The sequence below is a fragment of the Astatotilapia calliptera genome, chromosome 11, assembly GCF_964374335.1.
Source record: "Astatotilapia calliptera chromosome 11, fAstCal68.1, whole genome shotgun sequence".
Taxonomy (NCBI): Eukaryota; Metazoa; Chordata; class Actinopteri; order Cichliformes; family Cichlidae; genus Astatotilapia; species Astatotilapia calliptera.
Window position 1 is genome coordinate 27,220,688 of NC_137432.1, and position 476,132 is coordinate 27,696,819.

General features: G+C 40.1%; 20 protein-coding genes, 7 long non-coding RNA genes and 1 other non-coding gene across 41 annotated transcripts; 10 read left to right on the forward strand and 18 right to left on the reverse strand.

The window, feature by feature from the left end:
- Positions 1-21,227: 21,227 nt before the first annotated feature.
- On the forward strand, positions 21,228-24,075 carry cited4b (Cbp/p300-interacting transactivator, with Glu/Asp-rich carboxy-terminal domain, 4b). Its single transcript, XM_026183666.2, has 2 exons — positions 21,228-21,471; positions 22,417-24,075. Exons 1-2 carry the CDS (start codon positions 21,466-21,468, stop codon positions 23,182-23,184), a joined length of 774 nt encoding a protein of 257 aa, XP_026039451.2. The 5' UTR covers positions 21,228-21,465; the 3' UTR covers positions 23,185-24,075.
- An 8,565-nt stretch (positions 24,076-32,640) lies between these two features.
- Positions 32,641-57,248, reverse strand: LOC113031524 (polycomb protein SCMH1). 4 transcript variants are annotated; one of them, XM_080308458.1, is made up of 17 exons: positions 57,116-57,248; positions 56,400-56,532; positions 54,830-54,898; positions 54,512-54,589; positions 51,424-51,494; positions 51,092-51,326; positions 49,344-49,432; positions 48,944-49,190; positions 41,464-41,708; positions 40,932-41,123; positions 39,527-39,653; positions 39,218-39,418; positions 38,741-38,911; positions 38,014-38,136; positions 35,722-35,853; positions 33,638-33,771; positions 32,641-33,492 (listed from the first exon to the last, which is right to left on the reverse strand). In XM_080308458.1, exons 3-17 carry the CDS (start codon positions 54,852-54,854, stop codon positions 33,373-33,375), a joined length of 2,190 nt encoding a protein of 729 aa, XP_080164584.1. In that variant the 5' UTR covers positions 54,855-54,898; positions 56,400-56,532; positions 57,116-57,248; the 3' UTR covers positions 32,641-33,372. The 4 variants fall into 4 exon arrangements, with proteins under 4 accessions (XP_080164584.1, XP_026039448.1, XP_026039446.1 ...); XM_026183663.2 differs by having other exon boundaries at positions 48,944-49,187; positions 57,024-57,179; XM_026183661.2 differs by having other exon boundaries at positions 57,024-57,179.
- A 31,827-nt stretch (positions 57,249-89,075) lies between these two features.
- Positions 89,076-92,368, reverse strand: LOC145432023 (uncharacterized). The gene is made up of 2 exons (XR_013912367.1): positions 89,336-92,368; positions 89,076-89,252 (listed from the first exon to the last, which is right to left on the reverse strand). It is a non-coding gene; the product is annotated as an uncharacterized LOC145432023 (long non-coding RNA).
- Positions 92,369-119,284: 26,916 nt separating this feature from the next.
- LOC113032252 (forkhead box protein O6-like) lies at positions 119,285-148,337 on the reverse strand. The gene is made up of 2 exons (XM_026185049.2): positions 146,650-148,337; positions 119,285-123,447 (listed from the first exon to the last, which is right to left on the reverse strand). The coding sequence occupies exons 1-2, from the start codon at positions 147,136-147,138 to the stop codon at positions 121,732-121,734; spliced, it is 2,205 nt and encodes a 734-aa protein (XP_026040834.1). The 5' UTR covers positions 147,139-148,337; the 3' UTR covers positions 119,285-121,731.
- Positions 148,338-152,916: 4,579 nt separating this feature from the next.
- Positions 152,917-156,056, reverse strand: med18 (mediator of RNA polymerase II transcription, subunit 18 homolog (yeast)). Of its 2 annotated transcripts, none has more exons than XM_026183384.2 (3): positions 155,896-156,056; positions 155,376-155,478; positions 152,917-154,189 (listed from the first exon to the last, which is right to left on the reverse strand). In XM_026183384.2, exons 2-3 carry the CDS (start codon positions 155,446-155,448, stop codon positions 153,633-153,635), a joined length of 630 nt encoding a protein of 209 aa, XP_026039169.1. In that variant the 5' UTR covers positions 155,449-155,478; positions 155,896-156,056; the 3' UTR covers positions 152,917-153,632. The 2 variants fall into 2 exon arrangements, with proteins under 2 accessions (XP_026039169.1, XP_026039171.1); XM_026183386.2 differs by having other exon boundaries at positions 155,565-156,000.
- A 2,358-nt stretch (positions 156,057-158,414) lies between these two features.
- Positions 158,415-161,360, reverse strand: LOC113031376 (uncharacterized). Its single transcript, XR_003273727.2, has 6 exons — positions 160,988-161,360; positions 159,283-159,564; positions 159,005-159,205; positions 158,812-158,922; positions 158,644-158,684; positions 158,415-158,535 (listed from the first exon to the last, which is right to left on the reverse strand). It is a non-coding gene; the product is annotated as an uncharacterized LOC113031376 (long non-coding RNA).
- Positions 161,361-161,761: 401 nt separating this feature from the next.
- On the reverse strand, positions 161,762-163,087 carry LOC145431951 (uncharacterized). The gene is made up of 2 exons (XR_013912283.1): positions 162,947-163,087; positions 161,762-162,576 (listed from the first exon to the last, which is right to left on the reverse strand). It is a non-coding gene; the product is annotated as an uncharacterized LOC145431951 (long non-coding RNA).
- On the forward strand, positions 162,301-170,737 carry LOC113031372 (cytochrome P450 4B1-like). Of its 2 annotated transcripts, XM_026183381.2 has the most exons (12): positions 162,301-162,492; positions 162,674-162,818; positions 162,924-162,968; positions 163,061-163,188; positions 164,727-164,851; positions 164,960-165,114; positions 165,201-165,307; positions 166,289-166,479; positions 166,620-166,753; positions 168,393-168,457; positions 168,825-168,907; positions 169,666-170,737. In XM_026183381.2, exons 1-12 carry the CDS (start codon positions 162,301-162,303, stop codon positions 169,835-169,837), a joined length of 1,542 nt encoding a protein of 513 aa, XP_026039166.1. In that variant the 3' UTR covers positions 169,838-170,737. The 2 variants fall into 2 exon arrangements, with proteins under 2 accessions (XP_026039166.1, XP_026039167.1); XM_026183382.2 differs by lacking the exons at positions 168,393-168,457; positions 168,825-168,907; positions 169,666-170,737 and adding an exon at positions 167,975-168,120.
- An 8,410-nt stretch (positions 170,738-179,147) lies between these two features.
- Positions 179,148-188,116, forward strand: LOC113031370 (cytochrome P450 4B1-like). 2 transcript variants are annotated; one of them, XR_003273724.2, is made up of 12 exons: positions 179,148-179,534; positions 179,699-179,843; positions 179,949-179,993; positions 180,086-180,213; positions 180,347-180,471; positions 180,580-180,734; positions 180,838-180,944; positions 181,728-181,918; positions 182,057-182,190; positions 183,133-183,213; positions 186,338-186,402; positions 186,773-186,822. XR_003273724.2 is itself a non-coding variant. In XM_026183379.2 (12 exons), exons 1-12 carry the CDS (start codon positions 179,175-179,177, stop codon positions 187,383-187,385), a joined length of 1,716 nt encoding a protein of 571 aa, XP_026039164.2. In that variant the 5' UTR covers positions 179,160-179,174; the 3' UTR covers positions 187,386-188,116. The 2 variants fall into 2 exon arrangements, 1 of the variants encoding a protein (XP_026039164.2); XM_026183379.2 differs by lacking the exon at positions 183,133-183,213 and adding an exon at positions 187,208-188,116 and having other exon boundaries at positions 179,160-179,534; positions 186,773-186,855.
- Positions 188,117-197,109: 8,993 nt separating this feature from the next.
- Positions 197,110-198,964, reverse strand: LOC113031374 (uncharacterized). Its single transcript, XR_013912284.1, has 7 exons — positions 198,826-198,964; positions 198,367-198,705; positions 197,971-198,252; positions 197,706-197,897; positions 197,513-197,623; positions 197,348-197,388; positions 197,110-197,239 (listed from the first exon to the last, which is right to left on the reverse strand). It is a non-coding gene; the product is annotated as an uncharacterized LOC113031374 (long non-coding RNA).
- An 899-nt stretch (positions 198,965-199,863) lies between these two features.
- On the forward strand, positions 199,864-206,703 carry LOC113031371 (cytochrome P450 4B1-like). Its single transcript, XM_026183380.2, has 12 exons — positions 199,864-200,230; positions 200,410-200,554; positions 200,660-200,704; positions 200,797-200,924; positions 201,058-201,182; positions 201,291-201,445; positions 201,549-201,655; positions 203,578-203,768; positions 203,909-204,042; positions 204,786-204,850; positions 205,219-205,301; positions 205,654-206,703. The coding sequence occupies exons 1-12, from the start codon at positions 199,871-199,873 to the stop codon at positions 205,823-205,825; spliced, it is 1,710 nt and encodes a 569-aa protein (XP_026039165.2). The 5' UTR covers positions 199,864-199,870; the 3' UTR covers positions 205,826-206,703.
- A 4,003-nt stretch (positions 206,704-210,706) lies between these two features.
- Positions 210,707-216,248, reverse strand: ppp1r8b (protein phosphatase 1, regulatory subunit 8b). Of its 3 annotated transcripts, none has more exons than XM_026185362.2 (7): positions 216,133-216,248; positions 215,587-215,647; positions 215,138-215,291; positions 213,667-213,884; positions 212,097-212,241; positions 211,750-211,814; positions 210,707-211,511 (listed from the first exon to the last, which is right to left on the reverse strand). In XM_026185362.2, the coding sequence occupies exons 1-7, from the start codon at positions 216,183-216,185 to the stop codon at positions 211,158-211,160; spliced, it is 1,050 nt and encodes a 349-aa protein (XP_026041147.1). In that variant the 5' UTR covers positions 216,186-216,248; the 3' UTR covers positions 210,707-211,157. The 3 variants fall into 3 exon arrangements, with proteins under 3 accessions (XP_026041147.1, XP_026041148.1, XP_026041149.1); XM_026185363.2 differs by lacking the exon at positions 216,133-216,248 and adding an exon at positions 215,970-216,027; XM_026185364.2 differs by lacking the exon at positions 216,133-216,248 and adding an exon at positions 215,792-216,004.
- Positions 215,360-215,490, reverse strand: LOC113032885 (small Cajal body-specific RNA 1). The gene has a single exon (XR_003273957.1).
- A 1,136-nt stretch (positions 216,249-217,384) lies between the features above and the next one.
- themis2 (thymocyte selection associated family member 2) lies at positions 217,385-223,267 on the forward strand. The gene is made up of 6 exons (XM_026185360.2): positions 217,385-217,543; positions 217,885-218,025; positions 218,102-218,527; positions 219,025-220,232; positions 220,493-220,607; positions 222,180-223,267. The coding sequence occupies exons 1-6, from the start codon at positions 217,441-217,443 to the stop codon at positions 222,287-222,289; spliced, it is 2,103 nt and encodes a 700-aa protein (XP_026041145.2). The 5' UTR covers positions 217,385-217,440; the 3' UTR covers positions 222,290-223,267.
- A 320-nt stretch (positions 223,268-223,587) lies between these two features.
- Positions 223,588-229,642, reverse strand: rpa2 (replication protein A2). Its single transcript, XM_026184601.2, has 9 exons — positions 229,474-229,642; positions 229,179-229,273; positions 228,738-228,839; positions 228,277-228,390; positions 227,966-228,040; positions 226,756-226,872; positions 225,722-225,859; positions 225,312-225,406; positions 223,588-224,102 (listed from the first exon to the last, which is right to left on the reverse strand). The coding sequence occupies exons 1-9, from the start codon at positions 229,484-229,486 to the stop codon at positions 224,015-224,017; spliced, it is 837 nt and encodes a 278-aa protein (XP_026040386.1). The 5' UTR covers positions 229,487-229,642; the 3' UTR covers positions 223,588-224,014.
- An 811-nt stretch (positions 229,643-230,453) lies between these two features.
- smpdl3b (sphingomyelin phosphodiesterase acid like 3B) lies at positions 230,454-233,756 on the forward strand. Its single transcript, XM_026184598.2, has 8 exons — positions 230,454-230,822; positions 230,902-231,118; positions 231,291-231,388; positions 231,497-231,640; positions 231,767-231,936; positions 232,103-232,283; positions 232,436-232,569; positions 232,932-233,756. The coding sequence occupies exons 1-8, from the start codon at positions 230,735-230,737 to the stop codon at positions 233,292-233,294; spliced, it is 1,395 nt and encodes a 464-aa protein (XP_026040383.1). The 5' UTR covers positions 230,454-230,734; the 3' UTR covers positions 233,295-233,756.
- Positions 233,757-234,186: 430 nt separating this feature from the next.
- Positions 234,187-237,906, reverse strand: mecr (mitochondrial trans-2-enoyl-CoA reductase). Its single transcript, XM_026184599.2, has 10 exons — positions 237,561-237,906; positions 236,374-236,471; positions 236,151-236,282; positions 235,765-235,908; positions 235,423-235,525; positions 235,184-235,286; positions 235,035-235,108; positions 234,865-234,925; positions 234,574-234,646; positions 234,187-234,493 (listed from the first exon to the last, which is right to left on the reverse strand). Exons 1-10 carry the CDS (start codon positions 237,752-237,754, stop codon positions 234,330-234,332), a joined length of 1,146 nt encoding a protein of 381 aa, XP_026040384.2. The 5' UTR covers positions 237,755-237,906; the 3' UTR covers positions 234,187-234,329.
- Positions 237,907-238,977: 1,071 nt separating this feature from the next.
- Positions 238,978-250,583, reverse strand: lin28aa (lin-28 homolog Aa). 2 transcript variants are annotated; one of them, XM_026184602.2, is made up of 4 exons: positions 250,394-250,583; positions 249,317-249,489; positions 245,335-245,519; positions 238,978-243,015 (listed from the first exon to the last, which is right to left on the reverse strand). In XM_026184602.2, the coding sequence occupies exons 1-4, from the start codon at positions 250,401-250,403 to the stop codon at positions 242,796-242,798; spliced, it is 588 nt and encodes a 195-aa protein (XP_026040387.1). In that variant the 5' UTR covers positions 250,404-250,583; the 3' UTR covers positions 238,978-242,795. The 2 variants fall into 2 exon arrangements, with proteins under 2 accessions (XP_026040387.1, XP_080164589.1); XM_080308463.1 differs by lacking the exon at positions 250,394-250,583 and adding an exon at positions 250,002-250,368.
- Positions 250,584-253,421: 2,838 nt separating this feature from the next.
- On the forward strand, positions 253,422-266,022 carry LOC113032477 (glycoprotein endo-alpha-1,2-mannosidase-like protein). Its single transcript, XM_026185417.2, has 4 exons — positions 253,422-254,413; positions 255,681-255,790; positions 262,561-262,637; positions 263,003-266,022. The coding sequence occupies exons 1-4, from the start codon at positions 253,903-253,905 to the stop codon at positions 263,637-263,639; spliced, it is 1,335 nt and encodes a 444-aa protein (XP_026041202.2). The 5' UTR covers positions 253,422-253,902; the 3' UTR covers positions 263,640-266,022.
- yrdc (yrdC N(6)-threonylcarbamoyltransferase domain containing) lies at positions 265,540-272,365 on the reverse strand. The gene is made up of 6 exons (XM_026185418.2): positions 272,093-272,365; positions 268,490-268,685; positions 267,711-267,825; positions 267,499-267,618; positions 266,648-266,778; positions 265,540-266,021 (listed from the first exon to the last, which is right to left on the reverse strand). Exons 1-6 carry the CDS (start codon positions 272,262-272,264, stop codon positions 265,952-265,954), a joined length of 804 nt encoding a protein of 267 aa, XP_026041203.2. The 5' UTR covers positions 272,265-272,365; the 3' UTR covers positions 265,540-265,951.
- A 571-nt stretch (positions 272,366-272,936) lies between these two features.
- On the forward strand, positions 272,937-274,071 carry LOC113031499 (uncharacterized). The gene is made up of 4 exons (XR_003273745.2): positions 272,937-273,035; positions 273,109-273,167; positions 273,233-273,334; positions 273,422-274,071. It is a non-coding gene; the product is annotated as an uncharacterized LOC113031499 (long non-coding RNA).
- mtf1 (metal-regulatory transcription factor 1) lies at positions 273,558-288,199 on the reverse strand. Its single transcript, XM_026183624.2, has 11 exons — positions 288,099-288,199; positions 286,354-286,881; positions 283,023-283,261; positions 281,530-281,661; positions 281,200-281,273; positions 279,556-279,689; positions 278,992-279,069; positions 278,715-278,817; positions 277,993-278,630; positions 277,678-277,747; positions 273,558-277,012 (listed from the first exon to the last, which is right to left on the reverse strand). Exons 2-11 carry the CDS (start codon positions 286,816-286,818, stop codon positions 276,528-276,530), a joined length of 2,418 nt encoding a protein of 805 aa, XP_026039409.2. The 5' UTR covers positions 286,819-286,881; positions 288,099-288,199; the 3' UTR covers positions 273,558-276,527.
- A 161-nt stretch (positions 288,200-288,360) lies between these two features.
- inpp5b (inositol polyphosphate-5-phosphatase B) lies at positions 288,361-309,003 on the reverse strand. Of its 2 annotated transcripts, XM_080308037.1 has the most exons (23): positions 308,113-309,003; positions 306,319-306,397; positions 305,937-306,034; positions 305,773-305,802; positions 305,550-305,660; positions 304,422-304,565; positions 300,849-300,939; positions 300,151-300,321; positions 296,994-297,095; positions 296,588-296,702; positions 295,606-295,722; positions 293,504-293,691; positions 293,285-293,396; positions 293,089-293,198; positions 291,600-291,735; positions 291,376-291,486; positions 291,003-291,168; positions 290,507-290,742; positions 290,263-290,370; positions 289,904-289,988; positions 289,340-289,467; positions 289,139-289,250; positions 288,361-288,791 (listed from the first exon to the last, which is right to left on the reverse strand). In XM_080308037.1, exons 1-23 carry the CDS (start codon positions 308,168-308,170, stop codon positions 288,682-288,684), a joined length of 2,718 nt encoding a protein of 905 aa, XP_080164163.1. In that variant the 5' UTR covers positions 308,171-309,003; the 3' UTR covers positions 288,361-288,681. The 2 variants fall into 2 exon arrangements, with proteins under 2 accessions (XP_080164163.1, XP_026039412.2); XM_026183627.2 differs by lacking the exons at positions 304,422-304,565; positions 305,550-305,660; positions 305,773-305,802; ... (1 more) ...; positions 306,319-306,397; positions 308,113-309,003 and adding an exon at positions 303,453-303,600.
- A 2,313-nt stretch (positions 309,004-311,316) lies between these two features.
- Positions 311,317-320,096, reverse strand: LOC113032129 (uncharacterized). Of its 2 annotated transcripts, none has more exons than XM_080308039.1 (10): positions 319,967-320,096; positions 318,479-318,548; positions 315,247-316,368; positions 314,579-314,659; positions 314,221-314,249; positions 314,026-314,121; positions 313,649-313,808; positions 313,218-313,291; positions 312,774-312,869; positions 311,317-312,331 (listed from the first exon to the last, which is right to left on the reverse strand). In XM_080308039.1, the coding sequence occupies exons 1-10, from the start codon at positions 319,982-319,984 to the stop codon at positions 312,083-312,085; spliced, it is 1,995 nt and encodes a 664-aa protein (XP_080164165.1). In that variant the 5' UTR covers positions 319,985-320,096; the 3' UTR covers positions 311,317-312,082. The 2 variants fall into 2 exon arrangements, with proteins under 2 accessions (XP_080164165.1, XP_080164164.1); XM_080308038.1 differs by having other exon boundaries at positions 315,139-316,368.
- A 4,016-nt stretch (positions 320,097-324,112) lies between these two features.
- LOC113032195 (uncharacterized) lies at positions 324,113-327,794 on the forward strand. 3 transcript variants are annotated; one of them, XM_080308040.1, is made up of 8 exons: positions 324,113-324,270; positions 324,522-324,622; positions 324,738-324,822; positions 325,018-325,202; positions 325,275-325,365; positions 325,447-325,603; positions 325,932-326,171; positions 327,246-327,794. In XM_080308040.1, exons 2-8 carry the CDS (start codon positions 324,554-324,556, stop codon positions 327,301-327,303), a joined length of 885 nt encoding a protein of 294 aa, XP_080164166.1. In that variant the 5' UTR covers positions 324,113-324,270; positions 324,522-324,553; the 3' UTR covers positions 327,304-327,794. The 3 variants fall into 3 exon arrangements, with proteins under 3 accessions (XP_080164166.1, XP_026040702.1, XP_080164167.1); XM_026184917.2 differs by having other exon boundaries at positions 325,468-325,603; XM_080308041.1 differs by lacking the exon at positions 324,738-324,822.
- A 2,321-nt stretch (positions 327,795-330,115) lies between these two features.
- zc3h12aa (zinc finger CCCH-type containing 12Aa) lies at positions 330,116-340,530 on the reverse strand. Its single transcript, XM_026185319.2, has 5 exons — positions 340,157-340,530; positions 339,556-339,695; positions 336,231-336,465; positions 334,694-334,800; positions 330,116-333,098 (listed from the first exon to the last, which is right to left on the reverse strand). The coding sequence occupies exons 1-5, from the start codon at positions 340,528-340,530 to the stop codon at positions 332,056-332,058; spliced, it is 1,899 nt and encodes a 632-aa protein (XP_026041104.1). The 3' UTR covers positions 330,116-332,055.
- On the forward strand, positions 340,187-346,785 carry LOC145431827 (uncharacterized). Its single transcript, XR_013912128.1, has 2 exons — positions 340,187-340,328; positions 340,410-346,785. It is a non-coding gene; the product is annotated as an uncharacterized LOC145431827 (long non-coding RNA).
- Positions 346,786-383,772: 36,987 nt separating this feature from the next.
- LOC145431828 (uncharacterized) lies at positions 383,773-387,620 on the reverse strand. The gene is made up of 2 exons (XR_013912129.1): positions 384,260-387,620; positions 383,773-384,101 (listed from the first exon to the last, which is right to left on the reverse strand). It is a non-coding gene; the product is annotated as an uncharacterized LOC145431828 (long non-coding RNA).
- Positions 387,621-476,132: the final 88,512 nt, after the last annotated feature.

Here is a 476,132-nt window from a genome sequence, read left to right on the forward strand (position 1 = left end):
GCTCAAGTGATCGCCACCATTCCATCGTAGTTACAGTGTATATTCAGGCTCACACCTATACATGTCTGCTAAGGAAAGCAAGTGAGACATCAATAAATAGATTAGTCTCTGTGGAATCAATTAAAAGCTGGGGGGGGGGGGGGGGGGCTGTGTGACTTAAGAAATGGAAACAATACCTGGTTGTTTTGAGGGAGGTGAGGTGAAATTACAGAGATGGAGATTTTACATGATCAATGGTTAACAAACAATTTAGCACTTGAAGTTTATTGATTTCAACAACTTCCTGTGCATGCTGCAGAGATTGTGAAAAGCCTTGAAGGGTCTAGGTATGCCTGTATTATGAACAGAACAAAGAAATGAGTCAGAAGTAGACACTAACAAAGACTCATCAGCTATGCTGTGAGGAGTTTTTTCCCCCTGTGCTTAACTCAGTTGAACCAAGAAAGCTGCTTCCCCATTGCTGCAAAAACCCCTATAGAAAGTGAATCATGTGCCTATTTTGGAGATGAAATTGTTTGACAGTGAAACAGCTTAATGTCAAAAACATTTGGGTTTGTCATAGTAAAGTTGCTGTCTAGATAAAAGAAAAGTATTTTGTGGCTACAGACTTCATTTTGATTTCTGTCAAATGCTGCTTTCCTGTCATCTCAGTAGTCTATAGAAACTGTCACTCTATCAGTCACATAAAGCCTGATGTCTGAACAAGGGAATAACTCAGACACTCTCTCAAAGCTTCAGCCACATAACAAATAACAGGTAGCCTGTAAATCCAGACAACTATGACTGATTCTGCACTACCTTTCTCGTGTTCATGACTCATATATATCACAAGTCAAACAGTCTTGTGGTCACGCCTTGATAACTGGTGGCAGGGGAGTTATGTTTGTCAGCCTGGTGAAAGCAGAATCCATCAAGCACCACCAAATAGGCAGTCGTATTTGTACATGTGTTGTGTGTGAGGAAATGTGTGTTCTGATCGCCACATTGCCAGGAAATCCCAACAGGAGGCAGCCTGTGGCATCTCATCCTATTTCCGAGATACTATCACTGGCTTTTTGGTCAGGTATGAAAATGAGCTACGCTCCTATGGTAGTCAAATGAGGACATCTCTGTCAAATCTGGATCATTAAACCTATTGTTATATTTTCTCATGTAGGCTAAATATGCAGTGCTGTTGGCATAGTTCCGTGTTTATCAAAATTTAGAAGACAACAGCACTATTGTAGTGGAGCTTTTTTTTTTTTACCGCTTATCAACAGTGTTGTTTAGTTAGTGTAGGTGTTTCAGTACCTCGTGGCAAAATGGCACATCGCAGCAGCAGAATGATCACAGGTTTGTATTCATTTATTTATTTATTTCATATATATAAGAGGCGTTACTAAGGCTGTCTTGGGAATGGCTTCTACTTAGTCTTCCCCTTGGCAGAAATGGCAAACTGACCTCATGTCACTATTTTTGAATAAACCTCACACCTCCCAAAATGCACAGGGAGGTGTGAAGTCATTTCATCTTCTGCTCAGTATTTTTCTTATTTCTCTGAAAGCTGGAACAAACAGTAAAAATGGGAAACTATGAAGTAGAAAGCATTTGTTCTTGCATAACCACTTACTGACTGCTGCCCATTCTGGTTTAGTAAAGATTTTGCTTTCACTTAGGGGTGCTGAGATTTGTAGAATGAGATCTGTTGTCCAGCAATCATTCACCTCCAGCAACTAGACTTCAAAGTCTGTTTACAGTTTTTGAAATAGGTTTCAGAAAGTCTTTAAAGTCAGAGTTAGTTGGGGCTCAAGTGTACAAGTGCAAAGGTCTTTTTAAAGAAAAGTGCACTTACCAGACCTTTATCCTCATCTCTGTTTGATGCTAGATGCTCAAGGCTATTGGTCATTACTACAATAAAACAGCCATACCTCTGGCAAAACTGCTGGAATTCTGTTACAGTGGGTATTTTTTAATCTGTCCACTGGGATCAAATAGTCTAGTAGTGCTGTGTACTGCTTAAAGTTGTCACTATGATTCAATTGATTTGATTTCAGCAACCACAACCAAAACAAGCTTTCACACTTCTCACAGCTACTGGCTGGCTGTGCAGTTTTAAATACTGTAACTATATTTTAATTTCCCTCCTTTGTTAGCTTACTTTTCTTAAAGGGCAACATAACAAATGCCCTTAAGGACTCTCAGAAATTTGGCTTCCCAAGGTGTGCCTTTTTCTGTCCCGGTCCCTTTTCCCAGAAGAAAAAGAGCTTTCATACTGAAGTGTTTGAAGCATCACATTGGATGTTCACTGGAAGTTACCGTATTCTTTCAGTTGATGCACTTGCAGATTGCATGGGAGTCTTCTAGCCTTCCTTCTCTCACCCGCAACCGGTCGCAGCAGTTGGCCGCTCCTCCCTGAGCCTGGTTCTGCCAGAAGTTTTTTCCGGTTAAACAGGGGTTTTTCCTTCCCACTGTCGCCAAAGTGCTTGCTCATAGGGGGTCATATGATTGTTGGTTTTTTTTTCTCTGTATGTAATATTGTAGGGCCTATCTTACAATATAAAGCACCTTGAGGCGACTGTTGTGATTTGGCGCTATAGAAATGAAATTGAATTGAACTGAACTGAATTGAGAACACTGGGAGTACAAGTCAGAATGTTACATTTCAAAATACAGACAAACCTCACTTGCAAACAAAGCACCGAATGCTCATGACTGAGACATCAATTTTAATAACAAATACAGTACACAAAAGGCTTTAGAATTAACAGCACTTTTTTCATGTTAAACAGTTGTTCATTGTCTGCCTCCCAGGGGAGTGTCATCTGTAAAACCTAATTCATTGGATACCCTTTTGTAATTTAAAAGCAGTAACTATTATGTGATTCTTTTCTCTTTTTTTCCCTTTTGTTTGCACATGGTTTTCTGAACATGCCTGACTGACAGGATGCGATCTTTTTAAAATTGCACAATCCAAAAGTTTTAACTGGAAAGCTCCTGCTTGTGTAATGTGCTCTTTTTTTTGGAAAAATGCAAAACGAAAGCTTTGTGAACTGTGTTTTACTTTGAGAGGAGTGCACTGGAGAATGTTTTTTAACAGTGTTCACTTGTGCTTGCTCGAGTCCCATGCTGTTTTCTTCCCTGACTAACAACATGCAGCAGGGTGGAGGTCAAGACAGAGGCTGTAGATAAGAAGGACAGCAGAGAGGAGGGAGAACGGAGGAGGGAGAGAAGGGCGTACTCCCTGACCGCACAGCACAATGTCTTATCTTGTCCTCTGTCCTCCCTGTCGTTATCTCCTGCACACGGATGTGGAGACTGTACACAGCTGACAACAGAACTGGAAATAAGAATAACAATTTATACAAATAAAAGTGTTGAATCAGTTATACCTAAAAACCTGTGTTTCATTTGTAAACGAAATAAATCATATGAAGGTAAACATAAAATATGCAACAAATAACTGAGTATGCTGCTGCTAAGTTATAAGAAAAATGCATGACATGATTTAGCCAACAGCAAAAATATAGAATGAGTTTTTTCAGAAAGTATTAAAAGTATAAAATATTGTGTAATATCTATAATAGTAAGCAATCCCAATTACTCAGAGCATGACATTCAGCTTCCTCAAATTTAGACACTAGTTTAAGAACTATTACATGTAAACACACTTGAAACACTTAATTGCAAATTCAGTTCAGACTCTTGTCTTGCTCATGGAGCCATTTCCTGCCCCTTTTTGTGCCACTGATTTTAGTCACGTGACATTCTTGCTGTTAGAACAGGAAATAAACACACTGGCGCTCCGATGTTACTCAATGTCCCAGATTACCCAAATTCACCCTCAACGTTGTTGTGTTGACCTGTGTTGATCCTTGCTGGTGATATTTGCTATATACTAAGGATAAAGTCATTTTACCTTATATAAGAATGCAGTTAGCTTATTATATGGCACTAGCTTCTTTGAAAGCTTTGAAAAAGCCAACTCGGTACGGTTACTGCTGCAATAGTGAGTTTGTGCTGTTTATTTTGTTTTTGGTTGTTTTTAAAATTGCATCAACCTCCAATGTTTCACATGGAGATTACAGGGAGTATGGGCCTCATTAGAACCCAGGTCACGCTGGTTCAGCATCTGGAGAAATCCATAGCTCAGTAGATTCTGCTGGGTCTATTAGTGGTTGGTAAGTTATAACTTGACATTTAATAAATAGCCGGTTCCAAGAATGACAGGCCAGCACAAATTCAAATCTACTAAAACTGACCTCAAAAGCCAATTTACAATCCACTGAGAGATTCACTTGGAATTAAATTATGCATTTTTCTGTTCTGCTTTGACTGTGACTGTATAACTTATACCTAATTTAAAAATGTACAATGCACACTTTACCAATCATAAAAGAAAATGTGTGTCTTACATTGGATGGATGTTATGAATGTTTGAAGGTGGCATTTTGGTTTTTATTGCACATCTTCTGTTTTTGATTCATGGTTTCAAACAGTAATATCCAGGGATGAGCCCAGAGTGGATCTTGGATAAGCCTCTCGCCCTTGGCTTAGGTCCCCACCCCCATCTCACTAGTGCTCTCTCTCTCACTCTCTATCTATCATTCTCTCTCTCTCTCTCTCTCTCTCTCTCTCTGAAACACACACATGCAAGAACTCCAAAAGCACTACAGACACTCTTTGCCAATTTAATAAAGAGAGACTTTGTCATGCGTATCTCCCCCACAGCTTCCTGGCCAGAGTGACAACAGTGTGGGTGAGTGGAAAAACAGGAAGAGGACAGGCGGACTATAGGCAGCACTAGTGGGCAGAGGACTGGTGTGTGTGTGTGTGTGTGTGTGTGTGTGTGTGTGTGTGTGTGTGTGTGTGTGTGTGTGTATCTCTGCTAAAGCTTTGCGCATATGTGTTAACCCACTAAGACATGTGCTCACCAGGACATTGCTCAACATTTCGAGGTAATCATGGTGCACACAGATAGGCTTCTCAATCAGGAAGGACAACTTGTTGTTTCCTGATGGGGACATCTTGCTGTCAGCACCCGTGCAGGATAGTGATATGGTTCTACCATTAACAGACCTCATGATGGGAAGACCAATGGACAAAGGCCACGGGGGTGGGGGGACTTCAGCCAGGCAGAGAGCTTTTTAGAGAACTCAAAAATGCATGATTTGTGTTTTCTTGGTAGTACAGCGTGACACTTGTCCAGGTCACCCTCGTAAATGAGATTTCAAATCTCAATAGGTCTTTCCTAGTTAAATAAAGTAATCATTTAAACTTGAATGTTACCTCTGGAGGATGCATGTCTCTGAGAATGTACAGATCCCTCAACTATTATCAAATAGACTTTAAGTGCAACACTGTGCCTTTTAGAAATTGGTTGCACTTTTGCCACCACCCCTGAGACTGGAGGTAGCTCATTCTACCTTGTTTTTAGCAGCTAAACAGTGCACCACTGTAATTCTGCAATATGTTTCCTATTCACTTTCCCTCCTAATTATTTTCTGCTGTCAGTGATGTTGTAACCAACTGCTTGAATACTAACTGGGTGTCCAAACAGATTTCTGCTGTGAGTGAGTCATTTGGTAAATATAGGGAATGACAGCACTGACTTTCAATTTGGGCTCAGCTGTTTAGCAGTCTAGTTGGAACACACAAACACATGGACATGATGACAGGCGCACACGCACGCACACAGCTGTCAGTGGTTTGGGTGTTCAGACAAGATATTTGAATTCTGCAGTGCATACATGTAGGAGATGAAATTGCAGCAGGCTAACATGGCGTGACATGGAGCCTTGCTTTGAAAATAGGTCATTTCATAGGTCGTACAGTGTTTGCACTGCCTCAAGTGTTATTGCAGCAATGTATCAGCGGACGAAACCTGCTTTCGCTCGACAGTTATGGAGGCTCCACAGATGGTAAAGAGAAAAATGAAATTATGCCCCAAACAATCCATATTTTTACTGTCCACAAAGGTTAGTGACTAGTGTTTTTGTTTGAGTTGCAGTCAAAACCGTCACATAGCTTGCTGTCATATTTATACCTTGAGATTTATTTTGGAGAAGTGAATAAAGCCCACCTCCAATCCCCCTGTCTGACGTAAATACATGTCTGTTTACTGTGGTGTGTGAGAAAGATACAGACAGAAAGGCCACAAGTATCTGTGCACGCAAGTGTGCACAGTCTTCCCCTGTGTGCGCCTTGTTTGTTTGTGGAGGGGAAAAGTGTCAATGGGTGCTTTAGCCCCACCGCAAACCTGACTCCTCATGACATCTGTGAGTCAATTAGCTGACTGAAGAGAAAACATCCCTGCCCCCTCTATCCCACACCCTCCCTTCCTTCTGTGTATCCCTTCCTCCACCAAAGAACTCTAACCAACCAGCCTTCCAGTGTAGGTAGCATAGCAGCTCCTGTCTGCCCTGGCTGGTGGGAGGCACTGGGGGAGGGGTGCTACTCAGGGCTTGGGTTATGAGGGTGGTGGGGGGTGATGAGGTTGGATGTCAAGAATGTGGCTCATGGTCTGCTCTTTTGTGTGCTTTGTGCAAGATGAATAGGCCTATGGCAGGCTGGGGTACAAGCTAGCCAGAGTTCCCTGTTGGCTTGTGTTTTAGAAAAGCCTGAAGGCCCTGGCCTGGCCTCTTGAAACAAGACAGACAGATAATAAGAGCTGCTGGGTGAACAACTTAAATCCCCACTATTTAGATGTAACTATTTCAAAGTATTTCCTACATGGCTCATTCTTGTCTCAATATTGCATATAGCTTCATTATATCCCTCTCTTCTCCTCTGTGCATGTCTATCTCTCTGGCCATGCCTCCCAGAGCCCCCTATCAGGATAGTTATTGTTTGCTAAGCTGGTGTGGGGCTCTTCTTTTTTGTGCCTGGTGCATCCCATATTCCCGTCCCCACTCGTCCCCAACGCCCTCCACGTCCTCAGGCTACTGCTATGGAAATATGCTTCAGTCACATTGCTAATTATTTAAGAGTCGTCACCTCATTAACAGTGCTGGGAGATAATGAATGATTAATAGGTCATTCTTCACATCATCACTGTGTTCTCCCAGTGTCTCCCACTCCTTTTTTCCCTTCCATAATAGCTATGTGTTTTACAGATTGTGCTGGCTCTTGTTGTTCATTTATCCTCTATCCCTCTACTGTACATGCGCATGTGTTCCTAGAGGTAACTGGAAACGTCAGCAGTGGCTGTGAGGCAGGAAGCGTGGTGAAGAGGACATAATTAGTGTTTGGTACAACAATGATCCCTAAGGCTAGTAAGTACCGAAGAATGATGTAGGCTGGAAATGCAGACAGAGCCGGTGTTGTGGTGATGGCTGTAAATGACTGACATTGCCATTTCCTGGTACCATGAAACTGACTTCCCTCATATTTGCATAGGTTGTGTGAAGCAATCATTGGAGAGTTTGCTAACATGATTATTAAGCTGGGTATTCTCAACTATAGACATTAAGGTTTTGCAGTGGTACCTTAGATCAATGTTTGTCTCAGTGCATTCCAAAGTAGTCGGCCTAGCTTTAATCAAATTAGATTTTTCTGTGACGCAGTAATTGCTGTTTTATTATGTTGCTCATGTTACATAATTTCAATTATCTGTACAATGGATAGAAGAATAAAAAAGTAATCAAGCGTGTCCTTTCCCCGTGTATATGCTCTACAGTTAGCTGACTTAATTTCCTGTGGTGGGGGCAGGGAAATACTGAAACTTTTTTTTTTTTTATTTGTGGAGATATCAACATAAATGTTTTATTTAATTTTTATTGCAAAAAGCGAGACAATAACATGATATCAGAAACACCTATCTCCTGGTGCTAACAAGAGCACCTGAATAGACAACATACAGCTAACACACAGCTAGTGGCCTGTACAGGAACCCCAGACCTAGAATCAGCTGAGTTTATGCCAAGCAGCCAAAACCTAATTTTCAAAGGGTAATATGTGCAGTGACGCTTGCAACACAGGAGCCTCCATTTCTACTTGTACTCATTTCTACAGTAGAATCTATCCAGCCATGACATTTTTTTCTCTGGTAAGTGTGCTCTGGGGTGGTTTTCACCAACTTTTCTGCCACCTTTTCAATAAATAATAAAAGAAGGATGTTTTGTGCCCTGTTGCAAAATACTGAAAAAGTAATGTGCGATGAAAGGTGTTGTGAATTACTTTCTATGGGGAATAAATAAATAATGCAATATATTTTTTAAAAATACATTACTTATATCTAATATCTTTTTTGGTTTTTACTTTCTCAGTTAGCAGTTTTGCCTGGCCACATCCTGTGTCTTAAGGCCACTCTAGGCGTTGTCATATGAATTGTAATTCGACTACATGTAAAAGTGAAAGGAGTCATACATTTTCCTAATGTTGAAACTTTCAGTGAGCTGTGAAAAGCTTGTTGGCACAGAGAGGAGTGGCATTAGAGATTGGAGGATAATGGCAAATAGGGATAAACATGCACATCTTTGGATGTTCTCTCCTCTAAAGCAAACAAAGTGGTGGATTTGAATTTCATAAAGCTTCGCCTTTTTGTGTGACTGAAATCATGATCAATCATTCTTGCTGGAGGTGCTGGCATGCATGATTTAATCAGGAAAAAGGCACGACTTAGTGATGTCCAGGAATAGAATCTAGACAAACAATGGAAAAAGAAATGTATGCATGATACAGGATGTTTCATTTCCATTTCTTCACCTAGTTATACTGGCATCATTCCTCTTTTTTTCCATGTTTAATATGTTAACACCCTCATTGGCTAACCAGGCACTCTGTGGTTGGTCATACTGGTCAGAACACTATAAAAATTTCAACATGTTAATCTCTCTGTTGGGATGTTGAGAGCTACCCTAGATACACTGCAAGACAAGATGTGACATAAAAACCACTGTCATGACACCCATTTTTGCCATAATCAGGGTAAACTTCAATTTGAACCCAGTATAGTAGCTGTGTGAGAAATAACAAGGGCTTTCACACATGTTCACACCCCACTTTACTGTCACTCCACTAAAATAAATTCTAAAATAAATGTGGCACGATTTTCTGTTCTAGAAATGAGCAATTTCTGGAATCCCCCTTCCTCCTCCACCTTTCTGACTTTAGAAGAGCTGCTTACAACAATTTCTGGAGCTTTCCAAAAACAACACCAACAAGCATGGTTACTTGAAGCAATGATTTTGAAACACTATGAATGCATTCCTGTGGAGACTGTGTGCACCATTAATGTTGAAAGAGGCTCTGAATAGCCTAAAGCATTTTCGCCTTCCAATTTGGCTGGACAGCAGTTGCGTATAGTTTGGAAACCGACTTTGATTATGTGGCCACGTAGACGAAATTTGTATTTTCTTAAAGCAATCAGTATGACACAAACAGAGCAGAAAGGAAACCCTGGCTGCTCTGAAATATAATCATTTAACTTCACAGGGAGCAGTTACAAAAGTTGTTGGAAAGCCCCCCCCCTTGCCAAATCCTTACTTTCACTCATGCCTCTCACCCCCACTTGTGACTGCAGGCCCATGAATGCAGTTACCAGTCGCCCCCCCACCCCCCCACCGCAAGGTCTCGTATCCACTTCTTCACTATTTGTTTGAGTCCGACCCTCCCCCACTCCTTATCCGTTAGCCTTGACTCAGGCTTATTACCCTCTCTCAGCTGCTTGGCTGAACAGTGACTGTTGATTAGTGGTTGAGATGGAGAAGGAAGCCTTCAGAGTATTTATAGAGACTCACTCATTTACCAGAACAATAACAACCCTCCCCCACAGCAAGTGAAAGAGAGCAAGAGAGAAACTGACAAACTGATTTTTTGGTTTCACATCTCATGGGAAATAAACATAACAGGACACACTTTGTCCCATTGAATGAAGTGGCAGTGCATTAATGTTATAGAGTTGCGGCCAAGGTATCTATGCCTTGAAACTGTAAGCTAACTGTAGACTGAAATGGGATAATAGAGTGTACACTTCATAGATTATTGATGGCTTTACTCTGAATCTAGAGCAAAAGCTTCTGGGGTGTTTTAAAAGTATAATATCCATTTACATTTTATGTCTTTGGCAATTACGTTAGTCCTGATGCTCTTCAGTGTGCACAACTGTAAATGCTGAAGTCCATATATACAATGTCCTTAAACACCTATGGTAATTGTTTCAATTTAATTTTTTAGAACACATAAAGTGAATACCTGTTTTATGTCAGGGTTGGACAGTTACAAGACTGTACTGTATGACAAGAAGGGTTCCTAAGAAATGTAATGGTGCACATGAAACACGTTTATTTAAAGGATATGAGAGCATTTCCTGATTGCTCAGTGACATATGGTAGTGTTATGTAAACTACAGATACAAGCCTCTATACAACGCTTAGACAGCCAGTCAATCCTGGCAGAGACACTGCAGGGAGGATTAGTCAGGTAGGCAGGATTGACTCAGCTGGTTTCAGATCTGAAGCTATTACTTGATGGTGACAGAGATTAAAGATGACTTAGGTGAGTGGTTCAGCATCCACTGGCAGATGACTACTGCAGCTTGACGAGAAGGCTCTTCTAGTTCTTCATAAGCCATTACAAGTTACTTATTTAAGCCAGCAAAACCTAAGAAATGTAGCTTCTTTAGAGTCTGTTTCTCTAGTTACCTGTCTGCATTTAAAATGAGTAATATTATGGTTTACTCAGAGGGTGTGGTGTAAAGCATTGCAAGTATACACTTCTACATTTATTGGGTTTACTATTCGAAATTGAGATACTGCACGCAAACTGTGCAGTCTGCATGCAGTGCTCACGTTCAGCTGACAAAGATGAAGAACATGTACCATATATTCGTATCCATCTGGATTTCCAGACAACCAGAAAATAACCTCCCTAACCTTAATCAAATGAGTCGGAAATTGTTTGGGGTTAAAGCAATGACAAGGCTTGTGGCAATGGCAAAACCTATTTAGGGACTATCTTGCCTAACAAAAGGATATGCTGAATCACTGTCAGAGGAATATCTTGTCCCATCATTTCCTTGTTCACATGTTGTTGGTGTGGTTTCTTTTTCCATAGAAAGCCTTTAGAACCAAAGACAAAGTTGGTACCCAGTGCAGCACTTAGCAGGAAATTCCTCTGTGTAGTGCCACTGCTTCAAAGACGGTTGGAGCAAAGGCACCCGTGGAGGTTCAGGAGGAATGAACACTGGCTTCTGCAGTCAGTCTGTAGGCTCCCTTGAAGACGCACGGATGGCACGGATATGGCAGCTTTTCTCTCATCTTGCTGGCCAGCTTCATAACAGCTACAAAGTTTGCTTGAATTGGCGCAGTCACGTGAGCCAGTGGAAATTACATGCAGAGTGCCTAGGCAGATGATGCCTAGAAATAGAGCAGAGTCTCTTGGAAGACAGCTTTCCCAAGTCAATAAAGTACCAGCTTTGTGCCACTCAAAAATATGTGACTTTTACATGTTCCTTACGACTTAATTGAGACTAGACAGCACATTTCGAGAAACAGCTGTTTTTTGTTCTCTCTCAAGCTGCATCATGGATTGTTTCACAATTTCATGCTTAGAATTCTTCAACAATGAAACATGTTGCCTATTTTTATAACTGATTATGCACAAGCACTGAACGACTGGACGGTTCTCATTTAATTACTATGCTCACAAGCAATGCAATACAATGGATGCCGATATTGTCATCAGTGCATGTAGAAAGACCGTTTGAAATGCACAGGAAGAATATTAAAGTCATATGATTACATCGATATGTTTGTGTGTGTGGGTTTGCTTTCTTTCTTTCTTTCTTTCTGTCATACTTTTATCTAAACAAAAAGAAAAAGTTAAAAAGATAAATGTCATCAACGGTGGTAAGGATGAGGAATATAACAAATGGAGTTTGGGTTAAGTGAAGCAGTGAAGTGAAGTTAAGTGAACAGTGACATTTTCATGATTTTTCTTCTGTACACCACTTCCGTTAAAGGGGTTTAACACAAAATATGACAATAACAATTTAGAAATTACAGACTTTTTTGTTGCTTGGTAGCTGTATGGATGATGTCAAGTAAAAAAGATTTATTAGAGAGATGCAGAAACTTGGACAAAGCACCTTTGAAGCATCTAGCTGATTCAAGTAAACTCTTGAGGAGGTGGACATGTCGTTGAAGGAATTCCTTCATAAATGTAATCACGAAGATGCAAACCACCAGTAACAATGAGTGAGATTTCACTAGAAAACTATACCAGCATTGGACAAATTAAGCTGAATAACTGGTACCAGATTGGAAGACAGTAGAGAGAAACAGAAAGAGCTCATATGTACCACATCACCTGGCATGGGTAGCTACCTGCCAATAGAAGTGAGTCACTGTTTACTGATGAAGCGATAGCTGAAAGAAGCAGCATGGTAAATTATGAAGCACATGGGGCTATATTTCTGCTCAGATTCAGTCAATGACCTACAACATATAGAAAAGCATCCCAAAAGCTTCCTAAGGCAAATAAAATGAATGTTACAGTTCGTCAGCACAACTGGACTTCCTTTTCAATTGCTAAAGCCAAAGTAATGGCAGAAAACACCACAAACAAGCAGAAGCTAGATAAGAATATCAATTGATGAAAGTAGCGTTTATTAATGTCCATGAGTTCCGAATTTCAGCCATCAGGTACTGCATTTGAGAGCATTTGAATCCATGTACTATGCTATTTTTATATCTTGACATATTGCTTTTTGGGTCAGGAAAAACAGAGTAACTATGTAAAAATGCCTGTGATTCCAAAATTGGTTAGTGCAATATTTCTGAAAGTCTACATTTCACTTACATTTTGAATGCCTCATTTCAGACCCACTACGGTGGTGCACAGAGGTAACATTATGAAAATTGTCTTATTGTCCAAATGGATTCCACCTTACCTCATGAAATGTGGTGTACAAACATTCAGTTTATTTCACTGCTTCAGACACAGCCAGCCTGTAGACAGTCTATGCAATGTGACTCAACAATGGTAAGGGTCTTAGGTCAACTGCTACAACAAAGCTTGTGTAGGTCAGGCAGAGCTGTGGACAGTCTTCTGACATGTTGAGTCAATGAGGAATGTTGAGGCCATTTGTGGGGGAGCTTATCAAAGCTTGAAGAAGCACATTTTGATTGGTTGAGAATAGGTGAATACACAACTTTCTGTTGAAATATGACTAATTCTCTAAGCTGTTTGAGGGTGGAACCTGTGTGTGATCATTTTATCCTGTAACTGCAGCATTTCTAATACATATTTTAGTGTGGGACAGGGGTGTGTCTAACTTACAGCCTATTGCTCATACAAACACAGTCACGTTAACCCTCTCTCTTCCTGTTTTTCACTGAAAGGCAGTCACAGGCAGTTACGCTCGCACGTAAGCATAAAAATTAGAAAGTGGCCTAAGGTAAGGTGTGTCACGGTTCCCTCCCCAAAATCATGAACCAATCAGGAAGATGTACATAAATAAACACACTCAGTATGCAGGAAAAACAGTGTGGAAGGGGCACAATACAAGTAGATCCTCAACATTCTTACAATAACGCAAGCAGCAATCACATAATTACAATGTGTATATCTTCCATTGCAATCCTGGTTGATTGGGATTTCATGCAAATATCTTGAATTTTAAACAGAGGCAGTGATGTGATTGGTGAACTGCAGAGAGTCTGGACACATTATCTGTGCTCTCTAATGCAATTACACCATACTTTCTCTGGGAAAATCACAATAGAAACTTGATTCTTGTGTTAATTCTATACTTTACTCAGATTGGCTGACTGGGCGAGTGAGTTTAACAGAAAGCGCTCACACCTGGGAGTGGTTCATTTACATTAGCTTAAAGTTGCTGGACAATGTCAAACAATGACAAATGCCTTGCCAGTGGTTGGCCATTTATAGATGAATTCCCTGGACAATGGGTTGGCTCTCCCTCCCAAAGTGGCTGCATTCAAATGTAATTGCAGGAAAGAGTTTGTCATCCTGGAGTGGCCAATCAAGAGATGTGTGCATCTAAAGAGTGAATGCACATGCACCCAAACACAAACAGGCAGAAATTCCCACACGTGCAGCGCATCGAGCAGTAGTTACGTTGCCGCTACAGCCTGAGAATAGCACACAGTCTACATTCCTCCGCCCTCCCTCACTGAAGCCAACACACAGCAAACTATGGCTCACATGGACCAACAGAGATCTCGGTGATCTTGGAGATGAAGTGTACGTGCAGAAAAGCTGAGTGCATAGTTTTTCCACACCAATGTGATGTTTGACGTACTGCCTTGGTGTGTCCATGCTCATGCATTTATGCATAAATACAGACAAAATCTATCTATCTATCTATCTATCTATCTATCTATCTATCTATCTATCTATCTATCTATCTATCCCTTGTCACTCTAGTATTTTATTCGCCTTTTGCAAGCACAGCAGGAAATTTAAACCTGCTTTGATGACAAATAAGATGTCTAAACTAGAAAGCGAAAATTTCTGAAGAAATTTTAAGTGTGCCTATGCCGCCGCTAATCAGTATAGTTTGCCATTCAAACGGCTACAGAGAGCAAAACTCAGCAGAGCAGCCATTCTCCACCATTAACTATGGTAAAACCAAACACCGCTCGCGCCTCACAGATGACAGCTTACAGTTTTGTGTAAAGATGAGGTGACTTCGTACAGCCCCAATTTGTAGACGCTGTGCGCAGAGGTTCATAAGCAGACCCGACAATGTTTGCATGAACACACTTTGAAGCATTACGTTATGGACCACTTTTCACACATAGTTGCTGTACCCACACAGCCGGCTTGTAGCTTTTCATCTCACAGCCCGACACATACAAAAAAAAAAAAAAAAAAAAAAAAAAGCAGAGAGAGCACAGACTTTACACCTGAGAGGCGTGATTGCAGATGCCGCTGAGGTGGGTCCACCTCCCCTGCAGCGGCACTGCAGACCACGCCCTGCCACACACATCAAACACGTAAAATAAATATTTATGCACTTTTCATTCACTTTTTGTTTTTTGTTATTTTTACACAGTGTTCTGAATGATTAACAATGGTCTACAGCCAATCTTGTGTATTATTATACAAACTTTGGTTGTAAGATTCAGATAACTATTTAATAAAAGCTAAATATTTTATATGAGAGTAAGAAAGAAAAGTATATCTTTGTCTCATACTCTCATCAGACAATACATGAACCTCTCAATAAACAAAATATATGCTCGGCTTAAATGACAAACCGCTATTTTACACAGTGGAACACTTATTTTTAAACAAAACCAATGCAGTTCGCCACTGACAGTGCTTACCTTTGCACATCACAGTAAACACTGAACCAAGATGGCGCCCACGCGAACGAGAAATCTGAACTACGGTGTCCTGCAGAGGACAAATGGTCAAAATTGCTAAAATTTACAACATATATGCAGCTCAACAGCGACACCTTGTGACTTATTCCAGTCACTACCTTAAATATACATAACGTCTTACCTGACATTCAGTTCACCGGACACTCATACCGAATCACCAGCCCATATAAATGAAAAATAAGTCCAGCAGCCAACCAAGAGTCATCACGAAAGACTAGGGGTGACAGGAGAGCGTGAGCGGGCCTGGGTGTCAGCCAGCCCAGCCTGGGTGTCAGCCAGCCCGACCTGGGTGGCAGCCAAGCCGCGCTAGCCAGCTAGCCGCCATGCGGCGGTGAAACGAGAGCGTGAGCCGGCCTGGGTATCAGTCAGCCCGGCCTGGGTGTCAGCCAAGCCGCCCTAGCCAGCTAGCCGACTAGCTGCCATGCGGCGCTAGCAGTAACATCGTGAGAGATATGGGACTTCTTGATAAAATATGGGACTTCTTGATAAAACGAGCAGATATTTGAAGTTTACACCCCTACATTCTCGCCTGAAAATAGGGGAGGCTGTCATAAAGTTCAACATCAGTAACTTAGCGCGCACAGCTGTATAGAAACTCCGTGGTGCTAGCTAGCACGCAGTACAGTTATTGTAACTGTCAGCACAACGAAAATAAACTACACCTAAACTCGGTTTATATCTGACCCAAATAGAGTGCAGTTAATAACGTCTTACCTGAAATTCAGTTCACTAGCCGCCTGCTTCTCCTGCATTGGGTTTCCCTTATCCACGATTGAGCTCCGCGTTAGCCACCACCGGTCGATCGGTGTTTCTTTCCCCGCATACGAGGGGAAGAGACATATACCGGTGGCTAACGCGGAGCTAGCTAGCCACCGGTATATGAACAACTCAGTTATTTTTTCCACATCGACCAGCATCATCGGCCCATATAAACGAAAAATAAGTCCAGCTAAGACAAAGACTGTTTGCGGAGCGATCGGGGGTGAAAGGAGTTAGAGACGCCTCACTGAAAGCCAAGCCTGGGTGCTTTTGAGCGAAGCGGCGCTAGCTAGCCGAGCTAGCTAGCCGGCCGAACTAGCTAGCCGGCTAGCAGCAACATCGTGAGAAATCTGTTGCTAATATGGGATGTTTTGACAAAACGAGCAGATATTTGACGTTTACACACCTACATTCTCACCTGAAAATATCTTAAAAGTTTACTTTGTGACCTAGAAACACAAATAAGAGGAATATATTAAACCAAGTGGCAGCCGCCATTGTTTGACTGGTAGAGGCGTGCTTTGAATTGTGGGATATGCAGTTTTCCACCAAGCGTACACCATTGCCGTTACCGTAACTATTCAATGCTTCGTGCAACCTTAAGAATTCCAATGGTTCCTGAAAGCACCAACGCTGTGCGCGCCGTTCGTATTGTTGTCATTATGGTAATCCAAATACGGGGACATACCACTAGAGTGAGCCAACACACCACAAATTAAGTGAGTGAGCAAACACACCACAAAGTAAGTAAAGTTTCACTTTCGTTCGTTCCCATTCATTTGAATGGGCAAAAACTTGCATTAAAATATTCATATTTAAAAAACTATAGAAGTAATAAACACCAAAAGTCATAGCAACTCATTCCAGCTCCAGCCGCACACAATGATATATCATATGTGAACCTTGTCTCAAAACTGTGGGGCGAGTTAAGGTCCAAAATTTCAGGCGGAAAAAGAATAATAATAATAATAATAACTAGAAAAATTTGCATTTCCTGCGAAAATGCTGTGTGGATGCCTTAACGCTGAAGATGTCTGCTGAAAAAAGCTGAAAAAGTTGAAAAAACAAAAAACTCTTTCTCACAAAGAAGAGGTGGAGAGACTGACAATTGTGCTGAAATGAGCAGAAGAGGCTCAGAATTGTGCTGATAAGAGGTGGAAAGGCTGAAGACTTTGCAGAAAAGAGGTGAATCAGAAGAATTTCTGCTGAAAAGAGGTAAAGAAGCAAAAAGATGAGCTGAAAAGAGGTGTAGAAGCAGAAGTGCTTGCTGCAGATGGCTGTATGTGTAATGACACACTGGAGAGTGTCAAGAAAGCAGAGCGCATGCAAGCAGGGAACATGTGTAGCAACTGTCACAGGTAGGATTCGAACTTCTGCCACCGGGTCTCACGGCAGCTGCCCTACCCTCTGAGCCAAACGAGTTCTGGTCACAAGCAAAGATATGATGAGACGGAAAATGTGCACTGTGGAGCAGAAGCTCAAATTAGCAGAAAAGAGGTGAAGAGGAAGAACTTTGTTGTGAAATGAGGTAAAGAAACTGAAATCTGTGCTTAAAACAAGTGAAAAAGCTGAACTCTGAAATCCTGCTAAAACAGCACAAGAGGCTGATATTTTTCAGCTACTCATTGAGCCAAACTGGTTCTCACGTAACTGAAAAAAGGTGGAAAAGCTTCAAATTCTAATGAAAACAGCAGAAGAGGCAGAGATTTGTGCTGATAAGAGGTGAAAATGCTGAACCAATCAGAGGTACTGCTTCTGTCTGCTTCATCAGGCTGTGTACTTGTATGTATTTCTGCCATAGACTGTTAACAAGAATCTGAGGTCCATATTAGAAAAGCTGCTAAAATTATTAAACTTTGCAGAATTGTAATAAATTATCAATATGAATTACCGGTCTGTGATAGTGTATAAATTTGTAGTTAAAAAAAAACATGTGGGCCAAAGTGGAATCGAACCCATAACCTTTGGTCTGAAGAGCCGTGTCATTACCAATCGCGGCGCCTCTAAGGGGGCAGGGCGCCTCGAAAAAAAGGGTGATGAGGAGTCAGAATTAGATCGCGGTGAGATGCGAAAAACGCCGTTTTTTGGAGTTACAAAACGTTGTGTAACTCAAAAACTAGGTGGGATAGAAGCATAATTCTTGCACTGGGTGAATCAGCGGACTTTGGTGTACTTTGACTGCGATTTACATAGCTCTTTGTATATCCGTCGCGGAGATATGACGAGAGAAGAAACGGCTTCATTTTTGGAGTTTGAAAAATGAGAGGAGGACATATTTCCACCCCTCAAACATGTTTTTGTGTTGTTATAGCACAAATACTATAACAACGCAGAAATACTATGACTTAGTAGTAATACTATAACATAACAGTTCAATGTTCTTGCACAAATACCACAATATGGCAGAAACACTATGTTTTAGCACAAATACTGTGATTTGGTATAAATACTACGATTTGGCACACATACTATATTCCGCAGATACACTATAACATAACAGATATTCTACGACTTAGTAGTAATACTATAACATAACAGAATTATTAATTGGGCACAAATACCACGATTTGGCAAAAATACTATGATTGGGTACAAATACTATGATTTGGCAATAATACTGCATTTTAACACAACTACTGATATTTGATTGAAATACTATGATTTAGAAGAAATACTATTACTCCATACAAATACGATGCTTTGGGACAAATACTATGTTTTGGTTCCAATACTATGATGTGCAACAAATACTATGATTTGGCACAAGTACTATGATTTAGTACAAATACTATGATTTGGCAGAAATACTATGCCTTAGTAGTAATACTATAACATAAGAGATATACTATGGTTTTGCAGACATACTATGTTTTTGCACAAATACCATGATTTGGCACAAATGCTATGATTTAGCAGAAATACTATGATTGGGTACAAATACTATGATTTGGCAATAATACTGCGTTTTAACAACAACTACTGAGATTTGATTGAAATACTATGATTTAGAAAAAATACTATGACTCCATACAAATACGATGCTTTGGCACAAATACTATGATTTGGCACAAGTACTATCATTTAGTACAAATACTATGATTGGGCAGAAGTACTATGTTTCAGTACAAATACTATGATTTAGCAGAAATACTATGTTTTAACATAAATACTATCTTTTGGCAGAAATTCCTGCTAAAAAGGACTATTTCTGCTTTTTAGCAGAAATACTGTAATTTGGCATAAATACTATAATTTGGGATAAATACTATGATTTGGCACATATAATATATTCAGCACATATATTATAAAATAACAGAAATATTATGATTTGGCCTCAAAACCATAATTTTGCACAAATACCATGATTTTTGCAAAAATACTATGAATTAGCAGAAATACTATGATTTAGCAGAAGTACTAAGATGTAGTAGAAGTACTTTGCTTTAGCAGAAATACTATGATTGAGGAGTAATACTTAAACATAGGAGAAATACTGATACACAGACACACATACATAGACAGTAAAGGGAACAGGAGCTGTGGAGAGTCTGGGCTTGGTATATGTAGGTCAGTTAAATTAGCTGCACCTGCTGTAGTCAGCCCTTACACACACAGACACAGAGAGAGGTGTGAGTTTTCTTCAGTGTATTTCTGACATTCAGGATTCCCCTCGAACAAATGGCCATAATTTCCTAACCGTAGAGGCTAGAACGGTCATTCAGACATCGTTTTGTTCAGAAGAGATGGGGGAATCTTCAGGTCTTCATAATTCAGAGATAAAATATAAATTATTAAAGATATATGACTTGTAATACATTGTAACTGAGTAGAGGCGAAGCAAAAACTGCCTTGACTTGCTCTCAAACAACCTTTGGTTACTCTAAATCTATATGGAGCATCAAAATCATTCTTTCACCGTAAGAAACAGCAGGCTTTGGTGAACAGTCATGGAAATTTTCAGGGCTCTGTGGAAATCCATCAAAAAGATATGATGAGAGAAAAAAGTGCCTCATTTCCAGAGTTTGAAATCTGATGAAATCTGAGCGAGGGACAAATTTCCTTCCCTCAAACAAGTCTAACTCATCTCAGAACGGTAATAGGTGAGAAAATAATTCTTGAATTGTGAGCATCAGGAGTGTCTGAAGATATATCGGGACAAGCCTTATGTCTTAACTTTGCTTCGTTAAGGAGATATGACGATTCGAATATGCCTCTCATTACAGAAATCAAGCGGTGATTTTGAACAAGCTCTCCATTGACTTTCTATGGAGAGTTTTGCGACTTTGTGTTGGTCTGAGGAGATTTGCCAAAATTCTATAAACCCCACAACAATGATAGTGACATTTTCGGAAACCCAGCAAAAATACCTACGTTTTGATGTATAATTTGTGGAAGTTGAGTGAAGATTGAGCAAGTAGCAAGAAGTTGTTCGGACATGAAGAGAAGACTGCAAAACCTTCAGTGGCAGACTGGAAGCCAAGTGCATAGCAACCATAACAACGCATGTATTTTGTGAAAAATCACAATTTTGCAACTGAAAACTTTAAGAGGCATAAAGGTAAAACGGTAAAAGATTTGAAAAAGCTGAATCATACCTGAATAGCCCAATAATTTGAGAACATTTTAAAGTTTGAATGGTTGTTCTACGTGAAAATATGAGGAAGTAGTTAAGTTTCAGAAACAAGCAAATTTTAGCAGAATTGCAGAAGTTTCCCATTCATTTCAATGGGACAAATTAAGCTTAATGTTTTAAAAAGTATAATAGTGAAAAATACCAAAAGACATAGCAGGAATTAGCAGAAATAGCAGAATATTTTAAAATTTGAACGGTGAAAATCGGCTGAAAATTGTGGAAGTAGTTAAGTGCCAAAAAGTGTACGGAAGTCCCAAGAGGAACTCAATAGTGTGGATGCTTAAAGCATCCACACAATAATAAATCCGAGCAATAGTAATAAGTGTGCCTTCGCATAGGCACACTTAATAATCTTTCAAAAAGAAACTGTGGGGAGGAGGGTATTTAAATTGGCTACTGTGTCACAACTCTCCAACTGCCCCCTTTTTTTCTACGCCCATGCACAATTATATTAAGTAGGGCCAATAGGAACAAAGAAGAGGCAGGACCGAGGCTCCACCTCTCCCCGACTGCCTTCCTCTGAGCTTTTTAGATGTACATAATCCCTGAGTTGACCCAGAAAATAGGCAGTCGTTTCAAGATCTGATGCGGCAGTCTTTGTGCACACCGTCCCCGCTTGAGCATGAAGCGTAACCCTGTGGAATACACGCTGTAATTCAGAGGAGCTACGATTACAAGAGGAAAACTGTTCAAAAAGCCGGAGCTGAAGAAAAGTCGCGCAACTTTGTGGAAACGTAGTGAATGCGGGTAAGTGATTTTTTTTATCGGATTTATTTGTTGGGGAAATTGGTGTTTTAGTCTGTGGTGGTCTTGGGGGCTGCTGCTGCTGCTGCTGCTCCATTGTTTGCATTCCCTTGTTTCAAAGTCGAGATTACGAAAATGAATAACACTAGGCTAGAGTGTGGAGGATATTATCAGAGACTAACATTTAAACAAACGAATCGCCGTAATTGGTGGAAATCGGGAGCCTCTGTTTAATTTTATACCTTGTTAGAATTATGGTGATTCAGCTGTTGGGGAGATGTTGCATGATGTCAGTGTTCTTTGTTGCAACCTTACGTGCGTAAAATGTAACAGATTTTTCTGCCTCAGCTGTCATGCAACATATATAGGATTTTAAACTGTGCATTACGCGATGCACGCATTTTGCCTCTGTTTTGCCGATCCCGTCATGGATGAATTATCTGGCTTTAAAATGTACCCAAACAGTGTACGTTAACCTGTAATTTCAACCTGGGCGTTCATTCCTTGGCACAAAGAGAGAGCAGGTTTTAGGAAGACTAAACACACCAGTATTTCTCTCAGTATTAGCCAGTGGGCAAAACAACCTTGCAGATTTTTTATTTATTTATTCCACCGGAATCGATTTCGGTGGTTTAACTCGAGGTGGAATCGTGACATTGTAAGGAAGCGTGTATCTTTGTTTCTTTTCAATGAAGGTGAAGAGCGTGGTGACTGTAAAAGAAGTCAGTATTTATATAGAGACTCCGGTTTGGACTACACAGCCAAGTAAAACCTAAAACATGGTGACATTATTTCTGTTGTTGTTTTAACCAGTTTGATACTGGTTTAAATGGGTGGCTAGCTTTGCACATTCCATATTGCTTGGTGTTCTCCTAAATTTTCTTAGTGCTTTGAAACACCTTGCCTGCCCCTTACTTTGTTCTAACAGTGTCTCCTCTCTGTCCATAGACAGGAGGCATGGCAGATCATCTGATGATGCCCATGAATCACAACTCAGCGGGTGCCAGTCTCCACGGTTACAGGATGGGTATGAATAGCGGCCTACAGGCAGGACCCCAGCAGCATGCCAACCAGCAGGGCATGAGGGTGCTGCCCAGTGGCCAGATGATGCACTATGGTGGCACTCAGGCCAACATGGAGACCGCCATGAGGCAGCGACAGGGCATGGTGGCTGGACCCATGAATGGACAGCTGAATGGGGCCCAGATGGGTCACCATCAAATGACCTCTGGTCACATGATGTATAATGGCCAGCCCCAGCAGCAACAACAACAACATCATCCGCAACAGCAGCACCACATGCATCCGCAACAGCACCAACAGCAGGCCCAGCATATGCAGCAGCAACAGCAACAACAGTTCATGAATGGAGGATTAACTTCTCAGCAGCTAATGGCCAGCATGCAACTGCAGAAACTCAACACCCAGTACCATGGACATCCGCTGGGTCCTATGGGTGGGAACCACATGGGGCCCACAGCCCAGTACCGCATGAGCCCAGCTCAGCTGGCTAACATGCAGCACATGGCTAGCCCGGCACTAGCCTTGAATGGCATGGATGCGGATATGATTGACGAAGATGTCCTGACTTCACTGGTCATGGAGCTGGGCTTGGACCGAGTCCAGGAGCTGCCAGAACTCTTCCTGGGCCAGAATGAATTTGATTTCATCTCGGACTTTGTCAGCAAACAGCAGCCAAGCACTGTTAGTTGCTGAGAGGACCTTATTTGCAGTTGCGCAAAAATGGAGACAGAAGAGTGAGAATTGTTCAGAACAGACGAAGAGCGTTCATTTCCTCACTTTTTATTTTGTGAGCACCTCTCCGTACGACTATACCACAATGCTGTGCAGGGTGCACAAAGGAGAACTCTGGGTATTTGCGTTGAATGCACAGGGCATGCGTCTTGTGCACTTGTGGCCAGAGGGTGGATGGCTTTAGGGCCCACTTCTCCTATTTCCTGGACATGAATGTAATAAAGAAATGCTGAAGTTCTTAAAAGCCACTCTGAACAATGCTATGACACTATGTAGCCTCCCAAGCCTGGACTCCAAGACAGTTTACCAGTTTAAAAAGTGTATTTATTTATTCCTATCTGAGAAACCTGATATAAAGAACAACCAGCTTCTCCATTTTGGGATTGAAGTGGTTTAATGGTCTTTTTCTGAACGTAGGTTGGGGGCGGAAAATAAAATTAGTTTTCTGCAATTTTTATTTTTTTCCCAACTCTATGTGGCATAGTCTTGAAATAAGCTCTGATGCCAGTGTCATCTAAAAGAGCATGGGTTTTTATTTTTTAAATTACAGAAGTAAAGTGTTGTTTCATTACAATGGGAGTTTCATCCAAACTTAAAAATGGTTCACTTTTCATGAAGTGCTGCCTTTTTTAGATGTGATGTTCTGAAAAATCTACTGCTTGTACTGTATGAAGCTGTATAACTCCAACATGTCCACACTGTTGTGTTCTATTGGAGATGTAGAACCGCCTTAATCACGCAGATTCTTATTTATTGGTTGTTTATATTGTCCCCTTTTTGTGGTCGAGATGGGGGGGTGGGATGGTCTTTGTGAAAGGGGTTTCAAGGATCAATAAAAATGGCCTGGATAGATGTGTGGCCTGCTTTTCCATTCATTGCATAGCTCTTCCCTCAGGCAGTGCTTAGGTTAACCTCTGGGTGAATCCTCGGTTTTCTTTCAAATCTGAGAAGGAATGTTTTAAAAAATACATTATTTGTGCAGTTTGAGGTGGATATCTGGTCCAGATCTCCTGAGTTTACAGTTTAATTTACCTTTTCATAGCTAAAACTAAGTATCACTGATAAGACCATGATTGACATGGTGATAACTGCAGTGACTTTCAATGACCAATGACATTGAGCATTTTTCTCCCCTTGGTGATTAAGTAAAATAAGTGTTTAGATGACATTAAAGGTGTTTGACAACATATCCAGTCATAGGGTGGTGTGCATTCAGCTTACAATGCTGAATCCAATTCTTTCTATTCTTTGTGTAGAGTACTTAAGTTATTTTTGATCATGTTTTAACTGACTTTATGCACATAAACTGTAATTCAGAAATGGTGCCGTCCATAGAGGGTGGTCAAAGAAACTGACAATTGACTGTAAACAGTAACCAAACAAATTCAAAACAGCCCCTCTCTAGTCAGGGCCACTGCCTGTTGGAGGAGTAAAACAATTTTCCTAATATAATTGCATTCATTATAAAAATGAGGGTAAAGAGATTCTCTGCGGTGTCTGAGTTTGTTGAATTGTTTTGTGCCTCCGGGCTATGAAAATGCTTGATTGAGGTCATGTTGGGAATGTCACCACCACAGTTAGCTCTTCACATTGTCAACAAAGGCATCTTTAGTGGCATCATCAGTAACAAGGATGGGAAATGAGAGCATGGTTGCAAAAATAGTGTTAGCTGATTGCTCAATTTTGAAGTCGGTGCAGCTCTTCAAACAGCCACCTCTGTTCAGTTGTCCAATTGTGTTAAAGGCCAACAAGCTCAATTTGAAGCATGGTATAATGGATGGGCCAAGCTGAAATATCTTGGCCTAAATGCAGGGCATGTTTTAAATAACAAAGACTTGCTTAAGGGTGCATGTGTGTATGTGTAGATTTTCTTGGCTTGACACTAACATGAGAACAGCTCATAAGTAGGCCAACAGCCTTGGCACAGTGCTTAGTAACGGTTGCAGGTCCTTTTGCCCAGTGCCAATCTGGTGAGATGGTCTTCTGGTGTGTGTGTGGCACATGGGGCATGTTGGCACACTGTCAGAACTCAGAACTGTCTCCTCTTATATCTCATAATTGTACGTTGCACTGCGAGCTTCTTGTTCAGCCCCAATTAAATGCAGAGGGTTTTTTTTTTTTCTTGATTGCAACTCCATAGACGAGTGGCTAACTACGCAAAACAGCCCTGTTTGCTCTCTGAATCCCTTGTTATGACTGCCGCCTGCCTCACGGAGGCCAGTCTAGACGCAGGCTAAGCAGGGTGGGACACACGGAGACGTTTACTGTTAACTTCTGTTTTTCTTGCTCTCTCGTTTTCAGCCCACCCACAGCAACTGCTTCAGCACAACAGTCTTCCTGTGGCAGCTTGCTGTTTTCTCAATATAAGTCACAGACCAAAAGCCACATTCTAAGACGTGCAGACAGGCAAATTGAAAGAGACAAAAGATAAGAAGAGAGAGAGAAATTGTAAGGATCTCTTGAGTTTACAATTAGAAATTAGGTGGAGGGATTTTTTTCGTGTTTTTTGCTTTTGCTCTCGGGGATTTCTTAGCTGGATTTTCCCACATAACTTTTATGATTCCAGTTAAAAGGAATAAACTAAAAAAAAAAACCACACATCATGCAAAATACTTTACGTTCCTCTCTTCAGATCTCCATGTCTGCATTAAGTACTGTCTAGTTTTCTCTTTCCAGGCTGTGGTCCAGCTGGTGCCAAGCCTAAGCTCATGTTAATCTTTGGCCCTAGTGCCAGTGACGGATAGGTGGTCATTTGCTGTTGTCACGCATGGCCAGGTCTTCACATGCACGCACGTGCGCATCATCCGCACACAACCTGATCAAACAGGCTAACAGGGCTACCTACGTATCAGTGTGGAGCAATGGGAAGATAAAGGTTTTATGTCTCATCTCTGGTCATTGTGATCCTTAAAACGTCATCTGTGTTGTCGGATTATGTTGGAGTACTTGTGCAAATGCGGGTAGTGAGAAACATTCATAAAATGTAAAAGCAATGGCAAAGCATTTTTCCTCTTCAGTTTTAATTTTGAAATAAAAATTTTCCCACCAGTGCGAGAGATGTGAAGAAATGGCTGAAATGCACATTGAGAGAAACAAAACAGGATATTAACCTGAGATTCCCAGATGAATGGACGAGTTATTTATAATCACTAAGAAGACTGGTTCTGTCTCTGTGAATACTGTGTGATGGTGGGCACATGCTTGAACTTGCCTGCTTTAACGAGAGTTTGGTGTTGTTTGGCATGCTTTGTGTTAACATTGTGTCTGCGTGCTGGCAGAGGGTAAATAAACAACGGCTCCCTTAGGGCAGGCTTCATACAGTGGCCATGTTGCTCAAGCCAAAGTTCCTGATTTTCTAGTTGAACGGTCACCTTGTGTCGCCACTTGACACGAAGTTTCATTGTGCACTGTCCTTCCCTGTACTTCCCTTGGCACAGCCAAAATACCATAGATACTGCAACGCAAAAGGCCATCTTAGGGTAGCTGCTAGCTGTTGCGCAATAAAAAAGCAACAAAACCGTTTTCCACACGAGGAGGAAAATCACATTGTCACACTGTTTTCTGGACACAACAGTCTAGCCAGTCAGCTTTCTACATGACTCATACTGACAAAGCTTTTAAAAGAACAGATGGGTAATACATTTAAGCAAAAAAGCAACATAAATTGTCCTAGTAAGGCGTTGATTCAGTATGTGACACTGATCGTACATGTCTCTGAAATTTCACTGGTGTAATGCTGTCCCATTTGTGATTTTGATGATGTTGAAGAGCTGCTTCTAACATGTCAGTCCAGCATCTCTCGCAGGCGTTTAATTGAGTTGAGATGCGCTAGCTGCAAAGGCCACAGTGTACAATTTGCAGTGACCTGTCTTTCTAAGTGAAAAAGTAAATTCAAACCATGTTTCAAAAAAAGAGCCATCGCAGTGTAGGAGTTGATAAATTCGCTTTTAATTTGTCATCTATATGTACCTTTTGTACCCTGTGCATACATCCTTCAGAGATAAATATCTAATTCTGGCATGTTGGGGCAGGTGAGACAGATGTTGCCTAGTGACTAGCAACTCCTCCTCCGACCCCCACCTCCCCAAATCTGGGGTTGAATGGCTTGCCAGCCCTTTGAAGTCAAAGGAGGGGGTGTAAATAATTTATTTTCCTGCGCGCAGCTGACACTTCTCAGCCAAACCCGACTCAAACACATCAAGGTGTCCCAACAATGTCTAAAGGTGGTAAATATTTAGGGGTTGTGTGATTTACACAGTTGACCCAAACTGAGCAGTTGCTATTTCACAATTTTGTTAGAAAGTTAACTCATGTGTCAGTGTGCATAACGCAAAGCAGAACTTGAAATTTTTGTGCACTCCATTGTTCATTTTTTGTTGTTGTTTGTCTGGTAACTGCACAGATTAGACGTTAGTCAGCTATAGGTTTCAAACTCTAAGGTACTAACATTTAGAAGGCGCTGAAATGAAAGATCACAGGGACACTTATGTACCCTCATCTGAAACAAACCCTTTATGAGACTGTTAGATATATTGTACAGTGAGCTCTAATAATAGGGACGTAGCGTCGACGTTTTAAGCTGCTATTTGTTTATCATCAGTGGGTTATATAGTAACTTCTGTATTTGCAGGTTTATTTGACCTGTTTAGTGTCAACTGGGAAATTATTTGGGCCAGTCCAGGGGGGTTGCAGATTCATATGATAGAATGGGTGAATGAGAGGGAAGCAGTCTAGTTCTGTACACAGTGTCTTTGTGAACAGGGCTTTAAGCCTGTGTGCTAATCTGTTGACAGTGGCAAGCACATGCTACCAAAGGCCGAGTAACAAGCCATAGGCTGTGGGTGGAATTACTGCAACAGAACAGTTGTTGTCCATCCCCTCATGTGTTATCCTGCTGGGGGAAATCCTCTGATAAAGTGTTAATTTTCACCTAGGCGACTGCTGTATCGATGCTGTTGTGCATTTGTGCTTTCTTTGCGCTCATCAGTAAGGTGATAAACAGATTTTGCCTTTGGATCTTCACCATCACAGGGTTCAGAGTGTATTACCACAGAAGAAAGTCAGCGACCTTGAAGCCACAACCCACCCCCACCCCCGGCCGTACATAGACATGGATGGCAGTAAACAAAAAAAGGATATATTTTGGAAATATTTCCTGTGAGTCTGAGGTGTGAACCCATTTTCTTCTCTATCCATTATAAACTTGTTATATAATCCACAAGAAATGCTATTGTAAGACCGACCAGTCAAACATGGAAGTGTCTAATATTGCAGAATTTGTGCATTGTTGTGTGAAACCGAGGTGTTATATCCAGGAGTTAAAAGAATCAAAGAAATACAAGTACATTCTTCTAGAACTGAGGTCTTAGGGCTTTGAAGGCACAGCAGGACCCTCACCCTCACTGAAAGCACCTCAACTGACTGCCCAAATGCATGCTGGGAATTCTTCTATCAGATGGAGAGAAGGTGGTGGACCGAGCACCTTATTTTTGTTTTGTTTCTCTCCAGCTGTGCCCACACTTTGTTGCAAAGAGCAGCATGCCATGCTTGTTCGACAGAAAAGTTGGCATATCTGTGCCATAACGTGACACTCAAAGCAAAAATCTGAGAAAGCGTTTTTTTTTGTTCTCGCAGTTATGACTGATCTGCAAGCCCACAAAACTTCCTTTCATGCATACCGAAACTCTCTCACTGCTCAGTGGCGTATGACTGTTAGCAATGACAGAAGAGTACTGAGGAGCTCAGCACGGCATTATTGGTAAACATCAACTGCAGGGTTTCCCCAAATACCACTTTAAGTCATACCAAAGAGGCAGCCACAGATGTTGGTTATTCACTATGATATTTAAAGTCTTCTGCCTGCTGCCCTAACAGGAAAAACAACAATGGCACCTGAAAAAAAAAATCCCACAGCAGTGTTAAGAAGTAAAGTGAAAACTGACTTCACAGCCTTCATAAACACAACATGCAGCACACGGAGCTGTTATTTCTATAAATAGCGCTGGCTTCACGCACAACATATTGGCTAGTATAGCACACCGACAAGCACAAGCATCAGCCACAAGCTCTGAGCCTGTCACATGTGCCTGAGCATAACACACAAACAGCACAGACTCTGTGTCATATGCTTGCATGCACATGGAAATGTATTTTATCCTTCTTGATGTCACTTACCAGGGTGGGTTTGGTCACTGTTTTCAGTCTTATGTGATTTGCTTTCTTGTCTTTACTGGCAGGATGTGGTTAGACTTTTCTGTGTTCTGCTGTGTTGCTTTGGTAGAAGTAATTTTGTGCCCACGTGCCCATTAATCCAGTCAGTCTGACAGGAACAGTGACAGCAAAATTACCAGAAACAGAATGAACAATAGGTTGAAAAAAAATGGATAGATGAATGGATTGATGGATGGTCTTTAAGGTCACCTTTCACTAAAACATAATGTGTTTTGGTTAATGTTACTGATGTTTGACTTAAATTGTGCAGAATGATTTGCAGTCACAGGACAAAATAAAATATGTGTGCCACGCTTTTCAGCATATTTAAACAACTAAACAGTCGTGTCTGCAAAAAAGTCATCAAAGAAAAAACTCACAAGCAAAAAATAAGCACACATATTTTTTACACTTTCAAATTGTAAATTGGGAGCTCCAGATTGACTCCCAATGAATATATCCTCCTTTGGGGTCGACAGGTGGAAGCTATCTTATTTAAACCCTTTGACATGGAGGGTCTGATGTTTTCTCAGCTATTGAAGGGTGCACTGTCATGCCAAGATCTAAAGAGCTCTCTGGGGCCTTCAGACAAATGGTTGTGGATGTGTGTAACTCTGGTAAGGGATTTGAAAAGATTTCCACATTTTTGTGAAATAAGTAATTTCTCCGGAACGAACATCTTCTCCAAATAGATCTCAAACAACCGGCAGAGATTTTGACGTTAAAAGACGTTTCCAAGAACCCGGCCACAAGATCTTCATTTGCAACTGTAGAAGTCCATGCATGTACTATCAATAATACATGCACATATTTGAGCAGCATGTAAGGCAAACTAAGAAGGAAAAAAAACCCTTTGCTTTCCAAAAAGAACCGTATAACAAAGCCATGGTTTGCCAGTGAACATACTGGCAAAAACCAGGCCTACTGGAATAATGTGCTCTGGACAGTCTAATCAAAAGATTTAGCTGTTTGGCCACAGTAAAGGACATGTTTGGCAATGACCAAAGACAGCTTCTTTGGAAGAAGCTCCTCATGCCAACTGTGAAACGTGGCGATTGAAAAGTTATGATTTTGGTTTACTCCACAGTCTCTAATACTCGGCAGCTTGCAGTCATTGATTCAACTATGAAATTTGCATCATATCAAAGAGTGAAGCCATCTGTCCCAAAGTTTAAGTTGGAAGTGGACCTTACAACAAGATAACGATCCTTAATACACTGACAAATCTACAAGAGTGGTTCAAAAAAGAAGAAACGGAGGCTTACGGAATGACTTAATTAAAGCCCAGATTTGAATCCAACTGAAATGTTGTTGGGAAATCCAAAACACACAATGCATGTAAGAAAGAATGAAAAAACAAAAACAAACGTCTTGCAAGAGAAGGGAGTTTTGCATGGAAGAGTAAAAAATTGGAATTTGGTGGAATATTATGCAAGGAATCTTGCTACAGCGGACAAGGCAGCAGGATGGTGCAGTGGTTAATGCTGTTGACTCACAGCAAGGAGATTCCTGGCTTGAACCCAGCTGGGGTCTTTCTTTGAAGTTTTCATGTTCTTATGCATTTGGGGGTTTCCTCCAGGTACCAGGACTTCCCACAGCCAAAACACATATGTTTACATGTAATTGGTGGATTCAAATTGGTTGTGGCTGTGAGGCAGATGAAGTGTATGCGTGTACCTTGTAGTGTGCAGTGTGCTATAAATGCTGGTACATTTACAAGGGTGTAAATTTTTCCACAGACTGACATCTGCTAACATTTTTGTTTAGTAAAAGTTTGCAAAGCTATTATTGTGGCGTTAGAGCAGAACATGTTAAATCAAAGGTGATATATCGACCAGGATCAGATGTTTTCTTGTCTAAAAATATCAAAACAGCCATTTGTTTCCACATAAATGAATGCATGTTCAGAGTTTGACACAATTTAAAATTATTCTTCTGAATATTACTAATTGCTCTATGTCGACCCAAACAGGCTAAGTTTAAGGTGTGGACCTACAAGCATTAAAAGGCAACCCATGCAATCGTTATGTAGAAACCTGAAGCCTGCCTTGCACAAGCACTGATAATGACATTTCAGTGAACCAGGAGACACCACGTCCTTGTCAGTAAACCTTTTAAAATCAAAGGAGAAGGTACAGATGTCATAGTGATATTTGGCAACACACAAACTGCCATTCAACCTTTTTATTTCTTCATGACCAGATTGCTGCAATGTTCCTTTTATCAGATAATCAATCAGACCCCCCCCCCCCCCCCCCCCAAAAAAAACCCCCCCAAAACAAACAAAACACAGCGTAGACTTTATATTGCTTAAAATGCAGCAGCAAATGATAACTCTGTTAGTTGAAGCCTGGACTAACTGCCCATTTGTTTTAGAATTACTGTCTCTTTACTGCTAGTGAGCAGCCTGACATCCTCAGGCAGGAAACAGTTCCCACTTCACCATAAAGGCAACAAAGCAACTGCAGAGCTCCTAAGTTTTGGGAACAACCTTTCTGAGGAAATTTGCTAAGTATCTTTTAATCTCTTTTAAACAATTATGGCTTCCTTTAAAATGTAACATTTTTATCCGAAACTGTTGAGTTTCTGTGTTATTTCTGAAGTTGCACTGTATTAAGGATTGTTATCATTTTCCTAGGAGTTAACACTTATGGTTTTTAATCTTCTTTTGATCTCCTTTTTTCCTGGAGAAATGACTATATTTGTGCATTTATTATTTGCTTTAGAAATAAAAACGAGTTTGTCTTTAAATACCCATAAGACATTTTTAAATACTGGAGGATTAATGAAATAACATGTACAAAAGGAAATGGTACTAACAAAGAAGAAACATATGAACATATAACAGAGGCAGCCATGTAAAATAGGCCTTACATGGTCTAAAAATATCACTGATATTATCATGCTGTCTAACAGATGGAGACATGCCCACCCATGGTAGTGCATGGCAGTGTCTCTAGGAGAGACGTAAGGACATGACCAAAAAAAGGTTGACAGCTATATGCTGCCCTCTGCTGGTGGGCAAAACTCTCAACAAACTAAATGTGATCATCAAAATACAGTTTATCTATTCTTGTGAACGATTTTCAAGTTTCAGCTTTTTGAATGTTGCGCGTCATGTGTGTAACAGCAGACAGTTAATGCAGGATGTATATAGGAATTTGTGACAAAACAAAACAAAACAAAACAAAACAAGAAAAAGGAGACTTGAATTATTATATATTTATTGAACAATGTTAAGCATGATAGGGCTCTCCATGTAGGAACTCTAATAATATAGTATAAAAAATTAAAAAAGTACAAATAACAAAGACAAGACAAGGCATTGTAAACAACATCCAGAATAAGAGAAAAACCCCATCTTGATGGCAGTTTTTCTCAGAATAAAGTTTTATAAAACACGTTTTTCTAATCATAATTATTACTGTTGTAGTTGCAAAATTATGCCTCAAACAGAGACTGATCGGAAGAAATCCCAACTATTGGGATGTAGCATTTCTTTTCTTCCTTTAGGGTTTTCTTTTTTTTAGCGTATTCCAACACAAAACACTGAAAAAGTCCATATACTTGTATTCATGAAGTACAAAATATGAAATGTACAGATAAAATGTAACATAATAAAAGCAGGCCAAAAGGCCTTTTACAGTTAAAATGGCCACATATGATTCTTCAAGTTAGACTGAAATGCAAAAGTGATGACAGACGAGTGGCCGATCCGACCCCTAACCCATGCTGCCTTAGGCCTGGATTGTGCTACACAAAATAAACATCCCTGACTGAATGAGGTCAGAACAAGGGCGTGTATACTGGATGGAGTACGGTGGAAGTTGCTACATGTAAATTGTCAGCATATGTCCATTATGAAGTGCATGATATACTGAACCTAGAACATGGAGGTGGCGATACAGTTAAGTCCTTCAGAAGGCTTGACTGATGTCGTCAAGCCCGTTTAAGCTTGTCAATGTGGAAGGTGAGTTTGAGGGCAGGGCCGAGCTTCAAACCCATGTATTTCATCATCATGTCGCTACGCAGCAACAGAAGGGCTTTCCCATCAATTTCCTGTAGCAGAGGAATCAGAGGAAAAGTAAACCTTTTTGTTTTTTCCTCTTTTAAACAGAGCTGCTCAAAAGTGATGAATAAAACTGACACGTTTGAAGCATTCACTATTCATTATACATTTATTCATGAATGAATGGATACGTACATGTTTTCTAAAAAGGTCAGCATGTGGGGCCAGAACTGGGTCGATATCCCTGATATACTGCATGACTTCATCTACTGTCCACAGGTTGGGATCCTGACCGCTGGGCCTGGGGCTCTCACGGAAACTACCCGGACCTGGGAGCAAATGTGCAAATACAGATTTATAAGACAGTTATTCACTGAGTAGTAAAAAGCCCAAAAAAACAAACATGTTTATCACTGTCCCAGTGCAGCGGTCTTTCGCACAGGCTCAACATCTGTTTTGACAATTGAGCTGAAATGATGGATCCTGAAAATGTAATGTACTCTTTTTTTGACAAAACTCTATTAAACTTTTTGCATTTGTGTGATTATAAATTTCAGTGTGTTTTTGGGCTACCACTACAAGGGTATTATTTTAACTCAAACACACAGGCTGCACAGGCAAACAGCAGTGAATGGAGTGTCACTGTCTACTACACATATTTCACCTACTATAAGATAACACTCAAATGCCACCATCTCTTCTTTCAACTGCTCCCTTTAGAGATCGCCACAGTGGATCCTCTGTATCACCTTATCCTTATTATCCTCCTCTGTCACACCAACCCTCTGCATGTCCTCCTTCACTATATCCACAAATCTCCTCTGTGGTCTTCCTGTTTTCCTCCTGCATGGCAGCTTCATATTCAGCATCCTTTCTCCTTTACATCAACTATCCCTCCTCTGCTCATCTCCAAAATATCTCAGTCTTGAGTCCCTTATCTCCTTACTGCTCAACCTGAGCTTCCCCTCTGATGTACTCCATTCTAACTCCCAATGAAAAACCTTCGCATCTTCAATTCTGCCACCTCCAGCTCTGTCCTCTCTTTTTGTTAGAGACTTCAAACTGCTATTAGCATTTGAATTGGGTCTTTCCAGTGAAATAAAAGTGGCATGAGTGGCACAGAGGGTAAGAAAATGCACTACTGATATCTGGCAAAGTAGCAATTTAGCCACTGAAGAGGCAGTTTCTGACCAAACTCTTCTCATGACCTCTTGAATGGACCTATACCATAGTGTAAGAGCAGCTTAAGTGCTTATTAAGGGCAAAATGCTGCTATATAAATACCACTGCAGTCACTCGTGTGTTTGGTTTCACTGATTGTCATTTTAAGGCAAATGTGAAGAGCCACTAATTACATGGCAGTGATGTAATTGCACCCGATCCTCCATCAATGATATACTCGCTCATCCAGCTCAGAGTCCCTTAGAACTCTCAGGTTAAGGTAACAAGTGAAGTGTTACGTTTTCTTGTCACTGTTTGGCTGTATTGCACAAACTAGTGAAAATTACAAAGATGACCTCGACTTGAGCACAGTTTTGATGAAGACTATTGGCGATCACTGTGTTTGACTGATGCTTCAGGACGAATACTGGTTCTTGTGAATTGTGAACTGACAGACAGACAATGAATGCCTCGGCATAATATGAGCTCATCTGTCATTAGGCAATATATGCTTTAAAAAACAAACAAACAACAAACTACAACATCAGAGGTCAAAGAACTACAACTGACTTCACTTCCTGTAATGCAGACACAAAAAGGGGGTAGTTCTAAACAAGTTTTACAAGATCTGCAGCACATTTCTACTGCGCTGAAGACATTTATGTATGTGTAAGTAAAGATAAAGCAGAGAAAAATTTACATATGCACTATATGGATAACCTTGACCATGAGAACCCATGCAATGAAGCTCTCGGTGCACTTTTTGTGCTGACATTAATGACAGAGGAGGTTTGGAACTCTGCATATAATTGACTGTTACACACATTGCTCCTAAGTCCTCAGTGATCCCGCTTGATAGCTTTACTTGTCCTGCCACTCTGAGGCTGTTCTTAAACATTTCACATTTTTTTTGCAATAACACCACTTACAACTGACAGAGGCATATCTAGCAGGGAGGCATCCTCTGACAGCACCACGCTTGAATTTAGTGAATAACCTTAGTTAAAACCAAACTTACTGGATTGCATGTCACTATATTAGCATTTGCAGAAGTAATACATTCACACTTACAGATTTGTCGAAGCTTTTCATAGATACAATGTTGTTTCTTTTCCTACCTGTAGAGTTGTTATGATGCAGCAGTTTGGAGGAGGACCTCAGGCCAGAAGTCAGTCCTGTAGAGTTTTGGGAAAGGGGGCTCTTCTTTAAGTGCTCTGATGTGGCAACACTGTTCTCCATGAAGGACTCACCTGGGAACAAAGAACACAATTATACTAGTACCTAAAAAAAAAAAAAAAAGCAAAATAACAAAGAGGTCCCACAGCTAAACATCCAATGTAGTAAAAAAAAAGATAACAAGTAACAAAAAAGAGGCCCAACTGACAGCGTATTTGTCAGACACACTGCTTCGCAGCGATTTTGCAGAACCCCTCAGAGAATACCACGGTGATTTAACAGGGCTATGGCATTCTGTAAAAGTATAAGGGCACTTTGAAGGGGATATTACCCCTTTTACACATATATCTTCCAATATTACATTAACTTAATTAAAATTTAAGGAAATGGAAAGATGATTAAATGATTAACCTCCTGCCCCAGAATTTAATAGCATTCGCTCTTGAGCTCTGTTTAACTACCTCCTTTTAAATGATTACAGAAAGCTTTACTAGACAAGTCAGAGCACCCAGTTATTACAATTAAAATGTTTGACAGAAATATGATGCCGGATTCCACTTTGAATAGCCTCTGATACTAAATGAGCGGAATCCTTTGATGTCAGCTTATTTCCAGTTATTTTTGCACACAAATAAAGAACAAAGAAAAATATGATTAAAGGCATTTTACAAAAGAGAAATTTACCAGAGGCAGAACATACACACAGTGATGCGAGAAAGAAAGTTTTTGTTAACACACACCTGAATGCTACAGACAAGCAAACTGCTAAAACTTCTGCCTTCTTGCTGAATGCTGATGATCAATAAATCAAAGGCATTTGATTAGCAACACTTGGCTGCTACTTAGCCTCTTAATTCCTATGGATGCAGTCAGGCTCTCCTCTGAAAAGGCTCCCTCTTTTAATACACAACTGTATTTGGTACCACCGTTTAGTAAGTTAAAATGTTCAACAAAGTGTGTGCCCACAATAAAAACAAATAGGTTCACAAATAATTTTTTACTGATCAATCCTCCAAAGAAACAACCTAATTCTTTATTAGAGTGCAAACAACTACAGTGAGAACCTTCACAGACAACTCCAAAAAATGTGGTGCGAACATTTTAAAGCACGACTTTAAAGCCTAATATGGCTTTTCCCCCCTTTTTTCCTGAATAGTTGATACTACCTGTGTATCTATTATTTTCCTTAATTTCTGTTTGTCACCATGATGAATGCTAACATTAAACATGGTCAAACGTGGCCATGGCTTCACTTTGAACACACTGTTTCACACAGTTTTTTGCACTCTTTGATACTTGTGATGTCAAAGAGAGGAGATCTTAATAGCACACGGCTCTGGCTTACTGTACACCAGCCCCATCGACCTGCTATTCAAACCTTTTATTTGTAAAAGGCAGCCGACTTACAGAAGAAATTTGGCTTAAAGGGACACAAGCTACAAGGGCTTGTCTGAGATAGTACAGCTCTGTAGTTGATCCACTAAGGGCCGGTATAGTCCAAATTCAATAATAAAAGTATGGAGCAAATTAGCATGAGCCTCCTAAAGAGCAAGTAGATGAAAGTTAAATTATGCTTTTTGAGAAGCGATAAAAACATAATAATCTAATCTAAAATCATAATGATAAATCATTAATCATATATATACACAAACACACGCTGCTGTGAGGAAGCATGCACACTTGGTACCTATGCAGTGTGGTGGTCATTATTTAATGATCAACTTTATGTCAGTTAAAATGCAGTGCACACTGCAAACACCTCTATGCCTTATAAAGATCTCTCTATCTTTTTAAGAGATATATAATATATACAATAATATATACAGTTTTGTAAACTACGTACAAATTTACGTCACATTGTTCATTTCAGGTAGCTTTACATTCAGCACTGGCACATTTCACCATTTAAGCATTGAGTTATAATGGGAAGAAAAACTGACACAAGGGGGAGCACCAATATTACTTTACAGCAGCCACACAGAAAAGAGATTTTTTTAACCAGCCTCATGATCTGGTGATCAGCCAATGCCAGCCCAGTACTGAGCTGATCAGTTATTTTAAAATGCCATTTAATGATCTACCAATACATATGTCACCTGACTAATAATATCACAGACTTTCATGGATAGACTAATATATATATTTTCCCTAGCTCTAAATAAAAGCAAAACAAATTCTATATGAATGGTAGTATGAGTAATAAGAACAGATTATGAATGGATGAAACAGATTACCATCAGTGGAGTGCCGTGGGATTTTTGGCAGTTTCGGAGACAGAGGATTGGTGAAGTCCTGAAGGAACCGCTTTGTGCTTCGTACTGGGACCGCTTTCAGACTGTCTCCAAAACTTCTCCTCTCTAAAACAAGCACACATGGGTTGAAGAACAGCTGGAGGCTATTGTTCCATGTTAACTAAAAATCAAGAAGCTGGATGTGACAAAGATGCAACTCAGTGTACCAGAGCAGTGATATTTTAGATCTCTAACAATTACGCTGAATGTGTGTTACATAATTATCCTTCGTTTTAAGAAAAAAAAGAGAGCATATTTTAGGCCACATTGCCCAACCCTAGTTCTCTTCACTACCCCTGTCTTTGCAATTTCAACACATTACTTGCTTTCCACAATACAGCAAATAAGGATTCATTTTCTAGAAGCATATTGCCAACATCTCTGCATAAATAAGGCAGACACATAATAGTCTGCTGTTTCCTCTCACCTAAACCACTTAGAAAACGGTCTAAACCAGTCGTTTCCTACTAAGCTTAGCATATTTTTCCACCTGACACAAGAGCCCAATGACTATTATAAAACTTTAGCTGCCTTTTCATTAAATGTAGCAAAAGTGAGCAGAGTCTTTGACACTGGTACTTTTCAATGTAAGAGCATGGTTCTAACAGCTATGTTAAAATAAATTAACACTGTACACGTGAACACAGAGTGGGCAAACAGCGACCCTGACCTGTAGTGTACGTGTGACTGTCGTAGTGAAGACCGCCTCTGGCTACAGGCTGGCTGCCAAACAAAGGATCGCAGTGCAGGTTGTGGCAAAGTTTTTCCAGGAAGCGGAGGACATAGGTGACACTGCTGACAGTTGGCAGGGTCAAGGTGTGCTGCTGCTGGTCAAAAAAGGCTGGAAAAGACATGGTGGATATTAATTCAACTGCTTCATTCAAGTGTAATTCAATAAACAGGCTGTGTTACAGATGTGAGTGAGCTTTCATGAATAAACAAAATCCGACCCACACAATCTGTGTAACATAACTCAAACAACAACAATAGAATCAGCCAAGTGGTTTGTTTTATTTTTTCGTACTTTGTTGGTTCTTGATGTTCTCGTGGATAAGTGAGCATTGCCACAGTAAATTCATAAGCACTAAATCAAAGAGAAGAAAGGGTGAAGAAAGTGAATTTGCTTTCAAATTAGACCAATGCACACCTGAAATGACTTCTCCTCCTTGTCCAGATTTCAGGCAGGAGAAGACTGTGCCCTGGTTGTGAGCAGAGTCCACACAAGCTTGGACACACTGCTGAAGCACCGACGAGGCTCGGCCTGGCCCAAAGTGGTCTGGCAGCTGTTGGATACGCCGCTGGTCTAAATGGGGTCCCATCTTGCCGTACTTGTTTAGGTACACACAAACTAAAAGGCGAAAGGTATATGACCTTAAATGACACTGAATGAAAAAGTTGATGCAAAAAACCCCAAAAAGCAATGTGCATTATGTGTAGGCCTGTGGACGCTGTGTACCTGTGGGAGCCTGTAGTGCAGAATTAGGGATGGTAGCATTGTCCAGGGGCACAGTGCTGGTGTCAGGCTCTGGGGTACTGCTGGTGGGAGACGTGGGGACTGGATTAGGTACCACTCGTGGTTTTCTCTGTATGCAAATACACAAATTCAGAGCCATCAGTACATATATTTAGAAAAGCAAATAAAAGAACTGAGCTAAGTACATTTCTGTAAATGGTAATGGAAAACTAAACAAACATACAAACTGGATGCTGCAAACACTACCAATGACTGAGCACTGTGGTTTTGCAACTGTTTGCGCTTAATAAATGGATACCAGCTCAGTCCATCTTACCCAAAAACAACTATATCGTTTATAAAGACATAAATATGATGAAACCAAGGCTTTAAAAATTTTTTTATAGCATGTATGTTACAAATGAGCAGGCATGTTTAACTAGCTAGGAAACTTATGATAACAGAAACAGGAACGGGCTTTGTCAGATCAGAGGGTTAACTAAGGCTACGTTCACACTGCAGGTGTTAATGCTCAATTCCGATTTTTTGATCAAATCCGATTTTTTTGTCTGCTCGTTCACACTACAAATAAAATGCGACAGCAAACGCTCTCTAGTGTGCACGCTCAAAGCGGCCCGCATGCGCAAAAGAAGACGTCACACACAACGCGCTCTGTTTAGACCCAGAGCAAACAATATGGTTTGACTGATGGCCTTAATATAAAGACTTCGGACTTTAAGTTTCCCAATTTTTGCTTTAAGTTATTTTGTTGTTTACATAATAATGTAAATAACCTAATAATTATCCTTATTGCTGTTTTAGAGGAGCGGTGCTTCAAAGGATAGCTGCAGATTTCTGTCAGAATCTGCAGATTATACAGTACAAATAAAATGTTCACGTTTCTCCAACGTTGTCTTCCCAGCAGTTTCACTGGATGGCCAGGAAGCGTTCGCGATGTCTTCTCGGGCGCTTCTCCGGCGCTGATAATTGGCGTCTGTCTTGTGTCAGTGACGTAAAAGACGGATTTAATGCGACATGACCGTTCAAACAGCAGTCGCTTTCTAAAACATCGGATATGTATCGGATTCAGTACCACATCGGATTTGTGCCGTTCACACTGTCATACCATGATCGGATATGGGTCGCATAGGGTCAAAAAAAATCGGATTTGATGCGCTTTCGCCTGCAGTGTGAACGTAGCCTAACAGGTTAGTTTCTGGCTAAATAACTTAATAATCCAAATATAGTCAAAAAACACTGGACAAGCCTCCAATGATTTGCGCTCCAAGAATTATACTGCAGAAGTTTCCCTTTTCACATTTTCATCAGCATTTCTCAAGCAGGCAGCTGTTTATGTGACATGAAGTTGTCTAATGACAGCTGGGGTTCTTTTGTACTGGACAGTTACCTTGCTGCCAGGTTTCGGCCCTCTTTTCTTTGGGATCTTGATAGGTTCTGCCTGAGTCTGACCCTGCTGCAAAGTTATCCTCTGCGCCCAGTTGGCGGGCAGTCTGCCCCTGGTTCGCCCTGGGCCTGTCACGGGCCGCCCTGGCCCAGCCATGGAATCCTCTAGCCAGCTAGCTCTCTTTGCCCACCCCAGCTGCAAACAAAGAGCAAAGGACACACAGTCAAATAGGGATGCCTCTTTTTTTAATAATGCCCCTCAAACACAAAACAACTAATCTGGGATGCCATTGTGAGCAGTCTCATAGTTTAATGTAAAGGTTGGTTAAAAATTCACTTACCCGTTACTTCTTTTATTAACAGGCTATAGAAATTCTTTCTACCACTTGGAATTCAATTGAAAGATTCAACAGCAACACGTTGTCTCAGAAACACTGTCCCTGCTACACCGGACAGAAACTATTTGTATACTATATGTAAGTGTCATAACTGCTTCACTATCACACAAAAGTAAAAAACTGTTTTTTCATGCCCACCTTACTGCCTGGTTTTGGTCCTCTCTTCTTGGGAATTTTGACAGGTTCCTGGACTTTTTCTGGCTGGATGCTCTGTGGTCCCAGTGTAGAGCCCTTCTGATTCCAGTGCCCTGTCACTTTGGTTTTCCTGCGGCCTGGCTTGCGTCCTCTCTGGCCTGGAGGCCTGCCCACCGTGGGGCTGGGATGCATGACTGGGCTCTCCACACTTCCGTCTGTCAATGCTCCAAGGCTTTTGGGCAGCACCACTGTAAGCGTAAAGAGAGAAAAGAAAATGGGAGAAGTTGAAAAGCTGCTTGGTATCGGCAGCAAAATTAATTAAGAGTTATTGCTCTGTGCCTCTCAGTTAGGTATTCACATCTTCCATATTCAGCCTACAATTTAGAAGTCTAAATCTAGAACGCCTTTTGTGGTTATGTTATGTGAACAACAAGGGCAACGTGTTCAGTCACAATCCTAAATCAACTTCACCAAACACCTGCTGTGCAATATGCACACAACATTGCCACATTGCAGAATGAGTCATGTGCTTGATGCATTCAAGTAGCCTTTGTGCTGTTGGCTGCAATGTCCTCACATGCTTCAAATTGAAGCCAAATAAGAAGCTGGCTGAGTCACGCACAGACATTAAGTACTCTCTGTGCATGGGGAAGGTACTTGGTTTTCTGATCTCTACTCTAAGACTTTCTGAAAAGCTAAAGGTAAAGCGTGTTATCTTCAATGGATGACAAAATCCAGATTGTTTACAACATCTGAACTTCTCTCAGTGGCACTAAAGCCAAGAAGGTCAAACTTTCTTAGCAACAAAATAGTTCTTTCTCAAACTATGTCCTTCAGTTATAAGCCCAAGGACACCACAGTGCAGTTCTCACACTCAAGCACTTTTTACAGTCTTAGGGAACAGGTAGCGAGCAAAAAAAAAGAAGAAAAAGAGAAGAGTGGTCGCATCAAAAAGTTCCCTTTTTAAGACTGAATTTAAACTTTCAGTCATTTTTTTCCACACACAAACAAAATCAAAACTGCTGAGAAACTGACAGCAATTTGACTTTGCACTCTTTTCCAGTACGGCATCACCACTGAGTGGTAACCATTTTTATACAAACGGGCTTTTAACTAATTTAATTAATTTTAACTTGTATGTCTGATCTTACTGTAAAGCACTTTGTGATTTTTATCTGTGAAATGTGCTATATAAATAAATTTTACTTACTTACTTACTTAACCAAGCCTCTAATAACATTAAGCCACAGAAGAAGGAATACACACTCTTTTTGTTTGGTGCTCAAGGGCTGAGAAATTATTTTTGAACTGACTAATAAACAATCTACCAAAGATCTGGCTCATTCTTTGATCATGCCATAACTCTAAACCAAGTTCAATAAAATTCAGTGTGGCAGATTGCATAACTGTGTTGAAAGTCAAACAGAGACTTATTTTTAAATTTACATTTATTTTATATAAAGTATTTCCTGGGAAAATAACCAAGTCTGCGGATATGTTTAATAAAAGTGCTAATTCTGTTTATTAAACAAAATTAATTTTCATTTCATTGGTGTAGTGGAGTAGTATTTGATATGCCTCAAAATCTGATCAGATACAAATGATCTCTTTAGGCAGATCCCACTAAAAGTACAGGCAAGTAAAGTATATGCATCAATTTGGTGTTACATCATATATAACATAATGAAATCACACAATCAGGCGTTATCTTTGTAAACTGTTATCCACTGTACGCCGCAAAATGAAGATCAAGAAAAAGCAAAAGAAAGACTAAAAGCTATCAGGTAGCAACTGAAAGAAGAAAAATAAGCAGTTGTTAAAGACAGAGGTTACGAAAGTTGGTTACCTCTTCTTCTACCTTTAAGACTCTGCTGGCCAGAAAAAAACAAGAAGCAACATAGAAAAAGCACAAGAATTAAAACGCAAATGAAGAAGCAAGCTGCTGCAAAAATGTATCTCCAGAATATGAACACACGGCCCTTCAGTCCTGAATGTGAAGCACTTCTGAAATCACGTAATCCCCAGAGAACAGGCGCATGTTAAAAACATTAACAGAGGGTCTCTACTAAACACAAGAAAACAACCAAGCAGTCCGTGTACTTTACATAAGCCATTACAGCTGGCAAAACTTCAAGAATGTGTGCATGCAAAAACAACCGCACAGAAAAACAGAGCCACAGTATAGTCGGAATATCTGGCTTCATATGCACCTGCGATTTAAAACACGCTTTCACACACACTGCACAACCTAAAGTGCGCTGGTATTCATCCTGGATCAGCTGGGGACAGATTTACGAGAGGAGCGGCCACATTCATTAACACAGGTCTTGGCCAGCGGGGCTGTATTTATTAAACACGTTCACACAAACAGACCAATCAATGCAACACACAGTCTGCAGGCTACTGCTACGTTTCACAGAGAAGTCACAGAGAAGCTAAAGAGAAAAAAAGAGGGAAGGAAAACAAACAAAAAAAAACAAGACAGCTGATTGATCCTAAACAGATTGAACAAATCCTAGATAATATGTTTAACGGTGTAAAGAGATTGAGGTTACAATCAATTGCACTGCTTGTAAATACAGCCAAGCAAGCGCTTAACAAGCAAACCCTTGTTTTTTTTCTTTATCCCATGAGTGCACTGAGTTCACCGAGTTCATAAAGCCACCACTACCAGCTTCATATTACAGCAACATAACTTCTCAAGCGCTTTTGATCTAACGCTCGCTCTATGGCTGCATTTCAGTAATTTCATTCATTTACTCACCGTCTGTCTCAAACGAAAGTCAAAAGTGTCTGATTGTCAGCACAGCTGTCCTCAAATTCACCCTCTCCTCCTGCCCTGTCCTCCTCTCCCACTCTTCCTCTGACTCCTCCTTTTCTCCCTTTTTCCTCCCTTCTCTTCTTTTCTCCTCCCACATGTACTGACAATGTAAACAATCCACTTTTCACAGCATATGTCTGTCCTTTCTCTTGATTTCTGCCTCTTTAATCTTTCCAAGGTGTCTAATCAGACTTCGACAGCCAGTGTGCCAATGAGAGGCCTGTGGAGGGGCACACAGACTCATTTCACTCGCGTCATGCCCTGATTCTGCTAACTGGGCAAGTGCCAGGCCTACATAAAACACTAGCAGGCTACAAAGACATATCCTCCATTTCCCTCCCTCAATCGGCTCCTTCACATATTGTGGATTCTACACACGAGGACAGCTGACCCTGTGGCTGATAACCCTTGTAAGCAACTTCTACCTTCTGTGGTTCTTCTGTAACACATTTCCAGCTTTGAGTCTGGCTTTTATTCCTGATGTTAAACAAGTTAAGACAGCTACAATGTCTGAAATATAACTGCTTTACAAGAGCAATGATTTTTTACCACAAGTCACAAAGGAAGCAATATATCACAAAGAACTGCTGCATTGTAAACAGTCTTCTAAAAGAGAAGTAAAAACCGCAGGCATGCCTACTTCAACATTTACAAACCAAACTGAATACAAATAGACACTGAGAGCCAACTTTGCACTTAAAAAACCCCATGCAAATAGGAAGGAAATTTTTAACAACACTTTAACCATATGCAGTGTAAATGTGGACATACAGCAGATGGACAAAATAAAAGCAGAAATCTCATAGTGTAGTGAAATCTAATCCATGAGTCAGGAATAAATAATGCCTTTATCAGGAGTTATAATTTTTTTCCAGACTTAGCCACAGATGTGTTGATGAACTAAGTTGATATCCATATAATTTCTGCACATAAAAAAACCTTTTAAAGTAAAATAATGCAATTTGAACACCCAGCCGTGATTATTTTCATTTTATTTTGGAATTACAATTTTGGTGTTACAATGCAAAGATAATCAGAACCTCTAAGGAAGTAAAAGCCGTTTTTGGAGTAGAGCCGGCAAAAGCTTTGTCTGCCGTCATTCTCCAAAGCTTCTGTGCAATCCCTAGAGGCCCCATCTGTACCCGTCAACCTCACATGCACCAGGTAGGGACTAGCAGTTGCTCTTGCATGACAAGCTTTGCAGTCAAAAACACCCTTTAGTCCAGGACCAGGGCTGCCCATTCGATAACTAATTTTAATCTTGATTGTGATGTTAGCTTCCCACATGTAAATGGACATTAACCAAGAAAGAAAGCAGCAAATGCTGTACAACACAACTATATTATTCAACCACCTGAAAACAAGACAAACTGCAGTATAATTAATGCATGAAGGACTAGAGAAACAATGCAATGATTATTAAAATCAATCATCCAACATCAGACAGCACATGCGTACTAGGTGTCACTAAGATGCACTAGAATCACTGACACTGTCTCCAAAGATATGTGTCCAAAATATGTGGCGAGTAGAGAAAGGTTTCAGGAAAATAGTCAAATTACTGGACAAAAGATATATTATCAAAGTGAAAATACCTGCATTATGTGCAAAACATTACAGGGGAAATTTAGAGGAACACAAGGCTACTAAGTACTATGAGTTTAATTCACATCCATTTTGTAGATACAATGAAAGGTGTGATAGACTTTATATTTAGTTTCTAGGAAGTGCACTTTGATCAGGTAAAAAAAAAACCCCAGAACCTATTTCAAAACCTTATTTAATTAAAATTAAATAATTTAATCTGCAACCCTACAGGAAATGATACTAGAAAATAGGGCTGGGCGATATGGCCTAAAATCCATATCGCAATATAATTTGGAGCACATGCGGTAACGATATATATCGCGATATATTCTTTTCTTCTGTATAATGTATTTTCCACACTATAAGGCACACTTAAAATCCTTTAATTTTCTCAAAAATCGAGAGTGTGCCTTATGTATGAATTCTGGTTGTGCTTACTGACCCTTGAACTGATTTGGGCGTGCAGAAATCTGTTAAAAATGTTTTAGTACAACTTTGGTAAGCCGCACTGCTTGATGGATTGTCAGAGCATTACGGCTGCCGTAGTGAGGAGCTTCACGGAGTAATCTGGGTCCAAAACTCTGTCCATTTCAGGTCCCAAAGTCAAACGAACACTGAGAGTTAAAAACGGTCTAAATTCTTTCACCTTTAATAAAATCAGCACCGTTGCTGCTTTACCAAGTGTAACAATTAAGTTTAACATCCAAGCATCCATGAAAACAGAATTTATTAAATTTAACGGAGTTACAAGTTAACAGGAAGTTAGCTCGCTAGTTTCCACCTAAACATGACATACCATGTTCTGACTGAGAGATTTCTGAAACTAATTAAAACGTACAGCTCTGCTACCACTTCCAACATAAATGAAGAGAGAAAACTAAACAGCAGTGGCGTTTGCAGGGTTACTGAAGTTAGACTATCTGGTATATAATGTTTTGCTACGTGATTGCTAGCGACACAGCTATGTTAGCATAACATTAGCACAGTGAAGCTGGAGGATGAACGTCAACTAGGGCTGGGCGATATGACCCAAAATTCATATCTCGATATTTTTTAGCTGGATGGCGATATAAGATATATATCTCGATATTTTTTTTTTAAAGCCATAAGTTAAGAACAAAAAGAGAGTTCTTAGTCACACTGTGTCCCAGATGTTACACGGGCACTTTTATTTACATACAGCGTAGATGTACATGAAGAAATTACTCAAAAATAAATTATCAGCATTTATTAAATAATCATGGTCCATAAATAAAAGAAAACAATGTTGTTTTTGTGCATAACAAAAAGCTCACAATTGTGCAGTCAAAATGTAAACTAATAGACGCTGAGCATAATAACAAAGAGACAGATTTCACAGCTGCACCACGTCTCTGAACAGGTGCCATTTGTGGTCCTTATACACACAAAGTACGGTAATATTACGTTGAAGCACAGTACGTATCACTCCGCGAGGCTCCTCCTCGGTAGACGTAATCCTCCGACAATCCATCAAGCGGTGCAGCTCCGTAGCTTAGCAAAGTCATATTAAAACATTTTTTGACAGATTGATGAGCGCTGTGTACCACATAAAATCGGTTCGCGGTCAGTAAGCACAACCAGAATTAATACATAAGGCGCACTGTCGAGTTTTGAGAAAATGAAAGGATTTTAGGCCGTGCAGCCCCTCCGGGCTGCATGTCGTTAGCGCGGTTAGCTCGCTAACACGTTGACGCCGTCCAGCCCCACGCACGGGGCGATCCGCAGTAACTCGATAACTGAGATTTTCCGCTTTCATCTTGTCATTGCCTGCAGGTGAAGCTATGGGGGAGGAGGAGTTGTGTTCAGTGAAGGAGAGGCGAGGCCGAGTAACGTTGCGTAGAGACAAAAGTGGACGAAAGAGAGGCAAACCTGCGGCTCCACAAGTATAATTATAACGTAACATAGACTATATCGATATAAACGATATTGTCACATCTTATATCTCGTATGAAAATATATCGATATTTTTAAAAAAACTCGACATATCGCCCAGCCCTAACGTCACACCACAGCCGCCCTATCACATGACGCATACTGCTCCAACGTGCTAAGGTCACGAGCTGGGTTTTGTGAGGCGCTTTTGTGATATTTAATGGATCGGATTACATTTTTTATTTCTCTCTGATATCCGATCCAGTAATTTAGGTCAGTATCAGACCGATACCGATTCGTAATATCGGATCGGTCTATCCCTAATAGATACCATTAGTTATTTTCAATGATGGAACACTTGCTCAGGATAGAGATAACTCAAGCTCTGATCACCGTTTTAGAAGATCACCAATATTATAGTACATGCCAAACTTTAAAGCCACTATACTGCAGCAGAAATAGAAAGAAGACTTAGACGCAAAATACAGAGAAAGTCAAACTCAAGTTATATACACTCTTAGCTATCACCGTATTTATGAGGTTCATACTGTGATATTATTCTGTTATTATATGTTACCTTATATATGTAATCAAAGTAGTTGAATTAGAATACTGCTGTAGATCATATTATACCCTTTAATATAGAGTGTGTGAGCTGTATGTAGTTTAGTTCTCATTATACTTTTGAGTTAACAGAACATATTCACATATTAGTTCATTAGATAAATGTGCATCACTCTGTATCCTTGATCTGCTGGGAATGTGTTACACTGTTTTCTTGACATGCTTAATTGTTGAATCATGAAGAGAAGGTTGTAAGCAGGAGACTCTGTGTCTAAAGACAGGGGAGATAGACAGACCACATTCCACACCCCCACCTTACAGAAAGCAGAGAAACAACTGCCGAGGTCATAACTTAGGCGCTGTAACAGAGAAAAAAATGTGATGTTTTGGCTTTTACGACTAGCTGGGGGCCACTAGAGACTATAAAAAGCTGAGCAACCCGTCACCATTTTGAGACATGTGCCTGACCCTCTGGTAGCATCTCTCCCGTCCGGACGTTGTAATGCTCTTATTGTTGAATTGTATGGAAATAAATGATTGTTGATTGAGCATTGATACACCGAGTATTGTCCTTCCTTCAGCCCAAAGATTCAAAGAACTGCATGTTTTCAACAATACCTTTCGTGCCAGGTGGCTGAAGATTGTCTCCAGTGAGGGCGCACCAGCCAACAGGGAAGATGTCCCTTGAGTCATAGCGGCAGTAGTAATCAAAGGCTCCTCGCCAGCCATCAAAGGTGACCAGCACCTCAACACCACGCAATGCACCTACTGTCGCTGGGCAGATAAAGTGGGGATTTTTCCGGTCTACAGCCTCCAGCTTCATCCCCACTTGGAAGGAGTTCTGCTCTGGGGCGGGAGGCTCCTGCTGGGGAATATGGAGTGAAAGAAAAGGGTCAAATATGGTAGTTATCAAACAGTCAAACCATGTGATAGATGTTCTTATTGTGTCATACATCAGAAGAGTTGGCCATCTTTGTGAATGCTGAGCTTTTTGAGCTTGTGAGCCTTGTACAGGTACCTTGTGAAAGATGCGAGAGGGAGCCATCTCTGCTCCATTTAGTGTTTTCAGAAGGAACATGGGCCAGGAGGACGCATTGAGTCGAAAACCTGAATAAGGACACAAATATTCTCATTACGACACCAGCTTCAAAATGAAAAGGTTGAATCACCATGAATCAAACAATGAATCATGAAATTATTAATTAAATTAAGCAAGTGTGAAAAGAATCATTCATTATGATCAAGGATAATCACTACGAAAGTAGTAGGCAGTGTTAATTTTGACAGCAAATTTTGATTCAGTTTTAGTCATGGTCTTTTAACTAAAACGTCATTTAGTTTTAGTCCTATTTATGCATCTAAAGTCATTTAGTTTAAGTCAACCACGTATTAAAAGAGTACCATAGACTAAATCTGAAGTTGGTTCAGTTGACTAAAATATAAAGTGTAAAAGTTTGCCATGTTCTTAACCGCTCAAAGTTGCTCCACACGCTGATTTTTAAAGGAGAATTTTAAAAAGTGAACTGTTTTACTCCTCTCTTCCTTCCTCACTTTGACATTTTGTTTCTTTCATGAGAATCATGGAGCACGGGATTCTCCCCAACCACCCACCCACCCACACGTCTGGGTTTGCTATCCTCGGGACATCCCATATGCACAATGCTTTCCCTAGCTGCTTACCATAACCCTAACCAACAAAAATGAATGCCTAACCCTTACCCTAAACTTAACCATAACCCAAATGTAACCCTGACACTAAAACCACATTTTGAGTGTGAAAAATGCCTTTAATCCCGTAGGGACCTGGATTTTGGTCCACATGAGGGCTGTTGGTCCCCACCAGTATAGTAAATTTCAGATTTCAGTCCGCACCAAGACAGTAAGAACCCGCACACCAGACCTCTGCCCACTAATACTGCCTACGGTATTAGTCCCTGTCCTCTTCCTATGTTTCCACTGACACACACTGTTGGCACACTGTGGTGAGATACACATGACAAAGTCTCTCTTTATTAAATTGGCAAAGAGTGTCGTAGTGCTTTTGGAGTTCTTGAATGTGTGTGGGTTAGGGTTCAGGATTAAGAAAGAGAGAGACAGACAGACAGACACACACACACAAGCCCGTTCAGCTTTCTTAGTGAGGACCTTCATTGACATAATGGTTTCCCTAGCCCCTTACACTAACCCTAACCATTAAAAATGAATGCCTAACCCTAACCATTACTCTAAACCCAACCATAATCTAATTGTAACCCTGACACTAAAACCACATTTTGAGCCTCAAAAAGGCCTTCAAACTTGTGAGGACTGGTGAATGTGTCCTCACAAGTGACTGTTGGTTCTCACAAGTACAGTAGAACGCAGATTTCGGTCCTCACAAAGGTAGCTAGACAGGAAAATCTAGAATCTAGATCGAATCAGAAGAAAATCACTTCTGATTGGATCACTTCCAAACTAGTCCCGCCTATCTACACATTTTAATTAGCCCTGATTGGATCTTGTCTCTTGTCTCTCCAAAGTGTCAATACATGTCATCATAGTTTTGGTCCTCATGCATTAATTTTTATTTAGTTATCTTCTTGTTTTGGGGGGAAAAACAGTCATTGATGAAAACTGTCTCTAAGCTCTTTTTAATTCATCATAATTCGACTCCATTTCTGCTCTGTCACTTTCTCAGAGCAGAGATAACAGTAGAGTTTGTGAAGTTAATTCATGACTGTGTGAAAATGCAAAGATGCTCATGTGTGGTTGTGCTTGTGTCCTCACCAAGTGGTGGCTGCAGCATGCCTCCGTTTTTTTCACAGCTGCCGATAGGCTGGATCTCTGAGGAATCCACCAGACGCCAGAAGTCGTTTTTGTTGTCAGACCCATCCAGGCGCAGCCGCAGCCGCGAACCCGTCAAGCCCACCACTGTGGCGATGCAGGTAGACGTGGTGTTTCGCGGGTCCTGAGCCTCCAGTTTCATGCCTGCCTTGAACTCGTTTACGGGAGGTGTTAGGCTCTGGACAGTGATGATAGTAAAAATATGGAGAAAAAAAAGAAAAAGGAATGAAGACCTATAAAAATGACACTTTGCAATCAGCCATGAATCTACATACCTGTCTGAAACATGAGGCAGGGGCAGCAATAGTGTCTGTCTCTTTCAGGTATTTCTCCCAACTGAAGTGCCCTGCAGAATAACAGGAAACTTTAATACATCTTTTTCCAGTCACGCACACTGCCACATTTGTTACATTGTATGTACAAGATTTACATTTTTACCTTGACAAAACAAACAATACACAAAAAAAATATCTCTCTCTCATGTATATATATATTAGGGGTGCAACGATATTCGTAACGATATTGAACCGTTCGATACAGTGCTTTCGGTTCGGTACGCATATGTATCGAACAATACAACATTTGTAATTTATTTTATCAATTTTCCTTCTGACGATGCTGTCTGTGTTGAGCGCTCAGTGAATCTGCGTTCGACTACTCCGCCTAGGCTGCACTGTCCAGCGCAGATCCACTGAGCGCTCAACACAGACAGCATAGTCAGAAGGAAGAGCGCAGGGCACCTCCCCCACCCTCATTCAGATCTGGCGTTTGGAATTATTTTGGTTTTCATGTGACGTATGACCCTGAAGGTAAGCGAGTCATGGACTAAAGTAAAACAGTATGTTGGATGTGCCACGCAATGCTCAATTACATGGGTGGGAGCTAGTGTGTTAGCGCAGTTAGCTCGTTAACGTGTTGGCCGTCTAGCCCCATGCACGGAGCTATCGGCGGTAGCTCGTTAACGAAGATTTGCCGTGTTGTGGCGTTAAGGTCATTTCAACGAGATTAACCTGAAAGCACTAGTGGGAACACAACGAATATGACTGCACATTTACGCCGACATCATCCTAGTGCAAAGACAAGTGGAAGCAGACAAAAAAAAGCAAGCATGCTACTAACTTTAGCCGAGTCATTTAGACAGCTGTTAGCACATGATTCTCCTTATGCTGCTGAGAATATAGCCCAGAAGAAGCGGATAGTATAGCTTTTATTTTGGAAAGAGCCATTTCTCTGTAATAAACTCTCTTTTCCAAAGATGAGTTATTCCTCAATCAGATACAGGGCTTGCAATATCGCTAGCCCGACGTCCCGGAGCTAGCGATTTTTTCAGTCGGGCTACCAAAATCTATCTCTGCCCTGCCCGTCGGGCTATTGTAGGAAAAATATATGTCAATGCTTTTGCATTCTTTCAGAAATGTAGCTGGGTAATTATGTCATTGGCATCGGTGAGCCACTGTCAATATGTGACATATTGAAATCGCGTTTGAATTTGCGCTTGTTTTTTTGCTTTCACTTTGCAACCGTGCGAACTGTGTATAGAGAGCGACAGCACTGATCTGTGAGTGATGATAATTTGTGCACCAATTCCTCTGACATCGTCTTATTAATCGTTAGCTTACTATGCAAACATGACGCAGCAAGCTTAAACATGTGAGAGGTTGATCGCGCAGAGAATCGCTGAGCTTATGTGAGTGCATGTGTAAAAGCATTTCAGTTCTGCTGAGCCAAATAAGACAGGTCAGGGTGAAGAAGTGACAGCCAAAGAAAAGCTTACCACAAAACGGAGAAGTTATGACAAATCAGACTATAAGGCAAAAAGAAAGTGCAGCTTTATGGTTTCATGGACAAAAGAATTTCTGTGGCTGCAATATGATGAGCTAAATAACCAGGGCTGCACATAAGTGGTCCGCAGGTGCGCATTCGCTGTCAAAATAAAAAACACGCACAAGGGTTAGGGTTAAATTTAAAAACTGTACTTTTGAGTTAAAATATATATTTATAATTTTAATAAATGACAAATTAAAAATGCATGAACATTTTTTGTATCGAAAAAATATCGAACCGTGACACCAAAGTATCGAACCGAACCGTGAATTTTGTGTATCGTTGCACCCCTAATTATATATATATATATATATATATATATATATATATATATATATATATATTAGGGCTGCCACGATTTGTCGACTAGTCACGATTACGTCGACTATTAAATCAGTCGTCGACGATTTTGATAGTCGACGCGTCGTTTGAAGCTTTGTAAGATCCCAAAAGACGCAGGAATAAGTAGCAGGATTTAAGAGTGTAATAACGGACTGAAACAGAAGATGGCAGCACTGCATGTACAAGGATGCCAGCTGCCGTTAAACCCCGAAGAAGAAGAAGAAGAAGCAGCTGTGTCCCAGAATTCATAGCGCGGCCCAGCTTAGTTTCCAACAATGGCAGCAGCTAGTTAGTTTTAATATTACTCTTATTATTCTTTCTGGGTCACAAAATAAACGTTTAACATATTTTCAGGCAAGAATGTAGCTGTGTAAACCTCAAATATCTGCTCAGTTTATCAGGACACCACATATTTTCAAAAGCGCTCCGACGTTTTCGGAGACGTCTGTTACCCACCAGCTCGATAGCTAGCCGGGGGCTAGGTCACTAGCGCGGTGAGAACACCGGACTCCCGGCAAATTGTTTTCAAACCCACCGCCGTCTTTCGCTACTCAGGTTAAATATATGAGTCACTTAGATAAATTAAAAATGTTGTTGTTTGGCTTTTTTTTTTTTTTTTGTATTTTATTTGTTCCTGAGTAAATCGGTTTGTCTGAGATTAAAGTTATAGTTTTTACACAGCTGAATAAACATCAAGCAGACAGCTGATTATCAGAAGTGTGAGATGCTGGAGAATATACTCCGTTGTCCTGTTATATTTTAGATAGCAAGGAGTTCATTAAACTTCACCGAAACAATCTGCAAATTTCATTAAAATTTAATAAACTATCATCTTGTCTTTATTTTTAGTTAGCACCTTAAAAGCTTAAAGCTGTAAGCTAATGATAGTTATATAAGAGCAGATGCTGCTGGTGCAATAAGCTGTAGTTTTACGTCCAGTGGATGATGATCTGATTAGTCGACTAATCGCATAAATAATCGGTGACTAGTCGACTATCAAAATAATCGTTTGTGGCAGCCCTAATATATATATATATATATATATATATATATATATATATATATATATATATATATATTTGTATTTATGTAACAAATTGTCTGAATAGTTAATAAAAATACTGAGAAAAAACAGTATCACATTGTTTTTGCTTACATTTGGTGAACAATTACTTCATCTACCATTGCGTTATATACCTTGGTACTGTGAGGGCACGCGGGAAGGCCGTCCACTCCTAGCATGCTTAATCCTTCGGGCATCTTTCCACTCTATCGCTAGAAGAGCCAAGAAAGGCAAGAAAATCCTTTAACTATGGGTAATCTTCTCATCAGTCAACACGTTGCAATACCTGGCAAAAATCACTGCTCCAGGCAATGTCAGGAATTAGAGGACTATTACAACATAACATACATTTTCAGGGCATAAAAGATGACACGCTACATATTTCTAGCTTCACCTACAATCTAGAAATAATACAACATGTTAAAAATATATTAATCATAAAACAAACTCACCTTTTTGTGGTACAGGTTTCCTCATGCTCCAACAATACTGACCAACTAACAAAACAAAAGTGGCCTCCACTGTAAAGGCAATAAAACACACAAAAACTGAGTTAAAGCTTAGTCACGCATGTTTGTGGCAATTTTTTCCTTTATCGATTTAAAAATAGAGTCACATTCGAAACATTAACACACACACACACACACACAAAATGTCACCTTGAAGTCTGGAGACAGTTGGGCATAAAGCAGCTAACATGATGCTTTTGATACAACACTGCAGCATCAAACTTCAATAAATCCATTTACACACGTTGGATTTGAAATTTTCAGCCAGTTTAAATGGAACTGTGTTATTCTAGTGTCTTTACCTCACAAAAGAAACACCTTGAGGCAAGTGAACTAGTTTACAAGCACTGTGAAAAAATATATTGTTTTTAACCTGTTAACTTGTGTTTCATTTTCTCAAGTGCAACATTTTGTTTCTGAAATGACCAGAAATAAACAGGAAATTCCAGGATTTCTCTTCAGTAAGGAAAAACAGACTTGTAACCTTTACTGCGCACCACTCTATTAAGCATAGACATTCCCCAAAAAACTAAATTATACTAACAGATGGCGGAATATTTCTAAAATCATAGATAATTAAGGCCATCAAAATGCACAACTCTTAATTTACATCACTGACAAAGAACCAATCACACTAATATATTCTATAATATATTCTTGAGGCCAAAGGCTCAGCTACTACATATAAAATGTACTATTGTTATTCAAAGGCAACAGAGAACTGGAGACTTTACTAAAGCTTACTTGTCTTCTCAGGGGTTCATCACAAAGATCAAAAGTGCACTGCATGTGGACTTGTGGAGTTTTTCACATGTTACACATACATTGTGAGATCATAATGAATAACTTTCTTGAGATATTGACTGCTTATGTAAGAGATTTGTCCCAAAAAATGACACCGGTCTCTCAGTTAAAGCAGCAGAAATAGCACCCAGGGATGACTTTCTATTCAACTTTGATCAAATAATTTAATAATTAATTTTAAAAAAACAACTAGTATTGATTACAGAAAATTGGTTTATTGCCCATAACATAAAGCATACTGTCTTGAATGCTCATGAATGTCTCGCCGTCTGTCAGCAGGCCAAGGTTACGGCAAGAGCAACATGTTTTAAGGCTCAGTGACCCCTGTTACCTAACCCCGGCTCACAAACACTACAAACCAGACACAACACACAGGTCAGCAGGTCAACGGATATAAACAAGTGCTTCAAGTGGCTGCTTCTGCAGTTTCCCCACACCCCACTGCGACATTTATTACCACAAAGTAATCAAACAAGGCCGATATTTAAGTAGTTTTAGCCAGAAATGTGAGGACGTTAGTAACAGTCGCAACGCAGATGTTAACCATCTGCCAAACATTTGAATTTGCTGAGGAAAAATATTCCCGCTTTATTATGAGGGCTGTTATAAATTAACCGAGCTTGCGTGGAAAATGTAAAAGAGCAAAGGCAGAGCATCCACAGTGTCGCTTAAACCAGATATGGGCTGTTCATATTATAAACGCGCCTACCTTATAACTTCATAACCGTTTTGCTGCGTTTCTCCTTATCGGATGAGCTCCTTTTCAATAGAAGTGCGCCTTTTTCCGCCGCCAAAGGGGGGACGGCTCCCAAATTAAAGCGACCGGCTCCCTGTTTTTCGGGCTGAAAAAAAGTGACAGGAGGACTGGCATCAGTGATCGGCAGCAGCACATCCCTCCTGTTGCAAACTCCAGGGAGTAACAGTTGTTTCACACATAAATGGAGCTCCTAACTTTATATTCAGAAACAAAACATCACCGGCTACGTTGGAGAAATTTACTGAGCTTCATTCAAAACACAAAGCCAGCACATGGGACCCTCTTCCCCGCCCTCTCCTACGCTTTATTTCCATGAATACTCATTTACATGACAGCAGCGTTAACTGTATTAATCAGGAGTTTAACAGCAACCCCTGCTGCACAAGCCTCTCCAAACACCACTGAATGAAAGTCAAACATGCATGAAGCCAGTGCAGACATCTCATCCAGCAGGCTATGCTACGCACGGCTTCACAGACATGCCCACGGATTTAGCGTGCTAGCTTAGCATGCTAGGTGGCACGCTAGTTCGCCGACCTGATTATAAATATTAGCATTAGCAAAACGGGAGCGTACCAGCACTGTGAGGTTAGTTAGCGGTCATTTCGGCTCAGCGCTGAAGTCGAGCCTTAACGGAGATGCCGCTCGGTGTATCCGAGGATGTTTACCTTGCTTTGTAACGTGTGTATTTGTTTCTAGCGCTTTTGTGGGTCCGCCATTTTTTCCCTACACGATGAGGAGGGGTGTTTTGCCAACATTTCTTGTCTGGCAGACAGTCCGGCAGACGGGCAAGTCGAGCTAATGATGGGGAAACGGCACAACAGTGACCCCTAGCGGCAAAAGCTGGTATTTTTTTTAATGCAGTGGAAAGGTTTTATAATAATAATAATAATAATAATAATTATTATTATTATTATTATTATTATTATTTTACATACTTATATGTTACAGATCATCAAACCGATTTCACTCAAATAGAACCTGTCGCATAAAGTGAACTAGGCTTAAAGGTTGCACAAAGTAACACATCATGCTAAAATCTTAATAAAACAGTTGCAAAACAAAGTCACTGCTCATCTATCAGTCTGGAAAGGGTTTTAAATATATTTCCAAGGCTTTGGGATTCCAGCAAACCATGTTTAGAGCCAATTTCGCAGGCCTGCCAAAATTACTCCATGAGTGTATTTGTATTCAGTAAGTAATTACACTACAATGACACTTATCATGCGGATTTTTTTTTAAATTGTGAATTTTCCTGTTTGTGTATGAATTTTAGTACTAAATAAAATGACAAATGTTCATCAACCATAGGCACCTGGAAACACTCACATCTCTATAACACCCTTTATTTATTGTTTTTGAATGTAATTAATTGTTCAAATTTTAGAAATACATTAACGCCAAACATAACTCTTTCTAAAATATAGTTTTGGATGTGCATAGTCCTACCTAGTATGGCTACTGTAGGACAAACATGTTTTAGTCAACAAAGAGAGATCAAAAAAGTTACATTTAGACTGTAGCCCACAATGACTCCTACTGGCTGGTGTGTTTCTGCTAGTATTTGGACTGGATCCGGTTGCACCCAGAAGCTTTTCCCATCCTGTGGGAGGCAGTCAGTCCACTGTTTACCTCAGCTGTCAATGTCAACTAAGGACCGCCTTTATTTACTCTGGAAGAAGCTGTAAAAGTTTCTGAAAGGAGCCCGATATGGTTATACTGAGGTGAGTTGTCTAGGATATGCTAAACTGTTGGTTAGCTGTTGTTTTTGTCACTGTTAGGTATTGCTAACCTCTGATAGCTGCTGTTAACTGACTTTAGTGAAACTGTATTTGAAATGGATGAGAAATGGATTTCCGGTTAATACTTGTACAGCTGCTGTTATTGTGTATATATTTATTTATATTTAGATTTCTTCATACATTCTTATATAGTTCTATATTGTGTATTGTGTATTTTGTTGTACAGTTATTTTATTTTCAACTTTAATTTATATATTTATCTTTATCTTATTCTTCCCAGTTAAATTTACCCTTCATTCTAATTTGTGTTGTACAGTTATTTCATTTTTAACCTTAATTTATATTTTATTCCTTCCTAGTTAAATTTACCCTTTTTAATTTTTCATATTTATTTCCTATCTTATTCATAGCCTTTTCCTTTTTTGTTTTCTTTAGGTCACGAGCAGTTGTCCAAGCATTTCACTACATATCGTACTGTGTATGACTGTGTACGTGACAAATAAAATTTGAATTTGAATTTGAATTTGAAATGTGAGAATGTAATCAAACTGTTTATTATTAATGTGTTTTTTTTAGGACTCTCAAGCCTAACATTAGCTAGCATAATGTTAGCTTAGAAGTAGCTGTTGCTGCTGTTTAGCTTGCTCTTTTCATCCAGAAAGGTGATTGCATGTCTAATCACCTGACACCTGACAATAAGTAATTGCAACAATATCTGGAATAAATAAGCATATTTCTGTACATTTGCTTAGAGCCCTGAGTTAAATTCATTAGAGGAGGCGTAAGTTCAGACAGAAGAGACATTTTATTAAGATGCTGGTGGTTGTCTCTTTCCTTCACATTTTTGTTCCTTTGGTGAAGGTATGTTGGTGAAGGGGTATAAACATAATACATAATATTCTTAATACATACATAATGCATTTTATACATAATACATAAAAAATAGATATGAACCTTCATATTTTGAGTCTGAAGGCGCAGGGACAAATTTAAATGTCCCTTTATGGCACGCTTGTGACTGCTCCTCTTCTCTGTTTTGATGTACTATGGGGCAAAGGCCATTAGTACATCGTGGGGGAACATGGCTGCTTCCACAAACTACAAATCTGCTTCTGTGTATTTTTAACAGGATTAATTATACGTTTATGAGAATACATCAGTTTGTTGAAAATGTAAATGTATATTTAGAAGTACAGTTGTTCTTTTAAATAACCTCAAACTAATACTGTCTGTACTTTTAATGATTTATTGGTCAGAAATTTGCACAGAGTTAGAAACTATGATTAATACAAGTGTGGTATGCATTGTCAAAATATAGAAAGTTATATATAATGATTCAACATATATCACATTTGACTTCTGAAAAAAACAAAAAAACAAAATACAATACTATTCAATACTATTCCCTTAAATGTAAACACTGCCTAGAGCGAGAGAGCTGCCTTGGTGGAGGTTTGCGCTCTTGAAGTACTTCTTGTTAATTATTGTGATAATTAATTGATCACAAGAATATTAAAAGAAGACAAATAGGAGTAGAAAATCTTTTTGCTTCAGTACAGAGAAATGATCTAGTTTTGGGTGTTTGACTAAAGATGTGCGGTATTTGTCTTGAGCATAAAATGAATAAAATTTAATTATCAAAGCACGCAAAGCTTGCTTAATAACCACTATTTGTTCCAGTTGAGATTATTATGACACTATGAAGATAACTGTGGCAGCATATAAAACTAAATAGAGGATTTTTTTTGTCTAAGCAGTAAAATCCACATTCTTCCACAACGAAATCGGAGCAAAACATAACAGAAGTGCAGTACTGTACCAAACATTCTAACACAATATGTATAAAGAAATTCTAGGCAAATTGTGTAGATGTCAGAATTAGAAATAGAAGCTATTTGGTAATGCCATACCAATTAGGTCTGGGTAGCAACTGTAACCATGCGATTAAGAGAAACACCCAGCAGTTCAATTGTGTGTAATGGTCACCTGGCAGTACTGCTAATGCCCATTTCAGCCTACGCTGGGCAGGCCATGCCCCAGTGGCCCCCTGCACCCCAGGCAATTATGTTTGGTTTCACACGGTGAAAAGGGTTAATTGGCAGCGCCCACGTGCCTGATTGGACCTGTTTCACGCTTGTCAGCCTTCATCGCATCAAAGACAGCCCCAGTCTACTAGGCACCATTATTAGAACACGCAGAAACACACATGCATGTACTGGCGCATGGACATGCACTGTACGCAATCTGCACACACAGAGACAGAAACGCACTCAGACAGAAATTCTGGACTGCTGTTCTCCATGTCCATGCATGTTGTCTGCATTTAGACAATATGCAAATCACTTGCAGGATGATCCTCACCACTATCACTAGGGGTCAGTGTTGTTTTATACAAGGCAGGGGCAAATAATTCTATCAGAGGGAAGCTCTCATCGCATCATAATGTAACTTGGCTTTCCTCTGGCCACTGGATTTTACAGCTTATCTTTGCCACTCACTATCATTTAAAATCTCATTAAAATTTATTCTGATTGTGCATTTTTATTTTCCTTTAAAAAAATTAGTAGTAGTTAAAATATTTTGGTTTGGTTTTCTTTTCCAATAGCTATTTATTACATATACTTCAAATCTCACATTCTAACTTCTCTGGCTGTCTTGTAGTATTGTCAGGCCATGTCTACTGTAAACTGAGTTCTTTTCTCTGCCATGTGGTTTTACGGTTTTTATTTTTTTTAATAAGGCTTCACCCACTGAGCCACTGGGAAGTCTATGAAAACCCATCAGCCATTATACAAGCTAGTTTGACTGGCAAATAACAACAGTGACAATGTGTCCCACTCAACAGTCGGCTTTCTATAAATACCCCCCCCCCCCCCCCCCCCAATCAAAGTACAGTTTTCAAAAAAGTCAGTAAAAATCTACTGAAATACAAAGTGATATTTACAACCAATTGCTTGCTGATTCCGTAAAACCTCTTCAAACACACAAGACAGAATTTATAAGGGAAAAAATGACATTATAAGAAAGACAGTATGTGACTGTAACCACATAATGAACACAGACATTTGATAAAGGTAATACAAACCAGATAAACAACATAATCTGAGGCCATTTTTTCTATAATAATGTGTGAGTTGAAAACACTGAAATATTTGATTGTACATACTCAAAGCACATGCAAACGTTTATTAAAAAAATTGCACCACTTTATTTGCAGATACAAATGCCTTTGATAGCTGTAATCAGAAGAAATTTCAGAGGTAATCTTCCCTTATTTTGTTCCACAATAAATACAACAAATCTGTACATGAACAATTTCAAAACAACCCATTGTGTCTATTAGAATCTAAATTCTCATATTAGTCTTTGCTCTTTTCTTTTTGAAGCCGTGTCAGTTTTTGGTCTGTTCAGAATGTCTTACTTTTGCTCTTTTCATTTTATCGCACTAATTGAATTTGGCTCTCAAATTTGGCAACGAGTCTTTAGATTTCCAAACATGTTGCCTGTAGGTGTACACTAGCCAATGGCATGGCTCCACCACCGTGGTCTGTTTCTGCACATACAGACAGTACAGCAAGGATCTTTTCCCACTGTGCCTCCTTGTCACTTTCGGCACTCTGGCACGCTCCAACAAAGTCGCCCCTCTCACACACAGACACACACAAACATACGCGCGCGCACACCGAGACACGTACGCATAGCGAGAGTCACATTGCGTGTGTTCCTTCCCATCCGTGCCTCAGAGGACTCTGCACTTTTTCCACAGACGAGGACATGCATGCGCACACACTCGCAGAGTCCTGATACACATTTCCCAACTCTGCTGGCATCCTGGGAGGGAAATGCAAGAGAGAGAGAGAGCGAGCAAGAGCATATGTTGGATAGACGTTTGTTGAGGGGGGATATTTCTCTTTGGATGTTGTCTTACAAGCTCTGACGGCATGGCGCAGAAAGAAGGCATTTTTTCGTCCAATTTATTAATCCTTTTAGGCAATGTTCTCTGTTCAGAAATGCAAATTGAATCAATCTGAGGCTGACTTTAAGACTTTTCAAGTGGGATTTAATTAGAAGCCAGGGCCTGCAGTTTTTAATGAGAGAGGGGGTGGAGAGATGGAGAAAGAGAGAGAGAGACAGAAAGAGAAAGAGAGAGGCATGGGGAGGGAGAGTGGGTTGCGGTTTTGATCTGGGGGTCCTGCTGGAGAAAGGATGCACAAACACTCATAACATACAGGCACAAACACTAATAAACACACATGCAGAAATACGCACACACGCACCCTGTAGAGCTAAGTATGAGGCGGATGCCTGCTGTTTGGTTTTTCTCACTTCCCTCGCTGAGAGTTCAACCAGAGATGTTGTTACTTTAGTATACATCTAAAACACTCACACAAACCTAGCCTATATGAGCTCTAACGGAGATAAGCCTCATTTTCAGGGCTCACCGTAAAACACCTAAGCTAATACCAGACAGTTTCCAGGTGTTAGAGCATGTGAAGTTGGTTAGTGTAGAGGAAAAGCACGCCTACCTCCTGGAATGAGCAAAGCTGGAAAAACAAGTAGGAAAAGAAGATGTAACATCTTACCAAATAAAACGGAGACTGATCCTTATTTTGGGATCTACTACGATAACATATTTTGTTCCTTCTTGCCCATTTAGCTGTAGGTGGATGTACGTGTTTGCATTAATATGTACGCATTTGCATGAGCACAAAGCTGTGCCCACAAGTCCAAGTTAATTTTACTTGTGATAATTTGCAGATCTTGCAGTCACTCCCTCGTAAATGATTATAGCAGACAGAACTTCCCTCTAGAGTAAAACTTCCCTTGATTTATCAGAGATTTCACTGCCATTTGGCTTTCACATGCTGTCCCGTGCTGATACATTTTGGGGAAATATAGTGCTGTTAAAAAGGGTGAAGTCGGCCTGTGGTGTCGGGATGTGGTTTGAAAGCTCACGCTCTCCGTCGTCGTTCCCTCTCCCCTCACCGTTTCCTGTCACCCATTTAAATGGGTTTTTTTCAGGGACAGTGACTAGTCTTCCACTAGGTCTGATTTTTCTCTTTCCGTATTTTCACTTTTGTGTTAGCGTTCGTCGAGAGGGGGAGGGTATGTTTTGTTAGCCGAACTTGACCATTTTCACTTTCAGAGTTTTCTCTGTGCTGCTGTCTGTCATAAAAGCAGTGTTTTGTCTGTGGACTGGAGAGGCAGCAAACAATAAATGTCAAGAAGATTATGTCTAGCTGGTGAATCTTAATATAGGTAGAAATAAACATGAAATGATATGCACAAAAACAACAATTTCAGATGCCAGTGGAGTTGATGTACAGTATTGAAAAGGCTTTGGAAGGAGGGAAAAAATGTGAAGAGATGACTTTTAGGCTGCCACAGTGAGACATGAATTTACCCATTAAGGCCACAGCTCTTGTGTGTGTCTCGCAAAATGCTTGACAACTAGTTGATACTGTCAATGTTTAAATAATACTAATTAATCTCCATTATTGAAACATGTAATTAATCTCTTTCTCACCCTCTCTGGCTGTCTCTCTGTCTCCTACTTGCTCACATTTAATGGAACATGAAAGGGAAACCCAAAGAGCGAGTGCTGTGTTGTGGTCCTTGCGGGAAGCTCATTGAGGGACTCACATCAGAAGAGATAACAGGCAAAGAGACAGACGGGTGGACATGTTTTGACAAACAGACAGTTGGTCCAAAACTCCTCCCTGTCTTTCTGCTCTGCGCCCGCTCTCACTCTCTCTTGTGCGCTCTCTCACTGTGTGTGTCTTTGAACTTGGGCCTTCATTAACAATCTGCTGATTAACAGGCTTGGGAACACGGGGGGTAGATGGATCAGAAGTAGAGAGAGAGAGCAGCGAAATGAGAGAGCGGGAAAGAAAAAGGGAAGATCCGAGTTAGAATATGGCCACAGTAAGACTATGTTCAAACCGAAATAGAAATGTGTAAAAAATTGGCAGCTCCTCATTTCATTGAGATAAATGTGCTATCACAGTGGGTGCAGAGGGCAAAAGCTGTAATCCACGGCTCCGTGCATTTCAAAGCAGTCCCTAATACTGCAAGGATGGTTATTACAACTGGAAATACAATGCAAAGGCCATAATTTTACAATAATCAATAAATACTAGAGGAGTTGATCATGATTCCACCTCACAAATAAAAACACTAACTAATACAGGCTATTGTGCGTTGTTTAAGTGGTTGTGGGTCTGTTTTGTGAGAAATACAAATGTAGCATGGACATTCTCCAAAGCGCTTAAAATCTAAAATCTCCAGACTCAAGTTATTGCTTTTTGGAAACAAATCCAGTCTGCATGCTAATGCCGTATAGGTACAACTTCACAGAAAAGGCTAAACAAAATTTTTAGCTTTAGTTTCTAGAAACTGATAATTTTTGATATTCCATGATACTGCTTTGAATATTTTTTTCATTTCAACACAACATATACACACATCCTCTTAAAAGTAATGTGGGTTTTGTAAAAATCAAAATGAGAAAATCTTGGTTTGTAACAGTAAACTTTAGGAAAAAAACTTCCTCTTCCCCTCTAGTAGTGATTCCACTTTATTTTCAGCAGAGCCACACACAAATAATAATAACGATGAGGAAATATTCTAATTTATGATGCATATAAAAATAAGAAAACAACTGAATACTGAGTTCAGTTATATTATGTAACGCAAAAAGTAGGAATAGACACAGGACTGTGTCTGACACACATTTTATCAGGTGGCGAGGGATGTGTGGTCATGTGAGATCTTTCTGAAGATGACCTGAAAACAATGGTGTGGAGCTGCAAACGCATTGATTTCATAATTAGTCTGCTCAGTGTGGCTAGAGTGTGCAAAATAAGGAGAAAGCATTTCTGGGAAACTGAAAAAAAAGAAAGAGAGAGGGAGAGAGGCACGGGCCAAGAATGGGTGAGTCTGGAAAATATAGAGAGGGAAAGACAGACTGACACAGAGGGAGAGACGGTGGCAGAAAGTCGGACTGATGGGCTGAGACAGGGAGCGAGAGCCCGTCTGATGGACAGAGAGAAAGAGACAGTCTGACAGAGGAATAGAAGGAGGGATGGGCCTGTTCTGAATTAATGACTGCTCTCATCACAAGATGAATGTTCTCCCGCTCTCCCTTCGGAACAGAGCTTGCAAATAAAAAAGAAAGTCAGTCCAACGAATAATGAATACGCAGATAAATAAATAAGCCAATAAATAAATGAATAAACGTGAAAGACAGACTGTGATCGATGCACACAAGGTAGTGTGCAATTTGTGGATGTGCATGAATTTTTCTAAATAAATTTTTACATTTGGGGATCCATGCTGCGTGGTACTTTGTGTGTGACAGTTTGGGGAGTTAAGCGTGCCTTTTTTTTTTAATACTAGCAAGCACGTCTACCCCTATGCTGGCGTTCGTGTCTCTGTGCATGTTGTGTGTGAGTTTGTGGCGGCGAGTTTTTGTTTGTGTGCATGTGCTGGTATTTACTTGCATGTGGGTTTGTCGATGTGGCTTTGTGATGGTGTGTGCATGTATCTACTTTTATTAGTGTGAGTTTGTGTGTGAGTGTAAATGTGTGTGTGTGTTAGTTGTTTGGGGGGGGGGGGGGGGGTCTCTCTGGTGAGTCTCCTTAACATCAAACAGCTGGAAGTAATAAAATATTTAGGAAGCGCTGGGAGTCTGTGAATATTAATACTGCCTTTTCCTTCTGTCTCTCAAATCTCCCTCTCTTTTCCCCTTCTTTCTGTGTCTCTTTTTTTCCCTTCCAGTTTCTCCCCCCGCCCCTCTCCCTATACTCACATGATCCCTGTATCTCTACCTGTATGTGGTTATCCTCTCACCTTTAGCTTCTTTGGTCCATACTCATGCATGATCTCCTCCCCCCCTCCCTGTTTCCAGTTCATTTGACCGTGTTTATGAAGGAGTCACAGTCACTTAACTGGGGGTCCACTCTGCCTGCTGGAACTCAGTGTGATGGAGGGGGATGAGAGAAGTTGACCTATACTATCCTGTCATGTTATGCACCGCGTGGGGACGAGCAGTGTCACAAGTCCTTTGAGCCAGCAGGCAACAGAGTTTACCACTGCCTCCTGCCATGTCAAACATACAAGTGGACCAACAGACCGACAGGCTTCTGAACAAGTAGGACCTTTCAGCCTGACCAGGTCCTACTTGGATAATCGGATAATTTTTTTTTCCAGGATGAAAAAAGGAGAGAGAGAGAGAATTAAAAGGCTTTCCTACAGTAACACTATGACATGGTGGAAACCAAGCAAACCAGCTGTGCATATAGTAAATTAACAATATTTCTATAAACACTTTTCCAGTGTTACCGTTCAGTGTCAACTGAGCAACCAACGCTGAAGGTCAAAACTGAACCATTGAAAAATGAAACCAAGTAGATAATTGTTCGCCACAGTTTCACTTTAAATATATCCCTTTTTAGCTCAGACAGCTCTTACTGCTGAATATCTAATCCTGTACCAAGCAGTTATCAATGAGTTAATTAAATCTGCATTAATTCATGCATTATACAAAGCTAGAGTACAATAATATTAATAATAAAAACAATTTTTCTGATTAATATTTCAGTTCTCTTAATTCTGCTGTTAAATGTTGAATTGCTGTGTATTTTTCAAATGCAGTGGGAAAGTTTAAAGGTACTTGATTTATTGTCAGCATCCAGCTTAACTATATGTCTGACTCATCGACCTCAAAATGTTTCTTATGCTTTACAGTAAACACTGAACTTACAAAATTGTATGAACTAACAATGTTGTGGTTTGTTTTTCTTTTGTTCCAGCAGTTTTAACTAAAACAAATATCCAAATTTTCACCCAGTATGACATCATGTTTTGTGGATTTGGTTGATTACTTATTGACTCCCAGTGCTATTTTGAATCTGTAATTTAAAAACTCTAGTTTTGTAAAAGGTAGAAAGAGATTGTGATCAGCCAGCCACTGAGTTATGACCACCACATGTAACTGCTGCCACTGCAAATTTTGTAATGCAATGCTAACGCGTGTTGCAGTACAGCAATATACAAGGCATGATGCACTATTTTTTATCTTTGTTTTAACCATTTAGTCTTGTATTGTTTAATTTATATTGATTTTTTCATCAATCTTCCATCAATAAATAGACAGAAATCATGCACATCATCTGTATGCATTTTCCATATAGATTTCCCTATCAATATTTTGCTCTGACTGATTAGCCCCAAAGGGAGCCTTGAAGGTAGACGCTGTACAAAAGGAACGTTTACGGTCCATAAGGCCACTGATTTACTGAGCAGCCACTACATTCATACAAAGTATAACTGGGGAAGCAAACACTAAGACCAGACAGGACGCCTGAATTCACGAGAAGGTTCTGAGTCACACCAAGATTATTTTGTTCTCAGCTGCCATTTCAAGGTTTTTTCCCTCTTCACCGAAAGATATTCCCACACTCAAAGAAATGAAAGCGACATAAACAATTAAGAACATTTTTTTATTTCGTTGCATTTAAAATAAAAATAGGTGTGAGAAAATGCTGTAAGTCTGGCTGACAGTCAAGCAGACAAAAGACAGGTAGAGGCAGCAGAAGAACCCTGAAAAGCAGAGTGAGATGCAGTCCAACTGAAAAGGAGACAGGCTTCAGGCAAGAGACAAAAAAGATATAGTCATAGTGAAGGACAGGAAGATAGGAGGGCTGGCTGTTGTCAGCATCAGTGACAACAACAGCAATGTAATTATAGGCTCTCTGATTAAAATCAATCTTATGTCTGCTATTCACAACTCATTTTGCTTGCTGAAAAGATCCGAGCCACTCTGACACCTCAGCTGGTGAGAGAAAAGGGAGGAAGTCAAGGTGTACAAATGGGCTGGAGCAGAAAAGTGTAGCAGTCCTGTAGCAGTTGTTTTTCTGTATTGTTTTGCAGGGCACTTATTTAATATAATTTCTTCAGAGTTTCCACAGTTGTTTCTTGCACCCCTTTATGGCTTCAGTTAGGTGCTGCTTAAGAATAAGAATAAGAATACCTTTATTGATCCCAGAGAGCTTAGTTCTCTATATTGATTGTATTTAGATCTAATGACTCCAGTTCTGAAAGATTCACATTTTGGATATTTCATTTAGACATTGCTTCATTACTGTTTATGGCTTGGAGCTTGTGCATCCAGGCTTATGTCTCCTGCACTCTCTCCAGTATATCCAGTTGTTAAAGCATGGAGAAACAATACATATAAAGACTGATTATGATACATGTAGCATGTTAGACACCTGTGCACAAACAAAAGTATTAATAAAACTGTAAAAAGGGTTCAAATCGGTCGAAATGTTAAATATTTTAAGCACACTGCTCTGTTGTTGCTGTTGTGTAGGGTTTCCAACTGAGATACCAATGGAGTATAATGGGCCCATTTTTTTCTTGTTCCTTCCTGAATTAATCCATGAACTCGTGCTCAGAAACCTAGAGGGTTGCAAGTTGTTCATATGATAGACTTGTGGTTTTTGAATATTTCACAAGTGAAAACTCCCTTTTCCCAGCTATGGAGACAAAGCCAGACAAAGTAGGGGATTGAGACAAAACAGCAAGGCACAGTGGAGAAAAGAGAAAAGACAGTGATAGAGAGAGTGAGAGAGACTGAGAGACAGAGGGGAAAGGCGTCAGTGTGGAGAGGATTTATGAGTGGGGCCTGTCTCTTGGCTACGAGTCTGGTCCCTCTGTGGTCCACTTCTCTGTAATATTCACCGCTCCTCAGGCTCCCATGTGTCTGCCTGTGGGAGCAATGTACACACATGCACAGCCTTGCATGCATACGTATGCTGTACAAACATGCATACTGCACAAAACACAGTTTGCATGCATATGTGCCATATATGTGCTCCAGAAGAATCCAGTCACTACAATTACACATCTGGTATGTCAATGGGCAGTTATTATCTGCGTCTTCCTTTGTTTTTACCTTATTTCTAACCTTGGACTGTCTGTCTGACCTGACATTTGGACATGTCACCTGACATTCAGATTTCAGTGGAAAGATACCACAAACCACAAAGCCTGTGGTGCACAGTCTCTTAAAATAAGGTAAAATAGGTTATTGTGAGGTAGTGGTCAGTAAGCGTGCCAAACAAAATGTAAGAGAGCCATTTTAAGGGATAGAAAGCCCTTACCCCTTAATGCCCAAAAAAGAAACGAGACGACAACTCTAGGCAGCATGCAAAACAGACCTGTAGGGCCAAAAGGAGAATTAGGATTGTGCTATTTTTTGATGAAGTAGGAAAAGCTTTAAATCTGCAAATATTATGCCAGTAGAACACAAACGGTTAACATGCATACACAGAACTTTACTAAATATGCAGTTACCAAAAGCTAAAGAATTGAGGGAAACACTGAGGAGAGAGCTGCAAAAAACTTAAGTGTCATATGAATTCAACCAGGTGGTACCAAAACAACTCACAACTGGATCACTGGTTGTGTTTCTTTTTCCCAGTCACAAACATCAATATATTTCTAAAGAGTGAATTATTACTTCACCAAAGACATGTCTATAGGTTCACCTTTAATGGTATTAAATTTGACTGTAGGTTACATGGCATTCAAATGGCAAAAAAGTGCGGCGTGGGCCCGTGTGTCAAGTAAGCTGACTGGTTGATCTCTTTATTGATTAGAGCTAGAAAGCCAAGTTGGGAGAATGCTTGAGCGTTAAAGCTGGGATACAGTGCGATTCCGCTCCTGCTCAAACTGTACGATTGACTCGCAGAGGTTAGAAGTTCGTAGGTCACGATGCAGGGTCTCACACTATACGGCCCGATGCTCTGATGCGACCTGAGTGCTCACACTGTGCGTCCATGAAAATGAAGGTTATAACAGAAAATCTGTCGCTCACTCTCACTCTCTTTCACTCACACAGACACACCACCACCATCAACTTTGCTAAATTGCTAATGAAAAACACTGATCAGGCAGCTGTGATTGAGCAGCAATGTCCATCCAACTATTTTCCCGGTTGTTGTGGTCGTGATAATTTTGTGAGGCCACATCGAAGGCTCGGATGAGCTTTCCAAAGTTCTACAAGTGCCTACATCGCTTGTGTCCAGATCACACGCTGCACTGCCGTGCTACTCGGTCTTTTTCGCCGACATTTATGTGTTTGCTCGTGCGCAGTGTGACAAGCTGCGGTGACACCCTCTGTTTGAGGATTTCAAACAGGTTTGAAATCCTCCCGACCAAGCGATTGATGATCGGGAGCTGGTCGTGAGGTGTTAATCGCTTCTCGTTACCCCACGTATACTACACGATGCACGACGCACGATGAAGGCCAAACTCGGGCCAATCACCAAAACGGTCGCACGACTGAAAAATCTGATCAAAATGGGCCAAAAATCACACAGTGTATGCCCAGCTTAAGTGGATGAAGATACAAAGCAGAGCTAAACATTTAAGTAGCATCTGTATGTTTGAAGTTCATTTGCACTATTAAATTCTAACACTGGATAAATGCCCGTACTGAAAACATCTTTGAATGAAATTCAAATTTAATTCAGGTCCACAGACAATGAGAATATTTTATTTGTATAAATGCAAGATATCACACCATCCCCAAAAAGATTGGTTTGAATCTGTAATTCCATGCATGTACATGCACGCCCAATCAAAAGAAAACAAATGCACCCTGTTAAAAAGAAATTTACACACAGGCACATACTTCACCTTGAACATCTTTCCTTTTTCTCGTAATTATGGATGGCAAATCAAGTGATGTTTTCATTGTCAGTAATTGAGCCAGTGTGCTAGACTTGCCTATGTTGCACTGAGAGGGAGAGGGTTGAATGGGAATTCCTCTGTTGTGACCCTGGTCAATAAGCCAACAGCAGGGATGAGTTAGCTTAGCAGGAGGGAAAGACATGAGGGACAAATGGGCAGAGGACGATGTAAGGAAGGGAATCAGGAAGAATGAAAGTAAGTTGAACCATATAGAGAGAAACAGGTGCATCCAAGTGTTTTTTATACATATGTTTGAGGGTAGATAGAAAGAAGTTGAGCTTACAGAGGACAAAGAATGAGGAAAAAAGCAGATCTAACAAATGGAAAGAAGCACTGATAAGCAGGTCACAAAGTGAAGAAAATATCTAATAAAAAGAGGAGGATGAATAATACTTTGACCACAGCCCATTACATATGTGTTTGTGCACATGTAGTATGTTTACCACAGAGCTGCCAGTGCTGAAACCATTTATGCCCTGCAGAGTTTTTTAGGACCCAAAAGAATGTATTTGTATGGACTTTTGTACTAGAATTCTGGGACAGCTGACAAATCTCATGATTTTCATTATTTTGATAAATAAAGTTTTACATTTCACAGAGGGAAACGTTAACACCAAGGGTAAAAAAAAAGGAAATAAGTAATAATAAATGTTATACTTCATGACTCTAAGTAATGTTTAGGCTGACAAGTATGAGATTTATGTATACCTCAGATAATAAATCTATGGGAAGTGAGATGCAGTTCTGAAAAGTCAGATCCATAGGACTGATAAGCTCAAGTTTCATTTGACCAATTCTAATGCGTTTTTATCACAGGTTCACATTGCAAATCCGTAATAATAAATTCATAGCAGAGGATTTTGTACACGAGTTACATTTTTGTATACTTTGTTTAGACTCAGAGATTAAAAAAAAGAAGAAAAAAAACACTTGTATTGTTGCTGCATAACAGCACTGAAAATTGATCAAAAATTGATAAAGGAAGTGATCAATTCTGTAAATAGAATCTATAAAGGTAATGGGTCTTGGTATCTTAACACAGCACCATTACATTTCTGTCATGTCCTGGTTGATGGATTGATATCTTGCTATCCTGCAGGCCAGTGTGAAATTATTACATCAGATACATTTTAACCCTGCACAGTAAATCAGTAAATACTTGAAAATTAATTTGCAGGAGAATGGTTACATTCTTTGACTAAATATTGGCATGAGTAACGTAGCAGTGCACATATTTATATAACAGATACACCTGAACAGAGATGCTATAAATGTGTGTGCCATTCACAATCAGTTTAGTCTATGAATGGAGTTTTGTACAGGTGAGTCAACAAGCATGTGTCACATGCAGTTCACAGTTCCCTTAAGGTAAGTATTTTGCAATGAAATCTCCGTTTAAGGTTGTAGAGTTACATTTAGGTTTATGTAAGTATTAGCTGCCTCAAGAACATGAACACGAGCCAATAATGTCCTCTGAAGTAATGAAAACTCTACTGTGTGAGTGTACATATGCGTGTGATGCAGGGTTCACTTATGTAACAACCACAAGACATAGTCAGTGGGAGGTTGAATTCGAATTACAAATTGAGGAAGAGAGCAAGAATAAAGCAGAGAAAATGAGACAGAAAGGAACCACAGATGGAGCATTTTATACAGCATAAGTAAGACAGGGCTTTAAAACTGCTCAAGTTTTTAAACGAAAAAAAACAAACATATGCATGTTTATTTTAAGTAAAAAAGAAAACATCTTATACATAACTGAATTACCAGAGGTATCACTCCACACACAGAGAAAGCCAGTGAGACAGACAGAAAAACCCTTGCAGAGTCAGTGCTCAGAAGTGGCCTTCTGTGATCCCTGCCACTTCCAAACAGCATCAGGAAAGAGTGTTGCTCTGGCCGCCAGCCGGGCTGTCGCCATAGGGACCCAATTCAAAGAACCCCCAGCCAAACCATTTGAAAGATGTGGAAGGGGGTGGGGGGCTTGAAGATGCTAAGACCCAGCAGTGTGGAATCAGTGCTTAAAGAGTGCATATACTGCTAGCATCCAGCCCACTAATCAAAGCTCCTAGTTCCTCTTTACATGGTCTGTGCTTTCGTCACTGTCTCTATTTCTATTATCTCCCTTTCTTTCCGTCTGTTACTGACTTTGAAGTTGTTTAAAGTGAGATGAGAATCCCAAATTTCCTCAGTGGGTTGACGTCTGTCTTTGGCTCTCTCTCTGCCTGTGTCTTGTTTCCCCCCTTAGCTCAGAGAGAAGAATTCAAAGTGTACTCTTAATGGCTTACATGTGTTTCGATTAAGAAGCTGGCATGCACTTCCCATTTTAATGGGCTTTCTGTGCTCTTATTTCACTGCTGGCTTCGACTATGTGGTGGGGATTTGGAGGTAACAGCTTTTAATTGCCAGGCTATGGCAGGAATGTGGTTAGTCAGATGGCAGGAATGTGCCATGACACACATATATTTTTTTGGACTCTCTGATTCATATGTGGGCACAGATGTTCCAACAATATGGACGGCGCGTACACATGCTTACAGAAAATGCATGTGGTACGAGGTCAAGTTAGGTAAGAGAGGAGGCATGCAAACTGTGCCGTAGCGAGACTTGTGTGACGAGGTTTGATGTGATTAAACACACCATCTTTAAAAAAATTTGTCCTTCGTCTATTCAAGAGAAGGATTTTGAATTAGCAGGATGAGCAACCCTGTTCTTGTTATGCTGGCAGGGTTTTGGAAACAGCCTTGAGAATGAGTAGAGGCATCTTGAGAGAGGAAATCAGTCCTTGTAAGCATCAATGACACCTGTACGGCCACTGTGGAGTGTTCAGCGTACAAATCACACACTATATTTACGAGACTCTTAAGTTTACTTTGGAGGAAATATAAAAATCTTCCTGTTTAAATAAAGCCACTAAAACATACTCGGGTTTGACGTCTGAAATGAATAATGTGAAGTAAGCTTAACACACGCTGTCTCAGTTTGTATGAAATAAATGATAAGACCTAAATTACACCCTTAAAATGAGAGGATATTTTAAACTCCCAGTCAATTTACCATTTACACGCACTCTCTGTAGCAACATGAAACAAACAAAAATATGGATGTAATTTTTGGGTGATTCATGTATGTTTAAAAATTAATTGCCATCCGTGCGAACACATATAATCCCACGAAAAGAGTATAAAAACTGACAGTCAAAAGGATTTTTAATTTTACAGTATATACACAAGGCCCTCCTGCTTACTGTCACTCTGTTTTTCACTCGCTTCTCTCCCTCAGTAAAATACTTTGCAGGCCCAAACCACCCTGCGGTTAACAAAAAAAGAAAAAACGCACTGGGTGTAAAATGATCCCAGCCCTGTAAAATTAGAAAAAGGGGAAGAAGAAAAATGAGCGCGCCCAATGTGGCATGTGAACTAATGATGGGTTGGTGAGGTGCTGGTTTCGGTGGAAGAGCAAGGAGACCAGCGATGCATGTGACGCGATGTTCACCTTTCGTCCGGCGTACTGTTAAAGAGGGATGTGCCCGGGTCGTTAGCAGCATGCCAACGGGGTCACTCCAGGACATGTGTGTAGGGTGCTTGGTGCTTGAAACAGCACTGGGAAGAAACAGGGTGGAGAAAACTTAGAGGGCTGATAGAGTAGAGAAGAAGGACGAAGACGGAAGGATTTAATAAGATAAGTATAAGATCAGGTGAGAACAGGACTGCAGAGCAGACAACGATGGACAAATGTATTTGTCAGGGCAAAAGAAAGAAGGACAGAATGTGCACATAAACATGTACGCCCAGTCACACACACATGCACGCACGCACGCATGCTCACATACTCGCAACCACTCCAAGTCACCCTATTATTATCATTATGCAAGTGTGACTGCAAATGGTCCCCCTGAGCAACAACAGGACTGAGCAATGAGCCTATAAACAGATATGCGTAGCAGCGTTGGCATTTTTGATGAGGCAGCAGCCATGAACACACACAAACACACAACCACACTCACACACACTTGTTCACATACACTCCTATTTCCCTTCGACCTCTGCTCTCTAAGGGAGGGCACTGCGAGCACACAGCCTGCCGTAGGGACTGAGCGACAGTGTGCCCAGCTGCATGCCAACTGCGCCTGCGGGCTGCCCTAACCCATGCACCCAAGGGACCAAGCAGCCTCTGCTACTCTCTATATCACCCTCCCTTCCGTTCCTTCTCTTGCTCCCCCCACTTCCCCCCACCCCCCGAGCTCCTCACTGCCCTTCTCTTTCTCCCAATTGTTAGTCTCTCTCTTTTCTTCCTTTTCCTTGCTTTCTTTTTCTCTCTCCAATCCATCTTTCTTTCCCTCTTACGCTTAGTTCCAAGCCCAGAGAGTGAGTGACAGGCTGTGAATTGCTCTGAGGCTATACCCAGATAAAAGGAGATGCACAAGCATACGCAGGCAGATACACACACACACAGACATTTCATTGGGAATCATATCCACTGTCACATAGACAGACACAAGTCCTGCCATTCCGGTGCCGGTAAGAGCAATACACACTCCACACACTTGAATGTGGAGTGACAATCTCTTTGTCCAGTCTTCCCCCATGTCTGTGTGCTTGGTCAGTCCCTGTAATGGTACCCAGCATCCATCTGTGTTTGTGTGTGAGTGCAAGAGCAAGACAGTGAGGAGAAAGAGGGAGAGAAAGCGTGGGTGTGAGACTGAGACAGACAGAGACGGGGAGAAGGAGAGACAGATTGAAAAAGAGAGCATGTGTGCATGAAGGCTACATATGTGTGTGTCTGTGAGAGCGAAAGAGCACTATTGCATCTCGCAGTGTGCGGTGTCAGGTCTGGCTGTGTGAGCTGACACTGATTATAGTTTTCACAGCTCACTCTCATCACAGGCAACTATAGCCACGGCCAAAGCCCTATATTTCAAAAAGTTGCAACACTGTGCAGGATCCAGAATTGCTTTGAAACCTACAGCTTGGCCTAAAAATAGAGCATTCAGCCCCAATGGGACCTGTATGAACTAATATATTGATACTACCGTGCATGGCATATTGTGATTTCAAGATTGAGGATTACCCTGTTCTAAAGCAAATTTAAATGTTGAAGTGTAGTCTAATTTTTGAGGAGATGATTGTGAAAGCCTTACAGATCTATCACCTAAGGCTGGATACTGCAGTTTAGTGCACGCTACAAAAGATGCTTAACAGGACTAGGACTAGTCTATTTTTAACTTTGATTGATTAGAGTCTTTAAATTTGTTAAGCTTCCTACTGTAAATAAATATGTACAACTGGGTGGTATTTCTGATTGTTTTTAAATTTTCAAAAAAGTATTATAATAAATATTTATGTGATTTAGTGTAGTCTAGTGTATTATATTTTATACAGGAGTTTTTGTGAGTTTTTGAGATTTCATTCATCATTGCATCATTGCAATTTCAAAAAAAATTCAAGATGCAGAAAATATGATAGACATTAAAACTGTAATATTTAATTTTTGTTTTTTTAATGTGAGGAGGTTCAATAAAAACTCTTATTTTGTAAAACGTCTTTTTTACGTTATGCTATTCATTTTATCTTTAACTTGTGGGTGATATTAGTTGTTATTTATAACTTTGTGGAGAAAACTCTATGTAAACATGATTTATTATTGGTATAATAATCGTATATAGTTGGAGCACCACCAACCAAAAGCATCCACACAAACACTTTTCTATGTAAAACAGTTCTGGCCTGGTCCTGTTGAGACACATGCTCCTGTCTTTTGTGCCCGATGATAGGCCGAACAGCAGAGTGTATAATTATTGTAACAAGCCTTTTGTCTTACCCTGTATACACCAATGACGAGGAGGCATTCAGAAAAAACAGACAGTGACACTGATGACTGATGCCTGCTCTTAGTTGCTCACATTTAAAGGCTACCAAACCATGAGACTCCTTTCTCTGTGTGGACTTTTATTTTCCTTTTCATGTGCTCTCTCTTTTCAGTGTCATTGACTGCTTTATGCCAGATATAAAAAGCGATGCATGACCAACGAAGCGCATAATGGGCAGATTTGACTAACGTGTTGGTGCAGAGGAGTGAAAAAGAGGAGGGAGCGAGGGAGGGGGAGAGGAAGCAGAAGGGAGAAGAGGGAGGAAGGTGAAAGGAAGTGGGAGATAGGAAGACTGAGGGAAAGGTAAAATATTTATTTTTTTGTTAAAGGGGGTGGTGGGGGGAGACAGAGCCAGAGGGTGGTGACCTGTGCCCTACCCTACAACAGAGGTGGCAGCCCTGGCATCTGCAGGCACAGCAGGCATCAGATGACATGCAACACGATTCACGGCCTGTGACTGAAGTAGATTGGACCGGCACATTCATGCTGAGTTGTGGTGGAGAGACGCTGCTGTCATATAAAGTGACTCTCTGTCAAATAAAAACAGATGATAAAGTGAGTGGACGTCCAGTCTGAATCAGTGTGAATCATGGCAGAAGCAACTATAAGCCAAATCCAGACAGGCGTGGTGGTAAATTGGGACCAGCTCGACTCAAAACTCGTGCTGGCTCAATGAGAGATCGAACAGAACAAGCATTGACAGTCCAGCCATGCATCACCCTCTCAACCTGACTCACCCAGATTCGATTGAAGCTGACGTGACCGAAGCTTCAGACCACATAGAGAATCTTTGCTCTGAGCTTAACTCTCCGCTCTGTCATGTGAATCACGTACACCATGAGCATAGTTGACTCCAGCTGATGTGTGCTGACATGTAAGTGCCCATAGTGTGAATGTTAAATCCAGCACTGTGCTTCTGTCATCCATGTGTAAGCTGTATGCTGTGTATCTGTACTTTGCATTAATCCCTGCTGGAGATGATGTAACGGGAAACTAACACAGGTCAAATATTGTCCAGAGCCAACTACAATCCTCTGCATACCGCAGTAGGGGTGGTGTTGGTACATCACAGAGTCAGAGTCTCCAGAAATGTCTTCGAAGCGTCAACATGATGTTTACACTGCAAGATATACAGAGGCTCCCATAATAAAACTCGCAACCTTCACGAAACCTTGATAAAATCTTTTGAAAGGTCCTAGTTCCAAAAGTGAAACCACTGAATCAAAACACGCATTATACCAAAAATAGAATCAAAAAGTAGTATCGAGGGAATAGAAAACAAGCCAGAATTAGTCAGGGAATAAATAAAAGATCAATGTACAACGTGCAGAATATAAAATATTGAATTTACAGGTAACACAGAGGTATCTCTATCTCCTATTATGTCTTTAATTTCAAATTGAAGAGTGCATTTAAAAGCAAAACAAGGAAAGTGTTGGATTATATCAGTCACAGCTGTTGCTCAGAACTTTTCATTTCATTTCTTTGAAAGTGCAACGCCTTCATTGCTGCCAACCGAAAAATAAGCTTGGAGCTCAGTCTGTTTTCACACCCTTCCACACCTGGCCAATTACTCTCAAAAGGTGACTGTCAATTTTTCTGTTTTTGAAAGTCAAACTAGAATTACATCCCCACAGTTATATCCTTCTGCCAACCAGCCCAGTTGCAGTTTATATCCATGTAATAAATGCAGTTAAGCCTTTGAAGGATTTTTAAAAAGTATTAAGTGTAAGCTTGGCAAATTAAGTTAATTTATGATGGCAGACAAGGCTTGAAATCTAGATGTTCCTGCCACAAATTTTAAAAGGTGGATGTTTCACACACACATCTCCTGCCTGGTAACATAGAAGATCTATACAGTCAGAAGAGGCTCAAGATGACAACTCAAAAGCAGCAGCACCAAATTAGTATCAGACTCTTCTCTCCCCCTGTCACACCACCCCTCTGCATGTCCTCCTTCGCTACTGCCATGAACCTTTTCTGTGGTCTTCCTCTTTTCCTCCTGCCTGGCAGCTCCTTATTCAGTATTGTTTGTCCAGTGTATCCATTTTGTTCAGAGTCGCCAAATTTAAAGCTCTTGCTCACCTCAAAATTCCTGCATTTAATTCTCTCGTTCTCTCTCTTAACATGCCTTCCAACTTTCCTCTTCCTTTGTCTTTGGCTAACATTAGCACAATTTCCACCCTGTTGAAGAACAGCACTGACCCAGTATGGAAATCTCTTTCTCGATTACCCACATTTTTGATTTAGCAAAGATTGTACAGTGGCTGCCTTTCCTTCCACAGTCAGCACTAGGTCCAGTGTGAAATATGCTTTTCTCTGTTCCTGTGGTATGGCATTGATAGGCCATCATAATCTCCCAGTGAAGCTGACCTTTGGCAGTTTGGATTTATTACATTTTATTCTATTAGACATATTGGACAACGGATGTTGAATATGAAACTGCCAGACAGGGCGAAAAGAAGAAGGCAACATAGGAGATTCAGATTGGATATAGTGAAGGATATGCAGAGGGTTCCTGTGACAGAGGAGTATGATAGGGATGGGGGGAGATGGAGGCAGCTGATCCTCTGTGACGAGCCCTAAAGGGAGCAGCTGAAAGAAGAAGACATTTGTTGAAGTTTTTAGATAACTAGCATTTTAATTTTAAAATTCTGGCCAAAATCTGTTGTGTGGGGTATAACAGCCTTGACTTGGCCACCAATTTCTAATCACGTTATGCTTCAGTCTCTGTGGAGGTTTGTGCCAAATTTGAAGAAATGCCTTCAGGGTGTCCCAGCGATATCAATGCACATACAGAGAGACGGACAAACAGCTTGAAGGCATAGTGCCTCATGTCATGACTGTCATTGATACAGTTGCATAAAATCTGGGCAAATGAAAACCCATTATCAAATCTTCGAAATTACGACTTTTTTCTTCAGTATTTGAGGTCAGAGGCATGTTAGTCTCAGAAAAGGAATAAAGTGGAGATTTAATTATAATATCTTTTTTAAAAAATGGTGACATCATTATAAAGTCATAGAAGACTAGCATGCTACTGTGGAGACATCTTGGCAACTTGGCATCATCTGCTTAGCTGTGATTCATACTCCACTACATGTGCTGCAGATAGTTCTGACAGTGTGATAAACAACAGTGTCACTCTACTGGACAAACTCTGCTATAACAAGATTTCTAACTTAGCTGAGCAACTTTTGCTGCACAATATTGGCCAGTATGACTGGCCGACCAAAGTATTAGTCAGGGTCTAATCAATACTGATGAAAATTGACATTTCTCTTTTAATTTCTACTATTAAATGGCTTGTTATGCCATCATCACTGATTGGCCTTTGCCATCAAAATAATGCACCCTAATTTCTAAACTGGAATTCCCCTCTCGCTCCTGATGAACTGTTGTGGTTTTGATTGGCTCCAGATGTCTGCCTTGTTGTTGTTTCCATGGGTGGCCAGTGAACACCACGCACACATAGTGGAAGGAATACTGGTTTGTGGGCAGACAAGCATGCAAGGAGCAGGTGTATGGTATAGTGGTGCCGTTCTAGTCCCCACCCCCGGGTCCTCCACTTTTTAATGACTATGGTACTACCCTCAACTGTGGCTTTGCCCCACCCCTCCTGCCTCTCTGAGCGCTTGAAATGTGCCAGCCAGATGTTCGGGGCTTACACCTGTAGGAGACAGTCTTTGACATGATCTCTGTGGATGCGCGATGAGCACCCAGACATGTATATGAGCGCATATGCACGGCTATGGACCTGAATCCAGATGTAAATACATCCATGTGACCAGCAGAAGTGCATTCTCACAGACATGCCAACAGATGGATCTGCAGACATGAGCCAACATGTAGACACACAGCAGACAGACTCAGTCACACACAAACTGCTCCATCTTTAACCCCTCATTTATCACAGCTCACTCACCTACAACTTGACTCCGTGAATTTCATGGCGCTGTCGAGCTGGCGAGGCATTCAGCACATGCCACCCTGGTGCTATACACCTCTCTCCCACAACTCGCTCTCCCTCTGTCTCCTTTTCTCTTTCGATATTGTGTGCCATTAAGCTTCAGCATTTTGTAACTGGAGACTGACTGTCTGGCTAGTATAAGCTAATGGAGAAGAGCGAGTGTATAGAGAGACTATAGAAGAGACAGTCTTGCCTCCTTGCATGCTGCTGTCAGAAAGCATACGGCCCTGATTAACGACAACAGCCACAATAGCTCTTTATGCATTCTCTCCCCACTGCTGGCCTGCTGCCAACTCACCCTCAGGGAAGGAAAGGTATACACACTGTGAGAAGTGCATGCGCACATGTGTGTGTATGTGTGCACGCAACAGAGACAGAGCGGGGAAGGTGAGGTATGTTTAATGTTCTGATTTTGTGTGAGTATGAGAGATATAGGTGCAAAAGGGGCCATTCAAAAAGTCCTAAAGAGAATTAGACCCTGCAAATCTGCTTCACAACTCTTTTGTCTCCCGTCCTTGCTGCGAAATAACATAAAAAATAAAGAGCTACTTGCTGCAGCATATTATATCTAATGTCTATCAACAACTCTCAAAACAACCTTAATGTAACCCTTGTTCTAAGCAGTAAAACGAGAAGGGACTGTTGTACCAAATATAATTGGGAGTCGGATGAAAATAGCCCTAAAACTTTACATCTCTTTTAGGTTGTGGTTTGGGTCTCAAGTCTACACAAATGCTGAATACTTGTGGGTGCGTGTGTTCACTTGTGCATGTGTAAATGTATGTGTGGCTAGCTAGCAGCTATCTCCCCTCGCTCCTAACACAGAAAGGTTGAGAAGAGCCATCTTTCATCTCCTCTGCATCATCACAGCGTCTGCATTATTAATGGCCCTGATTACTGTAATCAAAAATTCTTATTTATTTGGAGGAGTCGGAGGAGGGGGAGGAGGCAGCGAGGCCTGGGCTTCTCTCTCCAGACAAAAAACCTTTGGTCTCTAGCTTTAATTTTTCAGAAATAGGAGATGCTGCAGTGCCCTATCTTCCCCAAGTTCAGAGCTAAGCTAGTTAGGCGCACATAAACATGCAAATACGGAGGCACAGACATTCAAACTTTTCTCTCTCAGTCTTTGAGCATCATGTACATTTAGACACACAAACATGCAGCCACGCTGAGACGCATATATGCGCACACACAGGGAAGTAACTGTCAATAATAGCGTCTTAACGAAGACAATCATCTAGACCTCTAGACAGCCACCACGATAAAAAGAAGAATGCACTCATCCCTGCCTTTCATGTGGTTTCTCTCCTTCAGTAGAGTCTGCCTGTCTCCTTGCTTTCTTCATTCTCCTCCTCCTCCTCCCTTGCTTCCTCCACCATTCACTCCACCCTGTCTAATCTTTCCAGGCACTGCCATTTGCATGCAAATAGTCCATTACCCAGTGGCAGGGAGACACAGCCAGGAGCTCACTACGAGGTAATCAAGGACAAAAGAAGTGCAGGGGAGATGCAGGAAAAAAGGGGGAAAGAGAGAAAGACAGCGCGGAGAGAGCAGTGAAAGATCACAGGTGAATTAACATTAAGAAAGAAAGGCATTGAGAATGAGGGAAAGAAAGAAAGGAAAGAGTGGTGAGGCAAGGAGAGAAAAAAATACAGTGAAACCAGCAGAGAGGTGATATGTTTGAAGAGGCGATTGGAGGCGAGGATCTTTGTAATGTAAAAGTTACAAGTTGATGACTAAAATGAGTGCAGCAGCAGAAGGATCAAAGAACACTTTATTGCAGCTTGTCAGCCTGTCAATCTTTTGCAGGTTTATGAAAAAACAGTCTGTTACCCTGAAGTAAGCATCCAGAGGAAAGGTTTCTCCGTACATGTTTTGTCTGCTTTTTAAAAGCAACTTCCAACAAACAGTTTGTCACTTTGGCAGTGCCCATAAAAGGGCAAATTTGTAACGTTTGAAAAAGGTACATTGGAAAGCAATTAAAGTCATACCTTGACATTTTGAATATGTTTAGTTATTTTTGTCAACAGATATTTTTCACATTGAGGAACCACACTGCAGTTTCTGAAGATGGTGTTCACACTGTTAACATTCATACAATCTTTTTAACAGTTTTTTTTTTTTTTTTTAGCAGGCTCAATTCGTGATGATGCTCAAGGACAAATGCAGAGACATTTATTCATGTTGGGCCAACTGTTGCTGAAAACGTCTGTTAAAATGTCAATGTCAAATAATGTCAACCCATCCCTTTAAAGTACAAATTTGTCCCTTTAGGTTAAGTATCTCTAATGACATTCCCGTATTATGGATACAATATGTACTCCAGGTTGATGAATGGTTTAAACCCAAAGATACTTAGATTATTATCATTTAATCTCAGGAAAAGCACAAATACTCTCAGAAGCAAATGTTTGCATTTTTGCTAAAACCAATTATAATTATAAGTGATAAAAGCATAACATGAAACTAAAAATCTGTTTTATTCATAAGGCTAAGGACTAGATTTACCAAGGGTTAAAATTGGAGTAATATTGCAATTCCAAAAATCCAGGGTTTTTGGGATGATCCACTGACAATAGGTTAATTCATAAACACAGAAGCCAGTTCATTTTTTTTATCATGACCAATGCAATCATGCATGATCAGTGTAAATTAGCAGTTCAAAAGCAAGCAGACCAGATTAGATGACTAATAAGCTAACAAAAATACAGTGTAAGTTTTATGCATGTGTTTCTCTCTGAAATCAGCGTGGCATTTCAACTCAACGGGAGGCAAATCATGGAGTATTAATATTTTCTGATACAAGGGCAAACCCCTCTAAAAAATTTCTGGGGATTGTCGGGGGTCTTGAATAGGTGCCCTATGGATAAACCTAACATTGAAGACAGATCGCAAGATTTATCCAGAGGAAGGCTGCCTTATTACAGACCTAAAATCTATGTACAACAGCTATCCTATGGGATGTGCAATAGACATTTACCATCAGATACCAACCCAAATGCATGTTAAAAAAATGTACTTTTACTGTGCAATGTGTTTAAATGTGCTCATAGCTCTTGTTCTTTTTTCTGCAAGTTGTATAAAGTCAATTTTTAATATTGCAACATTCAGAAATTGATATTCCACACTTCAGATGTCTGTTCATTTGATAGCTGTAATAATATGTAATATTTTTTAATATTGCAGACAAAAAATATCTATAAGTCTCTTTGTGATGTGTCAATTTGTGCAGAGATCTGTGTGAATGTGTGTTGATGAGGAAAAGTTGCACAGATGCTTTTGCGCTCTCATTCCTTTTCTTTCTGCACTAGTATCTGTGTGCAAACCTTAGTAAATCACATATGTATAATTTATTCAAATACTCTCCTCCCCAAAATTTGCTCTGTGAAAGGGCAACTCCAGGTTTCTAGGGAAACTAGAAATATTTATACAATGACGCCAACCACAAAAGGACTGTGCATTTGACTAGTGCCTCTTACCGACAGCAGTTTTGTTTTTGTTTTTGTAACAGAAGACCTGGCACACGACCTTTAGTAAGCCTGACCCTAAAACTGTATCACTAAACTAGCATCTTTGGGTCAGCACTTTGCTAACCTTAACAGGTGAATATAATCACAATGACAACTGTAGCCTTTTGATTTATAAAAGGTGTAATACTTAACTTGTTATTTTTGCCTGTTAGACTTAATTTTAAGATATTTCAGGATGAATCAGAATAACACGGCCAATCCTAGAGCTATGCAGTGCGTACAGGTTCCAGGATTTGCTATATTTCTCTATTTTATGCTATCTCCCTGACTGTTTAATCTCTGCTATGTCTGACAAACTTCTGCACAGTGTGCACTCACACGTACATGCACAAAACTGGAAGATATTTAGGGTTCAGTGTTTTACCCAAGGACTGTTCAGCACATAGATGGAACTGCCAAACCTGGACAAACAGCTCTAGCTTTCCCACTGTGCCACAGGTATTGGAGTTCTGCTGTTTTTCCTTCTTGCTTTTCACACATTTTAAATGGTAAAATAATAAAACTTATTAGGAGATCCAGATATGCGACCATGTTTTCACGTTTTTCCTAAGTGTATAAATTTTTTCTTCTTGTCACTGAATTTGAAACTATTCCAAAATAGCACAAGAAGCTTTCCCACCAGAACAGCTCCACTTGCAGGGTCGCTGCAACAAAAGCTGCTTGAATCCAAAACCAAAATCACTCTAGCTTGTCACTTGCACGGAAAATAAGATTGCCTTCTAATTATGAAAATGCTGCAAAAAGATGATGACATCTCAGGGAAATATCTTAAAAAGTTGAGGATTTCAGTCTGCTGCCCCGCATGGTTTGTACTTCCGTCCTTCTAATTTACCGGCAATCACAACCTATGTAGCCCCTCCAGGCTTTTGTTTCGTTTGCATATATCTTTATAACCCAATACCTTGTCTGGCATTCAGTGCTTCTTTTTCTCTCAATAGATGCTTAAAGTACCTAAACTTCTTCTCATGAGTGAAGAAGAAGTGCATGAACGTCAAAGGAAATGAGCCCCCACTGCCGGCACCACCTCGGAGCCCCTCCTGCCTCCCCATTCCTCCTCCTCACTGCGAAGCGGTTGATTGCGGCCCGTTTGATGTCCTAAACGCAGCGTGCTAAGATTTGCTCTCTGTTCCTCGCCGAGCCCGTTTGAAGCTCTGCATGAGCGACACACATTTTCAACGTTACACTCTGCTAAAACGGGCAATTATTTTTTTCCCCCTTTTTTTATGTTCGGCTTTGGAATCTCAGCGCATAAGGAGGTGGTAGAGAGAGACAGGGAGCGATGACTTGCACCCACACATTCCTCTAACTAAGACGTAAATATGCATGGTGCAAAGACCTTTCTTCTAAGACAGGCACTTCACCGTTTTCTAAACTTTTTTGCTTTTTTCTGTTACAAGTATTACTGAAATTACACCTCCTGCAGATTTCACCAGCATGCACCTATTAAGACCCATATATTACTGTCAGTAGTGCTTGGTTGAACCTGCCTCAACCACTTCTCAGCATCTCTGCGCTCTTTCATAAGCTTCCTGTGTCAGTCGTGGGAATATAAAAGATTTCTCCGTGATACAAGTTGTTGTAAAGGGGTTTATTCAATGTACGAAGCGCTGCTGAAGCCGCCCCAGGCTCGGTTCTTTCTACACCCACTACAGCAGCTCCAAGACAGTGGCTTGGAAAAAAAAAGCTCTAGCCTTGGACCTGCTCCTCACCCACCCACTCATCTCTATGTGAAGCAAGGTTAACGTTTATGTATCTTTATCAATTTACAGACTTGCGTTTAACACATAGCTGATCCACAGCGCTTTCAGACTGTGATATCACCTTGGTTGGAAATTCAGCTTGACATATTGTGGCACACTGGTAACATATGCCAACACACACGCACCCAAGAATGCGTACACTGAGACACACAATTCTCTCAGCGCTTGGCCATTGCCCAGCATTGCACTCCCCTTTTATGACCTTGCTTTATGGTTTAGTTAAAAAGTAACAGTCCCTTTATAGGTCATTAAAGACAAAATAAAAGACAGCAGACGACTTGCAGTGGATAGAGGAATGAGCAGACGCCAGTCGGATTGGCTTGAAACACACTCACACGCATAAACACACAAAAACAAGTGTATACAAGGGTGCATCCAAGGCCGAGGGTTGTGACCCTCTTGGTGAGAGTGAAAGGCTGAACATTACTACTTTGCACATCATTACCCTGGTCTAATATTGTGTCATGAAGTGCAGGGATGAACAGTACAAACACACATGCAGAATTACATATATCACCAACACTCTTTTTTAAATGGATAAGTGCAGCAAATAATATACAAGAGGCTGCTAACAGCAGACATCGTGGCTGGCACTCACAATTCACATGCAGTTTCATCCTTTTAGGTTGAATCTCTCTTATTCTCCCTCTCTTGCCCCCTTCTCATTCACACACACTTTGACCTGTACGTGATGGCAAAATGGGCATGATTAACTGTACAGAAATGTCAGCTGAGAATAATGGCTGAAATGTAATTACTGAGTGAATACGGTCCGTGGAGAGATGAGTAAGACGCAGAGGAAAGCAGAGACATTGAGCGAGAGAAATACAGAGGGAAAAAAATAATGCAATTGCATTCATTGAGTATATTAGGTCTGTGAGTGAGTCTCTTTGTTAGAACAAAGTTATTAATACATGGTTAAACCCAATTTTGTGATCATTTTTGCTTCATTCAAGGTTTATGTGCTAGGAAATACATATATTTATGTATTCATACATAAAATCTGTAACATTTATTTATACTCACGCATTCTGTTGCTTTGTGTATTTCCAAACAAGCATATGCACTTGTTTGAATGAGTTACAGAGATCTGTTTGAACTGCTCCCTATATCCAATCAGCTACATCATTGAGGGTGACTCAGCAGTGTCATTAGAACAACTTAAGTTTCTTTCTGCCATTGTTAATTATAATGCATATGCTCAGTGATGTACACATATACCAAAGTGATTCGCCACTTATAAAGGATTATAAAGCACAGAGCACTTTTGACAGTAAGTAGGGAAAATAATTGTGCTGGTTTGTATGGAAAACGTTAGTTCTGCCTCAGATATCTTTGTGACTATATATAAATCTGTCTCATTAAGTGTAATGTAGTGAGATTGATGTGTGAAGAATGGTGGTGTGTATACATGCATATCTGCCTGAGACAAACACGTGCAAACCTTTTTGTATGCTTTCACATTGTAAGTTTGTACAATAGTGCACCGTTTAATGTGCAGTATTGTATGTGTGACAGTGATAAGAAAGAAAGAAAGAAAGAAAGAAAGAAAGAAAGAAAGAAAGAAAGAAAGAAAGAAAGAAAGAAAGAAAGAAAGAAAGAAAGGCTTAATTACAGAGGTGATTATAAAAAAATCATCTATACATGAGAAACTGCATAATTCAATCAATCTCCTTTTAAGACATTTTTAGAGTGACAGTGTGAAGTGAAGCTTTGCTATTGGTGTTTAACGGTTGACATTAGTGTGTGTTGTATCAACATGTATCAACATGCACATGTGGACCTTTTTTTTTTTTTTCTTAATCGTTTGCATTCAGGTGCAGAGCTCTCTCCGGCTCTCTCCCTCTTCCGCTCTCTCCTTCTAGCGCACTCTCACTCTCTCTGATCACCTCTCTCTCATTTAACCGACCATTGAGAGATGGGGGCGGGGGTGGGGGTTGGTGGTGGGTGGAAGCAGGGAGCAAGGCCATAGTCTTATTAGTGATAATGAGAGAGAGCCACTCTGCCAATTTACATCCGTAATCTGATATTAGCTGCTGCCACCCGCACTAAGGGAGCACATACACACATAAGCACACAGATGTACACAGGCGTGCACACATTTGTAGGCAGACACAGAGGCGCACATTCTCACACATTTAGAATTAGTTATTCATATTTATGAAAAAGAAAAGAGTGGAATAGCTTTTAAGTGAACACTACAGTGCAGAGGACAAAGGAAATATGCTCCAACTTCTGAAATACACCAAAACTACACACACACACACACACACACACACACACACACACACATATATGTATATATATATATATATATATATATATATATATATATATGATATGGTTTTCCTTTTCAGTTATGATGCCAGCAAGGTTAAATTCATTGCTTTCCACAACAGGTTCTCTATTGCCATTTCAATAGAGATTTCATCATCCAGTCATGCCTAGCTGTCTGCTTTAAGTGCCATATGGATCTACAAATGGCAATGCACAGCGTTATCCTGTAACAGCACATCTTGCTCTGATATAATCTACTTAGTTCCTCGGCACATCTTTCTTAATGCAAATGAAGAGGAATGATGACTGTCATGTAACTGTGCAGGTTTCAGTTTATTTTATTGAACAGACTGTCACCTGTTTGCAGTTCTTCAAAAAAGTGCAAATGAAGTGACAAATATACAATTCTAACATGATTTTGTTTATATTTGATCATTCCTACTGAATAAAGAAACTGTGACAACACTTAAACGATGATAGCAAGCAATTAACAGCAAGGATGTCTAATGTGCACAAAAGCGGCCTGCCTTTTGTACTTGGTACGCATATCTTATTGATGTTGTGCATCTGTTCATTGAAATCTAAATTTAGTGTAGTTATTTTGGCATGGAAAGCATAAATGCCTGGTCTGGTTATTAAAATGTTGATATTGATCTTGTCACGGTCTCGCTGGCAGACCGTGGGGATGTGGGGAAAGGAGGACCCAAAACGCAGACTCTGCGATGCAAACAGTGCTCTTTATTTACAGTGGAAAGCTGTAAACACAATAACTCCCCATTGCTCCCTCGAACCCCGTGTGCGTGCTTCCCTCCGACGTCTGTGCTCGTGCTCGTGCTCCCCGCTGTTGTGTTATTGCACACCCTGTGCGTGCTGCCCTTCTGGTCCTTCGTTTCACCTGCAGGACAATACAGAAGCAGCCGTTAACACTGAACCCGCGCGCACACACACGATCCGCACTTCCTAATGCTACACACTGACTTGGAGTCTTAGCTTAATGATCCCGCCCCGGTGGGAGCTCCAACTCTCTCCTAAGTAGCTCCCCCGACGAGCCCTGATCACCAACAGGTGTGGCATGAACTTCAGGTGTGGCCAGTCCTTCCGCAGGGCCACACCCCTCAGGCCTGCAGGTGGCTGAGCTCCATCCTCCAGCCACACCTGCAGACATACACACCCATACCCTGCCTATACATATGAGTGGGACACAGACTAACACAGCACAGTGCAGAAAAACACACACATCACCAAAATAATAATAACAACAATATCAACAGTCAAAACTGCTCACGGACCCCGAGTCCTCCAGAGCTGGGTCCGTGACAGATCTGGAGTCTGTATTGAAAGGAGGAGATCTTACTTTTTGAAATGTGTAAATTAAACGTGGTTTTATTTATACATGTGTAAACTATGCCTAGTATAACCAATAAATATGTGTTCCTCTGAGATACAGACTAATTCCCCTTTTAGTTATACCTGCCTTTTATGTGTGATGAAGAGTTGATTGAACAGAATTTTTTCTGATTTCTGCTGTAATAATCAAGAAGTGTTAAAAATGCTTTGGCTTAAAAATACAGTAGGAGAAATCTCGTAGGAATCATGTAGGAATCCACATAATTTATTTAACTTCTGTCAGAGTGTTACAGTAATATGCAAAGGTCTTAGAAAATTATACAAAAACTGCACTGACAGTCAGTGGCAACAGGCTAGAATTGAACTTTTTTTGATTGTCAATATGTGTGGAGGAGATTAGGAGAGATACAACAAAGAGTGCTACAGCCGTCTTCAAAAAGACATGTCATTTAAAGACATGACAAGAGCTCAGGACAAGCGTTCAGGCTGTGTTGAAGAATAAAGGTGTTTTACACACACACACACACACACACACACACACACACACACACACACACACACACACACACACACACACACACACACACACACACACACATATGAGGTGTACTGTATTTTTTAAATTAATTAATTAACTATTAAGTACAGATCATAACCCTAGTTTTCTTTATATGTGTAACTAGTAGGTTGCGGTTAGAGAAAATAAGCAATATGAGGAAATCTGAGCTATAACAGGCTCTTAATTGTGCCATAGTTTTGTAAAATTTTATAGATCAACATGCTTGGTATGTCTTTAAAACAAAACAAAACAAAACAAAAAAGAAAACAACAAAACAATTTCCTTAATATCTTTTTTTTGTGCTAATGTATTGGTAAGTTTAACCAGATCAATTTTCCCCTCGGTAATCTCATAAAGCAAAACCATTATTTTTTATTTCAGTGATGATGTTATATATAATGGAAAAACCTTTTGATCCAAAAGAGCACACTTCTTGGAGCCTTTCCAGTCTCCTGTCAGCTTTCATCTCACTGCATTTATTTTGGACCATATGTAAATGTGGATAAAGATGTCTAGTCTTCTGTCAGGGTGCTGAGTCAGAATCTGGCTCCAAATTGGGAAATCTATCATGTAAGAGAGAAAAACACATTAATTGGATTTAAAACAAATATGGTACAATGTGAAGGATTGTAAATAACTTAAAGGCTCTTTCCTGAGCAAAAGACAACAACCAGCTAAACTTTAATTGCATTCCAGCTATTCAGGCAGTATTTTTTCCCCTCTAATATAGGGACCACATTTTGGAATAATCCCTGGGACATTTAAGCCATTTAGTTTTCCCTCTATCGCCTCAGAATTTGTCTTAATCTAACAGTATCTTTTTTACATTTTCCTTTTAGCACCGACTCTGGCTGCATTAACATTACTTAGTGGCTAAACCCTCTTACCTTTGAGTGTGGCGAAAAATACAGCCACTCTGAGCATTGTGGCTGTTTGTGCGCTGCATTTTCTATTTGACTAAGAGTGACTTCTACTTCTCCTTTTCAATATTGTGTGTATCGTCTCCCCTGCACACTGTCAATGTACTGTACTCTTTCTCACCAATTACCTGTCTGTATCTCACAGTCTGCGGCGTGTGATTGAGAGAGGGTGTGAGGTGAGGAGTAAGTGAGAATGTGTGTGTGCGTACCTGCATAAGAGAGTGAATTCACGTGCATGTGTGTGCGTTAATGTGTAAGAATGTGTGTCCACGTCTCATTCTTCTGCCTCTGTTTCCCCTCCGGATCTCATGTATAATTTATGGAACCTCTCATGAATATGCTAATTAGCCGACGTGCAGAGAGAGGTGAGAGGGCTTCCCCTGTTCTATTCTTACATTCCTCTGATGAGAGAGGGGGAAAAAAGAGGGATGGAAAAGATGGAGCGGGAGATAGAAATGGGGGAGAAGCTAAGAAAGAGCGTGTTGCATCTATAGAGAAAGGGAAATAAGTGAAAGAGGGGAAAAGACAAAGGGCAAAGGAGGAAAATGCTGGGAGGAGAGAGTGTGGAAATACATTTATGAAATCCTCAGCATTCAACAAATAAGTATTGTGACAATATGGACTGCGGCGAGCCCATGTTGTGCTATATTGTGTTGGAGACAAATGAATCACCCATGCTGAGGGGACGTGGAGAGGCGAGATTGGAAGAAGTAGTGAGAGAAACGGGGAGATGAGAAGGGGGGAGAAAAAAGGGAGAAATAGTTGTCATTGTTCCATCAGCATTTCAGTCGTGTTTTTGAAAGGCTAGACAGGCGGGCAAATAGCAGCGTTATTCCAGTTTCAATTGCTTCTCCCATAAATAGATGATAGGTGCCAAGTTTCTGAAGAGACACTGAAAAACACCCTTCCGAGTATCATTCTAGACAAAGGCAAAAAGAGGGTGACGCAAGCTCCGAACGCTAATCAGATAAATTGCAGGGAAAGAGAGGTAGATGGTAGAGAGATTAATCCAATAGCTAACAAACTAGCAAACTAAACATCAAACGCTTCATCTTCAAAGTTGCATAACATGAAAAGCCCTTTAAACCACATCTAAACCTTCACAGACAGCTGAGGGAAGATCTCACTCTTCTTTCTTCTCTCTCCTTTTCTCTTGAACTCTCTGTCAGTCTATCTGTAAGCCTGTCTTTCTTTTTGTGTCACTCTCAACCTCTCTCACACTTCATCACTCTCTCTCTCTCTCGTCCCTCTATTTCACTTCGTTTCACTCTCTCTCTCTTTTACATCTTCCCTCTGGACTGACTCCCATGTGAAATAGTGCATGACACACAGTATGTGTGTGTGTGTGTTTGTACATGCATGCCATTATGTGCACAGTTTTTGCATGAATGCGCACAGATAGCCAAGTGTATGTATGTGCATTTTTCAGTAGCGTGTGTGTGTGTGTCTGCGTGCGTGCATGAGTGCATGTGTGCGTGTGCGTTGACTTTCCTCCTGGCACCCTCTGGGTAGAGAAAGCATTCCAGCGGGCAGCTGATGATTCAGCATCTGTCGCCCTGCTTATGTAAGAGAGCAGACACGGCCAGGATGGCTGACTAGCCAAGTTAGCTGACTGACTGGATGAATGGCTAAGTTATTGACTGATTGACCAACTGACTCAGTAATAAGCTGTCTGATTTACTGACTTATAAAAACTCCCTGACTCAAGTGACTGACTACCTGTCTGATTTCAGATGGTTATAAATGTCAAGATTTAACTTTGAGATATCAATTTCCATGAACAAGCACATAGTTTTAAATCTTTACAGTTAGTAGGCAAAACATATTAAGAATACAAAAGTACAGATAATAACACAAGATAGATTTATTATGTGTTTAGACAGAACTTCAGGCTTATTTTACCAGCTTGGCAGCACCATTACATTAGACACTAATGCACTCAGAACAGTGTTAAAGTGAAGTAAAAATGTTTTATCTTGACTGCAAAATTGGTTATTTTTCCAATGCTAAAAGGAGGCTTTAGACAGAAATAACAGAAATACATCAGTAATGATAAAGAGCTAGTGTACACTGGTCGAATGGAGTATCTAAACATGAGCAATTCTTTACTTTCTGTGCCATCCTGCAAAAAAACTTTAATGCACCTTTAATGCTTCATAGGAACTGAGAATAAGCCCGGTGCTCCTAATCATATGTATTTGATTAATTGATCATCAGCAAGTGTGGGCACCTCTATAATAGCCAGAGTGTCAGAAGCCAAAATCATTCCAAGAGGCAATGTACCAGCAAATTCAAGCCAAGATCAGAGAAACTGCAAAAAACCAAAGAGCTGCTCAGCCTCTACAGGCCTCAGCTAGCATGTTAAATGTTAAACCTCGTACCAGGAAAATAAGAAAAAGACCAAACAAGTATAGTTTGTTGGCCAGGCAGAAGCCTCTTTTTCCTGAAAGAACATGGCAGCACAGTTTAGATTTGCAAAGTTGCATCTGAGCAAATTCCACTACAAATGTGGAGACATTTGGTCATAACACAAAGAACAAACACAGCTTATCAGTACAGACACCTCATACCAACTGTTAATCACAATGGTGCAGAGGTGATGATTTGAGGTCACAGGACCTGGGCACCTTGTAGTCACTAAGTCAAACATGAACTTCTTTGTGTTAGAAAGTATTCTAGAGTCATCTGTCTGACAGCTAAAGCTCAGCTGGGTGGTGCAACTTGACAATGATCCCATGCACAGAAGTAAATCTACAATAAAATGACTGAGTCAAAGTCCAGAATCATGAGGTCCATTTAGTTTTTCATAAGACTGCTTAGAATCCTGGTAAAACCTTTTTTTTCACATGACTGTATAGCTTGTCTGTCTTTGTACTGCATTAGCTTAGGTACACAGAAGATTCATAACCTGTTCACTGTTTTATCTGTAAAATGTCAGAAAACAGTGAAAATGCATGTTTTTCTGATAATGCTCAGTATTCAGTTCAGTCCCATTAGAAACACAAAGAAAAAGAAAAATTAGTAAAGAACATTTACCAAACTGCTCCTGCTGATTAATGTGATCACTTAATAATCATTCTTATTAGTCAACTAATTGTTGGTGCTTAAGACGTAAACTCAATGTTTGTTTTCATTCCAGTGCAGACCAATCCTGTATTTTATTCCTCTATTTTTTCTGCTGCTTGTTTATTGTAAAATCATCAATTCTAAACTAAAAATGAAGAGAATGTAAGGAAAAAAGTTACAGGCAAAATTCTGTAACTTGTGATTCAGTAAAAAAAAGTAAATAAATAAAAAATGGACATTTCTGAAAAAAAAAGTTTTTGCCCAACTTTATGCTAATGTTTGCAAGAGGTGGTAAGAAAATTAAGGTAAACTCTGCAGAGAGACTCACCGGGGAGAGGACTTTATAAAACAGCACAGATGAAGTGATGGCTCTGCAGTGAAATCCTTACCTGATTATAGAATAATACATTTTCCCCTGTGAAAAGTAACATTTTTTTACTGTTTCCAATTGGGATTTCCCCCCCCACTGCTATTCCAATTCCAGTACTTACATTTGAATGTGTAAAATGTATTCACTAAGTAGTATTAAAGATGCTTCTTTTCAAACACCATACACTGCAGTATTTATTTTCCCCACAGTCAACACCAAGTCCAAGGCTTAATCTATAACTGAATGAACAATTACAGCCATCTACTGAATTAATCAGCTTGGTATTTCTGACCAAATATCTACCCTTACTCCTGGCATGATAGTTGGCCAACTGACACTGCACAGTGGTTGCATGGGTGTCTGATTAAATGACTGATTGGCTGGTTGCCTGGTGCTTGGAGTCAGGCGATGAGTAAGAGAGAGGCGGAAGAGAAGAAGGGGGAGCACAGAGGCAAACCTGAGTTCATTACAGTAAACTTGGAGAGGCAGCGGTGACAGGCTGAGAGAGAGTGCAGAGACGGGAAGAAATTGAGAGTGACATGAATACTCTGAGCCCCCATGCAAATAGATGCAGTTACCTAGATGGCCTGCTCCTTATACAGCAGAAGAATCACAAACATGCACACACAATGGAAAGCAGCCGGCAAACAAACACATGGAGGAAAACATCTACGGTGCAGGGGCATGTGTGAGGCTTGATTCTTAGGTTGGAGGTTTCTTCTTTTTTTGGTGGCCAGAGGTGGAGGGCATGGCACTGTGTGTGTTTAAGGATGATAAAAAAGAAAGATCAACAAGAAGCAGAGAAAAGGGAAAGAACATGAACAGAGGAGATGCTGTTCAGCAATGTGACCTTCAGTGTTGGGCTGTGGGGAGGATCAACCTCTGGGAGACATGGGCTGCTTGGCAAAGTCACTCCCACACAGGGCTAACTGGCAGACGGGGTCAGGACAAACAAACATGCAGTACACATAATCTCACAGAACAACCTGACACCCAGATACAGCTTGTAGCAGACACCTGGCCAATAGATATGAGGTGCAATAACACCCAATGTGAGTGGGCTCCTCTCATTGCCTTAAAAATAAAAAGAAAGAAAGAAAGAAAGAAAGAAAGAAAGAAAGAAAGAAAGAAAGAAAGAAAGAAAGAAAGAAAGAAAGAAAGAAAGAAAGAAAGAAAGAAAGAAAGAAAGAAAGAAAGAAAGAAAGAAAGGGGAAAAAAACCACACACACCTCCAACAACACATCCACACATGTACGCTTTGCAGTTTTCAACTCACACATCTCACTTTAGTGGCCACAGACAGAGGGAGAAGGGGGACTAAAAGTAGAGGATGAGGAGGAGGGGTGACAGCGGGAGTGAGAGAGGAAGAGAGAAAGAGGGAGAAAGCAGGAGAGGTGTCGCCTCTCCTCACTGATCCCTTATGCTAAGAGGGATTTGCATACATTTTTAATCAAAGCAAATTAGATCATAACCAAATTAAATCACGCTTTCCAGCCGCCCCCTTCTCTGTCTGCCTCCTGTTCCATCCACCCACCTATTCCTCATCACTTAATTATAGTCACTAATAGGTATGGTTAGACAAAAAGGAGAAAAAAATACCCACACATATAGAGCTAATCAACTATATATATATATATATATATATATACATATATATGTGTGTGAAATGTGTCTCTGTGGCCTTTAAGTGAATAACATCAGAACTTTCCACACTCAGTGGGCAAAACTCATTTCACATTGACTGCAGGTTTACGTTTGTCTTGGCAACAGGCTTTGCTACTGTAACTGTCAAATGTGTAACAACAAATTCATAGCAATAAATCAAATGAAAACACACAAAGCGACCACGCACGTTGGCTAACAAAACTGTCACCCACAATAGAAACTAGACACCTCCTCCTACATTCCACTCCACACCCTATGTTGCTGAACAGATTGATATCAGCCCCCAGTGCTAGCCCATTACACAATGGCTGCTGTTAAATACACATTTTTTTCATGATTTTTATGATCTAAATCAGTCTAGTTAGATATTTAGGGTCAACATCGGGTGAGATTTTAGCATTTTTGCTTGTGCCAAGATATTTAATTCAGCATTTAGTTTGATATCCATTTATCTCTTTGGCAAGTGTTTGGTAATCTCAGTGAAGGTGGGTATCTATTGTCTGTTTAGTTGTATAGTTGCCATCATTCTGGCATTTTAAATGGAAAAATTTAAAAAATGCCAGAATGCAACCTGTTGAAATTTCAGTCAATCTGCGCTCTGTTTATTCTGATTAAGGCATTTATTGGGGGCAGTGTTATTCTCTTCGGACTTTAAAACCAATTATAATTGGAAAAACAGGCTTCATGTAAACGTAGCCAGAGACTTTCCCACAGGAAATCATGTGGTCCAACTCTTCATTCCACCAAACATATCATGTCACAAATCTATCATGATGTCATAATCATTTTATGATATGTGATGAAATTAGTTCTTCCACCTACACTAAATGAACAGTAACTGGTTATCTACACATATGCCTACAGGAGCTGCTGCTGGAAACCATGCCACGAGGCTCCCGGTGAACGGTTTTTGTGCTGATGTTAATGTCAGAGGGGGTTATTGAGTTACCACAGCATTTGTGTCCTTTAAGTGCTCAACACACAGCAACCCTGCCCTGTAACTTAATGTGGTCTCACACAGACACGCACAAAGGTACCTATTTCTGCACCAAAAATTCAATAAGCTCTTTAAAACAACTGATTCTTTCACAAATGTTTGTAAAGACAGCTGTATGGGTAGGTGCTTGAGTTACATCTGTCACAGTGGGATCAAAAACACCCGATTTCAAAGATTAAGAAGTGTGGCCCAATCCTTTTTTCCATTTTGTGTATGTGTAAATGCACATGTAGCACGCAGACCTTCTCTCATGAACACATAAAAGTTGTGTCTGTGTGTTTAAGTGCATTCGGCAGACTGAGGCAACACGATGAAGCAGTCATCACAGCAAGAAGGTTCCTGGTTTGAATCTCACTGCGTCTTCACCTGTCTGTGTGTAGTTTGCATGTTCTCCTTGTGGGTTTTCTCGGGGTTCTCTAGCCCTACATTCCAAAGACATGGATGTTATTTTAACTGCTGATTTTAAATTATCAGCGAATGTGAGAGCAAACATTTATCTGTCCCGCTGTGATAGCCCTGCTATAGATTGGTGACCTGTCCATGGTGTACCCCACTGTTCACCCTATGACAGATGGGATAGGCTACAGCGACCCTTAATTGGATAAGTGGTTAAAAAATGGATGGATGGGTGTTTTCAACATTGTGATCTATGGTTCTTGCCTAGCTTTAGTACTGCCAGTGGCAGAATTTTAATGCCGATAACCAGACATGATCAAAATGCACCACAGGAATCTTTGTTCGACTTTTAATTGTGTTGTTTAGAAATTTAAAGATAAAAGTCCAAGATGTCTAAAAGGTTTTTGCTTAGTCCAAACTTCAGTGATATTCAGTTCAGTTTGCTGTCGCGTGTGATAAAAGCAGCACATTGTCACACGTTAGAAGCAGAAAACAATAATAGTTCAAAAATTTACTCTGACAGATGATTAAAATGTTTATTGATCAGACAACAAAGTGATTACATGCATTTCAGCCATGGTTTAAACTCACCTCAACTATATGGTTGTAACATCACTCACTGGATTAGCTGGATAAAAAAAAACACTGTGTCAAGGACACGCTAAGTAACTTTGGCCTTACAGTATACATAACCATCTTATTTTTACAATGAAGATGGAGCATGACACATTACGATTCCCCAGCATGATATATCACAAAGGCAAAGCTGCAAAAAAAAAGAAAAAAAAAGAACAGAAATTCTAGCAGAAATATATTTACGGTCTTTGAAATGGCAGATTTAACATTAAAAAGCAAAATTGCCCGATAATGTACGGCAAAATAGTTACATTCAAGAGAGTAAAGTAAAAACTAGTAACAGTATAATATCAAAGAGAAACATTTATGAGTCAAGCCTCAGAACAAAGCAAGAACTCACTTTGTGTACTTTACCATTAGGATCGTCATTAGCAGGTGAAACTCACCTGGAGTCGTCACCTGCTGCCTTAAGCCATCTGGATTCCATTAAGATGAAGCTCAGTTCTGGACTCATTTCAGTTCTGACCCGAGGGATCAATATGAGACAGAAATCCGTAGGGCATAAACTGTGATTTTCACATCATATTTAAAGCAGTACAAGCACTCAGAAGACCTGGTAGATATTTTTTAATGCTCACATCAAGGCACTTTAAATGTATGTAACTCCTAGATCCAATGGTGATAATCATAAATTATTTTTTCCTCTTAGTATCTAGCAGGTGTGGTAACTGACAAAGATGACTAGAAGCTTTATCTATGGATGTACACTCACCTGTCACTTTATTAGGTACATCATTCCAGTAATGGGTTGGACCAATTTTTTTTACGTTCATAGTTACCTTAATTCTTTATGGCATTGATTAAATAAAGTGCAGCAAACAATTCTCAGAAGTGTTGGCACATATTAACATGATAGCATCACACAGTTGCTGCAGATTTGTCAGCTGCTCATCCATAAGGGGCTACCACATGCCAAAAGTGCTCTATTGGATTCAGATTTGGTGACTGTAGAGGCCGTTTGGGTACAGTGAACTCACTGTCATGTTCAAGAAACCAGTCTGAGATTATCTTAGCTTTGTGAGATGGTGCATTACCTTGCTGGAGCAGCCATCAGAAGCTGGGTTCACTGTGGTCATGGTCAGCATGTCCATCCCTAAGGTAGACTTGATGTGTTGTGCATTGAGCTCTTATGCATACCTTGGTTGTAATAAGTTATTTGAATTACTGTTCCCTTCGTCTTTCTATCAGTCTGGCCTTTCTGCTCTGATCTCTCACATCAGCAAGGCATTTCTGCCCAGAGAACTGTGGCTTTCTGGATATTTTCTCTTTTTCAGACCATTCTCTGTAAACCCTGGAGATTATTGTGTGGGAAAATCCCAGCAGATCAGCAATTTATGAAATACTCAACAACTATGCTATGCTCAAAGTCACTAAAAACACACTTCTTCCCCATTCGGATGTTGCTCAGTTGGAACTTCAGCAGGTTGTCTTGACCATGCTTGCATGCCTAAATTCACTGGGTTGCTGCCATGTGTTTGGCTGATATTTGAGCAGTTGAGCAGGAATATATGCAGTCAGCAGTTTGGAGTAAAGTGCAAAAATATAACCAATAGTTGTTGTTTTTTTTTGTTGTTGTTTTTTTAAAACCCTGCAGCTTCTCAGCCTTTTTTGTTTTAAATGATCTTGAGCTGAAGTCTTGACAAGGAATTTCAAGATGTCATAGAATAATAAAGTAACCAACAGACAAAATGATCAACAAATTCATTAATTGGAAAATGTATTTTTTTTCCCACCCATTCCTCAAACAGTGTTTCCTGGCAATCAGCAGCAGCACAAACTCCCTATCAATCCGTTGCATCATGACTACTTTCCTCACAGAGGCAGTAATTATTACTTTGTACAACTTTAACCCTGTGACTGGAAGAACTATGTAACCTGAGAAGGTTTGTATGTAATATACACCTCCCAGATATACACCCTACTTCAGGAAAACAATCATTTAAATATAATAATGTGCTGGCAACCAAGTTATTTTTAGCTGTAAAAGATGTGCTCCTAAATTTAGCTCTGGTTTCATCTTTAATTTCTGCGTGTACTGAGTATTAGAAGAAAAGAGAAAAGTCTCCTTCAAATATAATTACCAACCAAATGCTTCATGATTTTGCTGAAGCGGTCACTAGTTGTCTTCTGTGGTAACAATAGTTAATCAGCTTTTGGTTATAGGTGAATATCTTTTAAAGAACAGCAAAGGTGTGCAGCTAGATTTCAACAATGATCTAATCTGAAAAAAGCCTAAACGACTCACGAATCTATCAAATGCTTTAATGTATATATATGAGTATATAGATTTATAAATGGGTTGCTTTTAAATTTCAGTTATTTACATCCTGTCTTTTTGTCAAATGTAAATTTACTCAGACTGTGGTAAATCTTTTATATCCAGCTCTTTGTGATTTCTGCAGTTTGTTGAAATCGCAAAACTGATTTCACAAAACTGCAGAGGTCTTTTTCAGAGGTCGTGAAGCTGTCAAGAGGAAATATATTGTTTAGCTATAATAATATAGTGTCCACTGCAGGCAAGTTATGAAAATAATATTTAAAAGACATTTCCTGGTTTGCTGTTGCTGGAGGAACTGACTCTTGAGGTAATATATCAAGCACCCAGTGAAACACTGTCTGATTTTGCATGTTTCATTATCCTGTAATAAGGTTTGTATTATATGAGTTCTGCTCTGAAATCCTTTCGGTTGCTTTTATGAAATGACTTCTTTGCTCTTTCACATGTGTGGTGTTTACTGAACCATCATTTGTTTATTCCAGCTATAAATCAGGACAATATAAGGATATAGGGCAAGTATTTGGCAAAGTGCAACATGTCCGAGATCAGCTTTTATATGTAACAGTTACAGGATCTTGCAGCAAATATCTGAGAGTTTTCACAATGAGTTTGTGAGAAGAAGTGAAGGGGTTCCATTGGGAGATATGTGTACTCTTTGCTGAGGTGAGTGTGTGTGTATGTGTAGAGGAGAGAAGTGTGTTGAGTGTCGGAGAGAGAGCAGAGAGTTGGCTGATGGGCAAAGGCACGCTGCCTGCAGGTTCAATCTGCCCGCGAGTCAGGCATCAAACTTTCACATCCACACATCAATTATTCAGCGCCCTGCATTGTCAGAGTGTTAGCATGCCACAGTGGCAGACGACAAACCTGGATGAGGGGAGAGAGAGAAAAGGAAATTGGAGAACTGGGATCGGAGAGAAAAAGAAAGGGGGATCGGTGAAGGAAGAAACTGACAATCTCAGTGATGCAGGGTTAAACTGTGAACCATCTGAATGAAGGCATTACAGAAAAGTATAGAAGAATGGCTGTTTATTGTATACATTTACATTTTGGATGAGAACATATATTCTACAACATAAGACAGAGTTTAATTCATTTAGAATTGAAAGACTGAGTTAAAGAAAATATTCGTAGCATGATTTAACACAAAAATACACTAAAGTTTGCTGTGAAGTTAGCCAAAATATAAACTGTCCAATCTACTAGCTCAGCACCAGGACTTGGATGTGCAAAATATCCAATATTTCTAGTGAAAATAGCAGCAAAGGGTGTGAATCTGTCAGAAGGGCAGAATGAGCAGGTGAAAAGTTATAATAAAGCTTATTATGCTTTGACAAGTCAGAGTGACCATTTAGCAGGAAAACATGGGGACAACTCCAAAGAGCCTGCAAAACACTTTAATAGTGCATTGTAAAAAATAATAATAATAACAACAAAAAACATATATATCAAGAAAACTAAAAAACACATTTCTCCTGTTTACTCAAGAAAACAAGAGAAATATCGTTAGGTTTAAGGGTTATTAGGAATATGGCAAGTGCAAAGTATGTGCTAAATTCATGTATGGTAACTTAACAGATCATTTACAGGGTAATTAGCTAATTTAATATATATGGTCTAATCATAGTCCCTTCAACTATTTGTGACTTAATTAGATCTTGGATTGTGTTGTTGTTATTTGAAAACTGGTCTTCATTTGCCTCTGCTTCTTTCTTCTTTTTACACATATACACAGTGTTGGGAAGGTTACTTTTAAAGAGTATTCCACCACAGATTACAGAATACATGCCCTACTCTCATTGAGTAACGTAACGTATTCTCAATACTTTGGATTATATAATATATTATCATGCTTTTTTACAACTACATGAATGTACTATTTCTGTGTGATTTATTACTATTACTGAAGGTTACTCGCCATACCATTACTAACTAGAGATTTAAATCTTAATATAAAATGAGTAACAGTAGGGTGCATATAAAACAGGTCCGCGGCTCCGAACCGTAAAGGCGTATAACCGTAGTGGTTATTATTATATTTACATGCTTCCATCTCCCGTTTCTGCTCGCCCATGAGGCTACATTCTTTAGGGTGATGCCTGTGACACTGTCTTATTGCCTTCATATTAAATAATTTTAAAAAATATTTCTTCACGTCATTATGAGACGTGAGATTGAGACAGGCATTTGAGCCCCTTAATGCATGTTTTGTTTGGGTTTCCACCGGCGTGGAATTACCAAAAATAGAGAGGGGATAGCCTAACATGTCAAACAGGAAAAGACCGCCGTGTAATCCACTTATTTCAACAAAGTAACTGTATTCTGAATACCCCGTTTTTAAACGGTAACTGTAACGGAATACTGTTACTCATATTTTGTATTTTAAATACGTAATGGCGGTACATTTATTCCATTACTCCCCAACACTGCATATACACTGTTATCATCCCCAATGGTTCATAGTTTTATTTCACATGAAGTATTTCCCAGCACAGATCCACCCAGCTTTGACCTAACTAGAGGTCTAATCAGCAGGGTAATTGAAAACACTTGTGTGGTAGTGCATGGCCTTTAAAGCAGATGTAGTTTAATTTCTACACTCTGTTCTCTGGGGATTTTCCACCCTAAGCATGTTGAGATCCTAAATAAATGAGGAAAAGAGGATAATGATATAGTGGCTTGCATAAGATTTATTATATTTGTTTTCATTATTGCAGTAGAGCGTTACAGCATATGGAAACATATGCAGCAAAGAGACGATAAAATATATATTTTTTAAAAAGCAAAAGAGGATCAAAGTACAAAGGATGGGAATATTTCATTTTAATGTACAGTAGTCCATATGAAGCTTCCACACAGTATACAGAAAAGCTGATAATACAAAAAAAAAATAGATGAAGGAAGAAGTTATTGGACAGTGACACCAAGCACTCACTACTGTCCATCTGTTTCCTTTCGGCCATAGCCCGACTTTCTCCAGGAGCTCACTACATTAATTTTCTCACACTTACCTGTAAAGAAAAGTATGACTGATCTGGATTCTTACAAATTATAATGTGACATTTGGTGGAAAATGCACTGCAGATTCCGATGAGGGAGATAATGAGATTTAAAGGGGCTTAACACTGCTGGAGTGGGCCAGAATGGCTTTCCACAGCTCCACAATTGACTGCATGGCTGGCCTCAGTGTCAGCTTATGTCACTTATCATCTGTAAAAGGGCAAAATTGAGCATGGGTATTCCATCTAAAGTAAGATCTCTTATTCCCAGACAGAGTGAGCTCTTTCACCGAGCTACACACAGAATTGTTCCATTGTACCGGTTCCACAATGATGCTCAGCTTTTTCAGCTGATCATGCACAAACACACATGTGCTCCAACAGTCAAGTACATCTGCACATGAGAGCTGCGAAACACACACTTGTGCACACAATAGCACACAGGCATGATTTCCCACTTGCGTGTGAGCCCGCCATCGGAGCGAGCAGGGAGACGACTGACAGCCAAGGCAAAGTGCTGATGGTAAGCAACATTTGCCAGGAATGCTCGAAAGCTGGGACAGTAGGTTATGTGTATGCACTGGAGATACCCACTTTAGGACAGCTTTACAAGTCTGATGCGTAATCGTACTTTTTGAAAAGATATTTTTTTACACATGGAATCTATCAGAATCACTTGATTTAAAATGAAGTAAAGGAAATTATTTGAAAATTTGATTATTTGAGAAAGACAGATGGATTAAAAGAGCAGAGGAAAGGACAGAAGAGTTAAGATTATATTGCAATTTCCCAGTAAATGTGATGTAGGCATGTTTTGTGTGGAGTTCAAGGTGGAAGCTGTCCTCTATCTGTATCCTAACACTGGCCTTAAAGCAGCTCTTTTGTAGGTTAGTGAACTCTTCATCCTTCTGTGTCCTCAGACAAGCACATACATAAAAACACCTTTACAGACTAACTTCCACTCATAACACAGCAAACTCATCTGTAGGGAGTTGAACTACAAAACTCACCCCACATAAGCATTCTGAATCCACACATAGGCATTGAATCCAGTGAATCCACAGAGTCAGGACTTGTTACCAATGTTTGTGTACGGGCTCTCTTGTGCTTCTGACAATGTCCGTTTGATGTGATTTCCACTCAATCTGGACCATGCTTTGCAAATATGATTTAAATTTTGCACTAAATGTCACAAGAGAAATTTGTCTGACAAAAATATTAATAATAATAATAATCAAAATTCACTGGACACCTGTCCTAAAGCTGACTGTAGAGCACAGTTACAGCTAAAAGCAGATTAGCTTGACAAAGGACAAAGGCTGAAAGCAGGGAAAATATCTCGGCCGGCTCTGAACAAAATAAAGGTAACATCTGCCTTCCAGCACTTTGAAACTCACTTATTAACACCTTATATTAAATTTGTTTCATAAGTGAAGTGTAAAATTGGCCCGGTGGAGTCATACGCACTCCTTAGCAGCGCAATATGCCAGTTTTGAGCTGTTTGTGCTAATATAACTGGCTGCTGCTCTCATAAAGATTTCAAGAAACCAAATAAGCAAGTAATATCTTCAAAATGTTACACTATTAGTTAAAGTCTGAAAGAGAAGTTGGAAATGCTACATGCCCATCCACTAAACTCAACTTTTTATCTGCTTGGCTAAATAACTCTGTGCCAGCAGTAAAATTAACAATTGCATATTCATTCAACATCAAAATCATGCTTAGTATACGGCGGCACTCTGTACATCCAAAATCCATTCACTACCAAAACGACGTGGTGTATTTGACCTCGACTGAGACTGCCAGCTTCTCAACATTTTCCCACAGCCTTCTTTGCCACCCACTAGTACAGTGGGTGGCAAGTGCAGTGTCACCCAAATTTGTCAACAATACTATGAGAATTTGGGTGCGCATCCTTTTGGGTCATATGTTTCCAGTTTACTACATTTCATCCCATCACATTCTTGCCCACGATAACATCTTGGTGGTAAAGATGCTCCTTCTGATGTGGACAGTCAGAATAAATAAATACATTAAAAAAAAAAAAACCCACACACACACACAACCTTAACTTAGATCTAAAATTGTATGCAAAGAAATTTTGACCAAGTAGGAACACACAAGCAGATATCCTTAGATACTTAAAAAAATATTCTCTCCTTTCCTCAAGTCCCATATTACTGTCTACTGCAGTCATGCAAGACTACTTTCTTCCTTTCTGTCCATTTCTTTGTCTCACACACTGACCATCCAGCCTGGCTGATCATGCCCATTGGACCATCCCTGATATACCTAGTGTGAAGCGAGGCATGCACATGCCAACACGGCGTCTGCATGCAATCTTGATCTCGAGTCACTCAAGCGGGCAGACGGAGGACATGAGGAACATTGGAACAGAGATAGAGAGGGAGACCGATGGGTTGCCACTGTAGAGATGATCTATATTTCATGGACCTCTCAATTAGTGTCAGTGTTCATGGGTGAGAGGTTAGGGAGAAGTCCCTGTCTACTCGGCCCGCTTGTCTGCTCACCCTTAGCCTGTACTGTGGAACCCCTTACCTTTTCCCTCCCCCAGCCCCCCTGTACACAATAGGATTTCTGATTTTAGTTCACCTCGGGGCTTTTCAAATCTTAATGAATGAGATGCCACTGTAGACCGCTGACAGCACTTTGAAATTTCTTATACAGTAGGTTATAATGGTGTTATTATAAATGTGAGAACAAGAAGAATAAGTAAAGATGTAGTGGGATGCCTCATTCCGCACAGATGGCACTGAAGACTTAGATACATGGACAATAACAGTACCAGATTAGCCCTTTTGTGTGAATTCAGCTACTGTTTCAAACTGAATCATCTTAACACATAAGTGGTGTGCAAATGTATATCTCAAGGTATAAAAAGCAGCGTATTTTTGGTTATCTGTATCAACATACCTCTTCTTAACCTTTAACGTATACCCATAGACATCATGTCATCACATGTACAAGATACATAGTTTCTCCAACTTAGCCAGCAGAGTGATCGACTCATTCATTGGTTCAGTCCTGCACAATTTGTTCATACCGTATGACTATTATTTCTTCCAATTATTAGATTTTTACTGAAGAACTGTTATATAGTGCAAATGACAGCTTTAGGCTACACTGAAATGCAGGGATGTGCTATCATGCTGAAGTTAATAGCTTTTTGTGATTTCAAATATAACCATGCCCACATGTGTTTCAAATTAAAGTAGTAATTGGAAGCTAATAAGATGACATATGACTTTAAGAAATCGTATCTGGGAATTTGTCTTCAGCTTAATTTCCATCAGGTTAGGAGACACAACAAGAACTATGAGAAAGTCTGTTCACATGTATTAGGTATGCCTTTGGTGTGGTTCAGGGACCTGTCTCATGCAACTGCTTTGTAAGCAGTGCAATCAAAGGGAGTATTTTTGACACATGTGCACAATTTGTGCAAAATAATAGACAGAGTAAATCCCTGGATATGGTCCTTGCTTGTCATGTGGTCACACCCTGATGGGAATAGAAGTGATTTTTTAAGTTTCCAGGGAACCGGTGAACAAGCAGAACAAAGTACATATAACAGAAAACGCCGCAATAAGTATTTAGGTTCCAGGAAGACGAATTAATAAGTCTATTATTTGTTTCTCTGTATACCTTACTATTTTATAATCCCTGTTAATGCGTGCGGTCAGTGAAGAAGTATTTTCTACACAAGACAAACAGACTGTAGCTTTAAGGTTTATTAGTACTGATGCATCTAATCCCACTGATGGGTTTAGTTTCTTTTTTCCCAGTAAAGGATGCAACAAGTGAGACCTTGCTTATCCTTTGTATTTCCAGTGTAAGGCTCTACTTTTGCCTCAGCATGTAGATTACTATTACAAGATTCTGTCTAATTCTGTCTGGATTCTGACTAATCTGTTTTTTCAGACAGGTACCAGACACCTAGATAATGTGTTTCCTCTCCACAACATTGTGGTTCATATCAGAGTACTACAGCTCATATATTAGGGTGTTCTAAAACTGTGAAGACTGGTATAGAAAACTGGAAAACATGGTCTATGGCATACTACGAAATGTGTACAAACTCAACAAACATATTTGACTTTAAAGATAAGGATCTTTTCTTGTGAGCCCTTCTTTGCACAATCTATACAATTACAAGGTATGGTTTCTCTCTTTCTCCTTCTAACCCAGCTGGAAGCTCCATCTGCTAGGTTAAGGCTTGTCTGATGCTCCCCTGTGGCTCATTTAACCAGGGAAGGAAGCAGAGGATAGAGCAGAGGAGAGGAGAAGTGGATATAGAGGCTGAAGTAATAGACAAATAATTAAAGGGAGGTTGTATAAGGTTCTGTTAAAAAATAAAAAAAACAACCACCAATCAAAACACAATTGTCTAAAGCAAGCTGGATAGGACAAGATCTGGTCAAATGGAGAGAATGAGCACACTTATATGCACAAAGGAAACCCAATTATAGAGCAAAATCTGGTTATTGTGTGCATGGATGTGAATTTTACAAACAGTTTACTGTTAAGCAGTGGAAAGAGACGTATATAAACTTTTCACTTTTACTCAGTCTTTGAATTGAAGCACATATTACCTTGATTAATGATCCTTCCTTTCCTACAAACAGAGCTACTACAGTGTATTCTTTGTGTCTGAGGTTTTTGTCTAAATCCAGTCCAATATAGACAAAACCACAGTCTAGAAATTTGTGTTAAAAACACGCTAACTATCTTTGTCTTCACCGCTCATTCCACCTTAGCAGTGCAGGTTTCTCGTAACGTGGCATTTAAGATAATCAGGTTACTGCTCAAAGCCGAGAATATCCATGCAAATCAAATGCACTCACTGGGATAGATAGGCCAGGTGGTCTCTAAGGGGAGCGATAAACATTGTGAGTGTGGATACCTTATAGGATTTACTACGTGGCCCACTTGGTGGTCACAGGGGTTAAAGGTGAAACCTAAAGGCCAATAGTGATTAGTTCCCCAAGGAAGGATGTAATACACGGATGGCCTTGAGCTCATCCAAGCATTTTTCCTCCTCTGTCTCCCTTTTACACACATTGTGGAGCGACCTTGAGAATGCCTGCTGAATTTCTTGCTTTTTTTTTTTTTTGCTTTCTTTAGCCCTACCAAGCTTCCTCAAACTCACTGAACAATTACTGCTATAGGAAGCACAGAAATGAAGGAATCTCTTTATCTCTATTTCTGCTGTGGGAAGAGACCTGGTGCTCAGGGGTACAAGATAGACTGTGTGTGAGAGAGAGTGTGGGTGGATGATGGTAAACCTTGGGTCAGGGCCCGTTCTCTCTTCTTAATGCTTAAGGAAGCTAGCAGGAATAGCTTCAGTGAGCACTTAAGGGTATGCCCTGGGCTAGGATTACCATGGGCTGGGAATTAGGGAGAAAGGCAAAGGTCGGAGGGCTAAGTGTGTATGGGTGTGTGTGTGTGTGTGTGTGTGTGTGTGTGTGTGTGTGTGTGTGTGTGTGTGTGTGTGTGTGTGTGTGTGTGTGTGTGTGCTCGTGTTTGTGTTTAGATGCTGATGTAAGGAAAGATTAAGTGTATTTTGTCATTAGAGTGCAATGGGTTCAAGGAGTAATTCATTTTATTACAACCTGGTTGTTACTGCAGTAGTTTTATATTATTCCATTTCATATTGACTGTGAAACCATGATAAAGTCTGCTGCTAAAACTGGGAAAACAGCGACACTGGAAAAAGACACAAACATATGATTGGACAGGCTGCGCACAAACCAGCAGTTTACTTAGATTATCTATACCACGTCATTTAGAGGGAAAAAAACAGTAAATGAGCACATCCAAACAACATCCACATCCAAATTACACATAAAAACTGAATGTGTGCATAATTAGTACACCATACACAGTCAATGTTGATTATTGGAGTCAGTCTGTAAGATGTGGTAGAAGTACACTAGCGAATTCTAATCATGGGGTTTATGCACTTAAAGATAAAAGGGATGATAAAGCAAAATGCACGTGGATTACACTTCTCAACCTTAGCAGGAGAAAGCGCCGTATAATTTGTCTTTCATTCATACACAGCTGTAGCTCAGGTGCTGCCTGGATGTCATTGTCTCATTTAAAAACAAAATTCTTTGTTATGAAATACCTGACACTTTCATCTCTTCATATAAAATCTAGAAACTTGGATGAGAGAGCTGCAAGGGATCATTAATGTATACGATGAATGGTGTGGGCTTTATTTTAAAGTATGTCCATCTGAGTGCTCATTTCAGTGTTGTTCAGTAAAATCTTGATTTTAACCTAAAAGAAGGATTTCCCAGTTATAATTAAGCAGAATAATCCTTTAATATCCACCAACATTCAGTTGCTTTCGTTTCTAAGTGAGGTAGTTTAAGAGGCATTTTGTAAAAGTTTGTTTCTTGTGGAATTAGTTTGGATTTCTTTGCATCAGGTCAGGCACACAGATGAGGTGGATGGCACTGGTTCAGACCTGGAAAACAATCTGATTTGAGTTCAGGTCATTTGAATGTGCCACACTAAACAGAACGTCAGCTGACCTCCGTAAAGCCACAGCGCCAGATCTAACAGTAATTTATGCAACTGAAACTGATCTAAGTGTAGATCTATACCTCGTGGCAATGTCACAGAGTGGGTCTACCTTCAGCAATAATTTGAGGCCCAACAAAGTATAAGCAGAGATGAGCTGCTGTAGCTCCAAGGCAATGGAAGTGCTGATCTGAGAGCAGTCTCGGAGGCCGGCTGAGGAGAGCTACAGCTTTGGGCTCTGGTGAGTAGTGAGAAATTAATTAAGAGTGAAACAGCAGCAGGAGGGAAGATAGGAGGGAGGGTAGCAGAGGGATTGAAGAAGAGAAAGAGCATGAGACAGAAAGAGAAGGAGAGAGAGAGAGAGAAAAGGAGCCTCTGGGAGTGGGCTTCCTGGAGGATCAAGACTATTATTGCTATTATCATTGTCTAATTTCCCCTCCTTTGCTCCCTCCTCCCATCTTCCTCATTTCATCTGCCTCTCCCTCCTTTCTTTCCATTACAATTTTTCTCCTTGTCTCCTCTTCTCTCCAACCTTTCCTCTCCTCCACTTGTTATACAAGCCTTCACCTCTCCTTCTTTCTCTCTCCTTTCCTCTCTTTTCTGGCCTTCAGTGTGAGGACAGGCTGCTAGCCAACGGGTGCTTCAGAGGAGAGAGAGAGCAAGCGAGAGCCTAATGAGATGTCTATCGCCTCCGTCTAGACTGGACCAATCCTCTCAGCAAAGCATCACCACCACCACACCGCACTCCTCTGTACGAGACACCGTATCCTGTCTGCCTGCCTGGTGCTGCTGCTGCTGCTCCAGCTCAGGGAATAGCAAAAGGCAAGGTTTGTGTGTGCGGACAGCGTGTGACTGGGGGGTGCATATGTGGCAGTGTGTCTAGGAGGTGTGTGGAAGCAGTGTGGAAAGGCACTGGTATACCCACTGGTATATGTGTGTTTCTGAGGGGTACTTGTGGGGAATGACTGTGTGTTTCTCCTGTTTGTGAGTGACAGTGTGTGCCGCTGTCAGTGTGCTATCCCTGTAATTCAAGTGTGTGAGAAACTGGCCCTTAGGTAGACAATATTATGATGGATGCCCTCATACACACACCCTCCTCTGCTGTGATTGCCTGTTAGGGCTCTACTCTCACAAACTGAAAAAAAAACTGCCCTCCAAATCCACAAGAATACCCACTTTGCTTGCAGAGGCCCCATTTCATGTCCTGATAGGCAGGCCTATGGCAGATCTCCAACACAGGAACCTCTAACACCAGGGGGCCCGCTGTTGTTTTGAAGAGACCTCTCCACTGGCAAAGTCACTAGAAATACCCAGTTTGTGTGTTTGCTAATATGCATTTCCACTACGTTTAGTTATTCTATAGGATGTTTCAACATTTCCCGAATTAAAAGTAAACATCCACCAACTACGCATGTTCGATATCCTTATGTGACTCGCCAAGTTTCCACACTGAAAATTAGTTCAATCATTTCAATGAAATGAATGGATGAATGAGAGATTTATTTATATAGAGCTTATTATAGATCAGCTTGAAGACCGTCACTGTTTAAATCTGTACAAGTATACTCTAAAAACATTTTTTTTAATTTATTTGTATTTTTTTTTGTTTGTTGTTGCCAGTGTCAGTTACAGTCTTCTAGTGAACTACAGCTCAGGGCATAGTTTGTGTTTCTTTTTTTTTTCTTCCTTTTTTTTGGTAAAGAAAATAATAATTCTGTGATGAATAGCGCCCTTAAACCCATATTCACAATGAATATATATAAAAAAGATGCATTGTCAACTAGACAGCTTGATAGAATTCAGCAGACAGACTCAGTAGCTTCCATTCACAATAACAACATAAGTTAAAACATGTAACCATGTCGTGAATTAGCATATTTTTGCGAATGCTCAGTTGCATCTCTACATAGCATGAAGTAGATTTATTTTTTCCCAGTGTCACTGTTAAAAATAAATAAATAAATAAATCGTGTCATATTTTAATCGTATCATATTTGCTAGTAAGGTGAGGCCTTTTTTTGCAGTTTATAGCTTAAAAATACTTTCTGCAATTTATTTGAGTTTTTTAGGGGAAAACAAATCTCACTGACGACGTAGAAGTCTCAAAAACGTATAAAAACTCATGTATCGACTATGATACACTTGGCATTAACAGGTTAAGGAGCCACTGAAGGGGCAGCTGTTAGCATCTAGCATGCTCCTATAAAGGTAGCGGGCTTCATATCGCCTGTCAGCTCGGTTCCCTGTGGGGTTGAGCTGTGAAAAGCAGTAGCTTATCTCACCAGAGGCCTTCCTCTTACTCTTTCTTTGTCTCTTTACATAGGTTTTATAATAAGGAGCTCTTGTCAGGCATCTCTTATGGTAACCTGGTCACTGAATGCACACTCTCTGTTCATTAAAGTGCCACTTTGGAAAGGTCAAAGAAACTAAGGGGTAACGAGACAGAGAGAAATGAAAGGGAACTGTGGGTGAGAAAGGGAGAGAGTGGAAGAGAGACAGAGAGCTTGTTAGCAGCCATGCTGAAAGTCTGCTCCAGTTATTCAGCTGACTGAGAGGCGCCGCCTTTTTTTTTTTTTCCCAAAAACTCTTCCTCACTGTCTCTGTTTTATCCCCACACCCTCCCTCCCGCCCTCTCTTCTCCAAGGCCCGTTGGTTCCAGGTGACAGGATGACTGAGGGTCAAGCAAGACTGCACATTGGGTAACTCACCTCGCTCACATGAGAGCACACACATTTACTGTCTCTATCTCTCTGCGAGACACACATGCACACACAACATGCTCGCTCACTGGGCTTTCGACTGCAGGGCTCATTAACTACACTACAGCTGCCCCTGTTTTAGAGACGCTCCTCAGCACGCTGTCTCTCTCTCTCTCTCTCTCTCCCTCCCTCTCTCTCTCTCTCTCTCTCCCTCCCTCTCTCTCTCTCTCTCTCCCTCCCTCTCTCTCTCGATCCTTGTCTCCCACAACCACACACATATTTAAGCTTCCTCTGTCTTTGTCTCCTGCAGCTAAATACACACTCACACTGCCAAAAGCACAGATATTGTCCCTCACAGCATCGCTCAACTTTCTCTCACAAAGCTACAAGTAGAATAACGAATAACAGTAATAACAAAATTCATGATTTTAGTTTTGCTGCAGATTTTCAGATTATCGGAAGAAAAACAAAATACGTGCTCTAAACAAAATGCTTCCAAGTTTTAATAATGGTGGGAAATTTTTAACCACAAATAAAATCTTCGAATCAATTTGATGGAAATAAATAAATAAGTAAGTACAAAGCAATTTTTCAACAGACATAACATCACAGACTCCACAGCTACCATAGCAAACCATGCTAAATATATGTGATGATTATTAGACCAGTCTTAGTATTCTTATGGGTTAGTTTCTTGTCTTCTAAGTTATTTAATAGACTTGTTTGTCTTGAGGGGGTTTTCTAGCTTAAATTCAAGAATATGTTTTGTACACAAACTGCATTGGCGGCTGCATTGAACTACTGGGTGTCCTCTATGTAAGAATGGTCCATTTGATGTTGAAGTCCAGGTTTTACGTATCTGGATAAACACTTTTTTATTCACCACATTCAGTCTGAAATAAATGTAAAGAGTCTTATATTCAGTTTTTATCTAGGCAGGTTTATGCCCCTATAGCCTTAAAGTAAAAGACAGAAAAACATTCAAAAGCAGCCCAAAACCTCATAAACTGGAGTGGATTCTTCTTCCATCCATGTTTTTATTGTACTTTTTTTGCCCAAAGTACTGCATGTGATGTTCACTTGCAAATAGTGCCAAAATAAGCTTAAAATGGCAATGATATGGTATAAAAATGGTAGGCTACAACTTGTGACCTTCAGGTGGTGAGGTTCTTCGCACACTGGAAATGCTTTCCAACATCTGGTTTGAACTAAAGGCTATCAACTATCCACCACTCTAAAGCAGGGCTGTACCATACATTAATTTTTCACTCCTCCTTGGCGATTGGTTCAGAAAAGGACATCAAAAGATATGTTATTTATCCAGAAATCACCTCAGCATCATGCTCCATGAATACATTAGCAGTTTGCATCTGTGCGTGACTGTGTGCCTGTATCTATGCTTGTCCCCCGGGATCTTGCGTGGCCTCAGCAGAAACAGCGCTTATCTCCTGCGATCGAGTCTGATGCTCTAAAGCTGCTGCCATCAGCCACAAACTCATTAATTACTCTTTAGTATCAAGCCATAATTAGAGACACCAATCAGGCCCCCGCTCTACCAGACCTCCCCCCACCCTTCCACCTCCCCCCCCACCCCCAACGCCTCCCATTCCCTATTAGCACTCCACACCTTACTGTGTGCAAGTGAGTTAAGCTAGTTGCTGCGCAGTAGCACAATGCTGCAATGAGCTCCCCCATGTGTAAGATTAGGCCGCATGCGGTTAGATAGGAGAAGAAGAGGGAGGATGGATGAATCAGGCTCGATGTGTGTTGGCAGGAAATAACGAAGTAAGAGAGGAAGGAAAGCCAGAGATAGTGAGGTGAAGGTGAGAAGAAATACAAGAGGGAGATGAGGTGATGTTGGCGCTCAGGTGGAGCATTAATTTGCCATTAATTATGTCATCATCGCTTTGGGTCACCCCCCTGCTGCACACGCACAGCTCTCCTTGTCTCCCACTCCTGATGAGTGGATCACAGCAGAGGGGAAGAGAAAACATCTGATTAAATCTGTCTTGTCTGTCTCTGCACTTGGAAGAGGGTAAAATGGGGACAAGAGCTAAGAGTTAGGAGGGTGATGGTTGGGAGTTTTAAGGACGGTGATAGGTTTAATAATGTGTGAAGGAGAGCGACAGGAGGATTTCCTGGTAGGTCATTTTCCTTTCATCACAAAAAAAAAATCTGTAGTCTAAGACACCCAAGGGATGTTTGACGTGTTACATAATCAGTTTTATTTTTAAAGGCACTTTGAAATTAATTTATGGAGGCTATTTTTGAGATATAACTAATGGCAATGTGGCCTTTGAGAGAGACTGGAGTCAAAGTGGAGAACTGCTGTTATTATTTGAGTGATTTGCACTTTTTAGCAAGATTGTAGGTCTTCTGCTTACACGATGGGTACAGCTGAATGGCCATGCAACAAACTAAACACATTTTCAATGATGAAAGCGACTGGAAGAGAATTTCAACAAACTAGACTGACGTTGTCTTTTTAATCACAATAGCGAAAGTAGAGAAGTATATAGTATAATGGCTGCACTCGACTTAGTGGCGGTCCTGGTTTTGTGCATCACTATCATGGCTTACAGGGAACCTTAATGAAACTGAGCCATAATTAATTACGCCTGTAATTTATTTCTTTTCGTACTGTGACAAGACAAAATAAAGTATCTGCTGTGTTAAAAGGTCTATTAGCACAGAAACAAGGAAACACAGATCATCCAGTTTGATGACGATATGGGACAACTTGTGTAAGTGTTCCTGAAATTAATGTACAAGTGTGTTTGTTTGGTCTTTAAGAGTATACTTGGAAAGTTGCTGTTAAACTTTTTTTTTTTTTTTTTTACTGAACCCATGCCCTACAGCAATCGTAGAGAGGTGAGCAAGTCTTGATAGGGATCCTGTAGCTTTTAGGAAGTCAGGATCTTAGTGATGGACACTCTCGCGAGGGGAATCTTAGACTTTAAAGTTTAATGCAGATTGCCGGCTCTCTAAGCCACACATTAAACCTTTACTTAAAGACTTCTGGAACCCCTTATGCACACAATGTTTCATATTCATCCTTTTGGATTTATTCCAAACTGCAGCAGACTTCTTATACAAGCCTTCAAGCAACGGTTGAAGTAGTTTGCACACTGCCAAAATGAATTTAGAAAAGACAATATCCTGTTTTAGAATGAGATGTCATTTGTTTCTCATTAAAGATAAACACTGTTATCAAGCTGTTTCAAGATAATTGGTCTTGAGATATCTTAGAACACTATTCAATTTATTTTTTTTAGCTTGAGGCCGTTTATTTGGTGGTCAACACTGTGATATCCTAAAATATCTGATCTTGAGACTTACTTCAAGAAAAAGTTCATTACCTGTACAGATTTAGTCTTTGTGGTTATTGCTGAAACATAAAAGAAGAAGTAGATCCATAGCCAAAAGCACAAACACTGAAAAGTCCCATTACAACTCCCAAATTGATCGACAGGTCTTTTAATACAGGGACCAACATTAGTCAACAACTGAATCCAAGTTATTAATGTTTGCTGGTGCTGAAAGGTGTGTTTACATCGGTATGAGGAAAATTGAAGCCATCCCAAGTAATGCAAAGACCCCTCTGCAATGTAGTTTATACAGCCTAAAAACTAAATGGTGAATCATTGTATGATCTCTGTGAGACACACTGGACTAAAATGACTCTATATTTATTGCATTAAAAGACGTCCACCTTATCACCTTTAACATGTTGTCTTGCTTTTGTCCAGGTCTCGTCAGGACCAGAGCTGTTAACTGTTCTTTCAGCAGTAAATCCAAGGACTTACTTAGAACTTCTGACAACACTAACCTTTCGCCTTTGCTCAGCACCAGAGAGGTCTCTTTTTGGTGAACACCTGTTCTTTGACTGTGCACTTTTCTTGCATCTTGTAACAGCTAATACACATTTCCAGTGCATATTATAACCTTTCAGGCATCACCCCCTTGTGAAAACATTGAGTACTGAGGCATCTCATAGCCTAATCATTAGCGTTCAGCAGACTTTGTTGGATCTGCTCTCGGTTCCTGTCTCTCTGTAACCAATACAGACAAAAATGCGACTTTTTTCCCTTTTTAAAAAAAAGAAAGGACCATGTCTCAAACCTTTGATCCTTTGAATGGTGGTTGTCTCTAAAATGTCTTACAGTAGTGCTTAAACTTAAGGGCAAATCATAGCTTTCAGAAGGATCTTAGAAATACAGAGCACAAAGACTGCTTTTGGCTATAACTTACCAACAGTTTCAAACAAAATGCTTCCTTTTAATTCCTTTAAATATCACTGTACCTTTCAACTGTCCTTGCGCTTCACTTTGTCTGGGGTGAAACATGATGCTAACAAAACTTAATGGTTTGCGCTTTCAAATTTTCATCAGTTTTACTCCTCGGTTTAACAGCTCTGCAAGCAGCACCATTGGTTTGGTGACCTTTTGGAGGTGTTTTTTTTTTTGCTGAACACTCTGTGGTCACCTTCAGGACAACACTACTACTGACCAGTAAAATGTCACCAGTGTTTTAATCCTGTCTTTGTGATCATTCATCGACACGTTATGCAATCTGTATACTTTCAGACAGTTTAACCTTTTAATTATGCATCTTTTTATGTATTTTTGGAGCCTAGCTACATCCTAAAATGTTATAAGTATAAATCAATTAACTGACCCTTTTTTTTTTTTCAAACAAATTTGAACTCCTGTTTGGAAAAGTGAAGTCCTAGTAATGGGTAACGATAAAATTGATGTGGCTGGGGTGGCTAATAATAGGTCTTATTTTGGAGGCATCGCATACAACTTCACACTAGTGGAAAATTAATCATTTCAGTGACCAACTGAATTTTGGAGATATAGCAGTTTTCTTTTTCTTTTTTTTTCACTTTGCAGTCAGCCAGAAAGTGAGAAGTGCTGAATCCTCATAAGCACTCAAGGACATCTCTACCCTGGAGCTTTGCCTGGGTGGGTCTGTCTGTTAACAGTTAGTAGTGTCCCCAGCCAGCCTTTAGCTCCAAGGGCGGTCTCTACAACAATATCACTACACCAAGTAAGGAAGGACCTGCTCCCAGATGCCTGAGTGGATGAATAATGACACTAACACAGTTTCGCTCTCCCCCTCTCTGATAATGAGGAACAGAAGAGCAGAACCTCCCCGAGGCGCCGCACCTGGACTGGACTGCCTTCCTGTCTGCCCTAGCTGCCATCCCTCTCAGGAGATATGCAGAGAACAGTGAGACACTGGCCTTCTGCCAGGTTCTCAGTCTTAGTTACACTCAATCACACTCAGTTTAGGCTAATTGTGAAATTATGAAACATCTTATAAGGTTACCAGACTGTGTTGGACTGCTGTTTAAAAACTAAATGTTTTTTTCCTTTTTCTTGCACATTTAGCTTTTATATAAGCTGTCTGACTTCCTCACCTCCACACCTATATTTTTCTCATTCTCTCTACTTCTCACATTTTTCCCTCCAGAGAAGCTCTGCCAAGTGGAGTCAATTAAAACTGTACATCTAAGTGAGAATTGCCTAAGTGTGTATGTGTCTGTGTGTATGGTTTCATAACTGTGCTGTGTGCTTCTTTGTATAAAAGTGTGAATCTGTGGTATTTTCAAATTTGTGTGTGTGAATGTGCATGTCTTTGTGTGTCTGAGTGTGTGTGTGTAAAAGAGTATGTGTAGAGGTAGAGGCTCCCTTGGGGCCTGGCAGTATGGCGCTGTAGCGCTGCACACTCCTGTGAAAACGCCTCCAATGGGACCAGGACAGCTGTGGCCAACCTATACTGCTTTGTGGGCCATAACAAGCATTATGACACACAGACACACACATACACGCACACACACCTATTACTCCAATCCTGGCAACTCTGTCTGGCTGCCTGGGTGCCTCCTTGTTTTGTCTGTCAGGAACTATCTTTCTCTCTCTCTCTTTCGTTCTGTCTCTCGCTCACACACACACACACACACACACACACACACACACACACACACACACACACACACACACACACACACACACACACACACACACAAACCTTCACCCTATCTCTCGCCTTCTCATCCATTCTCTATCACAAGTGATGCTTCCCTGCAATTGTGATTTTAAATTTTTTTCCCCCCATTTTAATCATGGTGTCCACTTCCCACACGCAGTGACTTGGTGTCCTGGTCAAATGCTGCAAACAGGGGTTGTCGCCCCATTGTGAGAAGAGTTGTATGTTAATAACAAAATAAGGAAACACAAGGAAAAAATGAATTTGCAAGCAGCTCACACATATTCGACGTGTCAGTTACTGCACAAAAGCAACTGACAAACAGAAGTAGCTCAGGAAAATTCCCCTTCAGACTCACTAAATTGCAAGGAAAAGCTCACTTGGTTGTGTTTTTTGTGGGGAAAAAAATCATTCTACATGGTCATATTTAAACAAATGTGACAACAGAGACATCGTTTTCTTCGCATTTCATTTATTTAACAGTCACCAGATGATGAGATACATTCTTTTAAAAAAAGAAATAGACAACAAAACTGATATTATTTTGAGATTTTAAAAACTATTATACAATTTTTTTAATATATAGATTTTGTACAAAATAAAAGTCAGTAAAAGGGTCGGAGGGAGTGACATCTTAAAAAACAGACAAGAAGAGGAAGGGACAGGCGTTGACTCAAACGATTACCACATTTAGGAGTGACAAAGACCAATCTCTTTCATAAATAAATAGAGAAAAATTAGACATCATATATAGCTATCTTTCCAATAGCAGGGCATTGATAAACGTCTGTAGCATAGGATATAACATAACCGCTTTGCGAGGCCCAGTTGCTTATAAAATTTCACGCATTTTCCGCTCAGAGATTAAATGGAACCAGTGCGCTAAAAGCCCTGAAATAAAGGTATTTACCTCAATAATGGGTCTGATAGTCTGTGCCATGCTTGACCTTTGGCTCTAACAATAACCCCCCCACCCCCACACTCCTTCTTTTCCTTTGTGTGCCGTACTTTGTACAGACCCAGTGCGGAGAGTCTCCTTGAGGGAATTAGAGAATAGGGGTGTCCTCTTTTCTTCTCTCTCTCAAGGCCAGTGAGAAATTAACTGCAGACTCCCTCACTCACAAACGCAGAAACAACTGAGCAGAGCACAGCACATATCGGAGGGGTGCACGCTGTTGAAGCTTTGGAAGGTCATACTGCGCTACCAAAATAATTTCACCAGTGGATTCCACCCTTACACTATGGATATTTCAGCACTGTCTTCATCAGTCCTTACAATTTCAACAGTACAACAACAACTACAAGACAACAGAATAAACACACAAAAAGTGGATGCGGATGGCTGTGAAGCATTACAACCCTATCAGACACAGACTCATGCCACTGAGATTGGCTGATTGTTTTCTCCTTAAACATCTCCCTTTTCACCTGTTTGAGTATTTGAAGTGCCGGGTATAAGCACTGAAAACATGGGAACTAAATGGAGACAATGGAAACGATTTACAATAGGAGTACATGACCTGTTTTGAGACGCACACATCCAAGAGGAATGGAAACTAAGGCTGATGATTGATCCCACTGCAACAACAGGCTTTTGTTCTATCCTTGTCTCCGTCTTTTCTTTTTGTTTACCCATTTTGAGCAGGCATGTGGCCAGTGACATTGGCCCTTCTCAGAGCAGGACAGCAGGCAGAGTGACTTGGCGTTAATCACCATTTTGTCTCACTTTCTTGGCGCATTAAGCTGGAGAAGCAAGAGGTGGCCCGGACAGCCGAGGTGAGAGATGGGAGGACAACACGTTAGCCTCTCAATAATGACACATCGCTGCCGCATCACTTTGGAGATTAAAAGCAAGATGCTGAATTTCAATCAACCTACATTAATGGCTTGGTGTGAGGAATGGTCACTTTGTCTCCACTCGCAGACGGAGACAGAGAAGGAGAGAGAGGGAGACTAGCACAAGAGGCCCAGGTGAGACAAGGTGATATGACATTTTAATTCACCAAATTGCGCGCTGGCCACTAATGATAGAATCCATTTAACGACACGATGACAATATTCTCGAACCAATAGCAAAGAAGCCGAACAACAAAATGTTGCATCCGAGAGAAAAGTCAAAGTGCAAGACTATAGCTATAAACAACAGGGCTGCTGATGTAAGATAATTACGTGGAGCTTATGAACGAGTGAATGTCTTTCAAATGATGAACTGGCTTCTGATCGGACCTCTGTTTAAGTCTAGTGTACAATTGAATTTCAGCCAATCTTGAGGGATATTGCATTAAATAATATATTAAATTGAGGTATAAATAAGTCTTAAGAAATGCCTATGATCTTACGGTACCACTACATTTGAAAACTCAGGGCTCCAATCACATGTAACTGTCAAAAACAGTTCTCCCGACCTTTAAAAATGACAGTATATAAGCAAACGACTCCAATTTTATCAGTTCATAAATCTGACACTTTATTAGCAGGGCTTGTTATTCCTCATTTGTTCTTGTCAAATACTGAAGCCACCTTACAAAACATGCCAAGCTCTGCCTGAGCTGCTCTGTGAAGGCATTACACCGTGAGATGTGACCCACTTGCAATAAAGTGCATTCAGAGTTCAGTTCTCATGGCAGATGAGAAGCGATGTTGGGCAAGCACAGCTGAGAGATTGTCATCACAGTATAGTTGATTTGAGGAAAAACTTAATGTGACATGAACTAGAGGGGGATCTTTTTAAAAAATGGGGGCGGGGGGGGGGGGGGGGTGACAGTGGAATTGTCAAGACAACAAAGAGACATGGGAGTGTGGATCCTATAGTCTTTGTGTCAAATCAGGAATGTCACAGTTGAGCACAGTGCTTCATGAGGAGGGTCGTTCTTTCTGAGGGTTAGACGTGTTGTTCTTGACTTTACCCAGGCACCCAGCTCTGGTTGCTATGGGCTTGCTGTGGACCAGCCAGTCCACTCATTCCCATCCCCATACCCATAGTCACACCCATTCCCATACCCATGCCGATGCCCACACCTTGAGCTAACGAGCAGTCAAAGTTAAAGTCCATCTCCTCCCCAGAGTCCATGATATCATGGAGGAGGATGGACTCCACATCGCAGTCTAAGCTGCCATGGAACATGTCAATGTCCAGGTCAGCTGGTAGTCTCTCATGGGGGTGAGGTTGGTGATAGCCATGGTAGTTGCTACCAGCGGTACCACTGCCCATCCCGAGGCCATGGTGATACGGTCCATTACTCATGCCTTGGTGTTGTGGGTCTGGGTAATGGTTGTGACGTGGGTGGGGAGCTGTGGCAACATGGCACGAGTCCTGGGGCATGCCGAGCATACCTGCTGGATTTGGGGGGAGGGTGGTAGAAGCAGGAAGGTGGGCATGTGACGGGGGGCTGTACAGGTAAGGAGCTTTGTGGTTGTAGGTCTGCAACTGATTGCTGCTGCCACGTGGGGTCAGGGCAGCAGCCCGGGGTGGTGTGTGGTTATGGCTCTGGCTGAGGCTGTGACCATTGTGAGTGAGGCTGTGAGGTGAGTTGTGGTTGGTTACATTGTTGTGATTATGACTGGGAGTATGGCTGTGAGTTCTGTTATGGCTATGAGTTGAGCTGTGACTATGCAGTCCATTGTGGCTGTGGCCATTGTGGAGGCCGGGGTGGTGGCTGTGATGGTTGGCTCCAACTCCATTTGTAGCTTGATTCATCAGAGAATGGCTTTCCCTCTCCTGTCCCAGCATCATGTCCTTGGGACAGTATTGCTGTCCAGCTGGACCCCCTGTTAGCAGACTCTGAAGGGCATTAGTGCTTGAGTATGCTCGCATGGTTCCAGAGAAACTGGCTGGTTTGTTCTCCTGAATGGTCTGCATGGGTGAGTGGTGACGCAGCATCCCCATGCCTGTTGCCCCATAGACACTTGAACCATAGGAGCCCTGTCCTTTCACTCCCGAGTTGTAGTGATAGACAGCAGTTTGGTGCTTATGTCTGCCAATAGCTTGATGCTGCTGGTGTTGCTGCTGCTGTGAACGATGATGATGATAACCATCCTCCATCATCTGCTCATCCAGACTGATGGCACCTGTCAGGTTAGCCAGCTGAGGCAGCTGCTCAAGAGGAGGACAGTGATTTCCAGCACCCATGGATGGAGAGCGTGCACTAGTTGGCGACGGGTAGAGGTGAGGGGAGGTGGAACAGGACAGGCCGCCCTCCTCTGGTTCCTCTGGTTCTCCCTCTGCGAGGATGGGTGACAACCGCCCACTAAGGGTAGACGCTGATGAACTAGCCCTGGAATGGAGGTCTGTCCAAGCATCAAACTCACCATCTGTTCCAGATGCACCTCCGGCTCCTTGGAGGCCTTTCCGTGAAGGGCTGCCATGATCAGGGGAGCTCTGGAGCCCCACACTAGCAGACACAGCTCCAATCCCAGGGCGGCCAACTCTCTTGCCTCTGATCCGGCCTTTGCTTTTTAGGTATTTTGTGCTGTTGTCCATAGAGACTGCTCGTCTCCGCGGGGCTTTGCCCATTTTTCCTCCATCTGGATTGAGCATCCACCAGGAACTCTTCCCTGTACCCTCATTCTGCACCCGGATGAAGCGTGTGTGAAGGGACAGGTTGTGTCGGATTGAATTCTGCAGAAAGATAAAAGAGAAAGAAAAATATAAAACTAAACTGTAATATAATGAATGTCATTTCAATTACTATTTATGTAAAAATGTAAACAATTCAAATAAGGGAAATGTGCATAAGATTTAGATTAAAAAGTTCTACACGAAAATAAGATTGTTTTTAATACATCAAGTATTAAAGTCAATGCTCAAGAAAACCTTAACCACAAGCACAGCTGTCAGTATTGCATATAAACCATCCGGTCCATACATGATGAGTCACAGAAAATTGTCCTAAATTATCAGGTCGCTTCCGTTCCCAATATTAGATACACAAAACCAGAGTCGACTAAAATCAGGAAATTTAGAGCTCACTGAAAAGCACAAACATGCTCAAATAACAGCTACAGCTGGCATAAAGCAACACCCTGTCAGTCTTATCCCACCTGAAATGACCGAAGACTCCGACTTTAGACATTCTCCCTATGTACGTCAATCCTCCCACTTTCATTTCCATCAATCCATCTGTCCTCCTCTACTTCTGCTTTTAGCTGGCCTGATGTAAACCACTGAGGTTAGCTGTACTGTATGTTTGAAGTTGGTGCCAGCCTGGCTTAGTGCCAGCTCTGTCTCTTTCCTTCACGTAGGTTGAATGGGGGGATGTATCACAAGATTGAGCCGGGAGGAAGGAGGGCTAATGGATGTATCTCACCCTCTGACAGACCTTCACTGCCTATCTCCCTTCCCCTCCCTTGTTCTCTCTTTATCACAGTCCTGTATTTCTTTTTTGTCACTAAATGCTTCATATTTCAACTTGTCTCAATTTTCCTTTTTCCTATTTTACACACTTCTTTGAACGCAAGTCATTTCCAACTTCTGGCTTCAATCTCTATGCCTTCAATTATACAGTGTGCCACCAATTACTTTCCCATTATCCTCTACACTGGCATGGGTTGGGGTTAGCCAGTGACTCGGTCATTCAAAGGATATAGTTTCTATTTTTTAATCATTTATATCTCAAGGGTTGGTGAATAATAGCGATTTTCGAGTGTCAGGGAATCTGTTGTTATAATTCTGTTGTTTGTGCTGCATAAGTAATTTAGATGCTCAGGCAGGACAATATCAAATCAAAAAGCATCTCCTGCAGTTTGGGAATATACACATACAATGGATTGTTTCGGACTGAGGGGTACTCACACCACTATCTTCATTATGTTGCACATTATTTGTATTTAGAGCGAATTGCACGGCAGGGAAACAAATCAAATTGCGACGGTGAACATATAAACGGGAGGTGAGCTGAATTCAGGTGATCTGTGAATGCCTCCTTGGGTTATTTCGCCGTGACACCTCCAGAACTGGGTAACCATGGCAACCGGGTAAACGCGCAATGGCAGAACTATATCATATTGTGGTAAGAGTCAAGAGAGTCAGAGCGAGAAATGGAGGGAGAGTGGGGGATGGGGGAAAGGATGCAAGAGGAGGCGGCTGTTTGATGCTGCTGCTCCAACACTAAACAGCCTTTCATCTTGGCAGTGCAAGTCCGCAGGGGATGCCCACTCCCTGCTTCTGACGGCTTCTCTACGTGCCGCGCCAACTCCCTGTCTCACCCTGGCTGGCTCATCCACCTATCATACCACTCCAAATCATCCCCCATCAAGTCCGGTGCATGCCCGAATTAAAACATATGTAAGCATTCATGCCTTTCCATCGCGGCCGGTGGTAAATGAGGCATCTTTCAGAGAGCTGAACCACTTCATGCCACAACTCTGTGTGACCTGTCTGATTCAAATCTCGATTTATCCCCGTATGAGGGAAGAGCAGCCCCATTGAACTTGGAGGGATTTGTCATCATCCCAAACCCTCTTTATCTGATGAATCCACCTGCTAGAGAGATTTGAGAGATTTCGGATGGTGGCCAGCAACGGCATCATCATCATTACTGGCTGCTGGCTTTCGATAGTTTTCTACCACATGTTTTTTGCTGTCATCCTGTTTGCACGTATTTGTGTGTGTGCTAGAATTTAAGATTACAAAGGTTGCAGGTGGTTTCATAGTGGGTGTGGTTCTGTCTGCCTCCTGTTCTCTGAGTCAGGGGCAATTTGACCAGCCTCTGGCCCTCACGCCCCTGAAACAGGCAGTCACTGCTAATCCCTCTCCATCCCCGAGTAATCCCAGACAATCCTGGGCTAATCCCAAGTTGATTCAGGGGCACTCCCAGCTGGGTGTCTCACACAGAGCTATGCCAGGTTACCACATACACAGCAGGCAGCTTGGATATGCTATGATCCTATAGTAGCAAAAAGTAAGGGGAGTTTGATGTGGGAAACAGGGACACTATAAAAACCTTATAGGATATGGTTAAAAACTACGCCAAATGTTCCTGTGTGTATTTTTACTGTATGATTTCTGAGGCAGGTGTTAACTATATTTTTAATTTCTCCAACAAATCAACTACCTCCAATTTGTGCTCTGTCCTTGAGGGTTGGCTTTGTGACATTCTTTAGCCCTATGGGTTAAAGAATAGAATAAAATTGAAAACTTTATTATGCATTAAATATTCATAAAATGGAAATTCTCTTTTAGCCCCCTGGCTTGCTGAGACAGTCCGATGAAGCCCACAGAAACATACAATGACAGAGGAACACACATCACATGCCTGGGTTCAGCACGCTACTTCCTATTCAAATCATACGCCTTTAATACAATGAGGCTAGTGGAGAAGGCTCTAAATAATGAATGAACCAGTGGGTCATGTGGCGACATCCAGTGCTGGTACCATAATGCTGGAACGAACAAGATGGAGTCATAAGAACTGATGTGACTTCTTTGTTTCATAATCAAGAACTTTTTTTTTTTTTTTCAGTTATTAGAACTGAACAGGCCCTTGGATGAGAGGTAAAACGTCACAAACCACACAAAAAAAAGAGTTGCTTTTCATTAAGAATTGCATGACCTGGTTGACTGAGAACCTGCACAGATATATAAAGAGCATCCACCCTCATCAAATACTGCTAAATCAGGCTGTAAGGAGTTAATTTGGCCACTAAGTAAAAGAGGCTAAGGGTGATAGTTTATGGACCAATCAAAGCCAATTAAGGTGAACAAGGCTTTTGTGACTGCAAGGAAACAATCAGCTTGGGTTCAACTCTCATTAAGGCCCAAAACACCTGATAGCTGATTTATACATTTAGACAAAGGCAACGGGATAGGACTCTTTGTCCTCAGATTAAAAGATTATGTTCTTTACGAGCAAATCTCCCATGTTGACACTTTTTCCACCCTGCACAGGTGGACTAAGCAGTTGGGGGTGGGAGTTCAACTGGTTTTTATAACAGATACAGAAATCTATAAATCAAATCTAGCAGGAACATCCTTATGTGTTCCTCTTTCCTAACCTCTTCAAGAACCATTCATTTGGCTTTTGGAAATCTCACAACACCAATCGATGGCTCTACAGTTCTCCCTCCTTTCTTCCACATGCAAACTCAGTTTGATTCAGAGACTAGAGAGGCCTACTTAATGCTCAAAATCAATGACGTTTAATGCCTGTCAGTGCGCACATCAACATCTGACTAACTACACAATCCACCTGCAATATGAGGCCAATATGGGTGTTCAATATTCCATGTCCCCACTGGTCATATAACAATGTTAAATCGCCACAGGCTTGTGAGTTAGCTGTCTTTTCCCACTTGCACAAATTGGCTTAATGCCCAACATATCCCTCTGTTGCCACTCCCGAGATGTCAGTCAGGCATTAACATTGGGAGTAGCTGTAATATGGGGGTAGGAGGTATTGTGTTGGATGCAGTGATTCATCTGGGATAACCTGATTGACTGGCATGGGTTCAGCTGTGCTGGGGGATACAGCAGGAGGTGAAGGGTCCTGGGTATAAGGGGCGGGAATATAGCGGTAGCACAAGGGGCCCCTCTAAGCCACACAAATGGGTGCCCTCAAAATGCCCCCTACTTTCCCCATCCCCCTCCATTAGGGCAACATCAGAATCCACTCAGGGTTTTTTCCCGCTCACTCACAGAGGAGTGAGGAAACAGGTCAAATGGTTTATAAGACCCATCTTGTGGTGAATGTGCACTCATTCAAACAGAACTTAGTGAGAAACTAAGGACTGTGAATGAGGTCTGGGAACCAGCAAAAAGAAACCACTCACCCGATTCAAACAACCTCAAGAGTAAAGCAGTGTGGTGCGCTTGCCCAGCTAAGAACACAGCAGCTGTTCTTGTAGTGGCACCGGGTAAAACCGTTTGCCACACTCGACTGGTATTACCAAACCATTTCATGCAGAATGGAGCCATTATGTATTGTCAAAGGGTATCCCTCTATGGTGCACATTCATTTGATAAGCCTAAATCAAGGGGGAGTAACAGAAGCGCTAACTGTGTTTATTGTAATGCTGTTTTTGCCTGTGCAGAAGGCAGGAGGGATCAGGGGGAGGGGAGGTTTCAACACAAGCAGTTTTGTTCAGCGCAGGAATGAGTTTTGTCAGCTAAGCCTGTCTCCAGGCTATTGGTGGAAATTAGCGCCAGCTAAATATTCGCTTTCCGTGATTGATGTCACGGCTCGCGTTGTCCCTTTGAAGGGAAATAAAGAATTTAGAGCCATGTGGATTAATAGGGACAGGGTTGGGGGAATTTTATGTGTCTGAGGGGGACTTGAAGAGCGACTGAAGGGCCTAATGGCGGCACAGATATGGCACAATGAAGCTGTGACGATATGGTGTGTCAGAGAGAAGGAAAAGACAAGTGAGACTATGACAGTGAGTACAAGAAAGAAAATTGGAAATGGTTTGCGCGGGTGTGTGTGTGAGAGAGAAAAAGAGAGATGTAGCTATTTGCCTGAGAAGCCCAGAGTCAGATGATTAAAATCCCTTTAGGAGGCTTCTTTAAGAGAGACAGATGGGCAGACAGGCCTGTTTTGGAATGCAATCAAATTGAAAAGATTAAAAAGGAGTCTCTTTTATTAGGAGGTGAGAAACAGTTACTTCTCTGCCACATGCCATCATCGCCTCCACAGCAGTGGTCACGACTGCATTGGCATGCAAGGCACATTGCAGCCCTTGTTGAAGAAGAAATAAACCTGGGATTAAGAACTGCTTCTATCTCCGTGTATCACTGCGGGATCTCTGAAGATTGGCAGCTTTTGTAATTTCTTGTCGAACAGCTATGCACTGTAAGAAGAGTCAGAAACTTCAGGTTTCAATTTTTCCATCATCATTACAGGAAAGGCTAAATGCTAACTCATCAACTCGCCGATGGCCATCGTTTTACAAATAGAACTTTATCTTAATCCAAGCGGCAAATGTGAACAGGTACAATTCAAATGTGCATTCCCTTGGCTGCCATTGTACTTGAATAGACCGAGTTTGCACAGTAGAGTGATTCAAGCACTGTGAAAGGTGCTCTGTACCCGACCCCATTATTCCACAACACTGCAGGAGTGCCATTTATAAAAAGGCTTAAAATGGAAAGCAAGTGTGTTGTAGTGTGTCTGGTAGCCTCAGATCAGGAAGTGGCTGTGAAGAGGGATGTAATGGAGTTGGTAGGGGATTCCTGCCTGACTGTGCACTAATTGCAGCCAATGGCTGGCGACCCATCAGCCGTGCCCACCCTGGAGGGAAAGGTTGGCATTGGGGTGGCAGGGTTTGGGATAGAGAAGGGCTGCTGCAGTTTTGATGGGTAAAAATAGATACTAACAGATTAGAAGAGCATCTGAGACACGGATAGGAGATCGGAAAATCCGCTCGGCTGATGCCAAGGGCAGCTGAGTGTTTCCGGTGGGCACAAAGGGGACACAATCTGGGCATCACGTCTAACTCCCACGCACGAAACGGGGGAGCCGTGTGGGCACACAAATGGGCACGTGCCACAGTATAGCATGGGTGTGGTTTTTTCCACTGGGACCTGCAAGGTAGGCAAAGCTCGCACCCTCCCACAGAGGATTCACACAACAGGTGTTAGGGCTGGGCCACCTGTGGGGCCGGCCGCCTGCTCGCACTTCACACCTCGTCTAGGGAGCAAACTAACATTTTCCACTGGGCTTGCCATGCTTTTGTTAAAGAGCAACACGTTTCTGGAGAGGCTTTTACAGCTCTTTTTTTTACAAGATCTGCAAGATATGCGTGCGTTCAAGTGTGTGCAAGTCAATCTGCATTTATGTGAGTGCCTGTGTGTCCATATTTGTGTATCAGTCCATTTAATAGCCAACAGGCACAGTGTGGATTTGATTATATTGAAACCTCCCTCTGCTATATACAAAGAAACTGTCAGCCAACAATGGAATCAATGCGGGCCCAGGCTTTTTTTCCCCACACTCAGCTTCCACATAATCTCATTCATAACAATGAGAATCTCATTTCCTACATTCTAAAGGTCAGTGCACACCTCTGATCGCACTTTAATAAAAATCATTCTCAGCATTTAATTTAATTTCAGCAGAGCAGGAAACTCATAGGCAGCCATGCACATGGCATGAAAAATTAATCGGATCGTCCCTTTAATTGCTTCAATTTCACAGTATAGAGAAGAATGACCACAATCTCGAAGAAGAAAAATAATGCACAAATCCAGACCACAGCCACACATCTGTACAGGCGCATACTCAGACAGAAAAAAAGACGACAAGTGGAGTCATGTCAGCTGAAGTGCCAGGTTTGGTCACATTTCAATATAAAAAAAACATTTTTTTTTGGATCCTCAGCAAGGACTGCCTCCATATCTTTTTCTCATCACACATTATAAGTCTCACCTAAATTGGCAAAGTGTACTCAACAGCCACACGTTCATCTTCAAACACACACGCACACACACACCTGTACACACACTCACTCCTTCTTTCACACACGTACATTGCACACACATGCCAACATGACACAAAGCCTGGCACACCGGGCACACTCATTACCGCAATGCCAAGCTACCAGTTGCTAAGGAGACCTGTGGGAGAGGGAGGGTTCCTTGTTGTTGCCATAGCAGCCGGCTTGCTCCCTGCCAACTCTCTCCCTCGGGGAGAAACAAGGCAAGAGGTGGGGGGTGAAGTGGGTAGAGGTAGGGGGCAGCAGTTTAATAGGGCTATGAGGTGCAGAGGAACTTCATTAGCCATCACTGTGCAGCGCACCAACCACTGTTTCCCATGAATGCCTACCCACATGCTGCACTTCAGCCTGCAGACTTCCACTTACTCACGCACAGCCCATAGACCCCCACTTATTCATACACCTATATGGAGAAGAAGATGAGAATTGCATGCTTAGAATGAAAAGCACAGTTTATCTGCACAGGGGAGGGGTTGAGAGGCCAGAGGTGGGTGAGACACAAAAGAAGTGTCTTGAATATGGGGGGCTATTTGGAAGAGAAGAGTGGTAGGGATCTAAATCACAGAGGCTTAGATAGTTAAAGGCTGTATGGAGACAATTTTCTCTGCGACTGTGTCTCCCCTGAACCAACTTTGACCTTCACTGACACCCTTTGTCCTTCACAGTACAGAATAGCACTGTACAGCCAAACAAAGAGTATCTAAGTATGTATACTCTTTGTATATACAACAGTATATATAGTATAATATCGCATAGGGTAGTATATGCAGACTTCACACTTGAATTCAATCATTTTAACAAAAATATTACAATGCTTAGGAATTAGGGGATTTTTTGTTCTTTTTTTTGTTTTTTTGTTCAGATGCTCAAAAGTCATTTTAAATAGGTTCAAGTAGCATAATTATAAATATAAGGATCATTTTTTAATACTTATATGAGAGCCCTTTACAGTTAATAAATATCTGAAGTTTAGGTCCCAGGAACATAAGGATAGAGGAGGCTACTTTGGAAAAAAAAATCAATGATGCAACCCACAGATTAAGCCCACTTTGATTTCCTTCTTGTGGACATCACCCAGACTTTCACTAAGTAACAGTATACTGAGTCCGCAAACGTGTTGAACAATGGGCTTTTTCTCAGGAAGGAAAAAGTAAAAGTGATTGCACCGACATCGTGTTCATGGGGGGGAAAGACGTACTAATCCTTGAACTGTCAAGTGTTTGCAGTTTAAGAGTCAGAGTATTGGATGAAAAACAAAATGTTTTATCAGTTTATCAAAGGTACACTTCTGTTATTTGAAAGCACCGCTTTATAATAGATCTCAAATCAAGTACAAAATGAATCCAGGCTCATGTGAACATGGCTTTAAAGCAGGATACTTGTGGAATCAAGGAGAGGAGAGCTGTGTTGTAGGGTCAGGGTGATTTCAGTATTCAGGAGCAGTGCTTCGAATATTGACATCCCAGTAACCCATGATGCACCTGGCTGTCTCAAATTCTCATATTTTAAGTGCATGTGTACAGTATGAATGAGGGAGGCTATTGATTTGTTCTGAATGAACTCGCGAACACAGAAGCTTGGCCAATTTCACCGTAAACCCATAAGGACGTGAAACGAAGGATGATGAGAAAAAGACACTCCTGTCCAACTGAGAGGAACGAGGAGATGGGGGATAAGAGAAGAAGGGATTTACCCCTCCTCCATTCAAGTCTCCCCCTCCTCCCTCTTTTTTGTGAAACAAAAAGAGACCAATTAAGTCAGTTTGAGTTAGGGCTTTATGTGTGTGTATGTAATGAGCACATATGCAATAAAGGGAAAAAGAGGAGCCAAAATACTGTAAGTTGTACACAGCCTGTGTGAGAGTGGGGCAGTGAGGGGGTGGGGGGGGGGTAAAGGTTTGCTCCTTTTTTTCTTTTTTTTTTAGTGTGGGGTGAGGGTTATATGATGGAAGCTCACTCTCTCTCTTTTTCTAGCCTAAGAGGACCAAACTTGCTTTCAGCTCCTCGACGGGAGACGCTGAAATATTAATCGCCACGCTCCAGCCGCAGACTAGTGAACACAATCGCTTCAAACTCCCACCCTAATGAGTGTGTTCATGAATGGCTAATGTGCACAGATGGGGGGCTGATGACTGGATAGATCGCAATGGGGAGGAGACGGAGGGAAATGAGGATGGGAGGGAAAGTGAAATTTTGGCGGTGTGGGCTAGTGAGGGGGTGCAGATGCATGCCATGACCTTTTAAGAGCCTCCTGAAAATATAATTAACACTGGCCCTATGCTAGTGTTTCTTTCCTTTATTGCCTCTCCCACACACACACACATTCTTGTTCACACAGACTATGATTCCTTATTCTCATGTCTCACCTCCGAGTGCTATCCTATTGTTTACCCCTTGCCCTTAGCACATACGCTCCGTTGAGCTGATGCACAATCGTTTTCTGGGGATTAAACTTCAAAATGATTCACATACTTTCAGGGAACACCTCAGCGTTCCCTGCCATGTTTTCGCAGACATCCGGAAATAAGTAAAAACATGATTCAACATTAAAACTGCAGAAGCGGTATGTTTTTCCTGGCCCCCTACATGGATACATCACAGAAAGGGGATGGAATGAATTCACAGGGTGTGGAGGAGCAAGGTGAAGACTTCTTTCACTCTTAATATCTTTTATATCCACGGAGAATTTAGGGTCACATCACATATGGTTGGTTTGACTCTTAAATGAATCTTAACCTGCTTGCAACAAGGGGCGCATAGACTAAAACACTCTCTCAGCTGGAGGTTGTTGCATCTGAATGTTAATGCATTGTATGCGGATTTTATGGCTTTATCTGACCCACTGGTTTTGAACTGGGGACACATTTATCTAAGCATATTCCCATCCTCATCAGAGACTACTCTCCTAATGATGTTGGAGACATCTCGATAAGATGTGAAGAATAGCAGAAATGTAAAATAATGCATGTTCCCAGGACTCTCCATTAGGCCCCCAGATTAAGAGCACCCATGTCAACGCATATACAGACGCACACCAATGCATTAACATGCATAGACTCTCAGCATATAATTAGAGGGATGAGATGCTGTGACCTAATTCCAAAAGCGCTCCATGGTAGTTAGGGATCTCTGCTTGGATTATAACGGGAAAATGTAAGGTGCCTCTCACTGAGAAGTATGGGGATATAAAGGACTAGGAAGTGATGGATAGTGCGTTCAATAATAAAATAAAGTAATGATTCAACACATGCTTTCTCCTTTTAAAAATGAACAACACTGAGGTAGCAGACAGTGAGACAACCTCCACCATGTGTAATATGCAGACGTTTTATAGATCCTGTACAATTATGTACCTCACTAGGACACTTCCATAAATTTGGACCACAGACAAATACTCCAATTTGAAAACTGGCAGCATCACAAACCTGCTCATGCTCACTGTACTTTAAGTGGCTGATTTAAAAAGATACTGATGTTTTAACTTTGCCTTAAAAAAAAAAAATCAATTTCTGTCTCACTAATTCCATCAGTTCTGTCAAATTTGCAAAAATAATGTGGATTACCCATGCAGTGTGACACTTGATACTGTACCTGCAGAAAAAAAAGGAAAATCCTGTTTAGCCAGGGGAATGCTTGATTAAAAACTATGTTATACAACATATGTCTTGATTGGCATCTCAAGTTTATTTGCTATCAAGCTGAAAAACTCAAAGACATGCTGGTTGCATCGTTAACTAGCCAGCTACCCTATGATTACCTTGATGGCCCGGGTCTATCCATCATATAAAAATTCCTGAGGACAGATGCAGCTCGATGAGGGCATATTTATAACAAGTGCATGTCCGTGAGCAACACTTGGAGGAGGCTTGGGCTTGCGTGCAGAGACAGCGTTGGTCACATACTCATTCAAATAGGCACAAATACACATCTGCCAGCATTTTTCAATGGGCTGCTACATGAATGTGAAGCAGTGCTACACCTCTATATGTTTTGTGTGTCTATGTCACGACACTCCTGGAAGGGGGCTGCAGCGTTTCCGCCTGAGCGCGACTGTCAGTGGGCATCACTCAACCCTGCAGTGTGGCAGGACGCGAGGATCATTAGTGGAGACGGAGGGAGCAAGAGAGGGAGCAGAATGGAGGAGAGCAAAGGAGAAAAGGGGAGAGAGGGGCAGTGACTGTGCGAGTCGAGCAGTGCGTCTCTATATCCGTCTTGAGAGCATTACACACAGCAGTGCACTTTCCCTCTCTGTCACGCAATCACCCCACCACAAAGACCCCAGAACTGCCCCCTTCTCTGTCATACCCCCCTTCCCCCGTCACTTTCCTTCCCTCCACCCATCTTACCCTCTTTCACCCTACATCTCTGATTGACCCTCTCCATTCCTGCCCATCTCTCTCGGGCCATGCCCTCACTTAAGCATGGTGCGCTGCAGCTTTTCATTTCCCAAGCTCCAGATTTATCCACCTACTTCCCTTCTTCAGTAACATCTTTCCATCTCAGCCCATTGCTCCCATTTTCACCCACTCTGCATGACACAGATGATCTTTTCCTAGCACTAAGCATCATTGCTACTTGACCTACTCTTAACCACAGCAAGGAGAAACAACTGTTCCACATGAGCCCATTTTTACTTCTTTTTCCCTTTTGCTTTACTGCATCTCAGCGCTTCATCGCTTGCAGGTATTTGCACCAGGCCTTTGCCATTTCATTCAGAAGATTATTCATCGTGTAGCCAGCAATCCTTCGATTCCTCTGACACTTTGTGTCAGTACGCTTCTTGTCCACGGTCATTTGCGTAACCCGCCAATAGCCTCCCTCTCTATCATTTCCTTCGCTTACCTTCTTTAGACAGAATGATCCTTATGATCTTCTTCTATCTCTCCAGGTGTGCGACCTGTGCTGCAAGGCCCCGTACTGAATACCAGAATCAACATGCCTGACATTTAAACAAGCAGAACAACTTTTATATAGATTGCTATGTTGGCACAAGCGCTAATTCTCGCCTTAGTTTGCTTATTCAGGAGGTTTCCAGGTTCAGGCATCCATCTGTGTGCTTTACTGTCGTAGCATTTATCACACACAGATTAGGCCTATTCTGTGATACATTTGTCCCCAATGAAACATTAGCAAGCCTGGCACAGAATGCAGTTTAGCACTACAGCCAGGCTAATGACAAGAGTACAACAGTGTCTGTATCATAAAGATTTTGTCTCGCCATTCATTTTCAAATAAGGATTATTAATTCTATGCTTCAAAATTGAGTTTTTTTTCCCAAGCCACCATTTGTACATAAAAGAGGAACAGTTATACAGCTTGTACTGTGTAAAAATTTGCCATAATCTCTTAAGCAAAAGAAGAACAAATTTAACACAGATAAAGTAAGACATTTAAATGCCACCCTTTAGTCTTTGGGTGCAATTAATGTGATCCCCCCCCCCCCCCCCCACCACCACCACCCCCTCGATGTTTTCATTTAATATGCTAAACAGTTCGAAACAACACAAACCTTCATCGATAAAACATTAATTAAATTAACCACTAACACACATAGATATTTTTAAGTAGGAACTTAACAACTTCTAGACCTTTAAGCGCTTTCTCCAGCAAACAAAAGAAAGGGGAATGGCTTCCACCTATTTTATTTTAGACATTCGGAATTTTGGAGAGGTGTTTAGAGATATAGGAAAGACGAGAGCTCAAAGGTGCATTTGCACACATGAAACCCTGACCACAATGCCATCCCCTCAGCTGCCCCTTTTGCACCTCCTTGCCACTCATCTAGATCTCTCCCCAGCCAGTCTTTGGGCAAGGATCACTTGTAAGGATTTGAGAAAAGACTTCACTAAGCTGATTGCTAAAGGGAAGGGGCAAATTACCATTGCACAACGGCGTAAAAACCTTCTTGGGTCATGGTTTGCCTTATGTAATAGATTGTGTGTACGTGTAACAGTGTGTATGTGTGTCTGTCTGTGTGTGTTCCCGCAACACCACCCCTCCCACCCACCACTCCTACCCCGCGCCATTTACCCATTTTGCACTAATTGAGGGATCTTTTTTCGGAAGCTGTTATTGCACGCATTTAATTATTTATTTTGACGGGAAGCAATCTGGTGGCTAGTGAAGGGATCGCGAACATGGTGTGTGTGTGTGTGTGTGTGTGTGTGTGTGTGTGTGTGTGTGTGAGTGAGTGAGAGAGAGAGAGAGAGAGAGAGAGAGAGAGAGAGAAAGAAAGAAAGGGAGAAAGGGAGTGGGAGGGCAAAGATGATCAAGACCAGGTCAGTATAGCTTTTTTGGCAGGAGGGGCTTGAATGTGTGTGTGAGGCCAAAGCTACTGTAAGCTAACTATGATGCATGTCTGTAGAGCTTTGCATGTAAGAACAGTATATAAGAAATGTACTGTTTGTGAATGGCTGTGTGCATATGTGTGTGTTGCATCTCAGAGTGCACGGCTTTCTGAGTGCAATGGGACTGCACTAATGGACGCACACTTGAGCTGAAGTGTGCAGAGTGTAGCTGAAGTGCAGCCAAGTCTAGCTTCCAGTCCTGCTTGGAAGCCCTGTAATCTACTCTCTACTATTCTAGCTCTTTTCTCTCCCTCCCCATTTTCCTCTCTTCTCACTCCCCGTCCTTCTATCGCTATCTAACAATTTAATATTTTCATCCCTTCTTCACTGACTGAGCCAGCTTCCCCAGTCTCCCCACTGTCTCCCTATTAAATCTCTTTATCCAGGTTCTGAAACTGGAGAGACGCAGATCAGCAGCATCACCGACTGGCTTGGACTTTACTTTTCTTCTCCTTCCCCTCCTCCCTGCCGTGCAGTGAGGAGAATGAAATAAGGGAAGACGACATGTAACCACCAGTAGTCTTGACCTTTATCAAGCTCCAGTGCCTGAGGCAGGGTGAATGAGACATTAAGAAAATGACTGAGCATTATTAACCCCTACTTACTTACACACACACACACACACACACACACACACACACACACACACGGCACACTGTCTGGTCTGAAAAATGGCTCTGATGTTTCTATCCTTGACTGATACTTTTCTGACAGTTAAGGATAAGCTAATGCCAATTGATCAAACTGTGAATAACACCTACATATTCTCTGTCACGTCACTTTAAAAAGGAAAAAAAAAAATGGCAAGACCGGCCCGGCCTGCCAGCTCAGATTGTTTAACTGTGATTGATCCCAGCACTTCTGAATGCCAAGTCCTGTGGAGAATTGATGTTTCATTATAAACCAACTGCACAAGTTCTTCAAATAATGCATCAGCCTCGAAGACTAAGCTAGACCTGTGAGGGCTAGACGCTAACCTTGACAGATGCAGTCTCAGCCAATCTCTATTTCTAATGAGAGATCATTTTATCCTGTCTTCTTTCTCTCTCTCTCTTTTTTTTTCTCCGCCTGTGTGCACGAGCATGCGACTGGCACACGTGCATGTGTGGCCATCCTTCTACTCCAGTCAATCAATGAGCAGAGACAATTCCCCGAGTGACATTTACGGAGAAGAAAGAGACCCATTTATCACTTTAGTTTTGGGATAATAAAAGAATGACTGAATGAGGCAGTGTGTGTGTATATGTGTGTGCGAGGTAGAGAACAGGCAAGAGAGAGAGAGAGAGAGAGCGCTAAAGATGAAAAGGGGATTTCAAAAGCACATGAAAGGAGCAGGAGAAATGAGCGAGGGAAGAGGGAAATGAGTGATAAAAAGGCTACTTTGTGAGGAGGACTGAGAGTGTGAAATAGAACAAGGGAGGAGAGAAGAGAAGGCCGTGAGTGACTGACAGTGAAAAAGAGAGCATGAAAAAGCAGAGTGGTGGCGGGGGGAAGCCTGGAGTAAGGAAAGGGAAAAAAATGCAGAGACACAGGAAAGAAGATAGAAAAGAGCTCTTGGCACAGAATGGGAAAAAAAATAAAGTGAAAGATGGGGGGGTGGCAGAAGTGGAAAAAAAGGTCCAAGAGAGAGACAGAAAGGTAGAGGAGAGAATAAGGAGACAACGAGGCCGACGTGCTGGGTTCATGCAGGGATATAAGCAGACTCGGAGTTCAGACCTCACACGGTCAGCATACTAAACACCGGACCTAGTGTCCTGACCCAGATTCATGCCACTGACATACAAATCCAAATAAGGACGGAAGACACCCCCCACCCCCGATTTTCCGTAGCTTCCATCAACACAAACTCCCTCCCCCTCATTCCCAGCTGGTCTCACAGTCACCTCATAACCCAACAACCTCACTCCAATCCTGTAACCTCCCCACACATATGCTGGCTCCCACACACATTTGCTCACACATGGGTTGCTTTACACATACAAAATGTACAAGCCCACAGATTCACGTATCTTTTCCTTTCCTTCCCTCAAGGTTAGTTTCAACTTTTCAGCTCAGGTGAGCCGACGTCACAGCTCAGCAGGGTGCTGACCAGTGGTTCCCCGGGATGACCTCCACAGCTCCGTCCATCAGCTCCATGGTCCAGCCACAGCATACACACCAGCCATTAGCATTAAAAAAAAGCATCTTTCCTGCACATAACTGTTGCAACTCCTCCTCACAGCTGCCATCATTTTTTTCTTTTTTTTTTTCTATCCACCTGCTCATATCAGTCAGCGTTAACTACATTTCCCTTTGTGAGGCGGCTCCCTCCATCACTCGCCGGTTCCGCCGACCTCAGGTAAACTGATCGACGGCCCTTACGCGCACCACTTTCCCCTCCCACAGTCCTTTGGCTCGTGACAGGGGCTTGATGGACAGGCACACAGAAGCGAGAGACCTGGCACACGGCTGCCAGGAAGGGTCTGGAGATTGGAGCGTTGTGAAATACTCCGTTTAACTCGACGTACATCATCTCTTTCTCGGGGACAGACACGGCAATCTTCATGCACCTAAGCACACACATTTACACACATGCACATGCGCACGGCCATCAATCCCCTGCATACAGGAAGAGATATCAGACGAAGGGAAAAAATTGAATTAGGAAATATGGGCACAGTGATTTGTGAGAAGCCAGTTTTGAGGCTAGGAGAGAAATACAGCTTGGAGCGCACTTCATCTTATAGCACCAGCAAAGGGGAAGAAGCATCTGTGTTGTTTATCTAAAGCCCCCATCTACTTACAATGGCTTGATTTGAAATATTCATATACATGTATGACAAGATCAGGCTCATTATGTTGCACTCTCTGCGGGGCTTCACTGAATGGACTGAATGGAAACCCATCAGTCAGTGTAAATTATGAAAACAAGATACATTACATAAGCCTATAGATGGGCATGAAGAGGAGTATTATTGTAGCGTCATATCAATCATGGCAACACACGTTCGACTGTGTCATCAGTATGATAATAGGCTATAGGCTATTTCAAGGATAAACCCACCATTATAATAATTCACAAAGCCAATAACGAAAGGAAAACATATTAGGCTTTGTGTAGTGTGCAACATAAGGCATCACACTGCTCGTGTTTTTGATGGATCTGTAACTATACCCCCAGTCATAATGAATCACACATCATATATCCTACATGGGCTCCAACCAATGATTGTTATTTGCTCATAAATTGATGTTATCAGTATGGTAAATCAGAGAATTGTTTAGTATGGAAAGAGTCAGAAAGCTGCACCCCGAGGCAACATCTGTAAGTAACCTCTTTTGTCTGACCAACAGCACAAGTTTTATCTAATTTAGGATTACGATACAATGCCGACAAGATAACTAAACTTCTCATTTAAGAAGCTGGAAACAAAACAACATTTTTTTTTTGACTGTAAATGACAAGACTGAGAAGTATTTTTCTGCTAAACCATGACTTTAACAACTTACTGTTTCAGCTCCACAGTCTGCCACATCATCTGTAGAGGAATTCTCAAATAGCGCATGTTCTGTATCTAATCATCCACATATATAAAGGCACATTTTTAAGTACATATCAAAATAGCATGTTCATAGGATGTTATGCTATTAAGGCGTTCAATAATGTGAAGCAGGCTAGCCGAGGGCCATCTTGCTGTGACATGGGTAAGTACTGGAGACGGAGCAGAACAGAATGGAGCAGAGCAGGCCATGTAGTGGTGGAGAAAAAGACAGAGAGAGTCAACCCAGCGTGACTACCGTCTGCCTGAGTGGAGCAGCCTGCCTGCAATTAAGGTGGAATCAGGGAGAAATCTGCGCTGCCTTGATAATGAGCCTCGTCTGAATTATTAACGAGAGCTGTTCCCCCGGGACCCGGGCTCCCACTGAGCCCATCAACCCCCCCCCCCCCCCCCCCCCCATCCCCTCCCAACACACCCACATGCACACAGAGACACACAAACACGCACTCACACAAGGAGAAGAGAGAGAAACACACTCTGAAACATCCATATCCGCACACCACAACAATGACACATTGTGCACGCTGACACACATATGAGCAACAAGCATGCCGCTACACACAGAGAGCAAAAATTTTTAGCACCACGAGGGCTCGAACATTTTTATTCACAAGCTGAAGTGATATCCAAAGCCATTTAATACATTTGCAATACAAACATTTCTCTAGGACATAATAACTCCATCCTCTAGCCATCAGATCAGACGTGACACACTTTTCTCTGTATTAGAATGATTTACTTTGACATAGCGGTTGAAAAATCCCAGAAATCTCAGATATTAGAAAAACTGTTGTGTGAATCCTATCCATTGAGCTTACACTACTGAATCATGTACAACAACTATTTTCTAAACCGCATCGGGAGCACCATACTGAGGCATTTCATTTCAATCCCTGTTATTATACGATGAGTCACTCATTGTGTATTAGTCATTTTGGAAAGTGTTTATGGCCTTAAATGAAAAATGCTTTATTCTAAGAAGTTTATTTTAGGAGTAATAATACTATTAATTCCACCGACCTCTTGTTCAACAATCCCTCTAAACTAACAGACTGTAATAGGGAATATATTTTATTAACAAGACCACAAGTCACACTGTTCCCTGTGTCAGTATAATGTGGTGGGAAGGTTAACGGAGTAGGAACATAGTGGCTTTTGCTCACTTTTATTGAAATGTGGGCACTGTGTATGCTCGGGGACTCACTGTGTGCCCAGCAGCACTACCCTGACATAGCTTCACTCTGTTCCCTTCCCCAATTTCAGTGCGGGTTCCATGGAAATAAAAAGCGATATGTCCTAATCACAAAGCACTGATGTAACACTCAAAGCCCCCCGCACCCCATCAAATCTCCATGGCATCAACCTTACATGGCCTCAGAGTGAAACACACACCACATTCTGTCCATGCAGCTGTGAACAGTTTGGCCAAAATATCCGCGGAGAGCTTACCAAACAGAGCCACGCCTTCCTTATGAGCCAATCACCACGAGTCAGACAGCTTTCAAAACAAATCAGACAGCAAAATGGAAGTGCAGAAAGTAGCTTCCTCACTCGGGTCAGCCCCCTCCTCCCCCCCCCCCCCAAAAAAAAAAAAAAATGGTTCACCCCACCCAAGAACAGAGTGTTCCTCCATGGGTGGTTTGAGGAGGCACAAGTGTGTTGTGTGTTTCGTGCAAATGTGTACGCCTGAGGGAATGGTGGAAACCATCACCCTAAATAGTGCAACGGGAAAAGAATGACAATTTCTTTATGCTTCACTATGCATATGGGGAAGAAAAGGGAACAGAGTATTTAATATTTTGAGAAATGTCACCAAAGAAGAAATGTACAAAAAAAAAAAAAAAAAGGCAAACGCGTGGGTAATAGCCTTGGTATTAAAAAATGCTTCAACTGTTGAAGTTCAACTGAGAACGGCATCCAAATTAATTCAACCCTGTCGAATTGGGAACTTGACGGCCTCATCCTCCAAAAGACTCAGAAGCTGAGACGAGCTGTGCTGGGTAAAATCCAGCATTGTTATCCTATTATCTCTGAGATAATGTGAGATATGAGATTTCCCTTAGATAAGAGGAAGCATGCTGCTTAAGGCAGTCTAGATCACTGGTAGGAGACTGCTAAAGCTCAAAATCCTGACGCCATAGCTCCCTTGAGAAAGACTCCACACCTCAACTGGCATTCGTACCTAAAACCACTAATAAAGAAAGAATGCATAGAATGTATAATGAATAGATGGATAGACAGACTAGAAGAGAAAGGCAGGTAGATAAAAGAGGTGATAACATGGGTGTCTGGTAGAAAGAGTGATAAGAGAAAGCAAAGTAATATCAAAGGCAAAATTATATTGTTTTTCATATTACTGTCTCCTGATTGCTGTCTCCCATATTTGAATGCGTGCCCATGCTTTGGTAATTTGCATGTACATTAATCATTTTCACTGAGAAATGAACTGCCACGGCTGCCTGAAGGCTGCAGGGGAAAATGCAGTGAGAATGGGCTTCTTGGCATCAGATACCAGGTTCAAGCTGAATATACTGCCTGAATGCAACCTGGCTCTGGGTGAAGGAGGCACGGGGAGATGTAAAGTGTTCATAATCCTACACCATAAATCTGTCCAGCATGCATCATATGCTCTCATTTTGTGAGTGTGTGTGTGTGTGTGTGTGTGTGCCTGAGTGTCTGTCGCACTCTCAAATTACTCTGCTCCCCTGAGCCAAGACAGAGGATAAAATATGAATCAGCTGAATTCTAGGATAGTTTCCAGTCTTCCCAGACTCTCCTCGGCCATCATCAGGCAATACAAGCGTATGCACGTATAACAGACGTATGCACACAACTCTACACACACACATTGGAAGTTTCAAGTCTCTCCATATTGTGCTGAAGAGTCTGTCACACATTCTCGGCTATACATTTGACATTCATATCCCTCATATTTGCCAAGTGTCGCTCAGCAGCTGCTAGAGCGTTTGTATTGTGACAGGATTACGAGAGTCTGTCTCTCTTTACCTATAAATCAATTAGATAAAGTTATATAGTCATACTCTGTTATAAATACTACTGTCTGTTGAGACAGGGGTTATGCGCCTTTACAGGAGATAAGATTATACGTATACCTAGAGACATTTTTCCTTTCTTCCCTCTTCATTTCTCCAAATTCCATTTGTCTTTCCTTTGTAATGCTGCAGTCACTTTTCTGTCATACCTCCTGCTTTTTTTCTTGAGAGCAATCTTTCAGGCAAACCATCGATGGTTTGACTGATATTTCTTTTTTTTCCTTTTTCTTTTGCGTGTGTGTGTGTGTGCATGAACTTTTGCCCTTGTGGCCCTGCACAGACCTCTACCTAAATACACTTTATAAATAACAGTCTAATTGCTTTGGATTAAAGTGTCTAAGTGACTGCCTTGCACCCTTGCCAACTTGCTGCACAATCCCCTGGTGTCTGGCCACTCCAAGTATGAGAAAATTTCCTGGCAGAGCACGCACAATGAGGAAAAACTATATGTTTCAAGTAGACGGAAAAAGAAAATTATTCCACATCAGTGCTTATTAGTTGCAATTACAGAGAAATAAAGCATACTTAACATACTTTAACATACTTAATACACCAAAAGCATTGCTGTATTATGGATTTGTGAATTCCATAACCACCCATACTGGCTTATACAATAAAACAACACCCCAGAATCCCAATGGCATCTTCTAACACCCTTGATGTTAATGAACTTGTGGGAGCCTAGAGGGCAATCCCGACACCAAGTGGTACCCCGCCATTAGAGGCATTATGAAGTCAAGAGTAAGACTATATACCATTCACCGCAGTGACATGCTGTCAGACCAATCAGCAGCCCCAAGCACACACTCCAATAGAAGTAGACAGCCCCTCCCCCTGCACTAGCCCCCACAACACTACCAACCCTGACGCTTTGTTGCAATTGACATGTGCTTCTCCCACGCACAAATGCAGAATGCGTCCACATGCACTCATGGATGCTTTTACTCAGATGTAAGTAGCCTTGAATACATAAAGGACACACATATATGGAGGAGATTTAGTATCAGTCACTAACATCAGTTCAAAATCCCATTAATTTCTGGGTTGGATCAGTTTATGTACAGAAAACTAGAAAATAAAAGACAGTGAAGTTGCCACTAATCTAATAGGGGTTCACAAGAACACAGTTCTATCCTCCCTCCACTAAGGAGCTGATTAGGAAGCCGTGACCTCAGAATATTGCAGCCTTCCTAGAAGTCAGAAGCCATTAGGTATTTATAGGAGCTTAATGGCACTGTCTAGGTGTACTGGCTGTCTACTACCCAGCATCAAGCCAGCATCACATCCTTTCCAATTGCAGTCACGGCAACACAATCTGCTCTATAAGATTTTTCTAGAACCGCTATGTTCAATAACAACAGCCTCGAGAGATTTCAATGTCTTTAAGTTGGTTATCCCCCCAAAGCACGACCACTCCTTTCAAGAAAACCAACCTCCACCTTTGAACTTCGCATTGAAACTGCAAACTTATACCACTTAATTTCATTTGATTGCATCACCGTATTATTTTTGTTTTGTTTTCCCTGTTTCTCTGCCACTATAGAAAAAAAAAGAGTTTTACATGAAAGGCTCTGCTCATGCAATATTGTGGATTGGGATCAAAATGTCATGAATACTCCCAACTCACAAATACTAGTGTCAAATTTAATTGCTTGATGTGGTTGTAAAATTATATGTATCAGAGTGCACCTGTTTTATGCACATGTACAGTAAGAGAGAAGGCAGATGGATTTGGGGTCCATGTGGCTTCATACTGATACATTTATTATGGATTGGACATCCTGTGATTTCATATGCAACTCTTATATATTGAGCCACAGGTACTACAAACTTGGAGATGAATGTTGTGTTGCATGTACAGGTATGCTGCTGGGCGGCAGCTGTTTGCTTGGTTCCTTTAGATGAGCTGCACATGTGACTTCTAAGTGTATGTTTATATTACCTCTCTGTCTCTGACCAAACCAGGTCAGGCCTGTTACTGACATTACGGCTGCCTGCTGTAAACGACTTACCTAATCCCCCATCATTACCTGGAATGGGCCCCGCGTCGCGCCTGTGGCCTGAAATAGCACAGGACCTCAGACTGCCACTGTCAACACCCTTAATTTGCAGTTTCATAAATAGCATAGTAGGGCTTTGGCGCGAAAGATAAAGAAGCCCCGTGGTTGCTGGTGTAAATGGAGAGCTAATGAAGAAGTCTACCTGAGGCCACACCTTAACAGTCATTTCAGTTTAACAGGACAGGCTTAAAATGACAGTCAGGTGCTACAGCTGAGGCCCCCACCCGGAAAAAAAATGAGACTCAGCTCTGGTGACAGACTATGTTTTGAAAAAAGGTTAATTCCTCAGAAAGATAAGACAAATGCAAGTTGAAGTCATGCCATTACTTTGATATTTGTTGATATGTTATGGTGTAAATGGCACACCCTGTGGATGAATAGAAATAATGTGAAAGTATTTAACAAGATAAATTTAGCACCAAGCATTAGGTTGGAAGAGAAGTGTGGTTGCTTAACATGAAGTTAATGTGAAAGATCTCTTATCTTGTCTAATCATCTTGCTTACATACACATAACCTACTGGCACTGCATCTACAAAGAGCCATCACACTCAGCACGTCTTTTCTGTATTGACATGAAAATCAACTAACATCTAGTCTCAAAGCTCAGCTCTGCAAAGTTACACCATCAGGACAAGCACTGCTGCCCTGCTGATCCCTCTGCCCCCTCTCGCTGTCCTCAGCTGCCTATAATGAATAGAAACAAGATGAGGCTGGGAGCAGGGGCTGATAACATGGGCAGATGTCCAGGAGGTTACTCTAGGCTCTCAGCCAGACAGGCGGTGGTAGTGGACTGTGGTCAATTGTAGACGCCCCACTAAATATTTACATGGTGGTCAGTTGACCTGTGATCTCCTACAAGTGTCACTCAATTGATTCTTAGATATATTTTAATCATAACTAAAAGATCTGGACTTTCTCTCTGCATGAAAATGCATGGGATGATTTTCTCTGTTTGCCTATTATTAGCAGCATGTAGTAAGATTCATCGTGAACCGCTGTGGTCCTATTCCCACTGAGGGGATTTTATGCGCTATTATGAACACTGCTGCCCATGATGACCAGGCTCTCTGCAGCTGGGATGAGAAAAGCCCCTTTTTTCTTTCCTCTCTCTGTCTCATTTTTTTCTTTTCTATATAAAGACGTAACAAGTGATTCCACTCCACTCTATTACAATTTGCCTCAGTGATATATTAAAATGACTGACGGCAGTAATGAACTAAGACAAGATAACGCATGGCACCATTCATGCGTAACAGACGCGGAATCCCACGGTAACGTGTAAGTCACGCGGGGTGAAAGAATCATAATAGCTTAGTGAACAGGAATAATAATCGATATTATCACTGTGATTATCACAACCTTGTCACGCTGGCCCGGCTGCTTTATTTCTTACCTTCCAGCCAGCTGAGCTGTTACTGTCGCCCTTATCCTTGAAATAGGGCACATAACGGACCATCCAGTCGTATATCTGTGACAGTGTGAGTCTCTTTTCTGGGGTGCTCTCAATAGCGCGGGTAATGAGATCCGCGTAGGACTGGTTCCCCCACGCGTTTCGCCGGGAGGATTTGGCTTTGCGCAGGGGTCCGGTGACATCCAGAGCTGCGCCAGCCAAGCATGGGTGCGTCGCGCCTGTGGGTGCAGGGGCGCCGGCTGGATGCTTCAGCTCTCCCGGCGTTCCGCCCACGAGCCCCGCTCTGCAAGCGGGGATGTCTTCCGGTTCTACCTTGATGCTGGCCAGTGGAAGACCTACGTTCACCTCGTGTCCACCGGGGAAATCCTGTGGACAAGGCAGCGGCCAGGTGCATGAGCGAGGGCGGCTTTGAGGCTCGAAATCCGAATCAACCTGATGAGCGTCTAATTCGTCGTCCTCCATCATCAACATTTACCCTTCAGTTGAAAAAAGAATAAATCAAACGTAGAGCAAGGGTGGGGAAATACCTCCACGATTCACGTATCCCGCTGTCTTCAAGTAGGAATTTGCCTTGTAATATGGCTATTAAACTCAGTCTGAATCAATAATGGGCAATTCAGCGGAGTAGAAGAATCATGATGAATGAAAGAAAAATCATAGCCTCGCGTGTAGAGATAGCAGAAGTAATAAAAGTAATAATAATTTCTTGTCCATTTTACCTGAAGTAAATTATCTAATGGTGACTGAACTATTTATTTGGCAGTCCGCATCACCTTAAAACATTCAAACCCGTGTCAGTCTTGGGGGCTTCTCAATCCAGTTGCAGCAACAGATGATCTTTCAGATAAGGACAAAAGCAGCCGTCGATAAATCCTCCAGAAGACAACAGAAAGAAACGGGAAAGAAGGGGAAAATCACCAGGGCTGTGTAGAGAGCATCCACTGAGGCGATAATGCGTGATTACCGTGAATTATTAAATCTTCCAGTCTGCACGGATTAAGCTGGCAGCGGCACATTCAAGTCCATTCAGCCTGAACAGCACCCAACTGTCTGCAATTATAATGAAGAGGCGTGCGCTTGTGACGAATCGATAAATTCCCTGTCTGAAAAATATAAAGGAGGGAAAAATAGTCCGGCAATCAAATCTCGTATCCACTCGTCGGGCTGATAAAATTGGCTTTTATCACACCTCCTCTTGCTCCCCTCTATCACCCCTTGCCTTTTCTCACTCACTCAGATCCCACACATGTTCTCATTTGCTTACAACTCGTTCCGTCGATGTGAACCGAGGATGACGCGCCGGCGCTGTATAGTAGAGATGCTGCCAATTGGAGTGCGCTCACGAAATCAATACTCTCCAAACATGATTACAGCGAAATCCCGAACTCTCTCTCTCTCTCGCTCTCCCTCTTTTCTCTGCTGCTCTCCCTCCTCTCTCCTGCGCCTCAGTTAGGCTACTAACGAAGGGGGCAAAAACCCAAAATTCTTAATAAAAACTCCGCATAATGATCTTTGTGGCGGAGCGTCACATGGCGCTTTGTGTGCCAGCCTCCGTGTCCAGCCCTAATAAAACAAGACAATGTGTAACACAGAGAAAGGGAAAATTCCTGCACAATTGCGACACGGGTTTTTCTCTTTAAAAAAAAAAGTCTGAGCGTAACAAATTGTCGCGTGCACGGTGTGCAACGTCCAAATGCCCTTCAGGGAGAATTTACGGCGCCCGGCTCCGCTGATTATTTGCGGGCAATACCTCAGTGAGTGTAATTTTCTATGCCGATTAGACAGATTTAGTTCAGATTAACCGAGATTAGTTAACCCTAGATTTTAATCCGGGGGGGGGGGGGGGGGGTGCTTCAGATGCCAGAATGAAAGAAATATATATATCTCCTCCATACTTCACATAAATGAGGGTAAACAAAAGACTTACATATTGTCATTCCTAAACGCATTTGCCTCAAAGACACTCTGCCCGGCGCATTGAGCTCCGGTCAGAACCGTGTGCGCAATTCTTTAGCTTCACTGACCGAGGGGTCGAGGCGTTGGGGTCTCCGATCCTTTATCCTACCACCTTCTTCTAAGAGCTGACGGCTGGGCGGGGACAGAGTCACAGGTGCTTGAATCCGATTGGCCATCTCCCCTTATAAAGACTAGGCTACCTGACCCTTTTACCTGTATCAATCTAAGAAAGATTTGCGGAACTTACATGTTTACAGAAACACTGCCTGACAGCTTTAGGCGGACTCACGCATGCAGTGGTGATGGTTGCTGTAGGGAGAGTATTACTTATTCACTTATTCATACCTTAAAACAGTCCTGCTTCTGTAGATTCTCACTTCCAGTAAAGAATTAAAGAATGAATAAATAAAAACTAATATTATTTAGAAGTGAGGCAGCCACTCCAAGCAAGCATTTTAACAGCTATAACCTGTGGGGGCTTTTTGCTGTCAATCCATTGCCATCAAAATATTTAAAAGAGGAAAAATGCATTTCACTACAATTATACATCATCTACAGACCCTTAGACGTGTGTATTCTAGTCACTACACTTTAGTTAAAATAAACATTTTCAATGACACATCCATCATCAAAACAGCCCCTGTGCAGAAAGGTGTCTCAAACTGTCTGAGGACTCCACCTTTTTCCTGCGTTCAACTGTGGACAGAAGCAGTACTTAAAAGTTGCACAACAAGGCCACACTGTGCACTCAGACATGAGTGATGTTGAGAAATATGCGTCAAAAATAGCACGCTTTTAAATGTGGGAGGATGTGTCATATGGTGTGTCACGGAATGACTTAACGTTCAGCATCAGTACAATCACATGGTTAAAATGCCATGTTGCTAATAGTTTGTGTGTAATAAGCCTAGAAACCCTATTCGGACTACAAATATAATTAATGGGTGATGGTTTATTGTATTTTGATTATTGCATGTCAAGAATTTCAATCAAACCAGAGGTGGAGCGAGTCAAGCCTCTCGTAGCCTCTAGTCTCCGAGACAAGGTTCTACTTGAGATGCTTCCCCTGGAACACTTATGAATGCCACAATTTTGGTGACACTCGAGAATACACAATGTGTCTTGATTACAAATGAAGCGAAAGAAAAGTAATTGTGACTATCAAAAAAAAGGCAAACGATCAGATCCAGAGACCCACAGCAGGAGTGAGTCTCAAGAGAAAAAGGGAAAAGCAAAGAACTAAGAGTCAAAGACAAAGGCTCTGGCAGCACAAGTTTAAAAACTACAACTTCAGTCCCTGCAGGCTGATGGCTAAGTTGTCCCCATACCAGACATACCAGAGGCAGCAAGGCTGGCTTAAAGCACTGAATGGCTGATCCTAGAACAGCGTGTTCTGCACAGCAATAATCACCTCAGTCAGCCACAAGCAAGGCAGAGCACCACATGAACAACAAGTCAGAGCTTTGTGCCTGTTATTTTGCATGGTTAGAAACTGTTCTGGAATTTCTTTCAAATAAGGAAAGGGACACTTCCCCCCCAACTATTTCTATAATACCTTTACGGATTTCTTTGGCCCTGGCATTTTAGCCATCACTCACAACCTTGTGGTGTTGTGCAATTTATCCCTGCACCCCATTCTGCCCAGCACGGTTGGAAGTAGAGGAATCTAGAGAAGCCACAAGAACACCCTAGGGAGATCTATGTCTGTCTGGGAAAGCACCTCCTTTGGTTCTCCCTCCCCTCTCAGCAAATAACCCACACTCTCTAACAAGCATATGGGTTCTCAATGACACAGGAAGGAGAGGGCTCATATCCAAGTATTGGGAACATTTCTGAGTAGGCGACGCTGGATTTCACCCCTTCTTGGCTTTGACCCAAAGTAGGCTGACTTGAAGACTTCCTGCCCCGAGCCAGTGCCAGATTTCTGTGGCATCTTGGCATCTTCACTGCCAACTATGAACAGAGGCAGCGAAGACAATTGGTGCCAAGAGTTTTAATTAAGACTGTGTTGTAAAGAGGAAAGTAAAGGCATGTGCAGGTAATGGCTTCCATCCCTGTTTCAGAGGGCTAACAGAATATGATTAACTAATACAATCTTAGCCTTAGCCAATTAATTATATTTAACCGTTAAAAACAGAGAACGACCAAATGGTCCAGAGAGGGAAATCAGCATGCACCGCTCTCATGCTCAAAGCTGAAGAGAGTGTAATTGTGTTATAATACACTGATGCCAAAGATTATTAAAGGCTATGTTTTCAGACAAAATGCACATGCACAACTAGAAGAATAAATTACCTTTTTCAGTTAGTGTCCACAGTAGAGTCAGTCATTTTAGGGGGTGGATCAATTACCACTTTGAAAATTAAATACTGTCAAACTTTGGTCTGTTGGTTAGAAACAAATAAGCAATAATGGCAAAACATTGTTCTTTGAAGAACTTCAATGAGACTTGTACTTTGTTTTCTTTTGGTTATTCTCTTCTGACATTTTACAGACTGGATGATCCATTAAAAGAAAACTGATATTCCTGGAGCTGGGAGTAAGCGATGAAAAAGAATATACCCTTCTCTGCGTCGTCAAATTGAAAAATTAATCGATGATGAAAGTATTTCAGGCTTCAGGCATTATGAAATAGTATTAACAACCCAACAATGAAAGTGAATAAGATTAATAATCATTCGAGTACTGCAACCTTAACCATATCACGTTCTGAAAGGGTGTCGCTCTGGTCTCAGTTTCTTGAAATAAACCACAGAACGGATCATATTGCCTCCAGCAATGAGTTAAATCTCTTACTTGTGCAAGTCAGTGGCTGGCTACATCCACAATAGCCAAGTAGGCTTGATGCCAAGACACTGATTAGCCTAACTATGCCTCTGTTCTCCAGGCAATGCAGTGCTGAGTGGAGGTGCAGTGGGAGTCTAGCTCATCACCAAAGAGCACTGTGCTAAACACAAGTTTAAGTGGAAGAAAGCCAGTAGACTGTAGTGTATCCATGCTGGACATATAAAGCCTTGGGCAAGGAGGCATCTGCCTCTTTAATACATAATTCACTCAGAGCTGAAACATCATGCTTTAGTCCTAAGGGCCGGCAGTCTGCTTCTGGTTGTTGGAACATAAAACTGTCTCCATCAGATAATCCAGTCTCACTGACAGGCAACTCCTGTGTACCAAGTAGCAGTTCAATTTAACCTTAACTTCAAAACAAGATTAGAAAAGTACACATTTTTAACATATTAGTAAATGTTCAAAGTTCATTTTGTGTTGTTTTTCAACTTGCACCAAATGCATGTGGAAGCACTGCCATCTCACCTTTCCACCTCAGTGAGTTTGTCCTCATCAGCCATGATACGCAGGTAGGTCAACATGTAGAGACAGCCATCTGCCCTGGAGCTCTCCCCCTCAGACATGCACGCGGTCACTTTACATCTCAATCTCTGCAAATGCATCTTCCTGTAGGGGTATTATTAGAAGCACTCATGCCTTATTACCAACATTATTATCATAACTGACAGGATGTGCATTAGTTACTTTGGTCTCCGCAGTTAGATCGGGCCATAATGTTGACACACTACTGCATGGGCCTTTCTGGATTTCGATATTAACAGTGGAGAACCTGAAGCAGATGCAGTGCTTTCATGTGTAATAGTCCCAGCTCATGTTCCCATGAAAGAGCCACTAATGGGTTAACAGTAGAAATGAGAGGGGAAAGAGAGGGAAAATCAATGCTTTTGTTGAGGGGAAGAAAGGAAGGCTTTCACAGGTCTATGTATCATTAAGCAATTGAGAAAGCTAATTAGAGTGGGGGGGAAAGATGTGCAGATCTCACAGCTAATTATTTCCATGGCAACCACAGCTCATGTAGATGATGTGAGGTAGCATCCAATTTGCTTCAATCAGGATATTTACAAGAAGAGAAACAGAGACCCCTAGTGGGATGAAGTGAACATATCCATGAAAGCTGAGTGTTGAAAAGAAACTTTAAATGTAAAAAGGATTCAAATAAACTGAAAAATACCCAAAATCATACATCTCAAATTCTGTTTTGAAATGTTGATACATGGAAAATATTATCTAGTTTGTTATCATTTGCAAAAATAAACAACTAATATCATTTTTCGGCTTTCCAGGAATTGTGTTGATTGTTAGCACAGGTATAAGCTTGCCTACAGCCCAACTTATAGAACCATGATTTGGTAAAAGTTAGTAGAATGCAGTGATGTTTGACAGTATTAGCTGAAATGTTCTCTATCTCATTAAAAATTGACCAAACAGTAACTGTTAAACCAAGACTATATATAGACTCTTTTTTATTTTATTAAAAAACAAACAAACAAACAAACAAAAAACATACAATGGTTATGCACATTAGTTCTTTGATGAAGTGACAGGTGTTTTTAAAAGTGGGGCTTTATAGTTGATAATGAGGACGTTACATATTAGGCGTCTATGTCTCTTTTCCCTGGTCTTTGTGTCATACCTGCAGGTCAGTGTCTCTTTGAAGCACACAGTAAAGCAGCCACAGAGGACAGGATGAATCTTTGCTTCCATTCACACAAAATCTGGAAATTCCAGAACTTCAGACATGGCTTTTGCTTCATAAAAGTGTGACCATGTTTAATTTTGCTTTAGAACATAAGCGTTGTGAGACAATACAAAAAGAAAATATTTTATTCCTCTAACTCACCACTTTGTTTAGTCCCTCCACCCCCCTTCATTCAAAAACTATCCCACTTGAAAACAACCTCCCTCTCTATAACATCAGCTATAGCTCAGGCAGTTAACTAAAATAGTGCAAGGAGGCTGCCAATCAGTTCTGTTCAATGCTGCAAGCCCCAACACCAATGTTACTGAATTTTCAAAATATACTGCCCTGAGAAGGAACTTTTTTGAGAGTGAAATAATTCCCTCAGAAGTTGACTTAGACCTGGTTCCTCTGGTGGAAAGTCATGGAGTCCCTCCCAAGGTTCCCAGTCACCCGGGGAAAGTTCCTTTTTGTGGAAAACTGGCTAATGTCTCTGTTTGCTAGGGTCAATCTTTTCCAAGTGAACCAGGGGTTTGAGTTGTTCAGCAAAGCTGCGCATGTCCTCTGACACAGTGTCTTGTCCTGCAGGAGCCAACACACTCAGCTCCACCAGGTATGAAAGTGATAGATGCTCAGTGTTTTCTGTATTCCCTGGTACAAGTATGCGTGACAGCTTACTGACCACAATTTTCATTGCACCTTTACGAAATATGTGTCCATTGCTGACAAACTCATGGTCCATGCGGAAGCCCATCTCATTGAGGAACTCCGGAAGGCTGTGAGTGGCAGCAACATCAACACAGTTGCGTACCAAAGCGTGGCGACTCTTGTCTCCCACTTCAGATTGACCAAGGTAGCGTAGGTGCCATGGAGCAGTTGGGTGGGAGAGGGAACGGCGGGCACGCAAAATGAAGGGATTTCCTTGCTGGCCTTTGAGAAGGTAAACCAACTCATGATCAGTAAAAGTCTCAGGTTCCATGTTGTCGCACAGACCTCGAAGGCGATGCAAGAGGCTTTCCAGGGCCTGGTCCAACACACTCCCTGATTAAATAAAGTGCACAAGGAACAAATACAAAAAATGACATTTGATCTGATGGCCAGGACTCTATACATATTATATTTATAAATATAGTCTCCACTATCTCAGATCGTCCATAGTTTGTACATTTGCTTTGACATTTTTGCTTCATATATCAAATACCTCAAAGATTTTCCTTTAAAACAAAAAAATACACATCCACCCACTTTCAGGGCACATGCAGTAATATTTTAAACCTAGTAAATTATAAGACAGTTCAGTAGATCATGAAATACTCATTTTGATTTATTAAACTTATCTCAATAAATCAAAATCTTTTTATCAGAATACCATCTGAAACCTCCAGAATTTAGAATTTTGGTCTATTTGGGTTAAACTATGCATGTATTTTTCATTTTTGTGGTACAACTTCACATTTGCTCAATCCAGCATGAAATTTAAACCCCCCAAAAAGATTTGTTTTCATTTTTATAACTAAGAAATAATTTTCCATTTTGCATTATTGTGAAATTCAATTGTATACCATTAAAAATTGGTGTGCGTTTAAATATGAGACAGATTGGATCTGCAGATCTGGATATGGAAATCATATGCATTTAACTGTATTATCTTTAACAGATATTTGTGTTCAAACATCTGGTATGTATGACAAAAAAAATGCTGGAAGAGGTTCAATGGTCCATATTTCAAAGAAAATATATCTTAAAAAGTATTTGATAAAACTTCACAGCAATCATACATGACAAAACTTTGGACCATACATTTTTTTAGGCAAAACTGCGATTGTCCAGGAGAAGGCCCACAGTATTCTACAATTGAGTGACCAAGTTAAGAAATAAGGTTTTAAACATTGTAAATGCACCATTTTAAAAATTATTTATAATAATATTATAATAAGAATTTAGCTGTTATTTAGGAGCTAGTGCATAATAATTTAGGTCAAAGGTGACATATGTAACACTGTTCACTTTCACACCAAAGGATGTTGCTCATGTAACTTTACTCATTGTGCTGAACAGTTGCACAATGCAACTATTAAATGATTATTGCTATTGTTTTGCATTTTTGTTACTATAAGCTACTATCTGTAGTATTGCCACTATCAGTACCTTATGCTATGTATAACACTCAGGGCTTGTTATTTGCCTGCTTACTTGCTTCAGCTTCGGTGGATGCATGATATCTTACCTTGTAACAGATACTCCATCATGTTAATTGTGCCCCCAGTGACAGGCATTACAGTAACAGGTGGCGCCTCCATCTTTCCTCGGGTACTTTGAGGTTTTTGAGCCTAAAGAAAGAAAATTATATGCAGATACATATATACATGTCGGAACATCTGATGGAGCAATGCCATCATTAACAAAAAAAATTCACCTGTCGCCATAGGTAACAGAGTTTGTAACTTTTAGCTCGCTAATAGCCAGTGATAACGCCTTCTAATCTAGGTGTAAATCACTCGAAACAACAATTATAGTGCATTATTGTCTACGAAACCACGAAGAGCAGTAGCCGAGGAAAAAGGGTAAATGTTTTAAGTGTTCGTTCTCGATAACGTTTTAATAAAAGACCAAAGGCCTAAACGGGGTTCTGAACACACGGCTACTACTACACAGCTACTCTGTTTCCTAGTAGCTAACCGGAACGTTACTTAAGCTAACAGGCTAAACGTTTCAATGTTATTACAGAAACATTAAAAATATATTACCTTTCAAAAATAAAGAAGCGAACGCGGAAAGAAATAAACGTCTTTTTAGTTATCAAAGAAAAAGTGAACACAGTTAGCAACAACAATGAATGAGAAGCGTCTTCCTTTGGTGTGTCAAATCGGTAGACATCCAACTTTGAGGCTCATTACAGCCACCTACTGGTAGTGTTAAAATATCGACAGCAGGTCATCCGTGTATAAAATAAAAAGAAATGGACATGGACGTCATGGACAGACAGGCTTTTTAGGCTACTCTGCTTTTATTAACACCGGCTATACGAATGGATTATCAGTACTGTGAAAACTATTACTGTTTTCACAGTACTGTGAAAAGTATATATTACTGAGTATTAAGTTTAGAGGCTTTATTGGCATACATACTGTGGAAATAAAAGCAGTAGTTTACACTTAATTTTGCCAATCTCTTGACACAAAACAAAAATAATTATTCAAATAAAATAAAAATAAAGAATCCGGAAATTTTACAGATTGCAAGAATTGAAGATGCAAACACTAAAATTAGTTTTAAAAACAAACCTGAGTTTGAAAACCTGAGTTGTACCTGCTTTGTCCATATTTGCAAACCGGTCTTTACAAATTTGTGCCATAGCAGGTAATAATAATTACAGTAATAGTCAATAATATTGATGGGGTAGAAGAGAGGCATAACTGACTGTCTTATTCACGAGTCTGATTTGAGACTTACAGTCTTTGATTTCAGACTCCTGTTGCATCTACCTTTAGAATCTACCACCTACCTGTTAACTGGTGGTGTTGTGAGTGTGTGTTGTATTTAATGTTGATGTGGGCAATGCTGACAGCCCTGTTGGTGTAAATGTCATATACTAATGAAAAGATGATCCTGTGATTTATTGTGCAGTCTCGCACAATAGAGTGTTCCTGTCTTGAGTAGTGCAGCTGGGCCCTGTTAGTCATCTTAGAAAGTACAGTCAATGTGCTGGTTGTGAGACCAGGTGAAATCCAACCTCATGTGTGTCCTCTACCTCTGTCTTGGAGTGTTTTTTCCTCAGATCGCCTTGCTATTATCTACATTTAGGGCAAGATTATTTTCCTGACACCAGGCCACTAGTCATTTCACTTCTCTTCTCTATGCCAGCCCTGCCAGTAATCAGCCCAATTACTTTAGATTCATATGCAAATTTTATAATTCTGGTATTGATTAGGGGGGTGCTCACACTCATATGTGAAGAGAGCATGTGGCAGTGCACTCAGCACGTGCCCCTGAGTAATACCAGTGCTCACAGTTCTGATGTTTGATATCTGGTGTCCAACTCTGACTGAGTGCGGTCTATCTTACAGGAAGTTCAGAGCTCAGTTACAGAGAAAGGGTGTGAGTCTGACTAAGAGCAGCTTCTCAGAGAGTCTGCAGCATTAAATGCAGCTTCAGTCAACTAACAGCATTTTCACAGATGTGTTACTACCTTCTAGTGGACTGATTCTGTATGTGTGCATAAAGTAAAGAGTCCAAGGTGGCCAGGACAGTCTTTTTGATCCTTTCAAAACACTTCATCACAATTGATGTTAGTCCAAAAGAATGATGGTCATTTAAGCATGTGGCAGTATGTTTCTTGGAGAGGGCCACACTGGTAATGGACTTAAAGGATGGGCAGATTGTATGTCTATGAATACACCATCCAGCTCTGATGAGCAGACCCTGAGTGCATGCCTGAGGATATTATTTGGACCAGCTGCCTTATTTGGGTTTGTTTTCATTAGAGCTGTGCACACCGCCACCAATGACAGATCGTGATGCAGTGGTTTGTCCTGCGTGTCTTGTCCTGTCTGTCTCTGTGGGTTGGTGTTGTGGTGTATAAAAAAAGTGGGTGAGGTACTCACATAGGCTATTCGGAGTAATAATCAGTAATAATCATACTATAACCTTTTGTCTGCAGGGTGTTATTGTTTTGCTATCACTGATGATCATTATTGATTAACACTGCAGACGCAGTACTGCTGGGGTTTTAACACTTTTAACAGCCTTCTTTATGCAACCTTTTGCTTAGATGCTTTTTTACTGCGGTTATATTTTATATGGTGATTATATAAAACCTAAAACTGCAAGACAAAATACAGCTGTAAAAAAAATTTAGTGTAAAAAGTATTTTTTCTTTTAACAAAAAAAATAGAAATTGTTTGTAAATTTGTTTTAATTGCTGAGCTCGACTAAATTAATGTACCTAATAACGTTCCTCTTTGTGAAAGCAGCATTTAATTGCCGTAGAATATTGAGGTCAACATTACTTCTTTACCTACATTTGTTTTATCTTAACTTGATCTGCAAGGTAATCAGAAACTGTGCTTTCATGCAGTTCATGAATGGACCTCACCTCTGTACTGAGCAACAACAACAACAAAAAAAATGTTGTTACATAACATCTGTATCACACTCAAAGTTTCTCATTAAAATTATCTTGATCCATGTACTTTAAAACACCCGCCCTGCCTTCAGAAAATTAGGTAAAAGTTCAGTTATATATAAATAAAAGTGACTGCACTTATCCTGGACTTTTTTCTCTATACTTTTATTTCACTGCAATCACTAGAGGTCATGTGATTAATTCTTTTGCCCGGTGTCCTGATGATAATTGATGAATAAACCACTGAAGACTCTTCTTCCACCTGCAGTAAAAAGCAATACATTTCATTACCCAGACAAAGCAACACGCACACACTTCATTTCTGCATGAGGGTTTTAGGTTACACCTCGATGTCAGCACAGACACTTACCCTGCTATTCAAGCCACAGCAACAAATTTGAACAGGAAATGCTTTGGTGAGACAGAAGCAGAAGCATATTCAGAATCAGAGGGGAAAATTTTTCAAGCAAACCATAAGAAAAAAACAAAACAATAAAATACAAAGGAAGTGGAAGTGAGGCGCAGCTGCATAGCCTACCTGAATGTAACCTTGATTTCAACCAGAAAATTAAAAGTGCCATTAAAATGACACATGATACTGATATACCACAAATAAGTGGGATCCAGTCTTCAGGCTCTTTTTGAAAACCTGTTAAACCAAAAGCTAAATATTAATATTTCTTTGATTCGGGTGAAAAAGATTCACAAACAGCATATGGCTAAACACCCACCTGTTGTTGTGCTAAATGCGTTTGTGCTAAATGTGGGACTCTTAGTAACTGTAGTGTATCCATCAAACACTGAATCTATATTGCACTTTAGGGACCCGTGTGGATGTACAGGCACAGATGTAGTTGAAGTTCTGTTTGGATTATTTGATTTCATGCCGCACGTCACAGCGCAAGATGCAGATGAATCCTTACTGTCATATACTGTAAGTAAAGATCAAAAGGTTACATCAGGTTATCTTCTATCATGAAACAATGATGTTTGTGTGTTAGTTTCTCACCTGTAACTACACACAAATTGATAGTGACTCGCTTAATACTGTGTCCGACACAGCTACTCATCCAGCAGGTATATTTCCCAGCATCTTCTCTTCTGACATTTCCAATATATATAGACTTGTTGAAAGTCAAATTGTCTGTTGTTGCTCTTACTTCTGATTTCCCAACAGCAGTCGTTGCTTTAAAAGTCCAAAAGTTTATTTTATCAAGTTTACTTGAACATGTATGCTGAAAACTGCTGCCAGCAACAATGTAAACTGTCTCATTGACGTCTTTCCACGTCTCTGAAAAAAGAGAGGTAAAGGATTGTGATAATTATCTTTGGCAAATTTAAAAACCATAAGCACAGGTAGATTCTGACTTAACGGAGAAAAATATGACAGCAGGACAAACCTTTCTTCACTATCCGGTTGTTCAGTGATGACGCGACGAATCCTACTTCCGGGTCTAAAGTAGTCTGCGTTTAATATGGCTTTTGTGTTGTTAACATGTTTAATGTTATGTATTTTCTTCTATTTGATCTCAAAAAGCTCCTAAAACAGTCAGTGATCCCTGTTGACCTCCCTCGGCTTTTATTACCGCTAATCATTTATTTAAGCTCAGCTTTTAAAACCTTAGGATGTAACTACAGCCCAGCCCATGGAGCAGTATATGAATGACTAACCTCGTATTGTGGATGGATTATCTCAGTTGTTCTCCTGGCTGAAGTTTGGTCCTTTTACAGCATCCTGCCATGCGATTACATTTGTTTCTGACCACCGAGAAAACTCACGTTAACTTTTATCGAGTGGAAAAAAAGTTAGCTTGTTTATATTATGCTAACATAGCTATGTCGCTAGCGGTCACGTAGCACATCATTATATACCAGCTAGCCCAACTTCAGTAACCCTACAAACGTCACTGCTGTTTAGTTTTCTGTCTTCATTTATGCTGGAAGTGATAAGAAAGCTGTACGTTTTAATTTGTTTCCAAAACCCCGCAGTCAGGACGTGCTATATTGTATTTAGATAGAAGCTAGCGAGCTAACTCCCTGCTAACTTCTAACTCCGTTAAATGTCATAAATTCCGTTTTCATGGATGCCTGGATGTTAAACTCAATTGTTACACCTGGTAGAGCAGAACGCTGATCATTTTATTAAAGATGAAAGACTTTAGACAGTTTTTCAACTCTCAGTAATGCCACAGTGATCGTTTGATATGTGGACCTGCAGCGGAGTTTAGACCCAGACACGGCTAGTGACGTCAGACTGAACAACCGGATGATGTCAGTGGACTTTTGGCATGTTTCTTGGCAAGTTTCACACCAGTACACACCTTCATCCTCCTCGGTAAAAGAGCTGATGAGCAAGGAATGATTGGATCCAATTCTCAATTTGGGATTGGATATTTGATGATATAGCATTCCCCTCTTATCTCGGAAGAATAACTGAACCTGCTTACTGCTATGGTCCTTCTTGTAAAACCATTTGAAAGAGTCTGATCGATGGATGTAATGCTGACACGGTATCACAGCTCGACATCCCAGCGAAAAATTAAGTTGTGTTGCGACTCGCAAAATATCACGTTGCTCATTTAAATTAACAGTCACTTGAAAAATATATGAAATATTCAAAAGTCAGTTCATCAATTGTATTTTAAATACATTGTATTTAATTAAGCAATTTGAATAATGAATTTAGTTAAGTAATGATTTGATCAGATACTCACTGTTTCCTGAGAAAGTAGAGAAGTTCCAAACAAGTAAAAAGATGAAAATGAAGCCTTTCTGTTTCATATGGGAGAAATTCCTGTCCCCGCAGAAATAAAACCCAACATGAAGCATCCTGGCTGTACCATTACTGCTCATAAAAACACAGATCACAAACTCTGCCTCTCAGCAAAAGGTTTTAGATTGAGCTTAACAGCTTAAATGAGCCTGACACATCGGAAGTGGTCCAACAGCCAGTACAGAGGAAATTTAGCAAGGTTGTCACCCACACTGTTTTTCTGATGTGGTCTGGCATATGATTTGCTTCTTACATTTAGTATGGGTGTTAAGACACAAAATGTGCATCGCAAACCAGTTTCTTTTTTAATATATAGATGCCAAATATGTTCTCACATTGTATTTTATGCTGAGATAATGTTTGTGAGGGTTGAACCAAACTGTGATTGAGCTGTTTGTACAGTTTATCGTACGGTTAAACTCACTGGAGTTTGGACTTCATGTGCAAACAAAGCACTTGTAACCAACTTATTGGCTGCCAAGTACAACAACTGACACAATTACACTTTTATTAATGAGATTAAATTCTAATGAATATCATAAACGCCCCAAAAGTGCTGAGCTGAGTACTTTAAAGTGTCTTAATTTGTCATAGATCAGCATGCAATTAAGTATGATATGTAATCTGGAGTATTTATTCGTTTAAAAAAACATGAATATAATCTGCACAGATTATATTTAACAATATAAAGTTAGAGGCGTTGTCAAGGATTTCCTTGCTTGTTGAGTTTTTTAATCATAAAGTCAATTAAATGGATTTGATTGTGTCAATATTTCTTAAAATAAACTCAACGTATGTAGTAACAATATGAAGGAACAAGTGTTTGACAGGCAAACAGAATAGCCAAAAGGAAAACCTACATTTTTGCGTGTGATGTTCACTTTACATAAGAAGAAATTATTTTGGTTAACAAACAAAGTTATTTTTGATAGAATTTGTAAATATTTTTTTAACCGCACTTCTTCATAATCTACTTTTTAATTACATACTCTAATTTTCCCATATTTGCATCTTCATCATCCCAGTTCTCGTTTTCCGCCGTAATGATGTTGCTGTTGCACTCCTGCGCTCAAAACGCCAACAGTTCCGTCAGGACATGAAGTCAGCGTTTTATTGATTGTCAAATTCCCCGCCTACCGGAGACAGCACTGAAAACATCGCTTTTCCTCCAGAAAGGTGAGCTCAGATCACCTTTTGCGCTTTGTTGGGGAGGTTTTCCTGCACGCGGAGGCGGAAGACACTTGCACCTGCGAGATGAAACTAACTAAAACTTTCGCGGAGTTTCAGCTGGGCTGGCCTCACATGCATTACGTCTTTGTTGTGCTCTGTGTTTTTGTCGTGGTTTATAAATTAACAATTCTACTTGCGAAAAGAAGGGAAGCACTGCGGAACTTCCAAGCTTTTCCGGGGCCGCCGCCACACTGGCTGTTTGGACATGTTCTGGAGGTAACTGTCTCAACACACTCGCAGCAGCTGTAACATGTGTAACCGTCCAGTAAAGCTGACCACACCATGTTGGAGAACACCATTCTGCAAACAGAGACACACACAGATGACAAACAACACAATTTACACGAGTAAAGTCTGCCTGCTGTGATGTGTTTCAGTTGTACTTTTTCTCTTTCAGTTTAAACAAGATGGGACCGATATGGACAAGGTAGTGAAATGGGGACAGGAGTACTCATATGTTTTCCCAATCTGGTTTGGCCCCTTTCTCAGTATCATCATTATTCAGCATCCAGATTATGCAAAAACTATCCTGACATCATCAGGTGTGAGAAATGTTTTACGTAGTTGTTGTGTTGATGCACATTTATAACTGTGTAGTAAAGTTAAAAGTCCCTAACACCATTTTTATTTGTTTTGTTTCCTAACAGAGCCAAAAGATGATTTTGCCTACCGTTTTGTGGAGGGTTGGATTGGTAAGGCTCATTTTTCTCCCTTCTACAGCATTTTGTTAAAGTGCAGAGTTGTTTGTTTTGCTGCTTTCCTCACTCATGCACATGTTCTTCAGGAAATGGGTTGTTGGTGTCAGAAGGTCAGAAGTGGTTCCGTCAAAGAAGGCTCTTAACGCCAGGTTTCCATTATGATGTTTTGAAACCATACGTAAAATTGATGTCAGAGTCTGCTGAGACTATGTTGGTACGTTGAAGACAATTTAGTTGCATAATTGATAAATAAAATCAAAGTCGTGATGTGTTGGTCAGCACGTGTCAGTAAATATCATAGAAGTAAAGCAGGAGCAGTGTCTGTATCCTGCAGAGAGATCACATCTTGACAGGGGATTTCTAAGAGAGAAGGTAGGAACGAAGATTGACTAGACAGAGAGCAAGGAAGTGAGGAAAAACAGGATGATACAGAAGTGTTTAACGTGCATGAACTAGTTACACTGTTAGGAGAGAGACCCATACTAAAAATTTACGTAACTATGTTATGCGACACAGGTGCATGCAAAACCGTGCTAAATCAAAAACCTAATAACCTGAAATTTTCAAAAGAGACCCTGATAGTTAAGTCTGCATCAGGTCACACTAGTGTAAAATCTCTAACAGAAGGGCTACTGCTAGTGCATAGAGAAAGTGGCAAGAGCTGTAAAAACCAATGTATATACGATCCATCCTGTCCAGTCAACCTCCTAGGGAGAGACAGCATGGAAAAATTAAAAATTGGCGTAGTTCTAGGACCACAAGGCGTGCACGCAGAATTAATGTTAAACTATGAAGAGGTAGAAGAAGAGGGACAGATTAATTATAGCAGTGCGGGAAAAGGAGTGTCCCACTACTATTAGACTCTAGACCTTCCACCATTAGAGCCTCTACAGAGGTTGGCAGAGAAGTATTTGCCACCAGACTCCCGACCACTTGCTTTTGATGAGTATCACAACACCCTAAGATTTAAACAAAGATCCTTCATATGACACACAAATTCACAGATTAGGCCCACAGAAGCTTACCTTGCAGCACCTCTATGTAACTAAAAGTGGCAATGCTGTGTGCTCAGTGATACAAACAGAAAAAGTACAGGAACTGAGTAGAATGCCAAAACGACGCGTGTCTGTAGCACGAAATGAAAACACAGATTGGAGGGAGTTAGGTCACGTTTTGACTCAAGTTGAAAGAGACAGATATGAAAAAAACTGAAGAAACACATGAAGGATGGCTTCAGGGTCGTAGAACAGGATGCATGAGGTACACATTAGGATGGGTACTTACGACACAGCCAGCAACTCATCTATCCAGCTCGAAGGACCAATTTAAATGACTGGGGATTTCTAAGAATCACCCCACAGTTCTTCAGCTGTGACGCCTGAGTTAGAAAACACAAACACTGCAGTTGTCTTTACTCGCGAGGATGGTCACAGAGCGCTCGTACTCGCAAGAGGCACTCACGGACTTGCGCTCTGTCACTGTCTGCGTTCTTTGTTTATACAAGCTTGTGTGTGTACAAAGGTAACAAAGTTATTCCAAGAACTTAGAGCTGAGGTTCCCCTTTTCTAAGTCTGTATGTTCTTAGAAAAGAGGAAGCTGTTAGTTGCTAAATAAGTTTATCACACAAGAGTTCATGTAAAAAGTTACGTAGACATGTGGATTGCTTAGTGATCAATACAAAACACATTTCATGTAGCTGATCATGCTATGTACAATTTTCTTCTGACACATCTGTTCTCTCATTGTTGGCAGGATAAGTGGGAAAGTTATGCAAGCACAAATGAGCCTTTTGAATTGTTTAAACACATGAGCCTCATGACACTGGACAGCATTATGAAGTGTGCCTTCAGCTGCTACAGCAACTGTCAGACAGAGGGGTGAGCCCAGATGAATCTTTTTAAAGAGTCATTTACAGTGTCAGTTTTATGTTGAGTCTTTGGTTGTTGTAAATCTGCATTTAATGTTTGCCTCCTTTGTCATTTCAGTGGAACAAATGCATACATCAAAGCAGTTTATGACCTCAGTTTTCTAATTGACCTTCGGCTCAGAATGTTTCCGTACCACAATGACCTCATTTTCCACCTTAGCCCACATGGTTTCAGATACAGAAAAGCACGTCAGGTGGCCCTCAGTCATACAGGTAAGCTTTGCTTTGATTCATCTGAACCGTTGCCAAAAATCAGTGTCAGATCTACAAATGCTTACATTTTATATTCTTTTCTAAAGAGGAAGTTATAAGAAAGAGGCGAGAAGCACTAAAGGAAGAGAAGGAGCTTGGACAAATACAGGCAAAGAGATATTTGGACTTTCTGGACATCCTTCTCTTTGCAAGAGTATGTTATGTGTCATCAGTTTCAGCCTCTTACTTCAACACATTTCCCATTGTAGGATTTGCTTAATGTATAGGCAAGTCACAAACTGGGGTTTTCCTGCATAAAGGTCATACAGAAAATAAGGCAAGTGCCAACTTGAGATCGTGTCAGATATCTGAAGTACTGGCCTAAAGCTGAAATAGCATATGCATGCAGCAAATAAGCAAAGATGCATGCTGTTGCCAAGCTGCATGTTAATGTCCTCTGACACAAAGACGATGATCAGCCTTTTCATTCTCGTGAGCAGCAACCTGAATACAAAATCTCTTTTGTGTAGAGAATGATCAACACTGGTTAGTGTTTTGCCCAGTTTCTTTCCCAAAAACTTCTCTAAACGGCAGCTTGTAGGGGCTGTTCAGCTAGCATGTTTATTCTCTTAGTAGACTTAGCTTTCGTGACATGGGTTCAGTTTAAAACACATTAAAACGCATAAAATGATCCAATTTTTATTAATTTTTTATTTTCGTGCATTTTAACTGAAAATCACACAAATTGAAAAATCTTATTTATATCACTTAAACACATAATTGTGTAATATTTGTATAATATTAATATAATCAACCGATAATGAAAGAATAGAAAGAATCCTTCCTTTATGAGTATATCATAGCAAATTGTTGTCCTTGGCAGGAAAAATTAAAATCAATAATTAACTGCATGGCAGGTGTTTGCTTAAAAAACAAACAATTAGTGCTTTATATGGTTTAAGAAGAACAGCGGACCTTGATACTTGGCTGCTGAATAAATCCCCAATTTTATAAAGGTATCTGTATAAGGATGAATGTTATCCAGCTAAAGCTGAGTTGAAGTCGGGTGATGAAGTAATATAATGAGCCTGAGCAGCAAAAGTAACAAAGCACTTTTATTGAGAAGCCCAGTTAGAGTATAGTGCAGTCCATTCTGTCTTTTATCAACTGTAAATATCCTTTATTTCAACGCCAGGATGAGAACCAGCAGGGTCTGTCAGATGAAGATATGCGGGCAGAAGTGGACACCTTCATGTTTGAGGGCCATGACACCACAGCCAGTGGCCTGTCTTTCATCCTCTACTGTCTGGCCTGCAACCCAGAACATCAGAAGATTTGCAGGAAGGAGATTATGGAGGCCTTGCATGACAAGGAAACCATGGAGTGGTAGGCTTGTGAAAGGACAACATTGCAATAGGGAAACAAGTTGGTGCCATTCTGTGGTACCAAAACTTTATTAGGAGACATATAAACAAGATTTCTTATTAGTTGACTTCACTAACACTGCATGTTGGTCTCATTTTAAGGGAGGATCTCAGTAAAATCCCATACACTACAATGTGCATAAAAGAAGCTCTCCGCCTTTACCCCCCTGTACCAGGAATTTCCAGAAAAACCACCAAAACTGTAACCTTTTGTGATGGGAGAACAGTGCCTGCAGGTCAGTGATTTTACTCTGTTGTTATTATCAAAGAGTAAACATTAAATGTCTTCACTTAATAATGCTTTTGGAATCATTTCATGCCACATGGTAAACACAAACTCTTAACCGACGTTGTTTGTCTTTACATACATAAATGACTTTTCTTTACGATTCAATAAAGGACCTATATTGACTTATTACTTATTACTTTATTATTCTACAAGGGTATATTGGTATTATTTGATTGTATTGTCACATACAGCATCTTTTCTATAAACTAGTATAAATCTCTTAAACGTGTGGCGTAATTGCTTTGTCAGTTCTTCATTTTTCCAAATTGAAGTATTTAAATGTTGGCACCAGATTATTATCATATATATGGGCAGAAAGTACACCGCCGCCTACACATTACACTCACTGGAACTGCTCAGCCATGGGAATCCATGAGCCATGAAGCTCCAGGCACACAGTTTTTGTGCTGATGTTGATGCCAGAGGAGGTTTAGAGCTCTGCAGTTACTGAGTCAGCAGAGCGTTGGAGATTTTTATGCACTCTGCAACCTCACTGTACAGAATGGTGCACATCAGTTTAATGTTGGTTTTTGCTACAATAGTTATCCTTGGTCAGAAGGAGAGGCTGACATCCAGGGAGTAGATTGTAAGAGGTGGAGTTTATTTACACTCAGACTGATGGTACAAGGAGATATGACATGGTGTAGGAGGATGTGGAGGGGTGATATGGTGTGGTTTCTGCGATCAAGAACAGGAAATACTTAAGAACATGAATTAAGATTAAACAGTAATAAAGCTGGCCACAAATTCCTCCACAACAAATCTGCTAAGGCAGTGCATCAACCTGATACTGCTTCTTAAGAGCAATCACATTTATTAAAACACTACCCAAAATGGGTCACAAGATGGCACTCCAACACAAGAGATGAAATATTTATATTGAGGCAGTTGTTCAGTAGCCAGCCCTCTACCACTACGTAATACACCCATGTTACAGCGTACAATGTCACATTAATTGGTAAAGGGAACAAATAAAGCTGGAACAAGGCCAGAAACTATCCAATAGCTGGGCCACCATAGTTATCTATAACTAGCACATATGCCAAAGGTAGCTAGAATAAATACACACAGGGTAAAACATCTTAAAAATGAAATGTAAACTCACGTTTATGTGACACACACCATTTACAACAAACACAGGGGGGCTATTTGCTTTTCTTCCCAGCAGCTCTCCCCTCGTCTCTCATCAGCCCATGAACTAAGTCAGGCTATCTAGCTCAGGAGTCCCACGAATCCCATGACTGCAAAGCTGCTGGGTAATGTAGTTCACGCTAACATGGACTTTTCTACACTCACTCTGCAACTTTACATGGTCTGGCACTTCATGGCTGAGTTGCTATACTTCCTAAACATTTCCAGTTTGCAATAATACCACTTACACTTGATCACGCTGCATGGCTAGCTGCTTGATTTTATGTATCTGTGCCAACTGGACTTAAAACCCCTGCATCTGAATTATGAGTTGTGTCACAATAAATTTTTCGATATGGTGTATGCTTGTTTTGTTTGAAAGATAATGTTCAGCTACACACACCCTATAATCTTTTAATAATAATAAGCCAAGTACACATTTCTTTCAAATGTAGGTTCTGTTGTTGGAATAGGTGTATTTGGAATTCACAGGAATGCATCTGTCTGGGAAAACCCTAATGTAAGTAAAGACAATTTTATTCCCAGCACAACTTACTACATGGAATACATCATCAAAGGAATCTATGACGAAATAAAATTGTGACGTTTTCAGCACTCTGCCCATAAGGCTGCATACAATTTATCAAATAACTGAAGAAGCAATCATGAAACTGGTGCATTAAATTAATTACTAGTGCTGTATTTGCTGAGGTGGGTAGGTCCCTGGTGCCAAAGTGGACCTCAGGACAGATTCAAGCTGGTTTAATGACTTACTTTATTATGTGTCAGAATGCAGTTTTCTCTGCGCAAGTGATAAGGGCGATGAGGTTCAGAAAATAAGTAATACACATAACACTGCTCTCTTTCTTTGTCCTGTATTACATTAGGTCTTTGATCCTCTGCGTTTCCTACCAGAGAACATTGCTAAGAGATCCCCTCATGCGTTTGTGCCCTTCTCAGCTGGGCCAAGGTTTGTCCTCACCTGAAACTATATCACTGTATAGAGACTGCTTGTAGTAGTCTCAAGTATGTGAATGTGTAACTTAGCACTGACCCCATTTACATCAGCAAACTGGTTTTATGATGGGCTAGAGCAGTGGTTCCCAAACTTTTGTTGCTAGGCCCCCCATTGTTTTACCCAAATATCCTTGGGCAAGATACCAACCCCAGGTTGCTCCCCAATGCATCCATCCGAGTGTGAATGTGTATGTATGAATGATAGTTAGATAGCACGAAAAACTTAGAAAAGTGCTTGTGTGTGATTGGGTGAATGAACGAGTTGTATAAAGTGCTTTGGGTGCTCAGAGTAGAAAAGCGCTATATAAGAACCAGTCTATTTACCATTTACCATGTTCTAGTCTTTGGCTTGGAAGGAAGTTGGTTTGGAACCATATTTGGCGATGCTTCATCCTCTGCTTTGCGTTTGTGTGGGAGCCCTGTCAAAAACCTATCCATTATGCTAGCAGTGTCCAAGCATTCTTTGTTTTGTTTTTTTCATACCGTGCCGCCCCCCTTGGGCTAGAGCAAGTAGGGGAAAGGGGGAACTCACTGTAATCTAAGATTGATCTCATTTAAAATACAAGCACCTTTGGACCTAAATGTTAAAAGATAACATACTATATTTATCCCTTCTTTCCATTTTCTGCATGTCCAAATCTCAGAAGGATCAAATTATTTTAATTGTTTTTCAGGTCTTTGTGTATTTCTTACATTTTATGTATTTTGCAGAAACTGCATCGGTCAGAACTTTGCTATGAATGAGATGAAAGTGGTGACAGCTCTGACACTGAAGCGATACCAGCTCATAGCGGAGCCCACTATGAAACCCAAGATCATCCCCCGACTGGTTCTCCGCTCACTCAATGGCATCCACATCAAGATCAAACCTTTAGAGACTTAGCTAAAGTGCACTAACTGCAAGAACTGCTCAAAATTACTTTATTTAGAAAGTAAAAAAAGTATGTTGATTCTACCTTCTACCATATAACTGAGCTTTCACATAAAATTTAATTAACTCTGCCATGCAGTTTATGTTTTAGGAAAAATTACTTGTTGAAAAAAATCTGCTTTTTACACAAAAACACTAAAGGAGAAGCTTGTGCAGAAAGTACTAGAATTTGCTTTTTTTTTTTACGAGTAGTACATAACAGAATTGTAGTAAATGGCATTGCACTTTTGCAGTGTAAGGTTGTAGATAAAATTCTAGTAATTACAACTTACATTTCCATATTAAGTTTTACACTCATCACTTAATATTTCTATTTTAAACACCAAGCAACTGTGGCCATTTTTAAATAGAGGAAGAGAACTGGTGCTATGCTGTAAATTAAATTAGCACTCAGTTTGCACCAAAGAATAATAACAGAAAAAGATAAAACAAGTTCTTCACTGTATTTTAGTATTCAGGATAAACCCAAACAAAAAGGGTTAATTGAGCTTATATTTCGAATTACTTCTATTGTTTACAGAAGAGGTCCCTTTGACCTGTAATGAAGATCATTTATCTATGTTTGTGCATTTATATGAAGTCTTATAAAAGCAAGGAAAGTCAGCATGAAAGCAATTCATAGATATATGATCAAAGTTTATCTCTGGAATATAACCTTATTTTACAGAGGCAGACTGTAAAGTTGATGCTTAAAAATGTGGACAATGTATCAAATTACTCGCATTGCATTTAGAGTCTTTCCTCATACATACAGCTTATTGTAAATCTGAAATATCAGCTTATATCAAGGCAAATTCACACTGTAGTGTTGTTTATGGTTAATTAAATGTAAGAAAAATGACAAAACCTTTACCTCTGACTGATATCTTTGAGTCCACTTGTCCTTTAAGAGGGGAAGGTTACCAGAAATCAATACAAGCTTGTTCTGAGTGGTCATATTAATCCAATGATGAGACATTTCTATCCTCTTGTGGGCAGGGCTGCCACTCACAGGGCACGGGGGGGCCACTGAATAGTTCGACTGAAAAAATGATCTTGGGTAAATGGCACGGCCTTTGTTGTCAGCATATCTCTGACACCATCTACTTCATCTAGTTCAAGTCCCCCCTCCATGATCTCGTCGATATCCAACCTGGAAAAAATACACAAAACAACATTCAGTTGCCTCGACGTGTAAACAAACCTAGAGAAGGGACACAAAAAGGACAGCATAAATACAGAGGAGAGAGGGAGATAAGAGAAGCTGGAGGACAAAGCTCCAGATCCGAACATCAGTAACTGACAGCCAAGGGGGAGAAAGAGGTCCCAGGATGGTTGATGATCCGGAACAGAGAGACCTGAGAGGAAGAGAAGAGGGAGCATCAAAGCAGTCGAACAAACACAAAGGTTATTCCAAATTTAACACCGCAGTTTTTAGCTGCCAAGAGTTAATGTACACTGGTCTCTGTGCTGCATATGCTGTCAAAAACGCTGATATCCAGCAGGTAAGATAAGACATTTGCAGCTTTAGTGAGTGCAGTTTCACCAGAGTGACAGGCCTTGGAAGCAGACTGGGGGGAAAAACGTTGAAAATGATTACTGTTTCCTGTGAGGGCGCACACACTACCAGTCAAAAGTTTGGACACACCTTCTCATTTCATGTTTTTATTTATTTTCATGTGTTTTTTGGATTCTCACTGAAGGCATCAAAACTATGAATGAACACAAGGAATTATGTAGTAAACAAAAAAGTGTGAAATAACTTAAAACATGTTTTATATTTTAGATTCCATAAAATAGTCGCACTGGAGCGGTTCGCAGCCGAGTGTGAAGCAGCGGGAATGAGGATCAGCACCTCCAAATCTGAGGCCATGGTTCTCAGCCGGAAAAGGGTGGAGTGCCCACTCCGGGTCGGGGATGAGTTCCTGCCCCAAGTGGAGGAGTTCAAGTATCTCGGGGTCTTGTTCGCGAGTGATGGGAGAAGGGAGCCGGAGATCGACAGACGGATTGGGGCTGCAGCTGCAGTAATGCGGACGCTGCACCGGTCCGTCGTGGTGAAGAGGGAGCTGAGTGTAAAAGCGAAGCTCTCAATTTACCGGTCGATCTACGTCCCTACCCTCACCTATGGCCACGAGCTGTGGGTAGTGACCGAAAGAACGAGATCGCGGATACAAGCGGCAGAAATGAGCTTCCTCCGAAGGGTGGCTGGCCTCTCCCTTAGAGATAGGGTGAGAAGTTCGGCCATCCGGGAGGGGCTCAGAGTAGAGCAGCTGCTGCTCCACATCGAAAGGAGCCAGCTGAGGTGATTCGGGCATCTGACAAGGATGCCCCCTGGGCGCCTCCTGGGTGAGGTGTTCCAGGCATGTCCCACCGGGAGGAGGCCCCGGGGCAGACCCAGGACACGCTGGAGAGATTATATCTCTCGGCTGGCCTGGGAACGCCTTGGTATTCCCCCGGATAAGCTGGAGGAGGTGGCTGGGGAGAGGGAGGTCTGGGCCTCTTTGCTTAGGCTGCTGCCCCCGCGACCCGGCCCCGGACAAAGCGGATGAAATGGATGGAAAATAGTCACTGTTCGCTTTGATTACTCATTTGCAGACTCTTGGCATTCTCTCACTGAGCTTCATCAAGTCGTCACCTGAAATGGTTTTCCAACAGTCTTGAAGGACTTCCCAGAGATGCTGAGCACTCTGCGGTCCACCTCATCCCAAAACATCTCCATTGGGCTTACGTCAGGTGACTAGAGGCGCAGCACTCCATCTTTTTGGTCAGTTAGCCCTCACGCAGCCTGGTGGTGTGTTTGGGGTCAGTGTTCTATTGAAACATAAATGACGGTCCAACTAAACTCAAACCGGATGGGATGTATGACGCTGCAGGATGCTGTGTTAGCCATGCTGGTTCAGTGTATTTTCAGTTTTGAATAAATTTCCAACAGTGTCACCAGCAAAGCACCCCAACACTATCACACCTCCTCATCCATGCTTCATGGTGGGAACCATGCATGTAGAGACCATCTGTTCACTTTTTCTGTGTCGCACAAAGACATGGCAGGTGGAACCAAAGATCTCAAACTCAAACAAACTACAGATTTAGACTGGTTTAATGTCCATTCCTTGTGTTCCTTGGCCCAAACAAATCTCTTCTGCTTGTTGCTTTTCCTTAGTTGTGGTTTCTTAGCAGCTATTTGACCATAAAGGCCTGATTCACACAGTCTCCTCTTCTGCACAACACAGCTGATGGTCCCAACCCCATTAAGAAGATAAGAAATTCCATAATTGAACCTTCACCAACCACACCTGTAAAGTGAAAACCATGTCAGATTACTACATCATGAAGCTCACTGAGAGAAGACCAAGGATTTGCAGCACTGTCAACAAAGCAAAGGGAGGTATTCTGAAATATAAAACATATTTTGTGATGGTCCGGGTGTGTGCTAGTGTGTCTCCCTCCGAGCCGGCATCTCCAACCCTGGGAGGGGCCTCTGTTTTCTGCTGATTGCTCGCGCCTGTGGGTGATTAAGACGGGCAACTCATAAGGCCAGCGCACTCAACCTTTCTTTGTCAGATTCTCAGCGAACCCTTCCACGTATGAAGTTGCCGGACGCAAATCTCTGCCGAAGAGCTCCCATCTGGACGCTGGACCACTTGCCAGTCCCACGGGTTGTTCACCCCGTTCACCTGCCTGCCTCCCTGCCTCAACGCCAGGAATTTCGGACCACTCACCCAGACTACTAACCCCTCCACGCCACTACAGACCACCCGCGGCAAGTAAGCAGTACTCAGGAAGATTCAGAACACACAGCTTGCCCATATTCCTCCCGAACCCTACCTGAACGTCTGTACTCTATTTTCAGTGACTCTTATCCTTTCCCCGGACCCAGGTTGACTCTCCCTCCAGCCCAATCCTCGGAGCAGCTGTTTTCCGCTGACGAATGACCAGATTGCTCACTTAGCTCAGGCTGCATAAACCTCTTAGGTTTAGTGGTTGTATTTAGCACTTGTGCAACTCACATTCCAGTTGTGAACACTTGTGGTGAAAATAAAAGTTGTCACTCAAACTACTTACATGCTGTTTGGCGCCGAGCAATTGAGTCCTTTTCCTTTTGAGACGGCCTCGGCCATGACATATTTAGAGTTTTTTATCAACTTTTTCTTTGCTACATAATTACATATATCTTGCTTCATATAGTTGATGTCTTCAGTATGTATCTACAATGCAGAAAGTTGTAAAAATAAAGAAAAAACATTAAATGAGAAGGGTTGTCCAAACTTTTGCCTGGTGGTGTACATTACCAACACATTCAAAAAGACATGACTGGTTGGTAATCAGTAACCAATAACAGAGACGGCTTAAGTCAAAGATACTGTAAACCACAACAGTTTCAAAGTTAGGAGGGAGTAGTTTCACATTTCATCAGTTACTGAATGCAGGTCAGAAAACTGCAAACTAATAACTAAATGGGAGCTTCAGGAGATCTTTAAAAGGTTAAGTTGGCACAACCATCTGATAAGTTTTTAAGCAAGCACCTATAAGACAACATTTGAAGTAAAGAAGTCTCAGAATTTGTTAAAGTCTATCTGCAACAGGATTCTTAACAGATCCTGCAGAAGCTGAGACAAAGCAATTTTATATATCTTTTATGTCAAAAGGGTGAGAAACTAAGCAATGGCTTCCCTTAAGTGTCAAAAACACACGATAAAGACAGAGAATTATGCTGTTCCAGCAACAAGCGGAGCACACTTATCATTCAGTTCAATTGAAAAAGTTTCTGTTTTCATTTACACCTTTTGTGCACCAGTCTCCTGCAGGCCTGTTAGACAGCAAGTGTACATATTTCTGCAAACCAGAAACCTGGTTCACCATCTTGCTTTAGGTAGGCAGAGATGCAAGTGAATATGGGGGGCGAGACTTTAGCTTCACTGCCTATCTCTGCTGTTAGACAGGCCAGGTGCTGGAGCAATTTCACAACAAGAGTCGTTAAAAGCGTGTGCAGAAGTGTCACAAAGACACGCTATAATCCCCTTCTGCAATGTGCAGGTTCATACACAACTGGGTGAAAGTATCAAGAAGGGCCAGAAAGGCTCATGAGTCAAAAGTACTCTTTTATTTACAGTCATATTACAAAATCCACACACCCACAAGGACAAAAAGTCACCAGTACAGGTTGTATAAAAATGAAATGACGTCCTCTTTCTTTTATCTCAGATTGCCAACCTTTCGCTGATTTAAGATCCTAATAACTGATCACTTGAATTTCCTGTGAAAACTCCCAAAATGCATTGCATCTTCTGTCGCTGCCTCATGCAGAAATAACCTCAAGCCGACTTGACTTGACTTTTTGGCCGATGTCAGACCAGGCACCACATCAAAAAGAAACAACAATGTTATGTGGCAGCCTTGTGGTCAGAATGCATATTGTGTTGAGACCACAGCATTTAATCTGCAATTCCAGCTAGGAACCTTTGCTACAAATCACTTACCCTCTCCTCTCAATTACTACTACGTCTGTTCTGTCCACATTTGAAAGAGAAAAATCCAAACCACTATACTATATAAGATATAACACAATTTAATGGTGGACTTAAACATGGCCACAGTCTTTATTAACCAGCTACAGCCAGCTGATTACCTGTTTGACACAGAGAACTTTTAACCGTTTGTTCAAAACAGTAATACGTTGTATAAACTGCACTGTACTGTTTCATGTGAGAGATGCTAACATGCTACATGACATTTAGAATAGTTTAAATCCTAATTCTCTTTTTACTAACCTTTTATTTTGCCTTTTAAGTTGGTATTTGTTCTTGTGCTAGTGTATACTCAGCTGTATTCTGTTAGTGCTTAGCAAAAGTTCACTTAAATGTCGAGCAGAAAAAAACTGTGACAGTACACCTGTGGTGGTAAAGTGGGCAACAAACCTTTTAAAAGTAATATACTTGAAAAACCAAAGAACACATATGATCAGAATACTGTGAAATTTTAGAAGCTTGAAGCAAAACTTTCATGTGATGCCACATATGCTTAGCACAATATGGAAAACGATGTAAGTGTGTAGCCAGGATGCTGACCTTTGTGCACAAGCCAGCACCTAGTGGCTTGTCGGAATAAATGCAAGACACTTAGGTTCATATGATGCTGGTCTAATATATGGAATGAAAAGGTTGCTGTCAGTAATACACTTGTATTATATGATTTCATGATAGAAATCAGCCCTGTGTTTTGACAGAAAAGTACGTTTTGCTTTCCTTTAATAGTATTTTCAACATTCTAAAGGAGTGAAAAAAAATATTGAAATTGTAGAAAAAATACAACCTTACATCAAATTCGTCAAAAACATAACTCAATGACCCACCATATCTTCGTAATGAATCACTCAGATAACCATACCTGCCACTTTGAGCCTCAGATGCTAAGTCCTCTAAATGTATTTTAATCCTCTTTGCAATCAATAAGCTTCTACTTATCAGCTACCAGTTTAACAGATGTAGACACATCTTGTGACAGACCAAAACAGAACTTGTGTGATGACATCGAGAACACAACAAAGTAAAAGAACAAAAAAAAATTTTTTTTAAATGGAAGTGAATGGCTCCATCTCGTCCAGGTCACAGTCCTTGATGTTTCTGTTGGTAACCTGAGAGTCAGCATCTTTGAGAAACTGTTAGATGTGTGTCCTGATGAATTTAAGGCTTTCAGCCTCTCTACCTCTGTGTGACTGATGTATATTGGAGTGTCTTTTCCTCAGATAAGTAATGATCTTCTTGCCCTTCTCTACTTTTAGGGCAAGATTATTTTCCTGACACCAGGCCACCAGTCCTATCACTTCTCTATCCCGTCCCTACCAGTAATCGGTCCAATCACATATGCAAATGTTATAATTCTGGTATTGATCAGGTGGTGCACACACTCATATATGTGAAGACAGCATGTGGCAGTGTACTCAGCACGTGCCCCTGAGTAATACCAATGCTCACAGTTCTGATGTTTGATGTCTGGTTTTCAACTCTGACTGAGTGGGGTCTATCTTACAGGAAGTTCAGAGCTCAGTTACAGAGAAAGGGTGAGTCTGAGTAACAGCAGCTTCTCAGAGAGTCTGACAGCATTAAATGCAGCTTCAGTCATTTCACAGCATTTTCACAGATGATTGGACTGATTCTGTATGCATGTGTGGTGGTGTGAAGGCAGAATACCGGTAAATGTGACTAAATGGTGTTGATAATGCCACCCAGGGAGGGGGTTACACCCCAGGAGAGATTACAGTAGCTAGTGCAAATGTTGTACCAGTTACAAAAGCCCACAGGCTTGTTATTAACAAGCAAAAGTAAGGACAAAACTACTCAAAGTGTAGAGCAGAAAAAAAACATTTTAGGTAGCAGGGCAGCCCTGCTACCTTGTTCTTTAAAACACTTTATTAATAAACATTATTTAAAAGGACAAGGTTCGCTGACACAGTGCTAGCCGAGTTAGTTAATAAAGTAAAAATAAAATAATGAAACGAAATGGTGGTGACCGCCCACTTGGGGAGGCAACCTACAGGAGGGAGTGCCACCAATTACTCACCTGTGTAGTCTCACTGCAAACCTCACTCCAATCTGAAAGGTGCAATTTACCCATTTCTTGATGTGTAAAATACCATAAAACAAGGAACCAGTCAATGTCAGTTTATATGCTTTTACTGACTGTGAAGCACTATGGTCAACTTTGTTGTTTTTAATATGTGCTACATAAATAAATTTTGATTCGATTTGATTTTTGATTAACAATAGTAAAACTACAACAAGGCTAGAACAAGACAGCAGCAGTGTGAGGCCTGTAACAAAAGAGGGAAAACTGTCATCTGGGGTCCACCCTACTATACACTAAATTGTAGATAACCCATGAGGATCCCACTTACCACCCTTTAACAGTTACACAAAATCATCAATTGTCACGGGAAATGAATCCAGTCTGTAATACCTAACAGCTTGTGAGCTTTGCCACCTTGAACAGTAATGAGTGCAAGTTGCGAGAGGTCAAGAATAGACCACAGATGTTCCTTATAACCGACTCTTGATTAACAGCAAAGGAAGGGGTGAATGTTCATGCTGTGTTCACAGACACCATGTATGAAACAACATGAACTAAATGTAACCCACTACAATCTACCCCTGGTGTTTGAATCGTTGTCCCGACGATTGACACTCACTGCCGAGGTCTAAACAGGGTAGATATATTAGGCACAGGTGCCTGGGAGTTCACAGCCCCTGTTGTTCTACTTCCTATTGCCTGGGGCAGATAATGTCGATTCGAGTGCGTTCCAGCATTAGCACAAGTAGTCCTATGTGAAGAAGCAATATTGTTTTGAACACCAGCCGTAACTGGCAGCTGATCGGTGCAGACCAGCACCACAGAGGACGTTGAGCTTTTTGGCTCACTTGGTATGCAGGAGGTAGGGGCCACAGGCTCCTGAATCCTACACAACAAAAACTCAACAGGTAGCTGGGGATCTCAGTCAAACATCAGAGCAAATGGTGACTCACCAGTAGACTGATGCACTGTGGTGTTACATGTTATACGCATATGCATAAAGTAAAGAGTCCACGCTAGCCAGGACAGTCTTTTTGATCCTTTCAAAACACTTCATCACAATTGCCACTGTTATTTTAATTTAGGATTTTCCACCTTTGATTTTGATGTTATTTTAGTTTTCAGGGTGGAACATGAAGCATCCTGGCTGTACCATTACTGCTCATAAAAAAACACAGATCACAAACTCTGCCTCTCAGCAAAAGGGTTTAGATTGAGCTTAACAGTTTAAATGAGCCTGACACATCGGAAGTGGTCCAACAGCCAGTACAGAGGAAATTTAGCAAGGTTGTCACCCACACTGTTTTTCTGATGTGGTCTGGCATATGATTTGCTTCTTACATTTAGTATGGGTGTTAAGACACAAAATGTGCATCGCAAACCAGTTTCTTTTTTAATATATAGATGCCAAATATGTTCTCACATTGTATTTTATGCTGAGATAATGTTTGTGAGGGTTGAACCAAAACTGTGATTGAGCTGTTTGTACAGTTTATTGTACGGTTAAACTCACTGGAGTTTGGACTTCATGTGCACACAAAGCACTTGTAACCAACTTATTGGCTGCAAAGTACAACAACTGACACAATTACACTTTGGGAATTAAGGCAAACAGAATAGCCAAAAGGAAAACCTACATTTCTGCTCTTCCCATATTTGCATCTTCATCATCCCAGTTCTCATTTTCCGCCGTAATGATGTTGCTGTTGCACTCCTGCGCTCAAAACACCGACAGTTCCGTCAGGACATGAAGTCAGCGTTTTATTGGGTGTCAGACTCCCCGCCTACCGGAGACAGCACTGAAAACATCGCTTTTCCTCCAGCTCTTATCAGAAAGGTGAGCTCAGATCACCTTTTGCACTTTGTTGGGGAGGTTTTCCTGCACGCGGAGGCGGAAGACACTTGCACCTGCAAGATGAAGCTAACTAAAACTTTCGCGGAGTTTCAGCTGGGCTGGCCTCACATGCATTACGTCTTTGTTGTGCTCTGTGTTTTTGCCGTGGTGTATAAATTAACAATTCTATTTGCGAAAAGAAGGGAAGCACTGCGGAACTTCCAAGCTTTTTGGGGGCCGCCGCCACACTGGCTGTTTGGACATGTTCTGGAGGTAACTGTATCAACACACTCGCAGCAGCTGTAACATGTGTAACCGTCCAGTAAAGCTGACCACACCATGTTGGAGAACACCATTCTGCAAACAGAGACACACAGTTGACAGCGTGTAAAGTCTGCCTGCTGTGATGTGTTTCAGTTGTACTTTTTCTCTTTCAGTTTAAACAAGATGGGACCGATATGGACAAGGTAGTGAAATGGGGACAGGAGTACTCATATGTTTTCCCAATGTGGTTTGGCCCCTTTCTCAGTATCATCAATATTCAGCATCCAGATTATGCAAAAACTATCCTGACATCATCAGGTGTGAGAAATGTTTTACGTAGTTGTTGTGTTGATGCACATTTATAACTGTGTAGTAAAGTTAAAAGTCCCTAACACCATTTTTATTTGTTATGTTTCCTAACAGAACCAAAAGATGATTTTGTCTACCGGTTTATTGAGGGTTGGATTGGTAAGGCTCATTTTTCTCCCTTCTACAGCATTTTGTTAAAGTGCAGAGTTGTTTGTTTTGCTGCTTTCCTCACCCGTGGACATGTTCTTCAGGAAATGGGTTGTTGGTGTCAGAAGGTCAGAAGTGGTTCCGCCACAGGAGGCTCTTAACACCAGGTTTCCATTATGATGTTTTGAAACCATACGTAAAATTGATGTCAGAGTCTGCTGAGACTATGTTGGTACGTTAAAGACAATTTAGTTGCATAATTGATAAATAAACTCAAAGTCAGCACGTGTCAGTAAATAGAAGTAAAGCAGGAGCAGTGTCTGTATCCTGCAGAGAGATCACATCTGTTCTCTCATTGTTGGCAGGATAAGTGGGAAAGTTATGCAAGCACAAATGAGCCTTTTGAATTGTTTAAACACATGAGCCTCATGACACTGGACAGCATTATGAAGTGTGCCTTCAGCTGCTACAGCAACTGTCAGACAGAGGGGTGAGCCTAGATGAATCTTTTTAAAGAGTCATTTACAGTGTCAGTTTTATGTTGAGTCTTTGGTTGTTGTAAATCTGCATTTAATGTTTGCCTCCTTTGTCATTTCAGTGGAACAAATGCATACATCAAAGCAGTTTATGACCTCAGTTTTCTAATTGATCTTCGGCTCAGAATGTTTCCGTACCACAGTGACCTCATTTTCCACCTTAGCCCACATGGTTTCAGATACAGAAAAGCACGTCAGGTGACCCTCAGTCATACAGGTAAGCTTTGCTTTGATTCATCTGAACCGTTGCCAAAAATCAGTGAGCCTCACATTATAGTGTCAGATCTACAAATGCTTACATTTTATATTCTTTTCTAAAGAGGAAGTTATAAGAAAGAGGCGAGAAGCACTAAAGGAAGAGAAGGAGCTTGGACAAATACAGGCAAAGAGATATTTGGACTTTCTGGACATCCTTCTCTTTGCAAGAGTATGTTATGTGTCATCAGTTTCAGCCTCTTACTTCAACACATTTCCCATTGTAGGATTTGCTTAATGTATAGGCAAGTCACAAACTGGGGTTTTCCTGCATAAAGGTCATACAGAAAATAAGGCAAGTGCCAACTTGAGATCGTGTCAGATATCTGAAGTACTGGCCTAAAGCTGAAATAGCATATGCATGCAGCAAATAAGCAAAGATGCATGCTGTTGCCAAGCTGCATGTTAATGTCCTCTGACACAGAGACGATGATCAGCCTTTTCATTCTCGTGAGCAGCAACCTGAATACAAAATCTCTTTTGTGTAGAGAATGATCAACACTGGTTAGTGTTTTGCCCAGTTTCTTTCCCAAAAACTTCTCTAAACGGCAGCTTGTAGGGGCTGTTCAGCTAGCATGTTTATTCTCTTAGTAGACTTGGCTTCCTTTATGAGTATATCATTGCAAATTGTTGTCCTTGGCAGGAAAAATTAAAATCAATAATTAACTGCATGGCAGGTGTTTGCTTAAAAAACAAACAATTAGTGCTTTATATGGCTTAAGAAGAACAGCGGACCTTGATACTTGGCTGCTGAATAAATCCCCAATTTTATAAAGGTATCTGTATAAGGATGAATGTTATCCAGCTAAAGCTGAGTTGAAGTCGGGTGATGCAGTAATATAATGAGCCTGAGCAGCAAAAGTAACAAAGCACTTTTATTGAGAAGCCCAGTTAGAGTATAGTGCAGTCCATTCTGTCTTTTATCAACTGTAAATATCCTTTATTTCAACGCCAGGATGAGAACCAGCAGGGTCTGTCAGATGAAGATATGCGGGCAGAAGTGGACACCTTCATGTTTGAGGGCCATGACACCACAGCCAGTGGCCTGTCTTTTATCCTCTACTGTCTGGCCTGCAACCCAGAACATCAGAAGATTTGCAGGAAGGAGATTATGGAGGCCTTGCATGACAAGGAAACCATGGAGTGGTAGGCTTGTGAAAGGACAACATTGCAATAGGGAGACAAGTTGGTGCCATTCTGTGGTACCAAAACGTTATTAGGAGACATATAAACAAGATTTCTTATTAGTTGACTTCACTAACTGCATGTTGGTCTCATTTTAAGGGAGGATCTCAGTAAAATCCCATACACTACAATGTGCATAAAAGAAGCTCTCCGCCTTTACCCCCCTGTACCAGGAATTTCCAGAAAAACCACCAAAACTGTAACCTTTTGTGATGGGAGAACAGTGCCTGCAGGTCAGTGATTTTACTCTGTTGTTATTATCAAAGAGTAAACATTAAATGTCTTCACTTAATAATGCTTTTGGAAACATTTCATGCCACATGGTAAACACAAACTCTTAACCGACGTTGTTTTTCTTTAGATACAAAAATTAAATTTTTTTACATTTCCATAAAGGACCTATATCGACTTAATACTTATTACTTTATTATTCTACAAGGATACGTTGGTATTATTTGATTGTATTGTCACATAGAGTTTCTTTTCTATAAACTAGTATAAATCTCTTAAACGTGTGGCGTAATTGCTTTGTCAGTTCTTCATTCTTCCAAATTGAAGTATTTAAATGTTGGCACCAGATTATTATCATATATATGGGCAGAAAGTACACCGCTGCCTACACATTACACTCACTGGAACTGCTCAGCCATGGGAATCCATGAGCCATGAAGCTCCAGGCACACAGTTTTTGTGCTGATGTTGATGCCAGAGGAGGTTTAGAGCTCTGCAGTTACTGAGTCAGCAGAGCGTTGGAGATTTTTATGCACTCTGCAACCTCACTGTACAGAATGGTGCACATCAGTTTAATGTTGGTTTTTGCTACAATAGTTATCCTTGGTCAGAAGGAGAGGCTGACATCCAGGGAGTAGATTGTAAGAGGTGGAGTTTATTTAGGTACAAGGAGATATGGCATGGTATAGGAGGATGTGGAGGGGTGATATGGTGTTGTTTCTGCGATCAAGAACAGGAAATACAGTAGAACATGAATAAAGATTAAACGGTAATAAAGCTGGCCACAAATTCCTCCACAACAAATTTGCTAAGGCAGTGCATCAACCTGATACTGCTTCTTAAGAGCAATCACATTTATTAAAGTACTACCCAATATGGGCCACAGAGATGACATTTTTTAGCCCCAGCGCTTCTCATGCCTCCGGCCTATCTTGATCGTGTAGGAACCAAAGCAATCAACTCCAGTTGACCAGAAAGCAGGATTGTGGATCTGGAGTCTTCCTGTGGGCAAATCGGCCATTTTGGTGAGAATTTCTGGCAGTCTACACATTGTCTTTGATGTCTCCAGATTACTTGTCAACCTCTGATGATCCAATAAGTGCGCCCTATCTCTGCAAAGACATGCTCTGGACTAGGGTGCAACAAAATCACATCAAAGTACTGGACAAGGAGCTTAGTTAGTGGGTGTTCGGGAGGTAGCACAGTAGGGTGTATGGTGTCTGAGTCCAGACCTTCAGCACATCTCAGGTGACATCCAACCCTTATTAGGCCAGTAAGCGGATCATATTGAAGGCAGGGCGAACAAAGTTGACTATTTGGGGACAGAGGTTTTCCCTTCATCAGGGCCATCACATCTTCAGGGAAACATATTGAGCTGACTTTAAGATGGCTATCTCTGCTTCCACACGATCAGTGGCAGTCATTGGAGGAGAAGCTGCCCCGTGATGAGCATGGTAAGTGGCTTTCACAAGCTCCTCCCAAGATGTGAAGTTCCTGGGGCTGGAGTAAGAGACTTTGCCACTGTGACAAGGCCACATAACAACCCCTCATCTGAAGTCTCAGCCCTACCAGTAGGGCCAGTGCACTGAACTTTGTTGTATAAACTGGGGGCCCTGAGCCCAATGGCTGGCTGATGAAAGACTATAGAGTCCCTTCCCCCTTGTGATGTCATCAGCCAGGTTTTCCACTGACATGACATACCTCCACTGGTGAGAACCAGTGATCTCCTGGATTTCAGCAATTCAAGTCCCGACAAAGACCTTGTAATGGCAGAAATCAGACTGCAACCAACTCAGCACAGTAGTAGAGTCAGTCCACAAGATAGTATTTTGCAGCGGTAGAGTAAGCTAGGTTTGGAGAATCTTAGCAAGCTGCGCTCCAGTGAGAGCAGCACTGACTAACAGGTGGCATATAACACCTTGGTATGGTAATGCTCTGCAAGTATGGTAGCTCCTTCTTCCATTCTACCCAGGCGGCACAAAGGACACAGGTGACAGGTTCATCCCAGCCACATAGACTGTACAAGAATCTTCCCTCTAGTGGTATAGGGAAGGAGAAACCCTACAGGGTCATATTGGCTAGCAAACACCTTGTACGCATTGCGAAGAGTTGGTGCTGTGGGCAAGGTATCAGTGGGGCAATGCCAACATAATCCAAGCATCGACTCTTGTGGGTCAGCTTGGTAAGAAGTCAGCCAGAGCTCACAGCTGTCAGAACGGGCAGTAGTAGGCAGGTAGGACACCTCCTTTGGCACATTACTGGCCCACTGCAGTATTTCAAATCCTCCCATGCCCAGTAGTTGCCTTGTTTTGTCCAGGAGTTGTTTAGCTTGGTGTGGAGTCAGAAGCGACTGGAGACAGTTGTCCACATGGACACACAAATGGCAGTGTGGACAGATTCGTATACATCTTCATTCCTCCTCACGGTGGTGTTGCACATGCTGCTGTAAAGCATAAGTGGTGCAGCAAAGGCTGCAGGTCATGCCAAATGGTAACAGTCACCATTCATACACATTAGGTGGATCCTCCTGTTGTCCATCCCTCCAAAGAAAGCGAAGCAGAGGCTGATCTTTGGAAAGCAAACGTACCTGATGGAACATGGCCTTTATATCCCAGCTTATGGCCACCGCATGCTGGCGGAATCGGAGTAACACGCCAAGGAGCAAAGGGCTAAGCGTGGGACCTGGCAGCAGGCCCCACGCTGTAGCATGGGGCCTGGCAGGTGCAGTTGAAGACTAGGCAGGTTTTGTTGTTGTGATGCACAAGATGGCATGGAATGTACCAGGATTTAGTTGAACCATTCACCTCCTCTGGAGTCAACTTTACCAAATTGCCAGCCTTCTCCACTGTCTTGAACTCCTGGTTGTATGTCTGTGCTCTGCTGGGGTCCTTGCATAGTTGATGCTTATTGGCTCTTTGAAGAGCCATGACAGCCTCTTGAGGTGCCTTCACCTGAGGAAAGTCTTTGCAGCGAAGCAATGGAGTAGCTAACTGTACCCGTTCTTTGATTCAAGGATATCTATTTCCTACTGGTCCTCCTTTGCCCTAGTGACCTCCTTTTCATTTCTGAAAGAGAGGACATCAATTTGCCACAGCCTTTCAATATTTTTGTAGAGCTGTGGTGTCTGTGTGATGAAAGACGAGCATAAGCATGCCTGTTCATCCGCTGGATGTGGTAGACTTTTGGCGAGTCCCTGTAGCGCCCACCCCAGCTCAGTACAGACTGCTACTGGCCCTCCAGGTGGTCCCCGGATCACCGGTCAAACAGGAGTGAGAAGGTGCAGGTGATCTGATCCAATCAGGATCATAGGTTTCACCCGGCTGAAACCTTTGAAGGGAAGTCTTTGTAGGTGGCTGTACTTCTTTTTGAGTGTTTCCACTGGACAGGATTGCTCAGCTAGAGCCAGTTGTTCTGCTGTGAAAGCATTCAGTATTTGATGCCTCATCTTTGGCTTACCTTTAGTGGACACCTCCAATGATATGCTTCCCCCATTCAGCTGCAGGACATCCTGTCTAATGGTTTGTAGGGCCAGAACCTCATCTGTCTGGGCAAGGCCAAGGAACTTCACAGCAGCAGGCAATTTTATGGTTCTCTCTGAACCGTCATCCAGCACGGCAAGGTGTCCATGGTCCTCTTCCCATTGTGGAGTTGACTCTTACCACCTTCAACGTCACCATACCGGAGTGACTGGGATGGTCAACATAGATGACACTGGATGCAGTACACGTGGTCAGAATATTGGGATTTTGTTCTTTACCCTTGGCAAGGACATGTTATACAAGGAGGTGTTGCTCACCACAAGTGCTGCAGGGTTTCTTAAACGTGCCTTCAGCAGAATGATTCCAGCCACATCTCCAACATTTATTCTTATCTTTGATCCAGTCACTTGGGAACTTCAAGTGATCGAGCAAGATCTGATATTTATAATCTTCAGAAAAGTGCTTGTGAGGCCCAAGAACACTATCCAGTCCTTTCTTCAGTAAAGCAAAGTCTCTCTCCTTCCCAGAACTAAAACGGTGAGCATGGGCTTAGGAATGCCATAGGAGGATATGGTGTATGTTTGCTTAGTTTGTATGATAATGATCAGCTAGACACACCCTATAATCTTTTAATAATAATAAACTAAGTACACATTTCTTTCAAATGTAGGTTCTGTTGTTGGAATAAGTGTGTATGGAATTCACAGGAATGCATCTGTCTGGGAAAACCCTAATGTAAGTAAAGACAATTTTATTCCCAGCACAACTTACTACATGGAATACATCATCAACAGAATCTATGATGAAATAAAATTATGAAGTTTTTCAGCACTCTGCTCAAAAGGCTGCAAATAATTTATCAAATAACTGAAGAAGCAATCATGAAACTGGTGCATTAAATTAATTACTAGTGCTGTATTTGCTGAGGTGGGTAGGTCCCTGGTGCCAAAGTGGACCTCAGGACAGATTCAAGCTGGTTTAATGACTTACTATATTATGTGTGTCAGAATGCAGTTTTCTCTGCGCAAGTGGTAAGAGTGATAAGGTTCAGAAAACAAGTAATAGACATAACACTGCTCTCTTTCTTTGTCCTGTATTACATTAGGTCTTTGACCCTCTGCGTTTCCTACCAGAGAACATTGCCATGAGATCTCCTCATGCTTTTGTGCCCTTCTCAGCTGGGCCAAGGTTTGTCCTCACCTGAAACTATATCACTGTATAGAGACTGCTTGTAGTAGTCTCAAGTATGTGAATGTGTAACTTAGCACTGACCCCATTTACATCAACACAATAAAAACTGGTTTTATGATAGGCTAAAGCAAGTAGGGGAAAGGGTGAACTCACTGTAATCTAAGATTGATCCCATTTAAAATGCAAGCACCTTTGGCCCTGAATGTTAAAAAATAACATACTATACTCATCCCTACTATTCATATTCCTCATGTCCTAATCTCAGAAGGATCAAACTATTTTCATCATTTTTCAGTTCTTTAGAATATTCACTTGTATATTTCTTACATTTAATATTTTCCTCCCTCAGAAACTGCATCGGTCAGAACTTTGCTATGAATGAGATGAAAGTGGTGACAGCTCTGACACTGAAGCGATACCAGCTCATAGCGGAGCCCACTATGAAACCCAAGATCATCCCCCGACTGGTTCTCCGCTCACTCAATGGCATCCACATCAAGATCAAACCTTTAGACGCAGAGAGCTAAAGTGCACTAACTGCAAGAACTGCTAAAAATTACTGTATTTAGAAAGTAAATAATTTATGTTGATTTGAAATACTTCTACTATGTAACAAGCTTTTATATATATATTCATGGACTCTGTTGTGCAATTTATGTTTTTGGGAGAAATTGTCATAGAGAGTGTCACAATACATTGTATATAATTTCCCCAATTTTGGGTTGTTTTTTTTCTTACAAAAATAACAGAGATTACAAATACAAATACATAAATATGTCCTCATTCAAAAATGTCTTGTGAAACCTGCATTGGCTTATGGGATGATGATGTCACAATGAAAGTGACATCATCACAGTGAAAATGTAAGCAGTAAAAGTAAAAAGCCGTCAAAAAAATGACCACAAATTCAGATACCTGAAAATTCTACTTAAGCACAGTAATGAAGTATTTGTACATCGTTACTTCCCATCTCTGCCTAGTGGTGGCTCAGGTTCGCAGTATCAGTTTCTCAATGACAAGATCTCCACTCAGATTAAAGAAAAAAAAACCCTCAGCTGGAAATGGCAGTGGTAACATAACCATTCTTATTAGCACGACCTAAATCATCTGCACACCAGGGATGTTCCTGGCAATTAATTGCTTAGTCAACTAAACGAGGGGGGATAGACTAACCAACTAGTCTCAAACTAAGAAACACATAAAGTTAAATTTGAAAACCATTTAATGGAAAGTTTCAAAATAAATGATATGAAAACCATTTTAAACTGTTTTTTACATTCTTCAGTAATGAATCATGTGGCACCTTGCATTGTGCATTATCAACATTACACATTATACTCCAGAAAATTCAGAAGAAAAACACTTAAAACAAACCGATGTTATATATGAAATGAAAACGTAACTATAACAGATGTTCACGTATTACTAAAATATGACAAGTTAACATTGGAAAACAAATAAATTGCAACTGAAAGGGCCAGAACTGAAACGATTTCAAGTACTTAGATGTTTCTTTGTATGTAATTTGGGCATCCAGTTCATAAAACCCACAAAATCAGGAATTAGAATACTGTGAAGACATCAGCCCAAATTTTACAGGTTTTCCCAGGTGTCATCAAATTGCTTCAATTTGGTTCAATTGCCCCAGTTAGATTCAATATGGGGAAGACTGCAGACTTCACAACTGGCCAGAAGAGAATCATTGATACCCTCCATTGGATGGGTAAGCCACAAAAGTTCATAGCTAAGGAGGCTGGCTGCTCACAGAGTGCTGTGTCCAAGCATATCAATGGAAAGTCTAGTGGACAGGCAAAATGACCAAGATGACCATGGCCTTCAGTGGATTATCAGCCAGAGGAAATTCAAGAATCTGGCAGAGATCCAGAAAGACTGGAATGAGGCAGGAGTCACAGCTCCAAAAACCACCACATTCAGGCGCATCTGGGAGATGGGCTACAACTGTTGGGTTCCTCGGGTCAAACCCCTTATGAGCCTGAGCCAAAGTCAGAAGTGTCTCAACTGGGCCAAGTAGAAGAAGGACTGGAGTGTTGGCCAGTGGTCCAAGGTCCTTTATGAGGTCATCATCTGAAATGGTTTTCCAAAAGTCTTGAAGGAGTTCCCAGAGATACTGAGCACTTGTTGGCCCTTTTGCTGAGCACTCTGCGGTCCACCTCATCCCAAAACATCTCCATTGGGCTTAGGTCAGGTGACCGTAGAGGCCAGGCCATCTGGCACAGCACTCCACTCTCCTTTTTTGCCAGTTAGCCCTCACACAGCCTGGAGGTGTGTTTGGGATCATTGTCCTGTAAATGACGCTCCAACTAAACTCAAACCGGATGGGATGCATGTCGCTGTAAAATGCTGTGTTAGCCATGATGGTTCAGTGTGACTCCAGTTTTGAATAAATTCCCAACAGTGTCACCAGCAAAACACCTCCCACACCATCACACGTCCTCATCCATGCTTCATGGTGGGAACCATGCATGTCGAGACCATCCGTTCACTTTTTCCGTGTCGCACAAAGACACAGCAGGTGGAACCAAAGATCTCAAACTTGGCGAAGCACAGATTTCCACTGGGCTAATGTCCTTTCCTTGTGTTCCTTGGCCCCGAAAAAAGACAAAAACACATGATGAAGCCAGATAATTATGCTGTTATCATTCACTTATCATTCAATGCAAGTGAAAAGGTTTCCATTTTTATTTACACCTTTGTGCGCCTTTGTACACTGTGCGCCAGTCTCCTGCAGGCCTGTTAGACAGCATGTGTACATGCTTCTGCAAACCAGAAATCTGATTCACCATCTTGCTTTAAGAAGGCAGAGATAGTGAATATGTGGGGTGAGACCGCTGCACTTAAGTCCCGACTTCAGTTTCACTGCCTATCTCTGCTGTTAGACAGGCCAGGTGCTTCAGCAATTTCACAACAAGAGTCGTTAAAACATGTGCAGAAGTGTCACAAAGACACGCTATAATACCCTTCTGCAATGTGCAGGTTCATACACAACTGGGTGAAAGTATCAAGAAGGGCCAGAAAGGTTCACGAGACAAAAGTACTCTTTTATTTACAGTTATATTACAAAATCCACCCAGAAAATCCACACACCCACAACGACAAAAAGTCACCAACACAGGTTGGATAAAAATGAAATGACGTCCTCTTTCTTTTATCTCAGATTGCCAACCTTTCGCTGATTTAAGATCCTAATAACTGATCACTTGAATTTCCTGTGAAAACTCCTAAAATGCATTGCATCTTCTGCCGCTACCATATAAAGAAATAAACTCAAGCCAACTGGTTTAACTTTTTGGCCGATGTCAGACCAGGCACCACATCAAAAAGAAACAACAATGTTATGTGGCAGCCTTGTGGTCAGAATGCATGCTGCGTTGAGACCACAGCATTTAATCTGCAATTCCAGCTAGGAACCTTTTCTACAAATCACCAAACAGCTCCTCTCAATTACTACTACGTCTGTTCTGTTCATATTTGAAAAAGAAAAATCCAAACCACTATACAATATAAGATGTAACACAATTTGATGGTCCACCGAAACTTGACCAATTTAGCCACAAACTTGGCCACAAAAGTTCATTTAAATGCCCAGCAGAACAAAACTGTGAGAGTACACCTGTGAGGGCAGCAAACCATTTTAAAGTAATATACTTGAAAAAGCCAAAGAGCACATATGTTCAGAATACTGTTTGGACAGGGCAAATAGCTTATCAGCGACATGTGAACGTTTAGAAGCTTGAAGCTCCACTTTCATGTGATGCCACATATATAGCAATAATTTCTGCAAGTGTTTAGCCAGTGTCACCGAAAATGCTGACCTTTGTGCACAACCCAACACCTAGTGGCTTGTTGGGAAAAATGCAGGACACTTTAGTTCATATGATGCTGGTCTAATATATGGAATGAAAAGGTTGCTGTCAGTAATACACTTGTATTATATGATTTCATGATAGAAATCAGCCCTGTGTTTTGACAGAAAAGTACGTTTTGCTTTCCTTTAATAGTATTTTCAACATTCTAAAGGAGTGAAAAAAAATATTGAAATTGTAGAAAAAATACAACCTTACATCAAATTCGTCAAAAACGTAACTCAATGACCCACCATATCTTCGTAATGAATCACTCAGATAACCAGACCTGCCACTTTGAGCCTCAGATGCTAAGTCCTCTAAATGTATTTTAATCCTCTTTGCAATCAGTATGCTTCTACTTATCAGCTACCAGTTTAACAGATGTAGACACATCTTGTGACAGACCAAAACAGAACTTGTGTGATGACATCGAGAACACAACAAAGTAAAAGAACAAAAAAAAAATGGAAGTGAATGGCTCCAGCTCGTCCAGGTCACAGTCCTTGATGTTTCTGTTGGTAACCTGAGAGTCAGCATCTTTGAGAAACTGTTAGATGTGTGTCCTGATGAATTTAAGGCTTTCAGCCTCTCTACCTCTGTGTGATATTGGAGTGTCTTTTCCTCAGATAAGTAATGATCTTCTTGCCCTTCTCTACTTTTAGGGCAAGATTATTTTCCTGACACCAGGCCACCAGTCCTATCACTTCTCTATCCCGTCCCTACCAGTAATCGGCCCAATCACATATGCAAATGTTATCATTCTGGTATTGATCAGGTGGTGCACATGTAACGCGCTGCGGACACTAAAGCGGTCGCGCCAGAATGTCACGCTAAAAAGAAAGATTCTTTAAAATACAAGGGGGAGCAAGTGAGTCAGATACCACGGGCACAGAGAGGGAGCAGGTCTGATCAGAAACAGTTTATTACTAGGCCAGGGAGCACAAATAAAACACCCTTAAAATGTACATAATAAAATGTTTGCTCTCTACTAAAAACAATTCTAAAACCCATAAAAACTACCATTTTCTACATTCACTAAACCCCCCCCTGCTATAATTAGGCCACATGTTCATTATGGGTCCATCAGCAGGCCAGGAATTCCTCCTTTAGAGCAGAGTCCACGCCAGCCCCGTCTTCAGCAGACAAGAAAGAGCCACCCATCTTCTTGTCCTTCCGCTGGCCCATCACTTCCCAGCCCGGCTTGCGTTCTGCACCCGAATCCATGATGCGACCACCGCCACAGCTCCCCTTGCGTCGGTGTCCTGCAACATAACAAATAGGGGCCAGAACAATGGTCCCAGAAGCAGCCCTGGCTCATGGCCATGGTGACCCTCTCCCAATCCAGCTGCACCCAGTAAACAACAGTAGAGACCCTACTCACAAATGCAGGCAGAGGTAAACCTCTGCCCTGCTGCCAATCACACGCGTTGTCTCTTACTGTTGCCGTTCCATGAGGTCAGGACTTGGTCGCCGCATCACACTGGGCATCTCGCATTAACCTTCCAGTCTGGGGCCTCTCTCTTTCAGTGCCCAGCTAGCCTGTTTTTAAAAGGTCTTTACACAGCTGATAGGCCACCTCTGGACACACCCCTGCCTCAGCAGGTGGTCCCTATCAGCTAATTTGTCCCATGTGCAGCCAGTCCACAGTGGATAACAACCATGTCACATAAAACACTAAAAACCATGCAATAGAAACAGAATAAAACCATGCAAATAAAACACTCATAAATAAACACTAAAAATCAGAATAAAAACAATATACAAGATAAATGCAAATTTCCACTGTGTGACACACACACTCATATGTGAAGACAGCATGTGGCAGTGTACTCAGCACGTGCCCCTGAGTAATACCAATGCTCACAGTTCTGATGTTTGATGTCTGGTTTTCAACTCTGACTGAGTGGGGTCTATCTTACAGGAAGTTCAGAGCTCAGTTACAGAGAAAGGGTGAGTCTGAGTAACAGCAGCTTCTCAGAGAGTCTGACAGCATTAAATGCAGCTTCAGTCATTTCACAGCATTTTCACAGATGATTGGACTGATTCTGTATGCATGTGTGGTGGTGTGAAGGCAGAATACCGGTAAATGTGACTAAATGGTGTTGATAATGCCACCCGGGGAGGGGGTTACACCCCAGGAGAGATTACAGTAGCTAGTGCAAATGTTGTACCAGTTACAAAAGCCCACAGGCTTGTTATTAACAAGCAAAAGTAAGGACAAAACTACTCAAAGTGTAGAGCAGAAAAAAAACCTTTTTAGGTAGCAGGGCAGCCCTGCTACTGTACCTAAAACACTTGATTTTCGCCAAGTACTTTTTTACTCTTACTTAAGTAACTTTGTTGACGATTACTTTTCACTTTTTGAGTAATAATATTTTAAAGTAATGCTACTCTTACTTGAGTACAATTTTTGGATACTCGACCCACCTCTGGTTATAAAGAGGTCATCATCAGGTCCTTCAACGCACATATCAAACCAATATGTAAGACTGCTTTCTTCCATTTACGCAACATCTCTAAAATTAGAAATATCCTGTCTCAGAGTGATGCTGAAAAACTAGTTCATGCATTTATTACTTCCAGGCTGGACTACTGTAATTCATTATTATCAGGAAGTCCTAAAAACTCACTGAAAAGCCTTCAGCTAATCCAAAATGATGCAGCAAGAGTCCTGACAGGGACTAGAAAGAGAGAGCATATTTCTCCTGTTTTGGCTTCCCTTCATTGGCTTCCTGTTAAATCCAGAATTGAATTCAAAATCCTGCCCCTCACATACAAGGTCTTAAATAATCAGGCCCCATCTTATCTTAATGACCTTGTAGTACCCTTCGCTCTCACACTGCAGGCCTGCTTGTTGTTCCTAGAGTATTTAAAAGTAGAATAGGAGGGAGAGCCTTCAGTTTTCAGGCCCCTCTTCTGTGGAACCAGCTTCCAATTTGGATTCAGGAGACAGACACTATCTCTACTTTCAAGATTAGGCTTAAAACTTTCCTTTTTGCTAAAGCATATAGGTGACCCTGAATCCTCCCTTAGTTATGCTGCAATAGACGTTGGCTGCCGGGGATTCCCATGATGCATTGAGTTTTTCCTTTCCAGTCACCTTTCTCACTCAGTATGCGTAAATAGACCTCTCTGCATTGAATCATATCTGTTATTAACCTCTGTCTCTCTTCCACAGCATGTCTTTTATCCTGTTTTCCTTCTCTCACCCCAACCGGTCGCAGCAGACCCAGGCTCAGGCCCCTCCCTGAGCCTGGTTCTGCCGGAGGTTTCTTTCTGTTAAAAGGGAGTTTTTGCTTTCCACTGTCGCCATAGTGCCTGCTCATTGGGGGTCATATGATTGTTGGGTTTTTCTCTGTACCTATGAAGCGCCTTGAGGCGACTTTTGTTGTGATTTGGCGCTATGTAAAAAAAAATTGAATTGAATTGAATTGAAAAAAAGTCATCTGGGGTCCACCCTACCATACACTAAATTGTAGATAACCCATGAGGATCCCACTTACCACCCTTTAATAGTTACACAAATTCATCAATTGTCACGGGAAATGAATCCAGTCTCTAATACCTAACAGCCTGTGAGCTTTGCCACCTTGAACAGTAATGAGTGCAAGTTGCGAGAGCTCAAGAATAGACCACTGATGTCCCTCATAACCAACATCTGATTAACAGCAAACGGAGGGGTGAAAGTTCATGCTGCATTCACAGACACCATGTATGAACCAACATCCACCAAATGTAACCCACTGCAATCTACCCCTGGGGTTTGAATCGTCATCCCAACGATTGACACTCACTGCTGAGGTCTAAACAGGGTAGATATATTAGGCACAGGTGCCTGGGAGTTCACAGCCCCTGTTGTTCTACTTCCTATTGCCTGGGGCAGATGATGCCGATTCGAGTGCGTCCCAGCATTAGCACGAGTAGTCCTATGTGAAGAAGCAATATTATTTTGAACACCAGCCGTAACTGGCAGCTGATCGGTGCAGACCAGCACCACAGAGGATGTTGAGGGTTTTGGCTCACTTGGTATGCAGGAAGTAGGGGTCTCCTGTCTTTGTTGGCAATTGCTTGGGGCTGGAGTAGGTTCATAAATCAATAAAAACCACTCACCACCTTGCATAGTTTCTAATAGTTGGATTGGAGCACTGGGAGGACAAGTAGTCACATACTCCACCTTATTCTTTAGTAGTGAACGGTGGACATGTTTCACGTGACTAAGGTTATCCGACAGAGTAACAGTGTAAACTGATCCATTTTGGTCTGGGGCCTGTAGCACTTGATACACCACTGAACTCCAGACATCCTAAATTTTATGACGGCCTCTAAGCCCAACCTCTTTAAGGTAAGTCAACTGACCTTCTTGCAGGGGAGCATCCCTCACATGCTGGTTGTGACATGTCACACGCCAATTAGCTGCAGCCTCCAAGCGTTTATTAGCATGTTCAAAAGCATGACATAGCCGAGTCTGATGCTCTGCAATCCAATGATGGGTGCTACCAACCACAGGCTCCTGAATCCTACCCAACAAAAACTCAACAGGTAGCTGGGGATCTCAGCCAAACATCAGAGCAAATGGTGACTCACTAGTAGACTGATGCACTGTGGTGTTACACGCACATGCATAAAGTAAAGAGTCCATGGTAGCGAGGACAGTCTTTTTGATCCTTTCTAAATACTTCATCACGATTGGTGTGAGTCCAAAAGGATGATAGTCGTTTAAATCCACTACCAGTATGTTTCTTAGAGAGGGGCACACTGGTAATGGACTTAAAGGATGGGCAGATTGCATGTCTATGAATACACCATCCAGCTCTGATGAGCAGACCCTGAGTGCATGCCTGGGGATATTATTTGGGCCAGCTGCCTTATTTGGGTTTGTTTTCATTAGAGCTGTGCACACCGCCACCAATGACAGATCGTGATGTAGTGGTTTGTCCTGTGTGTCATGTCCTGTCTGACTCTGTGGGTTGGTGTTGTGTATAAAAAAAGTGGGTGAGGTACTCAAATTGTTTTCAATTTAGGCTATGCGGAGATGACTGCTATTAACACTGCCATTGTTATTTTAGTTTAGGATTTTCCACCTTTGAATTTGATGTTATTTTAGTTTTCAGGGTGGATTTTCTGATTTCAGTTTGGTTTTTAATTGTTAAATGTTAAGTTTACATTTTATTAGTTTCTGTGTCTGAGTTTTTGTTTTTATGATGTGGGTGGTATTAGTGACATAGGTCAAATATAAGTAAAACAGTACAGTACAGCACATTTGACTCACAGTCATTTTCACCACAGCCTCCTCTTTGTTTCCATCTTTGACTAAACACCAAAAATTAAAACATTTCCTTTATTTTCTTTAATGTCTGTTGCTTTTTAAACAACACATTTAGTGAGTTTTGGTTTATTTCTTAAGACTATTTTTCTATTGTTTTCACTTTTTTTGTATACTTTACTTTGAATAAAACACTTTAACAAATAAAATAATCCAAAATATTATTTTCAGTGACTATCCTCAGCAGAATGTCCTCAAAGTATGAACACACATATTGCTCACAGTAATAATCGTACAACAACCTTTTGTCTGCAGGGTGTTATTGTTTTACTATCACTGATGTTCATTATTGATTAACACTGCAGACGCAGTACTGCTGTGGTTTTAACACTTTTAACAGCCTTCTTTATGCAACCTTTTGCTTAGATGCTTTTTTACTGCGGTTATATTTTATATGGTGATTATGTAAAACCTAAAACTGCAAGACAAAATACAGCTGTAAAATAAATTTAGCATAAAAAGTATTTTTTTTCTTTTAAGAACAAAAAAAATTGTTTATAAATTTGTTTCAATTGATGAGCTCGAGTAAATTAATGTACCTAATAACGTTCCTCTTTGTTAAAGCAGCATTTAATTGCCGTAACATTTTGATGTCAACTTTAAAGAACTTCTTTACCTACATTTGTTTTATCTTAACTTGATCTGCAAGGTAATCAGAAACTGTGCTTTCATGCAGTTCATGAATGGACCTCACCTCTGTACTGAGCAACAACAAAAAAATGTTGTTACATAACATCTGTATCACACTGAAAGCTTCTCATTAAAATTATCTCGATCCATGTACTTTAGAACACCCGCCCTGCCTTCAGAGAATTAGGTAAAAGTTAAGTTAAAGATTCGATTAGAAATCATTCCTTTGTTGGAAAAAAAGACTCATGGTTTCAGATTTTCCCCTTGACAAGCGTGTGGGTGAAGTTACAATTTAAGTAATTTGAGGAATCAGTTACTAAATCAAATGACAGCAAGGATAATGACCTTACCTATTTTAACAGTCAACTGAAAAGCACTTTGGACCAATCCATATTGTTTTAAAATGTGCTATATAAATAAAAGTGACTGCACTTATCCTGGACTTTTTTCTCTATACTTTTATTTCACAATAAACACAATCACTAGAGGTCATGTGATTAATTCTTTTGCCCGGTGTCCTGATGATAATTGATGAATAAACCACTGAAGACTCTTCTTCCACCTGCAGTAAAAAGCAATACATTTCATTACCCAGACAAAGCAACACGCACACACTTCATTTCTGCATGAGGGTTTTAGGATACACCTCGATGTCAGCACAGACACTTACCCTGCTATTCAAGCCACAGCAACAAATTTGAACAGGAAATGCTTTGGTGAGACAGAAGCAGAAGCATATTCAGAATCAGAGGGGAAAGTTTTTCAAGTAAACCATTTAATAAAAAAACAATAATGTACACAGGAAGTGGAAGTGAGGCGCAGCTGCATAGCCTACCTGAATGTAATCTTGATTTGATGCAAAAAATTGTAAGTGCCATTAAAATGACACATGATACTGATATACCACAAATAAGTGGGATCCAGTCTTCAGGCTCTTTTTGAAAACCTGTTAAACCAAAAGCTAAATATTAATATTTCTTTGATTCGGGTGAAAAAGATTCACAAACAGCATATGGCTAAACACCCACCTGTTCTTGTGCTAAATGATGATGTGTGAGTGGTAGCAACTGTAGTGTATCCATCAAACACTGAATCTATATTGCACTTTAGGGACCCGTGTGGATGTACAGGCACAGATGTAGTTGAAGTTCTGTTTGGATTATTTGATTTCATGCCGCACGTCATAGCGCAAGATGCAGATGAATCCTTACTGTCATATACTGTAAGTAAAGATCAAAAGGTTACATCAGGTTATCTTCTACTATGAAACAATGATGTTTGTGTGTTTCTCACCTGTAACTACACACAAATTGATAGTGACTCGCTTAATACTGTGTCCGACACAGCTACTCATCCAGCAGGTATATTTCCCAGCATCTTCTCTTCTGACATTTCCAATATATATAGACTTGTTGAAAGTCAAATTGTCTGTTGTTCCTCTTACTTCTGATTTCCCAACAGCAGTCGTTGCTTCAAAAGTCCAAAAATTTATTTTATCAAGTTTACTTGAACATGTATGCTGAAAACTGCTGCCAGCAACAATGTAAACTGTCTCATTGACGTCTTTCCACGTCTCTGAAAAAAGAGAGGTAAAGGATTGTGATAATCATCTTTGACGAATGTAAAAATCTTTACATAAGCACAGGAAGATTCTGCCTTAACGGAAAAAAATATGACAGCAGGACAAACCTTTCTTCACTATGATGTCAGTGGACTTTTGGCATGTTTCTTGGCAAGTTTCACACCAGTACACACCTTCATCCTCCTCGGTAAAAGAGCTGATGACCAAGGAATGATTGGATCCAATTCTCAATTTGGGATTGGACATTTGATGATATTGCATTCCCCTCTTATCTTGGAAGAATAACTGAACCTGCTTACTGCTATGGTCCTTCTTGTAAAACCATTTGAAAGAGTCTGATCGATGGATGTAATGCTGACACGGTATCACAGCTCGACATCCCAGCGAAAAATTAAGTTGTGTTGCGACTCGCAAAATATCACGTTGCTCATTTAAATTAACAGTCACTTGAAAAAAATATAAAACATTCAACAGTCAGTTCATCAATTGTATTTTAAATACATTGTATTTAATTAAGCAATTTGAATAATGAATTTAGTTAAGTAATGATTTGATCAGATACTCACTGTTTCCTGAGAAAGTAGAGAAGTTCCAAACAAGTAAAAAGATGAAAATGAAGCCTTTCTGTTTCATATGGGAGAAATTCCTGTCCCCGCAGAAATAAAACCCAACATGAAGCATCCTGGCTGTACCATTACTGCTCATAAAAAACACAGATCACAAACTCTGCCTCTCAGCAAAAGGTTTTAGATTGAGCTTAACAGCTTAAATGAGCCTGACACATCGGAAGTGGTCCAACAGCCAGTACAGAGGAAATTTAGCAAGGTTGTCACCCACACTGTTTTTCTGATGTGGTCTGGCATATGATTTGCTTCTTACATTTAGTATGGGTGTTAAGACACAAAATGTGCATCGCAAACCAGTTTCTTTTTTAATATATAGATGCCAAATATGTTCTCACATTGTATTTTATGCTGAGATAATGTTTGTGGGGGTTGAACCAAACTGTGATTGAGCTGTTTGTACAGTTTATCGTACGGTTAAACTCACTGGAGTTTGGACTTCATGTGCACACAAAGCACTTGTAACCAACTTATTGGCTGCCAAGTACAACAACTGACACAATTACACTTTGGGAATTAAGTATGATACGTACTCTGGATTATTGATTCAGATTACAAAAAATTACATACATACAATGTAACAATGTAAAGTTAGAGGCGTTGTCCAGGATTTCCTTGCTTGTAAGGTTTTTTAATCATAAGTCAATTAAATGGATTTTTATTGTGTTCATAATTCTTAAAATAACCTCAAAGTATTTAGTAACTACATGAAGGAACAAGTGTTTGACAGGCAAACAGAATAGCCAAAAGGAAAACCTACATTTTTGCGTGTGATGTTCACTTTACATGAGCAGAAATTATTTTGGTTAACAAACAAAGTTATTTTTGATAGAATTTGTAAATAACCGCACTTCTTCATAATCTACTTTTTAATTACATACTCTAATTTTCCCATATTTGCATCTTCATCATCCCAGTTCTCATTTTCCGCCGTAATGATGTTGCTGTTGCACTCCTGCGCTCAAAACGCCGACAGTTCCGTCAGGACATGAAGTCAGCGTTTTATTGGGTGTCAGATTCCCCGCCTACCGGAGACAGCACTGAAAACATCGCTTTTCCTCCAGCTCTTATCAGAAAGGTGAGCTCAGATCACCTTTTGCGCTTTGTTGGGGAGGTTTTCCTGCACGCGGAGGCGGAAGACACTTGCACCTGCGAGATGAAACTAACTAAAACTTTCGCGGAGTTTCAGCTGGGCTGGCCTCACATGCATTACGTCTTTGTTGTGCTCTGTGTTTTTGTCGTGGTTTATAAATTAACAATTCTACTTGCGAAAAGAAGGGAAGCACTGCGGAACTTCCAAGCTTTTCCGGGGCCGCCGCCACACTGGCTGTTTGGACATGTTCTGGAGGTAACTGTCTCAACACACTCGCAGCAGCTGTAACATCTGTAACCGTCCAGTAAAGCTGACCACACCATGTTGGAGAACACCATTCTGCAAACAGAGACACACAGTTGACAAACAACACAATTTACACGAGTAAAGTCTGCCTGCTGTGATGTGTTTCAGTTGTACTTTTTCTCTTTCAGTTTAAACAAGATGGGACCGATATGGACAAGATAGTGAAATGGGGACAGGAGTACTCATATGTTTTCCCAATCTGGTTTGGCCCCTTTGTCAGTGTCATCAATATTCAGCATCCAGATTATGCAAAAACTATCCTGACATCATCAGGTGTGAGAAATGTTTTACGTAGTTGTTGTGTTGATGCACATTTATAACTGTGTAGTAAAGTTAAAAGTCCCTAACACCATTTTTATTTGTTTTGTTTCCTAACAGAACCAAAAGATGATTTGGGCTACCGGTTTATTGAGGGTTGGATTGGTAAGGCTCATTTTTCTCCCTTCTACAGCATTTTGTTAAAGTGCAGAGTTGTTTGTTTTGCTGCTTTCCTCACTCATGCACATGTTCTTCAGGAAATGGGTTGTTGGTGTCAGAAGGTCAGAAGTGGTTCCGCCACAGGAGGCTCTTAACACCAGGTTTCCATTATGATGTTTTGAAACCATACGTAAAATTGATGTCAGAGTCTGCTGAGACTATGTTGGTACGTTAAAGACAATTTAGTTGCATAATTGATAAATAAACTCAAAGTCAGCACGTGTCAGTAAATAGAAGTAAAGCAGGAGCAGTGTCTGTATCCTGCAGAGAGATCACATCTGTTCTCTCATTGTTGGCAGGATAAGTGGGAAAGTTATGCAAGCACAAATGAGCCTTTTGAATTGTTTAAACACATGAGCCTCATGACACTGGACAGCATTATGAAGTGTGCCTTCAGCTGCTACAGCAACTGTCAGACAGAGGGGTGAGCCTAGATGAATCTTTTTAAAGAGTCATTTACAGTGTCAGTTTTATGTTGAGTCTTTGGTTGTTGTAAATCTGCATTTAATGTTTGCCTCCTTTGTCATTTCAGTGGAACAAATGCATACATCAAAGCAGTTTATGACCTCAGTTTTCTAATTAACCTTCGGCTCAGAATGTTTCCGTACCACAGTGACCTCATTTTCCACCTTAGCCCACATGGTTTCAGATACAGAAAAGCACGTCAGGTGACCCTCAGTCATACAGGTAAGCTTTGCTTTGATTCATCTGAACCGTTGCCAAAAATCAGTGAGCCTCACATTATAGTGTCAGATCTACAAATGCTTACATTTTATATTCTTTTCTAAAGAGGAAGTTATAAGAAAGAGACGAGAAGCACTAAAGGAAGAGAAGGAGCTTGGACAAATACAGGCAAAGAGATATTTGGACTTTCTGGACATCCTTCTCTTTGCAAGAGTATGTTATGTGTCATCAGTTTCAGCCTCTTACTTCAACACATTTCCCATTGTAGGATTTGCTTAATGTATAGGCAAGTCACAAACTGGGGTTTTCCTGCATAAAGGTCATACAGAAAATAAGGCAAGTGCCAACTTGAGATCGTGTCAGATATCTGAAGTACTGGCCTAAAGCTGAAATAGCATATGCATGCAGCAAATAAGCAAAGATGCAGGCTGTTGCCAAGCTGCATGTTAATGTCCTCTGACACAAAGACGATGATCAGCCTTTTCATTCTCGTGAGCAGCAACCTGAATACAAAATCTCTTTTGTGTAGAGAATGATCAACACTGGTTAGTGTTTTGCCCAGTTTCTTTCCCAAAAACTTCTCTAAACGGCAGCTTGTAGAGGCTGTTCAGCTAGCATGTTTATTCTCTTAGTAGACTTAGCTTTCGTGACATGGGTTCAGTTTTAAACACATTAAAACGCATAAAATGATCCAATTTTTTTTTTTTCGTGCATTTTAACTGAAAATCACACAAATTGAAAAATCTTATTTATATCACTTAAACACATAATTGTGTAATAACTGTATAATATTAATATAATCAAGCGATAATGGAAGAATAGAAAGAATCCTTCCTTTATGAGTATATCATAGCAAATTGTTGTCCTTGGCAGGAAAAATTAAAATCAATAATTAACTGCATGGCAGGTGTTTGCCAAACAATTTGTCACGGCGGGGTGCGCCGATGTGTGTGGAAACAGGACCCAAAAGCAGATGATGACGAGTAGTTGAAAGTTTGAGCAGAAAAGCTGCCGCTTAGATGCTTGTATCTGCCCGGGGCTGTTGATGGGTCTGTATGCAATGATGGGCGTAGCTGCGGGAAGTTTATTGTTTTTTTTTGTTGATGAGTGAGTATAGGGGTGGGATTTAATAAGTTTTCTTCGTCCCACTCCTTTTTCAGGCAAGTTTTGTTTTTTGTTTTGTGTATTTTATGTTCAATATAGGTATTTGTTGTGCCTGAAAATGAATAAATAAATGAAATGAAATGAATGAAAGTGATCCTTTATTAGATGACGGCAGGAGTAAACCAGGAAACCAAAGTAAACTGACAAAACACTAAGAAACAAAACACTAAACGGTACTGAGACCAAAACCTAAACTATGACTGTGATGGAAAATAACCAGCAAATACTATGACTAAGACTAATGATGAATAACAGACGAAAACCATAACTAAGACTGCGGTCAAAATAAACAGAACCAGGCTAGAACTAGGGCAGAATAAACAGACGACCCAACAATGGCATGCAGAAAACAAAGGGCTTAAATACATACAAGAGGTGATCAGGGGAAGTGGAGACACATGGGGGAACAGCTGACTGACATAAACCTAATGACAGGACCAGGAGAGGAAAGTTAAATACAATGAACAAAGAACACATGACACTGTCAGAATAAAACAGGAAACACTAAAACTAAACATGACAACACAAACTTAACAGACCTAATATGTGATGAATAATACAAAACCCCAAAACATAGAAAACCCAGGAACAATAACCAATAACTGCCCAAACTAAAGGCAAATAGGAAATAACACAAAACCTAATCACATATCAAAAAGGAGAAAAATACAAAAAGAACTCAGAGCGCTGGGTCGGAGACCCAGCCTGTGACACAATTAGTGCTTTATATGGCTTAAGAAGAACAGCGGACCTTGATACTTGGCTGCTGAATAAATTCCCAATTTTATAAAGGTATCTGTATAAGGATGAATGTTATCCAGCTAAAGCTGAGTTGAAGTCGGGTGATGCAGTAATATAATGAGCCTGAGCAGCAAAAGTAACAAAGCACTTTTATTGAGAAGCCCAGTTAGAGTATAGTGTAGTCCATTCTGTCTTTTATCAACTGTAAATATCCTTTATTTCAACGTCAGGATGAGAACCAGCAGGGTCTGTCAGATGAAGATATGCGGGCAGAAGTGGACACCTTCATGTTTGAGGGCCATGACACCACAGCCAGTGGCCTGTCTTTCATCCTCTACTGTCTGGCCTGCAACCCAGAACATCAGAAGATTTGCAGGAAGGAGATTATTGAGGCCTTGCATGACAAGGAAACCATGGAGTGGTAGGCTTGTGAAAGGACAACATTGCAATAGGGAGACAAGTTGGTGCCATTCTGTGGTACCAAAACTTTATTAGGAGACATATAAACAAGATTTCTTATTAGTTGACTTCACTAACACTGCATGTTGGTCTCATTTTAAGGGAGGATCTCAGTAAAATCCCATACACTACAATGTGCATAAAAGAAGCTCTCCGCCTTTACCCCCCTGTACCAGGAATTTCCAGAAAAACCACCAAAACTGTAACCTTTTGTGATGGGAGAACAGTGCCTGCAGGTCAGTGATTTTACTCTGTTGTTATTATCAAAGAGTAAACATTAAATGTCTTCACTTAATAATGCTTTTGGAATCATTTCATGCTACATGGTAAACACAAACTCTTAACCGACGTTGTTTTTCTTTAGATACATAGATTACTTTTCTTTACGATTCAATAAAGGACCTATATTGACTTAATACTTATTACTTTATTATTCTACAAGGGCACACTGGTATTATTTGATTGTATTGTCACATACAGTATCTTTTCTATAAGCTAGCATAGATCTCTAAAACGTGGGCATAAAGTACGCCGCCGCCTACACATTATGTTTACAGGAGCTGCTCAGCCACAGGAACCCATGAGCCACAAAGCTCCATGCACACCATTTTTGTACTGATGTTGATGCCAGAGGAGGTTTAGAGCTCTGCAGTAACTGAGTCAGCAGAGAGCTGGAGATTTTTATGAACTCTGCAACTTTACATGGTCTGGCACTTCATGGCTGAGTTGCTATACTTCCTAAACATTTCCAGTTTGCAATAATACCACTTACACTTGATCACGCTGCATGGCTAGCTGCTTGATTTTATGTATCTGTGCCAACTGGACTTAAAACCCCTGCATCTGAATTATGAGTTGTGTCACAATAAATTTTTCGATATGGTGTATGCTTGTTTTGTTTGAAAAATAATGTTCAGCTACACACACCCTATAATCTTTTAATAATAATAAACTAAGTACACATTTCTTTCAAATGTAGGTTCTGTTGTTGGAATAAGTGTGTATGGAATTCACAGGAATGCATCTGTCTGGGAAAACCCTAATGTAAGTAAAGACAATTTTATTCCCAGCACAACTTACTACATGGAATACATCATCAAAGGAATCTATGACGAAATAAAATTGTGAAGTTTGTCAGCACTCTGCTCATATGGCTGCATATAATTTATCAAATAACTGAAGAAGCAATCATGAAACTGGTGCATTAAATTAATTACTAGTGCTGTATTTGCTGAGGTGGGTAGGTCCCTGGTGCCAAAGTGGACCTCAGGACAGATTCAAGCTGGTTTAATGACTTACTTTATTATGTGTCAGAATGCAGTTTTCTCTGCGCAAGTGATAAGGGCGATGAGGTTCAGAAAATAAGTAATACACATAACACTGCTCTCTTTCTTTGTCCTGTATTACATTAGGTCTTTGATCCTCTGCGTTTCCTACCAGAGAACATTGCTAAGAGATCTCCTCATGCGTTTGTGCCCTTCTCAGCTGGGCCAAGGTTTGTCCTCACCTGAAACTATATCACTGTATAGAGACTGCTTGTAGTAGTCTCAAGTATGTGAATGTGTAACTTAGCACTGACCCCATTTACATCAACACAATAAAAACTGGCTTTATGATGGGCTAAAGCAAGTAGGGGAAAGGGTGAACTCACTGTAATCTAAGATTGATCCCATTTAAAATGCAAGCACCTTTGGCCCTGAATGTTAAAAAATAACATACTATACTCATCCCTACTATTCATATTCCTCATGTCCTAATCTCAGAAGGATCAAACTATTTTCATCATTTTTCAGTTCTTTAGAATATTCACTTGTATATTTCTTACATTTAATATTTTCCTCCCTCAGAAACTGCATCGGTCAGAACTTTGCTATGAATGAGATGAAAGTGGTGACAGCTCTGACACTGAAGCGATACCAGCTCATAGCGGAGCCCACTATGAAACCCAAGATCATCCCCCGACTGGTTCTCCGCTCACTCAATGGCATCCACATCAAGATCAAACCTTTAGAGACTTAGCTAAAGTGCACTAACTGCAAGAACTGCTGAAAATTACTGTATTTAGAAAGTAAATACTTTATGTTGATTTGAAATACTTCTACTATATAACTGAGCTTTCACATGTCATTTAATGAACGCTGTTGTGTAGTTTATGTTTTAGGAGAAATTACTTGTTGAAAAAAATCTGCTTTTTATACTAAAACAGTAAAGGAGAAGCTTGTGCACTTTGTCAGAAAGTAATAGAATTTGTGTTGGGGGTTTTATTGGGGGGGGTTTATAGTACATAACAGATTTGTAGTAAATGGCATTGCACTGACATCATTTGCAGTGTAAAGCTGTAGATAAAATTCTAGTGAATACAACTTCTGTCTCAGTTTTACACTCCATCATTTAATATTTCTATTTTAAGATAGAGGAAGAGGACTGGTGTTGTGCTGTAAATTAAATTAGCATTCTTTTTCCAACAAAACATAATAACAAAAAATTTTTTAAAGTTCTTCACTGTATTTTAGTATTCAGGATCAACCCAATCAAAAAGGTTTAATTGAGCTCATATTTCCATATTACTTCTATTGTTTAAAAGAGAGCTCTCTTTGACCTATAATGAAGATCATTTATCTATGTTTGTGCATTTATATGAAGTCTTATCTAGTCAGCATGAAAGCAATTCATAGATATATGATCAAAGTTTATCTCTGGAATATAACCTTATTTTACAGAGGCAGACTGTAAAGTTGATGCTTAAAAATGTGGACAATGTATCAAATTACTCGCATTGCATTTAGAGTCTTTCCTCATACATACAGCTTATTGTAAATCTGAAATCAGTTTATATCAAGGCAAATTCACACTGTAGTGTTGTTTATGGTTAATTAAATGTAAGAAAAATGACAAAACCTTTACCTCTGACTGATATCTTTGAGTCCACTTGTCCTTTAAGAGGGGAAGGTTACCAGAAATCAATACAAGCTTGTTCTGAGTGGTCATATTAATCCAATGATGAGACATTTCTATCCTCTTGTGGGCAGGGCTGCCACTCACAGGGCACGGGGGGCCACTGAATAGTTCGACTGAAAAAATGATCTTGGGTAAATGGTACGGCCTTTGTTGTCAGCATATCTCTGACACCATCTACTACAGAGCTTTTATTGTGTTCAGAATTGTGTTAATGGATTTTTACAGTGCGGACAACCAAGATGACATAATTAGATAGCAAATGCAATTAAACAACATGTTTAAAGATCAGTTAACACTGGAGCCTTGTTCAAGCCCCCCCTCCATGACCTCGTCGATATCCAACCTGGAAAAAATACACAAAATAACATTCAGTTGCCTCGACGTGTAAACAAACCTAGAGAAGGGACACAAAAAGGACAGCATAAATACAGAGGAGAGAGGGAGATAAGAGAAGCTGGAGGACAAAGCTCCAGATCCGAACATCAGTAACTGACAGCCAAGGGGGAGAAAGAGGTCCCAGGATGGTTGATGATCCGGAACAGAGAGACCTGAGAGGAAGAGAAGAGGGAGCATCAAAGCAGTCGAACAAACACAAAGGTTATTCCAAATTTAACACCGCAGTTTTTAGCTGCCAAGAGTTAATGTACACTGGTCTCTGTGCTGCATATGCTGTCAAAAACACGCTGATATCCAGCAGGTAAGATAAGACATTTGCAGCTTTAGTGAGTGCAGTTTCACCAGAGTGACAGGCCTTGGAAGCAGACTGGGGGGGGGGGGAGAAACGATGATGATTACTGTTTCCTGTGAGGGCGCACACACTACCAGTCAAAAGTTTGGACACACCTTCTCATTTCATGTTTTTATTTATTTTCATGACTTTTTAGATTCTCGCCAAAGGCATCAAAACTATGAATAGTCACCGTTTGCTGTGATTACTGCTTTGCAGACTCTTGGCATTCACTCAGTGAGCTTCATGAGGTCATCTCCTGAAATGGTTTTCTAACAGTCTTGAAGGAGTTCCCAGAGATGCTGAGCACTTGTTGGCCTTCTTCCTTCACTCTGTGGTCCATCTCATCCCAAGCTGTCTCCATTGGGTTTATGTCAGGTGACTGTAGAGGCCAGGCCATCTGGCGCAGCACTCCATCACTCTCCTTTTTGGCCAAATAGCCCTCACACAGCCTGGAGGTGTGTTTGGGGTCATTGTCCTGTAGAAAAATAAATGATGGTCCAGCTAAACTAGAACAGGATGGCATGTCGCTGCAGGATGCTGTGTTAGCTATGCTGGTTCAGTGTTCCTTCATTTTGAATACATTTCCAAAAGTGTCACCAGCAAAGCATCCTGTACACCATCACACCTCCTCAATGCTTCAAGGTGGGAACCATGTATGTAGAGACCATCCGTTCACTTTTTCTGTGTCGCACAAAGACACGGCGAAGTACAGATTTAGACTGGTTCAATGTCCATTCCTTGTGTTCCTTGGCCCCCCAAAAATCTCTTCTGCTTGTTGCTTTTCCTTAGTTGTGGTTTCTTAGCAGCTATTTGACTATAAAGGCCTGATTCACACAGTCTCCTCTTCTGCACAACACAATTGATGGTCCCAACCCCATTAAGAGGACAAGAAATTCCACAAATGAACCCTGACAAGGCACACCTTTAAAGTGAAAACCATGTCAGGTTACTACATCATGGAGCTCATTGAGAGAATACCAAGGATTTGCAGCACTGTCAACAAAGAAAAGGGAAGCTATTCTGAAATATAAAACATATTTACGGTTATTTATCAGCTTTTTCCTTGCTACATAATTACATATATCTTGCTTCATATATTTGATGTCTTCAGTATGTATCTACAATGCAGAAAGTAGTCAATTTAAAGAAAAAAACATTAAATGAGGTGGTGTGTCCAAACTTTTGCCTGGTGGTGTACATTACCAACACATTCAAAAGGACATGACTGGTCGGTAATCAGTAACCAATAACAGAGACGGCTTAAGTCAAAGATACTGTAAACCACAACAGTTTCAAAGTTAGGAGGGAGTAGTTTCACATTTCATCAGTTACTGAATGCAGGTCAGAAAACTGCAAACTAATAACTAAATGGGAGCTTCAGGAGATCTTTAAAAGGTTAAGTTGGCACAACCATCTCATAAGTTTTTAAGCAAGCACCTATAAGACAACATTTGAAGTAAAGAAGTCTCAGAATTTGTTGAAGTCTATCTGCAACAGATAATATAATATATAAAATTGCTTTATGTCAAAAAGGTGCGAAATTAAGCAATGGCGTCCCTAAAGTGTCAAAAACACATGATGAAGCCAGAGAATTAACCTGTTCTAGCAACGAGCGGAGCACACTTATCATTCCGTACAAGTGAAAAGGTTTCTGTTTTCATTTACACCTTTTTTTAGTCTCCTGCAGCACTGTTAGACAGCATGCGTACATGCTTCTGCAAACCAGAAACCCGGTTCATCATCTCGCTTCAGGTAGGCAGAGATAGAAGTGAATATGTGTGGCGAGACAGCTGCACTTAAGTCCCGACTTCAGTTTCACTGCCTATCTCTGCTGTTAGACAGGCCAGGTGCTGGAGCAATTTCACAACAAGAGTCGTTAAAGCGTGTGCAGAAGTGTCACAAAGACACGCTATAATCCCCTTCTGCAATGTGCAGGTTCATACACAACTGGGTGAAAGTATCAAGAAGGGCCAGAAAGGCTCATGAGTCAAAAGTACTCTTTTATTTACAGTCATATTACAAAATCCACACACCCACAAGGACAAAAAGTCACCAGTACAGGTTGTATAAAAATGAAATGACGTCCTCTTTCTTTTATCTCAGATTGCCAACCTTTCGCTGATTTAAGATCCTAATAACTGATCACTTGAATTTCCTGTGAAAACTCCCAAAATGCATTGCATCTTCTGTCGCTGCCTCATGCAGAAATAACCTCAAGCCGACTTGACTTGACTTTTTGGCCGATGTCAGACCAGGCACCACATCAAAAAGAAACAACAATGTTATGTGGCAGCCTTGTGGTCAGAATGCATGTTGCACTGAGACCACAGCATTTAATCTGCGATTCCAGCTAGGAACCTTTGCTACAAATCACTTACCCTCTCCTCTCAATTACTACTACGGCTGTTCTGTCCACATTTGAAAGAGAAAAATCCAAACCACTATACTATATAAGATATAACACAATTTAATGGTGGACTTAATCATGGCCACAGTCTTTATTAACCAGCTACAGCCAGCTGATTACATGTTTGACACAGAGAACTTTTAACCGTTTGTTCAAAACAGTAATACGTTGTATAAACTGCACTGTACTGTTTCATGTGAGAGATGCTAACATGCTACGTGACATTTAGAATAGTTTAAATCCTAATTCTCTTTTTACTAACCTTTTATTTTGCCTTTCAAGTTGGTATTTGTTCTTGTGCTAGTGTATACTCAGCTGTATTCTGTTAGTGCTTAGCAAAAGTTCACTTAAATGCCGAGCAGAACAAAACTGTGAGAGTACACCTGTGGTGGTAAAGTGGGCAACAAACCTTTTAAAAGTAATATACTTGAAAAAGCCAAAGAACAAATATGTTCGGAATACTGTTTGGACAGGGCAAATAGCTTATCAGCGACATGTGAACGTTTAGAAGCTTGAAGCTCCACTTTCATGTGATGCCACATATATAACGATGATTTCTGTAACTGTGTAGCCAGTGTCACTGAAAATGCACAAGCCACCACCTAGTGGGTTGTTGGAAAAAACGCAGGACACTTTGGTTCATATGATGCTGGTCTAATATATGGAATGAAAAGCTTGCAGTCAATAATACACTTGTATTATATGTTTTCATGATAAAAATCAGCCCTGTGTTTTGACAGAAATTCAGTTCATATCTGCAATCTCTGGCCCCCCTGACTCATCACAGTAAAATCTGATAGAAAAGTACGTTTTGCTTTCCTTTAATAGTATTTTCAACATTCTAAAGAAGTGAAAAAAATATTGAAATTGTAGAAAAAATACAACCTTACATCAAATTCGTCAAAAACATAACTCGATGACCCACCATATCTTCGTAAAGAATCACTCAGATAACCATACCTGCCACTTTGAGCCTCAGATGTGAAGTCCTGTAAATGTATTTTAAATTTCGTTGCAATCAATAAGCTTCTACTTATCAGCTACCAGTTTAACAGATGCAGACACATCTTGTGACAGACCAAAACAGAACTTGTGTGATGACTTCTTGTAATGACAACGAGTACACGACAAATTAAAAGAAAAAAACAAAATAGAAAACAACAAAAAAAATGGAAGTGAATGGCTCCATCTCGTCCAGGTCACAGTCCCTGATGTTTCTGCTGGTAACCTGAGAGTCAGCAGCTTTGAGAAACTGGTTAGATGAGTAGTGAAGGGGTGGGTTTCTTGCCTGGCCAAGTTTCTTTGGCATACTTCTTTTTTCGTGGCTCGTTGTGGGTCTCCGGTAGGTAAGGAGCTGTAACAGGTGTGGGGTTGAGAGTGACAGGTGGCTGTGGAGCCTCAGGGGCCAGGTCTACCTCTGGTGCTGGGTTAGGGAAAGGGAGAGGAAGCCCTCCCTGCATGGCAACACCTCCTGGAGCTCCTATCGGCTGGTTCTCATGACTGGTGGGAGGCAAGTCCCCATAGAGACCACCACCAAAGCCGTAGCCGTGCATGCGTTTTGAAGTCAAGTCATCAAAACCCAAAGTGTTCTGGCCCTCTAATCTCCGTTTCTACAGCAGGGATAGCAGAGCATCAGCTTCACAGTTCATACACTTAATACATGTTTACCTTTCCAAGTCATACAGCTAGACCACTGCAAATGGTAGTGTTACACTGGGCATACTGGGGCCACCCAGTGAGCTACACAGGACAACTTTTTATTTTTGCAAAAAATGCACATTTATCACCTTAAAAATTACATTTCTTTAACCATCCTGTCAGCTAAATGTATCTGACATCAAAACTCACCTTTATAGGGATGACAGCAGTCTGCACCATATTTCTGAAGCGCCCAACAGAGGGGTCTATATCCTCTGTAAAGATTTAAAGAACAGTTGGTATACATTAGCGCTGGGGGCATTTCTTCTCATTAGAATTCACAATCAACATATTTGATCAGTGACATATCAGCCATAAGCCACCTCACTGCAAACCCACATTAATTAATGCGTTTCTAGCCTGGAATGAAAAGTATCCAAATTTAGTTTATTTGGCTTAATCTTAACTAATCTAATCATCAAAGCTCATTTTCTTCTCATGTACATGCTGTAAATAAAATAACAATCCACTAGTTTTTGGGTAACTAACTTGAGTACCTGGATTAATGATGGAATCTTCTTCACTGAAGGTAACTCTGGAATTTTTTCGTTTCCTCTTGGGCCTCTGGATTTCCAGGTTGCCTTCCTCAATGGTGAGGAGGGAGATGCGCTTGTTGTGAGCTGTGTTGAACTCTGTCAGGTTCTGGCAGGTTAAAAACATTACATATGAGCAAAATAGCTGCATGAATGTCAAAATATCCCAACATAACAACACGATATACCGGAACAAACTTGATAGAAAAAAACAGTATTATAAATAGGGATGGGTATCGTTTAGGTTTTATCCGATACCGGTGCCAAATCGGTACTTTTGAAACGGTGCCGGTGCTCAAACTGGTGCTTAAAGAATGGAGAACACAAAATTGGTCCAAAAACCTCTCATGTTCAGCTGTTTTTTGTAAAAATATAACAATGTTAGCCTTTTCTGCAGCTATGGGGCATATATGGTATCACTCTTGGCTGGAAGCAGTGCTTAAACAATGGAAAAAACACAAACTTTGTCCTAAACCTCTCATGTTTAACTGTTTTCCACTTTTTCTTTGGTCATTTTAGCCTTTTTAGCCAGGGTGAAGGGAGTATCTGCCATCAAACAAGAAGACAGCAGCATGTAGCTATGATGATGTTTGCTAGTTCACCTTACATGCATTAATGTAATAACGTGGTTAGCCTACTCACGCAGAGAAGAACGGCTGCTGCTGCATCATCATCCGTCATCATTTCTGCTACACTGGCAGGGCTAGGGGCCAGGACTCTCCTCTTCGTGTTTTTGGGGGATGTTGCATAACAGGCAACCCACCCGCAGTAGATGTGCTCGGTGTGAGGTCTCGCAGCAAGCTATCAAATACGGCGCATTTCTGGGCTTTTAAAAAAAACGCTATGCGTCGCCAGGTGTTTCATCGGATTTGAGGTGTTACCTCCTTTGACAGTATCACAGTATCAGCTTAAAGCACTTGTTGCAGGCTGCTGAGTTTGCATATTTTGCTATGAAGTACAGCCAGACTTTTAACCGCTTCGCCTTGGGCATTTTTAATCTGTAGCTCTGCTTTAACAGAACGTACGTACGTACCTGGCCCCGCCTACTATCCTCGGAAACGTAAAATGATTGGCTAGAATCTAAAGTGTATCACAGCTCAGGGAAAAAAAGCACCGAAATAAAGCACCGAAATGTGCGCTGCTTTTCGGTCTGGTTACTACCGTTTATGTCAGAACCGGTGCCATCATGGCACCGGACACCGGTACCCATCCCTAATTATAAAGTGTCATATCGTGATAATTTTGTGAGGCCACATCGAAAAGGCTCGGATGAGCTTTCCAAAGTTCTACAAGTTGTGCCTCCATCCCTTGTGTCCAGATCACACGCTGCACTGCCGTGCTACTCCGTCTTTTTCACCGACATTTATGCGTTTGCGCATGCGCAGTGTGAGCGGCTGCTTAGCCTATTTAAACAGACCTAATTTAGTGTTTTTTAGTGCACCAAAATACATACTGTGGACCTGAGAGGTATTCACATCAGCCATGATATTCCTTTCCCGTGCAGTTCATTTTTCAGAATATAAACTAACTGTACCTCCAGTTCTGTCTCTTCTTCTGGAAGCCCAAGCAGTCCTTTCAGCTCCTCATCATCTCCTGTCTTGCTGTCCCCTGTGCCAGCACTGCCTTGGGTTTGAGGTTTCTCTCTGATGGTGTAAGTCCGTGTTGAGGCCCCAAAAGATATTGTAGAGTCTATGGGAACCTGCTGAGGCTTGTGGGCCTCCAGCCGAATGTGTCCAAGGAAAGTACCGTGTGCTAAATGATGACATCAAGCACAGTTTTAGGACTGATGTGTGTAGCTAAGCCTGATGTAATAATGAAACAACAATAATTCAAGGTAGTCAAACAATACATTTTGTCAATATTTGGTAACTTTTCTGACTTGCCTGACCCAGCAATATTAAATACTAATATAACAATGACCTCTGCATTAACAGAGGCCATGTTTAAGCACATAATGTCTGGTGTGATCAAACTGCAATTTTTCTTTATATCCAGTTATTCTCATAAATGTGATTTTTAGTCCATTCTTAATTTTATCATCTATAACATCATTTTCATTAATACGTTTTTGCTAATATTTTTAAAAAGGTCCAATGCGTGCCACTTTCTTGCCAAAACTCAGTTGCCAGCTGGCATATCATGTTTCTATTTATTTTTTGCAGCTGGTTATAACAAACGAGAAAGAGAGAATGCATAACTGCTACACAAGACAACTACTTCTTTTGAGTGCTCCCCTTAGCAGCCACCACCCACTCTTTCCCTTTCACTGCCATAGCCAACTGATATGTCATCTGCTCCATCCTTAGTCTCCAGCCTTACCTACATCTCACTCGCTCCTAGTGTGCTGTATTCCTAGCCAACCAGTAATCCTGTCTAATTCCTTCATCTCCCTGACTACTGAATATGTGAATACTTTCTTGTACTGTGTTATTCCATGACAAAGTCTCTTTGTTTGCTCTGTCCAGACGATGCACCAAACAGCTTTGCCTGAGCACTTCAGCTGTATTTTCCCAGTCATCTGGTAAATTTCCCCTAAGACCCAGAGCCTGTCTCCTCAACTCCTCCCTAAATTCCACGCCAGCATTCTTCCTCCATAAACTTCCACCATGGAATCTTTGGCTCTGCCATCACTCTGCTCTTCTGCTAGATTTCCAAAGTCATCCTACAGACGACCATCCAGTGCAGCTTAGCTACCACCTCACCACCACCTGTCTGTTTATATAGTCCGAATTACACATTTATTACAAAAACAGGACCTTAAATAAACAATAAGGTTTCCAATTACAATCTGACCCTGATGCTTAGCATCATTGCTTTAAAAACTAGCTGATTATCAAAACAATTAGAATATTGTTGTGGATTATTTTTGTCTATCCAACAAATTATTCGAGCGATTATGAGCACTACTGGCTGCACGTAATAGATTAATTTTATTCCCTTTTAGCCCTTAGCTTTTTCAGACAGTAACGTAGAGTGTACAAGTATGACTGAAGATCATGTCTTACTGCTGTTGAGGTCTATGAGGAAGACCCTTTTCAGGTGTTTGTGATAGACTAGTGCAGCGTGAACACGAGAGCACGACTGATGGTCAATGGTGAAGTCGCACCAGTCGGGGTTCCTCCCAAATAGGTAGTACTTCTTTTCATCTATGATCAGTTTCTAGAAGGAGAGACACGAGTTAGTGACTTGGCTTTGAAAACAAGCCAGTGAAGAAGGCTGAATAACATTTCTGTGCCTCTGAGCCATAACTCCACAGTGTTGCTTCCACTGAAAAGCTTAAAACTCAGGGCTGATTCTACTGTCGCACCGTTTGAAGCCCTGCAGCCAAAGCAGACTGTCAGGCTCGTATCTGGTGCATTCAATTAACCCTACTACCAGCATTATTCTTGCAGTTCACAAGTATGCAATACTATAAATTGTTGGTCTAGTGTAACATCTCCAAACTTCCAGTTACCTCTATCAGTTTGTCCCCCTTCATCACGTCCAGGTGGAGCCCAGGGGGCGGTTTGCCTGCCCTAAGAGAAAACATTTTTAAACATTAAAACTGTCTAAGTTAATGTTATACGTGGACAGTGGATCATTATTCTAAATAAATGGCTACACTCCATTGTCTCCCCTTGCTGCAGTTAAGGATTTGTTCATAGAAACGACTCACTCACCTCTGCACTCATAGAAACGTGTTCAAGATTGATACTTTTACATACAGAAAAACTTATTAAATTATATCCTGCGTATACATGTGATTTATTTCTTCTTTTCATGATCAGAATTAAAACTGCACATAAACGATGGGTCTTAATAAGAAAAAAAGAGGCAACGCCATTTGTAGATACACACCAGCGTTAGCCTGCTCAGATGCTAACATTAGCCACTGTGAAAACCAGCTATTCTCCTCTGTAGAAAGTTACATTGATAATTAAGTGAATGCTAATCTGCTCATTTGCACCTGATATCACATAACAAGCTAACGGCTACAACTTTAGCACGTGCATTTTCTCACCATGATGGACAATCAAAAGGAGGGGGACTGTCTTTGCTTATTTTAGTCGCCATCTTGCCTCAGCTTCTCAAAGCAGAGCTGCATGCTGGGTAAACGTCACTTCGGATTACTGGGAAATGTAGTCCTGTAGTACTGCCAAACATTGAATAGAATATTAGACTACGTTTTCTCATTTACTCCGACTTTTACTTAAAATAAGTGGTAATACAAAATAATACATGAATTTTCTAAGCATGTTTAAACCCATGAGGGGGGGGGGGGATTAAACTAACAGCAACTTTGAGTTACCACAAGAACCAGCAGGGGTCCCTATCCCCCAAATTTCTAAGTTAACACTGTTAAAAGGTCAAATCAGATAAAATAACTGATATTTGTTTCGTGAGCAGCTGGTGGTTTGAATGAAGCTAGGACTGTGGGTCTATCTATTTGGGGCAACGGTACTAATAGCTGGTGTGGGCGGACTCTGTGTCAAGCACTGATCTTTAGAGCTTTTTGTGGTTCTTGGAAACTGTGAGTTGAGTCAAACGCTAAAAACCACTGCCTGCCTTCCTTGATATGTCAAGGTGGGAGGATATCTAGCCTCTCCTTGCTGCAGATAGAAGTGTCATAGGCTTAGAAAAGCACTAAGAGCAGGAAGTGCTGAGAGAGAAAGATGACACATGGCTAAAACGAATATCACAAAGAGCCTGAAATATTAGTGAAGAAAAGGTATCAGTGTGTCCTCGCATCTGTGCTCTGAGAGTTGCTCTTTTGCATTTTTAAAGGTTATCATAGTGCATGTATTTATTTAAACCTTGCGCAATGTGTTCACACTGATTTTGGCCACACCGTTAAGTAGAGCAGCTTGACTATCAAACAAGAAAAAAGAAATATAACACGTTCACACTGCAAAATTGCAATTGCGATTTGCTCCTTTTAAAGTCTGTCATCCTCTCCCCCTTTCTCTCCCTCTCTCTCTTTCACTCTTACACACACACACCCACACACACCCAAAAAATTAAGACATATAAAAAGCTCAAAGTTAGAGTGTGGATGTTTTCTTTTATTCTTCATAGCAGGCTTTATGCTGTAATCCCCCAAAATTTAATAAAACATTCTTTTGGATACTTATTCACCATCTTCACAGCAATGAGGCTTTGCCAGATTGCTTTGTCCCCGTATGTGAATGCACAAGTTGTGCAAAGAGATCCTGTAACTTCCTCATTCACTTTTGTGGTTTTTAACTGAGAAAGCACCCCCGTTTTGTGCTGCGCTTGTCATTTGCTGCCTGCCTTCATTTTTGGTTGCACACACTCAGAGGCAGCAGTGATGGCAGGCGCCACTGCTTTGCCACTTCAGGAATTCATCGCGTCATTGGACGATACCTGTCTGCCAAAACTTTTGCAAGTTTGCTCTGGAGTATATTTCCAAGGTAGTTTTTTATTATTATTATTATTACTTTTCCTCAGTGAGATGGCGTATACAGAAGGACAGCACTTACGAGATTATAGATTACTTCATTGCTGTGCGCTTCTCTGTGTTGTGTCTGTCTTTCATAAATTCAAAGTTACAATCTAGTGTACATTCCTTTTACATTTTGTACATTTTTAACCCTAAATTAGACGTTATTATATATAAAAAGAACAGTGAGCATTTGTTGTATTGCTCATGGCTCGCAACTGGAAACAATTCCCATTAGAGTGTATGCGTTCATGTGCTAGTTAAGAAATCATAATCATTTTTGTTCCTTCAGTTTCTTGTTTTCCATTCCAGGTTCTATATATGAAATTTCTGGGAGTGAAGTGTGCTTTTCCACTGGGGATCTAATAAAGGTCACTAAAATTGAGCTCCTATCAGTTTCCTGTCAAGACGTAGCAAACAATGAAACATTTGAGCTGCCTATCAGCCACACAGGTTGGTCTAGAGAAATTCTTGTAAGAATGGTTAAATCTATTTTGTAGAACTACAATGACTTTTCTTTTCTTCTCAGGCTTGTTCAGGGTCGTGCCAGAGGAGATGCCATACAGTACGGTAGAGGAGATGGTCAGCATGAGGCCGGTAGGCCTCGACTCCTCTCTTCCCTTCACTTTCTCCAGCCACTCCAAGATGACCATTGGCAATTTAGCACTGGGAGCTGGGACAGCTTTGACTGTGCTCTCTGTTGAGAAGCACAAGGATCAAGAGGATCAAGTCCGCTGCCTTATTCGAGGACAACAAGAAGCCTCAGCTGAAGTGTGCATCCCTGTTTCTTTCCGAGGGGAGTTCTATGAGTGTGAGAGTGAGGAGCGCTTTACCCTGCGGGAGATCATGTCCTCGTCGTCCCTGCGTAGCCGAAGGTTTCGCTTTGTCAATGCTACCAAGTGTGATCGGCCTCTTATGCTCAGTCCAGTATACCATGTCCAGGCCGTCATGAACTGTAAGAATAACCTACTTTTTAACTATTTAACTACTATTTAACATAATGTTGATCTGGATTTGTTATTTGTGTGTGAACCCCACCGTGTGTTATGTTAATGCAAAGTTTGTGAACTTCCACTTTAACTTCCACCTTAATTGTGAAATACTTGGTTCATGACATTTTATTGTTCCTCTACATCTGTGCACATTTATGCACTACATAAACAACATTTGTGCATATTAAAATTTTACACTTGAAGCCAATGACATATAGTACATACCATGCTATAAAACAGTTAAAGTTAATGCCACCTTGAAAAACATCAGCATATCATTAAAAGCAATTAATCTATATGATGCACTGTTATGATTGCTTATGATTATATGATTGCTTATATTTGTAACCTCAATAATTTAAATTCAGAACAAAAAAAAGCATAGTTCACCTGTACTGCACTCATACCAAAGTTAAATATACCTAATATGCATGACTGCCTTCCTCTCTTTTGTCTACAGTGAGGAAGAATGTGGTGAAGTTTCCATCCAGCTTAGAAGTGGATGTGGTCGATGTCACCGAGCTGTGTAAAGATGTGCATTTTATTGTACCCCTTTCTCTGAGTGAAGTCCACTCTGAGCCGAATAAATCATTCCCTGGAGTGGTGGAGATCATCGAAGACCCAGAGACGCGCTCCCTGTTCAAGTGCAGCTGGCTACCGGAGCTTCGCAAGAATGAGCACCTGATTTTTCACAAAAAAGGAACCTCGCCCATGATTTTATTATCCACTTTGAAAAGCAGGAAAACACCGCAGTACTTCCTGGTGTCTCAGCAATATGGTGGACGTTTCCGGAGACGGCCAAGAGAGTTTAATTCAGTATACGAGCTGTACGTTGCTTCAATCCACGCACCAGGTCTGAAGGTCAGCGTAACAAGGAACTGTGAGGAAGTGGAAGAGGAGGGACTCCCTGCCCTCAGTGTGGGGGAACAGCTTGAGGTTGTGCGCTGCGATAGGATGGTTTTACCCTGTGAAGGCAAAGCAGGACAGAAGCAGTCGGTAGAGGCTCTTTTGTGTTATCGCCTTCAAGAGTCGGACGATGATGATGATGATGATGATGATGATGAGGATCAGGTGAAAAGGGAGGATGAAAAGGAAGAGATTATTATGCCTCTTTACATGGAGGGCCACTTTGTGGAAGTACTCAGTGACAACAGGAAGTACAAACTCAGTGACTTGGGGAAGGAGTTTAGCTTGCCTCTGGATGTTAAAGTGGTGGGCCGTGATACAGAACTCGAGAAGGATCCCCTCTATGGGTTCTCATGTCTCAGAATAGAGGCAGCTATGTTGGAACCCACCATTCAGGCAAGCTTTGTACACAAGCCAGAGTACTGTTTCGAGATCCCAACGCAGTGGCTCTCAATGTCTGTCTATTTTACTACAGACCCCCTCCCATGGCCCAAAGATCAACCCCCCACGTGTCAAGTGGAAAGAGTTACCGAAGTTGCAGACACATTCTTTTATGAGTTTCGCAAACGTGGTAACTCAGATGCGGAGCCGCCACCTCGACCACCAAAGCGAAACATGTCATTTTCGGCACCTCCCAAAAAAACAAAGAAATCAAAGAAGGCAAACAAATCCAAACATCAAGGAGACAAAAGCGTCCCAACCAAACAGTTCAGCGACTTGACTTTGAATAATAAAAAGAGGCCCCCCGCCCCACCACCTCCCGTGAGTGACTCTTTTCATGCTTGTATAACATTTTCGAAAGCTATTATTATAAAGGCTAAAGCTCAGCTTAGGTTGTCTAGATTTTCTTGTCACGTCAGGTTTCTCTTGAAACCCCACTACGGTGAAACTAATATACAGATTCTCATAATGTGACTTTCAGGAAATGAACTAAGCAAAAATAACAAATTGGTGCTTCCACTTTTTTCCTGTGGTAAATACGCCATGCATGTAATAAAACAGAAGTTTCCTCTTTTGTGCAGGCTAATGAAGATGAGCCCCCACCACTTGTGCCCCGAAAGTTCTCAGCGGCTGACCAAACCATAGGCAAGGCTCTGCCAAACACTTATGTACAAATGAAGGAGTCTGCTAAAACAGGTGGGGCTCTGTCTGATATAATGTTTTAAGAGAGCCACCGATTTGTCTCTTGCAAAACTTATAGTGCAGCTGCTGGACTAGTAAAGCATTCTCTATGTTTATATTAAAGCAGTGTTTGCAGGACAACCTCTAAATTTGAGACATTTTCACCATGGGAAAGAGTTTATATACTGTAGGGTTTATATAAAGACCCCAAAAAGTTGAGAATACTGGCAGACTTTGGCTTCCCTCTACATCTCTAAGACAAATGTGAGCGTGACTGTTCACAGAGCCACAGAGAATTCACAAAGTCATCAAGACCACTAAAAGCACATAGAGTAACATTTTTTCTGCCATAACGCACAGAACTAAACTTAAAGTAAATGAATATGAAGAAGGGTTAAAAATCAGCTTCACCTGCACTATATACACAAAAGTACTGGTCAATACATTTTTCATATTTGAATTCAAAGGGTTTTAGTCCCATTTCAGCAGCTGTATAAAATCAAGCATCTTGCCATGCAGTCTGCCTTTGCAAACATCTGATAAAGGATGGTTTGTTCTAAAGAGCTCGTGTCAATAGATAGATAGTCCACCATCCGCTGTAACATATAGCTGAAAAGTGGAAGCGTCTTAGAACCACAACAGCTCAGCCATGAAGTAGCAGACCGTGTAAAGTTACAGAGCGGGGTTGCCAAGTGCCGAGGTGCACAGTGCGTAAAAGTTGCCAAACATCTGTAACGTCAGTAACTGCAGCGTTCCAAACCTCCTTTGGCATTAACATCAGCACAAAAACTGTGTGCGTGGAGCTTCAAGGCATGGGTTTTCATGGCTGAGCAGCTCCTGTAGCTGTAATGTGCAGGTGACCCAGTACTTGTATCCACGTAGTCTACAAATACACAAAACCAAACAGTGAACATGAACTGAATAGTAATGAAAAACATATCAATGTCTTATTGTCTCAGTAATGTGTAATTTATATGTAAAAAACACATACGTAAGTATATTCAATTAAAAGTATGTGCATATGCATATGTAAATATACAAATTACCTAATGTATTAATAATGCATTAGATGCATTAAATGCAAATAATAAGAATTTAGCCGTGTTTATCACACCATGTTTATCGTCCATTAACCATAGACGCAAACTTACACAATAACCACAGACCGTAAACAGCATGTGCAGATTGAGAAAGTCTATGGTTTTGGGAGACTTCATCATTTCTAATATATTCATGCTTTTATTTACTTACTATTACTCTTCGTCACTTAACAAAATCCACAATGACGCCTTAATTCCAAGTGTGTTCCTGTATAAGATTCAACCCATCACCCAATAGTATCTCAGGAGACATTCTTCCTATAGAAGCGAAATGTGTTTAGTCATTTCGATTGGCTTGCATCAGGAAGTGAAGTGAAAACCTGTGATAGGTGGTGTATGTGATGGGTGGTGCATAAATGTTTGGTGGTGCATAAATCGCATGTTTTCTGAAAGGAAGACATTCGGCGGCACATTTGATAAATGACAGTTAGGATGAATATAAGAATATTGTGAAATATAGTATTACTAACAATAATCTTTCCACCAGGGAGTGTGCCTGAGGATGAAAATGGGGACAGTGACCATGACTATGAAACTGTGGATGACACTTTGGCTGTTATGATGAAGAAAGCACAAGAAAATGTTATGTACTACTAAAGGAAATATCTTCTACATCTTCTGCAACAGAGAAAAATCCTGCTCGAGCAGTGAGAACTGAACTGTTCCCTATCCTACAAGTGCTGTGCAGGGTTGGTTGACATGACATCATTCAGCTTAGCCCAGAATAAATACAAACTTGGTGGTGTTTTCACATCTGTTTTCTCACGTGGTCAGCAAAATTTCTTTTTACCTCATAACTTTATGCCCAGAACTATACTTCACTGTTTTCAGTAATCGTGTATTCAAACTTTGAACACATACCACTCTTGTAGTTCAAACACTTTTTATTGTACACAAACTTGTTTAGAAATTGTTGATTTAACCATGTAGTAATTGAGGCTATGTCTTTCAGCTTTGTGTACAGGTCCGTATTTATATTGTGAGGTACTAAGTAGCTAGTTACTGTATATAATGCCTTCTTTTGCATAGTTACAGCAACAAACTATAGGATAATATGCAGTCGAACATAACACCATAAATTACAGCCTTTAAAATTACCAGTGTTAAATCAATAACTTCTCTCAAAAATGCATATTAATAAGCTTCAAACTGGCTTCAATGGATTGTATTCTGTTGCACAAGTATACAACATATGTGTATGTCAAACTCCTACTGCATAGATGCAAACTCTAAAGAGAAATAGCTCACCCCACTCATTGATGGAAGGCATTTGTCTAAACCGCAACATTGTAACGCTGCAGCACCGGTAGCAGAAGCCGTCCCTCTAACCACATCAAACTATTTATCTGTGAACAGAAATGTATTTGCCTTTTTTTTTTTTTTTTGCAAATTAACTCCAAGGAGGAGTAGAAACATTTTCACTGAAAATGAAAGTATGTTTTGCATCTTTGTTAACCGATGGACAATCCATTTTGTGCCATTTTTCTTTGAAAGATTATTTCCACTGCATGTAAATGTGTGGTTGATTTCAATTTTCTATTAGACATTATCATAAAGTATGATTTCTATATGAAACTGGACCTATGTGGTTTATTCCAACTTTGTAAAACTTTAAATAAGATCTTATATTATCTATAAGAATGTGTGTGAAACTCTAAGATAAGTGTTAAAGTCAGCTTGTGGTTTTACAGCTAGATGTGTGAAAGCAAATGTGAATTACGCATGTTAGTTTTTCTAAAATGCAAAAAAACAAAATCCCCACCCTGATAGACACAGAATAATATATAGATATATATACACGTGTGTGTATACTAATGTATCATATATTTACACACACGCCTATACCAGAAAAAGGGGCTTATACAACTTGATAAACTGAACCAACAGAACAAAAATACATTTTGAATAATCAATTTATTTTGGCAAAACTAAATTACATAGACAAAAAAAAAGTTGGATTACTTATGTTCCAAATCTTTAAAAAGAAAGAAAGAAAGATGTTTTACAGAAGAAGAAAGATACATAAACAGAAAGAAAGTAGTAACTGCCAACAATAATCTGAGTGACAGAAACTTTTTCGGGCGAAATGGCTGAAGCAACATCAGGAATACAGGATGTGTAAACCTTGAGTTTCACCATTTGTAAACCACGTGTTCTTCAACAAACATAGACCACAGTGCCGACAGACTTGCAGCATTTCGCACAGCTCTGTGGCATTATAGACTCAGGGAGGTTGTTACTTATGTGATAGCTTTCGGTAATAAATGATGTACCAATTATTTCAAATACGTAACCCCACTGATGGTAACAAGATGAATTAGTCTAGTCATCACTGTCAGTTGATTTGTAGTGATCTTCGTCGATGGTGGAAAAGATATGACCTTCGTTGCTAAGGAACTCCACAGCTTGTCTGTTAAAGCAAAAGGAAACAGCATTTTAGAAGTGCTAAAAATCAAATTAAAAAAAATCCGAAGGGTTACCATAATAATTTCATGGTATTATTATTAATAATACCATGAAATAAAATATTTGTGAACTGAGTACCAAGTAGACAAATCATTTCCTGTACACTAAAGGAAAATCTCTTTAAAAAAATACAATAAAAGCATAAAATCTAATATAAAATTATATATTAGATTTTTTTCTTTTATTGTATCTTTTTCACTCTGGTACAGTTTCAGAAAACAAAGCAAAACTACCAAATTAGCATGCAGTGGGTGTTTCACTCGGGTCATTCTAAAGTCTTGGACATACACTTCCTGTAGTTTGCATAACGTATGTACTGCTAACACCAAAAGGGTGTAACTGCATTTTTCTATTATTATTATTATTTTTTAAACTGAGGTTGTACTGTCCCTGCTCAAATTTTGCATAGTGGGATGCACCAAAAGAAAGTAACTGAGAGCAAAGTTTTTATAAACTGACCCAAACAAAGTCCTTCAAGACCACATTGTCTTGAAGGACAAAGACAATGTGGTCTTGATCCGTAATAAGATAAGGAGGAAACTTTGTTATCTTGACATTCACCATCCCTTAATAAAGCTACCGTACTTTTATCAAGAAGTCAAACTAAAGCATTCAGCTTGTCCTTTAAAGCTGAATGCTTTAATGCTCTAATGTTTTAGAGCATTAAAGCAGCTTGCTAGAACACATCTAAAGTTAACTCTCCATCACAAATAATGTGTTAACTCTTGACTTGTAAAAAACAACAACAAAAAAGAACACTTTAGCCACTACAGGCCTTCTCTCTTGGTTTCAGTTTGTTTAACAGCGTTGTACCTCCAGTGACTGTGTTGTTCAGACCAAGTCCATTTTGCAGATAAAGGGTTGAGAGTTTAAATTGTGGGAATTCATTTTGTAGTGAAACTTTGTTGCAAAATCTCTTTGCTATTTGGAAAAAATGTATGTTGTAATTTTGTGTGAGCTTCTCTCTCTTTGAAACCATCCTTTTTATGACGGTACAAACCCAACGTAAAAAGTAAAATAATAATTTGAACGTCATTTAAGTGGATGCAGCTTAGTTTGCCTCTTGGTCTGTTTCAGTGTATGTAAGGGCTTTTCTACTTTTCCAACAGTCAAAAAGTAACATTTTATATTGTTTTATCACTTTAAAACTTACTTGATCACAGCAATACTCATGCTGCCGAGTCTCTTCTTTAGTTCTTGAATGCTAATACCCTGCGGTTCTGGACAGCTTCTTATCAAACACAGCACCTTGAGAGAGAAAAGTCGACAGGGTAAGCAAGCTGACACACACTGCTAAAAGAAGCTATGTTCCAGTCTACTGACTTCTTTTTCTGAAAATGTTTTTTATAAAACAACAAATCTTTGATGCAGTTCACACAAAGAAGTCGAAGACAGGATGTAAGAGTCAACAATCACTGTTTGGGTTTACATAAATAAACGGGTGTAATAGCTGTTCTTTTCAGCATTCAGATACAGTGCCCCTTCATTTCTCACCACAGCTTATCTATGATAGTTAAGAACTGTGAATTTCTTGTTACCGCTGTCTGATTTATTTAGGCTCACCTGATTCTGGTTTGCACTTAACCCATTGTTGGTCATGTCGTTGGCACCTGCATAGCCTCCTGCATTCCCATCCATGCCTCCCATGGTGGGTCGTGACATGGGCATGGCACTACTGCTCATTCCTCCTCCGGCAGCCGACTGAAAGAGAATGAAATTGCACGTTTTCAACATTATACATAGATTTGATAAAGGATACAGAACAACCTTCAGAGACAGATATGTAAAAGTATGACACTGAAAATGTGATTACGACCGCCTGATACACATTCATCAAAAAAAAAAAAAAAAAAACCATGCATCTCAAACGGAAAGGTACCCCTGGCTATTATTAGCCAATCCATTTATAACAGGCTGTTGGTCAATTTCATAAATAAATATAGAGCACTTAAAACAAGTGTTAAGCCTATTTGGTGGCAGTAACAGTCTGAGTTTGACCTCACGGGTTCCGGCAGTCTACAGAGTATTAGAGGGATTGATGAGCGTTAAAGCCATGTATACTGAAGCAGACTATGCCCTTTATGGAACATAGGATACAAAAAGTAAATTTGCAGCGCTGCAGAAGCAATAGTTATCTAGAAAGCTTAATTTTTATTATGTCATTACTCAGTTTCACTTCTAATGTGTTTCTATATTGACTGCAAATCATTTTTTAAGCCATTTAAAACAAAACAATCATTCTGTACGACCTCTAATGTGTTTAAAATCATCTCTCAAAGCTGTTAGAATTATGGTTTTAATACATAAAACAAAAAGAAAAAAAATAGCCAGGCTGTAGAAGTCAGATAAGGTGTTGACTGGGCTTGGATATTTATACCCATTCACTGAAATCATGTGTGTCTGTGGGAGCTCACTCTCACACTTAGCACAAACACAACTAAAAGATGTGACAACGCTGTACTGTTTCTTAGCAATCTGGCAAACAAACTAAGCAATCTTTAACAGAAGTGGTATTCATAGAACCGATCTCAACTTCCCTTTTTCACTTGTTTAGCCACCATTAAAGGCTGTGAAGGTATAAGCACAAGATTTCTCACCATAGTTTGAGGCTTGCTGAGTGCCATGTGTGCTTGGACAACCTCTAACATATGAGAGGTGATTTCATTCATATCCTCCAGGGGCCTGACGCTGAATGCCACAACAGACCTGTGGTTCTAAGAAAGGAAGGCACAAAAAAATAGACACGCCACCATGAATTCAGAGAGGAATTAAAGCGAGCAACATCCACTTCAAGTATTTCAAGTGATGAAACAAATCTATGTTGGTAAAGGTGTAAAAGCCTTCTTAAGTGGAGCTCAAGTGTAATTTAGACACATGTTAGACACATGTCTCACACACACACACAAAGGTTAATAAATGTTTAAATGTGAACAAGATTAAATATGACATTGTCAAAAATGTTTGTGCATTGAGAAATCATACAGCCGCTTGAAAATTTTACACTGTCATGTTGCCTTTCAATGAAATCATGATGCAAGTCATAAGTTCCTACTTGATTCTGGGTACTGTGCAAATGTTGTTAGCATTTACTTTAAATGAACCATTTCCAATTGATTCACAGTCTGTTTGTGTGTGTGTGTGTGTGTGTGTGTGTGTGTGTGTGTGTGTGTGTGTGTGTGTGTGTGTGTGTGTGTGTGTGCGCGCGCGTGGTTATCCGCACGCAAATATATTCTTTTTTTTTTTTTTATTTAATTTTACAATAAACCTCACTGATAAATAACTAACTCAGCAATATCAGCTGCTGGCGAGTCTCATCCAGTTGTTGGAACTCCAGCTGGCTGTTAGGTCTCGTTCTGCTCTTTAGGTCTCACTGGAGCAGCACATGAGCCATTACTCCACCAGCTGCAGTTAACAATAGGGCAGGAATCAGTCTGGCTGCGGGAAGCAGCTGATTGACTTTGAAGAATGCCACAACACCAACCACCAAGTAAGCTAGTAGAGCAGGGCCTCAAGTGCCGGTGTCCTGCAGGTTTTAGATATGACCCTGGGTCAACACACCTGAATCAAATGATTAGTTCATTACCAGGCCTCTGGAGAACTTCAAGACATGTTGAGGAGGCAATTTAACCATTTAAATCAGCTGTGTTGGATCAAGGACACATCTAAAACCTGCAGGATGTGTCCTCTCTGGAGGACATATCCTGGGGCCTGGAGTTGGACACCCCTGTAGTAGACGGTGGATGGGGTTTGATAGCAACCACACTTTTAAACTAATAAGCGGTCATAGGTGGCAGATATTAAACTCACCTGAAAAGAGCGCAGATTTCCAGATACTTTGACATATGTTCCTGGGGGAAGGACAGTGCTGTCCACACTTTGGTCCTGTATAAATAAAAAGCACATACTTGATCCTTTTCATCCAATTCCAGTTAATTTTCCTTAGGATTTGTGTTACTACTGCCCTTTCCTCTTGGCCTTCTACTTAAAGAAATGTAATGCTAAACAGATATTATAGTATAGTAGCTTTCTCACTATGTAATGGAGTTTATATACACATAATTACCTCATGTTTCAATACAGACTGAGCTTGCAGCAGAGCTGTGATGGTGGATACTTACCTCTGTGTCTACCCATTGCTTCACATCCATGGGAGCGCCTGTCATGTCATCAACCTTGTACTGGATGTTGGTCATGGATTTATCTGTGCTTCTGATGACCCCCACAATGGTGACCTATGACACAGAACACAATTATTATGAAATCTGGAAATATTAGAATAGTTATTACGTCCATGTTGCAAAATGTTGTAACATAAAATGATTTAAAATTCTGCATTTGGTCTGACTGTTAGATAGATGTTTATTTATTTAAAAGGATTTTTAAAAAAGTACAATCAACATAGATGGATATTCAACATAATTTCTGTAAACAAAAGTAACTTGTATTTAAAAGGGAGTGTAACGTTGCTGTTGTTCAACTGCAGAAGTAAAAAAAAACCTGTATTACAGAGTACCAAACTAATGCTATTAAGAGATGAAAAAGTAACTGGTTAGTGAACTAACTGAATGGTTTGGCTCACCTGGGCAACATCCACATCTCCTACTCTGAATGACTCATCGGCTTGGGAAGCAGACATTAGCTGAGACACTGTGCAGGGGATTATTTGGTTGGCACGTGTTCTCTGCAAAGACCCAAACACAAATGGGTTGACCTGTCAATTTGTGCTTCCATCACTATACAGAAGTCAACATGTGTACAAAGAGGGGATATCTCACTTGGCAAATGAAGGTATAAGATAAGACTTTATTGATCCCACAACGGGGAAATATTTGCGTCACCTCAGCTCAGGTACAGATATCAGAAGGAAATACAAATAAGCACAATCAATGAAAAAAAGTAAGATAATAAAAGTAATAAAAGTATGGTGTTGCTGGTTTTCAGCACAATTTTTACAGATTTATGTCTGTGTCAAGTCTTTAGTGAATTATTCCGACTTTTAAGTGTAGATATAAGTACAGACCCCCTTTTTCTCTCCCCCCTGGGATAAGGCAGGTGATGCAAATCCTCCTGGAGACTGAGTGTAGCCCCCAGCCATACTGGACTCACTGTACCCTCCTGAAAATGTATAAAGAGGTAAACAACTGTGTCACCGAAATCGTTTATTAAACATGATCTTCATTTGACCCACCTTCACTCACATTCAACACACAATAACAAAGACGTCTGTAGTCAAGCTAACGTGGACCGAAACAACACAGCGACACCGAGTCCATATGGCTGCTTTATAAACACAACGGTGTCGAAATACAACTCACCCTGATTCCACATGCTTCCGCTGTTTGTTTAACTTATTAAAGTAAGGCGTAAAATGTTACGTGCAGTAATGTATGTAGCCAAACGTATTTCTCTGGTCCTCTTCCTCGTTTAATCCCGCGCGCAACCTTCAATGTACAGCGCAGGCGCACAGTGGAACTCCCGCGAAATCTATGATGACGCACATCTTCTACGTCAGGTAATTCAGCCCTAATTTTTGCTTGTCAGGCTATCGTTCCCCTTCCAGCGCCAAGACTGACCAATGCAAAAGCACAAACTCTGGTCCCAAACCACTGTTTAACATGTACTAACATTATTATTATCATTATTATTATTATTATTATTTGCTATATTACTTAATGAAGCTGTCCATGGCCTGGGAGTTACGTCTGCCTGAAAGAGAAACATCAGGGAATGATTTTGAAAGAGTCCTAAGGTTGCTTTCATGAACTTCCCGAAGCACTACGTGCTCACGCGCGGTTTTGCGGCTTTGCAATTGCCATAATAAATCATTTCCAAAGAACATTTGCAAACCCATAGCTGTGTTTATCAAAAACAGACAGATATTGCAAAATTTCCAACGATGATTAAAAACGCCCCTTTACTGTAAAAAGAAATAAGCGAAACAAATAATAACAAAACCAAAACAAAGCAAAACATTTTTTATTTGCATCATCAGCTTGAGAAACAGATTCTCCACAGTTATAACAGCGTCGATTTGGGGAAACACGAGTATCACGCGAGGGCACCATGAATAAAATCCTTTTGTATTTAGTGAAATATTACAGTGTAACAGCGAAAACATTCGCACGTAGATGTGTTTTAATATACTGTGTCTATATACTCCTGCTATGAATGTATGTATATTTATTGGATTCTTAAACAGCGCATGCCCAAATAAGGTAACTGTAAAAGGTGGTCTACTAAATTTAAATTTAGTCCACATAAAAATAGTCTAGGCGTAGTCTACAAGCAGGAATTCGACTCTCAAATAGCTTCACAGATATATGGATATATATAGAGAGCTTTTTTCAGCCGAAGCTTTTTATTGTCTTTAGATTTATTTTGATACTTATTTTTATTTATTTAATTGTATGCAGGCTAAAATGTAGTCTTGCATCATTACTGATAGCGAAGTATCCCCTGCACATAGGGATCCAAACACCTTTAAGCCTCAGATGCGTCATGACCAGTCATCTTATCATGATTTCGCCTTTATAGACTTACGGCATACCTTTTAAACCAGGTCTTGATTTTTGTCGGATGTTTCTTCCTCTCAAAGGCTTCGACATGTCGGCAGTAAGGCTGCTTCTGTCTTGCTTTCTTTTTAAAGAGGCTTTTGCGCTCTCGGGTAAGCATCAGATAAATCAAGTGTATATCTTAATCTCGGGATAACTTACTGGATGCCATTACGCATCGTTCTTACACAGGGAACTTTTGGCACATCACGGATCTCCACTGGGACCCAACGTACAAACTGAGCAACAACAATCCTGCACTGGTGTGCGCATCCAGTGGCAAACGACCTGCAGCCAATGCTGGTAAATTTGGAGACTATGTTTGTGACTCGCCATGGCACCTGATCAACTCTTCTGTTTATGCAATGAAGAGTATTCTACCAAACCCGGACTTCATCGTATGGACTGGGTATGTTACTTTTTTTTTAATGAATATTGCAGGACAGTGCTAGTCTTAAGACTATATCTGGGGAAATAAATGCTTGTTTGCCTTTACAGTCATGATATTTTCAGATTAGTATTTGGTATTGACATGTTTGACTGCAATTAATCCTGAAACAATCTGCTGTGTTACTTCTCAGTGATGACACTCCACATGTTGATAATAAAGATCTGGGAGAAGACGCAGTGCTCAACATTATCAACAACCTCACTGACATCATAAATCGAGTGTTTCCAAGTAATTACAAAATCAGGCGGAAACATGCAAGGTCAACACATATGATAGTGTTTTAGCGTTGGCTGCTTCTAATAAATAATGTCTTTTATACATTATTGTCTTGTTTAGACACTAAAGTGTACTCAGCCCTGGGGAACCATGATTACCACCCGAAGAGTCAGCTTCCTGCAGCCCCAAGCTCTATGTATGACCGAATAGCAGAAATGTGGCAAGGCTGGTTGGATCCAAAGTCAAAAGAAACATTTAAAAAAGGTGAAGAAGGCTTTCTCTAATAGTTACAAATATATGTGCAATTACTTTCCAAAGAATGAATACATCAGCTTATGATGCACAGGAAAAATTTAAACACACATTATCTGGGATGTTCCTCTTGCACAGGTGGATACTACACAGAAAAGCTCATGAATCAGACTGGTTTCAGGATGCTGGTCCTTAACACCAATCTCTACTATGATCAGAACAAGCTGACCACGAACATGGATGACCCAGCGGACCAGTTTAGTTGGTCAGATCAGATTCTTACAGAGGCAACCAACAACAAAGAGAAGGCAAAGCATCTCATCTTGTTCATGGATGTTTGGATGTTAGGGACTAGAGCTCAGTAAAAGATGGAGTTTGTAATGAATACAATCCCTGTATAAGCAATTGCCCCTCCAAAAAAGAGATTTGGTCCTGATTGGATTTTAGTTAACTCTGTATTGTTTGGTTTATCAGGTTTACATCATTGGCCACGTTCCTCCAGGTTTCTTCGAGAAGAAAAGAAGTAAACCATGGTTTACACCAAAGTTCAACCGGCGATATTTGGATTTAATTGAGAAGCATCATTCTGTCATTAAAGGCCAGTTCTTTGGCCATCATCACACTGATAGCTTCCGTATGTTCTACAACACAGAGGGTAAGCCACACTGCAGTAATAGTACTCATTTCACCTTGTATTAGTATTACCTGTTTATCACTTAGCCGGAATGCGTCTCCGATATCCAGCATTAACATTAACACACACTAATACTGTTGTTATCAGAGCTGATATCTTGTCCATTTCTACAGGTTCTCCCATTAGTACCATGTTCCTCAGCCCTGGTGTCACACCGTGGGAAACAACACTTCCTGGAGTTAAGGATGGAGCGAACAATCCTGGGATTCGTGTCTTTGAATATGACACAGAAACACTGCTAGTCAAGGCAAGTTTTGGCCTTTACAATTTTCATTAGACATTTATGTTCCTCTAGGGGTGTAGTGGTTAACACATTTGCTTGGCAAGTGAACAGTTGCTAGTTCATTATCAGCCAGATACAAAAATCCCCTTGTATTGTAGCTCCAGAAAGACCATCCGGTGTAAAACGCTGCCAAATCAAACATGTGAAACGCTCCTTGTGGCAACGGGGCAGTCAAAAGTAGCAATCAAGAGCCTAAAAATAGGCTCTTATGCAACTTATATGAATATATATTTGTATTTTAAAAGATTGTAAAACCTTCAGAAATATCTTGTAATGCTTCTATTGTTCGCTTTCTGTGTTTAAACCACATGCTTTCTTTCATGCAGGATGTGGTGACCTATTACCTGAACCTTACTCATGCTAATGTAGCCACAGGACGCTGGGAGAAAGAGTATCGCCTCACAGAGAGTTTCAGAGTACCAGATGCCTCTCCAGCCTCCATGCACGAGGTTCTAAAGCGTGTAGCTGATGACCCCCGCTACCTGCAGAAGTACTATGATTTCAACTCTGTGAACTATGACCTGAGGGATTGTGACAGCGACTGTCGTGTTGACCACGTGTGCGCAGCACGAGAGGTAGACTTTGACAGGTATGAACACTGCCTCGTTAAGGAGGGGGCAGTTTTCATCTATGGTGGCCTCCTGCCACTCATCTCCGTGGCTTTAAGTCTGGTGGTGGCCCATGAGTAATTAATTCAATACTATTTTGAACTATAACTAACTCTGAACTCAGTATGGGTTTATTGTTTCCCTAAACCAACATATAAGCTTTCTCCCTCAGAATCTATAAATATGCAATAATCTTTTGTTTCAAAATTATTAAAATCATGTCCACACGTGTATCACTGACCCATTCAGCAATGCAAACTCCCCCTCTGACTTTCTGACTGGCTGTATGACGTTCCACCTTAAAAACTGCACACTTTTAGCAGAGGAATCTGAGAATAGCTTTCTGGTGTCAACATTTGTAATGAATTTCATTCTTTAAATTATAATTCAAGAGAGACATCAAGAAGCAGGAAGTATTTGTTTTAAATGTCACTATTTAACATGTAGCGCTATAATAATGCATTTTCATACTTTCAGTTATATTACATCTATAAATGAAATGAGTCATGCTCCAGTGTGTAATTAAACTATGGAAAAATGCAACCTTTGTCTTCAGTAATCTTTGGTGTGCCCCTTGACCTTGATTTATGGGTACTGGCTGAATACTTTGTTTCAAAACTACACAGTATTCTTGTGCCTCTAAAGGTCAGCTACCATAGTTTTATTTGTGTAAACTCTACTGTATCTTGTTGTCAATCCAAAACTCAATCTTATGAATTTCATGCACATTAGCTAAAAAAAATCGATTATATCAGGATTTTATATATAATAAATGTCATAACATTACTTCTATTGTCCATGCAACTTCAAAGCAAAGCAATCAGTTTTGGAAATATTATAAGATAAAGTTGTATTATCTGTGTTCTGTGATAACGCCTGGCATTTCATATCTTGTTATAATGACTTAATAATCTTTTGATAGCTGCCTGTAAACGCTGTAAAGTGTCACTACAGAACATGACGGACGCTGGACTTTGAGCCTCATGTGAATACACTTTTATTGAGAATGTGGATTTGTTTGACATATCAGCAAGAATGTCACAGTTCTCTGGTTTCACCCAAATATGCATGCAGTGTTCTCAAGCATCCGGTGGTTAGTTGACACACTCAGCTAGTTCACATGACCAAAACCTGTTTAGTTGATATGAAAGGCTGCATAGCAGTATCCAGAGCTGCGTGATACTGCTGCAGACCCACCTCAGTGCAGGCGGGAGCTGTCAGCTTTCCCTGCTTGATGAGGGAGCACAGTTCATCCAGCATGGCTCTAAATGCCCTTCCATCTAGGAAAAACAATATCCCAGGGAAATGTTTATCTTTTTTAGATTAATTTCAAACAATCTGAAACTCCATGCCTACTTACCATGAGAGTGATCTCTCTTCCACTGTGTTACCCAAAACCCTCGAACCTTCACATCTTTGAAAATAAGAGCACTCTAGAAAGAGCAGCAACAACAGCAAAAAAATACATCAACATACAATATTTCACATTTGTGAAAGGGAACTTTAAAATTACTGTTCATGATTTTGGGAACCTCTTAGCTGCATCTAAGAGGTTGAAAAGTGTCAGTACCACCCTCACACTTATGATGCATGCACCTCTTCTGTCTAGTGTGAAACTGTGTAAAAACGGCAAATGCAGTTTTCCTCTTACCACAGGAACAGTAACTGGCTGTTTGGACATTCCCCCATATGTCACCATTGACCCTCCGATTCTGAAATAAATGGAAGAAATCTGGCAAATACATAGAGTTGGGGTTTTCCCTGCTCTCTACAGTGCAACTACATTGTATAATACTAATAGAGATTATTAAGTATGCTCACTGTAGATGACGGAGAAGTTCTGTTGCACTCTTGCCTCCAACTCCATTTAATGCTAGTTTGGGCTTCGGACAAGTCTATAAAATATATTCATAAATTGGATACGTTCATTCACCAGCAGGGACAAACTACAAGATCATATCTCTACAGACCTTAAAGAGTTCTTTAATCTCATGCTTCCTCAAGGCCTCTTCTTTGATTACATGACTAGCTCCAATAGCCTTCAGCTTATCACTGAGCTCTGTGAACTCTGGCCTGAAAGTGAAGGCACATTGAAGAATTTTATTACAAAGATGGAAAATCCCCATGGGGTTCAAGAAATTTGCCCTAGTCTTCAAAAAAGAAAATCGATATTTTAAAAAAAGCATTAATATGAAAGAATTAAGTTCACCTGTCTCTTATAACATTAATAGTGTTTATTCCCCTTGCAGCAGCAATCTGTATGACAGCCTGTCCAACTCCGCTGTTGGCAGCGTTCTGGATCACCGAATCACCTAAAAGGACATCAGAAATGATTGGACAAATGGTTACATGCTGGCCACAAATACGTAGAATGGAATAATGCACCCTCTAATCTTATTTATTTTTTACTTCTAAAATTGGTTCGTCTGACTTGCTGTAAAAGCAAAAATAATTTAAGCTGTGGGAATATAGTACCTCTACACCGCTATGAATAATCCAAGATTTGAAATTTGGTGAGAAGGAAATAATCCACTGTGAGTGGATTAGTTACCTGGCTTGAGGTCTTCAAAGTCGGAGAGCATCCTGAAAGCGGTGCAGGGATTCACCCCGAGTGTGGCAGCAGACACCAGGGGAATGTCATTTGGTACAGAGATAACATCTTCCTCAGGTAGCACTGCCTGTGTCCTCCATGTGCCTGATCACAGGAAGGAAACAGTCTACAAAGCACTATAAAATGTTTTTTTATTTTCCAATTCACACACCATGCAAGGTGCTGTCCCAGCACTTAGAGCTCCGTGTTTACCAGAGATAGATTTTAGCATGCAGTGGGGGCCAGAGATTGTGATTAGTTAAAGGCTCAGAGGCGGAGGTCCACCTTCAGCTGGGAGCTAAAGTGGCACTCTGAAGATTTCATTTTGAGAACTGTGGAGTCCTTACCTAAACCAGCATCTTTTGGGATCACCCAGTCTCCTGTCTTGAGGGACTTCACCTGGCTGCCCACCTCTACGACCTGGGCCACACCTTCATTGCCACCAACAGCTGGGAGATCCGGCAGGATAGCATAAGTACCTGAAAAAAACCCCATCAGATTATGACCTGATCATGATGCCACACATTAAACTGCCCTGATGAATGACTGTTACTACCTGCTTACAAGTACCTTGAATCATGTTTATGTCTGATGGGTTGATTGGGGCAGCCAGCACTTTAACCAAGACATCCTTTGCACCTAAGGAAGGAAGCTCTACACCCTCCAACCTGCCAAAAATACATTTTGCACAATCAGTCACTATTCATGTAAGCTTGCATGACATGTTGTCTTATGTTAGGTGGCAGGCTTTATAAATACAGATAGACTAAAAGCCCTACATGCTTGGGAGGAAATGTACGTGCTTGCATCAATATAGAAACAAACACACCATGAAAAAGAAATAAACATTAAGCACGATCGTGGCTCAAGAGTTGGGAGTTCGCCTTGTAATCGGAAGGTTGCCGGTTCGAGCCCCGGCTTGGACAGTCTCGGTTGTTGTGTCCTTGGGCAAGACACTTCACCCGTTGCCTACTGGTGCTGGTCAGAGGGCCCGGTGGCGCCAGTGTCCGGCAGCCTCGCCTCTGTCAGTGTGCCCCAGGGTGGCTGTGGCTACAATGTAGCTTGCCATCACCAGTGTGTGAATGTGTGTGTGAATGGGTGGATGACTGGATATGTAAAGCGCTTTGGGGTCCTTAGGGACTAGTAAAGCGCTATATAAATACAGGCCATTTACACCACACAGAGCCACTTATAGACCATATAAAATAGACAGCTGGATCATAAAAGTTGGAGATAGGAGTGAGCAGGCACTGCACAGGAAGATAGACTTCTTAAAGACTGTGAGACCCAAGGGCCCTACATTTTTCTGCCAAGTCAAAAGTGTTAGAAAGACAGGGAAGACAGATGATTACAAATCCTCAGGAGAAGAAAAGGGGAAATTAGGCTCTAGATATTCTAGAAGTGAAATCAGGAATGCATTGCTATCGAGCCACGTTTAACATCTTTACGTAGAGACATAAATGTTTTCCTCCTGTTTTTGTCACTCCATACCGGTGAGCGGCGGTAACGCAGCGACTCGTTGTTTGCTTCCCGCCACAAATTTCAAAAAAGAAGAAGAGGAGTCGAGGGCTCACAAAGGTGAGACTGAGGTTTACAATAATAGGTTGTATATCTTTTATAAGACAAAACACCTGAGCTTTACACCGGAACTGTGGGAGCATGTCCTGAGCGAGGCTAGTCACATTTTAACCGTAACCGTTTCACTCCCACAGTCACAGAAACATACGCACACTTATTGTTTAGCCAGATATTCTTACTGAACGACTCGGGAAGGGTCTCCGTGGGTTCTGTACACAAGTGCCTTGCATGTTTGTGCGGAGAGTCCGGCTGAATGGCTGAAGTGGGAAACGCTAGCGTCTCTGCGCCTGAAACACTGTGAAACAGCCGCAGCGACGCTTCGTCTGCAAACTCTCTGGCTTCTTAGACAGACTGCGTGGAGTGGCACCCACATTTCTACTCGGGACAAAGCTGTAAAGTATTAAAACAACCCGACTATTTAATAATATTTGTAGTTTAAAGCCAGACTTGAGCTGGCACTCTTCATACTACGGCCATATTGGACTGTAGTCGTCAGGTTGTGTCATTGAAAATGTAAACACAGAGCTGCCCCCTGCTGGATGAGAGATGAACTCCGCGTTTCTACACACCGTCAGAAGGTCCTTTTTTGGATGAAATAAATATGAGGAACTGGTTGGTTTTTTTTTCAGTATTTCGCTTCAGGGAAGGGAAATGTCGAAAACAGATTATTGGAACGGATTACTCAGTTTTCTCTTTTTTATTTTCCTTTACTGAGTCATACTTAAGAACATCACGAGACATGGGTGGGTTACGACAATACTGCGATGTAACATGCTCAAGTTCCACAGAATTTCTTAGCCTACTTAAATATATTTACTGGGCTCTCTATTAGGTACACTTTGCTTGTACTGAGTTTGACTCTCTTTTCCCTTAGGAACATCCACCCATCTTCTGATTGCTGCTTCAGGCAAGATAATGCACAATGTGATAAAGCTCAAATCATCTCAGACTGCTTTCCTCCACTTGGCCTCCACACTCACAAGGTTTCAGTTCCATAAAGCACTTTTGGGATGTGGTTGAATGGAAAGGTTGAGTCATGGATGTGCAATATCTCTGTGGTGCTATGATGTCATTGTGATGTCAGTAAAATATCTGAGGAATGTTTTCACCACCTTGTTGAATCAGTGCCACAAAGAATTAAGGTAGTTCTGAAGTTCTTGTATTCCAAGGTGCAATTAACGAATGCTCAAGGTTGCTTCAGGATTCAGCATTGCATCTTCTAGTATGTGCTTTTTTACCCCACTACCAATGGGAATCTGTGGACCATTTACCAATCAGAATATTGTGGATTCCTCCAGTGCTGAAGCATCTTCATCAGGCAAGTGTGTGTGAATCTGAGCAAACACCTAGGCATAGATAAAACTGAATACATGTGAGAATAAGACTTGTAGTAGAAAGCACTTTAAGCACTCTACTGAGTAGAAAGGTGATATTTAAGTACCAGCTAATTTAATTCTGTCAATGGAAAACTCTTTCATGTATTGGAAAACCTTTAGACTGTGCTTCTGGTACTTTTTCTAAGTTTTGTTAATACTTTAGTGAGTGTGATAAGTCTTGTGACTGGGTGATTGGAGTAAGAAGGCATTAAAAAAATCATGAATATTAACATATTTATTAGGAAACGGAGCAGATCTTTACATATAATGTATAAAACATAATCACAGTAATACTTTGAAAATCCTACATGCTGCTCATCGTTGACAGACTTGCCATTAAATTGCCTGAGATCAAGTTAAGTGTAGTTCTATGGAAACAAACACTGATACATTCATCACTTTCTAAAAGTAGCTGTAGCCATTACCTGATAAAATACAGCACCACAAATTAAATGGCTGACGGTCACAAGTAAGATGTACCATTAAAAGCACAAGTTAACACTACTGTATTACAGGATGCCTTGATGAGCTTCAAAAGTTACTCTGAGCACACAGTCTCATGGGTGGGTCCTTGGATTTTAAAGCCTATCTAACCCAACACCTGACAATAAAATCACAACAGCACACCACTGAGGGGCCAAAGAGGTTTGTTACAATCAGAAGTCTGAAATGACCTTCCTTAGTTTCCAAGTGATATTTTGAAAACAAATACTTTCAGTTACCCTTATTGGTCAGTGTTGAAATTCCCGTAAACCAGTTAGAGTGTGAGTGATTACAGTGCGACACTTTGATGACATACTGGCGCTGCAGTTGTGGTAAATTCAAAAATCAAAGTGTGCAGAAAAATAAACTCTCAGCACGCCACCTTTTCCATCCTTTTAAAAAAATGTTTATCAAAACAATTTAGCAACCGTCAAACTTTGAAGACTAACAGCAGAGTATGAAGCAATCCGTGACACACATTCTTTTTGTCATGAGCATTGATAGTCTGAAACACCAAAGATCGATGTGTTGAGATGAGACAACACCGGATTATACACTACTAACCCCAGCCCCTTTACAATATTCTACTATATACCCATCTACAACGATTATAGAGGAAAAAAAATACAATAATAGTGGAACATTTTCTTCATATCGTATATCATTGGCAAGTTATTTGAAAGAGGAAAAAAATATAAAGAACATCATCACACTGGGTGCATGGACATATGAAAGAGTCAAAAAGCAACAATCATTTCACATCATCATCATGTAGTCATTGTTTTCATAATCAAAACTGTATTATAGTAAAAAACTGAAACTGTTGCACCAAGACATTCACTTTGGCTTCCTCGTCACACACCTCACATCATGCGAATGAGCATTTAATCCCTGCTTTTTCTTGAACACCCCATGACTCCTTCCAATCAATCTGAAGCATTCCCTGAGATTTCAGATTGGTAATTCCTGAGATGAGCCTAAAGAGCGGAGGTATCTTTTTTTCCCAACCAGCAACCAACTGAACTGTGTGTAGTTTGTGAAAATTCAAAATATATATAAAATAGGAAACATATATTCAAAAGTGATTAAACTGAATAGAACAAATATTAATGCATTTTACGATTAGTGCAGAGTAATATTGCATTGGTTTTGGCATTAACAACAATGGGCTTCTCCTCTGAAAAGGTTAATTGTGCACCAAAGAAAAAAACAAAACCCTCACAAGAAAATCATACAAAAAAACCCCCCTCACATTTAACATCGGTTCCTATATTGTGTACCTGTACAGTATGCACTGTATATTGTTTGTTTTTGGTTGCAATATTTCTGTAGCATTGCATCCATATTAAATTACATTACAATGAATTATCAAGCACATATGTACAAAGTATTATGAGTACCTTGATGTTAAAAATGTATTACCCCAATGTATTCTCAAGTCATATGTAGCTTTTAATGATATTTGCCAATTTTCTGCTGTCTACTAGAACATTCAGTGCTGCGAGGCTTCAATCGGAGCGGAAGGAGAAGCTGCAGCACTTTTGGATGAAAATAAATAAGTATGATAGTTTTAAAAAAGTTTTAGAATAATTTTACATATATATTAATTGGGTGTAAAAGACTCAGTCAGCTTCTCCTGTAAAACGGGAGTAAAATGCTGATTAGCTAGCTAGACCTACATGCTCCTCCGTGCAGGCTTGGTGTTCCTGAACTACTACCCTACTAAGGGTTATAGGGAGGTAATGTCTTAAATAACTACCTACTAGTGGATATAAACAAAAACACCAGGCTTCCCACTGTCTGATTCTGCCTCAGTTTTACTCAAGCAAGAGGAGAGCTAGCCAGACCCTTTACTAACTTAAGTCCAGATCAAATATCTTACCAGAAGTGACATAGATGTAACGGGGTTTGTGTCGCATTGGTTTAAATTCTTTCAAATCCAAATTGAGGTGATTATAAAACAGCGCTCTTATGCACAGCAGCCACTGCAGTTAGAAGATACTTCACATGGAAAGTTGACAATGGTTCAAACTCCCATGAAAACAACTTAAAATGAAGAGAAACCTTTTTTTTTTTTGCTGCCCCCTTTGGGTCAATATTTTGATTGCTATGTTTTATCCCAAGGTAGTGCAACACATGACAGCTGGTATGGTGTAGTATGTGTGCCCAAAGAAAACTTCCTGTCAGAAAATGGGCAGGGTTTGTAAAATAGTCCCCCAACCTCTTTCTTCCTGTTAATTACCGAAACCCTATACCAGTTTTTCAGAAAGACACACTAGGCTATGGTTGGCACACTAGACCGAGCTCTCAGCCTCAAGCATATATGGTAAACAGACTACAGAGATCTGTTAACTTCACTTCTCTAACGCTCTACCGAGTTTGCTTTCACTTTCATAAGCTGTTTTAATGTGTTACAGCCCTGACATAATCGCCAACCTCAACTCAAGATAACCCCACAAACTCCCCCCATTCTGAGACTATATGAAAGGCTGAGAGCCTGGCTTGGATGTGGTCTGATGTATGCTCACCAGAGACTGATTTCACAAAGTGTTTGGTAAACCTATCCATCGACGTGTGAAGTGACAAGTCAATCCGCTAGAGGTCAGTAAAGTCAGGGAACTGTTGAGTTACTCTTTAAGGAAGTATGGCGGTGTGGTGTAAATACTGTAGTGCAAAGAGGATTTGACTTAACCCCAGTTCAAATCACAATCTCTGAAGCTGTATTCTGAGAATAGTTGGTTTGTCATCGGCTTTTAGGATGATAGATTTACTAGCAGACCAAACATGGACCAGTGAGGTAAACCATGTACTTTTAGATAGCCAGCCAAATACTGGATGAACAAAAAATGAAATGAAAAAACAAAAAACAAATTTAAAAAAACAAACCTGACCAAAAGCTGGAAAGCACCTCTGGTCTAACATTCATTTGGCCCCAGGAAAACTGGATGGTCAATTGCAATATTGGCAGCTGCCAATTCATTGCTAACATACCCTTAAACCCCCCCCCCCCCCCCCCCAATGTTATTTCACAAACCCCTCCCCCATCCCCGTATGATATGCAAACTCTAACATTCATTACAGATGTACTAACTGTTACATCTACGCCCTGTCGGATAGTGAGGTGTAACAGTCGGGAAGGAAACAAAATGGTAAGGCAGCAAAAGTGTAGCTATACTAAACACACTGAGTATTACTCAAAGAAGAAGAGGTATAATGCCCACAGCAGAGGCACATTATTATATAACAGAAATCTACGTAAACTCCTGAAGATCATCCATTACATAGCATTGCTCACTACAATCTCCAATCCCCAATACCAGTGATTCATACATTAAGCAAGCGTCCTGAGTGCAATAGTACAGCAGTATTCCTGAGTGTTACACCAAATAAAAACCAAATAAAAAAAAAAAGACTTCAGCAACATTCTTCATGAGTATTTTTAACCTGAGGTAGTTCCAAAAGCAGCTTCAACAGGTGGAAGGGGATTGAGTCTCCCTCCACTCCATCAAAGCAGTTTGATTGGCCTCTGTGCTTCCCCAGAGTCGGATCCTGTGTTTAATCAGAGGTCTCGGTAGGTGGTGCCTGCTGGCTGTGCTCCTCCTCGTCTCCTTTGGAGGAGAACAGTTTTCCCTGAGAACCCGGTGAAGACTGTTGTGCTTTGATTGGGCAGCTGGCAACCATGTGGTCAATGCTTTGGCAGAAGTGGCACTTCTTTGGCTGGGGAGGTAACTTACACTCTTTGGCATGGTGGTCTAAGCCTCCACAGTTGTAGCATCTGAAAGAATAGAAAGACGTCTATTGAACCTGCAGTGGTCTCAAGAAAACAAGCAGGAAACACAAGTATATCTCTGTATTTGGATATGATATAGCTTCCATATCCAGAAGAGATGAAGCAACCTATTATGTGGTATTATTGTATTATTGTATCACAATGTTGTGATACAATAATACTCTGCTTGTGATTAAACATCTGAAAACAACATTTTAAGGTCAGATAATGTTCCAGCTTGATATCAAACTCTATACCAACCAAAAAGTAGTAACTAATGTGACAACTAAGAGACATTTTTGCATGTTGAGGTTTTCAAGCTGCAGCAAGTTACAACGTAAAGCCCTCAACTTAAAGCTTTTAAGTTACCACTAGATGGCAACATGTCACCTAAAATGAATGAGTTTGCATTTGGTCATACTTTAAGTCTTTAGGGAAACAGTAGAAGGAAATGTTTTTAAAAGTTTTCTATTTGACCAAAAATACCATTAAATTTCAGTAGCGTCTGTTTTGATTAGGAGGGTTTTTAGAAGACATAAATTGGGTGGCAAACCTGGTATTTTTATGCGGACCTTGTTACCATGGATCTTTAAGTTTTGTGAACCGCTTGAGATGCTTTTGTATCAAAGGTAGGACCATAAGGTGCCCACTGTCCACCGTTTGTAATCTATAGCATGGCCACGCGTACAGGGCAGAAGACAGATGGGTTGTGGGCGTGGGGCGGTCAGTATGTGGCTCTGTGGACCCTCTGCTACCTTTGTAGCACCAGATAAGGTTGGATAAGGGCGGCTGCCAAAGGGTCAGTGTGGCTTTGTAGCTGTGGTCGTTGGGGGTGGTGTCAAGGTCTATACCATCACATCACAGAAGCTCCCTACATCAGCATCCATCAGAAGGCAAGTGGAAGGAAGGGGAAGTGGTCCCTTTGTCTAAAAAAGCTGCAGTAATGACCTCTGAACTCTGACCCCCAACCCCTCCCCAATCCCATCCCAGCCCCCCAGCTCTCTTGCTTTTACTCATACACCGTTGCCATGACAACAGTGACCCTTCACCCCCTTGGCAGGGCTCTTACATCTGTTATCAATTAAATGGACAGGAGGGCTTTTTCCCCTTGTTTCAGTCATATAAATATATAGATGTATATGTACAAATACCCTCAAAAAGGTGCCGTGTTTTACCCCGGTGAAGCGAAAATTGATATAATTATCTCCATATAGGTAATAAATATGATCAATTATTCACACGCATACATCCATGAAACCCAATCCAGTGTTGCATAATGAAATACACTGAAGGGGAATGATATCTTTGGATCAGCACAGTCTAGGGAGAGGTATTGAACACAGCAGCCCTCCCAGGACTCTTTGAGGCAGTAATGATCTGTTTTCACACTCACTACTCTCTGGCTGTAATCACAACTGACAGAGGGGGTAAAGTTGATACACCTCTAACCCTGCATTAAATGAATATTCAAAGACTATCCCGAGTATCAAGGCCCCCTTAGTTCTTTTTTCTTCTGCTGGGAGGGGTATTGTTGCCTTTGCCTTTTGATCTTCATGAGAATTTTTTTCCCCTTCTGAACAGAAGCTGATGTTTTCTCCGTTTATAACATATTAATCATTAGTACTGACATATTAAATTTATCACTTTTTAAATTTCTTTTAGAAACGCCTTTAAAAAAAATCGACATATTTTATTTTGATAACATCAAACTAGCACCTTGATTTTTAAAACAGGATTTTAAAGTTATTTTGAAGTCAACGCTTTTATCAAATGAGGTTGGTAGAGGAGGTTTTGGAGGAGATGGAGAGTGGGTCGGTTTGAATTCACCAGGGGCCAGCAGATTTAAACAGTTATTGATCCAGGTCACACGTCAAGCCTGCTGATGTGACCCTTACTAGGGCTAGATGTGGGGGTTGGGGTCAAGGGAGAGGAAGCAAAATAGGGAGAAACTACAACATCATTGTGTATCTACTTCAAACTCAACAAAAAAAAGTGCAGGATTTTTTTTTTTAATTAATTTATTTATTTTTTGCTGTTGTTAAAGAAGTAAAAAGTAAAACTGAAATATTTTATTCCTGTGTTACTGTGTAAAGTTTATGAGTGTTGAAGTTTTACTGCTAATTTTAATTAGCTTTAGAGCTATTTTTATTGGGTTAGTGATGTTTTTTCTGCTGTTATTAGTACAGTTTGCATATAGTGTACCATAGAAGTATTTCACAAATTTTATTTTTTAATCTGACACCAAGATGCTTCAAATAATTGAACATGGAACTGAAAGAAATTAAAGATATTTCTCTTGTCGTGTCCCAGTTCATCCATGCGTACCTGTCCCCCTTTGAACGCCGCTTTTGGACCTTCTTGCCTTTGGGTCTCCGCTCACTGCCCACGCAGTGGATGCCACCTGGTCCGGTCACTCTCTGTGACTCCAGACCTTTGGATGACTTTTTGAAGGTAAACTCGACCGCCTCGCCCTCCTTCAGGCTGCGGAAGCCTTCCATGTGCAACTTACTCTGAAAAGGGAACATAGGGAGATTTTCCATCATGAGCGTAACTGTTTCATGAATTTGAGTTTTCTGGCCATTCAAGTGTATAAAGCATTTGCAACATGGGAGAGTGCTGATTGATAAACGATGTGTTTCTCCATCACATGTAGATATCTTGTATGATATATAGAGTGATAATTGGATGTTTTACAACTCCTAATATCACACCAAATCACCTCCACGTTGAGCCTGTGGAGACTTTGACCCTTGAGATCAACCCCCACTCATTCCTCACGGTGTGATATCATCAGAGGCCAACTGTGCTTATCAGGCATTTAGTATTTTAAGGTGATTGCCAGGCCTCACCTGATGATGAGCAAACAAGCACCAAAGCTTGCTGTTCCCACTCTACTCAGCAGTATGCACACACCGATTTGCAATTCAAAGCACTGTTTCCCTAACGCTGCATTGTCTATTTGGTGTTGTCTGAGTAGTAAACCTGGTGGGGATAACCTTCAACCCATCCCCCCCTTTAAAAGAAATTCCAAACTGCTGCCCCCACCCTGATCCCTCTTCCCACCCACATCACAAAGCTCTTCTAACACACTGACCACCACCACTAACCCTAAACTGCAGGATGCAGGGGTTGGTGTTCAAGTTGGGGGTGGGGTGAAGCTTCTCTGTGAGGTTGGGGGTCAGGGTGACATTCCATGAATAGTTGCTTGGCAGAAAGAGGTGGAAGATAAAAGTTTCGGGAATGCAAAAATGATTGATAGCTCTCTTTCATATCGGTACTTGGATATAATGATGATTTTGATCTTACGAGTTCTTGGCTTAATCAGTCATTTTATCCACTGTATTTTAACTGATACTGCCTTCACCTGAAGTGACCTTTGAATAGGATCATCTTCTAGATACTAGTGTCCTTATAGAAACATTTTGGACTCCCAAAGAAAGGAAAGAGATGAAGGAAAGGGGAAGGTGTGGTGCAGTTTTGAGGATAAATCCCATAGACTGGCTAACACAACATGGGAAACCCCTCTCTAAAATTCCCGTAGTGCGACTATATGATTAAATAGTCACTCATACCACAGACTGCTGGCAAAGGAAAACCGATCCATTAATTATGGGGTTGTTTTGATAGGCATTAATCCCATTTTCTTTTATTTTTTTTTTTTTGGAGTGAGTTATCATCCATCTATTACGTGCGACCATCGGTCTGCATTCTTTCTTTGCCCAAACCACAGGGAATCATATTCCACGACAGGTTATAATTTAAAAGGAGACAAGTAGTTAATCTCCAAAACGCAGATTTATATTAAACAACAATTAGGACACACCAGTGGTTAAAACTGAGGTTTAAATCGTTACAAACACAGGCGGGGGTCCAAGTGAGCCAACTAGCAACACCCCCATCAGTGAGAAACAAAACAAACAAAAGTGATGTGTTCTAATCCTCCAACACTGAGTCACAGCTGAGCATCTGCTGCAACGTCCTGAGCAGCGAGGAAACATGATTGGTGAGCCATGACAATTGAGTGGCATTGCGTGGACGTCCATAGAGCCCCAGTCCCATCAGGCCTCTCTGTGCTGCTTACTGTTAACCATTTCCTCTTCAACGTGTGACCTTCCTTACCCCAGTAACGGACCCTCAACACACCAGGTTAGTCTCACATGCAGGTACAGAATCAGGATGGGGCCATTTAAAAGTGAAGGACCTGTAAACAGAAGATGACTGGAAGCCAACTGAGTCAGAGAAAGACATCAGAGCAGTGAGGGACTATAAAGGGACTACCGCTGAGACAAACAGGGGCTCGGTCACGGCCACAGGGTGCTTCATTCGAATGCATGGCCCCATTGTTCACCTGCACAAAGGCCAGAGGACCCTGGGAGTTAATTTTCCTTGACACACGGCCACTAATTTTAGGACTGAGGCCTTTTCTTTTGCAATAACCCCTGTACATTAATCACTGATGTGTCCAGGTTTTCTAAAAGACAGTAAGAGAAATAACTGGCTAAAATGACACCAGTGATATTATAGTAATGCAAATGGAAGCTCAAACTAAAAGACAAACATGTGGCCATTTGTAAAAAGCATTCAGTTCAATAACTCTGAACAGTGATTTTAATGTTTTTAAGTAGCATATGACCGTTTGTATGAATCTATACTGATGGCACCTGCGCTGGTTCTAATTTCATTTGAGTCCCTGCGACTGCTGGAGCACTAATCTACATTTCTGCCAACTGAACTGATGTTTTTGGTTTGCAATATGAGTAATCAAATACCAGCTTCCTGTGTATAGTCAAAAAACATATCAGAGCTGTTCCACAGAACAATTAAATGTTTCTATATGCATCATCATCAGTAGGCAACAGGAAGACAGAAACGAGCAAGACCTGCTTGAGAGGACATGCAAACTTATTATAATGAAATGTGGATGGCAGACCTGTGTTATAGCTGTGTATATTATGTAGGTGCATTTATTTATTATGCATTATTTAATCTTAGCATAAGTCTAAATGATGCAAAAAGCAGATCAAAACTAAGTGTTACAATGTAGGAACACATCTTCCCATGATGCTTTGAGAACAATTTTGAGAAATTTACCAGGGTGTTCGTTAAATTGGTGTGTTACACTGACTTACAGATCTAGTGTACCTCTGCCACACACACAGAGGGGGTTGAGCAGACAGCAAAGAGCCTTTAATCACTTTATGGTGAGAACTTTGAGGTGAATGGGCAGCTAGTGAGAATGCCTCTCATTCACATGCGAAACCTTTATCTTATCAGATAGAAATGGAGAAGCTCACTGAGATGAAAAAGGAGGAGAAGGGACCTCCCCACACCCACACACAAACAAAAACTCAAACACTTAACTTTAAGGTGAATAAAAGTGTTGGAATGAGCCTTCAAGCTCTACTTTAAAACTAAAAGTAGGAACAGCAGCACCAGGTGGGGGGGAAAAGTGTGTGAGGTGACTGTGTTGTATTTAGCCACCTCAAGTTTGACTGTTTAAAATGTGTTTAATCTGAAAAGCAGTGATCAGGATCAGTAACCCTTTTTAGATACCACCCCAATAGGTTGCTCAAATGATGTGTTAAAGAATTCTGTTCGCAGGTGGAAAATAAATGGTTAAAAAAATCTAAACAAACACCCACACACAAAAACAATGCACACTGATTGTTCACGTCTCCAGATGGAGATCAATTAAACGTTTCCTCCTCCTTAATGGCTCAGTTTTCATGCAGCTCAGGAGGCTTATGGATGTAAGCCTGTTAAAAGTGCGCTGGCTTCAATGAACAACAAAAACCGCACATTCATCTCTCCATCACATTGTGTCAGCGTCCTGAAAACCACGAGGGAGGCCCGCTGCTCCCCTCTGGCTGCAACACGTGTTCCCCTAAAGGAGAAACACCCACCGCGCAGCAAAAGCATCAATTTAACAGTTAGACGTTTCCGGCGTTGTAGCAATTTTTTATCTTTAAATGTCTTTCAGTGCCCTCCCTGTTGAAGGACTGGATTTCTGATTAACCTCGCTTTCTTTAAGTTTTTGTTTGTTGTAATGTTTTAACTTGTGCCCACAATCCTTTGCTGCTGGGACTAGGTCTAAAAGCACAGAAAGTGAAGACTGGAAGAAGATAAGATTGATCTCTGATCTCCTGGTGTGGAGAGATTTTACTTGCTTAGATGGAAAACATATTTTTACCTTTACATTTTAGATATCTTTATTGGGATGCAAAGGAGCTGGTCCACACACCGCCACCACCAGTGCTGCGTTTCACATAATAAACAAACACCACGTCGGAGCAAAAGCAGATCATACCTGATGGACGAACACATCCACCGGCTCGTCCAGCGGCTCTCCCTCCCGGCTGGTCATGGACAGGAACCCGAAACCCATGCGGACGTTGAACCATTTACACACACCGACCCCGTGGAAAGACTCTGAATTCTCCTCGGGACTCGGTCCTTCATCCTCCTCGGTTTTACACACTCCTACGATGAAACAATTTAGCAATTACTACAGAAAAGCTTTAAACCTGCGAAGGTGACGATGCTTAAAAACGCAAAAGGTTTTTTTTGAAATTGAAAGGTTTTAAAAAACGGAAATACAAAATTTCCTTTAGGCTAGGCTACCCAATCAATAATCAATACGAATCAATACAATGAACAAGATTAGGCTGTATTTCTCGCAAAATTTGAAATAAATTATAGCCAACTTTTTAAGGGGAATAAACATGCGACTTTTTTCAGCGAATGCACAACGAACTGGTGCATTAGCGCAAAAAGGAAACAAAAATATTCTCCCTTCCCGTAAGATGCACAAAATTTTAAAGACAATGCAAAGCACTGATAGACACACGGACTGCACATTTTAACGTTCAAGTGTGTGAACAATGCGTTAAAACGTTCGGCTGCAATCGAGCACACAGTCCACAGGTACAACGACTCAATTAACTTGCAAAAACTAGTAAATGTAACTCAAAATGTAGCTCAAGTTACCCAACCTCGGAGCTGCTTCTTAGAAACGGAACCCATGTCTTCAGTTCTGCCTTGAGTCAAAATCAGCACCCAAGCTACAGTATCCAGTGTACAAGCCCTCAAACTGGGTAATCCTCGCAGATTGCCACTTTCATGCAAAATGCTGTGAAACGCAGAAGCTGCGCAGCGAGAGGGAAAGCGTGAGAGGGAGGTAAACAAAAGGGGGCTGGCAACCTATCCCCCTTAAACAATGAGGGGTGGGGGGTCACCGGGAGAAATTTCTTTTTCTGTGAAGACCCCGACCCCCCCGTTCGCTAAACAAAAAAAAAAACATCTTAGACAATACATCGAATTCCTGCCCCACCAGAAAGCGCTCTAACCGTTCCCAGAGATAACTCCCTAAAACCTGCCAGCATACCTTCTGCCATGTTCGGGAGCTATGGTTTAATCTCAGTGTCCACTGCTGCCGTTTCTCCCCTTTCTCTGGACGCCTTTTAGCGCTCCTGCAGTGGCCAGCTCTGTTGGTCAATACAAATGACCATTTCCCACCCAACAAAACCCCCAAACACTCGGTCACGTCCACGTGATTCACAATTACAGTCCCCAGGGATACACCGCATATTGCGTGATGGACGAGCCCAAACATGGGAAGTGGCCAATCACTATAATACGCATAATATTCTTATACCACCTTTGTTGTTGTGATTGACCACTACTTCTGTAACCAGTGTAACATCCTTATATTGCAACCTAAGCATCTGTTCTAGTAGTGAGTTTACACTTACTGTAAATTTATCTGTAATGTATTTTATAGGCAGGGTGAGGCATTTATCTGCCTAAAATGCAACTTTTATTTAAATAAAACCAGATACTAGAACAAACATTTTCGTGTAAGACTTGAAGCTTTTAAGCATTTCATTTAAATATAAATAGTGAGGTGAAGCTGCATGTAATAGATGAAAAGGCCAGAAGTAAATGGTGTATAACACTCTACTTGAAGCAATTAGTTTGAGATGTTCTTTTAAAAAATAATAATAATGGATTTGAATATCTACATTTTATATCTATGTCATATTACTTCTCACGTGTGTTGGTTTCCTTATAATCAGAGATTCCTGTAACTGCTCTCCTAGGAGGGTTTAATGGTAATCCAGATGAAATTGTGAGTGGGGGACGGTTTTTTTCCACATGCAGCAGAGGAGGAAGAGCTCAAAGGAGTCAAACAAGCAAGATGAAGGCGTGAAGAAGAAAACGGGAGAGAGAGAGAACAACAACAACTCGGATTTAACAAAAGCATGCAAAGCAGTTTATGCAAAAAAGAAAGAAAAAAAGAAGGCGACCTCACGAAAATAAAACGAAATCATGGCTCAATAGTGATCGATCACATCACGTTAAGTGTGTTGTTGAATTGCGTCCTTGTGAAATGAGTGATGCTTTAAAGACAGGAGGGGGGATAAGCAAATTTATCTCAGCCTAAATTAAAAAAACAAAATAAAAAAATAAGATTGAAAAGGTGCTATTAACGTATTACTGGTGATGTTTATGTGTTGTTACATTTATAAAGGTTTTGGAAATGACAGATAAGATTGCAGAAAAGGGAAAAAATACGCAAAGTTCGTTTACATGTATTATACTGTTGTCTATAAAACACGGACACATGGATGTATTTGAAATTGTAATTCGTTTGCTTTATGCTACACCAACAAATATAAAAGATAGGGTTTTGCATTTGCTAATTTATTTGTGTGTTTGCTAAATAAAAACGATTTATTACTGTCACTGATTTGGCCTAAATTGGTAATACTAAATAATATTGAATATACCCGTTTTCTGTTGTATTTTACTTACTTATTTGTTGAAATGGAAATATGTGATTGATGACTGAGAGGAGGCTGTGGCTCCCAGTTTATCACAATTACCACAACGACCTCTTGTGGACCCACAAAACGCGTGTTTGTGGCCCCAGGATAATATATTTTAATTTAATATGGAAGCTGCACTTCATGCTCAAAGAAAGAAAGAGAAGAAAATTATTAATCAGTGGTTACGTTTATTTTATTTATTTATTTTTTTTATTTTTTTTTAATCAACAGTATTTTAGTATTTATTTTAGTTTTTACTTTTAGTTTTGTAATTTCGTTTGAAAAATGTGTTTTTAGTGGTATAAGTCGAAGGCACGAGTTGTATGTTTTTGCATAATTTACTAACTAGTTCACTAACTGACTACATTTATCTTTACAGAGGTTTGGCTAATGATCACAGAGGCCGTGAATATTTTTATTGCCACTTCATGTTGGAGTTCTTGTGCAAAGAAAACAATCTAATAAAGTGTCAGGACGTCAGAACTTCCAATAGTGGGGTGAGAGAGCCGTAAGTGCTACCTAATAGCATGACCGAAAGACACTGCTTTTGGACAATATAGCTGAATGCCAAAAGCCTAACAGAGCGCAAAGATACCTTGTTCTGACGACAGGAGGCGCTTTATTATATTTGCGACAAGGTTTATTTACAATCCCCCCCCCCCCCCCCCCCCCCCAAAAAAAAGAAGCTCTACACAACAACAACAACAGCTAATACTGTTATACTACTTACATTATTAATTTAAAAAATGGAAAACAAGCCACATTTATGTAATGAGTTCCCTATCCGTCTTTTACAAGCACATCAAAACATACTTTTTTGCTATTTCTCGTCTGCCAAAAACGGATTTCCGGTATTTGCCAGAAAATGACTGCGGGAATTCAAACTGTTATTAACAACGTGTTAGTCTATAATTTGTCCAAAAAAAAGAAAGTCCAACATATCTCTCGTGAATGATAGCAAGTCTTTTTGAGGTAGGAAGAACATTCCTATCACAAGGTAAAAGCCATGAATCTTTTTGACTGTTTTATCCTTTATTTATCCTGTAAAAAGAAAATAAAGAAAGAGTGAAAGACTAATCTCACTGGAATTACAGATGTCTTTTTCTTGAGAGATCAGTCCTTCATAAATCCTATTTACGACAGTCTATTTGTCAATATAAATAAAGGTATTCGATATAACAACAACAACAAACAAACATAAGAAATCACTTTTTAGCACAACACAAAGTGTTCTATAAAGTGACCGCTAGATGTCAGTATAAGTCTCAGTACAAAGTGCCGACTAAAATAAATAAAAATCTAATAGCCTACCTTAGGTTTAACTGTGAAAACAACTTTATGAGAAAATAGTAGTTAATGTCACCTTTAAGAGATGAGTCATAGTCTTGTGGCCTCAGACCTGTTGATAAGAACAGTAGGCTACATAACGGGTATAACCATGTTGCTTTTTAGTCTTTTCTTTTTGAGTAAACTTTAGAAACGGTGAACGAGAAGGGTCCCGCCTCTTTGGCATCCATAAGGAAACACCAGCCAACCAAGCACGGAGGCTTTAAAGCCTCTCCGGGCATGACCAACAGAGAGCATCACCCCTGCGTTTAGACACCGTTTTTTGTCGGAAGTCAGGTGGATGGAGCAGCTGATGGGCGGGGGCGGTCCACGGGAGCGGTGAAGCGTCTTAGTGAGTGACAGCGTGGAAAAGAAATATGAGAGGAGAGTCTTAAGTTAGGAATAACTGGCCTGTGGCATTTAAAACAAAAAAATTGTAGCTCGGGCTTATCTTAGAGGTATAGATCCGCGTTGCAGTGATAAAAAAAAAAATCCGCAGCTCATCGAAATGCGGAACAGAAGAAAGTTAAAAATTCCTTAATCAACTACGTAGGGTAGTCCTCCCTGGTTTGAGTGCAATCATGTAGACTCGTCTTTTAGCTGATGCGACGAGAAACACTTCGGAGAGTAGTTCGTAGTTTGTGGTGAACTCCATCTGGCCGCAGAAGCAGGACGCAGGTTTAATTTGCGCTCTTGGTTCCGTCCGTGCCGTATGCAGCTCCTGCCACTCTAGCCAACCATGGCACGACTGAGGAGGAAAGCGTGCATAGCTCTGTTTCTTTTCACGCTGTTCATCTTTGGGACCATGATGGGACTGAGGACCCTGAAGCCCAGTGACGGTTTCTCGGACTTGGCTCCGGGCTTGGAGCTCCTGCCGATGATCGGAGGAAAGATGGACCGGCGCTCAGTGTCCCGTGATGGGACCGCTTCCCCGGGTCAAGCCCGTCCGCCTGGCAGCAACGCCAAAGCCGTGTTGTCTAACACCGGCCCCGAGGGGACCATATTTTATGATGTTCATATTTTCTACTATATGTGGTACGGCAACCCACATATGGACGGTAAATACATTCACTGGGATCACATCCTAGTCCCGCACTGGGACCCTAAGATCGCATCCAGCTACCCGAGAGGGAAACACATGCCGCCCGAGGATATCGGCTCCAGTTTCTACCCCGAACTCAATTCGTACAGCTCGCGGGATCCGGATGTGTTGGAGTCCCACATGGAGCAGATCGGAGCATCCGCAGCAGGTACTGTAAAAAATGCAAACCGGCACCCTGAAATTCTTAGAGAGACGCACAAAAAAGAGCTGAGTGTTGTTATTTGTGCACAGCAGCTTTACAGAAATGTGGCTTCTGTAAGCACAAAGCTGCCTCCCTTTAGCTGAAGGGGCTCGACACATTTTTCAGCACCACACATATACTGGACAGCTCCCCACATGCTTGGTTCCCATATATCTGCTGCTGCGCTTTCATCCTTCATTGAGGTGTACATCAGAAGCAAACTAATGTTTTTAAAGATGTTTAGCTATCTATATTAAAACTGAACCTTATACTACTTTAGTATTAAAGCATCACCAAGCCCCAAAGTATCTCTGCAAGTACCTTTATCTCTTTTAAATGTCATGAACTGATAATAGTTGTGTTGCAGTCTCATCAAAGACTTGTATGGCTCCCTTAAATTCAGTACAAGTTTGTTCCCTGGTGTCAAGTAACAGCGCAGTGTGTCAGCCATCAGCAGCCAACACATGATAGGCCCTGATGTGTCTGTCCTGCGGTGCAGTAGGTTACTGTACACCGGCTTGAGTGATGAGAAGGTCATCTAACCCTGAAACCTGGGAATCATGGGAGGTCCAGCTCAAAGTTGCTTAATTAAAACCTTCCATTTAATGAGAGACCTCATACTCAACTGTAAATAGATCTGCTTGACTTGGTGACTGATTTCCTGCCACTGAAATGAATAGCAGTAGCCGTCTTCTTGATACACAAAGACATGTTTGGCTATTGTAATCTAATAGTCTCCACAGCTCCACAGCAAGTGGACATGAGTTTAATAAATTAGTTGTGAGTGCATATACAGTGTGCCAGTTCCTACCTCTTGCCAGGCACCGCTGTGGCTGATAGAAAACCATTTTTCAGCCAGCGTGAGTTTATGAATTTATGAGCTGTCACACACTCAAACTGTTGCCACTAAAACAAGGCATAATAAATAGTCCTAAGATGACAAGTACATATTCATTTAAAAAATTGACTGTCCTCCATAGATCAGCAGATGTACTGTATTGCTGTGAACCACAAAGAGACACTAAAGGATGATCGCAGAGAAAGCAACATTACTCCAAGACAACAATAACTGCACATAAACACAGTTAGCTTGAAATCGATGCATCATTTCAGCAATCCATACAATAATATTGTTAGAGCTTCATATACATTTTGTTTGTATGTTCCCATCAGAAGGTGATGGTGCTCTGAGGTGTTAATTCGTATCTTTGATCAAGTGCTTATCTCCCTCCAGGTGTTCTGGTCCTGTCCTGGTATCCTCCTGAAGTAGCTGATGACAATGGGGAACCTGCTGAGGATTTGGTACCAGCTGTACTGGATGCAGCATATAGACACAACCTCAAGGTAAGCAGTGTCAGCACATTTTACGTGTGTGTGTGTGTGTGTGTGTGCATGTGTGCGTGTGTGTGCGTGTGTGTGTGAGAGAGAGATGTTTCTTAGATGAATCATCTATTTTAAACATTAACTTTTTTTCTCTTTCCTCTTCATTGACCTTCATTGAAACTCTAAAAGACAGACCAATAAAAAGGAAATCAGATAGCACACTATATAACAATACTGCCAAAGTATAACTAAAGTAAGCTCAGATCATATAGAAATACAACAGAGTTTACAGTAGCTTTGAACTCTGTTAGAGAAATTAGATTTTGTGAAATTCATTTTAACTTTAGGACTATAACTTCCTGGAAAACAAACCAGTGACTCTGTCATTTCTGTCACTCAGCAGCTATTCTGCATGTCCTTTAAGAAATACAGGAGATGCATCTCTAGAGATTTGTGTTTAGATAAAGACTATAACAAAAAGAAAATATATATATGGCTATACTGCCTCTCAAAAGGAAAGCATAGTGTCAATTTAGTACTACTACACAACAGTAGCTACTGCCCAACACGCATGGATACTGTGCTGATGGATTAATGTACAGCAAATCACCACGATATAGAATCTAGGCCAGATGGCAGCAGCTAGGCTTCTCCTAATTCCTAACAGCTGTAACAGTGTCCAAAGTATCTTAAGAATTCCTCATATCTGTCATTTACACTTAGAAATAGTTGAGCTGATGGTTGCAAAGTGTATATGGCAGAATATGTCCATAATTACACAACACTTTATCACATTTGTATTAGTTCTGAATGCGCTACACTTGAATTATTTGCATAAGAGGACCAAACTCAGATCCCTGAAGTACTCCACTGAGAACAATGAGCCATATTGAATTGTGTCTGTGGAGTTTCACTCTGCAGTGTGGATTAAACACCCAAAATTATCTACATGACATTAAGTGCTACGTAGACAGTCGTTAATATGTGCAGGCTTGCTTACAGTCTTTCATAGTGGCTCATTGTGTTGGCTTTTGTGGGTTCAAAAGAGAAGTCTTTACAATTGATGATTTCTATGAGCAAAACAGACCTAAAGTAACTCAGCGATTGTTTATTTTGCTATTTTTATTTTGAACTGTTGCAAGAGCCAAAGTTGAGGCTCAAATGTGAAAAAAATTGGAATTTCTGTCCACTACCCTTTCTAAAACCTCAGTGACACGGGACCAAAAGAAGGATTACTGGTCTTTCACGGAGGCATATGAAGAGCTTAACACTGCATAGGATAGTAATCTCGAACCAGTGTTATATGTGGAATTTGTGGGTGCTAAGGCCTTCTCAACTTGCTGTGCTGCATCCTGTAAAGCTGCTCACTGCTACTCAGGATTTGACTCGGAATACTTGCGGCTGCAGTGACTTCGTCTCTAGCATTAAAGCATAAAATGTGTCAAAGAGCTGCTGCTGTTGCCGCTGGATTAGTTGTTGAATGAACTCTTGAACACATTAGTGGGGTGGAGAGCCGTGGGAGGCGGTGCAGAATGTGGGTAAAACCACATGACCAATTGCCAATTAGGTTGGAAAATGACAGCGGACATAGCTGAGTCTGTGTTGGTGCCCCTGCTGCACTGTATTGAAGGCTTATTAAAGCCAGTGTTTGCTTGTAATCAGATATGATTCGTGTCAGATGCTTACCAAATACAAATGGAGGGATTGGGCGAAGAAAGACAATGAAGGGGAACAAGAGTGAGGTGCTAGCAGTACGGGATTTTCAGCAGCACTGTGGATCGGAACAAGGAACTAGAAATAAATTAAGAAAGTTCTCAGGTCTGTATGCTCTAATGTGAAGAATAAAAATGACTTAAGGGCCAAGATCTGAGGACTTTTCCCATGTTAAAGCAGGTGCCATTAATAATACACCACTGCATTTGTACATCTAATTCATTAATTTAATCATCTTAATAATTACCGAACATTTTCTAATATCAGCTTCTAAATATGACATTTTGTTGCTCTTTTTTAATATATGTAATTTATAATCGAATATTTTTATAATTGAAAAATTTTATAGTTTAAAAATGACAAATATGTACACACGTAATAATATTTCCATGAGCCTCTTGAAGTATATTTACCTTTTAATGCACAAGACCAAAAATCATTATTCACAAGTTGTATTTACAATTTGCAAAAGTTATCACCGAGGTTAATTACAAATCAGTATTGCAACACAAGTCATTATCATGCTGGTGTTTGTATTCTGTTGTGCAGATAACATAATTTGATTTCAGCAGAGATGCGGCCACAAACTGGCCTCATTCTCACTATAAACAACTCCGATGAGAGGCAGAAGAGTTGTCGGGCTAGCCTGTCAGATTTAATATCATACTGGGGAGTTTTTTCTGTTTGGTTGAAGGCAACGAAATAATGCATCTCTACAAGGGCAAGACAAGAATGCAGGGATTAGACATGCATGGCTGAGTTGATGAGGTTTTACACATAATGCTGTCAGTAGAGAAGCTAATAGACAGAATTTAATGCCACGCTTTATTGTCATCATCCACCCAGCAAGCATGGCATTTTCATAAAAGCACGTGAGGAAAAACAGATTGTGACACGTTTTCTTCAAACTGCATATTGGAGTATCTTACTGAAATAAGAACGAGCTGCTTATCCTTGTGTTTAATGAAAACGCGCAGAAGGTCACAATCAGAGCAGTCTCCAGAAAGCGCTGGAATGAAATTATTCAGAGTTGAGTGGAGTCTTTCCAAGCATCCTCTTCCAATTCTCTTTGTTTTTCTTGAACTGTTATGTCTGCACAGAGCTACATTTATCTTTGGATTGCATCCTCTTGCATAATGTTTAGCAAAATGCTGACAAGGTAAAGAACTTTGGCTCTGATAATTTGGAACTCTGATGAAAAACAACCTTAAATCATTTCTGTGCTCTTTTCCACTGAAAGGCGGGACAAAAGGTGGGAGGGAAGCCCAAGTGAGGAGGATGGATGGTCCCACAGAGGGCAGTGGCAGCAGCCAAAAATGTATCAGATCAGGATTCAAGAAGCTCACATAAAGTGGCTGCTTGCTTATCTGAGAAATGCATGAGCGAATTAGCAGTTTTGTTTTGAGTCCTCACCACCTTGGATAGTCTACTGTATGATATCAGAAAAATACATTCATAAAAAAAGACAAAAAAAATATCACAAAGGGAGGAACCTCCAGGAGTAATGAGCTATCAGTATTTATGATGCGTACCTTGGTTTCCAGCTTTGTCCTTTCTTGACCTGAGCTGTCTTGCATGTTGCAGCAGCAATCCTCCAAACTGAGGAGGAGTCTGGCACTCGTAACTGATGAATATGAAATTAACTTTCCAAGATTTTCATGGACAGACTAACCCATTAGGGGACACTTACTCATAACCTTTAAGTATTCAATAGCAAAGAATAAACAAAAAAGAAAATGTAAAATCAGAGAAGCTGGAACCATTTTTGCCTGAAAAATAATATGACACATACATTTTAAAATTAAGAAATTATTGGAAAAAACATGCTTTTTTTAATCAAAGAAGTGTTTGCATTCAGACATTTAAACATGCAGTAAAATTATCAATAAAAATAAAAAAACAAGGAAAATGCTACAAATGACCAGTGACATGATCTGTCTCCATGACAGCAGGATGTAATGCTGAGCTGACAACGCATTTATATGAACCCAAAGCGATAGATGGAGGTTTAGATAAGAGGAATACAGTGAATTGCATACAGCTTTTGACCTAATTGAACATGTACAAGTTAGACTGAAGGTGAATGGAAACTGGAGACGAGCAAGCTCACTAAAAACAAATCCAGCTTCCATCCTGGTAGCGATCCCACGCCACATTGCTAAAAACACACTGACCCCTCTTCGGGTAATGCTGCAAAAGAAAGCAATGTACTTTTTATTATATAAGTTGAATAGCATCTCAGTAACACCCACACACGGCTCATGTTGGAGAGCACATCACATGAGCCTCCACAGCAGTGCTGCTGCTTGACCTCAGCTCGAAGTGGAGCTGAAATAGTCCTTTTGCCCAGGGCAGGGTGGGGGCGGCTTGGTGGGGACAGGGTAGGGGGGTTATTGGAAACTGGAGGTAGGAGAAAAAGAGCAGAGGGGATATGTGCATCATGGGTCCCATGACTCAGTTTGAGCCTGTGAACAATCTGCACCCTGAGGGGGTGCAAAAGTTCTATCTCCTAAGTAGGCCATGAAGCTACACAGGGGAATATGGCCCATGGGTGCCCTATGATGGCATCAGCCACACTTCCTTATTTCCCGATGCACTCAGTAGCTACATTTTTTCGTACATGAAACCTGTACAACCTCGGTGTATATCCACCGACTTCATTCACTGTAGAATGAAAGTGATATTAAATTGATCTAACTGTCAGAAAAGGTCTGAATCTATATTTTTGTGTTGGTGCATATCCTTCCCTTTGCGCTTTCTGCATGACATGCCACTAAATTCACTCTGCTCAGCACAAATCACACCGGGGCTGTTCCAGACTGCACTGTCAATGTTTATGAGGTATTAAAATGCGTTGACTATGTCTCATTTACTTCTAAATTACCAAAAATGTAATCAGCCAGCGCGTTGGGGAAAATGAGTTTTCTAGTAGCCTGTACTCTGATGTAGTATCTATTTTCCTCTGTTATAATCATGTTATAATCATGCAGCTTCACGAGCTGTAATATCTCATAGATTTTTTTGTGGCTTTATCTTACTGTACTATCTTATTGTCTCCATCATTTTCTCTCACTGTTACTGCCAGAGAGTTAGCTTCATAAATATTGATTTTAGAATATGATTTACTCATATGCCCAAGACCTTCCTTCCTCAATCTCTTTTCAAATTACTCTTTTGCAAAACAAAGTGCCTCTTACACTGTTAAAATTGACATTTTTTTGTACATAAAAGCACTTAGTATCATTATTAGTAGCAGAAGTGATCCAGTTATTTGGATCCATCCTGACCGTCCAGGACACATATCCATTAATTCGTTAATACGCTACACTTAACTCCATAACGACAATATGGATCTTACAGAAAAACTACAAAATACATCTATTTCCAATAACAAGTAGGTGAAATGCCATTCTATAGTTTAGTGGAGCTTTGCAAGCATTGGATTTTTAACAAAGATAAGACTTGGATCATGTAAAGTGGGCTAAGGCATCTTTGTTTAGCTTACTCAATGGCAGCCTACATCCCTTTAGATGCTTCCATCATCTCAAAAAGGACATTTCCTTTCACATTGTTCCTCTCAAGTGTCCAGTGCTGGAAAAGTGGTGTTTCTCTTTGATCATGCATTATTCAAAGTCACTGAATTCTCCAGGTGCACCTTAAAATATTCAACTTAAGCACTTTTTGTGTACATGTCACTTCATATCCCTTGTTCCTCTGCTGCGTTTGTTCATGAACTGTAAACGGCCATTTCTAACAGACGCATTAACTGTGAGTGTTACAATAGTCTCCAGAGGCAGACCACTCAGGCTGAAAAACAATTATAGTGTAGCACATTTTGTCGTGAACACGGAGCAGTGAGGAAACATGGTGCTTTGATGTCCGTGTAAGTGGGTAACATTTGTGTTGGTGAGCCTTCTTAGTGTTATAGCCTTATTAAAGGGTTTTTAGAAAACTGCAGTGAGTCTGTAATAAGGTACAAGGGTAAAGGCACCAGACTCCTGATGCCACGCATTGCTTTGGGGCTGCACAAGGTCAAAATGGTGCATGACTAACATGTTTTGCTGAATTATAACCGTGAGACTCATTTTCCTGAAAAGGGGCTCAGAGGTCTGATGAGCTGTGATACCATCTGACTACAAAAACAGGGGTTGGTAATTGCGGTGTGACCAACATTGTTGCATCCGTGCCCAATCAAATTGTGATCTCTTTGTTTTTAATATGGTTACTTCAAAGATAGGGACCAGGTCTGAGACCGCTCAGTCACCATCTTCAAACCCATGTTGGTGCATCAAAACAGTGATAAAACGGGGATAAAACAGCAACAATCTCATTGAGATAATAATGTGATTAATGATGATAAAGCTCAAATCTTTTGTCTGCTGCAAATATGTTGCTATCCACACTTGACCTGTAGTGGTGTACTGGAACCAGACATGGAATCCATGCATTAAATGCAACACTGTCAGCCACAGACTGGGTCAGACTGAAATGTGGAAAATGTATTGCTTATACAGTTATAAGCAAACTGGCACCGCTAGTTCTTTTCAATAACAACAAGCATTTTACCAAGATCATCAGATTATCATACCCTGATGAAGATAAGAGAATGAATGGATTCATGGATGGATGGATGGAAAAATAAGAAGCAAGTAACACAATAATACAGTGTAAGTTCAGGTTTTATGCATGTTTCTCTCTGAAAACACTTAATGGTTCGTCTCTCCAACTACTTTGAACTAGATAGCAAAAAAAAAAAAAAAAATCAATCCAATCATTCGCCAACCACCTTTCCCTGGTTGCATGGAGGTTGTGGTCCTATTTTTCCTCTTGTGTGACTGAGGCCTTATTGAATTATTTTTGTCTTAGAAACATGTCAGACTTTGATTGATTACAAGCCAGGAGAAGTTACTGTCACTCTTGTCAACTTTCTATGAGGAATCTCCCCCTGGGAACGCCTGACTTTTAGTCAATACTTCTCGAGGTCATCTGTAAATGCTGACCTTGAATGATACATAAATTAATAATGTAGTTATATAATGAATGAAAATGAACATGCATATTGCTTTATCATCTCCCAGGTTGCATTCCACATCCAACCATACAGAGGACGAAACGATCAGAGTGTGCATGACAACATCAAGTACATCATTGACAGGTGGGTGCATGTCTGGCTGTGCTTCATCGCTGAGTCAACTCAAATAGAAAGCCATTAAGATTGCATGCATAGCAAGAAAAACAGCAGTTACGACACTGAAATACTTTTAGGGTGCATTTCAGCTTATATAAAGCCAGTTTCATGACTTATGGATGAGTTCTTCAAGCAAAAGCCATTTTAACTTTTAACTTTAACATGTGGGGTTGCTCTGAAAAAGAGGACCTTTCAGAGATTTACTCAGAAGTCCCAAACCTTGAAAAGATATTCAGTTTAAGTAAGAAATGGTATACAATATTTTATTCTTTGTCTCAGTGGTAGGGTTTATTGTTGTGTTGTTAAATGTTCTGTATTATATTCTTTTTAAGGTATGGCGACCACGGAGCGTTCTACAAGTTCACTACCAGCACAGGGAAGAGTCTTCCTCTGTTTTACATTTATGACTCCTACCTAACTCCACCCGAGTCCTGGTCTGAGTTTTTGACACCGACTGGCTCCCACAGCGTGCGTGGGTCAGCTTACGACTCCGTCTTTATAGCCCTGATTGTGGAGGAGCGTCATAAGCACGACATCCTGGCAGGCGGCTTCGATGGCATGTACACTTACTTTGCCTCCAACGGCTTCTCCTTTGGCTCTTCTCACCAGAACTGGAAAGCCATCAAAGCTTTCTGCGATGGGAACAACCTCCTTTTTATCCCCAGCGTGGGGCCTGGTTACATTGACACCAGCATTCGGCCGTGGAACAACCACAACACACGCAACAGGGTGAACGGACGTTACTACGAGACAGCCCTGCAGGCGGCACTCAACGTGCGCCCAGAGATTGTCACCATAACATCTTTTAATGAATGGCACGAGGGGACGCAGATAGAAAGGGCTGTGCCTAAAAAAACTGTGACACGGGTTTACTTGGACTATCAGCCACATGGGCCTGATCACTACCTGGAGCTGACCCGCCGCTGGGCCGAGCAGTTCAATAAAGAAAAGGAGCAGTGGCTCATGTGAGCTTTCATCAAACTGACTTGAAACGGCACGCTGTAGTGGAAGTGTGTGCACACATGAAAGAGGAGGCAAGAGAGCAATTGATTGATATAGTTTTGAGTGCAGAAGGACATGCTGTTACCTTTTTTAAACATGCTGGATGCGAGAGGTCCTATAGATGTGTGTGCAAATTCAAAGATAGGATACAAAGCGTATCAAAAACCCAGACTTGTAAAATGCTCTGTGGGTCTGTCTCTAATCTCTAATCTCCCCCACACAATTGGTACGTTGAAATGTCTGCCCGATAATTTATTGTATTTCTAAATACAGTAAGCCACCATCTCATGCCCCTTTATATGGTGAAATAGTAGAACTGAAGACACTGTAGTTTTCATTTATCCATAACATACAATTTGACCCTTTACCCAGGTTCAGAGAGCTTTTTAAAATGGGGATGATGTGGTGTTTTACAACTTGTCACTGTCACACAACATCATAATTTGTAAAGGTAAATTTGGAACATTATAGCATGTTAGCTCAACTTGTAAAAACACAGAACATGACAGTTTCTCACAGCAGATCCCCTGCATCCATTTCACTCGATCTCTAACATCTTCCTCTGTCACGCCAACCATCTGCATGTCCTCCTGCCTGAAAGCATCAATCTTCAGCATCCTTCGTCCAGCACATCCACCATCGCCTCTCTAACCTTGCCTCCAAACTGAGAGTCACCCTGATATCCTCATTTCCAATCCTGTCCATTCTGCCAGTAAAATCTTAACATCTTTTACTCCACCTCCAGCGTGACAACTTGCCCTTTCGTTATTGCCGCTGTCTCTAAACCATATATCACAACAGGTCTCACTACCATCTCATAAACTCTTTTACTCTTGCCATCCTTCACCAACAAACTAACTTACCAAGAATACTCATTTCTGATCTACCCAAATAAAATTGGGTAATTTCAACCGCTCCTTTATTTCCTGAGGCCTCTGACACAGATTTTACTCTAGGTACTATTGACACAACCCTCCCATTCATCAGCACAAGCTTGTGAGTCCCCGAGGCTGGGATTGTGTCTCCTCTTTGTCTCAAGCTGGGGATCTTTCCCATATAACGTGTCAAGTACTACACCACAGACCCGATATCTACTCAAATACAATTGGAGATTGAGTAATTCCTATATGAAAAGACTTCACTGTAAGCATATGGGACTCTGCTTTTTTTTCTCCACTGAAGCAAGAAGTCAGGACATGAAAGTCTATGGCTCAAAGTGATTGAACGCATTAATGAATATAAACCTGCCCACTGACTGGGGCACCCTCTGTATAGACTTGATTAAGATTCTGATATCTTTTAAAATGAAAGGTTTCACAGAGACAGGCGTTTTTGAGAATAAAAGTGCGTTCTCTGAATGATCCGAAGTTGATTTCCCTGTCCAGGTTGCCAGTAAGTGGTTTCTGCTCCTTTTTAAACACTTAACATTGCTCTATTGATTTCACCCTCCATTAAGAAGCTGTTTTGAGTGAAAATCCAGACACCAGTGGATAAAGACAGAAATAAATCTCAGATAGCTTCTTGTGCATGGAGAAAACTGTGAGACTGGGAAAAAAATATGTAATTTTATTGTGGATTTGCCAATGTTGTACCATCTGTTAATCAAGGTCCAATCAGACACTGAAGATTTAATCATGTACTCCAATTATTAACATTCAAATGAGAGGAATTCTACAAATTATATCCATGTGCCAACCGAAACAACCCAAATGTGCCAGTATTAGTAGTCTACACTGTAAAACAGGATTTACTGCAAGTGTTGATGCTAACAATTGAAGTGCAATCTTCACGCTGCCAGAAAAAAAATGATTAAAAAACAAACCAACAAACAAACAAACAAACAAACAGAAAACAGTTTACAGCCCCCTTAAATAAAGTTGATTTATTATATCACACAGATTCAATCAGACCATTAAAATGTGTTCACTACAGTTCTGATCGTGTTGCGAAAAGGCTGGCTCAAACCATTCTTTCTCCCATGACCACATTACTTAAAGTACTATACAGCTGACCTATTTCTGTATAAATGATAGTTTAAAGCTTAAACTCCCAAATAATGTAATGACAGAAACATATACAAAATATGCTAATCTAAGACATAAGGAAAGATACCCAAGACTTTGAAGCTGCCACTGGAACAAAATCGTCCATCAGCAGTTTCAGTCCTCCTGAGATACAGTCTTCCCCGGCAAAGGCTGATTCATGGATTCATCTTCTCCCAAGTAGCCCCGGGTCAGAGCTGGTTGTGCGTGATTTTTGGAGTGTGGAGAGTTCAAAGGTCATTCTTCCCCAGAGAGCTCTGACAGTCCATATTTGCGCTCGAGCACATCAACCGTAGAAGAAAGGGCACTGAAATCAAAATTAAAGTCATTTCTTGTTTAATGTACCAAGTCTACTTCAGAGGAAACATGGGTGGTTTGGGGGCAGAGGGGGTGTAAGGGTCAGAGTGAGAAAGAAGAGTGTTAACACGATGCGACAGACTGACTCCAAATATGGTTTTTTAATGAAACTAAGACTTGTTCTTGCAAAATGCCTCCTTATTTTTTGTGGTGGGTATTTCAATATTTAAGTTTTGTTTTAGGAGATTCATACTATAGCTGGTGCTGTAACACTGGGAGAGGCTGGAAACACCTGGGTATTTCAAAGCAACAGTGAGTCAGTGCGGATGCATTCCCCTTCTTCAAGTCATGGAATAAACTGGTGCTATATGAATAACTTCCAGTTCTAATTCAGGTGACTTGAGCAACGTATGACTGCTTACTTTGGATATTTTAATACATCAGACTCAGTCAGTTTACTTTTGCTCAGTTCTGGTTTGAAAATGTTTTTTTTCCAGTCAATTTTTTTGTCAGTTGTAAAATGTGCCTGAAGTTCTCTGAAGGAGTTTAAATGATATGCTTAAACATTCAGTTACATCAGATAGTTTTATCTCACTTGGAGAGAAACTATTGGAAAAAGCGTCTGGATGAACTTACCACCCTGGTCTGATGATGCTGTATTTGCCGATTACTGACAGGTCGACTACTGTTGATCCGAGGCGGCTCTGGTCTCCTATCGGTCCACCATCAACAACCACAGCTAGTTTGGGCCAGAGCTCCTGGAACTCCTTAAGAGGATAAACCCAGCAATATTCAGAGCTACATACACTCACTGACCGCTATGTTAAGTGCGCCTGTTCAACTGCTCAAAAATACAAATAATTAATCAGCCAATCACATGGCACCAAGTCAATGATTTACACATGTAAAGACAACCTGCTGAAGTTCAAACAGAGTATCATAATGGGGAAGAAAGATGAATGAAGTGAAGTGATTTTTTTCATCACAGTGAATTCACTTCACTCAAATGGAGCCCACAGTTACCAGATTTCAATGCAATAGAGCACCTAAATAATGTGGTGGAAAAAGAGATTGGGATCGTGGATGTGCAGGTGGCAAATCTGGGGCAACTGTGTCTGTCTGGTAGGTGTACTTGAAATTTAACCTCCTAGGACCTGGCGTCCACATACGCTGACATCACATTTAAGAAATATGTAAAATACAAAATTTTGCTCTACAAGGGCCTGATATCCACTTACGAGGACATTATACTGCCACTGCTCTATCGAAATTTAAAGCGAATGTCCTCATATGTGGATCTCATTTTTCTCAGAAACAAAAACAAACAAAAACAAAACATAATTCTTTGTTTTTACACTCATCAGATCCTAATCAGCTCAAATAGCAAAGAGACATTAAAAATGCATGCCATGAAAGAGTTCGGGTCTTAGGAGGTTAACGTACTTGAAACTGAAAGAAACAAAAACATCATTTACTTTAGTACTTACATGTACTTCCACTGTGCTGGTATGTGAGCTGATGTTGGCACTTGTGAGTGCCAGTGGTTCCCCACACATCTGACAAAGTTGCCTCATAAAGGGATGATCTGGGATACGTACACCTACAAGCTGAGGAAGACATGGATGTGTAAACAACAATTCACACTTATGATCAAACAATTTATTGTCAGCACTATTCAATGAAAAAGAAGCAAACTCACTGAGGTAAAGGGGTTCAGGTCTGTGTTCAGTTCTTCAGACCTTTCAAACACCAGGGTGACAGGACCAGGGAGCAGGTCACCTAACAGCTCTTTTTTCACCTTCACCTTGCAGTACCTGCACATGACATCACATTACCATACTTGTGTGTAATCTAGCTCCCAAAACTATAAGGAAAACAACATAAATGACCATTAATGACTGCATCACTGCAAAAAAAAGCAGCTGTGTTTTATTTGATTCTCTGCTCTGATCCTGTTTTGTCTTTTGCAATGAAGTTTTGAACTCATGATGTCACGACACCAATTTGCATTGTGGAAAAATTGCTTTGGGCCATTTCATCATGTTCTGAATTTTAATGAAGCAAATGACTGATAGCCAAAATAACTATCTGATAATAAAATAATTGTTTTTCAGGCCAGAATAGTTTTTGGGAATATCCACTATTCTCTGATTTAATTTGTTTCACTTTAAATCCCACAAAGCTTTAACAAATCTCAAAGAAATGCGACATGCCTGCACAGCGATAGAAAATACAGTCACAGAATAAAGTTGCGAATAATAATTACCGAGGTGTCCTTTGACAGCAGGTGTGCCTGTCACTCAAAATGTAAAATGTGTTATTTGAGTGGAGATGGTATCTGTGCCTCATGCATGTGTGACTCTTCAGGAAATGAGTAATATGTTTGTGCAAAATAGATGGCTTAGAGGAGGACTGCACTTAGAATGAAGCAATTACACAACATGTGCCCTGATCAAAGTGAAATAAAAGCACACTTACTTATAGATATCCTGAATTTCCCCTACACAGATGGCCAGCGGCTTCTGTCCGTTTCGTCCTTTAGTGTCATACGTTTTTCTGACGGCGTCGGAGTTTTGGGCCAGACATGCCAGGCCGTAGATGGTATCTGTGGGCACCGCAACAATGTGACCCTCTTTCAGGGCCTTTACTGTGCAACTCAGGATTTCAGCACCATCTGCAGTTCAAAAACAAGGGGTGTTAATGAGACGTCATCCACAGAAGGACAACAGTATGAATGGATGGTATGAGGAGGTTAGGGCATCTAAATTAAATGTTTACTCTAAACATGTTCCCCCAGCTTTATTACTTTCATTTTCCTTTATGTATAAGGTACAAATTTAGGCTCATCAGCTATCGTGAATGCAATGTAAATACATTAGGGGGAGTGATAAAACAGGAAGAAATATGTATAGTGTAATATGTTTGTTGACTACCAAAAAAGTACACGCCTGAAGTAGCTAAAAAAAAACCCAAAACCAAAAGTACACAACTGAAGTGTGAATAGATAAGCAACCTAATGAAATCCTACTCACACAATTGAACAGGTGATGTAACACCTTTCCAGATGCAATCTCACCTTCTAATCACACTATATACTATAATGCTAAAATATTTGTTGCTTGCCTTCACACACACATCCCATTCTCAGTCCAGAGGATTTAATATGTCAGCCCAGCCTTTGCAGCCATAGAAGCCTCAGCTCAGCTGGGAATTGTGTTTATGGGAATTTTAACCATCCAGAAGTGCATGCATGAGGTCAAACACTGATGTTGGACTCACAGTCTCTGCTCTAATTCAACCCAAAGGTGTCTGTCGGGTTGATGTCAGGACTCTGTGCAGGCCAGTCAAGTTCTTGCACACCAAACTCGCTCATCCATGTCTTTATGGACCTTGCTTTGTGCACTGGTGTGCAGTCCTGTTGGAACAGTAAGGGGCCATCCTAGAGCTGGGCGATATGAGATTTTTTCATATCACAATATGTTCTTTTCATTTCAGGCGATAACGATATCTATCACGATATAAGCCAAATAACTATATTTGTAAGATTTAAATGTGCTGTTGCTCACAAGTAAAATGTGAAATAATCAGCAGCTTGTTTTTATTTAAATATTTATTTCCCATAATAAGTTCAACAGGGTAGATGTACTTAAGGAACATGAGACTTTTTCAGATAAATAAAGGCAAATATTGCAAACTACACAAAAGGCAGCCGCTAAAGCGTTTAAGTTTCAAAATAGAACAAACGAAACAGACTAAATTGTCAATTCCACTTAGAAACAAAATATTAATTCTAAAAATAAATCTTAGTTTGTTTTACAGAAGAACAGACAAAACTGACTAACTTTTGTCAATATCAAATAAACTGAGAACTAAAAGGAAATTCTCAATCTCTCCTTGTTGTATAGCTGAGCTTTTCAAACAGTTTTAACAGTTACTTTAGTCTGACAAAAGCCGAATGACGAATTAGCGCTTCCAGTCAGAGACTGTGGCTACGTCCACACGTACACGGGTATTTTTGAAAACTGAGATTTTCCGTTTTCGTTTTAAAAAATAATCCCGTCCACACATAAAGGCAGAAATGAAGGAAAACGCTGCTATGAACATGCCAAAGCAGCAGGTGGCGCTATATTCCTAACCGTACCGAAATGTTGGCCAATCAGAAGTCTAGAAGCCTCGGTGGGAAAAAGTAAACAAAGCTGGGGCATAGAAGCAGAACAGAGTCGTATGTGTGGAGGGACAGTAACTGTGTGTATATGTAAGCATTTAAACACTGCAGAGAGTAGAATTAACAGTAACAGTATTGTAGAAATTCATTTCACCGAAACAATAACGTGGCGCACAGTGTGACGCATGCACCAGTTTATTGTATTTCCAGACTTGCTTTCGGCACATTTACAGTGCACGCTACTCTGTTTTTGTCAGACTTGAAATAGCCGAAATACCTTCCCACTACGGAACTTCTATGGCTCTTCCGTTCGACAATCTCTCCGGCATTGGAACCATCATCTGTTTTCTCTTCGGTCACGCTCGGTTGATTTTTCTAGTCGGCACACTCATTTCCTCCATTACGCGCTGGCTCCATTACCCGCTGGCTGTTTCCCAAACAAACACACGTGCGGCTTGGCACTTGTGCTGTACGTAACAAGTCACGCGACGTGACGCTGCGGCTGTGATTGGTTCGGCTCTGCGCTGCTTAATTTGGATTGGCTGACCTTTTTTTTTTTTTTTTTTTTTTTTAAGAGGACAAGAGCGGCGAGGTCTATCGCGATAGCTTAATTTCTCTATCGAGTAAAAGTTATATCGCGATACATATCGTTATCGTTCTATCGCCCAGCTCTAGGCCATCCCCAAACTATTCCCACAAAGTCAGGAGCATGAAATTGTCCAAATTGTTTTGGTGTGCTGAAGCATTAGGAGCTCCAACCAGACGTCATAATTCCCCTCTTCATCAAACGCTACACTTGGCACATTGCACACAAGTTCTGTTCTCCTGGCAACTGATTGCCAGATGTAGAAATGTGATTCATTACTCCCGAGAACACGTCTCCACTGCTCTAGGGTCAAGTAGCAGCGTGCTTTACACCAGTGTATTGCTTTGCATTGCACTTGGTGATGTAAGCCACTCAGCCATGGAAACCTATTCCATGAAGCTCTCTATGAACTGCTTTTGAGCTAATCTGAATGCCATGTGAAGTTTTGGAGGTGCATAGAAACTGACTCTGCAGAAAGTTGGCAAGCTCGGCACACTATACATCTCAGCATCCGCCGAGTCTGCACTGTGATCACACTTCATCAGCCATGAAGTGATAAAATCACACTTCATGGCTGAGTGGGTATAATACCACTCACAGCTGACTGTGGAATATTTAGTAGCAAGGTAATGTGACAACTTGTCTTATTGCACAGGTGGCTTCCTACTCACTCACTGAGCTGCTCAGAGACCCATGCTTTCTCAAATTTTTGTAGAAGCAGTTTCAAAACATTAAGAACACCTGTCAGCATACTCATCGTCTTAGTACATTTCATTCTACACCTGTTTAAATGTTAAACTTGTTAAAGCAGTGATTGTCAAAAGGATCTGCTTAAGTTCAACCCAAGTATCCGAAGAGGCAAAATACGTAATTTAACTCCATTTGGATAGGGCCAGATGAGGACCTGAGGTTTTCACACAGTACAGAGGCATGAACGTTATGGTAGTTTGGGGCTTTTAATAATTTCTTTAACTTTTGTTTTCCTTTTTCTACAGTGGAATACAGCATACATAATGACTACAACAACAAGAATTAGGTGTACAACTTTGAATTTCTGCTACTAATTTCTAGTTTGGGCAAACAGCTACAAAGTAAGCAGTTCATCCTAACTGGCAGTGCTCACTCTACTGTGACTTAACTGGAGCTTAGTTTTGGATGTTAGAATCACATCGGGTTAGCTGTGAGTCACACATAACAGGAAAACCAAGAATCTGATGCAACATGGTGCAGTGTTTACGTTGCTTAGCGCCAATCAGAGCCGGTTGTTTACAAACACACTCTGCTTCACTAAGCGAGACCTACGTCCACTTTGAATGTTAGACACATGTACCTGTCTCGTCCCGATGGACCGTCGGTCCGTTGGAGGTCGGCGGTAACAGACGCAACACTTTTGTCTTGAGCTCTTTAAACATCTCTGCACTGATCCGACGAGCTGCGACTGAACCGTGAACTCCTTTAGATGTATTTACTAATACAGCAGCAATACTACATACCAGCTTCATAAAATCAAGCGTTCATCCGGAGGACTACCCTGTCTCACACGAGCAACGTGTTGTGGTGGGACCAGATGATAGAATTTTTCCGGGTTACGCCCCCAATCTATGACGACAACAATTAAAGAGCCAGCGGCACGGAAAAATGCAGACTAATACCAATGACCGCCATAAAAACGAGTATAATTTCACACTTGACATATACTTATAGCATTTCTAAAGAGATATCGCTCTCTCTATCTTTCTAAACCGAATGCCAACTGCATTCTTTAGCTCATTTTTTTTTTACCTTTTGCAAATAAATAAAAATTATGAGCCTGGTTATATCAAAAATAAAAATTTAAAATAAAATGCATCACGTTTACGGAAAAAGAGGAAAAACAGCAGTGAATAAAAATGTTTTAATACGAGACACTTTCATTGGGAAAAAACAAACCTGTCTTTTTTTTTTTTGCTATTTATAGGGGGAAAAAAACAACAAAAACCCCAAACAGATTATTAACTTCAAGTGAATTTCTCAGAACTTTGAGTAGTTAAGTCAAAAATGGGAAACTATACCCCGAAATATACCCTTTCACTTATTGGTGCCTTTTTTGTCCTCCCCCAGTGGTAGAAACATATGTCCAGAGTGGCCTGGGCAGTTCTTTCCCTCGTCATTCACTAATTAGTAAAATATAAATCACCTGAGCACACCTGCTTAAAAACACCAAATGCCCTTCCTCTATGAAACACGCTGAGCTTGCAAGACAAATGTGTATTTGATCATGGCCTCGGAAACTGGTAAGGTCGCCTGCTGCCCTCCAGCTTTCATGTTATCAGCGGGTTTGTCCAGGTATGTTTTGAACACTTGCAGGTTGCGCAGAGGATTTGCCGTCTGGGTGCGTTGATGAGGCAGGCTCCGAGACTAGACAGGTGAGTCACAGCATGACATTTTAGCCTGATGGTGCTAGGCATTTTAACCAACACGTCCTCCGCAGGCTCTACAGGACATCGAGGACAGACTGTTGGACCTGTCTGAAAAAATAGCCCTGTGCAAAAAGATCGAGAATGACTTGAAGGACTTGCGTCATGCCCTAAAAGTGAGTTTTCTTCTGGTCTCTGAATTCTACTACAAATGGTTATTGTTTTTTTTTTTTTTTTTTAATGATACTGGTTAAATGTTACAGAGGAAATCCCCCCAGGATGTGTCCGCACCACTCCAGAAATGAAGAGAAGAGGAAGACCCCTCCCACCTGCTGATTGCTATCTAACTAAATGAATGAATTCTATTAAAGTAACACAAAATGCTTCACCAAGCAAACATTTCAGTGACAAGGATAAGGTTTTATTAGTATTATATTGCTCTCAATTCAGAAAGTTACTCATATTTATATGAAACGCATAAGCAAACAGTTTCACATTATACATTCTTTAAAAAATACAAATTCTTAACATTTCCTCACTCTTTGGGTGTCAAGACATTCCTTTGGAAGCATGTCGTTTTCCTCTTTCTCCCTGCCCCAGCTCTTCCTGGAAAATATAGCCTGTTTGGTGGAAAATGTTGATGGCAGAAATTCCAAAGAATCTACACTTGTGAACAATCTGCTTCCAAACAAATGTCGCCACAATTGATTTGCTGACACTACAGACTGATGTAAATATTAGCCACGTGAACTTGGCCGACAAAGGCAAAATTTCTCTGTTTAATGAAAGAAACCAATAATTCACATGTTAAACTGAAGCGTGCGAAATGATGAAACTGGATGGAATTCTAAACATATTTAAGCTTAAAATGGAAAATATCTGATTAAAATAACAAAACTGCCAAATACTTAAACATGCAAATCCAGCTGATATTAAACCAATTACAGAGGCCATAGGGTGGCTGTGAAACAGTACTTCATGGATTCACTACAGTCCAGATTCACACCATTCAATGCAAAATATACAGGAGCACTGTAGCTCAAAGCTATATTGCAGCAAATATTACTTAATGGGAGGCATAAGTAACCATTTAATCTTTGAGTCGGTAACTGAACTTGTAAATACCACACTTAAAATTGCATAGTTGGGTTCACCAATGATCTGTATGAAAATGTATAATGGTGAATAGGTACGACTCCCGGTGGTATTTTTTTTTTCTTTGTGGGAATTATTTTAATATCCACTGGAGTCAATGTCAGATTTGGATGCTCCAGACATCTAATTAATATTGTATTATGGGAGGAAATTTGCCTTGTGGCTCCTATAAATTTCCTAAATCACACCAGAGGAGCCAGATTAAAACTTTACTTTTTTTTATTTTTATTTTTTTAAAGATTGATTCTGCAAATTGGAAATTAAAAGCAGAATCATAATGTCTGCATCTGTTATATAGCTGAGTTTAATTTCTTTTTTTAAGTCAATGCTGAAATATTATAGTATTATATTGGTAAAGCCCATTCGACTTTCCCAATATCACAACTGGAAAATCTCCATGCTTTTGCCTTGGTGTGATCTGCTGCTGGAATGGCTGCCTGAGAGTCGGTGAATGTGAAAACAGAGTGTCAACAAGCCGATTACTAAAGCAGAGGCTATCAAGGCAAGGAGGCTTACAGAACAATTAATGTTGTAAGGCCAAGAAGCTCTACTGTCATTTACAGGGCATAATGCCTTTACTCTATCATCATTGCATTGTGTCCCATGCGAAACAATACTGTTAAATTATACTCTGAGCCAGAGGCTATGCATTACATATATTTTCTTACAATGTGGACTATACAGAAACCCAGCGGCTTGTATAACTATTCAACTAAAACACAGCAAAAACATCTTCTGCATAAACGTGACGGGGAGAAGAATGAACAGAGTATACATTAGGTTCAAACTCAGAGTTAGCAATTCAAAAGTCTATACAAAAATACAAATTCTAGAATAATCTACAAGTTTTTCAAAGATGTTTACACTAAAATGTACCATATTTACATTGTCACCAGGACACCATCTTTTAAATGCTACTTTACAGCAGGTTTATACAAAAACTCTGTAGTGGTGCCGCAAATCAGCCTAACCGATATGCAGAACCAACTTTACAAGTTAGTGTGCAATAAACAGGGAAGAGTGCAGCAAAAACGTAGGGCTACTGCGAGTGTGGGCCGTCCGGCAAGGAAAATGCATGTCTGAGAAAATTGTGGGAACCAGGAACAGTTATGACTTGATGCATCCCTGAGAGGGTCACAACCCTAAAGAAGATGGGATGTTGACAGTAGTTCCTTATAGTTTAGTTGTGGGCAAGTTTTTGCAAACAAGCAGATCCTAGAGGATATTTTGCTTGACTGTGCAGTCTACTACACGTGCCTCGTTTTTACAATACTTACGTTCTTATGAAGGTAAAACAATTCAGTAACAAAAAAGCAGCTCAACTTAAAAAAAACATGTGATTGGAATAAATTAATAGATTATTTCTGCTATCTCAAAGATGATAGTATCATTATATTGAAAGAATCAGGCATTTAAATAAATTAACATATACAATTTTAAGTTAGTTTAAGTTATAGGCAACTTATTGACGTTATGTCGCTTAAAGAGACAGGCAGATCTGATCACAGGTTCTCAAAAAAGTAAAAAAGAATCATCACATTATCTGGACCGCACTAGTCTTCATAGAAAACAAACAAAATACTGAGGAAATCACTTCATATTACAAGACAGCCACGTGGGAAGCTGTGTGACCAAGCTCTTTAAATTTTTGCTGGGAGCAATGCTTGATTAAAATTGTAGCAAAATCCTCTCATATACAGTGCATTATGGTTATTTGCATACCAGCCTAAAGAATTTGTTAGGACCTGTAGTACAGTACGAGGATACAGTACAAGGACAGACGAGTTTTGTTTTCCTGCTAAGGTGTGTGACCTTCAAGCCAGGACAATGAAACTCTAAATTATCAGTGCTTGGACAACACTTGGTCATTTCAATCAATTCAGAGTGAGGATTATTATAAAGAGTTTATCTTTTCAACAAAGGATCTACTGCCTTTTCCCTGCATTAATTAGCGTTTAAGTTGCTAAAACTCAACTACTGCAATGAGACTCAACAGAAAAGTTACACATACTTTGTATATATACCATACCTGTCCCAGTGCCATACAAAGCAGAATGCACTGCAGGTACTGGGGGGTTTCAATGCACACGCTATATAGGGTGAAAGAAGAGGCATAACTTCGGAGAGTGACTCGAGGTGTGGGTGGAATCGACGCTTGTGGGCGAGTGGGTGCAACAGACAAACATGTGGTGCCAGACTCCAAAGGCAGCTCTTTTAAGGATTGCCATCAGTAGCCATGCTGAAGTCATCTGCGACCAGCAGCAGAGCCTCAATGTTGGCGGCTGTCTCAGGGCTCTGCAGGGACAGGAAGTCTGAGACGTCCATACTGGCTAACCCGTCAGATGAGGGTGGGTTGGCGGCAGTGCCGCTCACTATTGTGGAGAAAGTCTGAGCTGTGGAGGAGGAAGAAGAAGAAGAAGAAGAAGAGGGGGCCTCCAGTGTCACCTCACCCACCTTGGAGGAAGACTTGGGGGGGCAGCATGAGGAAGATGAAGTTGCTGAATGGTGCTGAGGCTCTGATAGTGGCGGGGGAGGGGGCTCTGGTGGCTGCTGATGTGATGGGGCTGAAACGATGGAGGAGGCACTCTTTGCACTCTTGTCTTTAGCAGAGTCCCTGCAGGCACACTGACACTGGCAGGATTCCTCCTGTTTGATGATGATGACTGGCAGGCTGAGGCCGATCTGCTGGACTGAGTTACCTACAACAGAAACATTACGTTTGATTAGGCCAATGCAAAGAAATTAGTCAAAACCACAGTGGTGTCTGCAAAAGTAGGCTGTCTGATTGTACCCTGTCAATATTTACAGATGGAAACATTACAATAGATTAGGTGACCACATGTTCCTATCAGCAACATGAACTGTAAACGTTGATGAAAACACCATCATCTGGTAGACCTGGCAGTGGTTCTTTTAAGGACCATAAGAGCTGTAAATTCACCAGCAATCACTAACAAATCAAAAATCTTTGACTTCAACTTGCTAATTAGAGCCCCCCCCCCCCCCCCATTTTCTGTTTTGTCAATTTATATTAATATATTTGGGGAATTCTTAATAAAAAAAAAAAAAAAAAGAGTTCAGGGAATCTTACTTTTTTCCTCCCCATTTCATAAATGTTACATTTAATTAGGTGGAAAAAAGATTTAGCAAAAATGAAAGATGGTTACTATCAAGCCTCAGCCTGAGATTGCCATTTCCTTCCTCAAACTTCGCGTTTGTATTACCAAATACTTTTCCTAGTAACTATTGCATACTATTTAACTAATCATCATTAACCCAAGTATTTTAGTGGCAAAACAAATGTATGATTTCCTTAGTCTTTGGCCAATGTCAACAGCACAAGATTGGTTTCACGGTGGCTTACCAGCATTGCCTCCCACTGGTATGGCTGTAGTGAAGAAAACCTTTTCCACTTTTGGAGCTCCTTGATGTGGCTGTGAATAAACAAAAACACCAAAGTTCAAAAGGGTTAACAATAAATATCAGTATCCTCAAGATGATTACACCATGTTCTTTTTTTTGGGGTTTTTTTTTTTTTTAGACTGTATCAAAAAGGGATGGACTGTGTATGAATTAAAAGCCATACTTTCCCTAATGTTTCATAGTTTGTTTGTGCTACCTTGTTTTCTTGTGAACAAGATGAAGAGGAGAACAGATTCTGTGTGGGATCATTACTCACTGCTTGCTCTGGGTTCTGCTGGCTGTTGGTGGCACTGCTAAGGATCCATTGGAGATTCTGGTCAGACATGACCAAGCTGGGCTGCAGCAGGTTCTGTGTGGGTGCTATGGTGATAGTGGCAGGGGTGGTTGCCAGACCAGGGCCAGAGTTTGGACCAGGATTATTGGCCAAAGGCACAGGTTGAGCCACAGGTGCTGGAGCATCTGTTGTGGTAGCTGCAACAACAGCAGGACCTGGTGCTGTGGCAGTCAGTGCAGGGGCAGGAGCAGGCGTAGCAATGGGTGGTGGTAGTGGAGTGGTCTGGGTAGTACTATCTTGCTGTAGAAATGTTGGTGGCAGTGCCACATATTGCTGGGGGGTGACGTGGTTTTGTGGCTGGACAGAAGCCTGTGGCACGTCTGAGATCTGCTGCATGAAAGCAGGAGGCTGTGTTGTGCTAACATTTGCAGTGATGGAGGCAGGGGTGGAGGTCTGGGAGGAAGAGCTCTGATTGAGCTGGGAAGAAGCCTCCATGACTGCAGCGTTTTGTGAACAAGAAGATGAGGAGGTAGGATTGACAGAGAAAGAGATGAGAGAGGAGGCTTCTGTCACTCCCGGTTGGGTGGGAGTGTCCAAGCCGAAGCGCTCAGCAAGGTTCTCTGGTCAAGGGGGAAAAAAAACTTCTCAGAACAAGAACTTTAAGAAAACCCAAACAGGTCGATTTTTAAATGAAATATTCTTACCGCTGGGATGAGCATCATCTTGGCTGATGCTATTTTCAGGACTCTGGAACATAAGCTCAAAGATTTTCACAGGGGTGGCATTGTTGAGGTCCAAATTTTGAGCCTGCAATAAAATTTAAATGAACAAAAGCCTTTAACCTTGACATTTTAATACAGTGAATATAAAAACTGAAGACTGAAAATATCTTTTAACTGACATCTCACTGATCATCCTGACAGCTCCTCTACTGTGTTAATACAGTCTGTTTGACAAAGGTGAAATAAAGTTCAAACTCACATTATGGATGTTCTCTCGTAGTTCTGAGTCTGTAGAGATGAGGCTCAAGTCACTGAGGCACAGCGAGTGATTTGCATCCTGCAATTAAGAGATCGAAAGGTCCCTGATTAAAGTAGCCACCCCAAGTGCTGAGTCGTGGAAATGAAAGCTACTGTAAAAAATAGGTAAAAATCTAGGCTTTACCATACAAGGTAGTCCATTACATAATGACATAATTAACAACTATTCCTTTAAAGAAAGAACAATGTAATCTATTTGGTCTATAAACATTTGCCATTAAAAACACAGGCCACTGCACAAGTGGAAAAGTTAAATACTTTACTTTTATGGTGACATGCTCTGTAGAAAGTCAATGTACCATGTAGTAATACCTGTGATATGAGATGTTATAACACAACTGTTTATTATGTGAAAAGCAACAAAAGAGCACTTTACTTCAGAACACAGCATACAGTAAATGGCACGAGGAGCACAGTGTTATGTAGCCCTGAGGCTGTCCATGGAGAACACGATGACTGTGCCAAGTGTGCCCACACTCTGACAAGACGCTGTGCTGTGACTCACTTCAGAGAGTGGATGGGTGAGAGAGACGCTGAAGGACTGTCCTTTGTCGTGGCCCCGAATGTGACTCTTCAAGCTGTACTGGCTGCTAAAAGTCTTCTCACAGCCATCACTAGGACAGTTGAATGGCTTCTCCCCTACAGAATGAGCAGAGACAAAGGCAGAAAATACAGACTGAGACTGATTCGTTTATTTATTATTCTTTACTATTTATATCTTTCCTGGCAGGAAAAAGTAACCTAATTCAAAGTTGCAGCTTTATTAATAAAATGATGACTTTTCAGTGACAAAAAAATGCAGCCGTATGGGTTTTAAAAAGTCAGCTTTACTCTTGTCACAATAATATAAAATTTTCAAGGGACCAGCATGGCTGTTTCCTGCTCTTACTCTAGCGTTGCAGACTTACACACGCTATAGCTATGTACTGTCACCAGGGGGCAGTGTTAGAAATATGTGAAACAACTCTTAATATGAGCTAGTCTTCTTTGTGTTCGCAGAATTCTTGGTTCTTAAGCTAAGTCGCTGCAGAGACAACAGAAGTCAAAACATACAAAACTGTTTGTAGTAAAGCAAAACCAAACGTTAAAAATAATGAAAACTGTCCTGTTTTCAACCTTGAGGCAACTGTGGCTCAGGAGGTAGTAGGGGGCGTCTTTCAAGGGGAAGGTTAGTGGTTTGCTCCCTAGCTTCATTCTAAAGTGTCCTTGGGTAAGATATGGTGTGTGTGATGATTAGAAAAGGTGTAGGTTAGGTATAGAATAAAGCTCTTGTATGTGACTGGGTGAAGGAAGCTTATAGTTAAAAGTGCTTTGAGTGGTCAGTTAAGCAGAATTGATGGGCCAGCAGGGCGAGCACCTTCGTAGTCGGGGTGGCCCGTCTCTCTGCAGAGAGCTCTGTTTTTAGATGGACGCAGTGTACAAAGTCTGTGATAAAAATCTGTGGGCTATTCTTGCTTGTGCTGCTGTTGGTGCATCAGCCAGGCATGAAGTTATAACAGCTGAAGTGAAACCAAGTACAGAAGAAATGTCTGTGCTTTTCATGGTGTATTTTTGATCTTCGATATTTTTTTTTTTTTTGTGGTTCTCTTGTTTCCAGTAAAGTCCCCTTTTCAGCCAATTAGCAAACAGTAGAAGTACTTCCTCTCCACACCCTTTACAAAGTGTTACATTGGTACTTAAATAGCACTTTATGGGGCTACTGATTGGGTAATGGTAAATTACCCAATCAGTATTCTACCTATGCAGTGTCATCACTGTTAAGCTACATGCTTTTGTTTTTTCCTCAGTCTGAATATGCAAAATCCAGCCAAATGGACACAGTACAATGAATCCTGTAGCTGGATTTTAATATCCTGATACAGCTTGTTCTTGTACATGTAATTGTTTCTTTTTCAACAACACAAAGCATAAGCCAGTTCAAGTCATTCCTTGTTCAGCTGAACATGATCTACTATATTGATATATAAGGGGAAAAAACCCCACCAAATACATGGGAAGCTAGTATTTGTCTGTGTGTTTGACAGCTGGCATGTAGGAAAGGTGTTCACCTGCCCTAAACAAGCATGCAATCATTAGAGCAAAGAGCTAAATAAATACATCTTTGTTGAAGCTTCCCTAGATAATTGAGGTGAACCAGAACACTGTATACCTGTGTGAGTCCGTACATGTGTTTTTAGGTGATGACTTGCAGCAAAGGCTTTTCCACAACCATCATGATCACACCTGAAAGCAAAAACATAAAAAAAACAAAAAAACAGTGTGAGATCAAATGTAAACAAAGTGAAAAACATTCAAGGCTGGATTTCATCATCCTTCTAGATTAAAGTCATGACCCATTGCCCCCCTGTGTCGTTATATGAAGAAAAATGGATAGTTGACATGGATAAGTAAAATTTAAATACCCTTAAAGTTTTGTACAGCAGTTCCTTCACCTTAACTGGGAGAAAATTAAACCTGCTGTGAAAAAGGAAATGCTCACCGGAATGGCTTCTCCCCAGTGTGTGTGCGAATGTGCTTCCTCAGGTCACTGAGGGTGGTAAAGTACTTTGTGCATCCCTCTGATTCACAGTTGAAAGTCTTGCCTGTGTGAAGTCTCTGGTGTGCTTTTAGCCTGCAGAGAAAATAGTGTTTCATTAAACCACAATGGGAAAATATGAGCGGGACAAAGTAAACGCAGTGGCATTCAGCAGCATGTGCTATCATTTCATTTAAAAAAATCTTTCAAAAAAAAAGAAAGAGATGAGTCAGACGGGAAATGGGGCTATTAATAGAATTTTAAACTCAATCACGATTTTTGGCTTCTCACATTTAAATGAACATGGTCTAGTGATACTAAAAATGCATGCTCTGCAAACTGAATGGAAAGCAAAAGCAAACCAAGCCCTTCCTAAAAAAAACAGCACCTGACCACGTGCCTGCATCAGTCAATCACAGCTGTGCCCTGGACAACACAGCGTGCAGTGCTGGACTGATCTGGACGAGTAACACCACATCAAAAGACCAGATATACAGCAAAAATCAAAAAATGTCTGGCACAGGAGAACATGAAGAGCTTGTCCCTTAAAGTGGATCATCATCAGTTGTTTGGAAATACTTTGGATTCAGTGCAAGAGATTTTATCCAAGAACAAATCATATACGAAAATTAAGTGTCTAATAAACACATATTTTTGGGTAAACGTTGGAGGGAAAGAGAGAGAATACTTTGAGTGTTTTTGGCATCCATCGTGCTGATACAATAAATGGAACGAAAGATTTTTTTGTTCGAGGAGATGCACTAAGATCAGGTAAATGGTGAATAAACGCTTACTTGTCTGCAAACATGTCTTAATAACCAAGAATGTAGCACAACGTAAAAAGGAAAGCAGTGCTCTGTTAATTCTATTTTCTGTTAAGTTTTGGTGCATTTTTTTTTTAATCATACTTCTTATCTTTTCCAAGAAACGCATGGCGTTTCAGTGAATGAGGAAGACCAGTTTTATTTTGCTGCAAAGATTGATTATGCGAAGCAAACCATGACGAACCACTAATGTGATCCACAATGTAAAGTTAGATCAGGAATCTCAACAGCTCTAAGCCCTGTGTAGCTTACGATGATGGCACAGCAGCATCAAGCCACAGACACATGACATTGCTACTGAAACAGTGCAAACTGGATACTTGGATGCCCTTTGATTTGTACATCTGATATATCTTGTGGTCAAACAAGAGACCTGACGGAATGACTGAAATATGTTCCTCTTTTAATCAAGTCCCGAGTCGCTTGAGTCATTTTTTGGTGTCAAAACATCTACTGCATCACGCTTTGTGTACTGCCCCCAACACTTAGGTCTAATTATCTTAACCTACTTTTGATCAAGTCTAACAAAACTGAAATGGAACCTACAGTGATGATAAAGGTGACTTCATATAAACTTCAAGTTTCCACAGCAATGTAAAGACAGCGACATGAAAGACAACAAAAAAGGCTCACCTGTACAACGTGTTGAACGCCTTTTCACAGCCCTGTACGTCACACTCGAATGGCTTCTCCTTGGTGTGAACACGGACGTGGATCTTAAGGCTGTAAGAGGTGAGAAAGGCCTTTCCACAGCCTTGCTGATTACACACAAATGTGTACTCGCCCCGATGCGTTTTCTGGTGTGTCCGCAAGTTTCCTGCTGTGCTGTACGTCCTTGTGCAGCCTTCGAACATGCACTGGTACCGCTTTACCTGAAAGTGAAAGAATAAAAATGGTAAGTGGAATTAAAACATAGTGAAATAATGCTGGTGCTAAGAAAAGGATTGCATCAAATCTCTTTAAAAAAATCTGTTAATCTGCGTTTTAACTTTATTTAACAACACCATTTCAACAAGACAGGGAGAAATTAGTAAATCCAGCTCAGAAATAATAATAACCTGCCCTGCCATTGAATGAGGTGACAGTCTGACTCAGGGTGGCCTTTTGGATAGGATTTGAACTTAATGACTCAACCTCCCATCAGTACACAAAGCGGGTGAGCATTAAGGACATCAGTGATGACTAACCCTCAATTCTCTTTCACAGCACCGATGTCCATTGCAGTGGGGCAGTCTCCTGCTCTGCTCTCACACAAATATCCTGGGGGCACTGTGAATAAAAGCAGCCCAGTCTCTATTCTATAGTGTATTGAACACAAAACCAGGAGGAGAAAACTTGTGGCTGGCCTCCTCAACAAGAGACTCTCCTTCCTCTGCTGCTATTACCTCATTTACTAAATTAAATCCTCTTAGTATTCTTGTAAAAACGAATTGTAGCCCAATTTAAATCAAAGCAAGGCAAGTGAGAATATTAGATGCATCAGAGAAAACTCAGCATGAACCTTGCAGTGTTTGCAGAACTCCACGACACCCAGTATCACAACTGTGATACAGTGAAAGTTACACACAGCTGACTTAGCTTTCGGTGCTTCTGACAAGCGCTAATCTGAGCGATGGTAGTCTGAAACCATTCAGTCTGGTTATTAGTGTGTGGCAGGGATCATTTGTTAAGCAAATATCTACGCAAACCCACAGCAGAACCCTGCTAAAGCTGGCAGCTCAGATCTGCATTTATCTCCCACACCATTGTGATTCTACCACACTGTGAATATGATCATTGCGAGGGAGCACTTTATGCTCCAGCTTCCCACACGCATAGTGGAAGAGACCACTCCATTACAAATTGGTTTATGAAAGAGGAGTGCTTAGCGTGGCCAACAAATATTGGACAAACCATCCACACCCCAGTGCACGCGTTCCGCGGGGATTCATATTTCATATTTGCTTTGTTTAACATATTACAAAGACCTGCATGCACATGACTATTTATGATTCCAGGCCTGCAGAAGAGTGTGGCACCACTTTATATTGTACTGTTGTGCAATATAAATTTAAATTCATTTCTCAGAAGTGGCTTGAAGTCATACACATACAGACACACACAATAAAAGATCCCGGTATGCTTCTATACTGCTGCAAGAAATATATAGTTGTCTTTTAATTCAGAGGGTTGCTCAAAATCTTTTTCTTTAGATATTTGTTATTATTGCAGTTGGTAAAGGGGTTAAAAACTGAGCGGACACTGCTAACAAATAAAATCAAACCTTGACTTAACTTCACCTTTCAAACCAAACTGGCTACAAAAGCAGCAAAGTTTCTGCCAATAATATTCAGAAATAATAAGGCATTTGCTCCAGCACCACACCCATCTAATGATAACAAAATCTAAATTTACTAGTATATTAATCTTCAATACATAATATGATTTTAAAATATGAAAATACCATGATCAAGACAATATAGTCATAATGCTTTACTCTGAAAAGTTTGCAGTCAATTTTAAGTGTAATTCTATTGTTCTATAAAACTTTTAAACCCAATAAAGTCTTGGTGCTGTGTAAAATGAACAAAAACTTTTGTGTAACTTCTATTGAACACAATAAACTTACTAAATGTTTAAGCAGACATTTTACCATTTCATAAAAACATTAGGATGGGGGCAACAAAACCGCTTTCAACACTTTGCAGTGAATCAGATGAACTGTTAAAAAAAGGCCAATACCATGATTGGATATAAGAAGAGGATCGTAGAGAGGCAGTGTTAGAAGTAAGCTGCCTCTCTTTTACGGAAGGGGCTCACCAATTTACAAAAGAATCTACATTTACAACTTGTGGAACAATTTCAGAATATTGTTCCTCAAAAGATTCTGAGAATCTGCAGAAATCTCTGTGTGCAAGGGATAAGGCCAAAAATCACTGGATGGGCTCAGGAACACTTTTAGAAATCTGTGTCTGTGAACACAGTTAACTGTTCAGGTCGTGTTGCATCCTCATTTTTCCTGCAACCTCTAAAGAGGAAAGGGACCAACGTGCTTGTTATCAGCACTCGGTTCAAAAGCCTGCATCTCTGATTGTGTGGGTCATACATTAGAGCCTATGAAATTAACAGCTTGCACATCTGCAAAGACAATGCTGAAAGGTCTATACAGGCTTTAGAGCAACATATGCTTTACCCAGATGATGTCTTTTTTGTGAAAGTCCTTAAATATTTCAGTAAGACAATGCTACTGCATCTGTTGCATGGCTTTGAAGTGGAAGAGTCCTAGTGGTGAACTGACCTGCCCGGAGTCCAGACCTTTCATCAATTAAAAATATACAGCTGTTGTGAGCTACAATCCTGTATCAGACAAGAATCTGGCAACATTTCTCTCACAAATGTCCCACAACTGTGCTCCTCAGATGTTTATAGACTACTGTTAAAAGAAAGGATCATAATAGTGATAAAGATGGCTCTGTAGGCTATATATCATCTAAATCAACTGATTAAACACAGGAAAGAGAACCATGTTTTTCCCCAATGTGCCTCCCTACCTTTTATGTTAGGTACCTACTGGTTAACAAGTGCAAACTTCCTATCAGATGGTTTTACTATGCTGCTCATCTCTGCTAATTAAGATAGGTTACTGCTGAAGGCAACAGAATGGCAACTTCTGCATAGTTGCTGAGAAGATCCTTTAAAAGAACTTGAAGCACAGTGACATATTTTCAACTGCACACCATTTTTCACCAGGACAAACTAGATTTTAAAAAAAAAAGATCACTATATTATTAGAGGATAAAATCATAAAATCTTTAAACCATCTGCTCTTCTGCAATTTGTTGTAATAACTGAAACAGCTTAGACAAGCAATCACTGCAATCTGTCATACATGTGCACTACCTTAGAGCCAATCAGAGGAGCCTCTGATGACCAAACAAGCATATGTCTTGTAACAGCTGGACAAGATGCACTTATTTTTGCTCACCTCTCTCTGCTTGGTCTCTGGGCACTCAGAGTGCAAGGTGAGCGTAGCCCCCTCGATGTTGCGTGGCATTGGGGTGGACCCTGGATTTATTGTGAACTGGATCTGGTCAGGAGAAATTGTGTGGTGCACATAACCCTGCGACATCCCATCTGGGTCTGTCATAAAGGCCAGCGATCCCTCCTCCTCATCTCCATCACCTTCTCCCTCTGTTAGGAAGGTGACTCCATCTTCATCCCCTCCACAGTGACCCTCCTCTTCTCCCTCCTCATCCAGTCGTATTGGGTCCCGCTCAATGAGGACCGTGGTGCGGTCATAGACCCGACCAGAGGATGACGAAGGTTCAGCAATTAGGTCACCGTCTTTGCCAAAGTGGATCTTGTCATCTTCTTCGTCATCCCGCTCCAGCTGATCCACCTCCACCTCAAAGTACATAGGCACCTCCGTATGAGGGCCATTCTCACTCATGGTCTCTGATGCCTCTCCTTCCTTGGCAAGAAGGACTGCACTCTCACACGTTAATGTTTCACCCTGAAAAAGAAAGAAGCTACTTCACTTACGCTCTTAGGTTGTATAGCTCAGCTGAATTATTACAAATTGTAATTGGAAAAAAGCAAACACTGTTGAGCAGAAACTCATAGTTTCTCATAGCTGAGCCCAATATAAAGACTGAATATATTTATCAGCGTTTAGTGATTCAGCAGCAGATCTGACTAGGGCTGCCCAGTTAAACTATATCAGCTGTCACTATGTAGCCCCACGCTGACAGACAGGAACATTTGGCAACAAATAACTACAGAGCCACAGCTATGTGTGCTTTTGGCAGAATAAGGTTTTTTTTGACTACATTAAATGCCCGTTTTAAACATGTTCACCCCCTAATGTAGCGGACCTGCGGGTGTCAGTCAAAAGCAGCGAATTTTTTTCTTCAACATGTCAGACTGAAATCACCGCAAGTAGTTACTTAGTAAGAGACATAAACACTGTTCACAGAAACTAAAGCTACACATCGCGATCTGGAACTTTCTTACTCCAGTGACAGATGTCATGAGATAGCTGGTGCTTAGCCCTAGCTACTCGGTGACTTCTAATCAATCAAAATTCATCAGGTTACCTCTAAAGGAAAACGTTAAATGCTGCGTATGAAAGCTGTCACTTCAAACCGACGGTGACAGTTAACTTTTACATGGCTGCGCACACAATGCCGCGCAGTTTCCAAACATAAGCGTGACCTTATAGGCACTCAGTGGCTGCAAGGTTAACCTTTAGCTGACTGAACAATATCGTTCTCACAACTTAATGTCACAGTACTGAGGTTGTTAGCTTTACGATGCTAGCATTCTGGTGGATATCTGATCTCATATCATGATTACATCGTCTCCAGCCTGATACGTCGCTGGTTAGCTGCTGTAAATTAATCTTAGGCTGCTTATTTTGCATCTGCCGTTACATATCTTTAGAGTGTTTTTCTCTTCAGCTCGTAAGCCACAGAAAGCTAAATGGGAACTAGTTAGCCAGAGGCTAGGCTAGGTAAGTCAGCTGCCACTTATTTCTCTACACATTCATAGCTTCGCTGGATAGCAACACTTTAGCTCGTCGCTAAGCTAAGGGGCTAACGATAAACGTTTATTGTGGAGATTACTTATCGTTCCTGCAAAGATGGTCAGTTTCATTTTACCCGGTGATAAAGTGGCAAACTGAGGTTTAAGTGGATCGACTAGAAGGAAATGACATTAAAATAAATTTACCTCTGAATTTTAATCCTTATTCCGATGCTTTGGATGTTGACCACTTTCTTCCTATCCCCTCCCTAGAAAGCCATACGTCACAGGCTCGCAGCCATTCGTGATGAATTATGGGAAATAATGTATAACTAACGCTAAATAACAATGTTAAAAAATTCCATAAGATGATTGTAGGGAAGGGGTTTTGCTTTTATATTTAGAGTTAATTTATTTTAGCAAATAATACAATTTTCATTAGAAAAAAAATTACTACCAACACACAACGTGTTTGCAGACATTTTATATATAAAAACAATACACTTTTTAGATCAGAGACATGAAAATACAAATTGTTCTTTTTAAATAAAATATACATACATTAAAATTTGTTAGGCTTCTACATATGCTCAATGATATACAATAAATTCTGCATCAACTGATCACAAACTTGGTTTTGAAATAAAGTGATTAGAAATAAGAAACATCACTGACAGTAATAACTCTACATAGTTATACAAAGAGGATATCAAATCATTACAGTTATTTCAAATACTGGACGTTTACAGTTTTTAGTGTTCAGCTTCAGCAAGGGGGACAAGCCCTCCATCTAGGAGGAGCTTTGGGTCAGGAAGTGCTGAAAGAACTCCTGAGTCTTCCTCTTCTCAGCAAGATCCTGCTTTGCAGGTGACTTCAGAAGCAAGGAGGCAAAAATGGTGGCTACACATAAAGAAAATATATTGTTCATATTACACAGTATAGAGAAATCATTCATAAAAACATAGTGTCTGTAATAATTTTGACATTTCAAGGAATGTAACACAGAAAATGACACAAAATGTTTTAAATAGATACATTTCTTTTAACTGAAGTTCATTTTCCTGCTATACTTTAGTTCACAATCAACCTTTATTTGGTGGAACAGATTAGCACAAAGGACATCTTTACACAAGTCCCCAGCTTTACACTGAGCAATAAAAAAAGTCACAAAGTAAAATGTTGCCTAAAGCACAAAGTAGTAATAACACATTTATAAATCAAAGGAACTGCTTGCTTCATGTTCTTACCCAGGATGCTGACATCTAATCGATTGATAGCTGAATTCTTCAAAAGCTCACGGAGAAAGGCAGCTAAATAGTTGAACACGTTTTTATGGCACTGAGGTAGCATGGAAATAACCTAGACAAAAAATACAATACTTTTAACTTTTACAATTTAAGGATTAGTAGAAATGGGTGACTAACTCTGTTCTTTTTTTTTTTCCTTACTTGCTCACACTGGCTGGCACTGGTGCAGCATTCAAGGCAGCGTTGGTAAAATGAGTAGGGAACCACAGGCTCTGGGAGGGCATCTAGGAACAGAAGCAAGGCCTCTGCTACTGAGTGATTACTACCCGCTGCAGGTCAAGAGTAGCAGGGTCAAGGTAGCAAATTTTAAGAAAAAAAAATTACATATCACATAAAAGTACAACATAAATTATACTTAACCCCCCCCTCCCAAAACAAACAGTATTACATTCTAAGCAACATTCAAAACAACACGTTTGCAATTACATGGATTAAACAGCAATACAGAGTATTCGAAAAATCAAGCTTATTACTTTCTGTAATTAGCTATGGTCATCTAAGGTCCCAACTTTCAGAGCCAATTTATTTGCATTTAAATCCTGAATGTTGATTATTACAGGGCTGCTAAAACCCATCCAATATAGATTTAATGCTCTGAAGATAAAATAAAACATATGTACTGACTGTGCCCTGTGACTTCTTCAAATATTCTATAAGGACAAACAATATTTTTCTGCTAATTTTATTATAGTTTTGAAAGGATACGGAGGGACTCTGGCATCCCCGTGTCAAGGCAATCCCTTATTTCAGCAAATTCAATCCGGAGTCCAGGTTGCTGAAATATGTCTTCCTGCAAATAGAGGACAATACATTCAGACTCGTTCTCTCATTATACACCACAGATTCCCTTCAGCTAAAGAAATTATTTGAAGCGCAGTGGCTAATGCAGCAGAATAAATTCATTGCAAGGATCTTCATTCAGTCTATTTATCCTTAATCACAAAAAGCTGGCAGGAAGCCAAGTGTAGTGCAATTCACATGAAGTGGACACTATAAAACAAAGTAGGAGCATAGTATTGTTTGATTTTATTACAACACTGTTACATCACCATCAATTTTCTGACCTGTTTGACTGCATTGCGGAATAAGTGATCCACCATCATCCAAAGTTCTTTAGGAATGTCAAGAGGCTTTTCCGTGTTTGCTGCGTTCTCCTTTATAGGCAACTCTGCCTGATATTGGGAAGGAAAAAACAGAATGAAAGGCAGTTTAGTTACAGCTTAATTAGTCTCCAATCCTCAAAACTACTATAATGAAGCCCCTGAGGCAACAATGAATACAATAGAGGTATTTCAAGTGAGCACTAACCAGTTGAAGGAGGGTCTCTTGTGGAATGTCTTGAATGGGCTCCCTCAGCTGACATAGTGCATGGATAGAAGTGCCATAACAGCTTGGCAGGTAGTTTCCTGTCACAGAGATAAAATAGTCCTTGCCCCGCTCTAGATGGAGCACCAGGATGTCTTCAATCTCCTGCTTGCCAGAGTTAAGCTCAGGTGCTGTTGTGCGATTTACGAAAACCTCAAGGTCAATATCCACAGAACCACCTAGATATTTAGAGAGAAGCGCAAATTAAAGAGAAGGCTGCTCCAGTCAGTTGTTATGTTATACTGTGGTCATAACAAGCAATTATGACGTAGTACTCTTTGAGGATTTCAAAGACACTATAATAAGCATAATCTGTCAGTTCAAAGGAGTCTGCCACTTAAATCCAAGTCAGTCTCTTTCTATATGACCAGGCTAATGGATTAATGTTTTATTAAAATTAAATTTGTTGGTTTTTACACAACGATGACGTGTTACTCACCCTGAGCAATAAAGCCTTTGGGGGGGTTGGCTGTGAGCCAGGGCTTGCTGTATGTGAACTCATTCGGCTTTGGAATAAACTCAAACTGACATGGGACCTGCCCGTCATTCAAGAGGCTCAACGTCTCTGCCTGGTGCTGCATGAACTTCACGTCCTTGAAGTGGAACTGAGAAAAAAAAAACAGAAAAAAAAAGGGGGGGGGGGGGGGGGAAGCAGATTTATGAGCAAAGATTAAAAAAAAAAAGTTTTTTCCTTCAGATCATGTGAAGCTATTGTATCCTTTGAATGTCTGCATAATGCACTCTTTCATTATTTTTTTTATTATTATGTATTTTAATTTAATGCCAGGGAGAATCGTAAGGTGAAGCTTTACCTCTCGCTTGGACAAGGTTACAGATGGAATGCATTCATTCTCCATTTTGTCAATATCACGAACAATTTCTTCAAAGGTCTTCTTATAATCCTCACTATTTATCCTCTTGATCTGCAGGATGAAGAAAAACAGGATTAAGTAAAAGCAAAGAAATAATGTGTACTTAAAAAAAGCCACAGAATAAATAAATAAATAAAAAAAAGCTCTTCAGCTAAATCATTTACCTCAATGATGAGCAGGGAGCTGACAGGTTTGTGGTCACTGGTCTTCAGAGTCATGTGACTCTGGTAATGCTGTTGCTTTATGTTCTTTCCTTTCCACAGGATACGATCGCACCACGCAGGGACACGACATTTTTCACTAAGTTCAAAATAAATGGCAAACATTAGTTCCCAAGTGTCTATTTTATTACAAAGCAATAAAACAATGAAGGCAGGAATTATCTCTGACTCCATTTATCCATTATCAAAATTAATGACACAATCCCTGCAGGGAGATTCTCTTGTGAGGTGTTGCAAGAGTACTGAATATTACACAACAAAGCTCACAGTTCAGGGCCACATCGGATGGCTAAACCAATTTATAAAGGACACTGATGCAAATGAGATGTAGTTTTTTTCCTTACATTGCTCAAGTCAATTCTTAGGCAATGTAGCTCTTGTACACACACTCACTGGCCACTTTATTAGGTATACATATTCAACTGCTTGTTAATGAAAATATCCATTCAGCCAATTATGTGACAGCAGCTCAATACATTTAGGCATTTACAAGCTTATAACAAGCATCAGAGTATGGGAGAAAAAAGGTCAGAACAGCATGGTCACTGGTGCCAGAAGGTTTATTTGGAATATTCCAGAATTGGGAGCATAGTTTAAACCTCACAACCTACCTGAGTATAATTACTAACACTGTCCATCCCTTTATGACCACAGTCTACCTATCCTCCTATGGCTGCTTCCAGCAGAATAGTGTGTGTAACAAGGAATAACAGCATGTCACTGCATTCAAATGGCCTCTACAGTCACCAGATCTCAATCCAATAAAGCACCCTTGCGATGTGGTGGAACTAATTTGCATCACTGATTTGCAGCCTACAAATCTGCAGCAGTTATGTGAAGCTATCATGTCAATGCGTAAAAATCTGTGAGGAATTTTTCCATCACCTTGTTGAAACAATTAATGGATGACACTACTAATGTGTACCTAATAAAGTAGCTGTGAGTGTATTCAACAAACATTTGATCAAAAAACAAAATGGAAAAAAACTTTAAACACAGCAGAGCTTTCTAAACAGTCTTAACGGTCAAAAAATCACTCTGCATTGTCTTTGCAATGCTGCAGTCATCAACCTCAAGCCTGACATTTCTATTATAATGCTACTATGGTATTCTCTTGAGGCTATCCTTCAGTAAATACTATAGACAAAAACCAGAGTTAAGCAGCTCTGAATAGAGGGATAATTGTTTGCAGAGCAGGAAGCTCCAACCATTTAACAATTGATGAGACAGAAATGTCTCAACAGAGAAGGAAAAGAAATGTGGGCTGATCTGAATCACTGGTGTGTCACAAAAAATGTGATGATAACACAAGCAGCTATAGTGTTCGAACTACAATGATAGTATGTCTGCTACTTCTTTCTGTTATCAGTTTACCTTTTGCTACGAACACTGACATGGAATGACTTACAATGCCTCCATGTGAGAAGATTACCTTGTATCCCAACTGTCAGAGCCAGTGTCATATTTGTAGGTGGGCTGGAAATCAATCTCCCCCTCCTCAAATCCCACAAACACAGCCTCCTCGTCGATCTGCCTCTTGAGCTGATGACCACACGCAATAGGTAAATATCACTGCTCACAAACACGTTTGAATACAAAACACATCAGGAAACCATAATTAATATTACCTGATCGAAACTGTGCAGAGTTTCAAAGTCCTTCTTGCTGATGAGACCCTTCACGTTGTCAACGTCAAGCTCACTAATTCTGTAGTTGAGGTCCCCGATCCATAAAATAACACTAATTCAGAAACAGAACACAAATTCTAATGAAATAGTCATAAATATGAGAAACTTGTATTTATTTATTTCATTCACAATGTAAATTTTAAAATGACAGCTACTTACTCGTGCTTCATGATAGTGAGTGGCGCCTGGGTGAGGTCAGGTTGGCGAAACTGAAGACGACTGCAAATATCCTTATAGTCCTGATTACGTCTCTCATATTCCTCAACATGAGCAGCAAGGTGGGAATTGACCACGCAGATATCAGAGTTGTGGAAGCGAAAACGGATTGCCACAGCTCCCTTGTTTCCCTGTGAATCAGTAATTGATTAGAATGGACAGAAAACACTGAAACGCCTCCGCAAACACTAAAATAAAATAACTAAATGTTTTTATTTACTATGATTTTACTCATCTGCTAAACAATAAGTCAATATTATGCAAACAATTTCATGCTTGGCATGTTTTGGATATTTCTTGCTGCAATTCATAAACTAGTGTCCCATTACTGCAGGAAAGGATGGAGTGACCTTACATAGCTCTACCCCCCTCCCACTGGTCCCTAGCCAGCCATCTGCTCTACTCTGCAGGGACTGCTAAGTAAGCACGGTCGCATGAGTTAAGAATAACCTTTCCTGCACCAGTGTATGAGAAATAAAGTTGAAGCTACTGTAGGAAGAGCTTCATGGATGAATAAGCACTGAAGTGAATAGTTCACAGGAAGTAGAGATGCCTTTTCATCATCACAGGAGATTGTTTGTGCTTAAAAACTGCCTCATGCATTGCCATCTTGGTAAATGGCAATACATGAGGCAGTTATAAAAAAATAAAAATAAAAATTGTATGGCAGTTGACAGACATCATAGCATAAGCCCAATTTTTGTTTTCTTTCATCCTTTCAATTTTCATGTAAATGCTAATACTCAACACTTCCTGTTTATATGTACCGTATATGAGGAAAATCATTTCAATGTGAAACTAAAACAATGCTATTGACATAATCTAAAACAGAAAGGCAGAATGTGTACAAGGACCCACACCCAAGCACTGCAGAATATTTGCCAATTTATGCAGTAAAACCAGCCTGTACTAGTTCCTACATCATTTCTAGCTGAATATAAATGCTAATATAATTGTGGAATATGTCAACTGATCTGGGTGGGGGAAATCCCTCAATAATATTAGGGTAAAATTAATTTTTCCTGCTGCTTGCATACCTTGGCTGATAAGCCTACATGGTCACCTGACAGTAAGCTCAACCCAACAAAATATAGGATTTTTTGGGATCCTTAAAGAATGTTTTCCCTGTGCCAGGTCCTTAGCCCACAAAATGTTGAGAACCCCTGACCTAAAGCTCCTGACTCTGTATGGTTTATTTCTAAAAAATTATTTCCAATTCCATCCAATCATTTCTCAGATTCAGGGTCATGGTGGGGCTGGAGCCTATTACTGCTACCATGAGGTAAGAGGTGGGGTACACCCTGGACAGGTCCATTATAAACAGGGGTGCACATAAGTGGTCAGTGGCCAGATAATAAGTTGCAACTTGCATTTGCGTACATAAGATTTTCTGGAGGAGGACATTTGTTTAGAACTCTTAAAGATGTCGAAGAAGCAAGCTCCTTTCAGCAATTACTTTGGTGTTCCTCCACCTCCAAAGAAATGTCAGAAGGAGTCCGAACCTCAAAAGAAGCGCGTATTCTCGGAAAAGTGGTTGCAGGAGGTGAGCTGGCTTCAAACAAATGATGAACACACAGAGATGTGGTGCAGAATATGCCCTGAAAATGCCACTCTAGCGGACAAAAACAGTGCCTTTTATATGTACGCAAACGCGCGTTGCAACTTCTTATCTGGTGTGCGTCTTTTATTTTGACAGCGAATGCGCACCTACGGACCACTTATGTGCACCCCTGATTATAAACCCATAGGCAATATGGAATCATCAATTAACCTAACCCTGACTAAATGCATTGCTTTTGACTGTGTGAGTACCCTGGAGAGAACCCACACATGCATGGGGAGCACATGCATACACCACACAGAAAGGTCTTGGCCAGATGCTGGATTTGAACAAAGCAACTTCTTACTCTGAGGCAACAGTGTTAACCGTCACGCAACCAAATCCCGTGGTCAGACACCACAGACATCAACTTAATGACTTTGCACAATACCAGAAACCTATATGATGACTTGTGCACAAAGAGAGTTTGAAATACTGTCCTTACCATCCTCCCCATGATGCCAGTGCCTACAGTCTCAGCCTCCACGTCTGAGATGAATTCTGCATGCTCCTTCTTCACAAAGAAGATCAACATAATGCCCACCAGGCGCGCCAACTTCACCTGCAGAAACAGACCAACAGTATACAAATGATTTCTTGTGGTTAAATGAAAACATTTTTGATGTTGCACTGGAACTCAAGAGATTGTGTAGCCACAAGACATGATCAGAGATGCTTTAGTGCAGTTTCTGTTGCTTATATCAGCACTTTGTCAGCGTCAACTACTAGGAACAGTAAAACGGAAGCGGAGAATCACATCTCAGAATAAGACACAGTTGTGTATGAGGAGCGCAAAGTACTTCATAATAGCTTTAACTTATGTAAGAGTTAAAGTGTCAGAAACAGAGCAGCCAAGTGTGCTTCAGTCAGAGAACTCGCAGTGGATGCAGAAAAAAAAAATCCAACAAACTGACAGGATGGTGACCTGGCATATATCATGTGGCGTTTAAGGCGATTTGAATAAAAAAACAAAACAAAAAAACAACCAGAGCTATAAAAAGAGGAAGCTAATGTGCTGGTCGGTACTCTAAGAATGAGGAAGAACACAAAAGTGAAGACAAAAGACAAGAAAAAGAGGCAGATCAAAAAAGTAACCTAAAACCTAAGGTCTGACTAAGCTTATGAAAGCAACAGGGATATAATAACTCCTATTAGAAATAAACAGTAATAATCGATGTAATAAGATTGTATGATAATTATTATTACCACAGAAAGGTGGTGCTAGAAGTTCTTGAAACTGTAACGCATGCATTGTATCAGTTTCAGGAAACTATTTTAAAGTGTGACTGTTGCCCATGTAGAAGAAAACCAAACATGCCCTCTAAAATGAAGATCAGTGGTGTGAATCGTGACATTCGCAAGTCTTCTCAAATATCAACTAATAGCAATGAACTGCAAGATGTGAGGGAGAAAAAAAAAATCCTTACTAAGGCATACTTGGCATCTGGATGCAATGCCTCAGACACAGCTTTTGTCCACTCCTGTTCCTTGGGGGTGTCATTGAAGAAGAAAGCCTCTTTACTGAGGTCAAGCTCCTGAAAACTGCAAAAAAAGGGCAAATGGTGAAACTTTAAGGGTTTGATTTCCACTTCATCCACAAGTGCTATGGTACTGACTAAACTTTTTGGCTCCTTAACACCAAAGCGGTAAACTGAAACAGGCCGGATTAGTGGATACACAGTGCAAAAATCAGTGGGCAGGCGTCTTCAGCACTTAAAACTGGCTCAACGGCTGCATGCATCTGTCAGAGGTTTGAGGAGTAAATGTCTGTCTTTGTAATAGGATTAAGCGGAGCAGTGCACAGCTATTGTTCAGCAGGAGAATATGACTTACCCCACGCAGTACATGTCAGGGGGCTCGGGAGTGCAACTCAGCCAAGGACGGAGGCTTTCCTTTGGTGCCTGTCCGTTCACATTGTATGTGCCAAGAAAAAAGCTGAAACAAAAGAATGATGAAAAGTGAGCACAAAACAAAGGAATAAAATTATAGCTTTGACGGGCTCCTCCTTTGCCCCTCCCCCCCTCAGTGGTTAAATGGTGAAACAATAATGTCAGTCTATATCAAGCTTATGCCCTGCTGCTTTATTGTAGCAGTGACTCATTTCTAGATATTTTAATTCTTTTTTTGTATGTTTAAGAGCACAACTGCACTTTTGCAGAAGTAACATTTATTAAAATGAATAGGAGAAAAAAAACCTGAAACGAAAGCAATTGCTTTCAAAGGTAAACCAACAAATACTGGAAGAGTCCTACATGTAATCCTCCACCAATCCTCAACCTTTTTGTCACTGATCAGGATTTCTCTCAAACTCCTTTGTCAAGTTTTCTAGGTTGCTTTTGACTTCTTTAGTTTCTGTCTGGACACACAGTATCCTGGGTGGGCAGGTGTCATGAGCTTGGATAACCAATGGTCAGCAACTTTCTGAATGACGGCAAACAGGCAGAAAGTAGTGTCAAGTTTCTACTTGTATCAGACATTAGAGGTTGTGAAATAATCAACACTGTTAAAATAGTGTGTTACAACAATTTGTAACACAACATATACAGATGACTAGTGGGTGCAGCTGTGGAGCTGCGATGCCATATTAGCCAGTTAACTAGATAAGTGCGGCTAAATAATAGTATGTTTCTATTTGACTGCATCATTGATGCAAGAAGACTGCAATCATGTGGACAAAGAAATTGTCAAAAAAAACAAAAAAACAACAACAACAACAAACAACTTTCTTTGTTTGTTTTCATCACAACATGTACAGATATCTCCAATTAAGCTCCTTTTCCATTAGGACCTACTCGGCGCAACTTGCCAAGACTAGACTCGAATCAACTGGTTTTCCATTACAATGGAGTCCAACCTAATGTGCTCGGCTGTTGTTACAACAACGCGTCCGAGCGTCCCTTGATGTAATTGGTATGTGACACAAACGGCAAGAATATACCTGCTGCTCAGTCTGTGGCTTTTCCTCAGACTCGGGAACCAACGTGTTGTTTTTGTAGCAATTTCTTTCTTTTTCTTCTTCTTTAAATGGCGGTTTGAATGTTTGTGAACGAGATGCTCTCATAACTCATCAAATGATGACACTGATCAGCTAATCAGTGGCAAGCAGTCTGACGAAGTCCCATTTTAGTACCTGCTCGGATTGCTTGGAGCCCTGGCCGAGCAGGTCCCATTTTAGTACTTGGTACTATGACCTAATGGAAAACCCTGAAAAACGTCGCGAGTCAATCAGAGTAAGTACTAATGTAGTCATGGAAAAGGGGACTTAGTGTCATGGTTTTGCTTTATTTTATAGCTACAGGCTGGTAACTGCAGATTTATCAGTCGGTCTTCGTCAAAGGTGTTAGCAGATAGTAACACCATCTTAAAAAAAGAACACAAACTAATCAATGACCTAGTTTTTAATCTTAAAAAAACAACTGTAAATACTTTATAAAGAATATGCACATAAACAAAACCATTAACATAAATAGAGCTGCACCACTTTCTGACTCTTGGCCATCACTTGCTAAGCTATCAGCCAATGTGGAGGGCAGAGCTGTAGGGAAAAACGAAATTGAAAACAAAGAAAATGTACTGAAATCAAAACAGTGTTGAAACAGAAAGAATAAAAAAAAAATGCAAAAGAGAAATCCTCATTTCCTGTATTTAAATAATCAATATTATTGCATAAAATGTACAAAGACAAACACATAAATGTCTTGTGATCACTGAGCAGCCTCACTGCAATTTAAACGGAATACTGAAGGCAACATGCCGTGAGAAATCGTGAGAGGGTCGAGCCCTTGCCATTTACATCCCCACTGAGGTTTATTCTACAGGTCCAGCTCAAAAAAAGGCAACTTCCTTCCATTCAATGTGCCGCGTCTCTGACCTTCAGGCGGCTGCTGTTTTCCAAATGCTCTTTCACAGGAGCAGCATGGGGCTTTTTATTTTGTGCTGACTGCCACTGAACCTTAAAACACTTTCTGCTTTCACAGCCCGAGCCTCAGCTAACCAGAGAAAAGCTGAAACTATATTTACACAAAGGGAGCTTGGGACTGCTGCTTTTCTAAAGCTTTTATTCATAATATTCATATCAGCATGGATTTTTCCCCCCAGCGTGTCCCAACTATACAGTATAAAACGAGACAAAAGCAGACAAATGCATGTGTGCAAGCACGATACTAAATGTCGGCCGTTTTTGACTAAAGGCACAACACTAGCTTACTTCTTGTTAATCATATACGGCTTTTTAAATATGTCCAACATTACATATTTAGCATACCCTTTTACATGTATGTATGGGAAACAAATATTTCCCTTTTGGATCTAACTCACTCATGTTTATCATATTCAAGATTCCTTCCATTATGGTTACAGCTATTTTCAGAGTGTTCAGAACGTCTGAGACAGTGCGGCTTAATTTAGCACGCAGCAAGACAAACCCACAGATGTTGACTCATGCTTTTTACATAACACTTCTATCATCCAAACTGTGTTAACAGTTACACTGCGGGCACAGAGTCTTCATGCATAAACCATCTTTTCCACAGATTTTACAACCTGTTTTCGATTTTCAAACTGAACACCAGAGTACATCGAAATACAACTCGTTTAAAAATATCTGCACTCACCTAAGTTGGAAACTTGGGAGTGGTTTTTTTCCCCAACTTTTAAAGCTTACAGTGTAGATCTTAAAAACAAATTACTATAATGTACACGTTGTCCGGCTTAAAGTGACTTTTTTTTTACTGCTTTAGACCAAGAAGAACAAACAGGAAAAGATCACATCACTTCTCTTTAGATTAGACTTCCCCACCCAGAATACCAAGGCCTTACCATCATCATCAAGGAAGCATTTTTTGCTACCTTTTTTTTTTTAAATATTGATGATGCTTATGCAATATTCAGGAGTTTTAAGATCACCAACATCTATGTGCCTCTATCAATGAGCCAAACACACTTTTAATCAGGGCCACACTGGCACAAAAAACAATAAACAGCAACATACCTGTGATTTTCCAAGAAAGTGTACAGTTCCTCTTTTTTCATCAGCTCACACTTGATAAGGTTGTCGCGCAGGCCAAACTGCGGCATGGCTAGTATGTGAGCTTTGTTTGATGGGGTGTGGCTGGAGGATCGCACCAGGTCATCCCGGTCCTCTCGAGTGGAGATGCCCAGGCTGCACACCAGAGAAGAAATAACGTGCGTGATTTGAGATGGAAAAACTGAGTCACAGAGGGTTGTTTTCTTTCTTTCTTTTTTTTTTTTTTTTTGCGGTGGAGGGTGGTGGTGGGGGGGAATGTTTTAACAATTAGGGAGATGCTAGAAATGCTCATCTCCAGCTGTGTATTAACAGTCAGCATAGTCTTTAGCCTAAATGCATTAAGCCATACTTACTGGAGAGCTACAGTCTTAATGTACAGCAGTTCAACACAACAAAGACAACAATCTCTATTTCCAGGTGGTCAATATGGGATGAGCTAAGTTGAGAGGAGAAAATGTAATATGCCCATATCATACAGTCTTCCAGGAACATCCTGAAACTTAACTCCAGCACAGGGAATAGACATTAACTCAAAGCAAAGCAGGACCGAAAACAGACACCGTCTTTGTCTTTGTATTAAAATATAACTGTATTAGTGTGGGTATAATGCAAGACTTCCCCACCCTTGAAAAATTATGAAAAGATTCTCAAGGCCTCCTCACCTATCTTGGTTGGCAGACGCTCTGGACTTCTGTGTGCCACCGTTGGAACCTTTCTCTTTTTCTGAAGTTACTTTTTTGTCTGATGATTTCTCTGTTTAGGAAAAGATAAAACAGAATGGTTAATTACATGATTGCAGGACAGCTATGCAATCATAACTGCCTGCACAGTGAACCACAAACAAAGTACTATTTTCATTTAGCCGGTTAAGATATTTTATTAATATATTAATAAACTCATATTTCAGCCTTTAAACAACCAAAATGTAAGAATAAAATTAAGCTAAATGTGAATAAATATAAGTCATAAAAATGCCAAGTCAGAGCTTAGTTGTTGGGGCAATCGACTGAGGCCTCCTCCTGCAGATGGATACGGTTTCTGCATTCCAAGTAGCTGGATTTAATGGCTGAGTGCGAAGTATTAGACAGCATGCCCCTGTCTCCTGAAGCTTGGCAGGCAAGACAGCTGGCTCCAGTGAAAGGGAAAGCCAGGTTCTCTGAGCAGGAAATTAAATTCTACAAAGTTATAATAAGCTACATTAGACAGTACAAAGCAATGACCCAAAAGAGTAGATACAATCTACATTAAAAAAACAACAACACAACAGTGAATTTCTTTTCTCAAAATTTGTTTTAAAATGACAAACTTAAAACCAACTGGTCTCTTACTGTTTTTACAATATGTGTGTAACTCTTTTCTATGTGCAGCATTTGAGACATGAAAAAAAAGAAAAAGGAAATCATATTTATGTAAAACACAAGGTTAAAGAAGTAAGACAACAAAGCAGACAAGGCATAAACCAGTGAAACACAAACAATAATAAGATAGTAATTTTAATAAAGTAAAGCAAAAACACGTGCTAATAAAACTGGTTTTATAGATTATTTTCTTTTTTATTAGACATGTCTTTTGGCAGAACAGCTGCAGCATCAAAGTCTGCTGTTACTTTCACCTCAGCAGGCAGTTGATGTCACTTTTTCTGCATCGTTGTTTTAGGAAATGTCACTCTAATTACCAATAAGACAGGTTGTGACATGTGCACCAAACCCCAAGAAAAGGTCAACATAAAAAAAAGGTGCTAAGAGTTCAAGCCATTTTAAGCCCTATTTAAAAATCCTGACACTAACACTCTGACATTTTAATTAAAAAACAGCAACTCTGTTGTTTCAGTCAACAAGAAAATCCCTTTATTTGACTGACAGAACTTCCAGCAAACTGTGAAATTGCTCTTGAAAACACTACAAAAGATGCTCTTATTGCACACACAACCCACACGCAGCTGTCAAACAGCACTTACCCAGTGTCACACAAAATGCATCAATAAATAAAAGTCAGTGGATGTGTATGTCCATTCTACTTCACTTTTGAATACCTGCTGCCGTGCAGACAACTTTTGAAACAAATCTCGTGGCATTAAATGCACACATGCTACTGACTGGAGATCTTATCATATTTCTGCATTCTCAAATCAGCAAGGAAATGACTGCAAAACCTTGTGGTCTTATACTGTTGCATGCACGTTATTAAAGACATACAAGTTTTTCTCTCTCTCTCGCTTAAAGTACAGCTGCTTATCTGTTAGATGAAAAAAAAAACCAATTTACAGTTAAAAACAGTACAACCAGTATGAGGCTATGCGTTTAAAACATTATATGGTACATCCTGCACAGGCTTTAGTATCTTTATCCATACAGCGGAAATCCAGCTGTATGACCTCTTGCTCACTCCATTTGTCACAGGATGCCTCTATAAGTGTGCAGCTACACGTAGCATAAGTGGCAAACTCTTCTATGAGGGCTCTCTTCCGTATTAACGCAGGAATATCTCTACAAAATACAACCGGCCAAAGTTCATCATTACACTGCTTCACAAGCAGAAACACGTCAGATTGCTCATATGAATTATTTTTTTCTTTTAATACTTAACTGTAAATTTACATCTGCTTAATAAACGGTTGGAGCGTCATATATTTTAATTGGATGACATGCAGACTTTTCTTTTTGAAGGCGAAGCAGACAGTAAACGGAGACCTATAATAACAGAGAGAGCCGGTGGGAACAAAGTTTACAGGCAACTGATTGAAGCTAACAAGCTAAATCGGCTAAGAGGATAAGTCGGGAGTGAATGGGTGAACGTGGAAATACCCTGACAACAAGTGCAAATGGCTCAAAATTCAAGACAAAAAAAAAAGAGCCTCTCGGTGAACGACACAACAATGTGTCACTAAAACGTGTTGTTGCAACATTTTTCCTAACAGGTGTTCCACTTCTTTTAAAACCACACAATGACGATGATATCGCGGTGCTGAAGTCTGTGCTAGTGCTAGCTGCTGTTCTCTTTAACCGAGCGCCTATGATTCTATGATTCGCGGCGAAAAAACAATGTATCGAACACATTGCTACATGGATGTGAAATTACCCAGTTTCATCGATAAGCACTTAAGCTAATGAGGCTAAAGTTAGCATTTCTTGACAGAAGAACTAGAACTGCACGCTAGCATTAACTAGGAAGCAAGCTTATCCCGGCCGGATGGCAGGGACCCCAGCGTTTCTTTCACCTCCTCAAAATCAACAAATTAAACCAGGAATAGTTTTTTTTTTCCATACCAAAGTCTCTCATCTCCATAGACATCTCCATTTATTGCTCCCACGCATTCTGTGCAGAAGACCAATGTCCACTCAGTCTCAATCCAAACGCTATAGTAGTGGGAGGAGTTTACACTCCCACCGCTGCAGAGATAAGACACCGAAACAAACCTAATCGACTATGCAGATTGAAATCGGAAGACTCAACAACATTGCATCAGATTAGGAAAATTAAACATATAACGAGAGATACATATTTAAAAATGATTTTTGTTTATTTGTTATGGAGGTAAGTGTGTTTGTGTGGCACTTGACTGACAAAAGATGTTGCACGCAGAGTTTTACACGGTATCACATGCTGTGTGATTTGCATAAGGTCATTCCATGTTTTGCATACTTGTCAGCAGTAGCATGCCAGTAAAACAGAATGCACAAGCATAATGATTGATTAAAATCTGCTTAAAATCACACAGCATGAGGAACGTACACAAGTTGGGAAGCTTTTCTGTTTAAAAGCAATGCACAAAAACACTCCGATATCTCACATGGCTTCTCAATTTGTTATGTTTTTTCTTTCATTGTTAATAGCAGTTAACAATAACTGCACTACATTTTCTGTTAGGCCTATTGGCCCTGTGAGCTCTCGCTCTCTAGTTTACTGTGGTGCATTGAATGAAAAAAGGACAAATTAAAAATACAGGTTATTCCTGTGGTTTTCATGCTTTGTCACGTCAAGATGTCCTTTCGACTCCTTTCAACTCACGTTCAGATGGAGTCAGTTGAATTCAGAGGAAGTGGCATTTGCAAAATTGGATGTAATTTATGGTGCAATACTGACACGCAAAAACTGCACACACGAAGAGACAAAATGGAGAACACGTCCCAACATCCACTGCACAGATGCTGGTGGACCAATTCTAGTGCAGTTCATTTTATTGCATAGGGAGACGTTGGCAGACGGCACATACAAATTAAAATAAGGTGAAAAACCTGTTTTTCCATGCTGGTTGAGTTTAGTGAGAGTTGTGCCAATGGGTGCGAGGGCTTGTTTGACAACTTCCTGTCCTCTAGTGTCTTTTTGGTACTTGGTAATCCAGTCAAACTTGGGTATCTGTGTGGGAGTCCTGCAAACATCTGTGAAAAAAAGCAGGGAGGAAAAGAATGATAAAAGAACTGTAAACGATTCTTGCCTTAATGAGAAATTCGACAAGAGCCTGGTGTGCACTTTAAGGCAACACGAAAAGTGTTAAGAATGAGAAAAGTTGCATTTTGCAACTTCATTTTAAAGCTACCACCTAAAATTCCTTGTCTTGTTTTCAAAGTAAATTACCCTGTAAGTCAACCTCCATGGTTAAATTCACCTCTATGGGCTCACCGTGAGAATTTTTCTTTTTAACAACAGCCGGCATGCCATTTGTTCTTACCATCACTGGTGTCCCACAGCAAATTAAAAGCCTTTGGGGCTCTACTGGGAATACCGCAAAAAACACACATCAGTCTTTGCTTGTGTTCATTTGGGACTTCCACCATGAAAACGGCGAACTGGTGGGAAAAGCGGCACATCCATAACAAAGCACACCATCTTTGACCTTTAACGGCCTGATACTTTCAGATGAACAGAAAGCAGGCTGTAAAATTGTGGTGCAAATTAACTAATAAAAAGGAAGTAACTTATCCTGTTAACTGTTGTCATGTCTAATTTTCATGTCCCATTGCTAAAAGCTATGTGCACAAAGATTAAGTAAGAACAGCGTATACTGTCCAAACTCCACCCTTCCCTCTCTGCCTGCTAGCAATTCTCGCACAGGGAAGTGTCACCACCAAAACAGCAATAACCAGGAGTCTTTTTCCAAATAGATATATTATGTGGTTTTCCAGAATAATATAACCTCTAGGTTATTAACTCAATATGTATTGTTTCACATAGGTTACTACAGCAAAATATTTGTGCTTTTTCACACTCTTCTTCACTTAAGATTCAAATGACCTGTCTTAAACAAATAAGATGCTGGTGCTACTGCGAATTAATACTTGATTCCAGTGAACCGACAGCTTTCAAAGGTTATTCTTGTTTCTTGCTGGATGTCATGTAAACACATCATATAGGGGCTAACCTACCACTCCACGCCTTGTTGACTTCGCTGAGGAAGAGACGCGAGTTGGAGCCAAAAGGAAGTTTGAGGTCTAATTCTTCACCTTTGTAGCTTATTCTAACTCTGGTATCAGCGCCTAAAATCAGAAGAAGAATGCAGGGGGCGAAAACAAGATGTTCATTATCGTGTGGTGCACCAGTTATGCAGCTTATTTCTAATTGGGCTGTAATGGAAACTAGCACACTCACCCACAACCACAAGTTCCTCTGGTGAGGAAACTAAAAAGATTGTAGTATGAGAAATATGTTTCAGAGAAATTACCGTCACATTATTTTTGATTAGGTACACTGTTGAAATAGCATAAGGGAATATTTATTTGAGATGAGCTAAAAAATATTTAAACACTATTCACCTGTGACAACTGCAAAGTCGACAGAGATGGGTATTATGGCCTCCAGCAATACATCGTCAGCAGTAATTGCCATTCTTCGATGGGTATAAATGAAGATTCTGTAAAAACATTACATTGTAATTTTAAGATTTGTTTAATGAAGTCTGTATTTCAGTTAGTTCTCTGCCTAACTAGAGCTAACACATGCACACTAAAAAATATCCCATGACTGTGGTACCTTTGTCAGGCAGGTTAGTGTAACTCTGTAGTGTACAGTGTTAAGCAGTGGGTGGTACTGCTGCCACCCACTTTTCTTAGAAAACACTTTTTAGACTGAATTCAAACAAACTGCAAAGAACTCATGTCAGAGATATTTTTTCCCCACCAAGCCACTAAAACTTACGCATGCTCGTTTGCAGACTCCACGAGCCCCAGCAGTCTGCTCTCTGTAGTGTCATCAAAGAGGACATCACATTGGACAGCATGATTACGTTTTAGTTAAGGAGAAAGATGTTGTTTACACTTGATGTTTAATATCATATTTATCTGCCAGAAAAAAAAATACCTTTCAGCAAAGTCTACTACAGTGGGAACGTGAAACTGGATTTCTATTCCTTACAAGTAACTATTGCACTTTTTACAGTATTTCTTAATTTCACAGAGTAATATCAAAAGTATAAACCAGTACATCTATATGTCAGCATATAAATAAGGCTAATAAACATATTTATAGATCAAATTTCCTCTCCCCGTTTACATGCAACAATTCACGTTCTTCTCCTCCTCCTTCTCCTTTAGGGGTTGCCACAGCAGATCATCTGCCTCCATATCATCTTATTCCTAGCATCCTGTTTTGTCACACCAACCCTCTGCATGTCCTCCTTCACAACATCCATGAATCTTGTGGTCTTCACCTGGAGGGAGCCTCGCAGCGCCATCTTCAAGACCCTTTCCCCTTTTGCTCCAAACCAGTCAAACTGAGCTGTGCCTCTGATATACTCATTTCTAATCCTGTCCTGGTCGTTCGCAACAAAAATCTTTCCAGCTCTCAGCTCTGTCTCCTGACTTTTTTTTTTAAATTTTTTTATCAGTGCCACTGTCTCAAAACCATATGCCACTTTGGATGGTTTATCCTATGTATTTAAACTACCTCACACCTTGCATCTTAGACCTGGCCCTCTCTCATTCTCACAAATGTATTTGGTCTCACTTCTACTAACTTTTATTCCTCTTTTCCCAAAAGCATACCTCCACCTGCTCCTTACTCTTACTGCAGATCACAACGTCTGCAGTAACTGTTAACTTGTCTATTTCCACTGCAAACAAGAAGGGGCTGAGAGCCGATCCATGATGCAATCTTACCCCCGCTTTGAACCCATCTGTTACTCCTACCGCACACCTCACCTCTGTCTTGCTGTCCTCATACATGTCCTGTATCACCCTCACATACTTCTCTGCCACTTCTGACTTCCTCATACAGCACCAAAGTTTCTCTCTTAGTACCGTATCATATGATTTTTCTAGACCCACAAAGACTCAGCACAACTCCTCCTGATCGTCTCTGTACTTCTCTATCAGCACTCTTAAAGCAAAAATCGTGTCTGCAGGGCACTTCCTTGGCATGAAGCCATACTGCTGCTAGCTCAAATCCTCTTCTTAACTTGGCTTCAGTATCTCTACCCAAACTCCTTATGGTATTATGCAACACTTCATGTTATAACCATATTATTAAAAGAGGAATGACAGTAACAGTAACTACTCTCTGCACCTTGTTTTGAAAACATATTTTTATGCACATCTTACTTTAAGACAATGACAGTGAAGTTATAGGATCACCAGCACTGACAACAAAGACAAAGCACACAGCTGCCACCTTGTGGACAACGTGTCTCACTACAGTATTGAGTACATGTTACCTATTTGAAGGAACTGCTGACTAGACTAGTTTTTAATCTAAAAACAAAAGCACCAATAAACTCCATGTGCACTCAACTGCAATGCCCGGATAGAAGCCTAAGTAAAGCTACTCTTTAGTCAGAAAGATGACAGCCAAGTGGCACAACCCAACAGGCCCCATTTCGAGCTCAGCAGACAGAAAAGCTGTTGCGCCAGTCAAACGCGGTTTTTTGGAAGCATGTAATCTATAGTCTGATTCGCTGGTCAACCAAGAACCAATGCGTGTGAGTCGGGAAGGATACCATGATGCAGTTTTCTTCCCTTTCTAAAGTTTCTTGAATTGCGACGGACTGATCCATAGTGTTGACATTCAAGCTTGCTGGGCGACAACTTTGGCACCACGCACTCCAAACGAAAACCCACTCCGTGGAAACTCGAGCAGCTCAGTTATTTCTCTCTGAAGTGGAAGCGCAGCGCAATGAAAGGGAGCGCAGAAGCTCCGCGGAATCCCACATCATTCCTTTTCGACCCAGAAGTTTTCTTCTTTTTTCCACCTTCCTTCGCTGCTGGCCCAGCCCGACCCAGTCTGCCACGCACTGATTCAGGATCGCGTTGTACACCCAGTGTGACGTCACTCTGTTTGGTTTGCAAAGGCCCGAAGCCGCCAGCTCAAGGACGGTTATGTCTTGCAACACCTCGCACTCCTCAGAAGTTGCATCAAAGCTTTTTGAGGAAGTGTTGATGACACCCCGGTCAATCAAGCGGAAGTGGTCGATTGCGTATTTTTTTTCTTCAAAAAATATTGTATTGCATTTACATCTTACGTTGTCAAAATGGACTACTGTATTACTGTCATTAATATTATTTGATTTCTATTGATCTTGGAGAGTTGAAATTGAAAAACTGTTCAGGATGTGTGTAACGCTGATTTTTTAAAATTATTTTTTTAAAAGCTGCTATCACAATACATGATAATATACTGTGATAACTGTACTGTATGTGCTTTTGCACAGTTGGCACAGGACATACACCTTTGTGCAAAGTACAGTGCTCTGTGTGCAAAATACATAGAGCGCATAATGTGTAATCACCTCTCATTTATGTATACTTTGCTAGGACAAAGGGAAAAGGGTTCAGTGATTTCTTGAATCATCATACTGTACTGCAAATAAAGCAAAAACTCAGAGTTTGTACAGTTCTAATGGGCTCTAAAGTCATTAATTGGTATTACTACCTTTATTCTTCAACACAGCCTGAACTCTCTTGTGCAGGTTTTCTTGTTATTTCTTTAAGAAGTCTTCAGGAATAGTTCCCAGGCTCATTGAAGGACATTCAAAGCTCTTCTTTGGATGTTGGCTTCATTTTGTTCTGTTCTCTCTCAATATGATCCCACACTGCTTCAGTAATCTAGAGGATGTAAATCCATGACTGATAGTGTTCCATTGTGTGTGTTTTTATCCCTGTTTTTAATGCACTGGCATTGTGATATTGACAAATGAAGCTGTTGCCAATGAGGCAGTTTCCAGATATTGCTGCATGCATGTTAAATCACCATGCACCTACTGAAGCTTCAGTGAACAGTAGATGGATCAAGTCAAGGTCCAGATGTCTTTGGTCCTGTGCCAGGTCTTTGCTGGATTTTCCCTTCTTTTTCAAGGAAACCATTTTCAGATACTGTTCATCTGTGGCAGACAGTTGTTTTTTTATAGGCCTGCCACTTCTGCTTTTATCCTCTGCTCTTCCAGTTTCCTGATTTATTTATTTTTAGTACAGAGTGTACATTAAGAGATATAGAAAGTTTTAGCTAACAGTCCATTGGGAAATGTAAAAGTTTTTTTTTAAGAAGATAACTTTTCTTGACAGGCTGCTGCAGACACAATACTGGTTCATCCATTGCTTTTGTTGACTTTTTTAAAATTCTTGAATGATTCATATGTCACAGTTAAGTGGCTTAACAAACAAACAAACCAACAAACCAAAACATTCCTCTGAAAGCAGGTATAAATACTGGACTGAAAATGAGGGAAATAGCAGCTAATGTCCAAACAAAATCCCCAGAACACCTCCCAAAAGACCTTCAGAAACCCTGGACAACTGTTGCTCAAGACCAGATTGTATTTACAATAAAACATAGAAAACATATCAACAGTTTGACCTGATAAAAATGTGTAATTTTAAGGGAAACATAAGGTCATTTTGAATTTTATGGTAACAACACATCTAATTGCAGTGTGCAGTTTAGTATAGTCTTGTTGAAATATAAAAGAACAAGAACTTGCCTGAAGAGGTCATCTGGATAGGAGGATATGTTTCTCTTAGACCTGTATATACCTATAAGACCAATCCAACTGTCAGAATCAGGGGCGGAGCATGGGAGTGGCTTACTGGGCTTAAGCCCGGGTTGTTTTGTCAGAAGCCCGGGGTCTTTTGGAGTGTAATTTTTTCATAGCTAGATGCCTGGCTGACAACTGTATAAAACAAAAAGTACACACAATATTCGAAGCACATAGTGCACACTGTGGGAATTTACGACTGTGCGTGAATCCCCCCTGATATTGGTATGATCCGAGAATTGCGGGTTTTTAAACTCACTGCTGATCACAAACACAGTGGTCTCTGTGCTCTTTAGGCTGGATCATCTTACACGTTTTCCAAAAAGAATTTCAAAATTCATCTGAACACAGAACAATTTTCTGCTTTTCCTCAGTCAATGAGCTTCTGTCCAAAGGTGATGCCAGCATTTCTGGATCATGTTCACATATGGCTTCTTTTTTGCATGATAGAGCTTTAACCTGTATTTGTGTACGATATGGTGAAATATGTTCACAAACAATGTTTTCTAGAAGTCTTCTTTAACCTGTGCAAAACAGCCATTGAATAGTGATCTTCAGCCTTGGGCTTCACGCACAGTAAGTTCTTTGAATTCTTAGGATTTTTTGATGACATTATGTACTGTAGATAATGAGATGTTGAAATTTTAAGTAGAGAAACATTCAATTGTGAAATTATTCCACAATTTGTAGACAGTTTTTTGCAGTTTAGTGGAACTCTTCTTGTCTTTACTTCTGGAAAGCTCTGCCTCTCAAAGAGGCTCTTTTTATACCCAGGCATCTTACTGACCTGTTGCAGTTAGCTGTAAAAGGTTCCTCAAGCTGCTTCTTTTTAGGACCACTTACCTTTTCAGCCTTTTGTTGCCTCTGTCCCAAATGTTTTGGGACGTGTTGCTGCCATAAAATTCAAATTACTAATTCACTGAACAGCTTATAACTTAGACATGTAAAACATGGCTTCCCATCTAGCAACAGTCAATATTTTTTGCAATGTAAAGCTTATTCTAAAAAGTAACAGGTACTGTAACTGGAGCTATGGATAAAAAAAAACACAAAACAAGGGAATTTATGTGATTACTTTATGAACTTAGGTTGAGGGAATGTAGACTTTGCTAAACCGCGATCCACTAAGTACACTCCGAAAGCTGTAGCTGGGGAAAAACTTATCAGACATATTACATAAGATTTATTTTATTTTATTTTAAGGCATTTTTGATAGTGTACAGTGCACAAAACTAGAATTCACATATTCTAATTTCATTTAGCATTGATGCAACATGAATGTACCACAAAATATACTTTGTAAATCATATAGTAAATACCTCAAAATCACAAAATGTAGCTAAGTGCACTGACTTGCATGTGTCATTAATGTTACATCTACAGGAATTATTCAACAAACCTTCAAAAGACAACTCCCTGTTACAGCACAACATTTGTGTTTTATAAAGTGCATGCAGTTGTATCTGCATTACTACAACAAAAGCTTGAAGAAGAGATTTAATCTTATATCAATAATGGCAATAGATAAGGACATTTCCGAACGTACAACAAGGTACTTAGCGGTTTAAAATAACTTAAAAGTTTATTTTACTTTATCAATCTGTTGCTTATAAAGATCACTTGTATGATCAACTGATATGTTGCTTCTGGCTTGTTTTTCTGGATTCCTGAAAATAGTATTTCATAGAGAAATACTGTTCAAAGCCATTTCAGTGGTCTGGAACCAGACATAAACGGGACTGGAAAGTTTAAACAAGAAGCACAATCAACATTGCAATTAATGTTTTCCATATTTCCATACCTATACAATTACATATGAATATAAAAATATTCATATTAATATCTTTTCTACATTTTCTTTGTAACTTTGGAGAAACTAGGAGTTACACAAAGCGCTACTTACCCAATAACGCACACAGCAATTGAGCAAGCATGTTCTCAAAGCAGAAAAGCGATAGCAACAATACAAAGTAAGGAAGCTATCAGTTCTGTGTGAAGATATGGACCTCTTGTGGCAAAAGAGGGAACATTTAGTGTGCCATTCAACCATAGGCAAGAGGTCATTGTGGCATTGCAGCACTCCAGATTACATGGAGGTTTGGTTGAAGCCTTGCAAGCAGTGTAGCCAGTGCAGTTGGTGCAACCCGCTGTCCATTTTGTGGCAGTATCTGTAGACTCATTTTTCAGCTGCAAAGACAATGAGTGAGAAAGATCGGTGTAGGGCCTATGAATGGTAAAAACTGTAAATATGAGGCTAATGAAGTTTGTTTATTTATGCTCATAAAATGTATCGTAGAGGTACTTCTTATGTTTGTTTTTCAGATTCTTTTGTATAAATAATTTATTCCTTAACCGATTCAAATAAAAAGCTATTTTGAGTTCATATTGGTACATTTTATGCCCCCTGGTTCCTTTTTCTTGTATATTCTCCAAATTTTGATAAATTCAGAAAGTAAATTCATAGATTTATAACAAAGTTTGTGCTGAAGCAAGGATAGCATGAAGACGGTGTCAGCTTTAAAAGCACTAAACAAACAGAAATACGAGTGTGTAGAAGCTCAGAAAAAACAACTGCAATGAGGCTGGAAAAATTAATGAATGTTATATTTATGCTATTGAATGTTCTTACCTGACAATGTGGTTCTGAGGAGGAACACATTTGTAGCATGGTGAAACTTGTATAGCAGTTTGCGCTGGTGCATGTACCAGCACGGCACTTGTTTCCCTGACAAAAACAACAGCGCAAGAAACATAAAACTTATTTCAAACCAAGTCTCATTTACACTGCTGGACAAAGTGGTTTTTCAGTCCACACTCCATTAACTTGTTAAATTGTTGACAGGCAGTTTATTAACCAGTCAAAGATAATCATTATTAGAAAAAAAGGTAATACTTTTGTTAAACATAGTGATTCTGTTGGAAGCAAGGAACAGAGGAAGTTTGTAGCTGACATTTAAGAAAAGGGGACTGTGGTGTTAAAGGCCAAATTAGTTTTGTTTAGTGATACACAGCCTTCTTCCCGCATGCACATTTGCTTGCCAAAAGATTCATTCATGCAGCCAGCAGTTCTTACATTGTTTGCTGTTGTTTGACTGGTAGTAGTTGTAGTAGGGGCCTGCGTGGTTGTTGGTTTTGTGGTTTGAGTTCCTAAAAGTAGATAAAGGAGAAGAACAAAACAATATACAGTGATGTTTTTTTTTAAGATTTAAAAATTGATCATTTGCAAAGACAACAGGAGCATGGTAATTCAAGGAGTTTGGAGAGAAAAGCATCTGGACTTCTTTAAGTTGCTTGAAGACTTGCTAGCGTCACCCTTGGCCAGCCTTGGTCCACTTTAAGAAACGTCTTAAAGCAACTTAAAGAAGTCCAGATGCTTTTCTCTCCAAGCTCCTTTGACTACGATGACCTGGATGACTGAGAACCTTCACAGACATATGAGCATGGTAAAACATAAAATATTTATGAGTGCTCAAATGAAGTGATTTAAAAGAAAGGTGTAGTTACCATTGGTTGTTATGCTCATCATGGATGCAAAAGTGTAATTGAGACAGCCAGTGAAATTACAGCAGTTCACAGCACAGTTGGTCTGGGAGGCATTCTTGCAGCTGTCAGCACAAGAGTTGCTGCAGCTGGCAGTATACCACATGTCTGTTTGCCTTAACAACTGAGATATAACAGAAAGATTAGAGAGACGCATCTAATTTCTTTAATTTCTATACTATGTTAATTTATTTAGAAAAAATAAATGTATTTTCCCTTTAATAGTCAGTTATAGATACCATGCAATCTTTTGACTGCTCAATTCCTTAAAAAGAGGGATTTGTAATTGCTATGGCTCAAATAGTTTCTTAGTTTTTAGTGCCATTAGCTGACTGCCCTACCTGACAACAATTATCGACAGCACACGGAGTGGTGTTCTGACTGATGTACATTGAATAGCAGTCAGAGTAGTTACAGTTGAATGAGGGGCAGTATATCTGTATTTGAGAGAATTAAGAGGCATGTGATGAAGAGGCTTGAAGGAATGAAAAACACTCATAGATAAGTGAACAGAAGAAGGAGAATATTTGACTTGCCTTAGTGGTTCCATTCTCAGTCATGTCACCTGTGATAGAGAGACAGATGTCATGACTGGAGTTTTTTAAAGCAACACAACATTGATTGTAAAAGATCTATTTAATTTTGATGCAAGAACAAATTAAAATGTGAATGAATGAAAAAAAGAAAAAATGAATGAATAAAAAATACCCCTCCCCAAACAAACAAAGAAACAAACAAAGAAACAAAGAAACAAACAAAGAAACAAACAAAGAAACAAACAAAGAAACAAACAAACAAACAAACAAACAAACAAACAAACAGCAAAACACACACATACTAAATGAATGAATGAATGAACAAATAAGTAAGGAAATAAATACATAAAAAACTGACTGGTGTTCATCTTTGTGGTTAAAGAACTGGAAGATGAAGTGGTAGTTGCCGTGGTGGGTTTGGTCGTGGTCGTAGAATCAACTGGAGACAAGGAATTGATTGATTGGTTGATTATTAATTTATTTTGATCATGTAAACAATATACAAGTACATTTAGCAAAGACTTGAAGAGACAAAATGTTATACAAAACAAAGCTAATACATTTCAATATTGCTTCAACTTTACTGATTCAGTTTGTTAAGTTTGTTGTTGAATTAGTAGAATTGGCTGAATTAAAAGAGTGGATAGAAGTTAAAGATACAGCATTGCCAAAGGCTTTTGTATTGGTACCAGTGCTTGGTGACCCTCCTGAGTTGGGAGGATTGAGTAGTGATAGATACTGAGTTTCCAGAGATGTGTATATTTGTCAGGGATTGCGTGTCAGTAAATGCTATACCTGTGTAAGTGGGTAAGGTTGTGTGGAATTGCATTGTGGTGGGTAAATCAACTATAGAAGCAGGTGTAGTTGTGGGGGACTGGCTGGTGGTCAATGCTGTGCCTGTGGATGTGGGGGACTCACTGGTGGTTGATGCTGTGCCTGTGGATGTAGATGTGGGGGACTCACTGGTGGTTGATGCTGTGCCTGTTAATGCGGATGTGGGGGACTCACTGGTGGTTGATACTGTACCTGTGGATGTAGATGTGGGGGACTCACTGGTGGTTGATGCTGTGCCTGTGGATGTAGATGTGGGGGACTCACTGGTGGTTGATGCTGTGCCTGTTAATGCGGATGTGGGGGACTCACTGGTGGTTGATGCTGTACCTGTGGATGTAGATGTGGGGGACTCACTGGTGGTTGATGCTGTGCCTGTGGATGTAGATGTGGGGGACTCACTGGTGGTTGATGCTGTGCCTGTGGATGTAGATGTGGGGGACTCACTGGTGGTTGATGCTGTGCCTGTGGATGTAGATGTGGGGGACTCACTGGTGGTTGATGCTGTGGCTGTGGATGTAGATGTGGGGGACTCACTGGCTGTTGATGCTGTGGCTGTGGATGTGGGGGACTGGCTGGTGGCCAAATCTATTCCTGTTAGTGTGGATGCAGGGGACTCACTGGCGGTTGATGCTGTGCCTGTTAATGTGGATGTGGGGGACTCACTGGTGGTTAATGCTGTGCCTGTGGATGTAGGGGAATGGCTGGTGGTTGATGCTGTGCCTGTGGACGTGGGGGACTCACTGGTGGTTGATGCTGTGCCTGTGGACGTGGGGGACTCACTGGTGGTTGATGCTGTGCCTGTGGACGTGGGGGACTCACTGGTGGTTGATGCTGTGGCTGTGGATGTAGGGGACTGGCTGGTGGTTGATGCTGTGCCTGTGGATGTGGGGGACTCACTGGTGGTTGATGCTGTGCCTGTTAATGCGGATGTGGGGGACTCACTGGTGGTTGATGCTGTGCCTGTGGATGTAGATGTGGGGGACTCGCTGGCTGTTGATGCTGTGGCTGTGGATGTGGGGGACTCGCTGGTGGTTGATGCTGTGCCTGTGGATGTGGGGGACTTGCTGGTGGTTGATGCTGTGCCTGTGGATGTGGGGGACTCACCGGTGGTTGATGTTGTGCCTGCCGATGTGGACTGGCTAGTGGCTGAGGAAGAATGGGTAGTGAGCACTGTAATACCTTCATTGGTGGTAGAAGAGGGCTGGCTGGTACTGGGTGCTGTTGAGCTTTGTGGGGTGGTAGTGGCTGCTCCTGATACTCCTGATACTAACATGGATAGCAGAAATAGTCCTAAAGGGAGGACTCGCAGAATACCTGTAAAGTTGGGCATTTTGGAGGAAACATAATAAGACAGGATTGGGTGGATTTTTTTTAACAACATTGCATAATGTGCATGGACTGCATTTTCTGGGAAACTTTTTATAAAATTCTCTAATATTATGGTGATCAGAGAATAAATCATAATGAGTGATGATATTTATCAAGGATTTCATGCAATATCTTAGCTTCTATTTGAAAGACTGGCACAAACACCAGGTAACTGGTTCTGAATATGCCTTACCCTTTTTTTATCCAGGTGCAAATCAACATAAAAACCATATATTACAGATTCACAATATGAGCAAACTATTTTGTTTTTTACTTATGCTGATAAAACTATAAATCTGTTAAAAAATACCGGGCCTAAGATGTTTATATATCTATATAGTGCCCTCGGGTTTGGCACCAATGCTATTGAAGCTTACCTTGGAACATGAGCAAAAGATATATAACTGGCTCAGACGTCGCCTGAAAAGTTCCCCATCAGGTGTTGACAAACCAGGACATACTGAACATGGACATACATGCACAAGAACTGGCATATGGAATTTATGAAATGCTACTACGCCTGCTGATCCAATGACAAAAGTCGCAGAGCATGTTTGAAGTTTGATTGAGTAGAAAGCACCTGGCAGATCAGTGCAATAACCTCAAATGAAGACAGACAGACTGGTGAAGTCATATACTCCACTGGTTCTGAATGAAAAAGAGTCACAACAAGATGTCCATAACTGAGGCTCTAGAAAGTGCCAAACAAAGGCTCACCGCCCTGGCCACTAGGCTGAAGAGATACACCACAGAAGGAGAGCTGAAGAGAATAAATGATCTGTTATAATAACTTTGTCAGTGTATTGATCCCTGGCTTCTCCAGTTTACATGTGAATCCTTGGGCAAGATACTGAACCCAGAGTTTCCCCAGTGCTCCCATGAATGCATCTTGTGAATATAAAAATTTTGATAAAAGTGCTGTATGAATGTGCATGAAATTGGGTAAATGAGAAAACTGTTTTCAGTGCTCAGATTGAGTGGAAAGTATATAAGTGCCAATCTATTTACACTCACGCCCCATTATAATAAACAGAAACTTAACACTGTCCTTAACATCAGCTGTTAGGACTGTCATTCTTAATATTTAGCATAATGCATGATTGTACCTGAATTTTGCATTACAGAGATTATTTTATGATATCATTATGATGATCGGACAGCTGGACCATTTAACCAACAGCCCTATGAAGCAAAATTTAGTACAATGATGCATTATGCTCAATATTCAGAAAGATAATCCTAGTGGCTCCACAGTGTATTGATTTTCACATGTGCCTAACAAGCAAAGGTTTCCTTTGTTCAATCTTAGAACGAAGCACAAAACCTTTTCAGGTTTTGTCAGGAAGGGCGTCTCGTATAAAAACTATGTCAAATTAAATGTGGGTTACCTACTAAGACAACCCCCTTTAAATAAAGGAGCAGTCAAAAGTAGTTTTTACTGGTAATAACATTTCTTACAAGCTGAGACACATAAACATGTGTCTCTAGCAACCACAGACTGACTGTAATCATGGAAGCTTGTATTTATCTGCAGAAAGGCATGCCACTCTGGTGCACAGGTACCATGCCAACATGCGTGTGTCATCTTTTTATTCATGAGAGAGCAGTATGACATCTTTGCTTTTGGGACATTAGCACTGGGTTCCCATAGTTTCAGTGGTTAGATGTGCATTTGTTTCTTCAAAAACATGCAAGACCTGAGCCCTAATGGATGCAAGTTCCTTCGTGAGACATGCATATTGCCTATTAAACCAGCCAAATCCCAGTAATTTTATCTGATTTTCTCTATTCTGAACATACAACAAATACTCCATGTCTTCTTTTTCCATTCCTTAGTTTTATTCCTTTCCTAACTTCAAGTCTAAGGTGCTGCAGAGGGCGCAATATGCTTGAAACATTAAAGTTGTGCAAGTTTTTTCTTAAATGATAGGCAGGATGGGTGGAAAATAAACAATCCTAAAACATATTGATTGAGTCTCCATTTCACCTGTGTAACAGAATATATATGTCACCGAGAACAGTGCTTTTAAATAGAGAATAAAATACAAACTCATACCTGTGTCTTTTATAAAAGTAGTGGAGGTCATTATGCCACTGCCTGAAAGGGAGGGAGCTCTTCGTCCAGCCTGTAATTATATAATACCCATCAAATTCCCAGTAAACTCATTATCAGCATGAAAGAACATCTTGCATTGTCCTTCCTTTTTTTAATATCCACTGAGTTGTACTCAAAATTGAAGATTAATCTCACCAAGATAAATAAACTAAACAATAACTGCATTTCTGTATTGACAAGGTCTGTATCGGTGGGCACAGTTCACACTGTTTACCCACAGTAATAGGTCTCTGAATTACAGCCATGCTCATTCATTGTAACACACCTGGGCACTTTGTTTGATCTGTGACAGCGTCGATGGTCATCAATGGTCTTCTCTTTTCACAAATCTCCAATTGTTCTGGTGAAACTGATCTCATAATTGTTTGGTTGAGTTACAATATAAGAAATTTAAAAGTAATGTGATATGTGACATTTAAACCTGTTGTGCTTTTTTTTTTTTTGCACAGTTTCTCACGGAATTAGTTTCAGCATTTTCTGGTACTTTTTTTTTTTAAACCAGCACTGCATGGTAATCCCCCCTATGAGGTAAAGTTTAGTTTTGTGTAGTGACACATAATTGTTTTTTAAGTGTCTTGCAGTGCAGTGAACACAATTAAAATGTGTTTGTTCCATGCTCAGTGCCCCTGGGAGAGCCACTAAGCAGCATGGCTTGTTTTTTCCTCTTCTTCCTTGGATCCCAGGGTGGCCTCCTGTGGGCTCTCCACCCTGGAAACTGACCGACAACAGTGGCCATTTTAACTTCCATGTCAAAATGCAGTTTAATTAGGAAAACTGGCAGGAATTTCTTGGTTTGGTGCAAGCTGTTTACTCTTAATGATGCCAATATACCTATTGTAGTGTCCTCCTTACACAAACTTCCTGTTTACATCATCTTATTGGTAAACTGCTGCTGCAAGACTCAGTCGATGTACTAGTTAGTGTTTGGCAAAAGCAGTCATGAATGATGTAATGTTTTGGGAATATTAGGAGGTTTCAGGGAAGGAATTAGTTGTATTAGCAACTGCCTATTCTATAAAGAGCAATGGAGAATAGGCAACACATGCTACAAACAGAACACCTGAGTATAAATTTTTAAATGATTTTGTAATCAAAATCCTCAAAGTGGTTCATTTTATAGACATCATAACACTAAATGTTTTTGAGACTGAAACTGAATATTACATTTTAAATATTAAGGGATATAAAACCTTTATTCAAATATTAGAAAAAACATTAGAAAAACATATTCACCATATTTGCACATGTAATATGTGAAATAATATTTTGTAACTGAAAAACGTACAATAGAAAACGAAGAAAACATCAGCCTGTTGTATAATTATCCAGCTTCAATGGAGCCGCCTGCTTGCTATGCGTAAATATAGCTTAAGGAATTTAAGTAAAACTAACAAAGTCCATCATTCAAAATCGGTAAAATCCACTCACCTGTGGTGCACTGGGCATGGTTTGTCTCAGCTGTGGTTGAAGTGAATGAGCTTTCTCCCACTGCAGAGTTCTCTCTTGCTCTCTGTCACCTCCCCTGTTTGCTTCCTGCTGATAGCACTGCTGATAGCAACGCAATAAGAACAAATTCTCAGCTGGACACTTATTCAAGTGTGAGAGGAGGAGACTAAAGGCTTGCACTTGCTGGATGCCCCACAATTAATGTTGTAATAAAAGACGATATTACTTTACAGTACTCACACAGTTTTGATTACTCTGAGTTCAAATAAAAGTGTACATACCGAAACTTACAATTAACTGAAATAACTGAGTGGATTAAGCCTGTACTTGTCTATGAGAGCACAGGTGAGATTTCAGTGTCCTGTGTGTTGATTGTATAGGGGGCCTCTTGGTTTCGGTTCAACACAATGTGAAATTAGACCCCCTTCTCTCTCCCAGCCATACGCCCCCTCTGCACGCTACAATTCGCTCTTTGTGGCTCAAAGAACATAAAATTCTTGGGCATGACACCAAAGAGTCTTGCACAATTTAGGTGACAGAAGTCCTTCCTTTTTTCACTGCAGCTCCAATAATAATAACGACATTTTTTCGGCTATGTATGGATAATTGTATGAAAATAACCCTCAAAACGGGAGTTTTCTGGATTTCTAAATTAGGTGGAAAATCTGACTCTGAACTTTATTTGTACTTTCATTTAACGTTAGAGATTTCTCATTAGGCAGTGTTTGAGCTATTTTACTGTTAATTATATAAACATATTTAGAGATAATAGTGATTAAAAGACATAAAATGGTATAGAATATCTTATTTTAAAAACATAACAGAACAAGAGAATGTTTTTTCTTATTACACATCTTTGAAGTAATTTATTGGCCAAACCTATCAGGAATCACTCGCAGCACAACCTAAAGGTTAAAAGTTTGGACAGTGATCTCCTCATCTCCAGCAGAGATGTCCCACTGACACCTAAAATACCATTAAATTTAAGATTTAAGTCCTAAAAGCAGGTAATGAGAACTTATTATCATAATTAATTATGTGCCTAATTCATTAATTGCATTGGGGTGTAAGTGGACACCCTCGTTTTGAGTGAGATGATGTGAACTAAAGACATTTATTGGTGCTAAACATTCTGGAAAAGGCTACGAAACCATCTTCTTTTGCCCATTTTGAAAATTGTAACCTCAGGTTTTTGGTGGTGTGGGAACAACTCAGTAGACTGATCTTTAAAAAGCTCAGACCAGCCCCATTGGATGATTAAGAACAATTATTCCACGTTTAAAATCACTTAAATCACCTTTCTTCCTGATTCCGATGATGTTTTAACTTTGGTAGGTCTTCTTTATCATGTCTGCATGCTGAAATAAATTGAATTAATGCCATATAAGACTATTTTCTAAGAATGAATGTTTAAAGTAGAATAAATAAAATGCGTATTTTGGATGTCAAACTCCTAAAAAAGTGTTGTGAGGAATCTGTAGCAAGCAGTTAATTATTAATCTGAACAGTTACATTACAGTCATTTCATTTAAATGCTTACATACTTTTTCCCCACTACAGACATATAGTATAGTATACATATAGTATATATAGACATGTTTTACTTACCCCAATTAAATGAATTATACTTTGTTATTTAATTATTAACTTTATCCAGTTTTGGGATTAGTGTGATAATCTCACAATGTTTGAGTGATATTTTAGTTTGAAAAAATTATTTAGGAATTCAAGACCAAGTGTATCTGACTATTAACAATCCATGATATAATTTAGCATTTTCCTTGGAAAATAATAAGTGTTTAAGTATCTTACATGTCCAGAAAATACAGGGTTGGTTAAAAATTCCATAAACTGGATGCAAAACTATGTAAAGGTATATAATTTACATAATATAATTGATAATAACATCGACTGCAGATGACTGGGACTTTGCAAACACAGTCAAATGAGGAGCTATGATGGACTTAGATAATTATAATGTCATCGGCAATTTGCAAAACAGGTTATAAACCATTACTTGAGTGTGTTTTTTATTTTGTCTGTGACTATAAGTGTCTATATGTATGCATAAGAAATAAAACCCAAGATGTGAGATAATTGTTTTACTCTCTGAATTCTGCAGTAAATTGTCACAGCTTGTCATACTAAGTGTCACGTATCATGCAGCGCTATCATGTGCATGTGTATGTGTTAGTGCTGTGATAAACTGATGACCATGCTGTAAGGTGCTTTTGGGATAGCCTCTGGCACCCACCAAAACCATTAACCACATAAATGGTTGCATATAAGCAACATGTGTTTGCCAGTCCTTTCTAATAACTATTTGAATTGGACGGCCACATATTTTGCTAGTTTTATGCTGCAGCCTTTATTAATTTTTGTGAAAGAAAAAATAATCTGAAGGCTGGTTTGGGTAAAATGGGAAATCCTTTAAGGTTCATACTGTTAATAATATGAGCCTAAAATACAATTTACTTTTGTAGTTTCTTGGCCGCATTACTGTGGATTCTGTTCTGTCTTCATAAATTTGCTGAATATTTACCTCTATGTTGGTATGAACCTACAGATACTTGTAAAGGAACAAAAACCTTGTGCGTCACATAGGATGTATTTTTCAAACATCAGAGCTTATCAAGTCCAAATCTGACACCCAAAAGATATGAACACAGAATCAATCTTCTCTGGGAATTTTCTCTTTTTTTCTCTACCTCTTGCAAAATGCCGCCTCAAGTTTCAGGGCAAACTAATTAGTCTGATACACAGCTGGTGAGTCACTGTAGATGTTGCTAGGAGAATAACTAAGCACTTGCGTTGCCACTCCCTAGCAGTTTTCATGTCTCTGTGCACAGTCTGATCATTTATAATAGATGTGACTAAAAATATTATGTTTTATAGAAACTTTAAAAAAAAAGAAAAGAGGAACACTTTGAAAACACATCAGATCTCCAGCATACCAGAGATCCAGCATATCCAATATGCTGGATCTCTGGTATGGCCTGGGTAATGTGTTTGAAATGAAAGAATGACACATTGTTTGATGGAAATTAAATTAACAGCCTACAGATGGTTGAATTCAAAGAAACCCCCAAAATATAATAGAAAAAGTAATGTGGCAGGCAAGTCCATTTTGCTGAAATTTGATTACAGCAACTCAAAATGGTACTCAATAGTTTGTATGGTCCCCACATACTTGTGTGTGTGTTTGCCTGACAACACTGGGGCATGGTCCTAACAAGACAACAGATGGTGTCCTGGGAATGCCCTCCCAGGTCTGGACCAGGACTGCACTGAGCTCCTAAACAATGTGAAGTGCAACCTGGTGGTCGGATAGATGCACCGAACTATAGATGGACCTTGCACCAGTGTATGGTCTAACAATAGATCCATTAATATCGTCCCAATACCTAATGTCAGACAGGGCGTTGTTGACCAGCCTGTCTGTGCCTCCCTCCATGGATATGCCAGCCCAGAACATTACTGATCCACCAAAAACACATCATGTTGAACCATGTTACAGAAGGTCGGGTGCTCAGGCTACATTCATTAAGTCTGTTTCTGATTGTTTGGTCAGAGACATTAACAGGAGGTCATTTTGTAGGGCTCTCGTAGTGCTCATCTTGTTCATCCTTGCACCTGATGGGTTAACGTTCTTCTACAGCCTTGTTTCTCCTAGTTTCTACTACGTTACTGCCTGTCTCCTGGAATCTCCTGCATGTTCTTGAGACTGTGCTGGGAGACATAGAAAACCTTCTGGCAATCGCACGTATCGATGTGCCATCCTGGAGCATTTGGACTACCTGTGCCACCTCTGTAGGGTCCAGGTATCACCTCATGCTACCAGCAGTGACACTGATCTTGGCCAAATGCAGAGTGAAAACACAGTAAGAAAGGAGATTTTTGTATCAATATTAAGGATGACCTCTCCAGTTTGACAACAGACAGACTAAACAGATGGGTGATGATACTGAATCCTTCTTCCTCCAACAGATGTAACAGTTGCACTAAATGTAGAGGCTTATTCACATTGTTTATCAGACTCAGTAAACCATATGTAGCAGCTTGGATACAACCAGATAGTGTAACTGCACGACTAAGAAGATTAGACTAGATTTACCTCCCGGGCGGTCGTCAGCAGCGCTCACACAGAGCTGGCACATAGCAACAGGTCAGTGAGCCCTGTGTGGCACATTAGCCTTCACCATAGACTGGGACAGAGGCCCTTTTAGCAGAGATGGAAGCTACCATTTCCCTATGACTTCTAGCCTTCAGTTAAGCTTCTGCAAAAGGTCAGTGTCCTGCTCAAAGTCATAAGCTTTCAACCACATTTTAATTTCAATGTGGTTTTTGAGTGTGTTTATGTGTTACGAGGGCATAGCCTGGTAGCATTGACCTACAGATGGTACAACCCATTTTTTTCTTAGAAAACCTACAACTAGCCTTGAGTTTTCTGTAACCAAATCCACTCTTTTGTAAAGATATAATCTTTCAGCTGTAGTACTTACTGTACTAAAGAAAAACAATTCCTTTGTCTGCTCAGGATGGCACAATGTGAGAGGACGGTGCTTTAACATGACAGTCCTATGGGCTGTGTTTACGTGGGCAGTCAAAGGGATACTCTGCACCTGCAGGTTCCTTTGGGTGAGTGTATGCTCATTATATTCACATCTGGGTAATCTGCTTACATCACAGTTTAATGAAGGCTCTTGTAAGTGGTGATTATAAAAAATTTAATCAGTGTTGATCTGCATTGCAGATATGTCCATACAATGCTATCAGATTCTTACCAAGGGAAAACCCCATTACAGAGGGCAAAAGCCATGAGTTGAAACAAGTTGTGGGTAAGAAACTCATAAAATCAAAGAGTGATCACCAGCACATTTAAAATATCTTAAAAATATTTAGTCAACTGTTAAACACTCAATTTCACAGTTTATTTTCTTAAAGCCTCTCTTCCTCCTTATGTAATCCTACTTCACATCCCCTTTGCTAATGTGCAGATTTAGATGATTACCTTATTTGATGTTATTTGTCAGGTGCCGAAAATAACAGGATTGCCGCCATACCAGGTAGCCCTGACCGTACATTTGCCCTCCAGAAGAGACTGACCAAAACTGAAAAAGAGGTGCTATCACTGAAGACCAGGATTGCTTGTGAGAGAGCATCATGGGAAAGGAGGTTTACAGAGCTGAAGAGAAAACAGGAAGAGCTGCATAATCAGGTGTGTTTGTGTGTGAAGTTGTGTGTGGGTGGCTGAGGTTCTGTAATTATACCTTTGCCTCCTTTCCCTCAGCTGGAGTCTGGAGTGTTGGTGAAAGTGGGCAGTTACAGTGACCAGGGAGAGTCAGGAGTGGACAATGGAGAAGCATTTGAAGAGTATTCAGGTAAATGGCAGTAACACAATTATGGCAATAACAGAACAAATTTTCATATGCGCATCCTTTTGTATTTAGCCATGATATCAGCTGCTAATGTCTCACGTGCAGGCGGCCTCCATCAGCGCAGAAGGTCTGACATGTCATCAAGAAGTGATAGTTATGAATGCAGTTTGTCAGGCAGCCAGTTATCTTCATCCTCAGCACAGAGTTCAAGACCTTCCTCCTCCTCAACTTCAGCCTCGAGGTATTGCTTTCAAAGAAACGGTTTGGCAGAGAGTTGGATAAAAAAAAATTCTTATATCTATGCTCAGAAGTTTAACTGCAAACAGTGGAAACAGCAGGGACCATTTCAGAGTCATGTGAGGTCCTGTGTCCTATTGAAAATGTATTATGTAAAAAATCGTTGCGGCAACAGTTATAATCTTCCCTCTTAAGAAATGCACAGGGTGTATATTCAAAATATAGTTCCAAAAGCAAATTTATTCATTACATGGAATATATTTTAGGATCATAATTCCTGATTTATCGATGTGTGTAATTTTCTTTCACTAAGAGAAGTTTTCTTTCTGCAGTGTGAGATCATGGAGGAAATCTCAAGGGCCACATCGAGTTTTTGTTCCTCACTCCCCGATGGACTTACAGCTAGGCCATCGGGTCAGGATCATGCTGCCATCTGGGAGGATCAGCACAGGAATAGTTCGTTTCCTCGGTCACCTGCAGGGGGAGGTAGATCTCCACCTTGGAGTTGAGCTGCAAACTCCTGATTCAGGGCTATGTGATGGGAGCCACCTGGGACACAGCTACTTTGAATGGTAACCAATGTCATTTTCCTACCAGCCGTACTCAAGCAACATGTATATGTTTTTGCTCTAAGGTTGTGCACCTTGACATTTAGTAATGTACTGCGATTTGGATGTGTGCACTAAGTAATGCTTTTTACAATAATCTCAGTATCTATTTAAATTCAAATGCTTCTAAACCTTTACATTTGTTTTGAAGTGTATTTACCTTAAGCACCATTCTTTCACACAATTACACAATGTATTAATACATTAACTTTGATGGATTTGATATTCCATAATTCAATATTTCACCATCTCAAGGGTTTACATTAAATGATATGAAAGCAGAAGAAAATCTCTGAATACATAACATGTTGAACCTTGAAGCAACACCAAGAGACTACATATGCATCTTTCAAGTGCCACAGCTTACCTGAGAAATGTGGCTGACCATGTCACTGACCACGCTGTACCCATCGTCTGATGGTTGCTTCCAGCTCAGATCATCTCAAACTGGTTTACCGAACCTGAAGATGAGTTCACTATAGTCAAATGTTCTCCACAGTCACCAGATCTCAATCTAATAGACCATGTTTTGGATGTGGTGAAATGGAAAACTTGCATCATGGATGTGCAGCTGACACATATGCAGCAACTATCTGTGAATATGGACCAAAATGTCTGAAGAATATTTCTTACAGCTTATTAACTTCATATCATGAAGAAGTAAGGCATTCCCGAAGGCAAAAGAAGGTCCAACATAAAACTGCAAGGTGTGCCTAATGAAGTGGCTGTTGGGTATTTTTTTAGGACTGTGCTGCACTGTGCTGCACATGCAGCTGTCAGGTCATCTTAGCTGTCTTTAAAGGCATGAGGTGCAACCTTGTAATGTGAACTCACTTTCCTACAATGACAAACTTGACTGACTGCATTTGGAAATGTTACTTAAATGTAGTATTTTTTTACGAGACTGCAAAAGAACAAAACAACAATAACAAACACACAACCTCCGCGACATCTAAAATATTAAAATTATAAATATAAGTGTGATTTTCTAACGTATAGTCTGTTTGAATAGTAACTTAATCTCCTTTTTTCCCCCAGCAAACCTGGATACGGGGCTTTTGTACCTTTCCACAAACTACTAATGGCATGGGAGTAACAAAAATACATACATCTTACCAAGCTCGCCATCGACTAGAGCAGCGGTCCCCAACCCCTGGGCCACGGTCCGTGAGTCGTTTGGTACCGGGCCGCGAGAGTTGAGGCTCGGGTGTGAAATGTATGGTTTTCAGGGTTTTTATCTGTTTTTAGCGTTATTTTGTTATCGTTTTTATCGTTAATTCTGTTTTCCTGGGTCTTTTCATGTGTGTTATGAATACATCTTCTTTTTTTCGGTACCGGTACTACGGTAGTTTTATTTTGTTGTATTTATCCGCGACACTTTAAAGGCCGGTCCGTGAAAATATTGTCGGGCATAAACCGGTCCGTGGCGCAAAAAAAGGTTGGGGACCGTTGGACTAGAGGACCAGGTGAATACAGAACAGCATCATCAATCTGACACTGCAGCATAATGGTACATTTACACATGCATCTTGCTTGTGAATCGATATCAATTTCCTATTCACAATAAAAACATCAGTTCAACAAACAGTGCTGTATGAAGGTTAATGTGTTACCAAGTAACTGATGATTGTTTGATGAACTAGTTTAAGTCTGCTAAAAAGTACTCGTTTCTCTAATGCTAAGAGAAATGCTGAATATCAAGTGCACCGTCAAGTTTGTCTAAAAGCCTTCAGGTATGAGATTATTACTTGAAGCATGACAAAGGAAGAGGCCATCATATTACACGCCTGTGAAACACAACCTGTACTCAAGCTTTTATGTTCCTTGTCTTAACTGACAAAGTGACTCCATGTCGCAGAGAAATTGTCAAAAAAAAAAAATCTTGATAAGCGAACAGCTATGTTTAAACAAAGGCTTTGAAGCCCAAGGTTGTTTGAGTATGCTAACCGAATTCCCTGTTTACACATCATGGTAAATGGCCTGTATTTGTATAGCGCTTTACTTAGTCCCTATGGACCCCAAAGCGCTTTACACTACATTTAGTGATCCATATGTTCACACATTGGTGATGGCAAGCTACATTGTAGTCACAGCTGCCCTGGGGTGCACTGAAAGAGGCGAGGCTGCCGGACACTGGCACCACCGGGCCCTCTGACCACCACCAGTAGGCAACGGGTGAAGTGTCTTGCCCAAGGACACGGGGACCGAGACTGTCGGAGCCGGGGCTCGAACCGACAACCTTCCGATTACAAGACTGCCAACTCTTGAGCCTCGAATGCCCCCACATCATGTAAAACATGGGACATATGTGTGCGAACATTGCACAAGTTATAGAAGTAAAGTTATATAAAGTAAATATTTACATTCATTCAACCGTAACACCCCACTCTAGCTGGTAATGGTAACTGTGTTTCTTGATTAAACAAATATTATTGTTGCACCTCCTGGATAGTTGGCATAGTTTAGATTTTTGAATTATCAAAAAAAAAGAAAAGAATCAAAAGCCAAGAAACAGAAGTGGTCCATCGAGTCTCAAAACAACATTAGATAACAAAGAATTGACATGTTGGGTAATATCTGCAACTCTGTGAACTTTAAAAATAACAAGGACATTTCTCAGGGATATAGTCATAGAGTTAGGGTGTGAGAAAGGTTGGTGTATTTGCACAAAACGGTTACATATGGAGGTTTTGGAAGGCTAGCAGCTCTGTGAGGCTACATGTGAGCTACTGACCCTGCACACAATGATTATAATACCAATAACCACAGCGATTAGCATGTTAACAGTTATAATTTTCAATGTGCATTAGCATAATGATGATTCCCTTTATTTTAACATAAATCTAGTGTTCATGCTGCTTTAAAACAGCAGCATTTTGTTTAATTAATTAGTTCACAATTACCTTATTAGCGTGTAAAACTAGTTAAGGTGAGCGCTACATTGGAGAAACCAATAAGCTCCATATAGACTTTGAAGTTAAGCTAAACGATCTGTCCCTGCAACCTGGACAATATAGAGACAAATGGAAAAGTTGACTCTTAATATAAAAACAACTCTCACCTTGTACCACCATCAGTACGGATATGAGGCCTTTTCCCAGTGAGACAAATTACATCTGCAGGGACTGGTGATGCATGAAGTGCAAGATCTTAGTTATCTACTTTCTTTCCTATTATTATACACAAGTGTGATTGCATTTAACATTTGTTTTTAAATATAAGTTAGTTTTAAATCATGTCTGCATCGTTCAAGTGGCAAAAAAGGTATTTAGCATGCTCTCTCTCTCTCTCTCTCTCTCTCTCTCACACACACACACACACACACACACACACACACACACACACACACACACACACACACACACACACACACTTACCTTTCCCTCAGTCACTGGGGGGAAAAAAACAGTTTCTCGTCCAGGCTTGCAACACGAGCTGCGCTGTTTCTTGTGAAACTGAGTAGGACAGTTTGGCAGCAATTCTATCTGTGAGGCAATCAGGATCACTGTTGTTTGGTCTCTGATTAACATCAGAGGGATATTTACAAGTGAATTAAATAAACCCGAAGAACTAGTTTGGGATTAATCCACTAACCCCATACCAGCTGTTTATTTTCTTTTGCAAATCCATTTCGTGAACGCCGTTGAGCTGTAGCGTATCCTGTCTTTCATTGGGTGTAAAGTGGTAGCTGTGGACAGCAAAGACAGCCAATCACACTTACATTCACACCAATAGCCAATTTAGAATCACCAATTAAACCAACATGCATGTCTTTGGACTGTGGGAGGAAGCCAGAGAGAGCCCACACAGGTATGGGGAAACATGAAACTGGATTTAAACCACTGGCTGGCTCTCCACGCAACAGTGCTAATCCCCGTCCATTTGTGTTGTAATAGACTTCACACATATTATTATTACAATAGACTTTAATAGGTAGTGACAATGCATTTCCTAAATATTCTTACAATGAGTTCTAACACTAAACATTTGAAGTTAATGATCCAATATAAGAATAGAGAATACAAATCATTTATGAGAACTAAATTCCATAACTGTCATTTTTATACGTTATACTGTAGTCTCTCCTACACACACTAATCGGGACAGTTATTCAGAGAATGATTCATGAAGCTGATTCAGGTTTACAGAACAAATGATGATGACACATCAGCAAGTTCCTTTTGCTTGGGTCAAAGCCTTTTTTTAAGTTCAGTTTCAATTTCCTAGCAAGATCAGCATTTACACTGTATGGCAAAAACATGCAATGTTAGCTTATCTTTGTGGACTACATGACTTTTATATTTACTTATGAAGCTCACAGAGCAAGGACACCAAAGGTATTTCAGAAGTGGGGAACTAAAAGCAACAGAGTCGCTCTTTGGAGAGGCGTATGCCGTAAATCAAACTACTGACTTTACACATGCCCTCTGTGACGTAACCTACTACAGGTTTTCTCATGCCAGATCTTATCAGGACAGAAACAAAATGCTGACAGGTAAGAACACTTCAAAATTATTGATATATCAGATGAAATACTCTTGAAAGTTTAAAGTTTGAGCTGGTTAATAAAGGAGAAACAAAATTCCCGACCAATAAAAACAATTTAAAAATGCAGCAGGACATCATCAGTTGCCTTTTCTAATGCAAAAACTCAAAAGTCACAATAGAAAAAATTCAGATAACGAATTCAACAATTAACTTTATTTTGGAAACCTCAGACAGAGGTGTAAAGTGGATGACTCAATGCCTCTTTAGATCAAAGACTACCTTAAGCCTGCACATTTAAGATGTAATTTCCGAAATGCTGAAGGTTGGATAGATGCAAACATTTATTAAACATACGAGCAATGACAGAGACAGCATGCAGGAGTTCTATTTAGCTGTCTTTTTGTGGTGTTGTCTTTACAGTGAAGTAGATGAGCAGGATGTAGCTCTGAGGGTAACATGTTACCCTTACATGTAAAAGCTCTCTGGCCTGAGATGGAGAGGAGACATAAAGCCAATCTCACAGGGTAAATGCACTCCTAGTACTGGTTACATCAGGAAGGTCAAACATGCAGATCTATCTACTGTGGTGATAAGAAAGCAGCTGAAAATACCTTCTGTGTAACTTGTGTGACAAGTTACCATTGCATGAGCGTTTGGTGTCCTCATTTTCTCCGTCCTTACTTGTCATGTTTGTTTAAAAAACAAAAACAAAAACAAGATAGCAACAGCAAAAATGCTCTCAAAAAGGGGACTTCCCAAACCAGTTGGTTATGTCATGGTGGCTGTATCCATAGTTCATAAAGGTTTTTATAGCTCACCTACATAATTAGCGTTTCATTTTTCTTTTATTGTGGTATCTCAGCTACTTTGCTTTCAATAATATTTGGAAGCCTGGGTACTTTTCTGGACTGACTGCCAGTGTTTTTTAGTATACTGCAACTGTCCCTTGAAAGGATAATACTTGTCTGCAGGCTGTTTCTGAAAAACTAAGATTAAAAGTAGCACATAGTACAGCAACAGGTTATTTCATGAGAACTTAAAACTAATTAACTTTGAAGCAATATGCATAAACAAATATGCATAAATGTAACCGTTTTCCATCTAGAGGCACTTTTTATCCAAAACATGGATGACAAAGACATATGACTCCAGTGTCATAAAAAATATATATATAACCTATAACAGATTAACTAAATCATTCATAAATAAAACGTTTCATTTTTACAGTATAATAGCACATTGCACAGAATTAGTTTTTAAATGACTCAGCTATAGTCACTATGCGACCTTCTGAAAAGATGATAAGGATGCTATATTGAGGTCAAGGCAAGTAGTAATGACAGGTCTGAAAGAAGAATAATCAGAAAAGATCTCTTTGGGCTTTCAGCTTCAGTATCTCTGCAGCTAGTTTCTCAGCATTCATCAGATTTGGAAACATTTCCATGACAGTATCCACCAGATGTGGGTTGAAGATAGTTTTGAGCTTGTTGCGGAGTTCTAACCTTTGTGAGTCAAATGCAGCAGAAGATGGTTGTTGTCCCCTTGAATAGTACTGATGACTGTTGCTAGAGCAGCAAGAATTGTGGTAGTGTGAAGAACGAGTTGAAGAAGGGAGGCTATTTGGTCTGCTGGCTTGTGGTAACCCCTGAAAGGGATCTGACCAGTAATGTTGCTGAACATGGGTGCCTCCACTGTACTGGAAATGGCTGGGGAGGCTGCGCTGGTGGGAAGCAGTGGGTGTGAGGGCATTTGGGTGATAGGCGCTGTATTGGGGTTGTGCCTGAGAGTCCATGTTTCCATGAAATTGCTGGTGAACTGTCGAGGGCATTGCATGAGAACAGCACTTGCAAGGTTGATTGATGTTATTTTTCTCTAAATGTACAGGAGAATTTGTGGCTCCAGGAGGAGCACTCTGATACTGCAGCCTGAGCATCTTTGAGTTGTGGAGGGAATGCGAAATATCAGAGTACTGACTCTCAAATGAGCCAAGGCCTGAATCCAGGTACTCTTGAGACATGTTGGCATAGTAATGATTTGGCATCAAGTGCAACCCAGGCCACTCTTTCTGACACTGGGTTCCTGTTACAGAACACGGCATGTGATTTGGATTGTGTCTAGGATCCTCCCAGTACAGCAGCTTGTTTTCACTAACGTGATAAGGTGGTGAGGAAGTCTGCTGATCTCTTTTGAGCTCTTTGTTGGAGTCTCGAGGATGAAAATAGGCATTTTGAGCAAGTGCGGGATCAGACTGAAGCTGTCTGGGTGACAAACTGGCATTTCTCTCTTCTTTTACAGTAGAAATCTGGGCTTTCTCTCTCAGTTCATCAGCTAAAGACAGATAGGGTTGGTTTACCCGCTCAGGATGGTAGAACTTACACTTTATGCCATACGTGCACTTTTTTTCTGTGATGGAGAAAAATAAGACACATAAGCAAAAATAGGGCTGCTCGATTATGGCAAAAATGATAATCACGATTATTTTCACTGAAATTGAGATCTCGATTATTTGACGATATTTATTTAACCCTTTAAGACCTACCATAGAACCAAGTCCGCCAGAGCTTATATTATTTTTTTATATGCTGTAGTGCCATTTTTGGGAGCATTTCAAGTTGCTATACATCAATACAACTGTTATAGCCCATATTTTAATAATATGTATACATTAAGTCCATAGTAATTACATTAATTGCAAAAAAGTGCAATAAACTACAAAAAAATTGAAAATCGTTTTTGTTTTTTTTACATATATATTTCTACTTGGGGAAATTTAAGAGGCTTATCCCTCAAAACTTTAAATACAAAAAAGTTGCAAAAAAATAGTTTACAACAACAGGAAATTTATTTTGAGTTTCTTCATAGTTTTATTTTGGAGATACAGCAATTTTTATATACTGCAGGAAAAACAAAAAACAATCCTATGATGCAAATTTGCAAAGAAAACAGCATGTGCATCAAAACAAACTATTTCCAGCAGTGCAATTCGAGTTCTAAGCATCCCAGAAACTATTCAGAAAAGTCAAACATGACCAGTATAGGCTTTTAAGGCCTACAAGTAAAAAACTACATTTTCCACGAAAATGACGTCACTTCCGGTTTCGGACAGGAAATGGCGAACATGCGACAGTTCGCGCTGACGTCTGTTTCACTGTGGGAAGTGTTACGAACAGCTGATCGGATCGGCAAAGAGTGTTTCTGGAATATTATGTTTTTGTTCCTGCAAGCGCTTTTTATGCAATTTTTGCAAAGCTTTATGTGGAAGGAAACCGGGACCGAGGACAAGCTGATGGCATAAGATGTAAGTACAACTCCTCCGGTTTCATATGCAAAACAAATTATTGCGCTAGCTTATGCGGCTCCAGTTCTACAGGGATTTAAAGGGTTAACAATAACAATGTATTGAATAATGACTTTAAAAAATAATATAAAATAGTGTGCAAATACTGATAACAGTGCAAATGTTTGCAATATAAAAAATAAATGAAAAATGTTCACTAAATCTATGTTTAGTGAACTTTGTAGTGTTGCTCTGTGGTGCAGCTATGACATCATAGCAAAGTTTACACACTATGTCTACTTGATCCACGTCTGACTCCACGAACCCATAATGTTTCCACACCACTGAAGTTTTTTTTTTTTTTTTTTTACCTCTCTTTTCAACCAACGGCAGTCACTCTCCTCTCCAAATAACTTCTGCTTAGCTTTCCGAGCTTCCTTCGGGTCCTCTTAATTGTTGTGATGCGTGTTCGAAATACAGAGAGGTGCGCTCGATTTGCCACACGGAGCAGCGCGAGAGTAAAGCACGAGGGAGGGGCTAATAATCGGCTCAGTCGTTTTTAATGGTCGTTGAAAGCCCAGATCGTAATCGTGATTAAAATTCGATTAATTGAGCAGCCCTAAGCAAAAAGATTTTTTGTTGATGAGATCTAATGTGGACAGCACATTCTCTGCTGCAGAAGAGGGTAACACTTCCTGATCGATATGCTAATCGTACCTACCGTATGGACAGAGTTGTCTCATTTGCTCCGTAGGACGAGGCTTTTTCCGAAGGAAATTGTCAAGGCTGGGGCCGTGGCGACCCAAAGGGTCATCTGGGGGCATGAACCTGTAGAAAAATACAAAAATTGTAGAGTTCTTCATCCACTTGTAGGGGAGACCGGGGATAGTTGTAACATTTTTGACATTTCTGTCTGTAAATTGAAGCTCTTTTAAGGTAGTGGATTCAAAATGTAATGCAAAGTATTTACATGTCTCTGCTATTAAATAGTGCAGCTATTTTCTCTGCAGCACAATTACCCATTGCATGGTATGGTCTCAAGCACAAAGAGTGAAATGTTACAATTAACCCCATAGTCTGGGTTAGTTGTAACATATCCCTGGGTGAAATGTAACACAATGAAATAAGGGTACTAACAAAATATTAACATGTAATCTTTGTTTATTCAACACATGAATGCAGTTAGAGCCATTTATGTAGCTGTGTGTGTGTGTGACAGAATGCAGAAATCTAACTTTTGAACATATTCCAACCCCCCAAAAAGACAAATTCTGGAATTTTCTGCAACTGAATATTTCATTAATTTTGGTTGGTCTTCCTTGAGTTTGGCCTCATTGGCTCAGTGGGCATTATAACCTACAACTCTTGCACCAATTTTGAACATAACAATGAAGCTGAAAAAATGTAGTTCACCAGCATCGCAATTGAATTACTTTTTATCATGGCTTACCTTGGTGTGGTTTGCAAAGTGCTTCAGAAAGATGAGGAAATCTGTTTCTTGCACCCATCCTGACTTATTTCCACTACCAGTACTTCCTACTGGTCCATCTCTGACACAGAGGTCTGCATAATGTATGTGTGGGAACACAAACAGTGGAGGAATTGTGTTGCCAATGGCATTAACCACATATACAAATGTGACCAGTGAATCTCTCTCTGCTGATGTCGTTGCCCCAACTTGTTTAATATAAGTTAAAGTAATAGTGTGGTAAGTTTTAACATCTGCATTATTGTTACAACTAACCCAGACTGTTGCTGTTACAACTAACCCAGACTGTTGCTGTTACAACTGACCCAGACTCCTATAGCCATGAACTAGCTAACATTACAGCCAACGGCTAAAACATTAGCACTAAAGACCTACACAGAATATATCCCCATAGACATACAAATAACATAATTTAAGTTTGATGAGTTTAACTGCAAAGCAGATAATGCTATTAGAAATTGAAATAAAGTAGAAAAACTTACTTTTTGGCATACAAATTACTTTTTTTCATGTTAAATTGTCAGTGTTTGACAAAATGTGCTGATTTTTCACATGTGATAGCAGAACTGAATTGGGCGTGCACAGGATGAGTCACATCATTTGAAACTTAGCCCTGATTGGAGAAATTGGAAGTGTTACAACTGACCCACGTTACAACTATCCCCGGTCTCCCCACAACTCTGCTGTAAGCTGCAAATTCTTTTTCTGGAAAATTCACCACGAAGGAAAATGTGGTATTTCACAGGCACATACAGAAGAACAGGCTTACTTGTCATTCACAAAGGAGTACATGAGCAGCCTCTCTTCAATGCATTTCTTCCACTCAGGTCTTTCTGCTTGGAGGTCTCGGTAGGTGTCATTGGATACGATTATTCCATCGGACTCATACGCCAATTTGATAATAAAGCGGTCATCATAGCAAACCACTCGCTTGCCCCCAACACGGCGTGATGGAGTAAAGACAACGATTTTCCTTTTTTCAAGCTCCAGCAGAATGTGTTGATCTGAAAGTGCAACCAGTAATCAGTTACAGATCCAGAGTTGACAATTTACGCTGTATTAAATGATTTCGTGTATTCAACTGTACTGTGACACATTAAAAAGATGTGGATTTATTGAAAGATGCATGCCAAACCACAAGGTGAAAACAAAGTTTGTACAATTTTAACAAGGTTGAAAGTTAATATTTGCCTTTATTCTTTGAAAGAGCTTCAACTCTCTCAGGCAAGCTTTCTTGTCATTTCTTTATGTAGTCTTCAGGAATAGTTCTCCAGGCTTTTTAAAAGCTGCCAACATCCAGTAAGCTCTTTATTGGATGTTGGCAGCCTTTTGTTCCCTTCTCTGTGAAGAGCATCCCACACTCCTTCCATAATGCTGATTTCAGTGCCTTGAGACAATTGTTGTTGTAATTTGGCACTATATAAATAAAACTAAAATTGAATTGAATTTCTAGGCCTAGGGAGGTCATTCTATTTTTTTCTTTTCTATCCAGGTATTTCTTTGCAAACTTGGTAATGTGTTATGAATCACTGTCGTGCTGAAACATGAAGCTGCTGCCAATCAGACACCTCTGGGATGCTATTGCATGGTTGATCAAGATTCTGACAGCACTTTTCTATGTTCATACTTCCACAAAGCACTGGATGAAATGCAGGCCAAAGCCATGACAGAGCCTGCACCATGTTTTACAGATGGCTGCAGACATGTACTGTTGTACCTTTCTCCTGATCTCTTCTGAACAGAACCAAAAATTCTAACAAGATTCATCACTCCATAAGACCTGTTGCCACTGATTTTCAGTCCAGGTATTGTGTATTTTGGCATACCTCAGCCTTTTCTCCCCATTTCATTTCCTTAAGAATGGTTTTTGACAGCCACCATTTCATTGAAACCATTTCTGACGAGGCTTCAGTGAACAGTAGATGCATCTCTCTGGGCCTGTGTCAGATCTGGATTTTTTCCTATTTCTTAAAGACACGACTTTCAGATATACTTTGCGTGCTTTAGCAGAAAATTTCTAGAGTAAAACTTTGAAAAACCTTCATAAACCTTGGAGAATGATTGCTCAAGACCACAAATGTTTTGGAATTAGAACATAAGGAAATGAGGGGTAGCTTAAGATTACTCTAGATCATGCTATGTGCAAGCTGAGTGAATAAATGCACGACAAAGACACACACACACACACACACACACACACACACACACACACACACACACACACACACACACACACACACACACACACACACACACACATTGATAGTGCTTCAAAACAAGTTAAGGGTAAGTGAAATGAACCTTGAACTCTGTGTGATGAACAAAAGATAGAAAACCTTATGTGATAGAAAAGCACTTTTCTAACTTCTGTCAAAACTTAACAACTTACTGTAAATAGATACCAGTAGTTAACTACAACATCAAGTACGGTAGGTGTGGAAAAAAAAACAACACACAAAAAAAAAACAAAAACAAAAAAAATCCCCATCTCTACTTCCCGATGGGACTTTCCCACGAGTAACTACATGGTGATTTTTACTTCCTTGTTCAAAGATTGAAAAAAAGAACCTTTGGATTGCTCCACCCAGGCTGCACAGCTATTAATTCTTGAGAGCAACAAGGGGCTTATGCTCCAGGATGTGCCATCCTTTTTATTTAGTTGTTGTGCTGCAGGTGGTAATATTTACACAAAGATACACTGACATTATATTCATCTGGGCTTTATAAATACACGGACATAAGTGAATCAGTTGGGATAAATTTAGAACTCTATTATACACGACTGTCTGTGATTACAATATTGTAACCACCCAAAAACAGTCAGAGTGACTCATTTAAGTGTATTTCCACTTTTTCTTGCCATGGCCTGGTATGGAAATATTTTATGCTGGCCAACTAAATAATACCCTGTTTCACAACCTTAACTTTTTTTGCATAGATGTATTAGTTTTTCTGTAATATCTCCTGGCTCATGTGGGAATTATTCATGAATACAGAATTATGTGATAGAATTTCTAAGTTTTTCATTTCTTGCTTAAAAAAAAATCACCTCTAAAACTCACTGTATAATACAGTATTTGTTTCTGTATTAACAAAGAAAAAAGCGTGAGTGGGGGAAGAAAAAAAAATATCATCTTAGCACGACTTGTATGCAAAAACTAGAATAAATGGCAACCTCTCTGTTACAATAGTTGTGTGGGCTTATTTCATTTGTTTCAGTTCCTTATCAGTAAGAATTTGTTACCTTCTGAGTAAAACAATCAGGCTACCATTTAAGAACATCTTTAGTGATTTATATCCATTTTAGCTACTTTTTGTTCTAAATCTATGGGTAAACATTCTGATTACAGTGTGGTTACGGCAGGATATGCCCTGCAGATATTATCTCATTGTACAGAAACTGAAACTTTAAGAGGCTAACATAGTCGGCACTTTAACAGAAGTGATCAGCTTATGTTGTAACCATTGCATGTGCCACACACTGAGCCCGGAGGGGAATTTTTTGTATCTTTTGTCTTATCTGACAGTTCAGAAGGTGTGGTTCTCAGTCTCCTGGATTCACTGGTCTTGCCTGCTGCCAGGAGACTAAAATATAAACTTTTAGTCTAATCTAACATTAAACTAACCAATAATGAGAAAATTAGCAGATGGTAGAACCAGACTGACTGCTAAAAGCAGTCAACGAATTTTCAATTCTAAGAATTTCTTTCATTGACAGCTTACAATGGATGCCTTTTTACACATACAAAACCTGTTCTTTATTGGCCTGGACTCAAAGAGAACACAAGCACATCAAAATATTTTGTCAGCAATGCACACATCACATTTGTTTTTTCCCCTCCAGCAATTAGTGAGTCTTAAGGGTCTAATTCCATCTTTATGGTCGTGCTAACATCCAGCATGAAAATAATATCAGATTCATTTCTGTTTGAATCAAACCTTATTTGTCATTCACACCCCGTGTGAAAACTGCTTTTTGTGTCACCAGTATTAACCTCATTTAACTTCGCCTCACAGGGATGTTAGGCTGAAATTTGTCCCGTCTACTTGATGAGAAACATCTGTCTGCTTTGCTTTATTTCTGCCATCCTCACCTGTCAGGGGAGCATCAGCTCTGGGCAGCTCTTTGCGCCAGCTGGGAACGAACACAGTAATGCTAGTATGACCTCTGTCAAGGAAGAAGTTCACCGCCAGCTGAATCCCTTGGCATGAGAATACTTCCTTGTTGCCATGACTGTGAAAAAAAAAAAAGAAGCATAAGAGATAACATGGGTTCAGTTAATCTGACCGAAAATAATCTAATCTAATTCATAGTCAAAAGGAGGCTTAACAAATTACACTGATCTGAGTAAACACCACGTCTTCAAATGCTGCTTAAAAGGAATCTTCCCTCTGGCTATTACCCAGTCCTAAAGTCACATATTGCACATAATTTCTGGTAAAAGGTGGGGATTCTGAGTAGAGGATCTAGAATTTGCATAATGTCTCAGCGGTCCATGCTAAAACATGCACGGGCAGTGCAGTCAACACCTCCTTTAAAAAGTCAAGTCACACGACATAGTAGGAAAATAGAGAGTTAAATAAGACTTTGAAAAATAACTGTCCTTATTCAGAAAGTGTTCATAGCAGCTGTGACATTCATGGATTATGATTTAATCTGATAATCTACAGAGCAGGAAGTATCATCAGGATTACCTCATGGCAACATTGCTGCCGTCAATAACAACAGGCCTCAATTCTTCGTCCGGTTTGTTTTGGTCCCACAGCTGCGTTGTGTTTTTGCAGGACCCAAGACCCCAACTGGGAGGCTGCAGGGAGTCGTTTTGGCGTGTGCTCCTCTCGTCACTGTCAGAGCTGGAAATGCAAGGTACACTGCTGGTTCTGTTCCTAACGAGCTCTCCTAGCACCGCATTAGTGTCTGTGCTTAAGCCCTGTTTCCTCAAAGCAGCCATGACCTCTGATGGGGTGTAACCCAACTTCCTGAAGAAGTCCACTCTGAGCTGGAACTCCTCACTGTCTGCTTCCAGAGAGTCTGAAACTGAGCTCAGGCTGGGAAGAGCCTCGTCCATCCTGAAGCATCTGAGCCTCTTTTTTTCAGGAGCATAGAAGGTGAATTACATCAACTTGGCCTGGGTTAAAAAAAATATGATATTCCATTAGTTACTAAAGGAGTTGTAGCTCATATAGTCTGAAATTTTACAAAGAGTAAAATAAAACATGATAATACACATTTCAGTGGCCATTACATACCTCAATATTCTGTAATTTGTTTTATGTATGCTTCAACAAAATTCAGCCTTACATATTTGAAGTTTGTAAAAACTCTGGTGTCCCAACAAGATTTTTAGCCCTGAACTGACACCTCAAAACCAATTCCACCAACTTCGCCTTGTGAGATTAAGTAATCGTTAAAGATTTATACAGGCTACTAAAGTAGTGGAGTATGGTGATTAATGGATTAAACATTTAGACAAGTTCAACTGAATTAATCTTCTTCAACCTGTCATTTCTTAAGGATAACGCCAATATTTTGGCACACCCTGCTGCTTTAATTGAAAATGCGCTTCCTTCCTCTCTTCTCGTAGTCTTTTGAACTATAGTGTAAAAAAAGAAACAAAGAAACAAGACATATCTGACGCCCAATGGACAGTCTCCAGCTGCATATAGCAAATTACGGTGACAGCTTCCAGATTAAGCACTTTAAGCAAGTAATATTACTTTTATTTTTAATATCTTCTTGATAGACGTGTCAAGTTAGTTCTTACAGGCTGTAAGAGGCCTGTTGCAACATATCCTACTGTAAAGTTAGATCGCTTACTCATTTTCTTTTTACGCAAGTCAGCAGATCAGAAAGTAGTCCTGCCCTGCTCTGTGTAACGTAGGCTACTCTTCGATAGCCCATGTTACACACAAATAAACAAACAAGGCAGAAAAGTGTACCTCTACCTGTACTGTATACGCCGACTTTACCTGGCACAGGTAAGAGCTCAGTTAGCCGTGCTACTAACGGGACATTTCCCCCGCTAAGCCCGATCGACAGATCACATTACAGTCAACAAATCTCACGGCAGAGGCGAGCCGTCGTCTTACCTGCTCGGTTTCCTTCTGTTCTATTTAACAGCAGAGGCCACTTAAAGTTCGAGTTAATGTTTGGAAGCACTCTTAACTTTGACGCTGTTCCTACTTCATACAGTAGCACCGCCCTCTTGGAAATGATTTCTTCTCCTCTTCCTCCAGGCGCATGCATGCACAGCCATGAAAACATTTGAATATAAGAGAGATACGATAAGGTGTGCCTGTTTCCGCTGGCTGTCACTCACTCACTGTAGTATTCAAGTTTTTTTTTCTTTTTTCCATTTGTCAGCAGCAAGAAGAAAGAAAGTCTGAAATATCACAAAGACTATCAAATAGCTCACGTTTCTAGTTGCTGTGTCCCCTTTAGGCAATGCGCAATAAGCCCGACCTCACAGCACTCTTACTGTATATCGTCTAAAAATAGAGCTTATTTGTTTTTCCAGTCAGTCTAGAGCCAAAATCGGAAAATGACACCAAACCAAAGTCAGTACGATTATATGTTATGAAACTGTGATTACAGGTAAAACTGATCTATGAAATATTTTGTCTCCACATTTTAGTTAATTTCCTTTTTTTCTGAGTATTTTACGTTTATATGGTTATTCACTTTATTCAATATATGCGTGTGTATTTTTAATAGTTTAATATTGTACAGAAGCAATGTCTCGCCATAGTTTTTTTTTTTAAATTACAAAACAGAAATATATTGTCATGATCCATATATACGTTTTTTAATGGTTGTAGGCAATGGGATGATTGTTGATAGGACAAATTAAATAAATAGGACACGGCGCCCCCTCGTGGTCCCGGAATAGTATTGGGAGTCAAGATTAAATACTCTATATTGTCATTATGCAAGCATGACGAAATTACAGTTGAACATGTGGAAAAAAAAGCAATCGACCCTAAACGTAATGTGCTCAAATCACTGATTTGTTTTCTTCACACTAGAGGATTTTCCAGAATGAATGTTCAGTTTAAGGTCATGCCAGAGCATCTCAGTCAGATATAACCCCTAAATTTGACTAGATCACTCCAAAACCTACATTTTGTTTTTTGAGCTATTTAGAGGTGGACTCTGTGTGTTTTGGCTCATTATCCTTCAAAACCCAAACCCAGGACATTTTCCTTCAGCAGTTTCTAGTAGGCAGAGTTCATGGTTCCATCAATTACAGCAAGTCATTCAGGTCCTGAAGCAGAAAAGCAGCCTACCACTACTACTATATTTGACTATTGCCATGATGCTCTGTTCATGAAATGCTGTGTTAGTTACCAGACGTAACAGGACTCAAGCCTTCCAAAAAATGCAACTTTTTTTTTGTTGCCTATCCCATTTGGTTCTTTAGCCATCAGAATTATTGTCTGAAGGCCACGAAAGATGCCCAACGGATTTACTTTACCAAGTGGATCATCATGGCCTTGCCATATTGGTCCATTTGATGGACCTTTATTATTGTTATGTATTTATTTTATTTTATTTTCAATTGTTACAGATCGGACAGACATGACTGGGGGATAGGAAAGGGAGATAGAAAGAAAGAAAGAAAGAAAGAAAGAAAGAAAGAAAGAAAGAAAGAAAGAAAGAAAGAAAGAAAGAAAGAAAGTAAGAAAGAAAAACAGAGGGGAAGAGGGACAGTAAGAAAAGGCACTTAAAAAATCACCTGGATCACCCGTTGAGAGAAGAAAAAACAGAAGAGAAAAGAAGCAAAAAAGAGAGCAACTTAATAAACACAACACAATCGCAATAATCTAGCTAACAGTAAATAACAGTAGATACTAAATATTGAATGTTATTGCGCAGCACGCAAGATCGATAGCGCACAATGTCCTTTGCAGCCAAGAAAGGTGTAGTTTGTGTCTGTGAACACCCGTGTGTACACCTGTGAGCATGAGCACGCTTGTATTCAAAAGGTTTCTCCATGTAACAATCTGCTAGAGGATGTGGGGAGCCATAGCCCCGTTCCCCAGGGCACAGGCATGGAGGAGATCCAGGCCCCAGACATCCAGAGGCCCCAGAGTGTGAGAGCCCAAGAAGGACCATCGGAGGGGCAACTGGGCCACCCTCCTGGGAGGAGCTGAGGAGAGCCCCAGACGACGGGTCACCCAGCAGCCACGGAGCAGAAGCCAGAGGGGGCTGCAGTGATGTGCCCGCGGACATACTCTAACTCCCAGGTCCAGGCACCACCTGGACCTGAGGAGAAACCAGACCCAGGAGATGCCACCCTTTTCCCTGGGCTGAAGACAAGCAGACTGCCCCCGGCCTCGCAGTAGCAGGGACGCCCCGCATCCCAGACCCCAATTGGAAGGCCATGATGAGACAAAAGTTCAACCTTTGTCTCATCAATCTACAAAATATTTTCCCAAAAGTCACGGGGATCATCAAGATGTTTTGGAGGGTTTTTTTTTGGCAAATGTGAAACTATTTTTTGCTCAGTCTCCTTCTCAGTGTGGCCTGAAGTTTATTAGATGTTGTTCTGGCTCTGTGAGCTCCTGGATGAGTCTTAAATTACTCTTGGAGTAATTTTGGTATACTGGTAACTCCTGGGAAGTGACCAGCATACGCACGTGGAGCTTCACTACTGTCCCAAGTTTTCTCCATTTGTGGATAACGACTCTCATCATGGTTTTATGGGGTCCAAAGCCTTTGTATGGCTTTGTAACCCTTTCCAGACTGATAAATGTCACTGACTTTATTCCTCTGTTCTTTCTGAGTTTCTTTATATGATGTCATGACTTGTTGCATGCAGACATCTTTTAGTTTAATTCACTGTGTCAGACAGATTCTGTTTAAGCGATTTCTTGATTCAGCAGGTCTAGCAGTGTGGTCAATGAAACTGAAACAAAATCAGGAAGGGGGCAAATACTTATTCACAGAACTCTTTATATGCACGCACACATATCTACATACATATGCTTATTCATATATGCACACATATGTCTATGAATACTTCTGTGTTTTTGACATATGTAAACGTGTAGACTTGAACAGTAGAATGTTACACTTTACATTAGTTATTTACAGGTTATTAAATGCACTATTAAAAAGCAAATTAATAAAATACTAGATTGTATAAATTATATAATTTGAATAGTGTAAACATGCAGAATTGAACACAAGAAGATAATAAAAAGTATCCTGAAAAAGCTTGTCCCTAACTGAGCTATGAAACTTTTAGCATCTAGTTGTGTACACGCAAATGATAAATATGAATAACACAAGCAATGAAATAAAAATATAACGTGTTTATGAAAGGAAGGGAAAGCAACTAACAGTCAAATAATTCTACTCGGTCTTTGGGCAGTGCAGCAAAAACAAATCTACAACTTTTTGTTTTACACAGTAATTTGGCCACTAGATGTCACCGTTGCTTCACAGTTTCCGCTGTGCAGGCTCTGCTCTCAAAGGAGAGGTTATGGAAAACGTTGGTCTGCAGGTGGTAGAGGTTTCAGTGGACTGATGGTTAAGTTGTGCAGTTTGTGTGTGTGTGTGTGTGCCTGTTTGTAAACTAGCTTTTGTGTAGAGGTTTAATGGCATGGTCGAGTTGGGATCATACCACGTGGAGCTTGTTAATGGCATACACAGAGTTGAGTTCCAGAGAGTGGAGAAAGTAATCAGGGCCAGTTGCCAGACGGCAGCCTCTTCTGAGGGACCACACCACTGGTCCCAGGTGTCTGTAAGGCCTGATATTACTGCAGGGCAATGAGCTGCAACCAGCAACTATAAGTTTGGGGATACACACGTACAGAAACATACACACACACACACACACACACACACACACACACACACACACACACACACACACACACACACACACAGAGATAATTACGCTGACTTTAATTCTTTTTCACACAGACACACCATAACCTTATTTACAGGTACATCTACTTTAACACTGGGCATCTGCTTTTTGTCACCAACAGTCCCCACGATGTGACTGAGTACACACACATGCTTATTCAGAGATATAGCAAAAGCACATAAATTTACACTTTCTTACAAGAGGATTATCTCTGATTTTATTTGTGGGAGAGATTCCAGAGGCATAAGCAAGAAACATCTGTTGTATGACACTTGGCAAGAAGCAAAGTTATACAGTGTTTTACTGACTCCAAGCTGTAAAAGCAACATTACGGGTACAGTAGTTCCTCGTTGAGTGCATTGTTTTGTAATTTATGGCTAGGCTACAATGGAAGACATTGTTGGCATTCAGAAAACTATTGTTCAGTAAATGCAAATCTTGAACCTTGCTGAGAATCCAAGTGCTCAAGAATGGATGAGCTTAGTGCTCGGTTGTTGTGAACATCAAACGCTTATTTCCTTAACATCTTGGGGGAGGCATTGCCCTGCTCAAAGGCATATCTTTTTCCTCCAGGCAGGTGTAGTTTGGCAAGGCTTGTTAAACCTGAGACAGTTGATCAAATATTCAGCCAGGCTCATTGTGCTGCTGAGAGCTTTTGGATGTGGTTGGGATAGTGCCGTGCTGATAAAACCAGCTTTGTAGTGCCTCAGTGCCGGCCTCTCTTTGCTATTCCTTTCACTGGCTGCCCGGGTCAGCCGTCTGTCAGAAAAATTAATTTTTGTATGATTTCTTTAAAAAGATCCAAAGTAAAGAAAAGGCAGCCTTTAACTGAACTAATCCATCTTATGCCAATGGTGTCAGAGTGATTCACGATTTCCAATTTAGCCATGGTTTGAATCTAAAGTAAATCAGGCAGGAAGGTTCTACCCTTTGTGCAGCCGGACGACAAACCCTCAGTGACAAGAGCTTTCAAATGAACATATCCCCCACATTCATCTTGTTCATTTATTACCTCAGACACACTACGACTTGTCCTACATAGAACATCAAGCAAAGACCTCCTGGCATTGTGTGTGAGTGCAGAGGAGGCAACGCATTACCACTGGATCAGTAGCAACACTATTGATAGAAAATTGGACAAAAGATCAGCAGAATGGAGAGGGTGCACGTTTTAAGCCTGTGTTTAATTAGATTTACTTTGATAAGTGACAACTGAATTCCCAGAGAAAGATGTGAGCAGAAAACCGTAATGTATCAGCTACCTGAGCATGCTGCGCAGGCACACCTGTTCATGTAGATGTGCACTGGAAGCACATGTATCTATCTAAATATCATGCACTCTAATTTGTTTTGTTTTCTCTTAATTAGGGTCATTTGTCAACCTTTAGGCCAGCAGTTATTAAAGTGTATTTAGGGCCTCTTTAATTAAAAAAAATATTAACCTTCCTGTGTTGTATTTAATACAAAATTGGAGAATGTTAAAAGATAGCTTAATGAGAGATGTTTAAATCATAATTTTTGTTTTAATGATGCAATTAATCTGTGAAATATGGGTCACCGAACTCAGCAGTACATCTTAGCTCTGTTAAGAGTTTCAGTATTTTTGTTTTACTACGTGCGACTTGACAGTTTGGTTTTATTGTCACAACTTATTTCCTCTGAAAACCAGTTTGTCCAGTCCTAACTGGTTTTACTTCTCTGAGATACTGCTTCGTCAAAATTTGTTGCATACCAAAGTCGAAGACCAAGATCTTGGATTCCAGATAGTCTTTAAAACTTTTAAACGTCATGAGGGCAACACTGAAAACAAAAAATTCCAGACAAACATGCATTCATTGCAATCTCTAAAACATTCATGCCTTGAGATCTTTCACCAAAAGAGAGCTAGAAGGAGAATACTGGACTTATGTTTACTCTGTTGGCAGAACACATACTCTAAATTATAACCATAATTTCTAAATATTGTGTAAAATGGCAGTATAAACAAATACAACAACTAGCAGATCTCATAAACCCACGTTTAATCGTGAAAATTATTGCCTCGTTTTGAATTTGGAGGTAGCACTGTTTCTCAAAAAAGTTTGGACAGGCACAACAAAAGGATGGAAAAGTAAGTGGTACTAAAAAAACAGCTGGAGGAACATTTTGCACCTAATGTGGTTAATTGGCGGCAGGTCACTATCATGACTGACTATAAAAAGAGAATCTTACAGAGGAAGAGTTTCAGCAATCTGCAAAAAAGCTGTTCACAAATTGTGGAATAATTTCAAAATTTAAAAAAAGGAAAAACCTCATTATCTACAGTGCATAACATCATCACAAAGAGAAGAGAGCACAGAAAAATATGATGATATACATATTATGCAAGAGATTAATAATCACTAATGATTAAATGCAGTAGTGATGTTCTGATGATCAAAAGGAAAGTTTTAAGATCTCTGTGTAAATTAATAAATAAATCTGGGTAAATTCCCAGATGATTAAACATGAAATCATTTTGCTTTACCTGAAATGAGTAAAGAAAATCAACAAGATAATTCATAATGTTATTGGGGGGGGAGGGGTTATATTGGTTGAGTCTGATTATTGAGGGGGTCATAACCCCCCCCCCCTGGAAATTACGCCCCTGCTTTGTACACATTTCCCCAATTTATTTAGAATTTGGGGCAATAAAACAAGGAGATTTTTGTGCTTTTGGTGTCTCATGAAAATGTATAATAATTCATGAGTGAGCCTTTAACTGTCCAACAACCATGCAAATACTCTGTACTTGAAATAAATGTTGTCCAGCCAGCCATAGATCATTTAAAGATCACTGTGTGTAGGTGTGCTGGATCCCAGTGCAGCTCAAGCCCTTGCAGGTGTAACCTCGGCATGGAGCCTCATCCAAGAGCTCCAACAATGTTCTGATTAATTGTTCCTGTCAGCCCGGGTCATTTAGCCCTACCGGTTATTCTGCATATTACTCATATCCACACTAAAAAAAGGCACACACTGGCAGGAACGCATGTGCTTGCACAGGTAAACAGAGGTGGATACAGTACATATGGTTACACACAGACCCACAGACACCAGCACACAGAAAGACACACAAACAAAAACCACTTCCAATTCCTGGCCTCATGTGTTATAGCAATTCAGGCTCAGGCAGTCAGGCAACGCTCCAAGGTATTCATTACTATTGATGTCAGAATTCACAACAAGAAGTGATGGCTGAACCTCCTGCAGTCTGTACTGTTTAAAGCCGAACTCCTCTCCCCCAGCTGTTGCTCTCTGTCTTCAGTTAGGAAGGGAGACTGTGGTGATTAATGCACTCACTGCCAGGATCTCGGGAAAAGAACCTCGAGTTTCAGCTGAAGCGCTTCGCTCATATTGTGGTGATTCAGTCATACAAAATCTTCACTGTGGAGCAATCCTAAAAAAAAAATGACTGCATCAAAATTGAAAATGGTAACGGTCCTGCATTCTGCCACGTCTCTGCTGCTGTGCTGCTCAAGATGAATTAGGCTGATGCCTGTTTACTCAGAGGATTGTCTCGAATGTACTGCTGTTTCTTCAGTCTCGGCTTTGCTTTTTTTCAAACTTGAACAAGTGTTTATCAATCAAGCAGGTTATGGCCAGAAGGAGCTAAGCATAAAACAGTCACAGTGCATGATTGTGTTTGCGTATGATGGTAGTAGAAGGAAAATAAATAGCCTAATAGTGTTTGTTGGGATTTTATTAGGGAGTTATTCCTTTGTGCTGCATAAAAGAGGTAACACAGTTTCATGGTGTGACAGCTACTCTCAGTTCTTGCATTCACTGCTTGATTACTTTGATGTCTGTTCACCTCGGGGCTCCTGTTCTTGCTGACGTTGCTCAGAACTGTGGTATAAGCTGTATACTGATAACACAAACTTGATTTGGCTTGGTGGAGGGGCTGAACGCTGGAGATAGTGCTCGTCTCAGTGTGCACAGCTCTTCAGTGATTCCATCACTATATTCAGTGCTTGACTCATAACAACCTGCGGGATTTGTTGATAGAGGCTTTTGTAGCTTTACGACAGAAGCAAATTAATAAATAATAATTAAAGGACTCCAGCTGCAGGGATGGCAAACGACTCATTAAAAAAAATAAAATAAAGATTACAGTCAAATAAGCAGAAGATTGGGTTTCTTAACACTAGTCAAATGGGTCATGTTTTAGAAACACTGCTGTCCAGCAGAGCAGAGCCACAAAAAATACACACTACTGCGCCAAGAGCCTGTCATTTATATGTAAATTCAGAGGAAGTCCTCTTAAAACATGTAAGTGGAATCAATACAAACCCAAATAATATATAATTAGTTTTTAATTAGCAATGCCATTGTAAAATGAATAACTTGTAATACAGGTCTGCTCTGCTTATACACACAAATTCAGTTTAATCAGGAGAAAAAAAACAAACAGTAGCACAAACAGGCTCTAATGGTAGTATAACAATAATATCAATGTTTCTGACCCTTGAAATCACCAAATGTTAAGCAATTTCAGTATTTACTGGAGATTTGGTCAGTGTTTGACTTGATTTCGAGGTATTTTATTAAGAACAGAAATGAGAGAAAATGTTTGAGTCAGTCGAGTTGTTCATTGCTAAAATACATAGAATTCATAGGCTTATTAGATTTTTACAGATTAATTAAAATTGTGTGTGATGACTTTAGTACACCAATTCTAGTTTCTTGTTGTTTGTTTTTCATCTGTCTATGCTGTAAACCATATTGCAAGACCGCCCTGGCTTTAAATGTTTCAAATGAAAGCTGGAATTACATTTGCAATGAACATATTACTTTTCCAACCCATTCAACAGTCTCCTATTCTAAATGTGATTCAACATTTTATTATTGCAAGAGAAACACTGAAGAGGAAAATCTGCTCTTAATAGCAAATGGCTAAAGTATCCTTAAGAGGTGTGAGAAAAAGAAATAACAGTCATCAGATTAAACTGGGAGTGATTCTTTTCCTCCTCTTTATTTTCTTTTTTTGGTCATTATATACCCACAGGATCATACCAGGGTGTTGACAGCTCTTGTGCTCTACTCCGTACGTGTGGGCATTAGTTTGCTGTCAGTACTGGTACCATGGGGTGACTGTTGTCATTAGCTGTTAGATTTCTGATTCGCACCCAGTGGGAGTGGGTTCTCAGGAGCCAAGCTGCCAATTGGCTGGGATAACGTACAGTAGGCCTGGTGCCCCTGCTTTGTCTTCTCTAATTGAACTGAATATGGATTTCTCCTTTTTACACCAAAATATTATTTTACCCTTTAACTGAAATTTAAATCTAAAACTTCAGACTCAGAAAAGGCAAACACAAATCTGCATAAATCTGTCAGATCTCCACAATTTAAACTAACTATTAAAATAGCTTGTCATTCATTCTTTTTATTATTATTAAAGTTTCACTAATAAGTTAACTGAATGTCTCACTGGTGCAGCGTTTAGAACTGTTGCCTCACAGCCAGAAGATTCTGGGTTTGAATCTGCTGGCTGTCTGGGGCCTTGTGAAGTTTGCATGTTCTCACTGTGCCTCCACAGGTTCTCTCTGTGCTCTCCAGCATCCTTCCACCCTCCATGGAGATGGCTACTGTGTTAACTGGCAAATTTAAATAGGCTTCGGTGTGGATCTAAGAGTGTATGATTTTCTGTGTCAGCCCCTGGCAACCTGTCCAGGTGTCTACCCATCCTTTCACCATGTGACAGCTGGGATAAGCTCCAGGAGCCGGCAATAAAACAAATGGATGGAATCAGTTAATTATGCTCGCTTTTTTAGGTGTAAAAAGGAAAAAAACAGGCTAAAATTTTATTTTGCATCTCATGCACATAGATGGGCACGGTAATTAGTAGTAGTAGTGTCATGGCCCTCTTCACCACACCTTCCCTTTCTGTCTGTGTGGGTGGCAGCTGTTTTCTGCAGGTACTGGAGAGAAGGGTTGCCTTGGCCATAGACGTCAGCATCGATAACACCTGGGCCCATTGAGCCAGTGCTCTACAAAAGCCCACCATAAGACACCATTCTGGATTTTGGTTGATGTTTGGTTTGTTTTCCTTACACTACACAAAACTCAATTTCCCAACTCTTCACTCCTGAGCGCTGAGACCACTGACTTCACCTGCCATTGTTATTCTACAATTATTTCCTGATACTTCTTTATTTTAAATAAATATCTTAATTGCCATTTGTGTGTGCAGCTCCCATGTTATCATGGCTGTGTGCCTTGGCTTATGACAGCAGTTGTTTTAATAAAATAAATTAAACAAAGGATCCAATGACAACACACAACATGAACATTATTATCTTATTTAGATTGAAAAAAAGACAAAACATCATAACTTACTTTTTCATCCTCTTTGGTGAACCACCGTGGCTTGTCACGGTGCTGCACAAATAAAGTAGTATTCTTGTTATTTGATTCCCAGATGCATATGTTTTTATGGCTGCAAAGCTATTTTAGTGCTAAGCATATGAAGACAGACCTGGATGGATGGGAACCATAATCGAGCTTTAAGTGTTGGATTGCTCATACAGAATTTGGAGAATATGGAAGTTGTCCTGTTAAATGAGGACGCATTATCCCACTTGTAATGATTAATGAAGTCCTTCGGATATGACAACTGACTTCGTAATGGCTCCATTAGGAGTGCCCCCTGAAGCCTAAGACAGTACCTTACCCGCTCTGTGGACAACTATCATGCTTTTTTACTATGTGTGCTTTGGGGGCCATACTGTGTGCTTTTGATGAGCTCTAAATCACTTACATCTTCCACTGAGGAAAAGGCTTAAACTGCTAAGAGAGAACCATACTTCATTGTTTTTTTTTTACTTGGTTATTCTCCAGCAGTTTATAGAGCTTTTAACCTCACACCAGTCTTTGTTTTCCTCTCCTCAGTGATGTGTAAAAATGTAATTCTTCCTTATCATGACCCAAACATGCAGTCATTCATCCAGCGGCTGCCAGTTTTTATTTACTCGGCTTCAGTCTGCTTGTCAGCCTCATGCGATGAATACCTAAAATGGAATTTTGAGTGGTTAAACACAGGTAGTAATTCACTGTTTTTTCCTGAATAAAAACGATTACCACACAATACCATGCGCATTATGATGTTTTTAGCTCAGGGGTTTAATAGGGTGATCATTTCTTGTCATTTCATTGCCAAGAACTTTAATGGAATTTCTGGATAATTGCAAAAATGCTAATGGAAATCAAAGCCTTTGGAATGTAAAATTGCTGAAAACAAATACTATGAAGGCGGATGAATCACCAGTAGTGATAGCACTGCTAATATCAATAATGAGAATACAAAGGGAATTGTGTGATAATGCGTTTATGCACACAAAAAATGTATTACCCAGAAGATAAATGGTAAATTACATAAACATCAAGATTTTAATAGGAAAATATGAAAAAAAAAATCCCCTGATATGATGAAATGATGCTCAGCAAAGCAGCATCAACAATACACAACTGTGCAAGGGGTCCAGATTCACCAAACATTGCCCGTTTCAGTCTCCTGTATAGAGGACTATGAGGGGAAAATAGGGACTGTTTCAATTACAGTATACATGGAAAGGCCATTCCTGCAGCGGGGTTGATATGTCATTCTAACAATGTCCAATTAAAAAGAAAAAATGCTTCCATTATTCTTCTATTAGAATACCCGTGCCCGAAACGGCACTGAAAGACATGCACCTCCTGGTTAAAGGTGAGAGTCCATCAGGCGTGAAATGAGTACAGCACACATAAAATAATTCATATTTCCCCATGGCTGCCATAATTTAGTTTTGCAATTATACTGGGTGTGTATATGTGTGTGTGTTTGTGTTTTAATGCCAGTGAAACATGCAAAATAATATGTTTATGCTGGATCCTATTTTTTATGTGATTTATGATGTGCAGTGTTGGTGAAAAGACCTGCAGGAACAGTAAATACAGTAGACATGATAAAGGGAATAGTCTCTTTGCAACATTCAGCTATTTTATAGAACTTTATCAGGCAATTAATGAATTTTACAAAACATTAATAATTGATTTCATAAAACAACAACAACAACAAGATAAAAAAAAGTGCCAACACACTATCTTCATCTCCTTCCAGCTTCTTAAGGATACCAGATGTTTCGTCTCTTTCTGTTTGGTACATTTATTATCTGAATATATTTGAATAGCTTTGTTTGAGCAAGGCATTTGATCAAGCTGCTGCAAGATAGGAAACTTTTATTTTTAAATAGTGGTTTTTAATAGCCTTTCTAATTTGTATGAAAAATCTAAATATTGAATGCAAAACAAACAAAAAAGACATAGTGGCCCCTGCAAATGTGCTATGTGAACACCGTACAACTTTCCAAGTAAATATTAATAGTTAAGTGTGATGTCCTTGTTGGTTAATAGTCAAATGCACACTTTCACTTGAAATGGAAAGAAAAGGGCATCTAGTTTACATGAAAAATGAACTTTGCTTAAGTGTCTGCGGTGTAACTGGCCTGGCATGAAAGGAATACTTATCCAAAGAGAAATGGCCTGCAAGGTCTCTACCGTGACCCAGTTCAAACTTTGCGGGAGGCAAGAAAGCTCTTCATAGCCTCTCTTCTTCTCTCACACAGTGAAAATGATGGAATACATTAACGCCAGTGGAGGACTATGACCTGACATGTAAATCAGTGGCAATGAAAATGTGCCTGACAAATCTAAAAGAGATGGTTAAAGCATTCTGTAGGTTCCCCAGTGACAAGACTGGGCGAATAGCTCAAGTGCTTAACAGTACAGTAAAATACACAGCCTGATTGAATCCATGAACTCCCACTCCACCAGCTACCTCTTCCAGTTACTACAGTGGACCTAATTATCCCATGTAAGCAGCAGCCTGCGGATAAGCCAGTCTAAATACTCAAAACTGTCTGTTAAACCTCACGATTTAAAATGGCGTGGCCGTGCTTATCAGCATTTTTTTTTCCTGCTTCAAGCTTCCAATCCCTTTTCTGGAGAGCATAATTGTTTTGATATGCTCATCACGTACAGAATGAAATGTTGATTCCACCTTAATTATGTTCCCCAGGGGTCATTGCTGTGACTTCTGCAAAGTAAATAAGGCAGTGCTGCATTCACACAGACAAGCCTCGCAGTGTTAGTTACCCTTCTAGCTATTTTAAGTCGAGTCCAAATGAATGCCTCGTTCGCTATAATTAAACAAGCCACCTTGACACATTTCAACAATTACCTTTTAATCACTTGGATCTCTCTAAATGAAAATCTCACGGATGACGTTTATGGGTTTGTCTGTGTGGCTGGGGCAAAGGGTCAGCCTCATCAAATGAAATTTGAAGTAAATCATGTGAGGTAATTGAAAGTATGAAGGAGGGTCCAGTCACATCCAGAGACCAAGTAGGCTGTATTAGCAGAATGTGATTGGCTGCAGGGAAGTCAGGTGTAACTGGCCACAATTTCCCTGTGTAACTTTTGTCAGTGATACTTTCCCTAATTGGTCTTTTGAGGACGATTTCTTAAAAACACAAGATGATTCCAACGAAGGATCTCGTCATCTCTTTTTGTTTCTCTTCTCCACTTGAATATCCTTTAAAAAAATCCACATTGTCACGACGCCTCTAGTGATCTAGTCATATTTGCATATATCTTATTCGTTCTTTCCTCTCCTAAACAAATTAAACTTGAAGTCGAACTCAGGACATTTTTCTGCACTGAAACCCAATTACACTCCACTTACTGTAGACAGCCTGGCACACTGCACTCCACATTCAAAGGAAATCTCGGCTGTCTTTGTCATAACTTAAGAGCTTTCGCTTAAGACGATTCACTTCTCTCAGTTTTGACTTCCAAAAGTAATAAAAAAAAAGATACATACATAATAACATTCTCAAATATTTACGTGACTAAAATCAGAGTAATTGCATTAAATTTATTTAGGGAAAGACCATGTTCTGGACACAGGCCATGCAGTTACTAAGTGAATGTGGAGGAACATTGGCTTTCTTAGTGCGTAAACTAAAATCATAGCCAGCAGTTCTTAAAAATAGTGTGGTTTGTTGTTTATGCGTGCTTTTTCAACCTGGATGTAAGATTTAAAAAAAAAAAAAAGTTTAATTGTGCTCTGGCGTGCACAGTTCCTATAATTACTAAAGTACTGAAACATGCTGTGAACACAAGTTAGCTTGTTAGCATACAGGGAGTGCAGAATTATTAGGCAAATGAGTATTTTGTCCACATCATCCTCTTCATGCATGTTGTCTTACTCCAAGCTGTATAGGCTCGAAAGCCTACTACCAATTAAGCATATTAGGTCATGTGCATCTCTGTAATGAGAAGGGGTGTGGTCTAATGACATCAACACCCTATATCAGGTGTGCATAATTATTAGGCAACGTCCTTTCCTTTGGCAAAATGGGTCAAAAGACGGACTTGACAGGCTCAGAAAAGTCAAAAATAGTGAGATATCTTGCAGAGGGATGCAGCAGTCTCAAAATTGCAAAGCTTCTGAAGCATGATCATCGAACAATCAAGCGTTTCATTCAAAATAGTCAACAGGGTCACAAGAAGCGTGTGGAAAAACCAAGGTGCAAAATAACTGCCCATGAACTGAGAAAAGTCAAGTGTGCAGCTGCCAAGATGCCACTTGCCACCAGTTTGGCCATATTTCAGAGCTGCAACATCACTGGAGTGCCCAAAAGCACAAGGTGTGCAATACTCAGAGACATGGCCAAGGTAAGAAAGGCTGAAAGACGACCACCACTGAACAAGACACACAAGCTGAAACGTCAAGACTGGGCCAAGACATATCTCAAGACTGGTTTTTCTAAGGTTTTATGGACTGATGAAGTGAGAGTGAGTCTTGATGGGCCAGATGGATGGGCCCGTGGCTGGATTGGTAAGGGGCAGAGAGCTCCAGTCCGACTCAGACGCCAGCAAGGTGGAGGTGGAGTACTGGTTTGGGCTGGTATCATCAAAGATGAGCTTGTGGGGCCTTTTCGGGTTGAGGATGGAGTCAAGCTCAACTCCCAGTCCTACTGCCAGTTCCTGGAAGACACCTTCTTCAAGCAGTGGTACAGGAAGAAGTCTGGATCCTTCAAGAAAAACATGATTTTCATGCAGGACAATGCTCCATCACACGCGTCCAAGTACTCCACAGCGTGGCTGGCAAGAAAGGGTATAAAAGAAGAAAAACTAATGACATGGCCACCTTGTTCACCTGATCTGAACCCCATTGAGAACCTGTGGTCCATCATCAAATGTGAGATTTACAAGGCGGGAAAACAGTACACCTCTCTGAACAGTGTCTGGGAGGCTGTGGTTGCTGCTGCACGCAATGTTGATGGTGAACAGATCAAAACACTGACAGAATCCATGGATGGCAGGCTTTTGAGTGTCCTTGCAAAGAAAGGTGGCTATATTGGTCGCTGATTTGTTTTTGAATGTCAGAAATGTATATTTGTGAATGTGGAGATGTTATATTGGTTTCACTGGTAAAAATAAATAATTGAAATGGGTATATATTTGTTTTTTGTTAAGTTGCCTAATAATTATGCACAGTAATAGTCACCTGCACACACAGATATCCCCCTAAAATAGCTAAAACTAAAATCAAACTAAAAACTACTTCCAAAAACATTCAGCTTTGATATTAATGAGTTTTTTGGGTTCATTGAGAACATGGTTGTTGTTCAATAATAAAATTATTCCTCAAAAATACAATTTGCCTAATAATTCTGCACTCCCTGTACACTGGATTAGTTACACATCAAGCAACTGCAGAGCAAGACTAGCATTTATTTTGAAAAATAATGTCTCACTACATCCTGAGATTGAAGACTCTTTACTGTCATTATGCAAGCACAATGAAATTAAGGTAATATTTATATAATATACTTATAAATATAAATACAAATGGAATAAATAAACACAATTTACTGACATGTATCTAAAAGTAAAATGTTTATACACACATACAAAGGGTTGTCATATATATTTATCTTGTGATAACTCAGAGCTGGCAGTCTTTGTCTGTGTGTTACGTGTTGCAGGTGCCCCATAGGTGTGCTCACGTCTGGTCTGGGCCCGGGGTTCCCCAATATAAAGGTGCACTCAGTAAAAATCAATACTGAGCTCCATGCAAACATGCCAGCACTAATGATTTACTGACTTACATGCCTCATGGCATTTACTCTAATACGTTTATTTAGTGTCATTAATTTCAAATAAAAGCTTTTGTTCTTTTTCTTGACTAATGCTGTCGCCTCCTGTTATTTGTCATGGCTTTTCAGCTTGTCATGACACACTGCTCAGGTTTAAACACAAATTTTAATCAAGTCTCTAGAATAGATACAATGAATATTAACATGTGTATTTTCAGGTGCTATGAAAGCATGAGGAGGAGGCTTTGTTTAAACCTCAAATAAAAGACCAACATGTACATTTGTATTTGCAGCATTTTTGCATTTAAGAAGAATAATAGTCTTTTAATTTAATATTTAAGTCATAATTTAAGCACTGATGCAACATGATACACATGATTTCATCTCATTTGGTCACATCTCATTTTTTTTTAAGATATTTTGACTTTTCTGGTTACTTTTTCTGATCTAATTGAATCAGATGGATGGAGAAGCACTTGGGAGAGCAGAGAACCCGACATCTTTTCTTCCTTAATATGAAAATAACATCGCAAACACAATTTTGAGGACCTTTTAGTCTTGCCATTTATTAAAATGATCATTTTAGACACCCTGTTATGTAAGTAGCTAATAATGTTGCCCACATGATGTGTAATAATAGCAACAACAATAATAATCCAATATTTTGCTATACTGTATATGTCAGGGTCTTCATACAAACAGACATCTTTTTGCTTTTTCAAATGTATTATGCAAAGAGGAATTATTACTAGAAGTGGGAAGTGCTAAAAATGCGATGTAATGTTAAAAATATCTAAGACATTTAACTGAAAAACACAGTATTAAATTGCATTCTGTGTGCTATTTAGATGTCAAAAAAATAAACAGGACCTTTCGCTGCTTTCACATGCACGCTGTTTTTGTCTTATTGTTTATTTTAGACTGAGAACTAAATACTTGCTATAAGATTTTGGTCATTTTAATGACTTACGATTAGGGCCAGCTGCAGAGTTGCTTTTAAAGAAAGAGGAAACACTATGAAGCAAGGAAACTAAACCCACCTGCTGACTGGTGCTACTTCCCAAGTGGAGAGAGAGAGCAGGGGGCAAATATGGCCCCAAGACAGAGGGTCTGTCACAGTGTAGCCAATGCCAGCCTGATTTCACGGTCGAGGTCCCCCAGAGAAGAGAAAGATGTGCCATTACTGCCTGTAAGCATATTTTCCACCAATAGGGGTCACTCTGTGTTTAGCAAAAACGGCCGACAGCTGATGGGAAAATAGTAACAAGAGGGAGAAAAGGGTAATCGGGATGCAGCGTGAATGAAGGTGAATGTGGAGGGAAAATTACATTGGTGAGAGTGGGTGGTCAAGGGGGAAATGACACAGGAGATGAGTGTGGACATTTGAGGGGAGACCAGATTGATCCAAGCAAATTAACCAAACAACAGTCAGATGGACAGGTACACAGAAAGACAAACGACAGATGGACAGACAGACAGCCGGGGCGAGTGAAAGCATGATGGAAATGAAAAAAAAAAGTGATTGAAAAAAGGAAGTGATGCAGGGTCTCCGCTGGGATGGATACCATTTGGCAAAAAAAACCATCCCCTAGTTCTGCTTCTCGAAAACTGGTCAGTGAACAGACTGAAAAGTTCTCAAAATCAGACCCTCAGTGACAGCTATGGTGATATGATCCTCAGGGAGTGAAAAGGATGGATTAGTCCATTTTTATTGCTTGGCGAATGCACCCAACAGCCCTGCCTTCTCATCAATCATTCACAGTATACTCCTATTCCCCAGTAAGCTGCCCCCTCGTCCTCCTTTTTCTCCTTCCAAATTCTCTCTTTCCCCATTCTTCTTTCGTTCTGTCTGTTCTCCATTGTCAGTCCTCTGAGCCTCGGAGCACAAGTTGAGATACATTAAAGATGAATGGGCAGGGATCTTCCCATAGGATCCCATCTTAAGTTTTTGTGGATTGAAGTCTGTTCTATTCTCCTTTCACTCCCCTATATTGGTAATCCTTAATGTGAAGTGAGAGTTGAAGAGTGTTTTCAAGGTAACCCTCCTCCCCGACAATTAGCAAGAGCTTAACAGGCATCCAGCCAAAAGATTGTACTCACAATTTAACAGTCAGGGAAACTCCTCATTAGAGAGTTGCACTTTCAGGAAACTGTTAACAAATAATAATAGTAATAATACATACACCCCAGCTATCCTAGAATAGAATAAATGGAGTCTAAGCTTTAGAGGATAGAAACCTTCAGCCCTCTAGAGACCGACCAAAGCTTTCTACTGGGGTTAGGTTAGTGCAAGGTTAGCTGCAGAGCTGTGGCCTTGTTATAAGGGGGGAAAAAATACACAAAACAAAACACTACAGTCTTTTGTGCCTAAGATTTAAAAATCTGAAGCTCAAATATTTTAGATTTTTAGAAATGATTCATGCTCACTTGGCCAGAAATAATCCTTCACTTGATGTGGGTTAATATCCACAACATTTGCAAAGCTTAGCTTAATTTAGCCTTGCCAAACCTTTGTGTACTCAGGTGACTACCTATTCAAACTGGATTTTGTTCAGTGTTAATTAGAGTTAAGCTTTTTAATAAAAACCATCCATCCAGTTTTTTCCGCTTATCCAATTCTGGGTCGCGGGGGGCTGGAGCCATAAGACAAGTGGCAGGGCTGACAAACAGGCCACTCACATTTATGAGCAATTTAGAATAGCCTCGTGAGAGGAGGTCAGCAAAGGGAGAACATGCAAACTCTGGTAAGATTTTGGATTCAAAAAGAGGAACTGCTGATCACCATAGGGCTGGGCGATATGACCCAAAATTCATATCTCGATATTTTTTAGCTGGATGGCGATATAAGATATATATCTCGATTTTTTTTTTAAGCCATAAAGTAAGAACAAAAAGAGAGTTCTTAGTCAAAGCTGTGTCCCAGATGTCACACAGGCACTTTTATTAACATACAGCACAGATGTACATGAAAAATTAAATTATGAGAATTCATTAAATAATAATGCTCCATAAATAAAAGAAAACAAGGTTGTTTTTGTGCTAAACAAAGAGCTCACAATTGTGCAGTCAAAATGTAAACTAAAAGACGCTGAGCGTAATAACAAAGACAGATTTCACAGCTGCTCTGTTCCCAAGTTTTACTGTGTGACTGATAGCCTGGAGTTTGAAATCCGCTTCATAACCACCTCTCTTACAGGTGCCATTTATGGTCCTTATACACACACAATACGGTAATATTACGTTGATGCACAGTACGTATCACTCCGCGAAGCTCCTCGGTAGCCGTAATGCGCCGACAATCTATTAAGCGGTGCAGCTCCGTAGCTTACCAAAGTCGTACTCAAACATTTTTGACAGATTGCTGAGCGCCGTGTACCACATAAAATCGGTTCGCGGCCATCAAGCACAACCAGAATTCATACATAAGGCGCGCTGTCAACTTTTGAGAGAATGAAAGGATTTTAGGGTTAGCGCTGTTAGCTCGTTAGCATGTTTAGCTCGTTAGCACGTTGACGCCGTCCAGCCCCACGCATGGGGCGATGCGCAGTAACTCGTTAACGGAGATTTGCCGTGTCCGTCTTGTCGCTGCCTGCACGTGAAGCGATGGGGGAGGAGGGGGAGTTGTCTTCAGTGAAGGCGAGGCGGAGTAACGTTGCGTAGAGACAAAAGTGGACGAAAGAGAGGCAAACTTGCGGCTCCACAACTATAATTATAACGTAACATAGACTATATCGATATAAAGGATATTGTCACATCTTATATCTCGTATAAAAATATATCGATATGGTTTAAAAACTCGATATATCGCCCAGCTCTAGATCACCATACTGCCCATGACATAGTGTCACTGTTAACAGTTCATAAAAATGGATTAATTGAACAGTCTAATAGGTTACCACCCTTGGCTGCTTAAAGGGAGGCACACTCGTGGACCAACACCATCTCATGGTGCTGCAACAAGTTATTATGCCATGGTGTAAAATAAATGCCCTTTTTTCAGATGCTACCTGATTTATACATCAGAGGGATGAGAGCTCTGTTTTAGAAAATCAAAAGATCTACTTTTGATTTTTTAATTGAAAGTTAGATTAGTGCGGTTTAATATTTTGAAAGTTTGTCAGCAAGCAAACTGTTGTTCTTTGACAAAATGGCACAAACCTCACCCTCTGATGGGAACAGGCTGAAGGTCGCATAAAAGTCAAATGACTTTCAGTTTAGGGACTGCACTTCAACTCTCACAAAACTTTGGTATCATTGCTCATTCCTTCAGATTCCTTCACCTGCTGTTTACGTTCACTTAGTAGGGTAAAGGAAAAGATACTAGTTTGAGTTAAATATAGTGTTTTAGAAGATGTTCCATGTCTCCAAACACAGATTCTAAGACAAACGTGAAAAACACCAACAAAAAAACACCAACTCCAGATTCACCACTATTTGACAAATTGCAATGAAAACAAGCTACGTGGACACCTTTGTGCATCTTTAAAAAGATTATTAATATTTCTTCTCCACTCAGAGATCAAAGTAATTTCCCTCATTTATTTGAGGAGAAAATGAATTTTCGTGCTGCGCCTTGTCTAATATTTGAGTGTCTGCAGTGCATCCTGGGTGATTAACACTCGATTGTGCTTGTCCAGATTTGAATGCTCCAGTAAGGTGTTGCCTTAGGTATTTGGATTTCTGTCAACCAAAGGAAATGACAAAATGAAACGCTATGCTATGAAAATCGTAAGCTGCTGTCAGAAGCACTGTCTCAGTCCATTTCTTTGAATGCGAAGAGGCTCAATGTGCCTCTTTAAAACTTTTACTGTACCTCCTCCACACAGAGATTTTCCCTAATGTCTCAGAATTTCTTGAAATTATGCATCCTGAAAATTATTTTAAGAAAATCTGCTCTCCGCTTTGGGAACTCCTCAAAATCAAACGCCTCACACTCACAGAAGTGTCTTTTTGTCTGTGACGTAAAGCATCTTCAAAAGAAGTGTCTTTATGTGTGTTTAAGTGTTAGAGTGGATTGGCTAGAGCCTCCTTGTTCACAGTTAAGCTACAGGAGCTCTCCATGTCAATATTAGTGTTTACATTCACACTGAAATGGGACTCAGTTTGTTACTCCTGAGGATAGAAGCCTAATCTGCCCTTATGTTGCTCTTTTAATATCCTTAACATTTATTTTTCAAGTCAGATTTCTTTTATTGATTTACTTTTAAAAAAAATGTATTCAGACAATTAAATTGAACTCAGCGTGTCAGTAACCCACCTTTAACTAAAGCGCTTTCCACTGGAATTATAAAAGACCCCCTAGACAGCAGCAAGTACTGTATAAGTAGCTGTTTCCCCATACTGTTTGTCTACTAGTTAGTCAAGGGTTAAAAAAGATGTTGAGGATCGTTGTTTGAACTTCATATCCAGCACAGACAAATGATATGTGTGTTTTGCTAATCTGAGTTTTGATAGAGTCGCCTTTGGAGATAAAAAGAGATAGAGCACGTGCCACATCAAAGCATCAAAGCAGACTGAGATGCAGATGGACTTTGTGTCCCTTCATTACACATGCACTAAACCTCTTGGCTGTGATTTCACTTGCTACTGGTGAAGGGATTCGTGGCTACTTAACCAGCTGTAGTCCGGGCCGGTTGGGAGAAATGGTCAAACGCGTTTATTTCTCTCAATTGCTATTACTGTCTGTACCTTCATCACTAAACGGTCCTTACAGAACCTCATTTCCTGTATCAGATAAATCGTCGGCCTTTTGTTCCCCATCTGTCTGTCTCTCTGTCTTCATTTCTCCTCCAACTTGTCTCTCGCTTGCTCCTATTCTGTCTTTTACACACACACACACACACACACACACACACACACACACACACACACACACACACACACACACACACACACACACACGTGTAGAGTTGGGATCTGGGTGCCATGACAACAGGGCACGTCAAAATCCAATTAAATGGGACTTCCTCCCACTTCACCAGACCGACAAATAACTTCCTCCTACCCTCTTTTCCCCTTTGCATGGAAATAACTTTAGAATGTTTAAGTTATTCACATCTGCAGTCTTGTAAAGTTGATAAGATTATTACGTCAAATCAGACTGGTGGAGGAAATCAGTGGGTGAGGGGGTCAATTTTCTTCAAAATGAGTAAGTGCTAACCTGCAGCACATATGCTATTTCTCTACAGATGGTTCCAAACTGCACAATAAGAAAATTCATGCATGTAGTCATGCAATAAATTTGCAACTTAATGCATTCCAACGTGTCTAAAAAACCCTCCCATTGTGCTATAATGTTTAAACAGGCTTTATGCTCTCAGAGTGAAGCAACCCATTGAATCATTGCTTACCCTTCTCCTGACAAGTGCCATATTGAATGATACATGTTCAATGGGGTGATCCAAATGCAAAAAAACAGAAACATGATATACAACAAATGTAAAAAGGCACACTAACATGATGTGGCAAAGCTAACTTCCTTAAGATCTCGGCTTGTATAGCTTTTCAATGAAGCACACATCTGTAGATGCCCATCTGCTGCTAGGTTTTCACAGTGTGTTAAACGGAGTGGGCATCATCAATCACTGCCACCCCCACATAGGCACTGCCTAGCCCCCAGAGAGAGATGCAAGAGCTGGGCAAGACAGAGAACCAGGCTCCCTGCCTCCAGAGAGAAACAGCTTAGATATTACGCCTCCGAGAGGCTGGCCTGGTAATGTCCCTCAAGGGCTGCCTTCATGCTGCGCTCAGTGGCTGCCGGGGGACAGGCTGCTGCTGCAAGACAAAACGCATGAGCCTGAGCATCACATTAACGCTGTGGCAAGCTTTGGGAGGCCTGCCACTGCAGATTGAAAGGCCAGCTCCTCCACCACAATTAAAAAGAAAATGATTAACAATTAGCCTGCTAGACAGAAATAAACAAGCGGTTTGCTGAGACAACTTTTCCACTGCTGTAGACCCATTTGCGTAATGGGGGTGCATGTATATTTTGTGCAAGATAGTGAAGTGCACTCCATGTGCTGATGAGTGTTCATAGCCCACGGGGCTTAGCAGGGTTTGTGCCTCCTACACCATGCTGCCCAAACCCACGCACTCCACTCGTCTGAGCAGAGAGAGGAAAGAGAGCGAGGTCGCCTGTTTAGGTTGTAGCGTACTGTTGGCCTCAGCACCACTCGTGTTGCTCTGTTGTCGACAAAAATGTTTTTTTTTCCAAATAAAAAAATGGCTGGTTTCATCCTTGTTCTTTGGGGGGCATTATTCAAATCTTTATATTTCTCTGTCTTGTTTAAGCTTATTGTGAAACGGCCCTCGTGACACTTGTCGAATGCTGACTCAGAGTGACTTTTATAAATTGCAAAATAAATCAAAAGACACAAGAGAAAACACACTTGATAAAAATCCTCTGACAATTGAATGATAAATTTGCTGGCCTGTACCCGAATGTGCTCTGGATTGCCTGGAGGTTATTGCTGTGTACTTTATCCACCATTGGTCATTCATCACCTGGGCGCAGTCTCAGCCCCTCACTGACATATGCAGAGAGAGAGAGAGAGAAAGCAGATGCAGGCAGGTATCTTTGTGGTGTGAGGACAAGCTAATCTAACGAGTCACAGATGATTGGTGCAGTTTTGGTGGAAGTATCACAACCCTTCATGACACTTTTATTGATTGAGAATCTGTTATATAGGTGACTGAGTGAACGAGGGAGAGATTTCAGTGAACAACTTTTACAGGTGCTATTTCTGCGACAGAAAGTAGTTCCAATGAAAAGTGTTCGCAGTAAAGTTTGGGGATTCTCCTTAGTTTCTGGAACAACATGCTGATTTTTATAATTTTTTTTAATGTGATGGGAGCATTAAAAAGAAACTCTTTATCAAAACTGACAGAAATACCAGATATGCATCTCTCAAAACCTTTCGTGCATAAACTGAAGTTGTGAGTGGGAAAAATATATGTGAAGCTCATAGTTTGGTTAAATCATAATCATATGAAACGTCTGGGACTGCAATCATTATGATATAGGTCAACACATCGCAGACACAGAATGACTGAGGGCTATAAAGCTGAAGAAAACATGTGAAGACAGCAGCACAATCCAAGGTTGCTATATTTACCAAAATGATGCTCTCATTCCACATCTAAGATTTTCTTGCTTCACTCTGTTTATTCACATAGGCTTGAAAAACAGAGTGCAAAGCCATGCAGCTACAATATGGGGGCAAAAATCAAACCTATAACAACATCTTAATATTACAGTGACCACCATGAGCAATCAAACAAACCGCAGATCTGTAATCAGCTCCGTAACTGTTGTAGTTGCAGTTTTCACCTCATCGTGCAACCACCTGCTGAAACTGACAGCATTAAAGGCAGGAACTCTGTGTTACGGACAACATCTTCCTTGTTTTCTTCTGAATACATCAAGAATTTCTCTCCATCAGTTACTCTGGTGCAGCAACAGTGCGATGCTTGACACCCTTTTTTGCCTGGAAAAATTCCCAAACAGTGTGAAAGTCTCCCACATTTAAATTATGCATATTCATAAACCATAATCATGGCTGAGGCTCTGTAAAACTTCATTACATATTCATCCACTGGGACTTTTCCCACATATACAACTTAAAGTACTTGTAAACTCTAAAAGTTCAGCAGCATACAGAATTAACAGGGATTACAGGAAGTCAATATGCAGAAACAAGGATTTCTGTTCTGGTTAGGGGTCACTGCATCTTCAAACCACCGTATTTAAAGATTAATGGCTAATTACAATTAAAACACTCCAAGTAAATTCATCTAAATGTATGTGAGACACAAGCATGCTCAGATTTAACATGTAAATCCTGCAGTAGCTCATTGCACCTTATTACTACAAGCTTAGCAAGTGCTGCTGTTGTTTGCTTGGCTGATGATGCCTGGAAATGAAGTGTGAAACAAATGCTGCCCAGTGTAATGTAGATAGTCTGAGTTAAGCATTAAAAAAAAAAGGGAAAAGCAAAAGAGGGACCAAAGCTACAATCAACACATGGCTAATACGTAGTAGAGAACAAATAAAGTGACAGACCTGCAGCTGTCATTTAGAAACAGTGGACATGTTGCCAAACGTCTTACTTCAGCACACAGGGAACGTGTTTTCCTTTGAACTGCTGCCGTTTATTTCTCATCCTTCTGTCAGGAGAAAGCTGCAGCATGTCGGCAGTGCACTCACCGCCTTTGTCTTGTAAATTCAACTTCTGACATCCGCAACACTGTGGAGGGTTGTCGTTCGACAGAAATAGACTTTTGTTTTTGTTTTTTGGTCTCTTTTTTTTCTCCCTTTCCTCACAACAAAGCACCTCTGTATCAAAACCGCAATGGGTGTACCTTGAAGTAGGAGCCATATATAGAAATCATGTAAATCAGGCATGAATTAACACTGAGGTGGCGGAACATTTCAAACACCTTCAGAAAAATGATGATGCTGGCAATGACAGAGGAAAGGATTTTTCTTTCCTTTTTTTTTATATAAAGGAGTCAAGCAATCCAAAAATGTCCTTTGTACTAATGGAGCACAGGAACATTTGGTAGTACCTCAGATAAATTAATGAAAACAAATGCTCTTTTTTTCATTAAGAGCAGCGCAATTAATACCCCAGTGGTTTCGATATTGCTTTTCAGCTGAAAGTCTTCAGACTAAACTTGTACGTATTTTGAAGCAAAAATAAAAAGTTTTTTTCGAGATCAATACATAATAGCCTGAGATTTAAAAATACTGTGCCGGTACACTGCACAGTCTGATGTGGGATCAATGCAGAAATGCATCTGGTTCACAGCAGGAGAGATGGAGAGTGGATCAATAATAAGCAAATTTCCAGGAATTGCAAGAGGTATCGACTATTTAATTAGCCATTTTTCTCAAAAGGTGCATCAAAGACTCATGATAAAGAAACGCTAATGGGCCTTTGTGAGAAGACTACAATGTGCAGATGAATTGCAGGACAAAGACAGAAGCCATGAATGGATTATGAAAGTCAGCTGTCATCTGCAGCCTTATTCAAGCCTCGAGATAAGGAATGAGCCCGTTTAATGCACATGTTGTAAATGTGTTCATTTTGTATTCTCGAACATGGTACAATAAATAATTTATTCTTATTTTTTTTCCTGTCTTACAGATTCCTTAAAAAGAAACTAACAATGAACAGATCCCACCAACAAGTGTCTGTTTATGTTGTTTGTCAGTAACAAACGTACAACGTAAAGCTCCAGCTGGTCCGCAGGTTCAAACCGACTCCCTTTTTTGGCTGCTAGGAAGAGTCCCAACCGCTACAACACAGTGATGCTCCTAATCAATGTAAATATTAACTTTAAAGATGTGATTCTTTCCTTCAGAGTAGCTTCTGGTACTGATAAGGTCACATTTAAATTAAATGCTAAATGATAGCTAGTAAACACTGATATCACAAACTGGCATTTAGGAGTTTAAAATCACAAAATATGCTTCACAATAAACCTTTTCTTTAGTAAATACAGGCATTTTGGCACTTTCTCGCCTGCTTTTTCTTTTAAAGATAGCGCCTATGTCAGTGTCTTGCTCCTCCGAGCAAGGGGACTAATCTTTCAGAGGGGTTTAATAGAGAATAAAGATAAATACACAGTAAAGAGAAAGCAGAAACAGCTGGCCTGTGGATTCAAACATGAGGTGAATCATGAAAAATACACAGCGAGAAGTCCGAGAAGAAAAATCTGATAGATGCCTCGGTGAGGCAGAGAGAAGTAAAAATGCTTACACACTGAGGCTGAGTGACGCTTATGGGCATTCGAGTTTTTCTTGTGATGACTCCTCTCATGATTTATGTAGGTATAGACATCTCCTCTGACCTTGAGAGCTGCTTCACTTTGTGCTGATGTTCGGGTTAACAGGGGATTGTGGGAATTGGAGGTCCCTTGGAGGCTTTTTTTCCATGACCTCACACAGATTTTTGCTGTGTGCTGGTATCATGATCAATATCCACCTGAGTTCATGTGGGTTTTTCAGAGATATAAGGTACTGATGATGGATTGAGGTTTTGATATTGCTTTGAACCCACCATCCCTGGAAAATTTATTTTTGATATTTTGCCAGTGTGCAGAACATTGAGTTTATAAAATCAACTTTGCTTTTAAAATATAAATGTGAAATGAACAGTTTCTAGAAACTGCTGTGATTTTGGGATGATTCCATTAAAATTTAAACCCACTTTTCTCCATTAGCACATGATAAGACTGAAAATTCACAAGTAATAACATTTTATTTGGGAAAATTTTTCATTTCTACGTATCAATTAGTAATTCATTCTGAATAGATGGACATTTTTCATTTCGCCTCACCTCCAACATCTCTCTTCTGTCATTTGAAAGATTAATGATGATCAACTGAGGCTGACTTTCATAAATTCACATCGGCACCCTGAGGCGGATGTTCGAATCTACTAAACCAGTGTATTCCTCCAAAGATTTTAAATATTCAGATGAGTCCCTGAGGCTTTGACACAATAAAAGCTTATTTATAGGGGCATGGCAAACACACCTTGCATCTTAATGCACTGACAGAGGAATAAGATGAATAGCGTGGTTACATCTGTATCATGTTCACGCTATATCAATCTGTCACTGTGCCGCGGCTGGTTATTCAATATTGTCCTTGGCCTCAAACTTCACGAAGTGAGATTTATGCTGTCATACTTGAGCTTGCAAGCTCCAAATCACAGGCTCAAAATAGTGTGGAGGCATTTGATTTTGCTGATTTGGAAATGATCTCTTCACTGATGGAAACTGAATCCAGGCGTCTTTTTGTTTTACAATTTTGTTAGGAAGAGCTTGATGTACAAACTAACACAAATTATAATAACCACACCATAATATGGAAATGCTGTACAATCCCTTTGTTGACTGTTATTACTTCTATGCAGTGCGCTAAAGCTGAAATAAATAACCCGGTTAACTTAAATTTAAACAAATTTTTCTTTACGGGAACAAGAAAAATCACATGTCCTTATTGATCAAATGTTAAATACATGAATTTGGGGATAAATTATGTGTGACTGGTGTTAAAATGAATGTGCTTTTTTGTCCCACATTTGTCATTTTGATTAAGAATAATCATTTGGGGTCCCCATTCAGCTCAGTGGGATGAGCAGGCGACCATATGCCGCATGGCTGAGAGCGGCCCGGGTTCTAATCCGAGCCGGCTAACCCCATGTCTTCCCCCCTCTCTCTCTCTCCCTCTGCTTCCTGTCACACTTCACTGTACCCTTTGACATAAAGCCCTGAAAAAGGCCAAAAAATAATATATATAAATATATAAAGAATAATCATTTGCATTATATTTTAAGCTATAATTTGGTCCATCTGTGTGCAGGTAATCCCTGCGCACAGATACATTGCATTTCCCACACCAACTGCTGACTTTCCGATCTTCGTTACATGGGTCTGAAAGCGTGTTATCTCTGTTTAGGCCCTTTCTGTTTTTTCCTGTTGGGGGCAACCTTCCAGTCGACTTCTCAGATGTCGTGTGTCAAGCTCTTTTGAGAGCTCAGTGAGAAAGACCCTTCATGCATTGATGATGCCATTCTTGAGTTCAGGGTGCTGAGCTGTGAAAAAGGTTTAGGCATTCAGGGTGGCAATGTCAAATTATGCCACAATACCATGGGCTACCTTTATGTTTTACACTTGCAGGTGGCGGTGCCAACCATCTGGTCCTTAGTATCTACACCTCCTTTGGTCTTGTTGTAGAATGTGATTAATTGTGTTTTTTCCCCTTTCTTTCTATTTCCATCCAACATTTTGTTGTGATACATCATGCTCAGGAGTACAGCAGCCATTGGTTTCTTGCTGGCATAGCTGACTGTGGTAAGGCTGCCATTATTTGAATCCATAACACATTGAATGCAAACTCTGTGCAGTAAACCTCACATGACTCGTCGCTTTCATCAGAAGAAGGATGTCTACGTTGTCCTATTGAACAACTGCACAACTGCTGGGCAATATTTTCCCCCAGGTTCTTCTGAACATTTCCCCCCCATTTATCTCCCTGTGAAAATAATCCCAGATATTGCATAGAGGATGCATGCATCACAAACCCAGAAGATGTTTAGGCCATACTTGACCGTCTTGTGCTGTAGAAATTTGAACCTACCCCTGTTTGTAGGTTCAAGCTGTTTGTCTACAGTGACACAATCACTGGGGATTAATTGCTGCCTGAATGCTGAATAAATACTGCCTGATAGTTCTTGCTGTTTGAAATAATCTATGTGGTAAATAAATTGGCCCACTTGTGGAAGCTTGGGGTAGTAATTCAAAAACTACAATTTAGTAAAATGTATAAAAGGTAAGTTAAAATTGAATGTTTTTTGAGGAATAGCCAGAAGATCAAATGGGAACAACTTTACATATTGCTAGAAAACAACCGAAATGACACACTTATGCATATTAAACTAAAATGTTAAGTTTTAAATGTGTAGCATAAATAAATTCTGCTTTTTTTTTTTTTTTTTTAGTAAATACCATAATCCTGTGAAGCTTTTCTTTTTGTGCATATCTTGGTAACGATAAAACTTTGTAACTGCACACTTGCACACGGGCATGGTTATCTGTTGCATCCATCAATCCATCCATCCATCTCTGCTTATCGTTTTCTTTTTTTTTCTTTTTCCTTTTTCTTTTTTTTTTTGCCTGTCCCGTTTGGCTCTTTTGCCATCAGAATTATTGTCTAAAGGCAAAGAAAGATGCCCAACGGATTTACTTTACCAAATTGACCATCCCAGCCTTGCCGTAATGGTCCATTTGATTCACCTTTTATTGTTTATTTTATTTTCACTTACTGAATACGGGACAGACTTGACTGGGGGAAAGAACGGGAGAAAGAAAGAGGGAAAGAGAAACAGCTGAGAAGAGGGACGGGGGAGAAGGGCAAAAGACAAAAACCAACAGAACGGGCAGAAAAAAAAAAGAAATAAAAAATGCATATATCAATCACCTGGATCACCTGCTGAGAAAGAAAAAAGAAAACAAGCAGAAGAGAACAAGAGTAATAGAATAAACAACATCACAATGATATATGGGAATATGACAGTAAATACTAAATATTAAACATTATTGTGCAGCACATAAGATCAACAGAACACAGTGTGCTTTGAGGTAGGAGCCAAAAAGGGTGTAGTTTGTGGGTGTGATCACCCGTGTGTACACCTGTGAGCATGGACGCGCTTGTTTTTTTTTTTTTAAAGGTTCCTTCATGTAATGATCTGCTAGAGGGTGTGGGGGGGCCACAGCCCCGTCCTCCAGGGCGTGAAGCAGGTGTGGAGGAGATCAAAACTCCAGACATCCAGAGGCCCCCAGAACACAAGAGACCAAGGAAGACCAACAGAGGGGCAGCCGCGCCACTGTCCCAGAAAGAGCTGAGGAGAGTCCCAGATGAGGGCTCACTCAGCAGCCACGGAGCAGAAGCCAGGGGGAGTCGCAGTGACGCGCCCGTGAGCTCCGCCGGCAGCCAGCTGCGCCTGAGTGACCGAGCCCCAGGCCGAGAGGCCGGGGGCACCCCACCTCCGAAGTGGCCCAAGCGAGCTCCAGGCTCTAGGCCCCGATAAGCGGCCGCCAAGGAGTGAGCCGGTGTGTACCTGGACGCCCATCCCCAGACACAAAGAACCACCAACGCACCGATGTCTGAGGGGGTCCGCCACTGGCAGGGGAAGTGGTGGTGGGGGGAGATAGGCCTCCAAACCTTGGAGGGCCTGAAATGTCCCCAGAGAGGTGGCGCCTGATACCCAACCTGACATATAGACACAGACATACAGGCACACACAGATACAAACATCCATTCCCACCCTCATGCTCTCATATGCACTTACTCCACACTCAACCAACGTGGAGACAGACATAAAGAGACGCTGTACACACGATCACACTCCCCAAGCGTACTCTACAAACCGGGTCTAGGTACCCTTGCCCCTGGAGGGGGGAACTGCACCCAGACCCAGGTGGTGTTACCCTTTTCCCTGTGGTGGGGAGAGGCAGACCGCCCCGACTCCGCAGCAGCAGGGAGGCCCCACACTCCAGACCGCAGTCGGATGGCCAACTCCTCCTCCTAGCCCCCCCCGCTCCAGCAGGTCGCAGAGAATGGGGGTGAGAGAAGACTCCAAACCTCCCTCCACCCGCTCATTGTAGTGTTGATGCATGTGTGTTCTAAGGTGCAATTAAAACCCAGGAGGGCATGGAGCTACCTGCCAGAGAGCAGCAGGTAAGAGCATAGTCCCTCCTGCTAGCCCTCAATGTCTACGTGTATTTAAAATTGAGAGGTGGGCAGCAACGCCAGGGGTGAGGTGTACACCCTGATGGTAATTTGGATTCCTTGTAGCGTGCCCACCCCCAAGATCCTATATGTAATGAGAGTGTGAGTAATGTGAATGTCTAAGTTGTGGGATAAAATTGAGGCAGAGGCAGCCAGAAGGGGACGGGGGGGAGGGGGGGGGGGACGACGGGGGGGGGGGGGGGGGGTAGCCTCCTTTGCACCCTGGTGACATACCCCTACTCCAAGGCCCTGCATGTGTGGGTGGTTGTGGTGGAGCGGGAAGACGGAGGCAGCAGGAGATGGGGAGGGAAGGAAGGGAGGGGCAAGTGACCCCTCCCTGGGGCCAGCTCCCCCGCTGACCCCAGTAGGCACCCCCATACTCCGCGACCCGCCAGGGAAAGGGAGCCCAGGCCCATCCAGACCGGGGCCCAGTGCAGCAGCGCCTCCCGGCCCCACAGAGCCCGGGACAGTCCACCCAACCCCACCACAGAGAAAACTGCACCCACCCCACCATCCACTCATCTTCCAGACTACATAAGACAATAGACGCCCAGGCTGAGATCTTCCTCCACCTCTCCTGTCTCTCCCCCTCCTGCAGAGAGAGTTCCTGAAGAGCGGAAAACTCCTGCAAGATGTGACAATCTCCCCCACCAGTTGAAGAGCCCCCCAGGTGGCTCGACGCACCGGCGGCAGCCTGCGCCAGGGCTGGGCCCCCATGCACCCACCCGCCACAACCCCGGCAACACACCAACCAGGACCCAAGCCCCCGAGGCCCGGCCAGGGCCCCAGCCCAGAGACGGAGCGCCCCCAGAACCTCACGCCCATCCCGGACCCACCCAGGGGCAGCCAGGCTACCAGGTCAGTAACCCACGTCCCTCAGCACAGACCCTCCCCTAGCCCCGCTGCACGCAGGAAACAGTCACCTGAGAGCCAACAGAGCCCCTAACCGGACATGACCGCTACCCCGGATTGAGCCCCCCAAGGAAGATGCCTCCGGGGAACCCCCCGACGCCCTAAGCCTGTCCCTACCCCCACACCAATCACAACAGTGAAGGCGGGACCAAACTATGACCCCCCGCCCCCACTAGGTGATGGAGCTGATCAAAGGAGCCCAGAGCAATTGATCTGATGTGGTGGCAGAGGCTGTATCAAGACTAATGTAATCTAATAGATAATTTCTATATTGGTTAGAATTAAGATTATTTTTATTTTTCCATTTCATGAGGACAGTTTTCTTGGTTATGCATAGGGCAGTGAAAACCATATGGGCTATATTCTTTTCTGAAGTGACATTATCTAAGCTGCCCAACAAACACACTAAGGGGGAAGTTGGAATGTTACATTTCAGACACTTCGATAAGTCTTCACATATCTTGCGCCAAAACTTCTGAACTGGTGGACAGAACCAAAGAGCGTGGATATAATTGTCCGGTGAATTGGTTTGGCAGTGTGAGCAGTTGTTGGTAGACGTAAAGCCCATCTTGAACATCTGATGACCTGTATAGTGCACTCTATGTAATATTTTGTATTGAATTAATTGAAGACTGGGATTTCTAATTAGATGAAAGGTTTTTAAGCAAATCTGAGACCAGAAGTTTAGGTCTAAGTTAACTGATAAATCCGCTTCCCATTTTGCAATAGGAAGTGATATTGATTCATCTGTTTTAGAAAGCATTCTGTATATTTTGGATAGTAATTTGGGGGTTTTAAGAGTAAGAAATTGAACCACACTTGGTGGTGTTTGTAGTTCAACTTGACCCGGTTTAAATTTCTTTTTTACTATGGATTTAATTTGTTGATATTCTAAAAATCTTTTCTTGTTGATCCCATATTGTGTAACTAGTCCGTCAAATGAAATAAATTCTGTTCCTTCTAGTATATGTTCTAAATATTTGATTCCTTTACCACTCCAATCTGAAAAGTTTATCATATTATTGTTTTGTAATATGTCAGGGTTGTTCCAGATAGGTGTACGTTTGCATGGGATTAATGAAGACGCCGTCAATTTTAGAAACTCCCACCATGCTGTCAGAGAAGAGCTGATGTTGATGCTTTTAAAGCATTCATGTCGTTGGATGTTTGAGCTGATAAATGGTAGGTCTGAGATCTCTAGATTATTGCAAAGTGCTTGTTCTACATCTAGCCATGGTTTGTCTAAGAGGGTATGTTTTAGCCATCCTGAGATAAACTGAAGCCTGTTGGCTAAGAAGTAGTGCTGAAAGTTAGGCAGTTCTAGTCCTCCTTTATCCTTGGTCTTTTGTAGTGTTTTTAAGCTTAAACGTGGGGGTTTATTTTTCCAAAGGAATTTGGACATACATGAATCTAGAGATCTGAACCAATCTTGTGGCGGTTTAGTTGGGATCATTGAGAATAAATTATTTATTTTTGGTAAGACCATCATTTTTATAGCGGCAACCCTTCCCATGAGTGATATGGGTAGACATTTCCACCTAGCCAGATCATCTTCTACCTTCTTTAAAAGTGGGATATGGTTTAATTTAGTTAGATCTGCAAGCTTGGGAGAAACATTAATACCTAAATATTTTATATTTCCCGATTTCAGTGGTGTAGAAGAGGAATTATGGAAAGAGCAATTAATCGGTAGGACTGTAGATTTTGACCAGTTAATTGAGTAATCTGCTTATCGTTTTCATGGTGGCGGGGGGTGCAGGAGCCTATCCTAGCTGTCATAGGGCGAGAGGTGGGGTACACCCTGGACAGTGTTGGGAAGGTTACTTTTAAAATGTATTCCCCCTCTAGCTTCTGCTCGGTGGCTACTGGGTGACGCCTCATCTGGTTTGGAAGGGCCTCAGCCCTTCCCATGAGGGTGGCACGGATGCCCCTCCGGTGGTCCTCCTTGGGCTCTCGCACTCTGGGGCCTCTGGATGTCTGGGGCCTGGATCTCCTCCATGCCTGCTTCATGCCCTGGGGGACAGGGCTATGGCTCTCTACATCCTCTTGCAGACCATTACATGTGGAAACCATTTGAATACAAGCGCGCTGATCCACACAGGTATGCACACAGGTGTTCACTGTTCGTAGACTTAAATTACACCTTTCTTGGCTGCTACTTCAAAGCACATTGTGCGCTGTCTGTCCTGCGTGCTGCACAACAACATTGAATATTTAGTATTTACCAGAGGTGTGGACTCGAGTCACATGACTTGGACTCGAGTCAGACTCGAGTCATTAATTTTATGACTTTAGACTTGACTTGAAAAAATGTTCTAAGACTTGTGACTTGACTTGGACTTTTACACCAATGACTTGGGACTTGAATTGGACTTGAACCGGTTTACTTGAAAAGACTTGATATTTTACCCCAAATATAAAATTTAACATGCATATTATATAGAGATTGAAAATGTGACGTCATTCACGGGTAGAACCGCAAAGGATTCTGGGAACTCGTGGCAAGCGGTACTAGCGCACGCAGGCTTTCAATTAAAATCAGTTATACAGCGATAAAAAGAAACACAAAAATGTCAAGAAGCTGTTGTATTATTAACTGCAATAGCCGGTCGCATGACAGCCACGGGAAGCCGACGGGTAAAGAGATCGGTTGTTATCGGATTACGTCGTTGAAGAGAAATTGTTCGAGCCATGTTTCCGAAGTAACAAAGACGCGACTGGATTGCAGCCATTCAAAGACCAAATATAACGTCCCAGAACACTCCAGCTCACAGGTTAGTCTGCTCCAAGCATTTACACGAAGGTCAGTGTTTTTTAGTAGTTAATACGTCATTTTTCATAACATAATTGGTGATATAGGTTACAAGCAAGTCTGGCGCTGAACAGAAATTGTCGCGCTATGCTTCTTTGTTTATTGTGCATAAATAGTAAATTATCCTGACACAATATTGTGTTTCGCTTCTGTTATTATGGTACACTGATAAAAACATATACTTTTATTCACAGGATAAAACAGGTTTTTTGTATCACCAATTGTCCAGTACGATTACAGCATACAATATTGTTGTCACTGCTACATTTCTGTGATGGGTACCAGAAATTATTTCCACTACTAATTAATTACCGTTGAGCTCAAAGGTCCTATTAATAAACGGTTAAGGAATGTGTATTTATGACGACGATTTGTGAGACTGGTAAACTTATGATACGTACGATGGTCTTTCGTTCTACACGGTGCATTTCAAGGTCCTGTACCCATCCGTCGGTAAACTGTACCTGGGCTTGTTGCAGTGACCTGAAGTTACTAAACTTCACGAGTGTATGCACTCACTCCAAGAACCGTATGATTATAAATATGCATATAAATATGCTAAGATGAGATAGCTGACTTCATCTAACTAGCAAATGTTGTCCAGGCTACGTTGGTGATACAGTTTTTTTTAATGTGTATGATATTTTTGTCATGCGATTTTAAAGCTGGTCCTACAACCGCATCCAAGAATAACATGCAGCTTATCTCAGAACTGTCGGTGAAAATTATTCTTGGAGCTAGGTTTAATTGAGCTGCATTTTAAAGAGGTGCAATTTCACAATTTGTGTATATTTTCTAAGTTCACTATTTTGTCATGTGTTGAGAAAAACACAGATTTTAAAATTACATGGTCTAATATTTACATTTAGCATATAACTGCAACATTATTTTTTCATTTTTTTTTTTTTAAAGACTCGAAAGGACTTGAAATTCAAAGTTTCAGACTTGTGACTTGACTCGAACTTTTACACCAGTGACTTGAGACTCGACTCTGACTTGCCTGACATTACTTGAGACTTGACTTGAGACTTGAGGATAAAGACTTGAGACTTACTTGAGACTTACTTGAGACTTGCAAAACAATGACTTGGTCCCACCTCTGGTATTTACTGCTGTTTACACTTAGCTAGATTAATGCGATGGTGTTGTGTTTAGTATGTTGCTTTGGTTTTTTTTGCTTGTTTTCTATTCTTTCTCTCTCAACAGGTGATCCAGGAGATTTTATTATTATTATTTTTTTCCCCTTTCTCACTGCCCCTCTCCCCTTCTGTTTTTCTTTTCCTTCCTCTTTCTTTCTCCTTTTCCTATCCCTCACTCATGTGTGTCCCGTCTGTAACAACTGAAAATAAAATAAAAATAAATAATAAAAACAAAGGTCGATCAAATGGACCAATACGGCAATGCCACGATGATCCATTTGGCAAAATAAATCCATTGGGTATCCTTGTTGGTCTTCAGACAACAATTCTGACGGCTAAAGAACCAAATGGGACAGGCCAAAAAAAAAAAAAAAGTATTCCATTACAGAATACAGAATACATGCCCCAAAATGTATTCTGTAATGTATTCCGTTACGTTACTCAATGAGAGTAACGTATTCTGAATACTTTGGATTACTTAATATATTATCATGCTTTTTACAACTACGTGAATGTACTATTGCTGTGTGATTTATTACTATTACTGAATGTCCGCTGCTCCTAACTGTAGTAAAGGGACCTCTGACTAATACATCGGGTTCCGTGTCGGGCTTGTAGCCGAAAAATAGCTTTACTTTGTTGTCTGGGTCAACTTTGCTTGCGAGAGACAGAGAGAGGCGTTGAAAGGCTGCTCCAACGGAACTTATTGTTTCGGAGGAAAACACGAACACGGTGTACAGTCGAGTCTTAATAACGTACTTACAACTTGGCTGCAGTGGTTATTATTATATTTACATGCTTCCAGCTCCCGTTTATGCTCGGTGACAGCTTGTACTTTTCCACTTCCTTTTTCTCCCTCCTCTTGCTCACAGACACATAACGTGTATGGCAGTCCATTCTCCCTGCAACACGGACTACACTGCCCATGACCAGAATCAGAATCAGAATCAGAATACTTTATTGATCCTTGGGGGAAATTATTTTTTGTTACAGTGCTCCATTTTAAACCAACATTAAGACAAGACAGACAATACACTAACTAAGAATAGTACAATATATACATATATATACATACATACATACATAAGTCACTCATAAATAAATAGTTGGAAAAGAAACATGTGTAGTTGTAGCAGCAAACAGTGTGTTAAGTGGATGCGTTGTACAGGGAGATGGCCACAGGCAGGAATGATTTCCTGTGTCGTTCAGTGGTGCTTTTCGGTAATGATGCTACATTCTTTAGAGCTATGCCTGTAGCATTCTGCCTATTAGCTTAGCACAACAACAACAACAACAACAAAAAGGTGCTCTCTCACCCAGGAAACACACAGTTACAGAGAGAGAGAGAGAGAGCGTAGTCCCCTGTAACCTGCAACCATAACGCTGCCGCCTGGAACAACAGCACGTAGCTGTCAAACAAAACCCAAACAATCCTGACCCGCCACAATATGAAACAGGAAAATATCGCAGTGTAATCCATTTATTTCAACAAAGTAACTGTATTCTAAATACCACCTTTTCAAATGGTAACTGTAACAGAATACAGTTACTCATATTTTGTATTTTAAATACGTAACGGCGGTACATGTATTCCGTTACTCCCCAACACTGACCCTGGACAGGTCGCCTGTCTGTCACAAGGCTAACATACAGAGACAGACAACCATTCGTGCTCACATTCACTCCAGTTCACCTGAAATTAGCACCAGGACTGGTTTTCACTCATGCTTGAAGTCATATTAGATTTATTTTTAAAATGACATTTATTCATTCATACATTCCAGGTTGCATTGCAGTGCAGTGGTAAGCATTGTTGCCTCAAACCAAAATTTACTTGGAAATTAGGACCTCTTTGTTTTTCTCTGCGTGTGTTGACTTACTTCCAATGTATTAACTTAGCACCTGATTCTCAGTGGTGATGGATGTGAATGTAAACCATGGCAGTCTATTCAGGGTGCCACTGAGAGCTGGAATAGGGTCTAGTCCATAGTGACCCTCTGCAGGATAACGCTAAGCTGGATTGTGTTTTATTAAATCAGAAGTGTCATTATTGCTGGAATTGTGGAAGATAATCCACAGCGACAAGGAGATAGAAAGTTAAAAATGAAAGGAATGGCAATCAGTTATGTGACTCACTTATTATGAACATAGCTAAATAGCATAAGCGTGCTCACACTCAAATGCTAGTTAAAGTCAATTCAATTCAGTATTATTTATATAGCACCAAAGCACAACAACAGTCACCTCAAGGTGCTTTATATTGTAAGACAACAATCCTACAATAATAAGCATGACAACAAAACCAGATGTTATAAATGCAATGCAGAAAGTCTGTTACTGCAAGAAGCACTTCAGTAACACAACACAACCCATTAAGCATTAGTAAAGTGTTAGTAAATAAAGCATTGCTTGTACATATAAGTATGTAATTTATAAATACAAATACAATTGTTGTTCTTTATAAATCATTTATAATGCCTACATATTCACACATTTAATGACAGTGTGTTTTTATGTTTTATAAACAGTATAATTGCTAATAAAGTAGGAGCTGTTATTGGTTTAAAGCATGTTTATTTAGTAAGTGTTCAGCAAATTATTTCGAAGTATATTTATAGAAATGACGGCTCAGATATTTTATATTGATTATATTTATATTGAATAATGGTCTTGATTAGATGCAGTAACATCCCTGTTTCATACAGGCTGGATTTTTGAGATTCCGTGGAAACGCCCTTTGATTGGGGATTGTCCTTGATGGGGGACATACACCCCTGATTGCTTCCTTAGGAGCTGCTCTGAGTTTTCATTGTGCCGGAAGAGGAGAGCATACACTACATTCATTTCACCCCGTGTGAGCGCTCAGCACTGGACAACTTGGCTTCTTTGTTTAATTCAGGAGCACGTTAGAAATAAACCTGACTTGATGCTGATTTTTCTGAAGAAAAGCGACTGATTTCAAAACAGAGGGAAGTTGATTTAAGAAATTTCAAACTCTTGAACATCATAGAGACATTTTTCTTGCATTGTTGGTTTAAAAACCAAAGTCCTTATCAAACCCACCAGAGCAATCACACAGGCGTTTGGTGATTAGCAGTCACTATCACTGAAACACAACATATTGACATTTTAATGCTAATATTAATATTTAATGTTAATTATACATTGAGTACATTTATAGTTAACTTATTTATAGTTTTTAAAACATTTTTTTTCACAATTTTCATTGTAAAATGTAATAACGATTAAATACAACATGCTTTTTGAAACAGACAATTGCTCTGGTAGACTTCAAATGTATTTTTTAGTCTTTTAGTGGGGGGACAGGGGCATAGCTTCAGACTAATACAAATAACTGCTAAGAGTTTATTCTGAAAAATGCATCTAGAAGTTGAAGTTACAGAAGTGTGACTGCTCAGCTTAGGTTTGAAATTTGCTATTTTTCAAAAACAGCCTTTTCTTTGCTGAACAAAACTGCTGACTATGATCAATACTCTTTGTCACACTCAGCAGAGGCAACATAAATACACAAATAAATTCAAAGATAAAGAGCAGGACAACGTGGAGCCTATACCACCATTAGTGGTTAGTACAAAGATAATTAGTACTAGAAATATAATTACAGCATGATAGGCCCAGACTGTAGCCAATACATTTATCTAGTACTGCAGAAATCCCATCTCATCACACAAAGCTAACAATCAAAACCAGCGCCTGGATCTCTTTTTGTGAATTCTTCACAACATATCAATTGTAAGTGCAGCTGTATCTGACTATAAATGCCTGTGCTAATGGAGCTCAGTCTGGGCAAGAACATTAAGTAATTTGTGTCATCTGTCTAAGATGGTCATCAGCTGATCTTACTATGTGCCAATTGCATACTCATTCCTAAGATAAAGCATCCTGTACTGCACCATCTGTTAGTGCTGATACTAAATGGTACTCGCTAATAAAGCTTCCAATTCAGTTCAATCCTCTAGCCATCAACAACCATAGGCTGAATATAAAATATTGGTGTAGCCACTGTGACATCATCCATTGTTGTGTGCGCTCGCATTTTGAAACACTCAGTTAGATGACTGGCTGTTATAGTCTTTTATTTATTTATATTTCAGAGAAGATGTGACTGACTAAAAACCTGATTTTGCTGCCAGCTACATTGTAGTACATCCTAGTTTATCATCTCATTCATTCTAAGCAGGACCCTAGTTTACAAAACGAACATCCTTCCATATTAAAGAAGATTTGAATCCATAAACGAATTAAGAAAATATCTGCAGAGGTAATAAAACAAGGGAGATGTTTAGTTGTTTCATAAAACTTACATACATTTTGGGTTTTTCTGCAATAAAAGGAGTCACCCCCTCCTTTTGGCCATTAAATAAGGCCCAGACAGTCATTTTTTGAAAGTTATTCAATAAGAAAAAAAAGAATATGGCACTCATATACTTTAAATTAATCACATTTTATATATGTGCCTAGACACTGACCACATATGTAGGCACCAAAGGCGTACTCACAGGTGTTCACATGCCGAAGAGGCGAACTTCACCTTCAGACTTAAGACATTAAGGATCATTCCTATATTTTCTAATCTGAAAAGGGTTCCCCTTTACCTAAGAAGTGAAGACGAGAAGGAAAGAGACAATACAAGTAGCCTTTGTCACGGTCTGGCTGGGGCAGACCGTATGTGTTGCAGAGGAGGACTCAAACGCAGACCAAAATGTGGTGTGGATTAACAAAACAAGCCGTTTATTGAGGTTAGCAACGAGGGTACAAAATAATAGGGCATCGGTGAAAACTAAACAATAACCTAAACTGGGTGAACTAATAACAAAACATGAAAAACCTTAACCATAGTGAACTGACATGGGTACCTGGAGATGAGACATGGATGAGCAGACGACCTGACAAAGAATGGCTGAGAGCACACAGACTAAATGGACACAGGAGGATAATGAGGGAAGTGGCAACACATGGGGAACCAGCTGACACACATGAACATAACGACGTGACAATGGGAGAGTAAAACTGAACACGATGAACACAGACACACCAGACCTCTTCACAATAAGACAGGAAACAGTGAGATATAAACATGACAACCTGGACTGACAACATACGCCACAGACATAAAATACATGAAAGCAGGGGAGACTTAACATAGTGGAAACACGAGGGGAAAATAACTAGTAACACCTAGGCATGATAATGATAAACTTAGGAAACCTGAAGGCAACATAAACTAAACACAAAACGCTGGGTCAGCAGACCCAGGATCATGACAGCCTTGTGATAAAATGAGAGTAAATATTGGTATAGCAGCCTTTCCCAGATAGAGGGAGTTGCAGACAGACAAGGATTAGCGATGCCAAGGACGCCTGCTTTATACTTGACAGGTAATATAATCTAACAATTTGACACATGGAGTCTGGAAAAAAAAGGTGAGTTTTTTTTTTACTTCTTTGTCCTATAGTGTCCTGTAGAGTTATAGACTTGACATACACTTGCAATCTATTGACATCTAGCGGTGAGATTTTCTACACTGTACCTTCACAAAAGGCTTCACCCGTGGAAGCCACATCCATCTCTTGCATGTGTCCAAGGCTGGACTGGGACAAAAAATCGGCCCGGGCATTTTGACTAGAGACCGGCCCACCAGGATAAAGATTGAAAATGTGACATCATTCAGGGATAAAACCGCAAAGGATTCTGGGAACTTGTGGCAAGAGGTACTAGCGCACGCAGGCTTTCAATTGAACTCAGTTACACAGCGATAAAAAGAAACCCAAAAAATGGCAAGAAGCTGTTGTATTATTAACTTCAATAGCCGGTCGCATGACAGCCACGGGAAGCCGATGGGTAAAGAGATCTTTTTTTTTTTTTATCGGATTACGTCGTTGAAGAGAAATTTTTTAAGCCATGTTTCCGAAGTAAGAGCCGACGGATGGTCTGGATATACCAAATATAACGTCTCAGAACACTCCAGCTCACATGTTAGTCTGCTCCAAGCATTCCCACAAAGGTCAGAGTTTTTTAGTAGTTAATACGTCATTTTTCTTAACATAATTGGTGATATAGGTTACAAGCAAGTCTGGCGCTGAACAGAAATTGTCGCGCTATGCTCCTTTATTTATTGTGCATAAATAGTGAATTGTCCTGACACAATATTGTGTTTCGCTTCTGTTATTACCATGGTACATTGACAAAAACATATACTTTTATTCACAGGATAAAACAGTTGTTTTGTATCACTTATTGTCCATTGCGATTACAACATACAATATTATTGTCACTGCTACATTTCTGTAATGCTACTGTAACCGGTTTCTGCTTCATCCCGCTGCAACAGTTCGGCCCAAACAGACTCCTCGACTCTGCGTTGTGTAGTGTTTTTAAAAAGACAAGGAGTCTCTGATCGATCGTTGCCACTTTATTTCCTGAATGGAAACAACGGTGTATTATCAGTGCACAAGCTCGCCATACACCACTCCGCACAGCACACTCTCGTATGGCTACGGCAGACTGGAAGCGATTACTGCAGCAATATTACAATTTCTAATATACAATAAAATAACAGCAACAACAAATTATGTACCTGAATGGAAACAACGGTGTATTATCAGTGCACAGGCTCGCCACACACCACTCCGCACAGCACACTACGGCAGAACATCTCATTAGCATTCCGCTTTAGCATACAGTTTCACACATTACAGTTTTTTACAGACGCTAGGACACATTTCTCAATACTTAGGTCACTTTTGCAAAACTCTTCACACAATTCTCCTAACTGACCCTCAGCTTGGCAAAGCAGTTCATTCCACATTCAAAATGCACTACAACTACCAAAACACTTCATTCAGGTCTCAAATAAACTCATTCTTCCAGAACACTAGCAAAGGTTGACAGCCGACAAACACACTTTGTCACCCACAAAACAATGACCTAAAAAACACTAACAACATGTAGCATTACACAGTGTTTTCCTGTGTAAAACAAGGACACATCTCTGTTTATAATTTCAATATATGTTACTGGAATGAATCAGACATCATGTATTTATGTTTATGTATTTTTATTTTTTTGCACTAAGTAATCCCAAAATACAAGAATTCGTATACACACCATCCACTGATACACATACAATAGTAATGCTAATCTACTCGGTCTTCTCCATTTGGCCACAGGTTCTCATCCACATCACATCTTATGTCATCTTGGGCAACACACCTAGGAAAGAATCTTCTGGCATGCCAGAATTGAAGGAGTTGAAAAATTGAAGGAGTAACAACTGTGTAGATGTTCATCCACAATGAGAATCAGCTGTGGCTGGTTAAACTGCATTGTTAGATTTAAAATATGTTTCAGTAAAATATTGCCGTTGGATTTTGCTGTCTTTTCAAGTTTTGCATTGTGTTATTGTTTTGACCATGAGTTTAACAGTTTTGAAAACAGTATGTAAGCACATGCAAAATGTCCTGTCCGTACAAAGGTTTTTGGCAGTTGTTGTGTCTGAGTGAGAAGATGATTCATGTAATTTGAGAGATGTAGTCATTGAATGCATTTTGTGCCAAAACAATGATAACTGGTCCTCAGTTTAGCCCACATAGACTTCTGTTGTGCTCACTGTGTGAGGAGTTTTGCAAACGTGACCTAAGTATTGAGAAATGTGTCCTAGCGTCTGTAAAAAACTGTAATAAACAAATGAAAAGTACATAAAACTGGTGTTGGACATGTGTCCACTAAGCACTTATTACACTCGGTGCTCGTCAGCTAATCAAACATGTTTTATGTGTCTGTACTACTTAGCTATATTGTGTGCGGAACAATACAACTCACCTCTCGTATGGCTACGGCAGACTGGCAGCGATTACTGCAGCCAGCCTCACCTAACCAGCCACACTGAGAGCGGGGGGGCGCTGTTTCCCCATTACACTGATATTTGTGGCAAGTGGAATAATACCACAAACACTGTTACACTACCAGAAATTATTTCCACTACTAATTAATTACCGTTGAGCTCAAAGGTCCTATTAATAAACTGTTAATGAATGTGTATTTATGAAGACGATTTGTGAGACTGGTAAACTTATGATACGTACAATAGTCTTTCGTCCTACACGGTGCATTTCAAGGTCCTGCACCCATCCGTCGGTAAACTGTACCTGGGCTTGTTGCAGTGACCTGAAGTTACTAAACTTCATGAGTGTATGCACTCACTCCAAGAACCGTGTAATTATAAATCTGAGCGTGGTGAAAGTTGGCAGCACACTGACGTCTTTTGTCCACTCTGTGTGCTCGTAAGGGTCTGACCCTTTCACTCCTTTGATTTTTTCCTCGTATCTTTTCTTTGTCTTTTCGTCGAGTCTGTCTTTGTACGGACCGGCATTGTTCTCCTTTTGTTTTGTACATTCCTTTTTTGTGCGGCAAAGAAAAAAAAAGAAGGTATTGGAACCGGAGAATGAACGTTTTGCGGTGCTGCAAATGCTTGCATTTGATGCGGTACTTGGATTGTTTTGCCACGAGTTCCCGGCATGCAATGCGCGAAAATCACTTGATTGCTAAACAAGGGGGAGGGTGCATCCAGCCTCCTCGGCTGTAATTGGTCCAGCCCAGAGTCAATCATGACCAATTGGCCAATCCAACACCTTTCATTATATATACCCTTCCTAAAAAAAAAAAAAAAAAAAAAAAAAAAAAATATCCATCGGCCCATAAAAACAAAAAATCGCCAGCGGCCCACCGGGCAAATGCCCGGTATGCCCGATGGCCAGTCCAGCTATGCATGTGTCTACGTCATCAAACACCTTTTGACTTGCAGAATGCCAAATATACGGTAACTTTGCAAACAGCAGCCACTGTCAAATGTTTTTCAGTGAACTAAACTAAAAACAACTAAGTTTGGAGTGTGGCCACCCACTTGTGCTACGAGCATCAGTCAGCAGATCCTATCAGATGACATCAAGTGGTGAAAGCTCCCTAGTTAATGAGGTCTCAGAGGGTTCGTAAGCTCCAGACTGCTCATCTCTACTTCTCTCTTCCACACATATTGTCTTACTACCCACACATTTTTTTCTGTGTATACTACTGATGACTGGAGGCGTCAAAGTTCATGGAGTGGGTCATGTTGTGGGTCAAAGGTAGCTGCAAGATGAACAGGCATCTTGGGAAAGCTTATTGTTCATGCATTGCTCATTTTAAAATGATGTTTGCAGCAGAGAACAGCAGAACACCAGTACCTGCTGTCTTTTGCTGATTGAGTCATGACTGAACTGCTCATCATCCCATTTACTCCTGTTTGTAAAGTGCGTTAGCAGTGAAACTCCTGACTTTACAGACTGCCATTTACATGTACTGATATTTTCATCACATCAAGCAAATCCCTCTCTGTTTTAATTCAGCAAATCTGACACAAGCTTTAGCTAATGTGATCATTGGGGAACCATTCTGGCAATATAGCCCATGGGTTCTGTCATTTCCCAGTCAGAGGTAAACACAAAGACAAAGTGTGGTAATATATTGTGGATATAATTACAGCATGTGCATTATAAAGTCGGTAACCCCAATTCCCAGATTAGTTATTGAAATAAAATGAAAAGCCCTCTAATTGACTGGGCTCCTGGTGATTAAAGGAGACAAATTACTGCCCAACCCTGCACAGCAACAGAAAATGAATGGGAATCTTCAGTGCTCTGTGGATTCCCCTTGGTACGGACAAGGCCATCCCACGTTAACTTCAAATGTGTGGTAGTCATTTTTGTATTTGTCAAGCAAATGCGCATTTTAAATTTACTGAGGCATAATGTGACATAATCAAGTCATAATTTATCAATTAGAATAATTATGAAGCAGATCCAATTTAATTAAAGTGTTAAAGGCTCAGAGGAAGCCAGCCACACATAAAGCTGTGTGTGTGTCTTTCTTCCTGGTTGTGGCCTCTGATGCTCGGCTGCATTTACTATCGTTCTGATTCTTTCTCCATCTAATTGATTTAGGTTTTAAGGATGAAGGAAGGGAGAGCATAGTTTTTAATCACTTCCTCCATAAAAACAAAAAAAAAATCTTTGTGGGAAAAAAGGAAATTGTAACGCCTTGTGGCATTTTAACTTAGAGTTTGGCTGTGCGTCAGTGGACACTAATGAATTGGCACTGTCAGCAGTGTGAACTCTAGACCCAACAGTGGGGATGTGCTTAGTGCTTGTGGTGAAGCATGTCAGCGGGGTAGGCAGAGTGAACTTGTAAGACAGAAATGAGAGAATAAGATGGAGGAGGGAACGCACTGAGAGACAGGAAAAAAGGTCTCATCAGCCATGTCTGAAAAGATCAACTGGCTTTACTTTTGGTTTAAAGTTACAGGATCTCAGTCCAGTAGTTTTAGTTTTACATTAGGCATTTAAAACATTCCCTCTCACTGTCAGTTGTGAGGCAGGATTTATTTTATAGGTTTTTGCTTTAACTCATCATGATAAAGTAAATGCTGATTTTGTTGGATAGGTCAGGGAGGTTCCAAAAAAGCCTATTTTTCTTTATATGCCACTGGGTCATCTCCCAGGAAAAGTAGAGATTGATTCTGCCACTAGAATCAGGCAGCTATAGCTTTTACCTTATAGGTTATGTGGTCGAAAGTGGAAAATCTGGAGGCAACTATTCCTGCAAAAAGAAAAAAGAAAAGAAAACCCTGTCACAAAGAAAAGCAGAGAAGGCCAAGATAGACAGTGATAAAAAAAGAGGTTACAACAACAACAACTAAAGGTTATCTCAAACAAGCAATCACGTGACAACTCCAGGACTGGAGGTGGTTCAAAAGGAAAATTCACTTGGCATTATTTCTACTAGATGAGTAAATAACAAAACAAATTCACTTTTCCCTGTTACAAATGGATGTTTTCAGACGAAAAGAGATCTAGTCTTTTGAGACAGCAGTGGGGCTGTAAATCAACCAGAACCTCACCCCCTTCCTTCCTCCCGTCATCTCCTCCTCACTTTTCAATCTACCACTCCCCCTACTTCACCGCTTCCTCCCCGTGTTCCTTTTGCCTCATACTTGAGGACAAACAGCTCTCCAAAGTAACTTGACGCCTCCCTCAATGACAAACGGTCATTTAAAAAGGCCAACCTGTCAGGCACAGCAGAAGGAATTGCAGAGACGGATGAAGGAAAAATGTACTCAAGGTAAAGGGGACAAACGATAAGGGTGAGTTGAGCGGGAAGGGATGAAGATGAAGGGGGAGGAGATGAAGACTCTTTGGAGGAAACAGATTGATAGTTCTCGACTCCCTGTCGTGGTGTGAAGTCTCTCTGTATTTTCCGTCAGTTTGTTCTATGCAGACTCACTGACTACCTATCAGGGAGTCTGCATGTGTCCACAGTGGATAAGATGAGCACAGTGGTCTTCTCTGAATCTGATGCTTCTTAAATATCCCTGTAAATAATCATTTCAATGTTAATGTAAGCTCATATAAAATCATAAAACTCAATAACCATTCATGCAATCGGATGTAGGGTAAAAATACAAAATGATAATACTAAGGTACAGTCGGGCAAAGCAATGTAAAACTGTGTTTTCAGTAACTGAGAAAGCAGTACACAACCTTTCATTATAGAAAGCACAATCTGAAGTCTTTTGTTAATGTTTGAGTTGAACAGTTTATTAAATATATTCGTTTCATTTTTTAGCTGCTGGAATAATTTCTTTGAAATTCTTGTCCATGTTAATATGATTGCTTCAGCTTTACATTTGTGCTGCAAACCTCACTTTTATATAATCCAGTTTCTACAGGATGCTCTCTTCTAATGAAGCACACTAGACTAACTGTTAGAGACAAACTTTGTCTTGTGGTGTCTTGTGGTGCTGGAAATAGTGATTGGAAGGTGTGTAAATGATGACCATAAAGGGATGCACAGGTCAATAGCAATATTCAAGCCATGATTGACTGGGATTAGGAGGCACGCACAGTGCCAAGAAATCAGTCCCAGCACCATTACACCACTATTAGCTTGGACTGTTGACACAAGGCAAATAGTTTGAAAATGCTCAAACTAACGCGCCTGGCACCGACAACAGGACAGAGTCCCATGCCACATGTCTCATATAAACATTAACTGAAGGTCCTGATGTGAAGGTCTGTATGCACCACATTGCTGGGGATTGTTGGTCTCTATTTATTTCAGTTTGAATATTGAGTTTTATTTCTTGCATGATTAGTTCCCTCATTGTTTCCTTATCTGTGCCATTAAACTTCAGTGTTTCCTTGTCTCTGTCTTTGTTTTACTTTTCTGATTTTTTCCTGATTGATCTCACCTGTCTGTCCTATTAGTCTGCACTTAGTCTGCTCCAGCTTCCTCCACTGCATGCATATGTAGTGGTGTCTTTCCAGTGTCGTCTGATGTGTTTTCTGTATGTTCTTCTGTTGTTGATCTTTGTGGATTTCAGACTTTGGTTTTCTTTGGCCTTTGTTAATTTGTGGACTTGGATTGCTGAAATTAAAGCCTACTGTTTGTTGGATTATTTGTGTCTCCTGCATCCAGCAGTTTGGGTCCTCTGCACTTCAACAAAGCCACCACACTCTGACACAGTAACATACCCTTGTATTTTATTGATTCAACTCTGTGACTCAACACTCGTCAGTGATGACACAAAAAGATAGTATGTCTACAATACATTCTTCTCTATTGAGTTACCCAATTAATGCGTAGAGGTAGTCGTCAATGACAAGCATTTTGGATGCAGCAATTTCATTCCCCTGCCGTTTTGTATAATCTGTCACCAAGGGAATGTTTAAAGACATTTTAATCCTGTGAGTGGTCTTCTGGCTTTGATCTGATGATTTTATTAATAAAAGTTATCAGTTTGAATTCTAACAAATCAAAACATTATGCTAACTGGATATGAAATCTCTCCCTTATTTGCTCATTCAGCACTCTGTCATATCTTACTATGAACATCATTTTGTATTGCCACAGCTTTAGTTATTACATATAAAATGTACACTATCTGGGGGATTGTTCACAAAAAACTGTGTATTTGCCACAACACTACTTTTTCCTTTGCACAATGTTTGGATCTATAACAAAACCATAACACTGTATACATATATACATACATCACAAATGATGCATACGTGTCTGGATTGTCAGCCTAATCTCATAACAACGAGTGAAACAATCACGCTTCCATCGATGTGAACTATTTACGGGGGTTTTTTTTGTGTTAATGTGTATAGATTTTAAAGCAATATGTATAAAGTGAATTTTGCTTCATAATATTTCGAACAGGTGTCATCCTGGCTGAGTTGTCACCATGCCAACCATGAAAACGAAAGCTTAATTGCTGTGTTTTAACCAAAACCTATGATCTTTTTCCAACTCAGTAGTTTTTATTTCCCAATCTTGCCTCAGTTATTGTTACTCAGCCAAGCAGCAGATTTTTTATTAATAACATAAATGACAAAAATTATGTATGCACATCTGTACACTTGGAACCCTGGTATGAGTGTCAAAACGCCTTGCTTCCTCCAAATGTGGACCTTTTCCCCCCTAAAAGTGGAAAATATTGAATTCGTTTACATGGACAAGAATCAGTACATATGAGAGTGGACTGATGAAAAGTCATGTTCAGGGACAAGAAAAAAATGTTGAAAATATTGGAAAATTCTTTTTGAGAAACAATAAAAAATATAAATGAATGCCCAGAAACAAGTATCAATAGATTAAAGGTCCGACCGTTGCAGGCACTGCATCTGAAATGTGTCTAAATGTTAATTATAAAATAAAGAGTCAGTTAGCCTATACAGGGAGAAGTGAGTGAGGAAATACGGACGTAATTCAAGATGCATCCTGCCCACTTTTCTTTTTATTGTTCTAATGAATTGAACTGAAATGTTTTCTTTCCTGAGCAGACGTGGTCAACAGCGACAGCAGGAAAACACATCAGGCCAGCCACAAGTAGACAACAGTACTGCTCAGTATATACTATGTAATAACTGTTCTAAGAATGTTTTTTTTAATTATTATCATTTTTTACCCACTTTACATGAAATCCATGTAGTTCATGATTTCCTCCCAAAATAAATAAAAGGACACACACAGAGACAGGCATCAATAAATCTGGTACTAAAAGGAGACTGCCAATTAAACTGAACAAAGACAAAGAACATTGTGTTTCCTCAGATGTAATATTTTAGCTCGGCTTTCAGAGATGTTCCTTGAGCTGTCGTACTGAGTTCGACAAATTGTTTTATTTACTTATTTATTTTTTTAAACTATGAACAGCTCCTCTTTTTTCCTTTGTGCACTGTGTTATGAGAAAATAGTGTCCATCAATTGCACACTTGGAAGTCAAGCTCATTTTGAACTGACATCTGTGAGTGCACTTAATTTTGTCATTTCCGACTGTGAGCGCTGTGCAGACAAAAGAAAAAAAAATAGCCTTTAAGAATTAGTATGAAGTATAGATCTGGGACACAGCTAAGGTGTGAAGATTGTTCTGTTTGGAGAATTGCAGCCAATTATAGCTTCTGAGCATTTTGCTCTTTACAGATACTTGAAGTTCTCAGAGTTGTGTTGCTTGAAATAAAATAAATATAAGCTGATGGATGCATCTATGCAATCAGTTATTTCATGTTGTTGTTGTTCTGTGCTTTTCCAAAGAGCTGCTGAGACTTTGTTTCTACCAGCAGCTCAATTCCTCCCCTGGCAAAACTCAACCGCAAAAGAAAAAAAGAAACAAAAATGAACTTTCCATCCTTAAATACTCTTTTTTTATTAACTTCAAATTGAGACTATTTCTCTCCTTGAAAACTTTTTAATAACTGCAAATTTCTATCTCAGCTTTGAATCTGATATTACAGTCAGCTGTAGTGGAGGGAGGAGACCTTCGCACTGCACCCAAGTCACACAATGCATGTGGGGCTTTGCCATATGAATTCAATTTTCATTACACCCCCACCACCACACCCCACACCCCCGTAATAAATGCGGTGTGAATCCAGGGAGGCCATGGCAGCAAAAAATAAATCTGATACATGAATAAACGATGTCCCGAGGGAAGGCAGGCTCCTCCTTTGTGAGGAAGATTGACTCCTCCAAGATGGGACACATCAGCCACAAGGAACGGAAACAGAAATAGAAACTGCAGACAGAAAGGCACTTTCTCGCAGACTTTCTGTTCAGCCCCGCAACCAATCTCGAAGCTGTATATAATAATAATACATATTCTATGCAGTGTGACTGCAAGCCATCAAATTCTCCCACAGGTCAGCAGTTTTATAATTTCCACAGTGGGAGAATGTAATTAAACTTTGACACAGAAACTTGGTCGCTACTCTAAAGTTGTCAGTTTATTCTGCTCTTCGGTCGAGCCAATTCGTTTTTATGATGCACTTGCATGATGATGCTGGTGTTTACATGTCTGACTGACAGATTTCTAGAAAGGGGATGGTATGCTACTAAATTATAGTTTCATTCCACTTCTATTGCATCACTTTGTGACTACAGTACTAGTTGCTGTGGAAGTATGTTTGCGCACTTCAGCAGGCTTAGGAAACATAGAATCCTCTCTTTTTTTGCCTCTGTGTGTTTTTCCTATTGACAAGACGGCAATATGTTTGTTTGCTTTGACAGCTGGGATGTTGTTCTACCACAGTCACAGGTGGAGGTATGACTTATATTTATGTGCTGCCAAAGTTATCGAGACATTACCTTTTTTTGTCACATTGACTGGACAGCAAAGTGTGTCTACCAACTGCGTGCTGCTTTAAAAATGCTGTCTTGTCACATCCACAAAGACAGGTTTAATACACCTTGTCACTTGATATCAAATGTAACCTACTTGTAACATTTAAGAGGAGGGACTGTCACTGAAATGCCAAAACTCTTATTGCTGTAAATTAAATTATAAAGCAAAAGTTGAAGGCCATGGTTGTTACTAAAACGCACACCGACATATGGTCCCTATGTGCCAGTAGTGGAACCTTAATAGCAATCCCGGAGCATTTGAGTAGTATCTCATTAATTCACAAATCTCTGAGGGAACAAACGCTCAATTTACAAATTGGTCTACACTACTGTGGTGAATCTCACTGAGAGCTATTAGCTCGACCACTGAATTCAACCTTCTGCAACCCCCAATCTGGCGTCACAGCAGATGGGTGGAGGTCTGTGATCTGTTGAGGCAATTTTGTGCATGGCTGCCATGGCCTGTCCTGGTGTGACATATCCTGCTGGTAGTCGGGCTGTACCCTGACCTTCACACTGGGCTGGCATACAGCTGTCTGGCTGGGAAATACAAACACACACTCGCATACACACAACACGCAGTCAATCCCTGGGGTAGAACAAAAAGTTTAGATTTAGCTGGGAGAGAGGTTTGGGTGTTTTGTACTGGCCAGCTACACCAGACAACTAGCTGGCAAGCAAAAGGGCAGTGTCCTCTGTCGAGCAAAATGTCAAATGTGGCTCCAAAATTGATGCTTAGTTGGTCGTAGATTATGTTTGAACAGATGACTGAGATTGGGAAAGGATTGCATCTATGTGAAGTGATTATGACAAGAGAAAACGTGAAAGTAGAGAGGTAAAATGTAGAGGGGGACTACGAACACACATACTCACAAGTCCTGTACAAACATATGGTCAAATACACAATGCTCAACCCATGCACTTCCTATTTGCCGGGTTAGGAGAACATGTAACATAAACCCAAAGAGACACTTCCTCCGAGGGGAGAGATCTCCTCTCATTACGAGCAGGATTGACACTGGCCCTGGCCTGTCCAGAGGGAGGTCTAAGCCAATAAGAGAGTAATTGAAAGAGGCGCTTGACTTCCCGTCTGTAACAGCTTACAGACCAGGCCTGATGTGCCTCTAGGAGCATGGTGTTTAGACAACAGATGGGCAAAGACAAACAACATGAAGGCTGGCTCAGAATTGCAGGGTAAAAAAAAAAAAAACTCTTCAAAGAGCGAAGGCCTTTTTCACCTCCTTTTAGATGATCACATTTATCTTCAGGTATAAGCCTGTGTGATGCCTTATCTCTCAAACCGAAGCTGGTAGATTAACATCTTGTCAAATTTGCCTCATATAATGCACTTATAAAAAATGAGTGAGCTCCATAAAGCTTAACGAACCAGAAAAAAGAAATGCACCAACAGTATTGTGTTTCATTCCTTTGCATTATCCCCTGAGCAGCTGTTGTCCTAAGTGTCAACTGCTGATCCAGAATGTGGAGAGTTAGATGCTGTGCCATATCATCTTGTCTCACCGAGGTGTGTGTTGAGTCCCGGCGGCTAGACTTGTTACGGAGATGACAGCATGTTATGTTTCACTACACAGCCCTCGCACTGACAGTCTGAAAGCCTGGAGCTAAACAAACAGGTATCTCAAGATCGCTCTCTCTCTCGCTGTCTCTCTCTCTCTCACACGCACATATGCACACCCACAATTACACATGTGTATTCAGTACATACAAGCAAGTACAACAAATACGCACGCCTCACAAGCACTAAAACATGGGGCAAACACATACACATATACATATACTCAGCAAACACATTTTGATGTTGTACAAAACATCTGCATCACTGCGGCACTTTTGCTGTGGAAGTGCACAGATGATGCAATTCCTCCCTTTTTTGCACCATAGGTAGGCGATAATCTCACTTCTAAATATTATGTCAGCGGTCATGTGGTCATGTATAACGTTCAGCGATCATTTAGAGTGAATCAAATCTTGTAGCAGCGAAAATCACTTTCTAAATACAGACCTTGGTTGGAATAGATGAGGGTTATGCATCATTTACTGTACTATATGCACCTGTAGGCATCAATAATTCAAGCACACACTTGAACCCCAGGTGTAACAACAAGGCAGGCCTTGAAACATTCCTGAAGAAACTGCAACGCAACATTCGACATGATCAAGAGACTGTGCTGGCAGAGTGAACACAACAGAATGTTATTCTAAGACTTGGAGAGTTTTATCCAGTAGCAGCTCTGAGTGCAGTCCTTGGCTAATGCAGTGATGAAGTTCTTTTAAGCTTTAGTGCTCCCGAGAAGGTAGGTAGCAAGCTAAAGGTAAGACGGGGTGGATTTGTGAGGAAAAGGCTTCAGTTCAAATCCCAGGGCTGATGGTGGAAACAAAGTTTGTAACACACTTAGATTTTGAGATCAACTCCCAAGCACTAATGTATCCAGTTAGAAACAGTACAGTATAAATGAAAAGCGGGACCACTCTAAAAAAAACAGCTTATAATGAACTGACATTACCTTTAATTAGAGTTTTTCTATCAATTGAAGTAGGAACTGTTCTCGGGTTTAAATTCGACCCTTTGGGAAACAAATGGCTTGAAAGCAGAATGTCTTATTTGGAAGCTCCACTTATCATGCAAAACTCTCAAACACGATCTAATGAGAATACTTATTAATTTAGGTCTGTGAGTCATTTTGCGATACCCCATCCAAGTACCACGTTTGAGCTTCCTCTCCCTTTTCCTCAATCTCATTCCTTTTGACCAAGTCTTTCCTCCTCTGTGACTGTCATCTACAATGCAACCAAAAGCAGCTGGAGAGAATAAGGATTAAATATTGATAGTGTGGCAGTAATGAAGTCTTAACAAGAGGAATCTAGTCCAAACAATGAAAGAGAGGGTCACACGGGGAGGAGGAAGGTGTGACGTCCATTGTGGCACATCAGAGCCATCCGTCTTGTTATTTTAAAAGGTCAACTCAATTATATGGCTACCACAGGTAATTTATTCAATTGGCAAACTTAATAAACACTGGAAGGCATGCATCTGCCAACTCGGAGTCTAGACTCTGAGTGTGTCACTTAATTACACGTGCACCTTACTGAAAATCAACAAAAGGTAATGATCTATTGGTTAATAGAGGTTGCCAAAGTGAAAGAGAAAGATAGACAAAGTTTTTAGGGGAATTGGGGAAATGGGAGGGGCCTTATTTAGCAACTTCTATTTCCACATTCACGCAAAAAACAAAGGGCAGAACAAAAGAAAAGTACCTCTTGAATTACTGGGGGAGCTGGCACACTTGTTTTCTGTGCTCCGTGTTGGAATAAAAGATTTGTCTGCGAATAATTTATTCCAGTACTCCCTTTGCCATTTCTCGCTCCTTCCCCCAGTGATACACAGAGGCTTTTGTGGTAGAATTCCAAATGATAAATGCTGCACATTTATAAAAAGTTGAGAGGGGGTATTTAGAACACAGGAAGATACTGCACAAGGCCTTCTGCGTTATTCAAGTCCCAGTGGGAGCCACAGTATCTGGGGATACGTTATGTAAAACTGGTCAAAGCCATGCTAATGTGATTTTGAATGCATGACTTCATCATCTGTGTACCACAGGTATTGCATTGTAGGACATGTTGCTTAGGCTCATATGTCACCCAGAGGCAAAGGCCCATGTCTGAAATCAATAAATAATTCCAGAATTACAGCCTACAGTGCAGCACGAACATTAATCACTTTATATAAAAACGTGTCTTTATTTTAAAGACTCGAGCTGGCTGTGTGGGACCGAGATACAAAGAAGGAAAAAGATGGTTTTGTAAATGTGATCAAGTAGATATGATGGTGGGCAATTAAAATTTCTTCTCTTGCATTTTTACATTAATCTATCCTTCCTCTAACAGCCTTGCGATTATGGAGTGAATTATGGAGTGTAATATTATGTTAGATAATGCTTGTGGGACCGGACTTGTCCCCAAAAAGGGATGCTGTTGAAATGATGCATGTGGGTGTGCATTTGGTGTATTGCTGTCTTTGCCTGAAGCGAGAGATGAGAATATCGGAATAAAGAGTCAACTCTTTATTCAAGTCAACTATTTTGGTTGAACGCTGATACATGCAGTACCAGAAAAAGAAATAACAAAACATCCAAAGACAGAGAAACCTAACTCACATGCAATATATGTGTTGGTGCTCTTGACGGGGGAAATCATAGCTACTCAACATGATCCCATCATTTTTTTCTTTCTTTTTCTTTGATTTTTTCTTTTTTAAATGTCATTCTTGCATAAACTGTTGCACCTGTGACACGGTTTAAATCAGCCAAAGTCCTTGAAAAGCTCTGATCTGGTGAAGAACCTGGATGGGAAACCTAATTGACTCATTGGAGTTTTATGAAGCGTCCTGCACCCATACAAATGGCAAACCAAGTATCCTGCCTAACCGAGAAGTCACTCAATAAGATAAAGGAGGGCCTGGGCACTGGGAGTCTCAAATGTTAAAAACATAATAGTCTGTAAAGCAGGAGTGAAAATAAATGGATGGAGGACGGCATTAGATTAGATGTCAGACACCGGGAAGAGATTTGTGTAACGTTTCGTGTGACTCCATTGTCCTCTAGTGAAATATGCAACGGAGAAATGAGGATCTATTTATGAATTGGGGTGACAAAATGAAAATACAGTTTTTCACAGCACATCATGTTACAACATTAAATTGAGTGCTTGTAGATGTCATCAATTTTTTGGCACAGTGGCTGCCTAGTGGCTATAGAAGGAAGCATTTGACAAGGTCACTGGTAGAATTTTGGCTGTTAAAAAAATTGGTCAGGGAATAATAATAGGAAATGATCTCAGTTTCCTCCTCAGCTGCCTCTTAGCTGTCCTTGATATAGGAAACAGCTTCAGTTGCTTCAGTTAAGTTACTGAAGCATAGAATAGAATAGAAGATTGTAGCAGGAGAGGCTGTTCTCAGGTGGAAGTTTAAATTTGATCAAAACCTACCCGTGGTCTTTCAGTTCTGTAAATCATGCTAATAAATGAAGGAATCTCTGTATGCATCTGTGTCCTTGTTGGTTCTGAACAGCTATTCAGCTAAGGCTACAGTTACACTAAAGCAGTAACCAGTAACCAAAACTATTGTGATTGTATGCAATGAAGTTGTCATCTTGTTATCTTGGAAATGTTTTTTTCAAAACTAGGGACCAGGCCTGCGGCCACTAGCAGTCAGTTGCTATCTTCAAAGCAACTTTGAGTCAAGCTAGCGGTAAAAAGGTGGCATCAATTTGTTATCAGTTTGCAATGAATGGGATTAAATTGGCAATGACATGCAATATGATTATGATAACAGGGCAAGTAACTGTACTTGTAAGTAACTACTTAGATTCAGAGTCCAGCCAGAACCCCAAGCCCTCCGCAAATAGTTATGTAGTTGCTCAAGGATGGTGATTTAACTGCAAGTTGCTAAGTGACATAGGCAACATTGCTTTTATATAGGAATATAGCTTGCTGGCATTCAGCTGGGTCAAGTCCACTAATGCAAAGAGACATGTCGCAGATGATGTCTCCAGTTCTTTGGAATGTGTTGGCAATCTATCTGCATTTTTATATTCAGTCCGAGTTGGACAACAATTGTTTGGTTGCCCAGAGCTTGAGAGTTGACTAATTTTTTATTAAATTTTTCCTTGGGGCAAGGGGGTTGCCATCTTATTTCTACTCTAGTGTGACTAAGCCATAATTGTTGGGGACCCCAGGAGGTGCAGTACTGAGTGTAATGTTAATTAGGTTAAAAGCTGTCATCTTTCATGTTTCCTCAACATCCACTACAAACAAGGAAATAACAACAAGAACTGAAATCTCATAGGAAACCTCTCTAAAGCTTTACCTATTGTGGGTTCAGTGAGCTGGGGGCCTGATCCTGTCTAAATTTTTGTTTGTGTATTTGTCCATCAGCTCATTCTAAAGTCAAACTGAGGTGCTATAAAGGTGACAGATGACAATGCCCCTGGTCATTTCACTTTGATCTACCATATTATGTTAAATCTCACTGCAACAGCTTAACATCCTAGATGCACTGATTTGTATTATAAAAGGACTGAATTGTACAAAACTGAATGAGATATACAGAAGATTGTCTCGGGCATAATGCAAACTTTGCTCATCTAACTTTGATTTTACCCCCTATTCCTTTAGACTTTATATCTGTTATCCCCACTTTAAATATTCATGACTTTGATCCTTTGTCGCATTTCTCACTCTGTCTGTGTCCCTTGGGATTTATGAATGACTGCATGGCTTTTGTCACTGAACTTTCGGCTCTAGTGTGATAATTTTCCTGTCTTTCACGCTGCGACTAAAGTAGAGCATAATGTAGACTTGGGCACCTGTAAAAGCTCCCACTAGTGAACAGCAACTTGCTTAATATATAGGAGCACCAATGACACGCTGACATGGAGCAACACATCATTTTAACAACAGGAGGTTGCACTCAGAACAGCATAAAGTAAAGTATCTGAATGTATTTCCCAATGTTTATCTATTCATGATAAATGGTATCAAGTACATTGTTTAATCTTTAATTACGTGTGTAAGACTTTGAGTAATGACCATCCACTTATTCAAACCTGTAATTTTCTTTTTCCTTACTACGGGAACCCTTCCCTAAGTGGTATCATCACAGGCAATCATGTCTCTCCAGTGACACGGCTTTCCAAGCTAAGTACTTTAAAATAATTAGTTAGGCTGTATGTTCAGCTCAATGGCCTGTTTTGTTTCCCCCACTTTCTTTAAGTGGTAGCCTGTACTATAGAGGATATTTCATTTAACATCATAACTCTTTAACAAGTCTTTCTTGAATTCTTAGATACATTTGACATTATTCACCTAAAATTGTTTAGATTTCTCTAAATTTATTTTTCTCTAAAAGAATCCACGTTATCCTCCAGAGAGCTTGTTTGAATAGCTACGCAGAGAAAACATGCATTATTCATGATCAACTCCTCCGAATAGCAAGAAATATGACCCTCAATACTATCTAATAAATAATGCAAATTTCCTTACACTGTATCTTTACCATAAATAAAGGCTGCATTTAACTATATAGTGACCTATGAAACAGTTTTGGCGTTTGAATAGGAAGGTTAAAAGTTAACAATAAGGGTTAAGGTATTTTTCCCAACAAAGATTGTGGTTGATAGCTCAGCTTTCTGGATAAAAGGTGTCTCAGAAAGTGAATTTTAAGCATCTCTGATGTACATTTTTTCCCCTATAAAGATTTCTTTACAACTGCTGAACAGGCAGAAACAACAAATGTCCAGCTCCCTGCTTTGCTCATTATCTTGACTGGTTGCAGTGCAAGTTCTGACTACATCTAACCCAGTTTAAAAGAAAAAAAAAAACCTAAATGAATAGTTGTCTCCAATTCTAGCATATTGTGTTTTCACAATATAGAATTTAGCAGTTTTACAGCACAGGAGGAACACCACTATCACCCTAATTTACCCCATTTATTTTGTTATTCACAGTTCCACCAATTTAAATCGTTAAAGGTGCCATAAGGTGGCTGGAGGGTGGATGACAAAAAGAAAACTTCTCATAAAAGAAGAGCTGGTGTCTGCGTTTATAGCCTATGCAATGCAGTTTTAGTGATAATATTGCCATGTCTTTTATCTCCGTGTTCTTAGCGTCATAGTTTATGCTTGCACATTTACAGAAGAGACAATGTCACATTAATGTCAACACAATATATATATATTGCAGTTCTTTTTCACACAAATGTCTCTTCTCGCTAATTCACTAAAAAAATATTTGCAGTTAACAAATAAAAGAATAAATAGGCATATGTAAATAGTGATTATTATCATAATGGATAATCTAAGAAGCCAGTTTTCCTTATTCTGCTGAAGAAGCCCAGTATCTCAAGGTATATGCAGATCATCATTCGCCAGCACCGTTTACAACAATTGTAGATTACACCAGCAGTTTTACATCCCGCCTCTAATTGAGCACTTGTGTGTGTCAGAATTCAATCATCCCCTCTATTCTTCTCTCACTCGTTCTGTTTAAGGACTTTCAACCAGATAATTGCAGCCTCATCCATCACACTTTGCTTTTGGGTGTTCCTATTGTCATCCCATCAGTTAATTGCTGCAACCAATTTTTATAAAGGTTAGCATGTCATTTGGGCACTGTGCAAACAATACCCACCCTTCATTGGGGAGCATGAATATGACATTTTGTTCTCATTTTATGATGTGTGTTTACCTTGTAATAATTTTGACTATGAGCAATTATTGGCTCTGGTTGTTGTTCTGGGAACGCTTGGCTGTTGACTCTGTAGCTACGGACAGCTTGTTGTAGCTCATTTCCATGAATCACTACTGTGAAACAACAGCGATAAAATGCAGAGTCTTGGTTTCAGTAAGCCCTGCTTTCTTTGCCACATTTTTGTCTGATGCAACACAGAATCACTTATGTGCTCTACGGTTCTTGAATCCAGCAGCTTTTCTTTTCTTCTTCTTCTTTTTGTTTTTTACTGAGGGCTTCCATTTCACAGGTGGGCTCCCCTACAGCGGAGGCTCTGTTTGTTTTATATGAACTCACTGCTGACCCTGCTGACCACAAATCACACTGAAAGGGGAGTGAGAGAGTAGAATAAACCACCATGAAGGGAGGGGAAAGTACCTTTTAAGATCCGTCAAAGCCTTTGCTAATAGGGGTTATCCATCCAGGGCTTTCAAAATGTCACATTCTAGCCTCATTCATTTGCATAACCTCTAAAGCATCCAAGACAGCATGCAGCGCATTGATTCAGCCAGTGACTTCTTTCCTTGTTGACACAAACGTTTAAGCGAGTGTGACTGTGGCACTCCTTAATCCACTAAACTGTGTGGCAAGTAAGTACTCTGTCGCAGTTTTACAACCCCATCATGTTTTATTCGTACACACTCACGTTCTCTAATCTGCTGACTACTCTTGGGTAAATATCATTCTTTGATCTTTGACAAATTATGAATGTTTCTAGTGAACTGAACTGTGAACAGCTCTGTGTAACGTGGAGATCCTATAACTCAGCAACTTTAAAGTCCATGAACGGATGGTTTCCAAAAAACAGCATTTCAATAAAATATAAAAAGGTTACTAAAAAATGAGAACATCAGATGTATTATTTCCCTATTTTTTTTTAATATTTACATTTGTGTTCAGGAACTGAACCAGTGATGCCCATACTGTGTCATCAAAACTCATACTCAGTGGATTTTCTAGAGCTCTTTATCAATTCCTAAATTATTATTCATTATTATTACTAGTAATTATTCAATTTTGTATTGTTAATTATCATTATTAAAGACAACAGAAATAGCAACTAAATTAATTGTGCTTGAATAATAAATATCATAAACATTGCACAAACATACTGTATGTATAGTTACATCTATAAGTATTTGGACTATAATACAATTATATTTTGTCTCTGTTCGCCCCCCAAAATGGATTTTTTAAATCAAACAGCTTTTAAGGTTTTAACAAAATCATTTAATTATCAGTTCAGGATTTACAGGCGTTTTATACCTAGTCCCTCATTATCACAGGCTCAACAACTCCAGGATGTAACCGTTTGTGGGGTAACTTAAATCCCTGGCATTATTCTTCACACAACATAGACGGCGGATTTATAATTACTCCAGCCGCTATCTGAGGTAGTGCTAAGCCATAAGAAAAACAAAAAAGCTTGTAAACCAAGCAACCAAATGGTGTTCTATCATACAAAGTTAGTGCCTGAACCTAGAACAATAAAACACTGGTGTTGGAGTGCATGCTGTTTGTTACCTCCTTCATGATTAGATTGGTATCTTGGTGACCAATGCATGCACGGTGCCATAAATGAGTGCACACAGCTTACACAGTTTGCTTCCCCATGAAACTGCTGAAACACTTTTACGCATGCTTCTAGACAAAAACCACATTCTAACTAAACTCAACTTTGGTCATATAACATTAGTTATATGTCATAATTAAAACAAAACAACTTATATATATTTATCTTTTACAGGAGTTTTGCAAATTAACTGCATGCTAATGACATTTATAGATGATACAGCTGATGGTGTTTGTTTTCGACTTGTTTGTTCTTTTGTGCAATAAATAAATAAATAATCTGCTAATGCTGATTGGTCAGTTTGTTCAGTTCAGTTCAGTTCAGTTCATTTTTATTTCAAACATTTCAAACATGTGCCTTCACAATCATTACAAAATATCATTCCATTATTTGTTTGAAAAGGAGTAGGCTGAAGTATTTAGTTTGGATTTATGACTGGATATACACTCAGGGATGGGACCTGCTTCCAAATGACTCCAGCAGACTTTAGGTGTGTAGTTAAAGTAAATATAAACTCATATATACGTATAACAAATAGCTTGTTTTGGTTAGTGATGACATTGATTATAAGGTGGCTACGACTCAAGAATTTATGCTGCTGATTCTTTTACGTGTCAAAATGGTGAATTCTGTGTATTTAAATTTATTTTGTATTTTACTGTTGGAAACTCTGTAAAAATACTGAAAATGATCAGAGAACAACAACAGAAAATCTCATGAACATCTCTTATGAAACTAAAATTTGCGACAGTTTATTTGTTATTTAATTTATAATGATTGTTAATAATAATTGTTATTAATCTATTATTTATTTGTTAGTCTAAACTAGTTACATTCTATAATCTACCGGCAACATTTGTCATTTCATTGGTTAAACATAAACTAGAATACCTAGAATTTAGTATGTAGTAGATAAATACTGCCTGCTATAGATACTGTTACTGTTGTCACTTTTGATCTTTCACAGTGGGCAAGTTTATATCACTTTTAAGTCAGACAGGCAGAAAGAAAATAATCTGAAGATATGGCAGCCACTCCATATGAAAACACAACAGGTAGCCCTCACTGCCCAAAGGAGCAAGTCCAAAGAGAATTTCATTAGGATGTTTTTTTTTTCCATTGTTCCAGGTCTTTTAGTGCCATCAAGACATTATTTCTGGCAGAGACACAGATCAGAATATGGATTGCCGACACGTTTTGCTACAACTCTGAAAGGCAAAGCACTATTTGTTCCAAATCATCACTTCATATTATCATATTAAAACCCTTCACTCTTGAGTGCCTCAGAGCATCAATAGCAATCATTTTGATATATTCTCAGCTGTCGGCAAACCCCAGCATTGAAGTTACTCTGGTTCTTTTGCTTTGTTGGCGAGTCAGTCACCAACAGTATGAGAGTTTCAGGATACTTTCTGTTTTAAAATGTGTGTTTTTCACATTGAATATCAAACACAATGGAGGGTACGGTAAAATAATGGAGCAGCTAGTGCTGTGTAGAGAAGCAAGAGAAATGATGTCAAGTGAACTGGAGTAAATTTGTACAGTCTCAGACAGAGTACCATCAAGGCATCATTTATCACCACCTCCATCTCCAAAGTTATTAATCCCTTTAGGCGTTGTTTCCACAGATAGAGATCGCAACGACACAAAAGTCTGGTCAAAGGAAATTAGAAGAGACGCAGTGGTGGAAAGTTCACTAAGTAGATCTGACCCTGTTACCAGATCCGTTCTGCACATACAGTGAATCGAACTAAGAGTACAGGGCTTTTGTGTCTGTGTCTTGGGTTTATTTAAAGCCCACCTAACATTGTGTTGTAGAAAAAGCAGGCATTTAGCAGTTCATACTGTAGTGCAGAGCCTTCAGTGGAAAGTGAAAAAAAATATAATTTCTATTAATTTTCACAGATCAAAAAAATTGAATTAATGGTGGTGGATTAAAAAAAGATCCATAAGGGGCTTGAACAATAGATTAACATTTGCCAGGTGATCAGAAACATAAAATCGAGTCATATACAAAAGAAAGGCTTCATAATTATAAAGGGTTATGCGAACCTTACAGTGTCTATGTTATGGGCAGACCTTACTTTTGCAAGGCTAAGTAAAATAAGTCCAAATCACTTGGTAATGAAACTGAATAGCCACATCCGCATTAAGTCACTGTGGGAAAGCCCAAGCTCAAGCTAAAGATTTAGCTAATGCACCTGCATCCTGCAGTAGATGTATTTAGCATGACTGAGGAGGACGCTAGCCAGGGCTAAATGGCTAACAGAGACTGAAGTTTGGAGCTTTGGAAAGTAAACCTTGTTGGTACTAAGAATAGGCCACTCTTCACCTTGTGCAATTAGCTTTCAAGTACCGGTATAACCAAAATTAGAAATAATTTGAAAATATGTTAAGGAGATTCTTCAGTTACAATTGGTGGCTGTTCTGGTGTGTAGAGAGTTCATTGCTTCACTTGCACCTTTAGAAGAGGCAATCTTGCTTTATACACTACTGAACTTATGTGTCTGCCTTTCTTTAAGAATGCATTCATTGTTGTAAATATACATAGCAGTTCATCACGTTGTTTGTCCTTAAATTTGTTGTGTAAACTGAAAAAAGGTAGCTCAGTGTGCAGGTTTATTAATTATATAGTATTGCCTCCTGCAGCGCTGTTCTAAATATAAATTTAACAGGTTTCCCATTGTGCATTTTGAGTTTTCTAAACTTTTTTGTTGGCAGAGCACATTAGTGCAAGTGCAGCTGTGCATGTAAATAATAGCACGAATGTATGCCTCTTTGTGAAAGTTTTCTATGAAAAGGTAAACCAAATGCCTTGCTCTAAAAGATGGCTGTCTGTCCCTATGCTCTGGCACTAACCCTGGAACCTTAGAAGACATTAAATCCATTAATTCAACCCACATTTATTTTTCTGTTGTGGTTTAACTTTGTAGGCATAAAAATAGTGCACTTATTCTGTTATTATTCCAACCTCATATTGTCAAAGTTTTATTTTTGTCAACTACAACCCTGCTGTCACTTTACATCACCTCAGTTTAGCAAATGGCAGTGCATTTGACAGCAACCCAACCACACAATGCATTCAGAACTTGTTCTGATTCCAAAACAATAAACCATTAGCATGCATGATTGTGATGTATTATACTGAAAATAAAATGGCACCGTACTTCATATGCTCGGGGCATTGAATCGATTGAGAGTTGCAACATCAGCTGGAGAGAGAGTGTGTGTGTGTGTGTGTGTGTGTGTGTGCGCGTGAGAGTGAGAGAGAGAAAGAGAAGGGAATGATTCATTGGGAGAAGGGCAAGGGGAGGTTTAGGACTGATGATGAAAATCGATAAAGAATAATAAATGAGAAACAACGGGGCAGATTATAGAGGTTATTAGGATGTGGAAAAAGGCTAGCTTCATCCTTTAAGCTCACACGGGAGTATGGGAGAAGGGGAAAAAAACCCCATGGAAAACACCTTAAAGTGATCATGCTGGATTGCGCTGTGCTGTAGAATGTTCTGAATTTTATTGTACAGTCGAGGGTGGCTGTAGCCTCAAGGTTGGCGAAGCAAGACTGTAAGCAGAAGGTCACAGAATTGAACTTCTCTGGGAGCAGGAAGGGAGCGAATAATCTCCTGCCCCAACTACTAATTAGGTGCCCTTGAGCAAGGTCTTCAACCCCCAACTGCTCTTGTGTGTCTGCTCAGGGGTGCACCATACAGAGCATCTCCCAGGTGTAAGTCTATGATGTCTGAAAAGCAGGGCTTGGTCTTTCCTCGGCAAAAACAGTTCAAGAAAATAACAACAGTGGCGGCAGCAGCATCACAACACTGTCTGAAAAACAATGATTTCTTGTGTGAGCTGGCAGAATTGAGAGTTTGCTGAATACACACAGTTCTGGTTAGGAGAAATGCAATCACAGCCACAAACAATGCTAGGAAATTAAAAAGCACACCTCCCCTGCCTTTGCCCGTCGTTATCTTTAAGAACACATACAGAGGCTGTCTGCAGATTAATTAAAACCTATATAGCGTATTGATGAGAATATGCCTTCGACAAATAAACAGACAGCTGGTCCCTTTCAAGAAAAAATACTTACGCCTTGACAAAAACAAACTCTGAGGTATTTAACAGACAGGTGAGAATAGAGATAGCTAAGAAAGAGCGAAAGTTAATCATCGTGCAAAAGCATTAAGAGAAGGTGTGGATGAGGACACAGCAGTGTTTAGTGAATTCAAATCTTTTTCTATTGACGGCTCTGTCTGCTAAACAAAACAGTACTGTTCTTTTTATAATTCTGATATTAGAAGTTCTGTCAGTTCAATTAATCAATCAGTTACTTTCTACGAAACAAAAAATCCTACTGGCCGAGGATGTCTGATAGAACCCAGTCTTTGCACACTCTGACCAACGGTTACTGTGGTTCTTCTGTTTAATTTGACTAATTCAGTTATCCTTTTATCATTACGAATTTACATAGAAACGACTTAATAGCCTAAGGGCGGTAACTCGCATTCAAAAGGTGTGTTAAAAATTCAACTCACCCCACTAAAATTATATCAAAGTGGCAACAGATGTTTCCACAGGATCTGATCAGTAATAAGCAGGCAGATTTGTAACTAGCAGAGATGATATCAACTGAATGCCTTTTGAATGCTTTCAAGTACCAGAAACCTTTGGTTTCTATAAAGTTAAACCGCAGCATTAGCCAAGATGCTCCAAGAAATCAAAGGTTGGGTGTATAAATCATCAAAGAGCAGCAATTTGATCCATTTTTAATATAAAAGTATTGATTACTGCGAAGTTGGGTCTCAATCTTCAAAGATTTCATAAAGCCTACATATAGTAAACTAAGTAATCCTGTGTGCAAAATTAAAGAAGCCTGAATCAATACAGAAGACTGGAAATGATGCTCACTCATTCAAGAGCCGGGGAAGACTCATATAATTTAACAGCGCTCATTTAATTTAGCACAGTTACAGCAGCTGTATCGCGGGAGACTGTGTGGCTGGCCAATCACCAGTATTGCATATTACTCAGTTCATCTACTTTGTTTTTATTGTCGAGGATTGTATAACCTGGACACGACGCCTTGCATTTCAAGATATCGAAGGCATCGTGGTTTGTGGCTTCACTGTAAAAAAGGATGACCAGTTGCTTTGCTTTGATGAAATTGCACAGCTGGTTGCGGTGTATGAAGTGGTCGGAGGAGTGTGTGTGTGTGTGTGTGTGCGTGCGTGCGTGTGTGGAGGGGGGGTGGGGGCGGGGGCTAGTTTTGGGGGTGAGCTTGCAAGGCAGGAGCAGGGAACTCCGAGCTGAGAGCACACCTCAGAGAGCTCCATCTGTTCTCTTCGTCAAGTCCTGATGGGCAGGGATCCCAGTGCCAGGGCCCTGCTGGCTGCCTCTCTTATTGAAAATGCACAGACGCACACACACACATGCACACACAAATATGTTAACATTGCAAGTATGGGAGTGCACTCAAACGCACAAATGCCATATAAAAAGCCAACAAACATGAACATTGGTGCACAGCACACACACACTCACACGCGCACACACATAAACTGTCTACAGCTGTAATTGAAAATTGCACTCGGGACATGGCTTGTCGGAGAATGTAAGAACTCATTTTTCTCTTGCTACATCCTCTCCTTGTCCTTGACCCCGTGACCTCCACACCAGCAGCGCTGCAGTGACTCTGTACTGGCAGAAATCCTCAGCTTTTCAACATACAAGGGTACAACCATCTGTTTTTGATGCAGCTTTACTGGGGTGTTCAGTACTAATTCTCCAACACAAGCAGGGTTATTACTGAAAAATGACATTTGAAACTCTGTTTGTCGTTCCTTACAGTGGGAACCGAGTTTCATTCTCATCTTTAGTGGCTAAGAGGATTTGTCTGAGTGATGCGCCTGTGCTGTGAGTTTTAAATCATTGTTGACAACAGAGCTTCTCTCTGGATTAGATCTCCAGTTTCATTATGATAGCCCTGATAGCATCTCCTGAAGAATAGATAGAAGGTGTTATTATTTTACTCTAAAAAGTTTCCCTCCTCAACAGAATAAAATTAATTCAAAGTTAAAAGAGGCTTGTGTTGCCTCAATGTAGGACAGAGCCACATTTGAAGATAAGTGATAAAACAGTCCCTTTGAACTTGCTTGTCAGTCACTAAAACTTCTCTCTAGATATGATCTCTTGCATTTCAAAAGCACATTCTGCGTGGATGGATACCTTTGTGTATAGCTACATGTATAAAATGGATACTGGGTGGCTAGACAAGTCATTTTGGCATGTTGTAAACAATCCAAGAGCCTTTTTTCCAAAAGAGCCCAAAACACAGTTTGCATTTTCATTACATTTCAAACATCTCATTAGTTTTGGGTTCATGTTACAAGTATGGAAACTTAACTTGGCATATAGTGCCTCCTTTGTGTTTTTATCATTAGAGAACAGGGCGACCGTCTCCTAATATTGATACTGATATTGATAATGTACTGTTTATTATACACCTCTAATACTTCAGCTATACCTTTCCCATCTTCTGAAATTCTCTCTTTCTTATCCTCTGAGAAAATAGATAAAAAGTGATGCTATTTTTTCTCTGTTGACCTCATTATGGATTTACTAACTCTATCAACCTCCCAGCTCATTTCTCTTTTTTCAGCTGGGACAATTTTTTTACACTCGAAATAAACCACACTATGACAGAACTGTATCTAGACTGAAATTATCACTTTTCACCGAACCAAGATTTTACACCTTTAATTTTGATAGGTAGCAATTTTGAGTGTGAAAGCACCCTGTGAGCTTAGTGCAGCATCCTCACCCGTTTGTGCTGAATGAAACAAACAAGAAAACCTTCAACTTTTTCTGTAATGCAAAAAAAAAAAAAAAAGATTAATCACTGGTAATACTACACATAATGACAGAGACGGGCTCGACGCATGAATGGCTCCTTAGTGCAGTGGATTACACAACTGCTAAAGAAGTAAAAGCTCACTGGTTTAACACTGGGGAAAACACACATCCCTTCAGGCTTGCATCAGGAAAGGCATCTGGTGTAAAAATCTGCCAAATCAAATATGTCGAGCTACCCGCTGTGGTGACCCCTGTTGTATGAGGCAGCAACTGAAAGTAGCTTTTAGAGGGCAGCATGGTGGTGCAGTGGTTAGCACTGTTGCCTCTCAGCAAGAAAGTTTGGAGTTTAAATCCACCATCCGGCTGGGAGATGCTCTCGTTATGCTTGTGTGGGTTCTCTCCAGTTGCTCCAACATCCTCCCCCGTGAATGGGGTCAGGTCAATTAGTGGTGTAAACGGTTGTCTCTCTCATCGTGTTAGTCCTGCGATAGACTGGTGACCTGTTCTTTTGCCCTATGACTTCTGGGATTGTCTCCAACCCCCATTGTGCCCCTAAACTGGATAAGTGGAAGAAGATGGATAGATGACAGAGATAGATATAACATAGAAGCAGGTGAGGAAAATCACCCTAGAAATACCTAAATAATAATGTAAGCCAGAGAACCTGGGCTGTAGCTCCTTATTTGGATGCCGATATCGATAATGTACAGTTTATATACCACTGCCGTATTTGAGGTATTGGTTTCCCATCTTTTAAAAATTTCTCTTTCATCCTCTAAGAAAATAGATCAGAATATACACTATTTCTATCCCTGGACTTCATTAATAACTCATTAACTTTATCAGTCTTATCAGCTACTGCAGCTCATTTCTCTGGTTGACATGACAATTAAGTTCTAACAATTATAATTATTTCTTAGATATAAAAATGTCGAGCACTGACTCATTTCTGCTAGGTAGTTGTGAATATTTGCATTTAGCAAACTGAATCTCTGATGGCATCACTTTGGGAATATCATACTATTTGAAGTGACCGATTAATATAAGATTCTTGTCTTTGAACTGTGGGAGGAAACTAGAGCCTCTGGGAAAAGAAACGCAAAACAAAGACACTCCAAAGGCTCCAGGAGATAATAACAAACTCACAACCTTCAAAAAATGTTAGCGCAAGCCAGTGATGTCTCACTCAAGAGAAAAATTCACAAAAACAGTAAAATCAATAATGAAAATAACTGTTGTAACTGCACTTGTAAGAATGGATATGATTATTAGAAAAACTGCCAAACACTTTTTTTTTACCCACTTTTCATGTGGTAAAAAAATATGTTGTCTTAAAAATAAATATATAAGCTCATGTGCATTTAAATTAAAATATGTCATATAAATAGTATTTGATACTAGTGCACATTTGCAGTACAGCTAAACTTTGCATTGTATTATCTTCATTTTTTGCATAAACTATGGATACAAGTGTATTTGTTTTTTAAATGATGAAGAAAAAGATGGTGGGAGAACTGAGAACGAAACCCACCTATGGTACAGCAAGGTATCCTCTAATAGGCACATGCTGTATATAACTGGCTACTGAGTGAGAGGTGTGTGCAACTGTCTGAGGAAATCAGCGGCTGTAAAGAATTAATAAAGGCAGTGATCCACCCTTTTAACCATTTTGTAATTCACAGATTCAAATCTCATTTGTGGGCTGTAATAGTAGGGATATCCTTTCATAACACGAGTGTGACAGGGAACTGCCTGCCTCAGTTGGACCAACTCATGCTTGATAGTGCATTATCATTAGTGGGGAGCTGCAGATTAATATTTCATTAGGACTGTGGCTTTGCAAGGGCTTCCAGGCATACCAAGTGATATGTTATTCTCTGCTTCACACCGATTACTCTCTCACAGCCTCGGCCGGGATACAAGAGCCCTTATTATGATGGACAGAGCAGTGGAGCAAGGTGTTCAGAAAAAAAAGAGATATCCCTATTTAACGGTGAGTAAGCATGGCTGGCCAAAGCGGTGTATCATCACTTTTCGGGGCATGGCCATAACAAACCATTATCGGGCTGCTGCGGGTGGTGGGGAGGAGCACCAATTTTAACAGGGCCACTTGTCATGGACAGTGAATGAATTCCCTTTGGATTCTAATCTCTCAAAAACAACTTAGAAAAAAAGTAGAAGACAGAATATCGTTATAAATTCACAAAAGTAAAAGAAGAATCAAAAGTTGACTAAGTTGTAAGTGTTGCACTGACAACTTTATCAAGAATTAAACCTTTCATTATATCAGTGTTATGGGCAAAACAGATTTGAGAACAATGTTTCTGTAAACTGAGAAGCCTTTTTTTTTAACTTAAAGTTTGTTTTGCAGATGTTTAAATGGGGCCTGGCGAAATTTAAAGACTTTAAAATTTAGTGTATTTGTATTATAAGCTCATGAGGCACTTCTTTGGTACAACTGTTCAGTTGCTTGTTATTACAACTGTCTCTTCAGCCAATCATGTGGCAATATGACAGATGGCAATAAAGCTAAAGTTTAAACTTTAGCATTAAAATAAAGAAGAAAGGTGGTTCATGTTTTCAAAGTGTTAATACTATGTATAAAGAAACAGGCAGTAGATTTATTCAACTTAAGATAATCCATAGGTGGCATCGAACACCGCAACAATTGTATAAATGGAACCTGGCCTCTACGGACGAATGTTGGAGATGTGATGGTCAAAATGCTTCGATTTTACATATCTTATGGAGCTGTTCGGCACTTCGAGATTGGTGGGAAAATATAATGGAGGTAATTTTCAGTGTTTTAAAAAGGAGATTTGGTATCTCACCAAAACTGTCCATACTTGGTATAACCACAGAACTTTCTGATGGAGATTTTTCTAGTTATACAAAAAGATGGATTATTCTGGCTCTTACTAGGGCCAAACGGGTCCTGCTAAGACATTGACGGAAAAAGAACCCCCCTCCCTATGAAGAGTGGCTAAAGACAATGGCTAAGTTGGCGTCTTATGAAAAAGTGACTTATGGTTTATTAGATAAATTGCATCAATATGACTGTATTTGGTCCCCCTTTACAAGCTGGCTTTCTGTAACTTGAAGAACAGAAGAGTAATGATAGAGTGGTGGTGTGGGGATTGGTGTGCGAAGAAAGAATAGGATAACTTTCCTTTGGTTTTTTTTTTTTGTTTGTTTGTTTTTGTTTGTTGTGTTTTGTTTTGTTGTTGTTTGTTTTTGTTTGTTTGTTTTTTAAAACTATTTATTTATGTAGTTATTCTTAAGTTCTGTTATTGAAGTTTAAAATGAAATAAATAAAAATTGTTGATGACAAAAAAAATAAAGAAGAAAGGTGGTTCGTGTGCCTTTGGTTGTTGGTGCCAGGTAGCCTGAATATTTTACAAACTGCGTAACCAATTCTTGGATTTGCAAAGAACGGTCAGAAAGAGAGAAAATATCCAGTGAGCCGGAGTTCTCTTGTTGATGCCAGAGGTCAGAGGGAAAAGGCCAGACTGCTGATAGAGGGCATGAGTAATTCATTACAACCAAGGTATGCAGAAGACCATCTCTGAGTGCACAACACATCAAATTTTAAAGTAGATGTTCCTTCCAACCGTACAGTCCGCACAGGCTCACCGGAACTGGACAGCAGAAGACTGGAAAATTTTTGCCTTGTCTAATGAGTCTCAATTTCTGCTGTAACACATAGATGGTATTTGTTGAAAGCAACATGAAGGCGTGGATTCACCCTGCCTTGCATCAAAATTCAGGCTGGTGCTGTGGTGGTGTAATGACGTGGGGGAAATTTTCTTGGCACATTTCGGGCCCCTAAGTACCAATTCAGCATTGGTTAAATGCCACATCGTTTAAAAGGTGAGTGTTTTTCTTGTGGAGCATTTGTGCAGAGACAAGTAGCCTAATGAATATTTTAAACCCTAGGTCGTTAACACTGATGTATTTCGGCGATTCTCCTACACCAGTGTAGGAGACTGCCAGACTGGCAGTCAGTTTGACGCTACAGATAACGTGAAGCCGGTAAAAAGTAATTTGTGTTGTGTCACCTGCATGAGTTCATGTGAAAGTTAATCTTATGCTTTATCACTATAGAAAAAATACCAGATCCATATTTACAAATGAACCAAAAATAAAATTATGAAAGCCTGTCGCAATATGTTTGCAGTTTTTCAGCAGAAGTTGGACAGGTGCATGTATAGGATGCAGGCTTTTTTTTTTTTTTGGGGGGGGGGAGTTGTGGTTGCCTGTACTATATGTTGGACAGAATCACATTTCATAAAAAAAAGAAAAAAAAACTGTTTGATAAAACTTATGCAAATCCTCCCCTCTGCAAAGTGCCTGTATTATTTTTGACATTCTCTTGAAACTGGGAGGCTTCAAAGACAGCATGTTTAAACCTCAAACTGTTTGAAATATCAAAGCGGTAGTATGGCAACTTTCTAAATGTCACCGTGGGGGATCTTCCACTCTTTTGATGCTCATTTCATGAGGAACAGTAATGACAGGTCTGAAGGTGTTTCAGCAACCCTATCAATGCTGAGGCACTGCTCTTATGTCATTCCTCCCTCTGTTTGAATACCCACTTTGAGGATATGAACATGAATCACTATTTCATTCCTTAGACCTGCACATTTTTCATCTTTTGAATGATGTAAATTCTTAGCTTACAGAGTAATTGCAGTTGTCATTTTTCCTGGATTTCCAAGGCTCCTATCAGAGGTGTCTATTACTGTGTGAAGCATTATTCATAAAAGCAAGGAGACTTGAATCATTCCTAAAGGAAATACTGGCTTATAGCTTAATTTATTAGCTGGATATTAGTGTTAAAAAATGGCACAAGAAGTCAGGTTCTGTCAGCGTCTGAATAGCCACCAGTACTGGTGAATGTTCCACACCCGTGAGCTATGAATAAGTTGATGGGTTTAATGTCAGGCTCTTTATGTAAAAATACAAGCTCTATTAATGGCTCGATTGACCCAACAGGGTGTACAGACATAATTAAATCCATCCTTGAGTAAGTCTTCCACTTTCTAATTTTGAACTTGGACAACATGATTGTTTCTCTGTTTGATGGTTATCCCGGTCACTGAACACTTTCGGTCTGTTTGTATGCTGGCCCAGTCTCATTTATCAGCATCTCTTCCATTAGTTTTTATTCTATACAGTACTGATCCAATCCACTTCACACAGTATCTGGTATTAATTAAGTTGATCGAGCCACCCTCTTCTTTCCTGCCATTAGTTTGGAATGAGGAGGGCTGTAGATAAAAATATGGAGCTGACTGTTAGGCACACAGTGTGCATAACGATTTAATGACTAGATAATCAGCCCATCAGTGGTGCTAATGAACAGTTGTTATGTTAACTTTTATCATCTCTTGCTTCCTATGCCAAAAGAAGTAAAACTTCAGAAAATTAAAAGAAAGCTGAAATCACGGTGCCCTCATCTACCAAGACAGCACTATATCACTTGCACGTGTAGGCAATACAACAGAACTTTGGTGATCCATGTCTAAATTAGTCAAAGAATCATGGGAACTGTTACAGTTTAAGAGAGACGCTTATTTAGTAATTTTAGCAAATTTCACTGAAAAGTGAAAAAATCTTTGCATATGTATGAGAGGGTGTGCATGTGTATGTGTTCTTGTGCATTTTTCTTAATAACCATTCACTGATTAGCTTCAAACTTGGCAGGTGTATTGTAGGAGTTCATGAATGAATGGGTGAGTAAGAGAATCAGATAGGTACCCCACCCGCATGTGCTATGTTCAGACCAAATGGGAAGCAAATGTTCCACGCGGAGTGACTGCATACAAAGAATAAGCAAAGCCATGAATCCATGCCACATGAAAATATTTTAACGTCACTCATCAGCTCAGTTTATCCCGTTGACGGTGGATTTGAACTCCGCTCTTTATAGGAATTATCTGCTTTCATATTTTTAACTTCATAGTATCAGCTAACGAATGATTCATAGATCGGTGTTACGAGGCTTAAGAAACAAATTCCTCTGAAAATACTCTGGTTCCTTGGAAGAAAAATCCAAAGAAATTAGGCATGGCTTAAGAGTTTTGCACAGTATTATTCTTTGGAAGGAAGTTGGCTGTTTGGAGGAGAATATTTAGTGTTTGTAGCTCTGCATAAGCACTGACTCAGAAGGAACAGTGTCTCTTTCTCTGTCCCAAGTGCTGCGCATAAAGAAAATGCAAACAGCTTGTCTGGCTCTGTGCAAAGGCAAAAATAAATATATAAATAAATGCTGCTTCGACCACCTCAAAGCTCCATAAGTTCCTGTTCCAAAATCGATAAAATAAAATAAAATAAAATAAAATAAAATAAAATAAAATAAAATAAAATAAAATAAAATATAAATCAATCAATCTACAGAGGGCTGTGCTTTTGTCATTAGGGTCTCACGACTTTGGAATAACATGCCAGAGGAGACAAGGCTTGCCGTGTGCCTTGTGACACGTGTCTTACTCTGTCCTACTATAATCATTTACTGTTTTGCAATTAATTCAATTCAATTCAATTCAATTTTATTTATATAGCGCCAAATCACAACAAAAGTCGCCTCAAGGCGCTTCATAGATACAGAGAAAAACCCAACAATCATATGACCCCCTATGAGCAAGCACTTTGGCGACAGTGGGAAGGAAAAACTCCCTTTTAACAGGAAGAAACCTCCAGCAGAACCAGGCTCAGGGAGGGGCGGCCATCTGCTGCGACCGGTTGGGGTGAGAGAAGGAAGACAGGATAAAAGACATGCTGTGGATGAGAGACAGAGGTTAATAACAGATATGATTCAATGCAGAGAGGTCTATTAATACATAGTGAGTGAGAAAGGTGACTGGAAAGGAAAAACTCAATGCATCATGGGAATCCCCCGGCAGCCTAAGTCTATTGCAGCATAACTAAGGGAGGATTCAGGATCACCAGCCCTAACTATATGCTTTAGCAAAAAGGAAAGTTTTAAGCCTAATTTTGAAAGTAGAGATAGTGTCTGTCTCCCGAATCCAAACTGGAAGCTGGTTCCACAGAAGAGGGGCCTGAAAACTGAAGGCTCTCCCTCCCATTCTACTTTTAAATACTCTAGGAACAACAAGTAGGCCTGCAGAGCGAGAGCGAAGTGCTCTAATAGGGTGATATGGTACTACAAGGTCATTAAGATAAGATGGGGCCTGATTATTTAAGACCTTGTATGTGAGGAGCAGGATTTTGAATTCAATTCTGGATTTAACAGGAAGCCAATGAAGGGAAGCCAAAACAGGAGAAATATGCTCTCTCTTTCTAGTCCCTGTCAGGACTCTTGCTGCAGCATTTTGGATTAGTTGAAGGCTTTTCAGCGAGTTTTTTGGACATCCTGATAATAATGAGTTACAGTAGTCCAGCCTGGAAGTAATAAATGCATGAACTAGTTTTTCAGCGTCACTCTGAGACAGGATATTTCTAATTTTAGAGATGTTGCGCAAATGGAAGAAAGCAGTCTTACATATTTGTTTAATATGTGCGTTGAAGGACATATCCTGGTCAAAAATGACTCCAAGGTTCCTCACAGTGTTACTGGAGGCCAAGGTAATGCCATCCAGAGTAAGAATCTGGTTAGATACCATATTTCTAAGATTTTCAGGGCCGAGTACAATAACCTCAGTTTTATCTGAATTAAGAAGCAGAAAGTTAGCGGCCATCCAGGTCTTTATGTCTTTAAGACATTCCTGCAGTCTAACTAATTGGTGTGTGCTATCTGGCTTCATGGACAGATAGAGCTGGGTGTCATCGGCATAACAGTGAAAATGTATGCTATGTCTTCTAATGATGCTGCCTAAGGGAAGCATGTATAATGTAAACAGAATTGGTCCTAGCACTGAACCCTGTGGAACTCCATAATTAACCTCAGTGTGTGAAGAGGACTCTCCATTTACATGCACAAATTGGAGTCTATTAGATAGATATGATACAAACCACTGCAGTGCAGTACCTGTAATACCTACAGCATGTTCTAATCGCTCTAATAGGATATTATGGTCAACAGTATCGAACGCTGCACTGAGGTCTAGCAGGACAAGCACAGAGATGAGTCCACTGTCAGAGGCCATAAGAAGATCATTTGTAACCTTCACTAAAGCTGTTTCTGTGCTGTGATGAGCTCTGAAACCTGACTGAAACTCTTCAAATAAACCATTCCTCTGCAGATGATCTGTTAGCTGTTTGACAACTACTCTTTCAAGGATTTTTGATATGAAAGGAAGGTTGGAGATTGGCCTATAATTAGCTAAGACTACTGGGTCTAGAGATGGCTTTTTGAGTAAAGGTTTAACTACAGCCAGCTTGAAGGCCTGTGGTACATAGCCGATTATTAGAGATAGGTTGATCATATTTAAGATCGAAGAATTAATTAATGGCAGGACTTCTTTGAGCAGTTTTGTAGGAATGGGGTCTAAAAGACACGTTGAAGGTTTGGAGGAAGTAATTATTGAAGTTAACTCAGAAAGATCAATTGGAGAAAAAGAGTCTAACTTAACATCAATGGTACTAAGAGTAGCTGTAGATAATATTACGTCTGTGGGATGATTACTGGTAATTTTTTCTCTAATGATAAAAATTTTATTTGTGAAGAAGTTCATGAAGTCATTACTAGTTAACGTTAAAGGGATGGTTGGCTCAAAAGAGCTCTGACTTTTTGTCAGCCTGGCTACAGTGCTGAAGAGAAACCTGGGGTTGTTCTTATTTTCTTCAATCAGTGATGAATAGTAAGATGTTCTGGCTTTGCGGAGGGCTTTCTTATAAAGCAGCAAACTATTTCTCCAGGCTAAATGATGATCCTCTAAATTTGTGACACGCCATTTCCTCTCCAGATTACGAGTCATCTGCTTTAGGCTACGTGTTTGAGAATTATACCACGGAGTCAGGTACTTCTGATTAGAGACCTTAGTTTTCACAGGAGCTACAGTATCCAGAGTCGTACGTAGTGAGGAGGTGAAATTATTAACAAGATAATCGACCTCTGTTGGGGTAGCGTTCAGATAGCTGCTCTGCTCTGTGTTGGTACAGGGCATTGAAGATGATAACAGTGGGTGGATTATATTCTTAAACTTAGTTACAGCGCTTTCAGAAAGACATCTACTTTGATAAAGTCTACTCTCCACCGCTGTGTAATCAATTATTGTAAATGTAAATGTTATCAGGAAATGATCAGACAGGAGAGGGTTTTTAGGAAACACTGTTAAATGTTCAGTTTCTATGCCATATGTTAAAACAAGATCTAGAGTGTGATTAAAGTGGTGGGTGGGTTCTTTTACATTTTGGGAGAAGCCAATTGAGTCTAATAACAGATTAAATGCCATGTTGAGGCTGTCATTCTTAGCATCTACATGGATGTTAAAATCACCCACAATAATTATTTTATCTGAGCTCAGAACTAAATTAGATATAAAGTCTGAGAAATCAGACAGAAACTCTGTGTAAGGCCCAGGTGGACGATAGATGATAACAAGTAAGACTGGTTTCTGAGTTTCACAGCTGGGGTGGAGAATGTTAAGCATCAGGCTTTCAAATGAATTAAAAGTCTGTCTTGGTCTTTCATTAATTAACAGGCTGGTGTGAAAAATTGCTGCCACACCGCCCCCTCGGCCTGTGCTTCGAGGTTTCTGGTAGTTAGAATGGCTCGGGGGTGTTGATTCATTTAAACTAACATAATCATCCTGCTGCAACCAGGTTTCTGTAAGGCAGAGTAAATCAATTTGTTGATCAATTATTAAGTCATGTACTAACAGAGACTTGGAGGAGAGAGACCTAATATTTAATAATCCACATTTCACTGTTTTACTCTTTGGTTCAGATGTGGATACTTTATTGTTCTTTCTTTGTAATTGTTTATGTTTAAGTTGTTTGTTGCTGGTTTTTAGTTTGTTTTTTGTCTGTTTGGGAGCTGACACAGTCTCTATGGAGATGGGTTTTTGGGGGGGGTAGCAGGAGGAGAGAAGCTGCAGAGAGGCGTGTAAGACTGCAACTCTGCTTCCTGGTCCCAACTCTGGATAGTCATATTTTGGGGGGTTTAATAAATTTGTCCATATTTCTAGAAATGAGAGCTGCTCCATCCAAAGTGGGATGGATGCCGTCTCTCCTAACAAGACCAGGTTTCCTCCAGAAGGTTTGCCAATTAATGTTTTCTTTCTTTCTTTTTTGTGTCGACTTTTTACATGATGTTTTCCTTGTCTTCTCTCTATTCTGTTATTGTTCTGGGACTAATATCTGACTATGAATTTAGCATTCTCTTTTCTGTCTGTAAACTTTGTTTTTAAGAGGTGTTATGTTAATAAATTTTATTATTTTAACAAGCTGCATCGTGTCAAATGATGCTTTTTGTTAAAGCCTCCAGATTACACAAAACGCTTGTCATATGTGTCTTAAGACATCTCTCACTCTTGACTCTTCAGCTCAAGCTTGCAAAGGATCCTTTTCATATACTGTAAGTGTGACCTTAGTGTCGCATTTATATCCACCGGGTAAGGGTAATTCTTTCATGTGCATAGTTAATCCTGTGGAGGGGCATATTATAATCCACACCACAATCTTTACTTGAGCCTAACCAAGCAAATTCAATTGCCTAAAAGTAGTTGTCAGTGCCTACATCTAACTGAAGTATAACAAATGAAAAGGATGGTGTGAGACATGTTAAAATCCAGTGCCACCAAGGTATCATACAATAAAATAATGTGATTAATACATAAATAAAAGAAATTCCTATGCAGCATGTCTACCTTCTTTGCTTCCCCTCATATCTGCTATCATCTGCTCTTCACTTACCACTGGAACTGTTCCTGCTTCCCTCAAAATTGCCGCCATCACCCCAATATTGAAAAAAACTGGTCTAGATCCCAATAATTTTGAGAATTTTCAGCCTATTTCCAATCTACCATTCCTTTCAAAAATTCTTGAGAAAATAGTTGCCACACAACTCCACTCACATTTAACTAATAATAATCTGTATGAACAGTTCCAGTCTGGTTTTCGCCCCTCCCATAGCACTGAAACAGCACTTATAAAAATAACCAATGATCTTCTTATGGCAGCTGACTCCAGTTTACTTTCCATTCTTATTCTCCTTGATCTGAGTGCTGCTTTCGACACTATTTCTCACTCTATACGTCTCAGTAGGCTAGCCTCTATCGGTCTCTCCCATACTCCACTAGCCTGGTTTAAATCATACCTGTCTGATCGCACTCAGTTCATTCAACTCAAATCCTTTACTTCTCAGCCTTTCCCTCTGACCACTGGCGTGCCCCAGGTATCTGTCCTGGGCCCCCTTCTTTTCATTATCTACCTTCTACCGCTTGGACATATTTTCCGTAAATACAATATCCATTTTCACTGTTATGCCGATGACACCCAGCTTTATCTGTCCAATAAACCTGATTCTGCTCTTCCCCATCCTCCCTTACCCTCTGTTTAGCTGAACTAAATTCATGGTTCTCTTCTAATTTTCTCAAACTCAATAGTAATAAACCCGAGCTCCTCTTGGTAGGCACTAAATCAACATTATCCGGAACCAACAGTTTCTCTATTACTATCGATAACTTACCGGCCTTCATTTCTTCCTCTGTGAAAAGTTTGGATGTCATCCTCGACAGTACTTTATCTTTCATTTCACACATTAATAACGTTACTCGGTCTGCATATTTTCAATTGCGCAACATTAATCGTCTCCGTCCTTTTCTCACCCCATATGCCACTGCCATTCTTGTCCATAGCCTTGTTACTTCCCGGATTGACTATTGTAATTCACTTCTTTTTGGTCTTACTCAAAAATCCATCCACAAGCTCCAATGCGTCCAGAACTCTGCTGCCCATATCATCTCCAGGACCCCTTCTGTCCACCACATCACTCCTGCCTTGCAGTAGCTTCATTGGCTCCCGGTCAAATATCGCATCAATTTCAAAATACTCTTGTACACATTTAAGGCTATTCATCAACTCTCTCCTCTGCTCTGCTCCATGACTCTGGAATTTCCTACCTCCTGATTTAAGAAATATCTCTTCCTTCTCACTCTTCAAGTCCAAACTCAAAACCCACTTGTACAAAATAGCTTATCCCACATAACCTCTCCACTCTGCTATTTTATTTGTTTATGTCTTATGCTTTTATGATTCTGTAAACTGCTTGCGTTTATGTTGCTTTTATTCTACTATGTACAGTGACCTTGAGTGTTTTGAAAGGTCAAAGTCAAAGTCAAAGTCAACTTTATTGTCAATTCTGCCACATGTACAGGACATACAGAGAATAGAAACTTCGTTACTCTCAATCCCTAGATAAAATAGAAAATGAACATTTAAATATAAGAGTGATTAAAAATGCAAGTAAAATATTTTAAAGTAAAAAAAATTAAATAATATAATACAATTTTACATATAACAAGAAAGCTATACAATATACAATATAAGGCACTTTCAAATAAAATGTATTATTATTATTATTATTATTATTATTATTAAAAGGAACAAACACAGAGCACACACAAGGAGAATCAAATTACTCTTATTGATACACGTTTTGTTAACACCCAATGTTTCCTATTAAAAGAAAGAGAATAATTGTGTTGTTTTTACTTTAGACGGCCTCCCATCCTTTGACTGATCTCTGTGATACTTATGATGTTGGAGATTCAGCAAAAATACTTCAATCACCAGCCCAGGATTGCTAGCTGAGTGCAGAATTGTGCTGTTGCTTTGGCTTCTCTAGCACTCAGTTTGACATTCAGCATGGTTTCCCCAATGCTCTCAACCCTTTGAGCCTTTCACATTCTTCTCCCAGACTGCTGGCGTTTCATTCAGACCTTGTGGGTTCAGCAGGCCTGCAGGAGAAGAACTGGAAAGCATCCTTGTGCAACAATATCAATATTTTAGCTTCCAGGTAGGCACATTCAGAGTGCGGGTTCTTGAGTTCATTTTATTCATTTATACAATTCTCTTGATAGGAAGAACAACACAATACCAAGTCTTTCACTTACTTTGTGAGTTCAGATTTGTTTGGCTAACTCTGTTCTCTTACTTTTCTTATAATATTTATTTTCCATAGTTAGACAAGCTCTGTAAAGAAAATGTTCAAAATGTGTCACAAAGCTGAGCAGTACATTCCACCTTTTCACTTAACCAAGTCCCCCTACTGCCTAACTTAAGCCCAAGATTAATTGTCTTTTTCACACAGTGGTCTTATTGAAAAGGCAGGAAAGGTGACATGTGGGTTTCTCAATCGACTTTTTCCCTAAGTTAACACAAGCTCTTTTTACTTATTATCCTGAAAAAAAGTCAAATTCCCAGGGCACTTTTGTAACGCTTTCTGTGTTACTCTCTGCATGGTTGATGTTATGGCTTCAAGAGGGTTCTCTGAAGTCCCAAGCTCCTCAAAGCTGATGCAGTGCAGAGTTGGAACCATCAGGAAACAAAGGACTGAGGGAGCATAAGCTCTCATTTTCCAGAGCAAGTTAAAAGCAGCACAGCTCCTTCTAATGCTCAGAGGCCTATTTTAGATATAGGGAGCTTTTAATGTCTAATGCACACTGCTGGGCTCACTGACAATGTCGATGGTAAAAGAAGGACTTCAAAAAAGCAACAAACATGGAATATTCCACACTTTTAGAAAGAGGGATGTGCTGCCCGAGCGAAAGAACTGCAAATGATGTGATTTGAGTAAAAGTACTAAAAATAAAAATCCACATATTTTAACTGACCATTATTCATTTAAATAATGTTGAAATTAATAGTGTGTGTTCCCACTTCGCACAATTTGGTTGCTGTGCACAGAAAATACCCATCCATTTTCGAAACCCGTATATCCAGTCGAGGATTGCAGGAGGGCTGCAGCCTATCTCAGCAGGAACTGGGTATTAGAGTGTGTGTGCATGGAGGAGAAGCATTGTAAAATGCTTTGTTCTGCTGTGAGGCTTAAAGAGCTATATAAGAGATATGGAAAACATGTTCAGAGATTTTAAAGCCGTATGGAGATTTTGTTTTCTGTTTTTGGGATATAGACAGTGAGATAATGAAGAAAATACAGGAAATGCTGCAACAGACACTACAATACTCAAACTTAAAACAGTGGGTTAACAGTTCAGCCAACTAAGCATCTCATGGAAATGTTTGAGTGCTGAAATGATAAAAATAATTAAGAAGTGCGTAAATAGAAGTTATTGTTGCTTAACCCCTGGTTAGAGCAGTTCTAATCAAGAATATTACATCCATCCAGTTTTCCATTATGATTATAAAATATTTCTTACATTAAATTTTTGCCTTTCTTTTTTTCTTTGTCATCAGACTGTATTGTTCAGTGAATGGGTTCTAATAATCATAAAATCGTTTTTTAGCCATAAAGAGAAAAAAGCCCCGCATTAGCAGACATCAAGGTTTTTCCTTTTTAGTACAGCTTATCCTTAAAATACCCTCTGGTGGGACCGGATAAATGTCCATGGGGCGAGTGGATAAAATTTCCAGGAAACAACCTACAATGAGTAACATTTCTAAGTGCCTTCCATTTCCCTGCAAAGGTTCAAAGGGTACAAAATCCAGAGGGTGACATTCAAATGAGTCTTATCTTCATCATTTTAACCCTCATATAGCCTGAAAGGCTATATGCCATGTTCCAGCTAGAGCAAAAGTATGGGGTAATTATGTGCTTATTTATGTTTTTGGTACATCAGACCTGCTCTCTGTTCCTTCTTGGATCAATTATATTTTATGGCGATTAGGCAGATCACAAGGCAGATAACAGCATTGTAATTTCATGTAATTTGCATTCTTCATCAGGCTAATTCTGAGAAATTTGAAACATGTCGGTAAACGTCACTGCGAGAGCTTGTTGATAATAAATTGTCAGCTCAATCAATTGCTATTGCTTGTACACTATAGCTTCATAGTGCTGAGAGAGCCTTGCGATAACAATCAGCAGTACTGATCTGTAATGACAGGGCAGGGGTGTGGGAGTATGGCAGAGCAGATATGTTGAATGAGTAAAAAGAAAAGGGAAACGGCGTAAGGGGAATCCATCTGGCCAGGAGAGGGCTCTGGATGTCAGGAATCTAACAGGGGTCCTTAAATGTCAGGCATTAGAATTATTCAGATTAGTTAGGTCTGCCAAGATCTTCATCATTTCTCCTGTTTTTGCCCTCTTTTCTTTCTGTTCATCTTTTTTCTTCATCCTCCCCTTCTTCCATCCTCACCCTTCTCTCTATCCTGCCCACCAAGACACCAAGCATTAACACCCTGGTCTAGTCTCTGACTGGTGTTGAATATTTCAATATAGCTCTGCTTATCTGGCAGCCCCTATGACCTGCCTGGATGAGCGAGGGAGAAGCAGAGGTTCGCATGGTGAGCTGTGGAATAGATACTATACACAGTCATATATAAGTGAAGAACTTGCCTCGAGGTGAGCAAGCACATGAATACCAGATATCCCCCCATTCTCATTTGTGTGAACGTATCCTGAATGCCATAACAGATACTAAATTCAAGCCTTCATTTAGGATTTTATTTTTCTCTGGATTCTCTTTAACTTCAGGAATTTTTGTGAGTAAAATTGAAATGTTTTAATTTTTTTGGTTCTTGTGAATACCATTATAGCCGTCACAAATCAGTCTAAAGTATTGCAAAATCTGTGGCCACCATCTATGGCTTGGGGTCATTTGGCCTCGTGAGTGAATAACACTAAGCAAATACCTGTTGAGTATTTTATACACATATTCAGTTTTCTATATCAGGAACAAAATATGAATATTTTAATTTGTGAAGGCATAACAAGTATATTTTCTGTAGTTTTAAATTCCTGGTTTATTTAATTCCTGTTTACTAAAAAGCTCTAGGGCACTCACATACCAGGATAGCTTCTGAGTTTCTTAATTTAAGATATGTTAAATCTCCACCAGCTCTTCTTCAGTCCGCACTGAGGTGCAAATCTTGTCAAACTATTTCACTTTACTTACTGAGAATTTTGCAGATAGATGGGACATTTCATACATCTCCCTTGCAACATCCAGCCATTGCTCCGGTGGTAGGGGGACAGCTGTTCACTAATCTGAGCCAATGAGGCTCTCCCATGTGTTGAAGTGTCCTTGAGCAAGACACTGAAGATGGAGTTGCTTCCAGTGGTCACCACCTTGTATAGCAGCTTTTGTCACCATTGGCCTTTCAGTGTCTTTGTGAGTGAGAGATGTAAAATGCTTCGTTGAACCACTGAGGTTGAAAGGCGCTATATAACTGCAGACCATTAACCATCTTAGGACATCGCCTTGTCTGCCCTTGAGTGGTGACTGACATGTTTCAAGAATGCACAATGAGATGAGATGAGGAATATGCTGACCACGTAATCATAAACACAGTCTCCGATTCCTCATGGTTCGTGCATTTGACTGGGTGGTTAGTGAGTTTGTTTGCTTCTGTCAGAAACAAAGAATGCAATCTGTCAGTCTAGGTGGTTGGGTCTGACCTCTGGGGGTTTGGCCAGTGGACTACAAGAAATAGGAAGAAGGGTCTGGACCTCAGATCAAGATTGGCAGGTGAACATTAGGAGGGCACTGCTAGGGGAGAGATTTGACTTCAACCATTGGTGAGGAGTTAAAGGATCATGGAATAGCAGCATGGAGGGAACAGGGAGGGTAGAGGACACCGTGCTACCTCTAATTGGTTTCTCTTTCTGGAACAACCATCACTCCCTTTCTCTTGAAGAGCTGCTGTGCTCAGAGAGCCACAACTGAGAGCCCAGCAAAGCCTATTGGATTTAAAGGGAATCTGTATCTTAAAGGGATGCTGGGCTGCAGAGCAGAGGGGGGCACCACAATCAATAATTCATAAGGCCTTTCCTTATTAGGGCTTCTCCTGACTGGGCTGGTGGTTCTTATGCCCAGCTCTGTGTCGGATGAGAAGCCTTTTGGAAGGCAAAGCTGCACAGGAACTGGCAGCTCTATGTTGGTGCTATAGCTGCCTACTCTGTCATTCCCACCGTGCACTCTCAGCCCATTCAGTCAGTGTTGATCCCTTTGTTACTCATGATTTCTCAAACCCTTCAAATATGAATCCAGGCCTCTTAGCATAACAATGAGAATACATTGAATGCACTTGAATTGTAAAGAGGCGTTTGCATAGCCAGATCAGACGGTTTTAAAAGATGTCTTTATAATGTAAACACGAATGTGGAAGAGAATTTGTTGTTTCATAAAGCCGACGAGTTGTCCGTTGACCAAAGCACCTGACAATAGCAAAAATAAATCCATGAAACTTGTAAAATGACATTATTCCATTCATAAGAAGAAGATTGACTGATTGATTATACATCACTCAAATCCAACATTACATTCAACATTTATATGTACTTTAGAAATCTTGACATATTTTTTCAGTTGAGGAGATTCATGAAGAAAGCTGTAATTTAAGTTGTAAATCATTAAAGTATCTTTGCTGCATGACTGAAACAACAACTGTTCCCTTTTTAAATGTGACTTCAAACTTCAGCTGTTGTTTGAAGAGTTCCTTTTAATAGTATTCTGTGGCATTGTGGAAATATCATGTTAAATTGTCGCAAAAACGTGCAGCCATACTGAACATGAACTTTGCAAAAACATTTCAACATGAAAAACTAGTTTGTCCACCAGTAAACTATATAAGAACCCAGAGACAACCCCCCGCGCTGCTCTATGTTCCTGCCCCAACACATATTTAACGTGACTGATAACAGCAGAGTCAATGGGAGCAAGTGGCCAGGCCTCCTGTCTTGGACTATCTCATTAGGCTGCAGCTGCAGCACTTTAAGTAGATGAATTACTCATCTGCCATGTGGTGAGATCTAATCACAAACACTCAGCTCCACTGGATGCCTTTCCATCATTAACTCCCCAGGTTTTTCCCCACACCTTTTTTTGCTCATCCTCCCTTTCCCATGAACTTACCTAAATTTATTACCCTTAGCCGCACTTAGAGCGCTAACTTGCCGTTACTAAACCCCTAACCTGGTAGGGTTTGAATTCCTTTTTGTTTATTCCTTGCCATTTGTGCATTATTGTATCACCTTGCAGTGATGAATGTGATTCTGAATATATTACGGTTTAAGTCTACAAGGGACGTGGGAGAGGTGATATTCCCTGGCTCTGTGAATTTCACATGTTCACTTAATGCCACTAAAAGTGACTGCTGTGCAGGTAGGAGCCATGATGCGAAACAGATAAACAATGATTACGCTCACCATGATAAATGAAAAGGCATCTCGCCAATGTGAGGAGTTTTACTCACCATAGATCACAATTTGTAAGTGCTGCTTGCTCAGGATGCCAGAGCGGAGTGGAAAGCAGCTCTTATTAATTCAGTCAATAAGACTTTATGCAGTCAAATGCTACATTATAAAACTGGCTGCAAGCAATCAGTTTCAGAATACATATGAGAATTTTTCAGTGAGTTCTACCTTAAAGATGGTAAGACAGGTAAGAGGTGGCCAGGAAGCAACAACATCTTGCTGCTACTGGATGTGTGAATATTGACATTGTGTCTTTCCAGAAACTAAAAGCAAATTATTTTGCTGACCAGTCTTCTTTCCATGTCATTACCTGTTCCACCGCAAATAACTCTGTTGGTACCCAAGTGTAGTTCTTTCAGATTGTTTTCAAATACAGATTTACTTATAGTAAACTTTCATTTTTTCATTTTTTAAAACTTCATTTTATTCTAATTAATGTAACTAAAGAGAAGGAAATATTTAATACCAATAGTGTCTCTGCTTAAAAAAAGTGACAGTACCTAATGTTCTAAATATTAGAACCTTTAGTTAGTCCATTGCAAAAAGTAACAACAACAACAATAATCATCATCATCATCACTATGAAGAGGGAATGGGAGTGGATAATGAAATATATAGGCAATATATATATCATACAAAGCCAGGATCACAAAGTATTATTAAGCAGTAGCAAAAAAAAAAAAGAAAGAAAGAAAAGGACTAGTTAAATGCATGGTTTGGAAAAAAATACAAGAACTTAATGTGGTACATTTCATGGTAGTAACCAATAGCAGATCAAAAAACCGTTTCATAGTCATCCAAATTCCTCTTTTTAATGTCCAGAAATACAGAATACGGCGCTGATTGGCTATTCATTCACAAAGTACAAATGGTCACATAACACTGTGGTTTTTATCCAAACAAAGGATCTGAATTCATCACTGACACAGCTGTTTGTTAAAACCTATTCACCGCTAACCCACACTGTACTGCAATGAGTGTCTTTCCATAATAACTTTGGGTTATATCACGTTATTTGATGACACACACAACCAAAATGTAGACACAGATGCACATAACCAACAATATGCATTATTTATCTGTTGGGTTCATTTTGTTGACAGTGAGATTAAAAGATCAATACCTGTCTCATATTTTTCTCATATAAAACTGTAGAGGCAGCATGGCCAAAGTCAACAAACGACACCAATTAGCAAGCTCACTGGCTGGATTCACTACTAGTTTTATCTTTTATTGTGGTAAGTCCCAACACTTAGCAAGAAATACCCCCAGTACTGTCAAGCAACACTCTGGTTTTAGTCTGGATAGAGGGAACCTTTACATTTGGCTGGCTGTTTTTCCTTTTTCCCTGTTTGTGTCTTTTTCATAAATTAACCTAAGCCAAGGTAACTCCTTGCTAATTATTTAATGTTAATAGATAAGAGCAGTAATGGATTTCTTACATGACTTCTGGACATAAAAAAATGATCAGATTGCTCAAAACTCAGAAAATACTTCTTCAAAAAACCCAGAAAATTAAAAGCCACCCCAGGACAAATAAAAATGAAACAAAGTGTTTTATGTCAGTAACAAAACTACTTGTCAGTGCCACATCCACGTAAGTACCTCATTTTAGCAATTTAGTAGGAGGATATAGATGTCACCGAGTGTGAATCTGGCTTATCTGCTGCTTGTCAGTGAAATGACAATCCAGCTGAGAATCCAACTGAAATTAGAATTTAATTGATTCTCTTTTTCATGCACCTTAAAGATCCACATGGAAGGATGGCGTAAGTTTTGAGGCCGGTTTTGATCAGAGAGAAATCCCCCATCAGTACAGTACTGTTTATTTTGCTCGGCCATGAACAGTCTTTCCCCCAAGAAAAGGAAAGAGGCTGCGGATCCTCTTTGATGTAACTGACAACTCAGATTTGGTAATGAGGTAGAATTTGCCCTTATGGGAACACCACCTGTTTGAATTCACCCATGGCGGGAGGCTGTTGTACCTCTAAATGCCACTATCTGAATTCAAAATATTTAATTGAGTAATTATTAATATTTCACACGGCAGAGGGAGAATCTGACTAAAAGTGCTTCCTTTCTTTAGTTCTGTGACAATGTGACGTTTTAATTTCTGCGCTTTAAGCTGACATCTTAAAACGATAGATCAAGAACAAATATGTACTTCAAATGGACTCTTTGTACTTTATCTTTTGCTTCTGGGATTTTTTTGTTTGTTTCTGACAACTACAGTATCATTAGTTGTTTTATTTTAATAACTGTTGGATTGGGGGGGAAATGCTGCATGAAAGGCTTCTTTGTACATTGTGAAGATATTCCAAAATAATCTCAAACAACACAGGAACCATTAGACATTGTTTGCCATGGAAATTAATCAGCTTTTGTTTATCGAAAGAACATCTTAATGTTGTATTCTCTTTGAAATAATGAACTGAAGCAAGATGAAAACAAGTTAATTTCTTCATCCATTCCCCATTTTGCATTGCCCTATTACCCTTGAGTATTAGCAAGTTTTTTGTTCTTGTATTTCCAGAAAACAACAAAACTGCTTTTATTGTCTATAATTATGCTTTTTTGTTGGTTTATATACTCCTGTCTGTGGAATTGTTTACCTATTGTAGAATATGAGTATTCAGTCAACTTAAATGTGTAGCTTACAGCTGGGAAGGGCAGCATGTGTCTGGCATCACTTTAAAAAAAAGCCCCACTTTAACCTTTTAATAGAATGTAATTCAAATACTCTGAGAGAGATGGACTCCTGCACTCCCTCTGGTCTTCAGCCTTAAATTCAACCTTTGATGGAGGACAATGGCCAATCATAAATCCTTTATTACCAGATTAAGTGAGTAATCTAAAGTTATCTTAAGTCCAGATAAAAGTCAGATGTTGTAAATGTGTGACTTTCACCTTGGAGGAGCAGAGTTTGAATTTTGTGTGAAGCCAAAATTCCAAAATTCAGCACTGGTACATTTCTGGCCATGTATACATGCATAAGCCCATGGTACTACTGTCTCAATTAGATGGGGATAACACAGGGTGACTTGAAACAGTGGTCTCCAACCCCCGGGCAAAGGACCAGTACCCATTCGTGAGTCGGTTGGTATCGGGCCGCGAGAGTTGAGGCTTGGTTGTGAAATTTATGGTTTTCAGGGTTTTAATGTGTTTTATGTGTGTTTGTTTGTTTTTTATCATTTTTATCTTTTCCCTGGGTCTTTTCCTGTGTCTGTCCCATGTGTTTCCCGTGTAAAAAATTTTATTTTTTTTTGGTACCCGTACTGGTTTTATTTTGTTGTATTTATCCGTGATAACAAAAATGCCGGTCCGTGAAAATATTGTTGGACATAAACCGGTCCATGGCACAAAAAAGGTTGGGGGCCGCTGAACTAAAACTTGAAGCTTTCAAACACGTGTCCAGATCAATAAAAACTCTACTTCAACCTAAACAATGATCTTTTACACACCCTATATAAGTTATCTTATGCCCCACCTTATCCAAATTTTGAGTGAAAGCAAAAAAAAAAAAAGACAATCACAATATAAGTGCATTTGTGTCACCTCCTCCTCATGCAGATGTGAAGTGGAAACAGAAAAACTACATTCATGATCATTTGTTGAGTCATTTGACTCTATAATAATCTTTTATAAGCAACTCTGATATATCTGTCGAGTGACCAGTTTCTTCTGAAACTTGATAGTTATTTTTATACTATTCCTGTTGTTATTTGTACATAACCACAGGAGTACCACAATGTTAACACTTTTTGTTCATGTAAAAGAAAGTTTGCTAAAAATAGAGCAGACAGGAAGCCTCACATATAAGTTTAGATGCATTTTCTTTTTAGCTTTTAACAGTTTTAACACAAATGTTTATGCATCAGAGCCAATGTAAAGTACAGACAGGCCATATTCCTAAATACATTTTTTAGACATTCCTTTATTCCTGTTGTATCTGAAGTTAGAAGCATGGCTTGTGTGCAAAGGGAGTTAAATCTGCATTTTGATTTGGGCTTTTGCCAAATGAACTGCCATTACATGACTGATGTGAGATATTGCCATTGACAGCTATCCACCAAAATGGAACAATGTCCCTTTCTAAAAAGCTGCTTGGCAACATCAGTTAAATTGTACGTGCAGTTATATGCCTGTCCATTCACCTTTCATTAACCTTCGATCATTGCTTTATGACAGTAGCTTGTAGCGGGCGGGCTTCACATAAAAAACCCAAAGTGACATCTCGGCAGCACAAAGGTGTTCTGGTTAAATGAAGGCTGACTGCTCATATACACTTAGCGTGTTGTCAGAAAGAGGTTTGTTTTGTTTCTTTTTTCATGTCAGTGCCTTTGGTTTCCTGCATGCTTCATCTCTGCACTGTCACCTGGTTGTTGGGGGGGGGGGCGTAGCTGATATAAATAGCTGCACTTTCTGTAGCTGTGTGTATTGTTAGTCAGTGTTGCTGTCAGAGCCTGTTTACACCACAAACAGCCTCCTCCTAAGGTCTGCGGTCCTCATACTGTCACATGTGATTGGCCGTCTACTGCTCGATGGCCCATTCTGCCAACATACTGCAGAAGGAAGGAGGAGTTGTGGAGCCCCAGAAGGACCGACAGTAACTGTCATCTGTGGGCCTAACTGTAGGCTTAGTGAATAAGCGAAGGTAAAGATTGATAGATGACATGAACAGAATGTTGTATGGGAGATGGGAGCTGCTGACAGAATATGCTTCACATTGGAGAGGTCCTGAGAGGCTAGCTTGACTTCAACCACATATGACTAAGTGCCCTGAAGGCAGGTAGAGAAAAAGGCCCTGTCATAATCTATTACTGTATCTCAGCTCTTGAGGCAACATTACAGCTACACAGAAAAAAATGCATCTGTGCCTTCTCTATCAGGCTAAGAAGAGAGAGTAGGAAGTATCTGTGTTAGATGGACTAAAATACGAGTTGTACATCTTGTTAAATCTCATGCAAGACACGTTTGCTCGTATCCCCTGAGTAATGTGTGTCGCTCTGTGCTGCCTAAGACATGTTTATCATGAAAATCAATATGAAACCACTTGGAATGAGAGGTGTCAGAGTAGCACTCTGAAACATTTAATAAACCCACGATGCCCATCTGCTAATAGTGGGGGGAAAACGCTTAGTGAGTGAATTTTAAGTCATTAACCAAAACGCGTTTATGATGCACATCTGTTATAGGAAAGCATTTTGTCAGTGCTATCCAGTTTGCTTTTTAAATATGCACCCCAAAATACTGAGAGCTGCGTCGGCTGCACTCAGCTGAGCTTTAGCACAACACAACACCGCTCACAGCAGTTAAGTATTCATATTGCTGCAAGGTGCATGTGTAATCCTGTTCAGCGACGGCATTAGTCACATTTTAATCTTTCTTATATGAATGAGGACGAAAGTGTGTGTTTTTCCTACTCTCCCTTGTTGGCTTCTACTATGACTCCATTTATTGAAAAAAAAAAGTTACAATGGCAATAAAGGTATTTTGGTGCAACATGGTTACACATTGAACAATTTGACTTAGTCTCTGTGTGATTTGTTGTGGAACAAATAATCTGACGAATTTAATACAGGCACTATTGACTCCTAAATGTGTGAACAGATAAATGAAGATAAAATTACTAGATGGATACATGTGTCAGACAGCTCTTGGCCTGTTCATTTAAAAATTTGAATTTTTATTCAAATGGTGGGACAAAGAGAATTTTTAAACTTTAATCTGCCTCCTGTCAAGCAAAATAAAGAGCTAGCATCAGCTAGAAATAGCATTTGTGCTGCACAGATTGTCATGAAAAAAATATAGTCAAGTTAAAAAATAAAATGTTATCACATATATATTCAAAGATTCAGTCTTATAAATATTGCGAAAGTCATTTTGATCTAATCAATGTTGACAGTTACCAAAGTCCAAAAGCTGTGAATATATACGTGTACGGACAAACTCTCTTAGATTTTTCCTGGCAGAAGTGAATCTCACCTCCCTGTTCTTGAGTTTAACCAGTGGTTTGCACTTTGTTGAAAACCCTCTGTACTTACATTCATGATGTGGCTTCATTATAGACAATAACATGACTACTTCCTTGAGAGTATTCTCAGTTTGTTTAGATTTAGTGGTGAAGATGCTGTTTTTCCTAACAATGGAAATAATTCTGTGATCACCCACTTTGGTTGTCTTCTGTGACCTATTATGTATTTTGGTGATGCTGAGCTGGCCAGTTCTTTCACTCTTGTTGAGACTGTACCAGGTGTTCTGTTTCTCAGATTTCTCTGATTTTCAGCCTAATGTACTCTATTGACAAGCAAGCAAGCAAGCAATTTATTTATATAGCGCTTTCAGATCAGCCACGAGCTGAACACAAAGTGCTGTACACTTGACATGCCAAACATGATACATTGAGCATGTTAAAAAAAATGAGAAAAATAGTAATAATAATATAAGATAAGTAATATATATATAAACACATTTAAAACAATAAAATCAGCACATTAGATTAAAACAATAAAATCAGGGTCAGACTGTGTCATAAGCCAAAGAGTAAAAATGAGTTTTAAGACGTGTTTTAAAAGTGCCAGTGCCAGTGAAAAGTCTCTTTAGTACAAAGGCAAGTGGAACACTTGTATTCCACTTCAAATGTTTTATAAAGTTAATTTGTCATGAAATTATGATGGGAAAGACTTCACCTGGTTATGACACTGTTTGTAAATCAATCTGAAAATGGGGACTATGTATAAAGAATTCTGTAATTACAAAAAAGTCAGTGCAGCACTTTTTGAGTAAATTTGTAAAACTGCTTCAATTAAAGCTGAAAGCTTTCACTTCAGTCATATATTAGTTAATTTAAAATCCACTGAGTTGGTGTGCAGTGTGTGTGTCATTGTCCAAAAACTTTAAAAATTTGATAATAATGAAAGAAGCAAAAAGAAAGGAAAGAAAATTTGCTCTTCTAATGAAACTCTTACAGAATCTAAAAGTTACTTTAAATTCAAAATAATCTCTTTAAAACTGTTTAAACTGAAGACAAGAAAATTAATTTCCTTTGGGAAATATTGGGCTTAAAATGTAGACCTTGAATATTAAAGAAAACTTAGAGGGATTTGTACAGGCATGAAAAAGGACCAAAAGAATAAAACAATCCTTCCCCTTCCAAAAATCAAATATGTTTCGTTTGATTTTACTTGGTAAATATATTAGACAGGCACCAGTCTCATTCAGCCTTGAGTGTGAAATACACACATGGATCAATAAGCTTATCCGACAGACACATTTTTATGAAACTGAATTACAGCTGAGGAGCATTAAAGCACAACTAAAACTTTTTAACAGAGTTTAAAGTGATCAGCGTTTCTGTGATGATGATTATTACACCTTTCTGTATTTCTTTATCCAGATGGGCGAATTTCACTGATCCACAGAGTGGTCATTCAAGTGTCACTCCATGAATAGGAGGCTGATCAAGCAGAGGCTGTTGTCATAGCAACTGCCAAGGGAACACAGGTAAGGGCACAGATGATTGCCTGAACTAAAGAGTGCTTGATGAGAGGTAGCGGCCACTGCACAATCATGGCTCAGTGAGTCAGGCTCCATGTGACAGAGGGAAAAAAAGGTGGTGGTGGTGGGGGGTGGGTGGAGGCACCAATTCCCAAAAGTCTAGAAATCGCTGCTGATTTGTCTGATTGACCAGCCAGATCTGCCCATCTTCACACCTTGTGACAGTTGTGACAAATTTCACAGGATTCTGACACTGTAGGTTTAGTGTGCAGTTCAGGGTGGTTAGTGGAGTTATTGCTTACTTCTGGTAAAAAGATAACTATATAAACACTATAAATACTCCACAACACTATGGTGGTACTCAGTTTAAGGCCATTACATTTTCTTCCTTTCCATTACCTATATTACGTTGTTATTTGTTTTTCTACTCTTGACATTGTACAAGGTGTTCTTTGAGACTTTGTGTGAATCATGAGGATGCCTCATGTAAGATTATGGCTCTAATAGTCCTACAGATGCCCCATTATTGATTCTCACATAGAGCAAATAGTCAGCTTAATGTACCAAGCCAGTGGAGCAAAACTGACATCATCCAGCCGTAACCTCCTTTCCCAGCATGGCACATGGAGATAAATGTTCTTCTAAACAAAGCAGTTTATTGTTGAGCCTTACTCCAAGCTGATGTGTTAATTTTTTGGTAATAAAAAGTATATTATTTGAAATTGATTTTGCACTGCAAATAAAGAAACTTCACGTGTGAACACCAAAATCTGTGAATGTCCACATGCCAAACTACCATGGTATGGTGCTTGTAGCTTTTTGTGCAGGGCTCTGTATGAAGTGTTCTGACCATGCTGTGGTGTCAGGTGTTATCTGGGTGAAAACTGTACAATAGGCACTCAAAGTCACAAGCAGCCTTGTGAGAAAGAAAAGATGTCAGTTGCTGAAATAAAGCGCGACATCTGTGTTTGTCACAAAGGGTGTGAAAGATCTGGAGTGTACACGTAAATTAGGCATTAACGCTTAAATGTCATCTGCTCCACAGTCGAGGTTTCCATGTTAATTCTGTCTTAATCCATAAATATTTTTGTCTATTAACTGTGTCTGTACATTTCTGAGTGCCTTTATTTTCATAAATGTAGTTTGCTGAAAAACATACTTCCAGAAACTATAAATGTGTGTAAGGACTGTCTTGTAAACATGAATTGACAATCCATACAGTAAATTCCCTTTCAGCAGTGGATCAGTATCAGTATTCATAAGTCTCTTATTCTGTTCTTCACCTTGGGAAATAAACATTGCCCTAATGTCCACCTATTTCTGCTAACCAAGTAAATCAGATAATCTAATTATAGTTTCCCATACTGGGAAGTCTTTCCAATAAACTATTGGCAATGCTATCATCCAATTAGTATTTGCATTTAATTACAGATTTTGCATTGCAAATGCCCCAACCTTTCATTTATATGTAAGCAAATAGGACACACTGAATATATTTCATCACCACTTCGATAACGTTTTATAAAGATTAACATTCTATTTTAAGAATCAACAACTACATGCCAAATGCACACAATAAAACACACACATCCCGAATTGCCATGCATATTCATGCCATCCCACTGGGCATTCATTATTAGGCCTGCTAGAATATATTGTATGTATTTATGCACAGGATATGTACATGCACATTTGTATTTGTATGTGGAAGCGTTATGTGTTTTTGCATGTGCACAGTGCAAATGACGATTTCCAGTGAATCAGTTACATCTAAAAAATGCTCGGGGTCAAAATGCTCTTAAACTTTTTTTAATTTTTTGGATAAAACTTGCCCTTTTTACTGCTTTCAAGTAATATCATTTATAAATAAATAAATAATGACACATTATCTGATTGTTGATGAACCTCTGTTTACTTTCTCATCTCTCATTCTTTTAGGTTTTGGAAATTTGGGTCTCTTTTTTTTACACCCCATTTAATAATAATGCCTTACTTTCCTCTGATAAGGAATATGTCCATCTCATCTCTCACACTATACTCAGTACATAACAAACACCAACACTGATTGTTTTAGGCAGCATCAAAATGCCTGTTTCAGCAACCTCGTCGCTTATATCAGCAGAAAATTTGAATTGGACATTTTAAGCATGGGGTAGTATAGTCAAATCCTATATCTGTTGTTGACACGTCTTCTCAAAATGTTTTTGCACAATTGATCCTTCTCACTTTACCTTCATTCACTTTAATCTGGACAAAAATACAACACAAGGTTTCTTATTTTGTGCTGAGTATCTTTTATTACTTTAGGTATGCTGACAGCCGCCTGTATCTTGTTATACTCTGCCTGGACATTTTGATAGCTGGATAATAACAACAAATGCTATATTAAAATATATAAATATAATAACATAAATATTAATAGCACAATAATAAAAAATGAGAAATTAAAAAACCTGAAGCTATGAAATTAGTGCTGTCAGGATTAATCTCGTTAAAATGACATTATGAGTATGGCGTTAATGTCATTTTATTGAGATTAATCCTGACAGCACTAATTTTTAGGTACTGGGCAAGCACTGCCTGTCTTGCTTGCCTTTTTCTGTCGTGCACTTTATGAAGCACTGTCTACGCACGTGTAGAATTAAAACAGCTAGCTTCTTTTCAGCTTTGCTGTCTGTTACAGCCTATGGCCATAAGAAGTCTGTGTGAGCTGCTATGTTTCTGTCTCTTTACTCCTACGGTGAAGTTGGCCCCCCCACCTTCTTCAAATCCAACAAAAGTGGTATCAAACGTTTGTGGTTCGTTTGTGCTGGTTTGTGCTGCAAAAATTTTCGTTTGTGCTGCTATCATTTTAAAGATATTAATAAAAATTTCTAGAGGTCATCAGAGGTCAACCAGCCCCCCCACATCAATTAAATCAAACAAAATGGGTGTCAATCAACTGTGCTACGTTTGTGCTGGTTTGTGCTGCTAAAATGTTCTTTTGTGTTGCTTCTGTTTTAAAGATATTAATGAAAATGTAAAGGTCAAAAGGTCAACCAGCCCGACCACATTACCCGAATCAAACAAAATTGATGTCAAACGTTTGTGCTACGTTTGTGCTGGTTTGTGCTGCAAAAATGTTATTTTGTGCCGCTATCATCCATCCATCCATCCATCTTCATCCGCTTTATCTGGGGCCGGGTCGCGGGGGCAGCAGCCTAAGCAGAGAAGTACAGACCTCCCTCTCTCCAGCCACCTCCTCCAGCTTATCCGGGGGAACACCAAGGTGTTCCCAGGTCAGCCGAGAGATGTAATCTCTCCAGCGTGTCCTGGGTCTGCCTTGGGGCCTCCTCCCGGTGGGACATGCCCAGAACACCAACCCCAGAAGGCTACTCTGAGCCCCTCCCGGATGGCCGAACTACTCACCCTATCTCTAAGGGAGAGGCCAGCCACCCTTCAGAGGAAGCTCATTTCCGCCGCTTGTATCCGCGATCTCGTTCTTTCGGTCACTACCCACAGCTCGTGGCCATAGGTGAGGGTAGGGACGTAGATCGACCGGTAAATTGAGAGCTTCACTTTTACACTCAGCTCCCTCTTCACCACGACGGACCGGTGCACCGTCTGCATCACTGCAGCCGTCGCACCAATCCGTCTGTCGATCTCCGGCTCCCTTTTGCCATCACTCACGAACAAGACCCCGAGGTACTTGAACTCCTCCACTTGGGGCAGGAACTCATCCACAACCCGGAGTGGGCACTCCACCCTTTTCCGGCTGAGAACCATGGCCTCAGATTTGGAGGTGCTGATCCTCATTCCCGCTGCTCCACACTCGGCTGCGAACCGTTCCAGAACCACACCATCCGCGAAAAGCAGAGATGAGATTCTGAGGCCACCGAAGTGAAAGCCCTCCACCACTTGGCTGCACCTAGAAATCCTGTCCATAAAAATTATGAACAGAATCGGTGACAAAGGGCAGCCCTGGCGGAGCCCATCACCCACCGGGAACGAGTCCGACTTGTTGCCGGCAATGCGAACCAAGCTCTTGCAACGGTTGTATAGGGATCGAATGGCTGCTATCATTTTGTGCTTAATCATCCAGGTAAGTAAATCCCAAAAGTTTGATTCTGTTCATCTGGACATTTTCAGTGGGAGAAACGTTTCGTCACTGATCCCAGTGACTTCTTCAGTCTCAGCTGACTGCAGGTTTTCCCAACCTTATAAACACATGCGAGTGAAGTTGGCCCCCCTACCTTCTTCAAATCAAACAAAATTGATGTCAAACATTTGTGCTGGTTTGTGCTGCAAAATATTTTGTTTGTGCAGGTTTCCCCAATCTTATAAACAGTACATGTACAGTAAGAGAGAGATGTTACATCTGTCTTCACTTGCATCCCAGTCACGAAGCATTGGAGGTAGTTCGTGAGAGATTACAGGATCACCCCAACCTCAGCAACAGGACCGCTCTCAGCACTGATTAGTTGTGTTTGCTTTTGGAACTGTGTCTTAATTCCAACTATTTTGCATAAGGGTCAGTACTACAGGCAGAAACGTAGGTGTGCCATGGGTTCCCCCAGGCCCCTGGTCGTAAGCAGGTACATGTGTGGCCAGAAGGGTCCTCAGAGGCACTGCAAGACTGCTTTTCCACTACAGGCTGCCACACATGACAACGCCACAGACTTTCAGGAATATACTGAAACTGCCATTGCCTACATCCCAAAATGCATTGATGATGTCACAGAGACTATCACCGTCCAGGCCAATCAGAAACCATGGCTCACAGGTGAGGTTTAAATGCTCCTAAGGTTTAGAAATGCAAGCCTTCAGAGCCGGGAATTAGGTGAGCCTAAGAACAGCAAGGGCAAACCTGTCACGTGACGTGAATGTGGAGAAGACCAACAGCGACTCTACTTCCTCTGCAAACTGAGAAGCACAAGAGATCAAACCCCCATTAGGAGCACCTTCTACAGAGGCACAGTTGAGAGTATCCTCACCAGCTGCATCACTGTGTGGTATGACTCCTGCAGTGGGTTCTACAGGAAAAAATGACAACGGGTAGTGAGAGCAGCCGAGAGCATTGTGGGGACCTCTCTTGCCTCCCTCCCCAGGAGATCTACTGCACCTGCCTCATCTGGAAGGTCCTCTCCATTACAGGTGACTCCACTCATCCCTTCAGCAGCTTCTTCAGTTTGCTGCCATCAGGAAGGATACTGAAGAGCCTCCGGGGCAGAATACGCAGACTGAGAGACAGCTTCGTCCATCGGCTGTCAGGATGCTGACCATCTCTGAATCGAGAAGGGGGGCCCAAGGGTACATCTTTAGCCATCTTACAATGCTGTGATTGTAGCCATTCCACAACTCTCTGTGAATGGTACTCATGGCCATTGATCAGTAGGCTTTGATTAGTTGTCATTGATCAATGGTCATAAGAATTTGCATACTAACAATCATGGAACTAACCCCCCAGCACATTGTTCATGCAGTGGTGCTAGTTTCCTTCACTATGCAAATGTACTGCAGGGGAAACCTGCAGTCAGCTGAGACTGAAGAAGTCACTGGGATCAGTGACGAAACGTTTCCCCCACTGAAAATGTCCAGATGAACAGAATCAAACTTTTGGGATTTACTTACCTGGATGATTAAGCACACATCAAGACGTTATTTTATTAATATTTTTAAAATGATAGCAGCACGCACGAAAATTTTTGCAGCACAAACCAGCACAAACGCTTGATACCACTTTTGTTGGATTTGAAGAAGGTGGGGGCAACTTCACTCACATCAGACGCGGACCTGGCCCTGGTTTCCAACCTTTTGCGTTACTTTGTATCTGTGTAAGCGTGCTCTGTGAGAGCCGCCACTGGTGTGTATAAACTCAGTGCTCATGCGTGCACAGGCTGAAGCTGAATTGTTTTCTCCTGTTTCTGGGCTAGGAAGCGAGGGATAGTTATTGTCATTTGTTTTTTTTGTTTCTTTCCTAGGTTTTAGTTAGTTTTCTCTGGCGGGACTTAGTTGGTTTTGTTTATTATTTTGGCCTAGGTTCACCCTGGAGCTATGCTTCCTGACATTAAATAAAATCCCTTTTTATTACTCATAACTGGTTTCGGCTGTTTGGTTTGGGAACCAGGGCGGGTACTTGTTTCTCTCTCCTCCAACCTTGTGTGCGTCTCTACATGCCTAGACTAGGGGTATAACAGCTGTCTTATACGCTACGATATACAAGCATCTCTTGGTCCTGGGTTATAGATTTACACTATAACCTATTCATACTGTCAAACTGTGAGTTGCTTCTTACCTCTCTGTAAGCCATCAGCAGCGATGGTCCTAATCCACTTGAGACAAAATAAAGATTCAACATTGTAATCATTATATTATAATCACATACAGTTCACTCTGACCAGTTATTTTACACTGCCGGTTTGCGTTGTAAGATGCTAGGTTGTGAATATTTTCAACATCATTTTAAAAAAGCTGTGTTTGGAGACATTAATGTTTGCTCAGTGCGCTGAGTGTTCAAGCGATAAGATATTTTAAAGATAACTTTTACACAAAGTATAAATTTTCTATAAAATGTAAATATATAAGGTTATAATAAAGCCCATCACTCATTTGCATCATATCATTCTCCTTTTTCCTTTCATGGTGTGTAGATTAGTTGTAATGTGTGAGAGAAACAAGAAAACAGAGAACCAAAAGCTTTTCTGTTTACATGCGTGAGAGTAGTATTACATGTCAGAGTATTTGTTATTATCTGTAGGTCCAGTTTAATGAAAGTGGTAGTAATCATGTAGCTATGCCAGAAGCTAATGCTTTCCCGATTGACCTTCTTCTCTCCAGGCAGACCCGGAGGTGTCAGACTTCATCCGCTGCCGTCCTGCCGGAGGGGATATCACCGAGTTTGATAAATGATGAATTCCTGAAGGATCGCCTCCAGTCAGTCAGTAGACGGAAAATAGCTCACAGCTCACATGACGGATGTTACCCTACCCACACACTCTATTTGACCCTAGGAAAGATGGACAGCCTGCCTTGTTGTTATTTTTTCTCTATCTTTTTTTAACAACAGGGTTTACTGTCAGTTCTAACAATTACCACATCTACCCACCAATTGGGTACATTTTCAGGGGACAGATTTAATTCCTTTAACATATGCGTGAATTGATTGTTAGCTTCAGAATCATTAATTAAGGCACGGGACATTTCCTGGCAAGCTGCACATTGATGGAGAGCAGATCATTAGTGGCCCTTTGGGTACTTTTAATAAAGTCTTCCGACAGTGGGCAATTCAGTAGTGACTTGAGTAGGAGGACTGAACTCGCAAATCAACCTGGTTGACCTGTAATTTGTTGGTGGCTGGATAGCAGCGGCACTAAAAATAAGACAATATTCACTGGTGTTTACCAACTATTGCTTTTACATTAGCTCTGGACTTACAGGAAGAGGAGTATTAGGGCTTATATGTTTAGTAGAATTATATATTTTTTAACAGTCTTACAATTTAAAATTACAGTAGGAACTATACTAAGCAGAAGGCGCATGTTTATTTTATTGTGCTGAACCGTTAAGGCTGGCAAGTAGCACTAAGGGCCACAGTTCAATAACAATGATCAGCAATCCAAAAATCAATTATGTACTTATTTCCCACTTGTAACTACAGACAGTTTGATAGATCTCCTAACTTCAGGGTATTGTGTGTAATTAAAAGGAGTGAAACAGTCGTATAGCGGCTTTGCATTTTAAATAACCTTGACTCCTGTGCAATAAAAGAAATAAAAAACAGCAGAACTGATCTTAACTGATCAACTTTAGCACAGGAATCAAAAGCTTAGTAAGATATCACATGAACCTGAGTGTACAAACCATGCCATAAAAGGCTAGTGACCTTTTCACTATAAACTGTGAATGATGGAGAAAATAACATGTTATAAGAGTGCTATTTTTAGAAAAAAAAAAGTGGCAATAAATCAATAGGTTGCCAATTCTTGGACCATTATCAAACATTTGGTGGTGGCAGCTCCCTTGTGGCCCCAAACCTGAAGAACAGAAAGACCTAAGGTCACAAATCAAATGACACTCTTGATTGCATCTTCAACCAACATTGATTTCCTAGGTTTGTGGATGACCACAATTCAATGTCTTGCCACTGATTAAATGCCAACGGCATGTTTGACAAAGTGCTGGAGGTTATCGCCTGACCGCCATCGGTACCACTGGGAATCCAGTGCTGATGTCTAAGTGGTTAGCTCACTGAGAGGCTTCTTATTAACCAAGCAGACTGTGAGACATGGGGTGCTTCCACCGGTTTTGATACAATTACAATCAGAGGGAAAAATTGGATTTCACACCTACAGGCTTATTTATTTATCAAGAAATATAAGGTTGAAACTAAAGTTTCTCATCCTCCTGATATAGAAAAGAAGTGGGGATCCATCAGTCAGGAATCAAGACAAAGCTTTTATGAACAAATACTCTGTACAAAGGGACAGAGGAACCAATTCTGAGCATAACCACATAAAAGCAATTTATGAAAATACCTCGGGGCAGGACTAACTTCATGAATGCTGTGATATGCCCTCAGTGACTTTTCTAGCTCAAATGATTTCTGGTTCTTGTCCATAGCTTTCAAATTTTCAAAGATGAAGCCAAATGATACCATAACTGTGCTTTTGGTCCTTTCACAGGCCTATCTGTCCTTTGAAGCCAAATTAAACACCTATTGAAAATATTATGAAATATTTGAGCTTGGCTGCAGCAGATAACATTATTTGTACCTATTAGCATCAACCTCCCATGACAAGTGCTTCTGATCCCAGAATTTGATTAAAAGTCAGCGTGTCGGCGAAGTTTAACACACCTAGACCTAACTTGTATTAATTAATATGTTGCTATTTAAAACTATTGTCTTTTGAACAAAACACATGGGTTGACCATCCTAAGAACAGAGGAGATTGCACATTTAGAATTTTACAGCAAGGCAAGTGTGCAGTATTATCTGGTAACTTGCTGAACACCCAAATAAAATGTGCAGTAAGGAGTTTTTCTCTTCAAGGAGGATGTAAACGGATGGGGTGCTCTGCTAGAGTGGATTTGGGGGAGCCAGCCGAGGCTGACTAATCAGAGGGTGCTTGGGAGAGCATTAAGACAGACGTGTGGAGGGGAAATGTGACACCTGGAAATTACACAATGTAATGGAATCAGCCAAGTGGTAAATGTAGCTTTTAAATAGGTTTTGTGTTCTCCATTAACCTGCCAGACACTGATTGGTCCTGACAGCAAGGGAAAGTGACGGTCAGCATGTTGCCCCCTCCCTCCAGTACAGCCTGAACTGCATGTGTGCATGTGCACGGACACACACACAGTCACTGCGGGACACAAAGTTCTTTGTAGTTAGTTGGGTGTCTGAAGCCAAATAAAAGTCTAGCTGGAGTTCAGTACAGGTGATTAGTGCCGTGGTTGTAGTTATACTTAAATGTGCACTTTTGTAGTTATACTTGGAGATGTGCAAGCAGGGTTAGAACAGAGTCCGTTGCATTTAATTAGGATAACTGTAGCTAAAGTTACAAACTGTATGTGAATATATAATAAAATGAATCTGCTCTAAACTTATTCTTTTGTGTTTGTTTTGTAACCAAAGTGCTTACATATTTCTGTCCTGAGGCAAAGGAGTTGTGCTCTTATGAGACCACTTATTTATCGGTATCGCTCAACTCATATTTCCTAGAGGTTTTTTTTTATTTAATCTCCTGCTGAGAGTGGAGTTTTATTATATTAGTGAAGCTATAAGCTTGATCATATTTCAGAGTTAGAACATGAAGGAATCACATGACGAACATTCTAGCATGAAGTTTTGCAAGGGTTACAATTGCAACTATAATTATTTCAGTGGCTTTCTGATGATAATAACCGGATGGGTAAATAAACAGAAGAACATATAGAAGAGTATCTTAGGACTGGCAAATTTTTATATGATAAACTTTTATATGTTTATGGCTTAGTGCTAAAAAGTCTCATCACGTCTTGAGTAAACCTTACGATATATCTCTTAAAATCTCTGTTTCTTTGCCCACAAATTCCTCCCGATTAATCAAAATTGGCACACAGGTGCATCTTAGTTTCCTGAAGGTTGTTTTAAGGTCATCATATGTCCTCACAACCATCTACCAACATGCTACAGTTATACATAGTTATAGTTATAACTATAACACATTATAATAGCACTGTATTATTTTCTTTTCATGACAATAATGTCTATTTATATGCACAAGCTTTGCATAATACTGCATTATATACAGTATTATGGCATCATCATGTTGGCTATCAGCAAAATAAAGGCACAGACCACACAGCACTGTAGCATGTAGCATGTACTAGTAAATATACATAAAAGTATAGATATTGTGTACATTTGTGTTATGTACTGTATATAAATTTTATTGATTGACTAAATCCCACAGATATGTTAGTTATGTACTGAAATCAATTTTGAATGACTGTCTCTTCCACCACAGTTTTTTTCCAAGTTTGCTATGTGAGCTATTAGGATTCACAGAGTAATATAAGCGTTGACACCAAATTATTGTAGGTGCAAAGTAAAATGCCAACAATGTCAGTGCTCCAACTGTTGACCACTTAAACTAATGCCAGCTCACACAGATTACACTTCTTACATTACCAGTAGTGAAAATGTTATTTGATCCCCAAAATACTGGGATTAAATAGCCTTTGCTGTTACTCAAAATGTGGTGTGTTTAGTACAGATATAGATTTTTTTAATGTCAAATATGAACTTTAATTTTAGTTTAACTTTAATATTATGGAGTTTACCCTAAAATTTGACTTCTCAGATGAGAGGGGAAATGTTTTCAAGAAACTTGAAGAAGTCCAGTGGCTTTCTTTCTAAGCTCATTGGATGACGATGACCTAGATGACTGAGAACCCACACAGACATGTTAACATAATCTGTACTCGAGTTTTCATGCCTATATTATGCATAGATGGGTACTGAGTGCTGTTTCCTATGCTTTTGCTCAGAGTTCTTCCATGTTCATCAACATGTGGGAGTATGAACTGGCTCAAGGGGGACCGCTCAGTTCCATGAAGCTCATGAGCCTCAGCATTCACATGAACCCTGCAGTCCTTTCAATGCAAATGAGAAAGGAAAAAGAGAGGAGAGCTTAGCTGGGTATGTTCAGTATCTGCCTCCCTACTTTTGCATTTCAAATGAATAAATGATAAAAGCCCACTTTTTAGTCAGTTGGTGACTATTCCCCCTCCCATTTTACATACAGAGCATCCTCACTCTCTCACCCCTCTACCCAGCCTTCTTCTCATTTCGAGTTTATTGTGACTTTCCTTTGACTGCATGGTTATTCTCCCTCTTATTAATGTGAAGTTGCTTCTGCATAATAACTAAAGCTCATATTAAACGGCTAATTTGTCCAGTTGTTATTCATTATTCTGACAATTAACTGCATTTATTTGAGGGCCCCTGAGGTTTACAACTAGCAATCAAAGAAAGAAAAAATGAAACATTTAAAGTGGATTCTCACTGAAGCCAACAATATGTCTGTTCAGCTGAGCCACTCTATTGTGCATCCCTTGTGAAAGGCCAGGGCCACCCTCTTTACCATTGTTTCCACCTCTGCTCTTTAGCCTTAGCAGCCTGTGGTAAATGCTATAGTTGGTGTATCAAAATAGCGGGTCATTACTGCTTCTCTTTCAGAGAGAGACTGGAGGTCCGTAATGTTAGACAAGTGGGAGGCTATGATTTTGAAATCGTGCCCTACCTCATGGGATGTGGGGGTGGGAAAGATTATGTTAAAGTCAAACACCAATTATCCTACAGTAGGCAAATCTGGATCTCCCCCAGTAAAACTGATTTTGTAGACAATCTGTATATCCTAATACACATATGTAAATTTTGGTAAATATAATGAATCATTTCTCTACATGGATGACATCAAGCAGTATGCAGAAGTGAATGAAACACTGATTAACTAATCCACACTACTAGGATATACAGCAATGAAGCTGGAATGTCATTCGGACTGGAAAAATATTGTCAGATAGTAGAGACAAGGAAGTCAGAACTGAGTGGTTTGCAGTACCAGAAGGCAACTTAAGGATAGCTATACACTACACATTGGGATCACACAGACAAATGGGAACCTTAAAGGGGCAACTAGGAGAGGTGCAACTGCCAAATACCTGCAGAGAGGTAAGGCAAGTCCCGAGGAGTCATCTGAATGGGAAGAACATGATCTGGACAATCAGTAATTACTTGGTCATCAAACATCCTGCTGAGATAATAAGCTAGCCAAAGGAGGAGATAGAAGCCCCTGACATCAAGACAAGAAAGCTCCTTAACATACATGGAGGTTTTAACCCCAAATACAGCACCCTGACTGTACGCTAAGCGGTTGGAAGGTGGCCGAGGACTAGTGAGTGTCAGAACCACTATCTGGGATGAAACAACAAAGATTCATGAGTATCAGAAAGATGACCTCAACTCATGTGGTTAATGAATACCCTAAACAGCAGAAACCCAAGAAAGAAGAGAAACAAGAAGAGGAACCACCATGGAAGGACAGGCCCCTTCACAGCATGTAGCACCGGCAGATAAAAGAAGTGATTAATATCGAAAATCCTACCAATGGCTGAGAGACAGCACAGAGGCACTAAGCATGACAACAAAGAAATAAGCTCTAAGCACAAGATCAATAGAGGGTGGGGTCTACCACACCAGGCAAGACCATCATTACAGAGCTTCCACCACCTTTTAAGGATGACTGTAGATATTCACTGTCAAGTGTTAAAATTACACGAAAGTCCAGCATCGTTAAAACAAAATATAACGGGGGGGGGGGGCACAAGACTTTTGCACAGTACTGTACTTCATATTCTGCCTGAAGAAAAGTATAATAAACCAAAACTGTACAGCGAATAGAAGAAGCAGTGACAAACCTGACATTTATTTTTAGCTAAAAAGTTAAGCTGTGGCTGCTTGAAGGTGACACTGAAAAGAAGCTGCAACACAGTGAAATCTAGATGATACTTTATTTACAGACTATTTATCCCAAGAGACTCCCTGAAGAGTTGCAACATGACATTCATCTCCAAATCACTCTCTGTACTCTCAGCTCAAGATGGAGAAAACATTATTTTTTATGATTTTATATATTTCTAGTGAAATACAAATATAATATGTATATAATAATATGTATATTAGTGTGCAGATACCCCGCTGTGGACTGCCAGCATCAAAAGACTCAGTAAAATATTTAAAATATGAAAATAAATACATTTTGTGTAGCAAAAATGCAATTCATGAACTTTGAAAGTGCACTCTAAAACGCTCATAAAACCTAAGGAATTAAGCTTTTTTTCATTTTTGATGTCAACACCAGAATGAACGGAGCAAGAATTACAAATTACTTGTAACACACGGTGATGAAATTAAACTTTTTTTCTTTCTCCCCCCTGACAGAATACATTTTAGTTTGCCTGTTGACGGGTTTGCAAGCTGGAGAAAGAGGAACAAATTCATTCATTATTAATACAACTTTTATTTCCACACTTTCTCATCTAATTATCTTCTTTTTGATACAGCAGAAAACATTTGCATCCATATATTAATATTTCAGAATTTGCAGAATTCAGATATGTATAGTTTCACAGTTGCAGTCTTGTTAAACAGCAATGTATTTTTCTTTCCCACAAGTGTTCACAGATGTATTTGCTGACTATAAATGAGGCTGTAGTCTTGATTTAAATATACCCATTATACACGTGCAGTACTGTGCAAACACCTTGGACTGCCACTCATTTCTTTATATATTTATATTTATATTGTTTATATCTTTAACCATTTACAGATATTTTTTTTATTTCTTTGTGTGTTAAGAAACTTAACATTAACCTAAAAATCACTAAAGCATAAAAAAGACACCTAAATCATGGGATGATCCAGGATTGTGTCCACATATAACAGACAACCAAGCAGAGAAGCCTTTCTAAACTGTATTTTTAGGCACTTTGCAACTAGCAGTCTGTCACAAAAGCATACAATTTGTTGTTTTGTTGTTTTTGATTAGTTAAATCTACAAAAAAAGCAAACCATGACACAGTTTGGCATTTCTTCAGACACATTTCTGAAGAGCTATGAGCTGAAAACCTGGTATATCTTGGTATGGCATTTTGTATGTTCTAAAAAAAACTGAGGAAACTGGAGAAGTGAAGGACAAAATATGAAGTGGCAGGACTAAAAAGCTATCTACAGTCATGTCCTTAAGAAATAGAAATAAATGTAATAAAGACCTGAAACAGGATCTGAAAGATGCACCTGGTGCTTCAGTTGATCCATCGTTCTCCAAAGCCTCATCTGAAATGGCCATAATGAAAGGACGGCAATGAAGAAGGGAAACCGGGAAAAGTAGCTGCGGTATGCCAAATTACACAAGGAAAAGTTATGACAACAGGTCTTATGGAGTGATGAATGCAAACTTTAAATCTTTGGATCAAATTGTCATCACCCGGCATTGAGGAGTACAGTCACGTGTAAAACACAGAAGAAAACGATTCCTAAAGATTACTTAATGAAAGTACAAGAAATCATTTCTAAGAGAGTTTGAGCTGTGTTTAAGATTTATTAGGAAACTCTGGTTTTGTGCTATATGCTGTATGCGCTACGTGCTGATGAATGTTTCAGAAGATTTCTACACATATTTAACATTTTCATAGCAAAATTTGAAGAAATTAGAGACTTGAGGCATTTTTAAGGCACAGTACTGTAATTCGCTGGTAATAAACAGTAAATTTATACTGAGTAGAATATTCTGAAGTAGAAAATACCAACAGCAGGACATCAGTCAAGGGAATTTTGCTTTGCAGTAAAATATGTTTTTCTGCATCTTTTAGCATTTTCACCAACTTGAGTTTTTAAAGTATATGGCAACAGCAATTTTTTACAAAAAAACCCCCCCAAACCCCCCAAAGGTTTCTCAAAAGCAAAACTCTGAACTAATTTTAAGAGTGCCAAATTGTAGCTGCTTGTCTTTTCTGCCCTCACAATATTATGTGAGTAGAAATTCTATTGGAGTCAACATTTACCACATTTAATCTTTAATGAGACTCCTAATTTTATCACATTTTCCTTTTCGAAGCATCAGTCAGAATTGTCCACGCTTGGTGAAAATTCTGAAGCCATGATGCGAGTCTAGTCTTATCAGAGAAGACAGATGGGATTGTCGATAGTTGACAGACATGCTGATAACGGATTTTGGTCTTATCTCCAATCACTTCATAGGGTGGAAAGCCTGACAGGCTGCATCTTCAAAGCGACAAAAGGCCAGAAACACACCATGCTCTGACAGATGGAGAGACCGCTTTTAATAACCTCAGTGCCACCATGGCCCAGCAACGATGCCAGAAGCAGGGGAGCCAGTGAGGGACACCATACTGTTGCACCTTCCTCGCTGTCACATCTGTAAGATAGGAAAAAAATTGCAATACAGTAGGAGGGCCACTTGTGGTCAAAGTGAAATTTGCTCTTTCAGTTTGCTTTGAAATGTTAATGTTTCCTTTACATGTGGTCACCTTTAAATGTAGCGCCCAGATGTCTGGTCACAAGTTTGCGTCCCTTTGAGGTTTCTTAATTTGAACACAATTAATGCAGCGTCCCTCAAGACTATGCAATGCTGCTGATTTAATATCCTTCGATGTTTTTTGCTCAGTTGTTTAACAGCAACTCTGATGGTGCCTTGAAGTTCTTGCAGATCATATCAGGTCAAAGGCATTTAAATAGAAACGCTCAGTTCATGTGACGCTTCCATAGCTGGACTGACATCTCGCAAGCTTCAGCAAAGCTGCTTTAACTGTCTCAGTGACAGTTATGCTAAGAGTCACCACTGAAAGCAGAGTGTTAATGTTAACTGATCTTGTCTTTGAACAGTGCACTGAATTCTAATGTCAACAGTCATGCTCATTTTTCATTAGCATTATGAATCACTGCCTCAGCTCATCATTCTGTTGCTGTAATGACTCACTGCTGTGTAGGTTTGTCGTAACATAACCAATAATTCCCTCAACAACTCCTCAAAGACATAAGGGTTTTGAATCGCCAGAGACAATGTTTGAAGCAAAAAGCCTCACATAATGAGACACTTGTGATCCTTTAAGCATCATATTGCAGTGAAGGGAGTAAAAGGGACAGCTCCCTAGAGAATCTTGTCTATTGACTAGCCTAGCCGCTGATAAATAATCTATAATCCAAAAGTGCAATTTGATGTAAATGATACAAGTCTCTTAATGTCTAACAGGAGCACATTTTAAAAGTGTCCAAAGAGCACAGCTACTGAAAGAGTTTATTGGTTATTTCCAGCCTACGACCTCCACAATAATTTGAGAGCTATACTAAAAGCGTAAGATGGTGAAAGCAAATATTTTAGAGTGTTTGTTTTGACCAAAGCATTTATAAGGGGGGTAAAAGCTATTCAAGCACTGACTGACAATGGTGACCAACCTATTCTCACTCATGAGTAAATACAGGAGCATTCACACACTGGTAATTGTTTGTTTATGTATTTATGTTTTATAAGACACATTCATTTAAAATGTGTTATATACAATATACATAAATTATTAGATTAGGTGGAGCTAAGTGGGCACCAAAGCTTAAGCTGTCCTTAGAGTTTTAAAAGCCAGACAGATGTGCAAAATGAAATAACTAAAATATAGGTGAAATTTTATTTGAGAAATTAGCTGTAGCATTTTCTTAATTTCTCTCTCGTACTAGGTTCTGCTTTCCCACTGCTGTCTGAGTATCCAGCAGTGGGGGGAATGACAGATTTGTTTTATCTGTTGTTTTGACTGAGTCACCTCTACCTAAAAACATAGCATACAACTGTAGTACAACCTACCCCCCAAAATAACAGCAGACTGTTGATGAGCAGCAGGGAACCTCAGGCTCAAACTATGCACATCTGTCAGGCAGGTTTTCAGCAAAAGTATGCTGCATTATTAATGACGTGCCGCTTGGAGGCTAAGCCTAGGGATGACATCTGTCAAAGAGTAGCACATCTCTTTCGAGGTTGGGGTACTTCAGTCCAGACTGACGTGCAGGGAGGAGCACGTGTGTGTGTGTGTGTGTGTGTGTGCATGCCCGTCTGACTGTGTGTGCTTGAGTATGTGTTAAGGGATCTTCTGAGTTGACCTTCACGTTCCTCAAGCTTTATTCATCACCCACTTTTCCGACTAATTTCTTACATTGCTTTCCCTTTTTTACTATGCAATTTTATGCTGCTTTGTCTGACAACACACTTGAGGCTATTTTAGAACTCATTAGTTTAATTGGCAATAAACTGCAATTATTTTTGCAGCTGCAAACTGTATTTCTAAGCTACCACACACACTGCTGGACTAGCAAATGAAAAGAATGCCAGTTCCAGCTTCTCAGATTTCTCCCCCTACGTCCTGCGTGGCGTGATAATAATTACTGCTCAGAGGGAAGGTAAGTTCATCTAGAAATTTCCCTTCCACCAAATGAGCTGATTTCTTCTCTGCTGTTTTAATAATAATAATACATTTGCAGGCTTGTCTGTGGCTCAATAAAAAAATAGATGAATAAATAATAAGCTCAATTGAAGGCACTTGGTCGACGTTCGTGCTCCGGGTTTTCCTCCCTTACATGAAAACTTTACTATTCCCTGCTCACATTAATTATTAATACATTTAGGAATGCAAGTATACGCTTGGAAACCTTACTAATGTGAGGGGATTTTACACACCAATGCCTTGCAGTAGTTACACTGAAAACAGGCATTTTTGTTAGAATTGTGGTGTTTGTCCACTATATCTTATCACTACATTCACTTGAAAATTCAGAGTCAAAAGGGGGAAGCTTTAGATAATACACGTAATGTAGTATGATGCATGATAATATCTAATGTAGCAGAGGTGCTGTACTTGCAATTGATTCCTATAGTAACTTAAAAAAAGAAATAACTGCACAGTACTTTTCCACGAGAAAACCTGAAAATTGTTAAAAATCCATGCAATGAAAAATGAAGGTGGAAAGAGGCAATCATGTTAGTGGGAAAGGTGGACTAACTAAAAAAATCAAAATTCATTTGAGACTAGTTAATAGACTCCTACCCAACTGTATAATGTATCACAAAAAGGTACAAGGTCTACTTCATGACTGGTATGTCAGAGGTTGTGCAATTTACCTCTGTGAATGAACGTGTACTGCAGAGGGAGGAATGTGTTCCATATATGTCTGTGTGTATTTCCCTGCATTTGTTTTTTTTATGTGTGCATGTGTGAGTATATCTTTCAGGCAATGAGACCTTGGACAGGAGAGTAATTGATTCAGAGAATCTTCAAATCAATTCTTGGACAGCTGGGGCCGAGGAGATTAGAAGTGAAGCACGGGCAGCCTGGAGTGCAGTCAGACAGGCCCCAGAGCAAACAGTAATCTCAGGATTATAGACCTGGGGGAGATGTACCTGTTTTCTCTCATTTCGTTCCCTCTTGCTCTCCCAGCAGTGACAGTCTATATTCACTGCTAACCACTTTTCCCCAAAATGCTGCACTCCCTCTTCCATTTGTAGAGCTTCACAATGAAAAGGTGACTAAAAGCTTCTGCTGACATCGAGGTACAATCTTAGCGAGAGGGTATGAATGTAAGGAAATTGGTGGAGGATGTGGGCTGACTGATATATGCCGTCAGATGACTTTTGACCTTTTCATTCTCTGCATTTCTTTTAAATAAACGTCAGAGGCAGCCAAGTCAGAGGCAAGAAGAGATTATCTGGGCATGCAGCTCAAAGGAAGCACTTAACCTAATGAAGTAAATAAGGTAGAGTGTTCAAAGGTCATTTGTATAATTGTTTTGGTTGGACATATTGCAGCAGAATGATCCAGACCTTTGTCCCATGGCTGGAATGTATCTTGTTGGCCTTTCCAGCTGATTGGATTAATTCACAGGAGTAAATGTGTCAGCTTAATAGTGGAAAAAATGGGTACTTTTATACAGAAATCAAGTATAGGCAGGGGCGCAGTCACAAAAGCATCCGATGCAATGTTTTCTATCTGCCATGTTTCAGTTTATCTTCTTTTTTTAACCATGAACTGAAGCCCAAATTAAGTATGACTCAAAGACCCACTGAATGGATCTTTAAATTCACAAACTATATCTTGGTATGACTGGAAAGAACACCCAAATTCATTACATCACCTGCTGTATTTTCCACAATTTTCATAGTTTCTCAAATGAACAAGGCTGCAGCCGTTCACAATGCAAGCTTAATGCTCACTCAACAATCACTAACTTGAGGTACTCGCTTACTGAAAAGAAAACAGTCATGCTTTTTCTTGTTACTATTTAGAGAACCAACACAATAAGACATATTTAAGACTTTAGATATTAAAGTTTTGCCTCATATAGCACAACAAATGAGAACTAAATATACTATGACAATGACTCACAGTGTATTTTACCCCTGACTTTTCTAATAGGCTGTAGGATAACTGTTTACTTCCACAGCATAGCAGCAGCTCTGGAATAAAGAGATAACATATTTGCAATGAATAACAAGAGACTGCCAACAGTACAATTGAGCTGACACTACCAAACGCACAGTAACCATGACGCTGTATCTTCGCCTGGGAGAAATGAATCACACTTAGTCTGTTTATCAAACTACCTCATGTTACCCATGCATTTGGCACTGCAACACTAAAAATGACTAGTTCCACTTGTTGGACATGAAATCTCTCAGAAAGCCTTTGGAAACTTACCTCTAGGTTCTGAGTGAGCAGAAGCTGCTTGGATTGCTGGTGTTTAATGCCAAACAACGTTTGCTTGTTTCAGCTTCTCAGTTGTTTGCATACTTCTCTTTCTGTTTTATACTATTACAAAATATGCATTTTTGTTTTTGTGACTGGAGCTGTCACAGTTGAAATGATAATCCATTGTATAATCATTAGTCACAGCCCTAAACTATGCGCATCAAACACTCTTTTCTTTGAGGAAATGATCTGACCTGCAGCTCTTATTCTCACAGTAGCTTCTCAAAAAAAAGAAAAATTGAGCATGTTTTGTTTGAAGAGATGATAAGAGGAAAAATAGCTGGTGGATGAATATCTCAGTCAGCATATTCCTGCTGGAGGGAGCTCAAATGTGGTCCTGTAACGGGATGAGACTGCTGTCAGCTGTGTGGTCACATTGATGAGAATGGTGGCTCCCTCAATTCTCCATCAAGGGCTTGACAGGCTCTTAAGGTGATTACTGGCAGATTAGCATTACAGTAATCACAAGATGATTCCTGACATGGAAGTGATTGTTTCTCCACAGTTCATGACCTCGGCAGAAGCATTCTTCCTGGCAACTGAGTGAGATGAGGCCGGGCCGATGAGAAAACCTCTGACTGTGTTCAGCGTGCAAAGGAAATTCAAGATGCATCAACGCACTGTCATATTGCATTTTGCAGCCTGTCGCTTAGTGTAGAAGCTTGTGAATTACAGATCCTAGCTAATTTGCTCTTATAATCTTTATTAGCAGGGTGCATATCTTTAAAAGTAATTTCTGATTTTTCACCTAAGACATTTTACATTTCTCTGTGATGCGAATGCAAGTCTCAAAGGCAGAATGGCAGAAAAATCCTGAGATTTAGAGCAGCCTGAACACCGAGGAAAGAAGGCCCATAACTGATTACTTACTTAGATCTTTCATACTGAACTTGTGCATAAACTTCATTTAAAAAAGACAAAGAGTGTGCACCCTGCTATTTACACTAGGAGGCTTTACTTAAGAACAACAGCGAAAATCTTGATGAAGTGACATCTGCTAGTACTTATTTTCAGTGAGAAACAGGCAGGCTAAGTTGCAGTGAAGCAGCCATATCCTAGTGTGCATGAATGGATTACACACACACACACACACACACACACACACACACACACACACACACACACACAATATATATATATATATACATATATATATATTAAAGTATATATATAAATATATACCTTTGAGGTAGTATCATTGAAATTTCCTTATTTATCCAAAAATTCTATTTTGGCAGTCCTGGACTACCTACAGCTTCACTGTACATATTAAAATTTACAAGGACATAAACCAGAAGGTTTGAAGGCCAGTCAGAGGCTATAGTATCTGGCAAAGAGCCAGCTAGCTGCTCTCTCTTCCACAAGGGAAAAGAAATGTTTTATGTATTTCTTTCCCAGCCCACATCACTGCAGATGCATCAGTGCAAGCTAAATCTTTATCAGTCACCTTATATGCTGATGTGACCCAATGCTTGCAAGTGAATTGACAAGTTAGTGAATGTTGCTAATGGAAAATAGTCTGGATTAAATGAAATTGTGCCTGGATTAAATAAACATTAACTTTGTTTTAGACTACTGTGGCAAAGAGACTTCATCTTATCCAGCTTTTGTTTGGTTACTCTTCTCTTCATCACCATGTAACACACTGAGCGAGCAACTGAAGACAGTAAAAAGTAATGTAAAAAGTTTGCAATGCTCACTATTGTTTGAGCTTCTGTTAACCTCCCTGGTGTGTTCCTAGACAGTTTGGGATATTTGCTTTCCTTGTGAACTTTACATTGTGGATGTTTACTAGCCAAAGCAAAGGCTTACTTTTGTTTATTTTTCCTGGCTCCTGCCTGCCTCACAGGATTTTTGTTAAATTCATCTAAACAAGGACATGCATGTGTGCCTAAATATTTTATCAAAACGACAGGGTAAATGTAACAGCATCATCACTTGCTATTTTCCTTGACAAAATAGAAATGATGAACTATACTCTAAAGACAGCCACGTAGTCTTCAATTAGCATTCACCACTGATGTGCAGGCAAGCAAGGATACAATCTTAGAGACTTGAAGGTCTTTTCCTTGGAATTTTCCAGACTTCATATGTAGAACAGGAAAGGAGAAAGGCAACATGAGCTTGTGAGTCGGCATTGGTGGTAATGCACCACTCTATGTGTGCAGTGATCCAAAACAGGGAAGGGATTAGATCAGGAAGTGAAAGTATAAGTGCTCCTTGCAAAGCTTTACAATGAAAGCCTGAGGTTTGACAGAGCTGCGCAATTTTTATACTTGTCAGAGTTTGTACCAGATGCATGACATGTAAATTGAACTGGCAACAAAACACAGCCAGTAGGCAAAGAAGGCAACTGAGGTCTGAAGTTATCCTAAAATATCTAGTAGTATTACAGAGAATAGATTTGGAATGAGAGCGCCTCTGTGGCTGCCCAAGGAGCTCTATTAATCTCCACAAAAAATGTTGGGGAGGGTTGAAATTCCAGCCTCACTTGTCTAACATTGCCAGTGGCAGTCAAAAAATCAATAAGTCCAAAATAAGACCGCTGTTCCACAAAAACCTCCATGATTACTCCCACGTCACCAATAACTTCTGCAAACACTGTCCTTAGACACCCTGCCTTTGATAATATGATATAAATTCCAAAATGGGCCACAACTGAACATGCAGTATTTTTAGAGACAAGTCCTCTCTTCAAAACATTGTTTTCATCATCAACAAGTTTCCTGTGGAATTTCTTGAAATATGCTGTAATACAAGCAGAATATAAGTATTACACATCCAGCCATTAACAGGTGACGTGTGTCTTTTTTTAGTAGGGTCTTGTGGCAGTAGGACGACTTGGTCTTGAGCTGAGCTGTTGTAGTCACACCACATTGTGCAGAACTGAGGCAGGTGTGGTTTTTATCATGCATATGTTAGCTGGCAAAACCTCTAAAGTAGAATTCTGTGGGAGGAATACCGCTGGCAGAGAGAGGTGGCAGCAGTTCAAACAATGTGGAAGAATAAAAACCTCAGCACCTTTAATGATCAACAGAAGTTACACAACTCCATCTCCTACCTGAAATATATAACTTAAATGTAGATTAGAGGTTTTCAGGGCATCATTTTGTGATAGGTTCAAATTTTTACCTCATACCCATGCCCGCTTTCTTTCAACCTACCCTTTGCAACATTTATTTTATCCATCCCAGAATGACTTTCAGCATATCAAGAGAAGACACCTTTTTCAGTTCATGTGGTTGAAAGGTCCATGGCAAGAAGTAAAAGTAATAAAGTGAGAATTTTCAGGTCACAAAAAGGTGAGTTGCACCCATTACTCAAAAACCTGCCTTTCATCTGTAATGGATTTCATCCAATTTGATTTCTGAACATAGAGGTAACGTACTTGCAGAAAGAAGCCCTTCATCTACAAAACACAGTTTGAAGCGTCAAAACCTGATGTTTACAATCTCGTTTCAGACAGCTAACATTTTTATTTGTCTTTTTTATTGTGAAACTTGGCATTACTGTACTGGAAATCGGTGTGCCATCACAGGTTGACCAATTTTCCCCAATCAAACAACAAAACTGGATGAGTTATGCATTTTCACAAAGGTTTTCCAAAGAGTAAAGATGTGTTTTCCTTCCAAAAAACATCAAATATACTTTTACAGACAAACATAACAAAGATTTGATAAATATGAAAGGGATATTCCCATTACTTGACACTTTTCCAGCTAATACAGAAAGAAATCCTCACAGAAATCAGCTTCATGTGAAAACTGAATGCTTACAATCATCAAAACATTAAAGCTTAGGAGATTTTTTATGCATTCATGGTCTCACCTAATCTCCGGTTTTTAAGACAGGGAGCACGATTAGCAAGTGTTCCAAAATACTGATTAAAGTGATCTGATACAGACATGCATTTCTGCCTGATATCTAATGATTGGCTGATCCAAAAGAAAATGGACATTATTTATTCTTTTTGCTAATGCAGTTTTAACATGCAAAGTAAAGACTGTAGATGTAGATTGGGAGGTAAGTGGATTACTGCTGTAGTTGGTACTCAGCCAGGCTTGGTGATGTTTTAAAATTACAAAATTGATGGAAAACAAAAACACCACTTAATACTTTATATATTTTTTTAGTTTGATATTAGATTTCTGATTTTGGAATGCAATAATTTGAAATAAAAATAATTTGGAGGTCACTGGAGATAAATATTTCAGTGCTGGGACTTCAAAAGTTTAGCAAACCTAAAATGACTAATTATACTTTTCAAGCATTGAATAGACAAACACTGCTCTGGAGAGGGCTTAACAACTGTCAGTTAAAACAACCTGGTACAAGTCCTTTTCTTTTGTTATAGTAAGAAAACTGATATTTACACAGAAGCTGCCTCTCCTTGAGAGTCCCGCCCAATGCTTCCCTATCCAGCATTCAATGGAAAAACAATCTGGGGAGGGGGGAGGGAATTGAGAGATTGATAGGCATGCAGTTCTGATCACTCAACCAACAGAAGCTCACTTTACTGGTTCTGTGCTTTATGCACATTTGTGTTTATGAAATTGCAATTGATTGTTTCAATTACATGCACGGCTGAACCATAACGTTGTCACAATTGATGTGCTACTCGGAGTCAACCTTCATGAAAATCGCTCAAGTTGTGAGTGGTTTTTCTTAAAGTATTGTTTTTTTTAGAGTATTTTTCATCATATCCCAATGCAGGTTGATGGGATGCAGGCTCTGAATGAGACAATGGTGGTAAATAGTGAAGATGTCTCATACAGTAAGCTTTAGCCTGCTGACCCTAATCACTGAGAATAAGCTTTAGGTAGTAACCATCAGAAAAGATCATGAGAAAAATGGGTTAAAAGTAGGGCTCTTGGTAGGCTGGCGAGGCTTGTTCCACATAACACTGTAAGAATCTCAGTGATCTGAAGGGACCTTGAAGAAATAGTGAACTGCCTCCAAACTGAAGTAAAAGCTGCATACTGCAATGCAGTTAGACTCTCGCTGGAGAGACTATATTTTTATAGAAAGCTCAGTGCAGTACATAAACACTGAATCCTCAAGCTGAATCATCAATGTCATTGACTGATTAAGTAGCTTTTAAAGTCTGAGCAAATCTCACTGGTGATTACTAGTGAGCAGCACTGTTGGCTAATTCAGACAGCATGTGAAGTATCTGTTAAAAGCTCATGGAAAAGTCTCTCAAACAAATATGATGCTGTGAACTTACTTGCTTTAGGATCTGAATCTGCATTATCTTATCTGTAGAAGTTATTTTTAATGTTGGGGGGATATGAAAAATAACAATAACAACTCTCAGTGTCAGTGTGCTGTTTATTCCTTGTTCATATCATAGTTTACGTTTGTAGAGACAACTGCAGTTGTTTCAGGTGTGCAGCCAACTTCCTGTTTCAAGCGTCATCATTTTTATTTTTTTTTATTTTTTTTGCCTGACTAAAAAATCAAATGTATTTAAATTATCTAGTGAAAAGCAAAACACTCATCAGACAATAGTTGATGGTTTCGAGATTACACTTCCTCTTCATATAGACTGTTAACCTCCACACACAAAGCCCACTCATAGTTGGTAAATAGAATTCCAACTACAAATGGAAAAACGGAAAGGTTCTAGTAACAAGTATTTTCCCTTCCCGCAGATTCTTCATATTCAAATGTGGATATCTGTTTATACAGATTATTACAAGCCTGGCTGGGATGCGGACCAAAAATATAGATGGATAGCTTTATTTGGCGTTGGGTGATTTAGATCAAGTGTCCTATGCATAATAACTTTAAAGTCCTTTTGGTAAGTGCTTTTCCAAATGCTGCTGTTGTCATTTTATTGCTCTCTGCAGAGTGGATGATGCCGTTTAGGTAAAGCAGTGCCATCCCTCCTGAAATTAAGGATGAATAACAGCTTGAAAAGACAAATGTTTAGTTTTGTCTCTCCCCACTGTGCTAAAATAGGTGCTGCTGGGCTTTGTGTGATTGCACTGTTAAATGCAATCACTGCACCCTGTAAAAGACCACACACAACATTATGCATAGCCAACAATAGGAAGGCAAATAGAAATACATTTTAAAATAACAATAGACTGTATTTTTTAATTCTGTCAAGTAACCCGCTGTTAATTACTACCACTGCACCTGTGTTTGATTACTGTCTACTGTAAATAATCTCTAAATTCACAGATCAGGCTTAACAAAGAAATCTTTATAAGGAGAACAGTTCATCTATCCAACCAGAGTAGGAATAGTGAATATATTGGACTGCTGGCACAGTATAAGAGGTAGTGTATACCCTGTACTGCTCACCTTATTTTCAGATTGACAGTATAATGCGCAGTTTTAAAATGAATTGGCTTTATTTTTTTGTGTATGGCATTTTACCATTTGCAAAAAATGCCCATAAACTCCCTCCACCTCCAACTCTGTAACCTCACCAAAATGTTGTGGTGGGACAATAGAGCTCTTTCACAGGAGCATTTTGACAGGAAATAGTAAGTAAACAATGGTGTTACTAATCACACTAATCAAAGCTCTGAACCTGAATAGAACAGCACTTGGCCGTGCTAAAATTGCTGAAGGTCTATTAAGTGATACAAAAAAGTAACAAATTTTATAACTAACATTGGTTTGTATACTTTTTGTTATCTGTGTGTTTGTTTGTTCATTAATTAGTTTTATTCATTTGGTCTAACAGAAGACTACAGTTTGAACAAAATGAAACATAGCCAGACTTTCTTTGTGTTAGCTTGGTGGACAAAACCTAAAACCCCACTTGTAGAAAACGAGTATCACGACAGTGTTTCTCTATTAAGCTGGCTTTCTCTTTCAGACTGTCCCCACTCACATAAAAAGAGAAGTTTCAAAAGTCATATGACTTTTTTTTCCATACATAATGATCCCTACGAGCGCCACCTATTGCAATCAGAGGCGCTATAAGTTGATGATAATATTAGAATGGTGACTGAAAAGCTATAAAGTACATTAAAAAAACCTTTGAAGTGCAGCATTAATCTCTCACTAGACAAGAGATTAATGCATCTGAAAATCTTTATTCTTGGATTTAGTGGAAAGAGAAGTAAAATAAACACTTTAATTCAAGTTAATTATTTCATGCAAGTTAATTATTTTATGCTAAGTGTGCTCTGATTGCTGATCGCTGTTTATTTTGAAGGTGATGGTTGAGGATTACAGCTCTGAAGCTTTATACTTTAATGTTTGTGCACATAAAGATTCAATTTTCTACCCAAAGTCTAATAAAGGAGGACATGGAAACCTTCTTCAGATCAAACTGAAATTCATTTTATTGAATGAACAGGTATTGTTGGTGTGTGTTCCTGCTGTCTAGTTGCTACAATTTGAGCAGTAATCTAGTTAGCAGCAGATTACAATTGAGTATGCCATTTATGCATTTTCTGCATTACCAAATGAACACACACACATTCCTCTGACAATGCAATTAGTTTGTGCTTTACAGAGTGGTGGCTTAACAATTTCACATATAAAATTGATTCCCCCGGTAGAGAATATATTTTGCTTGAAACATGTCATAAATGGAAGTGTCAGGTAAAATGTGTTGCTTCCAGCTGCTTTTAAACTGAAACTATGAACTTAACCTGACCACGTTATCTGTTCAGCATCAGTTACCATAGTGATTTAGCTAGACTAAAAGGGAGACACTTCTGTGAAAAAGAAACTACGAGTTTAACCTCGACACAGCTTGCTAAGCCATTCATCTCAGTTCACCAGAAAGGCCTCCTGGGTAACCTGATGTCTCACTTGCTGTTCTATTTCTTTTACATATTTGTAGTAAACTAAAAAAAATCTGGAATATTATATGCACCTCACAGGTAAAATAAAAAACTAATTGTCTCCTCATTCCTCATTTGTTCTTTCCCACAGCATATAACTCCCCTTCTTCACCCAAAGTCTTTCAATTTACTCAGGCAGCACTAAGGTGTTGATTGAAATTTCATTGACTCCACACAAATCCCTGGGCTCTAATCCTCATAATTCTGGCATATTGTATTGTTGTTAACCACTCACCGCCTGGTAAATACAAATCCTTCCACCTTTCACTTTCTAGTCCATGGATAATTGCTGTAACTTCTCCTCAGAAGCATTCCCATGGGGAGTACCAAGAAGCACATGTGAAACAAACACAGTTGCGCTTGTCACTGTGATACAGAGATTCAGTATACTGGAGATCGCCTGGCATGGAAAGAAGAGGTCTGCCATCATCGACAGAGCAGACACAGTGGCTAATTAGACCTTTGCAACCTCCCAGTGGTGAAACACTTAAGAGTTGAAATTCTAATCTTTAAGGCTATTCCCTGCTGAAGCCAAAGCTTGTTATTTAACAAAATGGAGATTGCTTACTTACAGCTGGATCTCTTTGAGTAGATGCCATAATATATATTATTTTAATAAAAACAAGGAAAACTGATCAATAGAGACAAAATGTATGGCCGTAATCGAAATGACTTTCCTGTCTGAGTATTGGTCAATCCAATGAGCATTGTCAAACAAATCCTTTTTCTGCTGGCAAATACAAACAGTTGTAGTCAATCATGATCATTAATTAGAAGTTAATAGGCCTTGACCTTATTAAGTTAAAAGACACCACTTATTCAAAGATTTAAGGGAGTGTGTGGATACATTTGAGCCTGTATACTTTTAAAGTTGTGTGGATTAAAGAAAATCTAAAATAAATTCAAGCTCATTAAAGATGTATGCTGTGCAATCATTCCTCCCTTGAACAAGAACAGTTCAAAGAAATCATTAAACACCCCAATTTACCATGACACTCATGCACATGATGAATGCAAGTAAACTTCTGACCACAACTGTAGGTCAAATGCATCAGAGGGCATCGGAGGGCAGGCCCATTGGAAAGGGGTTAAGGAACTTGCCACTGTCACCAAAAGAAGTCACTGGCTGTAGCTGAAATGAAAGGACATATTATAGGCTGCTGATTACCACATCGTATAACAAACCCAGGTCTGACTAGCCTGTGGCATGATGAAATGGTCAGAACCATCATCAAAGTCACCCCCACATCGAAGACATCTCCAAGTCTCCTCGACAATTATCATTAGGATATTGTGTTTCTAAGTTTTAAACATTACAGCTAATGTCAGTACAGGTATATCGGTACATCTCTAATGTTATTTTGTTTTATATCTTTATATCTATCCTTAGAGGTATGGAATCCAGATTGTAAAATGCAAAAATCTGGGACTAACAGATATGCACATCTGAACTGAGTTTTCAAGTCATTAGGTAGCTTGAAAACTTGGATGCATCACTGATAATTCACTAGGAATACACCAGTCACTGTGTAAAAGGCCAGACATAAAAACAGCCAGTACTTCTCAAATAGACAGAGCAAAAGAGAAGTAAAAACTTCACATTCGTACATTAACTGAACCCAGTCATGACCTACAACAGGGTAAAACAGGTTATCAGTGGGTTAGCTCATATTTTAGACTGTCAGGGGTTCCTCACTAGCACTTTTCCAGCATTTAGATGCATCTCTTCATATATTTATGTGTCATTCACACATTGGATGACTTGTCTAACATTTTAGATAAAAGGGTTCACATTGTCTGTCTTGCTGAAAGAGCAAGAGAGGCCGCATGCGTGCATTTATGTGCGTCTCTGGCTTGTGCACCTGTGTGCTACAGAGAGAGAAAGCACACAGTCTGTGGCTGAGAAAATCATGCCTGATGAGTAAAATCATAAATACAGTCATTTATGTTACAGTATTGTTGATTCAGATCACTGTTCACTGCAGACCAAAAATAACCTTCAAGCCACTGGACAACCAGAACTGGTGTTCCCGATAGCCAATCTGCCACTACACGCCACCAGTTTCTTCAGTTGGACAGAGCTTGATTTGCCTTCTTGGACTTAACAAGTAAGAATCAATTATTTTTTAGCAAACAAAATATAATTGTATATCATGTGTCTCTGTGTCAATCATTATGTAACCCCACCGATTTTATCTCACCAATCCTTACGGATATTCCAAACCACAGGAGTGGCCTAGAGGCAAACAGTCATAAACCATCAATCAATATACAATGGCTTATTAATTAATGATTGGTCAAATGTTAGCACATTATCCTGTCATAACTGTTTGCTTGCACACTTCTATATAAGGCAGTTCTGCAAAATTACTGGATCTTGGCAATCGATAAAAACTGCATTCTAGCTGTCCACTGAGCTCAATCAACGTCAAACTGTAACCACGCTGGTATGTGAAAAATTATTTGACTAAAGCACTTTTGATGCTTTCGGCTCCACGCAGATAACATCGCATGCAGTGATCCACAAGATTGAGTCAGAGTGAAACTGACTCCTGTAACTCAATATGTAAATGTCAGCCAGGCAAGGTTCACTTGTAGCAATTATCCATGTACAAGATCTTTGATTAAGCCAGCACGGTGCAGTTTACATTGATTGAGAGAGTACATTTCTAAACGGCTGCTGTCTCTCATGATACTTTTTTCCTTACCCAACTCACTGATTACTAGGAGGTGTGGTGGTCATTCTTCCGGTGCACTGATGTATAAGTCAGTTAGCCTTTAAATAGGTGTTTTATATCTGAACAAGAGCACACTTTATAATCATCAACTTTTAAATATCTAAAAGATTTTCTGTGAAAAAACACCTTGATAGCAAATGTAAAACAGAATGTAAGATTTTTAAAGTTAATGTTGGCATCTCATTACACCTTTATGGTTCCATCTTCATCTTATCTCATCAGATGCAGTCCAAAGGTCTTTTTAATTCTCGCTAGAAAATTGGTTGAAAATCATATGAAATATTAATAAGGTGTAAAAATAGCATATTTGTGAGCTAGTTCTTTCCTTTCTTTACACCCTATCTGATAAAATATCAAACTAATCAAGCTCCTCTTGTAACATTTTTAATTGGAAGCAGTCCGCCGGCTACACGGCTTCACAATGTGAGCTGCATAATAAAAACGATTAAATGCTGATATTTATTTAAAATTTTGAATATATATACACACAAAGAGAGTGAAGAAGTGAGATTTTGCTTTCTACTTCCTAAAAAAAAGATAAAGATATATATTTTAGCTCTTGATTTGTCAGTCGAAGCTGGTTGTGAAGCAATCACACCTCGGCATGTTCCTTGACTCAAGTGTGACAAGCGGGACTTGCCCAACATGAAACTGTGAGTGACATGCTGCTGGTTGGTATGTGCTTCACTTCACACTTATATGCTCCTGCAATGATGGACAGCACACACACACACATTCATCTCCACGGGGAGAGATGTTCCAGACATAGGCCATACAAGACATAAATGATCCACGGTGCCCGAAGAATATGTTACAGTGAGTTGATTCATTCACGTTGTCAGCAATCTATCTCTGTTATTCTCTTGCTTCAAAGGAGAGACTTCAGCTCCCCTGCTGCCTTTCAGCTTCTGTAAGCATTCCATGGCTTTGCTGCACATGATTTTGAAATTGCTTATCAAACACAACACAAAGGATTATCCCTGACTCACATCAACAAATAACATGGCGTGAGTTTATCTTATAAGATTAATAAACATGTTTTCACGATTTAGAGAAGTTAGACTTGTACAACACCAGTGAATGTAATTGTGCACGACTCCAGCAGTGATATTAATGCAGGAGAGCATGTGCACTTTGTAACATAATTAAAAGTTGTCCAGGGGAAGGGACTGCTGCAGGGTGCAATTACTCATAACTGCCAATGTGATAACATGAAAGTCTGCAAATTTCTATATTGTGCACAAATTTAAGCATGTTTCAAATTGGTGAGACACTTTCTTTCACAGGTTGTGTGAACGCGTGCGTGCACGTGTCAGATTAGGATCTATGGGTTTACACAACATCCATCACACATACACACATGTGAATGAATGGACTGTTTAAGCTGCTATCCTGTCTGACCCTTGTGCAGTGTCTGTTAACTTGACCAGTATTATCCATTATCATATTGTAATATGATTACCTTTACATCACATTCAGCGACCCTCATAGCCACTCTAGACATTCAAAACTAGGTGGCGAGTAAGCCCATTGTACTCTTGATTCATGACAAGCTTACAGCTGTCACCTCATCATGCCTAACATTAAAGCTAAATCAATAAAAGCTTACATGCCCAGCAAACACTTGTACTTTCATGATAGCCATTTCATGTTGTTGCAGATTTTTTTAACGGGCCATTGATTTGGCAGACGCAAACAAAAACAAGGTGGAATTGCATTTTCAACCGTTTATAATGTAGTTTTGAAGCCACTAAGCTTGTCTGGGTTGGATGCTGCATATAATTAATGTCTCATTGTTTGTGTTAGACAGGGTCATTGAGGTTAATTGAGTCTTACTTCAAAATACTGGCTGGGAGCCACACGTGCAGTCTTTACTGTATATTCATTTTAATTAATATAAAAGGAGTAGGCAGCAAGCTTTGCCAAGACTAATGATGGGCAAATGCTGTGTAAACAACAACAAAGGCTGGCCCTGTTCAGCTGCCTGTGCAATATTAGCAGACATAGCGTCTAATCGTACTGTGGCTGTCACCACTGCTCTCTTTCCGTCGCTGATAGATGGGCTACTCGAGTGAACTGAGTAGAGAGTAAAGATAACCTCCCAAACAAAGCCTTGTGGGTACTGGATGCTGGAGCGCTTGCAACGCACGCCACGATACCAAGCTCTCACACTGCATCTCTTTGAAGCACACTCTGGAGCAAGTAAACACGCTTTAAGGGTGCTTTGTAGATGACCTTTCTGTAACTCTTAACTAAAACACCAATAATTAGCCATATGTTTATATGCGCATTCTAAACTTAAACGCCTGATACATTGCAGTTTGCACGGATTCAAGTCCACCTCTCAGGACGAAAATCAGCGTTAGTGAGCATTCATCTTTTTCCATTATCCAAAAAGTATTCACTCTTGTTCACTATCACTTTAGAGTGACAATGTTGCCAACTGAATTGATCTGACAAGTAAAGAAGCTTCAACTTAAGAAAAAAAAAGCAGTTTTTGATAGTCAATGCATCACTTGATTCTTTTATCGAGATAAACGGTTATGATCTCTTGTAGGTACCTGCACTGTTGACTAACAGAGAAATAATCATTAGCTTTAATCACCTCACCCATGCATTTTTTGACTGCTTCTATCACCAGACATTTTCCTGTTATGTTTTTATTAATTATTATTTTTTCCTAGATCATCTGTGACATTTCACCCTATTTTACCCACATCTCTGCAAATCTCTATGGCTACGTTCACACTGCAGGCGAAAGCGCATCAAATCCGATTTTTTGACCCTATGCGACCCATATCCGATCATGGTATGACACTGTGAACGGCACAAATCCGATATTTTCAAATCCAATCTGGGTCACTTTCGTATGTGGTACTGAAACCAATACATATCCGATGTTTTAGAAAGCGACTGCTGTTTGAACGGTCATGTCGCATTAAATCCGTCTTTTACGTCACTGACACAATACAGATGCCAATTATCAGCGCCGGAGAAGCGCCCAAGAAGACATCGCGAACACTTCCTGGCCAAAAATTGGAATTGAGCATTAACACCTGCAGTGTGAACGTAGCCTTTGTAAGGAAGGTGCAGCATTGCCTCATTTGCTGAGATGAACAGCAGACTTTCTAGGCTTGGGAGCCGACTTTGAATATTACTTGACTCTATATAACATCTTCTACAGTGTTGTAAACTGCAGGTTCTAACGTTTGGCACTTTTATTTGACCCTTAGTGGTAATACTTGCAAAATGTTTTGAGAGTGCCCTATAAAACCTGATGAACTACTGTTCTGAACCCTCTATATTTTTCTTTTATATAGCTAACAGTAGTTTTCACACAGAACAGTTGGGACTTTTTGGATATTGAAAAGTAGGAAGAAAATAGGATTTGGATAATCCTCTCTACACAGTGTCAGCAGTATCTCAGGAACATGAGCTCTAGCGGTGTAAGTCTACCAAGGATTTGATTGTTGCTTGTGGTGTTGACTGCTTCAAGCTCCAGTGCTCCACTGGATGGGAAATTATAATACAGTTCAGTAAAGTTAAAAATAAATAACGTGTAAAAACATGAGTAAACCTGAACATCTGGAAAAATCAAAAACATTTGGGGACTAATTTCTGTAGTTTTTAAAAAGAAACAAGATTTCAGGCTTCATTTTTAAAATATTTGTAAGTCTGAAAACTGTATATTTTGTTCAGATTTTATGGTGCCTTCACAGATGTGCAAATGATGCACCCTACGTGTATAAATGACTTCAGGCTGAGAGAAAATTTGGTCTTTCTGGATATTGATTTGCATAGCACGCTAACCTGGTATCATGGCAAAACATTTAATAGACACAGCGGTCCACAGTGTCCATTTCACGCTTTTCTTCTACAAAATGTTAAATGAACATGCAGAAAATGTGTTTCCAGCAGCAGGAGATATCAGGTACACAAAGCAACAATCAGTTTTTAAATTTCTGCATGACCTTTTGACCTTAACTCTAACCTTGGATTACATACATGCTGGTAACAGGAAAGTACATTTATAGGTTTGTAAAGTTTATTCAGGTGTTGTTGTTGTTGTTGTTTTTTTAATTTGGATCATTTTTTTAAATTTTTAAATTGTTACATATTGATGAAAGGTGAAATATAGGGGCAACCTCAAACAGATGAGAGGACAGTATCTTACAATTTCTGATTAAATCTCATCTAATTATTTTACATAGTTTTAACATTTAAAAACTGAAGTATTTTGTAAATGGTAGCCAGTCAGCTATTTTGGTGAATTAATTGGATTCAGTACATCAGAATCCACCTGGTGACTTCTGAAAAATTGTTTTCTTGTGATATACGACTTAACATTGTATTATGTTTTTACATATATATTTCATTTTACACAGCAACCCTACATTTTTCAAAAATGATTTATATAAATCTGCACAAATGTAAATGTTTACCCCATAGCTTCTAAGAATATACTGTGTTTAACAGCTACACGGTGTCAGATGAAACACTAAAAACTCAAAAACCATTACATCCACAGCATGGCACTGACCATACAAATAAAACAAACTCAGCATAAGAAAATGCAACACCCTGATGCTGACAGCATTCTGATGACAGCCGGAGTGTAGGCCCAGAATTGGTGATGCATACAGTGTACATAGGGTCAAGTGTAATCACAGAGAGTTTTACGAGAAAATTAATCTCTCCTTGATTGCACTCTATAGGTTTTCTAAGAGAAGTTGTGAAGTGTGATTGTAACTCTCCAGTTTGCTATCTTGACCTTAAAGGTCTCCTTGAATATCAAGGACCATTCACATGAAAACTAAATCACTCTGGGTTTTGTTATTGTTTGTAGACCAGTTTTTAGGCTCTATCCTGGCGACAACTCTGCCCACAGGCTTTAAGCGGTGTGGTCTTTTTTATATGTTTATCCCATCCTCGTCAATATCATGTCTCTCAGATACCTTAAGAGAATTTCTTCACACTTAACACAAACATTTACTTGAATTCAAATGTGAACTAATATCGTGGTCAAAGGTCAACGTCAACCGCACACAACACATTTTGGGCAATAACTTAAGAATTCATGGAGTAATTAAGACATACTTTACACAAATGTCCAGCTGGATGAATAATGCCATTCTGCAACCCTAAAAATAGAGTGACTCTGCTCACACTGAGCAAAAACATTCTCTGATTTAAATTTGGCCACCATCCCAGGCTCTTGCTTCATGTGTATGCATGCTGCGTCTCCTCCCCTGTGTCAAAACTGCATCTGCACCTTAAATTTTGTTTGGGGAAAAGGGAAAGAAGTATTCAGAAGAAAAAAATTGAAATTAAGGCATGTGATGAGAAAAGATTGTGTTAGGTTGGCCACAAAACCCAGGAGGTTACAGTAGAACTGTGCTGGTAGTCTGGCCCTGGTGGATGAATTCATGGCTACGAATGTTGGAAGAAAAAAAATACTACGCTCCTGGCTATTTTCCTCACTTCATGCACAACCCTTGGTCATGGACAGTGCAGACTCTTCCACTGAAAACTGTTTGGCTTTGTAGCAAGAGATTCAGCTTTCATCACAACAAGCTTGTATCAACATGCAGAATGGGACAGTTTGGCAGGGAAGCTGATCTTTGCTCTTTGTGCAAGCTTGAGATTCATGGTGAAATATATGTGTTCCCCCAAGTGGGTCAGAATCAGGCTTTGAGCAGGAGGACTGGAGGCTTTCCATAGATGCATCAATCTGACTTATGCAACCTTGAATTTATATCAGGTAATGTTTTTTTGCCCTCCCCGTGAGGAGTTGGGAAATTTCTTGTCCCATTTTGTAGATTAAAAGCGTCAATGTATGTAACTGTGCAGCAGAAAATTCTAGTCATCTTTGTAGCCACAACATTCATCATGCTTTTACTGAGCCTAAGCTTCAAATGTAGAGGTGTCAATTTAAAGGTCATGAAACTGTGGTATTTGTTTTTCTTTTTTCTTTTACACATTCATACTGCTTCACAATCGTAAGCTGGCATTCAGTATTTATTGAAGATAGATGATGGGGACAGTAAGGATGATAACACTAATAATTCAATTGATAAATCAGGTTGGTCAGGAATCTATTATTACCCTGTGCCTTTCTCATCTATAACCAGTGGCTGAACCCCGCTAGCAGTCATTTCCCATCTCACAGACTGTCTGGATGACTGATCAGGGTTGTGATTGTCTCCCTTCTCCCCAACACACCACCGCCACATACGTCAGCAGCAGCACATACGTCTTGAGCAGTCCGTAACTCGAAGCCAGAGTACTCTAAAGCTCCAGTAAATGTTGCAATCAACGCATGAATTGGGCCAATTCCTCATAACCTTGTCTTCACATGGCACCTCACCTTGAATTGTAAGAGTGTGAGACCCTAACAAGAGTTAAATCTGTCAGCAAAGCAGCTCTATTGTTCTAGTATGGTTGAACAGGGGAAACGGACTTACAGTTGTCTGTCTCCCCACAAAAGCTGCACGGGCATTGTTGACCTGATATGATGGGCTTGCCACAAACCACGGGAGCAGTATGTGCAATCAACAGTCAGTTGACATTCCACCCTATTTCATGAATCTTTTCTGAGCTCTGGTTTTCATTATTAGGTTTATTTTTTATTTATTTTAGAGTCTATGTAGACACTTCATAATACACAAATGTGAAATTGCGCTCACAGGTGTACTTTCTTCCACTTCCACTGAAAGCCCAAGTACAGAATATTCATTCCCAAACATGCTTCTGTGTCTTCAAAACCATTTTTGATTTGTCACTATCTTTTCTTCACGAGATCAATACCACTCCCTCATAGTTTGAAAAGTTGACTTTGTGGACTTTTGGTGAAACAATTATCTTTTCTTTCAACAAAGCCAAAGCTTCTCCTTCAAAAAAAGCAAATCCCATCAAAAAGACTTCAAAAGGCAGCTAATTTATAACCACATTCAACTTAGCGATGAGTTCCAATTGACCATTGCTGAGGGGAGATGTTCGATCTTCAGTATTATGTTCAGTCTGGTGGCAGAGTTCTTTATAGGGTTTTTTTTTCTAAGGAGAAAAGCAAAATCAATCATGAAAAAGCTACACATGACTCATTGTTAAGGCTCAATCAAAGCAGCCGCAATTTCTCCAAATAATTATGAACAATCTCACATCTTGGATTGCACATCTTTTCTAGCCAATAACAGAGTCGTGTAAATTGACCGTCCTTTATTCTCTCTGAAAATCTTCACAAAAATAAACAAAATGTGTGCTGATCAATCCAGTAACATAAGTGCACCTCCTGTCAATGTCTCCAGCTTTACAATAGAGACTTGATGCTTGGAGCCATTAGTTATGACCAACTTGCCAGATGAGGAATTGATCGTTGGCAGGTTGTAAATGCAACAGCAATCATTTCTTAAAGAAAATAAAAATGACCCACTGTGTTGCCATATATGGATGTACGACTTGCTTAAAAAGCGTCAACTTAAACTACTATTAATTTACTCTGAGAGTGAAGTTATTTCAATGGTGGTTGTTACTATACATTTCACTCCTTAACCCTTGTGTGGTGTTCGTATTTTTGTTACTCAGCCAGTGTTCATGGGTCTGGTGGACCCGCTAGAGTTTTGGCTTTCCAAATTAACACTATCAAACAATTTTATGTTAAATTACTCAACAGATGTTTACTTCATCCCAATTACAAGACATATGAACAGCAAACATGGTTAATTTTTTCCCTTTACCTTTGTTAGATCACATTTATGAATTAATGTGCTTCTCGTTTTTCTTTTATATAAAATGTTATAAATAAATCAGTTATAATCAAGTGCAGTGAGTGGAAAGACACAACACATTTACACGTGAAAAAATAATTAATTGTTTAATTTTTCTTTTGAAAAAAACTGAACACGGGTCTCACAGACCCGAACACCATACAAGGGTTAACAAAATGCCACTTTTTAAAAATTTCAGCATGAAGTCTGTTCAAACATACAAATGTTTCCAAGTGTGTGCAACTGCTTTTTGAACTGTATTTTGATGAATGCTCTCCTGCTGTGATGACTGACATAAAAGTTTAAAATTGCTGGACCTGTTTTTACATGTGTTTAAGTGGATTTTAAATGTAGATGAAAATATTTTGCCTTTATAAATTTAATTTCATCAAGGACATCTATGTGAGTGTGGTACTTTCACCAGTTTTACGTATCTGAGAAAAAAAGAGTTGCTAGTCCACCCGGAGGTTAAGCTTTCAACAAGTCTACAGGTTTTACATGTGATTCTGTTCTACTCTAAAACCGGATACTTGAAGTATATTTTTATTTGAATGCTTGTGTACTTTAATTTACTGATGTAGGATTTTGAATTTTTGACTTGTTATGGTGTATTTTTACATCAACACTTTTACATAAATAGCAGATTTGCCTCTTCCTCCACCCTGGATTAAAAAGTTCAACATAAAATGAAAAACGTGGCTGTGTATGACAAATTTGGAGCATTTCTGTTCACTCCCTTTGTGTTAATAAAGTGTATTCCTAGTACTTTTAATATGGGAGGAATATTGTAACCTAATGGCACTTCTTACAATGACAGGGAGACAAAACTGATGGTGGTATGAAGATTTACTGCCAGCTGCAGTAAGAAACAGACACAACTGATATCTGGTTGCCACAACTTCTGAAAGTGTGGAAAACTGACTGAAATATGCATTTTATATTTTAAATTGAGTATTTGTCAAAATGGGGATCTCCCCTGCTCTCGGGCCTGAATCAGCCGAAGTGATTGAGAGCACAGACCGCCATCTCTCTATAGAGGGCACCCACAGACCCAGAATGTCTTGTTTGCTAGAGCTGTGTACATTTTGTATTTGAAAGAGCAGCAAGTCAATGAATCTCGATAATGCGAGAGCCGGGCCACATAACTCACGTTGATAGTCCTTACATTGTGCCAAGAGGCGATAAATCTGCTCTGTGAGACATGAATATGCAGTGGCAGTCAGTTTGGCTTGTTCTTGCTTGCATGCCCCGTAATGCACAGTTTATTCCTCTCCCCCATTCCAAGCAGAAAAATAAAACCAATGAGCCACAGCACTATCTCATCAACAGCTTTCATTAAGCATAAAAGAGTAGCGGTGCATTTTTAAAAACATGCTTAATAGTTGCAAATCATTAATGTTAAAACAAAATATCAATTCATTTTTTTTCCCAGTATTGACTTGTCAGAAATCAAGCTTAAAAATATAATTTGATTCCCTTAATGTCAGATCCTAGTAAACGTTTCTAGGAAACGACACATCTATCCATGTAGCTATTCATTTTAAAGTAAAACATATATTTATATATGATTAATCAACTAAAAGCATGTTTAATTTAAACAGTTTTATTTTAATCCTGGAGAGCTTTAGCTTTAATCTTCTAAAACTTATAAGGTTAAGTTGCCTGTTTCAGTAAGGCATAACTCAACAAGTAAAATGTGTAATTTAAGCAGCAAATTCCATACATCTAGGCTGTCCAGGCTGTGGAGAATGAGACATAATAAGCACTCTGCTTATGTATATGCATGTGACCTGCAGTTTATGGTTGACGGCTCTGTTTGGGTTTTTTTTTCTTCTTCTTTTAATGGCAGGCAGGCGTCAAACAGTTGGGGGATTAATGCACTCACGGACACTGACAGAACGTCTCCAATAACAACGATAAAAAAAGAAGCCTGCTTTGTGAGTGGTCCAATCCTCACTTGGCACTTATTTCTTTCATGCTAATAATTTATCCTATTCACAGTGCTCTAGGCAGCTGGATGTTTTTTCTTCTTTTTACTTGGGGCAAAGAAGTATATTGCAATTTCTATCTAATTTCTATCTA

Bases quoted from the DNA above. Each gene is read 5' to 3' on its own strand.
- rpa2 (XM_026184601.2), bottom strand. The intron at 228,391-228,737 runs GTGAGCCAAACC...TCTGTGTCATAG, and splicing joins GAGATGTGGATGTTGCCCAG to GTCACCATTGTGGGGGTCAT. The intron at 224,103-225,311 runs GTAAGTTTTAAA...TTGCTTTAACAG, and splicing joins ATGAGTATTGCTGTGATCAA to ACAAGCTGTGGAGTTCCTTA.
- lin28aa (XM_080308463.1), bottom strand. From the start codon at position 250,032: ATGGGTTCCGTTTCTAAGAAGCAGCTCCGAG. The intron at 245,520-249,316 runs GTATGATCTGCT...TTCCCTTTTCAG, and splicing joins TGGATGTGTTCGTCCATCAG to AGTAAGTTGCACATGGAAGG. The intron at 243,016-245,334 runs GTACGCATGGAT...CTATTCTTTCAG, and splicing joins CGGCGTTCAAAGGGGGACAG to ATGCTACAACTGTGGAGGCT.
- ppp1r8b (XM_026185362.2), bottom strand. From the start codon at position 216,185: ATGGCGACTAAAATAAGCAAAGACAGTCCCCCTCCTTTTGATTGTCCA. The intron at 215,648-216,132 runs GTGAGAAAATGC...GTTTTCTCTTAG, and splicing joins CCTTTTGATTGTCCATCATG to GGCAGGCAAACCGCCCCCTG. The intron at 213,885-215,137 runs GTAAGACATGAT...GTCATCATTTAG, and splicing joins CCTCATAGACCTCAACAGCA to CACACGGTACTTTCCTTGGA.
- med18 (XM_026183384.2), bottom strand. From the start codon at position 155,448: ATGGAGGCGCCACCTGTTACTGTAATGCCTGTCACTGGGGGCACAATT. The intron at 154,190-155,375 runs GTAAGATATCAT...TTATTTAATCAG, and splicing joins GATGGAGTATCTGTTACAAG to GGAGTGTGTTGGACCAGGCC.
- LOC113032252 (XM_026185049.2), bottom strand. From the start codon at position 147,138: ATGTTGATGATGGAGGACGACGAATTAGACGCTCATCAGGTTGATTCG. The intron at 123,448-146,649 runs GTAAGAAATAAA...ATCTTTCTGCAG, and splicing joins ACAGCTCAGCTGGCTGGAAG to AATTCAATCCGACACAACCT.
- LOC113031371 (XM_026183380.2), top strand. From the start codon at position 199,871: ATGAAGTCAGCGTTTTATTGGGTGTCAGATTCCCCGCCTACCGGAGAC. The intron at 200,555-200,659 runs GTGTGAGAAATG...GTTTCCTAACAG, and splicing joins AACTATCCTGACATCATCAG to AACCAAAAGATGATTTGGGC. The intron at 201,656-203,577 runs GTATGTTATGTG...TTTCAACGTCAG, and splicing joins ACATCCTTCTCTTTGCAAGA to GATGAGAACCAGCAGGGTCT.
- mtf1 (XM_026183624.2), bottom strand. From the start codon at position 286,818: ATGAGTGAGAATGGCCCTCATACGGAGGTGCCTATGTACTTTGAGGTG. The intron at 281,662-283,022 runs GTGAGCCTTTTT...TTTTCTCTGCAG, and splicing joins GCGTTCAACACGTTGTACAG to GCTAAAAGCACACCAGAGAC. The intron at 278,818-278,991 runs GTGAGTTTGAAC...ATTTTATTGCAG, and splicing joins TACGAGAGAACATCCATAAT to GCTCAAAATTTGGACCTCAA.
- zc3h12aa (XM_026185319.2), bottom strand. From the start codon at position 340,530: ATGGACGAGGCTCTTCCCAGCCTGAGCTCAGTTTCAGACTCTCTGGAA. The intron at 336,466-339,555 runs GTGAGGATGGCA...TTGCACTTTCAG, and splicing joins AGCTGATGCTCCCCTGACAG to ATCAACACATTCTGCTGGAG. The intron at 334,801-336,230 runs GTAAGCCTGTTC...ATTTTTCTACAG, and splicing joins TACTCCTTTGTGAATGACAA to GTTCATGCCCCCAGATGACC.
- LOC113031370 (XM_026183379.2), top strand. From the start codon at position 179,175: ATGAAGTCAGCGTTTTATTGGGTGTCAGACTCCCCGCCTACCGGAGAC. The intron at 180,214-180,346 runs GTACGTTAAAGA...CATTGTTGGCAG, and splicing joins AGTCTGCTGAGACTATGTTG to GATAAGTGGGAAAGTTATGC. The intron at 181,919-182,056 runs GTAGGCTTGTGA...TCTCATTTTAAG, and splicing joins GACAAGGAAACCATGGAGTG to GGAGGATCTCAGTAAAATCC.
- LOC113031524 (XM_080308458.1), bottom strand. From the start codon at position 54,854: ATGAGGAAACCTGTACCACAAAAAG. The intron at 49,433-51,091 runs GTGAGGACACAA...GTCCTTATTCAG, and splicing joins CATGCTGCAGCCACCACTTG to GTTTTCGACTCAATGCGTCC. The intron at 41,124-41,463 runs GTGGGCATGAAA...CTTTGTTTGCAG, and splicing joins GACCAAAACCAGGCAGTAAG to CTGGGGTGGGCAAAGAGAGC.
- themis2 (XM_026185360.2), top strand. From the start codon at position 217,441: ATGGCAGGCGCCACTGCTTTGCCACTTCAGGAATTCATCGCGTCATTG. The intron at 217,544-217,884 runs GTAGTTTTTTAT...TTTCCATTCCAG, and splicing joins CTCTGGAGTATATTTCCAAG to GTTCTATATATGAAATTTCT. The intron at 218,528-219,024 runs GTAAGAATAACC...TTTTGTCTACAG, and splicing joins TGTCCAGGCCGTCATGAACT to TGAGGAAGAATGTGGTGAAG.
- mecr (XM_026184599.2), bottom strand. From the start codon at position 237,754: ATGTGGGTGCCACTCCACGCAGTCTGTCTAAGAAGCCAGAGAGTTTGC. The intron at 234,647-234,864 runs GTAAGAGGAAAA...TGCTCTTTCTAG, and splicing joins AGCCAGTTACTGTTCCTGTG to AGTGCTCTTATTTTCAAAGA. The intron at 234,494-234,573 runs GTAAGTAGGCAT...TGTTTTTCCTAG, and splicing joins GAAGAGAGATCACTCTCATG to ATGGAAGGGCATTTAGAGCC.
- inpp5b (XM_080308037.1), bottom strand. From the start codon at position 308,170: ATGGATCAGTCCGTCGCAATTCAAGAAACTTTAGAAAGGGAAGAAAAC. The intron at 297,096-300,150 runs GTATGTTGCTGT...CTTTTGTTTCAG, and splicing joins ACTTTCTTGGAAAATCACAG to CTTTTTTCTTGGCACATACA. The intron at 295,723-296,587 runs GTAAGGATTTTT...CTGTTTCTGCAG, and splicing joins CAGATGCCAAGTATGCCTTA to GTGAAGTTGGCGCGCCTGGT.
- LOC113032195 (XM_080308040.1), top strand. From the start codon at position 324,554: ATGACAGTCCTATGGGCTGTGTTTACGTGGGCAGTCAAAGGGATACTC. The intron at 324,623-324,737 runs GTGAGTGTATGC...TCTGCATTGCAG, and splicing joins GCACCTGCAGGTTCCTTTGG to ATATGTCCATACAATGCTAT. The intron at 325,604-325,931 runs GTATTGCTTTCA...TTCTTTCTGCAG, and splicing joins TCCTCAACTTCAGCCTCGAG to TGTGAGATCATGGAGGAAAT.
- smpdl3b (XM_026184598.2), top strand. From the start codon at position 230,735: ATGTTTCTTCCTCTCAAAGGCTTCGACATGTCGGCAGTAAGGCTGCTT. The intron at 230,823-230,901 runs GTAAGCATCAGA...GTTCTTACACAG, and splicing joins AGAGGCTTTTGCGCTCTCGG to GGAACTTTTGGCACATCACG. The intron at 231,119-231,290 runs GTATGTTACTTT...GTTACTTCTCAG, and splicing joins GACTTCATCGTATGGACTGG to TGATGACACTCCACATGTTG.
- LOC113032477 (XM_026185417.2), top strand. From the start codon at position 253,903: ATGGCACGACTGAGGAGGAAAGCGTGCATAGCTCTGTTTCTTTTCACG. The intron at 254,414-255,680 runs GTACTGTAAAAA...ATCTCCCTCCAG, and splicing joins GATCGGAGCATCCGCAGCAG to GTGTTCTGGTCCTGTCCTGG. The intron at 255,791-262,560 runs GTAAGCAGTGTC...ATCATCTCCCAG, and splicing joins CATATAGACACAACCTCAAG to GTTGCATTCCACATCCAACC.
- yrdc (XM_026185418.2), bottom strand. From the start codon at position 272,264: ATGAAGCTGGTATGTAGTATTGCTGCTGTATTAGTAAATACATCTAAA. The intron at 267,826-268,489 runs GTAAGTGTGCTT...TGTCATGTGCAG, and splicing joins GAAATTCAGGATATCTATAA to GTACTGCAAGGTGAAGGTGA. The intron at 266,779-267,498 runs GTAAGTACTAAA...TATCCTCTTAAG, and splicing joins CCAGCACAGTGGAAGTACAT to GAGTTCCAGGAGCTCTGGCC.
- LOC113032129 (XM_080308038.1), bottom strand. The intron at 313,292-313,648 runs GTAACTACACCT...ATCTACTTTTAG, and splicing joins GATGAGCATAACAACCAATG to GAACTCAAACCACAAAACCA. The intron at 312,870-313,217 runs GTAAGAACTGCT...TGTTTTTGTCAG, and splicing joins GTCAAACAACAGCAAACAAT to GGAAACAAGTGCCGTGCTGG.
- LOC113031372 (XM_026183381.2), top strand. From the start codon at position 162,301: ATGAAACTAACTAAAACTTTCGCGGAGTTTCAGCTGGGCTGGCCTCAC. The intron at 162,493-162,673 runs GTAACTGTCTCA...TTTCTCTTTCAG, and splicing joins TGTTTGGACATGTTCTGGAG to TTTAAACAAGATGGGACCGA. The intron at 168,458-168,824 runs GTAAGTAAAGAC...GTATTACATTAG, and splicing joins CTGTCTGGGAAAACCCTAAT to GTCTTTGATCCTCTGCGTTT.